We start from the raw sequence: 576,716 nt of genomic DNA, 5'->3' as shown, positions 1-576,716 counted from the left end.
CTGTTACTGGTATCTGCTCCATGGCTGGCAGAATGTGAAGAAAGGTGTTTAATGCTGATGGGTATCTTGGAGTCCTTCACTGTGCTTGAGGGTGTTTTCAGTGTGGTTGTTATTGGAGACACAGGCTTGGAGCGTGGCACACAGGTGACCTCTTCCACTGTAGGTGCTGCTGGTGGGTTCTCATCCGGCTCAGCATAGAGGTCATAGAGAGCATCCCCACTGTAGCTGTCCCTGGGGATAGTCTCCTTCTGGATGCTTGTGGAACTGTCTTCCTCAGGACCAGGGGTGGTGGAATCCCAGTAGCCCTCATCGCTATTTGGGATACCTTCGTGCTGCTCCTTCTCCCTGCCCTTCTGCTCCTCTTTATGGTTGAGGTGAATAGGGATCTGGTGGAGGCCACCACGTTTCCCCACTGCCCTGCTCTGGGCCCCCTCAGCACCTCGGCTCTCCTTCAACACCTCGGGTTTCTTTGTCCCTCCTCCACCTCCTGTTGGGGTCTCCTCTGTCTGTGACAGCATGTCCCAGAACTCCTGCAGGCAGGTGTCATCCACCTGGTCTGGGCTGGCCATCTCCTCCCCTCCTCCCTGGTAGGTCACCATGGTCGGGTGCTTCTTGGAGGCACCCAGCTTGCCAGCCCCGAGGGTGCTCTTCTCGCAGACGACACTCCCGCTGCCCACATCCTCCTCATGGTCCGCAATAATATCTCCGCAGCCTGTAAGAGAGTCAAAGCTTTTCAGTGAAGTCACGTCAGCAAACATCAAACAAATACGATCAATCGATTGCTCTGAGGGTGGATCAACAGAGGAAGGGTCAGGGGCGGCTGCCGTCTCTTGACCGCTATCACAGTGAGGTGCAACAGGGGGGATAGTCGTTATTGGAATGTCACCTGTTATGGCCGCATCCTTCGCAGTTCCAACCTCTCCGGCGCCCGGGTCCGGTCGCTCGTGGCAGAGCTCCTCGGGTCGCCTTCCAGCAGCGGCCGGGTCCTCCCGGCCCGTGGGGCTGCTGTCCCGCGGCTCCCCACCGCCCGCCCCGGCCTCCTCCTGGGCCGCGGTGAGTGCCTCCCCGCTGCGCTTCTCCCGCGGCGCGTCCAGCCCCGCGTCTCCTGCGCTGCCCGGAGTTTCAGACAAAGGTTTTGGCGTCTCTTCTTTGATGCACTCCAGACTGGCAGTCAGAGACCCCGGCATAATAAGGCCGGACTGGATCTCCGAGGTTTCTCCCCTCTCATCCTTGCCATTTTTGTCCTTTCTGTGCCATCGCATGCTGCTGAAGATGCCTTTCAGCCCCTTCTTTTGTCTGCCGCCTGCCCGCTGCTCTGCGCTCTCCGCCTTGCCGTTCTCCGGCCTGCCGTTCTTCCGCAGCAGGGAGAAGAAGCTGTGCGACTTGGCCACCGAGCTGCCGGCGGACACGCCGAGGCTGCCGCTCGGCCGGCTCTGCGGCTCCCGGCTTTGCGGGTCGCCGCCGCCCGGTTCCTCCTTTTTGCTGCTCTCCAGCACGGCGTCGGCCAAGCCGTCGTGCGTCCGGCTCCGCACCATGCCCGCTTTGCCGGCGCCCTTCCCCTCCCCGCCTTTGCTCCTCACCCCGAAGATGCTCGGCATGGTGCCCCCGGACTTCCTTCTCTTGAACAGTTTGAAGGCGGTTTTGTTAATCCTCCCCGACGGCTGCTCGGCGGCCGGAGGTTCGGCACAGTCGCACTGCGAGTCCATGTCTACCGCGGCCGCGGCCTCCCCTGCGCCGCCGCTCCGGTGCCCGGTGCGATCCCTCACTGACAGCCGCCCCGCCGCCGCCGCCCGCCCGTCTCCATGGCAACCCGGAGGAGGGGTGGATGTGGATAAACCGCTCTCTCTCCGCCGCGGGCCTGCGCCAGGCCGCCGGCGCCCACCCCGGACCAACCTGCTCCGCCGCCGCCCTCCCGCAGGCCTTACATAACCGAGCCCCGCCGCCGCTCCTCCCGCCCCAAGCGGGCACGGCCTGCGCCAGGCGCTGGAGGACGCCCCGCTGCAGCCCGGCCGCCGCTGCCGCCCCTCTCAGGTGCGCGGGGAGGGCTCTGCGTAGGGCACCGTGCGGCGCGAAGTGAAGCGAAGCGCAGTGAAGCGCCAGTGCCGCCCAGAGAAAGCGGGAGGCGGTGGAGGACGGGGAGCACACGGTGTGCAGGTGGCAATGCACCACATGGCAGGGGCACCCACACCGAAGCCGGGAGGTGCACGCCCCCAGGGGCAGAGGCAAAGGATGACAACTTCGACAACTTCGCCCTCCCCACACCTTGCTCCTCTCTATCCCACCTCACCGGGACGGCGCCAGGGAGCCGCGTAAGCCAACGGCATCCTGGCTTGTGGCAGCAGGACCAGGGCAGTGATCACCCCCTGTACTTGGCACTGGTGAAGCTTCGTCTCAAATCTGTGTTCAGTTCTCAGTCCCTCACTACAAAAGAAACACTGAGGTGCTGGAGCAGGTCCAGAGAAGGGCAATGAAGCTGGTGAAGGGTCTGGAGCACAAGCCTGATTAGGAACAGCTGAGGGACCGGCGGGTGTTTAGTCTGAAGGAAAGGAGGCTCAGGGGGGACCTTATTTCTCTCTACGACTACCTGAAAAGAAGCTGTACTGAGGTGGTGGTTGATCTCTTCCCCCAAGTAACAAGTGATACGACAAGAGGTAATGGCCTCAAGATGTGCCAAGAGAGGTTTAGATCATATATTAGGAAAAATTTCTTCACAGAAAGGGTGATCAGGCATTGGGACAGAATGCCCAGGGAAGTGGTGGAATCACTGTTCCTGGGAGTGTTCAAAACACATGTAGATGAGGCCCTCAGTGGTACAGTTCAGTGGTGGTCTTGGCAATGCTGAAGTAAAGGTTGGACTTCATGATCTTAAAGGTCTTTTCCAACCTGGTTGATTCTATGATTTTATGATTCTATGTCTTCCCTGACATGGAGGGGGACCACAGCAGCAGCACCCAGACCAGCCTTTCCCCAGACCCCGCATGCACTGTGCAGAGTCATGGCACCCAAACAATGCCCACAGTGTGCTGCAATCAGGGATGGCAGCCAGCAGCACAGACACTAAACCTCCCCTGGTGCAGCTTTGAACTTTTCCCACACATCCTGTCACTGAATACCAGGGAGAAGAGCTCAGCACCTCCCTCTTGACCTCCCATCCTCTGGAAGCTGTGGGGAGCAATGAGGTTGTTCCTAAGTCTCCTTTTCTCAAAATCAGACAAACCTGGCCAAATTAACCTGCCCTAAGCTCCAAACTTGCTAAACACCACCTTCACTGTGGCTCTCTCTTGAGGCTGGGTTATTTCGGCTCAGGGGCAGTGCTCTGCACCACAGCTGCAGAGCAGACCTGCTTTCAGCTGGAGCTGTGATAATGCATGTGCCCTGGCAGCCTGCCTTTGCTACATAGCATTAGTCCAGGCTCCTCAAAATACAAACACTTGTCTGGGTTTTAGCTCTAAATGCAAGTGGGAACCACTAAAGATAAGTCGTATGTTGGCGCTCTGGCTTGGGGCTAGGTTCTGCTCCCTTTGAAGGCAGTAAAAGGTTTTGCCATTGACTTGAAAGAATTAGTTGGGGGGGGGGTAACATCATCAGACATTCATTGCAATCTCCCACGAGAGCAGGTTGAATTATCTGTTGTGAATAATTTATCCAGTGAATTTAGTCCTTTTTCTGTTCATGTATAAAAAGTGCCATTTGCATTCAGAATTAGAAGCTTTCAATAAGAGCAATAAGAGTACATCATTCAACATACAAGTCTCTCCTGCCTTCTGCAAGAGACACAGGAAAGGACAGATGAGAAAGAAACAAAGATTTTGGCTGGAGGAGTAGTGAGTTACATTTTACAGAGCACAGTTTATAAGTATACCCAGCACCCAGAAGCCATAGAGACCAGATCTCAGAGCAGAATCAAGACCTGTAGATCTAAATTGCTCACCTTGACCATGCCTCCATCAGCTGTGGTATGCCATGAGCTCCCCCATCACTTGGTAATATTTGTGCTCTTTAGGCAGATGAAGGAAATGTGATAAAAAAAGAGAAAATACCAAATGCTCTTGTGCAAATGCAAATACACAGAGCCTTTTCCTTTGGAAATTTGAAAGAACAAAACCTGGTCCAGTATCTTGGGAAAAAGTGGGGAAAAAAATGCTAAAAAGTAAGGCTTGGGCACATGGCTGAACTTAACAATTTTTGCACTTCCATACTGCTGTTTTGCTACATTTCAGCAATCCTTTGTATTTCACTAGTTCTTCTTATAAGCACTGAGTCTAAAGGAAAGAGGCGCAGAGATACAAAAGGCAGAGGACAGATGACTTAATGTTTCACAGCTGTATGGAACAACCAAGTTACTGTGCCCTCTTTCTTTGTTGTGTGAATATCTGCAGACATGATGGACAGGGTGGACTTTCAGCTTGTTTATCACTCAATTTAAAATCCAAGTGTTAATAGAGAAAAGTGACTTGAGGTCAACCTGAAATTACTATTTAGAAATGTTGTGACGAATTGATTTTATCCCCGACACATTTGGTTTCAATCCTTTTTGCACATTTAAAAAGATAATTTAGATAACCTTGAAGTACCTCTAGAAATGAGTTGTCATTCTAAAATGAAATGTTAAAGCATTGAACTTTGAAAGTGACAATTGACATATTCCCATTTTTTTATTTTTTATTATTTTGTTTTAACCTGAAGACATTTATGATCTCATGACATGCTTTGTCAACAGCAAAAGCTTTAGACCAAAAAATCTTCAACTTGTAACTGAAGCAGAGTAATGCTGAAGGTGGTTATATTCATGAAAAATAGCTCTTACATCTAGGGATGTTTGGACACCCAAGTGTTGTATGATCAAAGAAGTTGGAAGAAAATGTTCTCTGCCACATCTGTTATGCCCACATCCTCATGTGTGATGGGAACTTCACACAGAGAGTTCAGTGGCATTCTCTTGCCCTCTTGGTTCCCCCTGCTTTCACCTGGGATTTCCCCTGAAAGCAAATGCCTTTCGTGCAAAAACATCAAGGGATCTGGGATCAGCCTTCCCAGGTGAGCAGGGGTGGTTTCTGGAAAAGGATGGGGTGGAGCTGGATGAAATGGAGCCAGAGATATTTTCTTCCACATGGTCCTTTTGTATTCTTTCTGGTTTTACATTAGAGGAAGCTCACGTAAAGCCTATGTAAGCAATACCGACTACTTACTGGTTTTCTCAGAGGCTTAAAACTCAGCTCCCTGGGTTCTGGTAGGGATTTCTTTATGGCTTCCCTTCATCTGTGTATGTCTGGAATTGAAGTCTGCTTCTGACAGTGAAAAATATCATAACTCTGTCTTCCTGGCAAGGAGGAAGAAAGACCAAAGACACCTTGCAAAGTGGAAACTAATGAGGAGCACTAATTTAAAAGTTCAGAGAGACTTCACAGTCAGCTGAGAGCTCTTGATGACCTGCAGACAAGAGGCAGCAAAGCAGCTGTGGTGGGAGAGCTGCTTCTACTGCATCCCCCCTGATCTGGCTTAGGCTGAGGGGTATCTGGAACAGTGGAGGAGATCCCACGCCGAGCTGCACAGCACAGCCATGCCAGGAGGTATATTCCAGCTGAAGCATATACCTAAAAGGGTTTGTGGAAGAAATGTTTTCAAAGGTGGATTTTTTCAGCTTTAGAATGAATATGACTGAAGAAAAACAGACAAGAAATTCTATATAATAAAATCATTTGGAAAAAGTAATTTAGAAAACATGTATAAAAATACCAATATATATATAAATATATATATATAGGTATAATATATAGGTATACTTATATACCTATATAAAAAACATTTATAAGTATACACTTTTTAATAGAAATTAAGGACTTTGAGGTGAAGGTTATCCTCTCCTAATTCCCTGGACATACCCTATGGCTTTCTTTGGGCTACTTGCTGAAGTTTACTGTCAGAGACTGCTGGTCCAGACCCCAGCCTTGGCTCTGCCACTGCCCTGTGCTGCTGCAATCCTCAGGAAGCCACTGTTCTGTTCATTTCAGCCAAAGGTGCCTTCTCCAGCAACCCACAGGCGCCATAGTCCTGTCCCAGCCTCACTTCCTATGGAGTGGTGGAGCCATCAGGTGAAACAGCAGTAGCAATAATTACAAGCCAGCCTCACCCTTCTTTACACCAGGCAGACACTCTTAGTTTCCCCGGAGACTCCAGTGCATGGCACAGATGAATACTGAATCAAAATCCTAGGATTCATCGAGTATGAATCAGTGATGGAAGTGACAGCTAAAACCATCTTGTCTCTCATTTTGACAGAAGCCACAGAGTTTTTTGGTGTTTCAAGGTTGCCTCATGGGCTGAAGGGGAGCACTGAGCACAGAGTGACAGGACAGAGGTGTCTGAAACATCCCTGAGGGAATTTTTCACTTCATGCTTCACTTCTAAGCAGCCTCTGGGACTCCAGAGAGTCAGGAGCAGCCCTCTCAACATCATACCTAGGATGGGCTCAGTTTTAATCCAGTTTACCCATTTTCTGCTGAAGTTCTTTACCTTTTTTGTCTTGTTTTATTTCTGGTTAGCATTCCCTACATTCTCTGTGTTTCTACCGTTGCATATACTATAGCGTATATATAATTCATGGGTCTCGAAGATGCTACATCAATGTAAAACTAGTAGGTCTTCCTAATGCTAAGCAGTGAATCTAAATTACAGAAAGTGAATTGCAAGACATTGGCTGGCACAATGCATCCGGACCCTAGCTGGTGATGGGAGAAAGCAGGCTTTTAAAAAGCTATAGATAATTACCATGCCAGGGTCTAAAACTGAAGTACAGGGAGGCTCAGAGCAATAACAGCTTCACAGGGAAAACAGGCCCACTGCTGAAAAGTTACTTCAAACACTGCAGTGTCTTCTTACATGGTTAGCTACTTCACAGATAAAGTCTTCAATGCATTACTGTATCAGGAAATGGAAGAGATGCTGTTTACTGGATAACAAAATCAACGGGCTTATTAAGGAAGACATAAGTAGTGTTGATACCTTAAGATCTGCTTACAGAACCAGAAGGACTAATAAAAGAGAACAGCTAAAACCAGAATCGCAAAAAGAAATGGGGGCTTAAAGCATCCCTCTTATTTTCCACATGAGCCTTCTTGATGTAACACACACACAGTGGAAGGTTCTGCTCATACAGGTAGAGGGAAAAAGCATCTGGATTTCTAACATTTGCCACTTGTTTGGATTTGCCTCCCAACAGATCCATGTCCTCTAATACTGGGTATTTCTTTCTTCCCTCTCCAGCCCATGCAGCAGCAGCTAGGACCCTCTTGGGGCCATTTGCTTTGTTATTCCTCCCTCTGTTTTCCCAGGTCAGACAATTTTCTACATCCTTTCTGCAAGCCAAACTCTCCCCAGCTGTAGGTATATAGTGCATAAATGTGCAGTTCATCATGGCCAGATCCTGGCTGATGCTCACTCTCAGGCAGCTCAAACTTGGGGATGTCTCAGGGAAAAGGTTCTTAAAGGAATCTAGAAAAAGAAACACATGGAAGAAAGAATAATGAATGGCAAGTAAAAGATGAGGAATAAAGTGAGTTTCCTGTACTCTATCAGCCTGTCATCTCCACACAGGCTTCATGCTCACCAGAAACTGCCTGATTAACACACAAAAACCTATCACTGGGAATATCTGGTATCAGTAGAATGTGCAGATAACAAAGATTACCATGACTGGGAGATGCGCATGTCCCTGTAAAGTGTACCTCCAATCTCCTGGGAGATAATAAACTGTCATTACTTTGTCTTATTGGCTGAAGAGCTGCAGTGCTGGGAAGTGTACAGTGAGCAGAATAAGACCTGTTTCTCAAAATAGAGACCTGGTGTCTATTTTCAGAAAATTATGTCTGAACCCCACAAACTGACAGAATTTGGAAATGCCCACTGCAGAACTGTGCAATTTAAGTAACCAAAATGTCCTCTAAATCTTCTAGGAATGACACCAAACAAGAGCTGAGCCACAGATTCTTGAACAGGCAATGATCATGACGTTCTGCACCATAAATGTGGAGGAAACTAAAAATAGCCATGTATTTAAACACTGGTCCAATCTACCCAAAATGGGAAGAAGTCCCATTTCATCAGCCTGGAAGACTGTATTAGACCAGAGACCTGTTAGAGAGTACTTCACTTCTTGTTCTCACACATAATATCCCTGCAGTGGAGGTCAGCAACACCTTTGCATGTGAAAGGAATCCTGCGGCCACTGTGAGGTTTTCTTTTATTAGTGTCACTCAGGCCCAGAATCCCTTCTGGGTGCAATTTGATAGGGCAGAAAAAAGGTTCAGCAAGAAAAGGATGTACAGGTTGAGCAAACCAGTTTTGGGGTTTGTGAAACCAAGTGAACAACCTGGGCTGAGAAAGGATGAAGTTGCAGTATTGCAGTGAAGATTTTTGTAGGGTTTGTTGTTTATACAATTTTTCCATGTAAATGGCTTATGTTTTGCTGTTTAAAACAGAAAAACAGGAAAATAACTATACCCACCCACACCCCCACACCCCCCCAACATGAAGCAAAACACGAGTTCAACCTGCAATAAAATTATGGAGCTATTTTCCACTTCAGCCAACAGACTGAAAAAATTGATTGTCTGCATGCAATCTCTGTGTTACCCAGCAGTTCTTCCCAATGCAAAACAAAAGGATTACAGGGAAATAAGCAAGCAACTGAGACACTGAAAGAGGAAAAATATCTGTCATCTGTCTTAACGCTAAATACAAATTAAAAATGCAGGCAGTGCATGCAGTCCCCCAAGGGAGAGATTTACTCCTAATTAATAATATGTTAGTGCCCTACCCTTCTGCTTTAAAAAACAAAACAAAACCCTCCAGACTAATCCTGCTGTAACACTGTAGCTAGAATGTCTGAGAATTAGCCCAGCCCAATCCCAGATTTAGTTGCACTGTAATTACTGGAAATGCGGAGAGTTTATTTTCTTCCATATACTGAACTGAAAAGAGGAATGTTAAAAACAAATAAATCCTGTAAACTTGGTGGGATTTTGCATGGATATACAGCCATTGACTTTCTTCTTTGGATGTATGCAATATCCCAGGCATAATATAACCTTTTTTTTAAATATATATATTTCTAATTGTAGCTGACAGACAGTAGTACCATAGGAGGGATGGGTCTTCCCCACTACCTTTGATTAAAAGCCCAAACAAGAGTGTAAACAGATTAGGGGGACAATGGGGAATAGTAAGACAGAATGTGTTTTTCAAACAGTTGAGAATCATTTTCGGATGATGATAACATTTTTACTGAGAGATAAGCCTTCAAAACACTTCCATCACATTGGAGGTGCCTGAGTTTTTCCTCACACTTGTACTATCTCAGTCCTTTCCATTGACTTCAGCAGAAATGATTATTGTTAATGGATGTAAAAGTCAGAATCAGGCCCTTAATTAAAGATTTAGCCTCCCTAGATAGGATACCTAGATAGATGTGATCATATTACTTGTCCTTTTTATTAAAATAAGGAATACTTCTCCAATTCATTCATTATTAGTTTGATTTCAGGTGTGCTGTGTCTCACTTTCCTTCTCTCCCCTCATTTCACTCTCTGTACAGCAACCAGCCCCTGGTTGCGCATGGATGTCTTTGGGCTCAGGTGAAAAGGACTCAGAGGCCATACATGAAAGAGAGAGGAGACCGGAGCATGTGTGAAACACACAGGCTGTGAGAGAGCTACTGAAAAGGCCTTGGAACATGGTAGGAGAAGAGAGACATAATTGTGCTTTTTATTTTTTTTCCAAAACCAATGACAGAATTCACCGTCAGGATTTTTTCAGAAGCCCCAAAACTGCAACTGCTCCTATATGAGCTGCTCTTAAGCAGATAGACACTATATACATATATTGTATTTGAAACAGGGTATGCCTCAGCAGCTTCCATAAGGGCTGAATGTAAGATGCTATAAAAAACTAGGCCATGCCTTGCAAACCTGTAGGAACCAGTGGTTTCCATCTGTTTCAAACCAAAGGATGGGTTTCATCTCCTCATGCTGTAATCACTGCAGGGTAAACAGCTGCATCCCAGCTAGGGAGCTTAAATCCCCTCTCGCTAATGTGGCAAAAGACAGGTATTCTTAGGGTGCAGTTTACTTGAGCTGTTTTACATGTCAGTGTAAGTGACTGAGGTAAATCTTATCCTGAAAGCTCTGAGCCCAAGTTAAATACTCAGAGAAAACCATGTCAGTTTGCTCAAATCAAACCTTCTCCAAATATTTCAGCATTCGTGGATTTTAAGTTATTTCCTCCCTTTCCCAAAAATATCAGCCAACACTTTTCAGCATTTTTTCCATTTAAAGATAGCATTGTTACACAGAAATAAAACATTTTACATCATCTCTAATGCAAGCAGGTGCATTGCTGAATGCATGTGCACATGGCAATGCCTATTTCTTGCACCTGGGATGTTACTAAGATGGTTGGAAGTTTGCAGGACTGGGACTCAGGTCAAAGTTACACCACGTGAAAGGCTCAGTGCAGCCTGGATTTCGGTTCTATCAGTTCCTCAGAGCTGTGAGAGTTTCTAAATAAATCTGACCCTGCTTGTTCTTTCTAAAAATGATGCTTTGGTACACATCAGTGACCTTCTTGGTTGGAGGCGGTCATAGGGAAGCTGGTAGCTTGTAGAGATGCACACGATTCATTTGCAATGCTTCGCGTTCACTGATCTCTTTAATATTGGTCTCTGACGCCCTGCTCTCACTGCAGAGCATTGTGGGGTACCCACGATCCAAATAACACCAGAGGTTTTTTCCAGAGGGCTATTTTTGACAAGAGCTGTTGCTCTGACAGCAGATCGCTCGATCAATTCCAAGTGAATGTCAGCTAAAGGACAGCTTTTCACTTTTGTCTTTTCCCTTTTTTTCTCATCACTAAGAAAAACGAAGCAGTGGGTGTTGATTTATGACAGTTTTACTAAAATATCCAAGGAGTACAGTTCAGTTTAAGAATAGATTAGAACCAGGAGGAATAATGGCTGTGGCTTCTACTCCTGCTCTTCTTCCTGCTTGGACAAAACAGATTTCCAGAGAAGCACCATTTGCACAAGGAGCTTGTAAGAAATGTAGGATTAGGCCCTTTGAGTTGGCTGGAAGGGTTCCTGGGATGCACAGCAAGCATCCCCCAGCCCCTTGGGACCTGGAGGGCTCTCCTCAGATGCTTCCACACACAGCAGTTGAATTCAGCCTCTGTCAAGGACAAGTGCAAAGCTTCCACCAAGCTCCACAGTACTGGACTGGGGCCAGGGGCGAGCAAACTGGAAACCAGCAGCACAGGTTTGCCTGGTATCACTGGCTGGGTAGGGAAAGCCCATTTCTCTTGACTCCTGTCCACGGTATATCATCCCCTGCTCCCAGGAAAACTCAATGACAAAACTACGTGCCAATCCAAAAGATGACATATGTATGAAATGGGACAGTCAAGATCATCCACTCTTTTTCGTGGAGTTTTTCCATGGAGACTCACAAAAATAGGCTGACAGGTGGCTGCAGGGCTGTGCCTGACCTCATGGATTACCAGGCCAGAAAGAAGCACCCTGTGATTGTCAGATCTGCAGTCTTGGAAGAAACAAGTTTCAGAAAATGACCTTATTTTTTTCCTCAAAAAACATGTGCCTATGGCCAGTGTTTCTTTTTACTTGATGACACACACGTGCACACATTTGTACTTACCTGAACACACAGAAGTCCCAAGGCATTTTTCTAAGAGTCTTCTCCTTTTTGCACTGTGGTCTTACTTAAACACTCCTAAGTGCTTACTCTCTCTCAGAACAAGTCTCTATATTAGTTTTTTGAAGTGCAGTTGTAGCTATGCCATAGTAAAGAGGATAAATAGACAACAAACTGCATCCTTCACTAACACTTATCTCAGATCAATTGATAATCCCTTGTCAGGCTGATTGCTGTCAAAACCAGGACAAACAATGGCATTTTTCAGTCCCACCATTGCAGCTGTTGTCTTTTTCTGTTAGCCCAATTAAGCAAAATGAAAAGGAGTAGCACCATATCAGAGCCAGTTTGCCTTAGGATATAAATTGTCGTCTTGTATTTGTCCATAGCCAACGCTGCAAGAATAACAAAGCAATGCCATAAAATTCAACCACTGTGCTGAAAACACAAAGGAACCTTTTTCCCTCTCCAACTCAACATGGCACCCAGCCACCATGCCCCATGATAGGCGCCAGCCCTCCGGCGGACAGCAGGGCTGTGCAGTCACCCTGTGTTGCCTGCGGCCAGCCCCATGTCCATGATGCTGAGGATCAGGGCTCAGCCTCACTTATCCTGAGCCCAGCAGAATTGGACTGCCATGAAAGCTATTTTCCCTGCTCCACAATTGGCAGGAGACAGCCCTACACCTTTCAGAGGGAATCAGTGATTTTCTCTGGCACTGTCGGGCAAAGCCCTTCTGGAAATGAGCTGACGCTATTGTTGTAGAAGCATAGCTGACTTCTGGCAACAAATGCCAAACAAGTGCATCACCCTCCTAACTTGTTGTCTGCATGGCAGGACACCCTGTTGTGTGCTGGATTGTCACATGTAATCTATGCAAATGCAGTCATTAGCTTTAGCAGATGTTTTTTTATTGTGCTGCTTCAAAACTGAAAAGGGATCAGCAGGAATTTTTGTTTTCTTACCTAGATTTTTAAGAACAACACCTTCTTGTTAATGTGAATGCAGCTTTTCTGCTACATAAGGCTGTGCACCTCTCTCCACTCTACATAAGAACATTTTATTTACTGCTTTTCATTTTCTTGATCCAAATTTTAACAAAAATCCTCATAACAGCATTAGGGAAGTGGGTTTGGGTTTATTGTTTGCCTGTGACACATGGAGACAGGTACTTTACTGAGGTATTGAAGAGGAAGGTCAATGTTAGCAGCAGATTTAGGTTCTTCATTCCTGGCCTTTGCTACTGGCCAGTGCCCCTCATTACAAAGTGCACTTCTTGCTCTCCTTAAGCTCATCTCAGTTAGGTGCCTATGATAGATAGAGCAGCAGGCAATGTAGTTTGGATGCAGCCACTTGGTCTGGGGGGTGAGAGGGTTTAATGACATGAATGTGGGCCATTTTGTTCCTGTTATCCCAACACCAGACAAGACCCTGTGCAGAAAGCAGGTACAACCCTAATGTCCCATCCTTGAGCCATGGTGCAGCCGTGAGAGCTCTGGCACACAACCGTCTGACTGTGAAAGCCGGGGAACTGAGACTGGAGCAGGGACCAAGGCAAACCCGACATCAAAGAGGCAAGAAAGAGGGTGAAGCAGAACTAAGAGGATTTGCTGGGGGCTGTGCCAGGGAGCCTCTGGAGCTGCCATATGGCTGCAGGAAGTGCAGGACTCCACCAGCCTCCACTGCCCTGTGACCGAACAAGCAGCTTCTTAGCAGCGGCCCTGCTGTGTGGCACAGGGCTCCCTGCCTGCCTTCCCCTCACTCTGCAGCTGCTGCCTGGGACAGCGAGCCTCAGCAAGGTGTGGGGAGAGGGCAGAGAGGGCTCAGGGGTGGCACATGAGAGGAGAAGTGAGCCAGAGGCTGGAGCAGCCTGGCAGAGCCCTGCACCCCAAAGCTCTTCTCATCAGCCCTAAGCATGAGCCCACCACCCGTGGGTGCAGGACAGCGCATTAACTGCACTATGGTAATTAAGTGTGAATTGTGTATGTATCTGCTGGATGTTTAAATGTGAACCAGTTTAACTGAGTTTTAATTAAAGCTGTTGTAAATCAGCTTAAATCTGTGCTCCTTCAGTTCTCTAGGAAGTTTTTAACTGCAGAGGTAGGATGCTATTTCACCAAGGCAGGAGGGTTTGAGCTTGTTAATTGTTACAGGCATGTGAAAACCTAAATATGCTGACTCCAAGGCAGCTCTCAGGAAGGGCTCAACTCAGTGTCCTTGGAAATCAGTGAGCCCAATTGCCTCAGGAATACAATCCCCTGGGGACTGGAGATGTTCAGCCTTACAAATCTGTGTCCCGGGTTTCTCTCTCTGTTTTTTCTCCAATGTAGATAGTTTTGTGTATCCTAAAGAAAACAAACCCTACTAAAAACTCCATTGCTCCCATAAAATAGAAAGAGTAAGATAAAGACCAAATCACATTGATTAGCTTCCTTACTGAACAGCTAGAAAGCACTTAGGCAGCTATAGGAAGGCATATAAAATAAGATACAGCAGAACACAGTAGCACAGAGTACTAATGTATATTTGGTGTGACTCTAGCATCCAGCTTGTCTTTTGCACTGCAAATATGGTGAAGCATTTTAAGGGAATGATGCTTTTATATTAATCATTTATAGTATTGACAGGGTACTTCTTGTAAGACTCTGAATTTGGTTTTGTACACTGAACATTATAGATGTCAAATTATAATAAAGCATTGCAAACTATTTGCTTCTAGCTAGGGCTAAAGATTTCCAGAGAAGTTTCTCTGAACATTAAAAGTGAAAAGCAATTTACACTAAGGAACTACATTAACCTGCTACCAGTTGAGAGTGTATAGTATTTTCAAGAGGTTTCTGAAAATTTTAAGTATCTTAGCACCAGATGGTAAATTATTATCTTGTGATAAGGTGTTTGTACATAATTTTTCATGTTTATTTTATTCTTGGTGAGAATCAAAGAGAACAAGAATGACACAGGATACTGTCAAAATGGCAGGAAGCAATAATCAAACACTTCCATCCACCTTCATTTCACATGGCAACATGTTTTTCAGTCTCCTTGTTTGAAAGAGAGAAGACTAGAACATGCCACTACAAATCTCTGTTCAGTGTGTTTCTCTTTACTGAGGGTTTCCTGCTGTAAGCCATAGCTGGACAATCATACTACTGGGCTAAATTACAAAGGCAGAGCTTTAAAATGTAGTTATTTTTATGCCACATATGTAACACCAGGATCAAGCAGAACCCCGGGGACCTGGTTGTATAAGGCAGCATTATCAGATGCAGAAAGCTGCACTTGGCAGTAATTTACATGAATGCCTTTTCAAGTGAGAAGTATAGATCTAGACAATGTATAACTGTAATCTGAGTGCCTACTTTTGCATTTAAGCATGTTAATAAACAGGCAAATGAAAGCACCAAAGATCAAAGTCACAATACAAAAATACCAGCTGACTCAACTCAGCCAGGTTGGCAAAGCCTGAGCCAAAGACCAAGCAGAGCAGCAAGGCTACACATTTCTGTGTGGGCTGCAGAGGGCCCTCTCCAAGAGCAGCTGAGCACCTCCATGGGAAGCAGCTAAGAGAAAAGGAAAGCTGTAGACAGCATGGAGGGAGATGCCAAATGCATTCTTCCTAGTATGCATGACGCTTCTGGGAGCCTCCTGGTCTGTGTTTGATACACCTCACACTTTTTTTGAGGGGTCTTTATCATAGGGTGATACTTTGTCATTAACAGGCAGGAAAAATGGGGTTACCTCACACGTAAAAAAGAGTGGATGTTCCTGAGTTATAGAAAGTACTTTCTATATAAGAATATTACATACTAAATAAGAAACTACATACTAAATAAGAAATTATATACTTTCCAAACAGAAGAGGCACCTTGCTGCCATGGCTGGAGCAGGAGGAGAACACCCCTTAGGCTACTTTGTCCCATGAGAAGTGACTGAGCCCTCGCACCACACTGCTTTCCAATTATGGCTGGAAATGAACGAAATGAAATATCCTTGAGCTTGCAAGTAGTGTTGCATGAAGGTAAGATGCAAAAAGCCTCTCATGCCTTTCTCTTTTTCCTTTCCAGGCAAGGGCAAACTAATCTGGCCAGGATAGCTGTGTTATAACTGATTTGACCTTGGGAAAAAAAACCTTATTTTTGCGTGAACTAAGACTATTTGAGTCCTCGGTAATGCTCAAAGGGCTCTTGGGTTTGCCTGCCATGAGCCAAATTCCAGCTGGGGTCTTTATTGCCATGTCTGAACACAAAGGTATTGTTACTGCTGTTGAGCTAGTTCAACTCACCAGTCACAGATCTTCTGGCCCTTCCAGATCTTTATCTCATAGTTTCCTCTTACTGTTGTTAAAAGACTACACCAACAAGAAAGGAATCTGGCAGCGTGGGAAGCAGCTGAGCTTCACAAGAAGTCCCAGGTAACCCATTCATCTGATTTCTGTTTCTGATCACTTCCTTATTTAGGCCATTTCTCATGTTCTTCAAAAATCCCTTGAGGGAAAAATATACCCTGTAAAATTAGAGTTATCCTTGATACCCTTCAAAGATTGAGTGTGACACAGGTTATTTGTTCACTTCTTTTTTTCCCACAGACAGTGTTCAACATTATTTTCAAACAGACACTTCATATTCTTGTCCTCAAAAGCAGCACACGCTTTCATTTCTTTGAGGCAAGAAAGAAGAAACAGGAAAGGACAAGTGTTTTTGAGGACCACATCCAGGAACAGAGGATAAAATGCAGTGCCCAAAATGAGCCAGTTATAAAAAAGGAACAAGAGCAAGAGAAGACCAGGAATAACAAGCAAAGGGCAGGGGAGAACAACCCAGTCTGAGTAATGGCTGGCCCTGAGGAAAGGTGCAGACATTAAACAGATGGTCTGGAAAGGCAAGCAAAAGGCCAGAACAGCCATGCTGCAGTACTGCATCCCAAGATGATCCCAGGGACCTATGGCAACTCAGAGGAACAGGGGCATCTGTAACCAAAACCAGCAGCTTCTCCAGCACACACATGAATGGAAAAGTCATCTCCACCATGGCCACACTGCAAAGTCAGCCATGCCATTTCTCCCTGGAGCTGATCAGGGAGCTGGAGCACCTCCTGTATGAAGGCGGGCTGAGAAAGCTGGGGCTGTTCAGCCTGGAAAAGAGAAGCTGTACAGAGACCTCATAGCAGCCTTCCTTCCAGTATGTGAAGGGGGACTACAGGGACGTGAGAGACAGACTGTTCGTCAGGGACTGTAGCAATAGGACAAGGAGTAATGGGTTAAAACTTAAACAGGGGAAGCTTAGGATAGATACCAGAAAGAAATTCCTCACCATGAGGGTGGTGAGGCACTGGCACAGGTTTCCCAGAGAAGCTGCGGATGCCCAGAAAGAAGATGTGGGTCTGGGCAACCTGGTCTAGTGGAAGGTGTTCCTGCCCATGGAAGGGGGTTAGAACTGGATGAGCTCTAAGGTCCCTTCCAACCCAAACCAATCTGTGATCCTGTGAAAAGGGCAACAGAAACCCTTAATGTGTAACACACACACATATGTATGTGTATATCCCTTGGTTGAGAATAGAATTGATTCAATGGCCGTGTGTGATTTGAGTAACTGTGGAATTCAGAGAGCCAAACTGACGTGTCTGTGACAGGCAATTTCATTTAAAAATTAAAACCTCCAGAACTGCCAGTTTTTCTAAGAGGCGAAGGCTTGGAGAGTCAACAAGGGATTCCCAAGAATTCAGTGAAAAACAAAACCTCAATCCCAAGAGCTGTGAGCTGACAAGAGTAGCCTGGAATTATCTTTCTCAATCAGTTAAATTTGCAATTTCACTTCATCTAGGATGTTTTTTTTGTATGTTTACAGAGATCCTTCCTTAAATCTTCAAAGAGCACCTGAATGTCAAGATTCAATTTACTCAATTACTTTTCCTTTCACGGCTTTTGTGGGAGAACACAGACACATCATTGCAGTACACAGGTTTCTGCTTCTCCAGCTATGTAAGAGATTAGTAATAAAGTAAATTAATGTTTTTATAGTAATTTAGATTTCTTAAATGGATGATGTGCAAGTGGAAAGATAATCAGCATTAGATCTCCTGGTGCCTACAAAACTCACTGCAATTATGGCTGTAGAAGATCATTAGTTCCTCATTACTACAGAAGTTGTAGGTTAATGTATTGAGACATATTCTCTTGTTGTTACTGGTTTCATCTGTGTGAGAGCTGTAAGAGGCTGTGTCTGTTTCTTGCTTTCCAAGTACCAAAATACAGTCTGCTCCAAGGACCATTTTTATATTTGTTAGGTTGTTGTAGGGCTGTGCCTATTTGTCCTTGATTGTGTGTTTAATTTGGGCTGAAATATTCCATAATTAATCTCTTAAACAAGATCTGAAATGGAGATCAGTTCTTGCTGGGATTCTCAGCTTACTCATCTCTTTCTACTACACAAAAGAGCCCATGCCTTTATCTCAGATACCCTGTTAACACTTCATGCTGTTGCCCTAGTCCAAATATTCCTTCTAACACTTCCAAACAATATGTACTAGAAAGGTTTGGGGGTGGAAGTGAAGGAGAAAGGCAGTTAATTGCATTCTGAGATGGGCTGGATCTTCTCTCTAGCCAGGCTCACAACTATAAAGTTCCTTCCAGCAGCACACTTCTCCTGCATGCCCTTCACTCCCAGTGAAAGCAAAAGAAAAACCATCCTGCATGATTGCTCTGTTGCTAATTTTCCCTCTTTCCACCCCTAGCTCCCAGCCTGAATATGCTTTGTCTGGGCTGCTGCTTTGATGTTGCATCAGGCAGCTTTGAAACAATAACTTGAAGACAGCATTAAAGCCAGCCAAGGGTAAAACATCCAGCCGTTACAGTGCAATTGTGCAGATACATGCCATGGCTTCACAGGGAAGCCCCCAAATACAAGACCATGTGCTGCATGGCTGTCTCTCACAAGAAGCTGTGAAAGCCAGGCAGGAGCAAAGCTCCATCCTCCCATTCTGAGCCATTCACTGCTTTGAGTGCAAGCAGGATGGGTACAGCCCTGCCAGAGCTGGCGTCATATGTTGGTTTTGAACAATGGAAGATTCCGGGGGGGGGGGTGGTGACGGGGGGGGGGGGGGGGGGGAAGCAGGGGAAAAGTTGTTTGTGTGTTTGCATCTGTCAATAAGGGAGCTTAAGTTGGGGATGAGAGAGGAGTGCTAGAGATGTACTCAGGGAGATTAAGTGCAGCAGATTTCTAGGTGAAATCTGGTTAGTGTTGATGCAAAAGCTTGTGGGGGAGATTTTCAAAAGCACTTGTGGGAGGAGACTGCTTCTATCCTATTGATTTTCTATTTTGGTGCTTAGCACTCATCACTGTATGACAGTCTAGTGAAGTACTGGAGCTCCTGGAGACAGTGGAAGATGCCCATGAAGGAAGCAGGTTGATGAGTCAGTGCTGACACTAACATCCACTGCAGAAAGGGAAGAGGAAGGAGCCATAGGAAAGACGCCCTCACCCATATTGCAAAGTGAATGCAATGTAATGTCCCCTACTTCCAACATATCTTCAAAATAACTGGTAGCTCAGGTGGAGGCCAAAGAGGAAGAGCATGACACACAGCATATGTTCAAGACCTGTAGGCATGTTCCTGGCTGTGCGAGCAGGAGTCATCGTTGCATGAGGGAGCACTAACAGGGAGGACTGTAGCCCCCATGTCCTCTTTCCCTGTAATTAACTCTTCCATCTGCAGACAGTCCTTCTCCTCTGTTTTGTCCAGACCTGACTGATGGCACCCAAACACCAGCGGCAGAGATAGGGCTGCAGCAAGTGCCCACACTCATGGAGAGTGGGATGCAAAATCAGGAATGGGCTTAGCAAAGCTCTGAACCATGGGCACTACGGCTCTTTCCTTGCTGTAAGGAAACAGCAGCTGCTGCTCGGCCACATGCACTTTGCTTTTTTTCTGAAGGCAGAAAAATAAAGTAGGTCACTTCTGTTTGTCAGAAGCAGAGATTAAGTATGTTAGGAAAGGGCACAGTATAGTGTAAGCTGATGCTGAAAACACTGGAGATCCAACCTGACTGGGTTTATACACAACATGAATGAGAAACTCATTTGCTGATATGAAAAATAGATCATGTTTAGATACTACATGCAGAAGAGATGTCAGGTGTGCTAGTAAGAGTAAGAGGGAAAATGTGCATTTATTTAAGTAAATATGTAAGGTTTATGGCTCTTAAAGAAAGGGAGCTAAAGTAGAAAAGGATCAGCTGTCACGTATGTTGAAGAGTGCTAATCAAGTTCTTGCCTGCCTATTTTCCTTAAGAGGTCTCAGTTTCTAAAGCACTGCACACCTACAAAACCTCTTCAAATTGTTGAGAGCTGAGGATAACCAGCAGCATTTAAGATGACTAAACTAGTGCAGGGAGCAGCAGGACATCATCTGTAGTACCACTGCTGTAAATCCATAGCCATTAGGCACAACAAGCATCGTCACATGCAAAGGACTCAGGTGTTTTGCCATTAAATCTTCACACACCAGTATGATAATTGTTCACGCTCCCCATTCAGGCACATCCCAACCAGCAAGAAAAAAGGAATGTTATACTTCAGACAGCCTTATTTTCCACATAAACCCAAACCAGAGCTTTTGTGTTGGCCAGGGCTCACCTCCATAGCAAAGGGTTCAGGCCCAGTTCCCCAAAGCTGACAGCCCCCTTGCCCTTCTCACAGAGAGTCCCAGGCCATGGCAGTAGGGACAGGGTAGGGAGGTGCCCCTACATTCATACTGGCAGCTGCAGGAAGAACAAAGGCAGAGTTACACATGTGGCTTTACTGAGTGAGCTGGTAAAGGCAGGCACTGACCCAAGACACTTTCCGTGGGCTTCATGCTTCCCCTGTGTATCACAGCAGAAGAGCCTGGAGCTGGTTTAGCCCCTAGGGGACCAGTAATTTTTCAGACATGGTTCATCCTTCATTGTCAGTCAAGGGAAATCTGAAGTGAGTTAGGGGTCTAAAATAGGCTATATGGACAGCTTCCATATCTTTCTCCCTCTTGCCTACAAGGGAATCCAGAGGAGTGCAGACATACATTCTCCAGACAGTGTGACCAGCAGGTTGAAGGAGGTGATTCTCCTCCTCTACTCTGCTCTTGTGAGACCCCCCACCTGCTGCATTCAGCTCTGGGGACCCCAGGACAAGAGGGAGTGAATCCAGAGGAGGGCACAAAGATGCTCCAAGGGCTGGAGCACCTCTCCTATGGAGAAAGGCTGAGAGAGTTGGGCCATTTCAGCCTGGAGAAGAGAAGGCTCTAGGGAAACCTCATAGCAGCTCCAGTACCTAGAAGGACCAACAAGAAAGTTGGAGAGGGACATTTACAAGAGCATGTAGTGACAGGACATGGAGGAATGGCTTTAAACTGACAGAGGGGAGATTGAGATTAGACATTAGGAAGAAATTCTTCACTGTGAGAGTGGTGAGGCACTGGACCAGGTTGCCTGGAGAAGTCGTGGCTGCCCCATCCCTGGGAATGTAACAGTTTTGATCCTTCTGTTCACAAAAGAAATCCAGTGTGTTAAAACAATGCATTGACCTCCGATTCACTTCAGAACTGTGCTGTGTGTGAAGTTCTTCCTCAGTTTTGCCTCACAAGCTAATGGAAGAGAAAGATTTAATAACTTGAGTTTTCCTGGAACTGTAGCTTTTTCTTTACCAGATAGATCTGCTGGAACTGGTAATAAAGGGGAGTGCTGTCTACCTTCTGCAGAACTTCCTTCTTTTCCTTTCCAAGCTTTTTAATACAAGATGTTAAGACATAACAAATACCAGCTATTTTCGGTTGCAAACAGCAGTTTAACATAAAATATTCAGACTGCGCCAACATTGGGGATCTTCATCTGCCAGCTATATGCTGCTGTTCTAATCATCTAGATGTAATATTGCCATTCTGCGATTTGGTAGAGATTTTAAGCAGTTTGGGAGGAATTGTTATTCATTGTGATTTCAGTACCTCTTCATGGATTAACTGTAGATATTTTCCAGATAATACTATTAGAAAATAAAATTATCTATAGATGAAGCTTCAAGGCCATCAGTGAAATTGGTCCATATAAATGGCATATGAAATAAGACTAAATCTTTGACCTGAATAGATTGCAATCTAAGCAAACCAAAGGGAGAACTGATGAAAAAAGGATATTATCTCAGTTTTCCACAGGCAAACAGGAGTAACTGAGATTAAAGACTTATCTGAGGTCAGAGATAGCCTGCAGCAAACCCTGCCATCCAAGTCATCTCCCAAAGTTCCACATTTAACTATGAAGCCATCTTAATATTTTTGTGCAATCATAAGAGATAATTAAAAAAGCCAGAGAATTAACCCTCAGTTTATTACAGTCTCAAAATTATTATAATATCTTTAAGAGAAACTACATTTTTTTCCTCTGATTCACATAGCTGCTGGTAATTTCTAGTTTTCCAGAGAACTTGCTCTGCCTAAAGAATCTGACCTATAGGAGTATTTAGGAACTACTTGGGATGCTTTGGTGAAAGCAGGTCACATAATTCACATCATTTTGTTAGACATAAAGAGGAAATACTGCGTTCTGTACCAATTGCTACATTATTCCACACCTACCTAGAAGTGAGTATCCTTCACAGAGATCAAAACTAATAAGTAACAATGTCTTTGGTGTATTTCTGGCCACCACACAGATGGCAATCCATATCTGCTTCAAATTTTGCATTTTGAGAGAGAAAGGAGAAAAGATTTTTCTACGTGCTCAAGGGGGTAAAAGCTTCACCTCTACACAACATGTGGGCCTTTTTTACCAGTGAGGAACACATCAATGTGGTCAGCCCTACAGACCTTGCTCTTACTCTTCCTAGTTCAAGCTATTCATCTATTGTCATTGCTTCTTGTCCTCAGACATTAGTATAGCTATGGTATCATGGTATGATAAGGCACATCTGGAACATGCCTTGGAAATAAAGAGGATCTAACACTGGTATCACAGGGCCCTTGGGGAAATACAAGTGTATGGGGAACCAACGTTCATTGGGATCATCACAGTACACAAAATACATCTCCTTTTAGCATTGCAGAACTCTGCAGAAACCTGCTTTCCATCTTTGTAACCCCCTTTTAAATACGAGACTTCTATGTCTGTTAGCATTATCCTGTGAGTCCCTGAACTCCCCATGAACAGCATAGGGTGCCCACATGCCTTGCAATGCTCCCCAGTGCTGCTCCAGAGGTCACTGCTATGAAGTGCTCCATCAAATAACCAGTACAGTGTCAACATCTAGGCTCCTTGCTCCTTCATCAGCCCTTCCTTTCCAAGGCATGTTTTTTGAGCTGCTCCAAACCCTAGACTGTAAAAGCAGCAGGGATGTGACTCTCAGTGCCTGACTTCACACATGACTGAGTGGGTCACCCAAGGTTCTCTGCACAGGCAAATGACTGAAACAGGCACTTCCACCATGTGCTTCATATGACCTATTTCAGATGTGCACCTTTGCCTGAGGGCTGCTGTGCACCAGAAGCAGCTGCTCATCTGTCAAGGAGCCAAGAGTGACCAGCTCAGAGGTGGATCTCTGCACTGAAGTGGGCAACTAAAGCTGGAGATTAATCCTATCAGGTGCCACCGGGACCTGGGTAAATGCCAGCAGCTTGCAATTCCTCCTTCAGGTTTGCTGCAAAGAGCGCTCAAGGGCTTTAGTAATTTACATGGAGACCGGGTCAAGTGGGCAGAGTAATTCCAACCTTCTCTTCATTGCTTTTCTATGATTTACAGCTTTGACTGTATTTCTGCATTATCTCTGTTTTATTAAATTAGTGCTAGAATCTAGAGGCAACTTTAAAATACTTTGAACAACTGCCCTGACATCAGTTGCTTGCTCAAATTCTCATATGAAATCCACTTGTATTCCACACACACTTCCAGCCAGTCCGAATCTATTCTTCTGGAAATGAGTGAGAATTTCCAGCTTGATGAACTGTTCAGTAACCTTATTATTATTCTGCAGGTTTTCAATTCTATTTGCAGTCTTAAAGGACTTGATAAGAAAATTTAATCAGTGAGCATCTTCCCTAAGAACTTATATAGGTACTGTCCCTGCCATATTTGTGGCTTTCAGTTTTAAATAAAATCTGGTTTTCGGAAATCAACTTCTCCAGCTAAATAAAGCCTGATAAGACATAACCAACTACATCAAGTCTAGGAAAAATGGCAGAAAGAAGAGGGCAGTTGCTATTTTCTTTGTACAACAGAAAGGGAAAATATAATTTGATTTATCGGCACTTTCAAGCATTACAGCTGAAAATGATAATGTCACAGCAGCATAACTTCATTATGTAAGTGGCCTCAGGCTCTTTCCATAGTTCTAGCTCAGTCTGAATGGCACATAAAAGCCCATCAGGCAAGGACAACCATGGGTGTGTGCCTCCAGCCACACTGTCATTTGAATGGCAGTAAAAACAGGCAACTAAACACAGTGTTGAGAGGTGCCTCTCAAACTCGCATTAACAATAGCTAACATTTCAGTTCTCGAGTCACCATAAAGACCAATTCCAAGTGTTTTATGTTCTAGTAATAAGGTATACATAGCTTTGGTAGAGTTTTGCTGCAGAAGCGCTCTTCTTTCCAACCCACCCTGTTTCTGCTTAGCTTTATGTCCAGAGAGTCAGGGTCCCTAAAGAAGAGTATGCAGCTGGATGAGGATCTCATTAATGCATTTCTGTACTAAGCCCTTCATCCTTAACAGAGGTTTAAAAGCAAAACAAGGCTTTGTTTAGTTTGCTAATATGAACCAGAGTATAAAGGCTTGGCAGTGCCCTCTCCTAGACTTCAGCATATTTGAAGACTTGCACTCCAGAATGGGCAATTAAAGCATTGTGGAGAACATGTTACTATCACAGATTACATTATTTGATTGATATTAATAAAAATATTTCACACAAAGTAAAAAATAATTGCAAAGAAGAGATTGTGAAGACATCACTTCCTTCACCCAAAACAAATCACTGCCTTTGCAGAGCATCCAGATAGGAACATCTTCAAGACAATGGAGCATTTTGAGACAATCCTTGCATGCAGACAACTACCCTATTCCTAACAAAGTGGCAAATGTTGAGACCATAGTGTCTCTTATATTGTCTTCGGAGAAGCTTTACTTACCCTCTTCAGGTTCTGGGAACGCACTATGAAGAAAAGTATGAAGAAAATGACATCAAATACCCAGTATTATTTTCAGAATTATATGCCAAAAGATATCATATTTTCTTTTCTTTCTTAAAACTATATGGATTAAAAAGATGCTTTACACAAAGCACTGGCAGTTTTAAATTGCTACATTTAATCCAAAAACTATTCAATAGACACAGGAACATCTTGGATTTTATTTTTCTTTCCCCTTCCTGTAAAGCATACTGGAATTTGGAGCCAAATGTAGAATATTTTTTGTCTGAAGTGAAAAACTCAGTTTAGCCTCTGCCAGAGAGCTTGGAGAGGAACTTTTCCTTAACTTGGAAACAGGAATTAACATGAAGAGTTATGGAAAAGATAAACATGATTTAATAATGAGCCCCAAATTCTCTCTGGAGCTGGTAGAGACTCACCCAGTGGTGTGGCTGTAATTCTGTCTAATGGCCTAACACTGCTAGAAAAGCAAGTTCCCCTGATCTTGTGAGACCAGAGATGCCTCAGCTCTTTCTAGGCTGTGATTACCAATTTCCAAAAGCCTCCCAAGGGCAAGAGCACATCCTCAATAAACACGGTGCCTGTTTAGCACTAAAGGCACCCCATTATCTGTTACACTAATAAGCCTACAAAGCAACAGACTGAGCAGGAGCAGCACAATTTCAGAACACCTTTTAACTGCAGTACATGAGAGCAGCTCTCCCTGATCCTCACAATGACAGGGTACCACACTTCACATCCTCAAGTGCTGCTCAGAAGTACTGCTCTTCCAGCACTTGCCTAATGGTCCTTTTCAGAATGGGGTCAGGTCAGCAGCTCTTCTGCAGACCTGCCATAATACCGGTTTCCAAATTACTGCGCTGTTCCACAGCTCAGACCAAGCACAGAGTACTGTTGCTAGAAAACCCAAGCGGTGGTTTTCTACCTTGCCGACTTGGATAGCTTATACCAAGACAGCTCAGTAGTAAACCACTGTCCTTTGGCTAACCGCTGGGGTACCTTTAGTGCTTGGAGTCTGACTTAATATAGGCAGATAAGAGAGAAAAAACAAGAAAATAGTAGAAATTACCAGAAACTGAAAAGCCACAAGAGCTCTAACAACAAGAGAGCATACAGGATTCAATGCAGATCTGCAGATAGGAGAGCAGAATCTACCAAATAAAGTTCTGGCAAGACTTTAGGACAGCAAAGGAGAATTTTGCATATGGATTCTCAACCTGAAATAGAACAAGCCAAACTGAGACTGGGGAATTTAAGTTTTTACGGCTATATATAACTCAGTTCTAGGGTTATATAAATAGCTCAATTCTTCTATACAATATCTCACACACCAGTCAGTTAAAGTAGTTGTTATTACTAACCCTAATCCTTTCCCCACTGCTGAACTCCAGCTGACCAGCCTCTCTCCTGCATCAGCCTAAGTAGAAGTTCATTCTCTGACAACCTCATGACCCACTCTTGGTATGCAATCTCCTTCACGTGATCTCTGCTTGTGTGGCAGCTCTCCTTCCCTTTTCTTGGTTCGTATCAGAAAACAGACAGATACCAGTTATCTCTCTTCTCCCAGGCTGTCCCTTGGCACTGTGGATGGACCTGTGTGCTATGGGATATAAGCAGCAGAAAAGGATTTAGAGCAGAGCTCAGCCTCTTTGGTTTTTACAGCTGGTTTTAACCAAAACCTCAGTGCTGTCCTCTGCACCATGTTTCACAAGATTTGTAGTGATTGTTATATCCAGTTTTGCTCCATGCTCCCCCTCTGCATTTCCTGCCCCAAAACACATTCAAAGTCAACTTGCCATAAATTTTTAAAAAGAACCACTAGATTAATATTTACAAAGCTTTGTCTTCGTAAAGCACCAGGTGTTAAAAGTGCTTGTGCTCTTCTTTTGGGACGCTACTAACCTCATGCATTCTGGCTGCATTCACGCTGGGATTTAAATCACGAAGTAGAATTACAAAACAAAACCCTCCTTAAATGTGGATTGAACACACAGAATCATAGGTTAGGGTTGGAAAGGACCTTAAGATCCTCTGTCCAACCTGGCCTTGAACACCACCAGTGATGGAGCATTCACAGCCTCCCTGGGCAACCCATTCCAGTGCCTCACCACCCTCACAGGAAAGAATTTTCTCCTTATATCCAATCTAAACTTCCCCTGTTTAAGTTTTAACCTGTTACCCCTTGTCCTGTCACTACAGTCCCTAATGAAGAGTCCCTCCCCAGCACCCCTATAGGCCCCCTTCAGATACCGGAAGGCTGCTATGAGGTCTCCACGCAGCCTTCTCTTCTCCAGGCTGAACAGCCCCAACTTCCTCAGCCTGTCTTCATACAGGAGGTGCTCCAGTCCCCTGATCATCCTCGTGGCCCTTCTCTGGACTTATTCCAACAGCTTGTTGTGGTTTAAACCCAGTCAGGTAATTCGTTCGCTCACTTCCCCCCCCCTTTCTTGCCCTCCCCCTGCTCTCGGAGGGATGGAGAGGAGAATTGAAAAGAATGCAACTCCCACGGGTTGAGATAAGAACAGTTTAGTAACTAAGGTATAACACAAATCACTGCTGCTACCACCAATGATAATAATGATAAAGGAAATAACAAGAGAAGAGAATACAACACCTCAGCACCAGCTGACCGATAACTCGGCCCCCAAGCCCGACCAAGCTCCGACCGATACCTCCTCCAACCCCGCAGTCTCCCAGCCCTTCCGGCTAACTCCCAGTTACATCCTGGGCATGACGTGCTGTGGTATGGAATACCTCTTTGGTCAGTTTGGGTCAGGTGTCCTGTCTCTGCTTCCTCCTGGCTTCCCCTCCCCCCTGGCAGAGCATGAGGCTCACAAAGTCCTTGGCCAAACCAAAACATCATTGTTATCAGCTCTGTTCCCGAGCCGAAAGTCAAAACACAGCACTGCACCAGCTACCAAGGAGGAGAAAAATGACTGCTACTGCTGAACCCAGGACACAGTTCCATGTCCTTTTTATGTTGAGGACACCAGAACTGCACACAATACTCCAAGTGAGGTCTCACAAGAGCAGAGTAGAGGGGCAGGATCACCTCCTTCGACCTGCTGGTCACGCTCCTTTTGATGCAGCCCAGGATACGGTTGGCTTCCTGGGCTGCAAGCACACACTGAAGCCGGCTCATGTTCATTTTCTCATCAACCAACACCCCCAAGTCCTTCTCCGCAGGGCTGCTCTGAATCTCTTCTCTGCCCAACCTGTAGCTGTGCCTGGGATTGCTCCGACCCAGGTGTACGACCTTGCACTTGACATGGTTAAACTTCATGAGGTTGGCATCAGCCCACCTCACAAGCGTGTCAAGGTCCCTCTGGATGGCATTCCTTCCCTCCAGGGTATCAACCGAACCACACAGCTTGGAGTCATCGGCAAACTTGCTGAGGGCGCACTCAATCCCACTGTCCATGTCAGCGACAAGGATGCATAAACATTAATCCTTTTTCTTCCACTAATCAGTCCTTTCCAGGATGCTTCGTAATAGCTGTCAGTAGTGCCCTTTAACATTCTCTGCACCCACAATGAGCTTTTAAAAGCTATTCAAATAAATGATATAAAATAATTGTAATATTTTTGCCTGCTCATGTGCTGTCCTTATCACATTCAAGAGAAAAAAGTAATCAAAAGTTGTTATTTTATCACAGTAGACATACTTTAACCTCCCAAATATATTACAGACTAATGCAACACTTGCATAACCTCATGGGTTAGCAGGTAACTTAGAAATGCACATACAAAGTCCATCAACCAAGCAGAGAAGTCAAAATTTGGTTTCTTAAGAATCATTTCTTCCACCAGCATATTACTGGAAACAAGTTTACTAAAAGCTTAAACTTGGATTAGAAATTAAAGAAGGATCCAGGCACTGAGAGCGTTTCTTCCACTGAAGCATTTTCACATAAATCTGAAACACAGCACTAAGCTACAGCAGCCTCAGGCTTTCATGGAGGGGCTCGGCCAGAGCAGCTAGTGTCACAGCTAAGAAAGGTGTCTGAACAACAGCCACACTCCTGAATACTCAGAGAACAGCCCTGCCTTCTGCTGAGGCAGCATCTTGCAAGAACACAGCCATCTTCAGTGTTTCACCTAGGCCACTTCAGGGATGGACAAATAAACACAGTGGAGAGCAATATTTTTAGGATCACTCAAGTTTGCATCAAATTCTGGAAGTAACCCAACCGTCATCAAAGCCTTCAAGCCACTGCAATATCAGCTCTTCCTCCCACAGCCCAGGGTGGCCACCACAAAAGTCAAGAATCACACATTCATCTCCATTTTTGCCTTTTGTAGCTATAACAATAAATGCTCCCTGGACTAAGTCAGCATAGCCTTTAGGCTATACTAAAAGCTGAAGATAAATTTAGCTGCTCCTTCTAATTACATAGGCACACATGAAACTCTGCACTTCCACTACATCTAGTTAGTATCCATGCACTAGAAGGACATGTAGATGAACATGTTCATGCACTTCACGTAGCAGCTACTGTCACTGGATACAGAACCCTACTGGCAGATGTTATGATTGTTGTGGCACACGGTTAAACATACTGCTATGGATTGGTGGGAGTTTTGACATGTTGCCCAAACAGTACTAACGAGATTCTCCCACAGCGTATCCCAGGATACCTGAAGGGTTCCAGCATATTCCAGGATTCCTGCCTACCTGAAAAAAGCCACACAAATAAAAACCTCAAACAGATGGAAGAGAGCCCTCTAAGTTGCATCTACCTACCGCAGGAGGGTCCCATTCTGTAATAAGGATCACAATATTGGCTATACATTGCATAGTCCAATGCTCAGTACATTATTTTCCATCTGTGCTATGGAGAGAACCATATTGTCAGTGCGGATCAAGGTGGAGTTGGATGTGGATGAAAAACGTGAGCAAAATGCTTCTGCAAGGAGCTTGAGCATTGTGCAGCAAGTATTAGATAAGGAGAGCTTTATTACTGTAACAAAACACAACTGCAATCTTTACTAAATGAAAAATACAGCTGTACAGTCCTAAGAAGCCTCAGAACTAAAAAATAAAACCATTCTTAATAGTTAATGGAAGAACCACTGAGAAGCAAGTTAGTGTTTTCAGAAAAACACTGCAATTTCCTAACCAGATTTGTTGGAGCTGCTGAACACAACACACTAATCTGGATTACCAAGTATGGAGTAATGGTAATCCTAAATGAGCAGAAACCCCTCTTCTCTTTTCCTAACACTTAACTCTAATTAAGCCCAGAATAGTGTTTGCAATTAATAGACCGGCAGTCAGTAACTGCTCGGCCAGTAATTAATAGACCAGAGTCAGTAACATGAAGTTGAGCCAGGCTCCCATATTTAAAAATTACGGGATCAGTCAAGAAACTGATAGGCCAGGTCATTTCTGTACGCTATGGTCTGTACCAGATATGATTCATCCATAAACCTAAATTTATTCAATATTTAATGTTCATATGCTGCTATGATAAATGGACTATGTAACACCAGCTAGATTGGCAATATCAAGATCATTTTATTTCAAGCTGTATGGATTTTCAAAACACGTACAAATAAAATACTTATTACAAAATTCCATTTGCTAAAGTTTCTTCAGGAATATACATGAAGCGTGATCCCAGCACATAGGTAAGTGACTTTATTACAGAGAACATTACAACATGGAGCAATAAATGCTAGTGAAACAGCCAGTCTTTCCAGATACATTACAATGAAAACAGTTTTCTTTCTCTTTGCCACATCCAACATTTGAATTTTGTTGTTTTTAATAGCCAGGTCTGAAGTTACAATGTGTAAGTAAACTGACCGTGGAAGTCAACAGGCACTCAGTAGCCCCTAAAGGGAGATTAAGCTGTATTTTTCAAGTTCACTAATTCAGGGGTAAAAAAATCCCTGAGACAAGAAAAACAACAAACTCATTTTCTTTGCTGGAAAGACGTTTGCCAAAGAACATTGCCAACAGACGGCCATAAAGATAAACCGTAAGAATGAAGAGCGACAGTAAGACAGAGCAAAGAAACCAACCTGTAATGCTTGGTAATGAGGAATGCCAATGTGGGGCAGCATGAGACTTCACCAAGGCTGCCTAGACTGCAAGAAAAGCATTCAGCAGAAATATATGCAGAGATACAAAGCACAATATATGCACATGCTAACCTGTCATTAAGAGGAGAAGCACTTTAATAGTGTCATAAAATTTAATCCCACTTAATTATACACACTATACAACTGACCTCAAAAGTTAAGCTATAAACAAGAACAAACAAAATATTGCACCCCAATTTCCAAGTCACCACCAGGACATGTATTACTTGAAGTCAGTAGATTAAGAAGCACAGATCCATATACATATCTTCTGGTGCTTAATGCCGATGTGGATTTGCTCAGCCACAAGTGCTTAACAGACCAGGTCATCGAATTCTCTGGGACCTGGAAACTGATCTTAGAAGCAGCACGCCTCTGACCTTCTGACTTCAGTCCTCAAGCTGCTGGTGGACATCAAAACTGGTCTACTTTCCATGAGTCATACCCCAGCAGGGTCCTGTTCCTTGCTACATGCTGTGACAAGGGTTCCCAACTACATCCTTTTCCTTAAGCCTATTGCATGTACAGAAGTTGCTCCACTGAATTATGATGCCATGCTGATTTTCAATGCTATTTAACATGTAGGCAGGTCAAGCTAGCTAGATCAAATGAGCTCACCCACACTGCTCACTAAGGCCGACCCAAGCCTTCAGAATGAAGATTCAGTAGTTCCAGGCTTCTAAAATATCCAAAGCATTAAGAAGCCTGTTACAGCTGACATATTAAATACCACAATAAGCAGCACTTGGAGAAAAGTGTGGCATAAGTAGTGAAAGCAAGTCAAAGCAGACTTTAGTCTAATCTAAAGATCTAATCCTAAAGGTTATTACAGGTTTCACGACCAGTATACTTAGCCTACTATCAGCTACAAGTTTAGAACCATTAGCAACTAAACAAGTGGTAAGAGCAACGTTCTGACCTAAAGATCTATAAATTATCACTGTGGAGGTATGATCTAGTTCAAAAATCAGATTATCTTTAAACTAACTAGAAAGGAATTGTCATACTTATGCAAGGCCCTTGTGCTAGCTGCACTTGCTCAAGATCAGGGCAAGCCTTTAAAAACCAGATGTTAATAGCATGTGCACTGTGCTATTTTAATACCAAATTTCATTTTATCAGTTACTACTCTTACTACTAAGAGGATAGTAGTTGAGCTGAGCTACTCCAGCCCCTCTTCAGCTCAACTGTGTAACCAGTTATGTGCTTGGTTTACCAGAGTGGGAGTAGCAAGTTCTCATAGATTTGCTGATACGCTACTTTATCAAAAGGCCTTATGAGAAGAGCAGCTACACAGGAAGAACACATAACCTTTCCCAGCAAGGCATTCCCCAGTGTGCTTGTCCTGGGGAAGAGACACATCAAACTGTCACAGTTTGATCTGGTATAACTTTCCCTCTAAAAAAACATTTTGTTAAGGTATTTGTTCCACATAGGGATGTGCATTTTTATGGAGGGACTGCTATTCCAATTCTCTAAATGGACTCTCCAGACTTCAGGCCTAGATTTAGGTCACCAGTAATTGGACATGTGTGGAAAATGCACAGGCTCAGTTCAGTGTCGCTTAATTAATTTCTTAGTCTGTTGATTTGGCAGTTGTCCTACAAAACAGAACAGTTGGATATTTAAACTTGTATTGAAGAATACATTATGACAATAGCAAGCCTCCCACAAAATAAGCCCCACTCTTCCGGTACTAGTGAAATAAATATTTTAAATTGCTGGGAGTACAAAGTAAAATCAGTTTCTGTTCCTCAAGTAAGACTAAGTAAGCTTGGTTAATCAAAAGGAATTATTTCTTTGATATAGCATTCAGATTAGGAAAAAGATCAAGCACAGGACCAAACACAGAAACACAAAGACTTTACACCAAGACCTTCTCAAGACGAAGCACTGAATGCCAAAGTTGCACAACTGATGGCGCAGAACCAACTACAGCAACTTCCTATCTGGGACATAACATTCCCAAGCAACTGGTGAGTGTAACCACACATTACTGCCACAGCATGAAACTGTTCTGTGTGTTATTTGATCTGTACCAGGCACCTTTCAGTACCGTAACTGCTCTCAGAGCAGCACGTTTATGAAGAAGACAAACTGAAATTAAATTTTATTCTGCTCCCAGAAGGCTTCTGCCACCGTTTCTTTTCATCAGCTTGCTTGATGTTCCTTAAACCTTTCCTGAAGGACACAGAACAGCCCCACTGTGCTGAGTCCCAGCCATCCTGCCAAGTTTTCTGTTGGAGCTCACTTTGCTACCATCTATTTACTTCACCACAGGTCCCACATGCTTTAGGTAGCATTGGCTTAAGCCTAAACAGCAAATGAGAAGAGACAGCTGCCTCTCTGCAGGAACTTTTCTCACTTGTGACCCTGGAGTCTGAGTTGGCAGAGCTATCTGGACTTTATAGGAAGGCTGCTCCACAAAATGACCTTATATAACTCAATTCACATTAACTAAATATTTACTTTAGATCAGGAAGTATTGTATTTTTTGATGAAGAAACAGGTTCTTCAGATAGTTCTATAGGATTCTCAAGCTGGCCTAACATACCTTGATTTAAATTAAAAAAAAACATCTCAAGTCCTTTTGCCAAGCAGTGAACTCTGCCAATAAAAAAAGGCATGAAGACTGAAATAAACTCACTTCAACAATACTGAAAGGGAACAGATCTTCTCTTCAAATGCCTTATATACAGGGGCACTCAGTTAAAGTAAAAACAACATACAACAATATTTCCAAAAAAGCTTAATATAATCTTTTGAGTCTATAAACAATAAATATGAAAAGTGTACATGGCACACCAGAGCAGCTAAATATCAAAACAAGTATAAATTGTCAGCAATGACCTATATTGTCAGCAATAAATTTGTTTCAGTACTGTGATACAAGCCGAACATATGTTTTTCCAAAGGAAAACCACACAACCAAGTTGGTACAGAAGGTGAGGGAGAAGGTGAGACAACAAACAACAAGGCACAAAAACCTCTCTTGCTGCAAACCTGTAAGGCACCACTGTGCAAACATGAAAGTATCAAAACCTGTAGTGGAGAAATTCTAAATGTGTTCAAATGACTGGATAATGTATTTTAAAGATGACACTATGCTTGTATCTTTGGGAATAAAAATACTTAGAGTATTTACTTACACTTACAGGCTTTTAAAAAACAAATTAGTGAAAAGGGTGAATTAATTGTCAAATACAGGACTCACAGTTAATTTCTCCCAGACAGCTTCACAAGTGCAACTTGATCATGACCTATACTGGCCTTGTTAAGAGTCCTGGATCCAGTATGGTGCAGAGCGAAACACTGCTGCCCATTACATCAAACTGTGTGTGGCACACCAGTAATTTTAACCAAACAGACTTCAGGGACTAGGATGAGAATAAACTCATTTTCAGTTGTCACAAAGTCACATCCAGGGATTGTAATACCCAAACTTGTAACTTACACCTCTAAGAGCTGGACATCAGCAATCTGCTCAGCAAATCCATGAGACAAACTTCAGCAAAACCCTCTTCCCTTACTGGAAGCTTACAGATGCGCAATTAAACTTACAAACTCTGTTTCCTTTTTTTTCCTTTCCTCTTACATCTCATGATCTCTACTGCATCTTACTAGAGGATTTTGTCCTCTCTCCAACAACATAAACAGCTCTAGATTGCACTGAAATTACTTTATACATGCACAGGTTGGACACATTTTTGCAAGATGAGAACAGGGTTCCACTAATAACTAAAACAAATTATTTAGGGGGCACTCAGTTTTCCATAAGCTTCAGACACACGAATGACTTCCTTTTTACTTAGGAACAATGTCAGCACACCACACTTCCAAAACTTCTGCTTCCATTCTTGCAACTTCAAACAACTGCACAGCAAATAAACAATCTGAATGAATGTGACTATTCAGTTATTGGCTAAATTTTGTTTTCTTACATGATATGTTTTAATCTTTTTATTCTACACGTAAATGCCTTGCCACAAATCAAAACATTTAAGATCAGACAACCCGTAGCTTCAGTGATGCTTAATCTACTGACCTGCCAGAGAGGAAAATCAGGCCAATTTACTACATTTTAAACAACAGACGAAATGGAAGAAAAAACAGTCTTCGGCGATAAGTTAACATTCATATAGCTATTTGCTGAAAGGCAGCGCCAGGTTAGGCATACTTCATTCCTTATATTCAGTCCTGTTTTAAGGAAATAATTTAAGCAAATACAATGTAAACAGAGCCATGTAGATGGCAGCAGTAAAGGACAATATCATTGATCTGACAGGTTTAAGGCCGACTATTTACGATTTGAAATATACCATACTTTCCCATGGCACTTAATACGATGAATGTTAGTACTGGGAGACATTAAACAAGGGTATACATACTTATGTTATACACGATATATACATGTAGCTTCATTTCCTAAAATAGAAAGTTCAAGTTTATTTGCCCAAATAAAATCAATTTGTGAAAGACCACCTGTGTTTTCCTATATTGAATAAAGTAATATTACTATTTTAATCAATTTAGTGCAAACTGACTTAAGTCCAAAGACATACTATTCCTGGATTTTTAGTCACTACTTACCGACTGCCCCCATCTTTTCCTGAAAAGAACAGCAAACATGTGACAACTGGCATGTTGTTCTAGTCTATGTTAACAAAACTTGTTGATATACAAATCATGTTTTGGTCATGCAGCAGAGACCCATCCTCAAAATAATCCATCTCTTAATTCAAACAGTCTAAGAAGAGGAGCACAGTGCTGGATTTTAATTAGCAGGTCATTCTGGCCACGCCATACTCCAAGCTGACAACAGCAGGCTCAGCTTTTGAGAACTCTGCCACGAATTCACTGTAGCGATTGTCTGCTGTGTTGCTGCCCTCTATAGTTCTTACAGCATCATTCACAGGGATCAGTGGCTGCTCCTTCTTGAAGCATGGAGGGGTCTTCAGTGCCGTGGGTGCAGGATGAGCAGGCTGCTGGTGTTCCTTCATAAGGACTGCATCTGGCTGCCCATTTCTCTGCTTTATTTTCTGAAATACAGAGAATAGTTACTAACAGTGAGCATGACTGATAATACTTAGAAATGTAACAGTATTATGAAATGTTAGGCCACTGGATAACACATTTTTCCCCCCAGTTTACAGCAGATACTGTGAACACTGTAAGCTTAAGATTTGCAAACTAAGCAGAAGGCAGAAAGGTTGCCTGTCAATGTCCACAGAAAGGAACAGGTTCTTCCAGGCTTGCCCTTGTTTGGCTTACCATCAAGATGGGTATACTTTCTGGAGTACAGGCAGATGAAGATAGGATTTGGTATTATTAGTAAGCAAGCAGCTGACAGCAGATCACAAGACTCTTGAAGACAAAAGAGCGGTTTCACACCTAAGCCCTTATATCCTTCCCAATAAAACTTCAGAAAACTTTTCTTTTAGATCTGAAAAATGCCAGTACAGTTTGTCCAAATGAAGGAATACATCAAAAGATGAAAATTAGAAAGCAGCACTGCAGGAAAGGACCTATTCTGCAAGCACTGAGCAAAAGAAGAGAAAACATTTCGATTAAGGGTTTGGGGTTTTGTGGTGGGGTTTTCTTGGGTTGTTTTTTTTTTTTTCCTCCAATCAAACAATCTCATCCAGTAACTTGAACTAGTTAACTGATTTTTTTTGTTGACATGTTTGTGCCCTATTAGAACTGAGACTGAGCCCAGAAGACTGGTGTTTCTTGGCATCCAATTTTTTGAATGTTTTGAAACAGGAGTAGGAAAGCCTACATTGAGAGCTCAAACAACAACTACATCTCTTCATCACTCAGGTGAGAAATGTGGGGTCAGGTGAAGGTAACACTTTGGAACAGAGTTATAGAAAATTCAGAACTGAGACTTTACATCGTGCTTATCCTTCAGCTCGCTTCATCTTGGGTTTTCATCTTGCTGCTTCAATTGTGTAAAAACTTAAATATACAATTAACATTTGAAACAAAGTGACCTACATTCATTTCATTACAGTAGGATCAGTTCAATAAAAATCTTTCCTCCTAGAAAATCTGTACTTCCCTCTTTCCACCCCTTCCCCAACACAGCATACAGGAGTTGTGTTACCACTTCTAGCTACAACAAATTAAAACTCGTAACTAGGAAACTTTCGTATTTCTTAAAAAGTGTTACTGTGAAGTTTCAACACCTTAACTGACTACAGCAAAGTATCAATTAAAAGCCATATTATCAAAGTATCAAATAAAAGCCAATTAAGTCATACTAAGGGGAGATACGCTGTTCTACCTATATACCTATATACGCTGTTCTACCTGTATACCCATATATAGATATGTTTCTACCTAGTAGAAATCATTTCTAGACATCTGATCTCTGCCCTCAGAAAAGGATTACAATGTACATGCCCCATAATTAGTGACTTATAAGAGCATGCACTGCATATGAATTTAAAAGAAGGACAATACTTACTGCTTCCATTTTAGTAGCTATAATGGAAATAAAATATTTTCAGTGTCTGTGGTTTAGCAACACAGCTACATTGGCTGCATAGTCTGGCATTCATCAGAGTCATACGGTGAAAGTCGAAGTCAACACTACATAGAATAAGTGCTAGGCCATGCAGTAGTGACATTCATGTGAAAGCTAGCAGCATTATTATAGTGTGCAAGTGTAAATTTTAAGTCACAAGTACACACACTTATTTTTTTAATACTTACAGCTTCCAGTTCTTTAATGTCTTCTTCCAGTTGTTTATTTTGTTCACTCATATTCATTATAATATTGAACACAGATTGCCTGGGATGCATACTTCGATCAAACTGATGGTACATATTTCTCCAAAACCTGCACAAAGCGGACAGTTTTAACTGCACAGGATAAAGACAAATTGAAGAAGTGATACTGTATATAATTCAAACTTACTTAAAATTGAATGATACTGTATTTGGCTCCAAAAGAGTTAGTTCTGGAGAAAAGTCTGGATTATACAGAGGATTCTGATATTTCTTCTGTTCTTCCAGAAGGAATGGCCACAAGGAATAAGTCTTCTCCTTTAATCTTAAAGCAAGGAAAGATCAAAGTCAAAACTTTTATTGCAAGCAAAAAACAAAAGCTGTACAGCTCAGCATAATAAAATCAATGTTTTTAAATTTACCAGAAATACTTATAAATCCCGAATTAAAAACTCTCAGTAAAATCAATTTCTTCCTGGCCTATCCTAATGTTTGCTAGAACCGTCAGTATTGATGTAATTGGGTGCTAATGCTTATGCTGTGCAAGTTTTGCGATAAATCCTTTAAAGTGCAGTTTGAAACAAAGATGAACTGATGTAAACTTTACAGAAGTTTTCCAGCTGAAAGCATTAGGAGACATCCTATTAATACTTCTAACTGACAATAATTAGTTTTGAGCAGGCAAGAATTTTAAGGTTACCTAAGAATAGACTGGGGCAGGGAATGAAGTGATACTTCTTAAGCTTACTTTTGGGTGGTAGGAGCAGAATAAGCCTTAATTTCCCTATGAAAAAAATACACTTGGGATTTTTCCCCAGAATTAGAAAGACCGTCTTCAGTGTGCAAAGGCATAAGAAGCACTGCTGTTCCCTAATGCAGATCAACATCATTTTCAGTACTACCAATCCTGCCATTATTTCTATTCAGAGCCTAAAATGAAGAATATTCACAGGAGTTCTTAGATGCCAGAATAAATAAGATGCGTTACAATAACATCTGCTTACTTTAGTTCTTCTCGCTCTTTTTGGCAGTTTCCAATGAAGTTGCCAAACTGACATGAATGGACATGCTCATGGATCTGAAGGAGGAAAGCTTCATTGTACTCAAAGGCTTGTGGAAACTGCTCAGTCAGATTCCACACACTTTCTAGAAACTGGGTGAACACTGGCGAGATCTCTTTTGGATCACCATCCAGCTGAGAACACCTGAAAAAAAGATCCCATAAACAGATTAAACCCAGTTTAAGTTTAAAATCAAAAAAGTCTTAGTTGCACTTATTTTAAAAGTGACAGCATATTAATTTGACACTAGCTTTGGTTTGGATACTAAGCACCTAACTTTGAGAACTGGGACGATTTTTGAATAGAAATAAGTTTATATTTAACCTTTTTTCTGACTTGTAAGTAATCACACATCTGTATTCAGTACAGAACAGCAACATAAGACAGTTAAGCTCCTTTGTGTCTATTACTTCCATAGTCATATTTGGAGTGCATTAGCTAAAAGCAAATTAATAAGCAGTAAATAGCAGCAATGCTATTGTCATAGCTTATGATAGGCAGATCAAGAGAAAAACATACAGGACTTCTAAAGGTAGGCTTCATCATTGAAAGCAAGAATAAATGTACACTCATTTTTAAAGATATCAATGGTATTTTATATTACCTAAATAGCTAGGATGTAGCTTTAAATTGATTTTGCATATGTGAAGACCTAGCTGCAGTCATCAACATGCAAGAGTGAGGCATCAGTAGCACTAGACATACGTCTATAATATAAATCTATTATCTAGTAGGTATTTAAATAAATAACAATACATGAAGCGTGCTGTCTACTGAAAATAGCTTACTCATTGCAAGATTTCTAGCAACACTGCAGCAGTTTAACATTCACAATTTGTCTTTTTTTTCTTATTTTTTTAAGAATACTTAGTTAAGTTCAGTGTGGTTTAATCTATTTTTAATTATTAAAAAAAAATACATTTTACAGTATTGGAAGAGTGAACTACCTGTCAGAGAACTTGTGCCCAAAAGAAATCCAGTCTTTCTCTATCAAGACCTAGAGGGTAAAAACCAAAACAAAACAAAAGGAAACAGTTAGTTCCAATCAACACATGGAACTACCTTTATGTACTTTCAGGACTTCCCAAAACACCATATATTACCGCTGCAGAATACTGTCGATTTTCCTACTCTAAAATTCAGAATAATTCTTCCAAAAATATTCTTCCTCTCTATAGAAAGATGAAGAAATGTAGATTGCTTAAAGATTTTCTCTTCTCTGTTACTGGGGGAGCTTTCATTTTTAGATTGTAATACTGTTGATCTGGGGACAAATGACAAAAGCACAGAGGTGCTATAACTTAGTAGATGTACTATCTCACTTAAGCACTTTGGAATCCTTATGTCATAGGTAAGGAGGTTTTTTTGGAGGCAAAAGACAATCATTGCAACATTTCTGCAGGGTGCCTGAAGCAACACACTATCTGCATTTCAGTTTTCTTGATTTTAAATAAATGCTTCTTCCCACGGGCAAAAGTATTTCTAAAAGAAAGATTTATCAGTATACTGCGAATCCAAAAAAAGCATCCGTAGGTTTACACTGCTTCCTTTCTTACTCAAATATCTTATTACATCCTTTATTTACCAAGGAACAAATCAACAATGCAGAAACTTGCTTACCATGAATCCTTTGATTGTTCTGTAATAGGAATCTAGCAAGAGAGCTCCAAGAGAACAAACTTGGGAAGTCCTGTCCCAGCCATCTGAGCAGTGCACTAACACACTTGCGCTCTCAACTGCTATTGCCTGAAAGACACAGTTGTTTCTTAGTGAATGTTCTATTCCAGGCAGTAGTCAAAATTTAGTCAATAAATACAATAGCTACATTTATCCCAAACTCACAGCACAGACCATTTTATTTTACAAAACCAGAAAAATGTTTATTATGAGGAAAGGATTTGACACTATCAGAAAGCTAGGAATTTTTCTCCATGGAAGTGTAGAAAAACCCTTATAAAGAAAAGAAATTCCACTACCACCTTTGCACAAGGTAACAAGAACATCTACAGTGATTCCAAGTTTTCTTTCCACCCCTTATAAAACTGAGCTCATAAACCCCTGAGTAATGCAAAGTAAGAAAGAAGTGTACTACATATTTCAGACTAAACACGTTAAAAACCCCAGAACACCACACGTCGTTGACGATACCCACTTGTTCATCAAAATACACAAAAGTTAACGGCTAGGAAATATTTTGGAGGGTCACCTTCAGGGCAATTGTCCACTTTGAACTAAAGTAACTCCTGTTGCTCCATCTACCTCCAAACTGGCTACAACTTTCATAAATACCTAAATGCGCCAGGCAACGTAAGAATCACTTCATCTCCCAGTAAGGTGACCAAAGAGCATTAAGAAAGTAAATACCCCAAAACATCAGCTGGCATATTCAACATTTCAAATCAAACCCACTTAAAATAGTGTATCAATGTATTTATATAGTAAGCACCTACCTCCAAAAAGGTCAGTTGCAGAATTTTACACTGTACAAATTACAATTTTACACTATACTTGCCGGGTGGCAAGTCAACCTCCTATCAAACAAAGCAGCAGCATGCAAGTTACCTTGACTAGGAAGACGGCAGCATCCAACACAGCTTTGATGTGACGCAGCCATCCAGAACTTTCCAAACCAGACAAAAAGTCATTGACTGACAAACCCTTTGTGCCACTGACTGAAAGAAACCAAGAGTTAGAAAGCCATAAACAGTTACAGCTACCTATAACCTGCAATGGAGAAAATAAAAATTGTATGTTGTTTCTAATGCCCCATGTTGTAAACTGATTAGAAATCTTCCAGGAAAACACCATTAAATGTTTTTTAACACTCTTAACAAATGTTTTTTTAACACTTTCAACAAATGTTTTTTGAGTCTGTAGATCTACACTAACTATAAATAACAAGAGTAAGATTTTTGTGTCTTTTTGACAAAGTAATATTTAAAGTAAATACACTGGTTAACCCCAACAGGGAGCTTTACCCTTGCCTCACCACACAAGGTAAGGGTAAGGCAAGAGAAATGCCAAAAGCTTTCCAGAAATACTGAAAAATTACAACTATTAGAAGGAAGTAGCTGCATCCAGACAAGTTCAGAGTAATCAGACTGCCAGAGCTTCATCACCTTCTCTACTCTGCTGAGGAGAATAAAGCAAATGCACTATAAGGACATGGCGATGAACTGAAAACCACCCAGATTTTCTATCTCCAGTTCTGATATACTATAATTCTGACTGATCTCTAGCATGTTTTCTTAGCAAACTTTGATTCTATAACAGTAATACCACTTGAGAGGGCAGGGAAGAACTCAAAGAAAAGGTGACTTCCAGCATAGCAGCAGGAGGTGTAAACTTGAAAGTTTCAAACATGGACACAACTCACAAAAAAGAAAGATTATCTTCTTATTATATGATACTGAGTAGCAACTCACAAAGTTACATTACTGTCAAAACATGACAAACTTCTGGCAATGATAAAAGAAATACTTGCTGGCTAACATAACTTTAGCTACATGCAATTCTAAAAGAAGATATTCAAGCTTGCCATCTACATCACTACCTGCCCCTGCCACAGTAGAAGCCTGCTTTCTACCAAGCTTAACAGTTGGACTTGATTTAAATGTCTTTTTCCAACTGAAACAATTCTCCAATTCTAAGGTAGTGGGGCCCAAATTGAAATAAAAAGGCTCTGTAGCCAAAAGTTATCAGTGGGGATATTCAGACAGCAGCTGCAAAATAATCTTTATCTCCGACTACAGGAGCAAGTGAATCAGCAGAGAAAGTGGAGAACAAAATTCACCAAGTCATTCTGTGACACAATTTCATGTTCAGTCAAATCCCCTAATCTAATGAAGGCTATAACCTCTCAAACCACTGCCTCCTGGACCTTTCCTGCACTACACGGTTCTCAGCTTTCAGCCATGAAAGCTTTGGTATGCTCCCCATTGCTCAGAAGAGCCGTAGTGCCAATTGCTGTTGAATGCTACAACAAAGGCTCCCAAGTAAGCATTCCAGCACCTTTTCTAAAGTCCTTGGATCTTTGTCATCTACAAAAACTATCTATCAAACCATAGCACAATGAGGTAACAAAACATCAAGAAACCCTGGCAGACAACCAAATTTTAAATGTTAGTCTTTAAATATCAGTAAAAGCAGCAAAACCTATGTTAGTTTTCCCTAGTCTTTGAAAGAGACGGCATCATCAGGCAAGTGTGCTTCTGACAGGTCTAGCACATGGAGGAAATCAGAGAACGATTTGATCCATTCAGATAGCTCACACTCTCTGTACACCGGTGGTTCCGTACATTTGTTCAATCACAGTAGTACACAAACAGGTACACAACTCCATGGTAAAGATAATGAAAATATTCACGTATGTAAATTCAAACATCTGCATGGAAGGGATTGGACAGATAAGGCAATGCCAACCCCTACATTCTGTACCTTGTAGTTTAAAGCACAAGGTTTTAGCTGGAAAATAAACAGGCTTCCAGCCCTGTTTGTTTTCACCCAGACACTGCTGTCAAAATCTGCTTTCATCAGAATTTTCAGCTGGGTAAAAATATTTCACCACTAGCATTTCCCCATTCTAGCTAGACTTCTGTATTTTTATAAACCAAGGCAGAGATAAGAACACACGTGGTGTCCAAAGAATTACTTTCCATTTCTGAGTTAACAGACATTTTTATACTTGTTAGTGATGAAACAAAGAAACTGCACTGACACTGTTTTGATATTTAAAATGCTGGGGAGGGGGGGACCCAACACACACCTCTCCAGTCCCTTGTGGTCCCTAAAAGATTGAAGTATGATTTATGGTACTACTAAGATCTTTAGCTACTTCAAAATAACTATCATTTAAGACAGTTTTGGCTATATGGATCCTATCATAGACACATGCCCTGCATTCATCTGAGACCCAAAATCTCAATGTTCCATTGCTTGATTGTTCTTAACATACTACTAGCTATGCCTCATGCAGCAGTTCAAGAGGTGACTAGAACCTGCAGACTGAAGTACAGTGGGTCAGAAGCAGAGTTTGTTTTTAACAAATGAAAAAACCCTGAACAACTCCATACAGACACTCTACACAACCCTCAGAAAAACCCTCTTGGTTAACACACTCAACACTTGGTTGACACTTGGTTAACATCATCAAAATATACTCGGCAAACCACAGCAGCTGTTATTGACCCTCAAATATTTCCTGCAAAACCACTGGTTTTTGACAGACAAAACCTTTTTGCTTACCAAAGTTCAATTTTCTCTGATACATAGTACTATATTTTTGAATATATGAAAACTAGACTTTAATACCACATTCAAAAATTTAGTCTATGTGAGAAGAAGGACTTCTGGGTGTTGGCTGATGAGAAACTTAACATGAGTCAGCAGTGTGTACTCAAAGCCCAGAAAGCCAACCGTATCCTGGGCTGCATCAAAAGGAGCGTGACCAGCAGGTCAAAGGAGGTGATCCTGCCCCTCTACTCTGCTCTCGTGAGACCTCACTTGGAGTACTGTGTGCAGTTCTGGTGTCCTCAACATAAAAAGGACACGGAACTGTTGAAACAAGTCCAGAGGAGGGCCACAAGGATGATCAAGGGGCTTGAGCACCTGCCCTATGAAGATGGGCTTAGAAAGTTGGGGCTGCTCACCCCGGAGAAGAGAAGGCTGCGTAGAGACCTCATAGCAGCCTTCCAGTATCTGAAGGGGGCCTATAGGGATGCTGCGAAGGGACTCCTTATTACAGACTGTAGTGGCAGGACAAGCAGTAATGAGTTAACACTTAAACAGGGGAAGTTTAGACTGGATATAAGGAAGAAGAACTTTACTGTGAGGGTGGTGAGGCACTGGAACAGGTTGCCCAAGGAAGTTGTGAATCTCTGTTGCGAAGCTGCCATCTCTGGCAGTGTTCAAGATCAGGTTAGACAGAGCCTTGGGCAACATGGCTTAGCTCGAGGTGGGGGCTCGGAACATGGCAGGGGCTTGGAACTGGTGACCTTAAGGTCTTTTCCAAATCTAACTATTATATGATTCTATGATTTTTCCACTGCTGTTGTACAGATGCCCATCAGGGGAGCAGAGTCATCATGTCCACACTGACACACTACTTAAGAATACTTTTGTTAAGGATCTTGTATTCAGTGCAATAAAAATCAGCTGAATCAAAGAATAGACTGTAAATCCCCCTAGCATGCTTCATGGTGTACTCCCATTACAAAATTTTGTTGGGAAGGATTATGTCTTACATATTGATTGTAAATGTAATTGTTCAATTCTGAGGGCTAATCAGGCAAATAGACAAAGCTGAAGAGCAGGACACATGCTGAAAAATAAATAACAGCAGTTTGTTATAAATAAAACTGAGGACGGTCCTGGTTACAACGGCTGTTGAACTAACAGGGTCATTGGCATCACATTCCTAATTTGAGAACATTCAGTTCAACACGTCTGGGGAAGCTAGAAGTTAAAAAGAGATCTTCCTCATTTTGAATTATGAATCATTTTCATAGCATTTCCTTCCTGATCAGTCCACTGATGGCATATTTCTACAAGGGTCTGAGAAGTAAGTTATTGCATATGTCTTCTTCTTTGACCCGAAGGATACTTTCTACTACTAGACTGGCATTCAGCAAAATTCTAGTGAATTATACAGACTGAAGTAGAACTGTGTTCATTTACCCCAAAACCTGATCTGAAGATCAACTACAGATATTACTCACAATTTTGTTTAAAACTGAGTTTACTTAACCTCAGTTTAAGGTAATTCATTACCACAGATCCCAGCAAACTGGTACTACACAAAGCTGGAATAAAATATAGGAATATCAATAAAGTTTGGTTAAGCTATTATTAAAAACTTGAGAAAAATATTTATCATGTTTTCATATACACTGTTATAGCACAGTTAGAGCATACCTTCCAAAAGTTTCTGTAAGCTGGATCTCATTACATGAATATTTTCAATGCCAACAAACTGGAACCTAATGTTAGAGTAGTTGTCTTCATTCTCATAGCCCTTCCCAGCAGCTCTGTTTGCCATTGCATTAAGCTTAAAAGAGCAAAATAAAAATATTGAAAAACATCACTTGAAACAAAAAAAACCTCTTGAATTAAGAAAACAAAGTCATACAATTTCAATGGAAAACACTGGGAAAAGAAACACACAAGAGCACATATGATAAGCAGAATCCAATTAATTAAAGGTTTGTGGCCAATCAACTTGACAGCATTCAAGTGTAAGAAAGGCATAGTATATAAAAAGTCAGTCCACCTTTAGAGTTGACATATCTGAATAATGCATTCAATGATTTCCTATTCTCTCCTCTGTATTTCCACTAGTAAAACTTTACTTATTTCCGAGCAAAACCACTATGAAACAATTAACCTAAAAAGGAAAGCCCCAGACTTAATCAAATGTGCTTTCCAGGCATCCTAAAAATATTGGCTTTAGAGGTAAGAAGCTAATAAGTTGCTGCAGCTATAAAAATTACAATTATAAAAAACAACAGCTGGCTCAGTTTCAGTCTGTCAGCCTGATTTAATGCTGAAAAATAAGTGCAGATCCTACAGTGCAGGATTTTCACTTTAGATACTTGTTTTCCAGATATGTTTTTCCTGCATTCAGAGATCTGAGTGAAATGAATACTAATTTAAAAGCAGATGATTCTACAGAGTGAAAGTTACCCCACATTCCAACTCAAGGCAAAACCCCCCCAACATAATTCAGTTTAATCAGATAGTGACAAAGTATGATGGTGAGGCACTGAAACAGGCTGTCCAGAGAAGCTGTGACTGCCCCATCCCTGGCAGAGTTCAAGGCCAGATTGGACGGAGCCTTGAGCAACCCAGTCTAGTAGGTGTCCCTGCCCATGGCAGGGGATTTGGAACTAGATGATCATTAAGGTCCCTTTTAACCCAAACCAGTCTATAATTCTATGATGACCTCAGAATGCTACACAAGAACTTCCCCTATGTCTTCCTTAATTACATTTAGCATATTTTTAAATATACCACTTCAGAAGTTTACCAGCATATTCAGTGAATTCTAGTGTAATCCTGAAAGGGCTTCAACTTCTTTAAGAAAAAAAGTAATTAAATACGTGACTAATGAAGCTTGACTTTACCTTTAAAGAACATTTTTGCCCATGATAGAGTCCTACTTAACTAATTTTTTCAGAATTGCACTGTATCCCTGTACTCTAATGTTCAGGAAGACAGGCAAGTCTGTAGAGCCTCGAGTATGTGTGTACCTTTGGTCTGGTGTCCATGACGTACATGTAGCGATTTGAAGGATTCGCTTTACTGATGGCTTGCAACATGTGCTCATCTTCCAGGCACCTGGCACTGAAACCTGAGAGAGGTTGACTGCATCTGCAAATTGCAGCCTAGCACACAAAACAAAGATCAAATTAATACCTGTAGTTGAAATGCTTTGCATCCTTCTAGAAAGACACTGAAACAAGTTGTTTCATTCGGCAGGTAACAGGATTAAACTAAAAAAAAAGTTTAGGTGTTCTTTTTTTAAACACATCACTTGCAGACCTTCACACACAGTACCTGCAACTTAAAAACTTTATCAAAACTTTTTTTCAGGCTCATCCACATCGGCAAGTACCAGTTTATTTATACTTCCCTCAAGTATAAAAGTTCAAAAAATTATAGGCCAGAAAAAATACACTTTCTGAAAGCAAGCTGCTGTCTTGGTATTATATAAATTATGGGTTTACTACTGCAAATACAATTTTATTATTGCAAGTACAATCCGTTATCATCTAATGTAATTTTCATCATGTCATTTTCAATAATATATTGCATTTCTTAAGGCACTAGGTACCTCTTACAAATAACTATTATCTTCAAATGCACCCAGTAGCTTAGCTCTCATCCATCAAATTCTTCAACTTAGTAGGGCGACAATCCTTCTCTCCCTTCAAAGATAACGCCCCTAGTGAAGACAGGGCAGATGCTGCTTCACAACACTCTACCAAACCTTGCAAAATCTTATTTCTCATCCTCTAGTTCTTGCAAATTGCTCAAACAAACAAGCAAACAAAAAAACCCCACAACACAGAAACCAAACCAAACCAAAAAACAACAACCCCCCAAAAAATACACCACCAAACCAGTGCTATTGTTTTGGTGGGGGTTTTTTGTGAATTTTTTTTTTGTTGTTGTTTTGCTGTTGGGGTTTTTCCTGTTATTGTGGGGGGTTTGGTTTTTTGTTGTTGTTTTTTTTGGGGGGGGTGTTTTTTGCTGTTTTTTTTTGTTGTTGTTGTTTTGGGGTTTTCCTGGTAGGGGGAGGGAGGAGTATTTGATCTAACAGATTTTATTTTTAATATATCAAAGAAGACAGATAACTTGACAAAAAGCTATTTTCATTTATCTTAAGGTCAGCCTCTGAAAACTTTAAGATATTCAACTGATTACTTAAGGATTTCTTTTAACCTGGCTTAGCTTAATTCAAGAGCCTGTTAGACACTACTAGCATCAGCTGTATTTAAGGTTATCATGAGTTATACCATTCTCATACATGTCACTGTACTTACCCCCTTGCCCATCCTGAACTACTGACAAATATTGAGAAATACTCTTCAGTACATTTGTATTAAGAGGAACATACACCATACCTCTTTATTTTTATGGTAATATGACAAAACTGGGAACCTTCCTTTGCTTCTGAACTTGGAGCTACCAACAATTATGGGCTTGCTTGCAGTTCTGGGAACATAAAGTTCTCTAGGATAGGTTTCACAAATCTGAAAGAGAGACACACAAACAGAATTTTATGTACAAGGCAAAGCCTATACTAGTATATGCAATTTGAGGGATGGTAGGTGAAATAAGGCAAAGGTTAAACACTAACATGTTTCTCTATGTATACAGAAACAGCTCAGAAGAGGAGACAAGCCACAGATAAAGTAGTACAAATTGGTAGCCAAGTTATACAGTTAAGCACTGCTATACTTGCACTCACTTCTCAAGAATTCCACTTCAGCAGAAATGCTATGACTTTGTTTCAAATAAAATATTGAAATTATTTCCCTCATTTTTAGTATTTGCAGACTATAAAACAGAATGAAAATTAATCCGTGAATTGGCTGCACCACCACAGCCACTGTCTCCCACAGCCAACACTGCAAATGCTCAAGCAGAATCCTTCTTAGTTAAGAGGTAACAATGCTGCAGAGCACCAGACTTTCTTCAAACAGGTAATCATACTCATAGTATTAGATTGCTTTCTACAGGACTAGAGTCAGAGGAAAGAGCAGAAAAAAATGCAAAGCAAAACACATTTCCATTACAGCACTCACCTTATAATCACGATTTGCATCAGACAACTGCCAGTTTGTGTTTGGCACTCCCATTCTCTTATATTCTTCTGCTAGATCAATAAGTTGCCAGCCTTTGACTTGCTCAGATTCATTTTGTTTTGGATTATAAGAGAACGCATACAGATCTTCATATTTTGCTAAAAGGTAAAGAATAAGACTATGTAATGAGTTGTCCCCAGAAAGGTCTGAGTGGAGAAAGGCAGCACAGTTGGCACGTCTTGAAGTTGCCCAAACTGCAGAGAAAGTTTCAGCCTTCAAGATTCTCAGAAGCAAGACTAAATAGATACTTGACACTCTTGATATATTTATCATACAGTTAACTGACACAATTATATATACTTAGTTAGAGGCAGGTTATGAAAGCTTTCTTGAGTGTGCATGACCTGTTTCAGCAGGAACATTTCTAATTCCATCAGGGCAAAGCAAAGGTCACAAAAAGAAAACTGACAAAATTAAGGCAATGGGCAGAATTATTAGAAGACTTCGTAAGCATTTTATCTATGGAGCACACCAATTAAGAGACTATATGCATTTACAGTCACAATTTTAGGAATAACACTAGAAAGGCAAAACAACACAGGAATCTCACATTCTCTTAGTAAAGACCAGTGACCTACAAGAGCCAGACAACACATCTTCTGAATTCATATGGAAATGAATGCTTAACCGTTAAAATTCCTCTACATACCAAACCCATTTATTGACTTTTACGTAATGCACATAAAAAATAAAATATTAAGAGCCACAGATTTACCACCACCACCTTGTTATTCAGGCATATACTGCAAAGTCTTTTACAGTTAGAAGTATTACCTGTTCTTGACAGCTGAAGCAAAGAGTTATAAATGTCATGACAGTCTCTTTCCCTGGGAACGACAAAGTGAACTATCCTGAAGTTCTTGCACTGGATGACAAGGGGGCAGCCAGAAGTAGTCAAGGGAAGTTTTTCCACCACAGCAATGTGATGATGTAGTATCTGCAGCATACAAAACCTCAGTGTTAGCACACTGATGAAAAATGAGAACAGCATACGTACTGTTTACAAGAACAGATGTAAGACACATTAAGCAATGTTGAATATGGACTTTGACTAACTTTGTCAATCATTTAGTTATAAAAAGAAATAAATTTAGAAGAAGAAATCCAAGACTGGCATTTTGGTCAGGATATCATAAGTTTTCAAAAAACTGTTATTCTCTCACTTCATATTCTGAAGTGCTACCTAATGTTTATAAGGAATAATAAATACCTTCTAAATCCAAAAGGAAGAATTAAAGCTCCACTGTGGCTACTCCTCTGTAACTTTGTTAACTGACCAGCTTACTTCTAATTAGGCAGGACCCAAACAGGATGCTTTTTTATTTTAAGGATCTACAGGAACATATTTCAGAATTTTCAGGCAAAACAGAACTAGTCAGGAAAAGCAATTAAAAGTATAAGATACAGAAGATGAAGATTTTAGAATGCTAGTATTCAACATCTACAGAATGAACAGGAGATAAGAAAAACATCTGTACTACCCATTGTGTTATGTAGACATGAGTTTCTCAGCTAATTTTTGCCTTCCAACCACTTTATAGAAGACTGTCAGTAATGGATATACAAAAGCCCTTGATAGATTTATCTTTGTGGCAAATTTACATAACACTTAGGAAACTAACAACTGTTCAATCATGGGAAGAAAGCCACAGATACATTACCTCAACTGAACAAGATGTTCTTGTAGAATTTTAATTGCCTCACTGAAACAATCATCTTCTCTTAAATACTGATCAGATAGGCATCTGAAATGCCAAATATGCATTTACAAAGAAACTATACCTTGAAGACATTATCGTAATTATACTTGGTACTTGCATTATCATCACAGAAATGCAATACTCTGAATGCAGGTGCAATTTCCCCAAAATGAAACCTTTTAACATAGTGCACAGGGAGACACAAATAATACTTCTGAATCATGTTCTCCCCAGTACCCATTTTGCCTGAAAGGATACAATTTGGTTTATATAAAATTGTACATTGTACCCAAGAACAAATCGGAGAAAAATAACTTCTTGAAAGCACCATGAGGCACCTAGTTGGACAACCAGGATACAGGATGAAGGGTAAACTAGAAAAATACACCTACAGGAAAAAAATTAACCACACCCAGGGAAATGAGATTTCATCCTGAAGGATGACAGGCACTCATTTGGCCAGATAGCTGAGCTACGGCGAAAGCCAGACCTTGATGTCCACATGCGTGCCATTAGGGCCCTGAACAGAAAAGCTAATGGGAATTACTGTACTAGCCAACTTTGATGGTACAACATCGGCATGGGTCACCAAGAAGCTGAAGCCCCTTCTGCATTATTTTATTCCAGAAATGATGACTTGGGAAGAAACTGCTGCTCACCACTCAAAAAAGGACATGGGATCTTCAGTATTTCACAAAAGCCTAGATCTTTTGATTTTTCTGTCTCATTTAACTTAGGCAGGCTCTAAATACAAAGTAAATTAACACATAAATTTTAAACCTGATGCTGAAACTACCTATCAGTTTCCCACTCCCGCCTCTAAATTGTGGTGCAAGTCAGTTATTCAAAGAAAACCACCACACATTCAGGAATACAAATGAAGGCTAAGGAAGAAATTACAGCAGCTTGAGAAGTGAACATTTTCAACAATACCCAATTTCAACTGCAGCAGTGTCATGCAAGAGTACAATCTGTAAATCATTAACTTATCATGATATCATGAACAAGGGGAGTGTGGGGAATAACTTAGAACTTTGATGAACATTTCAGTAAACAAATTTAACCTTAGATCAGGAAACACAAATGCAGCTGGAGAATCTCAGCTTCTGAGGTGCAACATTCATCATCCTTACCCATGTCTCTCTCTGGCTTGAATCTATGAATAACAGATGAGTTGCTGTAAGGTATAGAGTTCCCGTCAGTGACTTATTGCTTGTGCTAAACCTATCTAGTAATTTCACTTGCTCGACCTGTAAGGACAAAAAAAAAAAAAAAAGGAGGGGGAGCAAAAGTTAATTTTGGTGTGGTTTTTTTTTGCACGAAGCAAAATAGTAACTGCAAAAAGGTCTGTCAGTAGAAAACAACAGAAAGCATAACACAGCATACATACAAATATTCAGGCTAAACTATTAAGAACACAATAGTGGTCACACAAGCTTTGAGAAGACTGACTAGCTACAATATCCTGTTTCAGTACAAAAGTGAATAATGAAGGCACAACGCTAGACTCTGAATACTTATTCCATGTACATAACTACCATGGTTATTTACTAGTAAAACAGACCAAGATATCAATCTTTTTTTAAATAATTAAGAACATTAATAAGCTTTTAGACTCCTTCCCCAAAACAGCAAACACACACACACTAACAATTTCCTGTTATTGAGATGCCAGTACTGAATAAATCAATAGCTCATCTCAGTAACATGCTTCATTGGCTCTCTGCAGTCTCAAAGCCATAAAAATGATGTCCCTCCTGACTTCAGTTTTAGGTATCTACTGTCTTTTATATCATCCCCAACTTTAAAAATCTCGATCATCATAACCTTGCCTCAGTCAAAAATAAAATACTATTGGAATACTAATAATTTTAATAATCTCCTAGAAATCCAAGGACTGCCATTTGGAGTTTCAAACTTGAGTCTTGCAAGGGCAAATTTCTCCTCCTGGTATTCCATCACCATTGTTATCTCAATCCTATAGAAAACAATTCAAAATAAAGTGATTTCTAGATAGCCTGCATTTTATCTGCTGCTTATAACTTCACAGGCTCCACAGTTTGCTTAATTTGAAGAAAACATTACATGATTATCTACGTGCAAAAACAGGAAAGGAGCATGGCTTATCTCCACACATTCCTCAATTTCTTGGCAGTACTGTGCCATTAATGCCCAGTTAAAGCTCTTTTGCTTGAGGCTGGCTGTTACTGACATTAAATGAGTGATAGAACTCAAAAAAACTTACACACCAGCAAGACCAGCACTCAGATGAGGTGACTAAGACAGCTCATATCTACTGTGCTGATGTTAAGCCGCTTGTAATTCACATATACAAACTTATTTATCTACTAAAAGCACATATAATTACACAAAATTGCCTTACCAATTCTGGTATTTTTTACAATCTAGCAAGGCCTGATTTTGTGTCTGAAAGTTAGAAAAGCCACTTAATGCATACAAAACAATGTAGGAAACACAAACATCAACTAAAATCCAGCGATACTAGGATACTCTAGGTTTCAATTTAGAAAGCAAAAATAAATACTTGGAAGATACATGCATCAGTACCTCAAAATACATTATGCTGTAACCAGCAAGGTTACATTGCCCAGATACAGAGCAGCATAAATCAGTATATCACAGCCAAAACAGAATTCTATTTTGGACAGTTCGGCAGCAGTAACTGCTCAGGTACCTGTCACTGCACCTCCTCAGCAAATTGAGACGTGCACAGAAACTGCTCGTTTTGTTTCTGTAACACAACCCACAAAATCCAAGCATGTGAAGTTCCATTCTCCTCCATGTAACAAGGCAGCTATTCTGAAAGCTGTATTTCTATGTTAGATAAGGACAGGCATTAGTGCTCCAGCTTCCTCTTACATAGGTGAAATCTTCAAGAATCTTTAAACACCACCAAAATGTAATTCAGATTCAGCCTCCACAGATTACATGTTCATGTAAACTTTGCCCAGACCAGCTTTAACAGGTATTCAGCTAGACAGACACTTTCTTTTTATTGTAAAGTTTGGCAAATCCTTAGTTACAGAAAAACATGCCAGCCATCAGTTCAGAGAATGAGTTCACAAGATTAAGAAACTGAAGACTGCTACTGAGTTTTAGCACATCTGCAAACAAACATTTTTAGTCACAACTGACATTTGACAGCAGCTAGCAATAACAAATTCATGAGTTTCTAAACCAGTAAGAATTTGAACAACTACCTCAATAATACAGAGCACTTACAGTGAATGAGTCACTGAACAGTTTATTGGGATTAAGAGTTACAGACCAAAGGCAAAAAAACCAAGGAAATGTTTCAATATAGGATACAAGTTAGAACAGAAAGGAAGGCTGAAACTATACTTCTGAAGTCTTGCATCAAAAAAGCTGAAGAGTTAAATTAGAACAATTAATCCAAGACAAAACAATTATAGTATGTTATTTGAGGATTCTTTTACTCAACATTCACTGAGATTAAAATGCATTTTCCCTTACCCATTTAAGTCTCAGTCTTGCAAACATAAGTTTGGGATTTAGCAGTCAAGCTAAGCAAAACTTTTCCTCCTCAATAGAAGACCCATCAGTATTTTAACTAAAACAGGTTTGATTTCAAACATAAATCTAGACTTGACTGAAGAAATTAGAGTCTTTTCTACCTTGCTTTGCTTTAAGGTATTTTTAGGGACACTTCAGTTTTAAAGCTTCATTGCAAAACCACAATATTCTTATTTGTAATTTCACTACCATATATTGTGAACTGGCTTTCATCATTTGTTGCTATTCAAGTATAAATTTCTCAGACAGAAGTTATTACGATGTTGATCTCATTTCTTTATTCAACATAAATCTGTTGGACAGTTTAATTTCGCAAGCCGTAAACTGTATTTCAGAGAGCTGTGCGGACAGTTTCAGGACAATTCTAGCTTCAACATTTCCAGCAAACTGAAGTTTGAGGAAGAATAAAACCTATTTCATCACATTCTCTAAGGGATGACAACTTCCCTGGACAGCAGCTAATTTGTGCCAGACTGTACTGTTATTTCAAGCTTATTTCATTATTACCTTAATAAAACAAACAGAAAAAAAAAACCAAAAAATGTTAAGTGTTGTCAGATTAGAAAAAGTAAATGTGTCTCAATGAGATCCAACTTGAGCCTACACATGCACTGAAGTTTTAAGGCCCACAGTGCAGGCTGTACTTCAGTTTTCTTACTTCCTATAACTGTAAAGCTTCGAATTACTACCATCTAGCATATATGCTTTTTAATCCACCTGGATATTAAATAAACTAACAGATACAAAAAGCTAAGCAAGCATCACAATTATCACCAAATCCTCATGCTATTTCTAGCCATGAATTTGATACTTTTAGAACAGATTATTTTTTTAATGAATTATAAAAATACTTGCTTCAAGCAGTAAGTTTTGTATAAGCTGCTTTTAGAGCTTGTTTCTCTCTCCAGTTATATTGCTACAAAAAGTATTTTTTCCCCAGCAGGGAACCAACAACCTGCAGAAAGACTGATCTACAAATAGAAAGAATTCAGTGACCTGTACCTTTCCAGTCTCAGTTTCAAGTTTTAAACTTACACAGGCACTCAAGTCATCAAAAGACTTTAGCTTTAGTCTATTTTTTATCCTGAAGTTAGCTATTGACTGCCACATTAAGCTCCTAAACAAGGAGTTTCAGGTTTGCAAGTAAATAGGCTGACAAAAAAAACTTATCTCCAATCTGTGATCTTGGTGCAAGATTATTTCATCCAGTAATCTAGTGTACTAGGTGTCACGTGTCACTAAGAGCAGCTTCATCAGAGACCTCCTTTTTCACATACACACATACAAATATATATGAAAAATAAAAACTACTCACATTTCACATAAAAATAAGGTATTAATAGAAAATATTGTTTCTTTATATAATTACTGGTTAAAGGACAACTATTTACAGCTGAAATATGACCACTCCTTTTCTTCACACACCTATAAATCTCATTTAAAGTCAAGTCTGCCAGGTTAGGGAACTAATCACTTGACAGTTTCCAGAACCCGACAGAGAGGCAGTCTTTTTAGCAGCCCTCCCAGTAAGGGCTGATGAGCAAGATGGGAAAGATACTGCTAGAAAAGTAATTCTATAAAAGCTAGGACATTAAAAAAAAATATTTATTTACAGAAAGAACGAGCTTTTTTACATCTTCAATACAGATGAAAAACAAACTAACAAACTAAAAATAGGAAAAAAGGCACAGAGAAGCCTATAGTGCCAACTGCGGCTTAGCTAATGTTTTTGAATAGCCTAACACATTGCTCGCATACTGATAGCCTGCGTTCCTAACAACACACACCACAGCCTTTAAATGGAAGAAAAAAAAAAAGAAAACAATGTTGTTGTCACAGCCTATTTGCCTCCAGAGCTAGGAAAAGCGGCATGGAACCGCATCCAGAATACAAAAGCCAACTGCAGCCGTCTCCAGATGGCTGCTGGTGCTTCCACACCCCTGTTACACCAGGAGGACTTTTATCGCCTTCCTGTCATTTAGGGCACGGTTCACTCTGCAGGGCCACACCGGGGAGGCACGCACAGAGCCCCTCCCGGGAGCTCTCACACACACCTTCCAGCCCCGTGAGGAGGGACAGCCGGAGGAGCCTCCAAGAAGGCAGGTGCCCGGAGCCCCGAGGCAGCAGCACCCCGGTGCCAGCTGTTCCCAGGATACCCCCACAAGCATGGACCGCCCCGGAGCCACTCGCGGGAAGACACCAGCTACAAAATGGAAGGCGGCGGACAACAACGCCCTCACCCACAGCTGACAGCTGCGGTGCAGGGGCTCGCCGGGCCGAACAGGCCCTCCCCACCCCACAGCTACTTGCGCAGCGCCGACAACACCACCACCACCACCACCACCACCACCACCGTGCTCGCAGCCGACAGAGAGGCCGAGGCAGAGGTACCTTGGTGGTGCGGATGTGCTCCATAGCAGCACCACTTCCCTGCAGCCGCCACCAGCCGCAGCACCGCCGGCCAGGTGCGGCCGTCACCCAGGAACGCTTCCGGGGCGGAGCCGGGCCGTGCTGACTGCCTGCAGCGCCCCCTCGCGGCGCATGGGGGGCACAACGTCTCCGCGGACAGCGTGCATGCGCGGTAGCGCCAGCCTGCCCGCAGTGAGGCAGGAGGCGTGTGCGCAGGGGCAGGCGTTGCCTGGTTAATCCAGGCCTCCATTCGTGACACGTAGAGTTTCAGAGTCTCGTGAATGAAGAAATTCCCGGAAGACTGTCGTTCTTGTAGTATCATAGAGGGTTGAGGTAGGAAGGAACCTCTGGAAGTACCTAGTCCAACCCCTATGTGTAAATAGGGCCACTCAGAGCCTGTACCATGCTTAGGTGGGTTTTTACTATTGCCAAGGATGGATCTTTCTGGGCAAACTATAAAGTTCAGTTGCTCTCACAGAACAAAAGAAGTGTTTCCTGATGTTCACATAGACCTTTCTGTGTTTCAGTTTGTGCCCACTGCCTCTGGTCCTGTCACTGGGCACCACTGGGAAGACTCTGGCTCTATGTACTTTGTGCCCTCTGGTCAGGTAGTCAAAGATATTGATAAGATCCCCCTCAGCCTGGTCAGTTTCATTCCCATTTGACTGAGAGCATCTCATCCCAGCAATGCAATAAGAGAAGACATAACATATGGTCTAATACGGGTATGACTCCCATCAGACAGGAACACATCCACCAATTCTTTACTGATTTGAGTGGATTGCATCCCCCCCTATTCCAACAACTGCTGTGGTAGCAAGTTCCAAAGGCCAGGTCTTTGGCCATTGATGATACGGTATAATAGTGACATCAGCCCCTGTATCAATCAATACAGACAGCTTAATTGTTTGATTATGACAACCCCTTATAGAGATCTGGTCTTCGGGTTTGTGCTTTGCTATGTCTAAAGCAAATAAAATTTGTGGTATTCCAATGGAACCCCAGCCGTGATTTCCTCTAATTTTCTGCCCTACCTGAGGGACTTTTGCCTCAAATGGGATTAATTGAGCTATTTTTAAATTTTCGTGGATATTGACTGGGGGAGTATGTGTTTGCACCATGATCCCAATATTTCCAGTATAGTGAACGTCAATTACACTGCGTAACACAAAGAATCGTTTTCTTGATGTTGATGAATGTCCCAGTAGCAAAACACATAACCCATGACGAAGGGGCCCATCTAATTTAGATGGAATGCAATGAACAGAGGTATCTATTATGGTAAAATCTATTGCTGTTGCCAAGTCCACTCTGGCACTCCCTGCAGTGGCGGAGGGGATGCGGTCCAGACACCCTGATTTTGTGTCATCGCGTGGGGCGGTGTCGCGCTCACATTCAAGTTTCCCAACAGGGTTCCATCCTTTTTAACCTTTGAATGACATTCAACTGTCTTGTGGCCAAATTTGTCACATCCAGTACATTTGTCTGCAAAACCTGAAACACCACTTGGGGGTGGGGGGGGGGGGCAGATCGTTGGAATAGTTTTCTTTGCAGTACGTTGCTTTCTAAAATGTCCAATCCATCCGCAATTGTAACATCTCACACCTCTAGTACCCCCACAATCACCTTGACCTTGTTGTAGAAGGGGCTTAACAGCAGTGGCAAAGGCAGTAGCCATGTATCCGGCCTTTTCCTCTGCTGTGCCCACCTTAGAACAGGCATCCATCATTTCCTGAAGACCAGCAGATTTTGGCAATGCCTTCAAAATACTCTTACAAGTGGGGTTAGCATTTTCCATAGCCAGAGACATAAGTACAGATTCTTTAACACTAGATGCCAAATCAATATTCTTTTCAATAGCCTCTGATAATCTATCAATAAATTGCATATATGGCTCAGTAACTCCCTGTTTTATCAATGTATAAGTAGGATTAGGTTTTCCCGCTTCTGGCACAGCTTTCAGAGCAGCTAAAGCCGATTGCTGCACTTGCTGTAAAACCCCAATTTTCATCTAAGCCTGTACTACACCAGGGAACATTGATCGGTAAGATGGTACCATCTGTGATTGCATCCTGAATGCAACCTCGCCATCTCATGGCACTAGGATTAGCTTGATTAGAAGATGTTGAAGTCGGTGGCAATGACACATCAAAGGGATTGATCTTGTCTGGTTTTTCTGGGGCTTGCTCCCTCTCCTTTGCCCCCAATTTTTCAAAATGGTCTCGCAGGTCCTGCTATTTTTTATCTAAAAGTTTTGTCCATTGTCCCCATTCCCGCTCATTTTGCAGCTCTGGTGGGAGCGATGCAAGCGGTGGTGCAGGTGGCAAAGGTGGGTATCTATTTGGAGCTTCAACTATTCTCCTCAGGAGACTCCCACCCCAGCAAAAAGTCGTGGAGATTGGTTTCAGGGGCAGTAGCAGCATGAAAAGGGTTTACATGAGATTGTTTTGGTTGCTCATTAACCCCTACAAGCTCCCAAGTATCAGCTGGGGCTGCTGCCAATAAAGGTGCTGTCGGCACAGGATAGGGGAAGGACACAGGATCCTCAAACATTCGTACCTTACGGCACACAGGCTTTTGGACAGAATGTTTTATGCCTGAAGCAGGCGACACGACCATGGCTGTAGTGCCAGGTGCTGAATCTAATGTAGGTGATGGCCCCTGCTGCTGTGAAGGCGAGTCAGAGAAAGCTGTAAAAGTGGATTTTGCCACCTGTTTTTCAGCCTTCATCACAACTAGAGTCTCTTTCAGCAGTCACCACAGGGCAGCGAGAGACTTTGCCTCTTTAGACCTACAGGTAACTTCATCCCACAGGTATGCCCCATTTTTTTCCCAAATCTCAAGCTCAAAAGCTTCATTAACCCCCTGGATCAGCTCTTTTTCTTTACTTCAGAGCAATAGTCTTTGTAACAGATTATCGTCATACTCTGTCCCTCTTGCTGAGAGGATATGTTGGAAGAGCTTAAGGATGGCTGTTTCTTCTTTGCTTAATTAGTTACCCATCCTAATCCTCTTCCACACCCGTCGGCTGTTCACCTTAATCGCACTGCAGTGACTTCCAGGCTCACAAGGCTCCATTTCGAGGCATCTACCTCTGAGGCATCTACCTCCTGATCCTGGTCCTGCCGAATCGTATCCAGCCAATGTCCCTGCGGCACCGCATTCCGCTTTCTTCAGTGTCACACTCTTTAATTTCTTCAATTTCAATATGAAAATATAGGGGGGTGCCCCACGTTGGGCACCATTTGCTGCAGAAAAGGACTCAAGAGATCAATGTGATCAGACAGAAGTCATTTATTACAAAGCATCTATCCTTTTTATACTATTGTCTGCATCTGCTTACAATAACTTGGTGTATTATGATTGGATACATACTCTTGCAGCTCACAGCACCTAGTATACAATTGGTCAAATAGGAACGCAGGAGCCTAACCTTTAAAACTTGCCTACAGTTCACAGTTTTGTATCTTAGCACATTCCAGTTTCTTCTTATCTTGCTTGTACCGTAACTCCTGCTTCCTTACCCACGTCCTCCTTCATCCTCGGTTCATGTCAAACTCCACATAGGCACTTGCTGACTTGGGAACATGGCCATTCTTTGCTAAAAATCCATCCACAGGTAATGGTTGGACTTGATGATCTTAAAGGTCTTTTCCAACCTAGTTGATTCTATGATCCTATGAGTTATTAAAATCATACTGTAAAAGCATCACTCTGCCCTTTTTCCTGTTATGCCAGTATATTTTGTCACTTCATGGCCTGTCAGATCAGAAGAATTTGTTGGCAAACAACTCTACAGAAATCCCTCTATAAGTGCCATTTAACAGCCAACAGTTTGGGGGCTTTAATTTCTTTAGCACGTTCAAAGCTAGGCATGAGTAAACATCGACTAAACCACAAATTACATTTAACTACACCTGAAGCTCTGCCTCCTATAACGGACAGCAATCAAATCACCCAGAAATGATCTCGAACATCATTTCAGTAAACACTATCTGTGGCCACCCAGAGCCTTCAGCAGCCACAGCGTGGAGCAGCACAACAGAGCTGGGTGTGCGTTGCTCTGCATGCTGTGAGGGACTCTGGAGGAAACCATGTGAGCTTCTCACAGCGTCACGGTTCATCCAGGCACTCAGGTACATTTAAAGTGCCCGCAGACCCACGGGCAATTTAAATGTACCTGAGAAATACATTTACTCAGGGCTTCACCCTCGCGTGCTTCCGCCTACCAGGGTGGGACCCTCCCGAGAGTCACACCCCTGGCCGCCCGCACCACCAGCAACGTCCCAAGGAGGCTGCACCGGCCCAAAGGGCTGTTACGGGCGGAGCGGCAGTGCCGTCCCACACGTTACTGTCGCTTTAAGGGCGGGCGGGTGGGCGGGCGGTGCGGCTGTCCCGTGGTGCATTGCGGCGGGCGCCCGTACAGCGCGTGGCTTGCGTGCGCGCGGTTTCTGCCGCCGTTCGGTTCGAAGCGGTCGCCTGGCGCGATGAGGCCCTGAGCAGCCACCGCCGCGCCGGAGCAGGCCGCCGCCACCACTGCCCCTCCCGGGCCCCCGCCGACCGGCCCCGCTGCAGCCTCCCGGCTCCGCTATACGGCCGTTCCCGCATCTGCCGCCATGTCTGCGGGCTTCTCCTTCGGCGCGGGGACCCTGGGCTCCGCGGCGGCCGCCGCCGCCGGGACAGGAGGAGGGGGCGGGGGCTTTTCCTTCGGAGCAGCCACGCCGAGGTAATGGGGCACCCTCCCGCCTGGCCCGTTACTTAGGCTGCCGGTGCTCCGCGGGCCTAGCCTGAGCCAGGGTGGTACGCGTGTTTGTGCGTGTGAGTGCTGGGAGGCGGTACGGAGGCGCAGACACTGAGCTCTGTGTCTCGGTGCTTCTGCTGCTGCCGGAGGGTCCTGGAGGTCCGGCACTCCTGGCCTAGAAGGCCTCTGGTGCTCGTATGATCTGGCTTCACTATTCCCCTACCAGCTCGCAGGGGCGGGGGAGCCCAGCCTGAGTCGGCGGGTTCGTCACGTGGGGATCGATCTGTTCAGTACCTAATAACAAAGGGGTGCTCTTAAAGTTTTACTTTATTGTGCCTTTGTGTCGGAGCAGTGTGTCTCCACGGTTATCCGTAAGGTTCTGAACGCAGAATGTGGATCTGTGCTTACCTAGGTGTCAGCAGCCGGTCTGATCTTGTGTGCACAACGTGGAGCTTGTTGATGTCAAAGCCCAAATGCTTAATGTTCAAATCTGACGTTCCATACCTTTTCCTCGAAGTTGGGTGCAGCCTTATGCTTTATGACATAGATAACCTTACATTTGGTGTAGAGTGTGTTGGAGTAAAAGAACTTCGCTGTGCTTTGATATGCATGTGACATATGACAGGCTCTGTACTAAAGGTATTATTGGTATCTAGATTTCTCAGAGTAATATGTAAGTCTTTGATTTGGTTGTTTTTCTCCTTTTCTGCTTACTTCGCTGGAGCGCAACTGTCCCAGCAAAGACTTTTTATTTTTTTTTCTGACCAGCTCCCTATTGTGCCTCTGTTGAAGATTAGGGCTGTTGCAGTGAGCTTTGTATTGGAGTTTTTCCCAAATCTGATCAGGCAAAATCAATCACTGTAATGTAATCTAAATGTGTAGGGTGAGCTACTCAGGTGAGCTTCAGGTATTTTTGAAAATATTTCTCTGTCTCAGTTTTCAGGAGCTAGCAATGGAAGGGAACAGAGCATCTTGATCTGAGAGAATATCTCTGGATTAAATGTCAGTGTTGGTTTTTGGCAGCCCGTATGAGTGGGAATAAGTCTTGATTCTCTTCTAGTACTCTTTTCATCATGACCGACTGATGACGTTCTTGTTACCTGAGCTCTCGGTTTGTTTTTTTTTGGTTTTGGTTTTTTTTTTTTGTTCCCACACACTCCACCAGTAAAGCTTATTTGGAGTTAATAAAGAACTTCTGGGTTTTCTGTGTCATGCCTGTTTAATGCAGGTTTCCTGTGATTAAAATGAGTGAATTAAAATAATGCTTGTTTGTTCAGAAACATTTTAAATGTAATGCTTGAAACAAAGGAAACTCTTGTTGGTCAGCGCTTGTTAAAAACTGCCTATTGAACTTAAATACGTTTTGGGGTTTGGTTTGTTTTTTTTTGTTTTGCATTTTTTTCTGTTCTAGCTGGCTTTTTAATGTCTTAATAAACAATAAGCAAAGTTTAACAGATGCCAGTTGATAGCAATATGGTACTTTGCGTATTCATATATTTATTCTTAAAAGCAGGACGAGTTGTTATGGCTGTTGGTCAAGGTGTGTCACAGAGGAAGAGGCCTTTTGTTGCTGATTGGAAAGAATCTTGAGCTATCCCTATGGGATGATTTGCTTGAGAATATATTTGAGACGAGGAAGAAGCTGTTCTTCTGAGTTGGGTCTAGACAGTATTGCCATGTGTTGGGAGAAAACAGGCTTCATTGTGTAGTCTAAACATAAGTATTAGTCATTAGTGTGACCAGTTAAGATTGTATTCTTGTGGCCCAAGTGATATGCCAGCCTGCCCAAGTCCTGCATTGCACCAGTAGTTCAGGTACTTAAGCTCTTTCTTTTGTTAATCAGTGTTCTCTATAGTGTGCTCTAGCCAGGTACTAGAATGCTTTGTTCTAGTTCTGAAATCAGAATTGAGACCTGACTTAAGTGACCTTCCATCTGTTGGGAGTAGAGAGTCCCTCTGGCACAGGCTTTCTTTGCTGGTAAGAATGCCCAGTGCCATTATTTTATGTCTACAATTTTTCTTTCCATCTTAAAAACTAACCAACCAAAAACCTTAATTTTTAGCAAGGGTCTTGGGGGGTTTTGTCCTATAGTGCTGAATTGCGTATTTTGTACCTTAGTTTTCTTTTGCTGGGATGCTGAAACAAGGATTTTCACAGAGGAATCATCTTTAAACTGGAAAAAGATGAGAAACTCTTGACTGGTGAGGGAAGCACAATGTTGTAAGTTCTAAGTTTACAAGCAGGTCATGGTGCTATAGTTTGATATGTTGAAATTTTGAGAATAAAGAAAGCTGAAATGCTTTGGCTCCTGTGGAGTTGGCCTGTTAGTGGGCCTGTGTCCTAAGCTTCATGACCCTTCTGCTTCCTGCATTATTCAAGAATAACTTCAAGCTGGATTTTGAACTTGCAACCAACCTTTGTTGTACTTGCCACAGTTAGTTTTGTAGATATTTTTGAAAGTTTTAAGGTAAAAGCTAATTGCAGCCTTTTTTTCTAATGATTTTATTTAATTTGTTATGCTTACAAGCTGCCTTCTTACACAGAGTTGCTAAGGAAACGGTGAGAGAATACTGACCACCATGAAATCATTCTTGACAACTGTTACCCTGAAGTTTAAGTTGCATTTTGTTTCAGTTCTGCTGTTGTACTTACGAAAACGTTATTTAAGTTAGAGAGAACTTACCTAGTTTCTAAAAAGGCTCACAAATGGAAGCAGGAGGGTACTACAATTAAATTATCCACTTGATCTTTCATCTATTTAAGAAAACTTAAAGGTTATAGACTCATCTGGCTGCTAGTACCTGTAATTAATTGGTTAGAAATAGTCATGATTATTATATTCCCCTGTGTTTTGTACAGTAGTTTAGTGCTTTCTCTGCTAAATGTAAAGGTTGTTCTCTATTTGCCATGAAATTTCTAAAATGGGTAGTTTATTTAATAAATAAAAAATGCTTCATTTTCCTGGTGATGACTGATCTCTGGTCTTTTCTTTGTCTCTCTTCCCCTGCATGTGTGAAAATAGCTCTGGAAGTTTATTTCTGTAACTTTCTGACAAATATACAGTCAGGAAAAAAGCATGGTAGCCATGAGTCTTCCCTGGTTGGCACCTGTGCAGAAGGATAGCATTTTGGTTAGAAAACGAATTCGTGCATTTGGTGGTATATAGGGCAAAGTTGTACTGTTGCTCTAAATGGTTGTATGTCCGCTTATCATTTTAGAAAGAAGTAAAAGTAACATTGGTTGAGGTTTCTGGTCAGAGGTACCTAACTGGACTTGTAACCTGCTTTGAAAAGATGTCTGTGTGGGTTTGTTTTCTTTGTGCTGCCTCTAGTGCTTATTTTCCCATTTCAGTAGTGCAGAGAGAATAATTAGGCAAAACTAATGAGATGATAGAAAAAAATTTCAGATTTCCCACTGGTCTACCAAGATGCATCAGCTCAGCAAGTTGAACAAATGCTGGAGTTGGCATCAGGGCAGCAGCGGGGGTTACATAGCTGTAGAAGGAAAGAAGATCACCTTCTTTCTGTTTGGTGGCAGTGAGCTTGGACTTTGTCTTGTCCAGCTGCATCTTGTGTGATTTGGGAAAATGAATGGTGGCATGGGAAAGAAATTGAGATAAGGGGAGGGTGGGGTGTGGATTTTTATTTTGAGAAAATAATTGCTAATAGTCTTATCTTGCAATAGCTCAACAGGAGGACTTAATTTTGGAACTCTGGGCTCTGCCACTGCTACAGCAACTACATCAGCTCCTTCAGTGGGCTTCGGGAGTAGCCTTTTTGGATCAAAATCGACCACTGGCTTTACACTAGGAGGCACCAGTACAGGTAGAAAAAAAATACTGTACCGCAGAAGTTTGAATCAACAGTGAAGAAATATATCATACGTACAGAAAAGCTGGGTCATCATAATGTGTTTGCTTTTTTTTACCCAGTTGTTCCGTAGCTCAGCATGTAACTTGTGTAGCTTTGTAAAAAGGCTTCATTGTACAGTTTAAAAGCTCAATCATTGAGAACTCTGCGCTACCAATGCTGCAGAAACACAAATGCAGTTACCAGAAAACTATGCATGGGCCTGTATGTAAATTGTTCCACAATTTGAATCCTCATGTTTCTAGAAAATTTAACTCTTTATCCAGGATGTTCAAAATTAATATTTAAGATTGAGGTATATTTTGATCTGAAAAATACTGTAAAATATTGTGAGATCGTTGGTGTTTGTAATGTGATGTTTATAACCCTGCACTAGTAAACATTTCTGGGGTTGTGTTTTGAGGTTTTCAGTGTTGGCCATATGCATGAAGAAATTTATTAGTATTTTCTTAAGTCTCCACTCCAGCCTAGTAGGCAGGGGAAGTTGTTAAGAACCAATCTACTAGAAATAAATTCAACAGTAGACTGAAAGCTTGTATTACTGTGTTTGCCTCCATTGGGGTAATTTTCTTTTAGCTCTCAATGATTCTTTTTACCATCTAATCATATAGGGTGTTTTTTATATGAAATGGCATAGCACTGTGTTGAAAATAATATCTTTAAGTTACCTGTGGGGCAGAAACCCTAAACCAAGACAGGGGATTTTACGAAGTCTTTGGACAATTTAATCTTCTTCATTGTACTGTAAATCTGCAGGTTTACATGCTAATCTTATATACTGCCATATGCTGAAAAACTCTTGATTGAATGTCTACTTTCCATGGTTTTGTTTACCTGTGTTTGGTATTTTAAACAGTTGGTGGTACTGCAGTGTTAACATCAGCCTCACTATTAGCATATTCTCGTAAAGAAAAGTGATGGGTTTTGAAGTCAGTTGTGCTTTGATTTCTGTTGCTGGTTCTTACAAATACTGTTTTCTCTGTTAATATTGTTTTGCTTTAAACATATGGCAAAAGACTGTATAATGGTCTACATATTGTCTCATAATGTTGCATTATTTTAGTGTTTTGTTTCGTAGTTTTTTTACTAGCATAACTACTCTGTGGTTTTTCAATTACTATTCATATTCTGTTTATTATTGTTCTTAAAGCAGGAACAGCAACAACTATTGCTACAGGACTGACACTAGGTGAGAACCAAATTTGGATTTTAATCTTATACAGGCAAAAAATAGATCAGCTAGATCTTTTTTGTAATGTAGAAAGTTAGTGGTAATTTGAGCCTGTTCCCCATTACTAATTGCAGTCTGTTTTGCAGCCCAGATGTTAAGGTTGCAGACCAGAGTGGAACCCTACAGTTCTGTTCCTTGTTAAAGGATTATTCCATTCCTGTACAACAGTGATAGTGGTCATAGTGAAAAGTTAGACTTTGTATTTATGTCCCTCTCATGATTCTCATCCTTCAGTAGAGGAGAAGTTGTCAATTCTTCATACAGAATTTCTTGCTCTAATGAGCTTTGTGCAAACAGGTCTGGTTAGCAGAATAAAGAGGGTTTAACTGGGAACAAACTGAGAATATTTTACTTTTGTTTCTCTGATGCGTCTTCAGCTGTCATTAGAAATATAGGAGTATGTGAATAGTTGTGGTGTTTGGGCTTTTTCTTAAACATCAGCAGCTGAGGTCTGAAGAGAAACTGAGCTTGAGTATCACAAATGGTGGGGATGGTATTATGGGACAAACTGCAGTCCAAGAACTTGGGAGGCCATGCTGCGAATAAATGGGAAAAAATAGCATTGGATAAAGAAGCAGATGAAATGGGCAGAAGGGAGGAACAGCTGCTAACCCAGAACTGTATGTGTGATGCATAATCATATGTGGCAGTCGGTACTATGCAGATGAACATCAGTTCTTTTCAATAGCTGAATGAAATGATGTAATCCAAAACAGACAGATAGCAGTTACTGAGAATAGTAAGTGTGTGGTTTATACACATACTGTTGTGGTTTGTGTATGTGTACACACACGCCTGTTACCTTGGAGTATGGATTCTAGAATGTAAAATATATTCTTACCATGAAAGCATCAGGAAGTGGAAACTTTATCTGCTTTACCTCAAAAATGTTTAAAAGCAAAGTTTGAGGGGATAAGATCTCACACTTTTGTTTACAAATTGACGGAATATGTGCATTCATTTACATGCACATCCAATTGAGAATTTTTAGTCTGTATTTTGGGCAGTATTGTTTATAGCTCCATTTGCCAATATTTAGTTCATCCAGAAGATGCTCTTGATGGGAGCTCTTTATATATATATATTTGGTTTGGTGTGTTTTTTTTTTTTATATTGCCATTAGATTTTTATAATTGCCACTCCATGATTAAAGCCTATTGGATCTCTAGGGATCCTGGAGCAAAATTGCCTGTGAAATTAATATAAACCTTTGAGATTTATCTGAAAGTGCTATGGGGATATTGTACTTAATGCAAGTGATCTTGCATGCTGTGGTGCTTGTGATGGTTCTATGGGAATAGTTCAGAAGAAAAGACTAACAGAGCATTCATTCTCAAATAGAATATTCTAAGGATGATACTGGTTTTGGGTTTCTTTCAGGTACACCTGCCACCACATCAGCAGCTACTACAGGCTTTAGTTTAGGTTTCAACAAACCTGCAGGTTCGGCCACACCATTTGCTTTACCTATTACTTCTACCTCAGCGGGTGGCCTGTCATTATCATCTGCTCTTACATCAACTCCTGCTGCAGGTAGGAAAATATTTAGGGGCTTGGGGCTTTTTTGATTGTTTAACAACAAAACTTTATTATAAAACAGTTCTATGCTTATATTTTTGTAATATTTACTTACTTTTGTGGTACTTTAATGAGAAGGTTCCTTGGACTTCACTAGTTCTAAATTTGGGTACCTTAATACGGTAGATTATATGCTGCCAGTATCACATGATATGCTGCCCATAAATCAAAGTCATTAGGAGTGTAGCAAGAGCTGATTTGTTATGTAAAATCATTATTTTTGTTATTGCTAACCCTACTGAAGTTTGAAAGCTTCCTACTTGCACAGCTGGAAGGTTTGGAAAATGTCTATCTTTTGTGTAGATGGCCTGAAATGGTTACCTAGTAGTGGGAACAGTGTTTTCCTCATGTAGTTCTTGTGCTGTCACACACCTGCCATCATATTTAATGGCTAAACTGTACAGTGCATGATGATAAAATTAAGACTAGGGTTCACTTTTTATACTCGTAGGAGTTTGCATTTGAGCTCAGATATCTGCGCACTCTGTGCTTTGTTCCTTTATGCCTATTGTCTTTTTCTGCTTGGTTCTTCCCTATGCTTAGGTTCAGACTATCAAGGAAATGTTCTCGTATCATCTGTCTCATGTAAAATATTGTAATGCTTAACAAAACATTGATATTTCAATGTAGGACAAAGCAACATGTAATTCAAAAGTCTCTATGGCTTTCTTTGGAAAATTTCCAGGAAATAAAACCAGTTATTATCCAGCTGTGATAAAGATACTGTTCGTACCTTTTTGTTATTTCAGATTGTCTGTGAAAGTACTTGAATGCAGTGTCTGCATGAAGCTGTGTTTCTTTCTCTGCAGGAACTAGTGGCTTTACATTAAATTTAGGTGGTACAGCTGCTCCAACTACAACTGCCTCTACAGGCCTTTCCTTAGGAGGAGCCTTAGCAGGTTTAGGAGGTTCACTCTTCCAGAATACAAGTACAGCAGCAACAGGTAAATGTTATTTTAATGTTTTCCTTCTGTCTCAAAACAATGATGTTAATGTATGATTGTATAAATTTATAATGTGAGATTTAATTATATAAAATCTTTACACTGTGAAAGTGTAAATTTTAATAGTGTTACAGTTGAGAATAGTGTTGCTATCCATGGACAATAGAAAATAAAATCCAAAATCATTTGCTTCTTTCTCATTCTTAAATTCACTTGTACTTACCACTTTTTAAAATGAAAATACAAGGAAATCTTTGTCGTTGATCATAAATGAGAGAGTGTAATGGTACACAGGTATTTCCTTAAACTGGAGAAGTTGAAAGCTCTTTATTTTGGTGGCTTTTGATCTGAATAAAATTTTTAACTTGGTCTTGTCATTTCCTGGCTTCCTGGTTTGTTGTTTTTTTTTTCCAGCTCTTGAAAAATTTGTTGTGCTGTTTGGTAGTCTTGGCAACACTGCTCTTAAATTCTAAATAAAGCAGGAGGCAAAAAAATGTTTAAGATGCTGATAATAAGTTAGCTGTCTAGCTACCTAGTAATGTGAAGAAATCGCATAGAACACTTGGGTTCAGTTGCATGAAACTTCATGGAATCTGTTTTCTTGGTTTATTTTGCATACGTTTTTAATCCAGATGTAAATGGACACTGAAACTGCAGGCAAGATTATATGTACTTTTAGTTTAAAATATTTTAATTATCAGCATTTTAAGTACAGAAATTTTGCTTGGGTTTCATGTAGGGCTTGGGCAGAATGCTTTGGGTTTGACTCTGGGTACAGCTGCGACTCCTTCAACTACTGCCAATGAAGGTCTTGGTGGCATTGATTTTAGTAGCTCTTCAGACAAAAAGAGTAAGTTTGTTTTAAAATTTTTTTTTTTTTAGAAAATTAGCACTTTACCAAAGACATTGTTTTAGGAGTGTGGAGTTGAAACTGACAACTTTAAACTTCCCCCTGCCCCTTTGAAGGCATTTCAGTTAATTTCATTCCTGGATGTTGTGCTTTAAAGAAAAACATTCTGGTTGAAAACTTAATGTAACTTCATTTATGTAAAATAAATACAAACCAATAGCATACTTGAGAGCCAGGATCTAAAGCCTTTAGCGTTTTGGAAGTGAAGATTCAGGGTCGTTTGCTGAAAAGCCGCGGCAGATTTCTGAACGACTGTATGTCAAATAGCCACTAGAGGGGGGAGCAGAGCTAGGTTTAAGTATTGCATTACATGTCTGAAAAGGACTCGTTTAAAACCAGCTTTCTCTGACTGTAACAGATCTTTAACTTGGTTTCTGCCTGCACAGTAGAAATCTCCTGATTTTAGCTGTATTCGGAAATGTATTTCTGATGGTGTGTGGTTATATTTGATACAGTCTATCCAGTTGTTAAAAATGGTTTTAACTGGTAGCTTTAAAGAACTTAACTGAGGAAATATTGAGCATTGACATAGGTGCTTATTAATTTATTTTGTTTTCATACTTCCGGAGTAAGCTTAGCTAAAGATGATTCTAAAATGTGCATTTTCTCTCGGGGATCAATACTGTTAAATTAATCTCTTTGCTCAGAAGCCAGATTTTAAATGAGGTATACCAATAGTTACAAGAGCTGGAAATCTAGAAACTATGCAACCATCTTTACAGGGTAACCTAAGTTGTGGAGGCATAGCTCTTCATACTTGTAGAAGAGGTGATGTATTTACTGTCCAAACCAGAGTTTTCTGCATGATGTTGATAGGTGTTGGAGTTTTGTCACTCCCAATTTCAATAATAAAAAGCTCCAATTCCTAGGTTCTTACAGGATTTCCATTACTGTATTAGGATATCACAAGGTTTTCATAATATACGAGTACCTTAAAATGAGGACCAGAGAGCAACAGACTCAAAATCTACTTAAGTATTGCTTTGCCCAGCTCTTAGGGTGGAAACTTGAATGAGTACCTTAATTCCCCATATGTTGCATATTTAGGAGTGCTACCCATAATAGATGATGCTGGCTTAAGCAACCCTGACAAATATCCCTACCTGTGTGCTGCTACTCATTTCTGTCAGTAGAATTGTTTGCGCTGTTATCTGAGGAACTGTGTTAAGGTTTGAAGATGGTGATTTTATGGTTTTGAGTTTATTCCTTTTCCTTGCTAAGGGAGTAGAAGGAGGAGATATGCCAAAGGGAAGTGCCCTAGGAGCCCCAGGATGGACTGGGAGTAGCACCTTTGTTCTCTCCTGGAACTGGTTATAAAAGCTTTTCATTCTGGAGTCTCTAGACAAACTGTGTAGTATTTCTTTAAAATATGGCTGTTATACATATTTTCCTCATATTACTAAAAAGAATGTAAAAAAAAACATAAAATGCCGAGTGCTTGCCCAGGAAGTAGCAAAATCTGATTGCACATCTGATGTACAGCAAAAAAGAAAAAAACAAACAACAAAAAAACAAAAACCCACACAAACAAACAAAACAAACAAGCAAAAAAACAAACCAAAACCATAGTGGCTGGAAAGAGGGAAAGCAAAGTATATACTTAGTTTTCCGCCTAATTTTTAGGTTATCAGCAGGAAAGAGAGACCTAAATTCTGGCGTTTATCTTCCCCTCCCTCCAATTTTGTGTAGATTTCCACTTCCCCACCTTTAGCAGAAGGCACGGGGAATAGTGTGAGACTCCAGGCTCTCTCATGTACTAGGTGATTGAGTCTGCAGACAATTTAAGTAGATGTTTCTAAAAGTAGTTGCCCCTCTTGGCAGGAGGACTTGTGCAGTTTAAAATATTTGTGGCACTAGCATTGGCTGCATAGCTGTTTTCTGCCTTGGTGGCACTGAGAGGGAAGTGAGGATGTGAATTACATCCTCATGTAATGACTATTACATGACTGTGTTTCTAGTCATGGCCTGTGTTACACACAGTGTTGTTGTCAGCTCTGTTCAGAGGCAGTTGTCATCTTGATCTGCGGATGCATAGTTTGTGGTGTGTAGGTTGTAGGTAAGCAGTAATATCTTCAGTTCTGTAAAACCTCCTTCATTACTGGGCTTAATGCAACATCAGGGAAGTCCAGTGGGCAAATGTTCATTAGATTTATATTTGAGAGAAGATTCAGATTGCTGAATTTAAACACTTCAGTATTTTGTGGGTGCAGGTCTAAGTGAGTTGTGGTTGCATAGGGAGGAACAGATTCCTTATTCAGCTGGAGTTTATGCATTTGTAGGGACTTGCATAGTGACACAAGATGTTTTGCATTACTCTGCAATTGCAAGGAATTGGCACCTCTGTTGAACCATTGTTCTTGCAAAGATGCTTATCTGTGAAGGGGGAGTGAATTAAAACTGCCTTTCTTTTGTGGCTAGCTTAGTCTGTTCCTGTTATCAAGGGAAATCAAGCAGATGAGTTCTTCCCTAAAATCTCATTAAGGTTGTTTTGTTTGTTTTTCAAACTTTGTTTCTGACCTACAGTTTTTATTTTCTAGGTGACAAAACAGGAACAAGACCAGAGTAAGTGTCAGATTTTCTTTGCATTCTATATCTTATTAAAAACCAGCTACTAGGTATGTTGGCTTTTATACTACTTAGATCTTGAAAAGGGCATAAATGTAAACCAACTTTTGCAATATGGACAACTTAGTAATGGTCATTCGCTGTCTTTTCCCATCAAATGCAATACCTATATCTTATCTGGTGTCTGCTATAGACTGATCATATGGTTTGAAAAATGGTTTCTGCAGATGTGTACAATGATTACACCACAGGCTTGGACCCTGGCATAGTATACAAATCACTTCTAGTTGTGGCATACATGCAATGTAATCAGTCACTTGAACTTTTTCATATTCAGTAGTCACACAAAAATATTTGGCAGTATAAGCACCATCTAAACATGTATTGTCTCTTGTAGAGATAGCAAAGCACTAAAAGATGAAAATCTACCTCCAGTAATCTGTCAGGATGTGGAAAATCTACAGTAAGTAGTGTGTTTTTTCTTTATTTCCAATAGTTGCTTGGCTGAAGTATTGTGTGCTGTCAATGCTCTGTGACAAAAACACCGTGCTACAGACTGCACATAGGATAACTCACTAGCCCAAGGTCTTTTGGCATATTAACCTTGGGAACACACTGTACAGTAGCTGAAATCTTATGCTGGGTGTTTTTTCAGTCTTGCTTTTCCATACATTTATGCAAACGGACATGCCCAACAAATATGCTCTTAGGCTCTGATCCATCTCTCCCTGGGAGTATTAAGCCTGCTGCATGTTCATAGTAGGTATTGAACCTTATGTCCATATTGCATGTGCATTGTGGATCTCATATGGAATAGAGAGAACTGCAAAAGAGCCTTCCTTCAGGCAGGAAGGAGGCAGGTTGTAGACTAGTCGAAGAGGCTGTATATCACTGTATTTGTGAGCTGAAAGCAGTAATTGCTTTTACATAGGTGCTGTATATTATTTTATATATAGAAAATAATAGATGAATCTTTGTCAGGGTTCAGCATAACATGTTAAACACTTGCTATTGATGTTTAGGGGATTTTTTTGGTTTTGTTAGGGTTTTTTTTGTTTTTTACAGTATTGGCATGCTAGAAGTTCAGATAATACTGTATACGCTATACGGTAGTTTTACTGTTTAGTACTTGATTTTGGAAAAAATAGTGGCAATTTAAATGTGTCCGAGAGGTAAACACTTAGGTACTTCAGGTTCAATGTATTATGTTTCTCTTTTCCCCACCTCTTTCTTTTTCCTTCCCCAGGAAATTTGTGAAAGAACAAAAACAAGTTCAGGAAGAAATTAGTAGAATGTCCTCTAAAGCAATGCTTAAAGTACAAGAAGACATTAAAGCTTTGAAACAACTTCTGTCTGTAGTTGCCAGTGGGTTACAGAGAAACACTCTTAATATTGACAAGCTGAAAGTGGAAACTGCACAGGTATAATTGAATTTAAGTTTTTTTGTAGAGTTTGTATGTTGATTATTTCATTAGGATAACTAGACTTCTTTGTTAGTCAAGTTAACACATGTCCAAAATAAAAGAGTTGTAAACAAAATGAAAAATGGAATCTCTTCTGATCCATTTGAAGTTACTGAGAGAGGCCTAAATCTGTGATGTCAGTATTTTCAGATAAGTGCAACAGCAATGAAATAACTAGTGCTAGTCTTCATGTAGTGAGCTTGAGTCACACCTCTGTCCACCAGTCTGCATCTTAACTGTGCAACCAGTTTGAGCTCAAGTTTTGATGCAAGTGCTTTTCAGGTTAAGTTCTGTACCACTTTTTATTTTGTCAGTTAGATATTTTATTCTAAAGTAAAATGTTTGATTTTTCTGTGTCTTGCAATGCCAAAAGGAAGTACTCTATACTTGTGTCTTGCCAACAGTTTTCTGTGGAAACAAAAACTTGTTACCAGTATTCTCATATATGTATGAAGTGGCTCAGAGTAATCTCAGAACTAGTCATTGAGAAATTCATAATGGTAGAGTTATTAGTATTAAACAGAAGGGAATGCTGTAATGTTCATCAATAAAAAGATCATTTCTAAGGCATTTTCTGAACTATTTAATCACTTTTTGTTGTTGTTAAGGCTAAATAATGGGGTTTGTTGTATTTCTTCTTTTAGGCGTGTTGCTTCCTTGCACTTAATTATTGCTTTTTAACTCCTAGCTCTCCATCCATAATTGTAGCAGAATTTCTGAAATACAACAAAAGTTACATCTTATTTGACAATTTAGTGCGCTATTTCCTCGATGTCATTATCTCTTGTTGTTTGTTCCGTCCACAAATTTCTGTTGCTATTTGCAGTTCTCCAGCTTGCTGGCAGTCTAGTCTTTGAAGAATTTCTGCTGAGATTCTGTTGCAATGTTAACTTAAATATGTGAAGAAAATATTTCATGTGAATGAACAGAGTTGTAGCTCTCCTTTTTTGAACACTTCATGCAGAACCTTATCTTTTATTAATTTTTCCCTATTTACTTAGGAGCTAAAGAATGCAGAAATAGCTTTACGAACACAGAAAACTCCTCCTGGTCTCCAGCATGAAAATACAGCCCCAGCAGAGTGAGTTACTGTTATTCATAACAAATAGTCACTAGTGTAACTTTGAGAGGCGAAGACTCTGGGGAGACCTTACAGCAGCCTTTCAGTACTTAAGAAAGGGCTTACAAGATAGACTTTCTAGTGGGGCCTGTAGCAACAAGACAAGGGTTAATGGTTTTAAAGTGAAAGAGGGTGGATTCAGACTAGATAGGAGGAAGAAATTTTTTATGATGGGGATGGTGAAACACTGGAACAGGCTGTTTGGAGAGGTAGATCCCCCATCCCTGGAAACATTAAAAATCAGGTTGGATGGGGCTCTGAGTAGCCTGATGTAGTTGAAGATGTCCCTGGTCGTTACGGGGAGGTGAACTATATGACCTTTAAAAGTCCTTCCAACCCAAACCATTTTATGATTCTATGAACTTCATAATATGAGGATTTTTTTCTGCTTCTTGTAACATTTGTACTGAATGATTCATAGAATCAGTGTTTTATTTTTACGTTTAATTTGTCTTTATCTCATTGACATGAAAAATACAGTCTTTACTCTTTCCACTAGTAGAGGGACTTAAGAATGTCAGAACAGAACTGTCGCAATTATTCAAATGAAAATTGGCAGCTGATATAGATTGGATTTTAAAAGTGGCAAACTATGAGGCTTAATCATATGATTTTATTGTTTTTACTCATCTAGCTACTTCAGAATCTTGGTTGAACAGTTTGAGGTACAGCTGCAACAGTACAGGCAACAAATAGAAGAACTGGAAAATCATCTTGCTACTCAAGCAAATAATTCACACATAACTCCACAAGGTAAATGTTTAAATTTAAATGTTTCATCCTTAAACATTAAGAAATCTTGTACCTATAAAAAACTTAAATCTTCTTTCGTTATTATTGGCTTTTCTTATTTAATGTACAGAAATAAGTTTTCAGATAGATTCTTCAGTTGCTCAATGTAAAGACTAAATTCATAAAGGTTATTGAGCTTTTTAAGATGGATCCAGTTTCTGAGGTGTAATTTGTAAGCCTAATTTGTTTTGACATTCACTATATCCATCTCCCTCCTTTCAGCATCTAGCTGTTATAAGGCTGATATCTGGCACCTCTTATCTTGCACTGGGTTGTCTTGACCAGACAGGTGTGACTGCTCTGCCAGGTCCAGATCAAAATGGGGACTTTTCCTCAGTTTGGAGCCTTTTGGTACTGCCTTCAGATCTGACTGAGAAAATCTAGTCTTGTTTGATGCCACATTGTCCAGTCTTGGGAGAATCTATCTGGTCAGACAATACTGACCCCTGGACAGTAGGCTTCTGGTTGGTTATCATTTCTGTGATCATAGACATCTTTATTTTTTTAGGCCATTCTAGGTATATCTCCTGCAGTAAGCAATGATTTCAAGTGCATGTCTTTTTGTGCCAAATAATACTTTACCATCCTGTGAATATCAGGATGTTCCATAGACTCTGAACCTTTTATGCCAAAATTCAGAGAACTGTCCAGACCTAGCTTCCAGAATGGAAGATCTTTTGAATCATGAGGTCCTGTATCTTCTGATGTGATCTTCTTGTCTGTTTGGATTATGAGAGGAATGCCTTAACAGATTTTTCATCATGTTTTTCAGCAGTTTCTGCTATAATCCAAAGGTTCCTTGTGTGCACAAGGCTCAGTCTGTTGTGCCAACACACTCGGTCTGCCTGCAGATAATCTAGTGATCTAGTCAACACTGTTGCATATATAGGCTTTACCATGTGGGAAACCATGACCCAGAATGAAAATTTTTAAATGTCTGGTATTCAGTGTCAATAAATTGCCTCCAGACTCTGGAAACTAGCAGCCAGTCTTCCTAGATACCACTGCCTCCACAGACCTGCAAGTTGGCATGAGATTTATTCCACAGCTTTGGTGGTTTTTTTTTCAGAAAGAAATGCAAATTATAATGGAGAAATTGCCTTATGGAGAGGCAGACCTTTCAGTTCAAGAATCATTGGTAGCAGACCTATGCCGTCTTCAAGAACTTGATAGCTACTATTTGCATTTCAGTAGGTTATATGCATCTTCAGAGGAGATGCAGAAGCAGATATTTTCAGAGTGGAAAAATGCTTGAGCACTTTCCTCGTTCAGCATTTTTCTGTTCTCCATTTCGGTACATTGTTTCAGTGCTTTGTTCAGAAAAGCATATTTTTATCAGCAGGTTCTTAATTTTTGTCAAAATGTTTGAGATCTCCCCTTTAATCCCAAAGTTTGTATTAGTTGTGTCAGTGCACTGAAAACACTTTTATATCTGTTTGAGAAATAGAAAATCCTAAATATTAAGACTTCATGTAGGCAAGAAGCTCTCCATTGTGTTTCTCTGATGCACTTGTGGGTAGTGCTAGAGTAAGAGTTCCTGTGATGCTTGTTAATAATGTCTTTAAAATGTAAGTAAAGCTTCCATTCTACTGCTTTCTCTTAGGTAAAATCAACTGAACGCTTACCTGTGCTTTAAGTCAGAGTGGAAAATGCACACAAACATAAGAAAATCTTAGTCAACTATATTTATGTAAAAACCAGGGAAGTAAAATGTTCCTGTGTAATTAGGCAAAGTTAGGTTAAATGATATTTTTTTTCAGGCTTGCTGAATGATAAAATCATAGGAAACTAATTAGCATGTGTATAAAAATAAGTCTGAGAAAAAGGTACTTCTCAAAAGCAAGCTTGAAGCCCTTTCAAAAAGCAGACCTTGGGTGACTTGTGCCACCCAATTGCTCATAACCTTTTTTTTCTTTTTTTTTATAGACGTGAACTTGTTCTCATGGAATTGTTTTTGTGCTTTGTGCCGTATGAGTTTTGGGTGGCCTACTTGTAGTATGATTGTCGCTTACCAGTATTTTATATGCCTCTTGCAGATTTGTCTATGGCAATGCAGAAAATCTATCAGACGTTTGTAGCTTTAGCTGCACAACTTCAATCAATACATGAAAATGTAAAGGTATGTTGTTTTCATGTATTCCTGTGTATTTAGTGAAAGAACTACGAAGAGTCACTTTTTGAAGATAGAATATATATTCAGGTATTCTTTTTTTTTCCCTTCTCTTCTGTTAAATTAACTGCTTTATAAATGTTCATACTATCCTGGAGAAGTGCTTTGATTGAAAAAGTAACTTCTGTTCCTCTGAAGTCTAATTTAAATTATTTATTTACAGGGAGGATAACAACTGACCGTAATAATTTAGGTTACAAAATGTTTTTCATTTGACTGCTTTTCCTTTCCGATTGCTGATCAGTTTTTTAAATGTCTGTCTTTGAGTTCATGCTTACATGTTTTGCTTTTTGCCCAGTGGCCTTTTGATCTCAAGCAAAAGTGATCTAAATCTGCTCTTACACAAATAGGTAATAGAAAGTAGGCATTCGTATGTAAGGTTTCTTGACATACCAAAGAATTTTGGTGCGAGTTGTGTTCTGGCCTTTTCAACCTGTTTTTTGTGGAAAGTCATATGTATGGATAAAGAGGACTGTGGAAAAAATGCTAATGTATCAGAAGTCCTGGTTAGGCTTGGTTTTACTGTCATGGGCTCCAGCTTGAATTTCCCATTTACAGTTCTGGACTGAGAAAATTTCAGTGTCTTGCAATCAATAATTTTTACTAATCTTCAGAACCCCTTGGAGAAAAGTACAAGTGTTTAGGATTGTTTCTGCTAAGTGGCTTCCTTAATGGGAACTGATTGGGAATTAATTTAATTGCTTGCACTGCATCATGTTGCTTCTGTCAGTGTGGATAGTTGCTGGTTGACAGCTACCGGCCATCAGGTGTTTGTGCTGAGTTAACTCAGTTGTGGTACCAGATGCAGAGTGTGTCAGCTCCTCCATCATATCAGCAGAATTACACAAAAGAGGGTCCCAGATGTGTTCTGGGCTTTTCACTTCTGAGATCCAAGTGTAGGCTAAAACTCATACAGTGGACTGTGCGATGACACGGTCTTTTTTTTGTTTGTTGTTGCTGCCATTCAGTAAGAAGAGCTGGATTAGTATGCAAGTAGAAGAAATAGTATCTTCCTTGGCAACATGATTGAATAGGAAAGACTACTTCAGTTTGAGAAGTATCCTATTACCCGAAATTAAGGGGTTGGTTTGAGGGTGTTTCTTTCTTTGGAGGAATTCTGAGATTTAATCTGGACATGAAAGCTGATATCGTGAGAGACACAATTATAACTAAAGCTTCAAAAATCAGGAAATCGGTGTATTGCTTAAGTGGATCTGTCATTCTGACTGTTTTATTTTAGTTTATCATAGAGGAGAGCAGCTTTGAAACTGCTGTCTGCCTTATTTGATGTTTGTGATATGGTTTGTGAAAGCAGACCTGTGACCACAATCCATTCTTTTGTCTGAAGTAGGCTTTCTGGTTTGCACATATGCTTTGATTCAAAGGTCTGAAGTTATAGAAAAATATAGCCTGAAACATCTTTGCACAGGGCTGATTGTTAAAAATATTCATATAATATATGAACATATAGATACATTCTGTATCCAAGGATAGTGAAGAATAGAATGTGCTTGGGTACAGTTCAGGTAGAGAATGTCATTAAATTATTCTGCATAGATTAGCCTTAAGAACTGCTCTACAATGTCTAATGGCATTTGTCAGTCAGTATGGCATTGTATTGCATCTCATAAGAGCTCTGCAGATGTCTTTTTTTTTTTTGCCAAAGGCAGCACTCCTGATGTGTTACTGAGTCATTCTTTCTCTCCCTGTATTTCCTACTGTTGCTGATAGATTTAGGATTACAGGTATTTGAATCCTGAGTCAGTTTTTGGACTGTAAGCTTCTCTTCTCAGAACCAAACATATCCTTAGCTAGGAACACAGGACTTCCTGTGCCCTCTGTAAAATTCAATTGAACCTACCTTGGCTTTAATAAATTACATTTAGGGATTCTCTGTTAGAAGATGGAAAGAATTCTTTAATTGAAGCCATTTATTCTTATGTTATCTGAGGTATTAGTTCCCTCATCTGGAACAGACAGGAATAGCTCATGATGAGCAGGCCAGGCTAGGTGTTTCCACATGAAGTGGATTTAGATGGGGGAAGGGGCGTGTAGGCAAGGGGAGAGGGAACACAACACAACAGCTTTGGGCTACTTGTTAGTCGAAAGCAGAATGACCTGTTGTATTTCCACTGCATTACATCATTGATGAAATGCATCAGAAATGAATGAATTCTAAAATTCTAGTAGTTTCTTCAAATTTGCATTAAAAAAGAGATACAGGTGAAGGTGAAAAGAGCAAAAGCAGACTACATGCAGAAAGGATAGTGCTGAAGAATGTATTTTTATTTTATATTATAAGCTAGTAATGTGGCTGTATTTTGCCTCTTTTATCAGCTAGTACAGCAATACAAATTGAATTGTGCTGATTTGTATCAACTCTTTAAGATACTGGACTTTGGTATCGTTCAGTATATTACTCTATTATGCTTGACTGCTCTGCAGGATTTAAGTAAGGAACTGTTCTGGCTGAAGCTCTCTCCAGCTCATAGCCTGACTAGGTCCTTTTAGGATGTGGGGGGCTTTTGTTTTTATCTTTTGGGGGTTGTTTTGTTTTTTCTTTTTAAGGAAATGTTATTACTAACTTAACATCTCTTTCCCTATTAAGTTAAGGTTTCATGTCAAATATACTGAACTAAAATGGCTTCCCCCACCCCCTTCAGATGCTCAAAGACCAATACCTTGGCTACAGGAAAACCTTTCTGGGAGATGCCATGGATGTGTTTGAGGCAAGACGAACAGAAGCTAAGAAGTGGCAGAGCGCGCCACGTGTTACCACTGGACCGACCCCTTTCAGCAACATACCAAATGCAGCAGCCGTTGCGATGGCTGCAACACTTACTCAGCAGCAACAGCCTGCTACAGGTCTGAGTGCATTCAAGTTATAGATTATTAGTGTTGCAACAGTAGTAAATTTGTGTAAAATTTTCTATGAAGTCTTCCTTTGTGTTAGACTAAAAATCTAAACGTTGTGATGATCAAAGTTACTGAAACATAGCCAATAGAAAAATGCAGGGTAGACTTAGCAATAATTATACAGCAGATACTTAATCTTGTGAATTTACTTGTATTAGTGATATTTACTGTATTGTTCTAACTTACCCCTTGGAATGTGAGTCTCCACTCTTCAGTAACATCTCTGAATATTCATACTATAGCCTCTTTCCAGAATTGTATGGTTATAGTAAATTATTACAAAATGGTGAGGAGAGAATATCTAAATGCATATTACCTTTTTCTTATGTAAAATTAATAATGCATTTTTTTATATAGCACTTTGGAACTGTAAAATGAAAAATGCTGTAGAGCAGGAAGGATAGTGGAGCAAACATCTCTAGAGTAGGAAGACAGATGCCTGACTTACTGTTCTATAGCTAACTCCTTTGTCAGGGTGATGTTGGAGCAGTTTTTGCTGGCTGTTCTGCTGTTACAAATAAATACTAGAGAAAGCAGAGTGGATCAGTGGTTCTGTTTGTACATGTGTGTAAGAGGAAGACCAAAACAGAGGAAACACATGACCCACTGCTAATGCAGAGTGGATATGTATGGCAAAGGAGATAACTTGAGGCACCTTAGTTGACACTGTTATGCTAACCAACACTTTTCAGAGAGGATTCCTGAATGTAGAGAGTTGAACTGGTAGTTACTCATTTAACAGAAATAAGATAAAATCCATTTAATTTTACTTGAACATGGATATTCACGAAACTATGAAAATCATAGGTAACTTCATTCTACCATCCATTTTCTAAAATGTTTTTTATCATAGGTGTACTGGAAGTCATATTAGCACATTTTCCATCTCTTGTGTTAGAGTAGCAGTCATATTTTGAACGGTTTTAAAGACCATGCAGCAACCACCCTAAGTTTGACAAATTACTAGGGTGTCCTTGCCTTCTCCATAAAAGGAAAATTATAATGTGCTTCCTGCCCTGGTCCTTCTAAACAGCAAGGAGATGGGTTTAAAAAACAAATATGCCAAAATATTTTTAATAATACAGAAAAAAAGAAGTCTTTATGAAATGTTTTCTAGATTTCCATCATAGATCACAGTCTTCCTGTTGCTATGTTAATCTATGAAAATTTTGTAGAAGTGACATCTGCAAGAGTCTGACTTTTTAACAGAAAACATGAGATAACGTAACGTCACACATCAGGGTTTTTAATGCAGATAGAAGCGTGGCTTGTGCAGCTTAATGTTGCCCAAGTAGTTCCCTCTCCCTTCATCCATTTCCTTATGTTTGTTTTGTTAAATACTCTCCATGGTCATTACAGGATTATTTGTATATGAAAGTCTTATATTTAGAACATCACATTTAAAGTTATACATGCAATTTTCATGAATTGGGGTGAGTGTTTTGAATTTCCTCTTTATTAGTCCAGATTCAAGAGAACTTAAGTTGATGCCACTTATGGCATGACTTCATGAATATCCTCTTAAAAGTAGGAGTGAAGAGGGACGGAGGGGAGGGAAAGGCAGAATTTGCCTGTACCAATACACCTGAGGTAAGGTGACTTTGTACCTTGAGGTATTTCATAGTGAAAGGAGCAAGTGGGAGTGTGCGTGGGTTGGTTTTGGGGGTAAGGATTTTGGTTGATTATTTTGGCAGAGTATTTCCAAAGCCAAAAATACACCAACTACAAGAGTGAGGCATAGAGAACAAAGCCATTAACTTGCCAACAGAAGTTGGCAAGCATGCCAACAAATGTAGACAATTGGTCTACTACTTATTGGGTTGGAATGCTGTTATCCACCATGCAACTCACTTGAAGATCTGGAGAACTTGATGCAGATTGATGTTTTGAGTAGCACTTCAAGAATACTTTAAAACTCTTAAAACCTGGGGTTAGATGTGTCTTGAAGTCATAATTTCTGTTTCTCTAGCTGAAAAGCAGGACTAGTCAGGCCTGAACTATTTCAGAGTTATCTTAAAGTCTTAAAAGCTTGCTGGAAAGGAAGGTTTCACAACTTCCCTAAATGGCTGATTTCAGTGCTTGACTTTTTCCTAATAACTTACCTGAAACTTCTTAGCTTCAGATTAAGGCTGCCACTTTTGTCTTGCTCTTAGTGGAAAAAAAAAAATCTATTTGTCCAGTTTTGCAGGAACATTAAATATTTAAATACTGCCTCCTCTTTTTTTGAGTTTTCAGATGGCCATTTGCACAAGTGCAAATGTTTTCATGTTTTAACCTTGTATTGTGTTATGGCTGATAAACTATCTGCTAGAAGTTAGTCATGCATATTTCTCTGCAAGATCTAGATCCTGAAGAGTGGGATAGATGAAGGATTGTAGGAGGTTATGAGAAAAAAGACTTGGTAGTCTTTGAGGTATATGTAAAGGGGGGTAGGGAATGTCTGTGTAACACTTGACCTGCTGTTGCTGTTCTTGAAGATAAGAATAAAACAAATTAATCTGGGCTTTAAAGTTATTGACTAAAATCTACTATATGGTACTCCAGTATTGTGGGATCAGGATGTTTAGTCTTTTAAAAAAAATATTTGATGTTTACATGGTTAAGTCTATTTTGTAAGATTAATTTAGGGTTAGTTACTGGGATTTTTTTTCTTTGGAAAAGTTAAATAATTTATTTTAAATACGTGTTCAGAAGTCAAAAGTTTAGTAGCTACATCTAAGCTGTGGGATCAGGGAATCTTTCCCCAGTTCATGGGTGTAGATATGCACCCTATTTATGTTCTCTCTGTATGCCAAGGCATGTCTGGCTTCTCTTGAATAATAAAGCCAGTGGATCCTGGCCGTATGGAAGAAAGAGGGAGCAATGTACTCCATTGGTCTCCTGGGATAGATAATCAGGCCACCAGGACCGTGGTGTGCACACTGGAGCGCAATTTTTTGTGCAGTTTTTTGAAGCTAGGTTTATTGTAATTATGCTTAAGTCTTGCCTGCAAACAACCTTTCTCCCTAGTTTAGCACTTTGCTCTGAGCACAGCTTTATCGGTAGCAGTGAGGCTGGTCATGCATTGCGCAGTAGCAGCTAGGTGCCTCACTTTCACCTTCCCTGAGCAATCTTGAACAGCATGGAAGTTAAAATGAGGTGGCTAGTCTACCTATTATTATTGATGAGACTAAAGTAAAAGATTTTAAAGGAAACTAAAGCCTAGTGAACCAAGAGCTGTGAATGTGTGAGGCTGAAATGGGACAAAGTTGTCTTACAGAAATGCTGTCCTTCAAGATCACCTTTCCTCCTCTAAAAAAAAAAGTACCCCCACAACAACTTAGGTACTCTCTCCTTAACTTGTGAAGTGCAGAGTTAGTCAAAGCATTATCAAGCTATTAGCACACTTTGTTAAACTTTGACTTACTATGAGATTGAAGTGCTCATGGGAAAGGATACTGAAATCTTTATAGCACTTAATTTTTTTTATTGTGTGATTTGATATTAACCTTGATTAAAATTAGTCAGTGTGATACTGTGTCAGAATCAGATCTAAGTTGTGACATTAAATTTGTTCACTGTTAGGACCAGCTGTGATTTCAAAAAAATTGCAGAATGTCACTTTAGGAAATCTGGCTGACCTGTGTGGGCTCATTGCAGTGGGTCCTGTTCTTTAAATTGAAATGGCAAATATATCTATATCAAGTTTTAATGTTAAAATACTTGTTATAATGAATTTGTCTAATACCTGTAACAGCCAGAAGTGCACTTTTTTTTTTGTTTTTGCTAGTACTTTTGGCATTGAAGAATCTTTATTACTAGTTTTTTGCTATTGAAAATTATGTTTACTTACAAAAACTGTAAGTAATGATGATGCCTTCAGAACGTTATGGTACAAAATCAACAAATATCATATACTGTTGCTCAATGAAAAGCTTGTTAGCCTAAAGCATAAGATCCTGTTTTATGTGATCTGAGGTGTTTTTTACTGGCTCTAAAAAAAAACATTACATTTGGTAAAAAGCTTTGCCTGGAGGACTGTATTGTTTTGTTTTAAGGTCTTCCACTAACAGTGCCTCCTACTGAGATAGAAACCTGTGCACTTGAGAAGGAACTGGATATCTGTTTTGAGGTTCTTCTAGTTTATTAGATGACTGACTTGTGTAGGTTTTTTGTTTCTTTTTATTGATAGCAGTTTTCTTACTTTTAAAGAGCTGCTAGGGATAGGTGTATTAGTATTTAAACTGGATGTAAACAAGTTTAGTTTAAAATTAATGGGAAAATTTGTAATTACAACATCTGATATATTTTTTTAAATTGAAAAAATAGTTTGGTTTTCCCAACCCATTCCCTGCTAAGCAGAGAGTGAAAGCTAACAACTTTAGTTGCCTTTAAAATTTAGTTTAGCACTACTTTGAGAATACAGATATCATTCAGCTTGGATCACATAAGAATATTGTGTTCCTAGCTAAAATGTTACTTTTCAACATACAGTGCCTTTCACTTGATTCAAAATGATTTTCCATTTAAATCTTCAAATACTGAAGTGATTTTAGAAGCTGGAAATATTTATATTTTAAAACTCTAGATAAATATTAGTAATGGGAAACTTCATAGTATGAAGAAATTTTGAATGAAAAGAAGTCCAAATGTGAGAATGATTTAGGAAAAAGGCAGAAATCGTCTGAGATTTATAGCAATATTTAAAGAAATCATCACTTTCATAGATACAATACATAACCTTCTCCATCTTTGAACATACTTTATCTTGAGGAAAGGTGTGAATGTCTGTGGATTAAGAGTTTGGCACTGTATTTTATCCTCAATGGTTAAACTTTTTAGTGCACTGGAAACTGTTTTAAAAAGGAATATAAGATTGTACTGTGAAAACTGTCAAAATATATTATTTATCAGATTTTTAAAAAAATGTGTTAGTGATGGGCTAGCAAGTTGTTTCTTTATTCCCCAAGATTAAGGGGTTAAGAAAAAAAAACAAGGGAACTGAGGCTGTAAATTTCATCTTGGCAGACTGAAAATGTTTTTTGACAGTCCTGCATTTTAGTGTGAATATGCAGGGAAAGTACTGTCAACTTTTTTAAATTATGGGACAAACTCTGACTCTGAAATTTTGAATGTATCTAATTCATTAAGGTACACAGAACTGTGCCTTTTGTAAATGTTTATTTGAACAGGTGGTTTGACTAGTTTACCTTATTGAATGGTGTTATGTAGCAGAGCTTAACAGAACTCCGTTATTACTTGTGTGCAAAAGAATTGTCATGTTACTGTGTAATTGACTTGCTTAAAAATGAACAATAAATTTAATAAAATAAAGTCATTGTCTTGTTTTTTATCGTAGTGTTCTGTTTAAATTTGGATGGAATACTTGAGTAGTTTTGAAGATTCCTATTTATTAAATTAACTTATGGTAATGTAGCTTTAGTTACATTAGTTTCAGTTCTTACCTTTTTAATTCAGAGGTTTTCCCTTATTCTGATTGCAAAATATTGTTACCTATGAGTCCTCTCAAGGTTCAAATTTATGTTTTAAAGTTAAGGGGAGACTGGTTAACTTTTAAAAATACTAAATGATGTTATGTTATTTGCTCTCACTAGTTTCACCCTATTACAATCAGTGGCTTAGCTTTTTACCAAGTGGACATAGGGGCAGTTAAGTGAGGAATTTTGATGAGGTGAAGTTTGAGATTTTAATGGGGTTTGTTGGAAACAATGTTCACATTATAAAATACTTGAATAAATAAATAAAGGACCTCTTTACTATAAAAGAGTAAGGCAAGTTTGTTTTCATTTTTTTTATACCAGGGCCACAGCCATCTCTGGGAGTTAGTTTTGGAACGCCATTCGGCTCAGGTATTGGCACTGGCTTGCAATCAAGTGGCTTAGGTTCTTCAAGCCTTGGAGGTACACTTTAACTTTTCTAATCTTTCATTGAATTATTATACCGCACATCTGAATCTCTTGCAGTAAGAGGATGATCTCTTTCAGGAAAGACCTTAAAATTTGGCAGTCTGGACTTTCCAGACTTCTTCATGCCTTGCAGAAGGAGTTGCTAAGGCTGAGAAGCCATTACAGTAAAAACCCAGAATGAACAGGGTGAAGTAATCTCGTAGAAGTTCTGTTCAAGTACGTCCTTCTGTAACTACAACTTGACTTAATTTTCCATATATGAAAGTTAGGCACCTGAGACATTGGATCATGCTGTAGCTGCTCCATAGAAGTTTTTCACCTGTATGTACAATTTTTAACTGTAGGGGGATTCATTTCTGCTTGGACTAAGATAAGAATAAATGCTAAAATATTACTACAGTTCTGGGATCCTGCTTGCTGAAGCATGCTTGCTTTAGCTGTTATTCTATCCCTCAGTGCTGAGGTAGAAAAGAAATCCCTCTTAAAGCTGAAAAAGCAACATCTGAAAGTGAAGGGAAATTACTCATCAAAATGTTCATAGTGCTGATGGGGGATGTATTCCAAGAGGACACATGACAGTAAGAGAGTAGATAGTAATAAGAAAAAAGTATGGAGACCTTCAAATGTAATGAATTCTCAGTATTAGAAGTACAAGTAGAATCTTAATGATAGTAAAATCTAATCTGTGTGTAAATTTCCAGTCTGTATAGGTCAGGGGTTCCTATGGTGCGAGTCAGAAGACACTAGTGTCCTCTAAAGCTTTTGTATAAGGTCTGCAAAGGAAATAGTTACATCTGCTGAGCACAAACATAATGTGTTGTGGGTTTTCTTTCTCCTCTCTGCAGCTTCGGTCCACATCCCTACGTTTTTGCCTCTTTGAGCTGAACATGTGAATCAGTGTTGTAATTGATTTAAAATAATTATGCATCACTCAGTATTGGAAAGATGATGTGACTTGAATGGTACATCAATTTTACCTTAAATAATTGTCTTGAAATTGATTTTTAAATTTACCTGTATCCTTTCCCATCAGATTTTTGATTTTTTTTTTCAGATAAACAAAAGTCTGTACACCTAAACAGGAAAAATAACTGAGAATAGTGGGGTAAAAGGAAAGTATTTCTGAATTACCAGGTCATTTCCACAATATTTTAAATGCCTTATTACAAAGCAAAACAAGCAAAAAAACCCACCACAACATAGAATTCTTCTTCTTTAACCAAAGAGGCTGGCAAGATTAGTGAACATATATAAACAATCTTTAATTTACAATGTAAATTAAAGCACACTTTCTTTTAAATTGACAGACAACTGCTTCTAGTCTTATCTTGGAGGCCTAAATTGTGTTCTTTTTGCTAGTTCTCTGCAAAAAGAACTAGCAAAAGGTATTTGTTTGCATTTCACCTGCTCACTGTTAATTTGCAAAGTTTTGATCTTTTGACAAACCAAGGCGGCTATCTGATAGAAGCAAATGTAGAAGAATAAAGGGATACATGCAAACTACCCTGTAGGTGTAATCTTGGAAACAAATTGGCAGAATAATGGGTTCTGTTTTTTGTTTTGGAGGGTTTGTTTGGTTTTTTGGTTGTGTTTTTTTTTTTTTTTTTACTTTTTGATCTTAGGGCTTTTTTTTTTTAACAGGACAATTTTTAATGTATACCCTTGAAGTATGATTTTAATTGGGAAAATTTGCTCTTTCCATGAAATTGTGATTTATTTTTTTTTTGTCAGTGATAAACACAGGCTTTTACATTTAGGTATATAAGACATATAATGTATAGATTCTATGCTTCATTAAATATTTTCAGTCACCTTGCCCTGGCCATTGATAAATAATTTCAAGCTAGGTGGGCCAAAGCGTGTATCATTTAAATAAACTATCTTGCATTCAAACTATAATTGCCATTATATACCCTTAAAACTTAACTTGATTTAGAAACTCTGGAAGACTAGAGAACACTGCTTCAGATAGTGTGTTCAATCCTTACTTGTTTTAAAATCTAAAAATTACTTCTATAAAGAAACAGCTCAATTTTCAGTAAAGTACAGGTATTTTCTCTGACATTTGAAACTTTAGGGCATAATTTCCTCAAATACAAATAGTGTTCTCTTTATGAAAACCTCTTAAGACAGCCAAAATTGGAGGATATATTTCTGTTCCTGTCTGGCATCCTTCTCAAACTTCAAATACCAACTTAATTTTGCTTTGAAGGGGGTCTCACAGTGTGAAATAATGAAATTTATATTATGAAATTATAAATGTCAATTACAAAATTAACAGAATTAGTTTTAGTACAGCTGTATGTTTATGGCTGTCCTTATGTGATGATTTTTCACATTGAATATTGTGAAATTATGTTTCTGTTCTGTATTTAACCTATTTTGTGGTTTCTTCCTAAACTGAAGAAAATCTTTAAGCATGGAGGATTAATTTTTTATCGTTGATGAAGATTACAGCTTTCCATAATAGAAGTTGTAACCTGTGTATTAATTCTTAGGTTTGGCTCATTTGGTTACCGTTTTCTTGCCAGTTTAACAGCAATTCAGTAGCAATTTCATGAACTGATAGTTTACTCACCTGTTTTTGTAGGGTTTTTTTTATAGCTTTTCCTTTACTTAGTTCTGTATTTTGTGTGTTTTTCTCTGATGCCTTCCTGTATGCACTGTTTTCGTAACACAGTGCTGTGTTGAGAATAAAAAACTATTGAGGCAATAATCTTAGGAATATTTGCTTACCAAATAAGGCTTAAGGTTCTGTTTGGTTTTAGAATACTTGCCCAAAACATACGTGTCTTTAATTGCTGTGTCTGTAATTTTTTTGTTGTGTGTCTTTACTATTATTCTACTAGGATTTGGAAGTAGCTCTGCCTTTGGAAGTAGTGCCACAGGAGCATCATCATTTGGGTTTGGAACTTCAAGTAAACCATCAGGAAGTCTAAGTGCAGGTTGGTTTCTGTCTCTTGAATTCAAGTTTGTCTTAAAGCAAAAAGTGTTATAAAGAAACTGATGCAATCAAGTCTAAGAAAGCTACTGAAACAAATGTACCTAAAGTTGCATGTATATATAACGATTAATGTAACTACTTACTTGCTAAATACACATTTTCAGAGTTTTTAGGGTTCTGTTAAATATCTCCTAGGTAGACAGTATTATTTTTTCCTGTTCTATGGTATCTGTTTAATTAGGAGTGGAAGCAGATCAGATGTATCAGATTGGATCAGATGCTCTGTGAGGCACAGAAATGCAGTTACGACTTGACTGCATAGACTATACAGTTACTAACCTGTTGAAATTAGTGTAGCAATTTGTGACAAATACAGCAGTAATTTGACTTCCTGTATTTACAAGTAAAGTTAAAATAACTATGTAGAATCCCAGGTTTCCTTTAAAGTGTTTATGTGCTTATCCTTTCTATTTGAATAGTAAATTATAGGTACTGTATGTCTGTATATCTCCATAATTCATTGATCTAACTGTTTTGAAAACCTGTCTGTGGAAATGGCACTACTGTACTCATTTTGGTTTTTTGGTTTCATTTTACTGGTCATGAGAAAATACAGATGCAATTGCTCCTTAACTCGGATTTCTGAAATCTTAGTCACCACTATAGCTTTCATCTGAAGCCAATAGCTTACTATAGTTTCTCTTACAGTCTTTCTTCAGTGGCAGCTAGGAATATCATGTCTCCTTGGATTGGCTTTTGGTGTAGTATGTTTCTTTTTTAAAAGCAAAATGTTTAACTGCTATTAATACAAATATAACAAATGTCTGGTATTTATTAGTACATTAGCTTGGATGAGCATCTTGTTAGTTGCTATGCATTTAATTTTGCTTTGTTTTTTCCCTGGTTAGTGATGTGTTATGCTGTCAAATTAGACTTATGAAGTACCTTAAGCTTTGTACTGTAAGGTGGAAATAGCTTACTAAGATGGCTGGGTAACACGCATGAATGTGTAATAATGTATAGTAAATTCTTGATAGAATATTGCTGATTTTGCAATATGCAGGGTCTAAGCATCAACCTGGTTTTGCTTTGTTATCTTCATATCGGTAACAAGTGAAAAACTTACACTGCTTACATCTTTATCCTGTAGCTCATTTTTCCTGAGCCTATATTAAGTTATAGTTCCATAAATAATATATTGCCACATTTCAAGCTGCTGAGTTACGAAGTACATAATTTAGGTTTTCATATATTAAAAAAATATAATTAGAAAACTAGTTGTATGGATCAGTTGTCCACCACTGCTGAGGTATCAAATCAAAAGCAGCGATTCTGTCTTAGCTTACTTGGTGGTATGCAGAGACAATTTAGGTGTCATTTCACTGTGCTTCTCAAACCAGGCTTTGTCATGGTGTCAATGCCCCCAGTCTCTTTAGCAGTGAAGGAGTTGGACCCAATAAAATTATGATTGTTTTCAGTTATCTCTAGAGTCTCACTACAGAACATGGTAACCTGGAATATAAATTAGTAAATGTCATTCCTGTCATTTTGTGTTTATAAAATCAAGTGGTCATGAAATCCTGATCTAGACTGGGATTATGGACTAGAAACTTCCATAGAAAAATAGTAGCCCAGAAGCACATTAACTTTTATCTATTATATCTAAAAATCCAATACCATATGGATCTGGATTCTGTATGATCTCTAATTTAGTTTTATTGGGCATATGTAAATGGGTTTGAATTGAGGCCTGAAGCCAGCCTGATTATATATCTTTTTTTTATTTTATTTTTAATATGTCCCATTTCTTAGATAACAACATTTAGAGGATCCTGAAACAATATTCTGCTTTGCGTTATTGTGTGATAGTTGTATCTTGTTTCTGAATCCTGTGCTTGAAAAAACTAGGAAAATAAGGTGGTGAATATGAGTTATGGGACATTCTGAATACAATCCATGTGTAACTGTGAGCAGCTTTTAGATACAAAGGCTATAGAAAATGTAGGAACAGTTGCATATGCTTCTCTCCTTATATACTAGGATGAGAGACAAATTAGTCCACAGAATTTGTGGTGGTGGGGGTGGGACGGGACAGGACTAGATGATCTTAAGATCCTTTCCAACCCTAACCATTCTATGATTAGGATTTTAAGCCTTTTCTGGATATCATTTAAGGTGCGGTCTGTGCCACATACATTATAAAGACAGGTAAAGGTAGCCTAGTCAGCAGGGCACATGGTTGGGAGTTCCAACCCCAGCTTTGCCATTTACCCGCTGTAACTGAAGTGGGTGGGCAATGGTCTGCTTGTACTTCTGTCTTCCCTCTCACCCTATGTATGCAGAATATGTTTAGACTGAGAACTTGAAAAGCTACAGTTCTTCTGTTGTACAGTTTCAGTGGGACTTTTGGGTGCTACTGTTGTATGGATAATGGTAAGAGACTTGCGATGTAGGATATAATTGTTTACAACCGCTGAGGTAGACTCTGTTAGTGCTATAATACCAATTGTCATAGCAAGTCAGGTGTGTTAGCAATGTGGCATACTGTCATAGATCCATGTTAGTATAAAATGTTACAAATATGGGTAATAAAGTGGCTGGTGTTCGTAACACCAAGGAGAACAAGTTTGCAATCCTGATATAACTTATGTTTTATAATGTTTTTCCCTCCCTCATAAGGCTTTGGCAGCTCGACTACATCTGGGTTTAACTTCAGCAATCCCGGCATCACAGCATCAGCTGGCCTGACATTTGGGGTATCTAATCCTGCATCTGCAGGCTTTGGGACAGGAGGGCAGCTTCTTCAGCTGAAGAAACCTCCGGCTGGAAACAAGCGAGGGAAAAGATAGGCACCCCTAAAGGGAAGGGGAAGTGAATCAACTTTGTTCATCTGAAAAGTCTATTTTTCTAGATTGATGCATTGATTAAATTGCATCCCAGGAGATTTATAAAAGTTTTGCTACTCTTCCCTAGTCTGAAATACAAAATGAAGTCATATTGAACAGCTATTTTCTTGTGAATAGAAACCTGTTTACGTATTTTTATTTTTAGCCCTAGTTTTAGAAATATTCTATACTGCATTATTATTAAAGAATCTTGTAAAACCATCTATTTAACCTAATGTTAGTAGCAGAATATTTTTTGTTAATAAGCTTTATACCATAAGAATATATGCATATTTGGGTTTTTGTACAGATAAAATATATTCTAGTACAAATACTAGAGTTCATATCTTCTGTTCCTGGATATGGCCTTTAAATCTACTTCAGGGTGGTTTTGTGTATATGGATGTAAATATATACAGTACAGTGCACACATCTGTGTGTATATGTATGTGTATATATATGTATAAAATACAGATGTGCAAACCTTGCCCCATAGACAGGTCTCCTTTGTGTGTTTTGTTTCTCAGTGTTGCTCCATGGTCCCTTATCTTGATGTTCCTAGGAATTTCAAATAGTGGGTCCTGGGCTGTGTCATCATTGCTTCTTGTGTTTTGTTGTTCAAAACCAGCTGAAATACAATGTTTACTATTTCATAAAGTTTGGTAAATAATGGTTAATAGCTGGATTTTTTTTAACCTTTTTCTTGACCCATTTAGCAGCCAACTCTAAAGAAGAATCCAAGATTTTGACAAAGACATTTCATAGGTAAAGTTCCCAAACTGGTTGGTTTTGTTTTTTCTTGGAGCTGAGCAGTAGGGCATCACAGCATTTCAGCTGAAAGCTCAGGATGCCACATGGTCTGTGTGCAAGCAGGGAGTTGTCAGCCTGGATGTGCTTTTCCTTGCAATTGAAGGGATTAGGATATGCTATTCTAGTGAAAACCTGAATTAGCTTTTACAAACCAGAGTTGATTCATTAGCTTGTCATCAGTTCTGCTAGTATTGACTTAAGAGCAGTTGCGTATCTGCTTTCAGTACAAGGTATCGTACAGTCAGTTACTGCTAAAGATTGGAGGATGAAAATGGTGTAATTTGAAGGTTAAAGCTATTGCAACAGCAGTTGATGAACCTTGCCTGTTACAACATCATAGCTTGTTGTGCTGCATCTCACATTTGATGTACGCTAGAAATAGCTGTGAAAACAAGGAGGAAATAATCATCCGTTGAACCTGTGCAAATAAAGATACAGGTTGAAGTGAGAACATGAAACTTTGGAGCTGAGTTGCTTTTTATGTAGTTTTGTATATAACGTGCATCCAATGAATATTCACAATCATTTTCACAAAAGCACCTTTTTTTCCTAAAGCAGTTACAGTGCATACGATTTTCTAGTACCAAGTCATTTGCTTTCTCTTAAAGTGTTATTACCATTTTGTAGTATGTTTTGGAAATGATGTTTGCTTTCGGCAGTGATTGCTCTTTGACATACGTTCAGTTTATCACTCGATCTGATAAAATTAAGGGAAACTGAGCACAGAATTCTTCACTTTTATAATTGTTTGTTATTGCATCTTTGTGAGCAGCCTCTTAGGAAAGGGTATAATGTGGGGTTCTTATGACTTGGAAAAATAAAGTTTTCAGTTTATTTGGATTTTAACCCTTTCTAAAACTCATTGGGCTGCAGTCAAAACCATAATGTTTGTATTCCTTACTGCTTTTTTTTAATAGTTAATATGTTAAACCACTGGACTCTTGTATTAATTTGTGAAAATAATTCTGAATGTGTACTGTTTGTCCATATGTGCAACATAGCATTGTGAAAACAATAAAACAATAATGCTGTGATCCTTGTAATACATATTTGCCTATTTGAAATATAAATTCCTGTTGTTCTCCCATGTTACTGGAGAAACAAAAACATCATCAGCTAATACGTACAATTGTTTTTCCTAGATTTTATATAATGCAGAATTGATCTTGCTGAAGTTAGGGCCTTGGTCTCTGGTTTGAAAGGGGAGGAGAGGTGAAGGGAGGTATTGTGTTGTGGGTTTGTCTAGAATCTCTTCACAGTGTGCTATGTAAATGTGCATCGTGCTGTAATGCAACACAGCACTAGGCATGGCTTTGGAAATTCAAAAGCAGTGGGAACCTTCTGGGTACCAGTATTCTGTTTCTTTTCACATGAAGGCAATAATTATGTCCTTAATTTACCCTATATGAAAAAGTGATTGTGTAATAGAATAGCCATATGCTGGAGTACAAACTAAAGTCAAAATGGGATTTGAAGTAATTATATTCCCAGAATATTACTTGGGTGGCTGACTTTAGCCATGATTTTCAGGGATCAACATTGTATATGCTGTGTCAAAGGATAATTTTTAATTTAGAGACCTGTAATATAATTAGAGTGCAAAATACAAATACATTCAAGGTGTGGTTTTCTACAAGGCAGGGTAAAAAGGTGACCTGTACTTAAAACACCATGAAATGAAATCAAGTCTGGATTATTCTGTAAAGAAAGAAAAATACGTACCAGAGGAAGACTGAAGTCGTATATGTAACATGTGGCTCTCTGTTAGTTTATACCTTGTGCAGCCGTGTTGTAAATTTGTTTGTGACCTCTCACTAGAAGTAACTTGGTTTTTCTTCACTGTTGTCTCTACAGTGCACATCTCAGGAGGTAGGATAGCATTGTGCCATAGATTGTTTGCTTCATGATACTCGCCCTGGTCCAGCATCTCAAAACTTTCTTTACACTCACACTTGTCTTTCTTCCTGAGAAGCTGGCTAGCTAAATACTGCCAAACTTACTGCTTCATTGCAGACTGGGAGGGAGGAGGTTCAAATAAAGTGCAGTTGAATAGCGTTTATCTTCCTTGCCACAGGAAATCCAAACCCAGCTGTAGCCCCCATCTATGTATTAATTACATAACTTCATTTGGAACCTCAGTTGCTTTTATAGCATCATTTTAAAAATTAAGACAAAGTTCAGGAGTAAGTTTAATGGCCTTTTTCCCCTCTTTGTCAGTGATAATTCTTTGTTTTTTCCCAGATTGAAACTCATGCTCATAGTAGAAAAAAAAATCCAGAATGAGTCATATTGGCTCTCATGTGTTATTAGTTTTAATACCTGGAAAGTCTCAGCAGAAGGTACGAAGGAAGCACCTTTTAGGTTCTTAGTGAGAAATTAAAAGTAACTGTATAGAAACCCCCATCCGTGCTGTTTAGCATAAATAACATATGCTCTATAAAAGTTTGTTTCCCTAAAACTCTTATTTAGGTTCATAAGATCAAAGAACTGACTATGCACAAACTTTTCAGTGATAAATTAGGTTTTGGACTAATTGCTGGGATTATGATGTCAGGCTGTTTCCCTATTCCCTCACAGTAAGTGCCTTTCAACACTGGGCAGTATCTCCAGACTCCAGTGGATGGTTAAAGTGTTACAGTAGTAGATTTTACAACTTCTTGTGAAGGTGAGCAGCTGGGCTTGGGGAGGGCAGTGACACTGAGCTGATGCCCACAGCAGCTCTGGAAGGCAGCAGTTACCCACTGCCACTGTCCATGGAGCCTTGACCCAGACATGCAGTCTCCACCCAACCAGGCAGTTAGGTTGCTTAAAAGGAGGATGGAGGTGGTGAGGGGGGAGGAGAAGCATGGGGAGAGATGAAGGGATGTAGAGCACAAGGCTTCCTACTGTGAACAGGACAATTTGTTTTAATTCAGTTTGGGATCATTTCTTCTGAACTGAATGTTGAATATTTGTATGTTGATATTTTTGTAGTTCCAAATCAGCAGCTTGTAATGGAATCTTTTGTGTTGGCTGAATGTTGCATTTAGTAGGTAGAAATAGATGATTGCAGTAGTTTCATTTTCTGCATGGTTGACATTTTTTACCTGGGGGGGAATCATAAATTAACTCCATAAAAGAAATAAAACATAAAATTAATGGAGTCCTATCAGGATTCTCATAGCTCTGTGGAGAATTTTGCTTTCATCAGGTGGCAGAAGCCTGCCATTTCATACTACCACTATCTGTCACTTACTAGTAGTCCTGGCTCACCAGGGAGGACCCAGTTTACTGGAAGTTAGCAAATGAGACACCCATCTACAAGGACCAGCAAGAGGATTGAGGATACTAGAGGCCTGTCAGCCTGGCCTCAGTGGCAGGGAAGGTTGTGGAGCAGATCATCTTGAGTGCCATCACAGTGCATGTACAGGATACCCAGGTGGTTGGGCTCAGTCAGCATGGATTTATGAAAGGCAGGTCCTGCTTGACTAATCTGATCTCCTGCTGTGCTAAGGTTGATGAGGGAAGGTCTGTGGATGTTGTCTACCTGTACTTCAGTAAAGCCTTTCACACTGTTTCCCACAGCATTCTCCTGGGGAAACTGGCTGCTCATGGTTGGATGGTTGTACTGCTTGCCGAGTAAAGCACTGGCTGGATGGCCAGGCCCAAAGACTGGTGGTGAATGGAGTTAAATCCAGTTGGCGGCTGCTCACAAGTGGTGTTCCCCAGGGCTCAGTATTGGTACCAGTACTGGTATCAGTTCTGTCTTATCAGTGATCTCAGTAAGGGGATCGAATGCACGCAAGTTTGAAGATGACACCAAGTTGACTGGCAGTGTTGATCTGCTGGAGGGTAGGAGACTACTGAGGGATCTGGACAGACTGGATCAATGGGCGGTAACTTAACTGTATGAGGTTCAACAAAAGGCTCAGTCCTGTATTTGGGCCATAACAACCCCATGCAGTGATACAGGCTTGGAGCAGAGTGGCTGAAAAGCTGCTTGGCAGAAAAGGTCCTGGAAGTGCTGACTGATGGCCACTGAGCATAAGCCAGCTTGTGCTCAGGCAGCCAAGAAGACAAATGGCACATGGCTTGTATCAGACACAGTGTGTTCAGCAGGGCTGGGGCAGTGAGCATCTCCCTGTACTCAGCACTGGTGAGGCTGCACCTCAAATCCTGTGTTCAGTTCTGGGTCCCTCACTACAAGAGGGGCATGAAGGTGCTGGAGTGGGTCTAAAGAGGAGCAACAAAGCTGGTGAAGGGTTTTTGATCCCCTTTTCCAACATTATGATTCTATGTCACTTCTTTATTTTTCAGGTCATTCACATTTTCTCACTCTTTGTTTAAGGTAGAAGGATTTTGTTAAACTTCAGTATTGGAATGAACCTTCTGACCCATTTGACTCCAATTGCTATGAGGTTTATGACTTAATTCGTTTTTACTCAGCCTCAGGGTTTTAACTTTTGTAGCCCGTCACTGCTGTTGAAATGCCACAGTGAGGAGGTGAGTAGGTGATGTCTTACTTTAGCTTTGATAACTTTCCTAAACAATGGTTTACTTTCCGTTTCCTCACCTTTTAAAAGTAAGGAAAGTCTGGCTCATAATGAACAGGTTTTGATTAAGTTCAGAAGCTTCTTATAAACTATAAAAGTTTCTGGGTTGATTTTACTTCTGTTTGAGTATAGATCTGTCCCCAACAGGATATTGGGTCAGTTCTGTTGAACACCTGCATGGAGAACTCGGAGTACGTACTCCTGTGCTAAACACATCAGTAGCTGAACAGGTCAAAGGTATTTTACTTTGATTGTTCAACTAATGTTTCGGACTGATGGATTTCCTTTTTTCTTTTGTCTTCAGTGCAGCTGTCACTCTACGGCGTGTGCTTGGGCAGCAGAGGCAGGACAGCAGCTTTCTAGATGAACTTGCTTCCAAAATCTGGTTCTAAATAGAGGCTGATGTATCTCCTAGGCAAGAAATCGCTTGCTGGCTCTGTGTGTTTAGTGTGGCATGTTGTGGTAACAACATATGCTTCAGTGATGATGCCAGTCACAAAAGCAAGCTAGGATGATGAGGTTTTGATCAGACGTCACGGTGTGGTAAAAAGGGAAAGAAGCACAGACTTGATAAACATTCAAAATCAAGCTATTTTATTATATGAAACTTGAAATTCTGAAAAATACCATGCAGTCTTAATAAGACAAGAAAGGGGTAAGTTCTCCTGGGGAAAAATGCTGTGAAAATCAGCTTGAGTACACCTTTAGTTGGGTGAAACCTTGGGAGAAAAAACCATGCACAAACAGCGTACAGCTGGGTAGCTAAAGCCAGTCTGTTAACTCCTTGGTTAAGCACCTGGGTAGAGGCTGCTCTAAACTGTAATAACACCAAACCCCTCTAATCCTGTTAGCAGTGTTAGCATTTCTTGGCTGTTTGGACTACCTTTATTTTTCTACCAACATACACAAAAAGGAATCAAACCTTTGAGCACAAACACTTGCTGTTGTTCTGTTGTTCTACCCAGGGATATAAGGTAAGGTATGTGTGATAAAGGAGCTCTTACTGGAAAAAAAAAATCCATCTTTCAACAAAAGGCTTGGGTTGGGTGGGCCCAAATGCCAAATGGATGCAATGGCAGTGAGCATTTAGGCCAGTACTGCCCTAGATCTTAGCAGTGTGCGACATCTCTGGAGGTGTGGCTGAACATACCTGTATCTTACCAGTTTCACCTTTGTTGCTTCATGCAGCTGTGCTTGGCTCAGCCCACCCATGTGTTGCCTCTTTTATCCTTAAGAGCAATGCCAAAGGCAGCTACTGTGATTCTGATTCAGCATCAGGTTGGACAAAGTTAACTGAGAGAAGTGGTAGCAAGAGGAATGTGCTAGCCTTAATGCCACAGCTATGAGCCTTAGCAATGCACGTTCTGTTGGTTTCAGATGGGAATGGTCTTTACCTTTCTGGCTGCTGACTGAGGGAACTGGGGGCTGTCTGAAGGAACTCTCTGCAGCTAACATTGCCATTGCTTGTCCCCATAGCAGCAGTATAATGCTTAAGCTACAAGAACAGTTTTCAGTGGGCAGCCAAGTGTTTGCATACCTCCAACAGCCAAACCAGAAGCAAGCCTTATCCCCGAGGAGGGTCAGACCTGCTCTGGCCATTAGCTAAGCTTACGTAGTATAGACCACAAGGGCAAAGCTCCTGCTTCATCCCATGGTAGCAAAGTGAGGTTGATGCTAAGCTCTGCTCTGATAGTAACAAGGGAAGGCTTTAAATGTTGTTTATGTTGTCTTCAGGCATGGTAATGCTGTGTTGGTGCCAATAGTATCCTCCTGCTTGTATCGGAGATGTGCAGAAGGGGCTGCAGCTGCAGGGAGGCTGCAGCAGCTCATCCGTGTTGCCCTGTGCTGGGCAGGAATCACTGAATTGAGGATGCAAGTCTAATGCAAATGCCTATTAGCTGAAATTTGTATTCTGTTAGTAACAATATCTTGCTAGAAATGGTTTTCTAACTTGTCACTTTATACTTGAGAAGTGTCACCTTCCTCATCACCTCTCCCCATGCTCTATTTCCAGTGCCGCAGCAGCCACTGCAGCTGTTATTTGTTGCTCTGTCATGGTGACACCAGCACTGTGGTGGTCACGGGGTTTGCCAGGCATTGGAGCTGCTGAGAAAAATGGGGGCAAAAGGGATATGTGGGCTCAGGCAGGTGAATGGTGCTAGTATTCCAGCAATGATGGAAGTAATAACATATAAAACTACGCACTGTTGCAGAGTGATGGATGTTTCATTTAAAGTTAGCCCTCAGAATGGTGTTTGGGGAAGAATTGCTAGATTATATCATCCTTAAAATAAGCTGCATTTGAGCTACGCTACTGATGTCAAGTAAAACAGCAAATGATGCAAGCAGATACAGTCTTTTACTTCTTTTGTAAGCAATATAAAAAATTCCTAATCTAGAACATGTTCTCATAAGCATTGTTAATTTTCTGCACCAGGTTGCTGCTTCTTGCTCATCTGCACTAATAATCCCCGTATAAAATCTCAAACTGCATATTAAGCTGTACTAAATCCCACTGAACCATACAAAGAGAAGCAGCACTTTTTTCTTGTCTGGAGCTCATTAATCTGACTGTACAGGCAGCAATCTGAGCTGCAGCTGCATAGCGATGCTGCTTGCACTGTGTGGTGCCTAAATCCTTGTCTTGTGCTATGGCATCAGGAGCCGAGCAACAGTAAATTTGTTTTTAAATTATTCTTGGTTCTTTCCTCCTGCATTTGATGAAATAACTTTATAATAACAATGCCTTGTCAAATTGGCCAGTCTCAGTGGAAGGGCAGGCTGTGGGAAGATGGAGTTAGTCCACAAGAAGTAATTCTTCCTCTCTGTCTGAGGAAGGGAAAAAAATCTAATATTCTTTTGTTTTTTGCTAGTGGCTGGAGTGGTTGGTTAGAGCAGACAGAATCATTGGATTATGAAACAGCCCCCGTTTCAGTTTGAGATGTGCCCATCAGCTTTGTGTCCAGGTCTTTATATATTGTAACAGCAATCTGTTGTGTCTGCAGTTAAGCAGGAGCGCCGAAAAATAATGTACTAAGACTCCTGGGAGAAGAGCATGACAGCTGTATTGATCACAGCTGAGTAGCTGGACAATGCTAATGAAGTCCCTAAAGCCCCAGTCTGAGGAGGCTCAGTCTTGAATCTGGGGGAGGTTTTCTGAGAAACAGCTTCCTCCTTAACTTGTTGCAGTGTTGCCCTCTTGAATTTGGAAGATGTCCCCCAGCACTTACAGATACTGTTACCCGGTCACCTCCCTTCAGCCTGCATGCCTGAACCCCATTATCAAGACAGTGGTGCACTTGGGAGCCAGACGTGTGATACTGGAGGTGTCTGCATGGGCTGTGATAATGTGGTGCCAGTGCTGATGTCAGCTGTCACTGCTGCATACGCTGGGACAGGGAGCACTGATAGCAGAAACCGAGCTTTGCATATTGATTGCTTGGTGCTGGTGCAGATTCACACCTGAGCCCTTGAGGAGGGCTCATATCCTTCTGTTCAAAGTTATTTTTACAGTCCTTTGACTCTTTCTGGGATGTTTTTTTTTTATTCCTCGGGTCATCTTGTTCCAATTATTTTCCAGGAAATGAGAGCCAATAAAAGAAAGCCTTTCCCCTATGAATACACGTGTATTTTAAAATGTAGATATTAAAAATGCTCCCTGAGCAGAAATAAAAGCCAGTCTGGCTTATGCAAGTAATACCACAATCAGAGTAGCAGTTTGGCCATTTAAATATACCAGTGGTGTTTACATAATATTTACCACAGGTATAGCTATGCTAGTGTAAAAGGTAGCTAACGATCTAAGGGCAGGAAGAGAAGGAAGCCGTACTAAATTAAGCTCCTATATCCTGGTTACTATCCTCATCTGGCAACTTATGTTAGTGTAAGCTGTCAGTAAGGACTGCCTCTTGATTACTACAGTTCTCCATACAGAACACTTAGTGATGGTGTTTTAACAGCGCTACCCTTCCCACTGACTTCACATGGGGGCAGCAAGACATTGCTTTGTCAGCAGCAAATATGGTCTTACCTGAGAAGCAGCTTTGCCTGGGTGAATGTACAAGATGCAGGGATTTCTGGCTCCAGGTAAAATAAAAAAAAAACAAAAACGAAACAAACCAAACAGTTTTAAAAATAACACAAAACCCTACATACTCAGCTTAGCCTTCAGCTGGGAATTGATTTTATTGTTTTGTATTACCAGGAAGAAGAATCTCTGCTGATAAAGTGCACAAAGTGCAATGAAATCCAGCTCTTGCAGTAAGCATGGCCTGAATTTTATATGCCAAGTGATTTAAACAATAGTACCCTCATGATGAATTCTAGCTTCTCTTTGGGAGATGAGAGTTTGAAGACTTCAGGTCACTAGTTTGAATTTGTGACGTTGTGGACACAACACAGAAACAAAATAATTTTTGATTCCAGATTTTCAATGTTTCTGATGAAGTTGCAAAATCGTTTGACAGTAGTGATGTAATGGTAGATAACAATGGCTAAATGTAACAAGAAAAGCACATAAATGCCTGCTTGGTGTCTAGGGCTGGGCAGTGCCAAGCAGGTAATCTCACTTGTACCCAGGTGACCAGGCTACCAAGAATGAAACTGAATATCCTAAAGGAAGGGAAAAGACAGATCCATATGCCATCTAAAGTTTCTCTCCAGTGGGTTGAATGGAAAAGGGGATAGGAGTTGCTGCCAGTTTTGTGTCTCTCAGCCTCAAGGGAATGTGGCAAGTTGCAGAGGATGGGTTGGAAATATGATAGGGCAAGCAAAACATCCCTCACAGCAAGAGCCACTTACACACCATCAGAAGCTCAGGGCACCATGGAGGGTTGTATTGCAGGGTTTTCTTTTTCCTAGTTCTAAAGGAGTTCCAACTAAAATAGATACAGAATAAGGTGACAGGTCTGCTCCTGCTTTATCTTGGAGAATCTGAGATGGACACCCAAGGGGGAGGGACAGGGACTGTTGTTTCTTCCTTATTATTGTTACAGCTTCCTCTAATTAGTCCTTTCTCTTCCTTCCTGTCCAATGTGTGCTGTCACAGCCAGCCCCAACAAATGTTTGCGGTACCTCACTGTGACCAGTTCAGCAGCTTAGACTCAAGGTGTGTTGTCCTTGATTTTTCCCCCTGTTGAACTGGGAGCTATTCAGGATGAAATACTTATCTATTATGCCTCTTTTCACACCTTTCCTATAATCTGTGATGTCTTTTTCTCAAGTAGAAGCAGCTGTATTTTCAAGGAGGTTTGGCAAATGAGGCCTGAAAACCTAAGGAAAGCAAAGAACCATGTTCTGAAGGCACATAAATACTTCTGAAATATTCCCATCTCTAGAAAGACTGTTGGAATAAAATGGCAAAACCACTGTTGTTATAATAAGGAGAGTACCTGTCAATGCGGTGACTGAAATAATTGGTGAGATGTCTTACACAGTCACTTATACACTTACACAGGGGTGATTATCCCGCAGCAGCTTTGCCTGCATCGACCAGCATCCTGGCACCAGGAGCTATGTCCCAGCGCAATGCCTGGGTGTGTGGGTATCGCTCTCACACAGCCAGTGCAGCATCTGAATGCCAAGTTGTGTGAAAGCTGCAGGGTGCTGTAAATGTACTTATCCCCTACGTGGCTGCACAGGCAGGCTGCAGTTCAGAGTGTTAAAAATTATGTGGAAAATGCATTTTATCAGTTTCAGATAACTAATAAAAGTAAATTTAATTCTTACTTTCCCTGCTCCAAGAGAGAAGATTTTTCAGGGGTCACAGAACAACATGTGAGTTCTTCAAATGACTGAAATAAGACATGGTATTTGCTTTCCTGCCATCATGCATTTGGTTTTGCAAGGGCAAAGAACACTTCTGTGGAGCCAAAGGCCTCAGAAAGCTATACCTGGTAGTAGCAGCAAAAATTCAGAGACTTCTAGAAAAAATGAAACAAAGTTGAAGCAGATAACTAAGATTTATAGGCTATGGGACCATTATTAAATATCTCTAGGCTTTAAGAACCTTTGTGCACTCAAATATATATGTGATGTTCCAACTATAGCTCAAAGCTGCAAGATGCTCAGCTTGATGGGACACAGTGAGTCTGGTGTCCTGCAGTACCTGGGGCCTTAGTGATGGTTTGGTTTACTCTGAAATAGATTGAGCTAATATTATGAGATTGCTAGGCATGGGAAAATGAGCAAAAGCATTGCAGAGCAGAAGACTGGTTTTGTTTTTCAGGACTTTTGTGGGCTTTAAACTTTAAATCATACAGATATTCCCTGATTGGCTTGTAAAAACAGGCAGGGGAAAGAGAAGAATCTTTGCTAATTAGTCTATTGCTAAATATGTTCTAAAGCATTTTGCAAAGTGCCAAATGTTTCAGGCTTTACAAAGGCGTAATGAGGTGTGCCATTATCTCTGGTTTTACCCAGACAAGTTGAGACAAATTCTGAGCTTGAATATATAAAGTACCTGTTAATCTCTGCAGGGGATCTGGTGCTGGTATCTAGTCATGATTGAGGCTCCTAACTGGGAATGAGTATGGCGATAGGTGAAAAGTAGACTATCTTCTCATAGTCTGCTATTGCTATTGGAAGAGATCCAGCTTACTGAGTATCACTGGAACCATCGACTCAAAGGATGGGGCTGGGAAAGTATTTTGCTTGCCACATATAAAAGAATCCAGAACCTGCTTTTCTTATTATGAAGATGTCAGTCCAACCCAGACCTTAAGAAAATGATCTTGCAGAAAGACCTCTGTGAATGTAGGTATTTAACAGCTGCTGTGCTGTCACTGGGGGCTGCCAGAAGCCCCAATAGGTCAGGAGCTTGTGGTTTTAATTCCTTATCCAGATGAGCCCTTTCCCTCACTGTTCTTTGACGCTGAGCCACAGCACAGGGTGTCTTGGCCAGGGGGTGGTTTGAGTGATGTGGGGTGTTTGCATGAAATGGGTCAGGGCGGTGTGTGATGTGCTCCTCACCCCAAAGTGAACACGTTAAAGCTGACAGTTCCAGGTGGCTGCTGATCAGGTTTTGAGATGAAGCATCTTAAACTCCATCATTCAAATTCCCGCAAGTTTCTTCTCACGATCCCACAGGGTTGATATGGGCAATGCAGAACCTGTCATGCTGCAATCCCACTTTTTATCTTGATAACCACAAGCTTTTCCAAAGTTTAGCTGCCCCAGATTAGTAACCCTTTCTGAGACAAAGTGTGAGCCTGTGGGACCCACCTCTGCACCTTGCCCTTGTGGTGCCATGGCTCCAGCCATGGGCTGAGCTGTGAAAGGGATGATGCTGGGAAGTAACTTGCTGGGATCTGTAGTGAAGCTGAGGGGCAAAAAGCCATTACCTGGGCTCTGATTTCCCCAGAATCTGCTGGTCCAGACTAATACCTCTGTGAAACTCTGCAGCTGCCTAGAAGTGGAACAAAAGAGAAAAAAGAGGGAGGTGAAGACGGAGGGGGAAGGCCTGGGATGTTCTAAGTGAAAGACAATAATTTAATTGAAGAAGAAAAGCTCGAGAGACTCTGTGAATTTAGATTACGTCTGTCACCTTCCTTTCGGTCACCTGACTTGGCAGCAGGTTTTGGAAGCAGAGCTGGTTACCAGAGCTACCCCTTTCTGCCTTTTTATTAAAAGAAGCGTTTTTCACTCTACTCAACGCGTTGCAAGCAGAAGCTTTGGTCGGTGACACCGGAGCTGACTTGGAGGGAAGAGAGAAACAACCCCAGACTTCCTTGCCACTTCATCCTCCCGGACACGCTTGACGGAGCATCCTTGCGTGCTCCCCTGAGCCGCCGCCAGCTTTCAAGGCGCCGTGAGCCGGAACCATCGCGTGTGTGCGGAGCGGTCCCGTGTGACCCGCAGCGCGCCTTGCTGTTCCGGGGCTGCGGGGCGGACCTGGGCTGGGGACCCCCGGGAGGATGCGGGGCTCAACGCGGGCTCCGGTTTCCCCGACTCGGTTCCCCGGTGCCGCCTCGTCGGACGGGGCGGGGCTGGCGCATGCGCACTCAGCCCTCACCGCCGCCTATAAGTACGGGGCGCGGCGCCCCCCCCACCCATCGGCGGTGCGGAGCGCGGCGCCGGACGGGGCGCACGGCGGCGTTGAGCGGCCCCCGGGCGGGAGGAGGGTCCCGCACCCGCCGCCTTCACCCATGGACGTGTGCAGGGCGCGGGCCGGGCGGCCAGCACGGACCAGCGAGTAGCGGCGCCGCCCGCCCCTCTCAGCCCCGCGCACAGCTCGGCCGGTCCTTCCTGCCGGCGGCTCCGCACCCCGCGGTCCAGCCCCGGGTATGCGGCGGCGGCGGCGGCAGCAGGACCCGCGGCGAGACTCCCCGCAGCGCGGCGGCGGCGTGCCCCGGGGCGCCGGGCGGCGCTGCCCCGGCGCGGGGGGGCTCTGACGGAGCGGCCGCCCGCCGCGCCGCGCCATGCAGGGCGGGCGGGGCTGGCTGCTGCTGGCGGCGCTGGGCTGGCTGCTGCCGGCAGGGGCCACGGCCAGCGGTGAGTACTGCCACGGCTGGCTGGACGGGCAGGGCGGCTGGCGGGACGGCTTCCAGTGCCCCGAGCGCTTCGACGGCGGCGACGCCACCATCTGCTGCGGCAGCTGCGCCCTCCGGTACTGCTGCTCCAGCGCCGAGGCGCGCCTCGACCAAGGCGCCTGCGACAACGACCGGCGGCAGGGCGGCGGCGAGCAGGGCCGCCCCGGCAAGGACGGCCCCGACGGCGCGGCAGGTGAGACGGCCCCGGCCCGGCGCTGAGGGCTCCCCCACGGCTCGGTGGCTCCCGGCGAGCCGCCGCGGGTTCGCGGCGAACTTCTCGCCCGCTCCTTCCCCCTCGTCGCCGGTTACCCCTCCCGCGGGGCGGAAAGGATAGCGGTGGGGCCGGCCAGGCCCGCCCGCAGCTGTTGAACGGGGCACGGCACCCTCGTGTAGATCTTTTTTTTTCTCCCTCCCTGTTGCTTGGAAGCCGAGCGCTGCCGCCCGTTAGAGCAGGTGGTACGGGACCGGGTCCTCGGCCCCGTCTGTGTTCCCGGTTAAGATGGGAAGTAAAATAATGGAACGATACGTATGAGCGAAACAAAAAGTAATGTGACCTTCCGAAATGATTCCTGGCCGGCCCCAACTCTGATTGTGTGTATTCATCCACCTCCACTTAGGACCGGTTTTTACAAGATTGAATTTCAGGGATAAACTCGGGTCTTTCTGCTGCTGTTCAAATAAAGCCCTGGTGGCTTCCCAGGGCCCTTGCTGCAATCCACACAAGCTGAACGCACTAGAAGTAGCCTGAAGTGATGTTATAATTAGGTCAGATTTACTCCTGGAAAACTTGTGTGTTACAGTCTGTAGCAAGTGTGTGCACCTGCTCAAGACCTGCTGTAGGTCACTCAGCGCAGAAGGAGAGGCAATTTTTTGCAAACCTTTTGTCTAAAAAGTGCTAAAATTGTAGAAGGAACATGGCATTTTGTTTGCATCTTGCTCCGTGTGATCAGCGGTGCAAGGAGTTATTCTGACTTGAGCAGACAGCTGACCCCCCTTTGCAGTCCAACAAGGGAATGTTGTTAACAATTGATTTTCTTAATTACATTAATTTCCTGCACAGGCTGGTACAGGTCACCTGCAGGAGGTGCAGCCAATGTTCCAGGGCATGTTGTTATCAGGGTCTGCCTCAGTGTGGTCATTCAGGCTCAGATTGGGGTCCACAGCCCTGCCTGAGTCTTGGGGCTGTCAGGTTCTAGTGGAAATGCTGAAGTCCAGGCATGTTGTCTGGCATCTTCCCCCTGTTTTGCACAGATATATCCGTGCAGGTTTCTTACTAAGGCAGACAAAACAGCTTTTTCACTGGGAGTGCAGAGCAGCCGGAGCCCGGGTTGTTCCAAGGATGGTGTTCACCATCGGCCTCGTTGGGCTTCCAACCCCACCACTGAAGCATCACCCGTACTTTCTGCTCCCACTCCTTGCTCATGCCCACTCCTGCCCTGATGGTCCTTCTTTAAGCCTCACAAGGAGTGATACTGCTGGAAGCGAAGCTTCCCCTCTGCTGGAAGTGAAGCTTCGGAACTGCTGTTACCCCACCACCCCCCCCCTTGTCTTCTGAAACCGAGGGCAGCCAGAAGCTCATCCCTGGGGCTGCTGCCTGGTCACTGCCTGGCTGTCCCCCTGCCCTGGGGGATGACAGCAGCCACAGAGGGCTGGCAGTGGGGAGAGATGCAGTGCAGCACTGGAGTTTGATCATCCCGTTCTCCTGAACTCTAAGCAGAGATCCTGTCCACAAAGTATCTCCCTACAGCAGTGTTCAAACCCAGTGCTCTCTTGCCTGATATTTCGAGTAGGTTGTTTTAGAGACAGGATCTGGTGAGGTGTGGGGTTATGGTTGATGTCTAGACTACCATCAACAGGAGGCAGGTGTCCTCCATTGAGGCATAAGCTGTGGACTTTCCTCCCTGCTAGTAACTTTAAAGATGTTTTGGGGAACTCCAGCCACTGATTTTCACAGCCTTTTTCATCTTTGGCATAAAATGCTCGGCTGCACACACAGCTTGTAATGCTCACCTTGCATTGACCTGTGTGGAGGGAGGTGGGCTCAGCTTGTGTGAAGGGGACCTTCTGCTAGAGCTGCTGGGGTTTGTCCTTGGCCCCCAGTGACGATGTTTTCCTCACTGTTGCAGTGCCCATCTATGTGCCATTCCTTATCGTTGGATCTGTATTTGTTGCCTTCATCATCCTGGGGTCGCTGGTAGCCGCTTGCTGCTGCAGATGCCTGCGGCCCAAGCAGGAGCCCCAGCAGAGCCGAGCCCCTGGGGGCACCCGTCTGATGGAGACGATCCCCATGATCCCAAGTGCCAGCACCTCCCGGGGCTCCTCCTCACGCCAGTCAAGCACTGCTGCCAGCTCCAGCTCCAGTGCCAACTCAGGGGCCAGAGCCCCCCCAACCAGGTCCCAGACCAACTGCTGTTTGCCTGAGGGGACCATGAACAACGTCTATGTCAACATGCCGACGAACTTCTCAGTGCTGAACTGCCAACAGGCTACTCAGATCGTGCCGCACCAGGGGCAGTACCTGCACCCCCAGTACGTGGGCTACACTGTGCAGCACGACTCAATGCCGCTGACCCCTGTGCCCCCCTTCCTCGATGGTTTGCAGAGTGGCTACAGGCAGATCCAGTCTCCCTACCCGCACACCAGCAGCGAACAGAAGATGTACCCAGCCGTGACTGTGTAGCGCTGACAGCTTCCTCCCCCACCCCACCCAGTAGGTTTTTATATCTAAACTGAGCAGTGGAGAAATACTTCTTTGGAACGAAGCTTCCAGAACATCACTCGTAAATAACTTTGAAAGGCTCATGCATGTCAGACAGTGTTTATAAACCATTTATTTCCACCGGGGTCTGTTGCCAGAAACTGTAGGATGATATCTCTGAATTAACATTGCCAGATCTGCTCTCATTCCAGTGCATGATTTACAGCGCCGAAGGATTACGCTGAAAATCTGTGTGTGTTTCAGATTGCTGTACTTGTGAGATAAATGCGGGAGCCATTAAGTGCCCTTCAGGTATGACACGTTCAGAAGTATTTGCCTAATTAATTCGTAGAAAGAGTTTTGTTACACTGTACGAGGCCGCAGTACTTAAGGAACCTCTTTTCTCCTCTCCCAGCTTCTTAATGACATTTCCTGTTGCTTTACAGACAATCACAGCCGAGTGCCAACCAGTGCAGTCCCTGCTTGCTGGGTGCTGGTATGAGCCCCATGACTTAACCATCCCTGGTTTGGGGCGAGATGCCACAGAAGGCTGTCTTGCAAAGACCAGTTTTCCTTGTCCCTGGTACTTATGTAGGAATTAGAAGAGTGTGAACTACTCGGCTCTTCCTTCCAGTGCACTTGAAACCCTTCTTGATTTGGTTTTGTCTCAAAATCAGGACCCAGTAGTTGTTTGCACAGACTTTATGAACTTGTAACTAAGAACAGGGTACAAGGTGCCTGCTCTTTCCTCGTACCAAAGCTTTTGGTACGAGCTGGCAGGGGCTGAGCTGAACCTGCCTTTGCGGAGAAAGGTCGTACTGTGACTCCAAACACGCCTGCTGTAACCTCACTTCCCATGAAACACTAAATCTGTGTGAGCGCACACGAAGTTGTGTCCTGCCTGCGATCAAGTCTGACCATTTGAAAATGGACTTTGTTCCCCTCCAGCCCCCAGCAAGCACCAGCTCTTCTCTGTGGGGCTGGGGTGGGATCTCACACAGAGCTATTCCCTTTTCTTCTCTGCCTGTGGGGCAAGGGACAAGGAAGGCACAGCTGTATTTAAAAATAAGGCAAAAGGCCCAACCAAAGGATGAAGGTGCTTGTGGCTCCCTGCAATGCCATGGGGCCAGGGAGGAGGGACGGTGCGGACTGGGGGGACGACGTTGCAATGGAGCTCCTTTGCTTCATCTGGGTGAAAAGACTCCAGGAAGCAGCATGCTGGGAATAATCAGACTGTACTAATCACAGTGTGTCACCACGGATGCAACAAACTGTTTAAACTGGTTTTGTCTCTTAAGAAAAAGTAGTCTGCATTTCCATCCATTCTGCAGCCAAAACACCGCAACGGAGGGCTGAGGCCATGTATCAAATCTGGGCAATTACTGTAACCAGAGCTGATAAAAGGTTTCTTATTGTCCGATACTGTATCAGTATGTAGCAATAACTGTGATACTACTTTTTTTGTATGTCTGTTTTTAAATCACGTCTGTGCTTAAGCATTGCCAAATCCAATGGTTTACGCGTAAACATGCCACACACAGGCAGTCTGAGCGGCCAGCCATGGTTTGACCACTGACATAGGAAAGTGAATAGCTAATTTATCCCAGAGCTGCTGTTCCTGGCTGCCAGCGTCCATTCAGCACGTAGGACCTGGAGAGGAAACTTGGCTTGAGACCTGGCATCCATCTGCCCTGGCTGGGTGCCTTCAGCGAGACAGCGGCCAGCTGCTGGAGGTGTTGGGTGGCTGCTCTGCTCCAGGACACCTTCAAAGGCAGCGGGTGCAGCAGAGGTGGGTGCTGCCGGGCCCTTGAAGGACCTGCACCAGGGTCTTGTGGCGATTTAGGGTTCTACCTGTCCATGTTGAGGCTTGGTCCTGCTGACCTTCTGAAGCTGAGCATTGGGAACGGGGCCTCTGCTACCTGGATCTGGAGGTGCTTGGCCCCAGGTGAAGCCCAGCCTGTGACTGCGTGGCCAGAACACAAGTTCATCCATGCGGTCCTGATCTCTCCCAGCTGTGAACCAAGCCCTCTCTCCCCACACCGTCAGTGTGCACTGCCTGCCTCGCACAAGCCCTGGCAAGGACACCTCCTCTGACCTATGAAATTCAGGTGAATCTCTTTGTATATTGTTTACTTGTTTGTTAAAGAAAAAAGGAGAAAATAAGTTAAATTTAAGTCTGTAGAAACTGATTTACAACTGCAGGCAGAGAAACCTGAGTTGTAATAAAAAAAGCTTTGTGAGATGTGGTGGGTTTTTTATGTCATGTATAATAATGTAAAACCAATGTTACCATTTGATACAGCTTTTAAATCTCTGAAAGGGCACTTGCTTTAAAGTGTTTCTTACAAATGAAGGAAAAAAAGCCCACTTTGTTTCTTAATAAATACTTTATGGTGTGACTTTGGTTTTGTTTGCTTTGTTATAGGTTTTTTTTTCCCCCTTCAGTTAATGCTTTACTTTCCTCTGTCTACAACAGCACATCTGATCAGCCCAGTTCTGGACAAAAAGCAAAGTTAGGGGTTTTGGCTGTGTTTTTGGGGAATAACAATAAAAACAACAGATACTTTTTACCTACGTGGCTGAATGCTGAGCCCTCATGGGGCATGTCTGCAGGGGCTTGTTTGGAGGGAGGGGGAGCAGGGAGAGGGCACCTGAGCATCATGTGAACTGGGAACCCCTCATGTCTCAGTGGCTCCAGGGATGCTGGGGAGCAGCAGTGGGAGTAGGGGGGGACCCCTCAGGCTCCCCCTTTCCAAGTAATGCCAAATGTCATTTCCATAGGATTTTTTAGGCTCAGTTGGTTTCAGAGGTACCAGCTAAGCATTTTGAAAGTGTAACTCTCAGTAAGTGTCTCTGCTGTTCCCACTTCCCCCTGCACAGGGACCCTTGTCACTTGTGCAAACTCCATCCTCATTAAGTGAGATGAAAACCAAACCCTGTTGTGCCGGGGGCATCACTCAGTCTGGACCAAGGCCACTTTGCTTTCCCCTTGTTTGCTCCCTCCTGCTGCTGGTGATGCCAGTGCCGTGCTGCAGGCAGGAGGCTGGTGGGGCGGAAAGGGCATGGGTAGGAAATTGGGCCTTGTCAGATTGGCATGTTTATGACTCAAGCAAATAGGAAAGAACAGTCTGGGAAAACTGTAGCCTTGGTCAGGCTCTATGTAGCACATCCCAAAGTGCCATAGCTTCCTGATGTCTGGGGGAGGCGAAGGAGCAGGGCTGGAAGCAGAAAGCTCGCAGGGAAGGAGGGGTCAGCTACAGCTTAGAGCAGATGTGCTGAGGTGATGAGCATTTTGCAGCAGGAGAAGCCTATTCTTTGTGTCAAAGCTTTTCCTCATGCTTTGTTCTTTTTCCTTGGCATTTTTTCCCCTCAGTTGAGCAGAGTAAGGTTTTCCTGCTGCACATGGTGACTACGGATGGCACAGGGCAAACACGTGTGGAAACTTGCTGGTAAACTCTGAGCAAGCACGAGTGGTGCTTAGGAAAGATTCATTCATTTACTTTTTATAGGCTACAGTGCTAGCTGAGACCAGGGTATCATTGGCTGCAACTCAGAAGGAACAGTCCCACATGTAATGCGATAACAGGAAAACCCTGGCATAGTGCTGCTGGGTAGCACTGCGCCACAGCGCAGGGCTGGGTTCGGACCAGGGCCAAGGGTGGGCACAGCAGTGCTCAGGTCCTACCAACAGACATGTATCTGTTCCATAGGGGAACTGGTCTGCCCCTTTTCTTTGTAACATAAGAGGCCAAAACCTGAGGATTCAAAAGTCACAGCCACACTTCTAAACCTGTGGCGTGGCCTGTAAATATACTTTTAGCCTTGTATGGCTGTAAGAAGTTACGGAAACACTCCTGCAGTCACTTCACCCATCCCACAGCCCTGCTGAGTGCTCCCCACGGGCTCTCTGTGGTGGGTCACACAGCTCAGTGCAGGATGATGCATGGCTAAGGAAACCCTCCCTGCGACACTGTACACCTCTTTGTTTGTGCAATTTCATCCCATTGCTCAGTCCCATCTTCCCAGATTGCCCTAAACAATTCCCCTTTTTCCTGCTGTTTACACCCCTTAAATTTATGTTCTCACTCATTTGCAGTTTGAAGTGCATGGCATACTATTTCACTGCCTATTTCTGAATACATTGCTACTTACTCAAGGCACTGAAGTGTTCTGTCAGAACTGTGCCATGCCAGAGATGGTGTGCATCATAAGTAAGTAGTAACTATGTTGGGAAGAAGCCAGCAAAACCACTCAGAATCTGGCACTGGTTTGGCCGTAGTGCACACTAACGTGCTGCTGGTGTCCTCAGAAAGGGAGCTGTGAGCATGGTGGTACCCCCAAGGCAGCTGTAGGCAGTTCCATGGTACTGAGCCATGCCTGGGAATGGAACAAAACATCCCCAAAGACGTGATCCCCTCATAACAGGCACATGGAAAACCACTCTGAAAGGTCTCAACCTGCCAGCTGGGCATGACCAGAGGACAAAGTCCAATCCTCCCCCTCAGCAGGAGTTACTTGTGCCCCTTTACACAGCTGGTACCAGCCATTGCCATTAGGGGAAAGCAGAGCTTGCTGCAATTAGAGGGTGTTGCTTAAATATGGCCCATAATGTACATAGGAGAGAGAGCTGGGATGGGTTTGGGTCCCAACTCAGCACATGAACCTCAGCACCTCCATTTCAAAATACCTAATTTGCTGTTCACTTGGTGTCTTGCTGGAACTCTTCTTTCCCCTCCAGATTTTCTGCTTTCCCATTCTTTTTCTCTCAGTGAAATTGTTACTAAATATTATTCCCCACATGTATTCCCTTGTATTTTTCCAAGCTGAACCTCATTTTATTGTTTCCTGCTCATATTTCTTGCTTCTCTGTAGGTCCCTTTGTATTATTTCTCTGCCCTCAGTGGGGTTTGCAATATTTTCCTGCCCAGGAACATTTGCAAATGGACTGAGCAAGTTATTTAAGTCTCTGTCATCCTTTCTTTCATTCCCCATCCACACTGCATGGAGCCAGTTCAATGAGGCCCTTCCCTCCCTGTGGGCTCAAAGAGTCCCCCAGCCTGTAAAGGAGCATTTAATCCCTGTGGCAGTGTTTCTGTGCAATCTGAATGGTCAGATAACACCAGTCAGGCGGCAGTAAGAACCTCCTATGCCTCATCAGTGTGGAGGTGCCCACCACGCTGGACCAGGTGGCACAAAATACCAGTGTTGGCTTCACCCATGGGAAGCCCTCATATGAACCAACACCACGGCATGGCTGATTTACACCAGCCAAATACTGTCAGCGTTGGCCCATCTGCTGCAAACCCCAGGGGTGAAGTTGGAATGGGTGATGTCCTACCTTCCTTAGCACCCTGGGGTGAACCATTGCCTCCACCTTCTGCTCTGGACCCAGCCCTGCTGCAGACACCCCTTCCCATCCCAACACTTACCAGTCTTGTCATTTGCCCACAGAGATGCTGTCATGTTTCCTTGGCTTAATTTGTTCTTTAGATACAGAAAGCTCCAGCATGCTGACCTCAGGCTTCTGTCACCTGGCTTCTGACACTGCGCCTCTCACCTTCAGCTGCTCCATGTTGGTTTATCCACATGTTTTGCCCTGGGCCTCACGTTTCTTTCATCTTCTGCTTGTCCCCATGCCAGTCCTGCACCCTTCAGGGACCTGGGCATCACTGAGGAGGCTGCCCAGAGGAACTCTGATGGGGGCAGCTCCACTGGATGAGGGCAGCTCAACCAGATGAGGGCATATGGGGCAGCTGGATAATGAGCAGCGGCACAGCTTCATTAGGAGAATGCACATCCATTTAACATCAAAGGTGACATCTTCCTGGTTTCCCAAACACTGAGAGCAAGAAGGAAAATATTTCACTAGGCATGGCTGAAAAGTTGCTAGGTGTGACAGAGGCTGAGTATCCACTTACTCCTGATTTTCATCAGAAGGGGAGGGAAAGCTCTCTGGCCTGTAATGTGAATCACAGCTCTCAGATTGCAAGTGCCTCCAGCATTGTCCTGGCAGCGGGCTTTGGCAAAGTAACATTCATTTACTTCTTTGTATGTATCATTTTAGGTGGTTGTTTCTGATGAGATGGAACTACTCAGGTAACAACTCAGTAACCTTCTGCACTGGGCAAGGTCTATGGGCATGCACAGCTCACCAAGGACAGACATGGTTTTGTTAATATTCAAGGATCACCAACTGCAAGCTCAGGAGTGTTGCATCCCAACCAGAAGGAAGTGCAGCAGGAGGGCCAGGAGACCTCCTTGGATAGATAAGGAGCTGCTGAGGAAAATTCAAATGAAAAAAGTGGCTTATAAAAGGTGGAAGCAAGGACAGGCGGCCTGGGAAGAATACAGGGATGTTGTCCAGGAAGCTAGGGACCAGGTTAGGAAAGCTAAGGCCCAGCTAGAACTAGGCTAGGGATGTTAACAGGAAGGGATTCTACAAGTACATAGCAAATAAAAAACAGACTAGGGACAACGTAGACCCTCTCTGGAAGCTCTCGGGAGAACTGGCTACACAGGATTTGGAGAAGGCTGAGGTTCTGAATGACTTCTTTGCCTCGGTCTTCACTGGCAAAGGCTCTGACCAAACCACCCAAGTCTTGGAAGGCAGACACAGGGACTGTGAGAATGAAGATCTTGGGCCCACCGTAGGAGAGGGTCTGATTCGAGACCATCTTAAGAACCTGAACGTGCACAAGTCCATGGGTCCCGAAGAAGTCCACCCTCAGGTCCTGAAGGAGCTGGCGAATGAAGTTGCTAAGCCACTGGCCATCATATTTGAGAAATCATGGCAGTCAGGTGAAGTTCCCGACGACTGGAAAAAGGGAAATATAACCCCCATTTTCAAGAAGGGGAAAATGGATGACCCGGGGAATTACAGACCAGTCAGTCTCACCTCTGTGCCTGGCAAAATCTTGGAGCAGATTCTCCTGGAAGGCATGCTAAGGCACATGAAAAACAACAAGGTGCTTGGTGACAGCCAGCATGGCTTCACTAAGGGGAAATCCTGTCTGACCAATTTGGTGGCCTCCTATGATGGGGCTACGGAAGTGATGGACAGGGGTAGAGCAGTTGATGTCATCTACCTGGACTTGTGCAAAGCGTTCGACACTGTCCCACACAACATCCTTGTCTCTAAATTGGAGAGACATCAATTTGATGGATGGACCACTCTGTGGATAAAAAACTGGCTGGATGGCCGCACACAAAGAGTTGTGGTCAATGGCTCAATGTCCAGCTGGAGACCAGTAACGAGTGGTGTCCCTCAGGGATCGGTGTTGGGACCGGTCTTGTTCAACATCTTTGTCGCTGACATGGACAGTGGGATTGAGTGCGCCCTCAGCAAGTTTGCCGATGACACCAAGCTGTGTGGTTCGGTTGATGGAGGGAAGGAATGCCATCCAGAGGGACCTTGACACGCTTGTGAGGTGGGCTGATGCCAACCTCATGAAGTTTAACCATGCCAAGTGCAAGGTCCTACACCTGGGTCGGAGCAATCCCAGGCACAGCTACAGGTTGGGCAGAGAAGAGATTCAGAGCAGCCCTGTGGAGAAGGACGTGGGGGTGTTGGTTGATGAGAAAATGAACATGAGCCAGCTTCAGTGTGCGCTTGCAGCCCAGAAAGCCAACCGTATCCTGGGCTGCATCAAAAGGAGTGTTACCAGCAGGTCGAAGGAGGTGATCCTGCCCCTCTACTCTGCTCTCGTGAGACCTCACCTGGAGTACTGTGTGCAGTTCTGGTGTCCTCAACATCAAAAGGACATGGAACCGTTGGAACAAGTCCAGAGAAGGGCCACGAGGATGATCAGGGGACTGGAGCACCTCCTGTATGAAGACAGGCTGAGAAAGATGGGGCTGTTGAGCCTGGAGAAGAGAAGGCTGTGTGGAGACCTCATAGCAGCCTTCCAGTACCTGAAGGGGGCCTATAGGGGTGCTGGGGAGGGACTCTTCATTAGGGACTGTAGTGATAGGACAAAGGGTAACGGGTTAAAACTTAAACAGGGGAAGTTTAGATTGGATATAAGGAGGAAATTCTTTCCTGTTAGGGTGGTGAGGCACTGGAATGGGTTGCCCAGGGAAGCTGTGAATGCTCCATCCCTGGCAGTGTTCAAGACTTGGTTGGATGAGGCCTTGGGGGATATGATTTAGCGTAAGGTGTCCCTGCCCATGGCAGGGGGGCTGGAACTAGATGATCTTAAGGTCCTTTCCAACCCTAAAGATTCTATGATTCTATGATACAGGTACACACTTCAAGCTCTGACACCAGGCATACCCAAATGAACTGATAATATGACCATATTGCATTTTTTTTTTCAGACAGAGACCTGTATTAGCATGTTTGCAGGCATTTCCTTCCACAACATGGAGTAAGGAAGGAGGGAGATGGACCAGCACATTATAACCAGTGCATTATACAAATCCAACCCAATGTTCCATTCTTCCAGTCTTCTGCCTCCTGAGGGACCAGGAGATGCTCCTGCTGCCAGTACCGGTTACCAGCAGGTACCACCAGCTCCACAGCATATGTGAAGTCCAGTGAACCAGTCTTGCTTGTTTTACCGTGACAACTGTGCTGGACATTTGTGACCAGGCTGTCAGTCAGTGCTAGCGAAGCCATTAGACAAAAGGTGGTGTGAGAGCTGAGGCTCCCAGGCTCTTCACTTGAAGCATCAAAACACCTTGAAAGCTTACAGCTTCATCACTTAAGGAAGGGCCTCCTTCACATGACCCAGCAAACTCAGTGTCCCCACTACTCCACCATGACACCCTCAGGTACAGTGCCTGACACCACAGGAAACGCAGAGGGGAACCAGGACCACCTCTTCCACCATCACCCCACTGTCCAGCAGATCCATCGATCCATGAAAAATGCAGCATGAGCTCCCTCCTATCAAGCTTTCTCACGGCATGTGTCCTGGCTGAGCATGACCAGTGCAAGTGAGGCCGCATTGGCAAGTTCACCCCATTCTCCTACCTGGGACACTGCTCACTCACCATCTGCCCTGGAGCTCCTGCCTCAGCATAGACAGACAAGAGCCACACACAGAATCAGCTAGGTTGGAAAAGACCTTTAAGATCATCAAGTCCAACTGTTACTATAAGACTGCCAAGTCCACCACTAAATCACGTCACTGAGGGCCTCGTCCACATGGTTTTTGAACGCTTCCAGGGACGGTGATTCCACCACTTCCCTGGAAAAACAGCAGTGGTTTTCAGTTATATTTCAAGCCTCATTTCTCTGCAGTCCCCTGTTTCTGCTAAGCAGGAAGCAGAAGGAAACCCGCTGCTCCTTCCAAGTTTGTGAGGATGTGCTGCACCCCAAATGCTGGGGGAATCAAAGAGGCATGGGGCCATGCTGGTGGGAGAGCCAGTGGTAGGTGTCTGGGTACTGCTGCAGCAGCACTCACAGAAAGGGATTATGTTTCTGGAACATTCTTGCTTTAACATTCCTCAACCAGACCTTTCTCAGTTACACTTTCATTTTTTAATGCTTCCATTTCAGACTTGAGCATTAATCTACTGGTTTAGGGACTTCGATTCTCCTTTGGTCTGGTATGAGGCACTGAAGACTGCCGGCAACTGACTTTAACAGCTGCTCTGGCAAATACTTGGCTCTGGGACATAAGCACTAGATGCTCTCCCAGCCTTGCCTGTCAAGCTGTTAGAGGGAAAGTCTCCGAGGTGATTAGCCAACTAATATATCTAATAAGGGGGTTAAGCAGCAATCCATTATGTTTAACAGTTCTGAGAATCATTTCCCTTTCAGTGTGCTGTGCAAGAGACACCAGTGCAAGAAGCAGTCGGCTCAGCACCGAGCTCTCCCACCACCAACTGAATAAAGCTTATTCAAGTTTACCATCAATTTTACTTTGGAATAATTGATTGCCCAGATGTGTGAGAAGCTTTTACATACAGCAAAGTTCCTGCTGCTACAGGCTTGCAGGCTGGAGTGGTGCTCCAGAGGCCCCGGGAAGGAGCAGGCGTTTACAGCAGCACAACAGGGATACACCAGGAGTTCATCGCTCACTTTTTATTTCCCCGCAAAGGGAAAGCAGGTACTAGGTCTGGCTTCTGGGATAAAAGTGTTTTGAAATGTGCTCAAGCAATGACTCGTAAAGGGGATGGGGAGATTTGGCTTACACCTCCTTTTTGTTTCCCAATTTGAGAAATCCAGAAGTAATTTGTTGTTTTAAAAAAGTCTCTCTATGCTCTTAAAAGTGGTTCTGTCGGCAATCTATAAGGAAAAAAAAGACATTCATCAAGTTACAGCACCCTAAGGAGGAAAAGTTTTAGCCAGACTATATATAAATAAGATCTGTTTAATTCCAGTGTCTAACAGTATTTGGACAAAACAATCTCTTTGTTAAAGCTCATTCACTTTTACCTTCTGTTGGGATCTTATAATGTGTCTTCCTCGTGGTAACCAAAAATGAAGTAAGGCCAATCTTTCCTGCAAATTTAACTTCAGCCATGACTTGAGCATCACTCCTGACTCGGTGCACACCTGATAGTTTTGTTTAGGGAGGATGATGCTGGAGAATGTTTGTCTGGAGTTGGCTGTGCCCTGAGCTCTTACAGCCTGGGCTCACCCAGCCGAGACGCTGCTAAGGCTCTCCAGTGCACCACCACCAGCTTCCCAGCAGATCCAGCACGAGGGACAAGGTGGCTCACAACTCACTATGAAAAACCACTCATTAAAGGGAAAAAACATATTGTAGCAAAGAGGATGACAGCACATGTCCCCTGGAGCATGTGGATGCAGAGCTACCAGGGACATGAGAGCTTTTGCGTGGTGCTTCATGCTGTTGGTCTTGCTTGAGGCGAGGGAGCTTGAGAGGTACCTCTCTGGGCAAGGAAATGCGAGTGAGCTCAGCAGCATCAGCTGAGCACTATCAGTGGAGAGTGGATGTGATATTCCTGACCAGGCAGAAGCAGGAGAGATGGTGCCTCTGTGCTCAGGATGGTTTAGAGAACGGCACTTCTCGATGTACCATCAGACCACTCTCCCCCTGCAAACACAAGAGCATCATGCAGGGCCAGCACTGAAAAAGTCTCTTGCAAATTTAGCTGCAACAAGGGAGCAAAGGAGATTTTAGGGCTTAATCTTCTCCTGCTGTGTCCATGTGACTTAGCAGGGACAAAAGACTTGCAAAGTTCATTTTGGTGAAGCTTCAGTGGGATCAAACGTATCGTTTGTAGGAGAACATCTGCTCTCTAAAGGAACCCAGGCCTTGTCCTTGCACTAACAGAAGCAGGCCCTTAAAACACAACCCAAAAGGTCACAAAAAAATAAGAATAAGCCATTCGCCAGTTTTGCAGCTAAAATGCATTTAACACTGAACTCCTGTGGCAAAACTTGCAGGGGGGAATAAACAAACAAGCCCCAGTCCACTGGATTGTTTAATAAAAGGTTTATTGGAAATACTTCTGTGCAGACATACAACAGTCAACAAGGCTGTTCAAAGCTACAAATTTTCTAAGTTTTCCAAACCTTCTAAAAATACAAGCAAATGACCTTCATTTGTATTCAATCTGGAAGGGAAACAAACTCCAATGTAATGCGATGCTGTATTTAAACTACCAGAGGACATTAATAGGACCTGAAAATGGTAACACTTCTAGAGGAAAAAACCCACACATCGCAGCTGCTCTGCTGGGAGCCAATTAAATATCTCCCCACAGCATTACTCCTCTCTGCATATCCAGATTAAAACACCCCCATCTGAAACAATATTTAAGCAATTCAAGTACAGATACGACAGGCAAGTGGGCACATGACTTGGCTCGCTGATGAAAAAGATGCTGTTACAGATCCTGCCACTCAAGCCACTGAATATTTGACCTCCCAGCACAATGGGCTGCACTCTGGGGGCAGGAGGAGGGACAGGGGGAGGTTTTCAAGTCAGATGGCTCTTCCAGCACACACATGCACACACAGTCCCAGAGGGCTTGGCTGCCTCATTGCTTTGTATCTGGAGCCCTTTCTTAAAACGAGAGTTGAGAAACAACTTTCAGCAACTTTCCAGTTTATGAGCTCTTGACAGTAAGAACAGCAAGTGCCTGCATTCTCTTCCTGACTCAGAGCACCAACCAGAAGGGCAAAGAAGAGCATAGGCGCTGTCTGTTAAATTCCATGTTTTCTAAGAAACCCTGCAGACTTTTTGAAATTGATTAATTTATGCCAAGACGACATCTGGAACATCTTCGCAGGGAAGCCACCCAGTAAGGTGGTCAGAATTGAAAACAATCACGTCCTTCTGTTAATGTTGGCTTTTTCCCTTGGCTTCATCACTTCATAATTACAAGGGTGCTGACCTCCCGGCTATGCAGTGACAGTCTGGCAATAGATTAGTCTTTTCTTCATTGTTAAATTTCTGCGTACCTGCCCAGAGCTTGCCCACACAGAATTTGTTATTTACCCACTTCTATTTCCCTTTAGTAGCTGAGGGAGAATGATCTCCTCATGGCAGACTTCAGGGAAACTTGTCTCACTTTCTTCATACATAAGGGAAGGCTTTGGAGAGACACCAGCACTCAGCCAATCCATCCACACCACAAATGAGCAGGCCATGAATCCAAATGAAACAGCCTCGAGGCTTCATGCTGTCACGAAAAGACCCAGGTCCCCAGATTAACAAGCCCCTTCCACCAGCCTGGGGGATAGGACCTGCCCAGGAGCAACCCCTCAGAAGTCCCATTAACTCTCCATGAAAGATACTCCCTGCCAGGACCGCAATAATTTCAGTGCTCTCTGTGGGTCTATGAGGCAAACAGCAGCCAGTAAACAATTCAGCAATCTGTCATAACCCAGAACACAACCTGTTAGGGCCAGAGGACACTAAGCAGGGGGCTTCTGGCAAGGACAAATCCCCTTTCTTCAAGCTCAGGACTCAACCTGGCACCAAAGCAAGCTCAAATTTCTTTGTAGGAGGTGACTAGAGCTCCTAACTTTGCTCTCTCCCTTTCTTTCCCAGAGCCTCAGGAAGGAACTAGGAAGTAAGCTTTATCCCAGGCCTTCAGGGAATCCCAAAGAATCCCTCCACTCCCTTGTTTCTAACAGCAGCAGTGGTCCTGGACAGACTATTTTGTTTCCCAGTCTCTTCACCTCTCCTGACAGCCCATCCAAGAGCACATTCAGGCCAGATAAACCCAGCCTGTAAAGGCTGTCTGGGCTTTCTGCAGGTCACTGAGAGGCAGTCACCTCTGGGAGTCACTTGTGTGGCCAAGCAGCACAGGGCCACATTCTGGTTTTCATTTGCCAGCAAGGCTCAAAGCCTCCATTAATCTTGCTGCTATGTATGGAAAAGGTATGAAAAGTTGTTCTCTGTACCCATATGGATTTACCTCATTGTCATCTATTGTACCGACCTGTCCTGTGGTCTTCTCCAGACACACAGCTCCGGTCACAAGCACTAAAGGGTAACAGAGGCTCTCTTGGGTTTCTGGAGGATAATGAAGCTTTCAGGTAAAAGGATCTGAGCTCTTTCCTTCCTGCAGCTATTCAGTTCCGAGAAGCCAGTGTAAGCAATATTGTAAGACTAGGAAAATAAAATGGGAACAGGGCTGTGCTAACTGCGCAACCAAACTGAGGAGACTTTCCCCAACCACACACAGAAGGAGAAAGCTCACGAAAAGAAAACCCCAATGCACATGGTTTCACTAAACAAAGCACTGAGCCTTTTGTGCATAGTACAGAAAATGGGTAAAAGCATGTTTCACTCTATTCTAACAGGAATTGCCTGCAGTCAACACGGAGCGCTCTGCACCAGGTAGAATAAGCTCCAGAAAGAAACCACCTGCCTGAAAGCTCAGGTCATGTCAAAGGCCTGACCTCACGAGCATTAACAGGTCACTTCTCTGTTAGAAGCAGGGGCTGTGCTCATGAAGCAGCTTGTTTTACCCCTGCTGCTGCTGGCAGAGTCCCATCAGCCACCACCTGGGACACAGAGGCAACCATGGCACTGTGTTACGGAATAAGCAGCTCCTTGGGGCTGCCTCCCAGCCTGGCTGGAGAGCTGCCCTTCAGAGTGAGATGTGGGACAGAGCTCCTGCTCAGAGGGCTTCTGAGCAACAGGAACATGGGTGCAAATAAGCAACACACTGAAAAGAAGCGGCATTGCCTGTTCACTCACTCAACAAACGATACAGTTGCTCACACAGGGCCTGACTGGTGCGTAGGAATGTGCTGTGTGCAAGTCCAGTCATCAGATTCATAACTTACTAAGTCTACGTGTCTTGTATACCTCTTTACCTTGTCTGCAGTGGTAGTTGTGATTCATGGCTAGGAACAACACCTGGATTTGAATTCAGAACTCTATTGGATAGGTGCTTTGGCTGTGCCTCTCATAGCTGCCTGCGGCACAGCCTCAGGGCTGCGCCCAGGTGACCCTGCAGGTACAAGGTAGAGACAAGGGTCTAGATCTGCTTGGTGCTCAGCACCCTTGAGGAGTCATGGAGTTGCAGCATAGACAGACTCTGACAGAGATGAGTACAAGGGTTCTTCAAAATAGGATGGAAGGAGCCTGTCCAGAGATTGGGGAACATGCATAGTCATTGTCATGTTTCAGAAGCAAACTGCTACCCATATACATGTATAGCACAGACACAGCCAAATTCTCCTCCAACCTGCCAGGTATTTCATATCATCACCATTTACTGTTAGACTCAACAAGAGCTAACAACTGTTAGACTCAACAAGAGCTAACAAGACTCAACAAGACTCAACAAACAGCTCTCCCTGCAAACTGACTGAAGTTTAAGGCATTGATACTGTGTGATGATCCAAAACTAAGGTAAAATATCTTCAGTGCCTTAAAAATAGGGAGAAATCTGATGAACCCAAAGTACTTATCAGAGGTGAAAACCCACTCAAGGGCTGATCTGCTTCAAACTTGAGCTGTGAGGCATAACAGCAAAAGTACAGTCCTCAGAGTATATAAAAATAAAATTAAGTCATTATTTATAAAATCAATGTAAATAGGGCACCACTAGTACGCACCAATGACTGGAGGCAATGCAAACCAGCAGATCTGGTGAGCTAGCTCAAAAAAGGCCAAAAAAGCCTGCAGGACAGGGACAGTGTGAGGATCATGCACCTCTCTTCTTGGGGTTGTGCATAGAGGGCCAAGTTGCATGCAGTGTGGCCACTGACCATGTCATAGTCGTTGCATTTCACTTCTTCTGGTCCACCTGAGTTTTCTCTTCTTTATTTATGAGCATTGACTGTCTCCCAGCAAACACACTCGTGTACATGCTGTAAAAATAATGTAATCTTGGTGACAGGAGACTTCCCTACAGCATCTGCTATTAGCTGCTGGCTGAGGCAAGGGAAGAGACTGCACATTTCTGGCGTGCACTAAGAGGTGTGTGGTCTACTGAAGCACAGATTAGCAAGGCTTGACTGTTATCTTAATTTACAGCCCATACAGTTCATGTTAACTCCACACACATTTTTAGATACGTTAGCAGCTTAGTTTGACTCAGATACTTTTATTGGTTATTTGCCATCTCTCCTTGACAAGCTATTACTGACTTCCCATACTAGCTCCCTATGCAAGACCTGAAGCCCTGTCAATAAAAGAAAATGTCAACAGACTTATCAACAGTGCTCAGCTCAGGCTCCTGCTCACCAGCTTTAATTTGCTACTAGGCAATCATTAAAGTAACAGCAGCTTCTATGCAACAGCGATTATAGTGGTACACAAAGAAGCAACCAGATCAAGGTTTAATTCAGGAAAATCACTGCTTCCTTATGGATATTTCTCCCCACCCACCACCACTTTAGTCAGTGCATCGTGCTGCCCAAAAATCCATTTTCTGATCAACTCTAGGTGGTTAAGTCTGGACAGTCAAGCAGAAATCTCCTATTCCTTCTGCTCTGATACCCTGTCTAGTTGATAACACATAGTGCTTTCCACGGTTGATGTTACTCCTACATGCACTTGTGTTAATGAGCATGGAATTCTGTTGATGCAGAGCAGCTGCCTTTCTCCTTTTATTAACACACCACTGGGATACATCTCTTCAGTGTTCACCAAGACAAGCAACTCCAACAGTCAGGCTACAGCGTATTACAATACATTAATTCCTGTAATGACTCCAAAGAACAAGAATGCCAGGTCTTGACCTGGGTGGGCTCTACAGGATTAACTCAGCTAGAGATTAAGGCCTTACAGTGATGATAAAGTCTGACCCTCCAGCCCCAGTGTCACATACTGTATAGCCCTGTGACAAACCCCATGTGTAATTCCCATTGAGCTGACAACCAACACACGTACCTCAATCTAAGCCACTATTCACTCTAGGGAGGGTTTGTGTTTGTGACACACACTGACCTCAATTTACAGAGAGGTCAGAATGATACAACCCATAGTCTGTGCTAATAAAATAAATCACATTAGATGACAGCCACTCCTCCCCAGAACCTCTCATTATGCTCTGTAAAATTTTCTTGCCCTAAGTTAAGAACAGAAGAGACTCCAGGATCCTTTCTATTCAGTGCTCCACACATTTACTCACCCTTCTTCATTATCCAGAGGTTTTAAAAGTTTTTTCTGTATCCTCATGAAAAGCCTCCAAATTGTTTACATACCAGTGTTTAGTGTGTGGCTTAGAGCACAAAGACTAAGCTGATCTCACTTTGCCTCTGTGGGAAGTAAATTTTCCTTGTGTCGGTACAAAAGGAAGAAACAGTGAGCAATTTTGAGGACAGGCTTACACCATACATTTCCTAAATAGATTTTGTTTCTAAAGAAAAGAAAGTGTTTAACAGGTTAGATCAGCATTAAGATTTAAAAGCTCCTGGGATCAGTTTATTCTCCCCTTCTTTATTCTCTGCACTAGTATTTGTGCCTTTAAACAAAATACATCTCCCAGAAAAGACATACACCCACACTTCCCCCTTTGACATTCATGCCTATGGCAAAATTATGTGCACGTTTCCCTTATTGCATAATTGTCTCATTAGCACTGCAGAAAGAAGGTGATGACTTTTCCCTCTGTGCCATCAGGCTAATCCAAGAGCAATCCTGCCTGGTGCAGCAGGAGCTAAATTTGCTTTTTGACATGGAAGGGGACTCTGAGCCTCCAAGGTGGCACTGGGAATTGAACTATGACACTTGAGTGCTGGCATTTACTCTCAAGCCTTAAGGAAGATGACGCCAGTGGACCAGGCTGGTGTTTTCCTTTTCCTCTCTAAACATAAATATTCATATTCAAATTGCTTTCGGATATATTTAAATCAATAAAATGTTCTGGATGATAGTCAATAGGGCAAAAAACAAGGCAAACTTTAAAAATGCACTGATGTAGTGCATACATTAACCATGAAACCTGGCTAAAACACAGCAGTATTTACTTTTTGCTATTCAGAAACATGGCTTGGCAACTAAAATTAATAGAACTTGTCTGGAGGACAGCATGAGCTTTCTAAGAGCTCTTTCAGCTTAAACCTATGCCCTAGTTTTTGCCTTTTTTTTTTTTTTTTCAAAATTCCAATCTAAGCAGCAGCATGCCTGTCCTACTGGCACAGCGAGGCCATGGAGCCAGCATTCTTTCCAGGGCTCACGGGTCCGAGTGTGTCAGGAAGCCTGTTGATGGATCACATCTAGAAGAGGGACTGGTTTGGCAGAACAAACAAACAGGTCTCCATTCACAGTGACCAGCCCTGTGTGTGTGTACATGTGTGTAAAACCTTCCTATCTTTCTTTTGCATGCCCATCCCACCTGGTCAGGAGAATGCTTCTTTAGGTTTACAGCATCAGCCTCTCATGCACATCATCTTTCTCAATATCTGACAAGCTTGTACCTTTTAAGCTCCCACAGTTTTTATTCTACTGTTAAAGTGGGAATGGGATCATGGAAGGCTACATTTGAACTGCGCATCCAAATACATTATGAAGAGTTACCAGGAGGCACCTATTTGAGTTCATCTTTGTGCACAATGCCATGCACCCAAGACAGCTGCCCTACAGAGCTCCCTGACTTCCACATCCTGGCTTGGTAAGCTATTAACTGGGTTTTAGAAAGCTAAATAGAGCCCTAATACATCCTGTAAGAGGGCAAGAAATACTCTAAGTAATTCATTACTATCTTGTGTTATTCTGTCATAAGGCAGCAAATGAGCATTTGTAACTACAGACTGTTGCAATCAAAAATTGTATGCCAAATTGTCTGTTAAAAATTTCAGCCGAATTAGTAAACAGTGAGTATTAGAGGGAGTAAGGTCTGCATGCAGCCGTGTGCATTTGGTCTGTGTGTAACGAAACAGGAAATCTCAGCACCCCGTTCCAATTAAGCAAAGACTGATTTCTCATGGAACATAAAGTTTCTACTTTTCACCCAGAACAACTGTATGCTGATGCTTTAAATAGTGGTAAAACATTGTTTTTAATTTCACACCTCACATAGCACAGTCAAATGCTTCATAACAAGATAAACAGAACTTTAGGCAGAGCTTTGTGACTGAATTCAAACAATGATTTCCCCCCACAATATGTACTCAAGGTTTGCAGGGAGAATACAGAAACTTGTTGGCTAAGGCCACATAAATGAGTTCTCTGGTGTTCTGGCTGCTGCTGCCAATCCTAGTCAAGAATGCGTTAACAGTGGATGCATTGACCCAAATCCCATTATTCCCACCACCCATCAAGTAAAGAACTATTTATTCTATTTCTGTTCTCCTTTTGGTTGTATCGTAGGATCGAACAACTTGCGACTGGGAAACAACACCGTGTTCTTCTTGAGAAAATGCATACCCATCTGAAAGAGCAAAGGAAGAAAAAATAGGTCACTGGAGTCCAGCTCAAGGGCATGCACTTCAAACATACACCGCTGTGCACTACATTGCCTATGTGGCATGGAAAGGACGTCTGCTGCCAGCTCTGTTTCACTGCTCCCCTCCCAAGGCCAGGTTAGTGTACACAGTCAACACTTCAATCTGAGTTAACCTTACTAGGAACCTATAGACTGATTTGGATACCATGTGTACTCCCATAGTGGCAGAGCTTCTTTAAAGACATGACAGGTAGAGATTTAGGTTTTGGCTTGATTCCCCTATAGTCAGCTTGATATCAGCACTTTCCTTGAGGAACATGGAAATGTCTAGACTACAACTGGATCTGAGTTACATCATCTTCTTGAATTCATTCAGGAATTTTTTTTTTTAACAAGTTTTCAGGTGTCATCTGACAAATCACAACAAACAACTCTTTATTCTCTTGGCCAGTCACCCATATCTTGGATAGACCAGACAAACATATTCTGGAGGTCTCTATTTTGCACAAGTTATTCCTGTTGGCTAGTACCATGCTTTAGCTGCCTTAGAAATTACTCAGATGAAAATAACTGTGTCTCTCATTTCTTTTAAAGCATTGTGGACAAGGCAAGTGACATTTCTGACATCATTAGCAAAACACCTCGCTACTGTTAAAACAGTCTCAAAAGCTAATGGACCAACATGGTGAAACACCAAACAGTGTTTACAGCAGACATGACCCTACAGAAAATCCAGAACAGAAAACTATAGCAAAGGACAACAGACTTTGTGACACCACGGAAAGATGTAAATGGGTAACCAGAAAGGAGAAGGCCAGATCAGCAGAGTTATGAAAACGGAGCAATAGGGAAGTCACAGGCTATATAGAACCAGCTAATGCTTTGTATAAGAAAGCAGGCAACAGTTGGCAAATGTAAACACTGCCTGGGAGAACCCAAGAATTATACTATGGCTAACTCTGCATGGGCAATTCTCCATCTCCCCCCCGAACGGCTCTGAAAGCAGCAGCTTGCAAATTCTGAAGTCCTACCCCAGATTCACCCTGGGCTGAAAGACACAGCATCAGATAAGGATGAATGTCCCAATTGCTACGCAGAGACATAGCAAACACCTTTCAGGTGTCCTCCCTTAACAGGCTCAAGGCCAGGTTGGATGAAGCTTTGAGTAACCAGGTCTAGTGGAAGACCATGGCAGGGGGGTAGGAACTGGATGGTCTTTAAGGTCCCTTTCAACCCAAACCATTCTATGATATTCCTCACCATCTGGTACCAAGGTGAGAGAAGTCTGGAGCACAACATAGACCCCATGACAGAAAAGCACATGGGCTGACACCCTCTTAAGGCAGGAGGGCCTGAATGCATCCTTCTTTGAAGCAAGTGACTGATACTGGAAGCCAGGAAAAGCCCAGAAGACCAGAAATTAACTGTATTCCCTGAGCGAGGTTTGTTAAACCTTCACCTTGACCACCAAGCTGGGACAATGTGAGATGAGCAGAGGTGCTCAGGCACTCCTAGATCTTTTCCTCTTGCCAATGCCTGGAACACGGAGGGTGGTCACTAACTCCTATCTGCTGTAAGCTGCTGGGAACAGTCCTGCAACTCTAGGGATGACTACTGTTCAGTTAATGTGGAGGGTCTTCTCTCTCACAGGGTGCAGGTGAATGTCACCTCTGAAGCCACAGCAGCTTTGCTGTAGATTTGAGCTCTTGAGGCAGAAGGTCCGCTCCCTTAACAGGAGAGCACACTATCAGCAGGTTAGCTGACCTCAATCACAAGCATGATAAATCTTTGCAGTAAACAGAGGGGATCCAAACAGAAAGACATCATCCAGAACTAACTCCAGCCACATCTCCCTCTTGGAGTAACTGCAGGAGAGTATGAACTTTGATTTGATTAAGTGACTTATCCTCCCAGCATCCCTTATGACATTCCCTAAGCAATTCCATGCCAACATACATACAGGTACAGAGGTATAGGCTGGTTTTTCCTGCCTCTAGCTGAAGGTTCACAGAATACATTCACAAAATGCAAACAGACTTTTGGAAAAAAGTATGTACATGCTGGATAATTGCAAAGGAAATACGATTTACAAAACAGGCTTTCATTTAAAAATGGGTAGATTCACTCAAACAAATACTTCCACTGGGCTTGTTCCACTCTAAGAGCCAATATACTGTTAGCTTTTTGGCTAATTTCTTCATGGAAAGTCAACTTGGTGAAAGACTGCAAGCTTGAGCCCTGAAAGACTGAAGCCAATGTCTCATAACCTGGTGTTTAAACCACAACACCTAGTCTGCATCAAGATGGCTTTGTTATATTTACTTATCCAGTAAGATTATTCAGTGCAGTGGATTCTTTAACAGCCACAACTGCTGCAAATCCAGTGCTGACCACACGAGTGTTTAGAGCCTATCAGCCCCAGGAACCTTTCCATAACCTGCTTATTTCCAGTGTTGGCACAGACCTATCAACAACCAGGCAGCCCAAACACCCTGCAAAGCCAATGCAAAATGCAATCAAAGAAATACATTCACCACCCTCACACCCTATAGAAAACACCTTATCACAGCAAAATACTTTGGGTTAAGATGATCAATGGTTAAGAATAGCATCCTCCTGTTCTTCATCCATCCTGAAGTATCAGCACAGACGGGTTTGTGGGTACATCATGGGAAAAGCTGTGACCCCCACACTCGCACAATGCCCTACTTAGTTGAAGCTCAACATTTGGCAGTTTATTTAGAAACTTTCCTGCTGATCTCTGTACAGGAAGATGAGTTCATATTACACTTTTTTATTCATATTAAAATTCAGCTTTAAGCTGTTTGGGCAGGTGACTGTGCCTTGCAGAGTCAGAACACTGTGAACGCTCAAGTCGCATCCGCACTCCCCAACCAGCTCTACATTTCCACTGTTTTCAGACCCTATCCTGAAAACAATGAAAGTTTCCATCTGCCCATTACTAGCGAACTTTTCAGAAGCTTGAACTTTTCCCCCAGCTTCAATTTTAAACCACACCTATGAGGCTGCCCTGGGAACAAGGCCCTCATTGTTCAGCTGTCCTGCAGCAGCCCAAGAAAGGAGCACGTTTCTTTGGGGCTTTCTGGGCACAACCTACTCATGGCCGTTGCAGAAGGAAGGACCTTTGTACGCAGAGACCTCTATTAATGGAGGAAAAGCACACTGGAGTATCTGTCAGTGGGGCTCATTTTGAGGAGATTCACGTTCTCATCAAATCTAAGGTTTCACTTGTAGCAGATTATTATCAGGCAACCTACCAAATTTTAAAAGCATCCCGTTGGCTTTTCTTTTTTAAAGCTTTGATATTCTATTAGTTGATCAGAATCTAGTATCCCATTAGGTTTCTAATTTAACACACTCTTTTTCTGCTCACTGGAATGACTATTCTGGTCTGTGCAATGCTGGATTAGAGAAGCCATCTCCATGAATGTGTCATGCACATGGTAACGCTGTGTAAGCCAAACAGTTTTGAAGACCAGTACCAGAAAGGGTCCAGAGTGCTCTTTTCATTCCAGAAAATCTGCTCATGGAAGGACTGCGTACAGTTCTAGTCACTTTAGGGACTCCTTGCACTCTCCTCTGATACACCTGAACAAATGCATTTTATGGTCATATTGTTTGCCTTTGGGGAAAAATGTCCAGATTCAAATCCTTTAAAATTTTTAGGGTTCTGCGGGACAGAAAGTGCCTTTTTTTTTTTTTTTCCCCAAGAAAAATCTTTTAGGAAATGTTTCTTCTTAGATACCACAAATGTCCAACATAAAAATCAATGTTAGGGTATCACTTGGCAACCAATTTCTCACTCAGGTCCAGCGCCTGGGTCTACACACTTTTTAAGGAGATTTGCTATGATGTCACAGTTCACATTCACCAGTTAAACAGTAAATGCTCACTCAGCTTTGACTCCCCCAGCAACCCTCTTCCCCTTACCCTGGGACAGCGAGAGCTGCTTTAAATCTTGAATATTTTGACTAATGCTTACAGAAAACATTCATTTCTCTGCTGATAAACTATGCCTGTGTTTTCTAAAGGACCCAGGAGGAATTCCTGACAAATGGTCCCATCTATTTCTCCCCAGATACTAACCTACTGGTATCTGCATGCAGAAAACGGAGCCAGATACCACAGCACCAATTCTAAACTAATTATTCTTATTACTTTTTCTTAACTTGACTTTTAAAAGATTGCAGCTCCACTTGGCAGTCAACAGATATGGATCTTGACAAAAATACAGAATATTTCAAACATTTGCAAGAGAAGAACTGGAGTTACAAAGTATCTCAAGTATCTACCCTGTTGGTTTTCAAATCAAAATGCACCAGCATAAAAGTGAGAGGAAGGCGTCCGCTAGTGGAGAATTAATGATGGGATTAGAGCCCTCAGCATGAACACATTATTATTATTTATTATTCAGCAGCCCACATACTGTGAAATGAGCCTCAGATGACAGGTGCTTTTTCTCCATTGATTAATAAGGTGCAAACCATATGCTCTGCGTTCAGATTTATTCTATGCAATCACCATATTCTGTCAAAGGAAGGGGGATTTTCTTTGCTAGCATAGGAAATTTGGGCCAAGTGCAGTAATCCTCATTCAGGCATGGCTCTCTGCATTTCAGGGGGAGTTCTGCTGGAGCAGGGCTTACTGAGAGCAGGATTCAGCTCTATTTTTAAGAGCATGCTGAGACAAATGACAAATAAACACTGGCAGGGGGGATTCTGAATTACAGGAGGGAAATTGCACTAGAGGGATGCTATGGGACCTTCCTTAGACACACAAGTCTGAGGGTACCTGAGCAAGTGGGAAGGATCACCTTTCCCATGCTGCTGGTGAGGCTTTGAGGGCACAGGTGATACAGGTCAGTCACGCAGGAGCATAGGGAGGTCAAGAACTATCTTTTGTATCTACAGAACTCATCTAAAGGAGATGCTACTTTCACAAAGTTGCAGCAAAAAAAGAGACGTAAACTTGCATGGAGACCTGGGGAAAGCTGATCAGGAGAGAAACCTCATTGCCAGCAACGAGGGAGAGGGAGAGCTTTTGGAAGCCATTATTGCTCCTTCCCTTAAGTGTGAACCCCACAGCATACTAAATCAAAGGATCCAAAGACACATCTGAGAGGAGCCTGGTGGCATTTCCTGCTCACTGTTTTTAGAAAGCAGATGGCAACAGGCAATCTCTGATTTCACCAGGCTCCTTTGCCAAGAGCTACACCAAGCCCAGAGGCCAGTGTCATCACTGCTGCCTACAGGATTCTACTGAGATGATTATGGGCTTGACAACCACATAGAACTTTTCCACTGAGGTCTCAAGACAAACACCCAATATGAATCTCACCGTATTTTCTTTTAAAGATTTCATAAAGCTTCCCAAAAGTTATACTAGTAGGAAGGAACCATATGAACTTGGACAGTACAGCTAGTAAATAGATTTCTTTCATGCTTCTGACAGCTCTATAGAATTCAGGAGCACAAAACCAAAGTTGAAGCAAGAAAAATAGCCATGAACATCTTATAAACATTAAGGGCATACCTTTCCGACAGGGGCTACTCTCCAAGGCAGTCACTCTGAGCCAGTTTCTTTACTGGGAGGAGGCGTTTAAGAGATTAATCCTGGCTGGCGCTCATGTATGGCACTAACATGGCACTGGCTGTGTGGCACTTCGAGGGCTGGATCCACCAGAGCCTGGTGCTACATGGGAGCACCACAGCCATGCATCCTGCCTGAAGGTCTTATGCTGTGCTAATGCTTTTGGGGAGGGGCTGACTCACCAAGAGAGAGATAAGGAAATACAGAGTGAGCTTATGCCTTTCATACAAGTCTGTGCAGACTTACCTCAGTCATCTTTTTCCTGCCTCCACAGACCACTAGTAGTGGCCCAGAAACTCCCCATTACATTGTCCTTGCCATGAGATTGGAAACAAAGCTATTTAGGCCTTATTTTCTCTTAAAAAATTTAGAAATGGTTGTTGTCAAAAATGATGTGACTCATTAAAGAGTACTGCATCTTTACAATCTGTGCTAGGAAATTCAATCCCCTTTTGTTTCCATCCTGGGACCAAGGCAGTTGATTTACTTAAGCCTTTGTCAGCTTTAACTAAACAAACCATTTTCCTGCTTTATATGCAAGTGTCAGATACCGAGTTGAAGCCATATAAGCAATTTCTGGAAGAAGTGGCCTTCACAGGCTGGGAACTCTGAGCATGGTGGAAACATATGAGCAGTTCAAGACTTCAAACAGAGTGCTTGTAACGTGATTTAAGATATTGGCCCAGCATGTCAAGGCTACTGCCCTATTCATCAACTCCTTGCTTTGAAGATTTCTAGCATTTAGTAAACAGTTGTGTGATCGAGGGTTGTGAAAACAGCACATATGTTCCCCGGATTTCACATGGCCTTGTACACATAGCAGCTATGCAACACTGGAAAATAACATTTGACAAGAGATGACAGAATTTTTAAAGTCATGGATATGCCATAAAAAGCATCTTTCAATCCTAACTGCTTCACAATCAGAACTTATGTTCATGTAGAAAAGAGACTGCTGATTGTAACCTGTCCTGAGTGGCCTGACTCATTTAGCACTTAATTTGCATTTATAGGGAAGCTAGTTATCCAAATTAGGGTTTGTTTTGATCTCATTTTCCTCTCCCAATAGCTATTCACCTACTAACAATGTGATGATGTGTTCTATCAGACTGAGAGCATACATCAAGGCTGACTAGTTACCACTGGTGTATCTCCTTTCTGCATTGTGGTAAGTCTCTAAGCAGACTATTTGACAGCAATTCATTTATGCGTTTTATGGATTGCTTCTGCCAATCATCATCTTTGGAATTTCCTCAAAGAGTGTGTTTGCACATGCAAAGCCATGCTGCCATCAGCATCCCTGGCTCCTTGACACAAATGATTAAGTCCTTGCAGAAGCATGTGGTCCACACGGCTGCTCTGTGCACCAGTCTCTTTTCCCAGGAGCAATTGGATTGATCGCTGAACACGCTACATCCCTTGACAGTGACGGCCTTGCAATGATGCTATGAAGGATAAAGACTAGCAGATCCGCAACAGTCCCACCCCTTCTAGTCAAATTCCTCATGGAAAATAGGAATACTCCTGGCACTTGGCTTCTCAAATCCTGGCCCTGCCTCCATGGCCTGAACCATAACAGCTCTGTTACAGATGACACAGCCAGCAATGAGATTTGACTTCCCTGAGTTTCTTAAACAGCCACAAAGTGTCATTTCTCACTGCAATGGCAGTAACCTAAATCCTGAGTGCCTGCCCCTTGCCCTGTACACCGGGGGCTGTTTTCTTTAGTAAGATAAGCATATTTTTATCACCTTTTAATCACAAGAGAGACTGCATTTTACCACTCGAAGGGGTTGACCAGACTCCCTGGCCCCTTCAGACAGCGTGGTCATTCGGGGTATCTGTCCTACAGAGCTACTAGATTATTTTTAATGCTGTGGAAGCCTTTCTAACACTGACAAAAAATGTCAGGTCCAGCAGATAAAGGCCTGTCATGTTCCTCTAGGAAGATGAAGAAATGTTTGACCTCTATACCAACAAGAAATTCAATTTATCCCAAAATAGCAGCAACAGTGAGGTGTGTGTGATGTTGCAACAAAGAGGAAAAGGAGAGTCGGACAAAGAGGAAAAGGAGAGTTTTCCTCATCAGATACATACAAAACCCCTACATGGCATCCCTGAAACACAGCTGCACCCTCAGCTAACCACAGCTAATACAAGTTTGCATAAAGAAACCATTTCTATTAAGGCTAGGTTCTGTCACAGCATTTATTTTATCCTGCAGAGTTTTTGATTTTACAGTGGTTTTGAGACTATCAGTATTTTCCACTTAGAGAACCTCCGTATAGGGATTTTGTCGTCTGGGCCTGTTGATTGAATCCTAAGGAATTATCCGCATTTGAGCTCCACTTGCCTAGGGCCAAGTACACGAATTCCATTTCCAAATGTATGTGCCTTGCTTGGCAGCTCATCAGCCTCTGTGCTAGATTATCTCTACCTACAGTTTAATTAAAAAATAATCACCCTGCGCACGCCTCACGCGGGACTGACTGCTGTGAAACACACATGCATACACGATCCGCTACTCACGTGATACACTTTGCTGGACAGAATGAGCACGGAAAAGGCTCGGAGGAGTTTTCCTGCCCAGCCTTTTTAACAAATGATCACGTTCGTTCACGCTGAGGGAGAGAAAAAGAAACACCAGTGAGTAACCAGCTGATTTCAAGGTAAAAGTCAACTGTGTGAAAGTACCTGGTGGCTTTGACATCCTCAGTGTTCAAGAGGCCTGTAGCATGAAAAAGATATTTCTCTTTCTTTGAACTGCACATTATCAAGAGGACTACTAATGGAAGCTCCTCCTTTTTAAGGCCACTTTGTGTAAGTTTCCTTTTAGTTAACCCATCCCTATCATTACCATCATTGTGATTTCTGAATACCCAATGCCTAGTAGGTAGGCATGCCTATTTAATGCATTGCCTACACATTATTACAAATCATATCAGAAGTCTGACATCAAGTGATATGTAACATTAAAAATGAGATTTCTCTTTAGTATTATATAAATGTATCACAATACCCACAAAATGCCTTAGAGAGAAGGAGCAAGGCACTCTGACTTAGCACATGGTAAAAGGCTTCTATCACACCTGCAAAATGGCCTGAAGCAACCAAAGGTGGGACCCATAGTTAACTGTCTTCTAAAGAACACTCTCCTTTTCACCTCTTATACTGTAAAGAAAACTTTCTAGCCATTTTTTGATTAAAACCCCTTTAGTTTACACAGTTCCTGTCAAAGGTGTGAAAAATTATTACTGCATTTACAGAAAGTGAAAATACAAACTTAGGGTGAAAAATACATATGCTTACAGCAGGTTTCACAGATGTACGCAAATCATTAGAGACACTCTCCACTCTGATTTTTATTAAAAACACAACTAATTTCATTAAGAACTTTATGCCCAGAATTAAACAATGACGAAGATCCTGGCCTTTCAAACCACCTAATTACATATACAAATCCTACTAAATTCAGTGGGGTTATAAAATAACCTCGGGGTCCACATTTCATTGCACTGGAGCCTCAAACAACTGTTTTATATCAGATTATTTTGAAAAAGACATTACAGTCTAGTTTAAAGTTCCTCTGCAATTATGTCAGGGCTTTTTCCATCTCATCCTTGTTCCTAACACCAAGATAAAGCCAGTGCATAGAAGGGATCTGTTTGCTAGTGCAGCTCCTTGCAGTGTCTTTATGCCATTTGCACTACATTTGCACTGTTTCCATTTTCAGTCTGCTTGTTCTTTCACATCTTTATTCACAAGCAGTAATTCCACTGGTTATGCTGCACACATGGATACACATCTAAATGGCAACCTTGATATGTTTCTTGGATTAGATTACAAATTCACATACATTTACTATATGGAATGGAAATCCCATCAAGCACAGCTGCTGCTGTCAACAAGGTTACAACAGCTTTAAACAAACAACTCCCTTTCATGGAAACAGTTTGCTAACTTCAAACAAGCAAGTAACCAAAGAATCTCCGAGATGCCTATAATATGTAATCCAGCCATGCAGGCTTATGTTCCACTTAATAGTCCATTAGGGTAATATCCAGGCTCGCAGTCCTCTCTGTTCACTGTATAATGAGATGTCCACAAAAGAAACGGAAGAATCCTTCTATTTCTCTATGGTCTCTAAACTTAGACACCTGCACTAGAAACTTGTACGGCCTATGGACCCCTACTTAAAATCAGCATTTTCAGACACTTGGTTTCTGCCCCTCCTTCCTTTGGCACCACAGAACCACACCTGCAACGGACAAGCTTTCTCTACCACCAGTCAGTAGTATTTCCTCTATATAATATGGAAGTTGATAACAGATTTGGAAGCAAAACTATAGACACCAACTGAGTATCAAACAAACTTTGGGAGCTCCTAGATCACGAGATCTGCCTGTGTTCAAAGCAGTAGGATCACAGGTTTTCAACAAAAACAGGTACATACAAAATCAAGTACATACACAAAGAAATCTCCAACTGCTCAAAGCAGGTAGCATAATAGAAAATACATATTGCAAAGAATCACCAGGTAAGGGGATAGCAAGACAAGAGCTCTCTCCCAACTTTAACAGGGTTATGAAGTTAACAACCTACATAATCATTACCAGTTCATCTAAAAACTAGCAATGCTGTACTATGAAACCTCATGCTGATTGTGGAGGGCTGATGGGTGACTTGTAAGCCCACTGACTGGTAAGTGCAGTGAAACACTGTCTGAATCTACTGCTGTGAATGACAGAAGTGGAATACCTGTTCATTTCTGCAGGTAAGGAACATACAATTAGAGTCTTTTCCACTTCATCAGGAGAACTGGAGGATGGTTTTGGATAGGTGGCTCAAAAAAGGAATCTTAAACCAATCAAAAACATTCGTTTTAAGGGACAAATAAGCAACCTGGAGAAGGCTCCAGGGAGACTTTACAACAGCCTTCCAGTACCTAGAAGAGGCCTACAAGAAAGCTCAAGAGGGACTTTTTGCAAGGTCTTGAAGTGACAGGACAAGGGGTAATGGCTTTAAACTGACAGAGGGTAGACTTAGATTAGATATAAAAGAAGAAGCTATTTACTGCGAGGGTTGAAAGGCCCTGGCACAGGTTGCCCAGAGAAGTTGCAGAGGCCCCATCCCTGGCAGTGTTCAAGACTAGATTGGAAGCCTTGAGCAACCTGACCTAGTGGAATGTGTCCCTGCCCATGGCAGGGAGCTGGAACTGGATGATCTTTAAGGTCTCCTCCAACCCAAAGCCTATAATTCTATGAACATCTGCTACAAAGTCCTTACACTGAGAATGGAATTAACCACAGCAGCAAAAGGCACGAGAAACAATTTTTTCATCTGCTTGTCTACCACACAGCAACAGCTGAAGTGCAGGATGGTACCTGCTACAGGCCAATAATGATTAGCTCCTCAGGCTTCTACATGCAGTGCATGGAGGAGAGCATGCTGTGAAGGGACTTCTGGACAGGAGGGCATACTACAGTTCTAAGGAAGCCAAAGCTTGACTATCTTTGATATTGCTAATTATAATGAACAGTTTCAAAACTGAAGTCACACCCAATTTTCCCATTTGGGAAATTATATTGGATTGTATCTATGCAGGAAAAAAAACCAAACAAACCCTCATGGAAGTATTAGAGCATTTGTGGTTTAAGTACATGGGATGATTAAACAGACTACAAGTCAAGACTAGTCAAGTACTATAAAATGAGCTCTTAGTACATTGAGGCAAATGCAGCACAGCTTTTCTGAAACAGATGAGCATTTGATTTATGAACAGATACAATACAAGACGTGAAGGGAAAGAAAATTGGTTCAGTGGGATTCTTAACTGAAGTGTTTGCATTGAAACAGAGTCCCTGCTTTCAGAAAAGGTTTTTGTCTGCTACCAACAGTTAACAGAGTGAAGACTTTTCAGTCTCCCTCACACTTTGATGCAAAACTATGGGTAACATCAGACTTGCAGGCACCAGGCTTGGCCTCGCTCACAGAAATATTGCTTGTAAATCAATCCCAAGTATCAGCCATGATTAAGTGTTAATTGTGCTTTCCAGTGACTCAGAGCCAGTGCCTAAATCCTCCTCAGGGTCTAAGGATGGCATCTTAAGAGGCACTGAGGTGAAAAGATGAGAGATATTAAGATCATAGTCTGAATACTGGATGTAGTTGTGCTCATACTCAGGACCTCTAAAGTGGTGTCAGAATGGAAGAAATCACAAACTCAGACAGCCTTACGGGAATCAGTGACCTGGAAAGTGACACTGAAATATGGTGGTTAATGACCTCAAGAGGGGTAAGGGAGAGACACCACCTATCTGTAATTATATGAAGGACAAAGGACACAGACAAAATGCTTTGAACTAAACAAAACAAATAGAAGATTAGAACAAAAACTATTACAAAAATGTCCCAGTTTGGATGGTTACTACAAAGAAATTATTAAAAAAAAAGCCAGTACTCAAGTCACAAATAACCCAAACAAACCAGATGCAGTTGTTATCAATAATGAAGAACACCTGAGCCAGGAATACTTTTGCAATAGCTTTCCGAGAGGATCAAGATGATTTCTCTCTGCCTGGAAGACTATGCTAACAACATTACATGAATTCATTAAGTGGATGACAAATTAAAATGTAAACTAAAGGCAACTTGTTATTTTGTAACATTATTTTCCATTCAACAAACACATGACTCTTCCATTTTTGTATCTGAATTGCTCTAAGGCGTCAACAGAGACCTTAATTTTATTTTCCTGTATTCTCCTCATCCCTCACAAAAGAAAATAGCCCTTAAATCTGGGCAACAAACATCTGGCTTTACACATTCAAATGAAGCACATCAAAACAAACAGAATAATTCAAAGCTGACCATAAACATCCCACTGTCTCATTTGCTCAAGTAATTAAAAAAAGATGAGCTTCACCACCAATTAATCTACTGAGCACTAATTAGCTTTAATGAGGATTTGTGGTACTTGGTACAGCTTGACCCAGAATGTCCTCAAGAGTCCACTAATTGGTTGGTGTCAAAAGCAGGTCTCACAAAGAAGGGAAGGTTAAAGTGGATGCAGGTGTCCTTAAAATTGGATCTTCTCTGAGAAAATACACACATAGCCCACCTAAAAAATAAGAATTAAAAACATCAGGGCCCCTCTTCTCTTACTAGAACTGAACTCTTCAGAAATGAGTTTGTATTTTGTTATGACTTACTAGAGGAGATAGAGAACACAGGCACACCAAATGAGCAAAGACACTTAGCTGCCATTGGTTTTAACTTGCTGCCTTTCTGGATTATTCAAGCACATACACACATATGAAATGACACGGTTTGTTTCTGCTTTTCCACTTTCTAGAAGGAAGAAGTAAGGTACCAGAGAAGCCTTACCAGGGCTGCTAAAAATGACACCAACAAAAACCGGAAGCACATACATATCCAAGGTGATACCCCTTGCTGCCTTGAAAACATGCAAAGAACCCATGGCAGAAGCACAGCTCTTCAGTGCAAAATACCCAACATCTATGGATAAGCCCAGACGACAAGCAGGCACACAACTGTTTTCCCTGTCATCTGAATAGCTATGAACCCACTTGCCCTACTGCCTGCAGATGCAGTGGTCTCTGTTTCTTCTATCCTATGGTGCTGCCACAGCATTTAGCAACAAGTAAATCATTGTACAGCTTGGTTTAAAGAGAGAACCCTCCAAAGCTTACGCTAAAATTCTGCCCTTAACTCCACAGCCTCTCTCCTACCCACAGTCATTTTCAAATGGAGCATTAGGCAAAACCTCCTTGTTCAGCCTCTTTCCTTCCACTGTCACATACTCTGTTAAATGCATTGCTGCCTGAGAAGCCCTGGCTAGCCTCCATTCCTCTCCTGTTGGAAGAAACATCTTGCAGTGCACTATCCTTGCACTGCAACAGCAGGAAAGGAGGGAAGGAGTGAAGGAGGGAGTAAGATAAGACGAAATTTTTTTGCAAAATACTCCAAGATCAGGAAGTTTCTGTCCCTGTCATCTTTAGCTGGGGATGAGATTTTGAAGAGATGAATTTGTTCAACACTGAAGTATCCTTTTCTCCCCTTTTAAAATTTAGAATTAAAACACAGCCGTTCATTTCTTCCATATGTTCCAAACAGTACCTTACACAAAAGCTCGTTCTTTCTTTGTTGACATGTTTCTACTACTGAAAGTTACATCAAGATAAAATACGAAGAGCAACAAAAAAAGGTCTGAGACAGACTTCTCCAGCTTTGATCAATCCTAATCATCAAACTGCTTACAAGCAGACTGTTGATTTCCATTTCAGTCTCTTGGTTCTCAAACTCCATTAAGTTTCTGCTAAAGAAGAACCACAGGTTCAAGCACTGACTTCTCCCCAAGTATGACCCGGCAGAGGGGACTCGGGGATCCCTTGCTGGCTTCTAGGACACACCAAGTATTCCAGAGGATTTATTCACAATTCCATCTCTCACCTTTAATGCAGTGTAACGCCACTTAAAGGCTTACAGCTTCAGTCATGGTCCTGATGGACAAAGAGCGAGTACCATAATGCAGGCAGAGTCTATGGCCACACCTTTGTAATTGGACAGAGACCCATTTTAATTCCTCAGATACTCCCTGTTGGCTGAGGGCACTCCCCCAGCCAAACTGCAGGCCTCAATGTAACTTTTCTTTTAGTTTAGACTCGAGCGTTTACTTGAAGTCACGTAAGGGAGGAATTGGAGTTATAGAGCAGGCAAAGAGATGACAACTAACACAGACTTGGCATAAGGAGAACATGAAACCAACATTCTTCCAGACCAGGAGTTCAAAATTAGAGCAAGCAAATCACCCTCCTACGGAACAGCAAAAGTAGCAACTACAGGCTTCTGCTGGTTTCTCTCTTTCGGTCCACAAAGGGGAGATGTTATTTTTGGTTATCTAGCATTAGATTGCAGGAATGTTTTACTATGAGGTCAGAGTAGGAGGTCTTTTTAATTTAAAAGGCAAACAGGCATTACTGATAATGAAGCTGCAGTGTAATCAAAGGAAATCTCCAGAGCATTTCACAAGGAAGTATCTGAGGCATATAAACAGTAAAACAAAAATCAGCATTTTCTTTGCAGAGTCAGCGTCTACGTACACTGCTCCTTAATCACTCAGGATCTAGATGAAATAAAGAGACATCTAAATCCATGTTCCTATTGCTTTTTTTTCTGTGAATACTTAGCAAGCCATGAACAAAAACCCAGACCATGGCTAGAAGACCAGACGGTTACCAGGCACAGACTACAGGGAAATGACGATAGAAGTGTGACCTGTGCCACTTGCAGCCTGAGAGGTGGAAGAAGTTACCTATCAGAGGTGACTCTTGCAACAAGACAACCAGGCTTTAGGGAGTACCAAGTCCTCCGTGAGGGTTCAGCAACAGCAAACTCTCTGGGGAAGCTGGAAGTCTTATGCCCTGTCATGGTACAACATCTCCAAGACTTGTTAATGCAGTGGCTTCTCAAGTACATGTGACAGCTACAGAGGAAAAATTCCTTTTTCCTAGGTAGGAAGCAATTACTGAAAGAACTTTCCCTCTCTGTGAGTTACATTTGACATTATCCAGACAACTATTTGTCTGTTAAGCATCATATGTATCTGGATGTGTGGCCCTTACATACTTGAATTAGCCGTGTAGTGAAGAGCTCTCCAGGCCTGGAACATGTGGTACCAAGCTCTTATGCCAACCCTCCTGCCACACCAACAGAAGCCCATGGATCGATGACCTTCACCAGTGCCCTGGAGAAACACTATTACAGCTTGTCATTTGGCCTGGCAGCATGCTACTTCACCAAAACAGCAGCTTTCCTTTCCCATTACACCTCAGAGGTTTAAATGCAGGACCAAAGCACGAAGGAGAACCTGCATGCAGCAGCAGACCCCACATCAGGTACATGCAAGTCTTCCCCATGTTGCCACATCACTTGTGCTCATGGCAGAACCACTCTGAAACAGCAGACAAGAGGACAAGGCATCCACAAGCTTCAGCCAGCTTCTGTGCAGCACCTAGACTGTATGTAGAGTTCTAGGACAAAAATCCTCTTCAAGCTGGGCCTTTAACTTGTACAGCTAAAACTATGACAAAGCTTTTCTTCTGGTGACAAGCAAAGATGATTTACATTTTTGTCATTAGCTATGTCCTAAGACAAAAAAAAACAAATGGATCCCTCCTTTGACTCCTCAAATCACTTGGACAATCCATTCTAGCCTGTGAGGTTGTTATTCCCAATCTTCTTTCCAAGACTGCTTCTTTAAACAGAATTGTATTGGGTTTATGTGGCGAGGTTTTGGTCGCAGGGGGGCTACAGGGGTGACTTCTGTATGAAGCTGCTAGAAGCTTTCCCTGCGTCCAACAAAGCCAATGCCAGCTGGCTTCAAGATGGAGCAGGAGCGACAGGGCAGCTTTGGTGTGTAACGTGCATCCAGCCAGGGTCACCCACCACAAGATCACAGTATTACCAAGCACTTTTTAAATATACCATCGAAAAAAGCAAGCACTAAACATCACGTGCCTCTGCGAAAAGCAACAACCCTAAGAAAATAATAAATGAGAGGTCTCTGTGCTTAGAGTGCCTTCTATTTCTACGCACTGCAAACATTAAGCATGCGTTTATGCAGTCCATTATGGGAATGTGTTGAGAGGGGGACAGGTATCATCATCATCAGCTGTCCCAAAGCCAGCTAATCTAACATGAAATTGAAGCTCCCTGGTTTTGCCTTCAGCCTTTCAAGAATGTGGGAAATGACTCAAATTAAAAGTCTGAGAAGCAGAGAAGGCTAAGTGTGGCTTGCTGCTGTTCATCTATCCTCCTTTTGCTATCACTGCTGTTTACTTCTTGTTCCTAAGTGCCTCACTTTACACTTACTCTAGTGGGTTCTTGCTCCTATCCTCTACAGATAAGGTGGCAATACAGTTGCAATTATAACATTCTTTTCCTACTCACTCATTTTTTCAGAAGTAGTCACCTTGGAGGTTCAAGTTCTTCATGCTTGGTCTCTATGTAAAGATAGTTTGTTGTGGGTTTGGTTTATGTTCTGTTTGTTTTTTTTTAATCCAAATCTCCTCATTTAAAAGAAGTCCCCTTACATACTTTGACTAAAGTTAAAATGGCTTCTGTATTTAAACCTCTAAACTCCTACCAACTTCTTCCTTTTCTTTAGAAGGAAAAAGAAAACAAACAGGAAAACCCCAAAACTACAGAACAGCTTAGTGCAACAGCAAAAACTGATGAACTTTGAAAGTGTCTGGATACAATTTAGAGCAAAGCTCAAGACATTTGGTTGACCTGTAAAAAAAACAAATTGCTTTTCTTTAAGCTCTTAAGTATTTTGTAATTGTCCACTAAATATTTAATATCTAGTGCAACTTCTGTTTTCTTGTCCTTGCTGAATGTAACTTAGTACTTGATTCTTTGCCACAAATCAGAGGTGCGAATGCAGGCTGTCCTGCCTCTCTTCCCAGACAGGGTTAGCCAACAGAGGAGCCCAGGCTGACTGCTGAAGCCATTAGGCTGGAACAGTTGTTATGGAGCAGTTCTCCTGCTGTGCAGCCTGGAGGGAAGATTTCTTCTTCTCTCCCCTGTAGAGATCCCTGGTGCCCAACCCAGTGGATTAGGCACCAGAGAGACTGGCCCCTTAATCAGTTTCAACTCTCATCTTGTTATGTTCTCTTTTTTCTAATCATTCCTTTCAATTCACAGCTCCATTCTGGCCTTTGTGCTGATTCTGTACCTCCATCAACTTTGACTTTGCTAACAGGTTTGATCACAGCTCTAAATCCTTCTCCAGGTCACCAGGTTTTAACCTTATTAGTGCACTGGCTCTCCCTCAAGGTTACATTATAGGCACAATCAGGATGTGAAATAATTAACTGTACCAAAGAAAAGGCATGCCAGCTCCAACTGGTTCGTGCTAGCAGCTGGGTGCTTGGGTCCCCCATGCCAGTGGGAGTATAACAACTCCTTCACTCCTCTGGCCAGCTTCCGAGACCCTCTCTGCCCTCTGTTCCTTCCCACCTCTGCCCCACAGGCTCCCCACTGCTCAACTTGGAGCAGAAGCAGAAGCCAAGCTAGCAATTTCAAGTGCCTCACACATAGGGCTAAGAAATGCCAGAAATTAACAGTACATAATGTGATGATTCCTTTACTGATATGGGACAGGAGGGAGACAGAAAGGGCCAAGTGTAAAATAAAACAAAATTATGCATTTTCCACCTACCATACACGAATGCTTACCATATGGAATCAAAGAATTCAAAAAAACCCCACTGATATCATTTTATGTGCTTTTTGCTAGTAAAAGGAGTCTAATATCTTTTTACTAGAAAAGCTGCAAGGAAAAATCGTAAATATGCCAGTCACTTTGTTGTGCACGCTGGTGGAGAAACCTTGCCTTGGCTTCCCAGAAATGGTGTGAAGAACATCTGGAAAAATTGATAAAAAGACTGCAAACCCTCAAACCAAAATACACCTCTCCCCTCTTCAACCTCATTTAATGCTCAGCTGCACTGGATGGGCTGGATTCAGACCACAGTCATGCATATCCTGAGTAAATACAATGAATTCAACACATTCAGGAAACAAGAATTTGGCTCCAAACAGCCAATGCCGTTTAACCAGTTGAAAACACAAGACTGAGTTTGTTTCAAATAAGATTCATTGTACCTGCTGCTGTGAAGGGGCCTTACTGGCATGGTCTGCCTATTCAAGTAGATGTAATTTGAAATGCATCAATAAAGAGACAAAGTGCTTTGAAACATAATGAGTCCAAGCCTTGTTCCTCTTGATCTTAATGAAAAAGCTTGCCTCTTCCTTGGGAAGCACGAGATCAGGTCCTCAGCTCATTCACAGGTTTGTTAAAAGTGAAGGCTGTTTTACCGTTTCTGCTTCTGCTGGCGTGAAGCTGAGGGCTCTGCTGCTCTCAGCTCCCTGCACAGCCACAAGCCTCAGTCAGGTTTCCCATGTTCTCCTCTTCCTTGCTCCTCCACAGGGACTTGTGGAGTGAGCAAGTCTCCACGGGTGTCAGCTCACTGATTACCCACTGGGTCATGCAGCTATTGAAATGAGATAGGCGTCTGCCCTCACCCACCAAATAAAACCCAGGCTAAGATAAATAAGATGGCTTGCTCTCAGGGCGAGAGCTGATCATGCACATTTCGCTAAAGCGACAGTGTTAGAAGCACCTAAATGAAAGAGAATCTCCACTGGTATGTCTCTTTGTTGAGGGCAGACAACAGAGACTGTGGGGAACTGATGTTTTAGGTACACTGAAAAACAGTATTTGTTTTACGAAATAGAGATGAAAGAAAGAGGTGTCTATCTATCATCAGTGGGTGAAAGCAGCAAGAGGAAAAAGGTATACTGAAAAATGCGCAGGAGCACACCACAGTGCTTCCCTGTTGCTTCCTTGTGACTACAGAACTACACCTCTCTTGTTTCGTTGTCACTTCCACTGTTCTGAGATACTGCCTCCCAGCTCTCTGAGTAACTGGAAGAAATTCTGCCCAGTATTTCAGTGTTGCAGGCATTTTTCTGCAACACCCCAGACAGGCCATTCAGCTCCTTGTGAAGTACACTAAGTCATGAAAGCTACATTGTTCTTTATTATCAAATAATGTTCTAATCTCAGCCACCAACCAATTAAAAGCAGAACAGAAAAACAGAAGACTACCTTTAAAGAGAGCTCTTTGGCAATTCCAAGACAGAGAAACCCTCTGTAACAGGAAATCTACTGTCACAAGGAGGGTGCTGCACAGCTTTGCTCACTCCCCATTAGTTGGCCAGTGGAGCAATAAAGTGACATGAGTTCCAGAGTAAAGTTTGCTTTGGTCCCTCATCAGCCTTTACTCCACCTGAACTCCTGCTGACTTCAATGAGAGGTTAGATGGAGTGAAAAGTGAATGAGAATTTGAAGATTTGGCCCTTTATGAGGCAAGATTTAGTTGTAAACTTATTTAAAGACACAAAAATGTCTGCAGCTGAGCTCAATGACACTTTTGAACACAAACCTGTAGAAAAACGCTGTTTGTTTTCTTTGTGTAAATCTTGCATGTTAACACAACTAGGTCTGCTGGGCAGGTGTCTCCACATGTCCATTATTTACTTTGGCACAGGAGCTGTCCCTCTCACCTCTCCAAATTCATGTAAATTTAGTGTTAAGTCTTGCCTTTTGTTACATGAGAGTGCCAGGGACCCTTCTCCCTTCCTGCACCAAGGCTTGCTCACGTTGCAGCTGGGCTGCAGTCCAGCTCAGCACCACTGGATGCCAGGCTGGGGAGGGCAAATTCAGGTACTCATCTTCCACAAGCAGGTAGGCAAGCAAAGCATGGGATCCATCACCAGCCCCTTACTGCGCTCTCTCTCAAGCTATTTCTGGACTTGCAAGTTTCCTAAGGTGCTTGAAATCCCCTGCTCCTGGAATCATCTGAGAGTGAGATCATCCCAGTTTCCATGAGAAATTTTGAGCCATCTAGAGGAGATTGACAGAGAAATGAGAACACGACCAATTACAGCTCAAAACTATACACTTCATATAAAATCCAAGCGTCACTCTAATGTTATTTGCAAGGTTTCAGGACCCAGCTCAGGGTGCTGACACTCTTCCCTGTACAGAACAGATGCTCCCTGGTCTCCCACATGCCTTGCTGTTTGCTCCCTGCCACAGGTAAGGTAGAAATTTGCGCCTTTTTTTTTTGATTGCTATAAGCAAATTCAATTTTATAAACTGTTCAAAGGGGCTGAGATTCAGAGGGATGTAACAGGCACTAGTGAAGACATCTTTTATTAACCTGGGAAAAGTGTGTCTAGCAAGAACAGACGGCAGGGTGAAGACCCTCTAAGACGGTGTGTGCAGATACAGGTACCAAGTGGCACATGCAGATCTCATAGCGCTCCCTCCCCATGTGCAGTGAGGACCTAGGTGCTATCCTGCTCACATCTTAGAAATTCAGCTGAGCCGAAGCAAACTGTTGGCACCCTGTTGTGCAAGCCTAGATGCACTCACTGCTTTTTGAGGTTTGTGAATTGCTTTTTGTTTAGCAGGTTAACCCTAAACATTCAGATCTTGCACCTCATTTTTTTGTCTAAGGGCTAGGCAACGATAAAAGCAATTAGCTCCCTAAATCCTTCTCTTATCTGTAATTGGGTGTGATTTTTTTGTTGTTTGTTTGTGAAAAACACTGAACAAAAATAGTGTCTACTACATGAGCCAAGAAAATAGGCTCTGATGACAGCCAGCTTATCTTCCACAGCTGCCTGAACAAACCAGCACCTAATGGGTATGTTTTCAGGAACACTTCCAACCAAGAACTAACACTGGTACTTGGAGGTGGCAGATGGAGCTGTACAGTTTTAACACAGCTCCCTACTTTCCATTAGAAATGAGAAGACTCCAGTCACTTCCCCTTCCTGAATAGTGTCACACTGCCAGGAATGTCCCAAGAGCAATGGGGCTGCAGGCAGGAGGGCAGAGAAGTGCACATGTCCCGGCGCTCACTTCCATTGGCTTCAAGGAAATATTTCAAAAATAAAGTGCATGAACCAGAGGGGTTGTAACTGCACAAAATTCCCACTCTGCAGCTTTCCCACCCTCACCCTTCCCTTTGGACAAGCACATGATTTCTAGCAGGTGTGAAAGAGCCAGGAGACAAACAAAAGAGAACAACTCTGAAGAGCACTCAGGAGGCCACATCACAAGCACAGCACACCAACTCCTAGCAGGCAGAGGCACTCTACCATTATCTAGTTCACAGATGGACCACCCAGAAAATCTGGGAGCAATTAGGAAGGAGAACAAACAAATTCATGGAAAGAAGGGGGGAGGGAGAATGGGAAGGACAGCCAGAAGGGATTCCTTACATCATCTCCATGCAAGCGTTTCGAGAATGAAGTGAAGCTATATGGAGGAGGAATGCAGATGAAAGAGTTTGCAGTGAGAATGCAATAAAATAAAAGGCTATGAAAACATGTAGTATATGAATGAATTACAACAGGGCCATTACATTTACAGAAAGTCAGGTCAGTGTGTAAACAGAGAAGAAAACCATCAAGTTCTTGGAGACACATACACGCACATATAAACAGATCAAATGCTAACTGTCTCTCTCACTATTAACAGTATGTCAGCCCGCCTTGCAACCCGGGGGCTCATCAGGCAAAAAGCTGACTCACTCCCCTCTCCAGCTGTCAAGAACTGGCACTAAATACTGTCAGGAAAACACAAATGCTACAAAACACCACTATCTTATGCATGGATAGGAACCACAGCAACACTCAAGGGGCTCATACTGCCAGAGCCGTGTGGCTGGGAACAGCCAGTTTTCTACTGGCTTGGATTCCACTTGCCTGCCATCTACTCAGTCTGTCAGTCAGCAACTCACAACACCAAGTTACAGCTTTCTTGCCTGGGGGAAGCTGACCTGATTTTGGTACCAAGTGCTTTGGCTCTAAGTGACTTTCAAGTGACTGCTCAGACCTCTGAAACGAAGACATTTTTAATTAAATGCCTGATTTCAGGTTTTAATTGTGGCACAGAAAGTAGCCTCTGTTGACTAGTGCTGCAAAGTCTGATCTTTGTTTTTAAATGATTTGATGTGCAGTTCGTGGCTTCTGCAAGTAAGCACAACTTACAAACAGTGTTTTGTAGAATCTAAAAGTCACAGCAGAAAAATGACTCAAAATAAAAACTGAAGATACCAAGTGTTTTGAAGTGATCTTAATCAATAATGCTGTGTTTACTTTGTCTTGGTCTCTGAGAAGCAGACTCTGGTCACTAAGGACATCTTTTAAACACATTAAAGTTCACATAAGCATTTCTTTTAAAGCTTTTCAATTTACTATAATCTTGGTAAACTCACTCCCTGATAATTTTCCATATCAATAGTCCTTATTAACTCACACAAGTTCAATTGAAAAAAAATTCTACTATCCACTCATCTTAGCAGCAGCTACAATATGGCAATTAGTTTACCTTAGAATAGAGATCAAAGGCTCAAAGGATGACCCTGCCCCAGAAGAACAAAATCTTTTAAAAGCCCCATTCCACTCAGTTTGCTAGTTTATAAGGTTTGCTAAAATCCAGTTTAATGATCATGTAGTTTCTTAGCAAGTCATGTGGTGCCATATTGTGTAAGGAACAGAAGAGCTGGTTCTAAAACCTTTTTGATGGGGAGCTTTTCCAACCAGTGGATGCAGAACCACGATCTGAGATAGTAAATGAAACTGTTGGATGCAAAAGCCTCCCTATGATTTTCTTTAGCTTCTTTCAGAAGAGACAAAAGTTCTCACACAACACATACTCTCCCCTTACAATGAAAGATTCCATAACAGCAATATGTTCCAGTCCATATGGTGTGGATATAAGGGAGAGGCACAACGAGAAACTGAGAACACTGAAAGCAGCAGCCTGTAAGCTGCAGTGGAAAGAAGAAAAGGCATAAAAAAAACCCTCAAGGTGAAACTGAATGAAGCCGTAGAGGACACGGGATTAGGCAGTTCTCCTTTTAACTACAGTCTTCATATCCTGAGTTGCAGACAGCTTCTTCACCTGACACTGATACCAGATTAATTGGTTGGGTTTTTTTGATGACAAAGTATTTCAAAACCAGCCTGGTCCAGCAGCCAGGTAATAGCACTATATGCTACCAAGCAGGAGACTGAGTAGCAGCTTCCAATACAGCCTCACTGCAGTAATGCACGGGAAATGAAACTGAAAGAGCTGATATTGGTGGAAGCAACAGACATAGATGAAAAGGAACAACAATAAATGAATAGCACAGGATAGAAGACTTCTTACCCTGTCTGGAATCGGATTTGAATGGTAAATGAGAAATAGGGAGGGGAAGGGACAAAGGAGTCTGTTTTAAACATCAGCATAGACTCGCCCTACCTCTTTCCATTACTATCACGAAGCATGGCTTTTCCCAGTTCTCTCGTCTTCATCTCCAACTCCTGAACTTGCTCCAGCAAAGTTTTATGGTAGGTATGCTTGGCCCTGTACCACAAGGAAAAGATAAAAAGAAAAACAAGAGAGCCATATGAACATTTCCTTTGCTACAAAACCTCAATTTTATTTCTCATCTGAGAGGCACAGGGCCTTCCCTTGAAGGATTTGGGACATAAGGCACAGTGTATGCATGTCGCTTCAAGTTCACAATACTTGGGAAATATTACATAAGAAATGAGAAATCCAAAGGACTTCAAATTCAGCACAGCTTGGCTGCTTCAACACAACACTCAAAATCTATCCAGCCAGCAAAGCTATGGGACTATGGAGACCTGACACCACTGCCGTGGGACTGCTCAGGACCCAGGCACTCAGACAAAAGAGCTGGGATTCATTGAATATTCATGGCAGTAAAACATGATTCTATCTGTCTTTTGAGCTATGCATGGCACTGCCCTGAAAAGCTGAGGAGAGTCTTGGATAATAATTGCCATTCAAGCCCCTTTATTTTCATTTCTCAATCTCACATGACTTGGAAAGGCACTTCTTTCCCCACTGAGCTTTCAAAGTGACAAGTAATAAGACTGGCTGTGTCCTATTTGCTTGGCTTGGGGATTCAAAGAACAATCCATGTACGACATGCGCAACCAAGATTTGAAGAGCAATAGAGCAATGTTACTCATGAAGAGTATTTGGGCCTTTCTTCCATAGTTTCACCTACTGCTGCAGCGCTATTATACCTGAATTACACTGTTATAAAGGAGAGAATTTAGCCCCTCTGCCTTGACGTGTACAAAGCAATAACACAAAATGCAGGGATCTTTCTCCAACAGGCAGTTTTTGATCAGCTTCCTCTTTCGTGTCACTTAAAGGAGGACAAGTGTCCCATGAGATCATATTGATTTGCATATGACTGCACAATAAGCCTGAAAACAAGATGGAGCCAAGTCACTGAAACACCACTTACTTCATGGCATTAAAACAATATCCTTCAACTCTGAAATGGCAAAAATCTCCAAGTTTTACAAAGATCTCACATGCGGATACTATAATCTTTAACCAATGATGTAAAACATCAAATTCCCTCTAGCAGAAAAATAATAAGTGATGTATATGTTATTAAAATATAATGAAAATGCATTTATTTTTAAAAAGCTTGATTCTTATTACTCCTTCCATGGGGAATAAGACACAAAGACCACAAAATCTTTGCTGATATTATTTTAGATGACAGTGCCTTGATATTAACACTAGGTTATCCAAGTCCTTGGGTCTTTGTGTTGATGAATTAGGCCCCAAATGTGTCAAAATAAGCCAAAATGAAAACTACTTTTCAAAACACATCTGCATTTAAGAGAAAATTGAGCTATGTAATTCTTACAATCTTTAAAGCTGACTTCACTATCACACTCTTTGATTAAATGCATTGAAATTTTGACCTTGAACTCATCTTTTACCTTTTAAAGGGGCCATACCTAATATTGCAAACTTGAAGACTGAGCATATTTGGAACTTTGAAAATGCTTTATAATCAGTCTTCCCCACAGGAATCTACAAGGTATTCAATCTCTACCAAGGTTCTATGTTTATCTTGCCATACACCATAAGAGATGAGAGATGTTTTTCTTTTCCTTTAGAGAGAATATTGAATTTAAAATTTAATAGGACAGAGCCTGACCTACAAAGTCCAGCACAGCACACAGAGGCACACAGAGGCATTGCACTGGTATTTTACAATATGGAAAAGATTGTCCTGAAGTTGTGGGTACTGAAGTATTTTCTAAGTAGTGTGAAATGATGAAATATATGGGCTCTGCTGTGGCTGTGTATCCATAAAGCAACAATAAACCCACAGGTAATTGTTATGTATTGAGTCACTCCTTCACTTGGAAGCAAGAGCATCCATGGAAGAGTCAGTAATTAAGTATTTATAAAAAGAGTCTGAGCTGACCTATCCATGTACAAAAATATGATATTACAATTGTCTCAGAGTCTGGGCTTGCTCCCATCAAAGTCAACTGCAAATATTCCATGGACTGCTGGCAGCAGGACTGGATACTTCACGACAGCATATTATTAACTTTTGATACACAAAAATACAGGTGGAAGTCTTAGATTTTACCTTGTACTTTACAAGTGGCCCTAGATGCAGGATCAGCCCTTATGAGATCTTGTATTTGCTGTTACTTTTTGGCTGAAATTTGATGCATTTCATAAAGACAAACTCACCTTTTCCTCACGCACTGGGACATTAAGACCATGGGCCATACGAACAGGCAAAGGTTACCTTTGTAATTTGGGTGGCCCTTCCCCTTCGGAGCCAGGGAAGTGCATAGCTTCACTTTGCTACCCTAGGAGAATATCTGGGGGATTCAGGAGGTCAGAATCTGCCAGGTTACATTAATAAACTTTTCTCAAACCTCTGTTCTGGCTTGCAAGACTCAATAACATTTTAGGAGTCTTCTGCTCCAGGGACTGCAAGTGTGTACAAGGATGGGAAGAGCTCCCCATACTTTCTCTTACTTATACTGTGGGGCTGGCAAGTGCAACATGCTTCTTCCCCCATCGTAAAAAAGTACACAAAACTTTGGATAATGATTGGACAGCTCAGGAAATTTTTCACTGTAACACTAAGTATTGAGACAGCAATTATTAAGCAATTCTTGCCCTCTTGCCTGATTTTGCTGGAATACACTCTATGTTTTTATGATTCCCACATAGCTTTGTGGCTCAGCTATTTTGAGACTTCCTAGCACCAGTGACACGTATTCAAGTGATGTGTGCCAACTTTGAGGAAGCACTCACCTTATAAAGCTCTGTTCATTTCAATGGTAGCACAAGTGGGACTTTTATAAGGCAAAAATCAAATCCAAGCCACTGAATTCAGGATAGTGGACCAAAGTTAACAATGCGGTATTACAGCCAAGTGTTAATAATAAGCTTCCTTCTCTTAAAAGAGACTTTTCCACATTTCCTTGATTCACTTAAAAGAAAAAAGAAGCAAAAAGCCTGTTGCTGCAGGGAACATGGGAGATAAGAGGTGCGTTGACAGCTGCAGCCTGTGTAACAAAGGGAACATGTAAAACTAGCTCTTGCTTCCAGCATTACAAGTTTTGATAGCAGATGCATCACAGCAGTTTAGAAACAAAGATTCATATAGGTTTGAAACACATGTTCTTATCCCTTTTGACCTTTTTCCAGACAAAAACTCTGTACTGTATTTATGCTTCTCTGGCAGTATTTTGTACTGAAATTAGGCATGTACCTTTTGGATCACATGGATGCTCTTTCTGTAGACATATGCTTCATGTCCAAAAGAAACTGAAAGGGATAATTCCATGCCCATGAGAAGTCAGAGCTGCTGGAATTTTATGGCCAAAACCAGATTCTGAGATTCTGCTGAATTACAAACAGCAATGTGGTGTAACCGCTGCTGTAGAAATGTGCCGGCTGATTTCCAGAGGCCTTGGGCTCAAGTTCTGAATGGCAAGCTCCTTGGAAAGGAAACAGACCTTTACTCCTTCCATATGGCAATGCTGATAGCTGTGTCATTTCATTTATCCTAGTTAAAATGTTAATGGTATTAATTTTTCAGTGATGGGTTAAAAAAACCCAAACAGAAGTCCTGCTCAGAGAACAGATTTTTTGCTTAATGTTGATAGGAGCCTCCTGTTTAAAATCTGTTGGGAAAATATCTAGTACATCAATCATGCGTGTTTGTCTTGAGAGCTTCACAATCTCTGTGCATTCTTGGTCTGAACCAGCAAAAGGATTATGTTGCTGATATTTCTCTATGAAATATTAAAGAACAGGCTGAGTCAGTAAGAGCTTTAAATGAGTAATAGCTGAAGATGAGCCTGCCTTGGTCTGGCCTGTTTTACAATTTTCAAGTCATTCTTGCAAGAACTGATAAGAACAGAGGACAACTTCAGGACAGCCAGCTATCATGAAAACATTTCAAAAAATGAGGTACAATCTCAGACACTAAATATATATTTGATCCCTGATGCTGCAAACAGTCCAGCTCCTATTTAGCTTTAATCACAAAAGTAGTCCCACTTACCACTAAGCAGGCAATTTTAAATAATGCCTGACACAAGAGCAGGGCCTGTTATACTAAATTAATTCTAAGATTAATTTCTTTTTATCAGAGTTTTAAGAGGCAGGTCATAGACATAACCAAGAATCTCAACTTAAACAGTTTGGCCTCAGCTATAAAATTTTAGGATATTTTTCAATTGGAGAAGTTAAATGAGTGTAACAAAAAACCCTCTGCTGCACTAGACTATTAAATCATTGTTTGGCTTGAAAAGAAATCTTATATTATAATACCTAGTTTAATTTTAGCAATATAGCTCGCGAAAATTAAGCTGAGGAAGAAAATAGGAAAACATTTAAGAAGTACTTTATGATTGGCAGATTTGCCTACTACCAGTTTCACACAGCTGTGCTATCAACCCCACAGGAGAAAAAGACTTTCAGTTATATGCACATGAGCTGACTTAACCTTTTATGCCGATGTTAGAAACATGGCTGTCTTCAGGAGAGTTTCTAGTTTTTTCAGTACTTTCTGCATTTCTTTGTAAAGAAGACTGGTGGCCTTGGCAGAGTTAGGTTTACAGCTGGACTCAATCTGAAAGGCCTTTTCCAACCTAAATGATTCTGTGATTCTAAGAATCTTCCTTGGCTGACTGACAGCTCATCCCTGGAGCAGAGTTACATGTCACAATGCTTTCACTTTGAGCCTTTGTGTCAAGTGACAAGCTAACCTATATACCCCTCTTCACTCCAGCTAGGATCTGCTTTTCTGCCCCAGAGCTGGAATGTCCTGGATCCTTCTTGCACCAGGTTATTACACATGCCTGCAGTAAAACCTTCTTGGTTGTAACATAGCTTTCCATGGGAAAGGATGAAAGCTTCTGGTGTCTAAGACACTTAAAAGCAAGTTGAATAAAACACTAGAAATTCTAAATGAAAACATCACTTCTGCATTTCAAATTGCAATGGTAGAGAAGGTACGTTGCTTCTCTTTAAATCAAAGTTCTTGAATTTGTTTGCCTTCTGCAATGCTTGGAAACCCCAGAGTTTTGAGAGAACAGGATTACAGAGGCTTGTATTTCACAAGGGTTGTTCCTCCTCTCTGGGCAGGGAAGGAATGTTCAGGCACAGAGTGCAGAGCATTGCTCTTCTCTCAGTTAAGTCTTGGAAGACCCACTGTGGAAGGAAAACCCAAAGAGCAGCAGACAAACAAGCGGGAGCTTACTGGGTATGGATTAGAGTCTACTACCTAATTTGTTCAGTTTGACTGAGGTTATTTGCTCCTTTTTAGTAATAAGAAGTATCTTATGTCTGATTTAAATTTGCCTTTAACAAAAGGGCAGACAACACAAAGAATAGTATGACAACACACCTTCATTACTCCAGCAAGGCTGCCTCCTTCAGATTCAGGACTAACTACTCACTCTCTCACATTGCTGGTTGCATTGGCAGGTGAGAAATTGCTCCCACTTGGCTTTGCTCAGAGATATCCCAAAGGAGTATCACTATTTTGTTTTCACTGGAAGGCTTTATACTGGACTGGACAAAATATGCATACAGAATAATTCCCGTAATACCGAGAGGACTGTTCAAGACTTACGCTGTCCATGCCACGTCTTTAACAAGGCATGCAGTGGGCACGAGAAACAAGCCAAACCAGAAGTATCCACATCTCAACACCATTCCAGCCTGTGAGGAAACAAACAAATAAATCATGAGTATTTTCAAGCCATGACATGTTAAGTGGTTTACTAGCAAAAAGGTAGCATGATGGCATGAAACAGGTACTACATCCATTACCTGGGTGATGTTGAAATTTGGTAGTGGGGGGAAGTCTCATCAACTCTTAACAGAAAATAGGCCTATAATTAACAAATAGCAATGACATTTCTCATTGCAGCCATGCCTTATGATCTCAAATTACTTAGAAATTTTCAAAGAAATCAAGTGTTTCGATTGAATCCTCCACTGATACTAATTTGTGGATCTAGACAGATACATTTTCACTCAAGAAGAGCACCATAAGTATATTTAGCTTGCACTTTTGTGCACCTTTTGTGCCTTTTGTTTACTCTCTTTCTACCCACTGCTCTAGATTTCTGAGCAGCATCAAACTGACATGGAAAAAAAATTACATTTTTCACTGAAATGTTTGTCATGTTCCATTTAAATACAGCACTTCCTGTTCAAGCTACTGCTGCCTCAAACTCAGGGTGGGAAACACTCACTCCTGTCCCACAAATGGCTTTTTTTACAAACAAAGAGCTCAAAGTTTATATTTGTGTTTTTCTCATTGTTGTAAAGCTTGAAGGAAAAGCCTGATAGGATCTGAGAAGGAAGGTATCTGGAAACCCTGCAGATCCCAGCATACACACGTAGTTACGAAACTAAATTGAAACATAGCACTATTTGCAGAAATTCTATTTTAGGTCATTGGAGTCTTTCACAGATAAATTAATGCTGAGGCCTGGGTTTGCTACATAGAAGACTTGAGAGGACCTCACCACCTCTTGCCATATCCCTGGCATATTCCTTCCCCAAAACCTTTACTTCTCAGGATTTTATGTTCCACATACAATGCCCACACGTATACCAATGCTCATGTGTGACACTACTGAAGGCAGGGAGGCCTATACCCATGGACACCACACTACAGCAGCTGCCTCCCCAGTGTAACACAGGCTTGGCTGGCTCAGCTGTGCCTCTGTTGCATCACACAAGAGAGCAGCAGCCTGCAATGCTGAAGTGTCAGGATATTTCACAGACAAAGTTGAGCTACAGAACATGGAACCACACAGAACATCTACTAGCCTTTGAAATAAGTTGCGAGAACACAAAATTTCTAATTATACCCTTCTGTGGTTGATCACAACAGAAGGAACTTCCATTACTCACCACAGCAAAGCTTTAAAACTGAGAAAACCCATCACATTGCATGGACAGGATGCCCATCAGCAGCACCCAACACCTTTTCCCAGTGTTGATCTCCGTCTAAATTGTCCACCTCACAACTCAGACATATTTAGTACCAACTTGCCCTTGGACTGCCAAGTAGTGAGTACTTCCAAAAGCATTTTTCACTTTTGAATACTAAATCCTCCACACTGTTGCTGGACTGACTGATCAGTGATAAATCTTGTACTGAAACCAAGAGCAAGCTAGACTGTGCTAAAACATTTATGGATACTTTGCCACCCACCCAGACAGTAAGCAAACACATTCCAGCCCCAGAATCAGCTCTCAGTTATTTGTGAACCCTCATGCCTACTTTCACATGAGAATGCCAGAAGCATATGGGCAGTTTTGATCTACACTTATTTAAGGAAAAGGATGTACAGGAATAAGAGGGAAATCATAACTTTATTGTTAGCCAAAAAGCTGAACTGTAATAACACAGTGGCAAAACATAATGAGATTTATCCTCATGCTTTGCTTTTCTTTGGCTGTGACCCTGCAAGTGCTAGGAGTCTAATCACATCAGCATTTCCACTGACCACCCTTCCATTGTCTGTGCTAATAAAGGCTAAAAGGGGATGTACAATTCTATATGCTATTTTCTGCTATTTTTGCTTCAAATATTTTATGTTCCACTTTTTGCCTTTGTAGCTGAAAGCAACTTGACACACCTGGAAAGTGCAGAACAGAGTATGTGCTCAATAGAATTTTAAATGCTATTATTGTTGCTAGAAATGTTGACACCTTGATGGCTGCGAATTTGGACATCCCACATGTTACATTCAACACCCAAAAAAAACACCAAACCAACCCCTCAAACCACATCCTTTTTGCCTGCAATTATGCATTTTTTTTCAAGTATTATTCTGTCCAAAATCTGTATCATTAACAGTAAAAGTATTAATCTCATCTGAAGCCTGCCAGATACTAACTTTTCTACTGGCAAGCCTTTTTCTACACAACCCTTCCCAAGATTTTACTCCATTCTTCAGCTCGTAAGGAAGGTTTCTTTCCTGCTCATCTCTAGTTTCCCTTTGGAGTGATAAGACTGCTATGTTGCATGACAGTGAACTGGTTTGTCTTGCATGCACAGCTCTGCCTCTGAACTCTGCCTCCTCTCTGGCAAGGTTACACCATCTGCTCACAGGATGGGAGACCCTCAGCAGAGGATTCACTGGAACCCACCCAATATTGTTCTGGTGACATCCAAAGACAGCATTTTCAGGGTATTGCCAACCCATGGGATACAGGGTTGGCTTATGAACAGAAGTTATAGTAGGAACACTTGTATATCACAACAGAACCTTCCTCAGGCTTCATGGCTGTTGCTGTGCTCCATTCCAGTTGTTCAGCTACTCATGACAGCAGTGAAGACAGTACTGCAATACATCTACAGTGAAACACAGCATTTCCATACACGGTCTCAATGAATAACAACCTTCAACTATCAACTATCTCTCCCAGATAAGAAAAGCAGAACTACTAAACAGGAATCATCACCATATTTATTTTTCCTTTTTAAGAAGGTCACAGAAAGGAGGCGTAGAAATAGTTTGTTTTTTTAAACAAATCCAAAATTTGACCAGCTCTGTCATCACACAGGCTCCACAATATGCAACTGACTCATTTTTCTTCTGTCTGCTGATGTAAACATTAGTGACTAGCACATCCAAAGCTAACTACCAGAAACCATTAATCACATGGCACCCCAAACCCACTTGAGACTAATGCAAGTCTTCCTGCTGAAGACATTGCAGCTTAATCTGCTGCCATCAGTAGATCCCTTTGCAAGCACTGATGAGGCTGCCATAGTAAAATCGCTCATTTTAAAGGAGTGATAACGTTTGTTAAAAGGACGGGAACAAGAAAAGAAAGAAAACCTTGGCTCCAATTATTTCACAGCTGAAGAGCAAACAGTTTAGGTCTCAATACCTTTAATCTCCTGTAGACTGCTTTTGCAAGGGTTTATTCTTGTTGGTTTGGTTTTGGGGGAATGTTTTTTGTTTTAATCAAGGACATGCTCTACGAAGGCACATCACAGAGAGAATAAATTGTTTCAAAAAAACCCTGAAATTGCAATATGGAATACATTTCAACCTTTTTTCTCCATTTTACTATTCTTTCTTAATATGCAAATAAGCATCATTCATAGCTCTACTGTTCCACCAACACGTGGTGCTACCATTTTCAAGAACAACTTCCCAGAAGAACAAGGCGAAGAAAGGCATGGGAAGTCGGACAACCACCCTTTTGGTATTATTACCACAGCATGGTTAGACAGCAACTGGGGACCCGTAAATGACAAACCAAACAAGTGTCTCAATCATCCTATTCAAGAAAGGTGAGACAAAATTTAAATTCACATTTTGAATGACAAAAGCTTTCTTCATTTTCTCAAATATCCTCTGATAAAAGCTGGTCAACAAAAACATAAGATTATGATAGAAGCAGCTGGCAGTGTGACAAAAACGATTACCGAAAGCATGCCTGGATCCTGATCACAGCTTTCTCCACAAAGCATACATGAGGACCCATTAAACTGCTCAGTTATGGCTTCACATTAATTCAATGCCAGCTTTATACACTAGGGATCCAAGTCTAACCTGCAGTCAGGTGAGCACAGTCAGATGCTCACTTTAGTCCCTACTAGTCGAACCCCATGGGTGACAGTATGGCATTACCTTTGGCAACACTTGGGGAAGGAGGAGAGAGAGAGAGGATGTCGCATGATTATTGTCAGTGATTCACACAAGATAACAGCACAACAAATATTCACTGCCAGCACTGAGATACTATTTATCTAGACACCTATGACACTGCAAGAGTGACTGTAGGAGCCTTGGCCCTGCTGCTCTGCCTCAATAACCAAAGCAGAAAGCAGCGTATCACCAGCAGGAGTTAACCTCACCTTAAGGTCAACTGAGATGCACATCTCTTCCAGTATCTCTCCTCCATCAGTTCTAGACCAGTGGCTTTGTTTGAGCCCACCACTCGAGAAGGGCTAAAGCTGGGGCAGAGGAATTCCTGTTGGTCACTGCTCCGATCCCATGTTAGGCAAGTCACTTAGAAGCATGTCTGTTATTCAGTGAGGACAGTTTTCCTCAAAGCCTGTTGCAGCCCATCACTCTGAGGTGCTACTCCTAGGGTCTTGGTCTCAGCCATTTCCCCACAGGGTGCTGCTAGCTTGGCCAAACAGTGGCTCACCTGATGGCATGCGGTATGGACAAATATACATTAATTGCCATGAGAAACTCGGGCATCAACACTGGGACACATTACAGCAATGGTCCTAGTCTGGAAACTACTGGATTCCTGAGAAAAATTGCCTTTCATTTGCTCTGTAGACTCAATAGAGCTGATTCAAAAACTGCTTTAAAGGTCTAGGAAATATTTTCAGTAGGAAGTAAAACACACTCTACCCCAATCTTGAAATTATTGCACTTTTAGTGATATTACAGCTTAGACATCTTTGCTGCAGTTTTCTTTTTAATGCTTTTCATGAGACTGAATTTGGAGCCTGACCACAGTAGCAAGAGGAACAGGTTCTATGCATGAAAAAAATATCACAGATGATAAACAATATCACTGTGCAAACTCCCCAGCAAATATGTGATACATTTACACAGTTTGCAGACCATTACCCAGCCATCTTTTCCTTTAGAGGGGTGCACTCTGCACCCTCTGCATCTTCTGGGTCATCTTAAGACTGAATGTTTCCATGCACTGGGTAATGTTCTTCTGACAAAAGACCTGGAAGTATAATCTTGAAAGAGAAAAAATATTAAATCCTTATCAACCAACTGGCTGGATAGATCTTAAGGAGACATCGGACTTGCCACATACAAACAGTGTAAGCACACGCCATGCAACAACAGGAAGATTTTGTGTCGTAGAGCAATGAGTTTTTCTTAAGTTATTCTGAAAGCATCAACTAGCAATGGCTTTCTCCCACTTTACATGATAAAACGGCATTTGTTAGATTCAGTCAAAACCTCCTACTACTTCTATTAGCTTATTTGGAATCATAGAATCATAGAATAATTAGGGTTGGAAAGGACCTTAAGATCATCTAGTTCCAGCCCCCCTGCCATGGGCAGGGACACCTCACACTAAACTATCTCACCCAAGGCTTCATCCAACCTGGCTTTGAACACTGCCAGGGATGGAGCATTCACAACCTCCCTGGGCAACCCATTCCAGTGCCTCACCACCCTCACAGGAAAGAATTTCCTCCTTATATCCAATCTAAACTTCCCCTGTTGAAGTTTGAACCCGTTACCCCTTGTCCTATCACTACAGTCCCTAATCAAGAGTCCCTCCCCAGCATCCCTATAGGCCCCCTTCAGGTACTAGAAGGCTGCTATGAGCTCTCCACGCAGCCTTCTCTTCTCCAGGATGAATAGCCCCAACTTCCTCAGCCTGTTTTCATATGGGAGGTGCTCCAGTCCCCTGGTGGCCCTCCTCTGGACTTGTTCCAACAGTTCCATGTCCTTTTTATGTCGAGGACACCAGAACTGCACACAGTACTCCAGGTGAGGTCTCACGAGAGCAGAGTAGAGGGGCAGGATCACCTCCTTTGACCTGCTGGTCACGCTCCTTTTGATGCAGCCCAGGATACGGTTGGCTTTCTGGGCTGCGAGCACGCACTGAAGCCGGCTCATGTTCATTTTCTCATTGACCAACACCCCCAAGTCCTTCTCCGCAGGGCTGCTCTGAATCTCTTCTCTGCCCAACCTGTAGCTGTGCCTGGGATTGCTCCCACCCAGGTGCAGGACCTTGCACTTGGCATGGTTAAACTTCATGAGGTTGGCATCAGCCCACCTCACAAGCGTGTCAAGGTTCCTCTGGATGGCATTTCTTCCCTCCAGGGTATCAACCAAACCACACAGCTTGGTGTCATCGGCAAACTTGCTGAGGGTGCACTCAATCCCACTGTCCATATCAGCGACAAAGATGTTGAACAAGACCGGTCCCAACACCAATACCTGAGGGACACCATCGGTTACTGGTCTCCAGCTGGACATTGAGCCATTGACCACAACTCTTTGTGTGCAGCCATCCAGCCAGTTCTTTCTCCACAGAGTGGTCCATCCATCAAATTGATGTCTCTCCAATTTAGAGACAAGGATGTTGTGTGGGACAGTGTCGAACGCTTTGCCCAAGTCCAGGTAGATGACATCAACTGCTCTACCCCTGTCCATCACTTCCGTAGCCCCATCATAGAAGGCCACCAAATTGGTCAGGCAGGATTTCCCCTTAGTAAAGCCATGCTGGCTGTCACCAAGCACCTTGAATGATCAGTATCTCCACTCCATGCTATTCTACAGCATACAATACAAATTCTGTTATAATTACTGAAATATGTAAGACCCTTAAAGTGCTACAAATAACAGACCTACCTTAAAGATCATCTACATTAAAATCCCAGTGCAAAGAGATGCTAGGGCTCATTCATTGTCACACAAATCAATTGCAGAGCTGGGAAGACTGTCCCAAGTCCCTCAGTTAAATCATACTACACAGACTGAGCCTACTGAAGCCCAAGTATGAAATATAATCAATATCCAAGAATGCATTCTCAAGGATTTTCCCTGTTCACATTGGAACATAATCTACCCTCCAAATGAGTAGAGCCTATTTTATGAAAAAGCTTAAGAACTTTTTTCCCCAGTATAACTGTACCAGCTCCAGGCCGACAGATTTACCAGTTTCAGGGCTGACAGGTGTGATCAACAGGTTTACCAGTTCCTTCTTCAACAAGCATCTTGGCTGGAAATGTGCCTAAAGAATAACCCCTTTGGGTTATTGGCACAGAGGTAAAGAATGAGGCAGAAGCATTTGATTCCCCCTCCTGCTTACACCACAGGGAGTCAGGAGTACCTCAAATGAAATCAGTGGAGCTCTACCACTGAAAGGTTAGCTGGCTATTTCCATGTCTGAAATAAAGATGTGCAATGTTTTCCATAATGTAAGAGTTTTCATTTAAAAATGACTCAGATGAAAACAATGACCTCACTGGCTGGCTGGATTTAACACAATGACACATTGGTTCAGTCTCAAACTTATTTCCTCCCTCTCCCAGTCTCCACTCATACAGCCCTATTCCCTTGAGAGCAGTAGAAGGAGGAAAGAAAAAAAATCAGATACCTCTCTCAGATACTTTACCCATTTTCCTTAATTTTGTCAGTCATACTTAAAACCATATGGAAGTCTAGAGTAAGAAATTTATCCATTGTCTAGCTTCCATGACATAGTTATCAAGGCTATTGGTAATTTTAACATAATACCTGGATTTAAATGTAGAAAGGGACAACAGGAACAGGACTTTGAGAAGAAAAAAAAAAAAAACAGCACAGTATCACAAAAACAAATACTCACATTCCTAGTAGAACCCAAAATATTTTAAGATATGGGTCTCCAGCAAGAAGCTTCACATTACAGAAGCTGCTAGTTGCAATAGTTAAAAGAAAGCATGAAAATACAAATTAAAGTACAAAAATGCCCCATAAAAATACAGTAGTAGCTCAAAAAAGACAAATCACCGGAAGTTCTTCTAGAAAAATCCAGGAATTTGCAATACAAAGCTACTAACCAAGAAATTAGCATCAGTGGGAGAAATCAAGCAACAAATAACCATCCCCTCCAACCCAACTTCACATACACTACTGTATTTTAGAGAGCCTAGTTAAGAGCTGTAACTCCACAGTAGCACAGTGGAATCCTCATATTTCCTACTTCCTTTTATTTTCTTCTTAGGAACTTGCTTTCAATAATGGAGTAACACAGCAAATTAGCAACCTATTTTTATTGTAGTTCTTAATGTAATTTACAGAAATTAATATTTGATACATGAATTAATATACCTGTGGCCAAATGTGTCCCAAAGGGTGTTACTAAGCTCTGTTTTGTGTCAACTAAAAATATATTCTACATATACAGCCTCATCTAAGAAAAAAAATACTGTTTCATTACTTAATTAGCATAAAACACTACCAATTAAACAAGGAGCCTGCCCATTTTACTTGCCATTATTAGTCTGACAGCAGAGAATTAAGAAAATTAATCAGATGATGTTTTAATTTGATTTCATGGTTCACCGGCAGTGTAAACTCTGAAGCAAATTCATGCAGCTTATCATTTCTTTTTCAATATTGGTTACATGCTCAACAAGAAATGTAAATGAACGTTTCTCCAAAGTCATTTGGAGAAGACTGATGGTTAAAAATTAGTAGTAAGATCATGTTCCAAATGGATATAAGTGGATTCCTAAAAATTTGCTAGGAAGCACAGATCTGATTAAACAGATTAACCAACAGATCTGATTAACATTCTCCTTAAAGTGCATGAAATACCTCCATAAATCCTTATGTAAATGTTACGAGGTGCTAATTATTCTTCCTGGCTAAAAAATAAAATAAAATAAAATAAAAATATAATTCTGTATTACTCTGAGTTCCCTCAGCACAAACTAAAATTACTGAATAAAAGAAATTCCTCCCTTTACATTTGTTCTTGTGGACCATGAACACCATGGAAAAAAACCTGAGGCAGGGGACACTATTAATGGTATCCAAAACTTACTTTTCCTCACCTGAGTCAGGTGATACTACTCCAACTCATAGAATCATAGAATACTTAGGGTTGGAAAGGACCTTAAGATCATCTAGCTCCAACCCCCTGCCATGGGCAGGGATACCTCACACTAAACCATCTCACCCAAGGCTCTGTCCAACACAGCCTTGAACACCGCCAGGGATGGAGCATTCACAACCTCCCTGGGCAACCCATTCCAGTGCCTCACCACCCTCACAGGAAAGACCTTCTTCCTTATATCCAATCTAAACTTCCCCTGTTTAAGTTTTAACCCGTTATCCCTTGTCCTGTCACTACAGTCCCTAATCAAGAGTCCCTCCCCAGCATCCCTATAGGCCCCCTTCAGATACTGGAAGGCTGCTATGAGGTCTCCACGCAGCCTTCTCTTCTCCAGGATGAACAGCCCCAACTTTCTCAGCCTGTCTTCATACGGGAGGTGCTCCAGTCCCCTGATCATCCTCGTAGCTCTCCTCTGGACTTGTTCCAACAGTTCCATGTCCTTTTTATGCTGAGGACACCAAAACTGCACACAATACTCCAGGCGAGGTCTCACGAGAGCAGAGTAGAGGGGCAGGATCACCTCCTTTGACCTGCTGGCCACGCTCCTTTTGATGCAGCCCAGGATACGGTTGGCTTTCTGGGCTGCAAGCGCACACTGAAGCTGGCTGATGTTCATTTTCTCATTGACCAACACCCCCAAGTCCTTCTCCACAGGGCTGCTCTGAATCTCTTCTCTGCCCAACCTGTAGCTGTGCCTGGGATTGCTCTGACCCAGGTGTAGGACCTTGCACTTGGCATGGTTACACTTCATGAGGTTGGCATCAGCCCACCTCACAAGCGTGTCAAGGTCCCTCTGGATGGCATTCCTTCCCTCCAGGGTATCAACCAAACCACACAGCTTGGTGTCATTGCAAATTTGCTGCGGGCGCACTCAATCCCACTGTCCATGTCAGCGACAAAGATGTTGAACAAGACCGGTCCCAACACCGATCCCTGAGGGACACCACTCGTTACTGGTCTCCAGCTGGACATTGAGCCATTGACCACAACTCTTTGTGTGCAGCCATCCAGCCGGTTCTTTATCCACTGAGTGGTCCATCCATCAAATTGATGTCTCTCCAATTTAGAGACAAGGATGTTGTGTGGGACAGTGTCAAACGCTTTGCTCAAGTGCAGGTAGATGACATCAACTGCTCTACCCCTGTCCATCACTTCCGTAGCCCCATCATAGAAGGTCACCAAATTGATCAGGCAGGATTTCCCCTTAGTGAAGCCATGCTGGCTGTCACCAAGCACCTTGTTGTTTTTCATGTGCCTTAGCATGCCTTCCAGGAGAATCTGCTCCAAAAGTCATAAGATAGTTTTAGTTTTCTGAGATGTCTCCAATTAGACAGTTGTACAACTCAATAAAATCTTCTTCCATATTTCAGTTTAAGATGAACTCACATTTGAGGATGTGAAAGAGTAGGCCCATGGGTCTACTCTGCTGATGGGTGGTGACGTGCCACGGTGGTGTAACTTCCCTGAGCACAAATAAAATATTTATCGAAGTGTGATTCCCAGTATGAAAGCGAAGTCACTCTTACAGCTACTTTTTTTTTCTTAAAATCTTTGCAGTTTTCCCATTCTTCCCCCTCAAATTAACAGAAGCATGAACAGAAAGAACAAAGTAAATGTGAAACAATAACTTTGATAGACCTGACAGTGAAACAATTTGTCTTATTCACTGTATCGTGCACTTCAGTATAAGCTTCTACTCTGCATATAAAAAGAAATTTATACTTTACATTATGTGTCTCCTTGTGAAGTCAAGTTAAGCATGTAACCACACTTGTTTGCTGCCTATAACTTTTTCTGTGCAGGTTTTAATAATAGCCACTCTTGTATAGTAGCTGTGCCCTTACTTAATAACTGTGCCTTTATCATGAAAACTGCAGGGGAAAAAATTAAACTTTACAGAACCTACCTTTGAATTTAAAACTCAAAGTGAGTAACTGTGTTTAGCAGAAGCCATTCCCTGCCAGCAAAGATATAAGATATTAACACAGCCTGCCAAGTTACACCTACAAAAGAGAGTCAGAACCTTCAAATTTCCTGGCTTTGTGTGCTGAAATTTTCCAACTGTGCTTCTGCAGCAGCACTGCCTTCCTCACATAAACCACATTTGTTTTCAAGGTACTCCCCCTCTTCCCCAGTATTAGCAAAATAGCATCCCTGAGTAAAAAGGTGCTCTAAAAAGAAAAGAAAAATCACATTCAGGAACCATTGTCTTATTCCAACCTCTGCCATGGTTTCATGGTATGAATTTGGGCATGAGTCCTAAACTCACAAAACACAAACAAAACATAGTCAACCTCACTGAAGTGTTTTGAAAATAATTTTTAAAACAACCATTTAAGTAGGATATTAAAAAAAGCACTTCTTCAATGTTAGCATCATGTAATATTTCCCTCATGTCACATAATTGAACCACCTTAAGGAAGTGGATTAAAAAGAAAACATCAACCCTACTAAGATACATTATTAAATACTTCAGGTAAACATAATTAGGTATCTAATCCACTCACCTGAGCCATTTAAACAATTTTGTTCTCTAATTGAAGCTGCTGATCAAAACAGCACATACAAAGAGCTGGAGTGGCCAGTGGCAAAACTCTCATCAATAGTTCAGATTCTGCACATTGTCCCCACATCTGGCAAATAAGTTGACTTTAGTAAGGCTGCTGCTCTCCAGGGCCCTGAGCTAGCGGTTTAGATGGGGCATGCAGACACCTGCACTTGCAGCTTGTCAAAGTACTGCGACTCTGCACACGGTTTGCTGCTTTCAGTGAGCTGCTGCACTGAAACCCACAAGTGGAAATCACTGTGGTTTTAGACATTTTGGTTTTAACTTATTTTCTGATATGCTCTGAGACACTGATTTGCTGTGCCTTACATTTTGTAGGTTCCTTAATAGCTCAAGAATTCCAGAAAATGGCTGATAACCACATAGCATGCGTTAGATCTAGTAACTGCAAGTCTCAGAGATGTAGATATTTTCCAGTTTTTCAAGTTGGGCTATAGGCTTATAAATCAATAAGCAGGTTGGATTCTTACCAAAGTCAATAGCAGCTGAAAGTCCATCACTTTCACAGAGAGGGCTCTGCATTCTGCAAAACCGTGTCCTGTAAACTCAATTTTATAGATCTTCATCTGTTCTTAATCCATTATAGCAATGATTGACTTGCATCAGATAACAGTCATTTCTTCCCCATGCTCTAATTCTTCAGGAAGAGGAGTTTACTAGCTCAGTCGCTACGTATTCACCTGAGGTTTTATCTTCACTCCATGGTTATGTTTTAAAGCGTATTCTGCATGCAGTTAGCTCAAGGTTTTATTTACTGTCATACTATCCCTCTTGAAGGCCTTAAAGACTTCGGGTTATTTTAACATGACTACATTTCAACTCAGATCAACGGAGTCTCACCACAAATGAGTACTTTTTCCCTATAAACCCTTGGTTCTTTCCTTCATTTTCATTCCCAGAGCAGTTTACTTCATTGCTTGAGCACATCCAACTTCGTCATACAGCTATCATGTCTTTGTGCCTTGATCTATGATGTACAAAGTACATCTGCAATGATTCCCACCACACCCTCTTGCCAAACCCTGGAGATGCACCCTGTCTCTTCCTTCTTTTACCCTTTACCGAAATCTTCATAGCAGCAGCACAATATAGCAGCTATTTACATGACTTCTCTTTTCCACATTCCATCGCAAATCACTGCTACACATACCTGCTCTGAACCCATAAATAAATGAACTGCAGCCAAAAGTTAGCTTCCTGGCCCACAGAAATGCCTGGCAAGCCTCATGGATATGTGGTGAAGGGTTTGATCCATTAGGGGACACCTAGTGCTGTGGCAGTTCTATACCACTTGGCCTTGGTCAACTTGTTCCACCCCGTTTTCCCATAGATGGCTGATTTCTGAGCGTAAGTTATTTAAAACACAAGAGTCAGAGGCACACCTACCACTGAAGACAGACAGTCCCACAGGAAACATTCTCTTAATCATAAAACACCGACAAAATGACAAAACTACCACAAGTACTCGTCCAAGGGGAAGAGGCTCTGATGGATGCCCAGTCCCAAGGCAGTAAACCCAGCTACCTCCTGCTTACACACCTCTTCCGAGCAACGCAGATCAGGCAGCCTTTCCAGCCATAGCATATGGGGTAGCACTATTTTTAAGACACCTATATCGTCAGCTTCTTCGCTGGGAATGACACTGTAGCAGTGTGATACCATTTGGTGCACTGACTTTACTTTATTACACTGATTTATGCCTTTCCTTTAATTACAAGGTACCAGGGGAACATTTGGTTTTAATTCGGATCCTCAAGCCCTCCGAGACCCATTTCAGCTGACTCCTCAGCACAGGTCCAGCAGGCCTTGTCTGCATCTCTACAATGAATTACTTCCGCGATCCCACAGCCCAAAAGCCTCCCTGAATCCTTCCCCCTAATCCCCAACATCTGTTCTGCGTCCAGGCCGGGCTGTGGCGGGGACCCGCCAGCGCCTGCTGTCAGCGTGGCCGCAGATGGGTAAACACACCAGTGCCCGTGTCAGGCCGCCGTGTGATTTCAGCTGAGAGCTCCGGACGTGGAGCACGGTTCTCATTTAGAGCATTTGTAACGTCAAGGAAACACCTGCTAAGAAACTATCCAAGATAAATTTACCATGAGCCTTTTAAGAAAGAGAAAAACCTGTGATTGACAGAAGCAGCACAAGATCCGACAGCAGCAGAATTCAAAGCCCCGTTACAAACCCCAACCAATTAAATACATAAACAGCCCCATTTTTCATTTCAGGGTAACAGTTACTATTTCATTTCTCATCTTCCACTTAAAATAGATGCTCTCCACACTGGATGGCTGAAGTTTGACCTATTTTGACCTGGTTTATTTTCTTCTGCATGCAGAAAAACCCTACAATGCCATGTTGTGTCTAGTTTTAAAAGGAACGCTCCCATACGGTTGGCTCTTTAAAATCATGTCAGCAGCATATCATCATGAACAGTTTTAAAATAGTTTCAGCCTGGCTAGTGAAAAAGGTGGCTGGTGATATGCTATTTAAACCCTGCGAGGTACAGTAAGTGAAAATCAGTCATTTAGAATTAACCTGAAAATAGCATTGAGATTTTCCAAAGCTGTATCCGTGACACTGGAAGCAAACCCCAAAGTCTGTCAAGTCTTCGAGTATCAGAGACAAGTGGCATTTTTAAGGAGTTTGCCACCAATCTTTTCCTTTAAGCCATTGTTTTCCCCCATTTAGGGACTCTGGAGGTTTACCTAGGCTGATGGTGGGGACCTCCCTTTCTCCCCATGCAGACATCTGACCAGCAATCGCAGTGACCAGCCCCATGCAGGCTGTTTACTAATGGTTGTGGTATTTTTCAAGAACACTTAAGTGACTTTGGAGAGCAGGTCACACTGATGTTCAAGTAGAAGTAGATCAAATATTTGCAATATTTTGCATTTCCCAGCATCTTTCTATTCAGGGCTCTCCAGCAAGAACTGCGCTGACTACTAGTTTGAGCACCCATCATGTAGGAAATCTTACTTCTCACGTTGTAGGTACAAAAATGCAACATTCATAGCAATTAAGGCAGCTTTCTCTACATCACACAGCAGTTTTGGGCCAAGGGTAGGTGAAGCTAGCTCCACCCGCAATTTTCTTGGTAGGCAGAATGCCAGAGGCACAATGTTCCTCCAGGGAACACCCAACACCCTGTTGCTGTGCCTGCACCAGAGGATTAGATGAAAAATTCCAGTCATGGCATAGCATTCTGCACAAACTGTCTCTTTTGTCTGAGTCAGCAGACTTTCTCACCAGATAACCTCTGTTCAGATTTCTAAACTCTGCTTGGTCCGGCTTAATCAAATCCTTTATCAGAGTTTCAGAAAACAAGGTACCACAGGGTAAGTGGGAAAGGTCCTTGCACAGGAGAGTAATCAGTTAGATAACACAAAGCCAACAGCAGGACTACAAATACAGTGCTCTTAATGGAGAAAGATTACAGAAGCATAGAATAGTTTGGGTTGGAAAGGACCTTAAAGCTCATCCAGGTCCAAACCCACTGCCATGGGCAGGGACACCTTCCACTAGACAAGGTTTAAAGCCTTGTCCAACATGGCCTTGAACACTTCCAGGGATGGGGCAGTCGCAGCTTCTCTGGGCAATCTGTTCCAGTGCCTCACTACCCTCATAGTGAAGAATTCCTTCCTTATATAAGGATCGTAATAAGATAGTGAGATCTAATAAGATCACCAGGGGAATTCTACAGACAACTGTGCTATGCTTTGTGCCAACCAAGATATTCATAAGATGGTCTAAGAAAGGGCTACATAGTAAGGCAATAGTTTGAGAGGATACCATCTCCCGGTTGAGCACATAAACCAATAAAAATGAACCAGAGAGAATGACAAAAGGACTTTTTGCATTAAAATAAAATTCAATGTCTAAGTGAAAAGCAATAGACATGGGGAAAAATTACAGTAGTAATAGTCAACTGAAGGCCTAAGGATGCAACCCTGTTAACCAGCAGTCCAGCAAAGCAAATGACTGCTAGCATTTATTAGGAGTGGGACAGAAGCAGCCTGAACATTTTGCTGGTATTAAAAAAAAAAAAAAGCCAAACAAAAAAACCCCAAACAACAAATGACCCTGAGCTTCATCTACGTGCTCCCTTCATTCCAAAGAGGAGAATTTTAAAAGGTTGAGAAGAAAGCAACAAAAATAATCAGAGTATGGCATGGTTTCACTGTGAGCAATGACTAATGTGATGACTTTCCTGTTTAGGAACATGGAGGAGAGAGATACTATATAGAGGCCTGTAAAGACAAGAATGCAGAAAGCAGGTAAAGAGAACAAATGGTCCTTTCCTCTTCCAGTACACCAGAGGACACCAGATCAGACAGTCAGTGGCAGGTCCAAAGCCAGTTAGAGGTAATACGCTTTCACATATATAGCATAGGATGTGTGCAGGTGGACCACAGCGATCACATTACTTGAAAACTTTAAATTGAACATAAAATTACATTGCTTCCTGTAAAAAAACAAAACAGCACCAAAAAAACCAAACAAAAAACAAAACAAAACTAAAAAAAACCCTGAGGTTTAATAAACACAAAAGTATTGTTTCTCAGTGTTGAAATCCCTGAGCTGCTTAGAGCTTGGAGACTGACAACACCACAGTACCACCATTATATATGGTACCTTTTCTGTTCTTATACTCTTCTTAATCATCTGCCACTGGGCACTGTCACAGCCAAGAGAGTAGGCTAGATACTTATACTGGAACCAAATATGCATTATTTGGATTGCAGCATCTGAAGGCTGCAGATAAAGGAAATACTGAGAGAACCAGGTATAAAACATTTTTTCTCTATCATTAAATTAAATCAACTGGGCAATTTTGAGAGGATCTATAACAGTGAGGGGCCCAATCCCGCTGATACTGCACTGACCCCGAACTCATCATCTTACTCATATACCCCAGATCCACTCTGCTTCCCCTGCCTTCTAAAACTCACTCTTCCATTGCTCTCATGCTAAATTTTGTAGTCTAAGAAATTTGTGTTCAACCTTCAGGTGACGACACTCAGCGAGACCCAGACTGCTGGAAACCCTCACTCTGCTCACAGCAAGGCATGGTAGCCACTGGTCTCAGTGATACTTAAATCCATCGCAAGAGTTCTTCAAAACTTTTAGTACTTCTTAACAGACAAGTAAAGTAATGATAAAGCAATGAGCATTTCGATCAAGAAGTGAAAGGGAGAAAGTAACTCAATGTAGACATGTGTTATATAGAGTTTCTTAAAGAACATTTTACCAGAGTGCCAGGCTCTAGGGTTGAGCTCCCTCAAAAGTGACAAGCTTTTTGTCCACAAAAACACATGTTGCAACCAGCTTGCGCCTTCCTATTAAATGTGCTCGGCAACCTGAGGCTTTACAATCCCTTTTAGGGAACTATGCCCTTTTAAAAGGCACAGACCTGAATACAGCTGCAGAGGTGTGGTCCTCAGTAAATACTCAGAGTATCACTGTATCACTTCCTCCCTGCAAACACACATCCAGCCCAGCCTGATATGAAAAAGGGTGACTTGGAGCATATTCTAAGCACCCAAATCAAAACCTGCAGTCTCTTCCTCTCCTCATTCAGAGACAGCCACACACAGAGAAGGATGCTGAGAATCTAGGCTGTGCAGGAAAATGCTCACAAAACAAATCTCACAAGCATACACAAGTGAGTAATCTGGATTTTGGCTTACTCAGGTTTATGGGAACCAAAACCAGTGTTTTAAATGCTTATTTTTGCTTTCCTTTATTTTTAATTCAGTTGGCCTTAGGCTCCCAAACCTACTGAATTTGAGACTTATTTTTAGGATAACTGACCTGAAGAGTTTTCCTACCTGCTCTGCCCTTAAAGTATGCCCCAAGTTTGTTCACTCTCTTTTACTGTTTTATCATAGGCTTGACAGCAATGTGGTAATCATAGAGGAAAAGTCCCCTTTCTTTTTTTAACAACCTGATAAACATTAGCCACACCAAATAGTTTCAACCTCACCTACAGACTCAAGGGGCCCTCCTGTGAGGCTCAAGATTAGGTGAGATAGGAGCCTTTACTTCAAGGTTGCACTCTCCTATTTCAGCTCTGAAACTGAGGCTTTCAGAAAGGGCTCCTGGCTCCCACAATAAGCTCATTTGCTACAGGCAGCAGAAGCATTATCAAAGACCTCATTACAGTCATCAAAAGCTGGAGCTGTTCTACAGCTGGCAGGAAAAATGTAGGTTTGCAACACCAACAAATGCATCCAATAGCTTCTCAAGTCTCTAAACAGGCCAGGAATTTGCCAGGAAAAAAAAATCCAGAATATTTATGATAAACCTCCCCCATCCCCTTCAAAAAAAAAACCCCTAAGTCAGCAGGGAAGTATTGTTGAAGCAGAAAAGATTGCTAAACTCAATATAGCAACATGGTAGCACTGCACTAATGAAGTCATGCTGCTTTGCATAGGGAAAAATGATTATAAACCTGTGCAGCAGGAAGAAAAATGCAAACATAGCTCTGAAGCAAAATATTTCAAAGAGGGAAGAATCTGTAACTTTTTCTTGGTGCTGCTGTTATATTCTCGATCATTCACGAAACAATCCAAGCGAAAAATAAATATAAAGACAGCACAGTGTGGAAAGGAAAATACAGCCAGAGGAAGATTTAGAGCATCAATTCCCTGTTAATGGTTCAGATTAATTCAGATGGGATATGGTCACAAAGCTCTAGGGATTCACACATCTCTGCCTCAATTCAAGGCACTAATAACAAATCAGTATTTTAGATAAGACTCTATAAATATTTAAAATTTTTAATCTTTTGAGTGCCAAGAATAACATTTCCCTTCATGTCCCTGCTTTTCCCACAGCAACAATGAGGAGATTGCTCATCTGGCATTGCTGGCACCAGCGCCACGTCAGGTGGTTTTAGTAGTGGCAGTCAATTAACTTAAAAAGTTACATCTAATTGATCCATTTCCTGCTCTGATAAACAACTGTAAACAAATTCTTCTCTTCAAAGGAGCAGCTTTGTTCACAAATCAAAAAAGGAAAGGGGCCATCTGAATCAGGCTAGTCACGGCTGTGTCAGGGGCTTTATTATAAACACTATTTTTAGGCCTCTAAATAAGTGATGTGACATTAGATATAATGAGCCAAATACCTCCCCAGTTTAACATGACGGCGGCGCTTCCTCACAGAACAATCTTTGGTTTTTCTTTTTTTAACCTCTTCTGTGTTACTGACAGCAGCGTGTGTGTATATTTACATTTGGGTTGATTTTCCTAACCCGTATTTAGCCTTCCTAATTTATGCTCTCTTTTGGTACAGGAAGCTCACTACCGCCCTTCACGTATATTTTAGTTAGGTTCAGTGTCCAGTTCCTGTGTCCCAGCAGAACAACAGCCTTAGGTGAAAAGCAAAATCCAAGTTAACTTCTGTTTCTGCTTGCAATTCCCACTACAAACAGACACCCACCCCCACCATTTTAATAAACATGTAGTTTGTGGTCCTTTTCCAAACCTTTCAAAACATAGCTAGGAAAAATGTCACTGTAAACTTCAGGCTTTTATGCTGATTTGAAAGATGCCACAACATCCATAGAGTTAACCTGCAGTATTGTCAATTCCTCCACAACCTTTACTTAAAAGCCATACTATAAGCTGTACTTCACCCTACCCATTCTGCCCATCTGTCATTTTGTTTCCTTATCCACAGAATAAAATTGCAATACAATGATCATGAAGATACTTGCTTGTATGTAAATTATTTCAGATGCAATGATAAAGCATGCTACAGAAACAAGTATTTCTGCTACTAGTATACTCTGCTCTGGCAGAGAGCCGGAAATTCTTAAACATAGGGGATTAAAATTGCCACTGTCATTTCATTAGCAAAAGCAGTTGTTAAAATAATTAGGAAAAGGCAGTCTGTTGTATTTTTAATTTTGATATGGTCACATATCTTAGTTCATGTCTACTTTTATTAAAATGCACAATTCACATCACTTGAGAAATCAAGTGATTGATTTCGTACCTGTCAGCTGCTATGCCTGTTTTGACAGATTGAGGGTGTTTCCACATCCATTTGCCTCAACTAACACAGTCTGAGACAGCTATTAGCATGCCAGTATTGATTATGCATTTTCAGAAGTTAGGTGCCTTCCGTTAATTTTCCAGTCCAGACATCCTGCATTTTACCTGACACAGTTTTAAAGACAGGAAATCAAGCCCAAATGCAAATTGGTAAAATAAACAATGTAACCTGACCCCACATGCCATTTAGCAATCAAGTTCCAGGGCATGCTCATAGGAACAAGGTGCTTCCTATAAGCCTGAAAAGACCATATCCAAACTATTTTACCAGGCAGCAAAAAAGCTGCATCTTATTTACTAACCCAAGAGCTCAAGTGTGATATTCCAGGACTGACACTGCCTAAAATTGTAAGTTCTAGATATTTAATAGTCATAAGTCTGGAGAATCAAAACAAACAGCTGCTTACACAGAAATTATTCTCTGCAAAGTGGATTCAAAACAGCAGAATAAAGGTGTACCTATATATATATACACTCTCCTCTTCCCCCCACCCATCAATTATGAAGCATAACTGGTCATCAGAAGAGAAAGTGCTGAAAATAAGAAAAATAAGAATTGAAACATTACAATAATTAATACAGACATCAATCAACTCTGGGGAAATAATCTAGTAACATGACTCAGTGCCTTTCACTCAACTGACAGCATTAGTCAAGTGCAAATGAGAGGAGTCACTGTCAAGTCAGAAGAAGGTATGATAGTATCACCATGTCATTGCTATTACAGTAGTATTGTTCCTTAGAAGACAAACAGGAAAGTGTAATGTAGGGGAGCTCATGTACTGCAAGAAACTGGCAAGCAAAAAGGGAAGCAAATCTGGAGCTCTTCAAGGCTAAAACAAATATGAAATGTCCAGAAGACAGCAGCTTTAACCTCCTTCACAGACATCACTACTCTCAATCCCTGGCAAAGCTTCTACTGTTGAAAGCATCAGTTTTGACTGCAGTCCCACTGACAGAATCCAGGTTTTCTTACTTTTCCTCACTCAGGGCAGACTCCAGCACTTGCTTAGATGTCAGCTTGACTTTGACAGGCTTCCTGGTTAGGCCTGTCTACAACACAATTATTAGTGTTGCCTGGAAAGGCTCTAACAAGATCTAAATTATCACATTCCAGCAATAGAAGCTGATCAGCAAAGTGTTTATATGTCCAGCAAGTTTGACGTACCTGAAAGCAGGAGAAATCCCAAGAAACCATTGCTAGGGAAGCCAGGCTGCCTAAGCTCTTTTCTGCCATATTGACAGTTCAGAAACCTGTAAGTAAGTTCCCCTCTAACAGGGCTTTCTCCAGACTGATCATTGATGACATACATGTCCTTATTCCCAGAGGACTACCTTAAGTCTTAGAGCTCTCACAGACCGACAACTTCACATATGCGAAGCCATTGTATGGGAATTAAGATAAGTTTATTCCAGCTTTTTTTAAGTTATAAATGGAAAAATCAAACACCAAACAGAAGAGCTCTGTTTTCAGCTAAAAGTATTTTATCCCCTTCTGACTCAAGACACCACAAGAACTTGAAGATCTTTTTCATCAAACCCACAGAGAATCCAGACTAAGAGATAAGACTGCCCAGCAATATTACTGTCAACATCATAACATTTGAGAGAAATAAAGGGAAGATGTGAACCACTGTAGATTTTCATATCCTTAGAAATCTTACCGACCCTGGCAGCCTCAAGCCACCAGAGAGTTCACAGAACAGTAAATACTACCCTCAGTTTTTAGGAAGAGGTAATGCAGGTATCAGTGAGAGCTTAGAATGGATTACTGTTGAAATACATAGAATCATAGAATAGTTAGGGTTGGAAAGGACCTTAAAATCATCTAGTTCCAACCCCCCTGCCATGGGCAGGGACACCTTACACTAAATCATATCACAAGGCCTCTTCCAACCTCCCTGATCCATGCCCCTGTTAGGCAACACACCTCCCTTGAGACGAGGTTTACATATAGGAAAATTAGGGCTGGAAATTCAGATTGAATAGAAAGAAGTAGACCTCTACAAATAAAAACCCAAGTGAGAATCAGTGCATGCATCTGAATGCTGATGCAGGGGTACCATTAAGTTTGAGGGTGTGTCTGGGCCACGTTCCAAGTCCATACAGGGACAAGCCATGAATATTCAGGTGACTTTTCCTACAGTCTAATTTTCATGGAAAAGAAATGCTGGTGCATGGGCTGGAATGGAGCCATAGCTTATTTCAGCATGTTCCTGACCTGCACAGTCAGGGTTCCCTGCAGAGCACACCCAAGAGTCCTTTTAGACACAACAAAATCAAAGAATAGTGGAAAGTCACACGGCTGCACTCTGTTCAAACTATGGTAGCTCTTGCTGCCCTAATTCATGGATCACCACTTTGGATTTTGTATAACAGATAAACTGAGACTGAAAAATTTCCCAATACAGGATTAAAGTTAATTTGGATGCTGTTAAGGCAGAAAACATGTTCTATTTTGATTGTAATGATATAGACTGAAGTTTAAAAACACTGTCTAGGATATACAGAAGTATTACGGTATGAAAAAGTAATTAAACTTGGTAACCCAGAGGGGAAAAAAAAGGAAACAACAAAAGAAATTAACACAGGCAACCAAATAACTGGAAGTGCTGCATAAAAGAACTGCTCTAGAAGGATATTTACGAATTACTCTCCTTTCTCAAAGGGAAACTAAATACCATGCTTCTGAAAGAAGTGAAAAAGCAGTTAGATGATGAAACAGATGTATTATGAAGAGAGCAAAAACTAATATGCTTCTCGTCTACAGCTTTAGGGAGCAGACAGAAGTGAATTACACAGGTATTAAAAATGCAAAACCAGAAGTTCAGTGTGAAAGCCAGAGAAACTGCTAGATATAACTGGTCAATAGGGCTGGGGGAGTTCCAGGCAAGCATGGATGCTTCCTGGTACAAAGATCCTGTGGAGAGATACCAGTGAGGCTAAGAGCCCACAGAGCTTGAAAGGCCAATAGAGGAAGAGGGGTCAGACAGGCAATTAAACTAATGCAAACACAAAAAGCCCCAAGACCACACAGGTTTTCAGTAGAGCTTTATAGTAGAAGACCCAGCATACAAGGCACACAATCTCTACACACTCTGACACATCTAGAAAGTGCAGAGGTTCCCAAAACCAAAAGCGAGGCCAGTCTAGCAGCACAGAATAAACAAACTGTTAGGAGTCTTGTGTAAGCCAATCTTGTCTCTGAAGGTGAAAAAGATCTCAGCTTATACGGTTTAAATAAAGAGGCTTCCAATGGAACAAACCATTGAGGCTCAGGCATGGGCAGCCAGAAGCAACGTAAGCACAGACACAAACTGGTAAAAGCATATGTGGAATTAAATATACTAACACATCTGATCCACTTCCAGGCTGGTGCTGGCTTCTAACCCTCCCTTTAGCTGTTGAACCCACAGCTGCTTTACCCATCCTCACGCACACATAGTGAGGACATTGCACAAACAATAGTAATGGCAACATGTAGTTGTTATCTGTCAAAGGCTTTTTGATGCTTAAGAGAGTGAGCTTTTCTGAAAAACTGCTCTTGAAGATAGGGTTTAGAAGGAACAAAGAGTAGCGTAACTATAATAGACACCCACCACCTCCATGCCCCAAAATTAGCAGAGCGCACTTCACAGTAGTTTAACTACAAAGATGAGGAAGACACAGGTGCCCTTGATTTCTTCTTGTTATTCACCTTAAATGAATTCCTGTTCAACCCACCCCCAAAAAAACAGTTCCACTGTAACAGAACATACAACTACTGAAGTAGAACATAAGCTTCTGCTCTATTCACCTAATCTGATACTCATGTTAAACACATTCTGACTGATACTATGAAAAACATGGGTGAATTTTAGTAACACATTACATTGTAAGGTTTCCAGTTCTACTATAATTTTAAGTACAAGGCTGAAAGAATCTGTAATTAAACAGCTCCAAGACACATCAGAGTTTGTGTGGTCTGAACTAATCAAGTATGTACTGCCCCTAACCTCAGTCAGCTATATGAAATTAGTTTTCCTTTTATTATTTTTAAAAGTTTTGTAGGATAAAAAAAAAAAGCCTGCATTTTTCTTGGCTATGCACTACAGCAGTGGTTAAAGCAAAAGGACTGTTAAAAATTGCTCTTATTTGGCATTTATCAACACAGTTACCGAAACCCATTCTACACATCGCTCAAAACCACAGAATCATTTAGGTTGGAAAAGACCGTTAAGATTCTGCTCTAACAGTAAATAAACTCCTAAGAATTTCTATTGGAGAGACAGGATAACAAAACCTACTAAAGGCCACTGGCTGGCACAACTTTGCTGACCTTGAGTTTTGAAAGAGAAGTTGAACTATAGGATGTAACCAACATATGTATTTCATAGTATCTGAGTTGACGCAAAAAAGGAATTACAAGGGAGATATGCATCCTTCACATGTTGGATCCTACAAAGAAGAGACATGGTCTACTAAATCTAGAAGACCTCACTCTTATCACACTATTTGGGCATATAATGCACAGGATAAAGAGTGTAGAACCCTAAACCAACTCTTCTGAAGTGATAAAAAATTAAAAATGAACACCAAAGGTATTATAATATTAAAATACCAAATTGGCTTATCTATAAATGAAAATAGATGACAAACTAATCAGATTTTCCAACTGGAAGCTATCTTGCCAGTCACCAAACTCACACTGGCAATAAAGTGTCATTACAAGTATACATGTAGAATGGTTTCTCTAAGAGCTGCAAAGTGCTCTGCTCTGACTCCTGTGGCTCCTGATGCACCACCTCTAGCGCAGACATTTTCTTCTTTTTTTCCAAGATGAAATTACTGTCCATTTGTCACCTTATGAAAATAATCATAGAATCACAGAACAGTTAGGGTTGGAAAGGACCTTAAGATCATCAAGATCCAACCCCCCTGCCATGGGCAGGGACACCTCACACTAAACCATCTCACCCAAGGCTTCGTCCAACCTGGCCTTGAACACTGCCAGGGATGGAGCATTCACAACCTCCCTGGGCAACCCATTCCAGTGCCTCACCACCCTTACAGGAAAGAATTTCCTTCTTATAGCAAATCTAAACTTCCCCTGTTGAAGTTTTAACCTGTTGCCCCTTGCGCTATCACTACAGTCCCTAATGAAGAGTCCCTCCCAGCATCCCTATAGGCCCCCTTCAGATACTGGAAGGCTGCTATGAGGTCTCCATGCAGCCTTCTCTTCTCCAGGATGAACAGCCCCAACTTTCTCAGCCTGTCTTCATAAGGGAGGTGCTCCAGTCCCCTGATCATCCTTGTGGCCCTCCTCTGGACTTGTTCTAATAGTTCCATGTCCTTTTTATGTTGAGGACACCAGAACTGCACACAATACTCCAGGTGAGGTCTCACGAGAGCAGAGTAGAGGGGCAGGATCACCTCCTTCGACCTGCTGGTCACGCTCCTTTTGATGCAGCCCAGGATACGGTTGGCTTTCTGGACTAATGATCTCTTGCTTCGAAAGAAATCTCTTGCTTCCAAAGAAATTCATTTTTTCCTCTCTTGCTGTACTACTGCTACTATTACTGGAAAGCTGTCCTGGAATTTCATCATCCTAGAAAGCAGCTCTTCACAAGCACTCTTCTGCTGAAGTTTATACAGGGCTTGTTTAGATCCCTTTGCATCAACACCATCCATCAGCATTAACAACATGTTTCCTTGTTTGGTGCCCCATCTCCAGATATGTATGTTTTAAGTAGAAGTGGTAATAGTAGAACATATTTTAAGTAGCATTTCCCCCCCCATGTTTGCTCTTTTGCAGTGTGCAAAATTCTTAGTCTCTTCTGCCTTCCTGAGAATGAGTAGTAACCCTTTGCAGGCTTTGAATTAACTCTTCTTTCATGAGACTACCCAGAATCATGAACAGTATTATAAATCACACAAGTTGATACTTTCTTCTGGAAAAGAAGAGTGTATCAGGGGAATTAGGACTGGGTTAAGGTCTCACAAGGAAAGAGTAAAGAAGAAATGGTTAGGGGCTCAGTACACACCAACCTGGCAGACTGGCAGAAACCTGAGACCTTCCTCTCTGCGGATGCAACACAGACAAAGCCAGTACCTGCCCTCTTAGCTTAACTGAGAAACAAAACCTCTGACTCCAGTGAAAGGTGTGAAATAAAAGGCAGTATGAAAATCCAGCCCACTCAGCTCTGTAAGTGTACCCAGTAGAGCCCATTCAGCTAGTAATTGGAATGTTCTCGATTGACTAAAATCCTGGAACTGTATCACAAAGTAAATGGAGATGAGGCTCAAGTAATGGACGTGGATGTGAATTCATCATCATGAAAGGGTCTGAGAACATAAGCAGGATATCTGTACTTTGCAAACACTTCTAGGGTGTCTGAAACCAGAACAAGCTCTTCACCAGCCAGCAGGATCACCAGACTGTTTTGTGTTTCCCCATCACTAATCACCCTTGGCAGGAAGGAAGACAGGACAAGGGCATATTCCAAGTCAAGGAGGGAGCAGATATAAAAGTGGAAATCCTTGCTGCAGAACCTGAAGAATGCAATGCAACAAGATCTCTCTGAAGCCAACAACCTACTGAATCATGGAGGAACCCTCCTCCTCCCAGTCACTTTTCTGGTATGAGACTGCGCAGCAAGAGCGAACCCTCAGTTTCCTACTGGAATGCACTGTGTAATTGGAGGGACTGCTTAAAGGGGGCAGCTCCTCCCATTTGTAACTCAGTGATGACTTCCTATGACTACCCAGTTGCTTTCACAGCAGCGTAGCATTAGGAAAATATTTGATGTATTTTTAGCTTTCTTTTATTATAGCGTAGCAGCTGGATTCAAAGAGAGCCAATACTGTGTGATCAAGTTGACCTGTGTATGGATCAGTAACATATGCTCTACCAACCAGCCATGAGCCCCCTAAGACATGACAAAAAGGACCAAGTTGGGGATTACAGTTTTTAGCGTATAAATCCTCATGGATCGGGGCATTAAGGTGCTCCCCATTGCCATCCAGATTACTACGGTTAATCAGCAGCTTTTCATGTTTCAGTCAATCCTTGATGGTCCAATTGCCAGTTTTTGAAAAATGCTACTACAATGTGTAACGAGAGAAGACAGAAGACTAACTGGATTAGTGACCTGATACAGCAACAGTATATATGGCTTGGCTTGCCATAAATCCTGTTTAAACACTATCCTCTTGCTTAAAGCTGGACAGTCAGTGACCCTCAGTCTGCCTGGCCTGTTATGGAAGTGACCAGAGCAAACCACTTCTGAGTAAACCAAATCCCTGCCTGCTGAAGAGACATGCCTTCACTTGGCAAGGTTGAGAAGTGAAGAACATCGCTGTGCTTTAGGTGGAAATTTAATCTGTGCTGGGAATATTACCAACTGTGGAAACACTTGACTTAAAGAGTTATGCGTTTCCAAATATTAACATACTTCTCACACTTGCTTACATCTGCCCAAATAAGCTATGAAATAAATATTTTCCACACTGTAAATATAGCACATATTTCTAATGCTGAGTGATACATCACTTAATCCAGAAGCCAGCTTTTGCAACTAAACCTTTCATGGTCCAGCTCAGCAGGCAAGTAAAGAAGTTAAAAACATTTTGTAGTTTACTTACCTTTCAGTTTGCACTTCTCTTGTACACAGAACTTGCTCCATGAAAAACACATAACTAGTATCAACAGCTTCAACTAACAAGCAGTGCACTCCCCTTCTAAAGGAGTACCTGTGACAAAAGCAGCAACTTCATCTGCTTTCCCAATTATCAGCAGAACATCTGATGAACAGAATTAGTGAGATGGAATATTAGTACCAAAGGTGGCTTGCAAAACAGTTGGCCTCTTCATTTTATACTGTATATTATTATTCATTATGTTTTATTATTGTAAAGATCTTGATTTATCTCATTAAACAATGTCTCTCTGTCATCCTAGGTACCCGATTATTGCTATGTGCAGCCTGCTTTACTTTTGATAGATTACTATCTCAGAGATATTTTTAGTGAATTTTTAACAAAGAGATCTTTTCTCTAAAGCATTCAGTTAAATTTTAATCAAACCCATCAATTTGTGGGTTTCCTTTCTTGAATTTTACTGGGTTTTTTAACCTGAGAAATATTAGGTGTACATGCATGTTGCCCTAGTTTTAGAAATTAATTGGCTATCTCCAAAGCATTAAAGATTCAGTCAGGCAATATAATAAAATTGGTGTTAATAAATGATGATTAAAAAATTAGAACAAGCATGAGTAAAAAAAAAACCCTATACACTCCTACTTTCAGAGCTCTCCTGTATTGTCAAGACTTCACAAGCCAACATGCCTACCAAGGTAGACAAGTAATGAAATTAGCATTTAAAGGAAGAAAAACCCCACCAACAAAACTGAAGCAACATCTCTCACACTTTGCAAAGTTGTGATTTAACAAGAACTACTTACCCTGGGTTTAAGAAATTTCTAATCATGCTTTTCTGATGACAGCTACCACAAAAATGGATGAAATTTGAAATTTGTTCAGGATATTGTCTAAAATAATTACTGCAGAAGCTATGGCTGCCCCATCCTTGGAAGTGTCCAAGGCCAGACTGGACAAGGCTTTGAGCAACCTGGTCTAGTGGAAGGGGTCCCTGCCCATGGCAGTGTGGTTGGAACTAGATGAGCTTTAAGGTCCCTTCCAACACAAACCAGTCTATGATTCTATTTGTGCAACTTGTATGGAGGGAGAAGGAAAGACTGAAGTAACTGCTGTCTGGAAACTGGTCGATGACTGAAAGGACTGATGGCTGGAGAATTCCTGTTCTTGCTTAGGCTAGTATGATTGAAGGCCAGCAGTAGTCCTGGATTTCTGTAAACTTGAACACAGTATGTATTACCATAATTACCGTAGCATAGCTACAGCTTAGTTAGCTTTGCTTACAAAGGAAACCACAAGGAGAAACTGTAGTGTTCAACTAGTATCGGTTTTAAAATTGACGAAGCAATGCTACACTTGAGTCATCCATCCCAGATGATTCTCGGTGATGGGCAGCATGAGGCCTTGCTGTGGCAGAAATTCAGTAACCCAGACACAGTGGAGAGGCCATTGGCACTGTACAATTACAAGAGGAAAGACACTGATAATTCTTGCAGAAGTCTGAAGGGAATTGAAATGTTACTCTCAGGCATGAACTACATGTATTTTCAGTTTACACTGCAGTACTGCTTACATGCCCTGTAAGACTGGTGTATTTTATTTATAACACCTCTCAGTGCAGCACGTGATTTAATTTCATCACTCCACAGGAAAAAGATCTTTCACTAGCATTTTAATCTCACCAAACAGCCCCATATTTTTGCAGGGTAAAATAGGCAAAAAAAAGTCTTCCTCACACTACGCTATGTGTGGTACTTATTTGCCAAATGCCCTTAAAAGCTTTCTTCTAGGTCAAAATCGCCTCAATCCTCTGAGCAATTTCTAGTTATTTTATGCTTTAATACTCAAGATAAATCTACCTGCTGCTTCTCACCACACATCTGCTCCTGAGCAGCCCTTGACAAATTGCTGCTCACTCTTCTCTCCCACTCCTCAGTTTCTCTGTCACAGAAACTCGTAAGGTCTGTGAAATATTCCTGTCCCCTGACACACAAGTCAAATCCTTACTAATTTCTTCTGCCTCTGCATCAGTCTCAAGAACAAGTGATTTCTATTCTAGCATCTCCTTCATTAACCACCCCACAGAATAAACTTGACAGAAGCTTCCTCCTTTCCTTTTCCACATTCTCCATCATCTTTGCCTTAAAGCTCCACTATATTTAGGTCACTACACTGACCTTGTCTCAATCCTGCTTCCTATGCACAGACCTGCCTGAGCAGTTTTTAATCCACACTAGCACTTTGCCCTGGATTACATGGCTATTTATTTTCCTCAATAGAATCCTAGGAGGGGCATTTTGGAAAGCTTTTAGGAAACCCAGGTAATTTGTCTTATCCAGGTTGCCTTTTTTTCCACCAGCTTCTTCAATAATGCTGATAATTTAAAGAACTACAATTTCCTCACCAAAGCCACATTTTGACTAAAGTCACATTAACCTAATTTTCCCCTTATGCTCTTTACGTATGAAAACTCTGTGGACTGAACTCCATATTAACTTACATAAAACCGTATCAGGAAAAATTTAAAAGATAATTGATGGAGTTATCCATGGCTATTGCTGCACTAATAGGAAAATTCATTCCTCAATTTCATTTTCGAAAGCTGAAGTAAAATTGAGTTCTACTTAATTCTTAGGCTCTCCCTTGAAGACAGACTTCATTTGCATACCTTTAAGGTTTTCAGGAGCTCTTGTTAGAAAAGAACAGGAAAGGATTTTGAAAGCGCTTGCTATGTTCCATTCATGCAATACCTGTTCTGTCAAGGAATTCATAGGGTACAGATTTATTTTTCTATCTTGTCATTATCTCCACTATAGTATTTGAGTGAGTTACTGCACTTTAATTTTCTATAGATCTCCTAAATTTCTCCTAAAACGTTATTTGTTAAGGCCACACAATGATTTCCATAAAAAATGCCCTTGGAATAATAATTTCCCCTTCATCTTCTACATTGAAAATAGATGTAAAATAATTCGTAACTGCCCTGCCACCTCATCATCTACTTTTGCTATCACTTAAGTTTTGGTGCTTTAGAGTGACTAGCCCTACAGTCACAGATAAAAGGAGGACAATGATCAGCTGATACTTCTGCCTACAGAGCACAAAGGAAGACAAAGCTTTATAATAATGATCTATTTAACTCATCATGAGTGCCACCTCATTCAAACATCAGTGGGCACATCCCAGTCTCTCTGCTTCAAGCCCCACTGAAAGGGAAAGAAAGAAAAAAAGATGGAGCTTGCAAGAGACACAGGGAGGAAATAAATCAAAGCAGCAAAGAAACCATGGTAGAAAAGGGTGAAAATTAAGACTTAACTTCAAAGATTTCCATGGTATCTGAAGCTGTTGCTCATCACAGACTTGCCACTTTCAGCCAAGCATCCTCAGTTTCTTTGAAGCTGCTCCACGGAAAGAACTATCAAAGCTATTTCACTCTCCCTTCACTATCCCAGCTCAGGATTCCCCTTTCCTGCCAAATCAGTGTACTCACTTCACTGATGTACAGACAACCTTCAGGCTCTTTAGAAAGTACAGGCCTGGCAGGCAGGGAGGGGAAGTTGCTATTTATGTAAGGGGTAGGCTGGAGAGTATGCAACTCTGTCTGGGGACAGGTGAGCAGTCAACAGAGAGTTTGTGGGTCAGGGTTAAAGGGAGAACAGTGATGGAAGACATTACTGTGGGGATCTGTTACAGACCGCCTGATCAAGAGGAATCTGTGGATGAAGCACTCTACAGACAGATAGGAACAGCCTCACACTCACAGGCTCTTGTTCTCATGGGGAACTTCAACCACCCTGACATCTGTTGGAAGGGCGGTATGGCCCGGCACAAGCAATCCAGGAGGTTCCTCGATTGTGTGGAAGACAACTTCCTTCTGCAAGTAATAGAGGAGCCGACAAGGAGAGGTGCCATGCTTGACCTCATGCTCACCAACAGGGAAGGGCTCGTTGGAAATGTGACGCTACAGGGCAGCCTTGGATGCAGCGATCATGAGATGGTCGAATTTGAGATCCTCAGGACAGTGAGAAGAGCATGCAGCAAGCTCACTGCCCTGGACTTCAAGAGAGCAGACTTTGGCCGCTTCAGGAACCTGCTTAGTAAGTTTCCATGGAATACAGCCCTAGAGGGCAATGGGGGCCCAAGACTCTTGGTTAATATTCAAGGATCACCTGCTACAAGCTCAGGTGTGTTCCATCCCAACCAGAAGGAAGTGCAGCAGGAGGGCCAGGAGACCTCCTTGGATGGATAAGGAGCTGCTGAGGAAAATTCAAATGAAAAAAGCACCTTATAAAAGGCAAGGACAGGCAGCCTGGGAAGAGTACAGGGATGTTGTCCAGGAAGCTAGGGACCAGGTTAGGAAAGCTAAGGCCCAGCTAGAATTAAACTTGGCTAGGGATGTTAAGGATAACAGGAAGGGATTCTATCGGTACATAATGAATAAAAGATAGACTAGGGACAACGTAGACCCTCTCTGGAAGCTATTGGGAGAGCTGGCTACACAGGATTTGGAGAAGGCTGAGGTTCTGAATGACTTCATTGCCTCGGTCTTCACTGGCAAATGCTCTGACCAAACCACCCAAGTCTTGGAAGGCAGACACAGGGACTGTGAGAATGAAGACCTTGGGCCCACTGTGGGAGAGGAACTGGTTCGAGACCATCTTAAGAACCTGAACGTGCACAAGTCCATGGGACCTGATGAAATCCATCCGCGGGTCCTGAAGGAGCTGGCGAATGAAGTTACTGAGCCACTGGCCGTCATATTTGAAAAATCATGGCAGTCAGGTGAAGTTCCTGACAACTGGAAAAAGGGAAATATAACCCCCATTTTCAAGAAGGGGAAAATGGATGACCCGGGGAATTACAGACCAGTCAGTCTCACCTCTGGGCCTGGCAAAATCTTGGAGCAGATTCTCCTGGAAGGCATGCTAAGGCGCATGAAAAACAACAAGGTGCTTGGTGACAGCCAGCATGGCTTCACTAAGGGGAAATCCTGCCTGATCAATTTGGTGGCCTTCTATGATGGGGCTACGGAAGTGATGGACAGGGGTAGAGCAGTTGATGTCATCTACCTGGACTTCGGCAAAGCGTTCTCACACAACATCCTTGTCTCTAAATTGGAGAGACATCAATTTGATGGATGGACCACTCGGTGGATAAAGAACTGGCTGGATGGCCACATACAAAGAGTTGTGGTCAATGGCTCAATGTCCAGCTGGAGACCAGTAACGAGTGGTGTCCCTCAGGGATCGGGGTTGGGACCGGTCTTGTTCAACATCTTCGTTGCTGATATGGACAGTGGGATTGAGTGAGCCCTCAGCAAGTTTGCCGATGACACCAAGCTGTGTGGTTCGGTTGATACCCTGGAGGGAAGGAATGCCATCCAGAGGGACCCTGACACGCTTGTGAGGTGGGCTAATGCCAACCTCATGGAGTTTAACCATGCCAAGTGCAAGGTCCTACACCTGGGTGGGAGCAATCCCAGGCACAGCTACAGGTTGGGCAGAGAAGAGATTCAGAGCAGCCCTGTGGAGAAGGACTTGGGGGTGTTGGTTGATGAGAAAATGAACATGAGCCGGCTTCAGTGTGCACCATAAAGCCAACTTTATCCTGGGCTGCATCAAAAGGAGCGTGACCAGCAGGTCGAAGGAGGTGATCGTGCCCCTCTGCTCTGCTCTCATGAGACCTCACCTGGAGTATTGTGTGCAGTTCTGGTGTCCTCAAAATAAAAAGGACATGGAACTGTTGGAACAAGTCCAGAGAAGGGCCACGAGGATGATCAGGGGACTGGAGCACCTCCCGTATGAAGACAGGCTGAGAAAGTTGGGGCTGTTCATCCTGGAGAAGAGAAGGCTGCGTGGAGACCTCATAGCAGCCTTCCAGTATCTGAAGGGGGCCTATAGGGATGCTGGGGAGGGACTCTTCATTAGGGACTGTAGTGATAGCGCAAGGGGCAACAGGTTAAAACTTAAACAGGGGAAGTTTAGATTTGCTATAAGAAGGAAGTTCTTTACTGTTAGGGTGGTGAGGCACTGGAATGGGTTGCCCAGGGAGGTTGTGAATGCTCCATCCCTGGGGGTGTTCAAGGCTGCGCTGGACAGAACCTTGGGTGGCATGGTTCAGTGCAGGGTGTCCCTGCTCATGGCGGGGGGTTGGATCTAGATGATCAGAAGGTCCTTTCCAACCCTAAGTATTCTGTGATTCTATGCTGTGCAGTATTGGATGTTCTCTTTAATTCTCCTCTTTCGCTAGGGCTGAATATACAGATACTTTTCCTTAACAAGCCTAACAGCAAGACCATATAGGCTCCCAGGAATTTCAGCAGTACGAGTAAGGGCATAATTCAGAGAGAAAAAGAAAGGGTGAAAGCAACAGGATGTTCTCAAGATTTCTCAGGTGTGCTTTATCAAACACTATGTGCACAAATACACTATAAGAATATGCAGTCTCAGTAGGAGTTAAATACATCCTAAATGTACAGCTTAAATTTACTTCATAGTTCAAACAATATTTGTAACTGGTGATTATACGATGAAGTACAACCAGCTCCCAAGACCACTACTGCTGCTGCGCTGTGATCCCACCCTGATCCAAATGCCTCTCCAGAGGAAGCTAAGCTCTCTGGAAGGATACAGTTGGATTTATCAGACAAAACTTACCCTCAAACCTGCTACTCTCTTCTGCTGTGGCAATTTGAAAATGCTGAGTGCTGAGTGACATGTAAGGACAGATTAGAAAGTGCGAAGAGCACATTTAAATGTAAAGAGCCTAATATGATTTATGTGTAATTAATCTACAACATTCATTTTCCATTCATTCTCAGTTTATCAACCTTTGACTGAAATATTTCCTCTGTTATGCTAAACCTCACTGGACGCCCATGCTCTTAGCTAAGGAGCATGCAAAGCAAGAAGTGTCTACTTAAAGGAGCATCACACTGGAAACAGCTTTGAACTAGAATATGTTTGTTTCACAATACTGATGTACCGTACATCACAAAAACTATTCCCAAAGGACAACACAGTGGATGAACTGAAATTAAGTTCATCACAAGGAGGCAATTCCATTACATCTTTCTGCTGACCTTATAAACACAACAAGAACTGCTATTCATACATCGCCCAGCCAAGTCAATATTTACTTTCTTGCTTTATGCATGCTTTGCAGGAGTGATCTTAATCATAAAAGCAAGGCACTAAAAAGCACGGTTTGGTCCAAAACTTGTTTTGGCAGGCAGTTTGCAGGTTTCCTCAAGTAGTCCTGCCAACATGTTTCAAGCCAAATTTGCAATAGTATGACCTACAAGGACAAGAGTACTGTCATAAATGAGACTACAAACATTTCCCCTAGGCCCATGCTGTGTGCACAGCCTCTTTCCATGTTTGCAAGGGGGATGGGAAGGGATTTTCCATGTCTGTATGTGTTTTCCATATATATTTGCCAACAGTTGCTAGATTATCCCCAGAGCCTACTTTGAACACCAGGATAACTGCTCTAGTGTAGACTGTATTTTCTTTATGAACATAGAGACTTCAGAATCGAAGGCCAGATCTCAATTTCTGAGTTATTCTGGGCACACCAACAAAATAAATGAACCCTGGTTTCACTTCAGTGGCTTTGAGAACAGGTCTAACCCCTTCAGTCTGCAGCATCTCCCAGGATTTAGGAGTTGAAATGGAAGGCAAGTGTAAGAACAGGAGAGCAGGCAAAACCACATTGGATTTGTTTCTTCACATAAGACCACATTAGATATTTTACATGTATCAATTGCTTGTCTCTAACAATGTCATGTTATTCTGCTGCAAATATGGTGAATATATGCATGCTGAGACAGAGACATAAATTAAGATAAGACAGCAAACTCCACTCTCTCATTATCCCCCTGTATCTCTGATGAAAATATGCTCTTGAAAACCCCATAGACTAGAAGTAGCTGCATAACACTTGACTGTCTGCCTCATCAGTGGGAAATTCCCTCCATGTAAGCTGCCAAACTACCAACCCAATCCTTTTTATTTCTTCCTTTGTCATCATAAAGATAAGTCTAAAAGCTTTCAGTGCATTTCCTCTCAGTTAAACTCAAATTAGTTCCCTCTGCTGGACTCCTACTGGGATGCCTTGGTCTATCCCAGAGCCCTTGCTGAGAAAAGCTCTTTTCAGTCCAGCAAATCACCTTGGTACCTGCTACTCTGACAAGGCTGACACCATTATTTATTACATAATAAGCTCTCCCTGTTGAGGGTCAATTATTCCATTGACTGGGCATTACAATAATTCTTGGTAATTAAAAGAGGTACTTATGTGGATCTGGATGCATACTGAAAGAAACATTAGTCCTTTTGTTATCTTGGCGAGCCCTTGTTCCTAGCCCAGCCCAAGCAATTAGCATCTTTTGGCAATTCCTGTCAGCTGGGGTTTGGAAAGCCTGAAAACAGGGTCACTCAGATGCTAATTTAGATACAATTGTGGCAGCAGAGTTTAGAAGGAGCTGCTCCAAAGGCACCATCAGGGTTTAATAAAGCAAACAGCTTGGGTCCCAGTGACCCTGCAGGGGTAATTAAAAAGACGGCTCTGTGTTGCTGTGCCAAATGGGAGAGTGGCATCATGAAGCCCGTCCACAAAATCCATTTTAAAAAGACATATAATCACCCATTTAATCTGCTCATTAAACAAGTCTCTCATGCGGACTTAACAAGAATTAGCACTTTCTAAAAGGCAAAAATTGACAGAAAGCAGACGGTTCAAATGATTCTAAAGGTCGTGATTCCTAAAGGTTTTCCCATTATTATTATAAGCTCATTTAATGCTAATGTATAATATTTGGGGATATCAGTGTTTAAGACTATCCTCTTAATGCTCCTTTTACATGAGAAGTATGAATATCCACTTCTCAAAGGTAACGGGGTACTGACATCAGCTTTAAAATCAGTAGGAACCCCAGTCCTACAATGTTGTGTAAATAACCTCCACCCAACCCACACCAAATTCTGCAGGGGTACTGCTGGCACTTTTTTCCCCAAAATGCACCCCAAGAAGAGAGCTCTTGCACACAACTGCAGGCTCAACCTCTGACACACAAGTAACATTATGTACCTTATTATATCCACCTCTTGTGTTCCTCAAGGCTGTTAAGAGTTACAGCCATCACTATTGCCAGAGAAGCAAACCACCTCCAACTGCTTCAGAAGAAAAAAAAAAAAAAAAAAAAAAAATTAAATGGAAAGTTCTCTTTCAGTCTGGAAACCAAAGCTAAAGCTACAGAGGTCATAGGGCACAAGGTGAAGAGTAAAGAAAACACGCACTTTGGCTTCACAATGACCTGATGTGTATCACGGGCAAGCTATCCACCTTCATGCAGAATGTAAGATTTTTATTCTTGGAAAACTACCCTGCTTTGGGTTTGGGTAACCCCACAACAGCAAAGGAGGAGGAAAACAAAAGGGGAGAAGATGCAGGGTAATGTGAGCTCATTGTTTGGTCAGTTTAAAACCAGGATTGAAAAAACTGATCTCTGTACAAGGTCTGGGAGAGGATACAGCAAGTCATGACAAAGGTTAAGCAATTATATTGTTCCCTGGATATTTCACATTTCACTACACTGCATTCAAATACAGTCTCCCCAAAACCAGTCAACTGCCTACTAATGAGAGAATACAGTATCAAGCAGGCCAACTTAGCCTCAGAAAAAACAAACAAGCAAAAAATCATCATTAGGCATTGCAGCATGCTCAGCCCAGCTAGTAAACTATTTTTCAGGCTAATGAACCTCAATACTAGAACTGAACTCACCACTGACAAACTGATGTTCTACTGAAAGCAATTAAAGACTCTAGGGATAGTGCTAGCATCCCTTGTGACTCTAGATGCAACTGACGCACATCCATCTTTCACAACGCAGAGCGCTGAGCTGGAATGACAATCTCAATTCCACACAAACTAAAGAAAGGTTGTATTGACTTGGAACATCCACCTTATTTTCAAATGAAAGGTCAAAGTCAGTTTGAAGCCCAACATGCAGGTCATTTGTTAGACTGATGTTTCTCATTTGCGCTCTGTGGACTGGGGAACCATGAGACAAGTGTATAATTCCTTTTACCTCTTGCTTAGCACATCACAAACGTTTGTTGCAGAGACAGACACTAACTTATGACTTCCTTAGAGTGACTACAGAACACTGACAAACAAGGCAAGGACTCAGCTCCACTGTTCATCCTCAGAGAGCTGACTCAGTTGAACTGATCAACTGCAGACATGAATTGCTCCCAGTTCTCAAGATCACCAACATACTGCTGTCACATGCTTGGCCACTCTTACTGACCTGACAACATCCAAGTGTGCTATCCCTTTCCTTCTTGATTCCTCAGCCCTAAAACATTACAAAGCAGAAAAAAACCCAAACATACAGAAATATCCTTTTCAGCACCATTAAATATCAGGGAATCCCAGTATCACAGAACAACAGAGCTATGACCCAATATCTTTTGTAGCTCTGTCTAAGACAGATGACAGGGGAAGCAACATCCTACCTTGGGAACATGACATCTCTGTACAGAAATGCTAATGCCATAAGGGCATGTACTGTCCTCCCTCCAAGAGGGAGTATAAAACAGGACATTAGAATTTCTGAAAGACAGACCAGCCACCACCTACAGTTTGCAGGACTTGCTGCAGTACAATCAGAAAGACCATAACTTTGGAAAGAGAAACTCCAGTATTGTATCTGAATAACTGCACAAGTCCACCACCTCCCAGAGAATCACCTAAGGAAAAATCTATTCTATATTCTATAGGAGTATGCTTGAGTTAATTAGGTCAAGGAACAATGATGACATAGGTGATGATTTTTATGCACATTCCATCTAGATCTATTTATATCTGTTTATCAGAGCATGCTACTTACTTGCCATAAGTTATTCCTAAAACAAACCACCCATGCCTGGAACAAAGCTCTTGAAAGTGAAAGGAACTTTAGCACCATAAAGCTAAACAGGTAGGGGCAGAAACAGTCCCACCATGAAACAAAAGCTGAAATGGGTATGGGATGGAGTGTTTTGAAATAAATCAGTAACTATTGGTTTCAGAACAACATGAACATTACTTCTGACTTAAGTTCTTCTTTCTTAACTCAGTGTGGGCAAAAAAGGGGTAAGGAAGATGAGGATGATGTGAGGATGAGAGAACATAAGGAACAGCAGGAGAAGAAAGACGGAGAAGGAAATAAATCATCAAAACATTTATAACCCTAAACTGCCTCACAGGGGAGCAGAGGAAAAAAATTAGACCATTCGTCTACAGCATGTTTGCTTATTATCTCTTGGGAGACCTTCAGATATAATATTTGACACCGTAATATGTATGCGCAGTTAACCTCAATGTATGCTATTTCTTTGTACCTTTGCAGTTTTATGTATGCACAAAAGTATCTTCTTGTGCTGATAAAAAATGTCCAGTTTCCCTGAGTACCGTGTAGAGAATAATTCTGATATAAAAATTATTACACCTCTTTGCTTTAAAGTACACTTTGGTGCTGACATTTGGAAATAGCCCTGTCTAGCTCCCATATTTATACTCTCCTTCTGCATTCCCCACCATCAAGTATATTTCCTAACACACTTGAGAAAGTAATTCAATAGCAGGGCTAACTGCAACTACACTTTCAGCTCTATTTAAAACTGCAAAAACAATGTGTTCTTTCTCTTGGGAAAGCTACACTACCATTTGGTCAGATAGCAACACATTTTGGATTCACTTCTAAAGTAGCTGCATGTTGTCATGGAGATTTATGGTTGGAGAGGAATTGGGACAGGGGTGCAATTCCCTAGAAAACACTGAAATCCATCCATAGGTGAACCATCATGGACAAAGTCACAGATGCAGTTTTCTGACTGGTTCTGCTGTGCAATGGGATGGGGAAATTCATCCAACTACTACATTTCTTCCTTAAAATTAAATTTCATGTCACAAATGAACATGTTGCTTTGCTGCAGTATGCAGTACCACTGTATGTAATACCACTGGAAGTATTTACCTCTGCTTCAACATCAGCATGTGTGACAGTCATTCCAGACATTCCTTATGCAGCTTTTTGTTTTCTTGGGGAACAATTAGAAGCCTTTTGTGTCAGTCGTTAAAAAAAAAATAATTTAAAAAAATCCTATTTTAAAATGCCCCCACAACTGTGGAGGAATTGCCTACACAAGTGTTTCTGAAAGAATAAGTACAGCTGCTTAGCAAAGTAAGAAGCCACAGGAAAAAGCACTCGTAGGTGCCAGTTCCATTTTCCAATAAGTCTTAAGACTTATTCTGTCCTTGGATTTTCTGGAGTTTTATTCGTTTTATCTGAACTGTATAGTAGGTTTCTTTTTTTTTTTCTCCAACAAACCTCATTTTAAATAGCGATGAAAAGCTAATATTCCACTAGCTGTAGTAGTAATTTTGTAGTAATAAACATATAAACTAAGCAAAAGCTGACTTATTAAACACATACTTCAGAAAAGCAGCATTAGTTACGCTTAGAGCTCTCAAATGGAATTGAGAGATTGAAGACAATTTAGGAAGAAAAGCATACAGGTCAATTTATCCTCAACAATGAATATTCATTTATTTCTGGTCACTGGGTAAAGCTGCATTTCTAATTCCTTTATTTAACTGTCGGAGGTTATAAAGATATTAAACCAAGATCTTCATGTTATTAGGCACACAGTTAAAACATAAACCAAACACAACAGGGATATGACTAGCTTAAAAACCTACGCTCTCTGTTTATTCCTCTCTGGTAAAACAACAGTGTCAACTGGAATTTGAGATGTTTTCTTTATTTAGATCTTGCAGGCTGAACAATAAGCCCTGACAGCTCTGTCTCAGCCCTCTTGAGGCCTGTACCAAATGAAGCCTAAACTCACCATTCAGCAACTGCACTGGCCATGGGATGTCTGGAATTTGTTGTGTGCACTCATCCTTAAAATGGAACAGCTGCCATGAAAGGCTGTTACAAGACACCTAGAGGGGCAAAAGGGTCCAGTGACACCCTTATCTACAACCTGATATGAACAGCTTTTGCTGCTACCCTGCTTCCATCTCTAGGTGTAAAGTTACACAATACAAGGGTCCAGAATACTCCACTCAGTAAAGCAGAAATATGTTAGGCTTCTGCTCCTTTTTCATGCCATTAATTGTGCACAGGGTTAAATCACTTAGGAAATTAACGTCGTGTAACACATCTGTATGGTTATTTTAAAAACATGCAGTTTACAGATTTACACTTCTACACACCTGGTTCCCCACATGCTTTAGTAAAAGCAATGAGACAGTTCTGGGGCCATGCTGTGCTTCCCTTACTCTCTGATTGAATATATAACCTATAAGCCTGTAGTCTAGTTTCATGAGGGGCTCAACCAGGATTCGGCTGTTAGGGATCAGAAAGCAACGGCAATACAGCAGAAATAGCTCTCAGGGGAAATATATCTTATTACTGCCAGAAAGAATATTTTTCTAAAAGAAGCATTTGTGTAATTCTTATTAGCTAAATAAAAGAGTGGAAATAACCACAAGCATAAAGACCCAAGGGTCTGAGCTCCCATCAGAGTTGCTGCTAGATTTGCCACTGGTTTCACTGGATACTCAATCCAGGCCAAACGTGGAATACAAAGAAGAAACAATCAGAGGAAAGACTCTTATTTACAAATGCATTCTGCATGTACAAAGTTTGTACCTGCAACTGAACTGTGTCCATGAATCAGACTAGTGTCTACCCACCATACAACTGTGATGAGTTCCAGTTCTGATGGGGAAAAATCATGAGAACTACTTCTGTTTAAAAAAAAAAAAAGGCAAAAATAACAGCTTAATTTTCACAAAACTGGTCAAAGCCCAGTGCCACCAGAAGGTGCACTTTTCCATGGATACCCCCCTCTCCCGGCCTCTGCTTTCTCCTGTGCTCACTCAGGTGACACAAAGACCTGACAGGTTCTGAAACCAACCTCTTCCACCAAAGGCAGGTATTGTATATTGACAGAGTTTCTTTGACACATCAAAACCTCTCTCTAAGCTCTATATTGCAGAGATTAAAGAAGCCTGTAACCAGACAGGAAATGCTTGCCTCTAAACACTTTTATGCCTACATGAACACTGTTATAATTGAAACAGATCATCAGCCCCACTTCAGCCAAAGCTCAGTATTGACTTGTGGCTGCTTATTTTAAGTAAACCACAACTTGTTATTTGGCTGTACGGATGAAATCCCATTCCCTGCCCTCTCACACCTACCTTCAGGATTTTGGTCGGCCAAATTTTCTTCCACTGCTCTTTCTATGAGCTGTAATTCTCAGCATCATACAATCCCACCTTCTACTGATGTTCCAGCCTGCCGTTTATATTCTGAGATATGCTCTCTAGTGGGACACTGTGGGTTAGCAGCCCTGCTCTCCCAAGATCATGAACAACCTATGCGTTTAGATGGAGTAAGAAACTGAGGCCCCAGAACAGTATCTAAGGGAGTGAAGAAGAAAGAAGCATCAAAGGAAGATGAGACTAACGGACTAACACAGAGTAAAACACAGCCAGACGCAACAGTAGTATTTGCTACAACAAGGTTGAGGATAAAGGATAAGGTGATCCTAACTTGCATCAACACAAACATCTGCAAACCACAGACAATAATGAGTTCTGCTCCAGGGCTTGGCTTTGCTTTACACCTCAAGATGATTTACCTGTAACAAAAGAGATAATCCCTTTCACTCTTGGAGAGTCCTTTCAGGAACTATTATGTTTACCTCTGTTTTGGGGCAGGTAGGCCATCTCGGAGCGAAGGGGACATGAATCAAACCTCCTTTTTCATCAACTGGAGTACATATTGGTCATCTACCATCCAAACAGATACTGCCTACTTTGGCACATCTGGCAACAGATGGCTCTGTTTCTAAGATGGCTGAGCAAACTGTGTCTTCCTTCTCTATCACAGACCACTGAAGTAGTATTAATAAACACATTTTAGATGCCAAAACCAAAGTCTTCCATCTTAGGTTCATCATAGTAAAACTACCTTAGATTAGGTTCCTTCTTACAGATTTGTCCAATTGTGTATTTGCTTCACACTTTCAGCTCTTACTCCTTGATGCTTCTGATGCTATCTAAAATCCCAGTTCTTTAGGACAAAGTATTGCAGTTGGAAATCATGCTAAAAATGCTAACAGTGAAAAGCAGCTCTTTGAACTTTCTGCACTTGAGTTTGAATCACCTCTTTTAGTCCCTACTGTTGAGCTTTCTGCTGCTTTCATTGCTGTTCTAAGCATTCTTCTAGACTCACTGTATTTCAGTGACCCTACGACCTTGAGGAAACATCCATTGATGATGGATTCAAATGAACATGAAGACATTTCAGTCCCTCAGTTTTAGAGGTCTCCTGGAGCTACTTTCATGGTTCAGCATTACTAAGCCAAAGGTTCAAAACTGGGAACCAACACCACAAACACCCCCCCAAACCCAACTGCCTAGAGCTTCTATGCCCTCCTTAACAAAAATGGATGCCTTTGCCTCCAGCTGTTCCTCCAGCTCTACCACACCGAAATCCCTACTGAAAAGGACCTTGGACACAAATCCTGTGACTTCACTACTATGTAAGTAGAGTATTTTTTAGTTCCTTAGTGTTATCCAACTGAAATCCACCCCCTGGAACCCCACAGCTAGTCTCACGCATTTCTGTGATCCAGCAACACATTGTACAATCACATTACTCCTCTTTGGATTTGTGCAGCATTTCCCCCTTTCTCTCATTGTTCTCCTTCACAGCTATACTGGTCTTGTATTTCCAGCTACATCATACAGTAAACCTCAATTTCATGTCTAGTCAGTGAGTGTTCTGTTTAATACATACTCTGTTTTGTGTGGTTGCCACTAGACTCATTGTTTTACATCTGTTTGCATTAAAGGGCATTTTCCACTGAATGACTCAGACGCTTAAAAGATCCCAAATCCCTCTGAATAGGGTTGCATAAATTCTGAAGTGTTTGCTATTCCCTTCCTCTAACTTCGGTATCATCACCTAACATTTACTATGATCTTACATCTGATATTCTCATTCAAATTATTTATATATGTATTATTAAAAAGATCAGTCCCCTGGAGTATGCCTCCAGTAGTCTATTTCCAGCTAGAGAAATTATCATTTGCAGACACTGTATGTAACCTATTTTCAGACATTTTTCAAGCCAACAGGCTATTTTTTCTCCTCAGACCATGATTCAGTGGTTTAACCAGTAAGCTCCTTTATGAAACCTTACCATTTGTTAAAGTGTCATTAATTCACAGTTCAGATTTTCACAGTATTATTTTCTTCATAACATGGAAAACCAGAATCTTATAATACAGAAAGGCAGGATTCAGAGCACAGAATGTGCTTATTTCTCAAGATCCCTAATTTTCTGCTTACATTTTTTCCCTGATAAACAATAGCAATAAGGCATAAAAATAAATAAAGCATAAAATAAGGCATTTAAGGGAATTTCAAACATTACAATGTTAAATTTAGCTCTCCAGCCCATTTTGCTCTATCTGTCCTGAGCTAGGGTCTTTCTTATTTTTTCCTTTAAAATTGTCAGCATTTCTGTATCTGACAGTTGGCAAGTAGGAAGGGAAATGGTTTTAAAGATCAAATCAAACAAACCTGATTGAATAATTCAGATTTGCCATGGGACTCTATTTCTATTAGAAACCCTTATTTTTCACAGGAATAAGAAGTTATTTTCTTTGGCATCCAAATAATTTTTTCTTTCACTTCTGGAAATGTTGAAGTACTTGTTCCCTGAGGTTTTACCTGTTAACTCTTTCCTATTTTTCTGAGATTTTACCCGTTAAGTCTAGCCAGAAACAATGACAGACGCTCCAAGAACAAGTATACAATAAAACAGGTAAGAGATTTTTCTCTATGCTATGAAAAGCATGACAAATAGATTTGCAAGTTAAACCCACTACAGTATTTAAATAAACCTGTCAAAAATTGGATGGGTTCTCTGACAATAGAGGTATTTTTTTCCCCCTTAGTGTTAAGTGCATTTATGGATATAATTAGGCCTGCTGCAGAAGGCCTACACAACTGTACACAACATCAATGTGTCAACTATTCAATGCCACCGCTATCCCCCCAAGTGCCTCTGGAGCACAGGATCAAGGTTAACAGTGACAATGTCAATGAGCTGAGGTCAGGCAGCACTACACCTAATGCCACAGACCCCCGCGCCACAGTAGTAGAGAACCACTCACAGGCTATGGGTGCACTCATCCACCACTGGGCCATGGAAAGAAACATTCAGCCCTGCACAAAAGGCTGAAATTTGCCCAACCTATGGAGGCTGCAGTATCAAGTCAATCAGACAGTAGCCATTTATAGCAGTGGCTCTAAATACAGTAGCCCATGAAACAGAAAAGCTATGTGGTCCACCATCCAGGGCCTTATACTGATGGGGACATGCAATCAGATGATCAATTGAAGTGCTTTGTGAATAACTGAAGGCTTGTTTAGAGCCACAATCAACACTGCACAACGTACAAACTATTTGGAAGAGGATTACCTGCATCAGAGTTCACCATAAAACAACTGTATAAGACTCAAAAGTTAATTTCCCCATGGAAAAAAAAAAACCAACAAGAAAACCAAACCAACCAATCCTCCAAACCACCCTCCTTTTATTTAAAGCTGCCCCTCAGGGAGGGTTCAGGAAACTCTGTGCAGAAGCCTGCTTGTGATGGCAGACATTTGACTATTGCCTGCTCTCCTCATCCCACCTCTGATCTTGGTCTACTCCCCTCCTCTTCCAGGGCAAGATGTCAGCTAGATGATAGGAATCTTCAGGAAGTTACCTAAACCTTAGAGTACAAAGCTGAAAGGGCTACCAACTTTGCACTCAATAGGTCTATGTCTTTTCACAATAAGCCAGTTAAACCCTTTCATTCTCAGTTTTCATTTATACAAGGATTCTTTTTTTTAATCAACAATCTTTAGATGACTCGAACGACATCTTGCCTGCAGAAGCATTAGGCAGAAATGAGGCTCTGAGAGTTTTAATTTTTGAAGCAGAAATGTTATAACTTTCTAAGCACATTTGAAAGTGTTCCCATGCATGGGGATAGTATGATAAAACTAAGCATAAGATGCTTTTTTCCCCCAAAAAAATCTCAAAATTAACATAGACTGTCTTATGGTTAAATATAGCTTATAAGACAGCTGCAGCTAGAGCAAAGCTTCTCAAAGAAACAGTGCCATTAAATCACTGCACCTAACAATTGTCAATGAAAACCTCACATAAAAAAAAAATCAAATGGCAAGACAGGACTCAAGATTAGGATAAATACCAGTCATTAACAAAAAGACATATAACCCTGTAGAGAGTGGTGCAAAAGCAAATTGATCCTGGAGTAAGATCCTTACTGTGGTTGTAGAAGCTCTCCAGAGATCTGGCTGCAAGTATCATATGCTCCTCTTAGCACTATACTGCTGTTACAAGTGTTGAGAAAGAAGTGCTTTCCCAACCTGGGGTACTGTTAGCAGATACAGTAATTAAATTGTACTACACTACTCTTAGTCTACAATACAGAGAAGTGAACACCTCTACTTAAGGAGCAACTAAACTAAGTGAAATATATAGAAAGGAACAGGTAGAATTACTCTGCCAAATTGAAAATATAATATCAATCTTAAGGACAGCAGTGACCTGCAAGAGAACCTCCTGTCTAGAAGTAATGTCTGTGTTTAGGCTGTACAGGAAGAACAGGCTCAGCAATTCGTGTAGGTTTGTTAAATTTGATGACCTGCTTGCTCTCCTTCTGTACCCACAGGCTACTGCTTTAAGCTGTCGTTAAGGTTCTCCTCTGGAGCATGCTGGAACTCCTAGCTTTCATACAGTCCCCAAGAGTCTGGGCTGCAATACATTCAGTCTGATCCAGAGTCTATGTAACAGCGTGAGCTCATGCTCAGATAGTGACTCTCCCTCTTTAGAGAGCCGTTAGCTTGGCCGAAATCCTTGCCAACATATCTGTAAACAATATGAAGATTGGCAGGAGGACCAGAACACAAGAGGCCAAGAACCCCTCAAGGCACATATAATTCTCTGCAACTGTGCTTCTGAACCCATCAAAAGTATCAGTAAAAGGCTCTGGGATGCACAAAATCAGACTCTTTATTAGGGACTGTAGTGACAGGACAATGGCTAACGGGTTAAAACTTAAACAGGGGAAGTTTAGATTGGATATAAGGAGGAAATTCTTTCCTGTAAGGGTGGTGAGGTACTGGAATGGGTTGCCCAGGGGGCTTGTGAATGCTCCATCCCTGGCAGTGTTCAAGACCAGGTTGGACGAAGCCTTGGGCGAGATGGTTTAGTGTGAGGTGTCCCTGCCCATGGTTGGAACTGGATGATCTGAAGATCCTTTCCAACCCTAACTATTCTGATTCCATGATTTATCTTCTTTGCAAACCATAGTCTAAAAACATGATGAAAACAGTAACAACGAGGCATGCTGAGGTCAGCAGCGTATCCTAGCAGGACATGAAAGATGATTAATTTTCAGCAACACAGCTCTGTTCTCATGGCAGACGCCTCACCATACATCATACTGTCCTGGTATAACAAAGTCACTCAAACTACTCAATCATAATAGCTCCAAATCCTGACAACAGAATTTTGTGCTAAGCAAGCAATTAAAGTGTCTTTTTAGCTTTTGTGTTAAGAATAATGATCAGGTTATCATGCCTTGTTCCATCTGACTCTTTCTAAACTTTGTAACATATTGGGTAAATTCAAAGAAGTCTGGCTGAAGATCCCATCTCAGGAGTACTTTACATTCACTCAAATTTCACTGAACTAAGAATGTGGATAGCAAAAGGGTGTTCCAAGGTGCCCTTGAAGAGCTTTGAGAAGGGAAAAGCTGCAGGGTACATTCATGTGTTGGACAAATAACCCACAGAAGAGTGATCCAGCTACAAACCAGGGGGCTGACCCCAGTGCAGTAATAGTTCCTTTATATGAGCACACCCTACTGCCCTTCTGCCTTTGGCAAGCAGCTGGCCTGGGTGTTCTCTCTTTGTGCTGTCATTCAGTGCCTTTGCAAAACCAGTGCTGCTGGGAGCTTCTGTTGGTCTTTGCAAAATGACGATTTGGGCTTAGGGAAAGGCTTTTTGCATTCTCTCAGTTCCATTATCTGATCACTCAAGATGAAGTATCACGTTCTCCATGGTAAATTCAAGAAAAATATTTTAATCCCATTTAAAAAACAAGAAGAGGAATCCCATTCCATAAGTAAATTGCTTCAGGACATGACTATTTTGAAACACCTGATCTATATTGTGCGCTATGGCATAAACCTTGGCTACCAGAGTTTTCTCTCACTCCCAAAATACCCCTTTGAAAGTAAAATCTTTGTAGTGCAGATTATCTGTCTTAAAAATACTTAAGAATTGGCAACATGGTAAGAACATGCATTAGCCTTTTCTTCCTTCAAACAAAACGTCAGCTCTCACCTTGGTTTGACTTAACAGGAGCTGACTCCTGATTATTGACACTCAAAGATATTTCTTTCTGAATTAAAATTGTCCCTGATTCAACATAATTTCAGTTACTGCCAGACTTTCAACTGCCTTACACTGGGTAACTCATAGGGAAAAAAGAGCAAGGTAGAAGAGATCAAAGACTGAAGAACATGCAATATTATTTGGGGTTAAGACAGAAATATGACTGAGCAAAACTGGAGCTTACCTGATGCCTGCATACGCTGATACTGCAACACACTTTAGGAGCATAGCCAAAAGTAGAAATGCACATTCATGCCTTTATTTTATTAAAATGTGTTTCAATTGAAAAGTTGGAAACATCTAGGGTGATATTGAAGAAAGAAATAAGTGTAATTAGACATCTCTGGACTCTTCACAAAGTCTCATTTCCCCTGAACGTAGCAGGAATGGAGCATCACAAGTCTGCTTTGATGCTTCTCTTTCCAACACATTTTTAGTGCAGCATTTGGCAAAGGCAAGCTTCCTTAGAACAACACAGGAAGTCATCTTACATAGATGGGCACGCACAATCACCACAGTTTCTGTTGCCAGGCTGGGGCCACCAAACGTTCAACTGTTTATTACAATCATCTTGAAAGAAAGGAGTGGTAGACTGTATGACATATGCTCCATACAGTAAGTTTTTACCTTCTTAGAAAATCATTCTTAACATAAAATAAAGCCCCAGAAAGGACAGGGAAGACTAGGAAAGACTGACCAGTCAGCTTCACAAGCTATAAAAGTAAGCACAAAATACTTGTGACCTTGGTGGTAAGTAGCAAGAAATAAAAGGATAGCAACACTGAAAGATCAGTTAATAAAATCATGAGTGAGTTCAAAGACAAACAAAATCCGTGTTCTCATTTTAGACACTCTCCTGGAGAACCACAAACAACAAAGACAAAATTTATGACATAGAGCGACATACTGTGCCCTGCTGCAGAACTGCTTAGGAGAAGACCCAACCAGGGCCAGGACTCCTAAGTGCCAGAAGGTTAACACCAAACATCCTATGCTTTGAAGAACTGACAGCCTTCTGTAATACAAAAGGAAGCTTAAGAAAAAGGAACTGGAAATCTAGCATGCTAATAGGCCTGCCACAGAAGGCAGGAGCAGATGAGAAAGTTTCATCCATGTTGCTAAATGTAGATGTCAGTAAGCTTGAAGTATCTTCCTCCACAGTTTCAGTTGCTTGATCTCACATCTAAGGTATACTGACACCAATCACCACTCGGTGCACCAGCAAGGCATTCTGTACTAACATTACTAGAGAGCGGGATATTAAGAGAGGTGATGTGAGCTTCTATACCAGCACTGAGACACTAGCACTGACTTTAAAACATGTTATGGCTGGGAGAATGCAAAGCATTATGGTATCAGTGTGGGTTAACTAAGCCTAAAGGCCATTTCTTCATGAAGCAGTATGGCAAAGAACATCTTTTCTCTATGTCTATGCAAACAAGTTTTATTCATAGTATGGCTTGAAGCCACCCTTAAAAGCTTGTCTTATGTATTAAATGGGTTACCAGTCCATAGTAACACCAAATAATAGAAAAGGTTGAAAGGAGTATGTATATTCAACGTCCATCACTAACAACTGTGAAGATATAGGATCCTTGCCTGTTGAACAGAGCCATTTCCTTCATGCTACAGTACATCAGGTGGAAATATACTCGATTTCCAAAGCATATAAAAACAAAGGGGGTAATCTGCAAGTTTTCTTCCTATGGCCACCTGAGCAAAGGCCAGGCTCATGCTGCTTGTAATGAGCTGGCAAGAGTTGGCAACACTAGCAACAGTGCATGAGGAGCTTGAGGAGGAATTTGAAATGATGCAGAGTCTGATTAATGGGCTAGAAAGAGAATTGTAGCTGCTGAAGCCCAGAAAGATTGAAAGTATGATTTGGGAATTAGGCACATCAAAACAGAGAAGTTTGGAGTAATCAAGGAAGGAGATAATTAGCATAGAAAGAGCACAGCTTTTAGCAACAGACACAAGGGCATAAAAAAATGCTTGTTAACTCTAAGATGCATTTGCAAGTCTGAGTTAAAACCATGATTTTCCTCAGGGAATAATGCCCTGAATCCCTGTTTAAAATAAACCTCTTCCATTCTACTCTTTTAAAAAGAGTATGTATAAGAAGTTGCTTGGAGTGGACAGGGCAGCTGTGTGCTAGACTGTGTCCCTGCTCTTGACTCATTGCAAGTCTGGATGAGAGAAACTTTGGCACACAGGATGCTTGCAGAGTTCAGCCCACACATGCAGAAACCCAGGATGGCTCCAGTCAGATCAGCAAGTTGCTTGTACCTATACTGGAAAGGGAAGTGAGCTCTTTATCAGGGCAAGAAACACTTCAGGAGGACGCTGGCATCTCAGATGGAAGCGTAGACTATAGCTTTACAGAAGAGGAGGATGATGTGAAAGGGCATCTGGCACTCACAGCTCTGTTGAAGGCCCCTCAACTTCCTAGCAGTTCATGACATAAACCCTTAGTGCCACACTAGAATTAAAGGATTCAGCACCGAGAAAACAACCTGTTACTGACTCGGGAAAGTGACACTGATCTAGCCAGTGTTACAGTCAGATCTATAATGTAGAAACTGGGGCAGTTTCAGTAAAACTATCGGGGCATACCTAAAAGTACAAACTTGTTCTTAAACTCTTCAGTCTGCACTAGTGCTTCCCACATTACACTTTACTGCACTAAGAAGTGGGCCATGGTCCCCATGGAAGTTCAAGTGGGGCCTGACCTCTGTCTTACACTATTTACACCAGCTACTGTAATTTAAGTGTGATGGGAAATAGCAGCCTGTTTCCTGATCTGTTCTGAATGCCACTTCCCATCCCATGGTCACTGGGATGGACAGAGGGAAGATGAGGGTTGGAGAAGCATAAATTTAATCGTGGGAGAAGTTATTTTCAAAAAGAACGTGTAAACTCTTCAGGCGTTCACTCTACCAACATCACTCAGCTTAGTCCAGTATTACTGTGAGAAGGCCAACAACTATCAGAACATTGCATTCTGCATCTACTGCTATAGTGCAGAGTCTGCACACTGTCTGTAAGAGGTGTAAGTCCAGATGTCTGCTTGGTATAAGCCACGCAAAAGGAGGTCCAGTGACACTGTATTAAAGAGATTAGCTTCCAAAAGGAGAAAGCAAAGTGCTTAGTCAGAGCATAAGTCTCTCCTCCAAAGTTACTGTCTTCTGCACTGGAAGCTTATTCATTATAAACTCCAGCGCTCCCCCTCCCTATCCTTTCCCTACTTTTGTTCATCCTGTGGTTTTTAACAGTTTGGAAAACTTTAGGGGCATTCCTAAGTGGTTACAGATGTGTAAAGGATGCACACTACAGGCCACTTCATCAAGAGGATGACATAACCCTGCATGCCAGCTTCAAAAGTAGCTCATTTAATACTGAACTCGGAGACACAATTGTCCCAGACTCGCTGTGTGCCTGTTGAGAGTGATGGGATTATAACAGCAGCTGGCAGTGCTCTGTTCCAAGAAAGCTCACAGCATTATTCAGTCTTGAATTCCCTCTTCCTCTGTGGAGCCATTTGATCCTTAATCTCTTCTATGGATTCTTAACCCTTTTGATGTACTTCTCCCGCTGACAAAGTTTTACACATACATCTTTATACTAAAATATGGGTGAAGACTATTAGTAACACGTCACAGTTGCACATCTATTTTGAACACTACTTGTGAGTACTTGTCAACCATGCACTTGCATGAAGAACTGCCTAGTTATTTTTTTAATAAAATTAAATACAGAGAAATAATATTTTAAAATCCATTTCAGTGCTTTTTCTGGAAAGTGTTAGCCCAGTGCTGCATGGTACTCGTGACCATGGACTACCAACATAAATAGGTCTCTGTATCGTGGTAGTATCTGCCATGTGCTTTCCATGCAGGACAAATACCACCACTGCTTAAAAAGACTCAAAAGCTATTAGACTTCCGCTCTGTCCCTTGCTCTGCCCACATTCTGCTGGGACACTTGTGAGGACAAATTGTGTTCTTTCAGCAGTCTTGCGTACTTAAAAGATAACTACAACTTGCTGGGTATGATCAGGCTATTTCCCCATAGGAACTGAGATGGCAAGATGCTAACATCTTGGGACAAGAGTGGCTTCTACAAAGAAGATGACACCAGCGTTGTAAGAAAGCAGACAAAAAAGAAAAAAACAGCGGCTTGAGAGTTGGTCAAGGAGGTGCCAGTCTGTGAAAAGGAGATAGCAGAGCTGGACTGAAAAGAGTCCTGGTTGAAGAAAAATGGAAACTGCACACAGAGTTACCAACATTACAGTAACTAAGGAAACAACAGGAAAAAAGCACTTTTTTTTTGAGGCAGGTAGGAAAAACAGTATGATTTCTAGATGCCAGAGGAAACCAATAGCTACTGAATAAAAGAAGATGAATGGATGCAAAACAATTTGAGATGCAGCTAACGACATCTTTGGGGGGTACAGGGAGAAGCAAAAAAGTAGCAGAAAAGAACAATGCTGCTGATGGCAAAAATAGAAGATAGAGAGGCTACATTAGATCTTGATTTCTCCTTCCCTTAAAGATCTTGCATAACATGGAAGGGAATACATGGAAATCAACACTGACAAATGGGTAGACAACAGATGGATGGAAAGGTATCCAGGAAGTGAAGCGATAGCTCAAGGCTGGGAAATTGCCCAGCCAGGGAAAAAACTGACCTTGAACTAGCACTGCTGAAGTTCCTCTACAGGAATAGCACTATACAGCCAAAATAAGGTATTTCAATACTGTCATTAAAATGTTTCATACATATTTCTTACGTAGAAATGTTATTCATCACAAAGGTTTCTTTTTAACCACTTGATATTGGTATATAGCCCCTTGTAATTCCTCCCCTTCCCCTACCTTGTCTATTTACTTAGTTCCCACTATCAGAAAATCCAGTTAGTCTTTATTGAGTTAGACTTAAATATCAACAACTCTCTTCTCCAAGGAACACATTTTAATAATTTAGAGGGCAGCTCTGTACTGCATCATTTCTTTGACTTCAGGGGATGATGCAGTGGGCTAGAAAGCTAATTTAGATGCGCTTAAAACTACCACATTTCCATGATTATCTGACGTTCTAGCATTCAGTTTGGCATATTTGGTATATATACGAATAGTTACTGTATTTTCCCCCCCCATAAGAGGTTTCAAGGAATGCATCATCTTGCACACAGCACAGTAAGGAGCACCATCAAACATGATACATGGACCCAAGTCATGAAAGAAATGACACAGCGCTGCAAGCTGTTGTTTGAAGGCAAATATGCAATTATAGTCACAGTCGTAAAGTACACAGGCAGTGGCAGAATTAAAGTCATATTAAAACCCGCCCAAGCCTTCCAGGGACACTGCTCAAGCTCGAAGCAAGATTCTGTGGGAAAGCTGATGGCCATTTGGGATCTTTTCACCATACGAATTCAACAATAGGAGATTTAGATTACTGCAGAGGAGGAAATCCCCAGCTTTCTGGTGAGAGGCAGAGAAAGGTCACAACCTATTAGTCTGTAAAATCACAGCAATAATTACTTTAACATACTAACATTCCCATCCTCTCAGCCTTGCAGCCTCAGGCTCCAACAACAAAAGCATCCACCTTCCCTGGTGCACATGAGAACTATTCTTCATGGAATTAATTTGATTAAAAACATCCCTATAAAGCATTTTAAGCAGCATATTTGATAACACTATGTAATAGAAAGCATATATTGGCCCATGTGAAAATAATCTGTCAATCTTTTCCTTCTTCATTGCTATAAAATTCAGCTTCTTGCTTTATGACCTTAAGACAGATTTCAAACCCATCACTGGCTCAAGGCTAAAAAAAAATCACTTAATTTGAAACACTGGCCAGTATAGATTGGAAGGAGGATGTTCCACATTTTGGGAAAATAAAATTGCACAGAGAAACCTCTTTGAATGTCTGATTTAATAAATAAAAATCCCCCAAACAGGAAGGCCATAGGAGGCTGATGAGGCTTTGGAATGCTAAATCCTACCTGCAGAGTGCAGGTGTGGCAAAAAAGGGCTCTACAAGTCACTGTGATGACCATAGCACAGCAATGCAGCTGCATTTTAGACCATTAAATTGATTTTTCAGCTTAAGATGGCACTAGCTGCTTTTTATGCCTCATAGCTGAGTTCTGGCATGGATGTTTAAAACTTTCCAAACTGTTTAACAGACTACACAAATGGACAGCAGTAGCTAAGCAGGGAGAAAGGGCTCTAACTCAGTAATGTATTCTGCTGTGATAAATTCCCTTTCAATGAGGCTGTGACTCCTTTCCTAGAGTTCAGTCCCTCTGGAAGGAAAATGGAAGGAATCACATATAAAGCAAAGAACTCACTGAAATGACTCCTCAGGGCCTTCCCTGCAGTGTCAGTACTCAAAGCTGTACCTGGGCACCTCAAGTCCTCAGTCTTTAGCCACAGCAACGCTAATTAATTGAAGGCACTTTGGAAAATGCCCTTCAATCCCCTGCTGTGACTACTCACAGAATTTCTCCCTCAGGTCCTTCCTGCTCTTTTGAAGCCTTACTGGGATACACACTGCACTATCTGGATGAGGGAGCAGCTTTCACTGATGGGACCTTCCTTGAACTGGTTAACGGAGCAGGCGCAGGGACCTGGGGAGCCAGGGGCCCTGCAAGGAGCCAGCTGAAGAGAAAAGGTGTCAAACCTGAAGCTGCAAGAGCTGCTCCTCACCTGTCTCTGTGCAGCCAGAGAGGAAACAGGGTAAAGCCAAGACGCATGAGAAATAAGCAGAAAAGTCTTATCTATAAAATATGAGATATATGAGTAGAAATTAGGTTTTGCAGTACTGTATCCCTCCTGAATGCACACAAAAAGCCTGCAGAGCAGGCAGCAGCCACTAAGAAGCAGAATGAATGTGGCTGCACCCAGGCACACCTATGCAAGGATGCATGCCAGGGTGCTGGCTGTACCTGCCTGGGCAGCAGTGGGTAAAGAAGCTGGAGGAAAGTAATCACATCAGTAAGGGTGTGCTGTGATCAGGCTTCAAACACTGGATGCCTCTCTATGTGCCGACAGGGAAGCCCACAAGAGGCAGAATACAAATCATGGCTGATTTATTCCAGCCAAAGCTAGCAGCAAGCAGAGGTTTCCAGAGGACTCGCACACGTGTTCAGACTCACTGTACTGAGACTGAGGAAGGAGTGTTCCTTATGCTGCTCCTGACAGGAGCAAATGATTAAAATTCAAGTTTCTCAAGAATGGCAAAGCCAGCCAGAGGCTACTGACCCAGAGGCAGCTATTGAAAGATAGCAGGTGTGAGCAGATCTTGCTGCTCTTCTGTTGCCAAATCTCACATTACATGATGTTTGAAACTTGTCGTGTCGAGGGTGAGCTGGGCTGAAGAGGCAAAAATAACACTGGATGTAAACAATAGCTTAAAAAAGGGGGAACATAGCATACTAGAGTCTCAGCAGTTTGCCCTGAGTTTTGACCGCCACTGCTCAGGCAGATACTTTCCATACTAAAAGAAACAGATTTATGACCAGCTTGTAATTAAATTGCCTGAAGGACCAGTAAACTTCTGCATGCTGTTGTTTTCATGACACTTTCAACAAAATTAATGCCAGTGTTATATGCGTGACTGGGTGAACCCTTGCTTCACTGCTGGGCTGTCTTTTCCCCGTTCCCTGTCTTTATGACCTACATTTCCAATGTCCTCCAAATTCAACAGCAGAAAAATCTCTGGTCTCTTCGTGGATTCTCTTGCAAAGCAGTAAGAAAAACTTTAGATCAATGTATTTAATGTATCACAGCTATTGAACAGAATAGCAACCAGATCAGAATTTGAACAATAAATCTGCTCATTTGTGAAACCCTGGGTGGTTCCTGGTTTATCATCAGATATGCACAGGTGCCTGTACAATAGCCAATAGAAAAAGGTAGTGGTAAAGTCCAAGTACATACATATCTCAAAGTGCTGTTTAGGAAACCTACTTTGAAATTTGGACGTGCTATTGACAAAATTTAGAAAGTTACAATACATACGGACCTTTGTATGCACTAATTCATCTCATGTGCAAAGCAAAGAAGCTACTCCAAAATCCAATGTACATCCAAATACTAAGCATTATTATTACTGCTAAGGCAAAATTCTTCCATTTGAAGCTTTTGCTCTATGGTTTTGACCTTACCAGACTTTGTTTTCACACAGGCTCCCTTGCCAGCACACTTGTAAGAATTTTTTCAGATATGCAAATACTTGAAGACAATGGAATTGAGATAAAAACAAGACCTATGCCCAAGCTGGTTTTCATTTGAGGGGAAAACCCCCACAAACTTTACTTTTTCCTATATCAGAAAAGTAACTATCAGATTTCAAGTGTTTGGTAAAATATAATTGATTATTACCTCAGATGCTGTTCTTAAAATGTTCATTTAGCTGCCTCAAAAATTCAAACTGTTTTAGCTCTAGGTGACTTTGTTATTTAAATTTCTAGATTAAAGCCAGCAAAACCAAAGATCCTTCTTTGATTAGGGAATTTTCATTTTGTTTTCCTTTTTTTTTTTTTCTATATCATTGATACATCAAGCACAAATCAGTTTCAGACAGACAGCAACTGCTACTACTGAAGAAATACAGCTGAAAAATCCACTGATCTGAGAACCCATCTATCACTTTATACCCGTTGCAGAACTGCCCGTTTCCCATCCTCAGCTCTGCAGTACCCATTGAGATATCATGTCCTCTGAATATTTGAGAAGGCGGGGGGTTGGTGGTGGTGGTGCAAATTCTAGGGCCACGCAAACTGATGGGACTGCTCTTATAGGCACTTGTAGGGATCCAGTATCAGAAGAGGACCAAAGACTAAACTCCTCGGGACACAAACCAGTTTACTTCATGTAGCCAGTATGTCTGACTTCTTGTACATAGCACAAACAGCTATACTATGTATAGACAATTGCTTGTGAAAACACACCCAGGTTACTCTGAAGACACTGAATGGTACAGCTACAAGTCTCAGACTCCATTTTGAGTCTGGACATTGGGAACACAAATAATGCCATTAACACAGGAGAATTAGGTAAGCCCCATGTTTTTTCAATGACTTAGTTTTTGTGTGCACTAATTTCGCCTCCAAATCTGCATGTCAAACTCTGCACTTTTCAAGTCTGCCTAAAGTGATTACGTCTTTTCAGTAAACCTTGGATTGTTCTTTCTCCCGGCTGCAGAGCTGTCTGCCTGCAATTTCTCAAAAGAGCGCCAAGATTTCATGTCCATTGGCCCCTGCATTCCTGCCAAAGCCCTGCAGAAATGAGAGCTGCTGCAGCTGCCAGGGTTTATTTACACACATTCCTGCCTCAAATTGAATTAATGAGCATAATGTAACTCAGGCAATGTCCTCCACAGCTCTTGTTTCTCTTTGCCCCTCCTGACATTTCTTTCTCTCACACAACCCTTCCTGTAGTCTGTCTTAAAGCAATATCTGAAGTGATTCTGGTGTAAAAAGTAACTGCAGATGCATTTGAGCTGAGCAACTTCTACGTATCTGCTTACAGCCTGTTTTATGGAAAGCCCAGGATCCCCTCAATGAGTATCCTGAAGGTTTACTTCAACTTGTTAGTTCTGTTCAACACAAGTTTGTCAGTTTGGCAACAAGCTTCCACAGTTTAGTCATTTAGAAAAGACCCAACCTTGGAAAGAGCCCTGATGCAACAGATGAGAGCAGCTGATGCTACAACATACCTACAGTTGTTAACGCTCACGCACTATATTTAGCACATATTTTCTACATAGAGCTCCTGTCCATGTCTGCCCTCAGAAATCTGAAATTCTGCACCCCCAGCATAAGGGGTCCCCTATTAACAAGCGCTGCGGGCTCTGTACAGACACATCACATGCAGGAAACTTCTGTTATGCCACCAACCAGATCAATGCAGCATTCTCCACGTGTTATGCCAGAGACAGAGCACAAAAACATTTATCTAAATATTCACATCCATGTGATTAAGAAAGTCCATTCTCTCCTCTATTATCACCCTGTACAGTGTGTATCTCTCACACATGGTGCATAAAGGCTTAGAACAAGAGCTGCATAATTCTACTAGAAGAGTGTGGGAGAAAAGGAGCTAAACCCTTTAATGATAAATACATTTGCTACATCAGCACTCCACAAGCATCTTGGACAAGAACATTGCTGACAACAGATGAATTACACCTGTCTCAAAGCAGGAAAAGGATCTTTGCACAAGAGTTAGCAGGGCTCACTGAAAGAGCTCTAAACTAGATTTGAAGGGGGAAGCAATAAAACCAGTCTCACTAGAGAGAAGCCTGGAGGCAGCATGCCAGTGTTTGAGGAGCCATGTGCTTAGTGAGGTCCTTCAGTCTGCTGTCTCAGTGGAAGTAGTGAATGGAGATCCATGCAGCAGAAAAGATGCATTACTGGAAACCACTGCTGGAAACCACTGAAGCGCTTGAGAATGATCACATAGCAAAAGAGGGTTTCTCCTTCCATAATGGTGGTGGGATCAATAGCCCCACTGAGGTGCACCTACACCACTATGTGCAGCATGGGCAACAAACAAGAGCTGGAACCCATTGTTTAGCAGGAAAATTATGACACAGCTGCCATCGTGAGAACAAGGTCGAAGGACACACACAACTGGAGTGCTGCAAGGGATGGCTATAAACTCATCAAAAGGGATAGGCAAGGAAGAAGAGGCAGTAGGGTAGCTCCGAGTGTTCTGATTGTCTAGAGCTTTATGATGGTGATGGTACTGATGACTATTTATGGGTAAGAATCAGGGAGGTCAACAAGGCAGATATCATGGTGGGAGTCAGTTGCAGACCACCCAAACAGAATAAAAAGGCAGCCAAAATATTCTATAAACAGCTGGGAGAAGTCTCACAGTCACTAGCCCTTGCTCTCATGGGGGACCCCAACTTACTAGACATCTGCTAGAAATACAATACAGCAGAGAGAAAACAGTCTAGGAAGCTCCTGCAATGTGTGGAAGATAACTTCCTGACACAGCTGGTGAGTGAGCCAACTAGGGGAGGCATCCCACAGGACCTGTTTTTCACAAACAGAGGAGGACTTTGTTGGTGATGAGATGGTTGGAGGCCATCTTGGGCATAGTGATCAAGAAATTAGAGTATTTTGACTCCTGGAGAAGGAGAGAGGATCAGCAGAATTGCTACCTTGGACTTCAGGAGGGCAGACTTTGGCCTTTTTGGGAGCCTGGTTGACGGAGTCCCTTGGGAGGCAGTCCTGAAGGGCAAAGATGCCCAGGAAGGCTGGACATTCTTCAAGGAAATCTTCAATGCACAGGAGCAAGCTGTCCCCACATGCCAAAAGATGAGCCAGCAGGGAAGATGACCAGCCTGGCTGAACAAAAAGCTTTGGCTGGAACTCAGGTTAAAAAAGGAGAGTTTATGATCTCTGATTAAGGTGGGTGTCAATCTCTTCTTCCAAGTAACAAGCAATAGGACAAGATGAAACCATCTCAAGTTGCGCCAGGGAAGGTTTACATTGGATATTAGGAAAAAATTGTTCACCAAAGGGGTTATTAAGCACTGGAGAAGGCTGCCCAGGGTCTGGTTGAGTCACCATCCCTAGAGGTATTCAAAAGACATGTAGATGTAGCACTTACAGACATGGTATAGTGGTGGACTTGGCAGTGCTGGGTTAATGGCTGGACTCAATGATCTTTTCCAACCTAAATGATTCTAAGGTTTAAACCCCTAGATCCACAGGAAAATAACAGATTGCTTGGCACATAGAAATTTGGCTTTCTGGGTAGAGTATTCTCTTGTCAAGTTCCCACAACACTGTACCTATTTAGTTAGGCTAATACATGGAGAGGATTTTCCTTCCTCTAAACAAGACTAACAAGATCCTTAAGAATATTTCACAACACCAAATCAGTGTATTCCAGGACTTCTGATTGAGACCACAACAAATTCTATGGGACCTGAGCTTGCAACCAGGGCAAACAGAAACTATTCAAGTAGTTCCAGTAAAATCAGCAGGACTGACAGTGAGACACAGTTAGTCACCACGATCACAGAGCAGGGAAGCACCCTGAGATAGAAGAGTTCAATGGATCATACCAGGATGAGCCTCTCCTGAAAAACTTAATTCCTGCTGGAGAATGTAAGACTGATTGAGGCACTTGTCAATCCTCTTCTGTATACACATCAGAAGCCAATCCGAACAAAACTGCTTGACACTCCATTGCAGAAAGTAGCTTAAAGCATGAAGGCAGCAAAGAAGTGGGGGGAAGGTACGTGTGCATCTTTGAACATCCAAAATTGAAACTGTGAACTCTCAAGCAGAAGCTGCTGTAGCTGCAACTGGCAAAAGCTTGCAAATTTTGGTAACATTTGGATTAATAGAAGCAGCACATCCTGAATCCCCTGATGAATAAAGAGATAGGAAACATTACCTTGGATTTTGCAGCTGCCTTACTTAGATCTTTTGGTCTGTGTGAAGATGCCAGTGATTCTGGAGTTCAGCTGCTCTTCATATATATTCTGAATGAACAGTAATTGTGAGACCCATCAATTCTGAGATTTTGCCTAATGCCAACGACAACAGCACTTTTAATAAGCACCTAAGAAAAACCGTTTGACAGAGCCATATTTTTTGTTCTGCTCCCCACCATACCCATCTTGTAACTCCATATGCTCACTTCTCCCTCCTCCATTTTTTTAAATATATTTTTATATTGGCATCCAATTTTATAACAGCACAATGAAAGTCAAGTGTCGAAGAAAGTCAAAGACATTCTCACTGTCCAAGCTTTCTTTGCACTGGCTTGTTGATTCTACAATAAGCATCAAATTGCCTTCACTCATATACTGGAAAAGGGAGACATGTCCAGAGCTGCAAGACAGTGCCCTGCAAGATGCTTGGCAAAAGAACTGCAGCTCCTAGTGACAGAAGAAAGCTGATTCCCAAGATCTGGCTACTGAGAGGTGCTGTCGTTGGGTTTTATGCTACAGAGACCCATGGTGGCACAAGTGGCTCCTTCACTTTTGGCATTGTATTATAGATTAACACCTGTGTTCTTCTCTGTCCTTCCCCCCCCAACCTTACTGAATTACATACCACACTGAAGACAGTACAGCTTTCTCAAAGTGTAAGCGCGTGTCTGGTCACCATCGCTGTTATAACACTGATACTCTTTTCCACAGTCTCCTTCCTATGCCATCTGACAAGGTCACTGGTATAAAAATACGAGCTCTAGTGATATCAGACCCAAATGAGAAATTACACTCTACAACCCAAATAGGTGCAGTTTAATCTCCCTGCACAGACACCCGAAGGCACTCCCAAAACTCAGAGCATTCACATTATAAATGCTTTTTGTCAGCCACATCCACCAGTAGAGAAGCAGCACAAGATACCATCGTGGCCACCAGCTGCCGAGTTAACTGGAAAGCCATAGGGAACAGACTGCACCACCTCACCCACAGCAGTAGGCAGGGTACTTGAGAGAGCTGTGTTTCTTCTAGCCCCACTATTCCTAAAGCCTGTGCACCCACGTTTGCCTTAGAACAATATAAGAGAGATCATTTCTATTCCTGAGGGCTTTTTGGATCAAGTTTTGACATAAAACAATTGGGGAAAAATGATCTCATGAAATGTATACCATAGGAAGGAAAGGGAATAAAGGTATGTTTCAAATTGATCTGGAAATATTTTCCCATATGAAATAGTTATGGCTGTCTCCAATTGCAAAAATACAATCCAACCAGCACAGGAAAGAAACAGTGTCATGGAAAATAAATTCAGTCAAACAAACAAAAAAGTGCCTCACAAACAAACCCCCTTCATAACACCTACATTTAAACAAAAATGTAATATGACACTCCTGTCTCCAAGGAATGAAGGAAAAAACACCCTAACCAAACCCCAAATATCTGCTATCTGGGCTTTCCTGTATCCATCAGAAAAAAGGTGACTTAAGTGTGACCAAACCACTAATTCCAACTCACAGTCACCTCCTGCCCTTGGAATAGATCCCATCTGCTGCTCCTCTCGTTTTCTAAGGGAGCCACAGCTTCATTGCTATGAGTTTAAATGCTCTTTAAAAAAACATCTTACATAGACTATTACCCTACCACCTTCATTCCTTTGTGTCATAGAGATTATAGGAACAACTGCATATTGATCTCTCTACTGTCATGTCATCTCTCTCCTGCTCCTCTCTTCATCCTCATCATGCCAAATCAATTAGGCACTAAATTCCACAAAGAAAGAGGATATCGCTCAATGCCTTCATGCTGCTTGGAAATGTGGCTGGCTCCCACGTATGACAACCACAGACAGAAGTGCCAAACAGTGAACACCTGCAGAGGCAAACCGAGATCTTTTGGCTATGAAGACTCTCAAATTGCCCTCCAGCTCGCTCTACCCACCCACCACGTAGCACACTGCTACCCTACAAAGCTGATCTGCAGAAGATGCTGCAGAGGCTGAGCACTTTGCAAGAGGCATAATATCTGTCTGGCTACTCTCCAGTCACTCTACCCAATAAAAGTGTTTTTTTCCTTTACTGAGGCGCACACCAACCCTTGTCATGCCTGACAAACACACACTGCACAACTCTTGAGTTTTCCTCCTCAAGTTTCTAATGCAGAACACAGCCTAAACCAGAAATGCTCTCTGATCCAGTATGGCAAGTCATAAGTTCTTAGTTTGTCCCTGCTCATCAGCAGGGCTCAAAACAAAACGCCTTTTGTAGACATGAGTATTAGTACACACTGCCTCTGGTACAATACAGTAGCTGCTTTTCTATACTTAAAAGCCAGATGTTTCTAATTAAGCAAATACTGAATAGGATATTTTCCAAACATCTTTCCACGAGCATGCAATGGGGCTTTGCTACTCTTCAATATATGAAAAAGTGTTTTGGGGAAATTCTGAAGGACACTGAGCAACTCTGGGCTCCAAATTGAAAAAAGATGACATTTTTGAAGCTGTCCATTACCATGGAATGATAATTCTATCCCAAGCGAAGGAGCTTGGTCCTGGACACTGCTATAACCCCACTCCAAAAGCAATAAATCTGGATAATCCGCCAATTACACAGAAGTGTAAATGTTCTCTGTGAGCACTCTATTTCGATTTAAGCTGCTGAGTAGCATTTAAACTTATTAAGGCTACTTGACCTCCAAACAGACGTTGGCCAGACAGCGTGGCTGGCATCCAGGTTACACAGCCACACTGAAGGAAAACCAGCTGACACCCTATGTACCAGCTGTACAACTTGCAGGTAACAATTTATCTCCACTCATTTTCCTATTGCTCCCCCATCTAACACATTAGCCTGCTAGCATCAGTTGAGGGCCAGCTGACTGCCTTACTCTCTGCTGCCAGTTCCAAAACCAGACTGAGTTTTTATACTTATGGCTTTGTCCTATTTTCACATGACCCTATATAGGAAATGCCAGCACAGTGTTGGGCACACCTGCATATACACTCCTGCTTTAAAGCCTTCATGAAATATTCCCAAAGGAGAAATCAGTCTGGGACATCTTTTAGAAATATTTAGGATAGGTTTGCTGCACAGTTGCCAAACAGGTAACGTGACGTGGTCCAGGGGTTAGGCTCCAGAAAACAGGCGTGTTTCATCTATTAGTTTCACATCCAGGAGTTGTTAAAATATTTATTTTATCTCCATTTTTTAATTTTTCTGGTGTTATGACACAGAACAACACAATGCTAGGGATCCAGAAATGAGAGATTCATTTCTGAGAGCCACATGTGGCTCATAAAAACAACAAATCCACTCCTTCAACAGTTACTTAAAAATGTATGCATGCTTTATTAGCCTAATTTGTCTGCTCAGAGCCTAGTCCAAAACTGCAGAAAAAGTTCCAAAACCATGTCAAGTGCCATGGAGACCGCTGTGCACAATAATAAAAACAAACACCATCAGTGGGCTTTAAGGACCTCAATCTGCAGGCAAGGTCTGATTCCTGCCTCACAGCTGGATGAAGCATTTCCACCAATCAAAACACTGACACCACAATGTAATGTGCAACCAACTGCAGACAAACAAACCACAATCAGAACAGCCAATTTTCTAACTAGCACCAAATTGCGGGAACATGAGAAGCCAGAAAGAACAACAACTGAGACCTCTGGGAAAAAAGATTCAAATGTAGAGAGAATGGCAGAACTACACTGGAAAACACGAACATGTACATTAAGCTGTCAGTTTTTCAGTGTGTATTTGAAAGAGCAGTAATGCGAAACCTGTTTATTATGTTGTAATAATGATTATTATCTTACCTCCAGGACTTTTTGGTCTTGTTTTGTGTTGTTTCCAAGTCTTCTAAACCATGAGGTTTTCTCATGCTTTGGCAGGAACTGAATCAGCAAGATTCGAAAGCTCTTCAGGCCAAAGGCCAGCTGCAAAACTGGCTATGCTACCAGAGCCCATCAGACCGTATAGATCACCTCCCACCCTCAGAAGCCAACAATATAGTGCAGTAGCTAAAGTGAACCTGTCTTGCTAATGGCACAGGGAAGAATGGGAAACTGCTAAAAGAGGGACAGAGTTTTTCTTGACAAACCATTCATATAAATCCTGCTATTGCCATGCTACATGGGATCAACCAGACGTCTTGATTACTGGGATCTTTTAAAAAGATTTTACTCCCTTCTTGTCCAGGCTGAATGAGACTAGTACTAATCTTCCTGAAGATACTTCCTTAATGGTAACAACAACTGATGAGGCAGAGACAAAACACATCACTTAGATAAAGGGAAACAGTTTAAAAAATAAAGTCATAGCTCAGTAGTCATCCTTTCTTCACTCACAACCAGTAACAGATGCTTCAGAGGGGTGATGGGAACACCTTTCCCCGCAACTCCCCTCTCCCTTAAAACACCAAAAATACAGTATTTTAGCTGGGGGTGAGATCTATTGTTCTTCATTTTAGGTAATTTCTGGATCAAGACTCAAAGCATGGTAACTTTCATACGCATCTGTAACATTTTCTTGCATACATACACTTCCTTTCAGGTATAGGTATCTATTTAGGAGCATGGGTGGGAATACCTGCGCTAAGACTTTGATGCCAAACAGTATATGTAATATTCCAATAAACCCAAAGTATGCTACAATTCCTATAAAGAAATCAATACAAGAAAAGAAAATGAGCAGCATTTCACTCACACAACCCATATTAAATATGCAAGAAATGAGCACAAGTGTTATTGCTCATTGCTCCCTTTGGGGCACCAAATCCCCACCCCCAGGCAAACAGAATCTCAAAACTGCACGAGGGCAGGACTACTGCAAGTGTGCTGGTCAGCAAAATACCACAGGGTTATGAGCCATGAGCCCCAAAATTTCAGGAAAGGATAATTAGGCAATTACATGCTTAGACCAGCACATTTCTGTACCACCTCTGAATTAATGAGCATCAAAGTGGCCAGCACTTCAAAAAAAGTAGGCATCTACTTGTTTCCAACAATCTGTGGTGGTGAGTCGTAACTACTGAAAGGTGGGAAAGGAATTACACACTGTACAAAGCACTCTCATCTGGAAATGCTCATTCAAAGCCAGTCAGCTCCAACTCAACTATGCTGGCACCAAAGGCAAGACAAGAAAACAGGCACTGACTTTTCTCGGTGCCACTGTTCTCTTCAAATACAAAAATGACCTCTCTAAAAAAATGCAAATATCCAGGAAAGCCAAGAAAGTTATCAGAGGGCTTCTTTGGTCTTACGTTATTGCTTTTGATACTGTTAAAGGAAAGTATTTGTGTGTCTGAAAAGGTTCCCTCAAAAGAACCAAAGAGTTTACTTTCAAACTACCAGATATCATACAATTGGAAAACTTCTATTAAGGACTACTGAGATTTTTATCACAGCTTTGTCTTATTATGTTATACGTATTCTATTATGAATACTGTAGTGGAAAAGGAAGGAATATGTTGACTCTTTAACAGCAGAGAATAACTGAGTTACTTTCCTTTGCCCTTGAGGAGGAAAAAATGGTATTATTTTCCCTGTGAGAAAGATCAAGATATAATAGGCAAGAGAAAGAAATATTTAGTGAAAATGATTTAATAGATCCCAGTAGAAACAAATCATCTTTTCACACACTTAAAAGTCTGCAAGGTTCCATGCTGACATTTGATGAATGGACAGAATAAAATGTTTTGCACCTCATATGCCTCCACTGATGGCATGTAGCTCTGGCTGGCACAGATGCTAGATAAGTATTACAGTTAAAACCAGCTCCCCCTCAAGTGCTATTGGATTTACATAGTATGAGAATCTAAAATATTTTTGAGTTCGGCTTATTTGAAGACAAACACACTACCAAGATTTAAAACTTAAAGCAAGTTTTTAAGATACCTTGATTAATTGTACAGAAAAGATGGTAGCATGAGTAAAGGAACAGCTTAAGTCTAGGAAGCAGCAAGGCAATTCATTTTACTCATTAGAGCCTAGCATGATCCATTTCACCATGAGCTGCTTTTATGACAGCAACTGATTACTCAGGAGACTTTGTGTTAAGTTAATGCAAGTGGTGAGCAAGTTCCCTTTACCTTGGGAGCTTTCCTTGATTTTACAGAATGATAAAAGAAACAAAAAATCCACTCTTCCACCGCTGCTCCTTCTCTTGGAAAATACAAGAAAACTGATAGAATGATATTGATCTTTCTTCTCCACACACCCTGAAAGCCACACAAAAGATTGTTTCTGACTGCTTGTATTCAAAAAGTGTATTTCTAGAATTATGAACAATCCTTCATGTTTTTGTTGATTACTGACCCAGGGACACAGCTGCACAACTGGACTAGACACACTATAAGTCAAAGTAAATGTGTTCTCCATTAAGAAAAAGTACATTAGATCATTTTAGTCTCAGCAATATATTAGCACCACTCCTCAAGTCATAATGTCAGAAAAACAGAGCATAAAACCAAAGTTTAAATAGAAACACTTTATAAAGACATGTTTAAGCAAAACCTTATTAACATGAAGCTTTTGTTGAGACTTCTGGTTTATGTTGGAACAAATGCTGATGACCAACACAATATGAATTTTGTTGCAGTCGTGTTAAAATAGTGGGGAAAAAAACACCCAATCCAACCAACACCAAACTAAAGCTGATAGTCTGATCCTTCTTGTATGAAGAAACAGCTGACCTTACTGTGTTTGTGTTTTAGAAAGCTGCTGTGCAAGATAAGTAATTCACAGCTCTGTATGCTGCTCAAATCAAATTTCTGCTTGATATATGAAAATGTAAATTAGACCTACTGATGCTGTATGTGTTGTGAAAAAAAGATCCCCATGAAATACTATCAGAGGACTGAGGCTTTGTCTGTCAGTCACTTACTTGCTGATCCCAGCCTGTCAGCTGTCACTCTGCTGTAAAAAGCTGTCCGTGAAAATCTACCCCAGCTTCATGACCCCCAGTGCTTTACCACAAGATAATAAAATATGTATTAGGCAAGAACAGCACCAAATCATGCCTGACTGCTCTTGTTGAGTACAAACATGAGAGTAACCTCAATAATCTCTAATTGGCTTGCCAATACTTCTGTTTATTCTTACTTTCAGTACACTAGGGTGGTATGAGTTAAATACACTTAGATTTTTTTGTTAAAATTATTAGCTTGCTTTTCTTCTTTCTCTATCATAATGAGCATTTTTACAGTAAAGATAACTCTTATTACAAAATGCCTTTTTTTTGTTATCTGACAGCAGTTCCACTTCTACAGAAAATAAATGCATGGTAAGGAGTTAAAGTTGTTCACTGTTCATGGTAAACCCCTATTTTAAATATGTGCAAGGTTCTTGAGTGATTCTGACAGGCTCGTGACTCAATCTTCTCGCCACGGCTTGAAATAATGATACCTAAGGGAAAACTTCACCACCTGGAACTCAGCTGACACCAAAGGAATAAATCCGAAATTCCTCTAGTATTATAAAAGTAACACATCAGCTTGCCTTCTGACCATCTCATCCTACTCTCAAGTAAACTCTGATTTATTTTAAATGAATGCAAAATATGAAAGCAAAATATATAAAAGAGAAAAAACACATAATAAAAAAAAAACAACACCCAAAACAAACACTAAAACCCTCAAAGAAATAAACTAAATTTCTACCTGGCATTTTGTCAAACACACTAAGTCTTGCTAGGAAAGCACTAATGAAAGAGCCAGTCTCACCGCTATCCAAGTGAACTGAGAATTGCCCTATAGTATCCACAGTACATATAATGATGTATGATGCCACTTTTAGGGAGAAAAAGAGCTCTTCTAATGGGAAGATTAAGCAAAATGAATGCAAGGATTAGAAAAGGTTAAAATGAAGTACAAACACTCTTACTAGAGCACAATTCCTCCCCAGGCATTGTGTGAGCATTCAGGAAGCAGCAAGCAGCAGGGCTGGCGACAGTAGGGCACTATATAGAGCAGTTTACCATGCAGCCAAGTGTTCACACTGACCTGCCCCATCATGTCTGGCGCGATGGGAATCGTGGGCCAGATGACCGAGTAGGCACCGAAGAATACCAGCCATAGCAGCATGCTTCCCCAGACAGCCAGATGACTGAACTGTGAAGGAACAGGGAAAGGAAAGTCAACACAGGGCACCTCCTTCATCCACCTAACCTATAGATATTGCTCTGTTCAGGTCTCTGTTGGTCTCACTCAGGCTCGTCTGCTGCATTTGGTTTCAGGCCAGCAGCACAGGTTGTTTGAACAGCATAAACCAATTCTCTTTAATCTGTGCTTCACAACAGGGCAGACACAGCCTTCTCAGCTAATCTGTCTTACTTGGAGCTCCAAAAACTCATCAGATTTTCCTTGGAACTCTCTCATCTAGTTCCTGCTTCCTGTCATGCACATGCCAGGTTCAACACATACATCAAGGTAGAAATTTTCCAAGGTTCAGGTTAAAGTTCACATGGACAAATCTGTTATGGCAGAGTGTATGCATATACAAGCCATGTCCACCACTGACATACCTTTCATGCAGGAAGATTCAGTGCTGTGTAACACACTACCACAATCAACATCTACTGATCAGCTTTTTTTTTGTTTTAAAGGTGTCCTAAGTGATTTACAGATATGCGACACAGTTTAAATCTTTACTGGTTCTTTAGTCTGTAGACTCACTACGAGTAAATAAAATAGTATCAAAGTGAACATGTCCAGCACAGACTTCATTTAAGTTGCATTAAAGAAAGTAATTTTTCCTACACACCCAAACTGTTTTGCTATTCAGGATGATTTAAGCTGGTTTACTTTTACACTGCAGTGGATGGAATCAGTAATTTCAGTTGTAACAAGCAACTGAGCTCATTACTGGCTCCAGCTTTTTTGGATGCCAACAACTCCCATGGCTGATGACTTTGGCTCCTATTCAGAGAAGTACCTGCATAAATCTTAATGGCTAATTACGCATGGGTTTAGGAACATGGGAATGAATTTACACGCTGGTTGCTGTGGTAGACACAGTGTGTTTGCTTAGTCCTCAACTTCATACTTTGTATGTGATGATTGTATTTGTTGACTTTTTGAACAGTATGTGAGAACCAAAGAAGTGTGCAAGTATTGTGTTCTTTACACTGTGAGATAATACTAATGGAATGAGGAGGATTACTCCTCCTCTGGAAGCACTGAGCATCCTTGGAAAGGAGAGCTTTCTCCAGCACAGGCAGTGAAAACAAACAGTCTGGAGCACCAGTGCAGACTGGCAGATAGCTGGGAGCAACTGGAGGCTGCCTTAGTGGAAGTATTCATACAGCGAGGCGATGGAAAGAACACTCTTGGAAACCTGGAATTTTGTTCAACCCTAAAAGTTGCTGGGCTAATGAGCAGGACATGGGATAGGCCCCTTCCTGGAGAGGACACAGTGGGCAGGAAGACTTGTTTTCAAATTTTGCTATTTACTCTGTTTCACCAAGGAGATCAGACCAGCAACTTCTCGATTTAAAAACAAACAAAACCCAACAAGACCCACATTTCTTTATTCAGTTCAATGTGAATAAAAATAAGAGACTGGAAGGGGTTTTATTTTTAACACTTGGAGGAAGGTGGAGATTTTATCCCTTCAGGCTACTTGCTTTTCCGGAAACCAGTGATAATTAATGTCAGGATTCTGACTAAAATAAAGCCCTGCCATAGTGAGCAGCTGTAGTGCTCAGCTCCCCAAAGAACAAGTACCCCAAGGCTGCTGCAAGAACTGATCTTTAAAGAAAGCCAGCCCCATGAAATAGCAGAACAGCACCAGCACTGCTTTCCCAGAAGGATATGACTCCTTCTCTTGAGCTACAGCCTTCCTCCCAAACAAGCGAATGGAAGGCTCAGGATAGCTTGGACTGATGCTTCCAAACTGCAAACTCCTACAGACTTCATGATGAAAACCAGTAAAGATAAAAGTAAGCATGGAAACCAATCTGAGACATTGTCTTATCTTGTATGAGGTGTATTTATGTAAGTGAAATGGTTTTTTAACTTCCTATCCTGTTTTTCTTTCCAGTCTGCTGGTAGGACATGTTTTGAGTTTTCAGCTCTTCACCTTACCCTTTGAGCTCAGCAAAGACTTGGCTTATTTTATCTTTATCTCCTTCTCGTGGTTGTCCATGTCTTCATCTCAGATTTATACCTGTCTGAATTGCTTCTCTACCTTTAAAAGAGCTTCTGCTTTCAGGAAGAGCCTTCCTTGCCCTGCTTGAAAATGTTCCTTACACACTCACCCCATTAACCTTTACACTGTTGATTCTCCACTGATGTTTGTCATTCACCCCTGGAAAATCCATGTGCAAACCAGAAGTGAGTCCATCAAATGTGTTAAATGAATGACAGTCAGGAAAAAGGAAATGAAGGCTCCCACATAAAAACCTAGACACACTGGATGGCTATCCTGGCCATCTTATTTGCCTGAAATAGTTCATATAGTGTGGTACAGTAGTGAGAAAGCTGTAACTGTTTGGGAAAAAGCCTACTGCGGTGTTCCCGATAGGAAACACACAACATGAAGTTGCTCCACACCACTCCAGTGTGCATATTTAGTTATGCATCATGTTACCACTTTGAGAAAAGCCTTTCTTTCCGCACTATCTACTGGATATACCAGGCTGCCAACCACTTGGAATCTGCATTATTTATTTAAAGCTTTCAGCTGAACCCATCATGTTCTCCCAAGTGGCAGTGCTCCTCTCACTCTCAAGAACAAACTGCACGTAACCAATCCACTTGATGATGGAGAAGAGGCTTAACTCAGTGTTGTACATTTAATACTTTTAAGTAACCTAAAGATTCTCTGTGTGTTGATTTACTTGCAGCTGAAACAATAATTGTAACCAACATCAGATTCCAAGGTGAGGAGAGTCACTGGTCCAAGCAATGGGACAGGAGTTAGAAATGTATATAGAAAAAAAGTTGTTTCTAAACAGTTATTTTTCTGTGCATAACAATAATTTCTCTATAAAATACCAGTGTTGAACACCGAGATGTACTAAACATTATGCTATCTTTTAAAATAAAGTTTAGAAGAGAGAGGATCAGGATTACCCTCAAGTGACTGAAAAGACACCAATTACCCAAGGAAGGGGAGAGAGGAGGAACCATCAAATAATTCATAACAGGATCTAAACAGGGTCATATGCCTCCAGTGCAGACTTGGATATATCCTCTTAGTGCATGAGAGACTAATTTAAGTATTTTTGCATTTTAAAATGTTGGAACACAACACAGAACTTACGCATAAGCAACAGCAAAAAAAAAAAAAGAACAGATTTGATTTTCAGATGAATAAGGCAGAGAATATTAGCATCTCCCTAATAATTAAATAACCCACACTGATGGCACTTCATCCTTAAAATTCAGAACAGACATAAGCTTATTAATCTTAACAGTTTCTCTGTGAGGAACAAAACAAAACAGTTCACAACAGAAGTAACAAGGTTAGGAGACTCAAGCCAAGCTCTTCTAAGGAACTGGTAAAATAAGAGTCCCCAGAACAGCCTGCTCTTGAGGGCAGTGAGACTATTGTGAAAATTAGATTCCTGTAGGGTACCTCATAGATGGGGAGAAACAAGGACTCCAACAAAATAATAAGATTAGTGTTTCAGAGGGGCTGGGGGAAAGAAGGGAAGAAAGCTGTTGAAGGTTCACCGACACAGGAACCCTTCTACCCCCCATATTCTTTGGAGATCAATGCCCTACCAGATTCTGACACCTACCAGTAAGAGAGCACTCACTCATTCCAAGTAAATGACTTGACCTAGGAACCAACATAACTGATTGACTATTTACTATTGACTACCCTTATTACACTGTTTCCAAACAAAAAATCCTATCCAATGTGAAGTCACCAGTGCTTTTCACTAGCTTTGAAGACATTTTCGAAGCCCAGTTGTTTACCTGGGGGCAAACACCTTTCATTCCCTACTGAGTTAATTTTTAAAGGAACTACAGAGTACAAAGATAATGTTCTTGATCTATTTCCTTAAGCAACTACAGTAGGATGCTGATTTCATAATTTCACATAATTTTTAATACCTTTTTTCTGTATTAACACTCATTAAAGAGGAATGTATGATAACAAAACAATGAAAAGTACTTACTCTAGTCCATGCAGTTGTTTCCAAGCCAGCTTTCAGACAAACAGTGACTACAACATACTGCAAGGAGAAAAGACAACTTCAGTACTAAAATTCTCAAATTCAAAGGTGTTCATGGCCCAATCTCCCCTTTACACTTAAAAGGTTACTACCATTTAGGTAACAACCCAGGGCCTTGGCAGTGTGGGATGAAGTTATTGTTGGTGCATGCCTGAAAGATGAAATGAAAAAAAAAAAAGGGTGGAAATCACGCACACAGAATTAAGTTTGTTTTTATTTTACTTGTACATTTTCTTCTGGTTTACACCACTTTCTAATGGTGCGTGTGTGTATATATATATGTATATACCCCGCCCAAAGAAATTGCTAGGATACACAAACTTACAGTGTAAACTATGTTCCCAACAAACAAATAGTCAATTCCCTGGCCATTTGTGAACACTGCATCTGAAAGAAAAAAAAAAAAATCATCACATTTGTTATCAGTTTATCAACACAATGGATAAAATAGCAAGGAAATTTTTCAGAAGCTAATAGCTGGTCCTAACATTGCCTTTTAGAATGCTTAAAAGCAGTTTTGCAAGCTGTAAGATAATGGTAATGCAGAGTTGTGCTAAGCCAGGCCTCAGAAAAGATATTTGGACAGAGTGTATATACATAGGTTTGGTTGCCAGAAGCCATCTTAGCAAAAGGGGAAGTTTTTGCCAGACCCTAAAGTGCAATTTGCCTGTGAGTACTGAAATATGTCAGCGTCACTTCTGTCACTATCTGTTCTTAACTAGATACTGAGACCTTTAACAAATCCCATTATTTGCTGTGCCTGTGAAGAAAATCCTGTAAAACACCAGCTGATTTGTGGTGAAAGAGCTGAATTAAGAAAAGTTGCAAAGGTTTCATCTATGAAGGACACATGTAACATCTAAAAGATGTTACTGAAGGCTAATTCAGTAACTGAGCAGTATTCAGACTCCACACACACTTTCCCCAGTCAAGTGTGCACAAGGGTAAGTACACGTTAATCTATCATTTGAAAGTGCCAACCTTGGCAATACTTCAAATGTCTGTTTAGTCTTTCTTAGCTCTTGTTGAGTAAGACCGGAACACTATGAAAGCACATTGGGCAGCCACACTAATGCCAAATGAACTTGTACTCACAGGAGCTTTCAAGCATTACTCAAGCCATGATAAGTATTACTGTTTTCACAGGTTTTAAGACAACTGCTAGAGAAATACACAAACAGCAGGGCTGAAAGAGGCTTAAGATAAAACCTTGGACCTGTTCCTAAACACATACTGCCTAGCATAGTGCTTCTACCATGAGGTGCTACCATTTTGCTAGATTTATTTGCGAAACTGGATCTGACATTCTTAAACTAGGGTCATCTATTCAGTTAACCATGTTCCTACAACACAGGTCTCCAGGATCAGTAATTTTAAGTCTATAGAGAAGAGTCCCTGACACCCTGATCCCTGTGCTGAAGATTCTGCACAGCTTATGGGTAAAATGACTAAATATACAGTCAGTGCATTTACCTGTAGCTACTTGTTATGGCTTTCTTCTACAACGGTTGCATGTGGTTGTCTGAAGAACTGACAGGTTGTGAATATTTTCTAGAGGTCGCTGGTCTATATCCCTGCTTTCTTTTCTCTTTTGAACTCCAAAGAAACAGCAGCAGATGGACTAGCCACTAACATCACAAGAGAAGCTGAAGCCTGAGACAGCTCAGTTAGGAACTGGCTTGGTTTCTGGCCACTAGCATCTCTATCAGTCCAACTCACCCCCCTGGTACTCTGTGGCTTCAGGCATTTACCGCATCATTCACAAATGCACACTAAGTTTTAACTGTTTCTTGGCTCTTTTCTCTAGTGTCAATGAACAAGGTGAAAATTGAGCCTTCCATTTCCAATAAACCCTGATGATGGTAGAAATCTCAGTTTATTAAGAAAAAAGTCATACCCAAATATACATCAGTTTTGATAGATCTAAAATAAACTGACCTAATGACTCTGCTAGTATATTGCTCTAGTGCAACATCACAGAGCCGGTGTAACTAACTGAGTAAGTTTTGTTATCAGTCTCAATTTTTAAAGTTACATTTTAGTGCAGTAAGTTAATGCCTTTTTTTTTTCCCAGAGATTTCCATGACCTTCCACTTTGAGAGGCTAAGTGGTCCTGAAAGGAATGATATTTCTGTTAATGAGAACAGCTCAGTGAACATTCATTTCTAAAGCTATACAAGTGCCCATTCACAGACTGTATGCACTTCACATTCTAAGGAACTTGAGAGGTTAAAAAACATCCCAATGTGAATGGCACATTTTTGTCTCTGGCACTGAAATCCCTTTTTCACTTGGAAATATAAAAAAAAAAACCTTGAAAATACAGTATTCATTCCTCTTCAGAAAACAAACTAAGCAACCCATTCAAAGGAACTCAGGAAGTTACTATTTGAGTGAGTATTCTAGGTCTTATCATTTAAATTGTTGCAATTAAAAGTACGTTATCTATTTAGGAATTAGTTAGAAAAACATTTAGGAAGGCTAAAACGAAAATTGTATTTTTCTTCAGCTGTAACCACGACAGACATCAGCCTAAAATTTCAGAAGCTGGATTTAAAGAAGAGCAATTAAAGATTAACATTTGTCATAAAAACAGTGAAACAGAACAACAAAACCCATGAAATCAAAACAAAAACCAATCAACCATAAAAAACCCAACCCCCTCTTCCAAACCTGAATAGAGCTCCCAGCCCACATGCAGAGGAGAAGGACGTCCCTATCCTATATGGTCCATCAGACAGCGTGTGAAGCTGTCACTGGGATACAACACTGACATTTTACTCATCCAGGTAGAGAAACATGAATCTCCCTCCCACAGCTATCTCTATCATCATGCCTCTATTGTGAGTGTTCATATTCCCTCCCTTTCTGTTGTATTTCACTCCTTTCCAATTAATCCACCCTGGAGCTAAAAAGGTTGTATTGAAACTAGAGCTTTCCAGGGAGAAGTTTCAGTTTTGAAAAATTAATTCTTTTACATAAGTATTATTACCCCTCTGCTGCCCCAAGATTTCTCCTCTGATCTAGTCATGTTTCTTACAATAGTAAAAGAACAGATTCCCATGGTTTTTCCTGTCCACACAACCATATTGTAAAGCCTGGTAGGAACCATATGGGATTTAGTGTTCCCTGAAATACCATGTAGTTGCATTACCTTTCATGGAAAGCAAGACTTAATAAGCCTAATTTGTAGAACAAGAAGCCTCATTTCCCCATATCTCTGAGTCTACTTCCATTCCAGCCATTTCATTTTTTCCACAGACTTCAGCAGTAGTAAAATCTCTCTATTTTATCCTACATTTTACAGTAGTGTGTTATGGAATGGGAAAGGTCCAACAAGATATAAAGCAAATGGTCGTAATGCAGCTGCTGCAAGAACATTATATATTTAAAAAATTGAGATCTTAACCCACTACCAAAAGAAAAGGCTTTTCACAGAACATTATTCAATATTTGAATAAGAGTTTTTGGCTAAGTAGTAGTTTCATTTTTCACATATGAAAGTCACTATATGAACAATAATTATGTTCAATTAGAGTAAGTTCTGAAAGCCACTAGATAGCAAGCCAAGCTCAGCAGCGACAGCCTATTGAACTGTCTGTCAGCGTTATTTTCCTGGGACTTGTCATGACCTCCCATTCTCCAAACACGCTGGCTCTGTGAGACTGAACATCAGTTACTGATGTAAGAAATAATGAAGCCCTTACCATGCTCCAGCACTTTCAGTGGAAACCAGAAAAGAATGATGGAATGGATCAGGGCATTGATGCAGTGACCCCAGAAAACCTGAGGGAAAACAAACCAAGTCATCAGTAAAGTCCAAAACTCTTGACCTCTCTCTAACTCCTAACAAACACTTCATTGTGTAGTTTAGAGTCAGACAATGTTTGTCCTGAAGTGAAATACCTAAACTTCTGCAGGATCTATTTCCTCCTACGATTTCTGCTCTTTCATAAGAAAACACTGGCCCAGTTGGATGGTTTTATTCTAACAACTTAAAATATAATAAGCAAGTATGCTTGCAATTTAAGATCTCTGCCAGAATACAGCAAACAGATGGAGTCACCCTTCTTTAATTACATCAAAGAATGATTTTTAAAACATCGATTCAGTACTATGGAATACTCTGTTTACTTTTAATGGGCAAATACCTTGTGCCACAGTTTTTAACTTCTAGATAATGTGTTTTGCACAAGCTAGAGCTTTAAATACTCTGAAATTTCCTCTCTAAACAAATCAATCATACAGCTTCTTTGATTCAGAATTACATTTAGATGTGCCTGTCATAGAATAAAGACAGGATTCAAATAGTGGGATGGGATTTTCCAGCATTTAAATAGCAAAATGTGTTCTTCAAAACTCAAAGAAAGAAAGTCAAAATTTAGCAAAAGAACCATGGGAATAGAGCTGCATTAATTGTGAAAAAGCCCTCAGTAGAGAGCATTGTGCCAACTCACAATTAACTAAAATCCTGGCGATGTTATCCAGGTTCTAAGGAAGTGGTAAACTCACCAGTTATCAGTAGTTGTGAACTGAAAAATCATACCCTTATTTAAAAACAAGGGCTTTTTCTTAATAAAAAAATGTAACCCCTGAAAAGAAGTGAGAGGCAGAACAATCCTGATCTCAGTGGTTAGCATGAAGCAGAAGTAACAGCAGGGAATAAGTTATTTTCTAACAAGACTGACCTGGAAAATACGAATGCTCATGACTATTCTTCAAGAAACAGACTTTCCCTTACCCTTGTGTTGAACCCATCTGCATTTTGAGTAATTTTGTATAGCTGTGGAAATCTAAGCATGCTGTCTTGAGTACACGACCGTTCAAAAATTCCCAGAGTGAAGGGTGGCAGCGCTGTGAAAATCTGCAAGGAAAGCAAATACTAATTAAAAGCAGATATTAGTTTTACATGGACCTTGGATAAAATTTCAGTATATAGACAATAGCAAAATTTCCACAGACTTTAGTGAAGACTTATTACCAATTAGCATGTTATTTGACATCATTTTCAAATGTCCAAACAAATCCAAACATGAATTTCAGCAATTCATAACTCTCAAATATTAACATATGAACAAAAGAAACATGAAAAAAAAAATTTGTATTTTCAACCAATTGCCTTAATCTAGAAATGGTAAAACACATCAGACTGCAAAGGAAAGACAATGTCCTTTTGCAAAAAAGCCTTGTGGGAATGGGTTCAAATATAGCTGCAGTTGTAGCCATAATTAAATATGCAATGTGCTTAACCACAGCTAAGTTTGCAGACAAAGCAAATGTGGAAATCCCATTAAAACAAAGATCTACTGAAAAACAAAGGCCATTCTGTATTACGGTACTTTGGGGATTCTCTGGGCAGGCACGAACCGATAGGAACAAATTAACTGCAGTATGTGTCTGTGCTATGGGCAGGCACTTAGATGACCAAGCCTCAGAAGCTTTCCAGGAGAGACAGCAGGACACTTTGCCAGAAGCAGAGTAAATTAGTCTCTGCTGAGTCCCACATCACTGCTCTTAAAGTGTTTCCAGGATCTGAGGCAGCTCATTTAAAGCCAGCTTGGGTATCCACGTTTCTTGCAGTCTGCAGTGCAGGCACAGAGTGAGAATACCCCCAGTGTGAATGTCTGAATACTAAACGTTATTCATTTCCCCTTACATTCACAGTTTATATCGGAAAAATAATTTCTAATCCTGTACATACATATAGTTTTTAAGAGTCTGAGAAGTGTTCTTGAAGTTAAGAATCAGCTTGAAGTTCTGCGCTGTTTCTAGTGTGCAGGCATGTTTGCAAAACTTGGGCTGTGGCTCCCACCAGCAGTGAGCTGGCAGTCAAGGAGTAGACAAAGGGCAGCACAGAGGCCTAAGGACTAACGAAAATCAATAATTATATCCCAAGATCTAGCAGGGGATGTGCTTCTTTTGCTCATAAAGTGATAAAGCAGATGGTTAAAATGGCAGCAGGCTAGGGGTGGTGAAGTGAAACTAAGACCACTGGTCCAATATATTCCAGAAAAGGCTACGTTCTTGCACAGCTTTAAGGTATCTTCCCAAGTTTCCTGTGTTTACTGGGGCATTTACATTCTCAGTTGATTTAAATCTTCCAGTGCTTTTGTTTCTGAAGGTAAACCTATAGCGTGAACCAGTGCAAAAGCCGGAATTAGAGTGCTACTATCACTACCTATACTTCCTATTTTAGTGATACTACTAATGAAATAAAGGGTTAGCCTGCACAGAAGAGAACGACAGAGCTAAAACAACTTGAAAATTGAGATCCTTCAAAGGGTGGAAGTCCCCGGTATCCTACCAGCACTTGATCCTTCATGAGCCCGTATGACAGGTCCTAATTTTAGAAAATACCAACCTCACAAAACAAAGGTTAATTTCTACTTCACTGACTCTAGAAAATCAGTTTCATCCATGAGCTTTATATAGGGTAGGTAGATCCACCAAATCAGGTTTAAGGATAATAGACGCAAATATCTAAACGTGAATGACAGAGACTGAGCAACAGTCAGGAAATGAGGGTGAAAAGAATCAAGGCAGTGGAAAATCCTGGAATCAATATCTTCCACAACAAATATGAAAACTTGTGGAATATGAGGGTTTGTGCCATCGTTTTTAAGATTTATGTGACAGGAGTTAAGTGTTCTCATTAATATTACTCAGGGATAGAGATAATTTGCTGGCTTTTTCTGTATTAGGATGTCTTTGGAATGAGTCTTCTTAAGGAAAAAAAATTTAAATTTCTTCCTTCAAGAGAGAAATGCAAAGGATTTTTCAAGACTAAGTGTCCTAATATCTTATAAATCCAGATACCAGGCCACTCATCAGTGGCATAACACTATAAAGGTGTCCTGGGTTCAGCAGTAGCAGTCATTTTTCTCCTCCTTGGTAGCTGGTGCAGTGCAGTGTTTTGACTTTCGGCCTGGGAACAGAGCTGATAACAATGATGTTTTGGTTTGGTCAAGGACTTTGTAAGCCTCATGCTCTGCCAGGGAGGAGGGAAAGCTGGGAGGAAGCAGAGACAGGACACCTGACCCAAACTGACCAAAGAGGTATTCCATACCACAGCACGTCATGCCCGGGATGTAACTGAGAGTTACCTGGAAGGGCTGGGAGTCTGCAGGGTTGGAGGAGGTATCGGTCGTTGCTTGGTTAGGCTGGGGGCGCGAGTTATCGGTCAGCTGGTGCTGAGGTGTTGTATTCTCTTCCCTTGTTATTTCCTTTATCATTATTATCATTGGTGGTAGCAGTAGTGATTTGTGTTATACCTTAGTTACTAAACTGTTCTTATCTCAACCCGTGGGAGTTGCATTCTTTTCGATTCTCCTCTCTGTCCCTCCAGGAGTAGGGGGAGGGCAAGAAGGGGGGGAGTGAGTGAACAAGCTGTCTGGCTGGGTTTGAACCACAACAAAAGGTAACAACATTGAAACACCAGCACAGATCTATGGTATGCCATGAAATGTGGTCCCACAGATACTCCAGACTTTAATCAGTGTTATTGATTAAATAATATTCTTGATTAAAGTGATAAAATCATACAGCACATGTGGCACTCTACAGAGTACAATGAAAATCAAAAATCACTTCTGGACTGACACATCCTGTTCTTGGTTCAAGTGAGAAATGCCAGTGGCACAGTAATGATACTTCCTGTTCTGTACCTAATGTAGCATGAGTCAACCCAAAGCATCTGACATTTCTCTGAGCATCAACTGTACAGGGTCTGAGAAAAACATGAACCCCCAAAGATGAAGATTTTGTATCTATTTTGAACATGAACAGTCAGCAAAATATCCATACAAAAGACTGAAGACACTTTCAAAGAGAAATTTCAATTCCATTTTAAAGCTGCCAATTTTCCATTTAAAGTTGCCAAAGGAGGAAATATCAGGCCAAATGTGTATTTTCAAGGTGTTTTCCCAAATTTAGTTTTGCGATAAAAACACCATCCAAAATGTATTTTTATCTATCTTAGAGCAGATTAAAAATGGCTTTTACAAATGAACTCACCTTTCATGACATACATCCAAGACACCTGTGAGAAAAGGGACACAAAGTACTATAGAAGTCCGAGCACTACCAAGTCAAAACACGTAGCACTTACCACATTATACAGACCAATGCACCATCGCTCAAATAAGATCTGCCCAGAAAATCCATTAACGAAAGCAAACCAAAGCTGAAACAAAGACAAGTTACAAGCAGGTTTAGATTACTGCACTGAACTGCACTACACTGCAGTACATGTTTCCATTTACAGTAGAGGAGAAAGATGTGGAACACAGACCACCATCTGGAGACAGCTGCCTGTCATGCTCTAAAACTAATTATCACCAGTGACAGGCAGTTATTCTCTTCTAAAGTCTTACAGTTTAAATACTGCCAGAGCACTGCTCATTTAAAATAAAATACTCAGGTGATGGAGCAACTTGCTGTCTTTGCATCGTTACTCTAAAAAAATAAATGGCCTCAAACTATTCCAACATCCTTATTGCTGGCAAATTAACGTGCTTGAAGCCAGAACCCATCATGGTTGGCAAAAACCAGAATTTTCCAGGTAAGAATATTTTGATGGATGCTCTGTTTGATTTCCATGTGCTATTTTTGCAGTCCCAGAATTACAGTGATACCAACTTATCAGCAATATAATCGTAATTACATTTCAATTTTATTGTCGACATTACATTGCTATGTAATAAACCATCAACTTAATACTTAAACATTATTAAAGAGGTTACTCAAAGAGGCTGCCCATTCTTCGACAAGTTTACAAAGCCCATCTGGACAAGCCCTGAGCAACCTGGTTTGAATTTAGCATTCACCCCAATTTACACAAGAGGTTGGACTAGATGGCCTCTGAGTTGCCTTCCAACCAAGGGAATTCTGTAATGCCACAATCCCAGGAAACCGCTGTAAGCCACAGTGCATAGCTAAACTCTTTCTGGGATTTCCTTGGACCTAGCTTCCTTAAGCCTACTTCTTGCCTTGTTTAAGCAGCTTTTTGAAGCAAGAACTGCATTACTGGGTTGGAACAAAGTTCACTAATGGCCACTGAATGAAGCTTGGGAAAGAATATAAGAAAGGAAAGCATTACCTTTTCCCAAGTAAATCAGAAACTGGAAAAATAATCAGCAGTTTAAGGGCATCCTTAATCAGTCTGAATTGTTGCACTTAATAATGAAGAATTTCTTGTGAATTTGTGCCTTAGTCCCTTTTAAAATCCACACTGCACCATGGTACTTCATTCAAAATCAATTCAACATTGTGTATGGGAACACTCTTTCTTCCAGCCCCTTTCAACGTTTTGCCTTGCATTTACTTTACAAGTTCACATTGCACTGGATGCACTAGGTATTGCAGAGCAGCCAAGTGATGCCCATGCCTATTCCCTTCTCACTGCCCAACAGCCCATGGCACTCACAGCCAGGCATCTTTTCTGACATCATTCTGTCACTCATGTAACAGCACTCTCCTACTAGCATCATTTATTCTCTGGCTCACTGTCCCAGCAAAACACCTCAGATGATTGTTTAACTGGGATGTCATCTGATGTCTTCTCTGCTCCCATTCAAAATGGATAGAGTAATTAGGAAAGACAAGAGAAGATGACAAGATTGGATCAAGACCTACAACTGTTTTCATAGATGCAATATCCAACCAGACTAGGACTCTTCAGCATGGGACAGTGGGAACTTAAGGCAAGATTAAAATACTTGTAAGATAGACAAGAACAACAAACAGCCATTCAGATAGGCACTGCTGTCCAGTAAAAGGATAGAAGACAGACACATTCTATATCCTAACTTTTTTCATCACTTCTATTGTACTGTTACCTTGAAAGATCACTGCTCTCTAAATCTCACTTTCAGGAATCAAATGACCCAAAGCAGCATACCGACCAGTCTCACACTTGTATTTCAAATATACCTCAGCACTTCAAATGAAAGATAATGATAGACCTTGGGTACAAAGCCTGAGATCCCCAAAAGCAACCACAATTAATTTGGGGTTGCTGGGTAAAGAGCATGAGGGTTTCTTCTCCTAGGAAGAAACAGAACTTTAAACAAGCATATTCCCAGATATTGAGCAATGATGATCTAGGCATCTTGCAGTTAATTGCAACTATGAATGAGGGCAGCAAATTCAGAAAACATGAATAGCTCACAAAACCAGAAGCCCAGCTGGCAACCTCAGCCTGTGCTCTGCTCAGTTTTCTCTACCCCACTGGGCAAAGCAAATGTTAAGGCCATTTATGACATTGGCTCATGCTATTTAGGAAACCACTGCTTTCTGAAACCACAGCCTCCCACAGCTAGTCCTCCAGCAACAGAAATTTCTGATATTCCACCAAGAGAGTAAAACAAAGCAGCCAGACTTTTTGTACCTGGCCCACAGCTCGAAGAAAAGCCCCAAGCCAGGCAAAGCTAACATCTTAGATTCACATTTCCCCAAAAAAATATTACCAGCAATGAAGTGAAGATACAACCATATGACTTGGGAAGAAACAAAACTGTTAAGATGCTTTGCAAAACAGCAGACAGACTGTCAAACTAGAAGTGAAAAATCCCCACTCAACAATCCAACTCTGCCTACTCAATTCATTAAAGAACCTGCTAAAGCCACCTTGAAATTAGTCAATTACTAGAGGAGAATATTGAGATGGAAGTGTCTGGCTGGTAAATGGGTATCTACATGTAACTATCTGAAGTCTTCTGCAGTGTTTTTAAATATTGAAAGATTTTTCTACCGGAAAGTTTTTTCCTTATTTCAAGGCTGCTATAAGAATTGCAAGAATTAACATCAAGAAACCTCAATGTTCTGCTATTTCAAATTTGAACTATTTTTCTTTTGGCAGGATCCATACAGGTGAAAATTAGAAGTGAGAACATTCCCAATGCTTACACAGGTCTGCCAGCACCACACACTCCAGAGGACAAAAGCTGCTACAATTAGGATGTACTGAAAAATGACAGCAATGCTTGTCTTTTCCAGAGAACCACGCTCTCCAATGCCAATTTAGATGAAGCATGTTGTATACTTCCTCATTATCTTAATATCAACAGTAAAGCAGGTACTGTTTAATACATACGTTATGTTTAATACATAATAATACATATGTTTAATACATACATTTAACACAAACCATAAACCGTCATGCCTGGTTTAAGGACCAGCTGCTTGTAGAGAGAATATGGTACTATTTAAGGTCAGCAAAGAAAGGAAGAAAAAAAGACCAACCAACACAAAAAAGCCTCCAACTCAGCACTCCTGTTAACAAAATGTACTAAATGTATTTGAGTTTGCAACAACCCATGCTTGACTCAGACTTAGTAAGCTGGTAGGAAAACTTGCCAAGTCTGCCTGGCTTGCCAAGCTCCAGGGGTTCATGGGGCTCAACTCCAGTACTGCTATGAACAAATGGACCCAAAGTTATTAAACTGCTTTTCTGGCTGGAAAAAAGAAACCTTTTCACTTTAACTACTACCTGGCTGCCAAAAAGCTGGAAAAGCTTATTTGTAACTCAGCTACAAAATACGTATTTTTCTCCCAAGGAACAAGAGATCCAATTTAAATGTAAAGAGATTCAGACCTAAGGCTGAAATCTGGCTTGGTATATCGCTGCGCTTTACTATAGCAGATATTGCAAAGATCTGAATCCAGTAGGTACTGTGCACAAAGAAAGTGGAACATGTTGCAAACTGAAAACTAGTCCATGCTCCTGCCTTGAAGCATGGCCACGTTCAAATAAGAAACCCTGCTGCTGAAGCGCTCAATGCCAGCTCTGATGTGGGCACTTTGCCATCAGAAGGAGGGGGTGAATCAAACTGCTGCCTCCTTCCAGAGGTCAACAAAAGCCAACAGATGGTAGTATTTGGTTAATATTGACTTCAGCTGCAGGCAAACTGAGGATCACTAAGCAAACCAGTCGAGCACATCCACCTGCTCTGGAGTGTATTTTGAGAAAAGATCAACTATTAGTTTCAAAAATAGTCCCACTTGAGCAAGTTGGAAGGCAAATTTTAATTGCATTATCGCTTCATGCATAATGAAGTGATAATGCAACACTGATGCCTGAAATAGTGGGAACTAATTTATTTCACTGCTCTAAGGCACTGGGATAGCAAATCATCTATTTTAAATGTGTGTATTTATGAAGTCTTGATAATAGACAGCTTAACGAGTACTAGAAATGTTTTCCCTATTCTGCTAAAGGGCACAAAAAGCTAATGTAGTCAGGGTATCAACAATTGCCACAGGCACCAATTATAGCCAGGCTGGATGCCTTTACTATTCAGAAATGAGTTAAATTCTCAAAATCTCCTCTCTCAGCACACACACATTTTGCATGCTCTTACCAAACAGACTCATTTACTGTTTGCCCAATAAAGCAGGTCTGTGTGTCTCCTGTACAGTTCATTAATAATGTATCCTCATTATTATAAAATCATAAAATCTCTCATTACAGATGTCTGTCTCAATGCCAGGCTCTTACTCCTTCCCAAAAGCACACAGCCTTTAAGTAATCCCTTCATTAGAGAATGTACAGCACCAATTTTATAATATAGGTGACGAATCTTATGAATAAGATTTGACGGGTTAGGCATGGCTGCCCAAGACTCACTTTACTTGCCAATGAATATTGCCCTCGCTCTGTTTAGTCTCCTCACCATTTATTAACTCTTTGCTGAAAACAGATTGGTATTTTTCAATTGGAAAGCATTTGTTCTAGGCCCGTGTACCCCAAACAAGTGCCCATTTAAGCTTAAGATTCATCTCCAATCTTCTCTACCAGTGTTAGCAAATAATTTTAAAGTTTCTTAAAGTATTGCTTTTGTCTCATTAAACTCCCCCCTAATACAATGATTCAAAGCTTGGTCAGATAAACAGATATCAAAGCAACCAATAGAGATTTCCTGGCTTTAAACACTGATTTATTAAATAAGCTTGAACAGCTGTTATTTCTTCTATTGCTGACTACAGATAGTTTGTATTTCAGCATACTGAAGAGCACAGTTTTATCAGCTTCATCTTTCTCTGCTCATATGCAGGAAATACGATTTCTTCCTTATACATGTTGCTTCTGTGCTTCTCCATGTGACTGCTGACATCCTTAATCCAAAGTACAGGTAACATTCAATAGGAGAGGCAAGTGCAGAACAGAAGGGGCATGAGGGGCAACAGGAGCATCACCCCACAAACTGCAATTCTTGCAGTTTAAATCCTCAGAATAATTCTGAAGACTTAAATAAGAATAAGTAAACCTCTGGGTTTTTTTCCTCAGTAGTTGCCAATAGAGAACAATCATATTCCTTGCCCCAGGAGTTCTAAGCATTGTGGAAAGATACCACATCTGCAGATGACTATGTAGTATACATCAAAGGACCTAGCAATTAAGACAAAAGAAGACTGCCTTTTCCAGCAACATTTGGCCTTGATATGTTATTAATGTGTTTAAAAAAGGAAAAAAAAAACAACAAAACATAATAGGCCATCCAAACTCTTCTGCTTTACAGTGCAGCGGTGTTTCTCTTTGTGTTCCTTGAGTTACATGAACACCTAATCAGTATACCACATTACGCATTCAATATTTATGTCACTTGTAGAATGAACATGCAGACCATTGGAACAAATTTAACAGAGTTGTAATCTTTTATTTTGTTTTATTTTTTTAATTTTACAAAACCAAGTAAAGAAAGGGCAGGCTATTTCTGAGTTCTGTGGTGTGAAATGTCCCAGGGACTTAATGTTTTTCCATCACACTAACTCCTGCAGAAGCAAGCCTATGATAATGTGATTAGAATAGCCTTTGTTGCCAAAGGGCAGATGTACTTGTCCAAAGATGTGGTTAAACTCAGCAGTTCCTCTGAACATTTCCCTTTTACAAATAGAGCCAGCTCTTTTCTGAGTTTATTTTCCATCCTTCCTGAAGTTTCCTGGAGTATCAAGAAAGCTGACACTGCTACACTAGGATTGCCTCATCCCTTACGTATGTGACACCCTAGAGGTGACAAGACTCACATACTGGCTTTTTAAAAATGAAATGAAATTCAACATGTCTCAGGACAGTTCAGTCAAGCCCTTTCAGGATGCAGAGTTTCAGCATGCCTGCCTGCTCAAGGCAGTCCAAACCACAGCCAGAGCAACACTATTAAGACTGATGATGCTTGGAAGTCTACCATCATTATCATACAAAGCCAGTAGTGTCCTGCTCTTGCTGGAAGTGATGTTGAGTTGGCTGGAAGATGCCAGCTGCGACAAAATAAGGCAGGAGCTTGCTGGCTACATCCACCTCCCATCCCGACACTTAGGAGAGCAAGGCAGGCTCAGGTGCTTGGTTGGTGAGCTGGAAACATCATGCCACTGTCTGCTGCTGAACAATGGAAACTCATGCTATGAACTCCCAGTACCTTCTTTTACAAAACAAACACTGTTCTTAACAATCCTCTCTTTAGCAAAAAGAAAGTAGCTCTAAAGAAAGGTTTCCATGGATATGGAAGATAATCTTATGCACACAGCAACAGCAAGTGCAGTGTTGGAGCCAATTCAGTAAAATTTTGGGCGGGTATGTTTTTTTCCCCTCCCAGATTTGCCTCATCAACTTCACCTGTCCTTGAGTACAAGCACACCACTGTAGAACCAAAGTACAGTATGACTATTAATAGCTTGGCATGTATTAATGAGAATTTATGGTATCTCCTCAGCATGTAATCACACCAGACTGGTCTTGATACAACTTTCACAACTGTGTAATTGACCCACATCTCACATAAAGAGATAAGGACATGCTATTACACAGTTTTAAATGACCTGCTGGCTTGTCTGAAGCTAAGTGGTAACAGAAGTGCTTTGGGTTTGTTTTTCTTAATTTGTTCTATTATCTATTTAACTCAGCAGTAGAGAAGACATAAGTTTAACTATTTACACTAACAGGTGAGGAAACATTAACAACTTCAGGTAACTTATCCATCTGAAATTTTGCTAGAGCATTTAGAACCCACTAACAAGAATGATGTTAGAAAGCAAGAAAAGCAATATTTGAAATAGCAGATGAGGGAACTGTGGGAAAAAGGATGCTACTACTGTTACCCAAGTAAGGACAATGAAAGGAAAGCACAGAAATGGCTACAGAAAAGATCAACGGCCAGCAAGTCTAGTATTGGAAGTACCAGCAAAAGCAAAGCCAACAAAACACATAGCACTCCATGAGTGAAGCCTGATAATGCCACAAGTCAAAAGTGAGGCTAAATCCACTGAGGCTCTTCACACCTGGGCTGTGCACTAGGGCTCACCACAGCCTGAATAAAGCACATCACCACAGACCTGTAACAACAAAATATTTCAACACCTCTCATACCTAAAGAAGAACACAGAGATTAGAAGCTTTAACACAAACCTGGCCCAAGAAATTAGCACACAAAATGCAAAAAAAACCTGAAAACCCCAAACTGTGTGCATTTGGGAAAGAGAGAGTGGAAATGACAAAAAATAGTATCTAAATACTCACACTGGGATCTTTTATCCTTGTGGAGCTGTATTTCTGTGGGACACTAGTGGCATACACCTGGTCCCACTCAAGCTGGATCTGGCCTTACTGTAACACAGGTTACATACGTACACTCCCTGAAGTGAGTACAATCAGTCCTCTTTACCGTCACAGTATCCTGTTTTCACATCCAGTTAACTGAAATAAAAAATCCCCAGCCTGGACCTCATTCATGTAGTACCCTGGGATAGTGCTGCAAGAACACAGAAACAAATAGTAAAAAATTCCTTGAATCTAGAAGCGCTAACCCTATACGAGCAGATATTATCAGGATAGAGGAAGACAGAATTAAATTAAATATAGGACTATGGAATGCTGTTATTCATTAAAAAAAAAAAAGGTACTGCTTTTGCTCTTGGTTTGCTTCTTTCCATAGCACTGTGTAGCTGGCAGTTTCCACTTCAGATAGATGTAGCTTAATGAAGCAGGCAGTTCCCAAGCCACATACCAAGGCATTCACTTATATCTGCATATGGTACAAAGGGCACTAGGATGAAAAGTAATAAGGAGATCAATATTCATTTAGTGTAGCTAAAACACAGTTGTGAAGTCTTAGTTCTTGGATATGAACCTAGACAATGTCCTGAAGTGATCAAAACTATTTTAAGATTTCCAAGGACCAAATGCATTCCCAAGTACTGACTGAATAAAGCTGACGGTGACCAAGACCCTATCACTATTCAGCTCCTATTTTATAGGACGTTTCACTTCAATCCTTTCCCTTCTTACTTTTATTTGCAGAAGTCCCTTATGTTACTTATAAATGCAGGTTCACAGATTTTGCTTTTCTTGTCATCACATAAAGGAATCCTTCTGCAGAGCTGCTGAATTAAGTGTAATAGGAGCAGTTCTGTAGCAAGGTCGTTTTAGGTCTGGAACTGCAGTCCCCTTAGGATTCTCTATTATGGCTACATGAACTGCCAGGTTCCCCTTGCAAGCCTGCTTTCCCCCCTTCGTCCCTATGAAATAGAATTTATTCTCTGTGAGCCCTTGTGTTAAGCTACTTTTATCCAGGAAGTTTATATAAAGTTTTGTGACAGCTCAAAACTCAAGGAAAACAGCAAAATTAGCAACAGAAAAGGCAGACCACTATAGAAACTGTAGCTCATCTTCTGTTATACTCACAAGAGTAAACCATTACAGCAGTAATCCCAGGAGCAGCCCACGGTTCTCATTACCTGCAACTCTATCAGCATTGAAGCACAGAGAAAATATTCTAGCCTACAACTACCAAGACACACAATGCAATCTTAAAAAGCCCCTAGTATTTATCTTATTTTCCATTTTTATTTATTAGTTGTCCTGGGTTCAGCAGTAGCAGTCATGTTTCTCCTCCTTGGTAGCTGGTGCAGTGCAGTGTTTTGACTTTCGGCTCGGGAACAGAGCTGATAACAATGATGTTTTGGTTTGGCCAAGGACTTTGTGAGCCTCATGCTCTGACAGGGAGGAGGGGAAGCCGGGAGGAAGCAGAGACAGGACACCTGACCCAAACTGACCAAAGAGCTATTCCATACCACAGCACGTCATGCCCAGGATGTAACTGGGAGTTAGCCGGAAGGGCTGGGAGACGGCAGGGTTGGAGGAGGTATCGGTCGGAGCTTGGTCGGGCTTGGGGGGCGAGTTATTGGTCAGCTGGTGCTGAGGTGTTGTATTCTCTTCCCTTGTTATTTCCTTCATCATTATTATCATTGGTGGTAGCAGCAGTGATTTGTGTTATACCTTAGTTACTAAACTGTTCTTATCTCAACCCGTGGGAGTTGCATTCTTTTGATTCTCCTCTCCGTCCCTCTGAGAGCAGGGGGAGGGCAAGAAAGGGGGGGAAGTGAGCGAACGAATTACCTGACTGGGTTTAAACCACGACATTAGTACAGTAATTTTCTTGGTCAGTGGGACAATCTAAAACCAGGCAGGACTTACCATTTTCTTTTTTACACAGCTCCTTTTAAACATACTACCCCTTCCCTAATGGCTCCAAGACGAGTTCACAAAAGGTCTCTCCCATGCTTCTCTTGCCACTCTTCTCATGTGAAAAATACAATATTGGTAATTTCAGTCTAAATTTATTTCTTCACATGCTGGCAAAAGCTGAAAGACTTGGATGCTAAACATCTTTTGCCAAAATATGCAGCACATTGAAAGCACATGCAATCACTTCACTGGCAAATGACTTATTAATGTACCTCTCACTAATGAAATAATGTTTGAACTCCTTTCAATAAGCGATTAGCTTTCTTTCACTGCAATACATGCAAGTAAATTATTGGTGTGCCTTTAAAGCATTTGCTGTACTTTCTGATAGCGCTGATTACAAAGAAAAGTCAGAGTAGCTGGGAAAAATTACCTTGGACAGGAAAAACCTGGAAGTTCATACACAGGGGCAATGCATTCATATGATTGCTGAACCCAGTTCAAGATTTCATTACGTGCCTTTAGGATGGTATTGCACGCTCACTCACTACACTGAGCAAGCAGCAGTTTCTTTTTATGAATGACTCTCCTATAAAGGCTGGGTAGTAAAGGAGAGGCTGCAATAGACAGCGGATGTTTACTGCAAACCAGTTTCTAGTTTCACAGCATTTTGCAAATGAGTTTTTAATTGATGCAAATTAAGTTGTAACATCACTTTCCTGCTGGGAAAACCCTTTATGACCAATGACCACCAAATTGCCTGTGAGCTCAGGCCAAGGATAAACCTCTGCTTTAGTTAGATTCTTACCAAGTTCCACAAACACACAGTAAGACTGAGTGGTTATACACAAGGAAGATCTGAAATGGCACCCAAGGTGACACTCACAGGAATAAGATCTACAAATGAGGTTTGAGCTTAGGCAATGCTGTAAGTAGCAACTCTGAGAATGAAGATGTATTTGTCATCTTTTATGCAACATGGAACAAAAATTCGTGAAGAAGAACTAACCACAAGCTTACTTGAAAATTAGGCAAATTCATATAAACTGTGAAAACCCTATCTGTACAAGACCCCAAAGCTACTTCAGAAACAAAGTGAATTTATACCCTGAGTAGAATTTCCACAAACTAATTACAGTAAAGAGCTTGAGTGTTGCTAACTTTCAATACAGCAGACAGTGGGAAGCAGGGAAATACACACAGAAAACATCCATACCATGCTTCACTTGACCTACACAGAATAGCATGACTCCAGCTTCTGTGTAAGTCCCTTCTAGTCCTTCAACAGTAGTTGTGCTTCAGAACTAGACTCAGGTGCAGAAAAGCACCTAAACAATGAAAGAGGGGATAAACAGATTTTTGATATGATAAATTAATTGAATGCAGGGGAGATGTGTATTTACTTCCTTCTAATGCATTCTTGGGACAGTGAGCTCTTCAGAACATAGTAGAGGCTCCAGAAAAAAATATTCTTTACAGAAGCCATGTATTGTATGAAAATTTGTCCAACTAAATCACAGTTATGGTTTTCCCCCATTGCATTCTACCCTCATTCTAGATAGCATCAGCATATATCTTCAGGAAAGTAGTTCCCCTTGGTGCAGAACATAGCAATTTAATCAGCACCACACACTATGTAAACTGAAGGCAACCACAAAACAATAAGGAGTTATCAGCTGTATAGGGAGACTTCTGATCCAATCATACACATTATCATTTCTTTTCTCCTTGGAAGCACATAGCAGACCTCATAAGATCTTGGTTATTGGAGAAAGTGATCAGCTCTCTGAAGGAGCATCTCAGTTCCAGAAGGAAGTGCAGATGCTGACTTTGCATAAGAGTATCAGGGCAGCCATACCCATTCAGACCAATGGCTCATCCTACTTTACTGACCACCTTTAACAGCGCATACATGCCAAGCCCTAGGGAAGAAAATGGACCATGCAATTTCCAGGTCTCAGTATGTACAAATATCCAAGATTTGTGGATATTCCAAGTCTCCTGTGCCTTGCATATATAGTAACCTGCAACAGCTCTATTTCTTGGTCTTTTCCTGCTCCCTCATAAGCCCCCTGTAAACATTCTGAAACACAACATCCTTTGACAAGGAGATTTAGGTAGGGTTCAAACAAGCACAAGCCCTCACATGAGGCAGAAAACTAGTGCAGCAGTTGACAGGTTTGTTTTGTAGGACCTAACTACCTAGCAAGAAGGACACCAGTGGTGTCCCTGCCCAGGGCAGAGGGGCTGGAACTAGACCATTTTAAGATCCTTTCCAACCCTAACTATTCTATGATTGTGTGAGTCAAGTAAGATTGAGGGAATGACTCCTCAAATTTCAAGAACTCTACCAGCTGGTTAATGAGCAATATTGAACAACACTTGGGTAGAGACAGATTTTTACCAAGTCTACATACAGAATAGAGCTGGTGACCTGTGAAACTGAGTGATACCCCAGATCACCTACAGATTTTTTTTCGCCAGAATGGGGAAATAAATACTTCTAAACAATGCTGCTAGCAGCTTAGAGAATTAGTCTCTTTCTAGACATCAGAAAGATTTTTGCAGTATCAAAACTGTTTAGGGCTATGAAATGTCTTTTCACTGCATATAGCCCACAGCTCGTCTGAAATCTGGGACCCACAATCTATGCAGTTCTTTGAGCTATGTTGACAGGCTTAGCACCCTCAAACATCCTCTTATCTAGTCCTATAGTCACACCATGAGACCTCATTGATGCGATAAACACAGACCTCATTCTGCATGGCACTTCAAAGTTTTTTAAATCCCCATGCAGTTGGTCTACTGAGACCAAGGACAGAGGGCCACAAGACAGTCAAACTCCTACTCCTCCATGTGTTAACACTGAGCAAACCAGTCCACACCTATAGTAGGTGTCTACCTATGGTAGTCAGCTCTCTGCAAGAACTGAAAACAACCCACAACATAGCTATTGCTCCTCAAAAGACACTGGAGACCCATCTGGAATTAAACAAGGCAAACTTCCCAGCCTCCAGTCTCTCAGGAGCACTTTTTCAGAAAGAGTCATTTCAACTGCAAATAGGATATCACAATCGACAGCAACTTAATGTTTCATTTAAGACTACATCTTCCATACTGCAGCACAACAATCAACTCAATTAATTTAAAATGCAGGTTTTAAGTCTGCGGGACAAACTATCCAGGCCATCATTTCAGTTTAAATCAAGCTTAGGGTGCTCACAGAACATTTGGAACCAATTTAAGTGGATTTACAATCACATTGCAGTTAAACCACTGTAACTTCCTTGTGGAGGCAAGCCCATATGGCAGGCAAGGGAACATTTGTTTATAGTTTGGATGACTATGTGAAGAAAAAAGAGGATGTCAGAAATAGCCTTCACTTCAATGCTTGGGGATTTCAGCACTGAAGGTTGAAAGGTGGGGGAAAAAGCTTATTATCTTGCTTGCACTACACAAATATTAGAAGAAACTTTAAACCACTTTACACCGGGATCTGTCTCAGTTGCTCAATTCTAACAACAGAGAATGTACCACCACATACAGCCACGTCCAACCACCTCAAGGGAAATACATCCAGAACCAACATGTCAGATCTTCTACCCTTAGTGGCCCAGGCATTTTTCAGGTGAAATTATTGATTATAATTAAAATTTTAGGGTTAAAAGCATTAATCTTACTTAATCCCCAGAAACACTATGCAACCCATTTTCACTGCCATAATGCTAGATCTTCAGATAATTGTAAAGATGGCAAGTGGTTACTTGCACCAGTCATATTGCAATTGGAAGATTTTTGCTCCAGCCTCAAACTGTCATGTGTATGACACGGCTAATTCTTGGGCTGCAGTAGGCTGGAAGTCCCTTGTAAGGAGCAGACACACAAACCTTTGGTCCTCAGTGCCTTCAGTCATTCCTGGAGAGCTATTCTCTACCTTGTTTGTCTCATTAGCATCAGGTTGTAGCATGAATACGTGTTACCTCTGCTCAGATATTGCAGTGTCCTAACTAGAGACTAACTGAATATTTTCTTCTCAAAGGGAAAAGTATTTGACAAGTTAGGAAGTGTTTCCTAAAGTAAAAGCTACAGCAGCTGGATTTTAATCACATCAACTACCCCCCAATCAACATGCCCTCTCTGGGGTCAAAATATTTTTCATGTTGCTGAAACAGAGCACAAGTGATTTCAACCTTTAGCTGAAATGACCACCCTGCCCCCAGACCTACAGCACAACCAACTTACACGTTTCCAGGCTTCAACCTCAGATACCAAGAAACAGGTGACTATATTCTAGAAAAGCTTTTACCTTCTGCCAAGTGTAGGAGATGCAACCTGAGATTTAAGGAAGCGAGGAGCTGCCAGGGCTACTACTGGGTAATTTCTCATATAACAAGGCACTTTGCTCAAGAAATCAGTTTATACGAATACATGCAAAGCACTGGAAACACAGAGCTCCCAGTGAAGAACAAACTCCAAGCTTCCAGTGAAGAACAAAGCATCCGCACAGCAAATAAAGGACATTCGTTTTATACAGCAAGTTTGCAGTATGACATAGGTATGCATACTATTGGACTGTAAAATCAACTCCCATTCATTCTTACGGATAAGCCTGCAGTTAAATTGTATTTATAACCAAATACTGTACTCAAAACTGCTCTGTTATAGTTTTTCCCAAGAATTAACAGAAGAGCAAAAAGAATAATGGTAGTTACAGGTTTTATCTGCACTCAGTGTCAAGGTGTCTCAGATAAGGTATAACATGCAGCTCATGGAAAAGTTGGTTTGCTTCATATGGAAATTTTAAAATCTTTTGAAGTTATTCCTAATACAGCACAATGCTTCTCAACACAGCACTAGATTCAGAACCATAACCAACAACCTCTTACAAGGATGAATCGTGTATCTTGAAGCAAATCCAGTACTGGAAAATAACTTATACCTTGGCTAGTTTAAAAAAGCACCATATAAGTATGTCACAAAGCACACTGCAAGCTATTTTTCATGGCTGAAAGCGTTCCTACTTGCCCTATTATAGAGGGCAAGTTGGAACATTACTATTACTCTCTTAGTTATTACTCTTCTTAGCTTGCTCTTCATGCACTGCCATCAGCTTTCCAAAATTACAAATATTACAAGTTATTAGATTCCAGTGTTCCCAAAAGCTATGGAAGATGGTTGTGTAAAAGCTGAGTAGCTCACTTTTTCACTATTACATATTTATCAATTCCTCATACACTTACACCAGATTAAGGCAAAACAGAACCCTTGTCAAACTGGTAACACTTACAAAATGGTAATATACTTGAGACTATAGTATAGCAATGACTAAATTAGTTACATTTCTGGAATTCTTAGAATAATCTGCTAACTACAAGCAGCTTAGTTGTTGGTATTTGAAGGCAAAATCAAACCTCACTCTTGAAGACCATCTACAGAAGCAGTTAATTAGATCATTTTCCTTGCTATTGAGAGGTTTTTTAGTATTAAGCTTCTAAACATCACTACCTTCTTGTCAGCATCAATACACAAAAGACAGGGAACCAGCAAAGCATCTTCCTCTCTGAAAAGGTTTTTTCCCTATCCTGGCACCTGTATTGTACAGAACCTCTCCTGGGATAAAGGAACCAGCAAAAGGAAGGTGCTTTCCGTCTACTAGAAACAATTAGAACCCAGAATTCAGATGAGTAACTGGTGAGAACTTCGGCAAAAAAGTAAAAACACAACTGAAAAATATGAGGTGGGGGGGAGAGGGGAAGGTTCACACTTCAAAAGGAAAAGGGCCTTGTGCTTAGCAATGATTGCTGAAAAGCGTACGGAACTTTCTTTTCTTTGTTTTGTTTTTCAAGTAAAACTGATTTATAAGCCTTCTGCAAAGAGTTCTATAGTTTAAAAATTTAGCCCCTGGATAATGCTTTATTAACGGCATGCATCAGACGTTAGCACCGGAAAACTGCGTAGAAGCCCAGATGTCTGGTTTAAGACCATTTTTACTTCCTACATTTTCAAAACATTGCATGGGGCGTTAGCTGCACGACTCAAGATGAACTTAATGAGACTCATGCAGCTACGTCTGCATATGCCACTTTGAAAATACAGAAGCACTGTTTTGGTTTCTGTTTTCTGAAGCTCTTCCTGGAGTGATTAAAGCTGGTTTTTTCCTCTCAGACTTTTCTCAAAAGGTCTTCTACACCTCATCTCACCATGTCTGACAGATAAATAGCTGAAAACTTTGGGCACATCATTTTTCAAAGACTCCAGTACTCAGATCTGATGTGGTACCATGAAACCAAACAGTAACCGGGCAATTAAATTCAGCCAATTGTGTGTATGTGCTCAATTTAACTGCAATAGGTTACCTCAAATCAAACTCTGCTGTGGGCACTGACTGGAGTTACCACTTGGTATTGACATATGTAATTTATTATGATCGATTACTACTTACTGTAAACCACTTTAATAGCCATATATGAACAAACTTTATATAGGTTATTCAGGTTCAAACTAAAACTTCAGCACATATATTGTATTACACACCAGACAATTCCTATTGAAAAGCCATGCCACAAATTGTAGATTAAGGCAAAAGAGAACCTTATAAGATACGCACCATTTATAACCTATTTTAAAAAAGGATTTTGCTGTATTTCTGTTGATAAGCTGTAAGAATATTTTCACTTTATTTTCATCATTTGAGATATTTTAAAATTTAGATGTCCTTATTTTCTTTGAGCAGGAGTGCTAAACCTTCCTTTTCTAAGCCTATGAATTACCTGTTGAAACAAGAACCACCTCCAGTCAGCTGTCAGTTTGCAAATCTGCCTTCAGGTCCAAACAGTCCAAGCCTGAGAAGGAACCAGGACTTTAATGGTCCAATTCAGCAGCAAAATTGCAGCAGAAGACTAAAGAAGTACATTAAGATCATTACTTCTCCACTTTCAGTGCTTGTGTTTTATAGAAAGAGATGATACAAGACACCATGTAAATCCTTAACAACTTTATAACAAGTCCTCAGAGAAAAAGCAAGTGACACAAGCAGGATCACTTCAGGAAGCCTATCTAGATCAGAAACACATAAATAATGTGAAGAAAAAGGACCACGTGGCAGGCCAGTAAGAATAACTTCAGAATATAATCAATGGCAACAGAAAGATGCCTTCCCTTCATATAGAAAAGATGGACACGTGTAACCAACTCTACTGATGGATAAGCTACACTTACAAGCAGTGTTCACAATCATTACACAAGCCATAACCTCCTGAAAACACCCTCGTGATGGTCAGAGATCCTCCTAACCAGGAGCAACATGATAGAGACTACCACAAATGGGAAAGCAAGCTTCCCTTCCCACAGGTTTAGCCAGCACAACAATTTCTTCTCAAGTTCCCCACATTACTTAAGACCCCTGGGCCCTAGAGAGATTCATTCTAAGTAAAAATACACACAGAGCGCATCCTGTGTCACCCTGGTGACAATCTGTCATCCTCTAGGCATTCTCCAGCTGTCAGTTTTGAACAGTACTGTTTAAATCCTTTAATGCACTGAAACACATCATGGAATAAGACTTTCTTAGATTCAGGTGCATTAGGTTTTCATATTCTTGGCTGAAGAGACTAGATTTAGGTAAACATTTAAAAATAGGACAGAAAGATGGGCAGGTAGCTCTGAGATATAACATGTCACCAGCACACAGCAATTCGGAAGGAGAACTGCCCTGATCCTCCCCCAAACAATAAAGCTGGTATTGATGAAAATAACCTTAACCCTAGATTTAGCTTCCTCTACTTCTTAACATGGCTATTACACTTCTGGACAGAGTATGAGCAATGCTGCAAGCAGCATCCTGTAGCTGATTGTTGTAGACCTGGTATTTTTTTCCTTTTGTCTAAATGCAGATGGGTCTGACTGTCATATACAGGAGTATTCTTTCAAATTTGGAACTCAAGTTTACACCTTTGGGGATAGATCAGAGCTGGAAAAGAAGTTTTTACACATTACTGGTGGCCACTGACATCTCATGTTCAAAGCTATTGACCTGAGAAAGTATGACATCAGAATTTAAGAAGCTTAGCAATTTCTGATAAACTCCTGTCAGAACAACCCAAATACTCACAGCCGTATATCACTGCCAGCTGTACCCCAGTAAGAAAAAAGACTGACACCTTGCTTGCATTCCAGAGGCAACCATCCATCCAAAATAAATCTCTGTTAAGACCTTCCAAGAATATACTATTACCTCTGTGTGGATGCTGGGTTACATACACAGCAGTTCATCTCCAGGACGTCAGAACAAATTCATTTTATTAACACATGGGGATGGGACTAATGAGCTCAGTACATTCTGCACCAAAGCAGACACCATTTAGGATTCCTTTAGGGAGACACAGCATACATCAGGAGGCCAACATATAGTCTGGTCACAGTGATTTGAGTATCACCATTGTTGAACACAGTCTATTTGCCTGGGTAAATGTCCAAGGGCTAAGTCCAAAATCTCAAAATCTCAGCTGTGAAATGTTTTTGGTTCCCAGTCATCCACACCACACAGTACATCCCACACTACACAGGGTAGCTACTACCACAGGGTAGCTCAACTTTTGGAAAGAAGTGCTTGTTCCCTTAAGAGCAAAAACCAGGTACCACTTCTGTGGAGAACCTGCTTCAGCTATTGCTCAATAGATAATGCAGGAAAAAACATACCAAGTTCTGTTAACTGCAACAACGGGCCCAGAATAGCAGCACCTTTCTGCATGCAGCACATATGTACCATCAGGGTAAAATCACTACACTGACAGCAGTGGCACAGCCATCAAGTCATCCTGGATATTTTTATATTTAAAATACCCTGAAAATAATTCGAGACTTGCTCGATGCCCAAGAGAGATGAGAGCACAGAACTACACATTGTGGATATAGCTGGTCTTTCCTAAGCAGTACACACGAGTAACATGACAAACCATGCTCACAGCAAAAACCTTTAAGTTTATAATAATAAATAAATCTATAATAAATATAATAATAAACATAATCAAAGTCTGGGAGTCAATCATAGCTATGTCTTCAGTACATTTAGTGGGAAGGGCCAAAGTGTGATTAATGGCATCTAATAAACAGCATCAGCAATGCAACTAGAACTACTGCTCAAGTAAGTAAAGTTTCAGGACCTGGTTTGGGTTTTTTTGTTTGGTTGGTTGGGTTTTCTTCCCCTCAAAATTTCTTATTGCTTCCTACCCACTTTGCTTTCAGGGCACCAGCCAGCGGAACAGTTCACTCTCATTCTACAAAACATGACTCATTTTGAAGAAACATTAATAGCAGAATGAAAGAGTTCTTCCATGCACTAAGTATATGGCAGTCACACAGTATGAACCATATAAGTTAATTTACTGTTTACAAAGTTTACACTAAATCTGGATTCTATTTAGTCAACAGTTACCTTGGTCTGCTCCATTTCTTCTAGTCAAAGAAGAAATGGCTCCAATGTAGACCCTGGGCTGTTAGTGTTTGCAAATGGCATTTCTGAATAATTTCTACAATTGGCTCAACCCATTTACTCTGGACTGCAAGAAAGCACCTATACTGATGCTAAAGCCAGGGGTTTAAGATATTTTATTTAAGTATGAATTAAGGCAAAGCCACCATTTTCTTTTAAAAGATACAGAAGAGGGTCACGGGAACAAGATCATCTTTGTCAGCTTACATTTACTATTTCATAGCAGCAGATCCACTGCTACTCCCACCCTTACCAACCCATAGGAGATTTCTGTCTTTTCAGTCACACTCAAAGATGACTAAGCCAAAGAGACCTGAATGGTAGAGACAGAATTTGGGGCACAAAAGAATGACATAAACAAGCTTGCTGTAAGTTCTGGTCATAAGTTTATGGTTCGTAAGTTCATATGGTTTATAAGTTCTGGTCATGAAGTTTAACCATGCCAAGCACAAGGTCCTACACCTGGGTTGGAGCAATCCCAGGCACAGCTACAGGTTGGGCAAAGATGAGATTCAGATCAGCCCTGCAGAGAAGGACTTGGGGGTGTTGGTTGATGAGAAAATGAACATGAGCCGACTTCAGTGTGCGCTTGCAGCCCAGAAAGCCAACCGCATCCTAGGCTACATCAAAAGAAGCGTGACCAGCAGGTCGAAGGAGGTGATCCTGCCCCTTTACTCTGCTCTTGTGAGACCTCACCTGAAGCCTGTCAGAGTTCAAGAAGCATTTGGATGATGCTTTTAGTCATATGATTTAGTTAGGTAGTCCTGCAAGGAGCAGGGAGGTGGACTTGGTGATTCCTAACCCTAACCCTTCCAACTAGGGATATTCTGTGATTCTGTGACTGTCACAGCTCTGTGCATCCCCTGTTGCTGGGAAGGAATGAGTGTGTTGAAGCTAGCCCAAGGACTTGGGGGTGTTGGTTGATGAGAAAGTGAACATGAGCCGGCTTCAGTGTGCGCTTGCAGCCCAGAAAGCCAACCGTATCCTGGGCTGCATCAAAAGGAGCGTGACCAGCAGGTCAAAGGAGGTGATCCTGCCCCTCTACTCTGCTTTTGTGAGACCTCACTTGAAGTATTGTGTGCAGTTCTGGTGTCCTCAACATAAAAAGGACATGGAACTGTTGGAACAAGTCCAGAGAAGGGCCACGAGGATGATCAGGGGACTGGAGCACCTCCCGTATGAAGACAGGCTGAGCAAGTTGGGGCTGGTCAGCCTGGAGAAGAGAAGGCTGCATGGAGACCTCATAGCAGCCTTCCAGGATCTGAAGGGGGCCTATAGGGATGCTGGGGAGGAACTCTTCATTAGGGACTGTAGTGATAGGACAAGGCGTAACGAGTTAAAACTTAAACAGGGGAAGGGAAGTTATATTGGATATAAGGAGGAAATTCTTTCCTGTTAGGGTGGTGAGGCACTGGAATGGGTTGTCCAGGGAGGCTGTGAATGCTCCATCCCTGGCAGTGTTCAAGACCAGGTTGGACGAGGCCTTGGGTGATATGATTTAGCATGAGGTGTCCTTGCCCATGGCAGGGGGGCTGGAACTAGATGATCTTAAGGTCCTTTCCAACCCTAACTATTCTATGATTCTTTAAGTTGCATACACCGTAGATTTTGTCAGGTGCAGCTCCAAGTAGATTTTAAGAGCAATTACAGAAAACAGCTAGTGCTGTGGGCAGGTTTTCTTGTACATACTAATAAGATGGCCTTTCAACAAAATTTTGCCTTCCAACAACAAACCAATGTCATCTCACTCACATGCATATGTTCTAGCTAAAACAAAATACAAGATCTTCAAGCTGCTGCTGACCTTTTAGAAGTGACAGCAGTTTACCTTAAAGTTTATATTGCTACATGAAGCAGATATCAAAATACTGGAAAAGTGACCACAAATGACTTCTTGCTTCAAGAGAAGTTGTCATTCTAGGGAAAAAGCAAACAGTGAGATGGTTTAATTTTCTACCCTTTCTTTTCAACAGCACCAAGTGTGAACGTTTTACACTTGTATCACAAAGGCAATCGATTTGGCTCCCTCAGAGTAATTTCCCTAAAGCTACAGATACTCTTTCAGAAGATTTTATTCATATCAGAAAGTTTAGTAAAGAATTAAATTCTTGTTTCAGGTTTTGGGAAACAACCACCACAAATTCAAATGTTGAAAATATTAATTGCAATACCCTTGTTCTACTCTATTCCTTTTAAATTTTCATCAGCAACTGATTTCTTTTGAAGCATGAGAGAAATTGGGAATTACCAAGTCTGACACATTCCAGCTATATAGCCTCCTGATGAACATACAATGGGGATTTCAAAATAGTTTGGGAAACCGGTTTAGGCAGGAGTAATGCAAACATAGAAATAGCTCCTCTTTCAGAAATATATCAAGGATACAAGGGGATATGTGCATCCAAGTGTGTCCATTCAAAAGGCTTGTCAGGAAATAGCTGAAACTCTGATCATTAATACAGTACATTAGGTCATTAATTCTCAATGGAACTATGCTGGACTTCCAGCTGTTTGAAATACTAAAGAAAAAGCTGGAAGATTTTTTATTTTGGTACTATTACAATTTTTATCCCCCCACCACCCCTTTCCAAACATAGTGGAACAGCTTATAAAGATACCCCTTCTGCTCTACAGCAGGCAGTAAACGTTTTTACGGATGGTAAAGCAAGATAGATACCTTCAGCTGGTACACACACAAGCATGCACAGTCAGTTAAGAAGGAAGCCTTTCATGGACTGGAAACTAAAAACCTACAAGTGCTACAGAACATGTGCACTTGTAGGAATACCTTGAAACCCCTAATTCTTCTCTGATTTAGTTGCAATTAGTCTCAGATGATGCAGCAGAGAGCACTTGAACAATGCTACTGTCACCCTAAATGACTTTCTGGGGATGGAAGTTCCTAGAATAGTTGGGCAAAACCAGAGAGTTAATTACTTTGGGGAACATATTCAAACAAAAACTTGGAATGTAAAAAGATGTTTTTCCTTTCTATACTAAATGATTTTCTGCTAATATAACTGATCAGTTAGAATACTTTTTGTCTACTGCCACAGCAACCCAATGAATGGGACATGAAATCCTGTAAGATACATTACCACTCTCCATATTGATATCAAAGCACAATTGCAACTAAAAAGCTTTTCTAAAACAAATATGTGATTTCACATAGTTTCTATAGCATGTAAACATTTTCATAGCTGAAAGATTCAGTGGCAAGACAGAGCAGTGGAATAAAAAGGGAATCTGTATTTTACATCTAAGCAGCGATTTGACAAAAAAAAATTTAAGGATTACCCCCCATATGCTGTTGCAGCTCCCAGTACAGGAGCCAGACTCATAATAGTGTGTGTGAGAACTTCATATTTGCCATGGAAGCAGGAGTTATTTCAATGCAATACAAAAGCCATTTTGTAGGCTATAATTCTTCATATACCATTAAGCAAGCAGTTATCTGCCAAAATTGCTTTTTGGAACAGGATACATGCTCACTGCAGAAGTTTATTGTGACTGATGCCAGTGTGTAGTGGGTGAATAACTGAAGCTTGGCAGGTGAATGTCTGTTTCTCCCCATTTACTAGAATTCTACAGTAATGACTTCCGTTCCAACAAAAGAGAACAGACATTTCCTGCCCATCAGAGTGGCTTCCAGCTACACCTCCAAATTGGAGAAATACAATAATTAAAGTTTCATCAATCTTCATTATTTTTAATGTGATAGTAGATGTGGGAGTATTGCTAGATTTTGTATTATAGAAGCATATGCAGCAGCAACTTTCCTTGCAAATGAGAAATGTAACCAAGTGCCTGAGCACAACCCCAAGTGGAGTTTATCCTACCCAGCATTTGCATCATCTGCTGCTGCTGTGGGGCTGCAATAGGAACCTTAGATTTGCTTCTTCATAAGAAAGGAATAACAAATTCAGTGATGAATCTCAGGTGAATACCAGTGTGATTAAAGGGAACACCAGAAACTTCTCACGAGCATGATTCCCCGCTGGTACACCAGTAAAACAGGTAGGAAGATAGACTCAATGAACACAATCTGAAACCTCCCTCTCCCAGAAAACCCATCAGTCACCAACACTCACATTACAATGCAGTCAGCTACGTGAAGAGTGACGGGCAATGACCAGAGGAGTTGTGCTGAGTTTCTCAAGAGCAAAGCTCTCAGGGGACCATCATTTACTGATCTGACAACCTGCTCTATTGGGAATAAAGTCAGACTGAGGGGAAAAAAATTACAGCTTCAAGGCAGACACCTTCATGCTCATGAGCAGTCCTTATTGAGTATAGGTATCCTGACAGTAAGCAGAAGCAAGCCACAGAAGTGGGTGTCATTCATTAGAAACCACGTAGGTACCAGCAATATATCTAAGTATCAAAATCAGCATGTTAAAAGTTGCATTATTTCTTGTGTTACCCTTTTTAAAACACAAGCAAGGCAATGACTTCATTGCTGAAGAGACAACAGACCTTCTCCTCAGAGAGAGGTAAGTCAGAAAGGGGAGACCTTTGTGCTTACCCAAATGCCACCCACCCCCAAAGTGGCCTTTAAAACAGCTAGAGACCCTTCACAGGTCAGCAGCATACACTCCCTCTTTCCTCACCAAGCCCAAGAACGGAGGGCTTGCTAGGCTTACTTGCAACTTTTTATGTAGCCAGAAGCTAAAACACATAGATTTCCAATCCCAATCTATATTTTAAAATGTTCTAGTTTTACTCTCATGCCTTCCCTAGAATGCTTTCTCAGCAATATCAGGCAACTTGTAGAGAATGGTAATTCTCACGTCTTGCATCCCTTGAAGTGCTATCCTGCTTTTAGGTAACATATTCCTGCTGCTTCCCCTAGATTTACTGCTCCCACCTTCCTACTTCAACTCAGCATAAATTAGGAACTGCTTGAAAAATAGTAGTAACTGCTTCCAGAGAAGCCAAGTCTGCCAGGACTTTCACTGCTATCATTTTATCACTCCTCCACTGAACAAATACCTTGTATTTTAGCACAAGCCAGCTCCTCCTGGCTGCCCAGATGGCCTAATGCACATTCTTAGAGATCCTCCTTCCCCCCATGTACCACAAATCACACACCATAAAATCTAGTAATTGTGCATACATTCTATTTAAATTATGGTCTCCAATGTATTCTCAGTTTTTGAGAGATCACAGCTTCTTTGTGCACATGAACAACGTGTGACTGACACAGGGAAAGGATTTTTTTGTTCAGACATGCCTTTGGGATCAACTACCACTTCTCAACTTCCTTCCCTCTTCCCTAGCTCTGTTTGGGATGTCTTTGAGTAACAGATACACAGACAGCCCAAAAGGGAAAAATCACTTGATTATAAGTCTCCAGGCAGTTATGCCATGAGATTACTACAGATATCGTGAACACCAATTCATGTCCTTCATCTGCTTTACCTCCAGAATCTTTTGTCTTTTCTGAAGATACACAAGCAAAAGCTCCCATTTTAGGTTATTAAAATAACATGTATACTTAAGCATACTTGACAAAAGTTTATGCTCCTGTCAGAAAAACTGATCCTACCTCTCATTCAAGAACTCCTGTGCACATCAGGAACGTGATCTGGCTGAACTCTAACCTTAAAGAGCTCATCCTGCAGCTGTGCAAATACTAGTGCCTTGGCAAGCAAGGGGAAAAAGACAACACTCCTAAGGACAAATGAAGATCACACTGTCCTTTTTAATGTAAGTGTGCATTTATGTCAGACTAAAGCACAGCCCAGGTGTGTATTCAAGTGACGTTAAAAGCACAGCGCAGTAATGGGCACAGAAACATGCCTGACACAGTTGGAGAGACTTGGACTTTCTAAGGGAAGTGGCAAGTTGAAGGCAAGCACTGCACAAAGTCCCAGTGGAGAAAGCTGCTGAGCCCACTGCCACACTGATGCCACAAAGCAGACTGCAGCAAGTGAAAAGGGATTCAATGTGCCACTATGGAAATCACATTCCTCAATTTCATGCATTTACATATTTCACCACAAAACTAAATAGGAGAGAAACAGAGGAAACTAAAGGAATTCAATAGTCTATCCCCATCTCATCCATGAATCAGGATGTATTAATAGGCACAAACACATTTCCAAGCAGTACGAACCCACATGTCATTTTTAACACTAATGAATGCCAGCTGACACAAAGCATAGCCTGACTGTCATATTGCTTGCCTGCTCCAGACACCTGCCACTCCTTGGCAACAAAAGGGAGAAAAGGTCAAGACACTGTCAGTAAACCCAAAAGGGAGACTCACTTTTCTACCAAAATTGAACTTGACAGGAGCCATCATCACAAATAACGCTGAGAAGTTCAGGTGTTACTGGTTACTGATGGCTTACACTTCTGCTGCTACCGAGCCCTCTGCATATTACAGTCAGTTAACAGTAATAAAAACCAATCTGCACCAACCCGTATTAATAAAGATAGTGTTATTTGGGTTTGAATGAGAATATACAGTATTATATTTCTTTTCTTACACACGTAGTATTTACACAGTTTATACAAAAATACACGTATTTCCAGTGAGTATCTGTAGAACTTAGATACAGCTAACGCTAATATATTCCATCTTCTCACTTTCCAAATCCTTAATTGCTTTTGCATGAATGCAAAGAAATCCAGCAAGAAGAAATCAAAATAATATTGTCACGTTTAAAAGCTGGCAGACCACATTTTGACCTCCTTCAGTTTTTTGTCAGTGTGAAGTCATCAGTGGTTATCCGTATCTTTGTCTTAACAGGGCAGAACTGAATTGTAACACACACAACCATGCATCAAGACCACTTATCTCTTGCTTTTCCACAGAATGAGCCCCTTGCCTTTGGTGTACAGATCTGAGGATTTAGCATACACTCGTGACTACTGATAATAGTATTCAACATGCAAGTATATATACTCACTAACACGTGTTAATATTACCGTGGTCTCAGCCTTTTAGCATTGCTCATGATTCTCCTCTCCCATCTGACATGGGCCCAGTTGCATTGAACTGCTGATCCTAGCTCATAAATACCAAAAACGACAATGGTTCAGGATGCCCTTACTTTAGAGCAGTTACGTTCAAAATGCAGTGGTTCAAGAAAAATAATCAGGTTCAAAGGAGTGAGGAGGAAGAGAATTAATGGAAAAAATTATGGAATGGCAAAATAATATTTGGGGTGGAAATTTACAGTTGACATTTCTGATATCTTTTCAGAAACAGACTGTATAACTCTGAAACAAAACTATTGTTAGAGAATGATGTGCATTTTAATATGTTCTACGTGATTTTCTTGAAAAGCGCAAGGAGATATAAAAAGCAATGACATTCTGTCTAGAGCATATAAATAACCAAATGCTTATAAATAGTCCTAGCTATGTGCATTGGGTCCAACATCTCAATACAGAGTGGAAAAACAGCCTGTTCTTGACTTCCTGTTTGGAGTTGTTACACTTGCTACATGCAAGTACATAGTCAACACATCCTAATGCAAACTCACTTAAGTGATGTGCGATTCCCACACAGGAAGGGAGCCTCTCAGGAGCACTGACTGGAAACAACTCCGCCTCTCCTGTCCCCAGCCACAGAGCTCTAGCTCCTTACAGGGCAGATATCCCTTGGGTCAAATACAGTCAAACCACTAAAGTGGGTTTAGAGCGGGAGAGGCTGTAAAAGCACATTTGAAAGCAGCACCTATGATGTTTCAGATCTGCACTGGGGACTGCACTGATCATAGAGGATACGGTGTATTTTTTTTACTCCTGACCCTGCTGTGCTAAAAAAAAAAATTGGTCCAAGACCTTGAACTTGGGCAAACAAACACTCGAAACCCGTATCCCAGATTCTTCCCTTTACAAACGTAAGTGCATGTGTAAGATTTAAAATAAAATGCATCTTAAACTAGGTTACAGATGCCTTTTATGAAACACAGAATAAAACAATCTCCAGTGGTTAATTAGTGAAACTGGATAGAGGTATTTTTATCATCAGTGCTCATCCAAGTGAAATGGCAAAATTACTTCCTAGCAGCATTTAAAAATGGAATCTGTATTCAGTTAAATTCGTTCTCTGCCCTAGCTTCTTTGGGTCATGATCCTAAAAATCCAAGAAACCTCAAAATAATCAGGACCAGCTCAGTTCATGATAGAGATACTGGAAAGAAAGAAATTTTATATTCAACATATCTGATGATACCACATTTCTGAGCTAGTGTTCAGAAGGTTTTTGTGGTTGTCTGTGAAGCAGTATTAAGACAGTACGAGTTATGAACTCATCAACTACATCCATCTGTACTACAGGGCACACTAGAAAACGTGGCCATTAGAAACATACTTCAGTGGTGCCTCTAAGTATGACTGAGAAATACCCTTAGCTAGAAAGGAGAAATTGACAATAAGACCAGTGTTGGACAGGAGCTCAGGTAAGGTTATCTGTTTTACAAAGCACTAGTAAAATGCTTCAAGATGATAAAACTGAATACTGAAGAAAAATAATTCAGTGTTACAATGGAGTTACTCATGCTCAAAAAACGCCAAGCTGTACAGCCTGACCTCACTGCTGGGCAAGTGGCTGGTGGCCAGGCACATCTATTCAGTCCAGACAAGAGAAATGCAGCCCACACAGACCAGCATACTTTGTTCACAAGCACACAACAACAAACAATGTCCTAGCACGTGGCTTGGAACAAATATACTCATTCCAAACAACTGCCAGGAAGGGAGAAACTGCAATTACTATTCAGTGACTTCAGTGGGATAGGTCACAGACAAGCCACCACAGGTTTGCAAAAGTGGGCTCCAGATCCAATTCCAGAGTATTCTGAACTTAAATAAAAAGTTAAACAATTACGAGAAACTGCACAAAAGCATGACTCATGAATCAATACTACACCTTGTCTGCAACACTTCCAAACTCTCTGGCACTACCTAAAAGTGCTTTACAAAGAGCTCTGCAAAAGGAACTGCAAATCCCTCCTCACACCTAGGCTAAGTAGTGTTTTTAAATAGCAGGATAGCATCTGAATTTAACTGCAACAGATACAGCTAATGGAGTAAAAGTAATTCTGCTTTTCTCTCCCCTGGAAGACTAGTCTTTCAAATCGCATTGAGTGCATGCTTACAGGATCATTTTAACATGGGTGCCTCCAAGCTTCTAAACCAGAGAATAAAATTCATTGTTCTGATTTGCAAGCAGTGTCTAGTCTATCACCGAGTCCTGGTTAGCAAAATACAGCCTCATTTGTAAGCATTTGTATCACCACCCTCAAAGCCAATAAGTTGCTGTAGAAAGGCATTTTGAACATATCTATTCAGAGCAATAAGGTACAGGTAAAAAGGAAGAAACCCTCACACTTCTATCATGTCAGCCCCATGACTCATGTCTAGTAAAAAGTAAAACAGATAAAACACCCCTTCTTAATACATACAATACACGTAGGACCTTACTCTGCTATCAGTTATTCCCACGTAAATCAGGAATGCGGCTACTAAACAAAGTCTATTTATAGGGGTATAGACCAGGTATTAAAAAAAACAGTACATGCAGTGCTGGATTTTAAAAAAGCTCTATCAAAATTGACCCCCTTCGTTGCAGTACAGCACACACTCCTAAATTCACCATGAACATGCTGGTAAGGTTTATTTGCATTCTTCTTAGACTAATACAAATTTGAAATGTGGCCTTCTCTGTACCCACAACTAATGCCATACGCACTGAATTAGCCTAGGTGAAAATAGGATCTGCTTCCCTTTATTTTTATTAAAACAACTGGTTATCCAGTATTACTGAGTCAGAACAGTCAATGTTCCTCAAGTCAGTATTCAAAGCTGTAAGAAGAGATATTTTATATAAAAACTTGTATCTTTTGAAAAGAAAGTAGGGTTGAAATCAAGAATCATGAACTCTTGAATTTCAAAGCTGGTTTTGTTTGAAGAAATAACCCTTAGGTTTGGGGTTTCCTAACTTTGATAACACAGGTTTAGCTTCCCTCTTGAAAGCTCCTCCACATTAGGCTATCCCCCTTCTAAACATCAACTTGCATTTCCACTGTTGACATGGTTAAAACGGCAAAACCATTTACTAATGACAGGTTTTTGGCTTTGATGAACACACTGATCAGGAAATGGGCAATGTTTCACATTTAATGTGCTCAAATTTAGATAACATTATTATTGCTTTGCTGTAAGCCCCCCAAACATGAAATTAAGATTTTTCACACCAAAACAAAGCATGTCTATTTTACAGAGATAAAAAAAAACACTGTGCCTGTCATACACTCCTTATGCATATAAATATATACAAAAAGTGGATCCAGGCACGCTGAACTTACCTGCCCAATGAAATATCACAACATAGCTCTTCTTGAAGTTGTCTTCTGCAGCACGTATTAAATCTAGATGTTTCACCTAGAGATTTTCAGACCATGCTAAGGAACCTAATTTATCATTTACAGTATTTGGAATGTCGAAAAATTACAAGCTGTGTGGGTTGTAGGGTGCAATCAAGGCAGTGTTCATAAAAAGTCAGAGCAACGCTGGTACTCATTCCATCAATTTGGAAATGGTTGGAAAAGATTCAAAACCAGCTGGTTTATAGTTGAGTCAATCTGGTTTCCAGGGAAGATGGACTGCTCTCAAATGATTCACTATGTAGTGCACAGCAGTAAAAAAGAACGGAAAATTAGCATGGATTTATCTTTGCGACTGATTCCTTGAAAACTCTTGGGATTAACATACTCAATTACAAACCCCCAAAACAAGAAGTCAATCATGGATGAAAGTTGGCGAGACCAGCCTATATGCAATTCTCAATTTCTTCAGACAACAGGGGGTTGAAATATGGAATAAATTGTCAGTGGTAGCAATATAAACTAGGCACTGTAAATCAGCCAGAAAGAATTAGGATATATTTTTAAGAACAAAAAGAAAGGCACTATTTGGACAATTTCAGATTAGCTTGGCCAGCTGTATTTTATGACATTCCAAGAAGTTTGGCAGGCTATTTGCTGGATCTGTTTTCTTTAAGTATTGCTACTAAAGAATGTGTTCTTGAATTGGAGCCTATGATTAGCCTTTCTGTAGGGTGGGAAGGCAATAATGTTCTGTGCTGCCCTAGGTCTTCTGCATCTTAAACCTGTGTACGAGGCCGATAAGAAGCAGTGCAAGAGAAAAATAAGCACACATGTAAGACCTGGTTTTCCAAAAATCATCAAGAGACAGTGGTGAGTTTCACACACTTTGCTCCTCACGCCGTCACTGCCAAGCTTTCCAGGTCTGCAGCTTCTGCACTGTAACTTCCATAAATATGCTGCACTTGTTGAACTTTTTAACATTACCCAAGCTGAGGGATGTGGATTCCTCTCTTTTTACATGCTTGAAAAACAAATAAATAAATAATGTACTAATAATGCTGCTGCTTCAGACAGGTGGAAGTCTCTGGCAGGTCCTGTGACACACCTGACAGTCCCATACTGCATCTCGTGACCCCAGAGCATCCGTAAAGGCCACCTACATAGACTCCAGATAGGTTTCTCTCAGGCACATATGTTTACACCTGATATCAGTTTCAGGACACTCAATCCCACCTTTTGCCTATCTAAAAGCTCCTACCCACAGAGAGTAAGAAAGAGGTTTATTCAGGATATGCACACATTTGTGAGAATTCAAAAGCCACATTTCCAAACTATGAAATAGAAATCACACACACCACACTGAGTATATGCACACAGAACTAAGGACTATTAAATGCCTACTGGCATCTCAAGTATTTCACCAGGCAACTGAATAATTGGAATACATAAGCATGACAAGACAGCTAGCTGCCTGTATTATTGTCATGCCTGTTACAGAATTTACAAACTTTTTATTCTTATTGCTAAGGGAAACTGCTCTTATCTTTTAACAAAGTTGCTATTGATGACAATAGTTACTGTGCTCCAGTCCTCAACGCAGTGCAAAAATCCCCATGCTTAAGGTTTTCTGTTGCCTGGCTGTATCCTCAGAGTTGCAAAGTCAATTGGAAACAGAAAGCACAGGGATGTGTACATAAATCAGGGATAGCGCACAGAAGCAATACGGCTGTATAATTTTTAGTATCAGATCAGATACACTCAATTCTGCAAGCCATTTGGATAAGAGGGTTAAAATTCCCATGTCTGCTTTCTGTATTTTTAAAATTGTGCTTCACAGGAAAGCATGAAAATAGGAAAAAACAACTGAAAGGGCTCATGCAGCAACATTTCACATATGCTTTCACAGCTCATGCTGTTGGCTAGTCTAACATGCTGACCACTAAGACCACGTGGAGCACTTCATAGCACTCACTGCCAGACCCAATGGATTCACAAAAAACAAGATTTATTTAAAAGCATGTTTATCTAGGTATTGTGTTTACTCAGAGCTTTTAAGACTTGAAAATTCAACTCTAAAGGGAAACTATGATCCTGGTGTTTTGTTCTTTAGTACGTTTATCTTACTTGTTTAACAGTGCTCACATATAACACTTCCCTTTCAGCCTCCACAAAGAAACAGCTTTCCAGTCTGGGCTTACAACTTCTCTTGATTTTTAAAGCAGAAAAGGAAATAAGGCAGTGTTAGGATATGTACATTATACTCTCCCCTTCCCACTTGCCATATAATTTTCTGTCATGGCCCTACACTACCAGACCTTGACACAGAGGTCATTTATTCTCCTCCCCTCAACTCATTCTGGTACGCATAATAAAGGAACACTTAATATTAAGTACATTTCAGACAAATATGTTCCAGTTTGTCTGAAAGTACTGAGCCCATTTTTGCTTCACACTGAGTTGGCCTGAAAGCCATCTTCCATGCTACTGTTTCAACAAAACCATCCCAAACACCTTGAACTCTTACCTATTATTTCTGATACTGCCTTTGATCTTGCTGTGTTTTTACTTCTCCAGGCATGACACGAAAGCAACATTCCTGTATTCTTTTACATTTGAAATCAGCTATATTTCAAAGCTCTGATGTCATCAGGACAACTTTATATCATCTCCAGTGAAATATATCTGCTCAACAGATGTGAAACAGATCTCGTATTTCACTACTCAGTTAAAGCCAGCTACATAAATAATTGTATGAGATGGCGTTTTGTAATGATGCCCAGGTATCTGTCTGTCAAAGCTTTACAAGCCAAACCGCTGTCAATGACCTTCTGCTTCAGGATGACGCTGAATTATTTGCTTTTCTCAGTAATTACTTCAGTGCACAATGCTACTGCAGCCAGACATAGGAAACACAGAATGGCCACCAAAAAGGGAGGGCTGTATTTGTATTTCATCCCTGCAGCAATGTTAGTAGCTTTCTATATAGATTCCTTGCCACTGTTAGGACAGACCCAGCAGGGCCAGTCAGAGGATGGAAGAGGCAGCAACTCATCTATCAATCACCTCTGCAGATGGAAAGGCTTAATTCTGCACTCCTCTGCTGCTAAGCAAGGCCATAAGTAAAGGAACCCTAACTTCACACCCTGAAGAACCTTGGCAGCAGTGATACGCAAGGGATCAAGAATGAGGCTTAGAATCACACCAAAAGTGTTTGGATTTCCAGGCACCACTTGTTTTCCTGCTTTTGATTTATATTTCATTGTGCTTTGAATTTTCAAAAATCAAGGGGGGAAATTAAGGGAATAGCAGGAGGGAGATGACAAAGAAATGCAAAAGGAAAGAGAACTCAGGTCAGAGAAAGGAAAGCAACATAGAGTTTTGGTTGTTAAGCAAAACTAAAATCTTCTCAGACTTCAGAGCTTCATCACTTTGAAAACTTAAAATTCACCTCCTAAAATATTGGGAAATTCTAAGTAAGGGAGAAGGAAAATACACTCATCTCCATTTCCCCTGTAAAAACTAGACTACAAGGACTGCCTTCTGCTACATTAGCTCTCTAGCTGCATTAAATTGTCCCAGTATGGGTGCACATTTTAGTTGTCTGGAAACTCAGGTCTTGAGGTCTGTCTCTCCACAATCAGCCACTGCAGGAATGTAAGTACCAGTCTTCACCCAGCAGCACCTCTTTGGAGTAAAGCCCAGGATGCCAGTCACCTGAATATACTTCCCACCAAATCCAAATCCTGTATTTTAATTACCAGTTCACCTGGAAGCTGAAGGAAATCTCATGAAATTTAACGTTTCATAGATGCCACAGTTTGGATCTTCCTGGTATAAGAGTGATTGGTATCAAGATGAGCTAAATGTATTATGGCTTTTAACATACAAACACTAGGATGCTAAAAAAGGAGACAGCAGTATGTTCTCATCAAGAATTTATAATGGTTTAACTAAATTAAGTTTAATCATAATGCATGCTTCTGCAAGTTGTGTCCACATGTCGTGTGCTAAGCCCAAGTACAAGCTCTTATTTCTCTCTGATATTTGGAAACTATCAGGGAATAAAAATTATGAGCCCAATCCTTCACTGCTGCAAAACTCATTTATGTAAGGCTTACTACAGTTATTCCTCAGGTGTTAAAGCTTCATTGAAATAAAACAGATAGACTAACAAAGGTATAACTGACAGTCATTCACTGATCTGCTTTTTGATTCAACTCTATAAATATTTACTTAGTACAATCCTTTAGAAGATTAACTTAGAAAGTAGTTCAAGTTCAAATCCCTGTTACAGTACAAGGCTAAAAGAATATTCCCCATACACCACACATCCAAGCAGGAAATACAGGTAAATTTTAAACTTGTCCAGAGCACTGGGAAACAATCAGGAACATACCATATACACAAGCAACAGTGCAGGAGTGCTGGGCACTCAACTACCCTTCTCTCAAGTTGAAGTATTTATTCCCTTGTGGAGCTTCTCTTTCATGAGCATCACCCTACCACAAACTGATCAGTGCTCCCAAGTCACACAACAGAAATACAGAACAACTCGGTTTCTTTACATAAAGCTAAGAAAGGAATTAGAGACGTCTTCTCTCACTCCCCTGCATCCCTAGGTTACCAAAATTGGCATCTCCTTGGTTTCCAGGCAATTTGCTTAGTTTCATACAGATTTTAGAGAAGAAGTTTCTTAAGGTCACTAGTAAAGCAAAGTCACGACGGGAACTAAAACCAAATTGAGCTCTTCCGATTGCTGCAGGTCTACAGGAGTTCTTTTGTCCCTTCACCTTCCTTATGGTTTAACCTCTCTGCCAACTTCTATACAGCGTGAGCACAGAGGGATAACCAAAGTGCAGGACTGAAACTTGTTACACATTTTTTCAGTGCTCAGGCGTTAGGTGGAATTGACTCCAACCCTTAGTCATGGGCATCAGGAGACAACAGCTCATTTGCTCAGTTCAGTATACAGAAAGAACACAGAATAATACAGTGACAAGAACATCTGATCTCACATTCTTTCTCAGAGCAGACTCACATTTTATGTATCATATAGTGATATCTCTGGTTAACAGCATTCCTCCCTATGGTAAGGTGATTAAGCTACCTCAGGCTGGAGGTCCCAGAGGCCTTTACCTGTCTTCAACACCTCGTGCTCACAAAGGCAGAACCGAATTTACTTGTCAAACTATCAGAATTTACTACCAGAAATGAAGCAAAGACACATGATGTTGCAATGGGAGAGAATGAGGAACCTTCAAAAGTAATTTTCAAATGGAGAAAAGAATCCTAGAAGGCAATCGTGAAGCTGTTGATTTCCTGACCAATTCAGGGAAAACCTCAGCAACTCCCATGCTCAGTAAGAAAACCACTAATAAAGTTATTTTAAAAATTATTCTGATTTCTTTTGCACAATAATAACGTTACTGACATCACCACCAACACTTAGAAACCCATACTGAAAACATGAATTATGATCAGCCCAAGTCAAATTAAGGACACTTTCAGAAAGAAAAACATAAACCAAATTTTGGATATCTAAGCATGCTAAATTAATTTCAGATCTGTGAAGGTGGCTTCTACAATAGGAAAAGAACTCAACTGTGAAATCTCAGCAGTATGAATGTAAATTTACAGAGAACCTGGTTAAAGAGTTGGACCACAGCCAAGACTTGAATGCTTAAACTTCAGAAAAAAATTAGCTCCTCATCTTATTTCACAAGTCTAACGTAACGTGTAACACTCAGCCACCCTGCTCCCACCCACTACAGCCAAACACTCAGTATTTTGATGGCATAGGGCAATTCTCTTGTAGCAAACAGACTAATCCATGTTTAAATGATAAAAGCCAACATCTAATTCAGAAATAGAGGAAAACCAGAGCAAGCTAGTGGAAAATAGTTGTTCTTTAAGAGCCTAAATCATGCATAAAAGATGATCAGACCCTGAGGGAGTCAGGTATAGACACACTGACCATGATATGATTCACTGCATAGTAAAACATTACTTACCCACTATCCCCTGCAATCACTATAACTAGATGCCTAATTATAAATGCTCTAATTTTCTTATCTGTTAACCTCATTCATGTCTGCTTAATTACAGAAAGAGACACAAAACCTCATATATACACATAGGCATACAGAAATAAAACTGATGAACAATGTGGAAATTGCTGTACCAAGTGACCACCTGAGTATCAAGTGGCCAACCCACTGAGTTCAAGTTCCTCATCTGTTTCTAACAAGGCAACCGCATGTAATAAAAATCCCTTCCCTCTCATCCTTCTTAATTCAAGACTATCCTGAAGCATAAGAACTATACTCCTATCTAAGCAGGCTGAAATGCAATGTATTAATGTTCATAACAGTATGTAGCCTCTTTAAAATCCAGTTTCACTACTTGACATCTGTAGGAAATTAATTTTTCAAAACACAGTCAGTTACATTTTAAATACTAAATAAAACATCCTGAATCATTTTATAATTTCAGTGGCATCATCGGGTAAAATTACACCCTCTTTTTCCAAAAAAACAAAGTTGAATGTCAATTCCAGGTAAGCTATGGTCTTTATAATTTGGAAACAACAACTGTAGTTTTTGCCTACTTTATTGTTTGCTTATAGAGTTCTCCCTGATTGTATTAAAAGGACTTTTGATTTAATTTTAGCCCCAAATTAAAAAGTTGAGTAAATATAAGCTCTAACTGAAATGTTTCCATGAACACAGAGAAGCTTTCAATCAGAATATTTGCATAGAAGAAATGAACTTCATCTCCAACATCTCATATCCAAGGCTTCAGTGTACCAAAACCATCAGTTTTCCTTTCGCAAATATTAAAACATTCAAGTGAATTAACTTAATCTGAGGAAGGAAACAGAATTTTAAGTTGTTACACATGGAAAAAAAGTCACTCTTTTTAGCTCAATCCATTGGGATGAGTTTTTCTTTTTACAAGAGTTGATTTGAGCAGTAAGCAGCAGTAAGACAAATCCATTTCATTACTCTTACCTCAATAATATATAAAACCACATTCTTGTAGAAGCAATACAGTATGCACTTGGTAACTCGATTGTAACTCCAAGCTCCATGGACCAACAACAGCTTCTCCAAGTAGGAAAACTGAAAGAGAGAAAACAAGTTCTCAAATATATGGAGAACTGTTGTAAGCATCTGCTCACAAAGAAAAAACAACAAAAAAAACAACCAAAAAAAAACCAACCCTCAGATCAGTTATGAAAGTTGTTCTTCAAGCACAGTATTTAAATTGTTCAGCAGAATATATATACAAAACCCAATACGTCAAATCTTTACAGGAAAACCCTTTTTTTTTTAGCAAAACACAAAACATCTCGATTTTTTTTTTTTTTTTAATCTTCTTGACTGGCTTCGAACTGCAAGATGACTTCAGTTGGCATTCCTATCTTGATAGCCAAATCAAGCAGTTAACATAATTTAGCCCTGTAGATTGAACAAATGTGAACTTCTCATTTCACAGTGAAAGAAGATTCCTGTGTTTGAGGGCTTACAAGGTTCAGAATTTCCTTTCTCTGTGTTAAACGAACAGTCTGCTCATTAGAACTGTCTTGAGCTGAAATCAAATGCAAAGGGGGGGAAACACAAGTCAAAAAATACATGCATAGTCTTTTATAGAGAATGAATACATATATTAACATTCCCAGCCCACAAAACATATGCAGTTGTGTTAAATAAAGCGCCCAAAATATTGTATAAAGCAAGAAGGAACATTTGCCAAAAAGGGCAAGTAAACGAATCTTGTAAAAATGGCCACGTTAATGCTAGTCTGAACCACAGATACAGTTCAGATTCAGTTTGTTAATTCAGCAGTTTTGAAAATGGACTTTTATGGAAGCAGTCTCACAGTGCAGCCTAGGAAAAGCATTATTTCCTACTCTTGACTTTGTCAGTGAACTTTGCTATGTCCTGCAGCATTCCTTTTTTGTCCAATTAGAGACAGCTCAAACTGGTGACTAGATTTACTGTTCAGCACACACGTATCTGAAGGGTTCTTGGGCACTAAAGTGGGACCATCATTTGCTTTCCTTCCTTTTCCATGAAGTGACTGGATAGGAAAAGATTGACTTCCTAAATTTAGATTCTAGATCATTTATTTTAACCAAAACATATTTGAAATTGAAAGCCACAGTAATGAATCAGGACTGTTGAGATACAGCCTACATGCTCACATGACTTCCAGCAAATCACTGAACCACAAGTCCTGTAACAACAGCCTCTCTCCCATGCATCAGCAACTCAGATCTGTTAGGATATGCCAGCAACAAAAAAGGAGAGAAAAGATTTACAGTTCAGTCTCTGCCGAACTTGAGTCAGGACTGAAAGCGGGACACTCACAAGTTAACCTATTAGACACCTAATGCTCTGTTAATATGCATCACAGCTACAACTTTTGTCATCAAAATTCACTAACAGAATTCACTAACAAAAAGCATCAGCAGTGATGGGAAACTTGCTACTACATCCTGACAAGTCACCCCAAACACACACCCTAGAAGCTCCTCTCTGCTGAGTTTCATGAGTGATGGCTGCAAGTCTTCTCTGGAGCTCAAGGTAGGGAAAAATCCTGCCACTTGTTGCTCTCTTGGCTGTACTCTCATGAAAATGAGTTTGCTGCACAGCACAGTAAGGGAGATATTAGTAACCTAAGTAACACACCTCTGAGCCTGTTCACATTGGTGTAGAGTACCATTAAGACAAAGCAGGGAATTAAATTTGTTTTCATGCTGGTCACTGAAATGATGCAAATGCACTGCTACTGCTGCACTTGAGCAACTGTAGGGATAGGGCTGTACTAAGACACCACCCTTGTTTGGACACTACTGTATTTAGAGAGCTTTAAAATCAGAAGGGAACATTATGACCATCTGGCCAGCCTACCTGCGAAACAGCTCTAAGTTTTCACAGTCGTCTCAGTATCAAGCCCAGCAGAACTTTTTTTAATATAGAAATTATCTTTTAGACAGATACCCCCCATCTTGACTGAAGGATGAGGTGACGCCATGTTGTGGGGCAGGGGGAGATTAAAACAATGAAAATGCATCCAAAATGCAAGCCAAATTTTCCAAAGAAAACTAAAACATGAACATTTGTTTAAGAAAGAATTTTCCCTAGTTAAGACACCAGATACTCTCTGGATTAAGATGACAAAGCCTTTCACTGAGGAAAAGTTATTAAATTCTACTACTGTCTCTCCAAACAGTTAGGTCATTTGATTTGGGAATTCTCTAAATATGGATCACTGGTGTACGATCATTTCAAGGGAAAAGGATGATTCAAACAGATGCTCCTTGCACCTGTGGAAGCTATTTGGAGTAGAGTCAGACACAAGTTGCCTTTTTATTTTTGTTTGGTTTGTGCTTTGATTCTTCCTGGAATCCTAAATGAGCCTATATAGAGACTTTCTCCTCTACAAGTGCCTTCTTCTGGCACCACTGCATTTGAAATACCATTTGAACATGAGATGCTACATTATAGTGCTAGTCTTAAATTACTCAATAAGAACACACTCTGCCTTCAAGGCATGCACATACAGTAATGCTTTAGTGGGAGTTACATGTCTTTGCTGAAAGAAATATACCCCACAGAGATCAAGTTTTTCTTTTGAATACTTTGAAACACACGTTACCATACACTATTAGTCTCCTGTACAGGAGGGATTCCTTTATATGTTTTCTAATCAGCACAAAGCTCTTAAACACAATCACAAGAAGTACAGTTCCACAGTGTTTTACTAATTTTTGAAAGTCAAAGTTCTGTGCTGGTGTGATCAGCTTTTACTTCATCTTGAAAGAAGACTCATTCCTATTGTCAGTAACTCCCTGACTGGAATTAAAACCAGCAGCAACTTACTTACACATTCTAACACTAAATCCAAAGAGAAGAGATTTTGTTAATGCAAAAGCAACACATGAACATGGAATTACTTCTTCAGATTCAACATTATTGTAGCTAACACAAAAGGAACTCCGTGTATAGGGCTCTCTATGGACAAATCTCGCACTGTTAATGCTTACTTATTAAAATGGAAGTAATAAATGATCTGAGGAAGTATAAGTAAAAAGCATTCAATTACATTATCCAGCAGAAGCAAAATACAGTCTACAGAAGTTAAAAATGAGAAAGTCATTACAGGAGACCACGGACTTTATGATTATGGCAGTTCCTATAATGCTATGCATTTGGAATATGTTACTATTTATGCTAGAATAAGCCCTTGTTACTAATAGCATAAATGTTACTATTTATGCCAGAAACAGCCTAAAATTTTCAAGATAAATTTGGTGAAAGGTCTCAGTTACACAAGCTTGAAACCCAAAGCACTTCATCAGGCTGCAAAGAAGTGCAGCAATACAACACTGCCACTTTGCTTCCCAGCAGGGTTAACACAATAAACGTGTGCAAACAGCAGCATTATCTGTGCCTTTTCAAAACCTCACCTTCCACTGAAAGCATTAAAAGATGATAATATTTCATATCACTTGGTAGAGCAAAGCTGCCTTCACCCTGCCAGAAAGGACCATCAACTGGTGTTCACAGATCCCTGAAGAGACAGCAGCTCATCTCTGCTTCCTGTCAGCTGCTCTTGCCCTGCTACCAGTCTCAAACAGACAGAACACCTCGGCTGTAAACGGCACTCAGAGGACGTTCAGCAACTGAAGCATCTCCTTCCTTTCTTACATTTCTTTTTAAGTCTTTAGTCTACATCTCTGTTTTAACAAAAGCGGCTTTTTAGTCTCCTCTTTAGCTGAAGTAACTGGTGCTGAATTTAACAGGATTAGGTGAAAGAACTCACCCAAATAACATCCGGAATAACACACCTAGGGTGAAAACGCCGGCCAGCTCTAAACTTGTGACCAGTTCTTGGATAAACCATGGGGGTGGGAAGAATTTAAAAAGAAGAGACACACCTCAAAGTAAGAATTTCCAAACAGCCAAACTTTTACACACGTGGTTATAACACCTACTCACAGTAAGAGAAAAGGGTTTGCACCAAAGAATCTTACTGAAGGACCAAGACATTGCACAGCTGTCAGAAGGAAACAAACTTTGAGGGGAGGTGGAGCTCTGCCCTGAATAATACAAAATTATAATAATGAATCCCAAAAATACGTCCAAAATACTTGCTGCAGACAGCTGTCTCAAAAAGGAAACAAAGGAAACACGCTCCTAGCTTGAGGGCTAGGAGAAGCCACCAAGCACTACATGGCTGCACAACGTATTTCTGATAACAGGATACGGCAGTTGCTCTTTTTTGCCTCTGACCTGTGCAATAGCGTAATCCGAGCAATTGGTTGCCTGCATGCCCTCATTGCCACTGATGCCCACTCCAACATGAGCTGTCTGGATCATTCCCACGTCATTGGCACCATCCCCAATGGCAAGTGTTATGGCATTGACGTGTTTCTTGACCATGTCTACTATTTCAGACTTCTGTAGAGGAGATACTCTGAAAAGGAGAGAAAAAGGTGTCAGTTTCTCACATGCTGAGCTATATGCCTTTCCCAAAAGGACAGCTGTAATCTACATTTAGAAGTAATCAAAGGGCAGTTGCTGGGAAGTTTCTTTATTCAACAACTAAGCTTCAGAAGCTGTGCCAAACTATTTCAAAAGGAGAAAGTAGTTTTAAAAATAGTTTCACATTTATCTACTTGCTCTTATTTTATGCAAAAGAGACCAGATATGAAAGGTTTTAAAGCTTTGTTTTGCTCTCTCAGCCTCACCCAATGCACTTCAACATAACCAGTGACGTTATACTGGGAGCACTGGAGAAGAGAGTTTCCTCTGTATACAACAGCTTATGGATTAGCAGTATAAGCACCCCCCTGTCTGCTGTCAACAGTGCATCTTCATCCAGGAGAAGAAAGACCACAATTACATTCAGAGAGTAAATCAGAGACATTCTCAGTGGTTTGGCAAGAGGAACTGCAGGTTTACCTTATTCCCCCCAGTTTACCTCTCCATTTGCCAGTCCATCTTTCCAATCTCAGACTACGCAGTTAGATCAGAAAGAATAAGACCTCTCTCTGATCTCACACTTACCCTGCACACTGGTACAGCTCTGACTTCAGTGATGATATTACTCAATTCCAATTCAAAATCAAAAGGCTGACTTAATGACATCTGAGTATTCCTATCAGTTTTAGTGGTAATTACATTAACCTGATCATTCCCTCATTAGGCATCAGTTCCAATTCAATAAAAATTCATGGAATTCAACAAAGCTCAGCTTAGTCTAAATCAGGGAGAAGTGGAAAAATACTCAGGACCAGGTTACAAAATTGGATAAGACACCCAAAATGCCCTTTTTTTTTTGTCATGGGAAAGGTGGATCAGGTTACCAAATCACATGAAGTATTTTGGAAATACCTACATGTAGATTAAATATTTCCATTCTAACCCCATCTGTATAAACAACCCTAATTCCTTTCCCCATCAGTTTTAGTTAAAGTTCCAAATTATTCCATATTTCCTTAAATAAAGCTTTAGACAAAACTTTTCCACATCTCAAGTCAGCCACATAACACTCAACAAAAAGAATGTAACTGATATCTAAAAGCTTTACTATTGAAATAGGGAGAGAATGGGGAGCTTGGGGAATGGGCGAGACAGAGGGTTTTTTACATGGCATTTTTTCCAGAGTCCATATCCTGCGGGAGCAACTTACAGAGCCTTTAATACACCCAGCTGGATTAGTGCTGATCAAAAAAAGCAGAGTTGTCTTGTTTAACATTTTGTTTTATGGCCTTGATTTTGTTTAGTGCTGATCACCTCAAAATAACTTGATGAGTAACTGGGGGAGAAAGACCTCCTAAGAAAAAAATTGCTGGGCTCAAAATCCACATGTGAACTAAACCACCTGAGCAGTGTAGCAGCTGCCCTGTTCCTAAAAGCTGAAAGCAGGAAAAAGTTGACTGAGCCATAAAATTTACTTAAAACCATTGGATGGATTTATTAAGCACTCAGCTACCTGGCAAGAAAAACACTACTTGGCACCGTAGGGGCCCAGTTAAATTACCAACACAAAACCCTAACACATTAACCAGCCTATGGTGCATGAAAGGTGTTGGTTTGTAATTGTAACTTACACACAATATACATTTGATGCAGAATATAGTCTGCACCAAATTTTCTCTCATACATACATACCTGCACACACCTCCCTTTCTCCCCACCCCTTCACATAAGAAAATACTAAAGTATGGAGAAAGGAGTCAACAAGGACTTCAAGCCATAAAATGGGAACTCCTGAGGGATTCAGAGCCAGTTCTGGAGGGATGGATTGACAAGTGCACAGATCCCCATTACCAGCCCCAGGGGCATCTCCAGTGCACAGGACCATATACTTTTACCAGTCCCCTCGTGCAGTTATTTCATTTCAGCTGAGCACTGTGTGTATCTGCTAACATCCTCCCTGGGCATGATCCTCTCTCAGAAGTCCAGTTTGTGTTCATTTAGTTTTCAGTTACATGCCAATAGAAATAGCTAACAAGTTCCCTGGTTTCAAATATGCTTAAAGTAACACAATGAAAAGAGACAGACTGCAAACAACATCTCTGATTCTGTAGTTTAAACTAGCAGCTTGTCTACAGACGTTTCAGACATGACCAGAATGTGGCAGAGATGCTCAAGCTTGTTCTAGTTCAATTTACCTGCAACATGTCAGGCAAGCTAACATAGCTTGTATTGACTTCTGCGCCTGCAAGAGTACCTGTGGCTTCAGATTTAAAGTCAACTTTGCCATTAATGACCCATTATTTGTCAAATCAACGGAATGCCCCAATATAAACACATTTATCAAATACTACATAATGTACACTTCTACTGCTTTTACTGTCATGACCAAATAAGGTTAATTACACCCAGTTATTTACTAACATCTTCATATGCCTAGTAAGGCTAAACAAGCTACAGGAAACATTAGATATATCCTTTATGCACCAAAAATATTTCTGCACTTGGTTTAAGATGAAATGTAAAACAAGATTCCAGAACAGTGTTCCTTGATCACAGTTGTCGGTTCTAAACAGAAGCTTTATAGCAAGCATCTTCTGTGACATTCCCCCCCCCATCAAGTACAGTCCCAAAACATGTTTTGCTGCACAGAGTATATTAACTACAAGTTGTGAATTAAGATGGCTACTGGTTTCCTGAGGGGTTTTACTCCCCTCCTCTCCCAACTCACTGTGCCTCCAAACCTCTTCTGCTTCTTATAATCTATTTGGTACCAACACATTGCATTAGATGACATTAATCCCCTCTGTCAGATGATCAGAGCTGCAGTCTATTTCAGCACATTTGATAGGCTGTCTACATGAATAACTGGAAGATTATAGTACAGGACACTATTAACCTGCAGCTTCCCCCAGGTGATATCTTGGAAGGGAAGAAGGAATAGCCAAGTTCACAAAGATTTGTGGACAAATGAATAAGTTCAAAGTAAAAAGCATAAGGAAAGAACTGTCTACTTTGGAGAAAATTTTGCAACAGGCAACTAACTACTGGTAATTATCATCTGGTGGAACATCCCTGGCTTTCACTGCAGAGCTCACTGCAGCAATATGAGGATGTAATCCTGGCCTTGACAGACACCCAAATAAGAGTTAACATGTACAACTGATGTTTCGCTCATCTAAATCTTCTGTTTGCTCATGTATTCATTCACTGGTCAGACAGCAGGGCTTCTTAGAAAGGTTCTTAGAGTGCAACTCAAAAGAATTGCAAATGTTTGTTTATACACAAGTTATTTTTATTGTCTCTGCTCAAAAGCACCTTTGACAACAGATACGATCAGCTTAGTGTAGACTGATTCTCACTTTTTTTACACATACTCCCCGAAAAAATACCCCTCAGGTTTCAAATACCACGATTACAGCTACCAAATCAAATCCGCAGATTCTTGCTCAAACTGCTTCCCCAAGAATATCAATTTAACCTGCTCATGCTGCAGAGAGCCTGAGGTCAAGGCTGTGCCTTTATAAAGTGTTTAGTGTTCAATATTTGTTTGTTTAATATAAAGTGCTCATGAATGACGGAAGGAAAGCACGAAGTTTCAGGCACAGAGCAGACCTGCTACTTGCCCAGCTCTGGGACTTCCAGTAGCCTTGCTCTTGAGAGGGTAAAAGCTGGTATGAAAAAATGGGAGGCTCCCCCTACTCTCAAACTCGATTAGTCTTTATCAGCACCTTTAACAGATTAATATAGAAAGAAGTTTGAATCCTGAAAGAGAGGACTGATGCCTTGGTATCACATTGCTTCCTCTTTAATGGGATGGGTAGAAGCAAGAGAGGGCACAAAACACGATACCTTGGGAAGAATATGGGAGCCCAGAGCCTAAGATCCTCTGAAAGATATGGACCTAATTATCCTCACATCACTTAAATCCATAAGGAAACTGTGGATGGAGGCAGAAGTAAGTAGTTTTCAGATGACACAGTACTTTATTGTTAACTATCGGTAAACACTTTAAGGTCCTTCTTGTACTTAGAGGAAGCTAATATAATAAATAGCACAGCTCATAGCACAGAGAAGCGACACAGCTGTTTTACACAGAGGATGTTATTATAAGTGGCTTCCCACTGACTTCTGCAGATCAGCTCCCAGTGGCTTTAAACCTTGATTTTTTGTTCACTTCTTCAGGCTGGGTACACATGTTTATGAGCAAACTTCTTACCTGATAAATTTTGCCTGCCCAGAAATGCTCTACTCTTGTGGTTTAGGCTTAAGGTAGTCCTGCAAGGAGCAGGAAGCTGGGCTCTATGATCATTATGAGTCCCATCCAGTTTGAGATATTTTGTGATTCTACTCAGCATTTTGCTGGAAGGTTTGTTCAGACTTACTTTATTTCTTTAAGAAGAGAATTCAAGCACAGATGGAGGATCTTCCAGTTCAATTTTTCTTTATCAGGAATACTTAGAGGATAACCAGAGCTATTCACAAATTCCTATCAGCTCTGTCATCACAAAAAAACAACAGTGATGATATTTTCAAAAATTAGTATCAGACATTTTATTTAGAAACCCATTTTGTTTGATAGAAAATTTTTTAAAATGTAGAAAATAAATAGAAAATCAAATATTCATTTTAACCAAGCAAAGCAATGCAATAGAGCTTTAACTTCAATTTCCTTTAGGTACTGCAACTGATTTTAAATCAATCAATTCCCTTACTGCACTCAATCTGGCAAGGCAACTACCCCTCTTATTCCCAGCCTCCAGCTAATATATCAAGACGGATACAGTCACAGATGAGATAGGAAGAACACAATCAGCACAACCAGTCCTATGTCACATAGGTCAGCTACACTCAGCAAGATACTATCAGCAGGAAGTGAAAAACAGTTTCTTAATTCTGTCCTCTACATCTGTATTTATTGCACAGTTACAGACGCATGAAAGCAATTGATGGCAACTGTAAATAATACTTCTCACACAGCCCTAAAACTGCAGTTGCATCATTGAAGATGCTTCAAAGTATACAAACATAAACCATGGATGGAAAATTAAAGTATTTCACAGAATTATTAGTTTTATTTATTGCATTCAAGTCTAAAGAACCCAATGAAGAGAGGGTTCTGCTAGAGAACTACCAGCTGAACTGCCCAACTATATGTGAGACAGACATGATTAATACAGAAAAAGATACGTAAACTTTATTGAAGTCCTGTCATAAGACATAGGCAGAAAAAGACTATCAGTTTTTTATATCCAGGCCATCCTACAGAGCCATGAAGAGAAGGCAGCCCCACAAGTTCTTACATGCCTGAGAAAGGCACAGCTTGATACTGAGCCTAATCTCTGTTCTGTCTACATGCGTTGGGTTTTGTAGGGATTTTGTTGTTTGCAGATGCCCTCCCCAAAATCAAGGAGATGAGAGCATTTCTGTTGAAGACTGAATACTTACTTCCCCCTTCTCCCCCCCCCCCATTTGATATAAAATACTCTTAAGACATTCTTACCCACACTTTCAAATCTTTAATGTTCATTTGTGAGAAGAGGAAGGCAAGGAAGGAAGCTGTTTAAAGCTCCTTCTGCTTCCATGCTGTAACAGGGATCAAGCACAAAGACATTAATGTATTTAACGTTAAGCATTAATTTGATATTCTACTTCCTTGAAAGGCTTTGTTTATGCAACATCAGAGACCCTTAAGAGCACAGCTTTACTGCAGTGAACATGATTTTACCCTGTCCTATCATAAAATACACTAGTACTTCAAAATGCTCAGTGACCTCATCCTCAGAAACGGCAGAGATGGGAGACAGCCCGGAAAGAGCAGAGAGCTATCAATAATATTGACATTTAAGTGTATGCATTGGTCCCCAGAAGAAGCAGCAAGACAAATTAACACACCACTAAAAGTAATGCTCAGAAAGCAAGGAATGAAACCATGATATCATATTTAGCAGTTTTTAATTACACATTGATTTCTCCTGACACACACCAGGGTGCAGATTTCAGGCATGTGTCATGGAAACAAGGGCTAGTCTTAAATTACAGTCATGATGCTCCAAGATACCTCGGGTAGACTTATAATGGTACAGTAACCCACAAAGAACCAAGACTGAACAAAAGCACATGCACTTCTTAAATCAAAATGATGTGTATTACATTGAATGCTTTTCATTTACTAAGTGCTCTGAATCTCCTTCACCTGCTGACAACCACAATTTCACAGGGACTGGCTCTGGCGCAGTACTTACAACTTTGGAGACAGCACTGAGTGAACTGATGGATAGTTTAGTGTTCATAAAAAGCACCAAAGGAATTCATCCAACTAAATACAAGTGCCTCCAGCAGAGACATCTCTATCTTCACTAACCGCACCCACTCCTTTTATAGTCAGTGGAGAGAAACAGGCACTTCTGCAGCACAATCCCTCTGGCTTATTTTAGACGTACTTTAAGGGTACAGTTCATCTCATCTAATAAGTGCTCTTTTCTCTCCACCACAGTAAAGAAGGCTCAAGGTAACTAGTTCACATGAAAAAGCCTACTCCTGATGAAAAATTACACAGCATGAAACCCATCTTGCATTACTGGAGTGCTAAATACCTTCAAATTAATCAGGTGCATAAGCTTTTTCTCTCTTACTTTCTGATAAGGTAGAAAGTCTGCTTTCTCCCAACACAGGCACCCAATGCTGAAACGACAGACAGACCATGTCCTCCTTCCCTTCTCACAATTGTCACTTCCTGATTGTGCTTGTAGCTCTTGCTAATTTTCTGCAGTAACTTCCTAGTCCCATCTCTTCTGAAGATGGTCACCCATAAATCTTACCAAATCTCTGCTGGCTTCTGTAAGAATCACCACAGCTCCATTGCCCTTGGTCATTTCAGCAGCCATCTCACTTCTCCATACTTACTTTTCCCCCCCCTAGGCAGATCATGCTCCAAACTGCTTCACTGCTTACCTCATCCAAATTTACCAGATTTGTTTCAAGCTTATTTTTTAATTTTAAAGAGTTTTAATCCTATTTCACTTATGAGAAGTCTCATTTAATCTTATTATAGCTAAAACAAAAAATTACTTCAGTTCTTTTTCAGCCTGACATGTCAGTTACACACTTCCTTCTAAATTTCAGGTTATCCAGAATAGGGATATGATGCCTACCATGGCTCTGTCAAAACGCATCCACACACCCCCACGTACAGGCTCACAGAACATGTGAATGGCAATTCTCTTTAATGGTTACCAAAATAGTTCCTTCTGCATCACTTCAGGTATAACAGAAATGCCCTCTTAATATAAAGCTCTCTTTGTAGTTATCATAGACAGTCTTCTGAAGAGGAAGAACTCAAAACTCATTTAGTATCTTTTTACCACAAAAACAAAGACTTCTTTTTTCCTAATTCTGTATCTTTTTTTATGCATATATCACTAAAAAATTTCTCACTTGCATTCCATATTTTGACAACTCATTTGCCATTCACAGTTGCCACTGAAATGATTTCCAGAGGACAAGGACTATGAAATAATCTCTTTATAAGCTTGATTCAATGAATTGAGCAGTGCGATAATAAACAGTGCCCCAGTGAACACAGGGTTAATTTTCAAGTCAGCATCTTCTTCCACTTTGATATCACTGCCTGCATGTTTCTGTCTCGATTGCCCTTCCCCCAACCTTCTTTATGGGGCAAAGATTAAATAGGGAAAATCTATTTTGGAAAACAAATGATCTGCAAAATGATGAGTTGGCATAAACACGGTGCTGAATGGAAGACTATTTTGCATTTTTAACTATAATGGTCACTAGTGGCAACAGCTATAATACATTTTTAAAGTGAAACCAATGTATCAAATTGATTTTGAGCTTCCCTCAGCCCAAGCTGACTAAAGCACATTTATTTCCATGCTAATGAGCCTGAGCAGTTCTCATGCAACAGAAAAATCAGCCTTTTCTAATGACAGAGCAAAAAAATTTCAGCCTGTTAAACATACAGATTTATAACCTTTATAACCTCGAGGACATGCAGAGAGAGAGCACCCACGTGTTCCACAAAGTTGTTTATAGACTTTTGCAACACATGGTGAAATTAAGTGCCTGTGGGCATTGATAAGCACATTGGCCCATTTAGCAAGTCTCTACCCTGCAATTAAGTCAACAGATGACTCGGTAGAGCCAGGGAGAGAGCCTGCCCCTAGAAGCGGGGCAGCAATGCTGTGGTAGTATCAGCCACGCCATGTGGGCAGCGTTGTCTGCTTTGCGCTCACTACAGCTCAGAAAAACAAACTGCAACAGCCTCAGATAGCATTACTTGTATAACCTACTGCTTCTTTCAGGATCATACACCTAAGAAACAAACCACAAACACTGACGTGGTAGGAAGATGAAGGGAGATGTAGCTAGCAGGTAGCTTGCCATTCCAACAGCACTACAAACATTGATCATTTCTTCATTCCGAATTCTAATAACTATGTGTGATTTGTTTTCTCTCCCTCCACAGAAAAAGTCTCCTGGAATTTAAAATGAGAATGCATATAAATGACCAACCTGCAACTATACGCTATTGTTCGAAAGGCCATGATACCCCAATTACATGGTCCTGGAACAGAGACACAGTGTGCAGCAGGGTATCACACCCAGTAATTATCACCACCTATTTATAAAAAGGGAAATGTTCAATTTCAGAATTACCAGTGTACTTCAGAAGTCAGGGTCAAGTTGTATCAGGGAAATAAGATGAGCTCCCCCATTTTTTTTCCCCTGACAACAGCACAGAAATACAAGTTATTTCCCACCTTTCCTTGAGCCCCAGTCTCTACTTAAAAAGAACAAAATGCTAGCAGTGAATTCCCTAAATCTTCAGACATCTAGAAAAAAAGAACGAACCGAGCTTGTGGCTTTCACAATCCCACCACAGGCAGGGGAGTTGAGCATCAGGGAGTTGCAACAAAGACTAAAAATATTCAGACCACTTTCAGATAGAAAAGCCATTGACAACAAGAAGTCAGCCTGGGACCCGATCACTCCTGGTCAACTATCAAACCTGCACTCTGCTCAAAGCCAGGTTAAGTATCAACTTAGAGAAAAACATTCTCAGCACGCTCACTACACCCAAACTCAAGCTGCAAGAAAGGATTTTTACATCAATCTCTAAGTGAAGAAGGGAAAGAGGAAAAAGAAATCAGTAATATTCTAGAGCAAAGGCAGCTATACAGTAAGCACATAATTAAATTGAAGCATTAAAATATGGCATCTAGAATAAAGGGGTGCTTTTGTCATGTTCAGTCACCACTTACACTAGCAGTTAATATGACCAAGTTTACATCAAGAAGTTTTAGTAACAGCATCTCTGCCTCTGGCCAGCCACGAGGATGGCCATCTTGCTAACCCTTGAACACATGGTTCCAACACTGTCATATCTTGGTGAATGGTTCTGTATTCAGGTTTAAGATACAGAAATGCCCTGTGGCTTGTGAGAACAACGCTGATTGATATCAGCTGCTTCTGTAAGAGCAAACCAGAAACACACAGACTGCAGAGTGAACACAACATATCTTGGTCCCCTGCAACCCTGATTTTCAAGCACCTTTCAAGCGTGAGAACCCTGTTGCAGAGAAGAGCATGTCAAACCAAAGCTGCACACCAGAGGCTGTCACACACGACATTAGCACACTTTGATAGCTATGGCAGCTCTTGGGTAAGAAGCAGCTGACCATGTCCAGTCTCAGCCTGCCAAAACTGAGGAGCAATTGCTTGAACTGACTGTCCCCAGAAGCTTGTCCAAGCATTTTGGAGCCATCCAGGAAGAGTCAGGGGGCTCTTTAACAGTACGGGATGGACAATCACAGTCCAGTGTCCATGCTTACCCCTTAGCACTCTTACTGAGAGTGCACGCACAGCCAGAAGGGTTTAACAAAGAGCAAACACCTTACAAAACACAGCTTCCTGTTTCTTCCAGACTTGCATTGACTTCAGAATTATGCCTCTTTGAAAGCTCCAAGTTGGCCATTCTGCTACTATTGAAAGGAATCTGCAGGGTTTTGAAGAAAATGCAAAGAAACTCTAGTTTTCATTTCCTGTGTGTCACCTCTTGGAGCTGATTCTTTTGCACATATGATTTTTAGTTTCAGTCTCATCCATATTTCTGACCACAAGATCACCCAGAGCTCTGCACAGAACAGCACTCCATGGAGTACTGACAGCCAAAAAAAAAAAGTAAAAGTGACAGCTCAAACTAGGCCAACAATTTTGCTGCCTGAACTAGACTAAGAATACAGAACTAGTAGCCATGTTTTGACAATGTCAAACCTTTTCACCTTTTGGACACAAAACACTGCAGTTCCAGTCTTGTTATATACATGCTCATGGTTTCACAGGACATACTTAGTGCTAAATAACAGATGCCAGTACAGGTTGTCCCTTCCATCACGCTTTTTACTGAAGGGGAATAAAGAGACACCTGAACAATTATACGTCAGGATGTTTAGAGCAGGAGAGAAAAATCCAGGTGCATTGAAGTTAACCTTTTCCTGAAAGCAAGCAGAAGGATACTGCCTGAAGGACCTTCTTTCCTGGAGAGAAAACCAGCTCTGAAACATTTCAACAGGCATTATAATGAGCCCTTTTCTATTAACTTAAAACTTATCTTTTAAGGTGAACTGCTGGGCACCTGAGTACCTGCATGAAGTACCAGCCCATTACTAGGGGCAGAGAAAACCAAGTTTCTTCCATGTCCACTCTTATACCAGATTGGTCTTAGGAGAGAGTTGTTCTCTTCACTGCTACGGTGATTTTAATCACTGGGCTGCTTCAGACCATCAGAACCACAGTCAGGTTCAATTGGATCGTGTCCAAGTCATTAGTGCTAATCAAATGTGAAGTATTAGACTGAGCTACCTTACTGTTGCTAAGGCAACTTAAACTACCCATAGCCTAGGCTATGGCTGGAAGAGCTATATGAGCCAGACTACATGAAACAGCCTAAAATGATACCATAGAAATTGAGACAAAAAAGGAATTCCCAGAAGGTGAACTGCATTCATTGGCACTTCACTCAAGCAAGATCAGAAGTAAAAAAAAATTAGGAGGAAAAATGATGACTTGTCCAGTGCTGAAAAATTGATGGGCTCTATAGGAAGCAGGAAAGATAGGAAGCAGGAAAGCAGCTTTTGTGAGTTAGATGGGATACTCCTCCACATGTAGCAGAGTATAGGAGTAAGGCTAAATTGATGCCATCTTTTATAAATCCAGTTACAAAAAAGCAAGTCAGCTTACAGTGCCTTCTGTCTAGAGAAAGGCCTGGAGTCTATGCATGCTTACCTGACTTAATGAAATGGCTTTTGTAGCAGCACATAGTCTAATCAAATTGAATTTTATTTTAGTTACAAACTAAGACTTGGAAACCTAAATTCACAAAAACCTGGTCACTATATATCAGAAATTTATAAGCTTAAATATTTAACACACTGGAAAAATTCAAGTAACAGCAATTAATATTGAAATTACAATGCACTGAAAAATTGCATAGCCAAACAGGCTACTGATGGAAAAAGTGAGCCCCTCTTTCAAACATAACCCAGAAACTGGAAAGCTTTTACGACACGTTGCAGAGGCTGGATATAAGTGTCTTAATGTGAAAAGCTGTACTTTTTGAAGGCCTCAGCAGACATACAGTGCCTTCTACAAGCTCCTACTAGCTCTACAGCTACTTTACGCAGCAGGATACAAGGCATAGTAATGTACATACTATCTTTCAATAAACTGTGCCCAAGAGAGACTAGAGAAAGGAGGGGGAAGATGGAGACAATAAACAAGAGGCTGTTCACAAGTCTTCTAAAATCAGATGTGCCAATAGTTTTGGCAATGACAACTGTGTTTGGGAATTCACTGTCAGAGTTCACATGGCACAGCTTGTACTCTAACCACCAAAGCAGCAGGCCCTCTTGCTGGGCTGCCAGAATTCATTTTTAGGGCACTATATTTTCTTAAACTAAGTTTTGAAAAGCCACTTCACTTTGTATACATCTATACAATTCTCTGTACCATCTTCATCCAAGTTGGGTCAGAGCAGTCTTGCTAAAAGATTGCTGGCGGTGATGTGCAAGGCACAGTCAAAGATTATTACCACGCAGTTTCCAGGAGAACTCCGCAACTCTAATCAAACATGAAGGTGGTCAAAACACTCAGTTCATGAAGATGGAGAGATTATATGAGCAGCTCTCCCGTGAGTATAATGGAAAACCATGAAGACTACAGACTGCTAACAGTCTTACACTCACACTTGATCGTGACTTCAAAATCAAAGCTAACACTTTGAATTAAAAAAACTCTGTAAAAACAGACCAAATGCCAAAAAAAGTAAATTACTAAGTCTTCTACATGTGAAAAAAAAAAAAAAAATTTACATGGAACAGAAAACCTGCTTATTCTCTAAATTTACTTGGCTATAATAATACTGTAGATGTCCTGCTGTTTAATTTTTAGGTCCACAGATTTTATGGTCATTCACATCACTCATATCCAGTATAAATAACGGTCCAAATGCAAGCCAGCATGTTGGAGCAGGGCAATTACTAGCCCAAGTGAGGATCTGTTTTAATGAATTTGAGACATAAGTAATACATCATTCTTTATATAAAATATAGTTCATGGGAATAAGGTCAAACATTAAGTGTTCAACTGGCAACAAAGTACCATGAGAGTCCATCCTGCTCAGAACTATCAGTAATCCAGATGCTGACAAAAAAGGACACCATCAGCACATCTGCAGATGACACTGAACAAGGAAAACTAGCTTACAAGGAATTGCAGGGCTTTTAGTCAAAGAAACCTTGAGGAATTCAGAGAATAAGCCCAAGTGCACTGTTAGGGTGATCATAGCACATCATGCAGGGTAGTGACTCAGTACACAAATGTGACCAGGACAAAGAAGTTACTGTCAGCTCTCAGCACATGTGAGGCAACATCTTCTCATCCAGGTTTAGACCCAAGTTGAAAAGAGAAGAGAAACTGGAAAGACACCAGCAGAGAATTACTAAGATGGTCAGGGGTCTAAAAATACACTGTAAGAAGAGGTGTCACCTGGGCTTGTGCAGATAAGGAGTATTTTAACAACAACAGTGTACTACTGCTGAGTTATTTGAAACTCTCCTGACATATCAAATAATGTAACAATGGACAACAGCCACAGACTGCAAACTGGGAGGTTCAGGTTGGATACTATGGATGGTTTCACAAAGGTGCTGAGCAATGGAAAAGATCTGACAGAGGGGTTGGGGAATCTTTGCCCATAAACATTTTCCACAGCTCAGCTACCAAAAATCATGACTGACACATTCTATTTTGGATGACAACCCTGCACTAAGAGGTTGGACTAGTCCTTCAGAGGTCCCTTCCATCTAAACTGTTCTACACCCAAAGTCTCAGTTTAGTGACAGTAGAGGCACATCCCTACTAAGGGACTAATATGGTCCCCGAAGAGAGTTCCCATGTGGTTCTGTCACACAGCAAGGCCTGAATTTCTAACAAGGATGCTTAGTACACATGCTGCCTTGTGTGCTAAAGGTCTCCAGTGAGACACAGTATAACTGGGCACTGCAGTGGAGAAGTGACCTCATCTCCTTCCCTTACATGTAGTCATCATCCCATGTTATTGGAGCACTTTCTGCAGGTAAACAGTCTTCTCCTTCCAGCCTTGCCTTTTCCTCATCCATCAGCACTTCAGACTCTTCTCACCATCACACCATCCCCTTTCTTTTGCCTGAATAACCGACTGATGTTTAAGTTATTTCTACAACTTTGTGCATCATTACCTTAACGTCAGGGTTTTTTAACAGTGGATACATTAGACTTGGCAACTTTAAGTTAACAACGCTTTGGGTAGACACTATAAAATGTCTTGGTTATTTTTATGCCACAGGCTCCTCAGAAAAGAAAAAAAAAATACATCTGGTATAAAAGCCAATCCATCAAAAGAAATAAACAGATCTCTTGAGAAAGCTAGACAGCCAGCACAGACTCGACAGAAACTGCTCTGATCCAGCAAGAAAGTTACACATGGGAAAGATTCCTTCCAAAAGGGTCCATTCTCAAAGACTTACATTTTTTAGAAGCACTCTCCACATTAAAATGTTAATTTTTGCTAGATTTAGAAATAGTAATCTCATCAGTACACATCTGACCATAACCCAGTTTTCAGAGGAAGTCAGACCTTGTAGCAACAGATATTTTGAGTTCCCCCACACACACACCTGTGCTAGATAAAAGGAAATTGAGAACTAGATCTAACAGCCTTAATTTTAGAAAACTCATCAGGAATAAATCGAACTGAAAACTGACCATTAAACTTACTTCCGTCTAACAGTTGCTATGAAATTTTAGCATACATATTATAGTTAGAATCTTCTTAAATGCTATGTCACATATTTGTGTTTCACTGCTAAGAAGAAAAGGTTTGACTGAAGACACAGAGGTTCTAAGAAAAACAAAACCCTCTTCAATTGCATTGTGCCATAATTACCATCGCCACTGCTAAATTCTGTATTAAGATTTCCCAGCCTTTTCTATGAGCCATACTTTTATTCTTCTCTATCCCTTCCTAAATTTGATTACGTATCTATGACATCTATAAAACAGCATAAATAAGACTATTAGGAAAGCCACAGATGCATTTTAAGTGGCTCTTTACTCAATTTAATAGCTGACAGTAATCACTATGAGCCCAGTCTAAACCTAATCCTTCTATGGATGTTATTATGCTGAATAAGGTCCAAATGATCAGACAGTCCTCTATAGACCTGGTTTCTCCCAATAAGTTCATCTTAAGTTTCCAAGCAAAGTTATATCCACATGCCATGCAGAAATTCTGAATATTTAGCACTGGCAACTGCTCTTGCATTATGGAATGCAGCAGTAACGAAAGATATCTACTCAATTGTGCATGCTAACCCATGAATGAAGCAAACCATCACAAGAGTCACCAAGACTCCTCTTCCCATCTAAAGCATTTGCCTAGCTGCTAGAGAGACTGAAGAATTAAATTTTTTAAGAAAGAGGAGGGGGAGGAGGGAACTTTTCCCAACCATGTAACTCAAACTGGAATAATTGCTATTTCAAATATACGCGGGTCAGAAATAGCAGCACAGCTCAAAGCAGCTGTGGTCATACTGTTTACTCTCCTTTTTGACATAAAAGCCCTTTTTCCTCTGTGAACAGTTCTTAATGCAGAAACATCTAAATGCATGCTAATGCCCAACAGAGCTGTAACTTCCTTTGATTGATTCAACAGTACTGAAAGTACCAGGGAAAAAGATCAAACCAAGTATTATACAAACAATGAATGTCTTCAATATGTTATGTGTCAGAATGAAAGCTGAAAGGATCTGAACAAGCCAGCTACTAATGTCTTACACGGCTCTGAAAGTGGCAGCGTTCTTAAGTGCTTGCAGATAAAAGTGTTTTTCTTAAGCTGTGACACCAATTTATAGAGCTCTGTAATATAATGAAAGTGCTTTGATTTAACATGATTTATGAAGCAAAAGCCCTTCTGGTGTCTTCAGGAAAAGCACAGGAGTTTACAATAAACACAAGATAATTAAGTAATTTTGCAGCCAGTTACTCTCCTGAAACCACAATTAGGAAAATAAACATGGCCTCCCCTGTTTCCTTTGTATGCTGTTTAAAAACCCTTCTTCTGTCTTCCATTCCACTGACTCACTTTTCTTTCAACAGCCTCTCACTGGAGGGCTTCCAGGGACAAACTTCTCTGGCATTACTTTAGGGAAGACATTTTCATCTTACAACTAGTCCCAGTAACCTGTTTTTCTACAAGGCTGCTATAGTGTTTACAGAAGAACACTAAGACACACACAAAAATAAATCTGAACAAATGGCCTATAACTCCTTCAAGTGTGTCACAAGCAGTACAAACTGTGGTGTAGTGTGTTACATTTCACCCTCCCAGGGTTCAGCATGATCTTCTTGCTTTGGGTTTGTTTGTTTTCTGATGTTTACTCTGTAATTGGAAATTATTCAGTTGCTAGGAAAACAAATTCCTGGACTGACAATGTCCCACATGTGCAAAACATAAGGATAAATTAATTGTTCCTTGAGATATAGACAGATGACTAAGTCCATTTCAGCAGGCAGGGATAAAGCTAGAGAAGATGGAGGCATTTTGTCCTCTGGGTAACTGGTAGAAGCAACAACAGGAATAGGATTTAGAAACCAGAATCCACTGTTCTGTCCTCAAGTAGCCCAACAGGAGATGGGTAGTGCACCTTACCTCAACCTGATCTCCCACAGTCTAAAGAGGACGCTTAAACTAAGCCTGCTTCATGGGGTACCTTCAGTATGCATAAAAAAGCTAGCCCATAAAAACATCTTAGACAAATTCAAGATAGGTACTCGTCAGGCTTAGTCTTTCTGGCCTTGCCTAGGACATGACTAGCGAGAAGTCATTTGTTCACAGACCTTCAGCACACCAGCTATTAGGCAAGGCTTTGGAGCAAATCGTATTTCTGGACCTAGGAATCTCAGCTCCATGTAAGGAAATTGCTCAGCTATGTCCAAAAAGACAGCACCTTTAGAAATCTGCTAAACAAATTAAAACCCTGATGGCACCCAATGAAATCACCAGGATATAAAAGCAAAAGGAGATACTTTTACTGCACAGTAAATAACATCTCTGTCCAGGGTGAGATTATAGACTAATCTCTAATTTGGATTAGGGTTTAAATACATACAGAGAGAAAGACTTAAAATCTAAAGAAAGAAAAAAAAAAAAAAAAAAGGCATTATGCAACCAAGATGCAGACACAGCTGCTGGCAACAGAGATCTCACATTCACTAATCATGTACACATTCCCAAGGCAGCTACTACAGGTCACTATTCAAAACAAAAACTGGATTAGATTGGGTCTGGTCCAATCTAGACACTCATATATGAAACCAGGCTTAAGATCATTACCTGACAACTACAGCAAATGTAAGTTTCTATATGTATTTATCACAAGCCAAAGACCAGCTAACATGTAGTATTATCCACTAAGTTTGGAGATAATCATACTAAAAACCTCTTGGAAGAGAAAAGGTGACGTATTACACTCCTGCACTGCAGGCCTCCTTTTGCTCTTGTTCTGTTGTAAGCTTGACTACTCAATTTTTGTAAGCCATATATCTGAAGGGTGTAGTGATCTTAAAAATCAAATCTAGATCTTCACAATCTAATTCCATTTCACTGCATGCATACCACAGGTCCTCCTCTTTTACTTCAGCAGTAAGAGACAAAACTAAGAACATACAACAGCAATGGAATGTTTGAAAAAGAATATTCAGGCTTTGACAGACTATTACTACGAAGGAAATCCTCTCAAAAAATAGGCAGCATAGGAAAAAAAAAAAAAACAGAATGCACACCTACCACTATTCCTAAAATGTCAGACAGCTAAAAAGGAGAATTAAATTCTTCATCTACATAATTCAGTATTTACTGATATTTTTCTTACTTCAGTGGCAGTTGTCTTACATGCCTAATTGAGCTAACACACTTCCAGAAGGCAAAGCACATGGGAAAGACAAAGGGATACAAAGCAAAATCCCGAGAAGCTCTCACCAGGAGAGAATAACAAAGACCTTATTACACCAAGATTCCCTTCCGCAAGGGCTCACAAATGGCCTTCAAGTGTCTCAGTACTAACCGTACTACGTGTTCTATGACAAAATGTTGGGCACCACTATGTAACTGAAAGACTTGGAGATCAATCTACCTACCTTGGTTTGGATAATCGCATCCATTCATTACTCCATTTGGACAGATGTCAGAGGGTGCTTCAATCCACACACCGCACAACAAAATTTGCATCAGGCAATCTGATTTTTCCTGCTACAGAAAATTTCCTGTTTGTCTCCTTTCATAGTCTGCTTGACTGCAGCTCCTCAGTTTTACTATCAAAATATCTTCTAAACAGAAAATGCTTAGTGAAAACAGCCAATTACTCCACTGAAGAATACTTTTTTCTTCTGCTGCACAGACTTCTAAGTGGGAAAAGAACCTGCGTGAAGCTTGGCTTTCAACACAGCACCATGAAGAGCAGCGAAAAAGCTTACTGCTTCCTGAACACAGGAAATAAATACTCCTCTCAGTGCTCCAGAATCCCAAAGAAGCTTCCAGATGTGCAATAAGGCAACTTGATGGTTTCTGCAAGAAATGCACCAACTAACACCATATTTTAGGAAGCACACAGTAAGATGATGAGGATTAGTTTTGTCCAGTTCGTTATTTCTCTCCTATTCCTGAAAGAGAACTGTAAAGTTTCCTCAATCCAACTTGTTGACATAAATGAAGACTTTTTAGAAGGGCAATACATCTAATGCCACAGTGAGCCTGGAAGCTGCTCTGGCACACCTATGTACCACTGATGTTTGCTGTGTCTGCTGAAATCTCATTCCACTCCCACTAGAAGTCCTGGCTTATGAAAACAAAGAAATTGATAGAAATCAAAGTTTCTCTGAAAGGTTAAGCAAAGGAAACCACACTGGCCCCCAAAGGGATTAAAATTTGGAAAGGCCAGTTTGATCCAGAGAATTGAGTGATCACGGAAGAAAGTGATTATTCCCATTATAATATGTTTACACCAGATTTTGGCCAGATTCCCACTCACATTTCTTTAATTATGCCTGCATAAACAGAAGTATTACACATCCAATTCAGTGCCATCTACAGTTAGGGAAGAGATGTCTGTAAAACAAAGTTTCATTAATGAAACAGTACTTTACAAAGGGTCACTGAAAGAATGCAAAGTCATCTCCACCAAGCAGCTGAACCTCACAGAGCTGCAGGGTTCGGTGAGAATGACCTAAGCTGCAAGCACGTTAATACACAGCCAGCATCCTGTTAATACCACCAGGGGCTGGTCTTATTTCATTTACATATGCCATAAAAATCTTTCCTGAAGAAGAATATTGCATTACTGTATGCAGATTTTCAACCAGGAAACTGAACTTGAGGACAGCACTCATGAGACCTAGCTCTTAAAAAAATAAAACCGTGGAAGCAAGGAAAAGGAATAAAGCAGCCAGTAAACTAGCATGCATTTCTTCTGCACTTTAACTTTCCTGTTCAAAAAGACATTAAATACTTGCACCAAATGGAAAGGAAATATGCAGCAGCCTAGCAGTGCCATCTGTTTATTCTGGTACATGAATGGATAAATTAACACCAGCATTCCTCACCGCACCAGCATCCCGTCAGACAGCTGCCCTGCCAAGTGCCTCTGCTCTCAATGTCTGCAAAAGTGAAGCATGATATTCTGGCCAGTGTAGTCCTGGCCCACCTCCTAGAAGATTCTGTTAATTATGCCAAGGTCTGTTAAAATTATGTACAGGGTTCTCTCAATGCATGTCTCCTCAGCTAAGTCTAATGGCTCTCTAACACTTTTGGTTTGTCAGGTCTCCAAATGAAACAAATGAAAGCCAGTGGAGAGATACTAAGTGTCCCCATACCCCTTCAGGAACGGATTTAACACTACTGAATTACTGAACAGAATGCCATAAAGAAATATAGGCTTTCCATTTCCTAATGTACAGTATCACTGGATGCCTACACTGCCTGTTTGGACAGCAGGATTAGCCTCCTATCTACTTGACACTACCATCTACAACAGTGATTTATGCACCTAGTGTCAAGAAGTTCATTAACTCCACAGATGGAGCAGAGGGTTTTAAGACTACCAGAAGCATACACTCCAGGGCTGAAGTGGGTGCAAGAAGCTGAAGAGTTGGGAAAAATACAGCATGATATGAAAGGGAAAGGAAAGCAAAGGGAAAGGCCAAAGAAGGTGAGAAAAATCAGTGCTGGAAGCCTGTAAGACTGAAGTACCCAAAGCAGGAACTGAAATAGCTACAGCTCCAACTATACGGAAAAACCCAAAGAGAGGCTGAGGGGCCTTTGTGAGAAGGAAAAGAAGGAAAAACAGGGGAAGGGGGAGAAAAGGAACAAACTACTAAAAGGTCACAACATGAGACGTTGCAGGGTTTAAACACAGACTGAAGCTATTTCCTGTTTTAAAACTGAGAGAAAGTATTGATTAATATCAAGGAGACTGATTTAGGATAACGTAAATCAAACTTTTCAAGAGGTAAAATGCCAAGGATTTTTTAGCTTTCAGAAAAAGGTGGAGTTTGGGTTTTTTGTCCTGTCCCCATCTCCAGTAATAGCTCTGTGTAAACACATTTAGCCTAATATAGAAGTAGAAAAAAAGGGTGAGTGGATTTCTTCCCTCCCCCACCCTGAGAGCAAAGCAGGGATCTTGGTGGCAAAGAAAGTTAAGAGATTTGTGCATCACAGAGAGCCCAAATACAGTCTCCACTAAAATGAAATAGAACCTCAAACACACACCTTTTCCAAGCAAGCAGCTCTCTGTTTTTATGTTTGGTGTTGCTTCATCTGGTTCCTTAATTTAGGTACATTTGTATATTAAAAAAAAAAAGAAACACAAATAGCTTAGCACTGAAAGTTTTCTGAACACTTTTTTGCCCCTACACTGAGTTTATACAGTTGTTTGATTTGTGCCCCCCCCCCAAGAGTTCTTAAAATAATGTGTTACTTATTGTCCACCTCTCATCTCAGCCAGTCATAGAATGATAGAATAGTTAGGGTTAGAAAGGACCTTAAGATCATCGAGTTCAACCCCCTCTGCCATGGGCAGGGACACCTCACACTAAACCTTGTCACCCAAGGCTCAGTCCCCTCCATAAAGTAACACTAGTGCCCATTAATTCCAGCACAAGTGATTTCCTTCAAGTGCACTGTAGTATTTAAAGAGTTTCCTTGGTCACTACAAGTCACCACCACAATTGACAACAGCATCCTTTTAGCCTCATGCATTTGTCACATTACCCCCACCCGTATCTATATGGGTTTTCTATACTATGGCTACTCCTCTTCAGTTTAAGAGGAACGCGATCATATTAACTCTCAAATTTTGATGTAACTCCAAAAGAAGCTCAGAGTCTAGCTACATGACCTGCTAATAAAAAGTTAAAGAAACATACAACTGAAACGTCCAAAAGTAATCCTAGGTTTGAGCAATAGCTAGTACTGACAGAGGTAGCAAAACTATGCTTTCATATTCTAGCGTGGTCTCCACTCTGATATGTAACAGCCCTTAGCTCACTCAGAGAAGTGCTTCCTCTGTTATTTGCAGTGTAAAACAATGGCCTCGGGGCAAATTACATCAGTGTGTTCACAGGCCCTGCAGCTGATTGAAGTGTCTTCTGTTCTCTGCAGCTCGTGGCCTGACGCACAACACTTTCATCAAGCATCTGTGACTGTCTCAGTCTTTTTATCTTTCAATGCTTTAACATCACATGCCTTAAGCTGTTACCTGCTACCAGTCAACAGACTATCAGACTGTACGCTGGCTAATCTGCTTCAATTCAGCCTCTATGAACTCCCCAAGAGTTACAAATAGAGGCAACTTCCTAAAAGAGTTCTGCTTTCCCTTGACACTACCTCGTTTTGTTAAGCAAAGTGACATTTATGAACATACTTGATGAGAACACTTCTCAAAACACACGGATTAAAGGCTCTTGCCTTTAATCCCTGCCACACATTCAACCCACTCATGTTGCCTTCTGATCTATTGCACCTACAACACAATTACTCTTAGCTTCATAGCAAAGGTGAGGTGCGCTAGTGAAATCTAGTTGTAGAAGCACCTTCCTGAATTGTGCTGCACTCTTACCCCTGATATTATAAACCCCACATGTAGGGAATGGGCCTGCCTGACCTGCCTATCACCTCTTCAGTCCTGTGGTCTGCTTTCCCTCTCATTTGCTTCTAAGACTATGTGGCACAGAAATCTGCGTTCAGCAAGCTTTACAAACCCAAATCAAGCTACAGGCAAAAGATCATAGCTTATGGACACTGTGGATCCACACATCTTAAAAACTGCATAGCAAGAAATCCACTCTGCAGTGATTTGCACATTTAGGGGAGTTGGGGAAAAGGCAAGAACTCCATCCAACTTAAATCTCCCTTGGCTAATATAAGTTCCCTTAGAGCAGAAACATTACAAATCCTGGAGACCTGAAAAGGGCAAGTTTCCAACTCCTTAAGTACTTTTGTTTCAGAAGCCTTCACACCTTCACTTTCCATCCCAGAAAGCAACAAGTTCTGGTAAAGCAGTGTTTGTTCCTCACAAAAATAATTTTTGCTCCTTAATAATAAAAATATTCTAACAAAAGCCCCACAACTATTTATGATCTTCATCTCCCCATCTAAAATACCCTTCCTGCATTTTTATACAAATAAATTATAACCCATAAAACACATGATCTTTGTTCTTCAGTTCTCGGGCAGATATTTTTCACACTCATCTCAATGTACTCAGATGTCTTAATGTCTCAACCAGACCTTCTGTGTTAATTTATTTCTTTTATTGACTAGGCTGCTCCACAGTTTTTGCCCTCCATCTTTGTGAAAGGCTTTGAAGCACCAGCTGGAAGGACACTGTCCCAGTGGTCTGAAATTTATCTCATTTGCAGTGTCTCTGCCCAATTACATGAACTATTATCAACAACATTCAATAGCAATAACTAATATCAGCTGGAGGCAGCTCCAGGGCCTTTGATGAAACAGCCCCTCAAGAAGTTCATTGCATGGCTACCTAGTCCAGCCTTACATTATCCCGAAGCACCCAGGTGCACAACAGAATCATCTGGTGAAGCCGCATCTATCTTAAGATTTACCCTAGTTGGATAGAAACAAGAACTGGTAAAGATTTGGTAGGGACCCACTTTGTTTCCTGCACACACCCCCCACCTCTTACATGTGGTATAAAAAAAACCCCACAAGCTAAAAACTGGTGTGTTCTGGGTTCAGCAGTAGCAGTCATTTTTCTCCTTGGTAGCTAGTGCTGTGCTGTGGTTTTGACTTTCAGCCTGGGAACAACACTGATAACACCGATGTTTTTAGTTGTTGCTCAGTAATATTTACTCTGACCAAGGACTTTCTGAGTCTCATGCTCTGCCAGGGAGGAGGGGAAGCCAGGAGGAAACAGAGACAGGACACCTGACCCAAACTAACCAAGAGGTATTCCATACCACAGCACGTCATGCCCACTCTATAAACTGGGGGCAATTATCCAGAAGGGCTAGATCACTGCTCGGTCAGTTGGGTATCGGTCGGCGGGTGGTGAGTGGTTGCATTGTCTTCCCTTGTTATTTCCCTTATTATTATTATTATTGGTGGTAGCAGCAGTGATTTGTGTTATACCTTAGTTACTGGACTGCTCTTATCTCAATCCGTGGGAGTTACATTCTTTCGATTCTCCTCCGCATCCCTCCAGGAGCCAGGGGGAAGGCGGGGGGGGGGGGGGGAGAGAGAGACTAAGTGGTTCTGAGTTACTGACTGCACTTAAGCCATGACACTGCTGGTAAATGTATTCTACAGTTTCTGGTTCTATGCTGTAAAACATTGCCCCAGGCTGGGTTCATGGTGTCCCTGCTATGCTTCCTTCCTTCTCCAAGGAGTTTTTCCACACAGTCCATCCTGGGTAGTAAACCAGCTCAGCATTTTGGCCATAAGGAACACGACATGAAAATTCGTATGACCAATGCCTCTCAGAGCCCTAAGAGATGCACCAGGTATCTCCCCACACTACCTCCTGGTTTAACATTATCCTCTAGCATTTTATGTAATTGCATCAATACAGTGTAAGTCTTCACTTTCGACATGGACAAAGTCATTTCCACTGTTCTTTGAAACAGCTGTTTACATCCCTGAACTCTTTTCCAGACTGAACCATCTCACAAGTTGTTCAGCATTTGTGTTTCTAGTATCAAGGTTGCCCTTACTACTACTCTTTTTTTCTACTGGTACCCATCTGCATACACTAATTCCATGAGCATATCCCTGTTCCTGCAAAAGCACAATCAGTGACTGTTGTTATCATGCAAAATACAGGTTTCCATTAAAAAAAAAAAAAGAGAACTATTAAGTGCCTTTTTTTTAATATCCCATAGTATTCAAAGCTGTTATTCATGCTCAAGGAAGACAACTAGTTACAGTGACAGAGTAAAGAACTGCACAAGGCAGGAACAAGCTAAAACATTATACGACAACAAAATATTTACACTAATCTTTAATGCCTTCCCATCTCAGAAGCATATTATCTTTTAACTGGTTATGTCAATCTTGATCTTCAATAATCAATCTAGTTATCACAGCACAAAGCAAAATACTATAAGCTCATGAACATTTGGGCTCGAAGAGGAAGAAATGGTGGGGCAGATACTCATGATGAACCAGGAGCAAAAGCTCCTTAAATAAATCAGCTAGACAGTGTGAATACCAGAACCATCAATGCACTAACCAAATAATTTATTTTTTCCTATACAGTTTATTAGAAAAGAGTTAGGAAAAGAACAGTAGCTAGCCTATCAAATGTATACTGAATATATTCTTTCCTTCCTCTGTTTTGAGAGCATAGGTTTTCTTTTGTTTACATTTTCAGGCCTGCTATCAGTATTTGTAGCCAGCTGTTACTATACCATAACACATTCCCCCTGCTAAATCCCCCACAGCATGGCACTCTGTGCCACAGTATTTGAGAAGAATTGTCTCAGACAGATGTCAGTTCTCACATTTCTCAGTATCTGAAGCTGGCACCGAGATTCCCTCCCCTTGCCCGGCTGCTTTCTCTCCCCTCACTGGGGGGACCTTTCGTGTCTGAGACTGCAAGTGTCACAGCAAGGGCAAAAGACACAAATTGCTTTGTGTAAATTGGTCAAATTAGGAAGCAACATATTTCTGCTGAGGGTTATTTCCCTCAAGGTAATAGAACAATGTTTACACTCTAGTAATAATTCCATCTTGGCCATCTCAAACAGATTTTAACTATTTAACTCAGACTTGCAATGCTGGGGTGAAGGGGGGCTTTTGGGTTTTGCTGTGGGTTCGACTTTTTGGAGGCTGAGCACAGCAGAAGAGAGGAAGGGTGTGTAGAGTTTTAGCTTGTCCTTTGAATTCACTGTTTTCTACTGTGATCTCATTGCAACTTCCAGGTGAAAGAAAACAGAACCCCCACTATTCCTTCTCACTGCTGCAATAATATTCAAGCAAGTGCTCTGCATTTCACTCTGTAGCATGCAGCTGCCCCTACTGCTTATAAATGGGATTCAGTGTCTTCCTTCCCAAAAAATCCAGGCAGACTTTACGACAGCTTTTTCTTCTCATGGGTACAAGAAGAGCCATAAGCTTTCTCATTATATTATAAGCAAAAGAACAGGCAAAAGCACGATTGCTTACACTGGACTATAAATAACTTCTAGCAATTTTTTTATGATGCTCTTGTAACTCAATATGAGAGCCAATTCCAGTAACAAGTAACCAATAGTAGAAAGGCAGGAATTTCATGTCACATTCTACCTTATTAGTTTACACAGGTTTTCATAACAACATTATTAATTTGCAATGAATAAAGCTGCAGCAATAAAGGGATTCTATTATTGGAACCCACACAGCAAAATCATCTTTGACAACTCTCAAATCACTTGTACACAAACAGTTTCAGGAATGCAGCCAATTTTACGAGAACATGCTTAATTCATCATCATCTTTCACTGAAGAGAAAAAATATGAAGTCCTGAAAGTCTATTTACACTGAAAAATCAACTAGATACATTTGATTCCCAGACGTAATGGAATAGTTGTATAGTTAAATCCAGAACACAAAATGCAAGTAATTCTGCTAATATCATCTAAAAAGCAAGCACTCTCAAACAGGCAATTTCCTGTGAGTTTATACAATATTGCCTACAACGGGATGCTGAAGAGACCTCACCAAAAAAGCAATGCAAAATATTTGATACTTGCGTATCAGCAAAGTTTTTGCTTTTGAAAACAGATATAAGATATTATTAAAACCCATGCCTATATCTCACTTTAGTAATCAAGTCTTCTACTGATGTTTTCCATATTCATTAAAAACATCTAATGACAAGATACATGGAAAAACTTAGAACAAGAAACTTTGCCTACCAGAACTACTTTGTAGTTCTTCCAGTAACAGGTTTTTTTTCCATTAAAGATGTGTCCTGATCTGAAGTACAAAATACTGATCCACAAAAATTCCGTATGTCAAAATCCTTAAACCATAAGGAAAAATTATTTAGCAGTACCTAAAGTCAAATACTGTTGAACAGCTAGCGCCTCTACATTAGCCTGGTCCTGTATGTTATATGGCTCATGCTTTATTAAAAGCTATTAGATAAACTATCCACTTTTACATGGATGAACATTGAAGTCTTTAAAACTACTGAAGATAGTTTAAGTAGCCAACTGCCCATTACAAAGGCTGCAGTTATGCCCAGTCTATAACACAAAGAAATTCAAGCCTGTAAATAACTAGCATCCCAAAAAACAAGTTCCCTTGCTGTTCATGGCAAGTGTTACTCTGAAGGTACTAAATGCCATGCTGAATCTGACCTCGGATATCACATTTAATCATCATCTAAAAATATTCCTGTTTTTCATGCTTATGTTTCAAATGCTGTCTCAATTTTCTTCAGTAAAACATATTTTGGTCATTCTTAAACACTTATCCAGAGATCCATCATTTCACTGCTTTGGCACTTCAGTCCAGGGTGTCTCATCACCTTAAATTTCAGTGCACAGTTGCAAACCATCCCAGAAATCAGAACCAAACCTTCTAATGCACATAGTTCTGCCTTTAGGGAGTAAGGCAAGAACACACACACTGGTCCTAGTGCTCAATATATCCACAAAGCATAAAAGTTACATAAATCTCTCTGCCAATTTAATAGTTATCCCCATTCTGACTTATATATTTTTAAGAAACAAAGTAACCCTCTAGATGGTCAATAACTTTTTATAATACCTTCACAGATTTGAAGTCAAATCTAATTTTCACCATTGTAAATGCCTTTGAAATGACATCCAAATTTCAGTAGTCTGTCCCTTGAATACCACCATCTTGCCATTTCAAACACTCCACCAAGCCTCCTACCATTATTTGTTATTAATAAAAGCATTACAGGACCACAAACTTGATTTAAAATCCTTATCCCACATTGTGTCAAGCACTTAGCATCTAATAGGAAGCATTTAGCACCTCACAGAATCAAGTTGTAAAGAGACTTGTATTAGAGAGTCTTTAAACCACATCTACAGCCAAAGAAGACACAATTTGGCACCTGACAGAAAAAGTTGAATTAAGTGGAAAATACTGAAAACTACTGGGGAGAACAAGCAAAGGCAAAGGCACCACATGTACCCACCAGGCAATTTCTGCCTTTTCCTTCCTTCTTCTGTTGACTTGGTTTAAAACAGGAAGGCGTTTTACTGCTCTTTAATACCCCAGCTCCCTTGCTAGACCAGCACTCATGTAGCCTTTTCTCCAACGTATTACACCACCCAAACAGAGCCCTCCCCCATGTCATCAACTGGAAGTAAGTGAAGGGCAGAGCTTCAGATGTTTCCAACAGCTTAATTATCCCAAAGATCAAGGAAATTTGAAACATCCCCATAGAGAACACAACTGCCCTTCCTTGTGCAGACATTTCACTCTGTTTTGTAGCATTAGAGCAGAAAGAAAAACAAATGCTCACCTACTGGTCATATTTGTGTGTATATCAGTTACCTTCAGGAGATCACATTGTTCAATGCCTTCTAGACCCTGGCAGCTGTAGGTAGCATATGTAAATCCATGTCTGATGTTATGTATCGGTGGTGGCATTCACACCAGGATGCAGTTCTCTTTAGTTTATGAAAAGCTACCTCATCTCCACAGTATCTTTAAGCTACACACAGCAAAGGCAAACCTTACTAAAGAAAGAATCCCTTTGCAGTCTTTCAAATCAGCTTGGTAAACCAGAGTTCTGACATTAAATCTCTGGAGATAACAGCCTTGTGAAACTTTCAAAATTGAGTATCCACTTCTGTTAAAGTATGTTTGGAAAATACAGCTACATTGTTGGGGCTGAACAACAACATGGATAAACAATTTGAGTGATTTTATTTTAAGTGCTTAATCATCAGGGTTGATTTCATGATCGATTCACATTTGTTTCTTCTATGGAGCTCTTTAGTACATAAATATCCAAAATACTCAGGATCGCTGAGCTAAACCCAGCTTTTTGTTTTTCCGAGAAAGTGAAGAAATAAAAGCCAGCCAGCAGGAGAGGAAAGATTAATTCCCACCTGTAAAACCACTTTCAGATAAATACTGTGTCTGCTAATTCACTACACACGACGAGACTGCCATCCTCAGGGGACTGCGCAGCTAGTGCAACTGACTTCCAGGGAGGATTTATGCCTGGATCTCCAGAGTAACTCATGTAAATTAATTCCTCAAGACTTGGCTAAGAAGGCAAATATTAGGATGCCTTAAATGGTCTTCAGTGTTACCTTCTTTAACAGTCGTTTTCAAACTTTAGTTGTAAGAGTAAAACTAGGTTACAGGGTCGTTCGTGACTTCCAGTCATGGAAGTTCTCCAGTACATTTCAGAACAAAACATTTCTTTAACATGTTGTCTGACAGCTACGCACACAACGCAGTTAGAAGTAAAATCAAAAGGAGGAAACAGAAGCTTCTTAATGTCTAAAAGGTATACTTCATTATTTCTCTCTCAACTGCCACAAATAGTACCATCTGTATGTACACGGTACTGTATCAGGGTTTAAAATGTTATATAAAAGTGGGAGACAGAACACAAGAAGTAAGATCCTTCCACCCATTTTTGATACTCGGTCACAATTTGGGATCAGCCATCTGGGAAGAACCACTCCTTCCCTTAACTTGCAACTATTCATCCAGTTTCTTGCACAACAGAGCTGCTTCCCCCAAAGGCTGTGCATCTCAGCTGTGGTGCCAGCTGTGAGAAGTACTTCTGATTTTCTACTGGCAATTTCATGCCCTGTTCCTGTATTTACTACCTTACACAGAAGCCATTAATTGCTTTTCTAAACTAACTACTCCCCACATAGTATATCCTTCAGCCTATAGATGCTTTGAATTAGTTATTTTTTTAAAAAAGAACTTTTATAGTTTTGCTATTTCAGGATACAGAGATAGCCTCTCTGCCATTTTAACTATTGCTTCTGTTGGTGGAGGAGAGGGGAAACCAGAGACCCCATGAACCTGATTTAAGAATTCTGTTAATGTTACTTTTCTTCATGCTACTTGTGTAGTATGGAAGTCTGTGGAAAAAAAAAAACAAAACCCACAGAAATAAAGCAAAACCTCTTATATAAGCTGCTTACAGGAATAAAAGATGTTCTAATATGCACAGCAATAGATGTGCTGTTCAGTAGTATTCAACTTCCTGAATTCTAGACAATGACGCCATTTGTTAAAGAGAAACAGTTAGTGAAATCAGGTTAAAAAAAAAGACAATCACCACTGGACTGCTGCCAAGGCTGATCAGTTTAATCAACAATAGGCCTGGGTTAAATGAGTCTGGAACTTAGTTCAGGTTGTGAGTTTAACAGAAAGACTACTATAAAAACCCCAGCATTTTTCCTCCATTTCCTGTGATAAGTTCTGAAGCTACTGATATTCAACAATTATCTATTGACGCACCAAAATCCCAATCACCACCAGAACAAACCAACCCCAATTTACAGCTTGTGATTTACTGGCCAGGAAAACCCAGCCAACAGATCTAAGTGTAGTCACAAAAGTGATAATCTATTTACTAAGGGCAAAGTACTTCTACCGAGCCTTCCAAAGATACCTGCTGTTGAGCTAAAAGGAATTAACAATACAGGAGAAAACACAAAAAGTCACGGCAGAGGTGATAGTCTGTGGAGAACTTTCCCTACTGTGAGATACTTCAGGAGCTCAGTAATTTTAATGTATCAAGGTTCATTCAGTCACAGGCTTTATACAAGAGGACAAGTTCTCTTTAGTATTGTATAAGATGACCACTTTCTTATCTAGGCAGATAGAGGTCACAGGAGAGCCACTGCCTAGCTGGTAAAGTTGAATAAGGTGTCTTTCTTCTAGTAACAGTAAGCATAAGAAGCCAATAGAAAGACTTATTTAAGGTTGCAATAGATCTGTGGTTTCAAACTAAACTTTCTCCAAGAGGCTTTCCTAGTCAGTTACCCAATTCAGTAATTATCTGTCACCTGGATATTGTTGCACGAAGAGAATGGACAATATTTTGAGCATAAATCACATTGACTCTTCTTCCCCCAGATTCTTCATAGCCCCATTCCCCCTCCCCCGAACTTACCAGGAATGCTTTTTGGGCCAAAAAAGTCTCATTGTACAAATCAAGAAAATTATGTTGTCTGTTTTCCATGTGCCTTGTCAGAGAAAAGCCATGTCTACTACAACTCACGCTTCACATCCTCCCCTGTTGCTTCCTGTAACTGGTGCCAAGTACATCTGTGACAGGCCCTGGACTATGGAATTGGACAGCCCATATAGATCCCAGGCACCAGAAACACTCCATGCCACTGTACAGGATTCTTCATGTATTCTATTAATCCCCTGCCCCCTGTAAGAGCTACATACAGAAATGTGGAAGCTTAAAGAAATGTTTGGTCATCATGAAGAGGTTTTTATGCAGTAATATGGGATTCTTCAGTTCAAATCTACTCTAGAATTCTCAAGCAGGTGCCATACCTAACACCTGCAGGACTGAAAACAAAACAGGAACCCCTAACCCAACCCTCCTCATCTTCCATCACTTACCAGAATCCTTTTCATTTCTACAAACCCTACCTTCCCACACAATAGTATTAAATGCTGCTTCTAAAGAGATCACTATGATCAAACTCTGATCTCAATTAGCTCTCATTTTATTTTCAATATTCTTCCTGTCTTGCCTATTACATCTCACCTACAAACTAAGTGGCCTACCCTTTACCTCAGCTGTCCATCACTAGTCTCTTGAGTTCCCCCCAAATCACTTACCCTGAGGTTATTTCCTTTTTGCTCTCTGTATCCCCATAAGCATCTCTGTAGGCACTCCATCCTCTAGATTTTTTCTTTCAGTGCAATAACTGCTCTGTGGCAAAATGCACAGAAAATTTTAGCGATCAAACATCCAGTGCAGAGTCATCCTGTAACTGCAAGCAGCACAAAACCCATCATACCCACTGTCTGTCTCTTTTCAAGGACTGGCTTCTTGGCAGAAGCCTCTGAACTGCCTGATGCAAAGTTTCCTGCTGGAGCCCACCAAGGTTCTATCCTTCATTAGCTGAAGCATTTTTCCCCTCCTCAGGACTGGCAAGCTCAGTATCACAAATCTGTTATGAAAATTATTGGACAATTTTTCAAATGTAAGACATTCAGAAATATTCTGAAGATGCTCTGAACCAGTGATAAGGTATACCGATGATATCAGGACTTAAGTCAAACCAGGAATTTGAAGTGTTCAAAAGGAATATGTCCTCAAAATACTTCAATTATTTGATAGGAAGCGTGGAAGGTTTTGGGAAAAAAAAAAATTTTTAAAGAGTAACGACAAATGTTAAGAATTTTGATTCATGTTTGTCTGCTTTATCTATGTTAAATCAAGCAGAATATATCAGTGGACATTATGGAGAAAACTACCCAATGTTTTCTACTAGGGAGTTTAAACTTTTCTTTATAATCAGCATGACCAATTTAAAAATTGCTAACATTGTATTTCCTCAGTATTACATGTTTCATTAATGTCATTTATAAAATAATGCATTCCCCAAGTTGTAATAATATCAAGCATCAGTTACAACAGCATCTAATAAAACATTTTTGGCAAGACTGAAAAGTATAGCACTATTAGATTGAGAATTGCTCTGCTCCCTGCAAGCTTATGAAGTTCTGAACAGGGGATCTATTTAAAGTGTATCAGTGCTCTTAACTCTACACAGCACAGCAAGGAAAAGGATGTTGATGTCACCTACTTCTTGCCTATGCAGCTCAAGTGTGTTGTAATATAAAAATACACTGGAGATCATTCACTTGCTACTCTGAAATACCCTTCAGGCACCAGACACACCCCACACACATGGATTTTGGGAAGAGGGAGTACGGTACATGACAACACACAACTGGCCTCTCCCTTTCTCCTCCAGTGAGTGCCCTACAACCAGAATAGGAGAAAACTTGTTTCATCAAGTCACTTACTATTAAATATTTTGAAAGAGAGTAGTTTGCATAAACATCACGTAACAATAGGCTCAACTGCAGTTTAGCTCAGGGCATAAACTACGATAACTACCTCTTTGTGAGAGAAACTTTGAAAAATGAGATTGATTTCTAAAGTATTAAATGTCCTCATTTGTTCTAAGTCTTAGGGGACACGGCCCCTCAGCATCTTTGTGTAGTCAGACTGTTGTTTAGAGAAGCATGGTCTGAGAAACAATAGCCTCCGATTTGTTACAGTACTTATGATCCAATTTTAATTCTTCCCCATGGTGTTCAGCATGAATAAGAATTTAACACTAATTACAGTTGCCAAAGCATGTCTCTGAACTAGTACAGCAGAGGCATATATTCAGCCAGGTAAAACATGCTGAACAAACTTCCCACATGCAAAAATATGCCAGTTCTCTCTCCCTCCCCACTAAAGCACACACATCTTTTTCAGCTTGTTTTTATACTGTCTCCTAAGATCTAACCACTCCATACTTTGTGCCTCATGTTTTCTCTCCAGCTGAACTTACAAAAAAAAAAAAAACCATTTAGTATGAAGCTGTGAATTTAACTGATGAACTGTTCAGCATCCTCCTTTAAATCAATACTAAAGACATGCAATATAACTGAGCCTGATACTTACCCTACAAGCACTGTTTCCTGCCCTGCAGCTCAAATTACTGCCACATCGACTATTTCTGCTTAAGGTCCTTCAGCCAGTTTCCAGTCCGTGCAATATCTAGGCCAATAAAGGGTTTTTTCCAAGCTTTATGAAGAATTTCTTCCAAATGGCTTGCTGAAGTATTCACTGCATAAAATATTCCTCTATCTGCAAAACACTGACTCAATTGAAGGAAAGAGCACAGTTTTTGATTTACACATTCCAGTAATTTATTGGGCACAGATCTATTATTTTCAAGTTGATTAGAGATGCACCTTCCAGTGTTGGTGGTATTTTATGTAAGGATGGATGCAGAATTCACATTAAGGACTCTTACTGTTGATATAAATATACAGAGCCAATTGAATCACATCAGACACTCTGCTAAGCAGATACAGCAAGGCTACAGAACCCTAGACTTCACACTATGCAGTTTATCCTGCTCAAGAAGCTGGTAGCAGCTGCAGCTAAACTACTCTGAGCACCTAAACCAGTTTTGGATACTTAATTAATTCCACAGCCAAGCAACAGTTGGCTCTTGTACTTGAAGATATTAGTGCTGCATTTCTTTTTCTTATCTGTTACTATCACCAGCCTTCCAAAACCCACTTAGTAATTTTGTTAACTTGGTAGCTAATCTCTAATCCCAATATGCTTAAAAATAAAGCTACTGTTCATTTACAGATGTCCATTCACTATTAACTGTGATTCCCACCCACATATCTGCAGAACTAGTCCACTGCTGAAGCCATCCTGGAACAAACAACACAGCCCCCCACAGTGCAAAGCCTTCAGGAACAAGAATCATCACATACATAACCCCATTTATTGACAGATGAGCTATAGGAAGGTCAGGTGTCTCAAGTCTCCATAGCAAATTGGGAACACAAATTAAGTATTCAGACTTTAAAAACAAGGACCAGAGATGCAAAGCCATCCAGTTACTTCTACTGCTCCTTGAAAAGTCTTCAGAATGTGAAAGGCAAGAACCTGAAATAGATTCTCAGCCTGTCTCCTTTGAGAGAAGCCCTTTCTGCCTCAGTATCTGTGGCCCTGCAGCCTGCCCTCTTCAGTATTACAATTTATCTCTCTCATCATTGCTGAGATTCACATTATACGTCCTTTCACATGCAGCTTTCATCTTTGCAAGTTTGCATTAAACTGGAAGAGACTTGCTAACTGGCATTCACTTAAGTGTCAAATACATATGATTCACAGGTCTATATAATGCATTACACTCAAATCCAGCCTTCATGCTGCTACCACTTTACGTTCAACATTCCAACAGTATCTTCTCGTAACACCAGGAAGTATGGTCCCAGACCTCCAATTTCACTGCTCAAGAATCCAAGGCAGAATCTTCATTCATTCATGTCACTGGCACCACTGCATGAGTGGTAGGACAAAAGCTCAGAAAAGTACAGAAATTCCTAACAAAACATACTACAGCTCGTCTTTGAAATTACTTTGCCCTCAAACTTCTTCCCCCATACACACCCTTCCCCTGTTTTTTTTAAGCAGCTGAAAGAGTTATCAACAGTTTGTAAGTAAATCCTGGGTTCATAGCTGGATATCAAAATGGATCAAGGCATAAGTCAACAAAAAAAATGATCTCTACGATACTATCCAAGCTGTAACTCTAAGAGCCTGAAGGTCAGACAATTAATTTCTTTACAATCACTAGAATGTACAGGAACAGAAGTCCTCTTTTGTTCAGCAGCTTTCCACTTAATAAAATTCCCCATTTGTCTTTCCTTTCCTAGACTTCTTTCTTCTTGCTAATCAGTGCCAGCAGCCAATTAGGACTGACAATAGAAGAAAGTCTTTTTATGATCTTCAGCCATCACTACATAAAACACATGCTACACTCCATTCTGCACTCGGTCCCTTCTTTTTCTCTGACAGAAAAGTTAAAACAAGTTTCTGGTGGTTTAATCCTTTTCTTGTTCTCAGGCCAAAACCAAAATTCTTTCTGATCCTCCCATTCTGGACTTGGACTGGGAATACTGAGCATGTACACCAGGCTTGTTTGCTGCACCTTCAGCTAAATCGCTGCTGCCGCCGCTATTCCTGCTCTCCATCATCTCATAAAGTATTGATTTCTGCAGTACACAGTAAAGAAAAAAAATAAAATCAATTTTCCCCTAGACACAGCAAATCAGCAACAACATAACAGATCAGCCTGTCAGCCTGGTATGCAAGACTAGCATCCAAAAATGAGCTGCAGAGACAAGGCGGGAAGGTGCATGGGGAAAAAGGGAATGTAAACAATGGTTATAGCAGGGGAGAGTGAGAAAAGGAGACTGAGGCTGTGAAAGATGTAGTTTGTTACATCTTTGAAATTCTTATTACAATGATGTAATAAGAAAGCAGCATCCTGCATCAGTATTTCTACAGGATAGCCAGTGATGGCATGCAGGATTCCACCACACTCATCTACCCTATTTTGGTATAAGCTCCAAAATAGTCTAATAGTTACAAATACAACCAAAATAATCAGTAATCAACAACAGGATGAGAAAGCAGTTGTGTGCATAAAATGGCTGCACACACTAAAGTATCATCATAAATTTAGAGAAGCCATGTGGAATCCACAATAAAATGCTTTTTCTCCTTAAACATAAAACCACAGGCAAAGGCAGGTGACTAGCAGAGAGAAATAAGGTGCCATACATTAATCAAATCTATTTGAAATCATATAAAAACTGAGCAAAACACATCTCCCAGGTGGGCTGAAGGAATCCCTTTCTCCTTTGTATTCCTCACTCTCAAAGCTCCCTGCTGCAATACCAGCAACTTCTGTTTTTCAGCAGAGCTCTCCAGCCTTTCTACAACTTGCTCTACATTAAAAGAGCCCAGGAAAATTCACACTGAAATGGCACACCTGCCTCCACCACACCGTGGGGCATCTGGGACCAAGAGAAAATGCTCTACCTCTTCCCTGCCTTCACATAATAACTTCACCTCACCCTAGTGTGCCCAGGTACAGAAAACATTGCTGTGCTTTACAGATTTTAAATATGCATTCTTCCAATCTGCCATCCACTTCACAAGCAACACGTCTGATCCCTTCTACCACTTGGGGTGCTTCACATAAGACAACGTTTAAGTGAGGAACTGCAGGAACCAAGCACCAGCTTTACCCCAAGAGATGCCTGTGAAATAGCCAGATCTCCTGGAATGCTGCTTCCCCTTTCAGCACAGCCATGAGCTGCACATCAGGAGCCAACCTTTGGTAATAGGCACATGTACACATAAAAAAAGAGCTCCAAATCAGTGGAGCTTTTTATATACTCTAATAGATCCCAACTGTATCAAAACATTAATATTGAGCTCTCTGGACTAAGGATATGGTATTGGGTCCAGGATACATGCTTTTAAGAGGTCCCCAAGTGCTTATTCATATAATAAACCACAAAAGCTCTAAAGAGGCTGTTGCCATCTGTTTTCTGGACTCTGACATTCCCATACTACCCTCTCCCTACCCCCACCAACTGATACATTCTACAAGACCATATAAAGGAAACAAAAGAAAACTGAAACCATGAAAATTAAAACTAGTACTTTATTGATTAGACACAACTCCTTTCCTGAGTATTGTAAGGATCTCCAAAACTTTGCAACACGTAGTACAGTAAGAAATTGAGTTATGGACAGAGTCTGAACTCAGTTAAAAGTCAGCATTTCCTTTTGTTGTGTAAATCAGACTCAATTTCTTTCATAGTTACTTTCCAGTTTAATGTTAATTAATTTACTACTTGCAATTTGAAGTAGATATATTTCTGTTTTAAGCTGACAATTTGGAGGTGGCAGTTGAGGAGGTTAGAACAGTAAAGTGCTAGGTCTTCTTTGATCCTCAGGTCTTCACTAGGACAGTTGAGATGGGCAAGGATCCCACTAACTACACCATAGATTAGGTACTGAATGCATTTTGTCCACACCATATAACACACTAGCAAAACAATTCATTCAAAGATACCAGAAATAATTATACAGATTAGGTTTATAAAAACCTGAATATCTGTTTAAGCAGTTTGCTTTTCTGCTTTAAATTTAAATCAGGTGCAGTGCTTGTTTTGGGGAGGGCTACAACTACTGTGCTATGCTAAAGGAGGCCCCAATCACTGGCTATTGTTTACAAAAATGTCCTACACCTACCTTACCTACCATTTAATTTAGATTACCAGTTTTGAGAGAGGTAGTTTACACTCTCCAATCCCATCAGGACATCATGTTAAGGGGAGACATAGCAGTCTCCTAGTACCTAAACGGGGTGTACAGGAAATCTAGAGAGGGACTTTTTATATCGGCATGTAGTAACATGACAAGAAGGAATGGGTTTAAGGTGACAGGGGAGATTTAGATTACATATTAAGAAGAAATTCTTCACTGTGAGGGCAGTGAGACAGATTGCCCAGGAAAGCTGTGGCTGCCCCATCCCTGTCAGTGTTCAAGGTGAGGCTGGACGGGCTTGGAGGAACTTGGTCTAGTGCAAGGTGTCCCTGCCTATGGCAGAGGGATTGAAATGGATGATCTCCAAGGCCCATTCCAACACAAATCAGTCTATGATTCTATAATTCTGATTCTTTAAAAGCCCAGGTAAAGACCTAGGAAGTGAGAGTAGGTGCTGATGCCCAAGGAGTGCACACATAACTTAAAAGCCAGCTCTTCCCCAGCCAAGGAAATGAGTTAAGCAGTCTCTTCCCTGCAGGGAATATCCTGTTAGCTGATCAGTAATCACACTACTACAGATGCAGATGCTTCGTCAAAATAACTGGTTAAATATTAGATACAATGCAGAAAGACAGAGATGGAATTCAACAGCATAATGCACACAGTGCCTCACAGCCCAAAAACTCCACAAGCACAGCAGGCTTACTGCCACAGCTGTACACTGGAGACAGACGAGCTTCTGGATCCACCAGCCTCCACTGAAACACGCTCCACTTTCCCAAGGTGTGCCAGTCCAAATGGGATTCCCATGTTCTGTCCCTTTTGCTCTCCAAGTTAGCCACAGCATTTCAAAAACACATGAAGTGGTCACAGGAAGAAAAACGATCTGCAGCTTCTTGTCCATGCGACCTACATGAACCTTGCACATAGTTATACATATACACCAGGTTCTTACAAATCAGAGAAGCATGTGTAGTCATCTGTATTTAAACAGACATACAATATTTAAATCTCCCTAAATGCGAAGGCACATAACAATTTAAAACTCTAAAAACTGAAGTCCAAAACGCGAATAATAGAATCACAGAACAGTTAGGGTTGGAAAGGACCTTAAGATCATCTAGTTCCAGCCCCCCTGCCATGGGCAGGGACACCTCACACTAAACCTCACACTAATAGCCATGAGAAGAAAGAAAACCTAAAGTTTCTAAGCAATGCCATACAGTCAGGTCCTGAGCCCTTCATAAAAGCAAGCATGCAGTTTTCAGTATAGCTACTCAGTAGTTTGAAATTACTTCACCGTATCTCTGACTTAGCAAAGTGTAAAAAAGTTAGTGGCAGCAGCAGACAATTAAAAGAAAGCAAGTCACCAGGGTCCATCCCAAGGCCATTGTTAAAAGCAGACGTGGCTAAAACAGTTGAATAAAGTTCTAGCTGTCTAGGTACAGTCTTCCACAACAGCTCTATTGTTGTAAACAGACATGAAGTGGGCTATACAGGCACTTTCTCTATCACTGTTTACTTCATCCATTCAACTAGCCAGACAAAACCAACAAATCCCATGAATGTGCTAAGAATTCCTGAGCTCAGCAATTAAAATAAAAACATTCATTAGATTCTTACACTTGGGCAGGATAAAACTTAGTTCTATGTTGCCTTTTAAAGCCTACCCTAACAAAATATCCCTGAACAGCTTGGATTTCCAGACCACACATGTTGGTTATCAAAAGAAGCAGACATGAGGAATGATGAGGGAGAAAACGTGCACACTTTTTTTCCTTCGACTCCTAAACCTAGTTGTATTGAATACAATAAAGCAAAACTAGTCACCCATCACCAGTGCAGGTTAACAGCAATGGGGTCAGATACCTTGAAGAGAACTGCTTACAAGATCCAATTAGAACATCTCAACCAACAGAAATGCAGCTACAAACACTGTCTTGCAGAGTTTCAAAATAATCAAGTAGCTGCTTGTTGTTTGGGAGGTTGTCCCCAGCTCTAAGTATAACTTAGTCATGGTCTGGCTCCTGCTATATGACTCAGTATTCAGTATATAAAGAGCCAACCTGAACAGCAAAAAACAAATCTAATAGTACAGCTACTTTTTATTTATAAAAATTATGGATCCAGATCTTGCCTGAAAGTTGATCTACACAAACGCCGATGATTTTATGAACAAGTTGCTACTTTTGTCAGCTTTAAGGATACTTGTTGGGTAATGAGAGGGAGACCACCACGCTCAAGGGTCACACAAACAACCCCCAAGAGAGCAGAGATATGCATTCATCTGATCCTTGGGCAGTGATCCCAGTGGCATCACAGTTATCAGTCATATCACTAAGGCAGTGTACAGTCATTCCATCTCCTGGACAAAATGACTGACCCACAGTTCCAAGAGACCCATCACACAGCTCAGACTTAATATAGATCTGTTCATACATCCCAGTACCAAGGCATATAGAAGTGCCTTGCCTGCAGGATGAGGAATGTAGAAGTAGAAAGTTTTGGAGAAACTTGGCACTGACTCTGACACTGAGTATACCTTTCACAAAAGAAGACCCTCCACCTTCTCTGTGTTGTATAAAAAAAGGTATATGTAGAGCATAAATAAAACAATACTAGAAATGCACAAAGACAACATATTTTATAAAGGGAAACACTTGACATAAGACCTGTGAGATGGAGCGATTTAAAGTCTAAGTGTGTGCCATGACATGGAAAATGACAAGAGAAGGGGGATATGAAGAAGCAAGATCAAAAAAAGATTGATTTTTAATGCCTATCACTGTATCATCTACTCTTAACACTATGGGAGAAGCAAGTTTAAAAGAATAGAAGAAAACCTAAGAGAAGACAGGGGCATCAAAGCAGTCTTCCCAGAATAGGGTGGAGCTACCCAAACCTGATTTTCCACAGAAAGCACTAGAAAAGGCTACAGGTGGAGACAGAACACAAGTTTTTACCATTTGAACCGTACTGGTGGTGTTCGTAACAGCAACTTTTCTTAAGCTGAATGGTACTTCAACTACAGCAGAAAATTAGTTTTTCCTCAAGTTTTGGAGTATGTCTACGCAAGTCCAAGTATTCCCCACACATTTGTTAGCTTGCCATTTCTTAGAAGCACTAAGAAGAATTACTGGCATGGAGAGAGAAGATTTTCTTTTTTGAAGGATGAGTTCAGTATTGCTCTTTACAAGCAGGTAAGCATCACTTACAGAGTACTCTCAGCAAATAGACCACAATATGTATGAGAACCTACAAACACTTACTTCTACTGTCCATAGGCAGCAGTCTAAGTTCCCCAAAAGCTAATCACGCCATCAGCTACAGATGGCTATTTTGCCAAACTATATCCAGTTAGGCAGCTTTGATTTTCTTGACCTGCAGAATACAGCGGGATTTACTCACAGTTAAAACCCAAGAGTTTGCTTCTTACTCTATTGAATCCAATCAGGTTTGCTACACTTACCTCATGCATACTTTTGTTTTTAATTAGCACAAATTCAGAGATAGCATTAATTACCATGAACAGCAGAGAAGTAAATTTAAGCCTAGCCATTCTACCCACTGCAAGGTCAGAGTTTTCCAAGTACCTAGCACGGGTTCAGCTATGCTCCCACAAAACTCAGTCATACTCTGGTCAGCTTCCACCAACACCAAACACTTTCAGAAACTTCAGCCAGAGCCATTTTACCAGTTCAAGTGTCCTTCATATTACTACAGTGCACTAAAGCCCAAAGTTCTCATCAAGTTAATTCCCTTGCAGAAGCAACTGTTCCTGCCTCTGTAATTTTATAACCTGTACTTTTAACAATGGAAAAAAAACAATATTTAAGCTGGTCCTGTGGGATAGAGCACAAGACTTTGCTGGATCTGATGAAAGGAGTGATATCACAATTGTTTTGAGTGTCGTGTTTCTGAATGCAGTGCAGCACCACATATTAGAGGCCTTTGTCTTCTGCACATTCATGCACTGGGGTATTTGTGAAACTCAAATATTAAATTTGGAAGACAAAAATATTTCTATCAGATATTTCAATAAAAGCAATGAGTATCCTCAAGTCCTCTTCTCGTAGGTAAAGTTTTGAGAACTTTTATAACTAAATATTCAGACAAGGAAATTCATAATAACAAGCAATGATCAAAATGAGGAAAGATACCTATTCCCTCATAACCTTCCCCAAACCATTAGTAGAACACAGAAAAGGAAACATATTTCCTTGTAGCTGCAACTTGGTAAGGAAGGAATTAAAGATCTTTTCAGTCAGAAACCTTTACAACCAACTGCAAGGTTGCAGAAAAGGCACCAGACCTTTGGCCTCCATCCAGCCTGATGGACCAGCAGGGAATTCTATAAGAGGAAGCATTCAGGCACCCCCTGGCTGTTGACATACTGTTCCAGGAACTCAGGAAAGAGGCATTTGGTGCAACAAATGAGAAGCAATAAGAAATAGGAGGACTATGTCAAGAGTCTAATTGGGCCAGAATGCCTGAACAGGAAGCATCCTGTATTACTGAGGTCTAACGGAGAATTAGAGTGCCTGACATGAACTTTGGTTTTGGGAGAAGCTCCATCTGAAACAGGACAGTTAGCTGCAGCGAGCCTACACATTATATCATATTAAGAAACTGTCCTCACCAAATACAGAAGTCCATACCACAGGTAAGACACAAGCCATTTTCATAGATCCATAGAACAGTTTGGGTTGGAAGGGACCTTAAAGATCATCTGGTTTGAACCCACCTGCCATGGGCAGGGACACCTTCCACTAGACCAGGTTGCTCTAAGCCCCATCCAACCTGGCCTTGGACACTGCCAGGGATGCGGAACCCACAGCTTTGCTGGGCAACCTGTGCCCACTGTTTCACCATCAAAGAGCAAAAACATTTTGCCAATGGCTGCTATAAAATTCATTTACAACCGCGCTGGCAAACTGGAAGGACTTGGATAAGCCTGGGGTCAATGTGCACCATCTCCAAAAAAAAAAAAAAAAAAAAAAAAAAGCAAGAAAAAAGTCACCAAACACCCCTCCCCCAGAAAAGAGCTGTATGCATTTTATTTTAAAACACTGGTGGTAACATTTGTGTTTCCAAAATTACTTTTATCAGATAGAAGGCTAAAACCGAGGTTCACCAATAGTTACAGCTGGGTTTCACAAGCATGACCTTGTCATAGTACCTCTGGGTTAAGACCTGGCAACTGTTAGCTATTACACCGACACCCACAGAACAGCTTTGAATAGGAAGTGAAGAATATTATATTCAATAGAGAAGGCAGGAGAATTTCAGTGAGAAAAAAGTAATTGTTCAAGTTGGAACTTGACCAGAATATAGGGGTTAACACACTAACATTTATGGAAACAAAAATATACCAGGAATATGAATTTCTCATGGAACAGAAGGTATTCCAAACCACAGCTTTATCTTTCTTCTAAAAGAGTGTATGTTCCAGCAGCACAGCATTTTCTCATGTGGAGTATCTATGGAATGTTTATTTTCCAATTTGGGAAGTGTAGCACTGAACATAGCATTGCTAGTTGCTCCTGCTCAGAAACTAAAAAAACTGGTAGCAATTGGGACAAAGTACTGTAGTATGGTGAAGAAACTGGTACCATTTGGAACTGTTGGTGAGAGCTATCACACCACTGCTCAAGACAGAAATTTCACTTGCATTTTATGAAATACATCAAGTGAAATACTAAGAGTTTGGGCACCTAAATAGGGGGCTTGCAATGCAAAATAGCAACAAGCGAACATTTAAAAAAAAACAGCTAGGGTAAACAGCATCTGGAAAAGAAACCAACTCATTTCCAAAGGGGACATAGAGTATTTTTTCAACAAAATTGTTTCCAAAGAAAAACAACTAATCAGTTGTTTTTAGAGGTATTTATTCCTTTCTCCAACTCTTTCCAAATACATGCTGGTAAGTGAATTTCCTAGTAGCGACGGTTACAGAAATAAAGCATTCAGGTGAATGTAGTAGAACATTTAGGGAATAAATTTTTAATTCATAATCACAGTTATGGGCATGAGAAGTCACTCAATTGCTCATCCAATATAAAAACAAATCCAAGACCAAACCAGCTGCCTGATCTGAAGTTCCAAAACCACAAATTAACTATTTTTAATATGTTCAAAAAAAGCAAACTTTTTTCCAAATTGTTAATAACAATGGAAACCGGATTAGCAATTCAACTTCCAGTTTACTTTGAATTCCTTCCTCATCTCAAATACACAAGAAAAGGAAAAGTAATTCTAAGTATAGTCATGGTCATAGTAAGGTGGTGAAGTTAAGCAAAGTGTTTTGGCCACATAGCAGGAATCATTTAAGTTCAGACTGTTAGGCAATTGAATAATTCCCTAGGGGAAAGAGTGAAACACGCTTCAGCCCTGCCAATTAAAAAACCTAACAATACCAGTAAAACAGTATCCTTAAGCACTTTTTTAGTATAAAAAAAATAATTCCAGGAAAGTGAACAAGTGATTCACAGATGTCTCTGACTTGATAAGTATGTATTTCCTTGCAAGAAGACTACTTCAGAATGCAGGATTTTTACCTTGGTTTATATATTTAATTGATACAGCAACCTTTTGGAGAAACATTAATGTACCTAGGATTAGAGTCAAGTCTTTGCCTTTTGGGTTCTCAGCTGACCAGACAAATGACTGGAATTAACAGTAATTTCCCCTTTAAATCCTAGGTATGTATTTGAATAATATGAACTATAACAGTGAGCTCAGGAACTGTCATAGCTCAGGACACTGCTTCACAAGAACAAACAGAAGCCAGAGCATTCAGCAGAAACTCACTGCCACTCAAAGGACAAGATAATTACCAATAACTTACAAGACCAGCCTTCTCCTAAAGTTTACCCATAATGGCTGTCCAACACAAAATTGGTGGCATTATGCAAGTTCACTTACTTCTTGCAAACCAGCCAATAAGCTTCTAAGAGAAGTAATCATAAGTCCCAAGAGAGCTTTACACATACCTACATACACACTGGACAGTTTAGGCAATCATTTCTAAACATCTGTGAGTATTCTTTATTCAAGAGTGCAGAGAGCACATCATGCTGCAAACCCAAACATTACTCCCACTTCAATTATCTACAAACATTAAAGCTGCCAGAATTATTCCTCCCTTATGGTTTTTCAAAGTCATGAGATGAATATTGCTGTCATGAGTTGTCAGAAATAGAACAGGAGAATGAGCATTGATAATTTAGTAGGTGACAGATGAGGGAAAACATAAGATGTACATACAGGAAGATGTAACACAGCCATAATTTTCTTTGGGACCAATTAATGTTAGAATTGGTTTGCATACTCTTAAACAGAATTCTGTTGCAATTTTCTGTCAAAAGATTTGAGATCTTTCCTAATGAAAGCCAACAAGACCGTATTTTGATTAATAAATACATTCTCAACTACAGCACACCTTGTCAAATACTAACACCAGCAACAACTTGAGTCTTAGTGGCATAAATATTTAAGAGGTATTCCAGATGTTCATTTTGTGAGCTATATTATTAATGTCTCCTCCAAATGATGATGGAACAAAAGAAGCATAAGCTGTGGAAACCTTACAACTCGGAGTAGAGAGACAACTTTTCTCATCTCCTCATCTCTCTTCTCATTACCCAGCTGATGAAGTGACACAAACAATTAGCAACAGATACTCTTCACAGGCTGCTTTTTTCCTTCTCTTCTCCCACCTTCTGCTTTCAGTTTGTCAAATCCCTTCCTTTTCAACACTAGGGCAGATGGACTCTAGTCAATGGGTATGTTCATTCCAGAACACTTAGTGTCTGTTCTCAGAGAAATGTTCATGGCTCATGTCCTCACACAACCCACTCTGCATACTATTTGAAATAGCAACACAAGAGGGAAAATAGTCAGGGGGGTTGATATTTTTGGAAGGTTGTTTAAAGTTGCATTTTCTAACCTGACTTCTTTCCTTAGTTCCCAACCATTATCACTACAGCTCCACTACTGCTTAAAGCACTGAAAGAAGTCTGTGTCACTATGACCTAATGAAGTCAGTTGGTGAGGTTGGGCAGAAGTCCTGCAGTCAATGTTCCTGCACTGCACAACAACTGCATACCTTCCATACCTAAAAGCTAGCAAAATTATGCTGACACAGTAGCCATGAAATAGCAAGCACCCCTGTGACAGCCCATAGAAATTTCTGTTGCTAGAGTTCCTCAATTTCTGTTCATGCTGCACCACAGGACATTCGGTAGAAGCAGGGCAGAAAAGCTGATATTGTACAGCAATTGAGACATTTTTCTTCGTGTTCCTGCTGCCTGAACATTGTCACGAACTAAAACCCATCAACAAGATAAAACCTCAGGAAAAAGAAATTGCTCAAAACAGACACTGTGATATATTTTACTAATAGAGCAGACTGCATGCTGATGAAGTTGTAGCTTCACTGAATACCCCATGGCTATACTGATTTCAACCAGCACAAGAGGAGCAGCAGAAGTAGATGAATACTGCATCAAAAAAAACCACACATAATGAAGGGAAGAGGTGTTGAAATAGGGATTCTCTCATGCACGAAGAAAAGAGAAGATGGTAAAAACAACTTCATTGCCTTTAAGCACAACACATGTAATCAGATCCAGTGAAGCATCAGTGGAGGACAGGACAGACCCACAAAATTTCCCTGTACAAGCAACTCTTCAGAACTTGCTATCAAATAGCCAAATAGGGAGCATCAACTCACTGTGCACTTGGTTGAAAAGGGCTGCAGATTTAAGTATAAAAGCTCAGTTTAACATTCTTGCTCTGAAGACAAACGTGTCAAAAAGAATAATGCTCCACTCAAACAACATCCCAACACCATCACTTCAAGCAGTATTGCAGAAATGGCCAGTAATACAACCAAAAGAACAAAACACCACCCTGAGGCAGCCTAATGAAGGATGTGGTCCCAGCCTCATGCCACACATTTCTCTGGAGATGCTTGCTTCATTGTGCTTACATCTGTGACAGAAATTAAGGGAAGGACTACTTCTGTTGTCCAACAATTAATTATAAGTACTGAAGAACTTATAAATTTCTTGGAATTATCTATAAAATGCCAGTGAACAGCTTCTTCCTGATGCAAATCTTGTTAATAAAGTATTAAACTCAAAGGCAGAGTCACTGTCACCTGCAGAAAAGTTTTCTTCAACAACAAAATCATTCCCAAAGTGTACTGTGTCATAGAAAAATATTTCTGAAACACCACATATTTCAATACAAGTACTTAAATTCAAGACAGGCTCTTCAGTAGAGAATTAAATATGCTGCGGTAACATGCCAGTTACATACTTCCCTGCTACTTTTATATTCAAAGCAAAACACAGCAATCTGCTGTACAAACCAGCTTTCTAAGAGGTATAAGCAATAGATGAATGATAGAAGTCCATTTTGTTATTAAAAAATATAATCTCACTTCTACCTAAGCATTAACATTTTGGTGTTCTCACAAAACATCAATACAGGTCTTTCAAAGGAACATGTGAAAAACAGACAGGCAATCAACAGCTCAGATCTCAAATGAAGTCATAAGTTCAACTGCCTTCCAAACACCATTCACTTCCCCTGAAAAGCAAGATTTGCTTGCTCTTAACATAGTGACATCCCAGTCAGTGTGAGGCAGGAGAATAAGATCTGTCAGCCTCTAGAAAAAATAATTTAACAAACAAGGCTTTTTTCTTGAATTGTTTGATTTTGCAAGCTTCAAGTCTCCGGAGGCACGGATTTTTCTCCACTGCGCCAGTGGCCTGTTAAAGATACTGTAACAGTGGAAGACTAACCACAACAGAAGATACAATCTTTCCATCTTAATGCAAAATGGGGCCAAGTTTACTATAGTTTCATTTCAAGAGATTACCCCTGAGAATGAAGTTCAACTACAGTTTATGCCCAATGCCCAGCAAATGAATTTGTACTATATCTTCAGTAGAAAAAGAAAAAAATTGAATGGCAAATGCAGCTAAAACTCCTAGAGATTAAAATGTTGTAGTAACTTTATGAAATATAAAGTCCCACAAATTTATGCTGTGGTGAGAAGAGCAACACAACTCCTCCTAGAAGTGGTTAAACATCACACCACTAAGCCAACGACCCAAATCCCCCTCCCAATTAACATGTTTGAAGACTAACTCTATTTAATTTGAAATTTCCTTTTGCTACACCAATTATATTTTAAACCCTTTTTCCTGTGAAGTTTAAGCGTACTGTCTTATTTGACACACAAAGTACTATTAAAAACAACCCAGAGTAGAAAAAAAATGTTTTTCTTTCTTCAGTATCAAGCACCTGGCAAGTAAATGGAAGGCTCCTGCAAAGCCTTAAAGGTTATTAAAGGCATTCCTCTTTTTCCCTGGGGGTTTAAAACTCGGTTATTTTTACTCCTCTTTTTAAGCCTATAAAATTACATCATCCTTCCCTCTTTGATTTACAATTTTCAATATTTTTTCCACATTGTTCCTCAATTTGCTAATGCACTAATAATTACAACTGCTGTTGGCTCACTCAAGAAATAATGAGAGGAAGTGTCCAGTGTTACACATCTCTGCAAAACAGGACCATTCTCTTCAGTTAATTACATGTATTATTGTAGTATAATTTTAATTATTTGAAATTTATGATTTGTTTCACCTTCACAGGTCTTTGACATAGCTCATCAAATCTTGGAGAAATGAACTAACTGCCTTGGAAGGATCTCTACCAAAGTACTATGAGAGTATATTGGAAGCAAGAGCTTTCTATTTATGTAATGTATGTTATCTTCCCCACAAATACAAAGCCTAAGTCTACAACACAAGGTCAGTTCCCTTCCTGGGCACTTGATGCTCTCCAAGCCCAAGGTAACTGCACAGAGAACACCAACTTCCTTAATATAAGAAACAAGACTGTATCAGGCCTGTTCCATTCAAGAGAAGATGACTGCAATTGTGTGAGCTCCCTCTTGTAAAATCCTTGCTCACTCCCCATGAAACAGCTGTACAATCAAGACCCCAGCTCTAGCACCTCATGCCCTCTCCCTCCCTAGTAAAACAGTGGGGTGGTTGTGTTCAGACAGACATTCATGTGTTTTAATTTGTTTGTTGCATCTTGTCCTGTCACTGAACACTACAGAAAAGAGCTGGGCTCCCTCATCTTGATTCACTCCTATTACATAGTTATACAAATTGCTAAGAGCCTTCTCTCCTTTAGGTTGAACACACCCAGCTCCCTCAGCCTCCCCTTGTATGAAAGACACTCTAGACCCTTAATAATCTTCCTCACCAGTGCTGAGTGGAGAAGAAGGATCACATCCCTCAACCTGCTGTCAATGCTCTTCATACTGTATTCCAGGATACTGTTGGCCTTTTGTTTTTCTTGCTGACAGGGTGGATTGCTGACCTACGGTCATCTTGTCCACCAGGACCCCACGATCCTTCTGGACAAAGCTGTTTTCTAGCCTGACAAATCCCAGGGTTCACTGGTGCACTGGCCTGTAACTCCCCAGGCACAGCACTTTGCATTTCATCTTCTTGAGCTTCATGAGATTTCCCTCTGCTCAATTCTTCAGCCTGTCAAGGTCCTTCAGAACAGCAGCACAGCTATATGGTATAGCAACCATTCCTCACAGTTTTGTATCATCTGTAAACATTCTCAGAGCATACTCCATCTAATCATTGGGTCATTAATGAAGATACTGACCAGCATTAGCCCCAGTACAGCTCCCTGCAGTACCAAGTCCTAGAGTCCCAACACATGAAAAGACATTAGTAAGAGATGGGAAAAGCCAATGGGTTCAACTGCTTCAAATGCATGGACTGCAATTGCTTTTGCCACACAATATTTTTATTCCAGTGCACACATATATAAAGATAAATACAACTGCAAAACAGTAGCACAAGGAAAGTTAACAGACTGAATTTTTCTCAGGCTTTCTGCCCATTTTGTCATCAGAAAAAGTCCCATAATTTCTTACCTGCAACAAATGACTGCTTTACAGGAGAGTGCCAAGTCCAGAAAGCTCTGCCTGACCTCAAATGAAAGGGCATACTTCAGTGTGTGGCCATCAATAATCAGAGCAATATCATTTTCCTTGCCCAGTGACTCCCCCAGACTGGTACAATGTTGAGTCAGAGAGGCTCTTGTTGCCTGAAGAATAAACAGAAAGAAATCATTTTTCTTCTTAATATAAGAAAGCTGCATACAAACCATAGCATGGCATCTCTGGACTGTATAATGGAGCACAGTATACACGCACACAAACTATCACTGACACAAGTTAGCATTTTAAGAGGACCTTGTGCAGACAGTTTGTGTCATAAATCAGCAAGAGCTGCATCTGCTTGCCTAGGAACACATGCCTTGTTTCAGTGCAGATTTTGGCATCTCCACTGCATATACCTGCATGACATATGTGACCACAGTAGTCAAGATACATCCTTTTCAGCTGCAGGGCAGGTATAATCTAATGTCTTTCATGGCTTTTGACACCACTCAAAGTACTGCTGTGTATTCAAACAGTATTTCCTGCCCTAAAAACATATTCACTGACAGCTACTGCTAGGAAAAATAAAAATAAAAATAAATCAAGTATTTATGTTTCACTGTCATCCCAAATATTTCAACCTTTCTACCACAGTGAAACTCACACTTAAAGCAGTCTGTTCCATTCCCATGCAGGTCAGTTTAACCATCAGTTCCAGCTGAGTTAACCACTGCTAAATGGTTCAAGAAGCTGGTCATGATCTGAAGTGTACGTGCGCTTTTTGACAGAGAAACTCTTGATATACGGGACATAGGATGGCAGAACATGAAAAGCAAAGACCTCAGAGCTAGTCAAACATTGCTTTTAAGTGACAAATGATCATTAACTGCTGGATTGTGTATTTTTTCCAGTTTTCCCATTTTTTCAGGAAATGGTATCTGTGCCATACACAAAAATAACTCGTTTCCAGTTTAATAAATCCTCACCCAGTTTCCACTCTAGTGTTCTCTCCACTCAAACAAAAAACCAACCAAAAAAAAAAACAAACCAAAAACAACCCAGAAAAAGAAAGAAAACGTGTGTATCTAAGAGCCCAAACGTCTCCCCCTCCTCCAGCTTTTCAGCTCTTATTACCAAGTTTTCCTTCTCTCCTTTCAAATACTGCTCCTATTCCACCATGCAGTGCATCCAGTTTAACAGACATTTAAAAAAAAAAAACAAAAAACAAATAAAAAAACACCAAACAAACCCCCCAAAAAACAAGCAAATGAATAAAAAACAAACAAACAAAAAATCCAAAAAAAAAAACCTAAATCAAAACAAACCTAAAATTACTAAGGTAGCTCAAGTAGTGACTCAGGATTACACATCTACTGGTCATGAGGAGCAAATAACCTCAGTGAAGGCCAGCAGTGATGTAGAGTCTGGATTTCTCTCTCTACATTTGACTGAGAACAGGAGTTAGGGTTTTGGCTGTGGCTGAGGAAACCACCACAGATGCACAGAAACCTGCACACATGAATGCCCCCTTACAAAAATGACAAAGGATGTATTTAAAGTTGTATCTCTTCCACAAAGACATCTGAGCCAAAAAGCTCTAGTGCCATACCACACTACTAAAATAGAATCATAGAATAGTTAGGGTTGGAAAGGACCTTAAGATCATCAAGTTCCAACCCCCCTGCCATAGGCAGGGACACCTCACACTAAACCATATCACCCAAGGCCTCGTCCAACCCGGCCTTGAACACTTCCAGGGATGGAGCATTCACAACCTCCCTGGGCAACCCATTCCAGTGCCTCACCACCCTAACAGGAAAGAATTTCCTCATTATATCCAATCTAAACTTCCCCTGTTGAAGTTTTAACCCATTACCCCTTGTCCTATCACTACAGTCCCTAACGAAGAGTCCCTGGCCAGCATCCCTATAGGCCCCCTTCAGGTACTGGAAGGCTGCTATGAGGTCTCCACGCAGCCTTCTCTTCTCCAGGATGAACAGCCCCATCTTTCTCAGCCTGTCTTCATACAGGAGGTGCTCCAGTCCCCTGATCATCCTCATGGCCCTTCTCTGGACTTGTTCTAACAGTTCCATGTCCTTTTGATGTTGAGGACACCAGAACTGCACACAATACTCCAGGTGAGGTCTCACAAGAGCAGAGCAGTGGGGCAGGATCACCTCCTTCGACCTGCTGGTCACGCTCCTTTTGATGCGGCCCAGGATACGGTTGGCTTTCTGGGCTGCGAGCGCACACTGAAGCTGGCTCATGTTCATTTTCTCATCAACCAACACCCTCAAGTCCTTCTCCACAGGGCTGCTCTGAATCCCTTCTCTGCCCAACCTGTAGCTGTGCCTGGGATTGCTCTGACCCAGGTGTAGGACCTTGCACCTGGCATGGTTAAACTTCATGAGGTTGGCATCAGCCCACCTCACAAGCGTGTCAAGGTCCCTCTGGATGGCATTCCTTCCCTCCAGGGTATCAACCGAACCACACAGCTTGGTGTCATCGGCAAACTTGCTGAGGGCGCACTCAATCCCACTGTCCATGTCAGCGACAAAGATGTTGAACAAGACCGGTCCCAACACTGATCCCTGAGGGATACCACTCATTACTAGTCTCCAGCTGGACATTGAGCCATTGACCACAACTCTTTATCTTCCTAAAATACTTTCTTCAGCGATTTCTCCAGCATTCATCCATAACAGGAAGGGATGAGAGAAAAAAACAAGACAAAGAGCTTCCTAATATCAGGACTTCTTAATTTCATGATCTAAGATACCACAAGGCGTTTCTGTGCCCTCCAAACAAAAAAGTCACACCAAGGTGGGTCTTCTTCTGTAAATGAAGTAATGGAAAACTCAAAGGAGTTTCTCACATTTTTTCCCTCAACTCCTCATCACCTGGGTAGTGTTTTACCCTTTCTTAAGCACACTTTACAGCGGGGTCATGATCTTGGCTGAGGGGCTCAGCTGTGTGCTGCAGAACTCTGTCTGGCATGGGGCAGCCTCTACATCTCCTCACCAAGGACCCTGCAGCCCCCAGCACCTTGCCACAGACACCCAGGACACTCAACCTGGGCACTACTACAGTGCTGTGAGAAGCTGAGGCAAATCAATTCAGTATGTCAAATTACTGGTGACCGAGAGCTACTCTTCACCCTCCAGAATGAAGAGCCAGTGCTTCTGGCTTACAGTAGAAGGCCTCTCCCATTGTCCTCCCTCCTACCTCCTCCTTCTTTTTTTCTTATTACTATACTTCACTAAGACCACACTAATGCAAGGTATCTCACATTTGCTAAGGGCCAAGCACCAATACAGTTACAGCTGCTCAGATGTTATACAGCCTGTTGGTGCTTTCCAGCCTCCCAACAACCATAGTTCCATGAATTTTTTTTACAAGTATTTCTATACAGGATTACGTCCATGATTTTTAAACATGAGATCACAGTAAAGGATTACTTTCTTATCTTTTTATTTCTACAAGTAAAAATCACTTTATTTCATAAAAAAAAACACTAGCTTCCAAATTACTTAATATTTAAGATGTCTTCCATGCATAATACTGAGTGAACTTGACTTCTGTCCAAACAGCCAGACACTACAGTACACCAAGCAGCAAGACCAAGAGTACAGATTTTTGCTTGCCTTGAATCACGTTTCTCATACAAAACTTGATAAATATGTTCAAATCTAAAATGTGTCACAAAACCACTAAACATGGAAACACTTTCAGCTATCTGCAGCGTAAACTTCTAAAGTTTGCCTAAATCAGTTTTCACAAAGCCAGTAAAATAAAAGTCAAAGATAGCTGCAATCCATTCAAACCAGTCCATAGCCACAGCCAAAAGCAACCAGCGGGGAGTGAGAGCAGAAACACAGCAAGCATGTATCAGCAGAAACAGAAGACCCTCTGGGTCCCCATGGCTGAATCAGGGACCTCCTGATCCAAGAGCAGGGCCTGCTATGGGAGAACCCTTGATCCCCAGTTACCATCAGGAACTCTGGGAAATGGATTAGAATGCTACCAAGGGGAGAATGGTAACCTCTTCTCTGGAGTAAAGCAGAATGCAGAACAGTACGTAGGCAAAACGGGAAGCTTCAAGAAACATTGGAGATTAAATGAATTTTGGCCGGTGAAGAAGTTGAGAACATAACAGCAAAAACAGCATTATGAACAGAAGAGGAGGATCAGGTAGCAAGAATAACTTTCACACAAAAGGGAGAAAGAAGGGGAAGTTGCTTTGCAACTTGTTTTCTCTCATCCCACTCATCAGTAAGGTAGTCAAAACAAACTCACTGATTCACTAAGAAACTAGCCCCAAACTGGAGGCAAATTTACAGATTAAGTTAATGAACATGACAGAGCACACAATTAGGCCATTTCAGATACAGATTACATTTCATAGTTTCTTCATTATAAGAATGACTACATCATTCCCTACTTCCCTGTTAAACTGTGAGGGATTGGATTTATGACTTCATGCAATGCTTTATTTACACTGCACCTGAAAAATCCAACACAACGTAGATGACTGCTTAAACCATTATAGACTGATGCCAGGAAAACAAGGGCATGTCTTGGGGGAAGAAAGATGCTTTATCTAGTTCAACAGTACTATGCAGCAACAACATTTGCAGAAGTCCCAAGGTTGGTGTAAGGGATATATAGTTTGGGTAATGTCATCAAAAAATTCAATCCAAGAAACCTTGTGCCTGCAATCTTGGAGTAACTATTTTTATATTTCTTTACTGCTTCTTCTCAGTCTTGCTCAAATTCTTTTCTTTCTCTCAAATGCAGAATTGCCCCCTATCCTCCAGAATCCATCCACAATATGGAAAGCTTCTCTATGTGAAACCAGGGGAGAAAATCCCCACCCTTATTCCCTATCTACCCCTTCTGACACTTCAGCAGAAATGGCAACAGAAGATTTACAAAATACAATGTTTCTCATCAGATGACATCACTAGTTTCTCCATAGCTCATCACCATGGCTGGGCATAAGCTTCATCCAATTCTGGTCACTGAATTTATTCATCCTACATACAGGATGTCACAGAATTAGTTACAGGATTAATAGCCCAGAAAGCTAGAAATCAAGATTTACAAATCAGGCACCTCATTTAAACAGCACTTTGTAAGGTGCAATATACTTGTCCACATGCATGTCTAACTTACAAGCTAATATCTTATACAGTAAGAGCACAAATTATTTCTGTTTCTTCCAACTATTTACAAACGCTGTTTCAAAAAAGAAAAACCAAACTATTACTCCTGTAGGCCAGTGCAACTAGACAAAAAACAGCCTTAAATCTCACTGGGTATATAATAAAGACTTCCTAAGTAAGCAGAGGAACAAACGTTTGGAAACTATGAGGAACCTAGATCCTTCAGTGGGCAACTCACTACTGATAATCAGAGTAGAAATTTCTACTCTGATACCTAGCTTTTACTCTGCATTTGACATCAAGGGGTAGGTTTCTTCTTTCAGTCACATCAAGCAAGAATAAATGAATCTTTTACTAGAAAAGATGTGATGGAGTAGAAATCAACAGTAGTCCTAAGTATCTCGATAAACTCAGACTGGTGGAATACCCCAGCCATTTTTTACTGAGTACCCATCAAGAGTAAATTGAAAGTTTGTCAGGAGTTCTGACAAAAGTGGAGTATTACAGAGGAAAATATCACAAGCACTTTGCTTACCCACAAGCAACTTAATTTTCCCTCCCTCAAGACATTTACACACACAGAGCATCCAGCTGCTCTGGGGAAACCTGGAGAGATGCCTGCTAATCAGACCTTATTGTAATGGCCTATCAGATAAACTTCCACCAAGTACTGAAAATACAGATACTGTTTTACTTGAAGGTCAGAAGGTAAATCAACTGAAAAGGCCATTGGTTTAGCAGTCCTGATTCAGTGGTCTATTCAAATAAACATGGACACTTCATTAACCAAGAAAGGATGTGCACGTTTAAGCTACATGTTGAATAAGAGCAACATTATCAGTTCAATCAGGCCTTCACAAGGGCTTAAGAACTCATACAAGATCAAGTGAATCAAGACTTCAGAGCACAAACATTAAAAAAAGAGATCAATTAGATGCAAGAAGTCAACCAGAGATCAAACTGACGATGCTAAGGAAATTAGGTGTTCCTTCATTTTTATTCTCCTTTTGCACATTTTACACAGTTGGGGGAGTCGATTCTAAATATATGAATAATTCTGCCTCTCACAAATGCATTTAAGAGTTAATGTTATGGTCTCTATGCTTGAGTTAAATTCAAAAGGACATGGTGGTATATTCCATAATAAACCTACCCCGCCTGCTTTTCCCGTTTGCTTTCCCACCTCCATTTGAAGAATTCACAACCACAGATACAAACCTTGAGCAGAGCACTTACTTGAGTTAGTGTCCTAAAACAAGCTTCTGGATTTTATTGTTGTGTGTGTGCACTCAAAACACTGAGCAACATTATTCAGACACTATTAGAAATCACCATAGCAAAATATAATCTGTTGACAGGCAAAAAATACAAGCATCCTGAAGCAGTTTGTGTGGTCTTCTCTTGACTGCACTCAGGATCTTCAACAAACCTTTTAACAGCATATTTGTATTCTCACTTTCTAAAGCACCACAAAAATACCCTGCTATGCCCAACTTTGTATTTAAATAACAAAACTAACAAATTTGGGGATTTCCCAGGCTGTTACTTTGTAGTCTAACACAACAAAACCTAGTAATTTTCACGTGATGCATAGAGTGAATGTGGAAGTCAATGCAATCAGAGCTTTGCTGACTTCACTGAAAACAAGAGTTGACTCCTCATTCTGTCATAACATTACTACACAGGCTAGTACAAGACTGTAAGGGTTTTTTTTGTGTGTGTATGCGTACATGCACACCTTTGGGTGTTTGGGTTTATTTGGTTTGGGATTTTTGTTGTTGTTTTTCAACAGCAGCACAACATAAACCCCATTCCCTCCCAAAATAGCTTGGGAAGTTTCAGTGCTACAGCAAGAAATGTAGTGTGTAAGGCAATATGTTATCTAGCACAGAACAAGAGTGTCAGATACTTGCCAAGGAAAAAAGTCAGTAGGATTTGCAAAAACTTTGGGTGCAAAGAACTTCAGTAGGATAACAGCCTTCCCTGAATTTACCTTACAAGCCAATACCCAGAGAAGAATTGGACAATTACTGCAAGATAGTGAACTCAAAACCCTCTCTTCCCTTTTCTATCCTACTGCTCCCTGGAAAGGTTCACAAAGTCACTGAGATGATAGCAGGATTAAAATGAAGCCTCATTTGGGCAGCAATTACACTCATGTTTCATTCTAAGCAGAGTGATACATGGTACACAAGGAAAAAGGTCTTGGAAGAAAACTAAAGGGCAAGTAACATCACACAGACAAGAAGGGCTCCTTAGCTGAAGAGATACTCACCCTTGAATGTGTGACCTGAGACACACACACTCATTAAACCTAAATCTGCTTTGTGTTATGGCCTTCTTGGGCATCTATATTTTATGCACTTTTCTTACATAGCCTTTCCTCTATCTCAGAAGAGCCAAGATGTTCCTCAAAGAACAAGGTCCCACAGTTAAAGATATTAACTAACACTTATATTAATTTTAACTGTAAGCCAAGTCAACTGCATATCCTACTTGTTGCTATATTCATCATGAATCAAAAAAGTACTGCTAGCTACTCTGGAACAAGTCCAGAGAAGGGCCACAAGGATGATCAGGGGACTGGAGCACCTCCCATATGAAGACAGGCTGAGGAAGTTGGGGCTGTTCAGCCTGGAGAAGAGAAGGCTGCGTGGAGACCTCATAGCAGCCTTCCGGTATCTGAAGGGGGCCTATAGGGATGCTGGAGAGGGACTCTTCATTAGGGACTGTAGTGATAGGACAAGGGGTAATGGGTTAAAACTTCAACAGGGGAAGTTTAGATTGGATATAAGGAGGAAATTCTTTCCTGTTAGGGTGGTAAGGCACTGGAATGGGTTGTCCAGGGAGGTTGTGAATGCTCCATCCCTGGCAGTGTTCAAGACCAGGTTGGACAAGGCCTTGGGGGATATGATTTAGCGTAAGGTGTCCATGCCCATGGCAGGGGGGTTGGAACTAGATGATCTTAAGGTCCTTTCCAACCCTAACTATTCTATGATTCTACAGAAGTCTAAAGATTTTTCCAAGTTAATTTCTTCCATCATCCTTTAATTGATTTCCCAACTGTGTCTGTGAGATGATTTAAATTATACAATGTGCTAACTCACTGTTCTGAAGTACACTGAAGTGCCAGCTCAATCTATTTTACCAATCAAATGATTTACTTCATGACTTCCGCTTTTTCCTCCCTACATATGGATAATGTGAATGTATCAGTTACTGTTATTACATGTAACAGTTCTTTTACTGCGCTGAAAAAGTGGTTTCAAGTCAAAACACCAGCCATGCCCCCTGCCTCTCCCAGCATTTAACGAAGTCCTCCAAGAAGGACTTCACCACATAACCCCATTCAAGATAACACTTTCGCCAGCCCTACTTCATGGAAAAATTTCCACCGTATCTTAATTGCAACTTAGAAGCTTCACCACATGCACGGTGAAGTCTCACTTCAACCTCTCTAGTTGTTGTACCTGAGGGATCTGTAAGGACATCTGGCAGAAGCAAATTTACAAGAGAATAGGGATAATGAACACGAAGGCAAGACAAACTGATGTTTAAACCAAAGCTGGTGAAACATGATAAGAGTATTTAGTGCAACACTTGCTGGACAGAAGTCACTGAAGTACTTTCCACATCACATAGCACATGTGCAAGTGCTAGCCTTAAAACCTCTCTTGAAACCAAGGAAGAAGTATCACTACGTCCAGAACAGATACTGGCTAATGCCAATCTTACAAGTTTTGCACCAAGCTACTAGGAAAGCAAACTATTTGAGTTTCTGAAAGCAGACAGGAAACTTCTGAAGTCCTAGTTTTAAGCAAGGTTGCAAACTACCCTGCCACAAAGCCTAGTGAAGATGACTGTGTGTACATAGAGCCACCTGCAGAATTTGCTGGTCAGGTTCCTCTGTTCCCCCTTTTTATGTGACTTCCTATAACTGATCTAACAGCAGGTTCTTTGACTGCTTCCGTATACTTTCAGAGTTAGATTGTGGACGCAAATACAAATTCAAACACAGCAGTGTTTGCTAAGTGAAATGTGCCACCTGCTTACATAAAACTGATCCAAAAGCTATGATTTATGGCCAATTACATGGAAATTCAAAATATGAGGAGATCTGGAAATGTCCAGTTATTAATATGGGGATATGTATGGCCTAATACAATCAATAATACGATCAACTCTACAATAACATGAACATAATGTTCAACTCACAAAAGTCTTCATTCAAGCATTTGCATGCTTTCTCAACAACAAAGATGTTTTTAAGAGCATCCACAAAAGTACCCTGGCTTTCTTGTACCTTCAAACTTGCATCACAATGCCAAAAAAATAAAAATCAAACTTGACAGCAGTATGGACATCAGTCTGAGCACCCAGCTACACAGTGCAACAGATGAGGCAGTACGTGTTGCACGAAGTAGGCTATAGTCCTGTGCCATACTTGATTCTTTGCCTTTTGGGCTTTTTTTGCCATAGCATAACACTTAACTCACATTCAGCTTGTGACTAACCTACTCCTTTTCTGCTCCCCATCTTGTGTTCACATGGTTAGGCACTCCTGTGCAATAATGTGATCTTGTCTCTTTTTTTTTTCTACAGCTTCTTTTGGAAAAGGCGAGAATAAAGGACTAGAAAAGCAGGAATGTGTGATCAGGTTCTGAGTCATGAAAGACTTGGAATCCGTGTCTCAGAAGATGAGTGTATCTGAAGGAACAGTAATATTGGAACCTATAAGCTATGAGGTTATGGCAGAAGAGCCAAGACAGAAATTAGACTAAAATGAGCTCCTAGAAAAGAAACCTATTTACCAAAATATCTCAATAATGTGCAAAGAGACCAATTATGCAGATCCATATGGAAATCCATCACGTGTAAGTTTCTCATAAAGCCAAAAGTAGAAACATTAGCAGTAAGGTTGTTTGCTAGCTCGCCAACAACAGCACTATGCAGAGATGCATCTGGGAATTTCTAAAATCCAATTTTAAGAGTCTATTCATTCCTTAGCTTCACAAGAAGAATAGAAAATAAGGACACTCCTTAGGTCCAAAGCCAAGATAACCTTTGAAAACTGAAGACTCCAACTGTAAGTGCTTCACTTATCAAAAGAAACACTACTAGCAACTCTTGGTTTAGGAAGTCTTGAATACTTTGAATGGACAACTCTCCTCAAATTCAACCAGTACACACAAAACCACTCAGCAAACAGAAGATCAGATCCCAGCTGCCCACCTTCAATTTACTCTTCTCCATAAGATCAAAATTTAACAACAAAAAAATAAGGCTCATCAATAGCTATTGCTCAGTATTATTGCAGCACTCAACCTGTGTCACATGGTGATCAAAGAGATACACAAAAGCACACACCACCTAAGGACTCCAATACCAGTTAACACTGATAAATGCTAACTTAATCTCGTAAATCCCAATGGATTACCACTTTGAAGCAATTCCCCAAAGAAAGATTGAAAGCTACAACAGTGTCCTATATTCCCTCTCAAATATAGAACAAGCACAACTTTGACAAACTTCAGCCTGAACTAGTTATAAAACATTTGATGCAGGATTCCTCTGACAAGAATGCCAAAATAGCTTAACATTCTCAGAGCCTGGTGAAAACAGGAGTGTGTATGAACGATAGCTGGAAAATAGTCTAGTATTAAACTATTTCTGCACATACCATAGAGGAAACTTGATTTTTTCAAAATCTTTCCCAACAAAATTCCTCACAAAGCTACTGGAAGCTTCAATTTAACTCCGAGTCATACAAATGGATAATCTTCTACAAAATTATGGTCATCATCTACTTTCCCACAAGAGTCAGTAGAAGTTCATCAAGCAACATCCTTTACAAAAATATTCAATAGCTCAGATACCACAATGGCACACAAACAATCCCATTGATATTCCATCTGTGATCTCCTACCCTGCCAAGAAAAACATCATATGGAGGACCCAAGATATTAGATGGCTTCACTCAGATAATTTTCATAGCTTTGAATCTAACTTCAATCTGAAATTCTTTCGCAGTAAGCCAAGTAATCGAAAACATCTCTATGCAAAGTCCTTAACCTGCATAGCAAGTCTCAGGTTATCGCACATGCAGACCAAACCTGCCTTCAAAAATTAGATAAACAGATCATATCAGTACTTCTATGTCTCCAGTGGCAGTTGAAAGTCCAGATGAATTGAACCATCAAAAGCTATAACAAGAGCTGTAGACAATTATACATGGATGTTTTCAGTTCTGCAACAGAGTCATTATGCAGGAGCCAGGGAACTTGGTAAATATGGAAGAAAATACACCCCAAAGGAACCTTTGCCCTGTCAGCAGTACATTTATCTCCAAGCATGTTCCACATAGTTTAAGAAAAATGAAACTGATCTTTTACAAGCTTTGTCTGATCACAGACAAGTCATCTCCAAATATGTCAGTCAGATATACCATCTCAAATACATATCCTGTATGAAGTGTCACTGGTAGTTTAACATCACAGTACACAACAGCACCGAACAGCTGACCACTTAAAAACACACACTTAGGTGTTCAGGTCAAACTTCCTGCAGAATGCCAAATGGCTGCATGATAAACTTATAGCTCTTCATGAAGAAAAGCGGCGTCTTTATTAAGGAATATTTATCAAGTTCCCCTGCAACCCGTGAGATGGAGGCTTAGGAGGAGAAGAGGAAAGTAAAAATATAAGGGAAGGAGACTTTTTCCAAATTAAGAGGTAAAACCAATTTGTTCAAGATTTCACTAAAAATTTACCTCCTGTCTTGCAGATTAAGTATCAAGGCAGCACGGGCTGCCAGAAGTGGTGCCCCTAGCATTTTAGCCTCTTGAAATAAAACCTTCAGTTGCCTGCATATTACATTTTCCTTAAAGAGGCACACACTGATTATGGGAGTGGCATCTTCAAAATGCCAATCTTTATTGCAAACCTTCACTAAAAGATTGATTTTGTTTCTTAAAATAAATACATAAAAGATTAAAGAAAAAAAGTGACAACTCTCAACATTCTCAGCCCAAAGAAATTACATCCTAAGTAGTCATCCAGTGCAATGTGGCTGCCAAAGGCAAGCACCCTCTAGAAAGCCATGAGCCTTTTGCAGCCCTTCTTTGAGTTCTCACAAGACAAAGCCTGTAGCATAGGAAACAATTGCAGAAGCAACTGCAATAAAAAGGACAATTCATCATCAAATGTTCCTCAAAGACTATGAACACATTTGTTCAGTTTAACATTATTCTAAAAATATTTCTAGCTTTAGCAAGAATCATACAAGAATCACAGGAAAATGCTTGTGCTCAGTTGGGGCTGTTCAGCCTGGAGAAGAGAAGGCTGCGTGGAGACCTCATAGCAGCCTTCCAGTATCTGAAGGGGGCCTATAGGGATGCTGGGGAGGGACTCTTCATTAGGGACTGTAGTGATAGGACAGGGGGTAATGGGTTAAAACTTAAACAGGAAGTTTAGATTGGATATAAGGAGGAAATTCTTTCCTGTTAGGGTGGTGAGGCACTGGAATAGGTTGCCAAGGGAGGTTGTGAATGCTCCATCCCTGGCAGCATTCAAAGCCATGTTGGATGAAGCCTTGGGTGACATGGTTTAGTGCGAGGTGTCCCTGCCCATGGCAGGGGGGTTGGAACTTGATGATCTTAAGGTCTTTTCCAACCCTAACTATTCTATGATTCTGTGATTCTACCCTGGAAAGACCAGGGATTTCAAATTGTATAGCTAATATCCTGTTCTTATCACACTAAGAACAAGATTGAGTTTACTATACAATTTTAATTTACTCCAAAAATGCTCTATATTGCACAATCTCTCCATTGATCTCCATACGTTTCAGATATTTGACCACAGAACAGTTTATGGTATACTTCAGATAGTTTATATCCCATAATACAGAAAAGGCAAGAAAGAAATGCTTGTTCTGGACACTAACACATCTGTGTGATTATTAACAGCAACTGTATTTTGCCAAGAGGAAGCAGTCTGTTAGTTTTCCTAACAAGCTAGAATGCCTCAGTGTCTTTATATTTTGATATTTTAGCTTTATTAAATTCATTGAACGGAACAGGCTTTTTGTTTTATTTCCTTTTACTTTTGTCAACCTAGTCCCAGTTGCTTTTTCTTTCCAATATAACAGTCAAGCTGTTCTGGAGTGGGAATAAGCTCTTATTTAGACCTCCAAGGAAATGAAGTTTCTACCAAGCAATTTCCCAAAGATAAAAGCCAACCTTTAAGCAAACTGAGTAAATCTTCAGATGAAGAAGATATCACAACTTGTTAGCATTTCAACCTCATGCTTCTGTGTTCTAAGTTGCAAGTACACTCAGATGCCCACAAACTGCTAAGGAGAACTCAGCCAAGAAAATGACACTGCTGTGTGGACATACAAGTCTGCCTTTAATTTACTCCCAGAAAAAGGGGTATTTTCTCATTATATGCATGTAGGGTGCTTTAATGACCCAGATTTCAGCTAGACATCCTGGCTTTTCCATATGCGTGTAGGTGTGTATCTGTAAGTGTACATTAAGAAAAAACAAAACAGTGTGATATATATCTATATTATCACTATTAAACCACCTTGGTTGATATGTATAAAGTCTAATCTCATTGAATCAGGATAGTTACACAGGTTTTCCTGAAAGGGACACAGAAACAACAGCCAGCAACATAGCCAAGACTATACTGAAAGAGTTTTACCATTGCTAGCAAGTAAGGAATCCATGCTTATTGATGTATAAGGCTGAATGCTAGCCACAGTGAAATATAGACTGAATGACAGAACATATCCTTCCTCCAAAATAATGCTGTACTCAGGGAAATTGAGCAAATAAACAGTGTTGAGCAAATTGATTTGCACAAGACAGGATTACCTCAACATGATTTTCTCATGCTACAGTATCATGCCAGCACAGACACAAGCATATTCCAAACCAAGTGTTCACTATGAAAAACCATTTAGTATTTTTAAAATCTATTACATCACTAGTCTTGAAAATAAAAAAAAAAAATCTGTTTTACCTTTTCATAAGGTAACATCAATGTGCAAGACATCAAAATAAAGTTGGAAAGACAGAATTTTCCTCTCTACAGACTAATAAAAAACCCTCTCAGCTTCCTCTCCAAAACCCCCTTGGAAAAAAAGAAAACAAAACACCACTATTAGCATCTGTGTAGTTAATAGCTCAGTTGCGTGCTAGTGTAAGTAACAGAGGCCATACTGCTGTCAGAGTTCATAGCCAAAGTTATTCCAGTACTTAAGTAAAAGGAAACTGCTTTGAGCATTAAGCCAAACAGCAAACTGTAAACTCAAAGCTACTCAAGACAGTTCTACACATGCAACAAGCCAACCTGCCATATTAGTCTTCCTTTCAAGTGCTTATGTACTATCAAATCTGTTTCTCTAAGTGAAGCTAGGAAAGTTCCAGAGTGGCTGATTAGTATAGGCAAGCTCTGTAATACATCTGGCTTTTAAGAAGCAGACTGCTTTTATCCCAAGTTGGTTTTTTTTTAAAGCCCTGGTTTTGATTTAGACACAATACAGGTATTGAACAGAAATACGAGAGAACTTACAGTTCTTGAAATACCCTTTGAGACTTTACTTCTACCTTTAAAGCATGACAAGCATTGGAAGTTACTCACGCTCTTTGGACTACATATTTTCTCTTTTCACCCATGGCTGACTAGGCAATAAAGCAACACAAAGGTGTTTTCAGATGGATCTGATACAAACTGTACTCCAACGGCCTTACCTCTTTCCCAACAGCCTCTTGAAATGGGGAACATGCACATTTGTTGACTGTTCCCATCCAACTGAAATTGTTGTAGGGACTCCTAAGCTCATTTACAGTCCCAGAACATCACTTTGAGTCATTAAAGATTTAGTCTGGGCTTCCTGCCATTTGACAGCTGCCCAAGAGTAATCATGGTGCAACAGTCTATCCTGGGCACTTCGTTCCTGGCCTCCCTCCAACACGTGCCCTCTCAGGGCTTCTAATGAAACAGAGCACAGCAAGCAGACAGCATTCTCCTGCCTTAACTGCAAAGATAACACACAAGTCCAACAATGCTTGTGTTTAAGACAAAGCAGTGCCCAAACTGCCCCACAAGGGCAGGTGAAGGCTGAGAACACCCTGAGCAAAGATGACTTTAAGCATGCCCTGAAGGACAGGAGACTGGACCTGGGAAACACAGACTGTCCTAGGAAAAAGTAGAGATGGAAAAGCTGGAACAGCAAAGATGCAGGACACTGGATTTTCCTTCATATCCCCAAACTAGAACAGGTCTATAGCTCAACATTCAAGAAGACAGTAACAGGACTAAAAATGGTTACCTTGGATTAGTTTTTTTGAAACCATGAATTAAAGAGGCATGCACTGGGAAGAGAACCTATTGCGTTAAATAAGCGAGATGCTAGGAAATATTCTTGTTACATCAGCAGAGAACTTTATCGTCTGGACACTTGCTAGATCTATAGGCTCAAATAACTCTAATTCAGTAACCTGGGAAGTGACAGGATCCAAAATACTGACATTGGCAAAGCACAAGCAAGCCGTCTTGGAGCAAATGGTCTTACTTCAACTGGCAGCACATGGGAGTAACAGCAAAGAGGACATGGCACAGATCTGAGTCCCCCCCTTCTGCTTCCTCCCACATGAAGTCAATAAATGCTTTAAATGGGGCAATGAATACTAGCAAGAATCAAAAATACCCTAAATAATGAAGTCTATCACAGCAATTTTTCAGACTGTATGCAAGACCCCTGAAACTCACAGGGATGCAAAGCCCCCAGTTACCCCAAGACTCCAGGCTTTCCTCCCAAAGCTTATTGCATTATCTGACAAGATGACTATGTTCATCTAGTAAAAAAAATTCTATATAAACACACAATTTCAGATGGTAGCACCATAGTTTCAAAGCTCTAATTCTAGTGTAGCATACGATTAAGGTAACAACATGCATAACTGTAAGAATATTCGTTCTTGTATCAAACAGACTACCTTTCTGACATGACCAACCATGTGGGAATTAGGGATTTTGGCACAATGACTTTGGACACTGAAATTAGAGCAGAGCAGCACCTTTTGTAAGACACTGGCAGAGTTGAAAACAAAGCCTCTACCTTGAAATAATATGTAGCAGGAATAATCCTGAGCTTAGCGAGTGGTCCTCATTGCTACAAATACATCTGTACTTCCCTGAGCTTCCTTCAGGCCCTAGTTAACCTTTGCATATAGAGCACGAGGTGCTCCAAAAATGCTTAACAGCAAAAAAGATTGCATCCAGCCATTTGTATGTGTGAATCCAAATTTAAGACTATTGAAACTGCATTTATGAGGCAGTAGGCATGGTCTTAAAACCACACTGGCAATTTTTCCAGCACAATATATTTCCATTCATTGTCTTACTGGAATACAGACACCACGGCCATCCCATTTTAGACCATGTAATTCAGCCTACTTAGGCCTTAAAATATGCAGTCTACTTCAGTCCATAATAACACCAGCATACATATGTAACAAGGTTCCTCCACTTAAAAATAAAAGTTAGAACACTGATGACAGCAATACTGACAGTATGTACATTAACAGCACAAAATCCCAACTAGGAACAAGGTTACTCTGCAGTATGGTTGAAAAGCAGAGGTAATCCAGGACTTAATGTTCACTAAGTGGCCAATACATAGTAGTTAGTTATGCTGCCTGTCCAGTGATCTAAGTTCCCAGTGCAGAGACTAAGGCAGTATGAGTAGGAGTGCTTCATCGCACGTAGAGCAAGACATGCTGCTTGGTCCCACCACTGGTGACTAACATTCACTTTAAGATGCATTTTGAATAATATTTAGCTTGCTCTTGGAGATTAGTAATTCTAGTACACTTCTGTACAACAGCTACTGCAACTGCTTTTTACTCCCTTGAGCACAGCACTCAGTATATTGACAAATAGGAATGACTTGGCATACTTTCTGACCTTTTTTTCCCACAAAAATCCTTCCAATTTGCAGATTTCCTTACTAAAGGTTCATGTAGCTCCTGGGCACTGGACAAACCGTGAGTCAAACAACCTCTCACAAGGTCTATTTTATTTACAACCTCGAGTAGCTAAAGCATGCCTATTTCTTAGCTTCACATACTTCCCTCCTACAAAACCCACAACCATCCAAATGAACTAAACAACCAACTGCTCCCTTTTCTCCCTCCAACGCCAGCACACTGGATTTCTCCACTGTCCTTACTTAACTTCTCCAAAATACTGTCCACCTACAATAAAAATTCCAATAAAAATGCTAATGGCAGGTAATGAACCAGGGAGGAAAGAGCAGCTTCTTCCAGTTACTCTATACCCTGCCAGACTCCCCCAGATACCCCATCCTGCCCCCTTCCTCTGTTGCAGAATTGTTTATTCCTTGCAGATTCAAAAGCAACAATACACTTAATCGACATCCTTTTGTTGGCAATTGCCACTGCTAGAAATTACTGCACAGCATAATGCGTATAGAGACCATAGATGCTGTTCTTGTTTGACTATATAATGCATTATAAACTAGTGATATGCAATGGTATTTCAGGTAAGCTTGGAAGCATCTTTGCATCCAAAGCCCGCAGAGCTTTAACATGGCCGATCTTCATCCTAGAAACTTAGGAAAATATTCTATTCCCATATATAGTTGGCACAAATTGACATCTCCCTGACACCCACAGGCAGCTCAGGAAGCAAAAGCAGCTCTGCTCCTACACTGCTCATCAGCTGACTGCTTTTGGCTAATTCTAGCAGCAACTGGGAAAAAAAAAATATCTTATTGATGCTGCATAACTGTTGCCCAGAAAAAACACTGGGACCCACTCAACTGAGAGGCTGGACACACCACCTGATGTGCTTTCATCCTGATAGCTTCCTGTATGCTTCCCTTTCTTTTTTTAAACCAAGAACATAAAGATACTGTGCAAGAAAGCTGCAGGCAAACTTCTCTTTTCTAGTCAAATAAACACCATTCCCTGAAGTGAACACTTACTTTCAAAGACCTTTTTCTCCAAGACTTTTAAAAACACACCATTTAGTCCCCTATCAGTTTACCCCATGTGTACATCTGAAATCTTTATTAAAGTTTATCTAATAAATATGATACCCCCTTTAATTACTAAAAATAATTTCAATAAGAAAACTCCATAAAATCATCAAGATCATGTTTCTTTTTTAAAATTAAACCACCAGAGTGATTTCCCTAAAGATTTAGTTGTACAATAGATTTATTTTATTAATATTTACTAAACCTATTAACTCTGCCTACTAAACTGTAGAGTTTGTCTGTCAAACTCTGAGTAGAAGTATAAAACCCTGGAGAACCTGATAATATTAAACCTAATATAGACAGAGCAATTAAGTTTTAATAACTTGAAAAGAAAGTTAAAGTTTTCAAAAAATCAGCTAGTTAATTTTTGACCCCTTCTCCTCTTCCCTCATGTCACTTACAGATAAGTTGGGAAATATTAATTCTATAATGAACACATAATTATTACCATACCAACCTACATTTTATAAAGCCCCTTAATGATTAATTGGTTTTATTCAACCCCACTTTCCCAGACTTCTACAGATGACCAAAATCCACATCCAAAAGCAAATGCTCTGCTGACCTTTTCCCCACTGAGAATACAGAATTCTTGAAGCCAGACAACTTAGGTTACCATCAGCCACAGAAATGGTCCCCAGTTGTACTGTAGAATTTGATACCATGTCTTCTTACAAATAGCTGTATCTTATTATTTCACCAAATTCTATACTTTAGGTACAATAACTTGAATTAATAACAGACTCCAAATTCCTTCACCCTCCAAAACAAAGGAAAGCTTCTTTGTGATGTGTCAGCTTTGCTGGACACAGAAAATGGACAAAGATTTTATGTCTTTTGGTGAAATTTGGATATAGTTAATCCATTACCAATATGACACTAGGCTGAAAAATATTTCAGCCTTCAGATGGCTAGTGGATCACTATTTTCGAGCATCACAGCAGATCAGAATTGAATACCGAACACAGGCAGTGCCTATTAGGCTAAAGAGGAAGTGAGTGCTTAAATCTAGAAAGCCTTTATGAGCATCAAATTCTACCCTACACAGTCACTGTTAAATGAGCCAGCAGGGACTCCAAATTAGAGTATTCCACAGCTGAACAGTTCTTGCCTCAGGGGTAAGATTTGCTCCCAAGGATTTATCTAAGGGATGTAAATGCCCTAGGGCCGTACTTCAAATAAGAGCGACATACTGGTAGACTGAACCAACATCCAGGTTACCCTTCTAGGACTAAGACGTTACTTACTTTTATTGTTCCAGATAAAAAGTAGGAAAATGTAAACCCACCTTATATTGAACAACACTCTTTACCTGGCCAGAAAGGAGCACCAAAAGATCCAAAGACAACACTCATGGAACAAACACACTAGCAAAATGACGGGATAGATAACCACGCTTTCACCCTTGATTTTTGAGGTCTTTGTACATGAATTGCCATACTGGCATGTATTTTTCCATAAAACTTTCCATCAAAGAAGCATCAGGTGATGTACTCCCTTCATACCAGAACAGCAACTAGTTCAATGTAGAAGAGCATATTAAACACTGAAGTTACAGCAAAAATTAGCTTCAATTAAGATAATAATCCATTAATTACATGAAAGCTACTAAAAAAAAAAACAAAAAAAACACAAAACCCCCAAACCAAAAAAGCTTGCAAACTTCAATTTAAGGTGAGAAACTGCCAAATGTGCTTCTCAAAACAGGTTTTCAAGAAAAGCAAGAGACCTGCATTAAAATAACCCTCCAAAGGAATGGGAATGTGTGGTGTGAAGTAACCACACATGCTACAAGCACCTTGTATTCTTCATCTCAGCCAGCAGCAGCTGTCAATAGTTAACAATTTCAATGATCAAAACAGTTAGTCCTTTAAAGGTTGTCACTTCTGTGGCATTCACATTATCATTTGGACAAAATTTGCACCAATATCTAGGATCAGCAGTGCTCCAGAAGGGAGAGTAAGGTTTCAGCTTGCTTTTTGCCTTTTTTTTTTTTTAATATGTTTGAATATTTCAGGGCTGTCTGAGGAAATCCCCATCATTTCAACAGCATTATCTCAGTCAATGGCAGGAGGGCATGGTCCAGTTTCTTTTGAGTCCTTAAGAACTGTTGCCCATAACAAGTAAGGGATATTCAAACTGAGGTCACAATCAACAGTTTTGTTCTCACCAGTAGGATGCAATAAAAAATTATGAGGAGAGATGGTACAGCCCATGCTGTTGTGGGTCACTGTATTTCAAGGATATATGGATTGGTAAAGACAGAGTAATCATTATACATCACTTCTTTTTTATTCTTTTAAGAATTCCTCATGGTTCAATATCACGGCACGTACCAAATAATTTCATAAATACTAGTGCAGCTTACAACAGATTTACTTATACATCATTTATTTGTCATCTAGTTTATGGACCCTATGGTACTTGACTACTGCAATAGCTGTACTTAACAGCAAAATATTTACCCACAGAATTCTCTAAGTAACTCAGCAAGCTGCTACATTATTATTTTTTTTTTAGTTAGCAGCAAAGCAAAAGAACAGTTATTTATGCAATATGATCTTTTGGTTTAAGGAGAGCCCATTCAAAACTAAAGCTAAGCTTCTCCCAATGATGCAGCTTGCTCATAACAAGCTAGTAATATATTCCTTGACAAAGGACAATGACAGTGGTCTAATCTGCCATAGGAAGCCATCATCACAACATGACTATACCATAGGCTTCTTGTTTGAAAGTTTGACTGGGTTTAAAATGTCAAGCTTTAACCCTGCTCCCATAAGGCTACCAGGGTCAAGTAAACAGACTATCTTACAAACGCTTATTTGAGCAAATAGCAAGGATGCACAAGAGATGCCTTGACATATGGAAACACTCAGCTTTTGCAAGAATGTTTTCTTCTATCAAACGAAAGGCAAACTGCAAAGTCTAAACTCTATGACAGCTCCAGTATATGCATAAATTTGAGATTTATGGAGGGGGAAGGAAGGAAAGGAAGTGAAAAGGCTGGAAAACCACCAATTCAGAACACAAATTGTTTATGTTCTCCGCAGCTAGCTTTGCCACACAAATACCCTATCACAAGATGTTTGCAATGCTGCACTGAGAAAAACACTAGCAAAAAAGTTTATGACGTCTATCCCAGAGAAGACTTTAAGCCTGCTTAGAATACTGGTTATGATAATTTTAGGGTTTGGGAATTACTTGAAACATATCTAAATCAGTTTTGTCTTGAAATTGTGGGGAGAAGAAGATGGCACTTGCTACCTCATTTCAATCATCTTGTCTTCTCTAAAACACCCTTTCTAAACATGAAATGAAAAAACAGACCCTCTAGCATCACTACCTCAGTTAAATGACTGGATTTCCGTATGTAAAAACACACCCTGGAACACGTTTCAGTAAAAATAAACATACATCATTGTGGCAAAGGCACATAAAAGCCCTGGAAATTTCTAAAAGATTGCTCTGATCAGTTCTGCTCTATGCAGAAGGTTAAGCCGAAGGAACAGATATATATGCAGGTATTAAGTTCATAGAGCTAAATGTTGCTTAATTCTAGTTTCTGACCAATCAGCCTACAAAAATTCAGTGGGAGCTTTTCTAGCTTCAACCAAATGCAAAGCATATTTTTACTTAATTCTCATGTGAAAAGAATTTATTCCTTTATGTGACTGATAAGCAAGCTTAGAATTAAGCTTCAACTACAAAAATTATTATAATTATTAAGAAGCAATTAATATTCAGAATAAGGTTTAACAGAGTAGTATGCTAGTATTATAGGAACCACAAAAATAAGACCCCAGATCTATCTTTGTTTTCTGAAGATGTGATCAAGACAGTCTAATTCTTACCCTGAAGCAGTAGTGCTCTGCTATCTTCATTAAGGTAACAGCGCAGGTGAATAAATACTACTGTTTTAGACTGGCTCTGCACCAAGAAATGAAGACTGCTTATGCTTAAAAACCCACAAACTTGCATGAAAAAGGACTCCCCCTCCCCTTCAATGAAAGCAGAGGAATTGTAAATGAAAATAAGTATCTTGAGAGAAAATAATATTTAGTTCTTCCCCGAAGTACAAAAGAAATCTGGATTATTCCTACAGATGTAGCAATAGCCATGTCAACCAAGATCAGTATCCATAACTCATGTACCTACACTTCAGACACCCACTTACTCTTATTCCCTTAAAAGGCACACCACCATACTTTAACATAAACAAAAATTGCATTTCATGGGTAGCTTCTCATTTAACAGAGCCCTGCTTTCACTTCATTACAAATCCCTATGTTTCCATGGTTTCTTGCACTTATTAGAAATACTTATCAGTGTGCTGAAGAGAATCCCATCTACAATGCAATCACTTCACCATCCAGCTGAAGCCATTATTATATTAGTACTTACACAACAGAAAACAGATCTGGATAGCTCTCAGCGATCATCCACTGAGAGATAAGCCTTCACATACATGAAGACCATTAGCAATTTGAAGAGAGTGTTTTTCCCAGTCAGTTTCCTTTAACATATGATAACTCTTACAAATGAGACAGCAAATTTTAAATGGAGTTCAGGGCACACACACGCTTCTTTCCATTTTTATGTAATATAATCTACTCCATCATACAGCACGGACAAGGCATTAGCAGGATGAGCCCCCAGCTGCTAAAATACCTGCAACCTAAGGCTGCAAGACCCCTTCTGGGTCTTGACAAATGTGATCACTATCAACAAACGAAGGTAAAAGTAACTTAGAAAAGAGTGTTTGGTTTTTTTAATAGCCCTTGCCAGCCCTCTCAGTTTCCAGCTATGGAAAAAAAAAAAAAGAAGTTATTTAGAAACCTGGTGTTCAGACTCCTAAAGGTCCTTGCATTCCTTCAGGTCCAAGTGCCTCCACTTCATCCAAACTAATTATCATAGTGCCAGAAAACACTAATAAGAAAAAAAACAGGGCCACAGATAAGGGAAAACAGTCATTAATGAATACTGAAAAGGGAAAGCAGGATGAAACAAAAATATCAGCCCAACTCATTCACCACTCACAGCTCAAACCTATTAGTATCACTTCCTGACAAAATGGTAATCTAATACTTAAGTTACACAGTCCTGTGTGTACTTAAACCTACAAGTCCAGGTAACACCTATATTCTTTCATTTGTAATTCTACTCAGTATGCTCAAATCAAAGCAGCTTTTCACATGAAGAGCTGTGTATTTTCCACGTCCATACAACTAACTTTCTATGCAGATTATCAAATACCTGGAGCTATGAAAGATTCTATTTGTTCCTCAAAAAAAACCAGAAAAAACACTAAATCCCTTTGGTAGAATGTTTTTGATGATTTATCTGATTACTAGACACTGTTCCTTGTATAACTACCTATTAACTAAATGTCTGTTTCTAGATTAAGAAAAACAGAAATTTGAGCAAGAAGAAGAATCTGGTACACCAAAGAAATGTATTCTTTCCATAGTTTTTCCTAATTTCCCAATTCTTTTGCAAATTACAGTACTACACAGAAGAGCTGATTACAATTCCAGGCTGACTGGTAATTGAAGTATTTTATTAGCCACAAGACCCCAGAGGAGCATCACAGATGCCTCTCTGAAGGAAAGGTGACGGTCGACTAAAACTGAACCTGCCCATATTGATCAGTTTTCCAGAATACTGGCTTTGCCTGAAATCATTTGGCACATGATAGCAGGAGAAGAAAAAAAAATAAATAAACCCAGTTTCATCTGTACTTCAAGATGTAACCTTCAAAGCATGTATGATGCATTAGCAGTACAGGATTTGTTCTTGTCTTCCCAGAAGTTATTTGTACACCTTACTATCTTTTAGTACGACTAAAGTACACAATACCAATGCTTTGGAACTCCAAGTAACAACTACTACTATGGGTTTAGACTGAAAAGCTGACAGTAACTTTACCCCCATTCTTTAGGGGCAATCAGCACGGCATTAGCGACAAGGCCCAAACACCCTTTCTTTCAATAACAAGAAAAACAGGAACCAAAATGCAACACCCTCAAAGTTTTTCAAAGCTTCACAGGCACTGTCTTCTAGAGTTGTGCTCAGTAACTTGAAATATGGATTTATATAAAACAATTCATACTACAGGGATTTCTTTAGCATACACAGTGAGGCTAATACTTTACTACAGAAGCCATGATGCTTCACAAATCTTTTTTTCATGGTTAGTATAGTACAGGAGATGCATTTGGAACCATATTCTTTGCTTGAAGACAGAAAGACTGACATTGACAGTCTATTTCCTTTTAACAGCCTACTCCTCAGGTTTTCCTCCTTGCACAGACAGTCTGAGTTTTCCCAAAGGCTATTAGAAAAAGCTTTAGGCAGCAACCCAAGAAAACCTGCTTGTTTCTAACATATGGGTAAAACCAAGGAACAGATCAGAGCTCTACTTCTTAAAAAATCCCGAGCAGTTTAGCTGCATGATTCCCAGATAAATCCCAGATCTATAGATCTATCAATATTTACGTACAATGAATATTGGTGCCTGTTAAAAATCTCCTTATTAGATTTTTTTTTCAACTGTGTTCACCACTGTGGGAAGGACACAAGAACGTGGGTCATGAAAGTCATTGGATAAATCCAATAGCTTTATCATGCTTAACAGATTTTCCTAGGTTATAGAACATTCATAGTAACGCTACCCTACCAAATCACAAAAATAAGATCACAAAATAAACAAGTCTTCCAGGTCCTCACTCTTACCTGGAATATAAAACTAACTGTACGTACAGCTTCCCTGCAGGTATGAAGACCCAGTTTGGGAAGTCAAGACACGGACTGCAGACAACAAATTAACAGTGTGAAGTTTTGGTTGTTTAATAATACTACATAATACCATGGTAGCACAAACAGGTTTATCCATGCTCATGTTCAAGAGCTCATCCAAAGATTCAGCTGAGCAAGCAGGGAAGTGAAGGAGGCCAGCTTCTGTTTCCATACTTTTACTTTTAGGCAGATCATCATCAGGAGAGGCTGGCACCGAAGGTTCTTTTGCTTTACTATCAGCCTGTTGTTACTTCCCCATCAGCGTGCGCCACAGGATGATGACTGTCAGTCCAGGTACACTGTCAGCTCTGCAGAACACATTCACTGTGCAACTCCATTTATAGCAATGGAATTATTTTACAGCAAAATACTAGCCACAGGTTCAGACCTGGCTGCCTCTAATTTTCCCCTTCCACTACAACCCAAACTGATAACCAATTGATAACAGTTCCCAGGCCACCTTTCTACAGGACTGAAGATGAGGAACACACCCAACAGTCCTTGGCTCTAAGATCCACTACTCTCCTCTCAGGCTTTCCAAAACCTCTCTTGGTCATCCCATTTCCCTTCTTCAGCTCTCACTCTCACCATTCTCACGCTTCAACTTCTATCAGATGCCAACACAAGAAATTTGTCTGGGTTAAGAGCTGCACAGTAAGAGTTCATGATGTTCCAATTTAATTAAACAGAAACTGAACCAAATAATTCCCTCAAAGTAAGTCTTGTGCTCAAAATATTTTCATTTGAAAAAGCTTTATTAGGAAAAGGAAAGAAAACCCAAGTAAGCATATGTATGTATGTAATTAAGTCTATGAGGGATAAGCATTCGCAGATTATTATGCTAAATTTCTAGAATTCAGCTGAATCAAGCTAGGGATTAGTCTTTCCTATTCCCTGTAGCTCCCTGGAGAGAACAGAAATAATTGATTTTTCCCTCAATGATTTCCCCTGCATGATTTAGAAAAAAATTGAGCTTTCAAAAACAAGCCAAGACAGTTGTTCGATCACAATCTCACCTGCTGCTGCATGCCAAAGAGCAGAAGTGAGGGGGAAAGTCACACAGGGACTGCACAAAGGGAAAAAGCATATCAATATTTAAAGGCTCTAAGCAAAACTTGGATCTTGTCAAAATTCATTTTTAGTATTAATGGATTTCAGAGATGGAATAAATTAAATATAACGCTACAGAAATTCAGTGTGAGAATCTTCGATTGATAGACTTCAGGCTAAGTTGAACATAAGTCACAATTCCTGTTACAGGTGCAACATACAAACTAGGTATTACTACAGAGATCCAACACTGAGAAACTGACAATAAGTACCTAGAGACACTTTCCTTAGAATTACAAGCACCAGTGCAACTAACAAAAAACGTGTATGAATTTAATATGTAGACTTAGCAAAATTCAGTTCTACATTAAAAATGGTGGCAAGAGTACTTGGGGGGGAGGGGGGGAACCCACCAAAAAAAAAAACCAAAAACAAGAGAACTAATTTGGTCTGAAAACAAGACTGTTGAAATACAAAACATTTTTGAGGTACCAGGTCAGAAGCTCCACAAGTCTGTGCTCTTGTTTTGGAAAAACACGTTATCTGAGCTAAAGTATCACAGTCATCTTTATTATTAAATATGTCATCATGATGCATGATACAATCATCCCTTTTCTTCACTTAAAAGGCCAGTAACTGTATATCAAAGAGGAGTTTTGGTGGGCTGACGTGCCACCAAAATTCTCTATTGCTAGATTATTTTATTTTTTTTTTGCCTGGAAGCTTCTGTTTTTTTTTTTAATAGGTTTACTGGAAAACCTGTAATACTGTTGCCTTAGTTTACAGTGGGATTCTAACACCAAAGCCTTCCACCCATGAAAGTGGAACATCTGCCAGATGAGGAGACAGCAGAGGAAAATTAGAACATGCAATACTAATATTCCACAAAGCTTCCACAAAGTACAAGTGTCTACCCAGAGCAAACTAAGAATAGATACTATTTTGTCTGCTGCTTCTGCTAAAACTTATCTGCTAACCAATGGCTTGGTAAAGACTCTGTATTCTCAACATGAATCAAGTGTGGTTATATTTCACAGGTTATTTCAAGCATAAATCCCACACTTAAAGCTGAAATACTCCAAGAATACTGATGCACGATATGTCTGAAGTAAATTCTCAACTTTGCACAGGGGATGCTGTTTAACAGCTATCACTTTTCAAACTCAAATCACCCCAACAGCAGCCATGACCCTCTCCTTAAAAACTTCTGCCAGAGGCATGTACAGCTGAGATTAAGTTTGTCATCCCCAACTCTGAATTATCTAAAGTTACAGGACCAGAAAAGAGAACTTTAAGTGATGTTATTTCAAAGAAGTAAAGCTATACAAATGAAAGGCATGAAAGATAGACACTAGTCTCAGATTTTTAGAGCTGTTAGAGTATTAGCTCACATTTGCGGCTCATGAAAGGGAAACCAGAAGGCATCAGCAAAAAGTAGAAAGTGTGGAAGATATATTGCTATGCACAGGTGTAACCCCTCTATTATTTCATCCCACTCCCTATTCTCATACCACTACGATATGTGCACCAAGCACCACACAACAGAAATTCACCAAGGTTAAGTGTTTTGCATTGAGCTCTGTGAAGTATCTTCTATATGCAAGAGTGAATCCTTAAGTGTACTGTGATACTAACACAGTTACACAGCTGAGGACACAGTTAAGGTGTAAGGCATTCAATTCAACATGTGCCATCAGCAACACTACAGTTCCTACTTAAAAAATTATGAGCAGCTGCTGTGCTCTCTTTATTCCACAGAACTCCTAATTCAGCTACATAACTGGAGATAGCAGGTGGGGAAAGACGATTATAGAGTTTGCTTTTTATCTAGGAATTTTCAAGTATGCTGGATAGAAAGTTGATTACAGATTTCTATGTTGGCAGAAGTCAGGCAAAAAGAGGGGAGGGAAGGGTTTCAAACTGTGGCAACCAATGTTTTATCATTCTAGTGTCCTTAGACTAAGCCATGGCAAGATGCACACAAAACGACTCATATTACTGATGGTGTCATCCTTGACCTCTCATGCTTTTATGAGTATGACTAACTGTTCTCATTTGAGGAACAGATCCATCTTAACAGCCAGTATTCCATGCAGTCAGAAAGCCTCCAATTCCCATACACTCTTTAAAGACAAATAAGAATCCTCAAGGGTCTTAAAACAGGCTCCACACCCCCGTCTCTCCTGCCAAAGTGCTTTCTGGCATAGAGATAGTAGGAGACTGCAGTAATAGCTTCATATGTTTTACATGTGACCAAGAACCTCCTCTACCATCATGGGGTCTATCTGTCAATATAACTGTGATTGGTGCTCATACTGGAGACTGCTGATTACATAAATCTGCCAACACTTCACCACAGAAGAGGAGAGACTTTCAATAAACTTCCAGAGATTTTATAATTTCTCCTTATCTTAATACATATCATGAAGACTGATACAACCTCAAATCTTCCTAGACAGCTCAATCTGTTCAGCTTCTCAGTTTATTACTTTTTTACCCATTTTCTCATTTGTAGTACAGCTACTTAAGTCTAGTTTCTCTAGAAGTTAAAAATTATCTTTGGGTTTTAATTTCAGAGAGTTAAGTTTTATTTTTTGGGTATCACTGCAAAAATATATAGTTCTGCATTCAGCTTTCCAGACCCTCAAGTTTCTGCTTCTCAAGCAGTTAACAGAATACCTCAGAGCAGCAGTACCACATTTACTTAGGAAAAAGCTTAGAATTTATGAAAATAATTGCTTGCCCTACTAATCCTCACTTGATTGTAGTCTCCTTCTCCTAAACATAAGGAGATTGCTGTTCATTCCCATACTTCCCCCACTGCCCCAGAAGACATAAGTCTGAAACTGGGCAATGGATTCAAGATTCATCAAGTGGGCGAGTAGATCTATCACATTTACTTACCCTCCTTTTGATGAGAAAAGGAGTATGTAGTGTCTTCTAATTTATTTAATGAATTTCTTTCCACAGGAGTCCTGCCTATCACTCCTAGCTAGTTATCATATTTGTAAAGCTATGGCAAAGTGGGAAAGTGTGAAGAGATGCTTAGGTCAACAATGTTTTCTCCCAGTTTAGTTCCCACATTATATTACCTTTTGTTATTTACCCTGCCCTTTCATGGTCCTTTCAGCCAATTAACCTAAATCACAATTTAAAAGCAGATGTTGAAGCTGTTCAGCACTACTCAGCACCTTCTGTATTATATTCACTACAGAGGTAGCAAACAGGGCACAGTGGTTGGTGCAGGCAGGGCAAGCACTCGCCTCAAGCTATGACCCAGCCTTCATTTATTTATGACCTAGTTTTTATTTTGAAAAAGGAAGAGGAACCTGTCCCTCAGCCTGACCCAGTCTCAAGGGAGGTGTGCTGCCTACCAGGGCCTCGGATCAGAGATAGATACTGCTGAGAAGCTGCCTACTCTATTAGGTCCTACTACTACCCACTCCTAGTGGTCCATGTGGGTGACAGTGATGATGTGCCAAGTGAGAGAATGAGAAAACTTAACAACACTTCCTTCTGTCAAGAATTACACCAGGATTTGCTTACTTACATCTAGCGAATCCTCATTGACCAGGATGAGAGACATACTCTGAGAAATGAGTCTGCAAGAATACCCTGCAAGAGAAAAAAATAAAAGTCAAGGATTTACTTTTTGGAAGAATATTTAAGGTTTAGCTAAAACTTAAACATCTCTAGGTCAGATTACAAGTTACTTTCAGGCAGGCAATTTGAAGCATAGGTGTACAGGACACACTCCAACTTGACAATTTTACTAGTAACACAAGCTGCATTTCATCTGCATTTCCAAGTACATCACTTCAGATGTTTTAACCAAAGAAAACACCATGCAAACTAGATGCAGTAAATATAGGCTATAGACCCGCAGCAAAATCATGTAGTTGTATACCAAAAAGGGGGGGGGGGGGGGAGGGTATCTTCATGAAGACGGAATTGCCTTCACCACATTACAGGAACAGATCTGAATGCACAGTTGCACCTATGCCACATGACGGGATCATTTGGTGTTATCACTCCCCTCAGCCCAGAGTTGGGTTAGACAAGCATTAATGTTTTGCTCTCGAGTCTAGTGTAGCAGGTCCTTCATCAAAAACTACAGATCCATAAAACACACAGAGCCCCTACCAACTCCTATAGGCATCAGGAAATTGTACTAGATTATTCCTAGTGTAGTACTGCAACATGAAACACAAGCAAGTTGCCACAGTGTGGTACAGCACATGGAAGACAGTTCTGGACATTTACCAGGACACCAAAATTCAAAGCAGAAAATCACAAGACAGAAAAAGAAGCCTCTTATTTTTGTTCTAAGAGCCAGTGACTGCAGTACCACCCAATGCCACTGAAGTGGCAGCTCCTCTGCCACATGACTATCACTGACATGGGACAAAGTCGTATCCAGGTTACATATACTTTGCATCTGCAGAATAAACAGTACAATTCCAGCTCAAATTAATGGCAAGAGACACATGCAAACCCGCAGACTGACCAGACTGCATTACCTAAAAGCTCATGCCTGTTCTCTTGGGATTATAGGGATGCTGGGGAGAGACTCCTCATCACGGACTGTAGTGATAGGACAAGGGGTAACGGGTTAAAACTTAAACAGGGGAAGTTTAGATTGGATACAAGGAGGAAATTCTTTCCTGTTAGGGTGGTGAGGCACTGGAATGGGTTGCCCAGGGAGGTTGTGAATGCTCCATCCCTGGCAGTGTTCAAGACCAGGTTGGACGAGGCCTTGGGGGATATGATTTAGCGTGAGGTGTCCCTGCTGATGGCAGGGGGGTTGGAACTAGATGATCTTAAGGTCCTTTCCAACAATAACGATTCTATGATTCTATGATTAGCACAGTGGAGCTCCACAAAACAGCAGTGAATTCATTTATTTGAACCACATGCCTTTCATTGCTCATCTAAGTTACGCAGGAAAAGGAAACACAGAATTATTTCATATTTCTGCTGTGCTTTTGCATAGAAATGAATCATAGCAAGTTTAAGAAATGGCTGTAAAATAAAATGAGGTCTCAGGGAGTCTTTTACTTTTCTTAAATAGAGTCTAGAGTTTACTGCAGTATGAGAGTAACATCCCTGTGACGAACCACTGCAAGGCCAGCAGTTTCAAAAGCAGAACAGCACAGTCAGTGTAAAAAGATTAAGTGGCTCTCTCTGTACAACAGCAGGAGAACTGAGATGTGAATTCATTTTCTATGGTATTCTTAGTTCCTTAGGAAGTCCATACAGACTCATCAATTGCAATGCAAATCACTTCCTCAGCCTATGGAATTTTTCATAATTGGCTAGTTTTGTAGGTATAATCCAGGGTTAACATGTCTGCATGGACCACTTCTGGCAAGAAAGCAACTCCCTCATCTTCCTTTGTGGAAGGCATGTTTATATCACATAGCCAGGCACTTTCAAGGAAGCAGGTTTGATTCCCCTCAGAAGTTTCATTTCTCTTTCATTCACAGCTGTGTGGAATACAAGTATCAGGTGCAACACCTTGGAGATGCATTTTCATCTTATTTGTGTTACCAAGCCGAGATGCTGAGGTTTACTTTCTGTTTTAGAGAATATAGAATGACACAACTCACACAGGCCTGTTGGTAAAAAGATAAAATATATTCTAATGAAGTGCAGCTTACAACATGAAAGCTTTGCAGATAACCTCTGATTCTGCCTGTGAACAAGTCTAAGGTGGTAGTACAGAAGACTAAGTAACAAAACTTCAACAGGTATAGACAAAACACTAACTTGAGAAAAAAAAGTCAATTTACCATTTTCAAGTTAACAGCAGGCTCAAGAACTGCTTCCTTAGTTTTACTGAGGAGAAAAATATTACAAGCTTGAAAGCTTCCCTACATGCCAGGGTTATTTCTTTCCCCAGGGAATGGCAACAGCCTTGTGCAGTAGGCTGTTACAAATTCAGTATAACCAATTTAAAAGGATTTTCTAGTAGCATTTGATTGGAACAGCAGCTGCAACAGCAAGCTATAAATTTCCAAACTACTGCTCAGTGTTTCATTTTACCCCTTTCAAAACGAGCAAGATGGCACTTGACAAGTGCAGCTGGAAAAAAACAACTGTGGAAAACAGTTCTGCCGGGCATCTTGGAAATCACAGAGTCAGAAGTAGTAATCCTACAACTGAAGTCACTTCACGTGTTGTCATCACATTAAACAGGAATGAGATCAAGATTGGAATAGGAAGATAAAGTCAAGCCTAACAATGGTTTATAGGAAATCTATACTTTATGTACAATTTCAGGACTATGAAGATATTAAAATATAGCACTAGTACAAAGTAACCGGCAACTGTAAGCAACACTTGCAGTCCTATTTTAAAATTTTAAAATATTTTTATAAGTTATTACTGGCTGTACTAACACAGCAAGCAAAACTACACTTTTCAAGATCAGGGCATATTTTTGTCAATACTTCTCAGTAGAATAAGATCAACCACTGGTTCAAAGCCAGGTACAAAATGTCAATCTACACCTGTAAATTGGTATCTAGCTCTTTAATTTAAAAGTCTGCTAAAAGTCCATGAAGCAGATGAATCAGGTACTTCTGGGACTTGCTTCCCTTCAAGCATCCTGGGAGAAAGACTGCTTGAACCAGAGTTCAAGATCACAGCCCACAGGCACATTCCTACTGCAGGCCTACAAAATCCGGCATCTGAGGCAAGAATGATTATCCTCTGTGTTTAGAGATGGCATATAAGCCCCACTCAAACTTTGCATAGGGATACAGGCAAGCATGCTGGTATTGCCTCAGTTCCCTCCACCGAAAAAAAATCAGTTTGCTGTAACAGAAGCGTTCTTACGTCTGAATTGTAAAGATATGGATTTGATGGATGGACTGCAAGATGGGTAAGGAATTGGCTGAATAGCTGCATCCAAAGAGTTACAATCAATGTCTCAATGTCCAAGCGGAAACCAGTAATGAGTAGTGTCTCTCAGAGGTCATCATGGGAACACCACCATTTAGTATCTTCACCAATGACAGACAATGGGATTGACTGCACTTTCAGTAACACCAAGCTGAATGGTGCAGTTGATACCCTAGAGGGAAGGGATGCCATCCAGAGGAACCCTGATAGGTTTGAGAAGTAGGCCTGCAAGAATCTCATGAAGTTCAAGAAGGCCGAGTGCAAGGACCTGCACCTGATATTTGGGCTTGTCACAACACAATAAAGTACACATTGGGGAATGAATTGGTTGAGTAACCCTTCAGAGAGGTACCTGGAGATACTGGAGCATGAAATACTGGATGTGAGACTCCACCTGGAGTACTGCATTCACAGCTCTAGGGCCCCCAGCTTAAAGACAGACATAGACCTGTTTGAGCAGATCCACAGGAGGTTCACAAAAGCAGTAAGAGGGCTGGAATATATCACTTGTAGGAAAAGGCTGAGAGAGTTGGGGTTTGTTCAGCCTGGAGAAGGCGCTGCAGAGACCTTTCAATATATAAAGCAGGCATATAAGAAAAACTGACCAGGGCCTGTGTGGGCAGATCAAGGGCCATCACTTCAAACTGAAAGAGTGTGGGTTCAGATCAGACATAAGGAAGAAAGTTACGATGGGGGTGGTGGGACTGGAACAAGTTGGTCAGAAGAGTTGTGGATGCCACATCAAGGGAAGTGTTCAAGGTCAAACTGGATGGGGCTTTGAGCAATCTGGTCTAGTAAAATATGTGTTGGTTGACAAAAAGCTCAACATGAGCTGGCACTGTGTGCTTCCAGCCCAGAAAGCCAACTGTATGCTAGGTTGCAGAAAAAGAAGTGTGACTAGCAGGTCAAAGGAGGTGATTCTCCCCCTCTTCTCAGGACTCACGAGACCGTACTTGGAGTGCACTCAGCCCCCAGTACAAGAAGGACGTGGACTGCTTGAGGGAGTCAAGAGAGGGCCATAAAGACAACCAGAGGGCTGAAGCACCTCTCCTATGAAGACCGGCTGAGAGAGCTGGGCTTGTTCAGCCTTGAGAAGAGAAGGCTCCAGGGAGACCTGAGTACATAAAGGGGACCTAAAAGAAATCTGGACAAGGACTTTTAACAAGGACTGGCTTTAAACCAAAAAAGTGTAGATTTAGATTAGATATCAGGAAGGAACTCTTCACTGTGAGGATGGTGAGGCACCGGAACAGGTTGCCAGGGAAGCTGCAGATGTTCCATCCCTGAAAGTTCAAGGCCAGGCTGTCACTGCCCATGGTCCCAGGTTTGGAACTGGATGACCTTTAAGGTCTCTTCCAACTCAAACCAGTCTGTGATTATAAGGCAGTGCTAATAGCTATAAATGCATACCGTAAGGTAAGAGCTCTTAGCCTAACTGTAGGGATTAATTTCACACTAAAGCATGCCACCCAAGGCTCTGTCCAACCTGGCCTTGAACACCGCCAGGGATGGAGCATTCACAACCTCCCTGGGCAACCCATTCCAGTGCCTCACCACCCTAACAGGAAAGAACTTCTTCCTTATATCCAATCTAAACTTCCCCTGTTGAAGTTTTAACCCATTACCCCTTGTTCTATCACTACAGTCAGTGATGAAGAGTCCCTCCCCAGCATCCCTATAGACCCCCTTCAGATACTGGAAGGCTGCTATGAGGTCCTCCACACAGCCTTCTCTTCTCCAGGCTGAACAGCCCTGCATTCCCAGAAAAATCTTACTAAGAAAGTTATTGGCTGGAAACATCAGTTCTGCTTTTCCAGGAGCCTGCTGAGCACCAGGATCATGGTAAATTGAAATCTGCCGTGGCTTTTTGGCCTCACTGAAAGGCAAAGATGATCCAAGCTCCGCAGATTGTTTTGAGAGAGGATGAAGATACAGAAATACTGTTAGCCTTCTAGAGTTGTTTCCAGATGCTAAGGACACTTTTGGCTGATAAAAACTGAAGACTGTATTTCACGCTAAAAAGCCATTTCTGAACCCAGAACTCCTACTTTCTTTAAGTAGAGAGTTCATACGGTTGAATTAAAGCTTATCAGAAACACCCTCTTCACCTGCAGGACTATGAGCTGGCACATGACTAAATAGAAGGCATTCAACCATGCCCCAGCAAGGTCAGTCATTACTCTTCAGAGAAGTTAAGAATGCAAGAGACAACATACTAATGACGAAGGCCAAGGAATTGAGATGAAGCTGGAAGAACAAAGTACTCAAACTCCTTGATGCAGCTGCCAAGAGTTCAAATATCCCTCAATACATATGCATATCCTTGCAGCAAGCGAGTCCATAACCATAACCTCCACACACAATGAGAAACTGAAAACACTTTTTACTCTCCAGATAGCATATTTACACCTGAAGCATAAAGCATACACGAGGATTAGGTTTTAAATTCAATGCTTGTAACCCATTAAAACTAATATACAAAAGCTGGAAGGGTGCCATATGTTTGTACTTTCAAGGCAACTTGAACATGAAGCTAATTAAGTTTGAGTTTTACTACCAAACTGTACAGTAAAAGTGGCAATTTAGAAATTGTAAGGGAGATGCTTATTCCTTTCAAGTTGTTTCATGAACTCTTTTTTATGATAGCAAACTGGAAGTTACTCTCCCTCAGCCTTCAGAGCAAGCAATTGCTGCAAAGCTCATTTACTTGTGTTCAGGCTAGCTGCTGTCAGTAACTTACTTGAGGTATTTATGCCAAGAATGTTAGCTACATTTTTTTCTTTTAATTTCTCAATAGAAGATACTTCCCTCCTCTCCAGTTGTCTGTTGCTTTTAAATCATCTACTTAAACCACACACCTTAATTCTACCACAACCCTATCAGTTCAGCAAGTTATTTCACCTCTTGGTACATCTTCAGCATAGGAAGATACATGAAACTTGATTCAGTTTTGAGAAGTAAACAAATTCTAGTCAGACAGAGTAACCAGAAAGAGGGGAATACCTATGTTGAGAGCTGTTTCCTGCTTGTCACCTGTCAGAATCCATATCTTAATTTCTGCCTTTATTAGTGTAGCTATTGTTTCTGGAACACCTGCTTGCAGGCGGTCTTCAATGGCTGTAGCTCCAAGAAGTAGCAAATCCTGGGGGAAAAAAAAAAAAAAAAAAAACAACAGAATTTGAGGGATGGCTTTCTTAAGATAAAGCTCTTCTGGAACACACTCAAAAAGGAATTAAAGACAGCACGTTGCACCTCATTCCTGATACAGGATTTTGACAAGTAATGCACACTACAGTAAATTTCTGGTGTGGCTATTCTACTTCCTCTGCATACAATTCACATTTCAAGGGGTACAGAATGGAACAGAGTGTTTCTGATCAGAAAGATGGCAATGTTTCAAGAGCAATTAATTGAAGTTATACAACTCCCAAGCTAGCCTATGGATGAACATATATACTGGAGTATTCACTAATCACCATAGCAACATGATGAGTGGGTCTCAGTTTATACATTTCCTAAGCTCACAAAACAAAAGTCACCTGGCATCACATCATTTAAACTCATTTCCCTCCCATAAAACGTACATATAGACTGGATACAATCACTCAAAACAAAAATTATTGCAACTATTTATGGATATAATCACTACATTTATGTAATACATGTGGTATGAACATTAATCAATCCAAGTATCTCTAATCTACATATAGATGTCTGCCAGAAAAACATGTCTTATACAAAAAATGTAATACTACAGAGTTCGCCATGTTCTTATGCAATTCTAAAGCAATTGCTTGAAGAGATTTGGCTGTGTTACAGTAAGAAAAAGAAAGTCAAGCAGGCAAAAATACCTAAGAAATAAACATCCTCAAAAGGCACAATTTACTTAGCAGATTTTAACTTTCAAGGCATATTAATGATTCCTTAGACATGTAAAGATTTAAATTTAAAAGAAATTGATACAAATTGAGTTTAGTTATACTGTTTCACTTCAAGAATTGCATAGAACAAGCAACAGCTTCTATTCTTTGTAGGGATTACAGTTATTCAAGTGAAAACAGACGAAGCGAACAGAAGCATTTAAGAGACCTGAGGTTGGTCATCCTGGAGAAAAAAGGCTTCAGGTAGACCTTACGGTGGCCTTCCTATATATAAGGAGAACTTATTAGAAAGATTGAGAGAGACTTTATACCACAGCCTGCAGTAGCAGAACAACAGGAAACACCTTTAAACTGACAGAGAAAAGATTTAGATTGGACACAAAGAAGAGATTTTTTACAATGAGAACTGGGAGACACTGGAACAGGTTGTCCACAGAAGTTGTGGCTGCCCCATCCCTGGCAGTGTTCAAGCCAGGCTGGACTGGGCTTTGAGCAGTCTGATCTAGTGGAAGGTGTCCCTGCTCATGGTGGGGGGTTGGCACTAGATGAGCTTCAAGGTCCCTTCCAACCCAAATCATTCTGTGTTTCTATGAAGAGGGCATTATTTGCAACTCCCACTTGTATGCACCTATGCATGCATAAAGAACAGAAAGGGAAGCTGTTATTTATACAAGTATGTGAGCTGACATCAGTTACAGGTCTTGACAAATCTTAAGATTTATTATGAGATATTCAGCTGGTAAAGGTAGAAGAATTTACTTTAGTACCCTAGAGCCTCCTGGCTATACAAAAATGTTTGCCTTTATCAATGCCAACAATATTTGAAGGTATCAAATTAAATCTAAGCATGCAATTGCAGATTGTCTTCTATTCCCAAAGTCAGTTGTTAAGCAGTTAAACATGACAGCACAGGGAAAAGCATGGCTGAGCTACCCGAGCAGGGGAGTTACTATTGTGCCTGCTGAAGCACTCTCAGCCAGTCTGCAGGTGGGGAAGGAAGCCCATTCATGTTTGTCTTCACATGTACACCTGTACTATGATTCAGTAACCAACACTCAGACTGGCAAAGTAGCTCTCCTATTCTCATTTGAACCCTTCAATGAAAAAAAATAAATAAAAAAAAAATCAGCCTATTAAAATACATTATACTTTGTTATTGCCACAAGCCAGTTTATGATCTGGAAAGAAGTGCCTGTAGACCAGAGAATTTAACTCGGGAAATACCAGCTCTAAGAAAGGGAAAATAAAGGGCAATTTCCTGCTCTTCGGTATGACAAGCAAGCAAACATTAACAGGAAAGGGATACAGTGGATATTTCCTACCAATACGGCAAATTCCAAAATTCCAATTATACAACCCATTCATGGGTTCATTTTTTCCAAGATTTCAAATTGTGAAAGGAGACAGAAGATAAATGGCCAAAAGTTATCTAAGGCTTGAGAGCACATTTTAAAGTAAGAGAAGCAAGGTATGTTCACTTCTCACCTCAGTGAAAAAGAAGTGTACAAGAGCATAGTGCAGGAAGCAGAAAGCTGAAATAAGTTATGCAAACCTACAGAGCCAAGGATTAGACAACCACACTGGCCAACACAAAAGATGGCTTCAGACATTAATCTGATAAACAAGACCCATTCTTCAGCTGTTACTTAAGGAGTTCTTGGAGTTTTTCCATAACCCTATGAAAGTTAGCCGCTTTCCTAGTCTTAATCTCCTTTCCTCTTCTGTCCCAACTAACTTCAGTACACAACAGCGCTCCAGAACTTAAGTCACATTCTTAATATTAAAAAAAAGAAATTGAAATTCAAAGAGTGTTTTACAGAAACCACTATATGAGTGAAATAACCGGCGCAAGGAGAAAGAGCATGAACAAGTGTAGCTGAGAAGTGACTACCAGCGTATCAGAAAGCAGGAAGACCAATAAATACTAAAGAAACACTGGCCCCTAGTGTTGGCATTTTACCATTTCATTTAGTGTGGGATGAGAGTTTCAAACTGGCTCTCCAACACCTACTTTTCCCTTTCAGAATTATGAGTTCTACAATTTGCATGGAGAGCAGTTTTTCACCGTTGTTTCCAGGCCATGCAACTACAGGGGTCAGTGAGCACTCTGTTTTGTCTACAGGGTCTACAACAGCCTTCAGAAAACCTGAACTGAGACTGATATATGAAAAGGAACAAATTTCTCTGTATACACTAGCATATGGGAACTCGGAGCAACACAGTGATTCTGTATGTTATCTTTTTCAAGGTATATCACTGTTACACAAGACAAAAATAATGAGAAAGGAGTTTATGAGTAGCAATGACATTTTATACATAACTTGGTCTCAGACGTACAAATTAAAACTTGAGAGATCTATGGTCTGAGCAGGTTGCCAACTAAAAACACCTTTCCAGGTTCTTATGAGTTAACTGGTTCACTGTATAAAGCCCAAATTCCATGAGAAGAGATATCTGTAAGGGAATCTGATAAAAAATAAGAAGTATGTGTATTACCTTTTCAATAATCTCATAGCATTCCTCCATCTTCTGAGCTCTGTCTTTCAGAACTGTACTGGTCTCATTGTAGACACTCAGCCACTCTCTATAAGAGTTTTCTGACAGATCTGCATAAGCAATGCACAAAGTCCTCAGACCTACAAAACAGAAAACAGCCGTTACACACAGCAGAATTACACTATCAGCAAATCATTAATGCCCTAATGAACACTAAATTCTAACCCTCTCACCAGAGCAACAGGAGCTTTTAACACACATTGTTAAACTCCAGATTCCACAAATTTTCCCTGTCCATGTTTAAAGCATTTGAGTTTTCACAAATGTAATTCAAAAGCCTGGCTCATTTAGGTAACTGATGTTGGTGTAAACCAAGAGAAGCCAAGGGCCACAAGCTTCTCCCTGATTTTAAGTATTGCAATCTAGCCATACTGGAGCCACAAAAGTGCCATCTTTAATCTTTTTAGTTTAACCATGAAAGCAAGCTTGGCTTTCATGCATCTTTAAAGGTCAAATAAAAAAAAAAAAACAGCTACATACTGTAACTGGAAATATTACTTAGTCAAACACACTGCACAGCCCACATTTCCTTGTAAAAAGACTGTTTCCTCCTACAGTGTATGCATGTAACTCACATTAATAATGGGAGTTACACATGCACAAAGGAGTAGATAATAAGGCCCATGAAGTACAAAAGCCATTTTATTAGGCCACTGGAAAAAATTAACATGCAGAAGTAATGACTTTTTCTTCCTCTGGCATGAGTCAAGCAGAAAGGAGCATGTGTCATAAAGTATTCAAGTTTCATCACTGAGAACACAGGAGTCTGCAGAAAAATTACTAATTAAAGCTGAATAGTGTTTACAGATTTAGGAGGGAAATCACTGGTCCATGGTTTTCCTATAACAAAAGTATCTTATGCTACTGCAGAAAAGGGACAAAGCCAAGTACTTCTGTTTGAACAGAGGTGTCACATCAGTCCTAAAGGCCTTACAGACCATTTCAGATCATTTCTGACGTCTTGGTCTTCCAGGCTTCTCAACTTGTTCAGGTTATCTCTCTGCTTCATGAAACCAGGGACTTTGTGCCTTTTACACTGATAAAAACATCTCTAAACCCAGTGTAATGGAAGTATTCTGAGCAATGCAACTCACACCCAGCCCTTCATCACAGGCACACAGCACCCCATCTTTTCCTTCCAAATTCTACTTTCCTACTGAAATTGAACAAAAATAGGGCACAAACTTTTAGGGTTAAAGTTATCCTGGAGTTGCTAATTTGATGATTACATACCACTTCTTAACTTATCTTCATAACCATCTTACTCAGCACTGCAAAGGTTAAACAACGCAGAACATGCTGCAAGGAGTTTGCTAAGTTGAATTCCCATGACATGCTGCTTCTCTTACCTTCTGTTGCGAAGTATTCAAGATGACACAGTGTTTGCTCCATATACTCAGAATCTTTTGAAAGCCTCTCAAAAATTACATTATCCTATTAAAATCAAATTCATTACAACAGAGTAAGTCTACAAATGAAGTTTCTATTTGGGTATTTATGAACTCAAGTAAAATAAACTGAGTGGACTTGCCAATACCAGAGCCCAAGACTATATTTGCAAATATTATGTTCAGGTTTTAGGGACCCTCTTTTGAGTAAGCCATCTGTATTGTGCCCAGTGGCAAAGATACTGCATCCACTTTCAATAATGGGAACAGAAGTACGCTCTGCCCCCCTCCTCCCCTCTTTCCATAAAGGGGTCTCCATTACTGGACAGTACAGAACACCCCTTTCTGAAGGGGATATATTGATTTCCAGAGAATGTAAGTGCCTGATCTTATCCAGGATACATTGTAGTCCCATGCAGAAGAGCTTCTTGCAGTCCTTTCTGGAAAAGATTCCCACTGATATTAAAAAATAGAAGGCAGAAGCACTGATCAGGTTCTACGACAAAATCCTCTTAGAAATATCCTTCTTTCGTCACTATATCAAAGGGCAACTGAAACAGCCCAGATAACAGAGGGAATCGAAATACAGCACCATCACCTACATGTCTGGAGTCTCTGGATTTTATTCTGCAACTGTCAGAACAGGGTGCTACACATACATGAGATACGGAAACCCTACTTTTGCTCAAACATGTACTCTTGACTAAACACGCCTACATCTATCACTGATTAGAGATAGGCATACAAAACAAGTAATTTATTATGGAAGTGACAGGACAGGAGATGACTATCAGAATGGGAAAGAGTTCATACGGAACAGGCAGTTAAGTTAGAGTTTAAGTGAGTTTTGTCTTGTATGTTCTGCTGCATCCACAACACCAGGTTACACTAATTACTACAACCCTTTTGCTCTTTTAAGACATCTGAGACTGCTCATATGGAAGACAGCATAAGTCTTTTTACTATAAATTCCTATGTTCTCCATCCCTTCCTTCTTCAAGAAGAAATGTGAGCTCAGGTATAGTATGAGCAACAAGCAATTGCAAATCTGTGCAGTGCTACTAGATGTACAACTTCAAAATACTGTACAAAGGCAATGGGCTTAATCCACTCTCACCAGACCAGCATGAAGCCAGCACATCTTTATCAAATCAAGAGTGCAACTGAACCAACAGAGCAGTGCACCCAGACAAATATGTCCGGACAAATTCAAGTAAACCAGATCTTTACAAAATTCAGATCTGGTTACAAAAAGCATTGAAATTAGAACCACTCTTTGGCTGTGGCCAATGCTACTTTTGCAGCCTTTGCACTTTGGTAAGTTATTGCTTTTGTCAGTGAAGACAGAAGAACACCATGGTGCAAGTCATGTTGACAAATTACAGAAGGTGCAGAGATGCAAGAGAGCTAGATCAAGAGCCACTTGAGAACAGATTTTAGCATTACAGATCCAAACGGTCTTTAGTCTAGCTCCTGAACTGCTGCTGTGCAGCCTTGTGAAATACTAACTTTGATTAATTAAAGGGCACTGCTCCCATCAGTTTCATGACTTCAACTGGTAGTAGAAAGCCCAACAATCTTCCTACCAGCAAAACGAGTCAGAGGAGGAATGAGCAGTCTCTTAAATCACTTTGCCCTAAACAGCAAGCCAACAGGTACTACGTACAATACATGAAATGCCAGCAACAGCCACAGCTGCTAAAACAATAACTAGTAGTGTTACTTCTCCACTAGGTGACTTAATTACTTACAGCCCCTTTGCAGTAGAGACGTAGCTTTCCTGATGGAGTTCGAACAATCACTGACATCCTCTTCCTGTTGCTATTGAAGAAAAAGAATTTGCTTCTGTTAGTCATCGCAATGGAGAGCAAGTCCTGTTATAGCCAGAGATTTTTCTCAGATGTGTCTAGTGCATCTGAGATCGGGTGAGATGCAACAGTAATAACTTGAGACCCCACAATCCTTGACAGAAAGGAGAAATACCAAATTACCTACTTCCAGCTTCAGCCCTATGGCTCCCATTGGCAAGCACCCGTCAAAGCAAGCCAAGACACAAGAACAGCTGCCTACCCAAATCTTCTCTGGCTTATTTTTACATGCTCCTTTAGAGCAGAACCAGCCAACTCAAAGACAACAGAGAATAAGACTTCAAGTCATTAAGCCACAGAAATGGTAGGAAAATCAATAAATAAATCACAAAAGCCAGCTGACTAGCACCACCTAAACTGACAAAACTTTATCAGCTGACAAACAGAAAGCACCTTTCATCATCTCCAGTGATTTAGGGGCCTTATTCATCACACAAAGCTTCTTGCTGCCCAAGCAGTGCCCATGCTATCTAGTCTAACAAGTTAGGAGTGCTTGCAAGGTTTAGTTTTTCATATCTGGAGTGGTTCTTAAAGAGGCACCAAAAAGCCATTCAGTTGTAGATTCCACCTACTCAAACCCAAGTAATTTACAAAAGCGCTGTAGAAGTGCAATCTCAGTCTCAAAGTAAGTTCTTAAAATAGACAAGTGACACCAGGAAACCAATGAGGCATGGAATAACACTTCCAGGGCAGCAACTTCTCAGGAAGCCAACAGAGCTGCAGTGGCAGGGAAGAGTTTCATGCTCACATGCCGACAACTGCCAGTTTGTAAGAAGCTCTGTACTGGTCCTATACTGTAAACGAGGAGGGGCAAGAAAAAGCTAAGGAAATTCAGCTCTTCTACTGCATCAGCTGAATCTTTTTGTTCTCAATAATATTTATGAAAATAGCTTTGCTGCCCTGCATTTAGCATATTAGAGGAAAACTTACCTGGAAAACTCTAGCACATTAAGAATTTCAAAAGTTTTTTCTTTTCCCAACTACAAAAGAAAGCAAACACTGTAATAAATATAATTTTCAGTACATTCTTACACGTGCAAACACGTAAGGCAGCCAAGCACAATCTTTCCAATACATCCAAGTGCAAATAAAACGTAGTAATAGCTCCCTCTCCTGGCAAAAGTAATGTAGACCCCTATTTAATGAAGGCATTCTAATCTTACTTCAATGCCTAGTACTGTGGCACCCTCCATTTACTATTTTTACACTATTTCAAGGAACTACCGTTTTACTCCAGAATGATAAGCATGCTCTGAAAGTTTATCTGCATATTTGCTTCTTAACAGCTAACAGACATGCTACAGATTGTGAGCATTGTTCCAACTTCGAATAAACATGCCGTGCGGATTTGGTATTACAGTAATAACCTTTGTCTGAACTGCTTTACTATTTCTTTTACTTGAATTTATAACCCTATTAGATTATATGTTTTGTGGCAAAAATAAAATGATTTACTAAGGATAAATTCCTGTTATTGCCAACAACTTATTGTTGGAGTTGATGAGCAACCTGAGGAAAGAAAAGGATTTTGAAACACCTTGTCTTTGCCATTCCTGTTGTAGAGCAGATGGAAGAAGCAGTAGGAGTTACTGGAGAGTCAGAACTCCAGTGGTATCTGTAATACATTGTCAAAAAAAGGGCTGTAGCAAAGCCTAATTGCAGTAGTTATGTTCTACAAGGTACATACCAACTCAACAATAACTAAGATCAAAAGTCATCTCCAACCCATGCTACATATACTGCCACTGATGCAGGCAACAAGACATGAATCTGAGAGTGAAAATTTATATCACTGGCTAAAGACTGACCATGTTCCCAACTTGGTATGTATGAGGAGTATAAAACTAGCTCTCGTGGGCCTGGTTCTCCTGCAGAGAAGAGCCTAGATAGCTCTAGATGATGGTGCTTATCCTAAGATCTTCCTCTTAAACTAAGCAGCAGTTTTCTGAGAAGCTGCTAAAAGTTTGTGACAAGTCTTGAAAAGCTGTGTTTTAAGTGCTTTGCCTGGCAGTGTACCAAGAAACTTGAAAGTGAATGCACCTGAGCAGAAGGACAAAAATGTATCCATTATTCTTAATAAGCACCCTACTAAGCTGCACCTGTGTAAATCTGGATTCACTTTAGCTTGGACTGCAAATTCAGTCAGAATGGGGCCCCATGAGTTTGAGACTGCCTGCATCAGCTCTAATCCGTTAATTACACACCTCCGCATACAGAGCTTGTTAAGCAGACACATCTTCTACAGAGTATCTTACTAAGAAAAATTCCGTTTTCAGACAAGAACTCAAATATTTCAAAGCACAGTAACCATTAAAGGTAAGTCAGAAAATCTCTACACACATGAATTGCCTTCTAATGCGAGTGTTCTCATCTGTGTTTCCCAGACAACGGAAATATTCTTCAGGCACAATTGCTGTCATTTCCTACATAAGCTCACAAGTTCCTATTGCCCATGCCACACAGAAGGGCAATGGACTTTGCATCTAAAAACAGAGTAAGAACTTTTCCCAATCTGAAGAAGCCTGGGATGCCACATAGCATCTTAAAGGCTCTGTAAAAGCAAACTCACCAGAACCACAAGAGAAATCTATGTTCTGCATGAGCTTAGAAGCCCATGCTGCGCATACTTACTACTTACCGCATCAATGATAACAGAATGTGGAGTCCGTCCTGTGAAAACATAACCAAGTTTTTTTGCTCCTTTCACCAAGGCCCCTTCATCTGCCAATGCAAGAAAAGCTTAAGATTACTATGGTATGTAGAAGACATCTGCAAAGCCCATTCTTAAATATGCCACAATGCCAAAACACAGAAACCCCCTTTCCCTATACTCCCCCATCTGTAGGGCTGTTAAGAGTAGCTCTGCACACACTTCCACAAGAATGTTCACACTGTAGTCCTACAAAGGCCATGCAATATCAACTACACAAGCTTCATAATCTGCATAAAACATCCTGAATTACTGAAGCATTGAACTCCACTGTTGTGGACACATGAAAAAGGGGAAATACTTGTTCTCAAACCAGGGTCAAAGCTACATTATTCTAAATTCTTAGAACGCGTATTTAATCCATTTCCTCCTGTAAAGGTACTAAGTCCAAGTGCTATAGAAATATAACATTGTCTTATGGAGACTGAACTGGGTAAGTGTCATTAAGAGCTCAAAAACCAACTGAAACCAGAGCAAACTCTTCTAGCTCTAGCAGACAGTTAAACAGCCTCATTAAGAAGCAAGTGGCATTAGGGATAACCCCCATATAGATATATTTAGTGCCAATTCATGCACATAACACCTCTACAGCCTCTTTAGTCTCCCCACAGTTCATCAACGCTGTGACTGACCACAGGTGCCTTACACAGGCTCCTCATCCCACTCTTCAAGAACTCTGAAGTATAAATAAGTGATGCTGCTTCACCATTCAATACATTACTGCAATTCCAGAAACAACCTCAGTTAAAGAGAAATCTAATGGGGAGCAGGGCCCTGTTGTTCCCCATTTAGGCCTGCCTACCTCCTTCAATACCTCTGTGCTACCTGAAACAAGGAAGAAATGGGTAAAGAGCAGGCCTGAATAGGGCCAGTATCCTGCTCTTAGATGTACTGCGTCACGTATCAGCACCCTGTACCTGCTTAAACCAAGATGGGAAGATACTAGGAACAAGAAAAATAGTTCGCACCCATGCCAGACAAAGTAACTGCTCATGCAGAAACAAATCCATACTTTCATAGATCAGCTGTACACACTGAAAATTTTACTTTTGCCATAGATCAGCTGTACACACTGGAAGTTTTACTTTTGCTTCTCACCCCTGCAGAAAGGCCAGAGTAAAGGGTCTCATGAACACAGAAAGACTGTAAGCCTGACCTAGATCTACAAAAACATCGTGGAATTGATGTTCTTGTAGAGGGCATTTAAAAGCAGCATGCACTGATAACAGAAGATGCCAGATCTACCGCAAGCATCACAGGAGACATCATGCTTTCAAAATCAGTGACCTTTACAGAAATTTCTGGACCTTCCTTCTAACTACTTCTAGTCTCACTCCATTCCTTCCAAAAAAAAAGAAAACAACCAACCTGGAGAGGAGGCCTGGTAGATTATTTTATTTCCTTGTCTCTCAGGAACAACAGTATGACACACTGCCAGCAGAGTGAGGAACTCCTGTATGTGCACAGCTGTGGGCTAGACAGGACATCAGGAGAGTCAGGTTTAGATTACACACACAGAGACAGCTGTTCACTAACGAAAAAACCCTTAGGTACTACAGACAAAAGAAAAAAAAAAAACAATTGTTCTCTATTTACAGTAGTTATCCTAGTCCCAGAACATCAATACAGCAGAGTTAAGGGCCAGCTTTAATTAACTAGAATGCTAATGACAAAAATCTCATTTTTATCACTATCAGTTTACTCATTTTTATCATGTGTCAGAGCAACCCTAGGCACAGCTACAGGTTGGGCAGAGAAGAGATTCAGAGCAGCCCTGTGGAGAAAGACTTGGGGGTGTTGGTCAATGTGTGAACATGAGCTGGCTTCAGTGTGCACTCGCAGCCCAGAAAGCCAACCGTATCCTGGACTGCATCAAAAGGAGCGTGACCAGCAGGTCAAAGGAGGTGATCCTGCCCCTCTACTCTGCTCTCGTGAGACCTCACCTGGAGTACTGTGTGCAGTTCTGGTGTCCTCAACATCAAAAGGACATGGAACTGTTGGAACAAGTCCAGAGAAGGGCCACGGGGATGATCAGGGGACTGGAGCACCTCCCGTATGAAAACAGGCTGAGAAAGTTGGGGCTGTTCAGCCTGGAGAAGAGAAGGCTGCGTGGAGACCTCATAGCAGCCTTCCAGTATCTGAAGGGGGCCTATAGGGGTGCTGGGGAGGGACACTTCATTAGGGACTGTAGTGACAGGACAAGGGGTAGCGGGTTAAAACTTAAACAGGGGAAGTTTAGATTGGATATAAGGAAGAAATTCTTTCCTGTTAGGGTGGTGAGGCACTGGAATGGGTTGCCCAGGGAGGTTGTGAATGCTCCATCCCTGGCAGTGCTCAAGGCCAGGTTGGACAAAGCCTTGGGTGGCATGGTTTAGTGTGAGGTGTCCCTGCCCATGGCAAAGGGATTGGAACTAGATGATCTTAAGGTCCTTTCCAATCCTAACTATTCTATGATTCTATGATTTCAAGTTGCAGAGAGCTGGGAAGCCAGATCATTTCCGCCTCCCCACACCCAAATATAAAAACATCAGTTTTGTAACAATCCAAGAAGCTTCACATACGCAGATTGTCTCCCACAAGATGCTGATGAAGCAACAGGAAATACTACTTTGGTGGCTTCCACAACAACTTCTAATAGATTGACAGTAACCTCACCAGAATTAAAATCACTGCAACTGCACAATTTATGATGAACATCCAGAGCTGACAGCAGCTGATTAGCCAGCAGAAGGCAATATCATGCGCTCTTCCACAGGAATACATCATCTAGCCAAGCAGAAATTTGATCAATGGTCCCTACACATTCAGCATTATGAGAACACATGATATAAAACACTCTTCACAGAATGCAGTTGCCACCCATCCCTAAGTGCTTAAAGACACACTGGGTCTATGTCATGGTTTAAACCCTAGCCAGACAGCTTGTTCACTCACTCCCAGTGAGTGGTGCCAGGCTGGAAGCAATCGAGACACACACACACCCCACACACCCCCCCCCGGGGGCTCTCCCCTTCCCCACTCCTGAAGGGATGGGGAGGAGAATCAAAAGAGTGCAACTCCCATGGGTTGAGACAGGAACAGTCCAGCAACCAATGTACAACACAAATCACCACCACTACCACCAACGACAACCATAAGAGAAAATAACAAGGGAAGAGAATACAATACCACCCACCAAGAAACAAGTCTGACCCAGAAGTCCCTGTCCTTCCAGGTAACTCCCAGTTACACCCCGGGGCATGACGTGCTGTGGTATGGAATACCTCTTTGGTCAGTTTGGGTCAGGTGTCCTGTCTCTGCTTCCTCCCAGCTCCCCCTCCTCCCTGGCAGAGCATGAGCCTCACAAAGTCCTTGGTTAGGGTAAACACTACTTAGCAACAACTGAAAACATCAGTATTATCAGCACTGTTCCCAGGCTGAAGTCAAAACACAGCGCTGAACCAGCTACCAAGGAGAAAAATTGACTGCTACTGCTAAACCCAGGACAGTCTACAACTCAGTAAAGACAGTTTGGCACTTAAACAGCAAACGTCTGATCTGCAAATTCAGGCAGCTAGAGTGACTTGGAGTCTCTCATCTCATTCTTCCCTCCTTTCCACCCCTACTTCTCACATGGCATTTCTAGTCTCCCAGCAGTCAGAAGTGGTACTCAGCTGTCCAGCTCACAAGCTGCCACACTACTTTCACCCACAGTTCACACAAACCTTTAAGGTGCTTGCCTGAAACAGCTGAAGTGAACACATGCTCCTCTTCACCAACTCTGCTATATCAGTAGCATCCACAGTTGGTGGCACCCATCTCTTACGTCACATCAGCCATTTGCTCAGTGACTGAGTCAGACATGAACTTCACAGCTCTACCTTTGCAGAAAGCCTTAGCTGACTTCACGAACTTGGAGGTTTTGCATACGAAATATCACCTAGTTCCCAAAAGTTTTCATTAGCATAGCATATTTCATACATACTCTGTCTTAACAGAACACTCAAAAGATCAAGAGCATTGCACAAGCTGTTAGAACAAGGTTGGGCCAAAACGCTGCTATTGCAATATTAAAACCAACATCAGATGGAGAATATAAGATACTAATAAAAACAGGATCAAAGTTTCCTTAAACAGTTAGAAGATGCTTCTACGTCATTTAATCTGCTGGTGTACTCTTTCTCCCGTTTCACAAAAGAAAGGCTACGATGTTTAAATGAAATTTTTTCAAGTGAAAACCACATGCCACCAAAAATCCTCTGATGTAAGAGATTTGGATTATAGGTATTTTTCTAAGAGTATATGCAGCATTACTATCTGAAACGCAGCAGAGTTATTTTTTAGAACCCTTTAATCACACAGAACTACCAAGACATTAAAACCCCCTCCACTTCCCACTTAGAGGGGCCTGGAAAATGCAATTTCTCACAATTAGGTCAGCAGCATTTACAACTGGCTCTCAGACATGTTAATGCTTTTCTCCCCAGCCAATCCATGTGACAGAAATAAACTCAAAGCTTTATCCTGTCCCAGATCCTATTTCAGGGACAAGACCAAGAACAGAGAAAAACTGTTGATTTTGGGGGGTTTGTTTGTTTTGTTGCGTTTTTTTTTCTCCAATATGGTGCCCATGGAGTACAAGAAGGATGCACTGGCAATAGTTAGATTTAATTAGTAGGAAGTAAGTTACTATGTAAGCCACAAAACAACAACATCTAGCAAATTCTGTATTAACATGTGTAAACAAAGAAGCAAGCACATCAGGAAAAGAGTTTAACAAAAAGACTGAAGATCCAATACTTATTTCTTGTTTTACTCCATGTACTCTGTCATTAACATTGAGATAACTGTTTTACACAGGCCCTTTATCTTTGCATACTGAAACTTCTGAATTATATGGTCACACACCACAAACAGTAGCAGCCACAGATTTTTTGACCTGCTGGAGCGCAGAGGCTGTGTTAAGAAAATGAACAGATACAATATAACTGGAGTAGTGTGTGAAATGTTAAGTCCACAGCAAATTCCTGGTCAGGAGGTTACTGCTGCTCCGTTATTTCCAGTGAAAGCAATGAAAATTTTATCTCCATCTCAAAATGCACAGCCTGCCAGATTCTCCTTTCAGCATCCACTGCTGCAGACCCCTGATGTTGTTCTTATTTGACTAGCCCCTTACACATTTTAATACTATGAGCTCTATCAGCTGGAAATAACCTTTCTCCAGTAATGTCAGATTTTAATCCTTCCTATGTATATGTATTTCTGCTTTCAAGCCAGCAATGTAATTTGTTGCTGTCTTGGTATTTTCACAGTTCACAATGTATTATATGGCAGTCTTCCAATTCTATAGCAACGGATCACCAGAGGCCCAGCTGATCATGTCAGCTCCTCCACACAGCTGTCACTTGTTTCCTTTCTATATTGTTCCAGCACTGACATAATATTTGTTGCACTGGCATGAATCACAACGGAGCATTCAAATTCCTGCTTCAGAGCTGTGAACAGAAAATTCATCAGTGGCTTCTGTGGTGATATATCCCTTGCAACACACCAAATTGAACCCCAGCACAAAACAGAATTCCCACAGGTTAACTGATTCTGCTTTATTGCTTATTTTCTTTCCTCTTCTAGAGCACATTTCTGCCATTTTAGTACTCAGACTCTTACTGATGGTCTCTGAGACATTCCTTGCCTGTTCATTTGTTAAGTTCAGCTCTGTTTCTTCCCACCCCCTGTTTTTTCCTTTTCCATTTATCTGTAGCAGGAACAAAGTTTGCACATTTTAGCCTCTTGTTCAGCTGTCCACAGGCAGCTCTCATTCTCCCCCTGCTTTTCCTCCCTGTGTGCAAGCTATTGCTTCTCTCGTTTTCAAAGACCCATGAAGTACCTGGTGTACAACCATCTACACCAGTGAGATACTCCACTGGCTAAACTTACTTTGCATGCTGCTCCTTACAAACTGAGAACTACAGACTCATTAAGACACAGTATCATATTTCTGGAAGCAGTTTCCAGGTTACCTACAAGCATTATCTACCCTGAAAGCAAAGTTTCCCTATCTAGGTGGGACAGCATTATCCATTATCAGCCAGGGTACAGACCATTGGTCAGGAAGCTCATCACAAGTTTTCATCCTTTCGTGTTCCCCCTCATTCAGGGGAAACAAGACACCAAGTCAAAACTCAACCTTTTGGGGAATAATCTCTGCTCTGCAGAGCTGTATCTCTGCACATTTGTCACATGTCCTTATCTGGGCCTCCTCACTCTGACGACAAACTGCATTATTCTGCCAACTGTTCAGTCTGATAAAGTTACAAGGAAGTTGAATAAATAGCGTGACATGCAATTCCCTTTTTATTTGCAGCAGCATCAGATCAGTGCCTCCATTCACTGTATTACCAGATGAGCAGAACTGACAGGTTTTTAAGTGAATGGGCAGTGGGATATAATGCAACAATTTGAGCTTCCTCCTTTGCATAAATGTGACACATTCTGCTACAGACAGCTAGAAAAATACTTATCTACTTCATTACCAGAGAGAATTATGACTCACCATCTTAAAAAGATGCAAGCTTCCTACTGTTTTATTCATTAATCTATCTGGGGAGCAGTGTGAGGATCCAGCCATGTTGGGCACCTCCAGAACAGTAAAGCTGGTAAGGCTGGAGGACAGACTCAAAGGAAATATTAACCAGCATTTGAATATCAGAGTTAAATGCAAGCTTATCTTGTGCAAAACCACTAAAATAGGACCTATAATTAAAGGTACTGCATTGTACTTCAGATAAAGAAAAGCATCAAAGTCTCATGCACACTAAGGGCAAAAGCAGAAGAGTGAAAAGTATTTCTTATGAAGCTGTACCAATTGTGAGTTGTTAAACAGAAAGTTTAACAGTTTCCTGAAGACTGTCCACTTTTCTGAACTAAAGCCTCCCAGAGGTTCTCGCCACCCTAGGTCCTTTACCCCTCCTGTATTTCAAATTCCAGTTTTCATCCCAGATACCAGCGCTACACTTTCCTGGTTCTGCCTTCCTAAGGAATTAAGAATCAGCTGATGATAGGTGTCGCAAAAACAAGCAGACACATTAGAAAGATCCAAAACGATCGCCTTCACTGAGGTGAAGCCTCAACACGAGCACAACAGCTATCTCTTCTGCCTGGCCATCTGCTAAACTACTCATCACGCATGCAGAACCTATTCGTGCATCTGCAGCTATACCACGTTTGCTGCTTCTTGCTCAAGTGGTAATTTGGGGGCCACAGAAAAAAGTTTGTATGCAAAGTGGAATTAGTAGAGGAAGCTCAGAGATAATCCAGGGAGACAGAGGAGCCTAGGATGAGATTCAAATCCTTTCACTTCTTGACCTCCTTCCTTGCACTCCTATCATCAGGGTAAAAAAATAACCCCACAGCAAACAGAGATCTGTGCCGAGTTTATTCACAGCACATTTGCAATTCACAAGCACCAAGATAAGACCATCAAACATTCTTTTAACTCTCAGGGAATAACTGACCTCTTATTCTAATAAAAGAGTTTACGCCATTTTCCCTACAGAAACAAGCCAGTGATCGCACTCCTGGTGCAGCTGCACAGTTCATCCAACAGAAGCTGTTACAAAGAAAAAGCACAGGCAGACAAATCTAGGCACTTTCTTCCACATTAAAATCCCAGAGAAACGTCCACATGTTTTCAAGACAGCTTATTTTTCCTTGGAACGTTTCCTACAGGGCAATAATTCTTTGACTGTTACTCAAGTGTGGAATTGGCCATCAGTCAGTCCTTACACACCAGTGGCCCAGAAGAGCTATGAAATTTAGGTGATGCAGGATGCTAGCAATCTTCCTAGCAGATGGAAGATAGTCTCATGAGAACAAGTACATCATTTTTTATTTTCAACCTGGAAAAAGAATTACTTGGCACTGAGACAACTCTAAACTAACACTTGCAACTGAACTGAAGAAAAACAACATCTTCAAGACCAGAGCAATAAGCACTTAATGAGTGTTCAGAGAGATCACATTGACAGCTTCAGCTGCAAAAGGGCAAATGTTTAAAGTGAATTCATTGCTTACGTGAGGACTGCACCATCTAACACCATAAGGCAGTTTGTGCTGGAACACTTTTATCACTGCAGTTCACTAAATGAGTGGAGATAGTCAGACATGCAGATCACATCTGCAGCTATTTCCTAGCTATAAAAACTAAAGCACTAAGGTAGAAGGAAACAGTTTATATACCTTAACAGCTAAAATGCAAAAAGCTAGAAATATGTGACTGTTTCCTCCCCCATTACCCTGGAATCCAGCCTTTGTCTCACTGATGCAGTTTGACAAAAAGACCCTAACTTTCTATGCAAACTGTTGCACATAATCCTTACAGTCTAACGGCTTGAGCTACATCACCACTTGTCTGTGGGTGGCATCCACCCCTCCAGTACAGTCCAGCTCTGAAAGATATCTTTGGCCTACACAAAATACCCCCTTAAGTCTTGCCAGCCAGAAGTTTCCCCAACTATTATCTGAGGGATGAGTTCACACAGTGTGCTCAGCCTACTAGTCAGCTGTGCAATGACAACAGTATTTATGTACTCAAGTTGCCAGCCAAAAGTAAACTTGACACATAAGGGTTCAACATGTAAAGAACAAAGACTTCTGAGCTGTCTATATTAATTAAAACCTAAGGAAGCTACCAAAATCATTTATTTGCCTGCTACAATAGATAGCTATCTCCCAAAGGAGAAGCTCTAGCCAGAGAGGATCAAAGTCCTAGAGATAGCCCAAAGTTAAGGGGCCATCTCAAGGCTAGATGAGAAACTCCATATCACAGCCCATTTGATGTAAGTCCCTTCTGCCGAGTCTATTAAGGTACCAAAGCACTGTTCTATAGAGGTGCCTAAAGCAACAGCCTGCAAGAAAGAGCTCAAACACTTCACCTGCATGCTACACCTAAGCTAGTAACCTTCCACTAGGAATGAGTAGCCATACATGAACAGAACAACTGAAGAGGAGGCAACCCAAATCTTGGCTGCAAGTGAAGCCCACTGGGAAATCCTTCCAGTGCAGGTGATTACAAAAGCCACACTGGAAACCAATACATTGTCTGGGGAGGGATACCCTTCTGAAAGCTAGGGTACAGGAGCAATCTTCAGGCTCTATCATCCTGAGGAAAACGTAGTGCCACACAAAGCAATTAAATATTCCTTCAGGCATTTACACCATGCTTCATTTCAGGTTCTTAGGTATTGTAAAGCAAAAACAGAAAGCAAAAGCTTCGCTACACACAAACAGGATGTTGTAACAGTTGTAGATGCTCATGCTAAACCAGCCCAGTTACAGAAGTTCTATTGTCTAAGGAGAGCAATTGGCTGAGTTTGTGCTTGCCAGTGCCCTGATTCCCCCCCCCCCGCAAGACAGTTTCTGCAGAAGAGAAGGGTCATGTTATTTTGCAAGCAACTTGAATTGTCTACTCAGACATTTCACAGCTGCATGGTTTCCAAACAAGCAATGCACTGTCTCCCTCCCAAGGGCTAGGTCCCTTCAGGACACAGCCAGTGTGGCTGAGATTACTAATCACCAAGTCTCAGGATAAACTTAAACTTGCAATTAAGTCCTACCTCTAACATCCTTTATACAGTTGGAATTCCCAACGTTTGCAAGTAAGTCTCACATGAGAACCACCATGAAATGCTCTAGATTACTTTAAAAAAATGCTATTTATGGGCATTTGAACACTCTAAATATTGTAATTTTTCTAAAGAAAAGCTATCTACCATTATTTGCTACAAGAAATTATCTTCCAAATACACCAATATCTATGAGGCTGGTTTATAGCTTGCTGGTATCCATACCAGCACCACTGTTTAATTCAGTATTAAGACAAGTGGGCAGAAAGGCATTGGAAGAAGCTATTCTGTTTCCTTTTTACCCCCTCTGCACTTGCATGACACACCCATAGAGCAAACTTGAACACACAAGTAGATTTGTTCAGCATTTAATCCCATAGCAACCTAGAATAAGGTATTTAAAAGACATGATATCCAAAGAGTAGACTTACATGGTCATTTTCAATGTTTTGCAGCAGTCTTGGGTCATCAAATTCACATGATTCACTGGTAGGAGGAGGTAGCTGGCTGCAGAGCAAGACAAGCATGTGCAAATGTAAGTAGCAACATTTCCTATCTGACTACATTTACTTTGTTAGGTAGCAAAACCAAAGTGAGATTCCACTGTCCTTGCAAATGTTGTGAAAAGATCATATGAGTATTGCAAAGTGCTGACAATTAACAACAATTTCTTCAGAACACCAGCAATAAACCCAAAATGGCTATGCCTGAAAGTATATTTAAGAAGACCCAAGTGTCAACACAACTCCTAGGGACAGATGTAGCACAAACAGCTTCTAAGTGTACTTGAAATACACTGATTTCAAGGTGACTTACTTTTAAAATAGATCAAAGATCAATACCCCTAAACTTCCTCTCTGTTTAGTGAGTTCTGCTTCAAGTTGACCCCTGGAGGATTTTAAGCTTGACTATTCCAAGTTAGTACCTGGAAGAAACTCTTACACAGAACTGACTAGAAAAGAAGTGTACTGGGAGAGAAAAGATGGCAATGAAGGAAATAGCAATATATTGGAAGATAAGAAAGGCATCCACAGAAATTACATGTCAGCAGAAGTAGCAACCTATCAGATCACCTTCCTAAAAGGTGATCATAAAAGTGAGCTGCACGAGTGGAGAAGCCTAACTCAATTCATCAGAAACCGGCCTTATAACAGCATTCAGAGTCTACCTGTTTCTAGTGTGGGAACTCAAGTTTTTAGCTATACTTGTCATTCAAAGTCACATCAACCCTCCCTAGCTCTTCCATAGCTTCCTGTTATTCTGAACATGCTACAGAAACACCTGTATAACTCTTCTAGGTTTCATCTGCTTTTTGTAGAATTGGACAGACCCTTCACCTCTATTCATGAAATCTCTGAATAAAGAGGAGTGGGATTCTCTTGCCATGAGACACCTCCATATCAAGCCCTTTTTCCAGTTCAATTATGAAAACATAGTATAATGTTCCTTTTCTTCTCCTTGTCAGGTTTGAGCTTAGTGATTGCAGAGTAATATCAATTATAAATAAGCACTGCACTGGTATACATCAAAGCCATACCAGCCACTGACTACCCCTCACCCCCCTTCACCCACTATCTCTCTAAGCAGAAGAGAAGATCCATCACCACCCACCAGCTTGGCATTAGGCTCCTGCTGAAAGAGCGTTTTACTCAAACACATTGCTCCCTTGGGCTTCTTCCAATCCCAAACTGGAAAGTAGTCTTTATATAGATTGTTCCCGCTCTGCTATACAGAACATAAACATTTTGGAATATATTTACCTGAAGTCTTCTGATGAACGTTCTCTTTCCAGCTCAGGAAAGTGACTGAGTGGTAGAAAAAAAGATAAAAAACAACATTTATTCCACTCTGCAAACCAAAAAATAGGTAGAAGGCAAAGATCAATGCATCATCACACAATCATATACTGGAACCATGGGTTCAGCTGCACATACATTTGAATCAAGTTTTCTACCTTTTGAGGTATCTAACTACCATGAAACTCAAACATTAATTTGCACAGATTTCTTCAGACTAACCTTTTAAAACCAAGCAGAGACAAAGATTTAGTATTCAAGACTCAAAACATAATGCTGGCCTGACTACTCAAAGGGAACCTTTTGACGGAAGCAGAACTAAACCAGCGAGTATCCCTCCTGTGCAAGGAATATTAAACTCTACAATTACAGTTGTAATAAAATCCTGTCTCACTTGAAGAAGTCACAGAAACACGGCTGACAATTCCTACCCATTGACTGCATCATCTTCTCTCTGAAAGAGTCAGATTATTTAGCACTTTTAGTTTAGTTTTCATCACGACCAGACATGTGAGAAAGCAAATCATCTTCACTTCGTCTAAAGTATTCCCCAGGTTTGCATCCCATAATTTATGTTGCAGGACATGAAAATGAAAGCTATCAACTGAGACCACTATCAATTGAAGAACATAGTAATGCTGTTCTGATACGAAAGTATGTACTGGTTAATAAGCAAACATTAAGCTAATGAGTTCATAAAAAAGTCATACCTACCCATATGTCACTCCAGCAATACTACATTTCTTGAAGTTCATGATGTTGCATGTTAGAGTACCCGTTTTATCAGAAAACAGGTATTTTACCTGAAAAATAAAAAATAAAAATAAAAAAAAAAAATCTAACTTACAACTTGGAATGTAAGAAAACTCAGAGTGGAAAATGGCATCAAGAAAATTCTGTAAGACATACGGATCACGTGTCACAGCAGTGGCCAGTGCAGGATTACTACAACTTGTTTTGTCCTACCAAAGCTACAGGAAATTAACCAATACAGTTTTTTAATGGCATTGTTTCTTCTTTATCTCTTAATTCAAAAAGGCTCAAATAGTAGTTAACAATTGCCAAGGCTCCAGTGTGGTCAAAATAGATGCACTTGCTTGTGCTAGTTGAACAGCCACCAAATTTCTGAACTGTACTATCACCAAAGAGCATAACTGGAAATTAAAACCAAGATACTTACAGATTGTCAAAGAATGATTGGAATTTAACACAAAGAAATTCAGTGTTCCAAAGAACACTGAATTTATTTGGGGATTTCCCTCCATCAACAGTACTGTGCAAAGAATATCCTAGAGTAAATTTATGTGGTAATCTGCAGGCAAACAAACTGGTCACGAGCAATCCTGAAGTGCAAGATGCACAGCCACAGTCAGTGCTGCCCAAGCTAGTATTCCCTTAATGGAAACCAGTGACTTTTAGCTACAACTTGGAAATAACCTAGCATAGCAAAATAACTTTCTGAAGCATTAACAGACTCAAGATTCCCACTTTCAACAGGCCACAACAAACCAAAATTATCTGCAAGGTAAATTCCGTGGTGTTTTACCTCTGCACCATGTAAGATTTTGAACCAACAGGTAGGAAGGAACAGGAGGATAGCTAATATAGGCTTTCACAACTTAAAGACCAGAATATTTTGCCTAGTATTGCAAAAAGCTTTTCCTCAATATTTGCAATTCAGTTCAAGACACTGAATACACTATTACTGAAGTGATCTTTCAAGCTTTTCACTACAGTGCTTCTTAATACAGCATTGGAAACAGCTTGTGCAAGTTAGAAGTCAAAGTGGGTACCCAAACATCTGAGGAACTTTAAGTCATTAATAACTCTAGTATGTAAGAAATGTTAAAATGCACCTTTGAACAAGTAATACAGTTAATGAATAAAAAAATTCAGTCTAGTTATATGGAACCTCTAGTAACTCATTTCTGAAAACAACATATGCCAACAATATACAATGTGTCACATAATATGGTTTATTTTGGAAAAAAATAAAAACAAAACCAAAAAAAACAAACCATAATTTGGAGCGTGCTAGCTTCACAAAGTAAGCAGATTCAATTTCCAGGCTTAAGACTGCCTACATGATATAGAATTTTATCCTGTGATCTCATTATTTTACTTGTAGGACTTGACTTAATGAAAGTAAAGATGTCCCATTAACCTGAGCCATAGAGCAACAGAACAAAGCAGATTTGTGCAGCATGCTTTCATACCTTCCATCTTCCCAGGACATATCACAAACATGACACTTGAGAAAATTTTGTCTTACCTGTCCAAGTTCCTCATTAAGATTTGAGGTTCTGGCCATTGCAGGAGTATCTGTTTCAGGATAATACATATCTATGTCCTGAAATGAAAGCAAAATTAGACCTATGGTATGCAAATTAAAACACTCATCCCAGACTGAATATGGGTGCTTCCTTTACAAAACACACCTCCATACTAGATGCATATGAGAAAAGCCAGATTCAATTATAACCTTCATTGCATCTCTAGTTTAAGATTTTAGTACAGTAGGAAAAAGTTCTAACAGGTTTTAGCTATGCTAATTATAGTAAAGTTGTACTGATTCCTCTAAAATACAAGTAAATAAGGTCTAATATGCCTGAACTGCTTATAATATATTGAAGATACTTACTAGCTTTTCTGAGAAATTGGTTTGGTTCATGCAGTAGCTGTTTTGCTAACCCTCCCAATTAAATGTAGCAATAGGAGTTGATTTTAGAGTCACTTAAATTGTCTCTTCAATCATGGATGTGGCTAGAGTAAATTGCCTTGCTGTAACTAAAGACCTGTGATTAGGCATGGCAAATTCCCTGGGTTTGTTCAAACCAAGAGGCACCGCTACAGTATTTTTGGCCCACAACTAAAGACAAACAATTTGAAGTCAAAGCTTGAGTGAACACAGGCATCATCCCTAAAGAAATCTGGGCTTTCCCTCTGCTGTAGCCGAGAGAAACTATAAAGGTATTGAGGAATTTTCACAAGATGATTACTGAAAATGAGTAAGCTGACAGACCACCTTCAAGCAGAATGCTGAGCCTTCCTTCCCAGCCTGAAAGCCCAAAACATACAAAAGTGATAATTTGCACAGGGACTCTTTCTCAACTAAGTCTTTTATCTTCCTGTGGAACACCAACCTAACAGAGAATAAAACTTCTGAACTTCTTCCCGCCTTTCCCAGAAGCTGCATCAGAAAAGACATGAGAAAATCTGGTGAAGATTTCAGGATAGGTTGGTTTCGTGGGGGGGGGTTGGTTTGTTTTTGGTTTTTTTTTAATGTCACTTTCCAAAACTGACTTTTTACTTACCCAATTTATAAAAAGAGCCTGAGTAAATTTAACAACTTCTAATGTCACCAGAAGACTGATTGGAATAAGGTTGTTGTACAAGATTATAAATGTCAGCAGATTGTATCCAAAGTTGACAGACAGCATTTCTGTGGACCAAAAGACAGGAGACATCAGCAGACAGAACGTGGAAGTCTGAGCGGTACAGTATAGGGGCAGTTATTTTTCTGTGGCTGGCCTAATCAGATTTAGTAGCGCTAAAATAATCAGCAAGTGTGTTGATACCTCATATAAGGGACTTCTTAATATTGATTTCAGAAGTACATATATATATAACACCCACAGAACACATACGGGGATACACAGTGTATTATGCTAGGTGAAGTAGGGCAAGATTGGTGAGACTATATATTAGAGAACAGAACGTTTTCTGAACAGTTTTTGCTAAACAGATGGTGACAAGTATGATATTCTACACTAACCCAAATTTAGAGAGTTGATGTGTCAGCTGCCCCCAATTAAGAGCCAGTATCACTAGTAACATTACCTATCACAAAGTACCTACCTGTCTCAGTGGAGTTAGAAAGCAGAAAAGAAATACTAAAATTTGTTCTAATATCTGCCAGCATTGGCGGAATTGAAGTTATACTAAAGAAATCTAAGAGAACAAGTTGACTTAAAACAGATGCCTAGTAAATGAACTAAGGCACCCTGCTTGGGCAGAAGTGCTGTTATTAATTGTGACAACGCTGGGCAAGTTGCCCAAATCAATCCACCAGCACAACTGGTCCAAAAAGGAAGGGGAAGCATCCATAGACAGCAGGCAGGAATGAACAAGGCTCAGCAGAGACACAGGATGAAGGCTCCTGTTCATGGTACTGCTGCAGTCCCTCTTTACATCCAGGGTCTCCCCATCTGTCTGTCCTTCACTTTTCTTGAAGTTTAGGGAAGCACTTCAAGTCAGCAGGCAGAGCACCCAGCATAACAGGCTCACAGCTTAACACTTAAGGTGTTTTCAGCATTACAAGTAAGTTATTAAGGCAGGGGAGCAAATTAGGAGACAGAAGCCAAAAGAAAATTGTTGAAGTCTATTGAGATCAGAGTAAGACTTGAAGTTTGGACCCAGGCACCTCCAAATGTGAGTACCATGAATTCCGTATCTTTGGTCAGTTTACAGAAAGAGCAGGAGTATACTTCATATTGAAAAATGTTTATCCAGTACCATCTTCATAGATATTAGATATTTAAAAACTTTAGACCTACCTGCCTAGCCTGAAAAAGTGTATTTCTGCTAGTGGCAGATACAGAAGTAATAAAAATAGTGTGGTCTGTCAATTTGCAGAAAAAGCATTTCTATATAACATGTCATCCTAGATTATTACAGGTTACACATTTTATATTAGTACAAGTTCAAGAGTTTGTCCCATTCACCTTTTCCAGTGTTACTTCCATCATTGTAAGACAAACTTAAACTTCCTCATTAAAAAGCAAGGGAGAAGCAGAGAGAGGAAAGAAACGTCAAAAGTTGCTGATATTGCTACTTGAATAAAACTACTGAAAACCAGAGACAAATGAGGCACCTCTAGCTCCTCCTCTGAGTTTTCTTTCCATTACTATCACTATAACAGCTCTTCAACTGCAGAAGACACCCTTTGTCATCTGCTTTGCAATCACCATCAGAAAAACCATTTGCAGTTTGTGAGAATTGTTTCCAGATCTGCATCTCAAGATCATTTTATAGCTAGCTAATGTAACCCCCTCAAGTCAGAAGTCTACAACACAGTTTATTGCATCCTTTAGTGTTTACTTAAGGCCCATCCTGGATATCTGAAAGGATAAATTCAAGAAGTACAAATGAAATAAAACAAAACATTTCAATAAACATGTTAAAAGATTGGAGGTCATTACAAAAGAACAGAGTTATAAGCCAAAATGCCTGAAGTATTACCCAATAAATAAAAAATCATGACAGTTAGCATTTTAAGAGCAGATCAGCATTTCTGACTCAAAAAAAAAAAACAACAAAAAAAAACACAAACCAGCTAGAGAAATCCTTTGCTTCCATAAACCTGAAGTCAGTATCACCAGACCAATACCTGCTACCCGGTAGTGAGGTACAGACACAATACATAAGGCAGCAGTACATGGCCTACTCTGAAAACAAATTCATGTGTGTCATCTCCACAGATCTAAAAGAACTTGAACACTGAACATTCAAGAATAACTCTTGCCCCTCTTCTATTTCTGCCCTGCTCCCTGTGTGGTAGCCCATGATATTTACCTAACCTTTACAAGGTTATATTAACAGAAGCCTCACTTGCAAGCTCACTTATGCCAGCCCATACTCAAAACAGAAGAAAATACTGGGCCATCAAAAAGCTAGTGACTGACTGCTTCTCACTTCATGCACTCATAAAGCAAAACTAAGAGCCTGGCCAGCCCTAGAGTATGATACATCCCTAGTACACTGCCTGCATACTCACTGTTGGAGCCAAGGTACCAGACAACTTCGCCGTGTGTTCTGTTCCATAATAAGGCACCCACAGAACTCACAAGGGCCATAACCAGAAGAATACAGAACAAAACCAGGATCTGCATGTTGGTTACTTTTTCCACATTTGATCTCTTCAGAGGTGCTTTGGTTGAATTCTGAACAGTAGCAGAAAGGAAAGAAAAAGGAAAAAAATTAGTCTGGCAATGGCTTATACAAGAAAATTGCCAAGGCCAACTCAGTCTTTTATTTTTAGAGTCCATTATAGAACTTGCTACTTCAGGTCTCCTTAGCTCAATATGGTATGCAAAGCTCAACAAACTAGTAAAAGGTGCCAACACTCTTAATGACTCCAAAACTGACAGGAGACCAAAGAAACAGAACTTTGAGTTCTAGAAACCTTGTATGCTCATTTGGCTGTCTATCCCACTAGTGGCCAGTAGAAGCAAGCAACACACGTTGCTGGTCCCTCTAGGCAGTTCTGCCATTAAGGCAATACAGACGCTGAGGTCTTAACCTAATTATCTCCAAGTGCTAAAAAGTGTAGGTGGTCATAACCACCTCCTCAGCTGTTAAACCTCAGTTTTAAATGTTGTCCAGTCACCAGATAAATTAAGTTAAAGTACAATTAGCTTTGCTTACACATTGAAGTATTTTGAGATGTACTTCAGTAAGTGTTTACACATGTGCACATGCAACCTCAAGTGCAACAGCATCTTTGTATTCCTCAAGGCCTCCAGGTCTTGAACAGCTACCATGAGTCAAGCCATTTATAAAATCAAGTCCAAAAGACAAGTACAATACAAGGATAACCAGCTTCCATGAGAACACATTTGAGATCTCCTTAAAAACTTTACCTGCATTAGTTTTGTATCATGTCCTGTATACACAACAATGCCCAAGACCCATTGAGTGTTTCTCAGCTGTGCACCTCTTAACAAGATCTGGTCCGGACCAACAGGAACTGGGCTGCAAAGCAAGAAGTATGTATATCTTTCAACTCTCCATAACACTTCAGGAAAGTAATTCTTTCAGCCTCACTCCCCCCACAAAGACAACCAAAACAACACACCCACATACCACAAAAGAAGGAAAGCAATATAAATTAACTTACATTGCCCACACAACTCAGGAGAGCAATGAAGCCTTTGTAAGTCTAATTCCTGCTAAAGCACAGGATGGTGAAAGTGATACAAGGGAGCTGTTCTAGTTAACCCAAACTTGAGAACTTCTGGCAGCCATTAGCATATCCTGCATTTTACCTTGGGTAACATATTCTCTCTCACAAACAAGGACAGGGAAGCATCACACTTGCAAGGAGACCACCTATGCCAAGCACACTACAGCCTCACATACACCATTAAACAAGCATTTCAGGAAAACTGTATTACCCATGTGATTTTCAAGAGACATGCAAGTGATCTACTATTCTTGCATCTGCCACTATTCAGCCAAGTTGCACAAGGAATACAGGTTTTGTGCAGGAAACCTGTATTTTCCCTATTGACCTTTCAAGTTCTATGAGTTCAAGCACTAAAACTAAGTTATTTTCTTTCAAGAGTTACAACAGATCAAACTGACTCTGATAAAGACTCTACATTCTGGGATTAGTTTTCTGTATAGAACTGAACTTGGTGCAGCCTTTAGCTCTAGCTGGAAGGGAAAGGTTTCCCATTTCTCTGCGTAACTTCTGTATCAAGAAGGCTCTAAAAACTCCAACCATTTGCCCAACTCTTCCTTCTCTTTAGATGTTACTTTTGATTAAAATAACCCCACTATGTTTCCAAAGAAACCAGCTCACCCATAACAAGCAGAAGACTCTTTCAGAAGACAGAACTATGTTACCTTATACTGGCATACTGTCTGATTAACAACTGTTAATAATTACCCTCTTCCCCATGAAAAGAAAGACCAAACATGCATGCGCTCAGTGTTGCAGACCAAAAGCACACAGGAAGAATTTTTCCCAATCAAACAAATTTGTGGCTTTGCTGTCAAGCCAATACCTTTGACCATCTAAGCGCAAGTTTCCAATGAAGTCATAAAGATGACGGTTGGGTCCTTCACATTCTATCCTTCCAGATACTTTCATCAATTCTTCCCTTGACTGGAGACTAGCAGTTAGAGACAACCCCTGCAGAAAACAATGCAAAGGAGATTCCTGTCAAAACCTGTTACTAAAAGGCATCCTTGCAAAATAGTGCTTCCTTCCAACATCTAAGGTACCAAATATAATTCAATGTGTGGTTTTTTGTCAGGTTTATTGGTGGGGATTTTGGTTGCATTTTGTGGGGAATTTGTTGTTTTTGTTTGTCTTTTTAATGGCTATTCAATAACTCTTTCCTGCAAGAAAGATTCAGTATGGACACATGATCCTGCTTGTATATGAGTGGTTTAAATCCTTGTACAGAAGAGTCATATTACTTACATGATCACTCTCTAACCATCCACAAATTCCATCCACAAAGCACGAAGTTGCACATGTGCAGGAGGAAGTAGGAGACAAGCAGTATAAACAAGCCTGGCTTTTCTCTCAAAATATAACTTCACTGATGTGTTAAAAGTATGCTGCTAAAACACAGTCACTCCTTACTGTCATCTCTCTTGGATCACTGCAGCCATTATGCTCTGATCATACTCAAGGTTAATCATCAACTGTAACCCAATATATTGCTACTCCAGAGTGCACATGCAGCACTCCACTGCTCTTCATCTGTCCATGGACACCTCAATTTTGGTAAGTGATCCATTTAATGTTCATCCTGCCAGATTATGACTAGAGCACAACAAACCAGAACAAGGCCTAAAAGGCTCCACCACCTTATTTTTGTCTTTTAAGCATGTGACCTGAAGCAAATAAAACCTGACAGGAACCGATCAAGATCTGATCCAGAACAGTAAATCACATTTCTATAAAGGTAGTAAACAAGCAGAAAACGCACAGCTTTTTAGAAGCAAAATAACCTGTATTTTGAAATCTTCATGCAATTTTTTTTAATTGAAAAAAAGAAAGATTCTGAACTGTTTATAAACACCACAAACAGTATTTCTTCAAGAAAACTAGAAAAACAAAAATACATTCCACTACTTAGCACAAAGAGAGAACCAATTAACTTAAACATATAAAAGGTCCTTTCAAGCACTCCAGAGGCAGAAACAGACAGATTGGCACTTGCGACAACAGAAACTACAGCCCTCACCACATGCACAGCTAGCTTTTTGTTTTTCTAAAACAGCACTTTACTGGACCTTGAGCAGAACACTGCCAAGGTCTGCTTGATTTGCCTTTATGGATTTATAAGGCTTCCTCCACATGAGTTTCTTACACTTACACATAAAGCATTATTGCTTGGGTTTGTACTGAAAAGACAGCTTACAGTCACCTGGCAAGAGACATACTTTTTTTGCTAAAAAAGAGAAGAGAGAACTTGCATGGTTGTCAGGCTATCTGGACTCTGCTCTGTGCTAATATTAAAATACCTAAATGGAAAAGAAGGTGAAATTCAGTTTGTTTTACCTGTCGTATTTTAAGATTCGTCTCCCCATCGAGATTAGCTGTTTCAATATAGCACATGGCTTGTGGTTCACTGTAAGGAGCATAAGATTTTCAATATTAAAACTCAGTAATTTTGTATGCACTTTTGCACTAAAATGGTTGCACTATACACTTCAAAACACTGCAGAAGACAAAAACTGTACTGATGGCACATGACGATGAAAGCACCATCTGAAAACACACATCACAGAGAACTATGCCTGGATATGGACATGCTTGGATGAAGGGGTGTGCTCTCTGCTACTGAGTTCTGCCTGAACCACACACACAAAAGGTCTTGGCCACAAGATCAAGTATTTTTTCCATCATGTAAATTTATTCTCTATGTAAGATTCATTTGATGATATCTTTCTTCTATGAGGCAAAAGAAAGTCAAAACCAACAACTGTTTATTTCACCTCTGACAACCAGCTCGGACATAGAAAATTAACACATACAAGCAAAAGACCCCACCTTTCAGAGCATGCAAAGCCTTCTGGTGAACTGAGGACACTTAGTATTGTCATTTAAAAGAATCATGGGAATAACGCCAATTGCAAAGGAGAATTGCCATAGAAATGTCTATTTACTTCAAGTAAAGCCTCTCCCAAATCAACACACTTTAGGTTAAGTTATGCTATTATATGATTATCAATGACATCAGGTTAGTAGAATAATGTAGAACAAAAACCTGACCCATTCAAATTAAGAAATTAAACAGAAGGCTTTTTAGTATCATGTGTTACAGGAGAATGCTTGCTTTGACATCAGCAAGTTACTGATGTCAAAGTATAGCTTAAATAACTGCATGTTTAAAATACAGAGTTTGTTCTTATAAACACAACACTATTGAAATGAAGATAACTCCATCCTCAATCATGTGACAGTTGAAAGAGACTGAGTTTGCCCACACAGCTTTCAAAGAAACAAGACCTCCCAGGCGAGAAGGACAGGGCAGGAAATGCAGCAGCTTAGGAAACAAGTTCCCTTAGAGGCTGGGTCATCTAGGAGAACTATAACCTGGAGACCACAGCAACCAGCAGTTACTATTCAAAACCATGTGGACAAAAGGAAATCATGAAGAGCAAGGAAATCATGGAGAAGAGCAAGGTGTCCTAAGGTTTGGCTATTACATAAAACCATGTTCAATAAGAATTGTGCTATTCTCTCATTTAAAAGTCATCTAAGCAGACAGTGGTCTTGATTTGGCTTCAAATTTTTCAATATAGAATCTAGATTAGTAGCCAAGTACTACTCAATTGTTTTCAGGAACTCACGAGAAAGCTTTTTTTGCCAGTATATCAGTATAAATAAGGAAGGTATCCCATATTACACAAACTGAGCAGGACTCAACAGTTTACTGTTGCTTCCATGCTAGGGATAGATCATGCATGCACTGTATTAAAGACAAGGTCTAAACAGATTAAGCCCAAAAGCTCTAGCAAGCTAATTAGTAAATGCCAGCTGGGATAACCTTTTACAATTACCATTTGAAAGAGAAATCTTTCTTAAAGAGGCATAAAAATATGCTAGAATCTAAGTGGAATTAATAGGAAGAAAACTTAAAACTTCCTTAATTAAATGGATGGATCCTCAAAAAGTATAGAACAACTGACTGCATGAAGCTTGTGTAACCTTCAGTCTTCCAACAAACTCAGCCATATTATTTGTGAATTACAGGCACCCAATAACTATGAAGTCTTAAAGAAGTCTTCTTTCTTAAGAATCTATCTACAGTGATACATGAATCATTGCCTCAAAGCATTGCTTTGACTCTGTTGATACTTGAATTCAGCTGTGGAGAAGAATTAATGCCATCTGATGCCTGGTTTTATTAATAGCAAATACAGAGTTTTGAGTCCTCTGCACCTCAGTTCATCAGACAAGTGATTTCCATACCCATTCAGGATACCTGGTAGATATAATGATCATATCTGCTGGAAGATGTTGCCCATTGGTGACCTTCACAATATCGCCTACTGCTACCTGTTGAGTCAGGGGCAGGAGTACAGTAGCATGGAAAAGAAAAACAAAGAGTTCGCTTGTCTGGAACGTTAGTTTGTTATTTTCTTTCACTCAGTCAAAAGAACAGCATCATGCACACAACACCTAGAGAGTGCTTCTGAAAAGTCAGAGTACTTTTCACTGCAACTTTGGAAATATCAAAGCCTTGCCTTTTCCGAATACAAAGTAAATGATTCTCTACAGGAAAATATATACTCAACTGCAAAGCTTGAACATCTGTGGCTAATATTTAGTAAGTTATTTTCCTATAATCATGTCATTATCCAGATTTGAGGGTTTTTTCTTTAATCTTATTTAACTTACAGAAAGATATTTTTCCTAGTAAAAGCCATCTTTAAACTTCACTCTCCCTAAGTATCAAGTGTTTCTCCTATTCTTTCTCTATATTACTTACCCACCCAGTCATCATTATCCTTTTCCTTTAGCCCTCTTCATATGCACTCCTTGTACTAGTCACGAGCAAGCAGTATTGTCTCTACAGGTAAATAGTAGCATCCAGTTCTCCCATCACTTGAGATGTGCAGAGTCCTCATTGCTAGAATACCTAAGACCTTCCAGCACCTTTAACAGAAGTTACACATGCATGGGACTTTCATTTTAAGAAGGCCCAAGTAGCGCTCTCAAAACAGTAAGCTATGCTTGCCAGATAAATACTAGGATGCTTAGCACCAATGCACTGCTGAGAGTCAGAAATGGGCTTGAAGTAATTTAACACACTAATTGATAAAAATTGAAACAGATGCCATGTTTGAACAGGCAGATTTAATAGTCTTACTCTGGTCCTACTGAAAACTAATTCCCTATCAGCTTCAGCACAAAAAAGATAGGAAGTTTGCTTCAAAACAACCAAGGTGGATAGTACAGAACTGTTACTCCCTAACATTAGATGCAAGCCTGGACAACACACAGATTCAGACACAGGCCAGTTCAAGAGGTGCTTAGGGGTATGAGAAAACCAGATTCCAGACTCAGCTTTAAGTATCTTTGAATTCTGTCCTCGCTACAAATGGACATGGAAACACAAACAGGCATCAGCCATCAGAATTCCTGGCAATCTTTGGTTTCCATTATAGCTTAACAATTCAGTAGGATTGCTTTTAGGTCTCAAGGCAGATCTCGTTTCCCAGAGGTTTCAAAAGAGCGTACTTGACTCTCATTTATTAGGTAACAGGGCTAATTTTATCCTTAGGAAAGGCATTAAAAGCCATGATTAAATCAATACGTCCTGAGGGATTTCAGCAAGTTCTAGAAATAAGGCTCACCAAGTCCTGTAACAGGGCTTTATAGAACATAGGTTCTGAGTGCCTGAGGCAGCTTGCGTTCCTTACTTGAGTACACAGCTTACTGATTACCCTCAAACGACAGAACTTTTCAGCACAAGTAGTAAAATAAGTCTCAGACTTTCAAGGGAGGTAGAGCATTGCAGTGAAAGTTACTCTTCTGAATGTGGACGAAAACAAAAATACTGTTTATACCCTGGAGCATATCAACTGCTCAAGCCAAACCACTTGGAACAGCTCATTAACACTGGATGAAAACATAGTATCATTTAAAGGTGGGTACTCAGTGCCTTGCTCAGGGCAATTTTCACTACAGCAACAGAAAGGATCCCTCCCACCCCAAGTCACAGGGAATTCTCACATACAGTATATTAATACTAGGCCTCTGAATTTTAGCAAGAGTAATTCTAGAATGCCTTCTTCCACTCACTCCCATCCCCAATTTTATTTACCTCCTTCCAAATAATGTTCTGCCACATCCCATTTCTTAAAACTGGAAAGAAAGTTTAAAGTTAGATTAAACAGACAAGATTTGGACAAATTTCAAAACAACTATATCAGCAGCAGCAAACATTGACCAGAATGGAACTAACAGATCAGAAAACTACTTTCCAGAAGCTGGGATCACACCTTTGTACACAGCTGCAGACATGTGAATTCAAGAAAGAAAGATTTCCCCTTAACATTTATAAACTTTTTATCACCTGCTAGTTGGTGGCCTGATTCCTTATTGGCAAAACTTCATGTTAACCTGCAGATGGGCAGTGTTGTGTCTTGTTTGGGAAATGACCTTCCTTAAAACAAAGGGCTTCATTGTCCACTGTCAATCAGTATCAGGAAACATCTTTGTCTGCGATTTAATCACAGAACTTTCACTTCTCACCTTTTTCCTTGCATTTTAATCATAATGTTTTGACCCTGACACATCCAATTTCACTACCATATCAATTGCTCTTGTAAGGCTGAGGCTTAATAGTCAAGCAGGCTTAAAGGCCTTTGAAAAGCAAAGCTTAAGTTTGGCAGAAAGAGAATCCTAAGTGCAGAGTTTGGATTGAAAGAACAAAACCAAACAAAAACACAAACAAAACACCACAAAAACTGCTGCCTTACCACATTTACTGGTCCTCTACTCTGGAACATGCTTTTCTACCCAAGCAGTTCCTCTAGAGGCTTCTACACATACTTAATACCACCCTAGCCTAAACATTCAGGTCAAAAAATCTATGCCAAATTACTGCCGAGTAACCAAATCCAGTCCAGGTCTGAGCACACTAAGTACACCTAAAAAAACTCACACCTTCACGAAAAGCAGCTGCAGACAGTTTTCAAAGATGTTCAAAACATGTCATGTGCACCAGATGAAAGCTGAAGAAGCCAGCCTCCTATTTTGAATACAAACAATTCCCTCTTCAGTTCTATGCAATTCATACAGAGCTCATTTGAAAACCATATCAAATTCCCAGAAGATAAAGCACTGAATCCTGAGATTTATTATTACAGTGGATGGGTCACAGCAAGGTAACTATTTAACAAAAATGTGTGGGCAGCAATAGAAGCACTGTTAGTGATTCATCTAAAATGCCAAGCTTCCACCCAAACAAATATATGCAGCTTAGGGGAATAACAGTTTGGTTGCACCCCTTCCTTCCCAATCCTAAACTGCACTTGAATTGAGCTCTGCTTAGTTCAGAAATCAGGAGGAGGCCTGAGCCCAGAACCTCAAGTGAAAAAGACACATACTTGTAACCCAGACTCAAACCCCAAACCCTCAGAGAGGGCCTGCAACATTTAGCATCTCCTGTGCCTTGCTGTAAGCAGATCCCCATTTCACCAGAAAATTTAGGAGACATTTCAGCAAACAGTTCACATTATTATATGTTCATATGCAATAAAGAGGTTTAGTAACATCAAGTGCCAAGAACTTGGTCTTTTAGACAATTTACTCTAGAAAACAATTCAGCTTTAACACTTACTGAAATCAATTTAGCTATTGAAATTAGTCAAGCAAATAACTGCGCTATTGTTTTTTGTTTAACTCTTAACCCCACAGTCTAAACAGAAAGCTTCCATTAAACATAAATTAGTTCAGAAATTCTGGGGTTGCAATTTTTCAGCCTCTACTCAATGCAGTTTCATAGGAGTGCTCTAAAGGACAGAAAATACTGTCTTCCCTACAATACTTATATGACAGTAAAAGTATCAATAGGAATTCAGTTACAGTAACAAAGAACAAGTACCTAACAAGACCGCTCCTACTCAAGAACAGTTTCTTCTCTGTTCAAGACTAAAAAAGTGTATTGATGTTCTAAATCTAGGACTCAATGCTGTCATTCACACCTAGGTGTGTAGAGCCACTTGAAGTGCTGCTCCTGAAAGGCAAGCCTTGTGCAACAGTTTGCTAGTCCTGTGCTTGTCTACTATTAGAGGGCATTCCCTACAGTATTAAATGCCAATGGCTTAATTCTATAATTTGATAATGAGAAGATCAATACATCAGAGCATTTATAACAGAGCTCTGAGCTCTCTATATCTATGCAATATACTGCTTGGGATTATATTTAGTCTGGTCCCTAGATTCAATGTCATTTCCATACACACCACATGAAGCCATCCAAAACATAAAACATTGGCTCAGAGCCTAACATGCTCTCACTCCTAATGGAGATGTACAGTGCTCACCTGGAGCAGGGCTTTCAGTTTAATCTCCTCCAAAGGAAATTTATGTACCAAAGCCTCTCCACAAAGCAAACCAAAGGGAAGTTTAATATAGGAAATGAGCTTTGAAGATACAGTACTCAAAAAAAAACCCAAACATGGAGATAAATGCAAAGCCTATATGCATGCTACTGAAGCAAGCATCTGTTTGCAGGCAGTGGAGTTCAGAACACAGACAAGCAGCCAATAGCAGTCTATTTCTAAGTGACCTGAACTGCTCCTTATACTGATTGCATTGACTAGACCTCACTCAGCTGTAAGAGGAACATAAAGACACATACATTCACATTTAATTCATCTTAATCCCAACCTGGACATTGATTAGCTTTGCCTTCTCATAATACAAGTCTCAAGACTGAGCCTCTTTCTAGCCTTCCTCTTAAGAAATGTGAGGATTCAGTTTTAAGTACCACTTTGAAAATTTTATTTAGAGTATTTAATGTAAAGAAAAGTTATTTTAGTTCAGGTTTTAAGTGCTAAATTCCACTTCACTCGATAGGAATACCTGGTGTTTTTTCAGGTTGTCTCTCCACAATTACTGTGATAAAATTCCCTTGAAGTGTTTGTTAGCATGTGTTCTAAGTACAAATGGGTTAGAACTGCCTATTTGACCTTTGAAAGGGCAGTCTTTCCTATTACCTGTAACAAGGCCTGTTGTGCTACAGGCAGTAATTGCCAATTTCCCATGACTAGTAAACACAGTGTTCCTGCACTTGAAACATCTTCCCAGACTCTTGCAGAGAAATTACCTTGAACTGGTAAGGCAGCACTTTTTGATGCTCATTTATATACAATCTTAACGATCAACTTAAGTTCTCAAGCACAAAGGAAGAACAACTCACTGAAAACAGTCCTGCAAACATTATGCCTGTTAACTGAAGCATGGAGCTATCAGGTAATTCAGCTCCTGAAGTTCCCAGAAGTTTCTCCGGCTTTTTGACTTAGGCTAGATGTGTCTGGGAGGAAGCAGCTCTGCTCAGAAGTCAAGCCCCTGTGTTTTGTTTTCTGTGTCAGCTGCAGCTCTTTGTGGAGGAGCAGCAGAGATGTCCAACACCAAAACACAGGCATCCCACAGCTGCAGCCTGGACTGACCATAGGTAGCCAACAATAAACTCTGCAGGTTTTCAGTTAAGGAAGATGAAAAGAATGAAAATGATGTCTTCAGGCATTCAGTGCCAAGTAGCACCAATACCTTAGGGATACATTCAGAGGATATCAGTGTTAAATTCTCTTTTAGTGACACTTCAGGAAAGCAAATCCACAGTTTCCAGAGTTCTTCCTATATTTTAAGGACAGCAACTTGTACAAAAATGACTTAAAATTACTTTGACACCACTTTTTAGCATTTCAAGGGTTTGTTGGGTTTTTTTGGTGGCAGTTTTAATTTGTGGAGAGTGGGGGTAGGTTTTAATTTCCTGGAGGAGCCAAGAACTGTATAACTGTGTGCAACCTTAAAATTAAATGAAATTTAAATTCTAATAATCCCCTCCACGCCTCACCCTCAAGTGTCACTTGTTAGCGTAGGTCTGAAACATTTGGTAAAGTAAAATCCTAACATTCCAATAACTTCCTAATACAAACAGACATACATTCCCACCACCATGACTGTTTAAGCAATAGAATTGTTCAGAAGTACTCTGCTATTCACTACTTGCACTTTAAATATTTCAGTTACAGACTGTTTAGTCTTACCTATTGTTTTCTTTTTATTCACTGCACTGTCTGCCTTATGCCTTTTCTGCAAGGAAACAAAACATTTCATTACACCTTACTACAAATTTCAAACCCATCAGAGCTAGAAATGTGACAAACTGCAAAATGATACATTGGATCATTTTTGTCTTTATATTATGAGTATTTTTTAAAGCCACATACACAAATCCAAATGGTTTGTAAAAGAACATAATATAAAGGGAGAGTCACCGTGTTGGAAGTGAGGCTCAAACCTGGATCAACTGCAGAAAACTAAGACTGTAAAATTTGCTTTTGGAAGGATAACAAAAGGAACAATGAGGAACAGTATATTTACATGACAACTGCACTATACGTTCAATGTGCTGTTTGTTTAGATCAATTTCTTATTTCATTCAAATTTTCAAAGCAAAAAGACCTCTTATAATAAAAAGTATTAAAGTTAGTGCAGATTTTCCCACAGTCAGCTTGCTCTGTGCTAAAGTTGCTTACTGCCCCCTTTTTAAGGCCACTAAATAGGCCACGTATCTGTCGGGACTCTACAGTGTCTTTCTAGACAGGCCTATATAAAGGAATTAAGTCCAAAGAGGTAGAAACAAGTGCCCTGACTTCTCCTGTTTCCTTGTTCACCAGCTCTAATAAAAATACTTAATTTATCTCAGTGTGCCACCAAAATTCTAGCCAAGTTCAGAACTCAGAAAATCAAAAGGATGTTTTGCTGCTGTTCAGCAATGAGTCAGTAGACTTCAGGCACACAAAGCTCTGTGGCATTTTGTAGCTTTCTTAAAACAGTCTTTAGCACAGCCTTTCCCATAATAATACTCACATAGTCCTCTATAATTTCTTTGATGCCAGCAATTGTTAAAATAAATAGCAATGGCACCAAGGTGGTATATCTTCCTGTTGGAGACACATCTGGAATTTGCTGTAAACAGAGGGAGAAGAAACCATTTTTTATTTGTATTTAAAATTAGTTTCTAGCAAATTTAGAACTTTATGCAACGCTCTCAAGAGAGAGAACATAGATCTTTCTGGTTTGTGCCTGACTGACACCCAATTTCCATGGGCAAATTAGCCTAAGCTCTCAGTAGGTTCAAAGAAACTACTAACAAAGTTAGAAGATAAAATTGTTGCACATGCCATACATGTACAACATGTATTCTATTTCTCTTTTCACAAGAAAAGCATTCAAATGACATAATCCACTTGGAAACAGTGATAATCTGGACTACCTAAACAGCCAACAGTTTCACAATAATCCATATATGCTTTTCTCAATAGCTTCCATGTTCTATAATATTATTTCTTGTTTTTACTTAAGAATAAAAGCAACTTGATTTCACAATTTGAAATTAGAAGGCAACTTAGAGACTCTTTTCAATTGTAGAAGATGTATTTTAAAAGTATTATTAATGAGTGTATTATTAACTCTTCACAGTTAAGCATAACAACCAAAACAACTTCTACTACATTACATTATAGTCAAGGCAAAACAATGAAACAATACCTGCAGTAAGGCAATGAAGAGGAAGAATGCATTTGCAGCTTTTCTGATCTGCTCATACAGGAATCGAGGTAGAAATGTCACCACGCTGTACTTAGCTGTGCTGCAGGTTAGAAGATTTTTATTTTAGCAATTATGACCAAAAAGTTTCAAGTAGGAGTCTAAAAGCCAGTGCTGGCATCAAGGTTTAAAGCAGATAACATAGTATATTTATCATATAAATGCAGAGAAGTTACTTCCTTTAAATACTATTAATTTCTTCTAACTATAAGTACTTTTTTTGCTTTAAGCCACATTCACTTGGTCTCAGGTCCAATAACCTTCCTTTAATATAGAACACAATTAAACACATATCTCAGACATACCTTATAACTTGCACAATATGGTTTAATCAAGTTAAGAGTTTAGACCTACAAGTGAATTCCCCAAGCAGTACTCATTAGAAATCAAGCACTGGCAGATTTTTCTATCAAAATAGTATTCCCCCCGATACCACATTCCCAAGACTATTAAAGCAAGATTTTGCCTGACTGCAACCGAGCCGAATCATTTAATTAACAACATTCTACCATTTACTGACTTTATAGCTAACTGATCCAAACAATATTCTTACTCTAATGATTGTGTTAATGCCAACACAATAAGGATCCTCTGAATGAGCTTCATACAAACTAAGTCAATATATTTTGTTGCTTAAGTAACATAACAGATGCCTACAGAAAATAGGTACAGCTCTAATTACAGAGGGTCACATTTAGCTGTCACCATTTAGATGGGGAACTAATCATGCATATGCATAAAAAGCAAAAAGCAAGCATATTTTGTTTTTCAAAAATAAAGCTTCTTATGAAAAGCTAACTAATACCCTAAGCATGGCAGGACTATTTGACTAAGTTGGCCCTAAAGAGCTGCTCTCCAAAGGATAAATATAACACTTAAAAATAAATGTTGTTTGCTCCCTCCCAACAAACAGATGCATTATAGATGACTTCAGGATAATCAAAGCTCAGAACAAAGTTAAAATCTATAGGTGAATGGTCGAAAATTCAAGTAGCTCACTTGGAGCACAATTTCAGTCACTAAACGTAAGTATCTGCAAAGGTTAGTGCTCTGACCAGCCCTAGTCACAGCCATCTCTTATCTTCAAAGTGCATGGTACCCAACTCAAAGAACTCCAGGTCTGCAGCTCACAGAACAGGCTGTGGAAGGCCAGGGGAAGGAAGGGAGAACATGCAGGAAACCAAACAACAAACTGGATTTCCCTAAAGCAACAGCTGTCAATTACGCAAACCTTGCTTAACTACACAAGTTTGATGTTTAAACAGGTATGCAAACATAAGAAGAGACTTCTCCTCTATACCTGCAAATTAATTCATTTAAGTCATGTTTCAAGTTACACCACTGTGCAGGTCAGGAGCAACACTACCAAATCCTGTTCAATAAATGGGTTGGATGCACAAGAGCACGGCTGAAAGAGCCTGGCCTCATTGATTCTACAGTAGTGAAGAGATTTTTCTGAAAGCAATCACTGTATGATTTGATAAAGTTAGTGTCATTCACATACCTTAACTCGTTAGCATGCTACTGAAGTATCAATGATTAATTACTTCTTTTGGTAACACTGTCATGGTTTAAACCCAGCTGTAACTCAGAACCACACAGCCGCTCTGTCACTCCCCACCACTCCCTCTTCTTTCTCCCCCACTCCCGGAGGGATGAGAGGTAGAATCAAAAGAATGCAACTCCTACGGGTTGAGAATAGAGCAGTCCAGTAACTAAGGTATAACACAAATCACTGCTGCTACCACCAATAATAATAATGATAAAGGAAATAACAAGGGAACAGAATACAACCACTCACCACCCCCCGACCGATAGCCAGCCCGACCCGAGCAGTGATCTAACCCTTCCGGGTAACTCCCCCCAGTTTATATAGTGGGCATGATGTGCTGTGGTATGAAATACCTCTTGGCTAGTTCGGGTCATGTGTCCTGTCTCTGATTCCTCCTGGCCTCCCCTCCTCCCTGGCAGAGCATGAGGCTCAGAAAGTCCTTGGTCAGAGTAAACATTACTGAGCAGCAACTGAAAACACTGGTATTATCAGCGCTGTTCCCAGGCTGAAAGTCAAAAACACAGCACAGCACCAGCTACTAAAAAGGAGAAAAATGACTGCTACTGCTGAACCCAGGACAAACACTCAAATGAAAAGTAGCAAACAGTGCACTGAGAAACTCAGTAGTCATTTTCCAGTATAGTTCCTCCATTTATTAAAGTGAAAGTTTCTCATGACAACTCCCACTGTTGTTGCCGCCGCTTCCCCAGAACTTTTCACAAAGTTTTACTCTATTGAATCATCTTGAAGAGACAAAGGTTACCAGCAATAAAGAGAGAGATGTTAGTTCCTCAAGAACTGTATGGTACTGGCAATGTGCAGCTGAATAATATAGCTGACTGGGAAAATGTAGAGCTACCTAAAGCACTTCTACCCCTTCCTTGAGAATTTAGATTGACAACTCCAAGATGAACATCACCTTCAGGCTAACCATGATAAAGAAAACAGGATCTCCGAGACACACATGGTCTCATTTCCAGGGGTGATAAGTACAAACTCTTCTTTCCTAGGCAGCATTCACTCACAGCTATCCATTCCACAGTTCACATACTTGAAATGCTCTCAAACCTGAGAGCTGAAGAATAAGTGTTGCCTAACGTTAGCACTTTTAACATACATCAATTCACAGGAACAATTACTAAGCAAGCCAAGCACAGACATCTGAACCACAGCAGAGGGGCTGGGTAATTAAAGTGCAAGTTAAGGACATGAACACCTCTCAGCAATCAGGCTTTGTTTCCATTATCCCATACAAGAAATCAGATGCCCTGCAACAGAGAAGGAAGTAAAAAGAAAAAAATGATAAAAACAAAGAAAAGACAGTCTGCTTGAATTAAGGGCTCAAATAGTGACTTTAGTGGAATGGCGGGTGCATTCCTGGAGGCATATGACATTTCTTTTAATGGCAAGATTAACATCAGCTTCAGAGGTTCTGCAATAGCTAAAGTACAACAGTATGAACAGAAGCTACCTCCAGACAGTCACCATTGCTGCGGGAGGTACAGCAATAAGCATTACATACTTCAAGTGATACTAGACTACATTAACACAAAAAAACCAATATGCAATTACACTGGGCACAGAGGAAGCTCATTCACAGGATTATCCCAGCAAACAATGCTCCCATGCAGAACACTGGATAGGTTGTTACAAATTCAACTGTCACAAGATTTTTAGCAGTTGCTAAAAATAGTGTACTTTGATCAGAAAACTTGCTAAAGAGACAAAAATCAACTGTTCACAAATTCCGTCAAAGAACACATCATGCAGGCTTATAAGCAGCAATTACTTACATGCCTACACAATGACCATTTGTTGACTGGAAACTATGTCCTAAACAGCCAGTGTTGGTTTATTTTAGCAGGGAGCAATTTCTGCCTTTACCAGCACAGCCCCCAGTTTAATCAAAAAGCCTCACCCTGTCAGAATCTTTGAGACTACAGTTCCTGCAGAAGAGGACTCCAACCATTAAGGGTGAAAAGGGTATTGGTGTTTAAGTACTCTAGTTAGTTTGAGACAAACTTTGAGCTCAGGTCATAATAGGAATGTAAAAGGATAAAGACTTGCTCTTGCACAGTAAAAAGTAGTAAGACTTGAGTCCTACAAGATATTATTTAAGAAATAAATTAATTTAAGAAACTTGCCAGAGTAATGCAAAGAACCAAGAACAAGAACCATCACATCAGAATATCTGTCACCCAGTTCTGGAGCAACACTGCCCATAGCCCAAGTGACTGTTTTGTTTCCATCTTTTCCTGCACTCTTGTACTGTTTTTCCATAACAGCAATAACATCTTCTCCATACAAGTTCATGTATTGTCAGTTCATAATTCTGCTTAAAGGACACTCCTCTGCCTGGCCACTGAAGCATCCAAACCTGAAAGATTTCCCAACAAAGCTGTGGCAGTACCATAGAAGAGGAATAAATTTGTTTTCCTAAATTCTCCCCAGAATGAAACTGACTGGGAGCACCCATTTGGGCTTTGGCAGAAAATGCTTCTAGCTGCTTCAAATTGCAGTGACCAGTAACTTGTGAAAACTCATACCAGTGGGACAGTTTTCCTCTCAAGGACTTCCTATTTCCTTCCCCCACATTTCTCAGAGCAACATTGCCTTCATCCATAGGGTTTCCTCCATCTATAGGATGGGTTTCACACTAGAAGCAACTACAGGCACCATTGTGTTTTTGAAAGATCGTCTTTCCCTCTTTTGTAAGAGGAGGGACTTATCACAGCTAAGAATCTGAGACATCTTCTCTCAAATCATATGATTTGGGGAAAGAAAGGTTGGTTTGGGCCGCTTTAAAGGACTCCAGACATGTCATGCTAGCCCATTAACTCCCCCAGAGGTCAAGTTCCACCAGGATTTGTTTTCATAGGCCAGAGTGGTTTGGGTCTGCTGCACTAAGACACCGAAACTCTCCTGAAGCAGAGTTTACTTCAATTTAAATTCAAGACCTCATACATAACCAAATTAAAAATAAAAGCAGACAGCTGTCAGCTAGACAACCACTGAGGCTCAGGAGTATTTTACACAAAGGGAAACCTAAATTAGCGCAAACATATCTTACATCAATGTTTTATAGTAATGTGCATCATCAGTGTTGTGTCCTACACCAGCCTAATAAAAAGGCAGGGTGGTAAGTGCAATATTCATTGATTACCATTGCTTCTGTTGGCAAGCAGTGTTACCTATCCTAATGCACAAGTTTCATCTCAAGAGCAAGATGTTTAGGCTGACCAAACCAGGCTGGCTCAGCTACTTGCACTTCCTCAGAAGCTGCATCAACTACAAGCTTGGCTTCAAGTGCTTCATGTTAGTTGTTACCTTTGCATAGACCATTAAGACAAACGTACATGAAAACACACTATGAACTACTGCCACTGAATTATGGATGTCTTGTTAACTCTCTAATTCAGCAAGATCAACTCCTGACCACGTAAGGACTTCCCACAGTTTCTAGCCTCCGTTACCTCATGCCAAATTGCCCTGATATCAGTAGGACTTCTACCACACACAGGCAAAGACTGGAAAAACTAATATAATTGATAATGTCAAAGTACCAGATCCACTAAAAAGGCTTCCTACAGGAGTGCTCACAGCAGTCTTAATACAGAGCAGGCATTAACACAACTGCTTACGCTCAGTTTAACATACAAACAAGACCTCATGGTCACATTTAATAGAAGCAATAGCATTGTTGCTTCCAAATCCCATACCCTGGAGGCTTTTCCTAAAGCATGCAAAAACAAAGGCCTTTCCATTTGTTCTCTATTCATGCAATCCTATAAAAAGGGGAACAGACTCCTGGCTATTTTGCACTAACAAATACATTAGACAAAGACTGTTTAGAAACAGTACTAGAAGCTCTGTAGGCACTACATTGTTTCAGCAAGCCACAGTCTTGTCAGGTCATCACTACAGAAATAGGCCCTCACTTTTCAGTAGCCCTGCTGGCAAGCACAACTCAGTAAAACAGAACTGACTGGAACAGTTAACCTGGAAATACTACTGTTAATAGAGGAAGGTTATTACCACTGTGCAAAGTCAAAATAGGCTTCACAGCAAACACACAGCACTGATACGAAGATGACTGGAGGGAGCGGAAATCCAACCAACTCACATAAGTTAACCAGCTGCCTAAAACCCAGAGCACTAACTTCAGTTTTACAGCCATTATTTTATTCTGAATGTCACCACAACTTAAGCAGGTATGCTTCCAGTGACAAGCAGGAGTGGTGGTAAAAGAAGTGGATCACAGAATAGTTAGTGTTGGAAAGGACCTTAAGATCATCCAGTTCCAACACCCCTGCCATGGGCAGGGACACCTCACACAACACTATGTTGCCCAAGGCCCTGGCCAACCTGGCCTTGAACACTTAACATTTCCCTGAAAACTGACCAAATAACCCCACAATCCACAGCAACTATGTGGAAAGCAATTATTACAGCTCCTGAGCTCTACTTAGGCCAACTTAAGGCAACCTCTTACTCTTCCACCCTTTTCTACAAACCACTTGCACTGAGCACAAGCCTTATGTGACCTCACTTGGAGTATTGTGTGCAATTCTGGTGTCCTCAACATAAAAAGGACATGGAACTGGTGGAACAAGTCCAGAGGAGGGCCACGAGGATGATCAGGGGATGGGAGCACCTCCTGTATGAAGACAGGCTGAGGAAGTTGGGGCTGTTCAGCCTGGAGAAGAGAAGGCTGCATGGAGACCTCAAAGCAGCCTTCCAGTATCTGAAGGGGGCCTGTAGGGATGCTGGGGAGGAACTCTTCATTAGGAACTGTAGTGATAGGACAAGGGGAAACAGGTTAAAACTTAAACAGGGGAAGTTTAGATTGGATGTAAGGAAAAATTCTTTCCTCTTAGGGTGGTGAGGCACTGCAATGGGTTGCCCAGGGGGGTTGTGAATGCTCCATCCCTGGTGGTGTTCAAGGCCAGGTTGGACAGAGCCTTGGGTGACATGTCTTAGTGTGAGGTGTCACTGCCACGGCAGAGGGATTGGAACTAGATGATCTTAAGGTCCCTTCCAACCCTAACTATTCTATGATTCTATACACACAACTGTAAACAGCCAGAGACTTCAGAAAGTGTGATTTCTTGTACATGACGCCTCTAAGTCCTGAAAGGTCCTTGCTTTAGCTCCACCCTTGCTCAAGCTACACAAAGAATCAAATACACTTAGTCTCTTCCTGTTCACCTATTTTTCTGGACAGAGATCACTGCAGTAGAAGAATAAGCAGAAATGCAGAGTCACAAAGGAATGCTCACTGCTGAATATGGGCCAGTATTTATTCAACAAATATGTGGGAAAGCAGCTTCTTTTGCATGAAGTCAGACAGCATCTAAGTTTTGGCTCCACTGTCTAAAAGTCACTTAGGTAGTAACTTAACAAAAAAAAAAAAAAAAAAAAAGGAAAAAAAAAGGAAAAGGCCCCAGTTTAATTCCCCTATTGTGTTGCTAATGCTGGTATATGAAATCCATCACGACGAAGAAATGAACTGGGATGCCAGAGAGCTCAAAATGCATCAGGTGGAATGACAATAGAACTCTCACATCTGAGGGTTTTTTTTCACCCAGACATTTCATCCAGGTGAAATTCAACAGCTGAACTGTCCAGGGGCTCTGGCCCTAAGAGCATCCCACTAAGACCAAACATGCAGCTGCATCAAATACACTGTCACAATCTGGAAACACAACATCAGCACCAGGCATTCAATACCAGTTACTTTTTAGTGAGTTTTAATAGCTTAAAAATAAAATAACCTTTCTATAGCTGTAGCCAAGCCTTTTTGTTGTGATAGATTACAGTATCATCAACAGCTGCACTGCTGGGAAATGAAATTTTTGCTTGTTTACAAGAAGTACATATCACTATTGAATATTTCCTTTCTGATAAGAACACTATACACCTAGAACTAAAAAAATTTAGAGGATTAGTTTAATACACACCTAGATTTGTCCTATTTGGAATATAATAATACATCCCTTCTTAGAGAATTCCAAAATGCTTTTCTGCAGTCAAGCAAGAGATCTGTTCACATGACAACAGCAGAGATTTCCAAAGGTCATACAAGCTCTAGTAGGAATGGCCACAGTGCCTGAACTCCACCAAGAAGAAACCAAACACAAGCAGGGGCAGTTTTACCTCAAGATCAAAGATACAGTTTAGTGAAAGAGGAACACTGGTCTACATTGTAAGTGCAGATAAATGCACCTGCACATAGCACACTACCATTTACATATTCAACCACAGATCACAGTGAAAACTACTTGGGATACTCATGTTACAAGGGTCAGTACTAATTGGCTAGTGATACCAACAACTCCTGTTTCAGCAGCAGGGACTTAAGCACCAGTGAGAATCTCCAAGCGCATTCAAAACGCATTAACACTTCTAAATCACAAGTGGCTTCTACAGTACCTATATGCAAGCCAAGAAAGCTTCATCTAATGCAACATACAGCTGAAATTAAACAAGAGTTCAGACTGTGCCCATAGTTTTGTAACCAGCGAGCACCCTGCAGACACTGACGGGACAGACTGGGACTATAGATAAAACAACAGCCTGTTCAACAAAGGACTTGTGGTGCTACTAGGAGCCTTGTTACAGTCTTCAGTGCTGATTTCCTAGTAGTGGTGCTTCTGCCTTATGAAAGAAATCTGTTCTCACCAGTTTGCTTGAATTTTAAGAGCCTGTAAAGTCTAAAAGTGAACATTAAGGCTTTTTGCTCATTATCTTCTCTAGCAGAATTTAACTTTTGCCTATATGAAAAATGGGCCTCTGACCTTGTTGTAGAAAACCTGGAGATTTTCTAGATACCAGCACACATCTTTTGGGACCTCCCCAATAGATCAAGCCATCAAATTCTGTTCTGATTGGAAGCTTTTCAACAAGACTTCTCATTCAAAATGCACTAAAAGCACACAAGTAGAATTTTGCTATTCCTGACTGCTGCTCTGCCCTGACCTCCCACTCAAGCCACATACCAAGACTGAACCCGGAGTCCTGATTCAGATCCAAGTCAGACTTGTACCAGGATTTACTATCAGGCCTTGAATACAAGAACATCACATAGAGCAACGGTTACAACAGCAACTGCAATGTTCTTAGATAATTTGGATACAGTTAAAAGCGTCCTTAAAAGTTTTTTCAGCACTTTTGTGCTTCCTGAATCAAGAAATCTGATGTTCCAACTACTTTTGCATCAAAATCAACACATGGGACTAATGAGGAGCTCAGATCACTTAACTCATGATTTTTACTATGGGTACTGGAAGAAAGTTTCAGCACAGTACTGTTAAACACACAATAAGCTACTGATGTCAGAGTATATTCCTGTATTAATAAGGAGCATTAAGCAATTGTATTTATATTAAAGCCAGATCTGCAGAATTTTCCCACTCTAAGCAAAATGAAGTCTTCACTGAGTATATATTTGGAAAAGTACTCATGCCATTACTTCAGCCATCTCAAATATTGACAGATGGCAGAGTATCAATATTGACAGAGACCCCCATCATCATTCCCCCTCTGTACCCCTTGTGTTTTTACAAGGCAACAGGTAAGTTTGTTTTTAAACTTGTGGGGGTTTGACCTCAGCTGGAGACTGGATGCCCACTAAGCCACTTTATCACTTCCCTCCTCAGCAAGGTTGGAGGTGGAGAATATAGCGGAAAGATGTCTCGTGGGTCAAGAGAAACAGTTAATAAAGCAAAAGCAAAGGCCACGTGCAGAAGCAAGGGAAAAGACTTATTCTCTACTTTCCATCAGCAGGCAATGTCCAGCCACTTCCCTGGAAAGCAGGGCTTCAGTACACAGTGTAGCCAGCAGGACTAGGGCAGTGATGACCCCTCTGTACTCAGCACTGGTAAAGCCACACCTCAAATCCTGTGTTCAGTTCTGAGCTCCTCACTACAGGACAGACACTGAGGTGCTGGAGCAGGTCCAGAAAAGGGCAACAAAGCTGGTGAAGGGTCTGGAGCACAAGCCTGATGAGGCATGGCTGAGGGACCTGGGGTTGTTTAGACTGGAGAAGAGAAGGCTCAGGGGTACCTCACTGCCGTCTACAAGTACGTGACAGGAAGATGGAGCGAGGAGGTGGCTGCTTTCTTTTCCCGGGTATCAAGTGAAAACACAAGAGGTAACAGCCTCAAGCTGCATCAAGGGACGTTTAGATGGGTTATTAGGAAAAATGTCTTCACCAAAAGGGTGATCACATTGAAGTTATACATACTGAGAAGTAAAAATAGGTGTTAACTAGCTTTCTTAAAAGCAAACACCCTTAATACCACAGTTACAGCTGTGCTGGACAAAGTAATTGCATTTGTTTAATTTTTTTTATACATATTTAAAAGCTTCTAAAATGCTTCGAAAAATATTTTAGCTGAAAATGGAAAGTCGTTTACTTTTTAAGACAAGGTCCAGAGACTTAAACATACACGAAGTTTTTCAAACTGAACACAGTAGGGATGAAAACAGCTTCTAATGCAAATAGAAGAGAGATGTTCCTACAGAAGAAATCACTGCTGCTGTAGTGTAATAAAGAATGGTGAGTCATATATATATGCACACACACACACGTACAAAGGACCACACTAAATCCAAAAGCACTAGGTTTTAAAAAAGTTTGTGACAAAGTTTGAAAAGCACAAAAGAAATCAGCCATTGCTCCACAAGTTCTAATAATGTCACTTATTTATACCAGAAAGCCTGGGAGAAAAAGGAAACAGCTCTTCCTTCCATATCCTCACACTTCAAGGCTTGTGGAAGTGTTAGTACCACCTTGCCACCTACTTCACTTTTGCAATAGCATTATCTACTATTTAGAAGTGATAAGGGAATTACCAGTTTCACTTAACTTGTCCAAAATCATTTTTTTCCTGTTGCTCCCACAAACTTTCAACAGCGCCTCGCCCCAAAAGAAGTTAAAAAGCTCAGGATGCTCAGCTCAGATCATCTTAAACAGAAAGCCATACCACTGACCCACCTTCCCCTATCCTCTGCACCTTGCTGTATGTTGCTTAGTTTTGAGCAAGCTATTCCATACTACCCCTTAATTTCAAAAGTTTCCTGTGAACACACACAAATTCCCAACATTTTTCAGAGAATCCTTGGTGACTACAGAATAAGTGACAGAAGTCACATGATTTACAACAAACTGCTTTAATATCTCCTTCAGTTTAATTGTCTGTAAGCCCTTATGTATGGATAAACTGTGTCAGTTTACCCAGTTACACAGAGCCTTTTGCTGTGGTACACATTTCCTATGGAGAAAAGGCACCTTCAAAACCAAAAGGTACTGAAAAAACCAGAAGCTAAACACAGTAAGCAACAAAGTCCAAGGGCAATACAGAACTTCTGTTCCTCAAGAACTCCAACATATGCAAGTAAGTAAACCACCACACATTCTCCACACAAGGCACCCTTACTCAGATATTATGACCTCAATGCCCTTGCCTTCATTCACACCTGGATTGAAGAAAGAAAACTAATCCAGAGGATGGAGAGAGCAGAGCCAAAGTCACCCTTCTGGAAGTCAAAGCTTTCTTACTGAGCAGCAGCAAGTTATTATAAAGTGGACCTAATTTCCAAACGACACTAAGGAGCTAAGATCACTAATCAGGTAACGCAAACATCTCTACTTTCCCACTACACTACCTGCATTTTGTCCTATCCCTCACGTACCAATATTTCTCATGACTGAAAAGCCATGGAAAACTTTTACAGCTACTAGGGGATTGCTTCCAGACAGCAAGCTGGACAACAGCTCTGAGGGGCTGGTAATAACACTATCAGAAACAGGTACTTGGTAGCAGTCACACATACTCCTTTTTCATTAGATTAAGCCAGAACAGAATCCCTTCAAGAAACCCCAAACTTCAGATTCTGCCAACACTCTATTCCCTCCTTTTCCTTCTGTAAAGCAGGAAAAGCACAAGTAGTCTATCCTAGAAAACAGCCAAACCCAGCTCATAATTAGTCAAGGAAAAATAAAAATAAAGTGAGAAAACATCTAATGTTGCTGCCCACATAGAAAAGCGAGACAGTAAGAAATCTGTCATTTTAAGTGCTTCTAAACCATAGACTTCACCAGACAAGTATATAATAAGTCAGAGTAGAGGAAAAATTCCTGTATGTGTAAGTTGCACTACCCAGAACACCAGCATCCTTCCAGAAGATATTCTTAGAACCACCCTTGATAATACACACAGTAAACCAGCTAATGGAAATAATAATTTCAGCAGGATATGACTCCTTTCTTTTCTTTAGAAAGCACTCATTGTATAAACCATTCTGAACAATAACCCAAACATCTGCATTAACAGACAGAAGCCTGCTAAATAACGCTCCTCCTTTGTCATGACAGGAGCCATCTGTTCACCTCACTAACCCAGCTAACCCCAGGCAAGTGTGGTGAGTACTGCCACAACTTACTTGTTATGCATCCTCATAGTCCATGTTTCAGTGCACACCATTTATGCTTCCAAACAACAATAACATGGCATTAATCATACCAACAGAAGTCTTAAACACACGCTCCTACAATGAAATACCAGAGAAAACTCTCTGTGGTCTCCAATTAAAGAACACAAGTGGACCATAGCCTTCAACACATGAGAATAAGAGTTTGTAAATTCTATAGTTATTTTTATCCTTTTAGACTTTTCCTTTCTAACTCTCTAGTTCTTTATACTTAGTCTAGTTATTCTTACAGTTGGATGCTACTTTTAAAGAGAACACTCAAAGTGGATTCAATCAAATCTCAAACTGAGTTTTCATGAGTTAGCCCCTGTGTCCAGGAGTAATACCTGAGGACCGGTATTACAGAGTTGAATGGCCCTACTGAAGAGAAGACCTTTTCACGCATCTTACCCACGCAGCTCTATCGGTCCCCTGCTCTTACTGTTGATGGATACAGTTTATCCCTGCTAAGGCTGCTGGATCCCTCCCTCCTGCCTCTTCTCTGTACGTTTAGCCAGACCTGGTGCCCACTGAAGCCAACAAGACACAAGTTACTACGCTCAAAACAGATCCGTGCAGGGACGGGAGCCCTCCCAACCCAGGGCTGCGGGGTGTGCAGGCTGTCAGCCGGAACGGGGGATGCGGGGATTGCTCATACCTGACCCAGTTGTCGCGGAACTTGCTCTGCTGGGGCTGGTTCAAGTAAATGGTGCGGGCTGGTGCCTCGTCCAGATCCGCCGAGGACGTGGCTCCGGACATCTCATCATCCGCCTTCTTATAGCCCGAGGGGGAACAGACGGGTCCTGCGGGGAGAGCGCAGAGCGAGGCGGTCAGCGAGGGGCTGCGCCCGACAAGGCTGGGCCGCGCTGCGGGGAACGAAAGAGAAAGGAAGGGCCGGGGGAACCAGCGGCTGCGAGCGAGCGCGCCCTGCCCGGTGTTCAGCGCGGCGGCGGCGGCGGCTGATAAATAACGGCGGCCGGGGAGGGGCGGCGAGGCCCGCCCGGAGCCAGCTGGCAGCGGCGGAGCACCGAGGCCCGCGCCCCCCGCCCCGCCCCCGGCACCGCCCGGCCGGTGCCCCCCGCCTCCGAGCTGGGCAGGCGCGGGTGCGGGGCAGCCCGCGGCGGGCAGCAGCGGCAGCAGCAGCGCCCTGCGCGGGGCTCCGGGTCCGCTCCTCGGCGCTGCCGATCGGGACGGAGCGCCCGCGTCAGGCCCCCCGGGCACGGCCAGCGCCCCGGCGGCGTGGCCACGGCTGGCACCGGCCAGACACATTGTGTTCAAAGACAAGGCTCCGGTTCAGGCTTAAACGAGCAAAAAGCTTTTTGGTTTACAGCTTCAAAGCTGAAATTGTAAGTCATTTTCTCCTCCAACTGGCGCGAATCGAGCTCTATGAAGCATTTGTGTTAAAAGGAAGCCAAAGTGTAAGGAAAGGAGATAGCCATTGTCGCTGTCCAGCCTCAAATACTACCAAAGTTGTTGGAGTCAGATTTACTGCTCTCCCCTGCCATTCTGAACTGTGGAAATACATATTTACAGCTCTGTGTAAACTAAGAGTATCAGCTGATGAAGTAAGCCAGGAATTCACAAGCTAGCACAGGTGGCTTGAGCCAAGGATGAGACAACTTCTTTCCCAAGATCTAATAAAGGTGTTATGTGAGGGTTATTTGAAAAGCCCATTCAAGAGGTAACAGTGAGAAGCAGCTATTGTCAAGGCAAATGCAGCAGTTGCTTCCCATTTCTGTACAAAGCAAAGACCACAGTGCTACAAGCTCATCTGATGAAACAGCAACTGAAAAGGGTCCAGCGAACAGCAGAGAGCCCACTGAAATTATGGCCTTCTTTGCTACAGCTTGAGGGAAAAGCTTCAGTCCTAATACAAACTTAACATACTGAACACTTTTTCTCACACATTACCTTTTTTAAATACACCATAGGTCTGAGCTAATACTCTACTCTCGCATCTCAGACTTTCCCAGTGATTGATTCTTCATTGCTAGTGCAAACAGGCTCTGTATCCTCTAGACATGAGCCACTGGAGGGCAACATTACCCATTCAATTTATAATGTAGTCCAGCATAAAAAAAAACAACTCTTGTAACGCTAGTAGCTGGCCAATAAAACTAATACAATTAACAAAACAACACGCTTTCAACAGCACCCTCTTTTGCCCAAGGCAAGTGTTGCACGTTGTGAATTCATGCTTTGGAGACATCAAGCTGAACTTGTTTGTGTGAGTCTGATTTTTTTCCCATGTTAGTTGACGCTAACTCAGACAACAGAAATGCCAACCTGATAGCATTGGCTTTGTGGAAAAGGATGTAAACTTAAGAAGTGAAATATGTAAGACTATACGTTATGCAAGACTATGCCATTATAATACTATGTTAGGTTACTCAGCCTGAAAAAGCTTGCCACAATGCAGAGGACCGCTCAACCTTGCTGAGTAGCTGTTTTCCCCTTCAGAAAAATCAGAGCCAACAGCACTACTGATACTTACTGTTCTTTCCCATTGATTTCATGTTGTGCAACTGCAAAGGAGATCAAGCAATAGTACTCTTAAAAGCATTAAGTGCAAGGAAGCAACTTTGATCTGTTTTCCTAGTCATGCTCCAGACAGAAATGCAATTATTCTAGAACAAACATGCTATAAAAATTGTTGGGTTTTTCAAAGACCTTATGTGGTTCACCTTTTATTGACTCTCTCTGATGCTTGAAATCCTCCTGCTAACTAGTTCGCTTCACCACCAAGTGTCATGGAGCTGTCCCACAACTTTAAGGATTAACTGAGTAAAGACAGCTGATAAAGTTCAGAGGTATTTAGGTTTACCTAATGCCCTATGCTCTTGCCTGCTCTCTCCAAGATGGATGCCTCAAAAGACAAGGCACTGGCCTTATTCTTTAGAATTTAGTATTTTAGTATTTTATTTAATTTTTAATTATATAATAATATTTAATTACATTTATATATTATATTTATATATTATCTACGTATAATATAGTATTATATATATTTATTTATATGTTTATTTAGTATTTTAATATTTTCAAAGCCGATTTCTGAGAGTGTAGCAACAGCTCTGCCAAGAAGGATTTCATTTTTGCAAGTGGCTCAAGTCGGCTGTTTCAACTTTTAGTGGAATAAGCTTCATTTTGGAAGATTATCCCGTAATCCTGCCCAGCAGGAAAGCCTTCCACCTCCCTCCTGTTGCTAAGCAGATCACACCCAAAAGCCTGCAGACAGTGACCTGTGCTGCTGGCTGTAAGATGCTCTTCTTCCCTGTGCTTAGAAAGGTTAAGGAGCCCTGAGCTTCTGATTTGCTCACGGTGGGCAGCAGTCCCAGAGGCTACACCACCTTGAGAAGGTATCTCTTTCAAGGAGACCAAAGCCTGACCACATGCAGACCATCACTTCAGCCATGTGAAAGCAGCTTCACCTCTGCTCCTTGTTCAGGAAGGCTATGCAAAAATACAACACAGATCTGGCTGCCTCCATCAGTGGTGGAACTTAAAACCAAAGTCACAGCAGCTCTTACTCAGTAGTGCTTACTACCCTGTATCCAAAGGAATCAGACTCCTTGACTTCACTTAAAGGCACACCAATTTCTCACTCTGGGAAAGTTTCTCTCCTGTAAGACCTGCATCTTCTCTGGTATATGCCCAAGGACTTGCAACACTGCTATGCAATTTACTTCAGAGAAAACTATTCATGTTTCAAGGAGCATATTAGAAGTAGAGCATTATACCTCATTGCCTATCCATTTAGTATGTTTAGCGACATCAGATTTTGGATCTTCTAGCTATATTGGTCTTAAGCCTCTATCATAGAATCATTTATGTTGGGTAAGTCCTTTAAGATCATCAAGTCCAACTGTTAATTCAGTACTTCCAAGTCCACCACTAAACCATGTCCCTAAACACCACATCTACACATCTTTTTAAATACCTCCAGGGATGGTAACTCACCCACTTCCCTGGGCAGACTGTATACAGATCAATGTAAGTTAATTTTGAGTGTGATGTGGAAGTCAACACAATTCAATAAAAGGAAGCCAACTGTACAAAAGTAACTCACTGTGCTTTTGGTGTGCTAGTAGGGCAGCTCTCTTCACTTGCTGAAGATATCATTTGGCTCAGCTCATATCTCCTGAGCTCTGCTGTTTGGTCTTGTTAGTCTTCCACCCCTAGAAATCATAAAAATCTATCACCAGTGACACTACCTACTCTGCTCTCATCTTGGTAGCTTGTACTTCAGGGAAAGCAGAACTTTTGTACTGGCTAAAAGTTCCCAGGAACAGAAGCCAAACATGTCATTAAGTGATTATTCCCCACTCATCTTCAGGAAGGAAGTCTTGAAAAGTCTCAGTTTGAGTAGATCAGAAAACAGAAAGTAAGCAAGAGCTGGGCATGGAAAAGCCTCAGGGGATACTTGCAAGCCAGTCTACAAACAGGTATTCTGTGGAATTATGAAAGAGTTAGTAAAGCAACATATTTAAACACTATGATTACAACCTATTTTTATGGAACTTAGAACACTAGGGAACTTCAACAGTGTCCCATACATCTGGCTTCAACTCTGCGGCACAAGACACTGAATGCAGACATCTAAAACTGTTTCCCACTGTGCTTTACAAGTTCCATGAGTCAGACCCGAGTTAAAACTCCCTTTTATAAAGCCCATTCATTTCTTCAGGGCTCTTACTTCACACTATTTAACAAGTTTATTTTCTAAAAAAAGATGGGATTAAAATTTGACTAAAATATCAAGACATTTTATAGCTTTCTCTCATCATTAAGAGAAACCAGACTTGATACCCTGACAAATTCACATGGCATTTGTTATCACTTGAAAGCAATGAGTTATAATTTAATACTCTTACTTCACTGGGCCTGCAAAGATGATATTTTCTATGTATATCTGTCTCAATGTCTGCTCAGTAATAATCATAGCTTCTCTATGATAGAGTAAATAAAATGTTGTCAATTCTGTAGTGTTTTTAAAGATGAGTCACTTGGGATGTTTGCCAGCTGTCAGAAGTCACAAGAGAACTCTTAACTGAAATTGTACCACTTCTAAGTAGATTAGCCAGCTAGTTACTACTCCTGTCTTGGTGAGGTGCTTGATTGCTCTAACATGTGTTCCATTTTTAAGAACAAGTGATAATAGAGCAATTAAGCACCTCAGAACCACAGACAGCAGAACCACAAGCTCTGAAAAACAGCAGGTTTGTAATGGAGAAGTTCAGACAGGCTTCATCATGTGATGTTTAGAACCTAAAGCAATACTAAGCTTCATAGCCAAGAATCATCCTGCCAATTTTGAACACCGTTTACAGGACCAAGATCTAGTAGAAGAATGGATGCTGAGCTGAAGCTAACCCCATTTGAGAAAGTTGGATTACAGTCACCAAAGGTCCTTTCTAACCTCAACTACTCTGTGACTATAAAGCTTAGTCAGCCACAAGTCAAAGGTTAAGTAGCCATTCCTTCTGTCCCCCACAACTGTATTAAGTGGCAATTCTCAGTTAAAAACATTTGAAAAGGTTCTCTTCAGAGCGAAAAGGACAAAAAAGCCTCACCAAAAGCCTCCAAACTTTTGTCATTTGAAGACCACAAGTTCTGTTATAGGCTTAGCTTCAGAGCTAACTTTTGAGATGTTCAGTTTACTGAGATGCATATTTAAAGAGTGGCAGACAAGTTTGGACTTTTGCCTGCCCTGAAATAGAAAGTTTGCTTTTAACAAGCCACGCCAGATTCAGCAACTCACCATCGCTTTCTTAGGATAACATCTTTTTCACAGGATTTCCCTCACAGACAGAGTACCAAAGATGGTACCAAACAAGAGAAGTTCTGCAGCTGATAACTATCAACAAATTCATATACAAACAGTGACTTTGAAGCTTGGCTGAGTTAGTTTTATCTAGAACACATTCTTTCTTGCATTATTTCATTACCTGCTTTAACTGTTCAACAGAAATATATTTAAAGTAAATATAAAATTGCATAAGGGTAAGAGATCAAACAAGAAGAGCACAGCATGCTCTCATAGGAAATGCAGGGCATGAACTTAACTACCATGTCTTCCAGGAAACCTTCGCTCCCACCAGGACTGGGACACCTTAACCCCGAGTTATAAACAGTTCACGTGAAAAAAGAAAAAAAAACAACTTTATGAACAACAAGAAGTTTCTATTTTTTTAGCATCTGGAAAACTCCTACAGTGTTCAATAGTGTAAGACTGCAGGCAAATGTTCTGACTAAGCCAGAGAAAGCTCTGGAAGAATTCACAAGAGAGCTTTCATTTTCTAACTCTTCTATTATCAGGAGTATTTTTAAACATGCTTCCTTCTTAATAGGTGTATCTCCTGCAAAGTGAGATGTCCTTAGTAAGATCAACTGCATGCAAGTACCAGGGTTCATAATAACGACAACCTTAAAGTTAATACCATAGTTGCAAAACCTCTCTCATTTCTCTCAAGAATTGTGAGAGCTGCTCTGCTTGAAGTTACTGGAAGTAAAATGGCTCTTTCATTTGCTAAAGGAGAAGCAAACATAAAAAAATATTGTTAATATATATTTAGTAGGTGGGTTTTTAAGATTCGTTTTACTTCAAGCTGTTTTCAAGTTCTGTAAACAGCACCATGGATGTTGCTAACATGTCTTTCAGGAACATCTTTCATCAGGTACAGTTAAGGAGTCTGGTATTCAATTAAGTTTGATAATGTTTCCATGATCAATCTTGTCAATTTTAATAGCAGCTATAAAGTTGAGAGGAAGAGGATACCTTTCCTCAGCTTTCCCAAGGGAGCTCCCTGAAGTTTGAGGCCAAACAGAACTTCTGTAGAAGACATTTACTAAAACCCAGTATTTTACATGGGATAGTAAAAGATATAATATTCCACAAAAATGCAAATGGTGAGTAGGAAAGAGGAGCAGATAGTACTGTATATTTTAGCTTACAACTTAGCTAGCACCAAGCTTCTCCTCAAGTAATGTCTAATCAGAACAGGGGACAAACTATTATCCAGAAAAAGAATGGTGTCTGTTCTGCCAACATGAAGGATAAGCATAAGCAGTTAAAGCCTTTTTAGACTGGAATATTAACATTCAGTGCTTCAGTCTGGGATAACAAGGAGGCCATGACAAATTCTAGTGACAGAAAATAGTTGCTAGCTACAACATGCACAATACCGGAGAGGATACATGTACAAGCCTTCACAGATTGCAGGAAAGGCTTGTGATGTTGGAAGCAAGAGCTATCCCTCCATCTCATCACCATCATTCCAGGCATTAGAAACTCTGCAACAGGCCTTTTTACACCAATACGATGAAATTCTTGCCACCATGCAACACTAATGAAGTTGACAAAGTAGTACCATTACCTATCTGCATCAGCATTTCAGTAATCAGGACACTACTCCAATTACCAGCTTGTGCAGGAAAACACACAAGCAGCATTATATGCAGTCCCAGGCAAAGCACTGTTTTTCTTACAGGCTAAAGAAAATATAAACCAAAGAGCTGGAAGTGAACTCAGTCCTGACAATATAACTGGTAGGTTATTCTCCCAAAGCCTGTGATTTGGTTTTGTTATTTTTACCTTTAAGCAGTTACATTTTCCAGCCTAACTACCAGGATACTCAGTGAGCAAAATATCAGATTAAAGTTCTCCCACAAGATCACGTTCTAAAAGTTAACCTGAATTTATGTCTGTCAACAGCTAAAGCTATAGTGGAAAAAAAAAAAACCTTGTGTTCAGGTCAAGCAACTTGTAGCAGGACTTTCCCATAGAAATCTCAAGTCAGGTTTGGGACAGTGGGATTTACAGCTCTCAGCTAACTCCTGTGTTCAAGTCAACACAGAAAAAAAAATAAACATCCATACCTTTGTATCCGATGTTTTACAGATGTGCAGCAAGGAAGAAAGGCAATTTTACACACAGCAGAAAGTCAGATTTAAAGATAGGATTTTTTTTTCCTGTGCTAGATACAGACCAAGAAATTGAGACTCAGATGAAGACAGTAGCCCCCAAAAGGATATTAAGAGTAAATAAAGCTTCAGAAGCATGACAAGAGAAGACTGAGCAAAGGAAGAGTATTTTCTGAATTCCAAGATGCAAGCAGGAAGTTGTCATCAATCAAGCTAACCCAGACACTGCAAAGGAAATTAAACAGACACAGGTCTAACTTCACTCCTTTTCTCTTTGTAGCTATGCGATATGTGTGGATTATCAAAATTAACAAGATGAAGAAGGGTATTGTTGGGTAGAAAAGTTACCCAATGTGATACACTTCAGAAGTTGCTTAAAACTCAAGAGTAACTGCCTGTAAGAGTAGGGCATGAACTGTCCTGCAACAGAAGCTGCCATGTGGCCACTAGTTTGGGATTGCTTACTTTGAAGCCTGGAGAGCTACATGCAGCTCACACATGTCAATCTTAGAGATGCATTAATCTAGTTCCCAGGAGCATGCATGTTAAAAATCATACAGTACTAACACCTACCAGTGTACTTCAGGGATCAGAGCAAAAAGTGCTGCTATAAAATGGGAGCCTAGCTGAGCAAGAAGAAAAGCTTGGATATTCCCTGCTCATTGCAGGGGAGATGGACCAGACCTTTGAAAGTCCCTTCCAACCCAAACTACCCTGATATACAGGTCAATTCAAGAAGGACTGATCTGCCAAGGAGATGTAGCTACAGAAGAACTGCAGTATAGCTGCAGAGGTACCCACAGTATAGGTAGATCAGTAGTTAATAGATACACAACACCAGCAGCTCCCACAGTAGGTGACTAGAACCATACACATTTGTGTGAGGCTTCTTGTAGCATTAGCTGACACAAAAGCAACCGTTGAGATCACAGAAATGAGAACAAGAACTCTATTTGCCTGGACTTGTTAATGTAAGCCTGAACAAGAATAGCATATGCCTTGTGAAGTCACTTCTTTGTTTATCACCAATTTAAGCTACATTTGGTGACACTGAAAAAGATCTCTGAATAATCTCACATTACAAATTAGAAAGTTCTTAACTCCAGCAAGTTCAAGGCACAGAACACAGCCTGTTATGAAGAACAGCCTTTATCAAATTGTGAATGGAATTGCATGCTTCAAGCAGAGACAGCTGGAGCCTAGATTTTGATGCAGATGCCCAAATTCATGTGCATGAAGCAGCTAAATGCTGTCAACAATGAACAAAACAGATCCTTGGCAGAACACTAGAGACACTTCAGAGAACTAAAAAGCAGCATCCAGGGTTATGCTACTGCAGGAGTATATAGATTAGCAAAACCTGTATATACAGAAAAAGATTCAAATGCATGATCATGCACAGATACTGTGTATTTCCAGAGACAGTACTCAGCTTCCCTCTGAATGAACAGCAGATACTCACATACTTGAAGCAAAAATGAGTTGACAGAATACTTGGGTATGTGAGAGCAAAGGTGCCTAAGGTTGCCTGTGGCCCAAGTTAAGGTCTCCTTGGTGTAGTTTTTGCTTCTTTGAACAGCAAGATAAAGGCCTCATATTTCATTCCATCTAACAATCCTCAAATGAAGTTTTTGTGAGACCACAAGAGGAACAGCACTTTGCCTAAAATAGCTCTTCTTCAGCTCCCAAGTCATTTTATACCTGCTCACTCATTATTAGCTTCTGCTGATACTGCTGAGCTAATAAGACAGCATGAGACAAATATAATCTATTCTTATTCTGCCTCATGCTCCATAGCCACAACTGTCAGCTAAATTCCAAGGCTGAACCTGTATCACTAGTAAGTAAACAGAAGTCAGCCCCTTCTTCCCCTGCCCCAGCTTCAAGACTAACTTTGCAAAACCATTAGGGGCACTAGTAACTGACAGTAGTTAGAACAAGTGTTTTGTTCTTAATTTCCCATACTGCATTGGACAAAAGTGGCATTTCTAGAAGCTTCGCTCCTCTTCCACTCTTTCCTTAGTTGTTCTCCAGACTCACTTGTTTATTTGCTAGCAGTTTGTCACCATACCCTCAACTTCAAGGAGTGTTTTTTCCTGGTACACAACACTGTGTCTGATTTATGAGAATCAATGACACATCTGGGGCCTGAAAAAATATATTTCAGGCAGCAGATAAATTAGATCTAATAGCCTGACAAAGTTGAATACTCAGCTCCAGCAGCTACTGTTCAACACCAGAATTTTAAATAGGCAAGAAGCACTGCAGCTCCAGCAAGCCCAAGGAACCTCTTGAGCTGTACTTGAAACCCCTCAAGTCAAAATCCAAACACTAGATGTGCAATAGGTTTTCTAAGAGCCGGTTCAAACAACTGACATTCCTCAAACTCAAGATTCAACTTTGAAAGCTACCTACGAGTTCCATGTTTTCATCGATACTACAACTGCACCAAAATATCCTATAAGATTAGTCATCAATTTCTTCCAACTAAAACCACACAACTTTAATGAGCTCCTTAAAAAGCAGCAGTGAGCAGCTGTGAAGGGGGTAATGGAGTCACTGGTTCTGTAAGAACTTGATATACCAAATACTAGTGTTCCCTGTTTGGGGTTACACAGTTTTAAGACTTTGGAGAACTATGTTTCTCCTCACCTACTTGTCATGTCAATGTGTCACTGCTCTTCACTTCTTAACCTCCTGGATTAGCATGGCCTACCAACTGCCAGTAGAGCTCAAAACACATTTGCACACATTGGGAAGCTCTGTACAAATCTTCAGCATTTGACACAGTTTGAAGGACACTGAATTTAGAGCTGCTTATTTAACATCACTTGGAAGCATTTTATATACAAAGTGACAGTGCAAATGCAGATTCCACTGTGCAAACATATGAAAACATGTACTGTGCCCATTCTGCATGCACTTTCAGCCTCTGAGATAAGGACAACTTCACTAAGGTCCTTTTGAATTTCCAGCTCAAGAAATCGTCATATTAAAAAAAACCCAAAAAACAAAAAACAACCCCAAAAAACCCTTAGTTTAACACAAACTACTGTATTTGACAATGCAGAATGGCAATTCTAATCTCTCCCCAGATTCTTTATTTGCAGTTCTTGGAATTTATCAAAGATTTGGTTGTTAAAGCAGTTTAAAAAAAGCAAACATGAGGTGCCAGAAGTCACAGCTAAACTGGATTCTTATACTTCAAAGCAGAAAAAATGTACATTTGTCCCCTGAATAATCCCACTGCTCAAGGAAGATCCTTAAACTCTAGCACTTTTGTCAGACACACCTTGGATAACCATAACTAGTCATCCCATTTGTGGGCCATGTACATAAGTATCAAGCACAGTGGACCTGATATGTGATTAACAGAGTATTTCAAAACCAGTCATCAGAAATCTCCTTAGCCAAACTGACAGTCACAGCTAAGCCTTAGAAGAGATCAGTTACAGCCTTCTCTCCTCCCACCTTTGAGGCTTGTTTTCCTGTATTAATGTTGGTTGAAGCTGAAACTACCTTTGGCACATCATAATTCTATTAACATTCTGGCACACAAGTGGGTTTTCTTTCAGTTCTGTAATGCATCTGTTCCTATAACAATTTACCAACAGCTTTAAGCATATCAACTGCAAGCACAGTTAATCTTGACTTCAAAGAGAACAATTTACACAAGAAAAATTAATGTTTTCCCATTTATATGCTCATGATGTAAAGCTATCTGTATTTTACTAAAAGCCCAGAGGCCTGTAACGCTGGCACCTAGCCAGCATTAGATTAGAAAGATTTATTGCATACATACTAACCTTTTGCTCCAAAGCATTCCCAAATCTGTTCTTTGTTCCATCCACCCATAGTTTAGTATAATGCACAACAAAATCAGCTGCTCATTTTACAGTTACCTAGAGAGAAGCATCTCTTCCAGCGACGGTAGAGAGGCATGATGTTCATTCCTCCTTGCACTGGCTGCATGAAGATGAAAACAGCAGTAGTCCTTCAAAGATCTCTACAGCATTAGCAGGTCTCAAAGCTGAGTAAAGTGATCCCCATGGAATCTGTGAAATATAGGTTTGTGCTTTCAAACTGCTCTGCATTAGATTCATAGGAGGAAAGTGTGCAGTAGGTGCCTGTGTACACCCATACACAAAAAGACAGCTATGGCTCTCACTGGAACATTTTAATACATTCAGACAAAAAGAGGGGAATTCAGCCTCATCCTATATTTCAGCACTTGAAACAATGACCAGTTCCTGGACTTTGACCCCCACATACCAGCTTTCAAAGAACAATTTCTCAAGTGAAATCCTAATAGAAAGATGCAGTAGAACTCAAGTTCTGTTCCTCCTGGAGATGCTATCTGTGGTGGTATGGGTCATGAGAGCCACGCATATTTGCGGGGACAAAGATTCCCTTCAGCAGGTTTAATGGCAAAGTATTTTTGCTCTCAAAGATTAAAAATAACTCATCTATCCTTTCAGCTAATAAAACAATCTCTTTCCTTTAAGAAAGGAAAGAGTAGTTTTCATTTCCCTTTTCACCTGTAACAACCCCATTAGTATGAATCAGATTTACTTATATCCCCTTAACCAGCTTCTCAGGGTTCTTCCTCCCTGGTACCTCTCCAGATTATTCACTTGTTTTTTGGATGGAGGATAGAAAAGAAAACATCAGCACTGTGCTTAAAGCCTCCAGAAACAGCCATAGGAGGAGACAAGGATTTGGGGTTTTTGGACTATATCTGAGGTTACTATCCCAGTGAAGTATCAGATCCACAGAACATTTCCCTGTGGCCAAAAGCAATGCATCAGCTATTTTTAGTGTGGAGTACAGTTATGCCAGGACAGGTGTGTGCTTTGAGAAAGCCAGACCACATCAGCACAGAAAGAAGGCAAGAACCACCACTGGCTCCTAACCACCAACTGCAACTTGGTCAGTTCAGTCTTTCTGAAGCTACCAGAACACTAACATCACACCATGAACTTCAGAGTTTAGTTCTGTTTGTATCTGTGTAAAGCAAGGCTCCAGATGGGAGCAGTGTATCAAGCCCATCTTTGCCATCATCAGGAAGCTGGAACAGAGAGTCAGAACACCACCTGGCAACTGGCACAACTGAAGGTGGCAAGAGATAATCACACAAAGGGTATCAAATATTTATGAGCAAGACAGTGACAGGAAACCATGGAAGACACCACTAGCTACAAGTAAGTGCTTTTTCCTCAAGAGAGGAAGGTAACTCAAAATTTTAGCTGCTCTTATCCAGCTTTCATTAGGGAAGTACATTGCATAATGCATGAGGAAAGCATCCGAGAACACTGTTTGAGAACATTATCTATTCCCTACAGAGACAAATCCATGAGCAGACAGTATTGTATCTGTTTGTCCTCTCTACATAACTCCATTTTTTTTTTTACTAAAAATTATAAGAGCACACCAGCTGACCAGGCCAGCCTAGATTAGCAGTTCCCCATTTTGGGGCATCTGAATAACTTATCTTGAACCAAGATAATCTCACATTCTCCAAACCAGTGAGATCTGAAACCAAATTGCAAACCAACCATTACCACATCTAGAAGCGAGTGTGCCGACAGCACCAGAGTGGCCAGGCCCAGAATGGGCCAGGCAGGGTGCTGGCTGCCCTCGGTCCTGGGCTCCCATTTGCACTCTACAACCTCACTACAGTGACCTCTGAACCCACCTCATTTTACAGTCTCAGACATTGCTAAAATGTATGCTCTTGGTGACATCTGCCTAACACCATTCTACATGAAAGCACAACAGAACTTCGTGGGAAGATTTGTATTGCATGCTCCCTAACAAAACCTCCCTCAGATCTTTCCAAACTTAGTACCAGACACACCAGACAAGTCCATCTTTGTATGAGTAAGACCAAGCTGTGGATTTGGGTCAAAAGTCTCCTATAAAGAACACTTATTCAAAAGACAGGATTATAGCAGGATCATATCCCTCTCAATTTTGTACTCCTATTGCTTTTCAAAGCAAGAAAGCTCATGTAAACACACTGCATTAATACTATAACCTCAAGTTTTTACACATTCCTTTTTTCTTTGATAGATGCAATATACATGACAAGGATATTCAGTAGAGAGGATACAGAGACTGACATAACCATGCTACCATGACATTTCCTATATTGACTAGTTTTATTTTGTTGTCTGGAAGCCAAGTATGAACTTGCTACATTTAGAAAAACATCAATAAAACATGAGCATTTCTCAACATATACTTAGCATTAACCTACAGGATTTGTGACTATTCCAAAATCGTTGGAATATTCACATGTAATAAGAGTACAATATAAAATCATGTCCCTGCACACAAATTGAACAGTACTTCTCATTAAGCAAAGTGATCCAGCTCAAATTCTCTCCAAGCTTGTCTGTCCTTAATGCTCTTTCTATCCTTCAATGTCTGTGCAGACCCCTCTGAGTTCTTCTCACAGCAAGTAGAATGTACATCAGCTATGATCACAGTATACTCAAGAGCCAGTAGGAGGCATTTTAGGCCAGTACTGTTGGTGTATTTACATCAGTGTGTGCTGCCTTGTATCAGTACTGCTTTTTATTATTAGAAATCCTCCCATGCATAATACTGAGTATCAGCAATTCAGTGCCAGCAGCTCCAGGCACTGACAAAAGTGAGTCACATATGAAAGCATTACAAAACCTTTTTTCAGGCATAATGATGTTTAAAGTCTTGGGTTTGAGGCTTGATTCTGTTCTTTTAAAAAGTTACCTTCTCACCCCTTGCCCTTTATAGTAAACCTGTCATATTAAGGATTGCCTGCAATCGCAGCTTGATTGTTCAGCACTGCAGGTTGATGTCCCCACATGCTGCCTTTAAGTGAGCTGGAGCCTCAACATAAGGCTGATCACAAGTATCACGAACACTGGAAGTACTTGGAAGTCACTTTAATGCTGAAAAAGTTCAGCCCTGATGCAGTAGATGTTTTTGCATCAAGTTTAGTGATAACACTCAAAGTACAACTCATTTCAAGGCCAATGTTTATTCTAGCATAATAGACTTGAAAATAAATTAACTCTTGTTAACTGGAGAAGAGAGACAGAGGGGATCTTATCAATGCATACAAGTATTTTAAGGGAGGGTGTGAAGAGGGTGGATCCAGGCCCTTTTCAGTGGTGCCCAGCCACAGGATAAGGGGCAACACGCAAACTGAAACATGGGAAGTTCCATCAGAATGAGGAAAGACTTTGACAATGACAAGAGCACTGAAAAAGGTTGTGGAGTCTCTTTGTCTAGATATACTGAAAACCCACCTGGATGTGATCCTGTGCAACCTGCTCTAGGTACACCTACTTTATCAGGCGAGTTAGACTAGGTGATCTACAGACATCTCTTCCAACACCAACCATTCTGACATATTTAAACATAAGTTGTGTTGTTAAATAATGATTCGGATTCTTAGTAATTTACAACAGAAATATGACAAATGCTTAAACACTGAGTCAGAAAACTTGCATTTAAATAATTTCAAGATGGATTCGGTATCAGTGAAGCTCATGGGAGCTTTGCTGGGATGAACTGACAAATTTTCCACCCATTATACCTCATCACCCTACCCTCACCTGCTATTTCATTCTGAAAGGTTAAAAAGCTTTACCATGTTGATTCCTAACATACCAGATTGCTGGGGGTAGCATCTAATTGAGAGACTTAATCCCTTCTCCCTGAGGCTGCTTTTCAGAGAACACTGATTGAACACTGAAAACAGCTCTTGTACCATTAGTTTGTCACACAGTATATTCAAGTGATTTAAGATCATTTTACTGAAGTATCGAAATCTACCAGTTCCAGCTTAGTTTTCCCAATCATGAAATCAACTTTTCAAATGCAGGTAAAAGCAGGGTAGTAACTGCTACAGCCACTTGCACTTGAAAGTATCTTCCAGCCAAAAGTTCAGGCATAACCGATTTCTGTTCCTTTGTTCTTAGCTGGATGTTGCTCAAGTACGGAAACCTGGTCTTCACCCTCCCTGCAAGATTTATCCCTTCAAGATTATATAGAACACTTGTTCAAAAGAGTCATGAAATAGAACTGGTGCTCAATGCATGCATTATGTTTTCATGATAGCAAACATAGACAGATGTGCACAGAACTGCCTGCAGGGTTAGTAAGACAACTTGGCCAACAGGCATTTGTTAATAATGAAGCAGTAACTGTAGGATCTCTTTTAAATATATTTCCCTAGCTTGTATAATCAAAGATTGATGTTCTCTACCATAGACTGAAAAATGAGTTCATTCTCAGAGCAGCTCAGCAGCTAGGGAAACCATAATGTAACCCCTGATAACCTAGTAAGAGAATTTTCAGTTAATGTTTATCAGATCATCTCCAAACTGCTGATAGCATGCTTCAGTCAGGAAACAGTAGGCCCATGCATGCAAACACATACAATACAAACAAGAAAAAAAAATAAAATATCAATTTCCAGCCTATTCTGTGCTATAATGTTATTTGAATAAGATTAAGGTCTCTAGTGATGAATCACTCCATTCATGTTTATGGAATTTTAATGGGAAAATGTATAAGTGACAATGCTACAGAGTTTATTTAGCTATTTTTTTTATTTCTAGAGGCAAGAACACTGGATTGCTGTGAAGAGTGGAAAAAACATTTAATAAAATTTTCTTAGAGTTACAGGATAAAGCAAAGAAACACATTCTTCATTCTCTGTGGCAGTAGCACTTTGGCCTATGCCCAAGATTGCTGCCTCCTAGGAAGCCAGAAGAGAACTCAGTTACCAGCTGACACACTGTACAAAAAACAGCTTTTCAAAACTAAAGGCCACACATACACTAATCCAAAAGGAAACTTTGGATTTTTTTTGATTGGTAAGTTATCTTACCAATCTTGCCTAACAAAGACCTATGGCCTAACTTAAAGTCTTTGGCCAGCCTCAGAAGTTAGGTATTCAAAGACACTGTGGTATAATTGTAAGCATAGAACAAACACATCCTTTTCCCTACAGGTTCCCAAGACAGGTTTAATGTAGCCCTGAGACTCTTCTCATGAATGAAGTTCTAATGATTAGTAGATCTATAGGAACTCCCTTATGAGCAATCCTCATCACATTCCAAAACCACTTGTTTAAAAAAATCAAAAAAATCATTAGCCAGCAAGCAGGCTGTAAGGCAGGGATAGCTCTGCAGATAACCTGTCTGACCATGCCTAGGGCAAAGCTGGCTTCAGCTACCACAGGGCAGATCCAGAACAGCTCTAACAAAATCCAGACTTGCATTGGATGAAAAGCCAGTACTGTGTATCTTCTACCATCATTCAACCAGTTATCATCACCCTCTCTAGATAGACTTGTTTGAAACATGTAAGGCCTATCAATTATTTACACAGCACACCTGGCTCCAACCATGCGGGGCATTAACAGGTACACTCTAACTTCAGTACTGACCAAGGGGCAGCAGAAGGGGAAAATGAAAGACAGCATCCAAGATACATCACTAGCAATACTAAAAGCAGTGTTCAGACTTGGTTAATGAACTAGGCTCCAAATAATACACTGGATTTGTCCAAGCCAGTCATTTGCTCACTAGGCAGTGCTATGCAGCAGCCAGGAGTTACATGGACAGAATTGCTCCTACCCTTAACAGCGCGAGGCAAGGGTCTTGCAGCTAAAAGCAACAGGAACACTCAGCAGAGTTGCTAAACCTACATCAGCCAACAGCAATCAGATTACAAAGACAAGCCCACTGCTATATTAAATTTTAATACCACAGGGAAAACAACACTTTGTTCAGAACCTTGTGTTTGTTAACATGTCTGCACAGGCACTGTGAAAGAGCTCAGCAGAAGGAGAGCACACATTAGAAAAAACACTGTTTCCTCAGAGCATCTAAGCTATTACACGACACCAGGATGAATATCTTGGCCTGATCAGACATGGGTGCCTGGGTTCAGCAGTAGCAGTCATTTTTCTCCTTCTTAGTAGCTGGTGCAGCGCTGTGTTTTTTGACTTTCAGCCTGGGAACAGTGTGATAGCACCAATGTTTTTAGTTGCTGCTCAGTAATGTTTACTCTGACCAAGGACTTTCTGAGTCTCATGCTCTGCCAGGGAGGAGGGGAAGCCAGGAGGAAGCAGAGACAGGACACCTGACCCAAACTAGCCAAGAAGTATTCCATACCACAGCACATCATGCCCAGTATATAAACTGGGGGGCAGTTACCCAGAAGGGTTAGATCACTGCTCAAGTCGGTCTGGGTATCTGTTGGCAGGTGGTGAGCGGCTGTATTCTCTTCCCTTGTTATTTCCCTTATCATTGTTATTATTGGTGGTAGCAGCAGTGATTTGTGTTATACCTTAGTTACTGGACTGCTCTATTCTCAACCCATGGGAGTTATATTCATTTGATTCTCATCCCCATCCCTCCAGGAGCAGGAGGAAGAAGGGGGGAGTGAACAAGCAGCTGCGTGGTTCTGGATTGCAGGCTGGGCTTAAACCACAACAATGGGCAATAACTATTTTGGGGAAATTTCAACAGTTAAGGACAAAACCCAGCAGACAGCAGCCCTAATGCCAATCAAACTAATATAGGTCCCTCTGCATTTTGTGATAGATGCTACTGCAAAAGCACAAGCCCAACATCATGTCTTCATCTCACCACTGCAACTGCTGTCACTGGAAAGGGCTCAGCCAGCAGTAAGCCAGCCCTGTCTTAATAAACCCGGTTTCCTTACTAGTGCTACTGACAGTTGGAACAGAGCCACATCTCAAAAACTGGTCTGAGCTAGAGCATGGTAAGGGAATGGTCCTGCACAAAGCAGAACCAGCTTTGAAAGACAGTGGGGCTCCCTCAGCACACTTGAGGGTAACTGCTAACTAACCCCTACAAAATCCCCCAGGCTTCTCATCTTTTACCCCCACATTTTCCCAAAACAGCAACGTAACATCACAAAACCCATCAGTCCATGCTCTAGGGGACATTAGCAGAACACCAACCCTAAGGAAAACATTTAAATATGTTTAATGTATGATCATGTGGGCATACCCAGAGCATGCCAATATGCCACACAAGACATCCGAGACTGCCTTTTCAAAGGGACATCAGACTACAAAGTAGACAAGCAAGATTCACAAATCTTTCCTTGACCCCCAGGATTTCAAAGCTATATACCCTTTCTTTTACAAGGGGATGAAGAAAGACTACCAAGACTGAACTAGAAATAAACAGGAAGAACTGTTTGATCATCAAGGACTGACTGAGGGGTGCCAATTAAGCGGTCAGCCACAAGCTTTCCTCCTGCATTTATTTAAACCACTTGTCTCCACTTGGACTGTATGTCCCATGTAAGAAGACAACAGGCAAGGATTACTTGCAGTAAAAAGACTAGAACCTTCTCGCATTCACTTGGCTCAGCTACTGCTGAAGCAAAGGCCTAATTTTACCTCAATCTAACTCTTAGGTAAAGGAGCTACTAATCAGCACAGGCTTATGCATCCCAAGTGCTCATCTTGACTACACAGTTATGCCTTTGAACGGACATCGAGCAGATCCTGTCTGCAATGCCAAGGACTTTCACTGCTTGCACAAGGCACCAAAATGCCTCTATAAGGCAGTTATCCTACCCAATACAGTACCCCAGCATCATACTAAAAGTTCTAAGGACTGATTGCTAAACTAAGAACACCACGTTGTTAATCAACTATACCTTTACTACTCTGCTACTTGTGAAGTTATAGTCTATTCTCCTCACTGAGGCAACATTTTTAAACAAAAGTCATACCAAGTTGTTAATGAAATAGTAAATCCAACCGAAGACCTGACTGCGTGGTACAGAACACAGCATATACCAAGCCACACAGGCTTGTGTGGGTTATGCGGCTTATTGTATTTATTAAAGGTTTACTACAACTGCTAGTGAGACTGTTAATGGAACCATTCAGGAGAGGAAATGGGCAACCAATTCATTCTCACTAATTACAATATACTCCCAGCTATCTCATGTAGCAGCAAAATGCCTTGCAGAAAACAGGATCTTTGCATCTGCCTGGTATAACTAATACAATTACACTATTGTGTTCTTATTTACGTCTTATACTAATTTTTCTAATGTAATACTTACTATGTTGAAGCTTGACATCATGCAGGAATAAAATTAATACTACCTTGTTACCACCAATTACTGTTCAGCAATCCCAACGTGGTGGGACACTCCACATGCATGCGGAGAACTGCACCAAATCCCAGAGCCATGAGCTTCACCCATGCAGACCCATCACTCTAATCCAGTGAGAGAAACAAGAAATGTTTCTCAGTGTCAAGTGGACACCACAGTTGACTATTAACAGCAGGAAGAAGAAATAAGCCTCAGGCTATTTTCAGAGCTCTAAGAGTAACAGATACACTGCAGAGTGACTCTGCTATCCTACATCACCATCACAACACAGATAGAGCATGCAGAGAGGTAACACAGTCCTTGGTGATTCATTTTCTGGCACTAACATATTTCCTTCCCTTCAAGGCACCTTAATTCTCACACCAGCATAGATGCTCCTGTATTAACAGCCCTCAGCACCACCTGGCAGTTTCCGGAGGACTTGGAGGCTAGACTGAAACCACCACCTCCCCAAGAGTTACAGCAGGTCTGGAGAAGTGGGTGTCTGCATTTTAGGTTTCTTATTTTTGGACATAGAAGAGCAGTTCCTGTACTCCCAGCCTTGAGCACCAGTTGAATAATTTAGTGTGGAACCTCTCCTGTTGTTTATAAGTGATCTGTATCACCAAGAACAACCAAAACCAGAACACAGCTCATAATATTTAAGGCAGCTTAATGAAGACATACATCTGCACAAATCTCAGGACAGACTTATGAACTTAAAAACCTTCAGCGTAGGACAAGTTTATTTTTAGTGTAGCAGATATATAAACAGGCTTCCAAACAAGAAAATTCAACAGCAGTTCTATGTTTAACCAAGGACAAGATAAATGCTGCCACCACACGCCTCTGCCTGTCCCCTGCAGGAAGAGAGCACTACTGACGGATAAGAGGTTTTGCAGTATCAGCCAGTCTCATCCCTACTCTACAGCTCAGTCAGAAGATCAGATCACAGATGATAAAAAAGCTTATTGAACTAGAACCTCATGTGGATCCTTCCTTTTCCCTTTGAAGCACATTATATGAAAGTTGTAATTGCCAGTTATTTTAATACTGCAGTGTTAAGTATTACTTACCCACCCACTACTGTTATGCTGAAGTCCTATACTGCAAGTATAGCTAGAGAAGTTTACCCCAATGAAGAATTTCTACTAGAAAAATTCCAACCTTCTTACACTAGTTATTCTTCCTGGAACAGCTATCTTGTCTGCAGCATTCGTACTGGATGAGTTTTAAAAGTAACTCTTTCTTTAAAAACAGGGAAGAAAGATAATATCAGTGGCTTGATCTCCAAAAGATGTCATTCTTTTGCTTTACAGATTTTTCTGGGAAGCCTATAGATGAGACCCTGAACTGCTGCAGACTGGTGACAATTAATTTGATTTAGGCAGAGTTACACTTACTGGAGCAGCTGGGGCTATGACCATACATGTCTCCTGATACAGTTCACACAAGGCTTGTCATTGCCAAAACATTAAGTGTTTGTTTTCTATCCAATCAGGATTCAGCTTGACCTATGCCATCACTGATGAGGCTTAAGTATATTTGCACTGTATCCATCTGTCACTTTTAAGGCATTCCAGTACCTGTTTGCAAGGGGCAGTGCTTTATTGGAACTGCTACCAGAATGAGCAAAGACAAGAATCACAGACCCTTTCAATATTTAATTATCTACTGTTGCACAGCCTGCTGTGTATTTAGAGGAAATTACACTTATGACTCATGTGCTAGTACTGGAGCAGTTTTTCATTAAAAAAGTAGCCCTGGGGAGGAAAGGAAAAAAGCCCAAACCAACCAACCACCACTGAAAGCTGAACATCACTACCTAGCTGACTCAATTTCCATTGACACTGCATCCATCAAGGCACAGCTGTTTCATTCCTGAGAAAGTCTTATCAGCTAGACTTCAGTCACTGTTCTCTTTCCTTCTATTCAATGCAGGGAACAGTTTAAGAGGCCAAAAGTGGCTCTAAGCTCTTCAGGACAGAGTTTCAGACAATGCTGAGTTTCCAGGATTAGATGCAGGTTGCTCAAGTTTCTCACTCCTCCATGAAGGAGAAGGAGACACCTTTTGAAAGGGAAACAGTAATTCCCACCCCCTAGTATAAGCTTCACTTTTTCTTTTTTTTTTAAATAAAAGATGAAAGCAAGTAACAAGTTCTCTCAAATAACTACTGTGAGCAAATTCCATACAACTTTTTTTTTTGAAAGCCTAAAAGACTTCTTTTTCATCCCTCCACTACTATTAACAGAAGATATTTGCTCACCTATGAGCAGAAGTCCCCAGAGGATAAGCTTTAGTTTGCTATACCATGTTTAAAGGTCTTCAGAAATATTATTACCACATTATTTCTACATAGCTGTTCTACTTAACTGTGAACAGAAGAAGCACTGAATGGAAGGAATTTCTATCTAACATAATATTGAGCTCATTCTTAAAATAACAGTTCCTCTTGCAGCCAAATAAATTTGAAGGAGTCTCTAACATTAAGTACACCTTTCATCTTTAACATAACTCCTGCCATGCAGCTGTTGAGAACCACCACTCTAGTGCTCAAGTCACACAGTTTAAGTGTACATGACAAAAGCAACAGGAACACAGAATTACATGAAGGAATTATTCTGATAAAGCTTTATAGTTATTTCCTGTTTAAGGAAGGTTTAAGGTTTAAGCTTTAGCTATACTTTTACCAAGCAGTATCTAATGATAGATAAAACAACAAAACCATTACAATAAAAGCAGACTTTTTGCCTTTACTTCTATAAGACTTCCTATCAGGAAAACAGGCCTTCAGATTTTCCACAGTAAAAAAAACCCAAAAGATTAAGGATAGTCAGCATCTACCTCAGAGCACTAAAGGTGAATGCATGAAAAAAAAACCAAACAAAACATTACCTCATAACTACAACCTTCCCTCCCCTCAAACCCTAAAAAAACCTTACCTGACTGAAAGCCAAAGCTGAAAGGAAGAACAAGCCTCCTAAATGCTATAGCTTATTCTACCAAAACCTCTACAGATACAACCTTCCACTTCCTTTCTCCTCTTTTAAAGTCTTCTTAGATGTGTGCATTAGCTTCTCTCACCCATGAACTAAGGGGCTGGAGTTCACTAGTGTAAATGGAGCTGTAATAATTGGCATCAGGTAGAACTTGTATCTACTTAAGCCCGCTTTTAGGTGAGTAATTAAGGTACAAGCTATGCAGCTCCAGTGGTCACTATGTTGCCTCACTTGAATGAGATTTCAGACAATTTACTTTTACTGTTCCTTTGACTTTGTAAGTGTTGGCATTATTACAGCTTATTTTCTTTATGACTAATACTACGCATGTTAAAATCTGTATAAACAACCAGAAAAGGTTATTGTTTTTTTTTTCTCATATATTAATGTTTAGTTCTTGATCTCTATTATTTGAGTCTTCTTTCACAGTTCTGCTGAGTGTGAACTGATTTTCCCTTTTCCATTTGTATATAATAGGAAACTCCTTGAGTATCTCTTTCTATCTTTTGGTGTATGAGATGATTCTAAAGCATCAGTTTCTGCTTTGACCTTAGTTTTAGCTACTTGCCTTTCCTCTGTTAATCCAATTCTATTTTTGGCTATAGCCTCAGTCACAGCATAGTCTTCTAGCTGAAGCACTGCCAATCTTCTTAATGCAGGACTTCCCTTCCCCCTTCTTCAGGTTGTTAATCACTCTTCTCAAATTTTAGTCTATTAAAACTAATATATCAACTTAGAATTGTTTAAGTAGGAGTGGAATCATTGTTAATAAGCTATTTAAACAATAATGCAAAAAACAAAAAGGAAGCTACAAAAATCCAGTTTATAAAATGCTCCTGTAAAAATAAACCTTTATGAGAAATGAAGGATTAAATAAAAGGTCATATTCTGTTTTTTCCAGAATATCCATGTGTACTTGTTTTCATGAGGTATGACACCACCAAAGGCAGATGACAATTACAAGAAAACATAACCCTAATGGCTGCAAACTTACCTGACTAAAGAAACCTTTTTGCATACCACCTTCTATTTCCTAGCACTATCCTCTAATCTTCAGCTGCCTGTAATCTTCATATTGACCTTTTGAAGTAGATAATTAAAGTTACTCCCTTGCCCCAGAGACACTGACGACAAAATACTTGGAACTGAGGTGAAACAGCTTTAGATCCCTATGAAGGCAGAAGCTATCACATCACTGTTGTCCTTCTCCATCTCAGTAAATTATGTGGCTTCTGCTTAGGGTACTAATATTTTATTACTGAGTGCTAGTTCATGTGCTAATCCTGATGAAAATAAAAAATACGGTTGTTTACAGCTGCTGAGTCCCAGTTAATGATGGTGTGCACTCCAATAGTACCATTTGCCCTGTCTAGACATGAACTGGGCCATAAAAATATAAATCCTATCATCCTATCAGGGCAAAAGTGATGTTCTGATTTGATTTGTAGCCTGTAACAGAATAAGGCAAAAATTCAGCAAACATTTGTGTGTAAAGTGCTGGCTGTCTTACAAGGGACTTTAATTAAAGAAGAAGAAAGTTCTGGTAGGAAGAAGGTGTAAGATTAACCCTTTCCTCTGGTTGTTAGATCTCTCTACACAGAAGACAGCACTCATAACCTGACAAAAGTTTAACCTCTCTTAAAACAACAGTTATCATAGCAGGAATGGCCAGAGCTCAGAATCTGGGAACCTGTCTAATGAACCAAAAAGTATCAAAAGGAGTACTAAATTATTTAAATCCCACGCTATTTAGCACTAACACAAAATTGCACTGTCTCAACAAAATAATAACAGACCTATTATGGCAGCTATTTTATTCCCATTTTTCTCTCTTTGGGGTTTTGGCAGAAAGCCCTCAAAGGTTTAGGTAATCAGCTGGCATGCCAAAACTTCAACAAAACCATCCAGTGGTGAGAACTGCAGAATCATTTTCTTCTTTGGAGCCCTGGATGAACTTCTTGATGGTGAAAGTTTAGGACTGTTGAGGTCTCTCCTCCAGTTGAGGCTTGGAACACTTACTACTCTCTCTAGTGCCATGCCAGACACGATCCTTTGCATCTAACTTGAACTCCTACCAGAACCAGTGTGGGTAAGCACATATAAGGGAGATGGCATTGAAGTCAGTGATGGAAACGGATAATGACTTCAATGGCAGGTACATCTACCATCAGACAAAACAGACTTCATCATCAGCTGCTTTCAACGGTAATCCTGCAACTAAAGAGACCTTATTGAATCTACTGTAAAATCTGGGATTTTGCCAGTATTTATGATATACTCTGTCAGAAGAGAGGGCATGGTAACAGGGAGATGTTGTGTATGGAAGATGCTGTGTAGACGGCCATCACACACCTGTGATAGAAGGCTCCCTGGCATTCATTTAGGGAAAGCATCATCTATGTTATTGGGCTTTAGGTTAATAGTGTATGTTACAATTCACAGTAGGCAGCTCTTGATAAACTGCATTAGGAAGGCTGGGAGACATAGGCCGTCCTACCTGCTGAGTATTCAGAAGATGTCCGTAGGCCAGAGGGGAAAAAATAAACTGGAATTCAGGATGTCAGAAAATATACTCCAGGCAGCAGGACATTCTCAGAGTTTATATCTCTTTGTGCACACAATCATACTAAAAAAAAAGAAAAAGAAAAAGAAAGGCAAAGGTTCTCTACTTATGTATTGTTTGTAGAGACATGCACGGTTGTACTGTTTGTAGTGACTTCATGTTGTCCTATTTCGGCTTCCAGAGAAACTGATTTATTTTGTTCCTGTTGGCAGGACATTCAGGGATATTCACCCCCTCCCTCTCTGCCACAGTGCTCTTCCATGGTTTTACACTTCTTGTATTACTGCCCTTATGCACTTCTTGCTATATTTCAAAACAATTATTGGTCATTTCTGAATAAGAAATTAATGAAACTCAAATGACAGCAGACTTCACAGACAGTACTGGAATACACTGCATGTGATGGTTATTACTGTTCAGTCAAAATTAGATATTAAGTGTAGGTGCTATTTTACAACCTGTTCCTGAATCATAAAATCATAGACAGGTTTGGGTTCGAAGGACCTTAAAGATCATCTAGTTCTAACCTAGGACACCTTTCACTATACCAAGTTTCTTAAAGCCAGAGCAGTATATACAGTCTGTTTTCTGCATATAAAACTCCTGGTTCTACTTGGTGCTTAAAAACACAGACCTAGAAGCAAAAGCCTGTTTAGATGTTCAGATCTTCCTATTCCAGATTATTATGATTTTACAGTCCTGTAGAGACTAAGCTAGATCTTTCTTTCCTGCCACTCCTGTTGGAAAGCTATTCTGAACAGTTGTCTGATATGTAGAAATACGCTTATTACTTTCAGACTAAATGTCTGTGAAAGTTTTTCTTGTGCAAGTACTATCCTTTAGTTGAAATAATTTTTCTCCCTCTTGACTATGTAGAGAAACATAACTGTTGATAGGCTTGTGTTTGGTACCTGATAAGTAAAATACCAAAATATTGTGAAGCTCATGATAAATATAGAAGTATTGGCCAAACAGAGATGACGTGTTCTGCCCTGAAAAGCTTCATCACAATCAAAACATCAAGTAAAGTGGCCCCTTCAGTAATGCAGATCTATAGGGTATGTTACAAAATTATATTGCCCTCACCCTTCCAGAAAATGTATTTTTAATTCTTCCTATTATAGGGGCTTGACAAGACCAAGATGATGTCCAAGTCTGATTTCTCAAGTGGAACATACCTAAAATGACTGTAAAGCAGTGAGTTCCTTTGCACATTTGCATGTTAATAAATTTACCAATAATTGCACCTTCCCCAAGTGTCTTACTTTGGGACACCAACCTCCAAAATCTTTTTGCTTTTTCTGTAAGAAATCAACTCTTTCTCCTCAAATCTTTCAGATCTTGCAAGCCACTCCTTTCTCCTTCTTTCGACTGATCATCCCCTTCTGTTACCCTACTGAGGATTTATAATTCTTTTTGAAAGATAGGAGAAGCAAATCTCAGATATGCAGCTGAAATTACTTTCATCAAAAACAGAGCATAAGAACCTTTTTACTTACTGAAGATTGTGGGAAAACTTCATCAAGGTCAGGATTTTAGTTAAGCCATGAAGAGTGAATAGTCCCTACTCTTCAGGCAGCACAGGATTAGGATGAGTTTGACTGGGGACGGAGAGGGAGAAGGGTGGCACTCTCTCCTCCTGTACATCTGGTAAGCTCTTGGGAAAGCTCTTTCCCCCCAGCTACGACCAGGCAGACAAATGGCTCAAGGATGGCTTCTAGATGCAGACTTGTATTAATGAAACTCTGGGAACAAGATATGACTGTTAATCCATAAAGCACGGCTGGTGCTCTGCCCTATGTGCTGGTTTCAGCTGTAACAATTTTTCTGCTTCCTAGCAGCTGGTGCAGTGCTGTGTTTGGGCTTTAGTCTGAGAACAGTACTGATAACACACCAATGTTTTAGTTGTTGCTCAGTAGCGCTTACTCTGATCAAGGACTTTTCAGTTTCTCATGGTCTGCCAGTGAAGAGGGGCACAAAAAGACAGGAGGAAGCAGAGAGAGGACACCTGACCTAAACTAGCCAAAGGGGTATTCCATACCACAGCACCTGACTTAAACTAGCCAAAGGGGTATTTCCATACCACAGCACCTGACTGAAACTAGCCAAAAGGGTATTCCATACCACAGCACGCCATGCACAGTATATAAACTGGAGGGATTCACCCTGAAGGCCCGGATCACTGCTCAGGTCAGACTGGGTATTGGTCAGTGTGTAGTGAGCAATTGTATTGTGCATCACTTGTGTTTATTGGTGGGGTTTTTTTCCTTTTTAGTTTTATATTCTCTCCCCTTGTTATTTCCCTTATCATTATTATTAGCAGTAGTGGTTTTGTATTATACCTTAATTACTGGACTGTTCTTATCTCAATCCTTGGGGTTTACATTCTTTTGATTCTCCTCCCTATCCCACCAGGAGCAGGAGGGCAGGGAAGTGAGCGAGAGGCCGCGTGGTTCTGTGTCACCAGCTGGGCTTAAACCACAACACCCTGGTCTGGGGAGCACCTATATACCTTAATTCTCATGTCTTTCTGTCCCTCTGCAAAACAAGGCACTAGGATTGAGGTCAATTTATTTCAGTTCACAAACTGAACTGAACTCACCATAGTTCAGGAACTATGCTGAGCCTTCCCTGTGATACAGAAATGTTGAGTAAATGGCAACTGGATTTCAGTTTAAAGCTTCCAGATTAAGTCCTGTTTCCCATCTGTGTAACTGATGCAGATGTAACCTCTCTGTTTGAGAGTTATGATGGTTGCTAGTGACTTTGTATGTATTCTGTCAGCATCTTTTGTCTCCCATTTACAAATAAACCGTATCTATTAAGGTAAGGTGACATTTGCTTAGAGTATTTAAAAGCACACAAAAGCCTGGGGTATCTGTTTCATATATCCTTTTTATAAGCATCTGGTTGAATGTTCCTAGATCTCACAGGCACAGGATGTTAAATTGCCTTCACTGTGCTTCGCATGAATAGGCAGAACACTGCTGGGTCAGCAGGAGATAACACCTGAGCCCTCCTTCTATTCAAAGTAGCAAATGAACCAGAGTGGTGTTATTGTAAGGACATAAACAATTTTGCTTTCACTCTTTATGGCTACCTATTTATTTAATTACATCAAATAAAGGGGTTTGGTCATCTGTATTTGAGAGATTAGGAATTCAAAATCAGACCTTCCAGTCAGTTTTCAATGAGATGTAAAGCTGCCTTCTCACCCTTATGGAACACTAATTTCAGTTGTGTTAATCCTGATTTACAACACTAAGTTAAACTGATTTTAGTGCTCACTGCAAAGATAACTACATTGTTAATAAACACCCCCAGATGTCTGGAAAACCTCTGAATGCCATATACATGTATGTGACATCCTAGCAATGTGGATGATGTCACTTCTGTGAGGAGTGCAGACAGGTAGTAAGATTGGGTCACTCATTAGAATCTGTATGTCAGCTTTGCCTCATCATGCCTTGGCTTGAAATGCAAAATTCGGCATCTTCTGTTTTCAGGCATGCTCACTCCATTCTATCTTCCAGTATTCACATTAAAAATGTTCAGGATCAAGAATTACTGTCATGGTAAGACATGGGTCTCAACCAGTGGCCTGGTCTCCAAACAGGCAGACAGCTATCCACTCCTTAGGCTGGAAAGAAACTGCCCAGAACTTATCTAGTAGACAGAACTCATTATGAAAAGGTGGGAATAATGCTAATCAAAAATCTGAAAGCTTTCCAAATACTGGAATAACTGTTTGAATAAAAAGTTTTCGATACTGATACTTCATGAGTTTATTCTTTTTTTCTCAATCTTCCACCATGTCAGCTATGTTTCACAAGTTATCCTTTGAGTGTACCAGCTGAGAATCAGTTATCTAAAGATGTCATGTCTTACATACCTGCAACTGTTCCAAAATGCTTAGCTAGAAAAGAGACTGAAAGGAAAATATTTGTGTTTATAAAAAGCAGAAAAGTGTTGATGCAGAGATGCTTAACTGCCTTTTCAAAGTCTAATATATTGCTCTGCTCTACCAGCTGTATATACAAGAAAGATTTTGTGATTAACTATTCCTTAAAAGAACCTGTTGGCAATCAGGTTCTACAGATACTATTTGTAACAGATATTCCGGTATTTGTACTACTACAAACAAATTAAAATGTGCCACAATGCAACATGGCACAGTAAAAGAAATACAAAACTAATCTATTATAGTAATAAAGTTAACACAGGCACTTAGAATATTACTTCACAAGTAGCTAATCAGTCCTCTCAAAGATTATTTTGAGGGTATATTTGATAGCTCAAAGAAGAATGGTCAAATAGAAATGAACCAGCTAAGAGTACCACTGTGTAGCAAGTCTATTACTTGATAACCTTCCAGAAGAGCTGAAACGGATGACATGATTGTTTACTGGGTCCTCAGCAAGTCTTCACTACAATAAAAATGTCTTGTGAATTAGTAACTAATTGGAGAGTGATCATTTTGAGACGCTGCCATGAATTTTCAGATGATCATCTACAACACAATGTAGAGTCAATGGGAGCTGTCAGATTGGAGCTTCTTGGGAAGGGAAGAAGAATTAATTATTGAAAAACAGAAAGAAAAGTGAATGCTTTAAATCAGCATGATTTCTGAAGCCACAGATTTCCACATAAAAACTCCCTACAGAGTTGGCAGAGATCAAGACTGTACTCTAACCTTGTGGCAATGAAAATGCAATACTAAACAACTATGCTTTCTGTACCCAGTAAGTGCAGTTTCATTGTCTTGGAGATATTGCCTATAAACACAGGCTAAGAGGGTTGGGGTTATTCAACCTGGAGAAAAGCAAGCTCCAGGGAGACCTTATAACAGCCTGCCAGTACCTAAAGGGGCCTACAAGAAATCTGGAGAGGGACTTTTTACAAGGGCATGTACGGACAGGACAAGGGGGAATAGCTTTAAACTGAAAAAGGAAAGATTTAGATTAGATATTAAGAAGAAATTCTTCACTGTGAGGGTGGTGAGGCACTGGCACAGGTTGCCCAGAGACGTTGTGGATGACCCATTCCTGGCAGTGCTCAAGGCCAGGCTGGACAGGGCTTTGTGCAACCTGGTCTAGTGGAAGGTATCCCTGCCCACAGTAGGGGGTTGGAACTGGATGAGCTTTAAGGTCTCTTCCAACCCAAACCAGTCTGGGATTGTATGATGTTCTAGGACCCTGAACAGACAAGTGGGTTTCCTTGCAATCATTTTACTGTTTTAATCCTGCTTGGAATTACAACAACATTACTGCCAAATCACACTAGCAGGACAGTAGTTTTAGGTCTGCCTAGAAAATGAGAAGGACACTGACTCACCCAGCGCAGGGAAGTACACTGAAAGCAGATACTGCTTGGAAACTAAAATCTGAAACAAAGGTCCTGTGGAGAGAGAGCAGAGCAGGAATAAAAATAGTTCCTAAAAACAGACAGTCCATGTGTCTGTTTTCAGTGGAGTTATGAATATAGTCTTGTAGCATAACATAAGAGAATTCATATATTGGCTATACAGTGGAGTAGGTATATTTATTAAATACATTTTATTTAATTTAATCTTAAAAACTGAAGGTTAATTTTTTTCCCTCTTCAGCAAACTCCGAAATAACTATGTTCCCCATCATCTGTGTGGTTCGATCTTTAATGGATTTATTCACAATCTCACCTCCCCCATCACAGTAAGGCAAAAAAGTGTTTCTTCTGACACACTACTTAGGACCTTGTTTATTTATGAAGTTGTTCCACAGTAACTGCATACAACATCTTTTCCTAATTCAGTGTCATAAGCATATGTATTTTAAATTCCCTCCTATCGTAATAGCAAATTAACTCTCACACCAGAGTTACCCAAGACAGCAGAATTTCAGGTTGGCCTCCACTTAGCCATGTCACTGTCACCACCTCCCTTTACAGCTGAGCAAGATCTCACATAGCTTGAGAAGACTCCAGTTTGTGCTACTATAGAAACACAGTAACATAAAACACCGGTTATTGTGATGAGGTCTTGCTGAAAGGACATAATTGTCACTGGTGTTTATGGAAATAGGGTCGGGCTTTTGATGTGATTGAATAAGCTGCACATTATACTATGTGATGTGCCAGTTACACACGGATGAAAAGAAACAGAAGCTCTGCAACACTTACAGAAAATTACCACCACACAATTTGAGTGTATGCATAAACACACATGTACTTTAGTCTTCACCTGGAAAAATTTCTCATCATAGAGCAGGATTTCTACATGCCAACGTATGGTTGCAGCTGTCTTGCTAGATGTTTCTGTAACTTTTGGTAATATTAATGGCATTAAATACATTTGCTGAGGAAGTATACCCCTCTGTTAGTGTTCACTGTCACAACACCTGCCATTTCTCACAGCAGAACATGGCTTTTGCTCTTAGTTAAACACCTAAATATTAATATTTTAGGCATCTGATAGCTCAGCACTGGCCCATTTCATAGGGTTTGTTTGCTTAAAAACGCATTTAGGACAACTGCTGATCTGCCTGCAGAACACGATGTAGCTATCCCATGAGTACAGGTGACATGAGTGAGCTCCATGGTAAAGGCTTGAGCCTTCACCGTGCTTCTTAAACCACCTGAACCTGACCTCCAAAATATCAAAATACACCTTTTTTTTTGAAGCAGCGGGTGATATGTAAATAGTGCAAAGCTGATTAAGTATTTCACCTATTGCTACCATGTGTTTTACATGTACCTATAGGAATTATGTCTAACCTGTAAATGACTAGAGCTTTTGCTTTGAGCAAAATACAAGCACCTATGTACAATTACAACTGCTCTGTATGACACTTCCCAACAGTTGTCATTGTGGTAAGGTACTAGCACAGCAGAAAAATAGGATGTAGCCCAAAGAGAGTCTTACATCAACACTCCTCTGACAAAAGAAAAACACAGACCCTTTACAGTCAGAAGGGAGTAAGACTAAAAGACAGTCGCTGTTCTTAAGACCAAACAGACAGCATAAAACATAAGCAAATATTTCAGGGGATGTGTAGATGGAAAAGGCATGAAAGGAGTAGTTTCATACCATGAAATGATGTTTGTATTTCAGCTCCTTATGTCCTGGGAGAAGATTCTGTCACTACTGATACACTAAAAATATTTTCCTGCTGATGTGCACAACTGAGCAGCTGAAAAAGGCCACACTAAATGACATCAGGATCATTTGTACCTTTAATCCACTCTAAAGTTGGGACTTGAAAACTTTTGCCCTAAAAATAACAATGCTATTGTATAATCATCCAATTTGTTATTGATAGTTGCTTATTTTTAGTGACTTTAAGGAGGGAGGAAGGAGAAGAACAAGTTAGTCTTTGATGTCTGTGGTTCTAACAGTAAAGAGCTGGAGACTTCTTTGAGAATAATTTAAATCTAATCAATTTAGCTCATCTGATACAACATTACAGCAATAAAAAGGTTTAGCTGTACAAAGCAAAAAAAAAAAATCGATTAATAAGCAAATGCATAAAAAGAAGAGGACCAATCATTTGAGTAGCAGGAGGTGACTCGCCATCTCTACATTCTCTTTTTCACATCATCTGCTTTTCTGTGAAGTCCTTTGTACCAGTGCTAAGCAGGTTTAAAACTCTACCAAATACACCCATTACATTTTATACTGTATTAGTACATGTGGAAGCCACATTACAAAATGCAGGAGGGTAGAAAAATCACAACTGGATCTGACATGAAAAGACATCATTAGACCATCACAGAGGCAGTGTTCTTGACTAAAGAAGAACAACTATAAGCTACTGAAATCCTTTACACAGTCTATGAAAACAAACCTCTGTAACCCAAACTAAAAGCCAATACTTTAAGATTATCAAAACTCCCAAAAAAGTAAACAGGACTATCAAACAAACTACATGAAATTGAAGGAGGAACCATCTTCTCTTCTAAAAAGGAAAGAAGGTAGAATATTCAGATACAGAAGTGCCAAGAAATCTGCAGTGCATGAACACAGGGTTACCTGACCCTAAGGATGACAAAAGGGTGACCAGCCCTCCCTCCACACCATTCAGCTCAGAAAGGTCTTCAGATTTTGCAATGCCACCCCACAACAACATCTGAACTCCTTTTCAGCACACAGTGGCTCAGTCTCCAAAGGTATTCTTTCACAGTTGGGTTCACACAGCCCAAAGTCCCTCCTAAGAACCTGTTCGGTCCACACAGACAGCAGCAGGTCTGCACACCAAGCCACAGCATGCTGTGAAAAGCAAAACACTCTTGTTCCCTGCCACTATCTGACATCATACAGGCTGGTACTGAGCCACATCAGCACTGATCCAGGTGACCATATAACCATCTGATGGCTAATGTTGACACAAGCAAAGGAAATGGGAAGGGGCAAGGCAGGACCTTCTCTCTGGGTGTCAGAGAGATTTGCTCTGGTGTCTTAAGCCAACTACAATCATATCTTTTAATAAGTCTATGTAATAAGTTACACAAACCTCTATTATGTATTTTTATAGGCATTATGATAATGATAATTCTATGATAGATCAATAGAAATATCTGGGTTGGATGGGGCCTTAAAGATCATTTAATTCTAAAACCCCTGCCATGGGCACAGACACTTTCCACTCCAAGCCCCATCCAGCCTGGCCTTGAACACTGCCAGAGACGGGGCACAGATGAGGATCATATATATACCTATACTAGATAGTATTCTTGTTGCCCTTCAGAAAAATATTCTAAAGAGGAAATACACTGTTCAACAACTGAGAAGCAGTGATCTCAATGGTAAGCAGCACCCCTCAGCTTTCTTCAAAGTATCATCTAGTTTGGATTTCACTCACGTGAAGTGAAGGCAACATGTAGAAGTCTAAAGCTGTGTATTGATAAATCCCAGCTGGAAGACCTGGTATGACTGAGGTGCAACTTAACCACCTAGATCCACAAGTATGATTTACAAATGCTGAAGCTTAAACTCTTTGTGTACCCCATGTTCAAGCTAAACACTCTCAAAGTGCCAAGTATTCAGCATCTGAAGGGCTGGCTATGCTAAGGGCACTTAGGCTTGCATTCCAGATGCTAGGACTCAAGCAGATGTGTCGAACTGCAGCTCTGGGAAAGGAGCCTCCCTGTCACAGCTGGACACAGCCCAAGCACTGGACAGTGGAATCTGCTTAACTGTGATTGTTTCCTCTGAATGGCTTACGCTGAAGATAAGTAAAGCTGGATATATGCTAAATCCTACTCCGAAACCTTACCACTTCCTGTGAGCTGGCACTACACACCACCTTCCTTAGCACCCTGCTTACTTCAGCAGCTATGCATAAGTCCCTGAGGTTCTGTCCTTACTAGCAAGCAGCGAGACCAGCCAGAAAAATACTACTAGAGTGACCAGGCTGTGCAAAGAAGCCAGAGGGAAGGTGGCTTCTCCTTTAAGCCAGCTCTAGCCTGGTTCCATGAGCTGAACAGCCACGAGTGGCTGGAGGACATCTTCCAGTTCAGTGTCATCAAAAGCAATCCAGCAGATGCTGTCCAAGGTGCTCTGAGATTTAACCCAAAGGAGAGCTGATCAGGAAATGTGCTTCAAAAAGTACATTCGTTATTCAAGGAAGGAGCATTATACTGCATCCTTACTCACCACAGAGACTGTACTGGCACCTAAATATTTTGCACAGGAAGAGGTGTCTCAGCCTTTTACTGGACCTGTCTGTAAGTCACAGACAATGTCACTGACACTTCATCTATCCCTAGGGTACAACAGAGACCACAAGTGAATTCTGAATGCAAGGGGTCCTGTAGAAGTCAATGGAAGTCCTCTGGGACCAGAGTTCCACCTTCAAAGTATTCCGTTTTTGTCTGTTTTCTTATGAACTAGTTAGAAAACATTTTCCTAAATGAAACTCTTGAGAAACCTTGGAACTTGCAAGCTCTCTGCAAGCTCACTGCAGTGCCTGGTGCTCTCACTCCTGACCACAAGACAGAGGCCCTGACCAGCCCGCTGGGCCACAAGGTACCCTGGGCAGAACTGCCCTCTGACCAGATGCTCACCAAAGAATCTTCCTGCCAAAAACTAACAGAACTAAGAAAGAGAATACCCAGACTACGGATCCACTGGAGGCTGCCTACCACCTGCCCTGACCCCTGCAGCAAGCAGCTGGCCAGGGCCTTGCTGGCTGGGTGCCCTGTGGGGTGTACGTGAGTGCTGGGCCGGCCGGAGGCCCTGTGGGGTGGGTGCCAGTGGGATGCAGCGGCGCTGAAGGGTGGCCGGGCCGTGGGCAGCCCCGCGGGGTGCAGTGCTGGGTGCGCGGTGCCCATAGGCGAGCCGAGCTGTGCTACCCCATCACGGCCCAGCCAGCGCGGGGGCGTCCTCCCCACGCAGAGCCCCGAGGTCGGCCCCAGGGACTCCCCGCCGCGGCAGCCGCCGCACACCCCGGCTCTGTGAGGGCGGCGGGGGAGGAGCAGGGGGAGCGGGCGGCGGGGCCGGTCGGCCGGGCCGTGGAGGCGCCGAATCCCTTCCCCCGACGCTCCTTCCTCCGCCGCGGCGTCTGCTACCGCCGCCGCTCCTTCCCGCCTCGCCTCGCCTCGCCCGTGCCTCACCAGCCGCGGAGTGGATCTTGGAGGATTTCCGCTGCAGGGACATCCTCAGCGCCGTGTCCAGGCCGGCCCTGTTCGGCATGCTGCGGCCGCGGCGGCAGGCGAAGCCCGCGGCGGGCTAGCGCGGCGGCGGCAGCGGGCTGGCCATGGCCCCCCCTCACGCAGCGCCGCGCTGCGGCCTGGCTGCGGGGGCGGGCGGGGCGCTGAGCCCCCGCCGGATCGGCTCCGCGCCGGGGCCGCAGGTGCGCTGCTGCCGAGGTGCTGCGGCCTCCTGCCCCCCTGCCCTGCGCGCAGGAGTAACCCCTCCGTGCGCGGCGGCTGCCTCTTCGTGCCTGTCGGGCGCGGCACCGCGGCTCGCTCCGCAGTCCCCCCGCCGGCCCCACGCACCGGGGGACACGGGGTGCGGCCCCGGGTGCCTATCGGGCTCCTCCGCTAACGCCCCCAGGGACGAGGAGCGGTGCAGAGCCGTCTCCTCACAGTCCCTGAGGAAACAGGGGCTTCCCGGGGGACAGAGTGAACGACCTGGCCCTGCCCGGCGTTGTTACCCCGTTCTGTAGATTATGAACGGACTCGCTCTGGTTCTCACGTCTCTGCAGCCATCTGCACCTCAGCTAAGCGCTACTCCTCTGGTAACACGGCCTCTCACAACTCGGTGTACCCAGCATGAGTCATTCCCTAAGGTACGATGAAGTCAGAGCCTGGTTTTTAGGGTTTTGGTTTTTTGAGGTGTCTGTCTGAAACTAGTCTTTTACTGCTATTTTAGGCACATAAAGCCCCTGCCGAGATCAGGATCCCTAACTGTTTCTTCCAATTACAAGAGCACCTTTCATCATGTGGCATGCTGCCAGCCTCTTCACAAAAGATACTGTTCCTTCACAACTTAAAATACCCAGTACATCAAGGATAAAAAAAAAATAAATGGAGGAAATCGATCAATAAGCCACTTAACTCTTACAGTGCATCGCCTTTCTGTGCGAAATGGTTGCAACTGTGAGAACTTACCTACCAAGGACCGGCAAAGAAGGAATGAAATTGGAGGGGGGGTGGTGGAAATAACTAAAGAGAAGCCTCACGATCCTTACAGATGTTGGTCTCAATTAGGCATAGCTAGCAGTGGTTGCCACATCTTAAAGGGTTTTCTTTGAGCTTCGAGGTAGGATGGTTTAAATGAGACAGAAGCTCCCACAGGATGATTTATCGAGTTTTGGGAAGACCTACTGCATAAGAAATGGTCCCCAGTACATTCAAGGTTTGTGAAAAATGGCCCTAAATCTGTATCTAAACCACTCTACCATATGGAGTTGGCTAGCATACACGATGGAGAATTCAGGTGCTATTTCAAAGATCATAAATAGTGCTAAACCACTGAATCTCGCTGCGCTTTGATGTCCTCACATATAATATGGAAACTGATATTTTCCTGCTACAATTTCACAAGAAGTCTCAAATAGAAACTGTGTTAACAAATCACTTTGCACTTCATAAATGCAGAGTAATATAGAACTGCAGCATTTTACACTGATTTCATCAAGTGCATCATAGTCCACATGCAGATGTTTGCTTTGGGACAGGACTGCTGCAGACATACTTCTTAGCGGTTTACTCTTGTGGATTTTACCACTCAGGGAGAAGGCTGGCCTTTTATGAATCCCTAAGGGCAATCCTGAATTCTGGTGTTCCTGTATGCCTTTCCCATTTTAAGCCCAATGTCGTGGAAGTGGTTATTTTCATGAGCATGATTTTCCCCAGCAGCTTACCCTTTTGCCTCTGCACAAATGATTTTCTGTTGTGGTCAGGTTTTTTGCAGCAGTAGGAATTGCCTGGAGAACAGAGAATGTGTTGTTAGCTAGTAGACAAATGAAAGTGAAGTTCACTTTGGATTCAAACTGTTAGATCAAAGTCAAGGAAGGTGCTCCAAAAAAAGGACCAAAAATGAATGGCAGCTCATGGTTTCATGTTTACTTTTTCTTTAGAAATTAACCCTCAGGTGACCTGTGTTTACAGCTAGAAGTGTTGTTGACTGTAAGCCACCAGCCCTATCAGCCTGAAAACCCAAGTAGCAGCTAAATGCACTTGTTCCTTCTCATGTGCTGCATTGGCTTTCACCTCTGCAGTCTCAGTGTTCTCAAAGACTGCCCCAGCCAACACACCATCTGGCTTGCATCTATGCAGAGCTATTTAGTCATGTAAACTTGACTACTTAAGCTCCTCAAAGAGATTTAATTACCCAACCCATACTTACCTCAACAAGCCTGAGATATAGACCTGTGGAAGGCAGATCCCTAAGCATTAGCGACCAGTGATGCTTAGTGGCATTGAAGAAAGAATTGTCCGAGGAAACTGAGTGAGCAGGATGCTCTCAGTAACTGAAAAAGAACCTGAGTCCTGCTCAGCAGGCTTAGGAGTCAGGCCTGCAGGAAAGCTAAGTGTGCAGTCTGGAAGTGACCGTGAGTTGTTGTGTTTCTGAAAGCTCACATTCATTAGTAACCAGCTGATGGGTAGCGTATTAGTCCTGCGTTTTGTAGAAAAGAAACAACTTGTTCAGCTGTGCAGGACTCACCTTTGTCATTTTGTTATGCAACTCCTGTCTTTGTCACAGCACTGATGTGCACTAAATTGTGTATTATCAGACCATGAGTCATGGCAGTATGATTCCCTGGGGTCTGTCATAATGGCTCCATGGTTTGAATGATGTACCAAAAAACAGGAGTTAGTAGTTTTCAAATTATGATGTGCTCAGTTTTCTAGTATTTATAGCAGTGTACTTTCAAAGAGCTCAGTGTGCATAATAATTACTTCAATGTAATAAATAAAGCAAAGGCAGGAAGAATGGTCCTGTGGTTAACGTGCCAGGCTGAGAGACAGGATATCTTTATTCTATTTCTGACTGCCAGATACCGTCTGGGACTGTGGGGAGACTGATAAGCCCAAATTTCTAAGAGATGCATCCTTTGCTCCAATTACTAATGATATGCACAGAATTTGGTTCTAAAAAAAAAAAAAAGAAACACATCTTAGAATTTATTATTAGTACAGTGGAAAACTTAATAGCCAAATCAATTGAAGGGCTATCAGGTGAGAAGTAATTATTACACAAAAATAAAGAAAACAAAGAAAGAAAGTAAAGAATGCTACCACAAAAGAATATCAGAAATAATAATGCCGTTAATTATTCTGTAGACAGACTCTTCCTCTCTGTTCTTTTTCTCTCTTTTTGGTGGTGTGCTCACCCTTCTGGCACCCCTCGGGACCTAGGGTTGGCAAATGCTGGCCTTCCTCAAGCAATGAGTGTTGGGGCTGCAGCTGGGCACTAGTGTCTTCTCAGTAAGTTCTCTGCTGTTTTCAACAATTACACCTTGCTCTTTCTTCATTTGTCTATGGCTCCATCTTACATGCAATTTTATTATATATGATGCTATTTATTTATGTTACATACTTGTTCTTTGTGTTATTCCCAAACCAGCTTTGCTCAGTTCCCAGGCCTGCTATAGCAGACTACTGGTTCTTTATAGCCCTGAGTTGTCCACTGCCAAGGCTGTGCCTTTTTTTTATAATCCTATGCCTCCTCTAGAGTGTCCAGTGTCCCCACTTTCAGGGGACTCTGCTGTCATACCAGGCCTGTATTCCTCCACACTACATCACGTTAGTTATAAATATCTCATTCTACACAGTATAATTTCTTGCCACTCTCCATATGAAAGCTACAGTCGTGCCATACAAAGTTAAGCAAAAGAGTTAGACGTAACCACCTACTCATTAGAGATACTGCTATTACAGCTAAAGAAAGTAAAAAGAAAGCCAAGGACAGGTCAAGAAAAATTCAGACAAAAAGGTCCTGAGACCTTGCAAAGTCAGTACAGAACCTGTGGCCTCCTACCAGCAATGGTATTATTGGGCTACAGGACTAGAGCCATCCCATGCAAATTCTGCTTGTCTAACTCCACTTGTCTTAAAATAATCCACAACAGACTGTCTCAGTCTTAAACCAACTTAAACTGTGGTGCTTTTCCTTTGTTTACATGCATAAGATCAAGCCAGCACGATGAAAATTATATGCTGAGATAACCTGGGAGGTAGCTGTCACTCGACTTGCTGTTTCCAGATTCGTAGAAGCAGCTACTTCCAGATCCAGAAGTGTGCTTAGCATCACTCAAGAAACTATATGAAATCCTTTATGGATCTTCTTTGCAAAGATGCTGTATCTCTATAGACTGATATGTGACGTGACTGTTAATAGATGCATGGCCCACCTGTAACCTCTTAAAGTACCCCATACACTCCTGTACTTTCTGTGCAGAAGGGGCTTCACTCAACAATACACTCTCTTTCAGTTAGCCATAGCCCACAGATTTAACCTGAAGGTGGAGAAAAACTGTGATGAATTGCATATGCATTGGGTGAACGGGAGAGGAGTGGCAGGGTGGAGGAAGGGCAAACCATTACCTGCAGTGTAATGATGGGAAAAAAGGTCAAAGTTTTGGAGATGTAGGCATCTTCATTTTTCAAGTTCCATTCAAAGCTCATTCAAAGCTATACAGTTCTTTCCTCTTATTTCTGGTGGAAATTTTCCTGGTGCTAATTATTTCCGAAGTGGAAAATAATCATCACCAGGCACATCAAGGTTTTCCAGATGACTTTTGAATAATGGCACATGTAAATAAAATTATAGTGAGCAGAATAATCACATTGGTGTGCTGGAAAATGAAATTGGTGCTCATTTTGTAGCAGGAGGTGATTTGTGATTTTCCTGAAAAATACTGAAAAAAAATTAAAAAGATGGAGCCTTTTCTATGTTAACACTAACAAAACCACTGAAACTAAACAAAGAAAAATAATGTATTATTTTCCTAGCATGATCAAGAGTAGGTACTGGTCTAGTGGAAGGTGTCCCTGCCCATAGCAGGGGGGTTGGAACTCGGGGATCTCTAAGATCCTTTCTAACCCGAGCCAGTCTGTGAGTCTGAATCTACGTCTCTGGGAACCCAGACACGCAGAGACAGGGCCGCGCTGCCTGTGCCCTGGGGAGCGCCTTGCTGCGCTCCAGCACCTCGGAGAGCTCCCGCCGGCGGCCGGGGACAGCTCCCTCCGAGGCCGGCAGGGAAGGCCCGAGCTGCGCCGGGATTTGCCGCTGGTCCGGCAGGGCTTTGCCACCGGCAGGTGCCGAGCGGTTCCCGCTGCGCTGCGCGCTAAGGGCCCGGGGAACAGCCTGAATCACAGAGTCATGGAACTGTTTGGGTTGGAAGGGACCTTCAAAGGTCATCTAGTCCAACCCCCCCTGCCACGGGCAGGGACACTTTCCACTAGATCAGGTGGCTCAGAACCACATCAGCCTGACCTTGAATGCCTCCAGGGATGGTGCATCCACCACCTCTCTGGGCAACCTGTGCCAGTGTTTCACCACCTTCATTGTAAAAAATTTCTTTCTCACATCCAGCTTGAATCTCCCATCTTTTAGTTTAAAACCATCACCCTCATCCTATTGCAACAGGCCCTGCTAAAAAGTCTCTCCCAATCTTTGTTATAAGCCCCCTTTATATACTGAAAGGCCACAATAAAGTCTTCCCAGAGCCTTCATTTCTCCAGGCTGAACAAGGGCAGGTCTCCCAACCTTTCCTCATAGGAGAGGTGTTCCATCCCTCTGATAATTTTTGTGACCCTTCTCTGGACCCTCTCCAAGAGATCCATATCTTTTTCCTGTGCTAAGGACTCCAGAGCTGGATGCAGTACTCCAGATGGGGTCTCACCAGAACAGAGTAGAGGGACAGAATCACCTCCCTCAACCTGCTGTCCATGTTCCTCTGGATGCAGGCCAAGACACAATTGGCTTTCTGGGCTGCAAGTGCGCCTTGCTCATGTCCAATCTTTCATCCACCAGCACCCCAAGTCCTGTGCCAGTACAATTTCAGTCACTTAATTTTGCAGTTGGCTTTGCTTATTTTTATTTTAAATTTAGGTTTATTCCAGCATTAACATTCTGTTTCGGTGCTGTCCATCACATCAGCACTCCCTGCACAGTGCTGTGCAAAGTGCCCAAGCACCTTTGCCCCATCCCCGCCTCCCAGTGGCAGCGCACCGCGAAAAGGAGAAGCCGTTTTTTCCCCACGTATTTGTTTCTTGCCCTCTCTATTAGCAGAACCTGTGTCTCGGAGGTGGAAGCAGCCGCTTTGCGGGGTCACCTTCTGGGACAGGTCCGTGCTGCGGGCTGGAGGCACGGCCGAGCCAGCTCTCGCTCCTTGTTGCCTGGCGCCCTCTCCTGCCTGGCGGCACCGCTTCATCCCGGCAGCGGGCGGCTGTGTCTGACTTGAGCAGGTCCCGTGCGCTGGGCACCGTCCCGGACGCTGCCCCGAGCAGTCCGTGGCATTCAGCTCGTTCTGCCTCCCCCACTTCTACCGCCATAGAAGTCAGAGGGAATCACATCACCGTGTTTCTGGGGGTTTGGGTGTTTCAAATTGCGTTAGTCTCACGGCTTGCTTCTTATAGTGAGCTGGAAAGCTTGATCCATGTAATGGCCCAAAGCACAGTATGAATGCAGAGGCATAAAGTGAATTAAGTGACTGAAATCAGCAGGGAGGCCACAGTCATCGTTTGAGATTCATGTACAAGGAAAAAAATAGTAATTAAAAATAGAGCCTGAGGACTTGGAGATGTCTTAAAAAAAAAAATAAAGGACTGAGTATTGTGTGCAGTTCTGGTGTCCTCAACATAAAAAGGACACGGAACTGTTGGAACAAGTCCAGAGGAGGGCCACGAGGATGATCAGGGGACTGGAGCACCTCCCCTATGAAGACAGGCTGAGAAAGTTGGGGCTGTTCAGCCTGGGGAAGAGAAGGCTGCATGGAGACCTCATAGCAGCCTTCCAGTATCTGAAGGGGGCCTATAGGGATCCTGGGGAGGGACTCTTCATTAGAGACTGTAGTGATAGGACAAGGGTTAACGGGTTAAAACTTCAACAGGGGAAGTTTAGATTGGATATAAGGAGGAAATTCTTTCCTGTTAGGGTGGTGAGGCACTGGAATAGGTTGCCCAGGGAGGTTGTGAATGCTCCATCCCTGGCAGTGTTCAAGGCCAGGTTGGACGAGGCCTTGGGTGGCATGGTTTAGTGTGAGGTGTCCCTGCCTATGGCAGGGGGGTTGGAACTAATGATCTTAAGGTCCTTTCCAACCCTAATTATTCTATGATTCTGTGAATTTTAGAAACCTTTTGCTGAAGTAACCCCAAACTTGGATTTTTACTTCAGTCCCATAGCGAACACATAATGTCAAGAAAACAAACTAAGCAAATGGAATTTAACTATCTGAATAGGAAAAAGGTCTTGGCTGTCATAGCAGGATAGCTCCCAGCTGTAGTGTCTGCACCATGATAAAGGAGCCCAGCACAAGGTGCTGAATCCAGACATGCAATAATTCTAACTTAATCATTGCACTGTGATGATTATGTTTTTTCCTTATGAATAAAAGCTTTTCCCATACAGAATTGTGTATGTATGTGTGTGTGTGTGTGTACACAAAGACATAACCTACGTGCTAGGCAAGGACTATTATGATTCTTTACTCTCTGCATGCAAATTACTGTATGCATACCCAAGTGAATGGCTACACATATGTGGAGTAACTAAACACTAACTCATACACATATAGGCATTTCCTCTTCTTTAAGTGTTCATATGTACACTGTTAACATTGAATGAATGCAATTAACTGCATTGCAAAATAGGTTTAATATCAGTAAAAGGAATAGTACCGGCAACCAAAGTGCTCTGTTCATGCATCACTCACTCAGATAAGGGAAAGACCTCTGTATTAAAATAGCAGCAGAGTGTGCTGTCCTGAGCACGCGTGCTTGAAGGTAAAGGGATGAGCCATTATTAATGTAGCTCAAACCTGTGTGAACTGCAGAAATAGCTCACAGGCTGGATAAGGTATGTCAAATGTTCAGCACAGTAGAACCAGTGTTGTATAAGGAAATCCATTAGAATGGAAGTGGCCGAGATGAAGGCTAAAGGTGAGACAGAAAGGTGCAAGACAAAAATTCAAGTGCTTTTCCTAGAAGTAAAGTAAGTGATATACTGTATCTGTCCCACTTCTCTCAGGACACGAACTCCAGCTGTGGGTTATAATAAATGCTCAAAATGATAGAACAAAGTGATCCCACACACCCAATTATAGCTATTAAACCTGTAGAAGAAGACCAAAGCTGTGTTTGTTTCGTTGTGTGTATGTTTCATTTTTGCATTTCAGACAATTTACATTACACTAGGGATAAATTTAGTGGTGGGATAAACACCTTCTGGAGTAAGTGCGAATGCCAAGGAGCAACTTGCACTGAGCTGGTGTTTGGTGACCTGGCTCAGATCTCAGACTATGCAAAGTCCAGTGTGAGCTCAGGGACAGAAAGGAAATGGGAGACATTTTGCTGTGAGGTACCTTGTGCCTGCAAAGGGTGGGCTCACCCCCTTCCCCTGTAACCGGGAGCAGGCTACGGGAAAGCTGCAGGATTCTGGGCAGTACTTGCCTGGTGTTGATGGTTTCTGTGTTGCCCTGGGTTAAGCTCAGTCAGCAACTAAGAACCACGCAGCCCACTTGCTCACCCCACCTTTTCCCTCCTCCTGGGCAGGATGGGGAGGAGGTTGCCCAGAGAAGCTGTGGCTGCCCCATCCTTGGCAGTGTTCAAGGCCAGGTTGGACAGGGCTTGGAGCAACCTGGTCTAGTGGAAGGTGCCCCTGCCTGTGGCAAGGGGGTTGGAACTGGATGAGCTTTAAGGTCCCTTCCAACACAAACCAGTCTGTGATTCTATGAAATATGTCACAGACCTGTTGAAACACAAAACCAGTGTGATGTCCTTGTATTAGTTTTGGAGCTATTTGGGACACTGTGTTCAATAAATCCTGACAGGGAGATGATGAAAACTATGAGTGATGCTCCCATTATCCCAAATCTCTCCCCATTTCTAGACACGTACATGATTGACACAAACTTTTCTGTAGTACCAGAGGAAACAGTCTGTTCCTAAGATGAAAGAATAAAAAAAAACCCTGGAAACAGTTGCAGTTGTACAAAAAGACCTAATGAATATGAAAGGAAAAGGAAATTAGAGTCTGAGGAATGGGGTGAAATTAAAACACTTCTGCCTAGTTTGCAGTTAGTTGGTAACACAGGAATCCATTTCAACATCATATATTATTAAAGAAAGACAATTAGAGTGGCATACAAGCTCTAATACCAGCTAGGAAGTCATCACACATACAAGAAATGGAAAATCCTATTAATTCAGTCTGATCATTCTCTGTATCTTTTCAGGGCCCCTGTCCAATCCAGCACTCTGGGTCATTTTCCACATTAAAGGCTCTGGGTTAGTGCTGCAGGCTGAATTTAATATTTCAGTTGAAATAAATTGCTGTTTTTAAAACTTCTGACCACATTTTTCATTTATTTCCCTAGAAATAAATTAATTTTCATAATGTTGCCAATAAAAGTCCTTTAACATGTCCCTTCTTCCAGAGATACAGCCAGCCTGGTGCCAGCACCAGCAGCTGTGCACCCTGGCGATGACCAATAGAGAATGTCTACTGGTGATCAACCAAAGGTGACTTAGAAGATATTTCCTCTAGGTTGAGGATATTACACTGTTCATCTTAAACATGTCTTTTTAGTTTTCTTCCATGCCATACAATTATGTTTATGTAAGCTATATCCTATTAAACACGTAAATAGGACACAGTCAGATGGAGAAATAGATTATTAAAAACAAATAAAGGAAGAAAAAGAAAGTAAGATAGATGAGAAGTAAAATTTCTAAGCGCAAAATAGATACTTCTCTCATAAAAGTATGGAGAAAACTGCCATGAACAATAACCAAAGTGAAGTAACTCACTAAGTAGATACTTCCTTTAATAGGTTGGGAATAGGATTCTTTTAATAAGATAGGAATTTTGAAGTATGGAGTGAGTCCAAGGCATAATAAAATACAAGAAAATATTTGCTATCAGCTCAGTAAGTGAACTTGACCACTTGGTGCTCCGAGAGAGGCCACGTCTGCAGGGAGAGATAACAGTGGCATGGAGGCTCTAGGATGCCAACCTCAGGTGCCACAGGCAACCTTCACTCTCACGTTTCCCAGCTTTGTACTCAACTTCACAACTGCAGTGACATCTTGTTTCTGCACACTCAGATGTCTTTTCCCTTATGCTATGCACCAGTGGTCTGACGTAGAAGAGGTTCATTACCCCAACCTAAGAGCACTCTATTCTCTTGACTGCCATTAACTGTAAGGCTTCATGTCTCTTATACCCCATAAATATCAAACATTACTTCTTTCATGTAGTCTCTTGTAAGATCTTCCATATATTTTAACCTTTACAATGAGATGACTCAACAAGGCAGACTTGCTCCACGCAAGGCTGCAACCTGACAAGTTTGCTTCCTCAGAAGGGATCATTGTCCCTTTGGCTACAGAGGCACCTGTCTGTGCAGCTGATGAAACTGTTCTTCCACCCCTGCACTGCCATAGCTCCCACTGCTCCTGCCAGCAAGTGCTGTTTCATTTTGGACTGGTAGCACCCAAGCTGTCTGCTCAACAAATCAAATACTATCACATGCCAAGATGTATCCACCTTCTCCTGTTGTAATCACGCTGACACCGGGTTCAGTGAACACATGGCACCATGGTGAGCGTCACAGACATCACCTGCCCATCAGTGAGTCTGTAAGGACCTGCTGGGGCCTGGCTACAGCCCACACTGCTGCTGTGATCCTACTGTAACCTGTGCTTGCTGGGGAAAGCCACCATAAAAACATCCATCTGTACTGTGCCTTCTGTTGTGTGAACTCTGGGTACTAGAGGCTCGAGCTGAACAGACGATAAATCCCAAAAGCTTCTTGCAGCCAGGGCAGGTTCTGGCTCTTCCAGATCAGGGAGGACTGTGAATTGCCCCATCTGGCCATTTACTCGGCTGCAATTAGAGGGCATTCAACCAGATGTTCAGGTGTTCAGTATCTCCCAAGTCTGAACTGCAACCAGGCACTAATGTTGCATTGGCAAGAGATGGATAAGGCCCAAGAGCTGGACCAGCTAGCTGGCCAACTCGGCTCAATACCTGGTGCTAGCTTCTCTGACCCTTCCATTCACCTCTCTGCCTATGCTCTTAGGACCCATGCAATAGTACATGAGGGGACATGCATATCTAGTTGCTCTTTATTTCAGCAGAAGCCTCCAGGAGTCTCCCAAGAGCATCTCAACGCACTTCTGCAGTGTCAGCCTGCCCTCATCTCACACTCCCACTGGTTCTACACCTCAGCTTGGGCCTCAAGGCTGCTGAAGATAATCCCTTTACGCCCCTACCCAATACTTCCTGTGACCTGCTTCCAGCTGCCTTATAAGCTCCACTGTGTCACCGCTTCCTCATTGCCCCCGGTTTCTCATTATCTTCTTGCCTTACAATCACATGAACAGGGTGGAGAGTTTGATGCCATGGCGACCTTCTCTGCATGCCTGGGAACAGCCAGAACTCAGCACCACAAATGCATGGTAACACAAACTTGCCAGTATACATTTTTAAAGCAGTGAGACCTAACTTTCACCTTAACTGACAGGCAGGAATGTCACAGACGACCAAATCATCCCACGCATTTTAAAACACAAGCCTGAGAAGTGCAGAATGAGTCCAGCAGGTGAATCTCTCATGCAACATCTGATGCTGGAACATCTGATGCAAGAGAAGTGTGTGAACCTGCCAACACGTATACGTTTCAGCTTCCAAATCAACACAACAAATACAGGAGAGCCCAAGTTTATCTGTGAGGTTTCTTGTAGAGAGTACGGTGTTGAGACCAAGATGCGTTCCTGTGACACAGAAACCTGGCTGGTAAGCACCAGCTCCCCTTGCCAAGCCACAGTCAGGAGCAGGTGAACATGTTGATGAAGTTGAGCTCAGCAAGGGCAACAGGTACAGTTCCACAGGAGCTGAAGTGTTACTTCGAGAAGGGAGAAAAATGTGCTTAGTGGGAGCTGTTAGAACAAGCCAAGAACTTCACTGTGGGAAAGCTCCTAACCGGGAGCTGAAAGTCAACCGAGTTAAACGAAAATGCCCGTGAGAAGATGTAGATTATGCTGCAGTGTCAAGAAGAGGAAAGAACACAGTGAATTATTGGGTCATCTGCATCTTAGTAAAAGGTAACTGTGAAGATTTACAAGGCGGGGGAGAGAAGAAGGACAGAACAAACTTGTGTCAATCCGCAATCTGAACACTAGGATTTGCTACTCTTTTTGTGGGAACAGACTGACCAAGGCCCAGCCGCAAATACTGAGATCTCCAAACTCTAATAACTGGAATTTTCAGAACCCCATTTTGGATAGTATAGGAAATGTTGAACTTCATTCTAAGTAACAAATGGGATTCAAAGACTTTTGTATCCAATTATCTGGTTTTTGGTCATCTGTACTTTTAATACATTTGTTTACAAAATGTCCCAGGAATACAGGTAACAGAAGCAAATACCAAATGGAACCACTGCGATTTAATTGGTCCTGTTAACACAATTTCTGGGGAAAGCTGAGGAACAAATCACACGTCCCTCCAATGGAGGGCAAATACTTGTCAATTCCCACACAGCAGGACAGGAATGTAGCCTTGAAGACTTGATGTTCCTTATCCAATGGCCTATGATTTCTATGGAATTCTCTCACTGTCCTTTTGGATATTCCCCCTCAGCAGGTAAGTTACAAGTACCCTGTCACACAGGATCTTGTCTTGAACCATGTGAAATTGTGCTCTTACAGTTGGTTACACAGCAAAATCCCATGTGAATAGAAGGCATGGGGAATCAATCGCCCTTCATCTCCCTTGCATTAGACTGGCAGCTGAGCAGGATTCCAAGTAGTTAGTTAAAAGATGCAGTACAAATAAAAATCCCCTATAGTAAGGATTTAAGTTAAAATTGACCTTGACAGAACAATGCTGCAAGGCAGCAGTGAGCCAAAAGCCAGTTTCTCGAAGTGTGCCACTGAATGAGAAAGCTTTCAAATACAAAGGAAAACCATCAGGAGAAAGGAAGTAGCAGAAGGCACCCATGTATTTAGATAACGTTAACATCAGAGGCTAACAGAAGTAACAGAAAATATAATGTAAAAAACCCAAGCCAGGTCTGATAACCACATTTTAATCTCACCACTCTAATACACCTAAGGAGGCACTCAAGAAAGGTGTCAATGATTTCTGCAATAATTAGCAGTCCAAATCACATCAGAAGAGATCTTAATCATACCCTTAAACTCATCTACATCTTGCAAGAGAATTTCTTAGAACTACCTTTAGGAATAAAAAGAAGCACTTCTGTGGAACTTCTAACACAAGTTCCTCAACTTGCAGACATCCAATAGCTTCACACAGGATTTTATTATTTGCCTTCAAGGGTGCCACAAGCAGACGTTTTAACACAAGCACAGGCCACCTATAGGCAGGGAAAGCCAGTAGGACTTTTCCACTTCAGGTATTCTTTCTGCTGCTTGCAATATACACACTGTATAGTTCTGCCTTTCTCCAAGGCACACTGCTCAGAAGAGGAGCTTTGGAACACCCAGATTACTTTCAGAAGCCCCAAGAGCGCTTTGCCTTGCGTTTTTACCTACCATAACAGAAAACACACAACGTGGAAGCACACATACACAACTGGGGAAAAAAGAAGAAAGAATAAAAACTGAGGCCAAACATCAAGAATGATAAAATTCTCTTACCCATTTAGAGCATAAGGCTCAACAGTAATTCACACAAAGCCTCAATTATTTACTTCGCAACTTTATTTCTTTATAAGTTATTGGTATAAAGATTAATATCTAATTACACAGTAAACTGGGGACTTTAAGGGAAGCTTATTGTCTTTTTTAGTGTCTTTTGCCATTTGGTCCTCTGACATGTTTTAAGAGGACAACTATTATATGTGTACCTTAAATTCCTGTACAAAACCACTTCAAGCCTTTGTTTTGTTTTTCTGAGTAGGATGTACAAATCATGCATATTGTGGACAATATCATGGTCGAGGAAATATTTCCTTCCTTAAACTAAGGCAGTTAAAACCCCATTAATATCAATTGAGTCATTTGGAAGAGTAAAAAGGCTTCCTCGGTGCTCATTTATTCTTTGAGCAAGTATCATGTTCAGTAAGACACACCTTGAATTATCGTTGCTTTGACTGCTGTCTGCATTGAAAAGACAGAGATTGTCAAAGACAGCATTTACCTATGTACATTTCATAATGTCACTAACCCATCCGCTTTTGCATATGAACTCATCAACATTAAGCATTGTGTAAAACCACATGCAAAAATTGCCATATTATTTTTTTTTAAATTAGAACCAAATTGGCAAGGTTTTGGAAAGGATATTTCAACGTTAAAAAAAATATAGTCTATTCAAATGAGCACTTCAAGTAACTTAAATATCTTTAGCAAACATGTCCAGCAAGAAACTCTCTGTAAAAGAAATTGTTCTTAGAACAAAAAGCTAATGAATGGCTATTTAGACACTAATTTTTCAACACAGTGGTGGGTCTGTGTGAAACAATTTGTAATCTAAATAAAGTGAGTCCCTTACGCTGTTAAAAAAACATACATTAAGCAGGACTGATTAACTATTGCATTTCTGTATTTACAAAAGTGCTTAGCATAACAAAATTACCTAAAAAAATATAAACTTTACCAGTATCATTTGGTTCTATGTGTACTCCTAGATCTGCATTTGGAGAAAAATAGTATTTACATTGCTAGATTTAGACAAGTTTCCTATTCTTTTTAAAGAAACTTAACAAAACTCCCCACACAAATGGACCCCTATGTAAGTCAACTCATTCCACCTGGCTCATCACAAATAGAGCAGAAGCAAATCCTTGAGTACTGAGCAGTACAAGTCATTCTAACCATTGTCTGTGGCACTAGACCCCAACACAGGCTGCCGACAGATTGGGCAAGTGGAGTTTTCAGAAAGCCAGCGATCAATACAATGAATATGAAACTCATGCATACAAGGTAACTGCCTTAGCTTATTCCCTGTTACATACTCATTAATGCAAACACTACATGTTTTACTTATTTCATTTTCAGTGTGAATATCCCCATAGTTTCGTGTGGAAAGATTGTCAATCTGCTCTTTGGTTAAACCTCTTAAACGATCATCATCATCTTCTTCGTTCAGCAAGAAGAAGTGGGCAAGCCGGAGTATGGGCAGCGTTCCATTTTCCACCAGGTTGTTTGCATCCTGGGACTGCCTGTTATCTTGGGTTTCATTATTGTGACCATAGCGTTGAGTATCATCACTCTGTCCATTTGCTCCCCTGCTGCCTTCTACTGTGCGCCCATTTCTAGGTGAAACCTCACTTGAATCACTGCTATTGTTTGCTGAACTTGAGTTGCTCTGCTCTGAATGTACATCCGGTAAGTGATGACCACCTCTTTGCACTTCTGAGTTAGATTCTGTTTCCATTAATGAACTCAGTTCTCCAAAGCCTGTCATAATTTGTCTAAGGATTGATCGCAGAGCCACTGAGGAAGGCTCACCGAGCCCCGTTTCCGAGATCCGTCGGAGAGGTATCCGTATAGTGCTAACATAGGTGCGAATACCCGCACGTTCTGATCGTGAGATCGTGCGCCGAAATCCCCCGCTGTCACTTTCAAAGGTAACTGTGTTTTCTGCCATTCCTACTCTAGAACGAGTTCTACTGGCAATACTGTCCCGATCTCGGTTTTCTCCAGGACGAATTCTTCTCACCTGAAGATCTAATGTAATTGTTGGATGCCTTCTAACAGCAGCTACTGGCCTACTAGATTCCTCCTCTTCCAAAGTTATTCCCAAGGATGGGGCTACGCTGGAAAGCTGAGGAGTCTGACTATTACCTCTTGCTGGTTCTTCGGCAGGCTGTGAAGAAGACTGAGCTGTTTGTCTTCTGCTTCTGCTGGCTTGGTGTGCATTTCTATCCTGCCTCTGCCCATGTTCCTCAGAACGAGCAGTATCACTTTGCCTTTGCAATGGAGAGCGGCTTCGACTACTTAAAGTAGACCTCAGCCGCAGAATTTCTAGTCTTTGGTTTGCACTCATCCGAACATTAGTTCTAGCTCTACCCCTTGTGACTCCTGCAGATGTACCTCTTCCTGGTGTTTCTCTTCGTTCACCAGCAGCTGCAGAATTACTAGGTGTAGTATTTGATTGGGAAAGGCCTGCCAACTCTCTTGTTCTACTCCTGAGCCTCCCTGAGACTGGATCAGAGACTGCTTCAGAGCTTTGTGCCACAGAGCTTCTTACAGACCTGGTCCTTGAAGTGCTTGAAGCCTCACTGTTTGCCTCTCTTGTGGTCCTGCTCCTTGTTCGTGTGGGTATTGGGCTGACAGGTCTTTGATATCTTCTTTCCAAATACATTCTGCTAGTATCTATACCCATATAGGCCTCACCAGCAGTTTCAAAACTGTTATGATCATGATTTATGTTGATTTCAAGACTAAATCGAAACTCCCCACTGTTTGGATTTGTTCGACTCACAGCTCTCCAGGTCTGGTTCCCACTCTGACCACTGCGAGTGGCATTGCCTGTGCGACGAAATGTGTTCAGCCATTCAAGCAGAGAGTCACCATTTGAGTTTTCTCCAAGAACATCAGAATCTGAGAAAAACAAAGAACGGCAAATATTCATACAACTGTGTGGTCGGCACACTACAATGCGCTCCAAATTCTCTATGCTTGCTGGGCCCCAACTTCAGAAACAATACAGGAGCAGGACAACTACCTTGCCACGCTAGCATCACTTTGCTGAAAACATGCTCTATGTAAAAATGTCAGCAAAACTCATCAGTTCAAACTAGAACTTTTGTCTTGCCAGCAGATAACACAGAGAAATGAATGCACCCAAATGGCCTCTTCTGGCAACAGAAAATTAGTTGTATTTGTCCAATATCCGTCTCTAGCTTAAACTATCAATTTGAAGGCATTCTGGTCAATTAATTTCAATAAAGCAAGGAAGATTATGACAGATTTTGTCTTCTTACTGAAAATATTATAAAAAAAGTTGTTTTCTATAAGCAGCGGAATAAATGATGCACGGTCTTGACAGATTTCCTCCTTTTGTGCATATACAGTCTTTTCCTACAACACCCACAGATCTGTTCCCAAATCTCTTCCAACTACAAGCTCAAGAACAGCTAAAATTGTGGTTAGTGCTACCTGTGTGTATAGAATAAGTCAACAGTGATGATCACAGTGAAGGTTTTCCCTTGATGGGATCAGATTAAGGTCTCTGTCTTCCGCCATGTCCCTGCTTTCATGAAACCTGCAAGGACTTTGGTATCTTTACTTCAGAGTTGCCTATTGCTCTCCTAAATCTGACTAGAATTGGCCAAATGATTAAGCCAACATGGCTGGGGAAGTGAAGACAGACAGTGCACATAACACAAGCCATTAAAACAAACAGGAATGAAACAACAACAAAACAGTGGAGAAACTAAATGTTTGCCAATTAACTTCTTCTCTAATACATGATAAAACCTCTTAAGAATTAGAATAAATTATTTTTCTGCTACTAAGTTTACTAGCAAGGGGAAACAGGAAAAGAGGAGAAAATAATTTGTGGTGGACATGAATCAGATTTCATTAAGTGTTTCAAGTTTGTTTTCATGTCATTAGGAAATCTCTCTTACTTTTTAGAATAATCCAGAGAGGTACAATGAGAAAATAAAACTCAAAATAGCTGCTACTGAAATCCATCAGTATTTTTACAAAATACCTGTACAGAACAGTAGCTGGGTATCACATACTACGTATATCTAATATATATGAATTAAGAATGTTTACCTCCAACAGTTCTACCTTCATCTTCTCTGTTATCCATATCACTCTGTGATGCCAGACGCTCCTTAGCTCCCTCCAAGCGCTGCTGCAATTCTTCTGCTGTTATTTCCCCTGAAATAGTTTACATTTTGACAATGCTATTAGATAAGATATTATTATTGGCTTAACGCAGCTGTGCAGAAATAACAGTAATTTCTACTTTGAACAAAAATCTTCAGGAACAAGGTAAAACTAATGAAAACAAAAAGAAAACAGCACTAGTGTGAGACTGTAACGCAGTTACACAGAGGAAGCAGGTACTGGGGTGGAAGTAAAAAAGATGCTGAGTGTGTATCAAGAGCATGCCAACTTTCAGTAACAACTCAGAGGCCTCCAAAATTGCCACATACCAGCAGATACACTTTAGTGTACCAGATGTTAATTATTTGTGTTTGGATTATTACCTTTATACAGAGATGTTGCATTTGAAAGAGTTATATTTTTATCCCAGCTTTAGTATGTGTTTAAGCGGTTCATTTTTACTGAGTGCCATTAATTTTGAATGGAAATGGAGGGGCGGTTTCCTTTCTACAAAGCCACTGAAGGCAAGCTACTGAAGTCATACAACCACATGCAGTGCCTGACAGCAGTAGGGTTACTTCCCATTACATGTTTTCGACTGAAGGTACCCATGCCTTACCAGGAGTGCCAAGCAGGTTGCGGTCTCTCATTAACCTGTAGTCTTCCTCATTGAGTTCATTAATGAACTGGTAATAGGCCTCCTCCCTACTGAGGCGCTCCAGCTGCCGCTGCCTCTCATCTTCTCCATGACGATGCTCCTGTGAAGATGCCTGCTCATTGCCATTTCCTGCGCGGTGCCGAGAGCGATCCATAATGATAATGCCAGGCTGTCCTGAACAAAACCAGGAGGTTAGACAGCAAAGTAATTACAGTAAGTATTTACCTAATTTACAGTAAAATGTTCCCAGCATTTCCAATGAAATTAGTTTATTAATAGCTAAAGATGACTGGGGTGAAGCTCCATGCTATTTGCCAAGTCAACAGTGTAGTTTATTATACCATTATTTTGCTTCTAGCTTGCTGAAAAATAGAGAGATGTCCCCTTTGCTCACTGAAAGCCCATACCAGTTGGTACAGCAACTTTAAAATAAAAAAAAAGACAGATTTTTTACTTTTTTTTTTTGCTAAATAAGGATATTTTAGAAATTTAAAGGAATAACATAAAATCTGTTTTCCTTCTCCCAAGTAAAATACAACAGAAGGGTGGAGTATTTTAAAAGCGAAAATGTCACTGAAAACATCATTCTCAAATAACTGGACTGTAATTACCCACCACAGACTTCTGACGACCACAACTATTGCCATCTTCCACTTGGAACATTTAGGCATTTACTCATACGCAGGTAAGACTACATTAGTATCTCTGTCAGCACTACCCCTCACAGAGCATGAAGCCTACAGACTCCTTTTTTGGGGGAACTGACTCTTTCAACATTCTTACGTCACTTGTTTATTTTCATTGCACTCTGTAATCCAAGGATTAGCTAGCAAAGGGATACCTATCTCCAGAAAACTGGTGTAAAAGAGAAAGGGCTATACTTCACCCATAGTTCTTCCTCACTTTCCAAATACTGGGACAACCCTATTAGAAGGTATTAATAACCTTCCAGTGTCAGAAAGAGGCATCATCTTTGTTCATTTTTGTGCCATTTGCACCTCTCCGAGGTTAGGACTCAATTCTGGGCCTATCAGCTCTCAGACCACTCCCCAACTTTTCTGTTTCCTAAACAAAACCTGTTATTCAATGTTCAATGTGAAAGAAGAAAAAGCAAAGCATCACCCTTTCAATGGGGTTTCCTGCTTAACAAAACCCATCTGTAACGCCTGCTGAGTTGAAACCTGACAAAGAGAGGTCACTTCTTTAAAGAGGAGATGACCAGGCCAGAAAAAAAGAACATAACAACCAACCAAAAAAACCCCAAACCAACCAAAATGCCAACCATATGGCACCATTCCGCCTGTGTATGGAGAGGAAATTATTGGATAAGTACTTTCGTTTGGGGGGGGGGGGGGGGGGGGTGCAATTCACAAACAGATCAAAGTCACCTCAAGTATGAATTATGGCAAAACACAGCACAGCATTCTCAGCACACTCCTGATCAGTAATTAAATCTTGACAGGAAAGGTCATGAGACAACAAACAGATCAACCAACTATTAGACATACATTCAATAAAGAACAAACCTTTATCAATGCTGCCAACAGATACGAAGAACCACAAAACATATTTGCCAACAGCAGAAGCTGGCATACATTTAATATACCTCTCACGTTCTTTGTGGGATCCATTCTGATGCATCCTTGGTCTTCTCATTTTCCACCCTGTACACTATTTCTCCCCACCCCAGGTAACTGCAGTTCTAAACACCTCTTCCCAATCAACTCATCTGCCTCCAAGGTCCAATACTGCATTTTGATTTAATACTTCCCTCCCAGCTCTTTAATTCACTTAACCTAAACCCAATCTGAGTATGCAGATTTGCATACCTTCAAGATGTTTTCTGTTCCTATAATACTTGTGGGGGTTTGAAATTTAGTGTTGCCCTCATGGCTCAGCCTTGCAAGCTGTAGGTAATTCCTGACTTCCACAAGAACTACGTTCAAATCAGGTCACTTCTCAGATCACATTTCTAAACACAGATTTCTCAGCCAGCTCTTTGCCGTACTACCCTGCTTTCCTCAAAAGAAATGCAGTTGTGTCCCCCTCCCCAAACACAGAGCACTATTATCACCCTGATGACTCTGGTCACTTGACTACTATCATGAAAATGTCCAACCCACACTGCACTGAAGATTAAAGTGCCTCTATTCTAAATGACTTACAACTTGACACAGGTAAAGCAGGGAGGAGAAAGAGAACAGATAAAATTCATTTAGTTTCACATAAGGTTGCTACTTGGATGAAAGCCTTAAAACAACTCGTGTGTTACTGTCTGCCTGACAATGACAATGGTAAGTTAACAGACTTGCTGGGTACGTCACTATGCCACTGCACAGAAAAAAAAGTGACATGTAAATTCCTAACATGAAGAGTCCATCACATGCAGTTCCCCCTCAATCACAATTTAAACTCCTGTTCAAAAGAGAGGTTCTTTGGTTTTCATTTCTCATCCACAGAAAGTCTGGAAATGTCTTCTTCAGATCTTGTGGGTGGTAGAAAAAAATTGCTCGTTTGTTGACAACTGTACAGTAGGATGATTAGTCACACTCTTTAAATGACTCACTCAGAAGCAGTAAGAAGCGTGAAGTGTTCAGTTTTCCCATCTGTTTAACATAACTGCACGATGACAACTACTATCCATATTTATCAAATGCCATCAAAACTAAGTATTTTGGCACTTAGAATGTTTCAGGGTAGTGAAAGCTGAAAGATATTAACTGCATCAAATTGAAGTACTTTGGCACATAAAGCACTTGAGGGTATTGAAAAGCTGATGGGTATTAACTACCAAGATGTAAAGACCTGAAATTGAAATCCAGTTATGACTCAGGATTGCCCTTCTTTTGCAAAGCAACAGGGGTCACATGCCAATTTATCTACATTTTTCAAGAATTTTCAACCAAAACTAACTCCTTTAGCTCTTAATTCACAGTTACTCTGGCCCATTCTTGAAGATTTACGTTGATTTTTATCCATGTGATGTATATATATACACACCTTCGGCTTTTATGCTTTGGCTTCGTTCCACGAATTACTACCCCCAATTCAATTAAGTACTCGAACTGAAAAACTACCACCTGACTGCAAGCAAGATGACTACAGTTTGGACGAGGAAGGCTCCCCGCGCGCCAGGGCTGTTTAGCATTTCTGTCACATGCAGCCTCCAACCAAGATGATCTCACCGAAATAAATAAATAAATAACCCAGACCCAGAGAACCCCCAGAGCCTGGGGAAGAGGGGAGGAGGGGGAAGGAGTCACGTACAAATGCAAAACCAAACGGTCGTTATCAAAGAGCCCGCCGGACACCCACAGCGCCCCAACCCCACGGAGCCGCCCGCCCGCCCGCCCCCCCTCGGCCCTCCCCAAGGCCAGCAGCCGGACCTACAGCTCCCAGCCGCGAACCGAGCTCACGCTCGGTGGCGCAAGGCTTCGGGCCGAGCTCCGCGCCGCGGAGGGGGGCCGGGTGCTGCGGGGTGCGCGGGGGGCAGCGAGCCCCGGTCCGGCCTGGCCGCCCTCAACTGCGCCTGTTGCCAGCTGCCGGGGGAGCGGAGGGTAACGGAGCGACTGACACCGCTCCCGTCCAATCAGCTGGCCAGCCGGCAGCCAGCGACCAATCACAGCAGGGCAGGGCAGGGCAGCCCATGTCCTCCCGCTTCTCCTCCCCGGGCTCCCCGGTCGCGCCCCGCCACTAACCGCCACCGGCCGGATCGACTCGCTCCAGCGTTGCCAGCGCCCCCGCCTGCCCCGCGCGGCATCACCCGCGGCGACAGAGCAGGGTGGGGACCATGCCACCGCCTGCGCTGGGCGAAGGGGTGTCTGCCGAGAGCGCAGCCGGGGACACCCGAGAGCCCATCCCTGCCTGCTGACCGCGGCGCGGCCCGGCCCCGCTCCGCTCCGCGCTCCCCGCCCTCCCCTCCCGGCAGAAGCGCCCGCCGCCTACACCGGAACGGCACCGACCCCTGCGTGCGAGCGGCGCGCTCCAGCCCCGATTGCGGTCCGGGCGGCTGCCGGCAACCGCCAGCGCAGGTTCCGAGCGCGCGGCACGGCCCCGCCGCGAGCACCGCCCCTCCCGCGCATGCGCGCTGCGGCGGGGCGGGGCGAGGGGGTCAACGGTCGCGGGTCGCGCAGGCCCAGGCCCAGGTGCAGGCCCAGGCGCAGGGATGTCTGAGCGAGCTTGGTGCTGTGAGGAGCATGGAGGCTGCCGGCGGTCCGCGGTTCTCTGCAGCCACAGCTCGGGCTCATCCTGCCCGGCGGAAGCCGCCACCCTCGGCTGCTCCTGCCGCGGGCTGCTCGCCAGTGTCCGCTCTCGCTGTACGCACTCTCCCGGTGTATGTTCTCACTAAGGGTTTGGTTTGTTTCGCCTAACCTGCCATTCTCCACATCCGTTCTTCCTGTCAAACGCGGAATGGGAGTCGTTTCAGGCCCGGCATTGTGTCAGCAAGCTCCTTGTTGGGCAGAACTCGCATGGCTATGCCCGCCCTGGTGGGGGCCAGCTTCGACTCTAAAGGTAAATAACACTACAGAGAGGGTTTCACAGTTCATTGCTTCTCAGCTACAGAAGCTCAATATCTTTAACCTCATAACATTAGTGACCAATGCTGTGTTTTACCAAATGAGCATAAGGTTTCAGTTACTCATTTGGTACTTTATAATGAATTATATAAGGAATAAAATTTTCCACAGTGAGAACAATCACATGTACGGGAATAATCTCCCCAGGGAAGTGGTGGATTCACCAAAATTGGACACTTGCTATTCAGCTGGACAGGGTGCTGGAACATTGTGTCTAGACTGTGTTTTTGCCAATAAAGGTTGGACAAGATGATCTTTGAGGTCCTTTCCAACCTGGTGTTCTGTGATTCCATTTTCTAAAACAAACTGTTGGTTGCTCAGAGCCACCAGCAAAACTTGTGTTTCAAGCTGTGATTTTAGTCATTTCAATTTGCAGAGCTAAGTTTTTCACACTCGATGCAAACCCTTCTGCATATTTCACACATGCCACTTGCTGATCACATTCACAAACTTTCTTCTGTAAGTTGCTCTGCAGATGGAGTCAACACGTGGCAGAAGCTAACAGGCTGTGACAGAGGAGTGCGTTCCACATAAACTATTGGAATCAGCAAAACACGATGATTTAATGAGAAGGATGCTTTAACTATGTAAAAGCACCTTATCCCTAGAATATCCAAACTGCTCATATTGTGTTCAAACATGCTTGCAGACATAAACAAAGTCTGGGTGATCTTTATGCAACTGGTCTTCTTGCAAAGGCAAACCCTCACTAATGAGTGAAGTCGTATGAAGAGCTCAGGACCAGTGTCCACTAAGGTACCTCCACTCTCCACCTCAGCTATGCTCCCGAAGATTGCTCTGTTCTGGCTGAGAAAAAGAGTTTATACAAGTGTTACATTCAGGTTCCATTATAGTTTACACTCCTTTTGTGCTGGGATGTGGCTTCCATGAGACAAATTGCCAGCTGGGATGCATAATTAGCACTGGGGCCACACCAGGGACTACTTCCTGCTCATTGTATTCAGAAAATGGAAGCCTCATCATATTCATGTTCCTTGCCACAGTATGAATAATTAGCATTGTATTATGATTTTGTTTGCCTGGAGTAATAAAAATACGTCCTTCCTGAAGATCAATTTTACTTTCACAATAAAGGTCATAGTATATAAAGTAGTTCCTGGATCCTTTAAAATATCAGTTTCTTCCCACAATTATTTTTGTGCTCTCTTTGAAATCTTTTCCTGTCGTAGTCTGGTTTTAGTAATCATTATTCCACAACCAAACACACTGTCTTCTCTGGTAGCAAGCCCACATATGGGCTGCTCACCCAGAAGAAGGACATGTTGTAGATAGATAAATAAACCCATATTTCTATACTGAAACCATACTGAATTAGTTTATTTTCCACTGACCTGTCTTCCAATGTAGAATTTTGCATTCATGTCCTGTTCATACTGATGTATCACAACAATATAACTATGTGTAAGATTTATGCTGTGTTGTTAATACAAAATGCCATAGTAGATCTTTCCTGGAATATTATTATTGCTTTCAACGGGAAAATACTATCTTTGGAACTATAAGGACTCTGGGGAGTCCTTAGAGCAGCCTTACAGTACCTAAAGGCAGCTTACAAGTAAGCTGGAGAGGGACTTTTTACAAGGACATGTAGAGATAGGACAAGGTGAATGGCTTTAAACTGAAAGAGGAGAGATTTAGGTTAGATATTAGGAAGAAGTTCTTTACTGTGAGGATGGTGAGGCATTGGAACAGGCTGTCTGGAGAAGCTGTGGCTGCCCCATCCCTGTCAGTGTTCAAGACCAGGTTAGACAGAGCTTGGAGCAACCTGGTCTAGTTGAAGGTGTCCCTGCCCATGGCAGGGGGTTGGAACGTCATGATCATTAAGGTCCCTTGCAACCCAAACCATTCTATGATTCTGTAATAAAAACAGCCTATGGAGGGCAGCAAACCTCAGGGAATTACAAAGTTCTGTAATAGAAATTCTGTAAATCTGGTTTTAATTTGATTTTTCAGTCATTTACATTCTTCAGAAAGTAACTTGATTCTATTATATTTTATCACTTGATATTATATATGTAAGGCAGAGCTTCATAATATTTATTAAAACAAAAACAAAAACACAAAACAAAAAAAAAAACAGGTCTTAGTATATGTAGATGACACCAAAGTGGTGATGTTGAGAGGAACTTGGAGAAGGTGCAGGAATGGGCCATCAGGAACTTCATGTTCAACAAGGACAAATGCCATGTCTTCCATCTGGGAGTGACCATTCCTCTGGGACAAGACTGACTAGGGGCTTTACTGACACTCTTTGCTGGAAAGGATGGGGAAGTCCTGGTGGGCAGTGGTTAAAGAGGAGTCAGGCATGCATCCCAGCACCCACGAAGGCTATCAGCACTGTATCAAGAGGAACACAGACAATGGATTACCAGGAGGTGATTGGGAAGTGATTATCTCCTTTCACGTGGCTCTTGTTTGCCTGCATGTGGAATAAGATGCCCAGTTTGAGGGTCTCCAGGAGAACAATCCTGATATGGAAAATTCTTGATGACCTGGAGTATGTTGAGCTGAGAGCACCAAGATGGTCATGGGCGAGAGCCCTTGCCATCGGAGAGGGGCTGTAGATACCTGGGCTGCTTCAGTTGGGCGGAGGTGCATCCTGCCAGTACCAGCAAGGAGGTTACTGAGAATACAGAACCAGGATTTTTACTCGTAGAAGGACAAAAAATTTCACCCCAAGTACAGTCAGATCAAGAGTCTGTGGAATCTCCCTCCATAGAGGTTTTCAAGACCTGAGTGGACAAGCAACTTGGATTAAACAGTTGCCCTGCTTTGAGCAGGATATTAAACTAAGTAACATCCAGAGGCCCCTTCCAACCTGAATATTTCTATGATTCTCTTTACTGAAATACTATAATAACATACTACCTATGAGGGTATATTTCCCCTCAGGTAGGGCTCTTTTCAATAACAAAAGCAATCAGTTCATAGGCTGAATATTCAAGGTCCGTTGAAATGCTTGAGAATTGATTTTCTGACTTCTCCAGGAGCGTAACACAACCAGGCTGAGAGTGACTGCAGGTGGCCCTGAGTCAGGCAAGCAGATGTGCATAGCATGCAAGCATGACTCTCCTGTACAGCACCTGGACCCAAAGAACCAGTCTGTGTTTGCTAATAACTTATATTCCTGCCAGAATCTAGGACTCCTTGTAAGATCAAGCACATTACTAGTCTGAGCAACTTGATAGTAAAGTGCAGTTGAAAGCAAAATTAAAAACCCCGTGTTGCTTTACATAAAAAAATACTTGTACCACAAGCACTCTACTTACCTGCTGTAAGTAAACTGCGTTCTTAAATGCTGCCTGTATTCAGCTGACTCACTCATTAACAACTGCAAGGTTTCTGGAAAATACTCCAGCTGTGCAAGGATTATGACTTGGTTCTGTTTACACACAGAAAAGAAAAAAAACACACATTATTCTCTTGCCTTCAGCATGTCCTGGTCTAAGCAAAAGTGGAAGATGTACAGCACTTAGCAGGGCTGGCCCTTTTCACTCAATACCAAGCTGGGAACCCATCACTCACATTGCTAAATAATGTCCCTTTGGGGATAAGGAGAACTTTTAGCAGGTGCTTTTATGTGAAAAATTCTCTAAAAAGCAAAAGTATGTTCAAATTTGGCAAATTATGAAGTGGAGCAAGTGGACATTCTAGTGGCATAGGAATGTGATTGAGCATTGTAGGTTATCCACTTCTAAAACACAAAGACAAGAAAGCAAAAACATTACAGATATGCCTCTCTCTATATTTTTACTCTATTTCTGAAGACCACAGAGCAAGCAGCTTGTTGTACATTCAGCAGCTGTAAGCTTTGCTTCAGAAACCCTGATTCTAGCACCAACACCGTGGCCATTAGCATGGAAAGACACCAAAATTAAACTTTTTCTTGAAATGATATCACACCATAACAGATTTTTAAAATAAAGCACAAAAAGCATGCAACTTTCCATGAAAAAGAATTAAAAGTTGACCTCCAGATGTCATGAATTTCTCATCATTAAAAGAATCAAGGTGTGGTTTCTGTTTCAAATCTCTTATGATTTGGGGATCATCCATACGAATTGGTAAAACTGGACATTACCAGCAGTACAAGGATCTGAAGTGAAAAGAGAATGAAGAAGCAGTGAATTTTCAGCTAGCCTCGAGCTGGAAGGCACATGGTGCAAGTGTGTCCTGGGTTCAGCAGTAGCAGTCATGTTTCTCCTCCTTGGTAGCTGGTGCAGTGCAGTGTTTTGACTTTCGGCTCGGGAACAGAGCTGATAGAGATGTTTTGGTTTGGCCAAGGACTTTGTGAGCCTCATGCTCTGCCAGGGAGGAGGGGAAGCTGGGAGGAAGCAGAGACAGGACACCTGACCCAAACTGACCAAAGAGGTATTCCATACCACAGCACGTCATGCCCAGGATGTAACTGGGAGTTAGCCGGAAGGGCTGGGAGACTGCAGGGTTGGAGGAGGTATCGGTTGGAGCTTGGTCGGGCTTGGGGGGCGGCAAGTTATCGGTCGGCTGGTGCTGAGGTGTTGTATTCTCTTCCCTTGTTATTTCCTTTATCATTATTATCATTGGTGGTAGCAGTAGTGATCTGTGTTATACCTTAGTTACTAAACTGTTCTTATCTCAACCAGTGGGAGTTGCATTCTTTTCGATTCTCCTCTCCGTCCCTCTGGGAGCAGGGGGAGGGCAAGAAAAGGGGGGGAAGTGAGTGAACGAATACCTGACTGGGTTTAAACCACGACAAAGTGTTAGGAGAAACTAATGAAAGAAACATTTGCAGAAAGGCAGACTTGTAAATGCTCTTATAAAAGGACCAAACTCTGAAAGAGAAAAGAGGATATTTCTATTGTGGTTTTGACTCCTTGAAGTTTATTTGTCAAAGTATGGAATTCTTTCCAAGTGGATTATGAAAACATGTAAAATGTAGCACAGGTCCTTAGAAAATTAGTCTGGATTCTGTATTCCTCTTTTCCTTGCATCCTCTTTTCTTTCTAAGCAGATACTGTTCTTCCTTCACAACCTGCAGTGTTTTTTAGGTCATGACAGACTAAACTCACCCATTCAGTACCATGCAGTAATTGTATCTGTGTGAAAGAGTTGAGGTATTTGTTGCCTCCCTGAAAGAACAACGAATAATGCGAGGAAGAGTACAAAGTTACAGAAGAGCAGTTATTTTTACTTCCCCCCTCCTTGCTGGCAGGACTGGGAGTTTGAATGATGTGGGTTTGGCCATCCAAGCTTGAGCCTTGCCATCCTCAAAGCCAGGCAGCCCAGAATGCAGAGTCATACTGCTCTGCCCTGGGCTGAGGTGGATGAATGCTTAGAGGTGGACGGTGTCTCCCAGGCCGCTTGGTCCTTGTGGTCTACAGCACGGCTGACTGGCGTAGTGAGGCGTCGGGCAATGTTCTTGTATGCTTTAGTTGAGTTGGTGGGCAAACAGTATTTGTGGCTTCTCTTGATTAAGCATATGTTTTTCATCACTTGCCTAATTGCCTTATCCAACATACGTGGTGTCCCTAACAACTACATAGCAACATACTGAAGGTCCAGCTGTGGGCACCGGACACCAGTCTGATTGAGTGATGCCAGCTCAGGAGACTGGCACACCCCTACCCCAGTTTCAGGAGTCAATTAAGGTGTAAATCAAACTGGAGATTTGCAAGTGAAAACGGAGATGATTTCAGAAGTTTCCAGAAAATGTTTCTTCTTCAGGAGCCCCCACATTCTATGATATTTTATCCTACCTCACAGATTTGAATACCCACTTACACACGTCGTGCTCTTGAGATGAAATGAGAAGCCTACGTGCATGATTACTGAAAATGCCAAGATCTGTACTGTAAAGATTGTTGCAATTCCGGTGAAGTTACAAGCTCTCTATTCTATAAAATGCCTGTCTGGTTTTGTGCGGGGTTGGTAACCGCATCTCTGTCAGCTGAGATGAACTGGACCCCAATATTCACTGTAACAACCCCCTCCTTGATGACAACCACTGCGTGTGGTGACTGCTCGAGGCAGGCCCTACGGCCCTATGCCCAAGCCAAGGGGCTCATCCGGAGTATCCCACGGGTGGGTGCCCAGTGGCGGGAGCCCGATCTAGGGAACACTCAGACCCGAGGCTCTGCCCGTCCCGATGCTGCTGCCCCAGCCAGGCCTGGCCCCGGCGCCACAGCCCCCGGATGGACTACAGCTCCCGGCATGCCCCGCGGCACCGCCCCGTCCGTACCACACCTCCCGGCGTGCCGCGGAGCTCGCGGGGGATGCCGGGACGGGGGGGCGGGGCTCAGGCGGAGGTCGCAGCCCGCCGCCTTCCACGTGGTGCACTGCCCGCCGCGCCCGGGGCCGGGGAGGTGGCCGCGGTTTGCGACGCTTCTTTGCGGCAGTGCGGCCAGGCGCAGCCGCCGTGTTCCGCCCGGGAGACCGGCTGTTGTGCCGCTAGCTGGCGGGGCAGGGAGGGCGCAGCGGAGGAGGGGGCTCGGGAGCGCAGGCAGGAGCCCCGCCAGCCGCTGCATGGTCCGCGGGGCGGCCTGGCGGTCTCCTGCTTCTGCTGCAGCTGCTGCCGGGCGGGGCGCGCCGCGGTCGGGGTCGGGTCCGGGGTCGGGTCCGGGTCCGGGTCCGGGTCCGGGCGGCGCAGCGGACGCTGAAGATGGACTATGACTTCAAGGTGAAGCTGACCGGGGAGCGCGAGCGGGTAGAGGACCTCTTCGAGTACGAGGGCTGCAAGGTGGGCAGGGGCACCTACGGGCACGTCTACAAAGCCAAGCGGAAGGACGGGTGAGTGACCAGCCGGGACCCTCCTGCACCCGCCGCGGGCTCTCCGCCACCCCCTGGCCCCGATCAGTCCTGCCCTGGCCGCCCTGCCCTGCGCCCGCCGCCCCCCGATCGTGCCGCCCTTCCCCGACCTGCTGTACCGCTTGGTGCCGCCGCTGCTGCTGCCGCCGTTTTAAGCACCGTGGTTCGCGGTTCGGGGTGTGCTCGGCTCCCGCGGGTCGCTTGGAGCTTTCTCGTCCCTGCAGCGGGATGCTGGAGCAGCGCTTCGGTAGGGGCAGGTTCCGAGGAAAAATACATGTAGTTGACGAAAACGGGTCTTCTTTGCGAATAAATCAGTAGCCACTTTCAGTGTTCAGCCTGGCCAGCAGCTCCGTAAAACGGGGTTTGAATTTATTTAATTATAATGCGTTTTTGTCTGATTTATTATTTGTAGTCACCATTTTAAGTATTCTCTCTAGCTGCCTCTGGAACCTAACTCTGCTGGTCCGTTGGGGGTTTTAGAATGCTTTAAAAGGGCTTTTATGTGCCAGTTCTCGGTACAGACCCGAGTAAATGAATTTCTTTGCCTAAATGTGTTAAAGAAAAATCTAGCAAACTGTCATTTAGGTTTCCCTCGCCCATGACATAGCATCACTTGCCGAACAGCAGAACAATAGGAAGTAAGGAGCAGAGGAAGCAAGAGAGGCAGGGGTTGGCTTTGTAACAGGTCCTATATTTCAAACTACATCCATTTGTTCTGTTATAGTGGTGCTCCGTCACTCAAACAAGGTGCATTTTAGAAGTTGGAGTGTAATTTTTCATAGCTGATACACTAAAAAGAGAACTTTTAAAGCAGGCTGTGGTCAGTCACGGCTGACTTATGATTTGGTTCTGTTTACATAAGCTTTAATTCTAGAAATGCTATAGCCGGTACGTATAGAAAGGCTGTAATGGGACTGGTTGCACCGTGTCTTGTCTGTGTCTTAAACACGCTGATTTTAATTGCATCACAGTTTTTTCAGCATGAATTTTGTTTGCTGCTGTGAGTTAGCTAACTGCTTTTCTACTCAAATTTTACATTTGGATCCTTCAGACTAATCACAGGGGAGATTCTTACCTTGCCTGAATTCTGCTTTTGTTTTCTGGGAGGGAAAGAAGGATGAACTGTTGTGCATGTGATAAGCTATTGCCCCAAGTCTCTTTACAAGCAGGTAGTAACTTTGCTGTACAGCCAGTCATGGTTTCAGTGGCAATAAGGAGACCTGTAATATGAAAAATAGATTGAGGTACTGAAAGATTTGAGTGCGATTCTAATGTTTGTGTCAGGCGCTTTGCAGTATGTTGGACTGCAGCAACATGTAGGGAATTCAGCTCACAATACTGCTGAAGCATATATTCCATCGTATTTCGGTGAAATCATCAGCCTGCTTGGTGTTGTTTGGGAGAGTGTGTTTAGAGCTGCTCCTGGTAGTGCTGTTTTGAGAAATTTGGGGGAAAAATGGAGGCGTGTGGTTTAAAAGAGGAGGCTTTACAGTAGGATTTCCTCTCGGTTCTTGGGCGTATGTGATTTTTTTAAATCCTCTTCCCTTCCAGATTACTGAAAACTTTCTGTTTTAAATATACCGTGTAACTACGTTTGGACAGTCAGTAAGATATGTAAACCAGAAACATCCATAGATGCTTTTGTGGTTTATAGTGTACTTGCACATATGTGACTTTAAATTATGTGGATGGGATTAGGATTGAAGTTAAAGGTTCCATTTACATCCCTTTATCCAAAGAAATCAATTAAATTGCAAAAGCAACTATGTAGTAACACTTCATTTTCCTGAAGCTATGGTAACGTATGGATATATGTTGTATCTTGCAGTGGGGAGTATATAAAACAGCTCAGTGTTTGTATGCTGTTAGATGAACAAGCTGAAAAAACATTATTGTATTGTTTTAGTATTGCCTAAATGGTGTGTACTGATGATGAATAGCCAGCTTGATTTTTGAGTTGTTTGTAGTGCTTGTATAGCTCAAACTTTCAATAGATATGAAGTTGTTCTCTTTTAGTAAATTTTCATAATTTCCCCTTTATAAATTTAAAGCTAACTTTGTTACATTATTCTAATTCTTGTGTTAAATAACATTTTATTAAGACTATTGGAGCAGCTTTTTCTGAAATGACACCTACATACAGATGTCTGAGTAGAAGAAAGAAAATAAATAATTCAGCTTGTGCAAATGTATGTTCAAAAGCTGTTGGTGATAAAAATGCAGTTTAAGAGTAGTAGGAGGTGGTGTCTGTAGGTATGACTTCAGTCTTCACCTCTTGTTTTTTGATGGCTTTTACAGCTGCCTCTGAGTTGCAGTGTGGCAATTGAAAACCAGATAGCAGCTGTGCGCCCTAATTGTAGGATGTTAATTGTATGCCATTAAAGCTACACTGGAATGTTCTGAAGGACAGTGTTGTAGGAACCTTGATGGAGTGACAATCCTTCTAGTGAGTGAAAGGGACGTTCTGTAGAAAGTGCTTTAGTGAGCTGGTGAGGGTGTAACCTGGATTTCATGCCTTCTTCCAGCAAAACTGCCAGTCCAGCCCTGTAGTGCCCTTTGCTGTAAGGTGAGGTTTGGGGCCTTGACTGGTCTGTCTTAGAGGATCATGAGGTACAGCTCCACAGACGTCCCTTCATATTAGCTGCCAAACTTGACCCGTCTGAACATCAAATCAGCTGAGTAACGATGTAAAGCACTACAGCTGAGCTCTACCTGGTGCATTGCCTGCAGCAAGATTGCATTCTGTTTGCAGGCTTTTATTTTAATCCTTCTTATTTTGAAGTCTGTGGTCTCTGTGGTTGAGTCTTCCTGGCTTTTTATTGAATGGTGCTGTCTTTTCGTCAGTGCAGTACCTGCAGTGCGCTCTAAAACCTGCTTAGAGCAAGCTCTATGTGAATTGATGGGGTTTATTTTTATAGCAGAAAGGTGTTCAAGGTGGCAATTGACTCTAATGGCAGACACTGGGAATGGAATGCAGGCATGGCATGTTGCACATCAGTCTTCAGATAAAGAAGCTGTTGCTTGTCTCTGATAGTAGTAGAATAGTTTGCTCTTTTTTTTTGTCCAGAAAATGACAGTTATTTCCTGCATAAAAGCTGCTTTGTGTGCCAGTTGAGTGCTCCCTCAGGAATATTGCTTAACCCAGATATTAACCCTACCTATTTGACTTATGCTGGACTTGGAATATATGCCAGCAGCTTTTAGTTTGTTGGACTAACATGCACATTTTATTTTCTTTGTAATTGACTGGATCAAGCACCTTGAAAGCTCGCTAGAACCAAGAGCCAGGTATGGGGGGCCTGAGATGCAGGACATTGGGACAGCTTGTGAAAGCCTGGTGCAACACACCACGTAGACACTCTTTTTGAGCTGGCAGCATGTGCTGATGCCGAACTGGTGCCCAGTTTTATTAACAGGACTGATCTTTCAGTGCATTCTTTTGTTCACTCTTCTCTCTCCCTGCCGTTTTACGGTGCAGATATGGTTGGAAATCTGAGAGAGAAGCCTATTCAGTGGAGCAAGCAACTGTCTGGTTCAGTGGCAATTTGGAATGTTTCCAAATATTCATTTTTCCTGCTTATCAGATGTGGTTTGGATGAGAATAAGAAACTATTGGATGTATCTAACTTCTATATTACAATAGTCAAGAATGATACAATTGAAGTTTTCAAACTGTAGTAACAATCGCTGGTGCTTTATTGGAAGCTTTTCTTAATCTCTTGGAAGGAGACTTGAGTGGTGAGAGTGTTGGTGGGAACCAACAGTGAGCAAGCTAGTGCTCTCCTAGTCACACTCAGAAACTGTGGTAAGTGATGCAGGTCCCAAACACAAGTGCAGTTGGAGATCTTTTGAAATTTATTTTTATTTCATCTATATTCAGTTCTGTGGTGGAAGTTTTGCTGTTGGTAGAAGGCCAGAATCTTTCATTTGGACATACTAATACATTGAAATGATGGAAATATATTCATCCGCTGGACTTCTCCTTGAATGCTTCAATCAGTCAAATCAATAGCTACATTTTTTCCGTGAGAGCCCGAGTTGTACAAGAGGCAGAATGATGGAAAACCAGTGGATGTCCAGTAAACTACTGATTTGCTTAATCTCTAGTACAGTATGTTACAGTTCCTACTTCCCGGTTAAAAGGATATTGTTAGAATGGTGATTATCTCAAAAACTTTTGTATAAAGAGAAACTGAAAAGATCGGGAGTATTTATTTCCTTGGTAGGGAAAAAAGAGAAAGTAGAATGTACTTAAGTTGGATAAAATAATGAATGGTTTGGTTAATGTGTAAGATGGCTGCTATTCTTGTTTCACAGTATTTGAAGAGGGGACATGGAATTTCTTGATTACCAATAAGGAAATTTTATTGCAAAGTAGATAAACTGCATCGTGTGTTGTCAAAGGCAAAAATAAATCAGGAGCTTAGTGTCCTGTAATCTTATCAAGAGCAGTCACTTCTGACTGATGTAACTGGTTGACTGTTGTTCTGCTCTAGAAGTTAGGCTGCTTCTGTTAGAAGTCAGGCCAGGCTTTGCAGTGCATGCGGAAAAGCCCACATTTAGGAATTTTGATACTATTTTTTTTTAAACACTGGGTCTTTCATAAGGTTGATACCAGATTAGTTCCAGTTCGTGTTAATAAGGGTATGTATTGACTGAGTTATGTCAGGTTGTAGATTGCTTTGTCAGTGTTTAAATCAAACTGATTTTTATTGAGAGGTCTGTTCAGTTTGGATGTGCCACAAATAGAGGTAATGAATTCGGGGAGAGATTTTATTTGGCAAGAAGCGAAACAACGGGTTTGGACTTGAGCTTCTTAATTAGTTCTGCATGGAGCCTTTGCCCAAGCTGTGAAGTTCATGCTGTTTTAGTTTTCAGTGTAAACTTCCAAACAACTCTTGTCTTCCCTCAGACATGAGGGATTTTTTTGTTTTGTTTTGCTTCTCCTGAATGTTCATGTCTGTTGATTGTCACAGTTCTGAACTGAAGCAGTTGGTGCAGATACAGGCCTGCAGAGAGAGCTGCAGTGTGGGCATGCAAGCCTTTGGCTTCTGACTCCTGTCAACGATAGCACGGAACTTCTAAATGCCACAGATTTTATTTATGTATGTAATATGTGGTATTATTTTCTTAAAATACATGCCCTGAGTCTCTTTTGGATTCATTACCACAGTAGTTAGAAAGTTTCTAATTAAACTATATCTACATAATGAGGTATGCATGCTGTATGGCATGAAGTCTTGAGCTCTTAAATGTTTCTGGTAAACCACTCACGTAACTGTCTTCCCGTCTGTTTCCTTCCCTTCTCACCTGGTGTATAGGTTTTTAAGGTCATGCGGTTGAGTGAGTCCTCCTGTAGCCCTTGGACTTTATTTGGCATGATCTTCTGTTATCTTGTCACAGATGTTGGTTTGTTTTCATAGCCTCCAGCAAAGCTGAGTTAAGTGTTTCATTCCTACCAGAAGCCTTGACAAGTGCAGAGAGGAGGTTGTGGAAATAGTGTTGCAAAACACCAGAGATCTCTATCAGCTTTTATTCTGGACTTACAAATTGGAATAATATATGTAAATAGAGGGGGCATGTGCTGTTATGCTTGATTTCTCATGAGGGAGTAGGTTTGGAGGGTGCTGATTACAGATAAAGGTGCATGTCATCAGAGGATTCTGTGTCTTGCCAAATGACAGAAAGCATGATTACTCCAGCTCTTGAGTGTTTGATTTTTCTGTTTTAAAGTCTATTGGAAGTTTAAAACACCAACTGACACCGCCTCCCCCCCCCCCCAAAAAAAAAAAAAAAAAAAAAAACAACCCAACAAAAACAACAGAGCCGTCATTTATTGCCATTGGAACCTGAAGAGCTATAACTTGCGTACTGCTGTAGCAGAAACTGAAAAGCCTCTTGTTTAAGAACAGAATTTTAGTTATGCTGAAATTTGGAAATTCCAGTGGAAACCTAAGGAAGGTACAATGGCTCAGGCTTGTGTATGGCAAGGCTGTACTCCCAATGATATGCAACAGCCAACATTGTGATATGTACTTCGCAAGACCTACAGGTTATGGCACTGATGCATCCATTTTGGCATTAAAAGGTTATTGTTGTGCCACTGTATCAAAATAATTCTAAAAATCTGGCTTTTCATTGACCTTCCTGACGTATTCATTGGTGTGCCTGAAATAGTGATAGAAGCAGAGCATTCTGAATATCCAGTTACTAATGAGATGCTTCCACCAAAATAATTTTCCATAGATGAGAAGCAGGACATTAGTTGCAAATATCTGGGTAGCAGCATTTTCTCAGCAAAATCCCGGGGTGTGTGTGTGGTGTGTGTGTGGTGTTTGTTTTTTCCTAATGGCTTTCTTGGGAACAGAATTCTTTCTGTCTTGGTTTTGGCTGGGATAGAGTTAATGAACCCTTACTGGGTTTCTGTCTCAAGGAGTGAGTAGGGAGGGAGAGGCGAGTGAGGAAACTGGGTCCTGGGGGTCTCCTGGACCAGGAGGGACAGATCTTGCAGCTCTCGTTTCCAGCACTGAGTTTTGAGAGTTGTGATAGGAATCTCAGAAAGACGCTAGACCTGGCCTGGAAGGAGCCCGTATGTCTGAGAGCAGGAATAAAACAGTGGCATTAAAGGGTGATTCTGACTTAGTAGTTTTGTGTATTTGAATAAAAGTACTTGGAGAACAAAAGTTCAAGTAAGTAAGCGTTAAGTACACACAGTGCAGGTAAATTGCAGTGCAGAAGTAGTTCTCCAGTGAACAGGTTGAAGGCAGTTTTTGAGATCGGGGGTTTTGTGTGTGTGTTTTTTTTAAACAAACAGAAAAGGGCTAGCGGTGGTGTCTCCGTTGCTTTTAAAGGCAGTGTGAGGAGGCTCTAACACCTTTTCTCACTGCTACAGGACCTTGCTGGCCTTTGCAGATTCCAAAACAGTAACCTGTAGTGGCTGCATATCTACTTGTATTCCTTAACCTTTTTACTGACTTTAAACATCACTGTTTGTGGTCTCTGTATGCGATAACTGTTCAGTGGAAAATGTAGATTTCAGATATTTCTGCAAAAACATCAGAAATTTCTTAATCATAAGAAAACCAGGAAAGAACATTAATTTTATGGCTACACATACTGATAACATCTCTGTTTCTGAACCTGTTAAAACCCAGTGTGTTCTGTGGGTGCTCAGAGTCCTTGTATAAAGAGATCTGAAGTACTAGCTGCTCTTGAGGTACTAGAGAATTGAAGTTGGACTTGCAGCCTTGCTGTCTTAAAGAAGTCACACTGGCTACACTAGCTTTGGTTGCAGTTTTTGTAGCTTGCGCAGTACTTGTGTAATGGCATTTATGAAACCTGATTTTTTTTTTTTTTTTCCTCCTCCCCAAGGCTCTTTGCTTTATTGTGGAATTATCCACTGTCTAAATGCAAGTTCAAATTGGAAGTATACTAGCAGCTGGGGATGTCTACTCGGATGAGGTAAATGGTGTGTTGTGCAGAAGTAACAATCTGCATGTCTTCTGCCAGTCTGCTGCCGTGAGCGATCTTAGATTAGATTAGCTCCAATGATTTGAGGTAAAAATGCTGGGCATGTCTTAGGGGAAGAGGAGCTGACAGTCTTAAACATTTGAAATATAACAAAAGGGCCCATGCTAACAGGATGTCAAATCTCATTCAAAATTCTCATTTTGAAGCTGCGTAAGCCTGTGTTTGATCAATATATAATTGGCTCTCTTTTATGTTTGCTTGAAGTATTAACGAAGCAAGCCAGCAGTTTGTTTTATAATTTCATACTCAGAATTGTGGATTCTCACTTCATGTAGATGATGGTAATCAGTTCACCCTCCTCTGTTAATTTAAGTCTTGGAAATGTTCCTTAAGGTTTAATACATAAAAACTCCTAAGTTTGTTCAAGTAAGGTGATGAAGCTGAGGCAGGACCGTCAAAATACTTGAGCTTGTTTCTGGTATCCTTCCACTGTAAGGCAGTCTTGAGATTAGAAAGGGCTGTCTTACATGGAGGGGATAAAGTTTCAGGCTCCATCCCACCAGTACTCCAACTCTCATGCTGCTCTGCCCCCCCGCCCCCGCTGTCCCCATCTTTTCTTTGCAGTTTTGGCAAGTAATGCTGCATGTTACTGCTACATGCTGGCTGGTAGCCATTCGGGAGGGTTTTGTGTTCTGGCTGGGTAGCCTGCTGTTCTCTCTTGTCTCCTCTGAAGCTCAACAAATGGTTGCTGGGACCTTGTCAAGCCCCCATAATAGCACATTTGGGATTACAGCATAGCTTTATTCATAGCTACAATTTTTTGTTTGATACAAGGCCACTCGTGAACTAGTTATTAACTTTTGTGTATTGTAGGCTTCCCATTTGAGAAGTGACTATTTGATGAAATACTTTCAAATACAGTACAGAAGCATGTGAAATCCTTACCTTATGTAGGAAAGGTACTGGATAGACAACTGAATATTCTTTCTACAGAGAATTCTGCTGATGTTGCTCTATTGCTTGTGTTCTGCATACCCTAATGAAAGACTGACTTAAGCATACGGAGGTTGCTAAAGAGTCCTCGTAAAATTGTATGCAACACTTGAGCAAAACTGCTATTGAGGTAACGGTTTCTATTCAACTGCATCTTAACTACCTTGAGAGTTAAGTGGTAGTATGGCAAAGCATATTGTGTAATCAGTTTAGAATTTGCAGGAAAAGAACTATAAGCCAGGATTAAAGCTGCAGATATTTTCTTTAAAGGACAAAATGTTCAAGAGAACATAGTTATTTTCTTAACTACAGATGATAGCCTAAACATCCAAAATTAAAATCATCCTTATAAAAATGCACATTTTGCGAACAGGGAAGAACATAACTAAAGGTCACTGCAACAATCTGCCTGTTTTTCAGAAAGCTCTGTGCTGTGTGCTTGTAACACCTTGCATACAAGATGTTGACATTTGAATAAAGGACACTTGAGAGTTGCACTAAAAAAGAAGACTTAATTCATTACTGTCTGTGTAAATAATATGTGCAACTGAGAACTTGGAATACAAAAGGATCTGAATGGCAGCAAACCCTTATTCCACTTTGTGTTTCCGGCCAAGATGTGTTTTCTGGGAGAGGCGTAGCCTTTACCCTGAGATGCGGGAGCATTAACTGCAGGTGTACTTTCAATTACAGTTTGCATGCAGACACTGGATAATCTCACAATGGACCCTTGGAAAGTCAGGTTTCACCAACCCTGTTGTTCTCATGGAACTACTGTGCAAGGTACTGGAGCATAACAAAAGCAACTGGAGTAAGATCTGCCTGGGTGGACTTCAAGACAGCAAGGCAGCATATTTGTCACTGAGCGTAATTTGAATCTTATCTTTTTGTACGTGAACTGCTTGGTGTTCAAACTCCCTCTTTTCTTTTTGGTGAATGTCAATCCTGTCTAAGTAGAGTTGAACAAAACACCCCCTCACAAGTAAATGTGCTAACAGTGCTATCGCTGTTATGTTAGTTCAATTTTATAAAAGCTCAACTGGAAGCTTATATGATTCTGCCAGATGAGTGTCAGGTACCAAAGGACTCAAAAGAAGGGAAAAAAAGAATAGCTATGGCAGCACTGAAGACGCTATAGATAGAATTCCAGGCACAAATATAGGGGGAGAAGAAATAGCATTAGGACTACGTTTCTGTCTGCCTGGCTAGTTTGCCTATGCTGTGTGAGATCAGTGAATCTACAAAGCAGAAAATACAGTAAGTAATGCCTCATTAGCCTTACTTCATTTAGAGGGATGCTCTGTCAGGAAGAGATGCCAAGACAAAATTGGACTGTGAGTAGCAACTTACTGAAACAGCTAGTCAGGGCACCCACAGTGGAGAATCCATGCGGGACTTGGCATGCAGTAGGATGAAAGAGCAGATTCAAACTTTTCCTACTGAGGGCTGTGACAAATATGGTGTGTTCTTTGCTCCTGGAGGGATGCTGAATCTACACAAGGTTAAGAAGACTGCTTCAAGTACCACTTCAGTTAAAAAAGAGAATGGGAGGTGATGATGGGAGGAGATGACTTCTTAAAACTGAAAGGGCCAAGAAAGTAAATGTTGCAAGCTGCTTAAGAACCATTTTTGAAGCTCTGCTAGACTCTGATTAGGTATCACTCTGCAAAGCACACTGTAAAACCATAAATTACTAAAATCTGTCATGGTAAAATAGTAAAGGAAGCCTTTCAGAGTGGGGCTTCCTTTGAAAAAGACTCCTTTCAAAAATGGATTCTTCTATGAATGATGAATCTCAAAATACACAGGTTAATGATGGTAGGCTAAATGTAAAACTGTGGTGTGACATTCTCCCTCTCAACCTTCTGCCCATATTAGTCTCAAACACACATAAACAAGCTCCTCCCACCCTGAGAAACTACTTGAGAAGGGCATGAAATTCATCTTTCTTTTCGTATCTCTTTTCCAGTGCACCAGTAGCACAGTCTGTAGAACCAGGGCACCACTAACCTATTAAGTGTTTAGAAAAGATGAAATGACAGCGAGAGTAAAGCTTTGAATTTGTCTGTGTGTTATGGTAGAACTTAAAAAATTGGAGATGAAGGAATGCCTTAGGGGATCTGTCTCAAATTGAGTGTTTTGAGAAGGGGCTACTTGAACAAACTCAAGAGCAGTTGTCAAGCTGAGATGTGTTTGTACATCTGGAGGAGTTCAAGAATGAAATGAATTGCAACCCAGACAGTATAACCCATTGCTTTAAGTTGTCCTAGCCTTAGAAGGGTGGAAAGGGGCATTGGTGAGATGTTTTTTAAAGAACTTTTTGGAAGAGTAGGAACTACTAACTAGTATGCTAAACCAAGAGCCAAGAGAGTGGACATGTAAGATGCTGAGGTGGAGTGACAACAGTCTTACAAAATACCTTCATTCTATTAAAATCCTTTGACAAAGTTAACATACAGGTTAAGGCTACATAGTATATGTAATCTGTCTGGAGTTCCAAATGGCATTCTGTAAAGTCCTCTACTAAAGACTTAAGCTGATCCTAGAGATGGTCCTTCTTTGGATAGAGAAACTGGTTGGAGATGGCAATTAATGGTGAAAGGTCATTAGTGGTATCTCTTGGGAATGTGTGCTGCTCAAAAGTTTTGTTTGGAAATCACTTGTCATCAATAGCTGGGAGACAGCTTTGCTGATGAGGGTGTTACTTGGGATAGTGAAGGCAAGGAGTGATTGTGAAAGTTTGGCTCTTAGTATCACAAAGTCCTTCTCCAGTAAGATACCATACTCATTGATGTGATGTGCTTGAGGAAAATGGTTCTTTACTCACACAGTGGTAGCCTCTGAATTTATTATTATTTAAGAAAAAGATTTTTGAGTTTATAAGAACAGTTTTTGTGAAAGTGCCAGCTCAGTGCAAGTAATTGCTGAAAAGCAGAAAGAATCACAGGACTCACTAGCAGTAGAGTGGAGCGCAAGCATGGTGTCATTGTTGCTGTAAATCCTATTTTCAGTATTGTATGCACTTCTAATCCGTTTGTTCCAGGCAGGTTATAATAGACCTAAGGAGGGCCAACAAGGATACTTGAATATGGAGCAGTGTCTGTATGAAAACTTCAGTCGTTCCCATAGACAAAGACTCTTCTGTCTGAGAGCGAGGGGCAGGGAGAGTCTCTAAAATCCCGAGTGTCATTGAGAAGATAGGACAGTCATTCAGTGACTGGATACCTTTATGAAAGAAAAAATCTATTAAGTGCTATGAAATAAGAAAATGTCACCTGTGACTCTGTAGCTCTGTCAGTAGTATGTGACTTAAAAAGCTTCTCACCATGAGTTGCTTTTAAAGCAGCAAATAGTGAATGAAATTTCACAGATTTGACTTCTGAAGAAAAAAGTGCCAAAAATAAGTTACCCAATGAGACTGTGGTTTTCTGAAGTTTAGGTCAGTACTTCAGCACTGTGTTGTTTGCTTTTCAGAACAGATGCTTTGAAATGCTGTATTGTCTTTATGCAACCTCTAGTTTGTTGAGTCATACAAATATTCAAGGGACCTCAGAACAGTCTGAGAAGAGACAAGTGTAAATGAAGTACAGCAGTCTTTTCCTTTATAGCAAATTTGCATAGGTATCTCTAGGATTTATATAAAAGTACTGTTAAGACTGCCATGTCCTTTAATAAAACAGCATGGGGCTTTGGGTCCAGGATAGGGTATTGCTCCCCATCAGCTAGTCTCATAGGAATCCTCATATTTGTGTGGGTTTAAAACTTATTTTTTGGGCTGGCTGTCAAATCAGTTTTGTGGGAGAAGGGAGGGTAAGGTACTTCATCAAATCCCAGGGGTTTGCTTTTGTGCAACTTCTGTGCTGGGGTTAATTGCAGGGCTAGGTGTGGGTGTTGGCTTTGTTTTAATTTTATTCATTTTAATTAGGGCCAGCCTCACTTCCTGTGGTTTTCAACACCACCAGAAAGGAGGGAGTGAAGTGAGTGGCATCTGGCTTTTTCGCCTTCATCTTTGTCATCTCTACCTATTCCTTCATTACCTTTTGCTCTTACCACATATTTTAGTGCTGGTTTCTATACTCCTGGTATCCCAGTGTAGCCTAACAGAATTTGTTAACCCAGGAAAAAAAAAGTGTGTAACTTTTTGCCAAATGCAGGAGGTGAATCATGTCATGGAGGAGTGTGGCACAGATTGGAGCTGATGTAAGGGGAGGGATTTTCTGGCTGGAAGCAGTAAGGCAGAGATGTCAAGAGAAGGCTTTTGACAGCAGCAAATTCTTAGATCAGAAGAACCGCATGTACAGTATATCATTGAGTTTACTTGATTGCATTGAACTTCTTGCCAAACTACATGTTGTGGTGAAAGGTGTTAATTTAAAAAAAGAGGCACAAAGAGCAAAAGGAATAAAGTGAGTCAGTAATTGCCATTCACCACATTGTCTCAGAAGCCTTAGTGTTTATTGGCTTGCAGTTGATGGTTTTTCCTCCAGCTGTGGAAATTACCTTTTCTTTACCCACAAAATGGTCTTATTACTGAAGGATTTGTTTTGAAGTAGAAAATATTCTTAGCGTAAGCCTTGCTGTCTGATCAGAATAATGATGCTGTTCTGGTACTGCAGTCTTGCCGTGTCCTGCAAGTATTCTGGGGATGGGAAAAGTATGAATGCCTGAGCTAGACCCTTAATAAACTCAGATCTGTTAGCATCTTCCCCTGCAGTAATTTATTTGCATTAGCATTTTTGTGAGTAATACAACTTTATTTTCTTGTAAGTCTAGATCTGAGTCCATGAAATGTGCTTCAGTCACAAACTGTGTTCCTTCTCCTTTTCTGTCCTTCTGTAAAAGGGTTTTTTTTCTTGTCTTAAAGCACACTGTATCTAAAGTTTGCATGTTAAAATGTTAGCAAGATTTAGTCATTCTTTCAGGATAAAATGTATGTTTCTGAGGAGGGGGCTAATAGCAACAGGAACAGAACTTGGCTTTTTCTTCCTGCTTCTGAATATGTTGGCTTTTACCTGTTTGGCTTTTTGTGCATCATGTGCATGTCTTCAAAGGGGAAATAACTCCTAACCATAGAAATTAGTTGAAATGTTACCTTAGAGATGTCTTTATTTTTCTAGGTTGTTTAGTATTTATGCTTAAATATCTTTTTATTAGTCCTTTAAGTTAATCTTTTAGATTTAAATTTCTAGTTCAGTTAGAAATGGACAAACTTTAAGCTAATTGCTGCTTGGCATTTAGACAGCAATATATTGTTATCTTTCTGGAAGGCAAAGAGAACAGCAGGGTAATTCAAATGAAATCTGAAGTTTCTGTCAATTTCTGTGAGTTTTGCAGTTTATTTAAATTTAATGCTGTGACTATGCAGACACTTCCTAATGTTCACCAAAACTTAGTGTGATCACACTACGTGTTGATTGAAACTTGGATGGAGATAAATTAGCTGTAATTTATGGCACATCCTTGTAAAATTAAAGGCTCTACTGATTAATTGGAGTGGTTGCTCTGCATTCTATGAAAAGGTTTATCCAGCTGTTTTTGACAGTTGACTCCAGCGGATCTTTAGGAAGTGAAGCAAGATTAGGGCAAACATGCAGTGGTGCTTTCCTACTAACAAGTTTCCGCTTTGTCTGGTATCCAGAACTACTGTTTTAAGGTGAAATTAAGATTTGAGGTTCTGGATTTCCACTGTATTGTTAACTTGTAGTTGTTCGTGCATTGCTTAAACACAAAGGAGGAGGAACCTAAGGAGATAAAGGATGTGATGCTTCCATGCATTTTTTGATTCATATTTTTCTTGCTTATCTTAAATTCAAAGATAAGAGAAGTAGTAGATAATACTACTGTAGAAACATGGAAACAGTCTGAAATTTCGCCTTTGAGGGTGAGCACTGTTACAAGTGTCTGAAACTGTAAAGCATGTTCTGATGCCAGCAGCCCCATTAGAAAGGGTGCGAGGTGCTGTTTCTAGTGGCAAGCACGAATATGTAAGAAGCCATGCTACTTTATGAACTGTAGTTATCCATATCTTCAGATTAATTATTGCCAACTGTTCTTTATTCTCTTCAGCTCTTCCTGGGAAGTCTTTGCAGGTATCTTTGTAGAGGAGAGAATAGTTGGGGACTATTCTTTCTTAGCTGAAATCTTTGGCAAAGTAGCTAGAACTCCCAGCTTTTCTGACTGAGTTGCATTATTCATGATCCTTTCTCATTTATTAATCCATAAGAGGCTTTCATGACAGAATCTGGGGTTTTATCTGATTTTTGGCAGATTTCTTCCACGAAAGGAACAAGCTAAAATCTATGATGGGATAAACTTTAAGCTGATTGTAAATACATTTAAATACTCTGGGCTTGAATAAATCTGAACTTTTACAAATAGTTGTGCTTTGGCTGTGTAGCAGGCTGTTTATAATAGAGAAGATGTTAACCTGTTTTCTGTAGGATTAACACATGTTACTGGACTACATTTTTTGAAATGCTTTTAAGCTCAGTCAAATGAAGGAGCAGTAATTTGTGCTAATGTTTATTTTCTGTTCTTGCTTCATCCAATTTCTTTTAGCCAGTATAACTGAAATGTCTTTTGTTTGCTAACAAAACCCACAACAAGTGGCCCTTGGAAAATTAAGTATTTTTGAGAATAATCTCATTTTGGAAATGATGTGTGTATATATGTATATATAAAATGCATAGAGCATCCATAAAATATCTTTCAAGTGACCCTAAAGAGCTATAAGTGAAAGCTATAATTCTGGGGTTTGTTGTTTATATATTTTGAAAAAGCCTTTGAAATTTTTCTGTAGCTGTGGTGAGTTTTTGCAGTGAACAGAATTATTTCTTCAGTAGATGCAGCATTTACCTGCAGCTTTCTGGGAAAGGTGAGTGTACTGCATCAAGTGGACATGGAAAAAAAGTTCTAGTTGGAAGATAAACTTACTTGATCCTGAATGTGGGCAGAAACTGCTGTGCTTCTGCTATGACTGCTCTCTGCATTTAGATGAGTCCTGTGCTCATCTGGTATTTGGCAATCCATTTCATTCATGTGGCAGACAGCATACCAGACAAAAAAGTGGAATTACTTTTCTACTCTGAGGAAGCTTGTCTCTTTGTCCGGGGAGCTAGGGACCAGGTTAGGAAAGCTAAGGCCCAGTTAGAATTAAACTTAGCTAAAGGTATTAAAGATAACAGGAAGGGATTCTACAGGTACATAGCAAATAAAAAACAGACTAGGGAGAACGTAGGCCCCCTCAGGAAGCTCTCAGGAGAACTGGCTACACAGGATTTGGAGAAGGCTGAGGTTCTGAATGACTTCTTTGCCTCAGTCTTCACTGGCAAAGGCTCTGACCAAACCACCCAAGTCTTGGAAGGCAGACGCAGGGGCTGTGAGAATGAAGACCTTGGGCCCACTGTAGGAGAGGAACTGGTTCGAGACCATCTTAAAAATCTGAATGTGCACAAGTCCATGGGTCCCGATGAGATCCACCCGCGGGTCCTGAAGGAGCTGGCAAGTGAAGTTGCTAAGCCACTGGCCATCATAGTTGAGAAATCATGGCAGTCAGGTGAAGTTCCCGATGACTGGAAAGAGGGAAATATAACCCCCATTTTCAAGAAGGGGAAAATGGATGACCCGGGGAATTACAGACCAGTCAGTCTCACCTCTGTGCCTGGCAAAATCTTGGAGCAGATTCTCCTGGAAGGCATGCTAAGGCACATGAAAAACAACAACGTGCTTGGTGACAGCCAGCATGGCTTCACTAAGGGGAAATCCTGCCTGGCCAATTTGGTGGCCTTCTATGATGGGGCTACAGAACTGATGGACAGGGGTAGAGCAGTTGGTGTCATCTACCTGAACTTGTGTAAAGCGTTCAACACTGTCCCACACGACATCCTTGTCTCTAAATTGGAGAGACATCAGTTTGATGGATGGACCACCGTACCCTGGGCTGCATCAAAAGGAGTGTGACCAGCAGGTCGAAGGAGGTGATCCTGCCCCTCTACTCTGCTCTCGTGAGACCTCACCTGCAGTATTGTGTGCGGTTCTGGTGTCCTCAACATAAAAAGGACATGGAACTGTTGGAACAAGTCCAGAGGAGGCCTCGAGGATGATCAGGGGACTGGAGCACCTCCTGTATGAAGACAGGCTGAGAAAGTTGGTGCTGTTCAGCCTGGGGAAGAGAAGGCTGCATGGAGACCTCATAGCAGCCTTCCAGTATCTGAAGGGGGCCTATAGGGATGCTGGGGAGGGACTCTTCATTAGGGACTGTAGTGATAGGACAAGGGTTAACGGGTTAAAACTTCAACAGGGGAAGTTTAGGTTGGATATAAGGAGGAAATTCTTTCCTGTTAGGGTGATGAGGCACTGGAATGGGTTGCCCAGGGAGGTTGTGAATGCTCCATCCCTGGCAGTGTTCAAGGCCAGGTTGGACAGAGCCTTGGGTGATATGGTTTAGTGTGAGGTGTCCCTGCCCATGTCAGGGGGGTTGGAACTTGATGATCTTAAGGTCCTTTCCAACCCTAACTATTCTATGATTCTATGATTCTATGTGAAAATGAGCCTTGGCTCCAGTGCAAAGGACAGGAGTGTGCATGGGGATGAAGACGGGGTTCTTTTAAGCAGCAAACGCTTGTACAATAGCCTGCTTGGAGCCCTAACTTCATTGTTAGTTTTCAGTTCTTTTTTCTTCTTCGTTTTTATTATCAGAATAATTGTAAAAGATTTAAATGTATGAATTACTCAGCAGGTTTTGTAATAATGGAATGACAAAAAGACGAAGTGGTTATCATTGCATCACTGTTAACTCAGAATCTTTTTAGGGACTGATTCATAAGATTCTGCTCTCTAGGTTTATCTCGAGGTACAGGGTCAGTGATGGTCTTTAACTGTGTATAGCCTGCATGCGCACACACATACTTTGTGTATTAATTAGTTTGACAGAATGTTTGATCTAAAATATGCTTTCTGTGAAGTCAGATGCTTATAATGTAATTTCTCAGCCTTTGTACCAAGCTGCCAGTACCATTTTTTCCTGTACAGTTTTCTGCTGATGCATATCATCTTTGCAGTTTGGCTGTTACGCTCTATCCTCACAGAGGTGTTACATCTCACTCTGTCCAGCTTTGTACCTTTAAATGTATGCATTGTTAACCAGTGGGTTTCAGACATTGAAATGTTTTAGAACTTGAAACTTTCTTCAGTCTCAGCCAGTTGGACTGTGACTATAAACCTGGGTAGACTTTGATGCGTTCTTCAGTTATAAAGGCTGTATGTCTTGTACTTGCTAAGGTTAATGCTCGGAGGCAGCTTAGTCGCACACAGCTGCTTTCTCCCTGCAGTGGGACGTGAGAGAGAATCAGAAGTGTAGAAGTGCAAAAACTCGTGTTGAGATAAATATAGTTTAATTGGTAAAGCAAAAGCTGTGCATACAAGCAAAACAGAATAAAGAATTAATTTGCCACTTCCCATCAGCAGGCAGGCAGGTGTTCAGCCATCTGCAGGAAAGCAGGGCTCTGTCACATGTGATGGTTATTGGGAAGACAAACACTGTAACTCCAAATGCCCACCCCTTGTCCTTCTCACAGCTTTTATTGCTGGGAATGACATTCCACGATCTGGAATATTCCTTTGAACAGTTGGGATCAGCTGTCCTGGCTGTGTTGCCTCCCAGCTTCTTATGCACCCTGAGCCCACTCACTGGTGGGGCAGTCTGAAGAGCAGGAAAGACTTTGATGCAGTGTAAGCAGTGCTCTGCAATAATGTGGATGTGTTAGGAGCATGGGTTTGGTCGCAAACCCAAAACAGCCCCATACGAACTACACCATCCCAGCCAAAACCAGTACAGTGCTGTAGTATCCACCTTTAGAATACACTGATCTTGTCCAGGTGCAGTGGTCTTTGTGACATAAATCAACTTACTTGAGGAAGGAAAGGGTTTTTGTTAGGTCTCTGTGGTTTTCTGTGTGTAAGAACAAAGAACTTCAGAAGTTCGTGGAATTTACATGAAAGCCACCGAAATCAAATAGGTAGAATGAATTGTTGATTAGTGTGGCATCCATACAAATTGTCTACAGGTTATACTAAGGTCTGGAGATTCAGATACCAGTATTTACGCTATTGAGGAAACACAATTCTGAAGTCTTGTTCTTTTTCACAAAAATGTAACCTTTAGGTTTCTTTTTTAAACTGCTTATGTATAGACAGTATCTGTGCATTGCCTGAACTTTACAAGGAGCCATAAAATGGTTTACTTTTCTGAGAGTTACCACTGCAGACACTGGAAACACTTGAACAAATCCTAAATATTGAATGAATGAAAATTACTGTTCCAGAGATGACAAGAAGAAAATCCAGACACAAAGAGATGGAATTCCAAGTTATGTCCTTGCACTGATCTAAATTAAATTAAAAGGAAATAGTTTAAATCTCTCTATAGTAAAAGGTCCTCAAAGTTATGTATGTAACCAGAATTGCCCTGTTTCTTTCCTAGCTAAGTTTTGGCAATGTTGCTAGACATGGAAAGCGGTGTTAGGAATAAGCTGTGAAACTCCTCACAGTCTCAGATGAATCATAAACAGTGTAGTTTATTGTACAGTTTCTCTTTTTGCCACTTGTGACCTCTGCCTCGCATCACTTTACTTGGCACCTCCAAGAAGAGTCTGCCTCCTTCCCTGTACCCCTCATTAGGTAACTGAAGGCAGTGATAGGATCCTTCCATGGCCTTCAGGAAGGCTGAGCAAACCTGGCTTTCTCAGCCTCTCCTTATGGGTCATGTACTTTGGACTCCTGCTGCTCTGTTGGACTTGCTTATTATGTCAGTGTCTGTCTCCTACTGGAAAGCCTAAAACTGAATGGGGAGATCCCATGTGTGGCTTCATACTGCTGCATGTAGGGGAATAATCGCCTCTTTTCATGTGCTGGGTGCGCTATTGCTAATACAGCCCAGGATGTGGCTGGCTGCCTTTGCTACAGGAGCACATTGCTGTGTCATGTTCCACTTGGCTATCAGGACTCACAGGTCTTGCTCTGTAAAGCTGCTTTTGACTCACTTGGCAACGTGTCCAGTTGTGTGCAGTTATTCCAGACTAGAGGTAGGTCTTTTTGCTTGTCTTACAGCTTTCTCAGGTTCTTGTCTGCCCACTTTTCCTGTCTATTGAGGTCTGTCCAAATGGCGGCTCAGTTCCTCTGTGCATGAACCCATTGTCCCCCAGTTTGGCATCATCGGTTGGATTTGCTGAGGATGCCTTCCTTCCTGTTGTCCATTTGTTAATGAAGATGTTATATCAGCCCCAGTGTCTGCCCCCAAGGGATGCACTAGTAACTGGCAGCCTGTTGGATTTGTACCATTGATCACAACCAATCATGTCTGGCATTCCAATTGATTTTTTTGTCTGTTCTGTAGTTCAGCTGTCCAAGCTCTCTAATTTGGCTATGAGTGTACTATGAAATCATGTCACAAGCTTTGCTGAGGCCAAGGTAGCATGCAGTGCTTTTCTGTTGTCCATAGAGCAGGTTCTCTCATTGTTTAGGACAAAAAGATTGATAAAGCACAGCTCATCCTTGGAAAAACCTTGCCAGCTGTTCCCAGTCACTTTTTTTCCTTCACAGGTCTGAAAACAGCTTCTCAGGAGGGTTTGCTGCATGACCTTTTCGAGGACTTGAGGTTATTCTGGTTAGCCTATAATATTGAGCATTTTTGCCCTTCTTACAGGATCGTGATATTTGCCCTTATGTAATTGTCAGGGGTCTGCCATGATCACCATGACCTTTCACAGATGGTAGAATGGCTTTGCCATGATATTTACCAGCTCCGTTAAGCGCCCTTGAATGCAGCCACCTGGTCACATGGACTTGTCTGTGTGTCCAGTTAGTTGAAGTCGTCCCTAATTTGTTTTTCCTCTACTTCCTTTCATTAGCGTTGGGAATGTGGTAGCTGGGCGACTGGACTGTGATATCAAAACCAATGCCAAAAAGGCATTGAGAGCCCTGGCCTCTTTTGTGTCCTTTGTCACTTGGTTCTTGACCACACCTATTTTCTGCGATGGTAGTTAATAGGTACAAAATGCAAAAGTAAATAGGACTCCTGGTGTAATTATCTTATTCTGGCAGGACTGTTTGGTGCCAGGCATGTGGTGTTTGAAGAGGAAACTGAGGTAATTATTTTCTTTCAAGTCATCATTTGAACGGGTGCTAGTCTGCCTGCATCTTGCCATAGTTTCAGAAAATGATGTATTATTTTGGTGTGTATTATATTAGTTGTTTGCTGTGTATGCAGCATTTACAGTTAGTATAAACATATATAATACTTCCACTTCAAAAATTGCATTTGTGTATTCATATGCTTCTAAAGAGCTGCTGCTTCTAATAGACTTCACTGGCTGTTACGTGTGAGTAGGGTGAATTTTCATTTACTTAAAAATATGATTTAAAAACAAAAGCAGAAAGTAACAGTGCTGTGACTTGGGGAAGGAGGCAGGGGATGATGCCACAAGGTTAAAGTGCCAAGTCTCCTAGATGTTATAATTTGCTGTTGTAAGTGTTATATGTTTGTACACTAACCTATAGCAGTGTGTTTGGTTAAGTTCTTCCTACCATCTCAAACCTACATGAGCAGTGTGCCCAGGCATTTGTTATGTTCAAGTTCAGTAAAACAGAGAGGAGGGACAAAGAAAACTAACTGGAATGCCACAACTGGACTCCATGTTGTCTTTCTTTTCATTTGTAGTTTAGATCTTTGCTGTTGAACGCTATTGTTTCTTATGAGTAAACTGTAATAAAACCTCTGATTCATCCATTTCCTTGTTGGAAGCTTTAAAAGGTAATACAGATTTAGTTGTTGGTTTGTTTTTTTGCCTTACCTGGCTCCTTAGCATATGTTAAAGCTGCTGTCCGTATTCTGCTTTTAATAGTGAAGATGTGCTACCGTTTGTACAGTTCAGGGCTTGTAGTTAGTGCTCATCTAGGTGAGTTCAAAGCTAAGGTTCTATTCAGCACAAATTCATTTTCTGCTGCTAAAATCGAAATGCCATTATTTAATGCACTCAGAGAATTTTGAGTTAGTACTGCTGAGGCTGAATCACTTCAGCAGTAGTGTGAGAGTTGTGCTTGCTCAGGATGTGTTGCTTTGGCTACTATTGATGTTAATGGAATTCTCAAGGGTGGAATTAGAAGAACCCACACATGTTTTGTTGGTAGGCTTATCTTGTAATTATCAGGATTTTTATGTTCTTTAGGGAATAAGAACTGTAAACAATTAACAGATTCCTTAGAGTTTTCAGTAGAAGAGATGCTGTGTTTACAGTTCCCTGGGATAATTGTCAGACTGTAGAGCCTATTTCCTGCAGTTGAGTTTTAGATTTCTTTGTTTATAAAGATAAAACTATTCTGAAATTGTGACCAGTGAAATTTGAATTTTTTTTAAACTGTAATGTAAATTTAGAATTTTTACCACCGATCTTTGTGCTTCAGTATTCTGTTATTTTTAGTGCTGAATTGAAGTTTAAACTGATAGTGATCTGAATAAAGGAAATGGTGTAGGGTTGTGTCAGTACATTCCGACAAAATGTGAGATGAAATAACAGTAGGACAGATTTATTTTTTTTAACTGCCTTTTATGTAATGAGCCTCCTTTTTCTTCATGTGTAGGATATTTTCTCCCACTTCCTGAACATACTTAAAGTATCCTTCTAAAAAAGGTTAGAAATACCAGGCATTTTAATACTAAAGCTTTGCAACATGCTCACATTCAGCAGGCATCTGTTCCTACTGCTTTTGATATTAATTTTTTTTTCCAGATAGGCTGAACGTTTCTTAATGGTGCTGTTGTGCTTCCAAATCCAGTAGAACATTAAAAAAATATTTGGAAGTGGCATTATAATAATAGCTTAATTCTCTTAACGATGACATTTTTTGGTTTAGCTTATTCAAGCTGTAAGAACAAAACTAGGCAGTTGCACTCTTTTAGGGTGATTTTGCAAGTATATTCTTGTCATTAAAGTCCAGTGGAAGTGAGGTTGCAGCTACCCATTACTTTTCAAGTTTCAGCCTCTGATGCTCATATTATCCCTCTGAGGAAATGACATTTTTACACAAGGTTATGTTGTTTGTGTGTGACTGCAATAAACCCTGCTACTTCAGCAGCCCTCTACAAGTGAGTTTTCTTACCACACTCACAACTACCTGTTTCTAGTGGGGAGTACTACTGTGTTGAAGATGCCAGCCTATTGAAGTGCAGGAAAGCAAGAATATGTTGGTATGAAAATAAGTTTGCAGATTGGCTGGTTTTTCTAAGCCTGCAGGTAGGTGGAGGGGATGCTGGAGTTACTTAATATCTCATCCCCAGGCAGCAAAGGAAGTGGACAGGTTTTCCCAATGAGACCTCTCTGTTAGAAGGAAGAAATATAGTTGAAATGTGCTCTGTGTCTTACTCTGCCCTTAAAACACCAGCTGCTTATTGGCTGATTTCATTACTTACAGAAAATGCTTCTAATGGGGTTCCCCCTTCCACTCCTTTTTTTTTTTTCCTCTTGTTTGCTTTTTCCTGTCTTGTCATTGACCATCTCTTTATTTCAGACAAGGAAATTGTATCTGAAACTATGGGGAACCCATTCTGGGATGTTTTTTGACTCTAAACAGACTATTGGGAAAATACTTTCAAAAGTTGTGTAAAATAAGCTTTGTGGCTCCTCTTTTGGCTTCATAACACTTGAAAGCTGTTCTCACTCCCTTTAAAAAACTATGCCCCCAGTTCCTGTGGCTTCCAAGGAATTAAGTTTTACTAAAACAAAAGTTGCTTGGCTCAAAGGCAAGTAGGATTTTCCCATTTCTGTTAAGGGAAACAGTGGTACTAATGGGGCATGGGGTAGCCATGGCGTGTTACCTGCATCACTACAGAACAGATGTTGGGGAAGGTTAGGAATTGGTTTATTACTGTATCTCACTCCTGTGTGCACAATTCAGGATTTAAGTCTTGGAAGTCTTTGGTTATTTTTTTCAGGTTCTGGAGGAGAGTGTAGTGTGGTGATAAAAATGTGCTTTATCTCTAAATTTTAATTCATTTTCCTCCTTCTTACCATTCTTATATTTTATCTAAACTGCTTGGGTAGGTCGAGGGCAGGGCAGAGGCTACTTGCTCTCATTTCCTGTGTGCAGCACCTGAGCAGAGCAAAAGAGTGAGCAGCTGATTCCCCACAGCCCAAGCTGTGGACAGAGAAAGGCTGGGCATGGTGTCTCTGGATCTCAACTCTTAACTGCCTTTTAATGTGAGAATGTTAATTTTCAGAGTCTTCCTATTTCAGCCTTTGTTTTAAGGAGACCAAGTGGTATGTTTCTTCTACCACCCTGTTGCATTTCAGCATTAAAGCAATGATGATGAAAGGGTTAACATGCACAACTGAAAGTGTTCTTCATTTTGTTCTAGGAAACAGATAAAATATTTTTTCCTCCCCCCCACAAAATTTCTCCAGAGAAACTCTGCCATCTGGCATGGAAAATTTTTGTCCAGTCTTAATTTGGTGAAAGTTTGACCAATTAAAAATAGTTGGGCAATCTTAAATGCAGAACAAGCTTCACTGTAGGCAGTGCTACCAGAAATGCTTGTAATGATACTGTTTGTACAGTATCATCTCCTGTTACGCTGAGTTCTTCAAATAACTTGAAGTCTAAGTAGATGAGCAGCAGGGCAATGAGAAGAATATTTAGTCTGACCCATTTTGCTCCATATTCTGTTGGTGATAATGCTTGTAACAGTATCAGTTGTGTGGTAGCACTTCTAATGAAATAGGGATCACAAAATCACTGAATGGTTAGGGTTGGAAAGGACCTTAAGATCATCTGGTTCCAACCCCCTTGCCGTGGGCAGGGACGCCTCATGCTAGATCATGTTACCCACGGCTCTGTCCAGCCTGGCCTTGATCACTGCCAGGGACAGGGCATTTACCACTTCCTTGGGCAACCTGTGCCAGTGCCTCACCACCCTCACAGTAAAGAACTTCCTTATATCTAACCTGAACTTCCCCTGTTTATGTTTGAGCCCATTATCCCTTGTCCTTGATCTTTCCAAACACCTCAAAGTAAGATGAGCACATAAGGCAATGAGAATAAGCTCTAATCCAATCCATTTTGTTTCATGTTTGTATCCAGTAAGGGCTGTCAACTGTTGCTAGGTAAGGCAAATAGAAGGTAAAATGATTTTTAACTGAGAGAATTTCCCGTTATCTTTTTCTGTCAGCAGCCCAGAAACTTTATGTGCTGGAAAGCAGATGGGGATTATGTTCAGTAGCTGCTCATGGAGTGCTCCATAACTCTCTTTTCTGACATAAATGTGTGTTATTTGATTTGAAATCCATTTATACTTTGGAACCCATAACATTCTGTCATCATGACTTGCACAGTTTAATTACATGATTAATACCATAATGGTTTCTTGGTCTGGGGCTTTGTGCAACTTGTTTTCCTTTAAGGTGAGAAACGGGGAGTTGTTCCCTGTTCACACCTTTTGTTGTCCATGTACGAGTCTGTGCTCAGCACAAGCTGGGAAGTTTTAAGATTTAGTATAGGAAGCTTTTTAATACCTTTTGTCATTGTGCTCCTGACTTTTTTTCCGTGTTTGCATCAGGTCCTGCAATCAGGTCCTCTCTTCTATCTTGCTAAATCCATGTAATAGCCCTCTTAGTGAAATCTGCTCTTGTGTGCTTAATGTTTCATTGTTCTTCATCAATAAGTGTGTTCAGGTTTTTTTCATTAATCTCCCACTTTTTCCTTCTTCTCCATTTTGGAAGATTATTGCTAACAATAGGTTGTCTTTGAACCCCATGAAAAATCCCTTGTACAGGACCTGATAATTTAAACAGGTAGTGACAAATAGGGGGAAGTGTTTCAGGCAGAAATACAGCAATTCAAAGCCTTGCAAATATTTAGCAAGAGCTGGAAGAAACAAGTGCATATATTTTAAATGCTTATCTATGGTTTTGGTTTATTTGCCTCTAGGATGTTTGAGTTGCATTTTTTCAGGATGGCTCTTCACAGCTGTGGAAACTGGATTCATTAATAATTAACAAGGGTTCTTAGGGAACCTGGAGATTTGGGACTATGTAAGTGCTGTAGATACTGAAGGCAATAAGTGCCGTGTCCCCCAGGAATGCTGTGGATGCCAGCCCATAAGTAGGAAGGACTGGTGCTCCATCACTTAAAAGTTTGAGCTCTTTGAGGCTGAGGGTAGGCAAGAGTTCAATGTCTTCTTTTGCTGAGGTGCATCTCTTCTTTGTTTTGCTTTTGGTCGTCAGTTACTAATTGGCTTGCATTTTAAATAAATGACTGCAGGGTATGTACTGGTTAAAGTATGAGGGGGTGATGGTTATACAAAACAGGCTTTTACTTGCATACCTTTTTAAAGCTGAACAAGCATGTATCTGGATTTTTCAGATATAACAGATACATTGTGGTGATCCCTATCTGTGTAGTGAAATCAAATTTATATGTTAGCTTTACCAAGATAGTGTGGGGAGCTTATGGTTTAGCCAGGTATCCAGACTCTAAACTAGTAAAGAGTCAAAATAAAGTGTCATGCAGAATTTGTATTAACTAGAAACTGTCCTCTGAATGGGAGTGAAAACCTTGCTCTGAATCCATGGTGCAATTTAAATAAAACCACTTCTTTTGTTCTTCCACAGGAAAGATGATAAAGACTATGCTTTAAAGCAGATAGAAGGTACTGGAATTTCTATGTCTGCATGCAGAGAAATAGCAGTAAGTAACATTAGTTCTTTCTACTAGCAAAAAGACTTTTTAAAAGTATTGCTTTGAGTGCATGCTGGGTTTCATTTGCTGAATTGTGTTATTCTATGGATGCTATATTTTTATCATAGAGGTAGAAAATAAGTACAAATGTCTTGGAAGATTTTCCCCACCTGTTACCTTTGCTGTCTAAAAATGTCAATGTTTTTAAGTTACAGTTTACTGCCTGCCTGCCTCGGGGCAGATTAACATTAAATGCAGTAGTTTAAAAACATGATTAGAGTCAGCGACTTTAAAGTCAGATCAAATACATAATTTGCATTAGCACTTCAGTTGTATTCCTAAAGAGATGAGTTCTTATTGGCTTATAATGATCAAAACATTGTAGCTTCTATTTAAGTGAAGACTTCAAACTAAACTGGCATTGTTGCCTCGGAAGCTGTAATACAACCATGAATATATTTCAGACGTTCTCTTAAGTTATTCAGGTTTATATTTATATTCTATGTTGTTAGAAGCTGATGAATGTGGTTATGGTTTGTGACAAGCTTGCAAAGAAACACTGGTAAAACCAGTATTCTGAAATTTAACTGTTGTGTGTTCTTATGTTATATGATGCTTGGGTTTCTGTTTCTTGAAATGCTTCAACTGAAATTGCTTAATAAAAGGAAATGCATGTGTCTTAGGTGTATGGGGGGGGAAGTGAATAGTTTCTTTCCAGACCATATTCCTCAAGAGTATAAAACTATACCTACCCTTATTTTATTGCCTGAAGTGAGTACCAGGCTTTGCTGCTTTGGCAACTTCCAGTCAGCTTTGTGATTTCAAACATGTTAGTCTATGAACTGAGTGAGGTAAAGAAAAAAGAAGCCCAAAAAATATTCTTCAGGAGAACCTCTTCCTATCCATTGATGAAAGCTTAGTCTCCCCGCTATCGTAGACATACGCTCTGAACTAAAGGAGCTGAAAACAGGATCTTATGTTTTGCTTATTTCAACCATTTTGGCAGCAATTTTCCAAATGGAAAGTGGCTTCTTCAGGCTGAATGCTTTTGGGAAATCAGCTGCCATGTCAGGGGGATTTGGGAGTGGTTTTACTTTTTGCAGTGATGTAACTGCAGTTTTGTTCTGCAGCAGAAGCTTGGTTACTGTTAGGGAGGTGCTTCTGCTCTCAATATGACCCTATATCAGTTTCTGTCTACTAAGAGAATCAGTAACTTGGCTGACAGTTAGGAGGGATTTGGCCTCATTGCATGGCTTGAGGAGTGTTGTGTAGTCATTCCTCTTTGGCAGCAGCGTCCCTGGTAGTGATGAAGAGGAGCAAGAAGCAGGGAGGCTTTCTCCTTGCTCTGAGCTGCTGCAGCGTGCGTCCTTTGAAGACAACAGCAGTGCAATGCAGGACTTGTGTGGGACAGAGTTAGTGGGGGGAAGGAGGGGAACATACTGAAGACACCAAAGTTGCCAAGAAGGCAGGCATGGACAGCAGTGGGGGGAGTGGAACCCAAAAGCAGGTATAGGGTGGAAAGAGTGACCTGAAGCAGCATTTCTTGAGCTGTTGCTGACTTTGCTTCTGGTCGTGCTTCCAGACTTGCAACTGCTGATTCTGTGATTGAGTTTTCCTGCAGCTGAATTAATAATTCACCATGGACTTCTAGGGTTTGAATCCCTCTTTCTTAACGTTCTTCTGATGTTGCTCTTCAGAGTTAACAGAAGATTTATTCCCCCCCCCCCCCCCCCCAATATTGATGTTCCCCAAATTGTTAATTTTAAGTCTGTTGAATAGAGTTTCCCCTCCTGTCTATCAGTTAATATTGTAAAAGGGAAAAAGGGAACTCCATTTGGAGATGGACCAAATTAAGGATAGTAGCCATTCTGTTTATACTGATTATGTGAGTATGTGTAATGTATATATGAAAATGCTACTGGGTTAATCAGCAGTGTTGTACCCTAAAATGTCATCTGTACATCTAATTAGTTATATTATTTGTTGTCATGCTTAAAAAGTCAAGGCTGAATCTCAGACTTTGTTACAGGGTGTTCTGGACTACCCCAGTTAATGCATTTTACAAGTATGGTGGTATTAAGAGGAACTAGAGTGAATTGGCTTGCATGAGGTATATCCATTTATGTTTCTCTGGAGAGCTGAAGCTTGTGTATTTCACTCTGACTACCTGGGAAGAGCGTAGTTTGATGTAAATCCCAGGGAAACTCTCTTGTTTTTATAACTCTGGAATGGCTTTTGTCTTGCTTATGATGATTAATCTCAGCTTTGGACTATTGAGTAACCTACATGTTTAAAAATGCAGAAAGACTTATTCAGAAAAATAAAATAATTATTGAAATACATCAGTTACAGGGAAAGGATCGAACTAGGTCAGAGACCTGAGTTGAAATGACTGACTCAATTATGGATGAGCTCAACTCATGTGAATGTATTTGAAAGAATGCCTACATTTTTGTACTTCCTGCAGCATGAGAACTCAGACCTAGTGTTCAAGAACCCAGCTAGTCTCTTACCCAGAATCCCAGGCAGTACACAAGTCTGCAGGGAACAAGAGTTGAGCAGCCAAATGTTCAGTTAAGGCTCTGGAAGAGGCAGGATTCACAAACGCTTACCATGTGGTAGATGACTGGGGGAAGATAAGGAAGATTATAACATTACAAATATCTTGATATTAAAGATACTGATTCACTTAGTATAATTAGCACAATAACTGCTAACTCTACCAGTTAAACAAATCGTTTATATAAAACCATTAAAAACCTCTTCTTTTTCAATGGGGTATCTCTTACGATCGGCATTTTGTCTTCTGAGGACTTAAGCAGGCATTTAAAGTTACATGCTCATCATACCAAGAGATGAATTTCTTATTAGAAAGAGATCAGAGGGATAGGATGGTGGGAAGATTGGTGTAAAAAATATGCAAAATATACAATCCCAAACACTCCATTCCTTATCTTCTGCTTTAATCATAGGGAAGAAAATCATTAAAGCCTATCTACCTGGAATAGTGCTGCAAATGCTATTTCACATTTTGCAAAGCATGAGAATTCTTCAAGGCTGTAGGAAGCTAGAGTAGTTAACCAGGCTTCAAATGTAGAATTTTGGATTGGGCCATTTTCTCTACAGAAGTCCTGTATATTAAAGTACTCAAGTGACTTTCTGACATTTTCCTTGTTGATTAGCTTTTTTTAGTCAGTTTTAGCAGGTTTGCCAGTGCTTCACTTGCCTGTGCTTCCTTTGGTGCCAGGAACCTGCAGGTGTAGTTTGGGTATAATGCAGAGCCCTCAAGTTCACATGTCTGTCTGAGTGTTGATAAAAGAAAGGGGAGTGCTGATTTTTGTCTCCCAGGCAGGAGGCTTGGGTCCCATAACAGCTCTCATTTCCTCAGAAACTTGGCTGGGTTTGCAGGGAGCAGGCACACAGTACCCAGGGAGTGTGAGAAGCAGCAGAGAGGTGGCTGGTTGATGACTGCTGCCCTTACCTGAAAGGGAAAGCCTCTGCAGCAGTCTTACCTCAGACTTTCAGCTTCTGGGCAGAAAGGAGGCAGAGGTAGAGCAGCCTGCCTGTGCCCCATGGCAGGTGAGAAGGAAGCTGTCTCTGGTGGTCTTGGCCAAGCTGACCTCAGCAGAGCAGGCTGCTGTAGAGGTATTGAGCTCAGGCAGGCTGCTGGGGCTTCCATGTCATGGGTGACAAGGAGACGTCATTACATGATTATCAGGACTCTTTCCCCTCTGCCAGTGGAGGGGGTGGAAGAATGGTATAAAGGTGCTTTCAGAGCCAGTCTGAGGGTGACCAAGGACTTTGAGGCAGCATGCAGCAGCTGGAAGGGACCCTCTGAAGCAGAAGCTGAAACTGCATGACTCAAGGATTCACCCTCTTCAACATCTTCCCCTGGCAAGGAACAGATTACTGTCACAATAAGCTTTCTGGAAGAGATCCTGTACCACCTATGTGAAAAGGAGCAATACTTGGGTGTAGGTTCCTTGGGTTATGGGGGTTGTGAAGTCCCTTCCATGCTAACAGTGAAAGCAGTTTCCCACAAGACCAAAACCAGAAGTCCTTCAGATGAGTGCAGTCCTCCTGTCAGAAGACGAGTAATGGTTCCTTAGCAATCTTCTCATGTGCTGAAAGGCAACAAGGTGTTGAGGAAGACAAATGGTTGATTTGACCGTATTTGACAAGTCTAATGCCTTTTAAATGCTTTAATAGTAATATGATGTGTAAAATGTAAGTTGTGGCTGATGAGTACTCTATTGAGCTGTGTTACAGGGCTACAAGCAGTATTCTTGAGAGATTGTATGTCAAAGGAGGGCAGGTATTGCTTTTAGTTCTGTTAAAGTGGGACAAAGATACTGATTAAATGTTAGAAATTGGAGTCCTTAGAAATAATTTTTTCTGTGAGCAACACAATTTGACCAAGCTTGACATCCAGTGTCTGTCTCCTCTGGATTCTTCATCTACCACCTCACTTTCAGAGAACCTTTAATAGCACCTCTTCTAATACTTTGAATGTGTTTGGATATAAGAGGTGCTAATAAATACTGGCTTGTATGTGTGATCAGGTAAGACACATTTGTCTTGGAAAACCCAGAAGCTGAGAACAGAAATGTGCATTTTTTTTGTCTCCTGACATTTCATGTTGTAAACCTTCTTTTTTTTCAACATTTAGGACTTTATTCTTTTGTTTTTATTTTTAAAGCAATAATTTCACATGGTTGTGTGTCTGAAGAGCTGGAGCTTCAAAAATGTACTGTCAGCTTCATAACAAATTCTTACAGTGAGCGGTATTGTAATTTTCCGTTACATTGCCTTTGTATGCCTTTATCTGAATACTTTTGAAAGGAAAACGGCATGTACTTTCAGCAGGGATTTTCTTTTTAGTGCTGTGGAATATCTGACTCATGAGAACATAAAACTTTAAAATTGTATTTACATTGAAACAGACTTTTCCTGGTGTAGCAGCAAAGTCAACTTGGGGTTTAGTAACTTGTGTGATAAAATTTGGGTTTTAGTTTAAATAACAAGCGTAAACAGGTCCAGCGTTTTATAGGAAACTGAGAAGAGTGATTAGAATGTGTTTTAGGATTTTTTTCATTAATACAGAATTGGGGTCATCGTGTCCTGCTCTTGCTCTCTCAGACAGGTGGAGTGCACTGCCAGAAATTTAGCAAACTGAGAGTTAAACTTGAAAAGAAAAATCTCTGAAGGCAGTTCCTGAGTCTCTTTCTAGTAATGACTTTGTAAACATTATTCATTCAGTTTTTAAGCTGAAATTAATCACAACTAGTTCATACCCATTTGTACTGGATAATATTGTCATTTAGAATAGCTCTTCTCTCCCACTTTCATTTTAAAGGGAGAGAGGCTGATTCTTTCTCTGGTTTGGTTTTGACAGGCTATAAGGATTTTGGCTTGGCTTGCTGTTCTCCCTTCCACTCAGTGTAGCCTTGGGCTTTCTTTGCCCTGCTGCAGTTGGAATTAATCTTCCCTGAATTGGCCAGAACTGTGCATATTGTTTCAGGTTGTCTCACTACTGTCTGTACTCATTTGTTGTAGTGTAGTTCCACTGGGATCTTATCTGTTAGAGGATGACTAAATCCTCCTTGTCAGTCATCTTCTGCTCTGAAAATTGCCTTTCTTTATGCATCAGCCTCAATCTGTTTTCTGTTCCACTGCCCTGTTTACCCATTTTCCATCTCAGGGCCATGGGAGACTATTAATCTGTGGTGTGCTTTTTGCTGGATCACTTGATGAACCTGATGTGAGCCTTTCTGAAGCTTGAGATAATGATTAGATTTTTGAATTAATGCCATCAAACTAGCAAGATGAATCAATAGCTATTTTTGCTTGTGTGAATGCTTGGTATTGCCAATGGCTTTGTGTCTAGCCAGCTTTGTGACTTTGCTAAGCTCTGAGAGAAATGTGTTGCAATAGCATTCAAAGGAAGATGGTGAGAGGAAGGAGTTGCCTTTTCTCAAATAGCTCGCATCCTGAGACCAGGACATCAGAGAAGCTCCTTCTGGACCAGGTTATCTAGCCAGTTGCTCTAGCAAATGTGCTCCATGGTGGAAGTAAACACGGTAGTATTGCAGCACTGAGCAGCTTGCATTCATTGCAGACCTCATATAGTAGCAAGCATCAGGAGTGGGGGTGGAATGACATTTGCAGTAAAGCTAGAAAACCTCACATGAAGTGCTGTGTCTTGGCTCTCCACCACTTGTCTAGTGGTGGAGAGCTGTACAGGAAATGGGGAAGCATCACTGGAGGAAGGATGTCATGTTCATGAAGACTTGTGCTGAGTTCAGCTCATATCTGATGCGCAAGGTAATTATGGTTAGTGTCCCTGTGCAAGAAAAGGTTTGCCTTTGTCATGTAGCAGTTTGCCAGGCTGCCTCACTGCTGCTGTTGATTGTTTAATAATGTCCTGTCTTACTTCACTTTGTCCTTGTTTGTGAAGCAGTTTAACAACTTATACATCATTAGAACACTTTAATTTGCTGTCTCTCAGCTGACCCATGCCTGTGGAATGAATATTTCTGCATTTGAAGAGGGAAGTGGAGGAACCCTAGTGCAAGCCCAGGTCTTTGACATAAGAATGCTCTTTCTCTTGCTGTGTCTTAAACCATATTTATGAAAGCAAGGGCAAGAGCAGCCAGGGACAGCATTGGGTCATAGCACGTAAGTCAGACCAGGTCTATCAGCATCTTCATCATTGGCCAGTTTCTGTTTTTTTGAAGGTAAATGGTATCTTCTTTCTTCACAAAGGGTACCCAGACTACCTAATTTAGGGGAAAGCTTTCTAGTTGTAAAAATGGATTTCAACTGTCATGATAAACAAATGAAAAGGAAGGTAATTTACTGAAAGCCAAATGCATAGTTTTTCTCTACCTTCTCTTTGTGTTCTATAGAACTGGATTAGGGTAGACAAAAGCAATTAGATATGAAAAACACTAGACAGTGGGCATTGAACTGACAGCCCGACCATGTTTGTTGTAGTCTGTCCTCAGTGAACTCTGTCAGCTGCTGGACACGAGTCAGTCATCTGGTAGGAAAGGCATGTGGTCTGTGACCTCGGGAGGTCTGGTTCATGAACAGTGAGGTTGCTGGAAATGTCTGTGGTGTCTGATACAAGTGTGTCATCAGACCACAGGAAATCAGATAAAATTTCAGTATGGACACACAGTTGATAGACTGTGTTGCAGTCTTCTGGGTACAGTTAATTCATCAAGTTGTTTAGCATAAATTTAAGCTGTGAATTTACTCATTCAACAATGTCCTTCTCAGTAAGGACTGGCACAGTCTATCCTTAAACCCTGTAACCTCATTTGCTATCAAGAGGCTGACTCCTGCTGATGGTCTTTGATGCTGTACAGAGCCTGACAGGGATGCAGTTAATCTTCTCCATAGCAGCCTGTATGGTGCAGTGCTTTGGATGTGGGACTGAAACACTGTTGATAACCAGTATTTTGGCTACTACTGAATGTCCTCCCTTTTGGGAAGTAGCCTTTGCTCAGAGCCTGGCTGGGCTTCTTTATTTCTTAAATTCCTCTTTCCTCCATTTATTAAACTGTCTGTCCTCACCCACAGATTTTCTTGCTTTTTTTGTTCTTATTGACTGAGGGGGGTGAGCAAGAGGCCATGTGGGGCTTTGCTGCTGGCTGGGGTCAACCTAACACCTGTAATTGATAAAAAAAGAATGCAAATAAGCATTTCTTACAGTTTTTTTTCTATACTGATCTTAGGCTTTGTAGGAATTATAGGCATTTACAGAATTCCACACTGCTTCTTGAAGATCCTGCCTTAAAATTCCTCCATGTAATGCTTTTACAAATCAAGATTAAGAGGTTTAACATGCTGAAACTAATACTTTCTGCATTGATTTATAATGCTGTGTTGTCTCCTCAACCCTCTGTCTCCCTGTTTGATCTCATACTTGACATAAAAGCTCTGTGGGCTATAGGTCCTCTTGCTCAAGAAGTGCCACACTGAAGACTCTGGTCAGTGGGTAGGAATGGGAGTCTGTCTCAAATGAAATAAAAAAAAAAGAAGGAAACAAACATAAGCAGATATCCACTCCTAGCCATTCCTTTTATTAACAATGTCGTAATTTCTGGTGGACTGAGCTGGCAAGAATTTACCTAGTCTTTGGGTAGCTGCACTTGACAATAGTTTTCTTAAAGTTTTTGTTTGTTTCTTAGCAGTTGTGTGAGTAGAGTGTAACTGCAACATGACCAGTAAGCAGAGCTCAAAGAGACTGATGGCTGCATTCAGTTTTTGTGCTATATCCTTGTTATGTTTTCCTTTTGGTGGTGGTTAAAGCTGTAGTTTCTAAAGAGCTGAGATGGCTTAATGACTCCTAGCTGTGTCCCTTTGCTAGTGCTGGGTTTGTTGTTAGTGCTGTGGGTCATTTCAGCTCAGGACTTGAGCAGAAAGTGACTGCCTTTTTGTGTCTGGGTTAGTTTTTTCTTGAACTGGGAGCTGTTTTGTGGATGGCTTTTGAGTACTGTAACTGGTGTAATATATGTTGTGGGAGGAGCTGGACCTTCTTCTGTAGGTGGTGGAGTCAGTTGATCTATGAGGTCACCATCTTAAAAACCATACCAGCCTTAAGCTGGCTGCATTGACTGGCTCTAAATGAGAGCCTTGAATGACTGCCACCAAAATGCAAGGTTTACAGGTAATTGGGATTGAAGAGAAAACTGGATACCCAAAATGGCTGTATTGAAGATTGCAGCCTATGGGAAAGGGCACGTTCCACAGCTGGTTGGTTGTGGAGTCTCCTTGATCCTGGATAATAGTGAGGTTTACATAGACTTCTACTTTTTGGGAAATGAATAGGAAGTGAATGCCCTAAGGGAGTTATGACCTGCGTCCAGCTTTGGTTTCAAACTAATGACTGGTTCTTTCATTAAAAAAGTATGTGCTGTTTTCTGTGACTTGCAGTTTTCAACTGTTATTGTTGGTATTGTATGTAGTAAAGATTTTAAAGTATTTGTCTTTCCAGCCCTCTGACAGTTCTGGATGTATGGGTATAACTCTTGTGGACTTTCTTTATTTTGCAGTTGCTGCGGGAGCTCAAGCATCCAAATGTCATTTCTCTGCAAAAGGTGTTTCTTTCTCATGCTGACAGGAAAGTGTGGCTTCTCTTTGACTACGCTGAGCATGACCTCTGGGTAAGGTGAATTGTTTGTAGGTACCAGGCTTAAAGTTTTAGCTGCAGAAGACAGACAAGGTCAGGGAAAACACATTGGTTTAAAAATAGTGTGACCTCTTACTCCCTATTTGTTGGAAACTCTTTCAGTACTAAAAGAAAAGCAATGGAAAATGCTGGGTAAACACACTACACAGTTAATCTGTGACCTCTTTAGGAAGATAAAATCTGTGTTCAGCTCTCAGTACTAGAAATCTAGTTAAATAAGTGCAGATATAGCCTTCCATTACAGCTTAAGTAGGGTGCAGGAAAATGTAATTGATTATACAGGTGGATTCCCTTTAAAAAATGACAGAATTATGGACTGAATGCTGCAGTTCAGAGTTTTAGGTACACTGCATGTCATCCATGAATGGATGTGAGAGCAATGCCACTGTATGTAATGGAAATTTAATTCATATGTTTCAGCAGAAGAGCTTTTTACTCATCTTCTGAGATTTCATATATTTGGGAGAAAGGCTGTTTATTCCTAATTGCAAAACAGAGCTTTAAAATATAAACGCATTGGAGGACAGGTAAATTTGCTTTAAGATACATACATTTTTCTTCTATTAATTTAGTATTTGTAAGCTCAACATCCATTTGGCATGGTAAAGAATTCAAAATACCATGCAACCTTGACTTCCCTGAAAAAAAGGTATGTGGTCTTCAAATTAAATCTTACATGCATTCTGAGCTCTGCTGTCATAATAGGACCTTAAAAGAGATCAAGACAATTTGGATCAAAGAGGCAATTTGGAACGAGACGGAACCTTTGCATGCATTAGTGCAAGAATTACTCAGCACAAATCATGAGGTTTTTTTCTCTGCATGTAGTTTAGTCAGGAAGCATAAACCAAAGCAAAACTAAATTCTTTAGAAAATGGGGTTCATTGTATTTGGGAATAATTCAGCAGTATTTTCTGAAGAACCAGTGTGTTGGTTTTCCTTCAGCTAAACAGAATTGAAGGTATTCCAGTTAAATGTCTTGGAAGCTCTGGTATTTGGTATTGAGATCTTGTTAACCAAAATAAAATTAAAGGGGGGGGGAAGTTACTGAGTCGAGGCATTGTAATGTCGAGACGTTCTAAAAGCTGATTTACAAAACAACAACAAAAGCAAACCCAAACCCAACATATTTTTACCTAGAAAAAAGAACAAGCACTTCCTTACTTTTTCACTGCTCCTCCATATTTATGATCTGTTAACCTCCAGAAGTTTAGGAATGTCTGAGTTTTTTGGAGGATTTTTGTTTCAAAATATGCTGCAAGGCTTAATAGTTGTTTGGATGATTGTGACTAGTATTGACCTGTCCTTGTTTGTATTTATACATTTCTGAATCACTGCAGAAGTACTTCTGTTAATGAAACACTGGCTTGTACATTAGCAACTTAGGAATGACCCTCAGTTTTGACCGTTATGCTTACATGCACATACCTGTGTGAGCTCCAGAGCTCCACGCCCATGTGAGCTCCTGAGCTCCATGCCCGTATCAGCTCCTGGTGGTTCACTATATCTGGATGCAAGAGACGTAGCTGCAGTGACTGGGCTGGCTCTGTGCCCCAGAGAGCCGGCTATGGACCAACTCCTCCAGTCCTGAGCATATCTAGCGCAGCAGGTCTCAAGCAAGACTAGAGGAAAGGGCACAGAGTGTATCGGAGTGGGAATAAAAAATCCAGGAGAGCCATCTGTCTCTGAGTATTCACTTCTCTCTGGCCACTGCATGAAAAATAACTTTTTGTTTGGAGTCAGTTGAAGTGGAAGATGAAACTTGTGGCTCAAACTGAGGGATGCTCATGCACGAGGTGCTTGGCTGACTGGACAGAGACTGTCACCTTTTCATCAATGTTTCTTTTCTCTGTGCAGCTCCGTTTTTACCTTTGAGAGGGCAGGGATGTGTCTTTTCCTCCCAGGAAAGACAAGATCTATACCTGGAGCAAAGGGGGGCAGGCTGTATGGAGCTGGGCTGCAGCAAGAGGGGAAAGGCAATTTCCCAAAGGGGTTTATTTAAGTAGTTGGGTACCTCATTGGCACCTGGAATATGAAAATTCAGGAATATAGGAGGAACATGTGATAGAAGTTTGGTGCCAGGTTTTGGATGGACAAGGTCAGGGCTGTTTTTATGATCTCACAAGTGCAAGCCAGTACAGGAAATAAGTGTGAATGCATGAAAAAAGTCAATCTAGAAATGACCTCTCTCTTAAAAGGAGACAAGCATGGAAGTGGTTATCATGACCCTGACACACCTTATGCTACTGAAGTTAGTGGCACCTGGGACTCAGGTGCTAAGACAGCATACCTTTTGGACTTCTCATTGTTGCTAGACAATGCCTGTGTATACACTCTAAAATTGCTAAAGGTACTTTCTGCATCTGGCTTGGTGGCTGACTTTAAGATTGACAGATTTATAACATTGCTCTGTCAGCAGCTTCTGTTTTTAGAGTCTGTGCTTTAAGCGTGTAGTAAATAAAGAAGGTATAAATCTGGGCCTCCAATTAAATGTTTAAAACTCCCAATACAGTTTGCAAGAAATTTGTCTTGCCATATGTGTTGAATGTTAGTGTCATCATTACTGTAGGAAAAATCCTAAAATTAAGATAATAAAGGAGCTAGGTAATGCACTTTTAATTCTGTGCTGTGATACAGAAAATATAAGCCTATCTTAACAAAAGAATCCCCAAGCAAAAATACCCCAAAACCGTCCAAGGTCAGTGGTCTGCGAGGGAGTTTGCTTTGGCAGTTGTATTGGGTTTGTATTCCTCATCCTACTGTGGGAGGGTGATTGAGTGGCTGTGTGAGTCTTAGCTGCCTGCCGGGGTTAACCGCAGCAACAACTGATTTCATTTGAGAGATTTCCTTGGGACAGCCATCACTTTACTTCATATAGTATTAATTTTCTGGTACTAAAAGTACAGCTTGCTAGTTTTGAAAATGAATGATGAAAGGTTGAAAAAAAAGCTAAAAATTCTGTGTAAGGAATTGCTGGTAATTTTTTTGCGTAATGCTGTAGATAACATTACACGTTTTCATTTTGATTTCTTTTTCCCCTTTACAGCATATAATCAAGTTTCACAGGGCTTCTAAAGCAAACAAGAAACCAGTTCAGTTACCTCGGGGAATGGTGAAGTCACTGTTATATCAGATCCTAGATGGTATTCACTACCTGCATGCTAACTGGGTGTTACACAGGGATTTGGTAAGTGGATCCGCAATGGGTTTTAGCACTGGGATGATGACTGAGGGCAAGGATGGGTTTGTTTCATGAAAAAATTATGGGGAGAAAATACCTTTTGCTAAGGGAATGTGTTAATAAATAGGTATTTTTGTACTGCAGTCAGCCTTGATTAGTAGAGTGAATTTTAAAAGCTGGCTATGATCTGATATGCTTATGACAGTGAAATATATCAGATGGCTGGTTTCCATTTTTTATTTTCTAAAGAAACTACTTTAAAAGTGTTCATTTAAATAACGGGCATGTTGAGGTACAGAAAATGCCTTTGGTAGTATCACTGCAGGCAAGATAAATAACTAAGTACAGCATGTGTGTAGGTGGGGGAGAGGATGATTGGCTCTATGAACTGCTGAAAAAATAAAAACTCCCTAAAATTATCATTTTTACTTATGAAGTAACTTTTGAAGACTGTTATCTTCTACTACTTACAATCTGTCAGAAATACAGCCATGCCAACTTTTGAAGACTTCTGCAAATAAACTAGTGTTTAGCCAATTACATATAAGCAACACATTTTGAACCCGAGTGTTTTTAACCAGCAAATTCCATTATATATTTAAAACTGGTAAATCTCATCAATTCTTATGTGTATTTGCCTTTGAAATACGCCCATGGCTGGCTAGGCTTAATACTGGATAGTTTTTCCAGCTCGGTTGTCTGTAGCTCTTATTCTTAAAAGTAAATTGGGGGGGGGGGGAGCTATCAAAGTATTATCTGTATATGATGCTTCTAATTACTGAAATTTCATTAGTGCATGAGAGTATCATTAGTTTGACCTTTCATTCCCATAATCAGTATTACCAGTGTTATTCTGTGCTTGGTGCAGTAAGTCTGGCTTCCTTACTCATCTTTCAGAGTCACTTTTTGTCTTTGAAATAGCATTAATAGTGTTTCTGGAAATGTAGTCAATGATTAGTTATTTGTCTTCTGTATTTGTGCCTAGTAAGTCTTTTACAGAGTGCCAGTGTCTGTTTAAACTAATGGGGAAAAGATGTAACTTGGATAAATAACATTTTCAGAACTGAAATTGTAGAATCATAGACTAGTTAGGGTTGGAAAGGACCTTAAGATCATCTAGTTCCAACCCCCTGCCATGGGCAAGGACACCTCACACTAAACCATGCCACTCAAGGCTCTGTCCAACCTGGCCTTGAACACTGCCAGGGATGGAGCATTCACAACTTCCCTGGGAAACCTATTCCAGTGCCTCACCACCCTCATAGTAAAGAACTTCTTCCTTATATCCAATCTAAACTTCCCCTGTTTAAGTTTTAACCCATTACCCCTTGTCCTATCACTACAGTCCCTAATGAAGAGTCCCTCCCCAGCATCCTTATAGCCCCCCTTCAGAATGCAAGGAAGTTCTGCTTTATTAATATAATTCTATGGACATTGTTTCTAATTTGCTCCTGGTCTTAGAAATGGAACAGAAGCCTCAGCACTGAGGGGAAAAGTCAGAAAAATTGTGGTGGCTTTGTCAACTCATGTAATAGTGGAGCAAAACGTAATGTAGAAATATATAGTGCTTGTTACTACTTAGACACACTTTGTTTTTAAACCAAAATGTTATGTTATTTAAATGTTCTGCCTGCACTAGTACTCTTTGGTATATTGGTAGGAGGCACACAGGAAGCAAATGACCTATAATCAAGAATTTTAATTATTCTGACGTTTTACTTTCTACAGTTTCAGCGAATTTAAGAACCTAAGCATAACTGAATTTAAAAAGAAAACCATGCAGGTTGTTAACTGGATGGCTCAGGAGATTGGTAATTTGTTACAGAGCCTTTCACATCTAGGTCTGTAGCTCAAATACAGTTTAAGTTGGCAACTGCAAAAAACTGTTACCATCTCATTTTCTGACGTATGTGAAAAGAGTTGGTGGTCTCAGTCCAGAACGAAGTGTTCTTCCAGCAGAAAAAACGCCCTCACAATTGGCTGCCTTTTGATAATCTAAGGAAGAGACCAAAAGCTTGAGGCAGAGACTGAGAGGTCTTCCCACTGGAACCTTGTCAAGCCAATTTTGTGAGAAACTGATGAAACCTAAGCTGGGGCTGCCTGTGCTGCCTTGTCCATGGAAACCTTTTGGGTTTGTTTTTTTTTTTGAAACCACAGAGTTTGAGCTGAATTTAGAAGGCACTTGTTTCAAGCAGGAGAAAAGTCAGAATTGTATCTGTCGGGTATTTTCTTCCATTCATCAGGGAATAGACTGAGTAACAGAAGGGTTTCTATGTAGTGTTTTGTTCTAGCAAGACAGGAGCATACTGGTGCAAAGTTAAGCTGGTCATTCGGGACTTCAGTGGCACATATAGTCTGATTGAAAGCAAAATAACTGACATTAGCACTTGTTCTTCGATGTGGGTTTCTATTGTGGGGTACCTGTAGTATTAGCCTTCAGGAATATTGGTGTTAAATAATTGATTTTCACTCTTGACTGGATGGCTGGACGGATTTGATATTTCTCCTACCTTTAAAATGATGGGTGTTGCTAAATGTTTTATGTTTTGCTAGTTTTAGATGTGTACAGATACACACACATTGTTGCTCAAGTAACATTCTTGCTTTCGTTTCATTCACTAGCTGTTATAAGAGTGACGGTGCTTGGGGTGGTGGGAAAGCGTAAGAACAGTACTTTGGCAGAAAAAAATCTGTTCTTTGCTATGTCTCTCTTAATAAGGATTTGTTTAAAGGGTAAGAAAGCTCATCTCTTGGGAAAGTAATTCTCTTTCATTGAAGTGCAATTTTCTGCTTTGGGGGTTTTGGTCTTTTTTAAGATGTCTTAATGAAGGTAGCTTTTAGGTAGCCAATGTTTTGGAGTTTTTGAGATCTTGACTTGTGTAATCAGAAACAAAATGTGGCATAAAGTAACTCCTTTTTGGTTTAGGCAGTAAAATTTAATGGTGATTAAAATCATCAACTTAGACTGAAATTTGTCTTCATAATGGTGGAATTGAGCAATCTTTAATTCCTGTAAGATTCTTAAAAAAATGTATATTCTGTATGAAACAGTAAAAACTGTAGGAAGACAACAGTTGTCTGTTGAGGTTTTTGTAGTTGTGGTTTGCCTTTTACAAAGGAAATGCATACAAATCTTAACAATAAATTAACTGCATAAATTTCAACTCTTTGCTGTTTTCTTTTTTTCCTCTTTCACTGCTTACATGAAAGCCAGTTCACTGTTTCCATCAGCGCAAGAGAGATGTGGGTTGTATTTGTTGTCTGAATACTGCTGTGCCTGAGTAGTTAGCTTTTCCATAAGGCTGAAACACCAGTAAAATTTTTCAGCAAATGAGTGTCAGGCCTTTTAAAATTTCTTATTTGACTTGCATATGCTTCAGCTTTTTTAAATTTCATGACTGAGAGCAATTGAAAGCAGATTGTTTATTCATGCTCTGACTGTAGCAGGAAGGAACTAACACTTCATGTAATTACCACAAAGTGCATCAATTATAGTTTTAGTAATATTTTGAATTTAGTTATCAAGCATGCTTCAAACATACTGCATTTTGCTGACTACTTTTCTAGTATTTTTTCCTGTTTATGATATCCAGCTATTGGACTTCTTCCTTTACTCAAAGTTCTTATTCCACACCAAAAATAAGCATAAGAGTGGCTATAGTTCTGTTTTTATCAATCTGCAACCTCAAGAGCAAGAGAAAAGAGAGGATGCTTGTAAGACTTTTAAGTAATGGGCTTAAAATAGAGGTCCCTTTGCATGGTACAGCAACATGTCACACCTGTTAGTATATAAAAGTGCGTCTTTCTTTAATATTAGTTTGTCGTGGCCTTGTCCACACAGTTAGGATGTGGCCATTTGCAAACCAGCACAGGATACTGCAGCCTATTTAATATGTTTCTAGTGTGCAGCTCTACTGAACTGCTGCTGCAGGATGAGCACTGGTTTTTAACAAGCTTTCAGGCAGACAAGTGTAATACAATTCGAATGTAGCTTCCTGGGACCTCTTCCCAAGGGGTACCTGCTGCCAGCTTGGGATTACTAAGAACATTAAATATTTTCTTTTACAGTAAATGAGGAGACCCACTCACTGCCAGGGTTTGTTTTTGTAGACATCAATGGCTTCCCAGGCTCTGGCTGTGAATCACTAAAGTATATGCTTTAGGCAAAGTTAAATATATGGAATATTTACCCTGCCAGTTTTCTGTTTTCTGCATTAGAGCTCTTGAATCCAAGGATGTCTCTCTCATCAGTATTCAAAGAATACTTCAGGAATACATGGATGCCCTTCAGTCCTTCTCTAGTGCTTACAAAAATGGTCATTGGAAGAAATGCACTTAAATGATTAAAAACGAATAGTAATGTGCACAACTTTTCCTACTAGAAAGAAGTTACCAGCTTTTAAAAGCAGGATGGTCTTCTACCCTCTTTAGGTATATCCAATAATGGATAATGAGCATTATTTCCCAAAAGGTACTGTAATGACTTGCTAGTGATTTGCTTTAAAAGGAGGAAGAAACAAACAACCTAACCCAAACCCAATCACAGTTTTGGTTGTCAGCTGTTGCATTTCCCAAGATTTCTGTTTCCAAGGTGTTTTTCATTATGTAAGTGTGCTTTCATGAGTTCACAGAAGAACAATGTGTCTGGCAAAACCTTTTCTTGCATAGGCTGTACTAACATGCTTCTCTGTAATTTACTGTAATTCTAAATATTCCATAGTTAAAATAGCATTATATGCTGTTTCTTAATTCTCCTATTTACAGGGAATATGACTACTCTCCGCCCACTGTTCTGGGCATTTTGTCTTAGAGGGAACTTTCAAACCAGTAAATAATCAAAGTGGTTTTACTTTTTAAGAACTGCTGTGCAAATGAGAATCCATTTGTCTGGCTTTCATCTTGGACGTCATTGTTGGCAGAGGCCTGTTAGGTCGAGCTCTTGATTGAGTCATGTCTGTCAGGTTTGTACAAATGCAGATGTGAAGTTAGAAATCCAGAATATATTGCTGCAGTACTGCTAGCCTTCCAGTTAGAAAATTAGAAGGCGTAATGCTTGGAGATCACTAAATTCACCATAAAATCATAGAAACAAATCATTGTGAGACCACTCTTTTTGAAAGGTCATAGCTATCGGGGTGGTTCCTGAGGGGAAAAAAGCAGATTATCACCCCAGTCTTCAAGAAGGGCAAGAAAGAGGATCTGGAAAATTGTATGTCGATCACTCTCTCCTTGGTCACCGGAAAGGTGATGGATTAAATCCTTCTGGAAGCTATTTCCTGATATCTGAAAGACACGAAAGTGATTGGGAGTAGTCAGCATGGATTTACAAAGGGGAAATCATGCTTAGCGAACCTGAAAGCCTTTAATGACTATGTGAGAAGAGCAGTGGGTGTTGCTTATTTTAGTAAGGCTTTCAACACTACATCCTGTAATATCCATGTAGACAAACAAATGACATACGGATTCTCAAAGTACACAGTGAAGTGAGGTGGGCTGAAAGGATTGTGATCATGGCTCTCAAGCTGGACACCAGTCACTAGTGGAGCATTGCACAGGCTGATACTGGGTTCAGTGCTGTTTAGCATCATCATTAACAACCTGGACAATGGGAGAGGACACACCCTTAACAAGTGAACTGATGATTTCTAGAGTTGCCTTCCAACCTCAGCCACTCTGTGAATGTGTTATCTTTGATTTCATTTGATCTGTCTCAAAAAATTCAATTGCTGCTTTTTCAAAATTTAAAATCATGAGAAATCAATAGAAGCTGTGGTAGAGGGGAAGTGGGAGCAGGAGTGAGTAAGAATATGAAAGATCAAATAGCTTGAATGGAAAAGGAGCAATGTGAAGAAAAGTGAAATACAAGACCTTTGCAGTGAAGGAGGACATTTTTGTGATGTATCTTGACTACAGCATGAGGAGAGGGAGCACATGGTGCCATTTTCTTTTCCTGAAGAAAAAAGATGATGTATATCCCCAAAAGTTTTTATGTAAGCTGCTTGGTCATAAAATGAAGGACGTATTTCTACTGGATCATCAAATCGTCACCCACTTTGAGTATGAAACCCTTCTGTAACTGCAGTATCTCTAGAAGGAGATACCCTGGTCTTGAGAGATGAAAAAAAAATTGTCAATTCGGTAGAATTAAAGTGTTATGGAGACTTATATTTTTAGACATATCTTGGATTAGCCCTACATCTTTTATTCTTAGCTGAAATACTGTTCCTATTGTTCTAAAGCACTGAAATCAAATGGGAAAAGATAAATGAAAATACAATATTCAGTCACATTTGAGTCTTCATCGCAGGGCTTCCTGAGGATTTTGTAAATCAGCCATCTTTAAAGATACTGAACAGATCTTTTTTTAATTCATAGGCCACCTCCATTCAAGCAATTCTTGAATGTGAATATAATATTTCATAGTTTTTTACAAGTTGATCATCTTTGATCTCAGATCGAGTGTGAGGTCATGTAAGAAGTTTTAAGTAATGGCTGTGAAAAGGATAGAGTAAAAGTCCAAGATTTGTAATATGTGGACTCAGCAGCTACACCTGAAAATAATTTTTACCTAAGCAACCAGTGTTTAGCAAAAAAGGGAAATCAGTCCTAAAAGTTCTTTTAATCTTTTACCACACAATAGATTCCTATTATTATAAGACGGAAGTGGTTAATAGGGGAGCATTTTGGAGATACTTTTCTTCAAATATTTTTCTATATTTTGATTGCAAGTATAAAACTCATTTATCAGCTTGATTCAAATGGAAATGGGGGGTGCAAGGAAAGGTCAGAAATCTGACCATTTCAAGACAGGTTTCCAAATCCATCTCTATTAGACTATTGCTTTTATTCAAAGCCCCATTTACTTAATCATCAAATCCAATTTTATCTGAGCGTCAGAGACAAGTCTTTTTTTTCTTGGAAGTATCTATAACTTCTTGGTTTTTAGCTCAATATTTCTTTTCCATAAATCTTAAAATAATTAATCCTTTTGAGGTGGAAAAAAAGTAAAACATGAGTCCCACAATCTTGTCTTTCAGAACTGGCAGTCATACTGGCAACACCGTTTTGCTCTATTCATAAACATAACCTTGTTTTGAAGCAACAATAAACACTATCTTTGTCTGAAGTATTGATGGAAGATCAAGGTAGAGCAATGTATATAAGAGCTTTGTTACTTTACCTAGCCAATAATGTGACCAAACCTAAGCAGGCTTACTCTTAAGACTGTTAGTGCCTAGAGGGAATGCAGGTCAAGTTTCTGAATTTGGAGTTCAATAGGCAAAGAGACTTCTACGTCTAAGTAGTACGAGGTGCAGAAAAGAAATGGAGGAAGCAAGGCTGCTTATTTAACCACCAGACATCTTAGGGACAAATGAGTACAACAGAGATGACTATTTGGAGACGAAGTTATGTTACATGATTATCAGTATTTTAGTGAGGTGCTTCTCACTGATCTGCTGTGGAACTGTCAGACAGAAGTAATGCAAGAGGAGCGTTTTTCCTGGCATTTCTATATCATTGCAAATAAAATATTTTTAACTTGTGATCTCAGACCTATTAACCGGTAGTGAAGAACTGTTGCAAAAGGGGAACTGCAAATATGAGACTGAGAGTAGCTTGTGGGTTTTCTTTGTATGGCTATAAATGCTGGTGTGAGGAGTACTACTTTTCTCTCTTCTCTTTCTGCTAAAGCCCTTCAGTGCTAGATAAGAGTGTTTCAGGACTGATGTTTTTAACCATTTACATCTTTACCTTACCAAGGTATCAAACCAAGGTGAGTCTTTTCAGTGCCTTTCATCAGAATTAATATTATTTTATTAATGTATAATATTAAAGGCTTTTAAAAAGTTTACCTTTGGTGAAACATGCATTTAATAACAGCACCAGAAACATGTGAGTGTGCATGCTGCATATAGTCTTTTAAACTGAAAACAAGGAAATGCTTTAGTGTTTTAGATAAGAGAAATTACTACCCATTAAAATTGTATATTATTTATCTCTTCCGTAGGATCTCTGAGTGAAGGTATGAAGAATCCTATAGCAGACTGACTGGGGGCAGGAGGAATATGTAGCAAAGCAGAAAGTTGAATAATCAAAGTTGGCTTTCGTAGGAAAATTAAACAGGTCATCTAAAAAGCATTTGGATAAATGTGTAGGCGTTGCTCAAGTAGCATCATGTATTAACCAGAAAATGTCAAGGATTTTTGTGATGAATATTTTAGTCAGAATATATAGAATGAAGAATAGTGGATTTTAATATGGAAAGGTGGTTTTGGGGGGATGTTTTTGATCCTAATCTTTCTTAAAAAAGAAGTATCACATTTCATGTGTTGCATTATTTGTGACTATGTAGGGAAAATTGGACCATTAGGAGACTTTGAAAGGTTTACTTTAGTACGTTATTTGTGAAGTTGTAGGAGCTCCTTGTGAAAGCTGTCTTCATTTTTTAAAAGTCAAAAAAGCTTGAGGTTTCTTTATTAGGCAACTTTCTTGTGTTTAGAAATGTGGTGTTCTGAAAATCTGCAGTCAGCTACCCAGAATTGTCTGACAGCTGAGGGATGCCATCACTTTGTATGTGCTGTATTTGGTATTTTCAGTGGGTCATAAATTCATTTAGGAGTTATTACTGCTTCAGTCTGAGTCAATTTATACTGCTCTCACAAAGGCTTTAGAAAAGAAAAAGGAGTGTGCAATAAAACGTGTGCTAACTTCATTCTGCCATGCAGTACAAAAAATGGGAGAGGGAGGAGGAGCAACAGCTAGATGTAGATGTTTGGATATATGGGAAGATGGAGAGATGACCACTGTCTTTGTAACAAAAATGAACATTTGAAAGCTTTCGGTATTTCACAAATTTTTTTTAATCAAAATATTAGAATATATTTTGGTGCTTCTAATTTCAGTAGTTTGAGTAGTTTGCAGTACTCTAGTTTCAGTACTGCAAAGGAGATACTTTCCTAGCAAATGCAGTTAATACTGTCTGGAACTTCTGCAGTTTCCAGAAAGCAGGATACCTACGTGCAGAACCAACCTTCTTTATATGAAGAAGGCTCATTAATGAAAGTGCTGTTTTGTCAAATCTGGATTTGGTAAAATACTTCAGCTATTTTTTTCCAAGCTTGGAAGTATTTTGACTTTTTTAAACTCCATGGCATTTGAGTAGATAACTGAAGTAGAACAATGTACTAAGAATTATGTGTAATATAATTAATGGGGAGTATAATTCATATATGGATACCTGACATCTAGATACCTTTTTAATATCTATTTGTTTACATATATAAGGATTTACGAAAGTTGTTTGAATCTGTTTTTATCTTAATAGCAAAAGCCATGCCTGAATTAAGTGGAATTTTGGGAATGCAATACATTTCTTTCTTCACTGTAGTTTTAAACTTGTTCTTTTGTTACTAGCCTGAATTTTAATCTGTTGGCTTCCCAAGATAGCCAGATACCTGATTATGGCGCTGCCAAGAGCGTAATGTAAGTAATCCTTCCCTGTTTGAAGGCAAGCTCAGTCATCTCAGTGCATTGCCATGCAGTAGCGATAGGTAACTGCCTGAGATAACGCTCATAAGTACAAATAGAGGTGAGACTTCTACAGAGAAAAGGCATTCTGGAAGCTTCAGATCTAGTTCCTCTCATAAAGGTAATGAGCTGTACTAGCCAGATGGAGAATGTATCAACACAACTTTTGGTTCTGACATGAGAGAGGTGTGGAGACCCAGAAGCTCTTTGATCACAAATTTGCCTTTGAAGTACGCTTAGTCAATAAATACCCTAATTTGGTGAAAAAAAAATGTAGTATGATTTTAGAACACTTAGATGCAATTTAGAGTTTAGTTTTGTTTGGTTTTTTAGTACCAAATACCTATTGAGGTCGTGACAAAGTTATCACTATGAAAATGATATGGCAGATAGGAATATAAATTGTTCAAAATAGGTTAAATAGCTGTAATTGTTTTTTCTGGATCCTGTTGTAGAGAGAAAATGTAATGATCTATGCAAATGATCTGTACTCACAAAAGGAAAGTTGAAAAGAAAACAGTATTTTGATTAAATCTGAGCAATTTCAAAGGAACCTGTGGAAAATTCACCTTACAAATAGGGTACGCTTATCCCATATGAAAGCTTGCTCTGTATGAACTCCCTTTATCTCACTTGCTCTGAATACAGGTGACACAGAACACAATCTCTGGAGTGTTGTTTGAAATATTATGTTTGTTCTGTGCAAAAGGTGTTTAACAAGTAAGAACAAAACAAAACCCAGGCAATTGCATGGGCTTTTCAATTCCTTAATTTTTTTCTTTGTCGAGAGGAGTTATGTATTAGGCAATGCAAGTAGGGTGATACGGAAGTGATGGCACTACTATTTAAATGAAAACCAAAAATAAAACAGGGCTGTTGAGGAAAATGGCGAGGGCTACCACTGATGCCACAAACCAACGAGTAAATAAATAAGACAGTTTTCTTCCTTTGTGTGAAAGCATTAGAAAATGCTTATGGTACTACTGAGTGTCTGTCAACTGCAGAAGCTGTGGCAACAAAATGGGCAAGCAAAAATAGTGTTTGATGTTTTTGTTACCTATTCAAAATCCTCAATTGTTAGGCAGAACTCTGAATTGAAAAAGGAGACAGAATTGTTTCTGGAATAAGTAGTACCTAAAACCCGGTTCCAATGCACAGTCTCTTCTTGCATTTGATCCTGCTGTGATGTGTCCACAGCATCCAGAGATATCCTGATCTATGCATGGAGTTAATTGCTTGTGTAGCAAAATACACAGGAATTATATTTCTGCAAGACTATTAGTTTTCATTTCTTAGGTTTGTTATTACACTTTTGAATGATGTGTTAATGCTATTTGACATGTTAGGTTTTCCTGCTGTGATGTTTTTGCTATGATATCCACCTTTCCTTCCTTAGAGACTTAGTCCAGAAAGTCCCACCTTGCAGCTTATCCTGATGAGCATTTTTAGGGAGCGGGAGAGTTACTGAAAAGTGTAATTATATTTTTCTTTCAACTTTAATACAGTTACAACGAAGTTGATAGCAAAGCCTGTGTATTAGGCTATGTACAGGCTTTAAGTTGGCAGTAATTGCCTGATAGCAACGTAAGGAAATTGTTGGAATGTGTTCAGAGCATAAAAATGTGATAGTGAGGCCAGTAGCTCTCATTAGGCTTGAAACAGATAAAATACGGTGATGGTAACTAGCAGAAGGCCTCCCTGGCATAGATACAGCATCCCTCTATCTTCTATCCCACCCAGATACTTTCTGTACTTCTAAAATTTTTGAGCATGTGTGCTTTGATCACTTAGGTGTTTGATTTTGTTTGATTGTTACTGGCAATTTTAATGGTTTCTGGTTTTAATGAGAATTTTATTTAGATACTTTATTGTTTAAGCAACTGAGATCTTTATCAGAAGATAAACATGAAGTATTAAATTAAAATAGCTTTTCTTTATTTTCCAGTGCTTCTCACATTTCATGTCTGTTTTTAATTAAAAAGGCTTTAATGTATAGATTTACTACATGTTGAGTTCTGTGGAGCCATTTTTTTCACCAGTGTCTTTTGAAAGTTTATTTTAAAGCCCCAAATCAGTTAATAAATGCAACTGAAAAAAGTATCTTAATTGTGAATGCATGTCTTTGAATTTGAAGAAGTAAACTTCAGAAAAAGGCTGATGCTATCATTTGGTTATGGTTGCATTGACATGTTCATTGAATTACAAACTTCACAGCAAGACTTTTCCAACTCATTTATATTTCATGCTTCTCAGGCACTTGCTCACATACAGCCAAAGTTGATTTTTTTTGTAGGATTGTGGGGTTGTGCATTTGAGTCTATTCCTGTATTATTTAACATAACACTTTGAAGTCTAAAATGTTAAAGTTATTAATTCTGAATCTTAACAGAACCATTGCTGGGTAATGATTGCAAAAGCAGAATAATGTAGGGATAAAATCTTTGTTTACTGTTGCTTTTTTGAAGTTAAGATGCTTTTTCTAAAATGAAAACCAGGGGTGTTTTGCTTTTGTTTGGTTTTTTTTTGGGGGGGTGGTTCTGTTGTTTGGTTTTTTTTTTTCAATTATCTTGAAATTGAAGAGTGGGTAGGAATGGGGGGGGGGAGGCCTTTTGAGAATGAGTAGCACAGCTATTAACGATGCACAGATATTAGTGGTTAAGAAAAGTCACTGGTGTGACTCACCTTATAACTGTGAACCCTCTACCGCGTAATGTTTTCGTAGCCAAACTCTTAAGTATGGAATTATCCAAATAAAAACTGGTTAGGGTGATACTGAAACCTTATTAGATCATGCATGAAAACAGAGGTATAAAGCGAGTGAGTCTGTTCATAAATGTAAATGGAACTACTGCAAACCATTAACATGGAGGAGGGATCTACGTTGTACCACCATAGATAATTGAAAGGAATTTTAGTCACTCACTGGTAGGCATGTTTAAAATCAACCTTTGAAAATGAACACGTTCAGAAACTCCACTTTTTGTTTGCTACTAGGTAGTAATAGTTCCTACAGACCTGGTTTGATGCCAAAAGTAGTAAGTATCAAAGATGACAATGGCTAAGATGTTGAAAAGTGCCTTTTTTTTTCCTCACTGCTTTGATAAGTAATATTTGGTGGAAGGAGGACTCAACAGCAGAATGCCTTTCCTGAAGCATGAGAAAATGTCCTGTGATTCCCAGACATCTAGTATGCTGGTATAGAATAAGTAATTATTTCCCTCTCCTGTGAATAACTTGCTGAGAGCAATAGGAATGCTGTCTATGTTAATATGATCACATCTCATCAAGACATAGACTGATATAATTTTTTTGTTTGCATCTTTATGTTCAAAATAAAAATCCAAGTAAGTTCTAAAGTCTGAGTTTCTCTTCTGAATGAACACCAGCATCTTCAGTGTATGTGAAGAAGCAATATGTGGCTGCAATGTTTATTCAAATGGAACAATGGTTTATTTCTGGTTTTGTTTTAAAGAAAAACTAAGTACAAGTCCTGCAGAAAAGATATGAAGAAAATGCATGGCTTGTAACCTTAACATAGACTCAATAACTTTACATAATGAGGCAAAGCAAGATACCATACTGGGATTGTGTAAGTGGAAGATGCTGTGCAAGGCATGTAATACAAGTCCGTCTGCTGTATTTAGCATTAGTGAAGTCTACGCAGGAGCAGTGTGTAATCTGGAGCACTCCAGTTCAAACAAATAGGTGGTCCAAGGCAGAACAGCTAGAGGGAAGCAACAAGAATGATCATACATCCAGAAAAAAATGACCTATGGGTTCTTTTAATCCACATGGCGGGACTCTAAAGAGATGTATATCCTTGCAGTGAAGCCCTGGTTGTCTGATCTTTGTGCTGATGTGTAAGAGAAGAGGCAATGGGAGTAACTTCATTTGTTGTGATGGGAGGGAAGGAAAAACACTGCAATGGAGAATGTGCAGTCTTCCTCATCAGAGGCTTTAGAATTGGGGTGAACAGGGAGTAGTATCATGTGTTAGGGCAGGCAGATGAAGGAAGCTGCCTGAAGATCTTTGGAGATCAGGAACTTGTCAGTATAACCTTTGGAGTTTTTTAGATCCCTTATTTGAAAGAAAACCTGCTACATAGGATTTCTGTTTGCACTTTGCAAATAATGATACAGTTAGAAGGACCTAAAAAGATTCGGTGAGAATCTTTGTCCTCTCCTCAGTAGTAACAGTGATTAAATGCGCAAGGTCAGGATTTCTCTAGGAATGGCACAAGGAGTCCTACAAAGCCACATCTAGGACAGGATAAGATTTAGTCCTGTGCCATGGTCATAAGGCCAATCTTTCATGGGAATTCATTATTCCCTGCTGCTGAGGTGTGGGGTGTTGGGGGTGGGTGGTGATTTTCTTCTTATATTTTGTTCTGTAGGGGTATCAAAGTTATTTTCCTGGTGTCTGAAGTACTCAGCTGTACCTCTCTGCATGACTCTTCATATTCTGCTTGGGATCGTAACAGCTTTCTCGTTTGTATGGCATGAGTAAACATGCCTCTGTTAGAACAAAAATGAGATCATTTGTAGTAATTAAAAAAAGACAGCTGTATAAAGTAGTGTGTTTTTCAGAGCACACCATAAAAATTGCTGGAAGATTTTTCTTCACTTTCTCAGCCCAAGTGATTTGAATAAGCAGTTTAAACTTTCATTTGCTCTGGATAATTAATATTAAACTGAAATGTAACAAATTAAACTGCAGTTCGTCTAGACTTCTCCCTCCAGTTTCTAATGACTGCTTATTTTTCTTTACAATTAAACTTCTGATGTATAATGAGTTGCCCAAAGAGCCAAACCTGGGATGTTGGGTTTCTTTTCTCCAGATGGTGGGCTTGAGTCAGAGATACTGGAAGAGAATCCCTGACCCGTGTTTTGACTTTTGTTAGCGGACATGAATGTTTTTCGGGGAGTCCTCAAAATGCTTATGTTTTAGGAACACCAGTACTGTTCCTGTACTGCTTTCTGGTAGGTTCTCCCCTGTTGAATTTTGACAGTGTTTAACATTCTTGTTTGGAAAAATCTTTCAACTAATGATGTTGGTGCAGGCTACTAATGCAGTGATTTTAGGAATGAGAACCTTTGAACCTTCAGGATGAGACCTCCGATGTAAAGTTTGGGGTTTTTTAATCTGTAACTGTAATGATGTATCCTTACAGTGATATGACTCTATAAATATTTTTGTCTATAGTAAGAATTTTCTGTTTCAAACAGAACTGTTTTGTGAAGGGCCTTGACTCTAGAAAGAAGTGGGCTGCTGTCAGTGATTGTTCCAGATCGACTGAGGGTTTTTTTATCTTGCTGCTTTAGAAGACTCCTACACAGATTTCTGAATTGTCTGGGTTTTTTTGAACGTTTTCTGTAAATCCTGAAAGGAGAAAGGGGGACCAAAAAAAAAAACCCAAACAACCCAAACCCTGAGTGTGAATCAAGCTGTTGCTACTTGTTTTGTTAAGCAGTACTGTCTCATCTCTTTGTGCTTTCTCTTCTCATCTGTACTACCTTGAACTTAGGGTAGAAGATCTTTGGGGCAGGAATTGTACCCAGTGCTGTGCTGATTAATCATCTGGCATAATAGAGTCTTTGTGTGAATATGACTCCTTGTCCCTGTCAAAATACAAATAGTAACATTTTAAGATGAAAACATCCTGAGGATTTTGCAAGGTTTTTTGTAGAGTATTATGAACCTGTGAAAATGCAGGGGGGAATTATACTTTACATCAGTGTATTATTTATCGGAAAAAACTTAGTGCTTGTGTAATGTGTTGTTAACTACTCAAAAAATGTTAATCAGGCCTGTAGCTTATTAACACCCAGATATATTGAAGCAGCTTTTGTAAGAGGTATGTGTATTTGCTCTAAAATGGTTTGTGTGGTGAAGTTGTGTTTTCTTATCTAGCAGTTTGAATTGCTTTAAACTTCAACATTAACTCTGAATTTAAAGGTTTATGCTGCTTCTTTATTCCTAGGACTTTTCTAGGAAGCAACCAAATGTGAACGCTTTGTGAGCTGTGTGCCCACATACTGCTTTTTGTTTATGTTGCAGCAGTACTTACCTGGAGTGTATGCCTTGATTAGAAACCAAACTGGGTGGTGGCAGTGGTGGTGTGGGACACAACTTGTTGTGTGTATTGCTGAGCTAATGCGGCACAATTTGGATCTGTTGATTGCTGTTGGAAAGATAATGGGATATATCTTACCTTTTTGATCACAGTCAAGCTGTAATGTTTTCTTCCACTTTAACCGGCTCTCGGGGATGCAACCCCTCAAATTCCTTATACATAATTTGCCCATGGATTGTACGGTTTCCAAAATCAATGTTGGAGCCTTTCATAAGCAGTCATATTTCTCACAGAAACTTTTGCTGGAGTATTAATTTTTTGCACCTTGTTTGACACAATATGAATTACTTACAGACTGGTACAAAATTGTGTTCTCTTGTTTCTTTGAATGTGTTTACACTGGAGCCTGGTAGATTCAGGAAGACTTGAGAATTTCTTGGAGTAAGTTTGTTAAATCATGCTGAGATATTAGGATCTTATACTGAATTTTAGGTAGCCTAAACTATCTTGCTGGAGTACTTTTTTCTTCAGATGAATTTAAACTGGGAAGCAAAGCAAGAGCTGTAACTCAGCCTTATTAAGATTCTTACAGTTCACAACCTAATAGAAGCCCCTGTTTTGTCAAGGACTTACAGTATGAATGGGTATCTAAATCTCTCCTTTTCAAAGCAAGTCTAGCATACATATTCAGTTTTAGTTGAAAAAGTTCCTGACTTCTTTCCCTCAGTATAAGCACTTCAGGTTTGTTTTATCTAAACAGCATTAGCATTTGAAGTCTTCAGACTACACATGCCGAGACTGGATTATGAGGAACAGGACAGCAGAAAATACAGGATTAAGTGAATGGTTTCTAACCAGCCGAACTCTAGCTCAGTTGTTTAACTCGCATCCCTAGTAACAGAAAGAAAGGGAAGAAAGAATAATATAAAGGCAGTATTTTCCAGTTTTGCAGTTGTCTAAATTGGTAAATAGGAATAATGTAGATCATATTTCTCTCCAGTATTGAGCAATATGGTAATGATTAATCTGTATCTCACTTGGGTGGTTTGGGTTGGGTTGTTGGTTTTTTTCTTTTTACTGTAAAATGTGGCTGCAAATGTGCCTAAAGACCCTGGGCAAAACATGTTGTAGAGCTGGCTTCCCATCCCTGTGCTGGGGGTGCAGAGTGGTGGGCAGCAACAGGACTGCCTCCTAACAGAAGGATCTAGGGCAGTTTTGGTAGAAATCTCAGTGGCTTGGTAACTGCCAGCTCATGTGGGTTCAGGGCAGACACCAGGGTGTAAGTTAGGGAAGCACAGTGTTGGAGCACAGAAATACCATAAAGAAACATGGGGAACTTGCAGTCAGGGAGAGCCTGTGTCTGGGTCCTTGGACAGCTTTACTGTGACAGAGAAACTTCTCATTTTTATCAAAACAAAGTTGGTTTAAAACTGGCAAAACAAAGCTTAACTGATTTTTCAGAGACTGATGTTTAGGTTTATCGTGGTATATGTATTGTATATTTATTTTTTTTTCCACAGAAACCTGCTAATATTTTAGTTATGGGTGAAGGTCCTGAGCGAGGAAGAGTAAAAATTGGTATGTTTATATCTTTGATAAGTCCCAGTGTAGCATTTAAGTTAGAATGTTCTGAAGGTGCAGTTGTACCACGTAGCCACTGTAATGCTAGTATGTGCCTGGGCACATTGCCTAAATGCTGCTTTCTGGGTGATGGGCCTCTTGATATTAGCCCCATGCACCAGTTCTGACCATGAAATGCTGTAGCCTCATCGATACAAAGTGGAAAATGTCGTTATATTTTGTTTTAAGTGGGTGTTTGTGTGGGGAGGGGGATTTTGATATGGGGATGAATATGACAGCTAGCTAGGGGAAAGGAGGAGAAAGAAATGGGATTTTAACATTTCCTCCATTTATCCCTGTAATGCCATGACATTATCTTGCTGCTGCTTATAAAATCTAAATAGGGAATTACTCATTGCTACGCACCTTAAATTTTTATAATGGAATCAAGGTGGCATTTAGCCTGCACATTGTTCTTGAAAGGGTAGACAGGCTCTTGGAGATAAATGCAAGGGATCTTAAAAATCCAGAAAACACAGTAATCCAGCCAAAATGCTTAGTAACAACTATTGCTAAATGCTCAAACTGGGGTGTACCAGGGTAGGAACACTTTCCCCAACATTTTCCCCACTGTTGTAACTTTCTGGTGGAAGTTACTGTTCACAGTGAGATGATAATTTGTAAAGCTTCAATTGTTTTAAAATAAACAAATAAATCAAGATTAACTGTAGTCTAACAGTAATAAGCTATACCAGGCTGTGCATTAGTGTGGCGGTGCTTTGATAGCAGACTGCTAATGCACAGCTTGCTTATATTTGTTATGGTAATGCAGCCCCGTTTGGAAGGTTTTTTTTTAAAGCTAGTTCATCTTTTTCATCCCTCTGGCTTTCTTTTATGAGATTATTCTGCATTGTGGCTCTGTACTCTTACTGTTTTTGTTTATCTGAACTATATTGTTAATCATTAGTGTAATGACTCGGGCCAGGATTTTCTTGGAGTGTTCAGTGCTGCTCTAGTCCTTCCCTTGTCCTTTGAAATCCAAGGAGCAGATGGGCTGAGGCAGAACACTCCTTCAGATCCTACCCTGAAAGTTATTAATGCCCTTCCAAGGTTTAAGGTTGACAGTAGAGATTGAAGTTCTTTTGCGTACAAAACAGGTACAGCACAGACAGCGGAAGGGAAAATTTCCTCCCATTACCTTATTCTTCATGGAGTGGTTACTTCCCAAATTGGGAACATAGGTCATACTCAGGCATGTTCACTTTCAACTGTGGTGGTGATACTTGCTGTACACAACTACTTGCTAGTAATTGCGCATAGACCACCCATTTATTTCTCAATTTATAGTTGCGAATTAATTTGGGAATAACTTAAAACACAACTAAATTTAGTCAGATTCTGCTAATGGACAGGTGAAAGATTCTGTATCGGACCACCAGTCCTCTGAGCCATCCATTCCCAGCAGGGGAAGAGGGAGGGGAACCCTGGATTTCTAAGTGTGTTGTCAAAATGTAGATTTTTCTTATTAAGATACTACCACAGCAGGAAAAGAATGCAGAAGTTATACCCGTACCAAGGGTTTCCACTTTTCCAGTGTAACTAAGTTTTCTAAAAAATACATAACTGGTCTTTTAACTAAAACTAATTTTTACAGGCTTTTTGTGTCATTTCGAGTCATAAATTTATTTTCTGCCAACAACTTTTCCTTATTTTTTCATAGTTACTAGTGACTTGATATCTTGAGTAATCAGTATTTTAATGTAGAAAACTGTAAAATGTTTCTCAAATGCATTAAAACAATCATAAATAGGAATGCCTATGAAAAAATTATTAAGGATTGTGCAGTCAAGCTACAGACCCATATTTACACTGCAGTTTTCCCTTAACCACTGAGTTATATAGCGTGTAGGTCCTTTTCCCTCAGAATGGCTGCTCATTTCATTTCATTCAAGTGTTCTCAGCAGATGTGTATATCCCTGCACTGCAGAGTCCCTCTGCTTTGGGATTTGGGGAGTGGTGGGTTGGGAAAGTAATTTGGTGGGGAGAAGGTGCCTATTTTAGTCTCTCTCCATGTTCTCCTGTGTCACTTATATTTGGTAGTTCACACAGCTTTCTAGGCAGTTGTATACTACCAATTATAAAAAGCAGGTTTTAATGACATGATGCCCCCAAACAGTTTAAAAATCATAGCCTATGTGGTATTTAATACTGGCTCTTGATACTGGAAATACTTCTTGACAGAAAATAAGCAGGAAGGCAGATGCTCTAGGCTTAGTTGCTGGTTTTGTGTGAAGAAAATCTTGCTATAGCTAACTTTATGAGGAGGGAGCTTTTGTGATCTGCATGTATGTATTATAAATCATTCTAACCTTTGCAGAACCTGCACTTTGCTCACATTTAAAATGCTGCTTCTTGAAAGACCATCCTGTAATGATGGAATATTTTACCAGAGAATATCAGGTAAAATGAGTCAGGATTTACCAGTGTCCTGAGAAGTGAGTTTATGCGCTTTTTCAGAACAATGGTTAATTCTTTGTTCTAAATGGCTCATGTTAGTAATGATTTATAATGATATACTTTATAGGTGATAATATCCTTAACTTCTACAAAAGCTTTAAGAGAATCTCCCAGAGTTCATATCTGCTACAGTCTGCATTTGCGTTTTATTTAGCAGTGATGGTAGCACTAACAAGTAAAGTCAATCAGTTTGTTAAAAAAGGGTAGTTTTCCTCTCATTTTAAAGCATCTCTCTTTGAATTTTGCAGCTGACATGGGCTTTGCCCGATTATTTAATTCACCTCTGAAGCCTTTAGCAGACTTGGATCCAGTAGTTGTAACGTTCTGGTATCGAGCTCCAGAGTTGCTTCTTGGGGCCAGGCATTATACCAAAGCTATTGGTAAGTAAATTGGACCAAAACTTATTATTTTTTTCTTCATGTAAAGCATACCCAAATATTGAAGCATTGATAGATAGTACAAAGAATAGTAGCTGATTTAAAGGTATGTTCTTGATTTCTTAAAGAAAAACTCAACTTTGACAGATTGTTTAGTTTATTATGGTCTCTGGCTATATGTAGGAATAAAATATTTCTGGGTTTTGGCTCCACATGCCCTGTGATACAGTGTAAGTTTATGCAGCTTTCATACAAGACTTCGATAAACATTGTTAGAGGCAATACAAAATATGGATGCATCTTTGAATTATTAGTAGAATCCAGATGATGATGAGGCACAGTACATTAATTTTATTACAGAGGTTTTAACCTAGTTTAAATAAATACATGAACGAATGTACAGAATGGAGAATATGCTGGCTGCAGTGAAACCAAGATGTAAAAATAAGCTACATTTTAGCCTCTGTTTTTCAAAGCATAAGTATAAATGGGAATTGCTTGAAGACATGGGGTCAGTTGTGCAACAGGCTAGGCTATGATGCTGCATCAGGCATATCCAGAAAGAAAACAAGCCTCACAGAATACAGATACTGGGAGGATGGTGTCAGTTACATCAGCTTAATGCTGCATCTTGTTTGCCACTTGATTAATAGTTGCTAGTCTGCATTTAAAGAGCTTTGTCATGGCACAGTTGACTTCACTCCACTAGTTCCTGTTCTTGCCATTTCCCAGGTAAGGGATCCCTGGCAGCTATGAAGAGCAGCTATGATGTAGCAAAGGGGGAATAGCCCAGCCTTCAGTGGGTGTCAACAGCTTTGCCATGGAAGGAAGAGACTCTCTAGGGAAGAGGACTGGGAAGTTTTTGTCTTGCTAGCTGGTATAAAAGATATGTTAAAGCCTGACAGTCATTCTGGGGGAAGTAACTTCTGCAATGCTCCACTTACTTTGCACAAACACGGAGGCTGTGTGTCAGCAAACATGTTGTTTCTATAACCTGAAATTCTTTTCTCAGACTCCAGGCATTGTTTTCTTTTTTTAAGACCATGTCAGTGTTTTTGTCAGAAGCTCTAAAATGTTTGACTTATTTTCATTTGCTTTTCTGTTAATACTATATTTCTTCTGTAGATCAAATACATTTCTTTATATGTTCCCTTAAACTGCTTTAATTGTTGTATTTGCATGGTCCTTCACTTTACTGGCATTTTCTTCTGCTTGCAGCACGTGAAACTGCATGGACAGGTATAGCCTTTAGTACCTCATTTGTTTCAGCATAGACAAAAAACTGACTGTATGAAAACACTGAGTAATGGGGTTATGCTCTTTACTTGTTCATGACCTTTTCTTGTTCATTCAAGGTTCAGTGTAGCATTACTTTATGTAAGTTAAAACTTGCATTTGGGTATACTAGGAAAAAAAAATCTACAAAACTGGGAGAAGTCAGGCTGTCTGGTTTTGCAGGCTGGAACAGCAGTTAAACAGGTTTTGGGGTTTCTCATGTGTTTTAAATGAATGCTATAAAAAAAAAGGGGTGAGGTACATGGGCATGGCCTAGTTCTTCTTGTTAGTCCCTTTCTGCAAGATTTTATGCATAGCATTTGGCTTATTTCAGTATCACTGTTTTTCAACTTGTCCTTTTTAGGTCATTTAATACTTACTAAATCCAGTGTTGATAGAGAGGGTGTACTTCTTGGCTGGGACAATATGGCAGTGAATGGGCAAGATATTGGTTGTTTTTTTTTTCTTGTATGTTATGTGTGGACAGTTACCCAGAAAGTTTCCTTCTTTTTCTTTTTCTTTTTTTTCCTGGTTCTTTGTCAGGATCTTTTTTTTCCATCAGTAAATGAGAGCTATGCTTTAAAAACCCCACAAAAAACTTGTATGTTACATTCAGCTCCTGTGTAGGTACTGGATTGTGTACTGCCTCTGTAGCTAAAAGGAAAAGTTGAGCAAGTCTTGCGCTTCTGCAGTGGAAACTCAAAATTTTCAGCACAGGGACCTTATCTCTGATAAGCTAAAAACTAACATTCTACCTCCCCAAGATGCTTTTGGAAAGATTAATTTGATTTATTTTTTGATTTCTGTTCTTTTTCCAAGATATTTGGGCCATAGGGTGTATATTTGCAGAGCTGCTAACGTCAGAACCAATATTCCATTGTCGACAAGAAGATATCAAAACTAGTAACCCTTATCACCATGACCAGCTGGACAGAATATTCAATGTAATGGGATTTCCTGCAGGTACATACTGTATTTATTTATTTTCACTGCTGTTCAAAGAAAGATATCTGTATTGCTTTCTTTGCAAGTGAAGGTGGCAGCTGACAGAAGCAACAAAGCTGTTCAAGCACGTTCTTTATTTCATGAGTTATAAATCTAGCATCTAATGGTCATATTAGCTGTTTTTCCTATTATTGATAGCACTCTTTGTGTCTACATGCACCAATCTTTTATAATTTTAAAAGATCGTGTTTAATTGTGGATGGTTAAAAATCAGAAGGAATATTTTTGTATTCCTTCAGTAATGATTCTAGATTTGGAAAGTGACTGGCCATTGTAGGAAGCCAAGCAAAAATCTTATGTATTTAGTGAATATTATGCAGATGTTTAACCTGTGATAAATTAAGCACAGCATCTGGAAGTAGGGGAGGGTATCAGTTTATTTTTCCTGGTAGAAACCTTTGTGGTATGGAGAACATTTCTTTATTCTGAACCAGAACAAAGAATTGGTTGCATGAACCAAAACAAATTACAATGTGGGTATCACTTGTTGCATTTTCCCCTCAGTGTTGGTCATATCTTGTTTTTCTCCAGGGTGTCTTGCATCTTTTCAGTTTTAATGCTTTGTCTTCTAGTGTTCATCTGATTGCAGATGCCAGAATAACGGTGGCCTTATTTTTACTTTTTGGTCATTTTTCTCCTTACTGCTTGTGTTCTTTGCTGTTGTCCACTGTCTGTTAGTAAGAACTTTCTTTACTGTCCTGGTGGACTTTCTTCTTCCTATCATATGGATTTTGTGGTTCTAGAATATTGTTATTAAATTTGCTCTTATTTTTTTCCCTTTTACTTTTTTTTTTGTCCTGTATGTACTTCATGGTTTCTATACTTGCTGTATGAGGCTCCCAGAAGTGTTGCCTTTGCATATTGAATATTTGAGTTTCTTGGAAGTCCCCCTTAATTCTGCTTCTGTAAACAATACTTTCCTTTTCTGCTTGTAGCCTAGAATTTTATCCTGTGTGCTTTTCTTCATTTGGGTTTTACATTGTCTTTGTGTAGCTTACATAAGTAGATGGCACTGTCATTATTGTTTTCCAGTTGGTTTAAATAATCCTTTCTAATAGTCTGCCTTTGATTTTTAAGGGTCTTTATTTCTTACCAATACACATTGCTTTTCATTTAATAGCAGCTAATTTTTTGTTTGGTTTGTTTTGTTAATTGACGTTTGTCATATTTGAAACTTTCACATGTCTTTCGGATGGGGAAAGAGAAGAATATTTTACTTCAACAGTAATTATCAAATTTCTGATTTATTTACTTAATATTTTTAAGCTCCCAGTGTTCTGCAGTTATGATAAGACTTAGTAGAGCTTTGATTTGAATTAAACTACTTGCCCACAGAGCATTTTCAGGAGTTTGCATAATACATTTGAGGCCAGGTGCTGGTAGTGGGCTTTTTGGTTTATATTTAAATCCATTGCAGGCTTTGTCTACACAGAGAAGTTGAGATTAAATATTATTTGAGTGTGCAATTGTTACTTTTTCTTAACTTTTTGTTGGCTAACAGCATTTCTTTCAGTTTGATAAAGCAGACATTTACTGAGTACCTCTGGGCATTTTCTGATAACTGAAGACAGTGCTGTCAGAATGGAAAATCCTTTAGAAGGAGATAGTGCTTGTGAGAGCCTCAGGTGCTTCTGTTCTGAGATCCCAACCCTGTCTAAATAAATGAAGTAACGGTCCGGAAGGGTGCAAGCGCAATGCCTAGTGTGTTTTTCTTATGTGTTGTCTTTTGGGCATATGGTGATCTTCACTGTGGCTTGCAGCTGCTTTTTACAGTTCTTGAGTTAATCAACATGCAGCTGGAGCTTCCTAGGTGTTGGTAAGATTTATTGTGAAGAGGTGATGAAGGGGTAGGAGCCAAGGAGCACAAAGAACTAAGTAACTGCAAGGTTAGAGAAGCAGACTTAAAACACCTAAAAAAAAAACAGGGCTACAGAGATACTTGGAAAGCCTTTGTTTTACTCAGGGTGAAAGAAAAAAAAATATTACTAATAAGTATTGATTTTACAGATAAAGATTGGGAAGACATAAAAAAGATGCCCGAACATTCAACTTTAATGAAAGACTTCCGGAGAAACACGTAAGTCTGCTTTGAGTTGAGCTTTCTTAAGAAAGCATACTTTACTCCTCCCTCCTACACTGAATTTATTGTAGCTCAGGTGGTTTTCTATGTAAATGCCAAACAAGGTTTAGATTGTGAAAAAGAGAGTTGTTTGATAATGGTGAACTTTGCCTGCTGAGGTGGTGTGAATCAGAAGAGTAAGCCAGGGATGGACTGTGAATGATGAGGTGGCAGGTGTGGAAGGGGTGGTGCCAGTAAGACCCCACACAGCCCTGAAGATTGCAAAGCACAGTTTGTCACAGCTGGTTCCAAATCCATGGTACTGGAAATGATTCTTCTGTAATAGCTGCACAAGAGATCCAGTAACCTTAAGCTGCTTCCAGCAAACAGTGGGTGTAACTGTCAGCTTTCAAAGGCTAAAGAAAAGAATACTTTTCAGTTTTGCTGTCACATTGCCAGAGTCTAATACCTGCACTTAAGACCCTGCTTACCCTGTTGCCTTGTTTCCATGCTGAGGGATTTGGTGCTGTACTGATACATACTTTTCTTGCATCTGCCATGCTGTTGCAACCATTTGGAAGCCTTATTTCTGAGCTTCTCTTCAAAAAAGTGAATTTGTGGATGTTCTTGTAGCAACCTGTACTTTGCAGGAGAGTGTTAAGATGGGTTTAGTATTTATCTCCCTGACTGGCATTAGAAATACACAGAATGCAACTGTATAGTAATAAAATTGCTGAAAGGCAGTTTAAATCCAAGTGATAGTTTGCTGTATGCTTGTGGGTTCAAAGTGTGCTTTTTGTGTGCATGTAAGAGAAAGATGCATTTCTGTAGTGTCTGAATGATTTTTTTAAGCAGTCTCCGGTGTTGGTAGTTGTGTTTGTTTTCCTGCTTAGTGTGTCAGCAATGGAGACTAAATGGTTCTTGTTACTACGTTTTGTAGCTATTAGGAAAGCAGTATTGGTGATGTGTATATTAGAAATACCGTATTTTCTTCCTTTTCTAGGTATACCAACTGCAGCCTTATCAAATATATGGAAAAACATAAAGTTAAACCAGATAGTAAGGCATTCCACTTGGTAAGTTCCTCCAGTTCCCAGTTGTTCTCTCTGAATGGACATTCTCCTTACTTTGATGTTTCCAATTTTAACTAAATGCTTTCAAGCTAAAATTGTAAGGTAAATATATTATTTGGGGGAGGGGGAGTGGACAGGACTGGGGGAAGAAAATGGGAAGCTTTTTGATCTTGGAGGTGAGAGAAATAAATTGGAGAAAAGGGAAGATGGTTATGGGGCCGGTGTGTCTGAGGACCATGTGGCTTCTGTTCAAGTCATTGGAAGATGTACCTTCTCTGATCAGACTTTAAAATTTTTAAGCAGCTGTCTTTTTTTCTGTTCAGTTCTTTTTCTTCCCTATAAATTTTGGAATTTATCCTTCAGCCAGAGCTGCTCTGAGGAAGTACTCTTCTTGTGGCATACTGCATGAGCATTTCTAAATGGGCGTTTCCAAGCAGATGAATTATACTGCAACAGCTAAAACAGAATCTATATTCAAGATTTGGATTAAAACCAAAAATACAAACAGCTGATTCAAGTAAACTTTGCAGGAAGTTACCTGGCAGTTGTACCGTTAGGCATCATTTTCTGTGAAGTGTCTCTGCCCTTTAAAGTTAAAAGTTGGTGGAATACTAGGGATGCCTGCATAAGTGAGGAAACTAGTCCTTTCTGATGGAGATCTCGGATTTTTGATGGATTTTTGTATCCAAGCACAGTGGAAGCTGCTGAGCAGTCTGTGTATTTGTATGTAATGCATGAAATGTTTGTTGATATGTGAAGAACTGATGTGCTCATAATTAATCCACTTTTTTACCATGTAGATATTTATAACAGAGCTTCAGAAATGCATTTTTAGTATTTACCAAGGTGATCTTATGTTTTATTATGACAATACATACTTTAAAAAATACACATTTGACATAGCAAGTTGTTTACATCTATTATTGTAAAATGTGCCAGGACTAATAATTACAGCACAAGTAAGCACAACGATCGTTGTTGTTGCCAAAAATTGAAATGTTTTGATTTCCCAACTTGAATTAGCCAGGCTTTTTTTCCCCCTCTTTGCTTGCATTCATGTGTCTGGTCCCTTTCCACGTGCAGAACTGATGTGTTAGCATAAGACAACTTTGGCCCCTTCTTGCTTTTGCAATTTACAGGGTTGTGCTTTGGGGTTGGTTTGTTTGTTTGTTTCCCACTTTCACTTTCCTGATTTTTATTTTTCTTTCCTACTTACTTCTTAATGCCCTAGAAAACGGGTATATGCAGCTGCTGCTTCTCTTTAACTGAGTGATGCTTCATCTTCCTTTTGGTTACCTTGGTCCAAATGAATGGTAGTGATTGTCTCATTCACTGCTGATACATAAAGTTTGCTGCATTTTTATTTTGTCATTGAAATTATTTTATTTTGTCATGTGAAATTTTAATTGAACAGTTTTTAAATAGAAAATATTTGTAATGCTAAGTGGAAGACTCACTTCTGTGCTGGCACCTGAACAAAGGGGCAAAATAAGAGTATTGATCCCCAGTGTGATAATGGTTGCACAGTCATTAAACTTTTCTTGTGGTTTCTGTTTTCTGTTGCTGATTATGACCAAGTTTGCTCACATTTTGTGAGCATGTGATGGACAGCTTTATACAACACAATTGCCAGAAATGATGCCAGAATTTTGCAATATTTTTTTGATTGTGATGTTTTTCAGCATGTTGGCAATTGTTTCTCATTTTTTTTGCCTTCCCTTTTTCTGGCTCCTGGGATTGCTTTTTGAGCTGTTTGAAAGAACAGGAATTGTTTTGTTCATACTGATATTCTACAAAGACTACATGCAGACTTGGAGGGCTGAAATAACTTACTGTGAATCCTTGTTGATGATGTGAAAAACAAAACTGGATTGATGGTTGTAATACATATTTATTATGTTCTTAACTATGCCATTAAACTGACAGCTGAGGAGAGAAAATGTACTTTCCTAACTTTAGCTGTCTGCAGCGCGGAGGTCTGCATTGTGGTTGTGTATGCTCGCTTAATAGCTAGTGAAAGGAGATGACCCGTTCAGACACAGGTCATGACAGTGGATCTCTATGAAAAGGAGAATTTAATCCCATGGAAATACAAATAGCAAATGTAAAATGAGTATTACTTGCATATGTAGCTTCTGTATATCTTGTTAGATCCATGATTTATTAAAAAAGCTATAGATGGAATGTGTAGTATTTCTTTAAAGATCACTGTCTCTTACATGCTACTGTAGTTTTGTCTTGGACACTGTATCCTGTAGTGAAACATGAAGACTTGCTATTTTCCTGCTTCTGTGTGGCAGGAAAGCCTGAGAGAGCTGGTATTGTTCAGCCTGGAGAACAGAAGACCCTGGGGAGACCTTGTTGTGGCCTTTCAATATATAAAGGGGGCTTATGAGAAAGATTGGGGGAGACTTTTTTAGCTGGGCCTGTTGCAGTAGGTTGTGAGGGGTGATGGTTTTAAACCAGAAGAGGGGAGATTCAGGCTGGATGTGAGGAACAAATTTTTACAATGAGGGTTGTAAAATACCCGCAGAGGTTGCACAGAGAGATGGTGGATGCACCATACCTGGAGACATTGAAGGCCAGGGTGGATATGGTTCTGGGCAACCTGATCTAGTTGAAGATACACATACTCATTGTAACCCAAACATTCTATGATAAATTCTGCTGTTAAGTCATGGAAACTCTTGGAATGTTTTTATTAGAACATTTGTGACTGAACTGAGTGCCCTGGGCTTTGCAGGTGTTCTTCAATGGGAAATGAAGTTACTCTTTTAACAAAAGAGAAGAATGTGGTTATGCCATGTATGGTTGTGGTTTTGAGTTCAGATGCATTTGTATCAGCTTGTCTTTCAGGAATAATAGTGAAGTTTCTGTTAATTGTCTTGGTAATGCAGAGCTGCTTATTTTTTATTTTTGCAGCTTCAGAAATTGCTCACTATGGATCCAATAAAGAGAATTACCTCAGAACAGGCTATGCAGGATCCCTATTTCTTAGAAGATCCTCTTCCCACTTCCGAGTAAGTGGTTGGTTTATTAACCTATCGGTACATTTAGAGATGCTTTAGAAATGTGTGCTTTCTCTCTGCTATGTTTGTGAACAGTGAGCCAAATACATACTGTCTAACAACCAAGGAAAGCTACAACCACAAAAATGCCATTTGTGGTTTTTAAAATTAAGTAGCATTCTTACTAATCTCTTGCTTTATGAAACTTTGATCCTATTAGTCACAGTACTAATCTTGTTACTCACTGACAGGTTGATTATGCGTGCTACAGATCTTTGTAGACAACTGCTAAGTGCCCGTAGGTCCACTTCTCTGCTCCAGAATGCCAGATGACATTATCTAATTAGTTTACATTTTTCTGTCTTAGCCTTTGTTGTAAATTCAGTGGGTGGGGAAGTCAATTCTGTGTCTCTCTCCTGTCATCCTGAACAACTTAAATCCATTTTCTGTAGATGTTCATCTTTATTTGTGTAGGGACCTTTACAAAAGGAAGAAAATTCAGGGACAGTGAATGATTTCATTAAAAATTAAGCCTCCTCCCAAAAGACTAGGCAGAAAGCATGCTTGTATGCCCTTTTAAGAAAGCTGTTAGTGCTATTAGTACATCCTGTGTACGATTCTCTACTGTTATCTAGGGAAGAATTTATGACATATGGTATATTTATTAGCAATTAATTAAAAATGAAATTATTTCATTAAAACCTACTAGATTATTTATAACAGCTCCTGACCTGTCTCTGATTTAATGTTGTCATGTGAATGCAGAAACTGCACTTAGGACAGTCATTGGGTTTTTCTTGACTTTAGGTTGGCATTTTAATGTGAATACGGAATGAGTAATGCTAACAGGTGTACAGAGACTTGACTATAAATACATTCTACTGATTAAGGGTGGGTAAATATTAGCTTGTACTTGCACTAGCAAATTCATGTGGACCATGAGATAACAAATTGCCAGATGAAATTTCTTGTTATTTTTTAAACTTTGTTCAAGGTGATTTTATTATTTATCAGTGGAGTTTCCAAGAGTATTTTTAGTTAGTCCTGAGACTGTGCATTACACAAAAGCTGGATTAAGATAGCTCTTTGTGACCTTACAGATATCAAATGGGCCATGTACCTTTCCACCATCAGTTTGGTGACCAGTTACAGAAACCCTGAAAACTATTAGGAGTTTAAATGAGTGTATAAGAGGCAATTGAAGATTAAATGGCAATAGGTTTACTATATTTAGAATATGATGAAAGTAAGACAGGAAAATCTCCATTAGTTATGGACTGTGGCTCAGGCAGCTTGAAAGTAGCATGGGTGTGAAGTATGAATCTTACAGGTTTAACTCTTCTGTTCTAATACAGTGATAAATAGACTTTTTTGGGGGGCAGTGTTTTTGCAGGTTGTCAAATCCCTTACCCAAAACGAGAATTTTTAACAGAAGAAGAGCCAGATGATAAAGGAGATAAAGTAAGTACTCGAAGAACAGCATCATCATGCTTCACTGGCTTTCACACTATTTCCTGTGTTCATGTTATTTCACGTGCTGCTTTTGAGTTGAAATTTTTCTTTGTGTTTAAACAATTGAGAAGAACCAGCAGCAGCAGCAGGGCAATAACCATACTAATGGAACTGGTCACCCAGGGAACCAAGACAACAGTCACACACAGGGACCCCCACTGAAGAAAGTGAGAGTTGTTCCTCCTACCACTACCTCAGGTGGACTTATTATGACCTCAGACTATCAGGTATTTATTCGTATATTGGGTGTTTGGTTATCAAGTTTACAGCAGTGTTTCTTTAAGCTAAAAAGTAACTTTTAAAGTGTCACTGTATTAACTGGGTTTTTTTTGTTATTTTCAGATTCATTTGCCTGTAAATTGATATGCTGATGCTCTTTAGGTTAGCAGTAAGGAAATCAGGATCAGATATTACAGTTACTGATTTATTACATTCATATTAGGGAATGCTGATTGTGGACCGGGAGCCTGTTGTGCTATGCTCTGTACCATTCCTTTTTTGAATAAGCCTGTAATGGCAGGAGGCAAAGGATATTACAGTAAACAAGTGTGAAACAAGAATTCAAGCAAGCGTTTTAGTGGGGCAGATGGATGGGAAAGCAGTATTTTGGATGATGATGCTGTCATAATCTCTGGTTTGAAGGCAAAGGAGGATTCCAGGTTGAGTAAGACCAGTATTATAGATCTGAACAGACAGGTGAGGTGGTGGTAGTCAATGAGTGAGGAAGATAAGGAGTGTAGGAAAAAAGCTTGAGGAAAAGTCGAAAGCTACGTTCTAGTCTTCCTGCATTTGGGCTTGTGGTCAGATATTAGGAAATCGGAAGAGTCTGGAGCAGAAGAATGTCTGAGAGTCACCCCAGGGAATGATACCTGAATTTGTGAGTTTGGATGATGTTACTCCTGGAGACTGGGGAGACGTGAATTAAGGACACAACTGTTAGTTAATGCAAGCTAAGAAACTGCAAAAGAGGGACAAGGATTGATACGCATAGGAGCAGTTGTAGAGGGGGTAGATTTTGAAAGCCTAGGGAATAGAAGATTTCAAGAGGAGACATGCTGGTGGAAACGTTAGCCTGCAGGAACTATTACATACTGGTTCACAAGGAATACATAGTACAGAGGGCCAGTTGGAACAGTGTCTTGGATGAAATCAAAAGATGGGGAAGTCAGAAATTACTGGCAGTTTTCAGTTAAAGATTAATATCTAAAACTGGGACCCTAACATTGGGAAGCCACTTAGCTATGTTTATATTCTGTAGCAAACCTGAAAGAATGGTGTCAGCAAAACTTCTGCTGTCAGTTTGCTGTTCACAGTTTTGACACTGTTTATGAGGAGACACCAGTGGATTTTGAAGTCTTGCTTTTCAGTTTGTCCCTAAGAGTACCAGATACTCTCAAAAGCTGTGTGGGGGCGTTACCCACATCCTTATCTAAACCTGTATATTTCCAGCATTGGGCAAAACTTGAAAGCACTGAAAATGTAATACAAGGTCATTTTCAGGAGCTTTTTTGTGAAGCTCTTCATCTAGTTCACAAGTGCCTTTGCTGAGTTTATCCTAGGACATTGGTAGCACATCAGGTTTTAAGTCATTCTCCTTGAACAATGTAAATTTTTAGAGCTATTTGAAGCAGCGGCCAGCCTTGACTACAGTGCTGCAGTGTGGGTTGCCTCTAAATATAAACATCTTTAGCTGTATTATGCATCACAGAGCACTCTTAAGGCACCTTTGCACCTTTCAATTTAGCAAGCTGCAGTCGATCGCTGTTTTGGCCTTCTAGCTGGCTCGCTCTACCACTTCAGTTCTGTGTGTGTGTTTCTAAGCAGGTAAATGCAGCTGTAACTCTGAATTTTCCCCTTACGTTGAGTCACATACCTAAGCAGATTGGTGCAGAGGTTGCACATACTGTCAGGGAGCCCTGTTTGCTTGCTCTGTTTACACGCCCTTCACCTCATTTTGCTGCTGCAGCTTGGCATTTTGAACAAACTTCAGTTTCTGCTTCTGTGAGCAAGAGCTGAGGTTTGCTAGTTGAGAGGTCAGAAGACTCAATTTGCTTCCGCAAGAGCTGATGTTGGTTTGTTTTCAGCTCATGTTCATCAGCACTTTTGAACTCTCAGGTATCCATCCCAGGACTATAGCTGGGGGCAGCCCTTGTCAGCAACCATCATTTCCAAATACTTTTGCCTGGAGGCAGTGACAACTGCTACTTTGATATCTGAGGGGCTCTTATTGGTAACGTGACTGCTCCCAATTAATCTTTTTGCTGTCTGTCTAGGAGGCAAAACACCTGGTTTTCAGAAAGAGCTAAACAAATCTCTTCCCCATTCTTGCAAGAATGCAGGTGGTAGATTTGTTCTGGTATTTGGAAAACATGGTAATCGAAGGGAGGAGACCTGAACTTGCTGGCACTAGAATAAAAGCAGTTTTAGAGTTGCCTATTGGTGGTTTCAGGTCTCCCTGAACAAAATTCCTCACATTTTTTGCTTCTGAGCCTGCAATTTGAGGAGATGGCAAACAAATATTACAATGCAGCCCTCTGTTTTAATCAAACACCTGCTCCTTTGTTCTTCATTTAATTTGCTCAAATTGCCCATATAAAGCTTATGAAGAAGGATTGCCATCTCCTGGGCAAGGCATACTAAGACAGTTTCTCCATCCCCTCAGAAGCTGAATTACCCCCTGCAAAGCAAGTTGACCTTGTATCCTTTTCTGCCATGCATAAAAATAATAGACACATGGCACAGAGACTTCCTTGCCTTGTTGTTTAAATATGCAGTGTGACACTTCCACAGGCAGTGGGATTAAACAGGCTAGAACAAGTCCACTACTCTGGGCTTTTGGTTGTGATAACCCTCTGGGTGCTTAATGCTATTTAGGAAGGATTGGGTGTTTATATCTGTTCTTAAACAAAAGCCATCTGTTGCACTGGGTGTCATGAAAGAATCTGGTGATTTTTAACTGCCTCTGTCTTAAGATCTATTTTAGAAGTCAGGGTGCAGACAGTGTTTACAACTGACATGAACAGTCAGGTTTTAAATCACTGAACTTGTGATGGTTTCTTACATGCAGGAGCCCCACTTGGGCAAAAAGAATATTCAGAGTTTTTATGCTCTCTGAAGTGCCTCCTGTATTTGTGATGTAGAGATGGGTGACCCAGAGCTGTGACATGTCTGTTGACGAGTGACTCAGTCTGTCTCTCAAGACTGAAGACAAATGTCACAAAAGTTCAGTCACTGTGTTAACAGTGTGGTTTAGCAGTGCTGGCTTGTTCCCATTGACATTAAGTGATGGCTCAGCCATTTCTTCCCCTTTACATTATACACCCCTAAGGAATTGGATCAGTCCTGTGAACATATGTTAACAAGTAGAGTTTGCCTTTTCATTTCTGCTATCATCTCAGCAACCTGATTCTTGCTTCTGTTCTATGTGCTGAGCAGCAGGAAAAAAAATTGTTATGTTGTGACTTACAAAATCTGTAAAGCTATTTTAATACTGTTTCGGGGCGTTAGTTCACCAAAGTTTTGCATATTCATGTCTCAGTAGTTATGCCCTAGGCCTGGAATATTTATCTTAGGAAAGTTTCCAGACCTTTCCTAGAAGCATGTTTCTCTAAAACTCCTAATACATCTTGTGATATCAAGAGGTCAGAAGTTACAGTTACAGCAGTTTCTAAATGCTGCAAAATTTGTCTGTGTGAACCAGCACAGTAATGTACTGAAATTGTCTTAATTTAATGCAATGTTAAAGGCTACTAAGTGGTCACGTGTTCAGACTGAAAATCTGACATGCAGTCCTTTTTCCTTTATAACGCATGGTTTGTAAATAACTACATTTTAGGTTAAACTTGAAGTATGCACTTGCTGGTTTGCTCAGAGATGAGTGCTCCACTCAGTAAATAGTTGATAGAAATGCTGGTTGAAAGGGGCCTACAGAGACCATCTAGCCTGATCTCCCACTTGAAGCAGGACTGTTGCTAATGCTAAATCAGGTCAGCTATGGTTTTGTTTAGCTGAGTCTTAAAACCTCTATAGATGGAGATTTCACAGCCTCTCTGGGCAGGTTCTTCTGCTGGTCTCTTGAGGATTCTCCATACCCCTTAGCGCCCAGCCTGAACCTCCCAAGCTATAATCTGTGACTGTGTGGCCATTTCCCCCTGAAATAATCTGGTTGCACTGAGAAGGCGGTGCTTGTTACCTTTTACTCTCCTTCAAGTATTTTTAAGGCTGTTGCTAGATGACATAGTAGCCTAAATAAGCACAGCATGCTCTGTCTTTACTCTTAGGTCACATAAAGAGTGGTGTATAGTAAAATCTCCACAGTGATGCAGGATAAGATCAGTAAGATGCACTGTTTGAACCTCCACTCCAGTATAGCTTCTTGAAGGGGAAGGAAGCAAGGGGAGAAGATGGCTGCTGTGAGCAGTGGGAGTGTTGTGTAACTTGCAGGTGTACTGCAGTCATCTGAAGGGTTGACTGGAGGTTTGACTGTCATGGGTGTAGGCTCACAGGAGATAATTAGGGTGGATGACTGAAGGGTGGTAGCTGTCACTGTTTAATCTAGTATTTCTGATGTTCATACCTGCACCTGCTGTAATCAGAGTAAGTGAAAAGAAGTCTGGAGGTGCAGCTGCTTTGAGAGTGTGTGTGCTTGATACCTCTTGAAATAAATCAGTAGGTGAAACTGGTGATGTACCTGTTATGAAGAACTGCATTTCTCTGCTTTAACCACTCTGCAGCGTTCCAACCCCCATGCTGCCTACCCCAACCCCGGACCAAGCACATCACAGCCACAGAGCAGCATGGGATATTCAGCTACCTCCCAGCAGCCGCCACAGTACTCTCATCAGACACATCGGTACTGAGCTGCACCCCGATACCGACAATGCACTGCTGGTAATGCTGCAGGACCGGCCGCACAGCTGCCTGCCTGGAACCTGGCTTGGGCCACGAGAATGTACTGTACAACCTCACCTCCAACCTGTCCAATCGCCACGATCCACCCCCTTCCACAGAGCGGAGTAGTGGCTCCCAAATTGTACCTGGTTTTGGGGTTAGACTTGAAAAGAAAGTGCTAGCACAGTTTGTGTTGTGGATATGCTACTTCTGTAGTTTACTTGACATGGTTCAGACTGACCGATGCATTGTTTTCAGTGACAGTCTGTAGCAGTTGAAGCTGTGAAATGTGCTAGGGGCAAGCATTTTTGTTGTTGTATGTGGTGAGTTCTCTTGGTGTAACAACTTTATCTGACCAATAGTACACAACATCTTTGAACTGGTACTTGAAGCATACAGTATATGTTACCATGGCAAAAAAGCAAAGCAAACTAACCATGACTCGGAGACAGTTTTGATAGACGTTTATTTTTAGTGACTTTTGTGGATGGTTCATTTTCCACCCATATCAATGTTTTATGACCGATGCGATTGCTACAATGAGATTTTTTTAGGAACATGCAAACATTTGCATTCTTTTGCAGCAACTACAAATGTCCCAAAGATTAATTTCCAACATGAGTTCTTGGTTTTGTTTTTAAATCTATGACTTGACTGGTATTAAAGCTGCTATTTGATAGTAAAATAAGTATGTTGTCATTGATATAAACATGTTTGGTTCAGCAAACAAACTAAACTGATTGTCATAGAGAGTGTTTTATTTTTTCCTGTTGGTGTTACTGATTTGTGAGCATGCTTTGGGAATAAAAAAGCATGAGTGATATTTCCTAAAGAGGTGCGGCATCCGTTCAGCTCTTTCGTCATGAGTTTTGAGAACCAGCTTGGTGTAGTGGATTTTAAATTCTTTTCAGTTAATGATTATCATTTTGTTTTTAACGTTCGCACGTTGTTTAGGGGTGCCATTCCTACAGCAGAGGAGCAAGGTATTAGGAGAGCCTTAGAGTTTATGAGGAAAAACTTGCATACAATGTACTGTATCAAACTATTTTACATGAATGACACAAGTATTCTGAATAAAAGAAAAAATCAAACATTGTTAAAACAAGGTGTTATGTAATAAATTTATTTTTCATAAATCTGCACATGACCTTTGCCTGTATTTCTTCTTAGCAGCAACAGCACTCCTCGCCCTTCATATACCTGTATTGGGTTGTGTCCTGAGAATCACTGTCTGGGGGGAATTCTTCTTGCAAGAGGGCAGGCTTCCATTAACTGCTGGGAAGGGTATTTTTTAACAGCAGGAAAAGAACACAGTACCTCTGTAGAATGTCACTCCCCCTGTTGTGTACCTGTGGCTAATCAGCTGGAGACACTGAACATGGGGTTATTACAAGCTAGATCAGATGGCTTCTTTCATCTACAAAGTCTGGAGACGTTCCTATCCGAACAGTTCTTTGAAGGTTTCTGTAACTCATTCTTACCTTGACATCTAACACCACACAGTGATTCTGACATAAATGTATGCAATATATGCAGGATTTATTTCTGCAAGTGCTTCATGTAGTGTGAATATCAACTAGTGGGAGCCATTCAAGTGCACTGAAGCTGCTGACAAGGGGCAAAAGAAAAAGCAAATTGGTAGCCAGCCCAAAATGCAAACCATGTGTGAGGTGGAGATAAAATTATCTGTGTGAGGTGTAAAGGTTAAAGTGTTTGGGAGACTTAAAACTAAAGAAAAATCCGAGTGCAAGGTTTATGCAGCTTTAGTAATACTGTGTGATACCCTCTTCATTCTGAAATAAGTGGTGTCAAAATCTGGCCTTCCTGAGGTTTTGGAACACAAACACATAGGTGGGAGTGCCTTAAACTTCTTGGTTTGGTTCTCAAGTGAATGCCTTTTTTTAACCTTTCGTTAATTTATATTTAGGCTTTGAACTTGCCTATTTAGTATCTCCAGGCTTTTCCTGCGTACTGAAATGGTGACAAGGGTAACTTTTCTTCGGCTGAAGTACTATTAGCCTAGAATCTTTGTTTTCTTATTGATGCATATTAATGCATAACAGTTCATATTAATGCAAACCTTAATAGCAGTATATTGTGATGCCTTCAATGCTTTGTTTGAAAGTAGCAGGGTGGCTTTAATTTCCTTTTTGCAAAGGGAAATGCATCCAGCTGACAAAAAGGACTCCTTGCTATTAGTTTGCACTTGAATGTAATTTTTTGATTAAGAAGGGTATGCAGTGTTACCAACAAATTATAATAAAGCTGAATGATACTCTGCATTTAGTTCCGAATAGCCTGCTACTCTCAGTAATGTCATTCATTCTTCCTCCATTTTTAGTAGATGTGTTGCAGATTACCACAACAACCTGAGATCCTGCAGGGAAGTAGAATCTTAGTCTTTGACTTGTTCTGGTGTCTGAGTCAGGTGGACATGGTGGGGGAGGAATGTGAGCTTGCTTTGTCTAGAACTGTGGAAAGAAAGGTTTTTTCAGTGCTTAGTATAGCCTCTGGTGCCTTCAAGACAGCGTATATATCTCTTGCAGGTAAGGTTAATCTTGTCATATTCATGATAATTGTAAATGACCTTTTGCATCACATAAGCTTCTTTAATACTGGCTTTATGAATACTGAGGGCAAGGCTCTAAATCACTTTCCTGAACTGTTTGAAACAGCCAGTCCTGTCCCTGTTGTTCTCTGGGTTTTTTTTACAGGAAGGGGAGGAAGAAGAAAGCGCCTTTGAGAACATTGAAGAGGTGCAAATCCCCATGAGGGAGGTGGCAGCTCAGCGCGCAGCAGCAGTGTGTGAGCCGCAGCTCTTTCCTCACCTGGCACAGCTTTTGTCACCAGACTCAAGAACTTCAAAGCTTTTCATCTTTCACCAACAATTACCTGGACCCATCTGAGCATATTTCACATAGCTGGGTTCTGAGAGCCTGCCTTTGTTCTCTGATGAAAGCATATATTATTTTTCTAGAGTAGAGTTATGTTGAAAGCAGGCTGTAAGCTTAACTTAATGATAAATACGCCAGCACTTTCACCTTGACATTTTCAGCAAGCCTAGCTCATGGCAGCTCTGGATTTATCATACCTGATAAGGACCCAGCTTCTTTAAGAAACAACTTTTGCAGTGATCCCTTTTGAAGGGTTTCTGTGCTAGTGGTGGGAGGAGCAGTCAGAAGGAGGAAATGTCCTCTCCTTTCCTGTGTGCACATACACATTGGAAAATACTCAGTGAGCTCACTTAATTGCCCATGGTGGTGCCCAAGCAATCCCTATCTGAGGGGTAACCCAGCGCTAGTTCAGTTAGTTCGTGCTTTGCTTTCTCAGGGGAGGTACTTAGTGCAGGTGGTAGGTATGTGCCATTGCCTATTCAAACAGTACCACATTCCTTGGCATGTCATTTCTGCCAGGTGAGCTCCTCCAAAAGGAAAGAGCAGGTTCCTCTGGGTTTCTTTGCCAAGGGCTATCAGCAGCCCAAGCGTCTCACCAGCTACTGCATCCATGGCAGCTTTGTACAAAGAGTTCCCCAGAACACGGAGGAGCGTGTTTCTTTGAGACTGGCCATGAAATCATGGAATGGTTTGGGTTCAAAGGGACCTTAAAGCTCACCCAGTCCCAACCTCTCTGCCCCAGGCAGGGACACCTTCCACTCGAGCAGGTTGCTTCAAGCACCATCCAACCTGGCCTTGAACACTGCCAGGGATGGGGCAGCCACAGCTTCTCTGGGCGCCTGTGCCAGTGCCTCAGCACCCTCACAGGGAAGAGCTTCCTATTAGCATCTAATCTAAATCCAGCCTCTTTCAGTTTAGAGCATTCCCCCTTGTTCTATCACTACTCACTTGGATGTGATAATTTCTGATCATTTCCAATTGGGATGTTATTTTATAGGAAGTGGTGCCAACTTGACTCCCTGTTGCCAACTGCAGTGAAAAGATGGCAAAGCATGAGTGGAGTGAAGCATGTAGGAGTTTGCCATGTCATGTGAAATGGCCTTAAGCCGTCAAAAGAAGATCTTAGAAGCTGCTCCTATCATTTTCACCTTGTTGTTTGTTTCTTGCCCATTCAGCCGAGGGGGCAGTCAGGGAGAACAAGGGTTGGAGCCAGTTGCAAGTGAAGGTTTTCTGTGAAGACATGGCTTGTGTCACCCTGGTGTCCTATGCATTTCTTTCTAAAATTGCCTTCGGACAACAGCAGCTCTTGTATCACCCCCAGATCCATCCTAGCTTCCCTAAAAGGCAGGCTGTGATCTCTGCCTTTCATGTGTGGTGGCTGTTGATGATTTTATGGGCACAGTTTGACTGGCACCGAGTGGGATAATGGAGGTGGGATGGAGCCTGCAGGGTCTCGCAGTGGTTATTGTGTATCAGACAGGAAAGACAGACTGCAGTTGCAGACCTGCTATTGGGACTGAGTGTTGCCATTGTAAACTGAACCTGTTCTCTGGAGGAAAAGTGATGTTCAGGGAGTGATGTGCTCCCTATGTGCTGCTTCAGTTAGCCCCCTGAACAGAGCAGCTCTTGTTGGGTAGCACAGCTGTCTCGGCATCTTGTCTAGGCTGAGTGGTGACAGTGCTTCAGAATGCCAGCTCTGAGACAGGTTAATAGCCAGCGTCCCTTGAAGATAAGGTAGATGAGCTTAATTCAGTGTAATTTGCTTGTCACAGCTATGGATAGAGAGCACTTTGTGAACTAACATGTCAGACGTCTGAATGATGGGATGTACAGACTGTGCTCTGGCAGTAGGAGAGGGAGAGGAAAAGGTTCTTGCCCTTTGAAAGGAAAACAAAGCTGCTTCTTCCACTAGGACTCCTGGGGTCAGTTCCTCTCAAGGGCTTCAAGCAGCCTCTGTGTCTTGGTGGCTGGCTCCAGCAGTGGCAGAAGGGAGCTATCTCCCGAGCAGTGTCTGTCGTTAAAGAGGTCCTGCGCTGTGGAGCTTGGCTCTGGTGCTGATGTTAACGAAGCCCTTGCCCTGGGGGGATGAGCACCAGCTGCAGCCCAGCCTGGGAATTTGGACAAGCTCTATCTCTGCTCTGAAAGCCCCCCCCCCCCCTCCATCACAGGATGTTGAAGGGCACTTCTCAGCCTGCTGGGGTCAAGGAATCTTTCCTTGGCCTTCACACTGAGTTTGACTTTTGACTGTTCCTTTGTATTTCTGGTCCTACCCATGTGAGCTGGGTGCTTCACCTGAGCCAGGGGAGGTGGAGAAAGGGCTAGTGCAGCAGTGTGTGTTATTCAAGCTGTGCAGCACATCTTGGTGCGGACCCTGCCACAGAAACACCAGGGAATACTGAAAATGTTACAGCAAACATCTCCATTTCTCAGCCTGGGATGCAGGAAAGCCGCCCTGTGCTTGAAGCAAGCCTTTGGTTCTTACTTGTGGAAGCTTTGGATTTGTACAGTGCTTCACTCGGTGTCTGAAGGGCAGTAGCCCCTCTGCCACACCACAACCACATAAGGAATGCGGCCAGCTGACTCAGGAAGGGGGGAGATGAAGCAGGGATTTCTCTAAGGAGAGTGCCTACAGGAGTGCCGAGATTAGAGCTGAAAGCCTTGAACAGATGCCCGTGGAAGGCCTTTGTTAAAGCTTTCCTAAAGACACTCCATGAGAAGGCAAAGAGATGCAGTCTTGCCCTGCAAGGTGTATATAGCGCTCCCATCTTTAAGGGGAGCTCATTCCTTCTCTGGGTCGCTGTGCCAAAACCTGTCTGTGTTCTACATTTGTATTTCTAGCTTATGCAGGGTCACCTTTAGTATCACCTGGCTGCTCTTCCCACAGACACTGCAGGGTGTGCACAGAGCTGTTCTCATCAATCAGCTTCTAAATCACAATTATTTTGCTGTTTATAGTGTTTTCCAAATACACCTGGGGATGTCGGGCTTCCTGCACCAGCCAAGCTCTGCCTTAATTTCTTGCCATTAACTGCCTAGGGAAGGCAGTAGAACATGCATGTAATGTGTGTTTAGCATGCACCACATCTGCTCCAGGCACGTGCTCCTGTAGGTTGTAATACAGACACCCAGCAAGCTTTGGAGAAGGATTCTTGTGGATAAATTCTGCCTTTGTGTGCCACAAGAGATCACTGTGGTGGCTGTGTGCTTTGAGGTGTGCTCACCTCAGTGCAGGCAGCTCGTGCACAGGTCAGGCACTCCTGATGTGCACAGGCTTCAGGCTTTGCTCTGGCTCTCTGCCCCATCCTACCATCAGAAGATCAGGAAAAGGTGAGAGGAATGTGATGTCTCAGCCCAGGAACTTAGAAATCCCTATATAAGCTCCTAATTTATGTTCCGCTACCACCAGGCACGCAGGTAGGTTAAGGTAACATCAGGTTAAGGTAACATCAGGTTAAGGTAACATCAGGTTAAGGTATCTGCAATTCACTTGCAGGCTGCACACACCCAGCTGGTTTGAAAGTCCCCCAGCCGCACTGGAGGCTGTGCTAGGAGATCCCCCAGTGCCTGGGGCTGGTGAGCAGCAGCTTGACCGGATCTCACCCAATCCTCGTGCTACGGGCGAGGAGGTGATGCTGTCACTCACGATCACACGCTCCCCTGCTCCCCCGGAGGCACAGGCCACGCTGAGGGGAGAGGCGAAGCTGCTCTGCACCCTGGGGCTCAGCGGGATGCTGGTGGCTCAAAACACTGCAGGGACCCACTGCAGAAGGGTCGATCAGCTGGAAAACCTCCTTTTCCCTGTCTGGAATGTGGAAGAACGTGTGGATGGATGCCCAAAGGCAGATCAGTTGCTGATGGGGGGCTAAAGATGAAACCAGCTGATGGTGTAGAGCCTCACTGAGCACCTGGCTGCTTGTGGAGCTTGACATTCAGTGTGTGCCGGGAGCTGCGATCCCATTCTTAGCCCCTGCAGGGGTTCATTGCCATGCCCTTGCCTGGCAAATTCCGACAGACTGTGAGCTGGGTCACGCTTACATGTGATGGACAGCTCTGGTTAAAGTAGTGCAGAGTGGGAGGTGGCTCTGAGAGCGATTCTAGCTTCCCCAGGAGAGAAGACTGAAAATGGATCACTATAGAACACAGTCATCAAAGCTGGTCTGTCAGATTTGTCTATTTAGGATTTTTTTTAATAGAAATTTAGAAGTATGAGATCTCTTCACTTGGAATGACAAGAGATGGTACCACAGAGGTTTGTTTTAACGCAGTGTCTGTAAACACACAACATGCACATAACCCAAAGGAATGGGGACAATCCAAGCTGGAATCTGGAAGACAAAGTGGGTGTAACACATCATAAACCTATGAGCACAAGGGCTGTGAGAGAGGAGCTCCCCTTGGTTTGTTTTCAGCACATTGCACACGTGTGCCCATGGTCAACAGCCAACCCCGGGGTGGTGCAGCCAGAAGTGCTGCTCGTGGGGTCCGCTGTGCTTGAGGGGTGCAGGGGCACCGCAGGGGAAGGGATGATGTAGCTTTTGCTTCCATCACAGGCTTTTGCAGTGCATTGCAAAACTGGGCAGGAAAACCCTCTCTGTGGACAGAGGACACTGAATACAATACATGGATGTCATCAGTGCTGTTGAATTTACAGTTTACTCCTTAATTAAAAGCGTTCCCAGAGAAAGAAGTTCAACATCCACACTGAAAACCACTTTCACTGGCTGGAAACCTCATTAATTGGTTATCAAAATTACTTTCCTTGAGAGAAGCAACTTGTATTTAAATAGATTCATTTATGCTCCTGGTTACAAATGCACCTGCGTCTATCCTTAACAATCCTTGTGTAATCCTTAACAATGCCAGGATTTACAATATTGATAATGCTGACTATTTATACATTTTTCATTAATACTTAAGAGCTATTCAGAACAAGATCCTGTGCATAAGGAGCAAGGATCCAGCAGTGCTGCGGTGAATGGGCCTGTTCCTGAAAGGTTACTAATCCTCACGGCCATGTATCCTGGCAGATTACTGTACATATGTATGTATTTTTCCCCTTCTTTGTATTTCAGTGAATCATTTTATTGAAAATAATTCCTTTGGCTCCACTGAAAAGAGCAGGAAGTGGGAGCATTCAGCAGAAGAGGGTTTCTGCACAGATTTCAGCCAGTTGTCAGCAGGCTGAGCAGCAAGCTAAAACCATCAGTCCCCTTCTCTAATCCTAGGAGGGATGCCAAAGGCCACTGAAGGTTTCCCTCAATTTCTGTACCTGGACAGGAATGCACCAAAGGGGAGGTGGTTTTGCATCACTTTCCCTACAGGAAACCACACCTGCAGGGATATTCTGCACACCCCTGGTGAAGTGGTGAGAAGAGATTTCCTGCCTTCCCCTCCCAGACCTTGGGCTGAAGCTCAGGCAGTGACCTTACAGCATCAGCGGCTTGAAGTCAGCAGATGCAGTCTGGGATCAGCACTCCTCAAATAAGTGTCCCCGAATGTCAACATTGCCCAGCACCGCTGTCCTCCCCAGCCCCACTGGTGCTCAATCACTCACGAAGACAAAACCCATCTCTCACAGCCCTCGCCCGTGGGACAAAGCCGGTGCTGGGCCGGAGCGTGCTGGTGTGTGACTCGAGGGGGAGCAGCGCTCGCCCTGTGCCAGGGGCTGGGCAGAAGCACACATCAGGCCCGGTGCTGGCTGCAGCTCGGCGCCTTGCGATGACCACTGCACATCGCAGTTTAATGCCGCACCGCATCAAAGAGGATCCAGTGTGAGCAAACGTAGCTCAGGCTCCATGCCCAGCTCTTCCCGCTCCAGCCTCGCACAAAGGGTGTTGTTTCTAATACATGGTTTAGCTTCCTTCAGGGGGCTGCTGCATTCCTGTCGCGTGCCTTGTGGCTGGGAGAAGCCTGCATTTGCTACTTGGAGTGTTCAAATGCTTGAAATATAGAATGTGTTCTCTGGGAAAATGCCTCGGTGGAATGTGTTTAATAGAGAGAGGCTAATATGTGAGTGATTTATCTCATTTTGGTAGGTTCATGCCTGCAATTCAATAACCCCATGAGCTACACTTAACTGTATTCAGTAAAGATGATCTAAAGGAGATGTTCATGCAGGTGAAGGATTCAAGAACTGGAGGGAAGGATGTTATAAATAAGCGGGCTCGAGGTAAACAGGGAGCTAAGGCAGAACCCTTCCCTGGGATGTGTCTCGAGCATCATTAAGGAAGTACAAATGGCTGTGAGCTGCAGTGATGTCTTCCTCTGAAAAGAAAAAGCTGTGTGAGAGACTTTCATTAGGGATAAAATGTCCCCTTGTGCTCCGGCCGTGACCCACATCCTGCAGCAATCCTTTGCGAGCTGTCACTGTGGGCAGCGTCCCTGACAGAGTGTGCCGGATCAGCTTGGTACAAGGCAGTGTTAGGAAGGGCACAGGAAGGTGGGTTCACAGGCAGCCAGAGGAAAGAGGTAGGACTGCCCAGGGCTTTATTCTCCACCTGCTTTGTAAATCCTTTAGACACGCACCTACATGCACAAAGTGATTCTTTACAGACAATGCCACGTGCAAGCTATATGACAGCATGACAAGGAAATACGGTCTCTAAGCAGCTGTTCAGGGCTGTAATTGCCCAGTTTGAATGTAAAACTAAAGTAAACAGCACTGACAGCTGAGTCACCCAATTGCAGACCTGAAGCACTTCAAAGTTAGGTCTAAAAATAACCTTGTGTTCTTCTCTAAGTCACTGGCTGCATGGAGAAGAAAAGGGCACTGGAAAGGCAAGGCTTCACAGCGCTGACAGTGACTGCACAGAGCATGCTGGGATAAGGTCTGAGTGTTGTCCCCAGCCTGGTGCTAGCAGCTGGCATGGCTGCATGGGAGCCCAGTGCCAGCGGCTCACTGCAGGAACAGGCTCTCAGCCTCTGCACCAGCAGCCAAGTGCAACAGCCTGACCCATAAAGCTTTATGGAATGACATTATTCTAAGCCCAGAGTGTCCTGCTTCAGGCTGTGTGTGTGCCAGCTGCAGTGCTGCAGTGCTTAACTGACATGAGGGCATTACCACAGAATACATCCATAGAAACCTCCTGCCCAGGACTCAGGGCAAGCAGCAGCAGGTACCCAGTGGCTCACTCAGCACCAGGGTTTGCAGTGCCATGCCATACCTGCAGGGAGGCCCCTTCGGGACCATCTTCTTCCTTGATGCTCATCATAGTGCAGTGGAGATCCCCACTGTGCCTGCAGCAGCGATGCTCTGCTCCCCCTCGCCTTCAGAAAGGAGAAGGGGCAGGGCTGGGTGCAGGGGCAGCTGCAGGTATAGAGGTTACAGCATCAGGACAAAAGATAAGGGTTTCCCACCCAGCTGAAGGAAGAGGTGATAGAAGAAGCCTGGGGACAGCAAACAGGCCATGGCCATTCACCACCTCTTCCCAGCCAACACCTTGAGGCATGGAGTGAAAGCAGAAGGCAGCAGCTTTGAAACAGAGAGGTGGTTGTCCTTACACATGGAGCTCTGCTATGGGGAGCTGTCAGTGCTCGCTGCAGCTTCAGACTGTGGCAGGGAAACATTATGAAAGGAAAATCATTTAAAGGCTGTTGGCTACGGAGACATCAGCTCTGGCCCAGGAGGTCCCTTGAGTCCCTGGAGCTGTGGGAGGAGAGGTTGAGGAGGGTGCTGCAATGGGTTCACCCTCTCCTCACCCTCCTCCCATAGCATCTGCTGCTGGCAGGGACAAGCTGTGTGGTCGGATGGACATTGGGTCCATAGGGTGATGGCTCTGTACAACATACAGCATCGCATGGTCGGCGTGGCTGTCCCTGACCCACCACGTGAAGGTCACCCTGCGGCTGAGCCTGGCAAGCACACGTGCTGAGAACACGCTGTGCTCAGCCCCTGTCCCTCAGCGCAGCAGCTCGCCCGGCACAGCTGGAGCCTTGTGATGTGGAATGCATTTGTGTGTTCACCGTCCCCACAGCCAGAGCCTGGAGTATTCAAACACTGAAATACCAGCACTGCTGGGAAATGAGTGAGGAAAGACACCAAGCAGAGAGTGTTAGAGGGGGGCAAGAGAGGCAAAGGCACCAGAGCCCTGAGGGCACTACTGCTGGTACCCCAGTTCCTGCTGCTGGCACAACTAAGAGTGTGGGCATGGCTGGAAGGAGCAGGAAGGGGCTGGGGAGCTGCAGCAAGGGGAGCTGATGGAGAAAAGGACAAATGTCAGCACTGGGAACACCCCAACCTGTGTCACGCACCACAGTACACGTGGTACCAGCTCCTTCTTCCTTCTCCCCTGGTATTTATTTAAGTGGAATAAAGAAACCAGCTTTCCTCAGGTCCCCTGGAGGCTCCAGTGTTTCTGGTGCCTCGAGCCCTCTCAAAGCCCCAGCAGCCAGTGCTGGAAGTCATTCTGAGGAAGCAATAGGTCTTGTTCCTATTCTGCTGCATCACTGCCACAGATAGGGCTGGCACTAAAAGCCTGGGCTGAGGCACAGCCAGACGCTTGGCTGGGATGGAGCTCATCATGGCTGGAGCACTGGAAGGGATTTTCTAAAGCACGTGGCACAAATCTGGCAGCTTTTGGGTTTCCTGCTGCTTTCAGAAGGGACTTTTCCTGGCAATAAGCTCATTTGTTTGGAAGGTTGGCAAGGGAGGCCAAATCACACCCAAGGCATGGGTTGCACACAGCCTCCCAGCACCGAGCCTGGTCCTCCCCAGGGTGGAAGGAGGGGATGCCTGGCCCTGGCATCCCACACCTCCCACCTAGCCAGTGCAATGGGCTCAGCGAGAAGCCCAGACATACTCAGGTCAGTGAAAGTATGCAGTTTGGAGGGACATGTTAAATCACTGCAGCCAAATCCGAAGGAACAAGTCTGTCTGAGCCCTGAGGCCGGGACAGCCTCCAAAAGTTTCTTTAGGTCATTTCTGTGCCTTTCCAAATGTTTTGGAAAGGACATTATTTTCCAGCTGATTCGAACAAAGACTAGTGCTGATGTTTTTCCAAAGGCTTTCCAAGTAGATTTTTGAGCAAGGCTGTACAGGCCAGGAAGGGAAATAACAAGGGTGTGCAAATGGCTTGGAGGGCAGAAAATGTCTCTTCTGGGTCGCATTTGTTCTTCAGTCTGTCCAGAAAGGAATGTTATTTTTCCCTTTGGTTGTTGAAATGTCTGTAGCTGCCATTTATGTAGAACACCTCCTAATGTTTGTCCCAGCTGCCTTTTCACTCAAAATCCGCAGAAATATTACATATTGTATCCAGCACTGAGGTACCGCCTCAATGAAATCCCTTCCTCTCACTCTTTGCAGCTCTCTCTCTTTAGCATCTCTGCTGTTTTGCACTGTGATTGTTTTACACCCTGTTGGGCTTCAGCAGTGGCACCATGGTCATCCGCACCAGCACCAGTGTAATACAAAGAGAGGGAAAAACCTGGGGTAATGTGAGAGACAGTCAAAATGGCAAATCTCTCTTTCTCTCCCTCAATGGATCTCAATAAACCAACCCTTATAAATATGCAGACTAATAAAACCCTTAATGCAGCATGATTAAAAAGTTATGGTTCCCCAGCAACCCGCACTCGGCTGCACTGAGGGTCTGAGGTGCCTGGCTTTGCTGTTCAATTTATGCCTTCATCTGCCTCGGTGCGATGCAGCCGGGTTAGGGTTGCCATGGGGATGGGAGGTCAGGGTCTGCGCTGGTGTGAACATGGAGAATCTATCTGGTCCCCTGCCCTCCCCTGTTAAGCATCTTCCAGCCCGCACGCAGCACAGGCATCCCTCCGCCTGGCACCTGCCTTCCAAACCCTTTTTTCTCTGCATCTTTCCCACAGCATCTAAGCTTCCTAAAATGTTCCTTTTTCTTTTTTGTGTGTTTTTAGTCCTCAGTTGCTGGTGAGGCTCAGCACACTGCCTCCTTCATCTCCTTCATCAGCCCTGGGGCAATCCTCTCACCCATCCGACCCTCTCCTTCCCTCTTTTCCCTGTATGCCCTTACTGGGGGCACAAGCACCCACTGACCCCTTTCAGATGAGGGCTCAGCGAATCATTTGTGTAAGATATATTTGATGAATGACCTGAATATTTTGGTGTTTCCAAAACCTGCAGGTGACCACATGCCATCCTGTCTGCTCAGGGTGATTTATGAATCCAGCCCCCAGACTAGCCCCCTAGTGATTTATGAATCTAGACCCCAGCAATGGTCCCCAAGGCAGCCAAATACCACTGGGTACAATGGAATATCCAGCTGGTTTTTGCAGGGGAGCTTTGTGAGCAATGCAGGTAAGGAACCCTGTAGAAAGGAGCAAACCCGAAGGGAGAACAAGGTATGAATTCTGTGAGAGTAATGAGGAGACCTCAGCCAGGATATATGAGCTCTCTGTCACGCCAGGACTTTAATCAAGACAGAGTGTCTTTCTCACAGATTCACTCCTGCTCAGGCAGGAATTGCCAGGCTGGATGCAGGAGCTCCCGGCTGTGGTTTTATGGCTGGTGTTACGCAGAGGTCAGAGCTGCTGATGGTAAATGGCCCCCCCGGCCTCCCAATTTATGACTCTATGAATTTCAAACTGCTCATTCAGTTGTAATGTTTGTAATTTATACAGAGTGAAATGTCACCCAGTCAGTGACCAGAAGCAACGCCACGTGGCTGCTGCCACGGCCCAAACCTGGGAACGGCAGCTGCAAGCAGCTCCCATCGCTGCAGCCCATTAAAAACCCGCTTTGGAGGAGTCGATCACACAAAGAAATCTTAATGGTCCAAATGCTCCTTCCAGGTGGGACAGGGACCTCCCGTGACATCTGTGCACTGGGAGCATGGACAGGGCACGGAGTGTGAACAAAACACTTGGTGATTTGCATAAATCTCTCTACAGACATTTTTCCTCCCTCTCCATCACCACCTTCCCTCACAGCAGGTATCCTTCTTACTCTTCTCTTCAGCTTTTTCCCCCTGTACCTTCCATGTTAAATTACAACTTCAGTAGGACACATCTACCTTTGCTTGCTGTACCATGATTATCCATTCAATTCCATAATCTCTGTTTAGTTTTCAGCCATTGCATCTGTAGGGAACATTAGTCAGGGATTCCAGAATAGCAAACAGATTCTCAGATATTTTTCCCTCTTTTTTTGCTATAATTTGAACATGATTACAATTGGAGACTTAGAACTGGACAATTCCTTGCAAATGAGAATCCAGGATTTGCAAACACCCATCTCCTGCTTTCTGCCTTGGTTTTGTGGTGATTAATGTGTCTTTGGGTCAAGGGATTTCGCCTCGACAACAGCATGTCTGGTGCAGAAGGGCTAGCCATGTGCAGGTTCTCCTAACAGCATTAGAGGGAAGGTACCTGAGCAGTTTGGAAGTGACTTGTTCCTGACTTGTTCCCTGTGTCTTGCCCTGCAAGATGTAAACAGCACTCCCATCTTTAATGGTAGCTCATTCCTTCTCCAAGCCTTCACACTGCAAGGATGTAACCCAACAACATGAGCAGCCTTAGAGCACTCAACCACTCACGAGGTTGGGATTGTGAAGGGATGAGCATGGTCAGAATACATACCCAGCCTCAGCTGTGTTGGGCTCTTCCTCTTCACTGCGGCTGCAGTGAATAGAGGTGGTTTAATCTGGGAACAGAATTCACAGAAGAGGACTGGGCATGGGAGCAGCCCATGAAGCCTGGCCCCAGCCAGCAGCACTGCTTGGAAGTGGAAGCAACCCCTGGATAACTCCCAGGTCCATGTCAAAGGATAAGCACCTGGCCGTTAGTGTATTTAACTGGCTGTGACGTTGGCTGAGCTGCAGGAGAGGTGGCTGGGAGGTGGGGAGTGGAGGGGAGCTCTGTGGAGGGGTAGCACCTCTGCCATGATCTGCAAAACAGAGGCACTTCTTGTACTTCCTCTTGCGATGCTGCTGGTGTTACCTGGACACAAGTGGTCCAGCTTAAAAGCTATCATTCAAGCACTTGTGAGACTCGTGAAAATCCCGCAGTGTGAAGAGCAAAAAGGGGACAGCTTGGCCGTTCAAATTAATGTAGCCAGTGTCACTAGGCTGGCTTTGCTCTCTGAATATTCATCATGAAGTGAGGCCTCCCCAGTTGCCCTGAGCTTTGAGAAAACAGTCACATGGACACAGGGAAGCTCCTGCATTCCTCTTTAAGACTGATGCACAGACATAGCAGAAATTGCTCCATGAAGGCTTCCCATTTCTCAGGTTGATGATGAAAACCAAGATCTGCCTCTGTGCAAGTCTGATCTGGGACTGCTGTGCTGGAAGTGCTGGGCATGCACCATCAGAGCATGTTGGCTGCCTTGTCTTTCAGTCAAAGGGCCCTAGGCAGGATCTGGGCACAAGCCACCTTCCTTCCCAGCTGGGTGCTGCCAGGGAAGAGCTGCTTTCCCATTCAGCCGGGAGCTGCAGTGCTTCCCAGTGCAGGCAGCTGGGTCTCCATGGGGTGCCATGGGCATGCCCCAGCCCTGCCCCAGCCTTCTGCACTTTTCTTGCAGCTCTAAGGGTTGTTTTGGCAAGTTTGGTTGACAATTTATTCCCTGCACAGCCATCGAGTCAAGATCCACAAGGTCTACTATGGTCATCATGCGCAGGGTAGCCAGGCTGCAAGCTGGGAGTGTGGGCACGGCAGCCTTCCTGCCTGTCAGCACCCTGTTCCCAGGCTGCAGCCCCTCTTGCTGTAAGACCAAGCTCTACCAGAGATGCCAACAAGAGATGTACGGAATCTGTAAGAGCTGACACAAAGAGGTGAGGGCAACACCTCCAGCCCCGGCGCTGACTCCTGTCATGTCAGCGCTCCCTGTGCGATGGGCAAACAGACCTGTGCCGCATCCCTGGCATCCTTCCTCCGGGTAGGGACCGCCCGCTCCGGCACAGCCACAGGCAGCGCGGCTCCAGGGCAAAGGGGTATTTTTGGCTGTGCGCGTGAAGGACCGGCTGGGAGCTCTGCCTCACGGGTTCCAGCCCTCGGCAGCTGCGGGCCATCCCCTCCTTCGGTTTCACTCAGACTGAACACCCCTGTCACACCTTCCCACCCCCATTTTCCTTCCCCAGTAGTTAAGCCTCTTCTAATTTCCAGCTCATCCCCATTCTAGGCCCGCTCATTCCTGAGATGATTTAGCTGACCTGTTCTTTGCCTGGCCACCTGCCGCAGGCAGGCGAGACGCCACCTCTTGGCTCCGCATTTCCAAGCACTCGTTGGAGCAGAAAACGACGGGGAAGCACCCAAGTGCAGTACGGGATCGCACCGTAAGAGGGAGATGATTCCCTGTGGATTTTCCGGGGGAGCTATAGACCTGTCGTGAGCAGTGGGTGCCAGTGGGAAAGGTGGGCTAAAGGTCTGGCAGAGAGATGGGGACATCTCAGGACCTTTCACCTCAGGAGCGTGATGTCCTTTCCATGGGTTTATCGCAGGAGGTTGCCTAGGGAAGGCTGCTGCACCTGAAGGAGAATTTCAGGTATTCCAGTGCGTTCCAATAAAAAAAAAAAGGCTGCAATCATTTCCAACCAAATTATTTTAAATATTATTCTCTGTAAAGCCGGTTTCTAAAAGCCCCACAGAAGGAAAAATTAACTTTGTCACAAAACCAGCCTTCCTGCTCCAAGGGAAGGGATGTGCTCCTAAAGTCTGAAGTGCATGCTTACACCTTCTGAACCCTGTCTCTCGAACTTCTACAAAAGAAGGGGAAAACCAGATCAACCAAAAAGTACGTACCAGTGTGGGTATCTTGCATTACAACAGCCGGCTGCCTCGAACAAGGGCACCATGTACCCCAGTGTTCATTTCTGGAAAGGATTTGAATCCAGAGACAAGGTGTGAGACATTTTGAAAAGCCTTCATTAAAGCAGTGAGCGATTTTCCACCTCCTCCTCCTCTTCCCATCACACCTTTTTGTTCCCTTCTCTCCAAGCCCTGTTGCAGGAGGTTAAGGAACAGAATTACATCAACTGCCTCTTTCTTCCAGTCCACATCAATCTCCCAAGCTGCAGACATTGTTTTTGCCAAGACTGTTTGAAGCTGGAAAGGGCCTGAACTTGGCCAAGTTCAAAAGTTTCTGTGACAGCCTGAGAACAAACTGAAGTGTGCAACATGGGGTGGCCAGCTCTGCTCCCCCTGCACCTGCAGCAAATACAACCACAGAGAAGCTTGTATGTGCTTGCTGCTGCCTGCTTGGCATGAGGAAGAGGGCAGAGAGAAGGAGAGAAGCCTGCTGTGACAGGCTACAGTGGAAACCCCTCAGCACCTCTGAGCACCATGCTGTGCTCTGCTGGGCAAGGGTTCAGGGCTGCCAGGCCTCTGGAGGGAGGGAGAAGGGCAACGTAGGCTCAGAAGATGCTAAAGAAAGTCAACAGGCAGGTACCAAGCAAAAAAGTATCTTGTGGACTGGTCTCCAGCAAGAGGGATGGGAGCGGGGAAGCACTCATGGGTGGGACTGGGAGGAGAAGGTGGACCAGGTCTCTAGTAGGCTTGGTCTCCCTCATGTTCCCATCCCAAGGGAACTTGTGTCAGTAGGTCACAGCGTGCAGCAGGTCCTGGACATGGGGAATGAAACAGTGATAATGCTGCAGCCCTTCAGTTTAGCACTGAGTGCTGGTGGGAGAGGGAAGGATTGCTTCTCCCAGCTCTCAGAGGGTGCCACATGGAAGCACATAGTGGAGATTGCTGCTCCACAGCTGGTATCAAGTTTGCTCAGGGTGATGAAGACAAACTCGGAGATTTCTTCCAGGTGTCTCACATGCCCCTGCAGCTCCCACATGGTGCAATGGAAGTGGCAGGAGGGCAGAGACACCAGGACATCACCCACAGCACTTCACAACTCATCTGTTCCATCTTAAAAAGGAATAATGAAGGACAACAGCAAATGAGGCTGACTGGATGGGGGCAGCAGGACAGATGGAAATAACCAGCAGTGACAGTGTGGCCTTAGCTTTCTCTTTCCACTCAGTAAGAGTGAGACAAGTCTAATCTCTGAGAGAGCCATCAGCTACAAGCATTCCCTGAGCTCTTTGGCTGTCAAAAGTGATGACCCCTCAGAGAAGATAAGTAGTTCAGTACTCATTGACTTCTCAGTCAAGAGAGACTTTTGCACCAGTTCTCCAGTGCTGCTCCATCTCTCTTGCTTCTGCGAGAGCAGGAACAGAGCACCTCCAGGATGGGTCCAGGTACAACCACTCTCCAGGCAGGACATCAGATGAGATGTCTGGAGGAGCAGGAGGGTGATTGACAGTCTCCCCTGGCTTTTTCTCAAGGCAGAATAACGGAACAGGAGCCATAACTGTATTTTGCAAAAAAAAAAAAAAAATATTGGGATTCTAGGCAGGATCCTTCAGACTTCCAAAGGACACTCCCGTGTCCTTTGCAGAGCGTGCTGTTAATCTGTTCAGTTCACCAGATTGCTCTTCAAATGGCTGCCATCGTCCCACAGGAATCTTAGTAGGTCACAAGAAATTTCAGCTTCATCATGTTGGGAACAAATTGGGAAACGAAAGGTCTGGACCTGCCTTCCCTTTATGGCCAGGAGGACAATGTTGTGAGCAGTTGTTCTCTAGAACTAAAAGCCATCATCACCAAGGCAGCTCCATTTCTAGTATCTGAGCAGTCTACCAGCAACTTTCTCACAAGATAGGATAACTCTATTCCTCTAGTAAGCACCTGCCTAGGTCAGAGCTCCTTTATGTTAGACACTTCACAAAAGCACAATTGCGTTTAAAAAGAGCTGGTGGTTCCTCTAAGCAAGACAAAGTGACGGAAGTAAAAAGCTCCACATCACAAATGGTATTTCCAGACTTCCTTAGAGGTATTCCAGAACTACTGTAGCCAGTGGTCTGGCTTCCCTTAGCTCCTTGGGGGGCTCCTGGGGCAGATAGCAAGTCCTGCCCCTCCCAGGTTATCTCAGGAACCAGTGATGAAGTGGTCTCAAGTGGTTTGAGTGAATTTCCTTCCTTTCTGGAAGGAAAACCTAGCAACTGTCCCCTCATTAGGCAGTAGAGTCGTATGCAGAAGGACACAGAACATCAGGATTTATTAGTCCCATGGCTCACACAATTCCTTGATTTAGGTGACTAGAAAAATCTTCTTGGCACTCCATGAACTGGCTGGATCCGGTTACAAATCTTTAGCTCATACTGACTTCACATTTGTATTCCATGACCAGCTGAGAAAATCCACATTTCAGCATAATATATCAATTATGATGCCAGTGAATAACAGCTTGGATCAGGTGGTGGGTAACATAATCTTCTGCTTTCTGCCTGTATTTATTTTTGTATTTCTGGGGTCCCTTCTGAAAAAAATAAAGTAGAAAGCAAACCAAACCACTGCAGACTTCATCGTGTTAAGCGCTGTACAAATATCCAATGAAGTGTTGCTCCCTGTGCTAAGGTGTTTGCGGGCAGTGTACATGAGAAATGACAATGCATGGGTGTGTCCAAGGGGGTCACTGAAGAGCCAGGAGGACATGAGCTATGGTTAGGGCTGTTGGGCAGCTGAAGCTGTGCCATGTTTCTCTCAGAAACATGTTGCTTTCCAAGGCACATGGCCAAGATGGAATTTACTGCTCCAGCCCCAGAGAGGACTGGCCCAGAGCTGCAGTGAGGGGTGGCAGAGCCTGCTTTGGTCAGGTAATGCTTTGTCATTTTGCATGCAGAAAGTTGAATCATTTTGATGGAGGAAATCAGGGTAACTGACCCTTTGGTACAGGCAGAGCACCAGCACCATCTCCCTCTGGGAAAGAGGGAGGAGGAGGATGTCCTCAGCAATCACATAGATAAAAGGAAAGTAAAATTCAACATCCATTGCCTTTTGACATTGAACTTCTTATCACATGCAGATTAATTTCCAGTGATGCTTTGAGCCCAAAGAAGTTAATTTGCTTTTCATGAAAATATCTTTAACTCCCAGAGGAAAGTCTTTTCCATCAAAAAACAGGCAAGGGTGACAAATTTCTGCACAGAAATAAAAGGGAATGAGAAGTCAATACCTCCTCACCAAGCTGTAGTGTTCAAATCGAATTCTCCTTCCCAGCTGTGCCCTTGGCCCAGTTAAGGAATGACGGGAGCTGTCAATAGTCTGTCAGCTGGACTGGTGCTCTGGTGACCCTGGCCTTCATCTCATCCCCATGAGGAAACAGCCAGCTCTGCACTTTCTTGAGAGCCATGGGGTGCACAGAGGCTTAAATCCATATACACTGCATCTGCCATTGCCACCCTGGTCCAGATTCTCCTTCGTTGTCATGGTCACACTTCATGACCAGACTTCAGGGCTATTGCTCAGGAAGAACAAAGTGTACCTCCTTCCAGAGTGAAAAAGCTGCTTTGAAAAGGTGTAAAATTTGACAACTGTTTGATTACCTGAAGCTCCCCCTAAAATAAGGAGGAGGATACTGGGAGGAATATTTGGGCTGTTCTCAATAGCCATGGAAAGCTCCATGGAGCTGATCAGAAGAATCTCTTCCAAAGCTCACTCATGATCCAAACCAAACCAAGAGTGAGACATATCCTTTGCAACTGCCAAGCATCCAACCTAGCTAAGCTACTGTCTACTTTAAGAGGAGTAAAATTGTCCTCAAGAGCCAGGGACTGCCTTGATTATAAAGGCAGAGCAGGCACCTTGCTCACGGGTGATCTGAAGACACCATGCAGTGCCTGCGCAAGGCCACTGGAGTCCTTCCAGATGAGCTGAGCTCTGCAGGATAGTTCTCCTTGTCTCCATTCTCCTCATTTCTCATGAGAGAGAGAAAATGAAGCTGTTTGAGGTTTTCACAGGCCCAAACTGTGGCTACGATCTGGACATCATCTTGGTCCCTATCTCCCGTGGACACTGCCAGCTTTTCTTAATGCTGTGTCTTTGGAGAGAGTTATAAAGGTACAAATTGCTCTATGTCCTCAGATAAACACCAAGAGGTGCTGTTTGCTACCTATAATGGTCATGTAGCCCAGTAAATAGGAGCAGGTTGCAGGCTTTTGTAGTAACTGAACATCGGCCATGTCTGGAGGAGCCATAATCTTCCTGGAGTTGATAATTGTTTCTTTAGCTGTAACAGCAGTTTTCTAACAACCAAGTGACCATCACTACCATTGCCTGAGTTTTAGCTTCGTTTTGTGCAAATGTGTGTAACATCAAGTGCTGCCTGACGTGTGATATATTGCCATTGCTAACAGGCAGGAGTACCAAGTTGTTACTCCATGCTGAGTGAACTCCCTATGACCCCATTTTGCCATACAGCTATTTTACTGGTGGTTGTTTCCATTGCAAATGCAACAAGAATTGGTCCCTAAAAGGGAGTTCAGGCCAGTGACAGAAATGTTCTTAATTTAAATGTGCTTGTAAACAAAGACAACTAAGAAGAGTTGTGTTTGGAGTCCATTAATCAGCAGCATTAATCTATAAGATGGCAATAGGTAAGTAGTGTCCAAGTTTTCTCAGCATTTCAGCCTCAGAGCACTATAGTTTTGCTTTGGTTAAGAAAAAGCTCTTTTCCTAAGGTTGCTTTCTTTTAATAAGGCTTCTGCTACTGCACAAAACTGGGTGATCTAATTATGCATGCCTTTTGTTTGAAAGTTTGTGTAACTAGCAAGTCAGAGCTTCTTTTCAAACTGTTTGAATGGTATCTCTTCTAAAGGTCAAGGGAGGAAACTTGAGATAATAGAGCAAAAACCAAATCAGAATCAGTTGCTTTCAAGCTCATCCAGGGGTTACAGTAGCTTTGAGCCTGATTTGGGAACCAAGGAATTTCTCAGTAGCCTGAAACTGATGAAGTAAAAGAGGCAAAGATACAGGAGGGAGCTTATGAATAGAAACAATAGGCGCTGCAGTGGCTGCTGATAATATATTTGCAGAATTGGGACTTTATTCTTCCTGGTGCTCAAATCTGTTTTTTGCTGGAGAAGCTATTCTGTGTGTTTATCAACTTAAGGTTACAGCTTTGCTGATGGACTGGGCTAGCTGCGACAAGGGTAACATACCATAAAGCACATGTAGCCTCTTTCTTTATCTAGCATAGGGGTAAACAAGTGAGTGCTTTTAAATTGCGGACGTAGTGTTCAAACTAAGAGCTGGGAGGGAATTTCACAGCCATTAGCCAGACAGAAAATGAAGCAATAAAACTTACCCAGGCACTCAGAGCTGTTAATTCCCTGAGTGACATGTTATCCAAGGGAATTTATACATATTTACCAGAGAGGTGTCAGTCAGGATATTTATTGTGTCTTTTAAAACCAAGCATTTCAAAACATGATTATTCC

General features: G+C 41.2%; 7 protein-coding genes across 29 annotated transcripts in view; 3 read left to right on the top strand and 4 right to left on the bottom strand.

The window, feature by feature from the left end:
* The window catches only part of AMER2 (APC membrane recruitment protein 2), a 4,845-nt gene extending 2,923 nt beyond the window's left edge, over window positions 1-1,922 (bottom strand). Inside the window, exons 1-2 of the mRNA XM_061457634.1 lie at window positions 887-1,922; window positions 1-712 (exon numbers count right to left, since the gene is read on the bottom strand). The exon at window positions 1-712 is cut by the window's left edge and continues 2,923 nt beyond it. Of these exons, the coding sequence (XP_061313618.1) occupies window positions 1-712; window positions 887-1,706 (1,532 nt within the window). The 5' untranslated portion in view covers window positions 1,707-1,922. The remainder of the gene's footprint in view (window positions 713-886) is intronic.
* A 33,629-nt stretch (window positions 1,923-35,551) lies between these two features.
* MTMR6 (myotubularin related protein 6) lies at window positions 35,552-56,866 on the bottom strand. The gene is made up of 14 exons (XM_061457633.1): window positions 56,752-56,866; window positions 51,939-52,055; window positions 49,880-50,042; window positions 49,046-49,203; window positions 48,362-48,490; window positions 46,985-47,119; window positions 45,651-45,783; window positions 41,301-41,410; window positions 40,359-40,484; window positions 39,686-39,735; window positions 38,682-38,882; window positions 37,868-38,002; window positions 37,663-37,789; window positions 35,552-35,984 (listed from the first exon to the last, which is right to left on the bottom strand). The coding sequence occupies exons 1-14, from the start codon at window positions 56,773-56,775 to the stop codon at window positions 35,724-35,726; spliced, it is 1,869 nt and encodes a 622-aa protein (XP_061313617.1). The 5' UTR covers window positions 56,776-56,866; the 3' UTR covers window positions 35,552-35,723.
* Window positions 56,867-60,710: 3,844 nt separating this feature from the next.
* NUP58 (nucleoporin 58) lies at window positions 60,711-98,583 on the top strand. 8 transcript variants are annotated; one of them, XM_061457630.1, is made up of 16 exons: window positions 60,711-60,905; window positions 65,195-65,334; window positions 66,530-66,568; window positions 67,991-68,143; window positions 68,998-69,132; window positions 69,872-69,982; window positions 72,580-72,604; window positions 73,005-73,070; window positions 73,854-74,028; window positions 75,072-75,151; window positions 75,825-75,943; window positions 78,019-78,101; window positions 80,816-81,017; window positions 86,870-86,968; window positions 89,824-89,919; window positions 98,455-98,583. In XM_061457630.1, the coding sequence occupies exons 1-16, from the start codon at window positions 60,733-60,735 to the stop codon at window positions 98,535-98,537; spliced, it is 1,779 nt and encodes a 592-aa protein (XP_061313614.1). In that variant the 5' UTR covers window positions 60,711-60,732; the 3' UTR covers window positions 98,538-98,583. The 8 variants fall into 8 exon arrangements, with proteins under 8 accessions (XP_061313614.1, XP_061313610.1, XP_061313608.1 ...); XM_061457626.1 differs by lacking the exon at window positions 98,455-98,583 and adding an exon at window positions 92,598-94,647 and having other exon boundaries at window positions 60,714-60,905; window positions 66,533-66,568; XM_061457624.1 differs by lacking the exon at window positions 98,455-98,583 and adding an exon at window positions 92,598-94,647 and having other exon boundaries at window positions 60,716-60,905.
* Window positions 98,584-106,205: 7,622 nt separating this feature from the next.
* SHISA2 (shisa family member 2) lies at window positions 106,206-111,770 on the top strand. The gene is made up of 2 exons (XM_061457644.1): window positions 106,206-106,866; window positions 108,800-111,770. Exons 1-2 carry the CDS (start codon window positions 106,563-106,565, stop codon window positions 109,351-109,353), a joined length of 858 nt encoding a protein of 285 aa, XP_061313628.1. The 5' UTR covers window positions 106,206-106,562; the 3' UTR covers window positions 109,354-111,770.
* Window positions 111,771-127,739: 15,969 nt separating this feature from the next.
* On the bottom strand, window positions 127,740-451,401 carry ATP8A2 (ATPase phospholipid transporting 8A2). Of its 4 annotated transcripts, none has more exons than XM_061457660.1 (37): window positions 451,222-451,401; window positions 415,660-415,804; window positions 402,920-403,019; window positions 402,239-402,337; window positions 401,413-401,458; window positions 397,458-397,498; window positions 395,613-395,686; window positions 393,683-393,752; window positions 392,172-392,299; window positions 391,023-391,134; window positions 390,158-390,323; window positions 387,696-387,823; window positions 386,654-386,731; window positions 385,096-385,184; window positions 384,346-384,390; window positions 383,017-383,092; window positions 374,352-374,457; window positions 372,912-372,994; window positions 371,204-371,253; window positions 370,157-370,226; window positions 368,367-368,451; window positions 366,958-367,097; window positions 363,584-363,722; window positions 357,225-357,289; window positions 327,579-327,751; window positions 278,435-278,618; window positions 274,145-274,255; window positions 237,951-238,025; window positions 234,585-234,707; window positions 233,551-233,629; window positions 230,169-230,230; window positions 229,787-229,843; window positions 225,660-225,767; window positions 157,362-157,450; window positions 151,667-151,771; window positions 136,285-136,376; window positions 127,740-128,130 (listed from the first exon to the last, which is right to left on the bottom strand). In XM_061457660.1, the coding sequence occupies exons 1-37, from the start codon at window positions 451,298-451,300 to the stop codon at window positions 128,033-128,035; spliced, it is 3,570 nt and encodes a 1,189-aa protein (XP_061313644.1). In that variant the 5' UTR covers window positions 451,301-451,401; the 3' UTR covers window positions 127,740-128,032. The 4 variants fall into 4 exon arrangements, with proteins under 4 accessions (XP_061313644.1, XP_061313646.1, XP_061313645.1 ...); XM_061457662.1 differs by lacking the exon at window positions 451,222-451,401 and adding an exon at window positions 438,015-438,299; XM_061457661.1 differs by lacking the exon at window positions 451,222-451,401 and adding an exon at window positions 426,827-426,966.
* A 13,590-nt stretch (window positions 451,402-464,991) lies between these two features.
* Window positions 464,992-473,845, bottom strand: RNF6 (ring finger protein 6). 6 transcript variants are annotated; one of them, XM_061457620.1, is made up of 4 exons: window positions 473,719-473,845; window positions 469,718-469,930; window positions 469,042-469,149; window positions 464,992-467,856 (listed from the first exon to the last, which is right to left on the bottom strand). In XM_061457620.1, the coding sequence occupies exons 2-4, from the start codon at window positions 469,908-469,910 to the stop codon at window positions 466,121-466,123; spliced, it is 2,037 nt and encodes a 678-aa protein (XP_061313604.1). In that variant the 5' UTR covers window positions 469,911-469,930; window positions 473,719-473,845; the 3' UTR covers window positions 464,992-466,120. The 6 variants fall into 6 exon arrangements, with proteins under 6 accessions (XP_061313604.1, XP_061313602.1, XP_061313603.1 ...); XM_061457618.1 differs by having other exon boundaries at window positions 469,718-469,925; window positions 473,719-473,810; XM_061457619.1 differs by lacking the exon at window positions 473,719-473,845 and adding an exon at window positions 471,363-473,198.
* Window positions 473,846-480,945: 7,100 nt separating this feature from the next.
* Window positions 480,946-555,726, top strand: CDK8 (cyclin dependent kinase 8). Of its 8 annotated transcripts, none has more exons than XM_061457608.1 (13): window positions 480,946-481,119; window positions 507,261-507,336; window positions 516,390-516,500; window positions 519,573-519,713; window positions 536,829-536,886; window positions 539,634-539,765; window positions 541,857-542,000; window positions 544,050-544,119; window positions 545,105-545,177; window positions 548,097-548,194; window positions 549,565-549,643; window positions 549,766-549,921; window positions 554,428-555,726. In XM_061457608.1, the coding sequence occupies exons 1-13, from the start codon at window positions 480,992-480,994 to the stop codon at window positions 554,551-554,553; spliced, it is 1,392 nt and encodes a 463-aa protein (XP_061313592.1). In that variant the 5' UTR covers window positions 480,946-480,991; the 3' UTR covers window positions 554,554-555,726. The 8 variants fall into 8 exon arrangements, 7 of the variants coding, with proteins under 7 accessions (XP_061313592.1, XP_061313591.1, XP_061313593.1 ...); XM_061457607.1 differs by having other exon boundaries at window positions 549,763-549,921; XR_009744167.1 differs by lacking the exon at window positions 549,565-549,643 and having other exon boundaries at window positions 549,763-549,921; window positions 554,428-554,565.
* The last annotated feature ends 20,990 nt before the right edge of the window (window positions 555,727-576,716 follow it).

The sequence above is a fragment of the Pezoporus flaviventris genome, unplaced genomic scaffold (genome assembly GCF_033815535.1).
Source record: "Pezoporus flaviventris isolate CSIRO_AGI_PZ_B2104156 unplaced genomic scaffold, CSIRO_AGI_Pfla_v1 ptg000025l, whole genome shotgun sequence".
Lineage (NCBI taxonomy): Eukaryota > Metazoa > Chordata > Aves > Psittaciformes > Psittacidae > Pezoporus > Pezoporus flaviventris.
The sequence above is the reverse complement of the archived record's forward strand: the minus strand, read 5'-3'. Positions and strand labels throughout refer to the sequence as shown.

Coding starts and splice junctions, on each gene's coding strand:
- NUP58 (XM_061457624.1), top strand. CDS start 60,733: ATGATCTCGAACATCATTTCAGTAAACACTATCTGTGGCCACCCAGAG. Junction 72,605..73,004: donor AAAACAGGAACAAGACCAGA/GTAAGTGTCAGA, acceptor TGTCTCTTGTAG/AGATAGCAAAGCACTAAAAG. Junction 75,152..75,824: donor GAAAATACAGCCCCAGCAGA/GTGAGTTACTGT, acceptor TTACTCATCTAG/CTACTTCAGAATCTTGGTTG.
- CDK8 (XM_061457607.1), top strand. CDS start 480,992: ATGGACTATGACTTCAAGGTGAAGCTGACCGGGGAGCGCGAGCGGGTA. Junction 519,714..536,828: donor GGGTGTTACACAGGGATTTG/GTAAGTGGATCC, acceptor TTTTTTCCACAG/AAACCTGCTAATATTTTAGT. Junction 549,922..554,427: donor TTATGACCTCAGACTATCAG/GTATTTATTCGT, acceptor ACCACTCTGCAG/CGTTCCAACCCCCATGCTGC.
- RNF6 (XM_061457619.1), bottom strand. CDS start 471,387: ATGGATCCCACAAAGAACGTGAGAG. Junction 469,931..471,362: donor TCCCACAAAGAACGTGAGAG/GTATATTAAATG, acceptor GGTTTTGTTCAG/GACAGCCTGGCATTATCATT. Junction 467,857..469,041: donor TGAAGGTAGAACTGTTGGAG/GTAAACATTCTT, acceptor TGTTTTTCTCAG/ATTCTGATGTTCTTGGAGAA.
- ATP8A2 (XM_061457660.1), bottom strand. CDS start 451,300: ATGCCGAACAGGGCCGGCCTGGACACGGCGCTGAGGATGTCCCTGCAG. Junction 391,135..392,171: donor TTGCGCTTAGATGGTCAAAG/GTATTGGCTTGA, acceptor CTTGCTTTGCAG/CCCAGTTCCTGTTGGTCCGG. Junction 383,093..384,345: donor CGTTCATCAGAAGACTTCAG/GTAAATATATTC, acceptor CTTGCTCTGCAG/CCAGCTACCTCCTCCTACCA.
- MTMR6 (XM_061457633.1), bottom strand. CDS start 56,775: ATGGAGCACATCCGCACCACCAAG. Junction 40,485..41,300: donor CTGCCGTCTTCCTAGTCAAG/GTAACTTGCATG, acceptor TGTGTCTTTCAG/GCAATAGCAGTTGAGAGCGC. Junction 38,883..39,685: donor GGGCACAAGTTCTCTGACAG/GTAGTTCACTCT, acceptor TCTTTTTTTCAG/GTGTTCTCAGCTGGATGGTG.
- SHISA2 (XM_061457644.1), top strand. CDS start 106,563: ATGCAGGGCGGGCGGGGCTGGCTGCTGCTGGCGGCGCTGGGCTGGCTG. Junction 106,867..108,799: donor CGGCCCCGACGGCGCGGCAG/GTGAGACGGCCC, acceptor TCACTGTTGCAG/TGCCCATCTATGTGCCATTC.